Source organism: Anguilla rostrata, chromosome 4, assembly GCF_018555375.3.
Source record: "Anguilla rostrata isolate EN2019 chromosome 4, ASM1855537v3, whole genome shotgun sequence".
Lineage (NCBI taxonomy): Eukaryota > Metazoa > Chordata > Actinopteri > Anguilliformes > Anguillidae > Anguilla > Anguilla rostrata.
Window position 1 is genome coordinate 26,562,706 of NC_057936.1, and position 472,500 is coordinate 27,035,205.

The window sequence follows — 472,500 nt, forward strand, 5'->3', positions numbered from 1 at the left end:
AATGTACCACGGGGGTGGTGATGCTTAACTTGCCCCAAAATACATTATTTTCCAATAACAGGACAGCCCGGAGGGGTTTATTCCACTTATACGACGGGTTACCAACAATGTCCATATATAGTGACTTTAATAATAATTGATTTTTATTGACTTAATCACCAGAAATTGAAATAATGCTGATATACAATAATGAAATAAACACTGCTTGACCACACCATTTTCAAAAGCAAGACAGAGCTAGGTAGATCAAACGAACAAAACGAGAAGGAACTATTTTATCTCGATAGAATCATTGTTTTCATAGAATTAACGACCAGAGTTAATCCAAATAGAACTACCAACGAGAGTTTTTCTTGACAACGTTAAAACAATATGCCCAAATGGCTGCGGAAGAATATTCGCCTCGGCCGAATCACCACCCTGTCGTGGTTTATTCCTTACTTTAATATTTCAATGTTACAAAGAGTATTTGTCAGGGTTCAGGACTTACTCCTCAGTTTCCCATTTTTGGATTTCCTAGCTCTGAGAATGGCTCTTCTCCTCTGGCTCTCACTGATCTCCATCCCTGCCCAAGGAAATCAAATTAAGATCAACCTATTTAAACTGGCTTAAGATCAAAATCATTTTTAAAGACACATCTAATTAATTCACATTTAAAATTTTTTTCAATTAAATTTTTTTACACACCCAGTTCCTGGTCTTCCTGGACCCGGCGGCGCTCGTTGGCAAAGGCCTGCAGCCAACGGCGCTTGTCTGTCGCTTTTTTGGTACAGAAGACATACTCCTCGTGGGTAACTCTGTCCTGCAGCCGGAAGGCATTTTTCAGGCTGAGCCCAAGCTGCCTGTCCCGGCCGTCAGGCACGTCTAGCACCTGCATGCGGTCAGTGTCCAATCGGCCACAATAGAAGAGCAGGTCCCGCCGCAGGACGTCCTTCTTGCAGAAGACCATCTGATGGTCAAAAAGGAAGAACACTCGCTGTTGTGTCTTACCCTCAGGGAAAACTCTGCTCAGGTCCCCTGAGTGGATCAGGTCTGAGCTTCGGCACAAAACACCCTCTCCCTGGAAACACAAAGCACTTGTTTATAATACACCCAAAGACTGGATACACAGAAGCATAATGGCAGGGTGGCAGTGGGGGAATGTTCAGGAAATGTCAGCGTAATACAGGTGTGTTTGGGGTGCCAGTGGGTGAGTGTGTGTGTTTCAGCCTTATAAAACCTATAAATTGGTCAATACAGCATTAAAGTTGCGCTAAAATTCATGATACAGCTATGATGTGACACACCTGTTCATCTTATTCATCTACTTATCACTGCACACCTGCAACAACAGATTGTAATTCACTCAAACCAGTCATGCATTGTGTGAGAGTCAGGAATACACCCTGGATAGTTTGCCAGTCCATCGCAGGGCACATACACCAATCTGTATCTGTTCAACCAACAAAATTATCTGTCTGTGTATCTGTATTCGGATAGAAGACTGGAAGTGGGCAAGGTTTATACAAAACTCCCGTTAAATCGGGCAAACGTTGTATTTTCTAACCTAATATTCATTATCAATGCAATTGTTGTGCCTTCAAAGCATCAAATTGATTTAATATTGGCATATAAATAATTATGAAATATATTTCCACATCCTCATACTGTACTTTTCATCTCCCTCTCTCTCTCTCTTTTTATTTTTAACTAAACTGTCTGAACCTATGGTCATTCCAGCAGTACGCTCCAGGAAACAAGCTTTTTAACGATATGATTCAACCAGGTCAGTTTTAAAACTCCAGAGGCATTTAATCATAAAAGATGCTATCATAAGCTCATTTTATGCTTTGTGTACTTGACGATGGTGTTATATTATCATCTAAGTTAACTATTTATAGCGATTATTTACCTTTAGTTTGTTCACTTTATGAAGCTACAGAAGTTACAGAAGTAAAATATCAAAAATGATCAAAATTGGCATATGGAACCAAAATCATTGTTTTGGCGCCGTTGCCTCCCCTTAAACTGCTGGATTTTGTAGCGCATTGATTTTAGAACTGTTAAAAGGCCAAGGTGTCCCTTTACTGAGAAATAACTTGTTGCGAGGTAAAAAAATAAAAAAAAAATAAAAAAAAACCAGGACTGGAATTTAAAAAAAACTGGACTGGAAGAAAAAAAAAACCAGGACTGGAATTTAAAAAAAACTGGACTGGAAGAAAAAAAAAACCTGGACTGGAAGAAAGAAAAACTGGACTGGAATAAAAAAAAAAAACCAGGACTGGAATAAAAAAAACTGGACTGGAATAAAAAAAAACCTGGACTGGAAGAAAAAAAAAACCTGGACTGGAAAATAAAAAAAAACTGGACTGGAAGAAAAACCTGGACTGGATTGAAAAAAAAACTGGACTGGAAGAAGAAGAAAAAAACCTGGACTGGAATGAAAAAAAAACTGGACTGGAAGAAAAAAAAACTGGATTGGATGAAAAAAAAACCTGGACTGGAAGAAAAAAAATACGGAGCCCCCTAAGGGTCATGGTGGGGATAAAAAATTGTTTTTTTTTGAGCTACTTTTGCGTTCCCTCGCAATGCTTTTGCATTACCTCGCAACGTTTGACATTCACAGTTACACGTAGGCTACCTTTCCGTGCAACTCTGGTAATTCATCTTGCCCTGGCTCTACATTTTGGATGGTGCAGTGGCATGCGCCCTTTTGTGATGTCTAATGTTGGTAAAAACGGAATGTTTAGCTAGCTAGCCGGGACAGCAAGCATGCCTTGAGACCATTCTGACCTAAAACCAAAAATATTTATATAGGCTCGGTAACAAGTGAGGCCGAAGCTATTGTACCGAGACAATGCTCTATTTTTAATAAAACTGTTATTATTTAATAAAACTGCATGAAACCATAAGTCAATCAAATTCATCTCCTTAGCACTGTCTTGCTTTTTAAATGGTGTGGTCGCGCAGTGTAGTCATAACGTCTTTATAGGACCCTCTGAAATGGGTTCTGAATGCCAGCTTGCTTTATGATGGGTTCGCCGTCACAAGGCAGCTGCTATGTGCCGGAGTTCCAGATACTCTCTCTCTCTGCCTGTGTAACGTTAGATAGAGGCTATGAGAACTCGACATGGAGCTGACTTTTTTCTCCCCGAATCCGAATAATAACGAGCAACTTCGGGTAGAAGAAATATCTGTTTCCATCGCGTTATTTGTGCTTTCCCGAATACAGTATTCGGATTCGGATACATCCCTAGTATGTTGTACGGAGAAAATAATGTTAAAAGAGTTAGCCATTTAAAAAAAAAAAAAAAAAAAAACATGCTTTTGGGTGGAGGGGGTTTTCAACTGTTATAATAATTATTTTGTAGAGCAATAATTAAGAAATTTAAAACAATTTGAGCTGTGATGAACCTACAAGAAAGAAGAGGCAAGTGTATTTTGCCACTACACACTGTGAGGAGGATGTTTGAAAGCCAAAAAATTCTTTAAGTGTCACAGTTGGAGAACTGCAGAAATCAGTTGCATATTCGGGTTACCAAGTCTCCAAAACTACAATTAGATGACTCCTTCATGCCAACAAGCTATCTGGAAGGCTTGCCAAGTGTGTGAGTGTGTGATAGGAGTGTTCTTATGTTGGGGGAGAGTGTGTGTGTGTGTGTGTGTGTGTGTGCAGGTGTGTGTGTGGACACGGAAGTGGGCCTAACCTCCCAGCGTAGTATGGTCTCCTGCCAATGAGCAATGGTGTCTAAACTCTCCAGCCTCCTTTTCCTCTCATTGATAAGGCATGCCACCTTCTTCATCGCCTCATATGCATCACTGACACTGCTGTTGTCCCTGCAGCCAATAACACCACAGAAACCATAATATGGACCAGGCAATACAGACCTACGTGACAGTCTGACTGACAGGTTAAGATTGGGCGGTGTCACGGAAATACCGAATACCAAAGTATTTGAAAATAACAGCAGTGTCCAAAGAATACGTTTTCCCCACTGTCATTTTAGAATCCACCAGTGGTAAAAGTGGGTGGTCCCAGGCCCGTTAGGCCCCCCCACAGTGCCACGCCTGCTACAGCTATATTTTTCAATTAGCCGGTAATACCGTATACCATAATCAAATTTGGGGAACTTATCAGTAATTGAATACCGCAAATCCCAAACAGAAACTACAGCTTAATTTATTTAGTAAGCCAGTAACTAAAACAAACACAACAGCCTGCTAAAAAAACACTAATGTGTCAGACATAGACATCATAATCCAGGTGTGATACAGCACCTGTGCTCTGGTGGAGTGTACTTCAGTAGCTCGCCCAACTGGAGGGGATATTTGCAGATCTTCTGTACAGGCGTAAGCAGGAATCCAGCGACGGAGATGTCAATCATCTGCTGCAGCAGGCGGCACGCTTCAAAGAAGTGTCTGTATCGGCCCAACTTCAAGAGGCGTTGCAGCTCCGCACACGCATGTGGATGGTTATTACAGTACTCTGAGTATATAGAGAACTCACTCTGCTAAGAGAGAGACAAGTTGGTGGTTATTACAGTATTCTGGGTATACAAAGAACTCACTCTGCTAAAAGAAAGACATGGGTGGCTATTACAGTACTCCAAGTATATAGAAAACACATCGCTAAGAGAAAAACATGTTGGTGGTTATTACAGTATTATTACATTATTACAGAGGTCTTACAAGAGAGCCAAGAGTATATGGAGAACATATCCAGGACATCTTCATGTGTCCTCCGAAACCAAAATACCCAGGACCCATGTGGGTCCAGGCCCAAAATTCATGTTCATTGTATTTACTTACGCAGCTGTGTGTGTGTACATTTGTGCATATACGTGCTTCTTTTGATTACCTGTAAAAGGAAGCAGGAGCCAATCTGGCTCTGGTGAGGTTGCTCTTTGTTGTAGTATCTCTCCAGGTTTTTGAGGAATTTACGGTGGAATCTGTAGATGTCCTCAATGTTGCTGAAGATGGTGTTGATCTGCAGCTGGGTGAACATACCTGTGTGTTTCCTGCACTGTCGAAGGTAACCCTATATAAACAATAATATAAAAAAGCCAATATAAAATCTGTAATCAATTAATAATAATCAATGCAGGAATGTACTATGTATTTTTTTATAAAAAACAGCTACAAATGTAAAAACCTGACCAGAAATTTACAAATTCCTTTTGAAAAATAATTTTTTTTATTTAGTATACTTTATTAAGTATTTATTTCCCTCAGAGACACCACTGCCAATAGTGCTTGGCAGAACTAATCACAACACTGACTAAACGCCAAACAGTGGGCACACCAATCACAAAACTGAAAGCACAAAGCATCTTTACAAACACTAATGGAATCCTAAGTGCAGGACCATCAAAGGCAAATGAGGAAGTCAGTAAGGGTGGCGGGTAGCTCACCAGTATCCTCAAGCTGCAAATCATTATGGCCTATTATCTATTATTGCTTAGCTACTCCGCTAAAATGAAACATCAATGTATTAAAGTCTGCAATCAAAATTAGTGCTTACCCTACATATAGAGGCAAGGAAATCACATATTTTGATATTAAGCTGAAAGCTAATTCTACTACTGCCCACTTGATCTTTTGGATACAATGTCATTTATGTACAGTAAGTATCATTTAAATTTGCAGTGAATTACATTTTAAACAATCAGTGGTGCAAACACTTAGAGGGCTGCCAATCAAATGTCTTGCTGTGACAGACCTCCAACTCATGCACAGAAATGACATACCTGACATAAAGATGAAATTTATTATTTTCCATTTATTCATTCAAAAAAAGTAAGAATGCATCCATCTTGTTACTTCATGAACACTTAAAATCCAAAAAAATAGTGATTGCACAGGGTCTTAATAAGGATTTCAAATTATTAGTGATTACTCACCATGTCAAGTCACAAATAGATTTTTTAAACTGATTTAATTGATTATTTAGATTAATTGTTGCAGCCCACAGAGCAACAAACCATTCCCATATCACCAGTAGAAGGCACTGCTCACTGCAGAAACAATTACTCATCAGATACAAGTTACTACAGAAATCTCAATTTGCATTTGGATGAAAGTGCCAAACTCACATACATAACACACAGAGCTAACACACACAAACACACACACACACACACACACCTCGCAGATGTCCCTCAGGTGTTTGATGTAGACGCGCTCTGTGTTCATGATTTCATTGACCACATTGGCCCTCATTTGGTCCCTGTGCTCTGTGCTCTGAACCTGAGTGGCCCCCGGTACTGGCTCCTTGGCCTGCACATTCTCAACGCTGTCCAGCGGCATGGAAACTGCACCATCCTCCTGATTCACTCGCACCTGCCACAAACACGTTATCAGTTTAACCAGTCGTCCTGACTTTGGAGAACATTGACAAAGCTGCTGGGTAATTCTGGGATATACTCTCACTCTGATAAAGCTGGTTAATTCTGGGATATTCTCTTACTCTGATAAAGCTTGGTAATTCTGGGATATACCCTTACTCTGATAAAGCTGGGTAATTCTGGGATACACTCTTACTCTGACAAAGCTGGTTAATTCTGGGATATACCCTTACTCTGATAAAGCTGGGTAATTCTGGGATACACTCTTACTCTGACAAAGCTGGACGGGAACCAGGCTTGTAGGCCAGATGCTGCACCCCACCACCAGTCCTTGTTGGAGGCGTCAAGGACACGGATAACATCTCCGGCTTTGAAGCCCAACTCCTGCTCTTCCATCGTGACATGATCCCACAGGGCCTCAGCATACACAACCTGGCCTGAGCTTATCCACTGAAACACACAAGCACATCCTAAGCTTATGAACTTCTCACACACGCATGCACGCACGCACGCACACACACACCTATTTACCTCATTGAGGGCCGAGTGCTCAGCCCCTGGCTGCAGGTAAAGTATGATATCACTGAGCTCATCAAAGCTGCAGTCTTCTTCACTCACACTGTCATCCAGCATCTCAGTCCCCCCTGGCCCTCCGTCTGGTAAACATACACAGGATGGCAACACTGCCTAAACTTTGTCAAACCTCCCTATACACCACAGTTGGTAGTTTTATTTAAAATGTTTTACAGAAATGTTAACTTACTTACCTTGGTTATGGATATTTATCTATGTATGACTGACAAAAACTAAATGCTGTGGAGATGAGATTGTGAAGGAAATAGCTACAGTATGTTGACACAGCAACATTTTCTGTTAGCTAATATTTGGTTGTAACTGCTTGGAAATCATGGCACACTCATTTGTCATGATAAAAACATGCTGATTGAACATTCAAATGCAACAGCCTTTTTTCCCCAGTAAGTGGCAACAGACACTGAAAACTACTGCACACACCACTAAGGATTCTGTGGAGGCGGGGTTGTCCCAGACGGTCTAGGCCGACAGGAGTGCTCTGGGAGAGGGTACAGGGCCGGAGTCGAACAGACACCCCTCTGTAGGGTGGAACCTGGTGTGACGGGAGAGGGGGCCGGGAATCTGGCTGTAATTACAGAAAAGAGAGCAATAGCACTTCATCAAGACAAGGCTCAAACACTAACCCGACAGGGCTCAGCCAGGCCAAACGAGGACCAATCAGGAAAAAAAAAGGGGCTAGAGAGGGTTCAACCAGGACATGCAGACTCTGTCAGGCCAATCAGGCTAAAGAGGGTTCAGTCAGGCCACAGACAGCAGGGACGTAATTGTAAAGCATGATCACCTTTGGCAAAGCTACTACAAATCAGCATCTCTGATATCACCCAACTAGCTAGCTAAACTCTAATTAACTTCCCTTGATATACTGTATGTGGTGTTTTGTTTCATATATACAAATTCAACAACAATTAAGGGTAGATTTTTATGGGACCACAGAAGCTACAGCAATAGCTTCACTGAAACAGATATGCCCATGTTTAATTTTAGCCAAGTTTATGTAAACGGGTTAATCTTTTTGTTTTTACGAAAAATAATATAGCTAGCCCCATAGTTAACAAGCTACACCAATAGAAAGTCCAATGCATACAATGAGGAGAAGATGATTCTGACTGAGTGTGAGTAGAAAGTTAACATTAGCTGCTTGCAGCTCTAAGATGGACTTTAGTGTTGGCTATCTGACCATGAAACCATTTCAAATTAAAGCAAAGCCATTACCACACAGAGGGGTGTGTTGGTACAACATTGTGTCCTGTAAGTGTGGGAAAATTTGTTCTGTCAGTTGTGTAAAATGTTGCCAGATGCCTGAATGAATTCCCCCTAAAAACTCCTCAAAATATTCCATCTTGATCTTTACTCATTTACCCATATGCACTTAATAATTCATCCCACATCCACCAATTTTGAAATTCACAATCTGTCACTGATTCCCCATACATTTCTTCTGGTAAAACTTCCCCAATGAATTTTAAAACATTTGTGTTCTTCCATCATTCTCAAATTTGCACGTGGATGTCAGATAATGTAGGCTACAGTAACAGTATCTCTGCTCTATAGAATTCTTTTGAACTTATCGAAGCGTGACAACAGTGAAAAACAAGATATTATCGAAGCTACATCGCACAGTAACAAATGTAAAAGATAGAGGATGTCGCACAGTGTATGCCCAGTTTAACCAAATGGAAGTGTGTCCAATTCCAGCCTACCAACCACTTCCAGCAACAACCTTGTTTTTTAGGGCTCCCAGTTCTATCCAAGAACCTAACCACGCCCTGCCCCATATACTTTACAAGTATTGACATCCTGTTAAATGACCAGTGGTGTAGTATGTGTAGGAAATTGAGCTGTATAAATGGATTTGATACTTCTAAATATGATCTGTGTAAGTGTCTCTGGATAAGAGCATCTGCTAAATGCCTAAATGTATTTCATGTAATATATATAATACATAACTGTAGCCTTTAAGCTGAAATAACTACATGAATGACACCAAGGTTACCATGGAGATAATGACAGTAAAGTCAATGTAAAACATAATATAATGACCCTTCAGGAAAACCAACAACCACTTGACCGTAAACTAACCATAGGTTGGCGAACAGTGAAGAGTTTACTGGAGTGGATTGAACAAAGCAATAAAATTGACAAGACCTCTTCAAATCTTACCAAATCCTCTTTCTCTTCTGAGGAAGGTGAAGAATACAAATCCACCCCTCCAATGACAGAAATGGGACGTTGCTTCCTGTGTTGGTTCTCTTGGCTTGTACTCCAGTGAAGCTCACTATTACCATTGCAATTTTCGTGACTGGAACTGTGGCCACATTTTCCATTATGGTTCTCTTTGCTGAAACTAATGCCATTGCTATTGTATTCAGCTGGGAGGCCCCTTCTTGCTTCCTCATTTGGATATTCAGCATCCTCTTCAGGAATGGATATCTTTCTACCCACCAACTGACCATAGTCAGACAGGGGTCGTGGCCTCGTTCTCCCTACTCTCCTGCTGGGCGGATCTGCAGTGCACACTAGTGCATCTGATGTGCTCAAGTCCAATACTGGCGTGCATGTTGCTGGTGAGGGTTCATCTGCCGCAATCATGGTGGTGTTGGAGGTGGGTGTGCCATCTCCACATGTAGGCGTGTCTGATATGGGCGTCTCTATTAGTTGTGCAACTTCCAGCTCCTGCTCAGAGGATCTGTCTTCTAGCACCTCCTGTAGAGGAGTAGAGAAATTAGAGGGTAAAAGAAAGAAAAACTATTATTCAGCACAGTAGGTCTAAAATGTATCCTCCTTTTAAGAGGATTTGTACACTTTCAGTATCTGTAGGAGGGAATTGGATCAGCTTTATCCTGTAAGGTTGAACCACAGAGATACAAACCTCACCGTTATTGGCTTACTTAGTGAATTGAACAAGGTATGAAAAGTAGTTTTGTTTGCGTTGGTCAGCTCTCCCATGTAAAACAGCAATTTTTGAACCTCGATATCTCCGCTTTTTCACAGCCAAACTCAGTGCCATTTTGTAGGTGCCGGTGGACTACAATCAGCGAGCTTGGCATACATGTACACAATAGTTGACTCTGAGGCAGTATGCTAATTTTGGTGGTGCTTTGCCAATAGGTGGCACTGTAAAAGATAAAAATTAAAAATGCCTTTGCATGTGATGTCTTAGTACCAGTCTGCCACTTAATGTACAATGAAACAGTCATTTTTTTTAAATGACTGCCAATCAGATGTTAGTGAGCATGAGACAGGCTTAGCAATGGCTGATCATCATGTAAAGTGTATGTATGTTGTCCTCAAAGCTAGGGAATACAATTCAATCACAATACAATCCTGTAACAAACTTTTCCAAACAACGCCAAACTCCTTCCCCTCAGTCTTTCCACCACAAACAGGAAGTGCATGTACAAGAAATCGAGCAAGAGAGCAGCAATCAGCAATCCAAGAGATCAGTGATTGCCTCTTATTGATTTTGATTTATAATTTGATCTGGCTTTGGTACCCAAGGACATTTGGACTTCGCCAAGTCCAACGTGGCCTTAACCTAAAAATAATTAAATCTGTTTTGAAACGTTAATCATTTTTAATCTCTTATAACCCAATTAGACACTGGTGAATTCTCTTACTGTAAATTATTGCTTTTATCGGTCTGGTCTGATTCAAGGTGCACTGCTGTAACACCTAGGCTACATCGTTGGGAAGCTTAGACAAGTCAAATAACTGGTAATACTACAGTGATGTATCGATATTGCTAAAATCCCCTTCTGAGCTCTAAGCAATCAATCTCCTTTTTGTATACAGGCTTGAAAAAGTCATTATTCATTTTGCATTATTTCCATTGAGCGGAAAGCCTTTTCAGGTGCATTTAAAAAACATTTCTATGCATGTAAATAGAATTCAGAATGGGAAAAGCGCCATTTTTATAAAAAAACAACTTCTTACCTTACAAACAGTGAAAAAATGTTCTCAATTAGACATTTAGCTTTTACCTAAAAGCAAGGTACTACCTGAAAAAAATCAACCCTCTCTATGATCTACCCATCGTGACTTTTGCCCCTGCGTGGAAACCCCATATACGTTGCAGTACCCTCACAGTCTTGTGTTCTTCAACCTCATTATCATAGCTTTTGAGTATAGCTTACAGCGTTCTTCTAACTAAAATTATGGCTTCACTATTGTGCGGTGTAACCAGTTACGTACAGGGGATTTGGTCATTTCGGGTCAAATGTGCACTGATCAGTGTTCACTCACAGAGATACAGGTGTGTAACACACATGAAGACACACAGGAACAGAACTGCTAGTTCTCGTCTGTGTAATACATCAGACTTTGCCCCAGACTCCAAATAAGTGCTCCAATAAAGCACAGATTCCCTGCTTACACAACCATAGTATCACTGTGGTTAATCATTACCTCTGCACAGAATCTAGGGTCATTATAACACTGCTCTCCTAAGGAAAACCATAATGGCAACACAGGAGCAAAAGCTGTTCCTGCACAATAAAAAAGAACAACAGAATGAACTCCTCTACAACAGGAGGCTCTGGTGTACTTAAACAGACTAGTGTGCTAACAGTATTGTGTTTACTCAAGATTTCCAGAATCTACAGTAAGTTGCATTTTTGTGTGGTCACTTAAACCCAGTCCATCTGCAATAGTCTGTCAACAGCATTTCGCTTATCAGTGGTGAACTGTCACCTAAAACAGTACGCAGACAGCAAAATTGTCACTGTAAAATTATCATCTGTTATCATGTGTGTTCACCGTATGATAGTGCAGAGCAAGATCACAGGAGCGCATTAGTACTGTATAACATTTTTTTTTAGCAGACGCTCTTATCCAGAGCGACTTACACAACTTTTTACATAGCATTTATATTGCATCCATTTATACAGCAGGATATAGGCTATACTAAGCAATGCAGGTTAAGTACCTTGTTCAAGGGTACAATCGCAGGGTGCTACCCAGGAAATGAACCTGTGACCTTCAGATATTGCTGCCATTACAGTCTGCACGTGTGACAGATGTCATACTTTGACGTAACCATAGATCAGGGCCGCCCAATCCTGTTCCTGGAGATCTGCCCTCCTGCATGTTTTCACTCCAACCCTCACTCAAGAGGGTTAATAATCCCTCATAACATGAAATGTTCCTCATTTTAAAAAAAATATATTATGTCCTCTTTATTTCAAACTTTGAACCATGTCTATACTGTGTATAATTTTGAAGATAATGGGGTTTTTATTTAAGATAGGGGGATTCTTACAAAAAGCCCTCAATTTTAGGTGGGGTTTAAGGAGTTAATTGAAATAAAGAGTACCAAGTATGTACTTCTGATCCTGTACAAAACCGGATTTCTTTTTCCAATCGTAGCTAGGATGTGTACAACACCAGGAAATGGCACCAAACCTCTCCAAATTGGAATATATATATATATATATATATTTTTTTTTTTTTTTCTTTCCCCCAGCCATATTACACTTCCAGAAGCTAATTCCACTGAGGGTGGTACCCCCAGGAACCCCACAAAAATATTCTTTATTTACACATTCTCTCTTTTTGACTAATCCCTGTATTTCAGTCAAATGCTGTCCTTCTGGAGAGCTTCTATGCACAAAATGTGTTCATAATGAATAGTTATGAGACCACATTTGATCCTCATGTTGACAGACACCAATAACAAACTCCAAGGGCAATCAAAAGCCTAGAATCAAGACTAGATACTGGAAGCTCTTACCTAATCAGAAACACCTGTGAAGTCAACTGTCCCAAACATTATGTATTTATAAAGTATGTACAAAGTGCTGTAATTTATATATGGTGAAACCAAAATGTTTTCTTTTTAAATTCCCTGTAATATACAAAGCCAAATAAAAAAATATACATATTTCTTTGTCCCAAATGTAATGGAGCTCACTGTATACACATGCATACTATTAGCTGTTGCACAGACGAGTCATTTCGTCATCATGTAGTCATAAAATTGTCAAATGTCCCACCCCGAGTCTGAACTCAACTAAACTCACCTTCAAACAAGAGATCCACCTGAACTCTTAAGGGTGGTTCAGACCGGATCTGGCGAGGTCGCGTGGTGACGCGCCGGCTCCCCAAGCTGTCCGTCTTATGGGCGGAATACGAGCAACCGCAACGGAACACTGCCAGCACATGACTGGATAGAGGCGCCGTAGTTGGGTTTCGGCTCCCATTTTCAAAACCGGAACAATATAGCGGACCGTTGAAAAACTCTTTCTTATTCCACCTAAACAGTCCATTAAAATATATTTCTGCAAACATATGAGGAGAGAACCAGGCAATGCAGTTGTGGAATCTTGAATATATTTGATCTACTGTACACCTAGTTTGAACGTTCGATCCAAGTTTCCTAAGCCAGAGTGAGCTTTGTCGGACGCCTTCATTTCCATAGATCAAAGACGGAGTACATTCTATGCAAATACAGAACCAACGACAGAACCACACCAATCGCCAGACGGCTTCCATCATGCACCGTGCAGCCTGTCCATAGAAAATGAATGGGACGCATTGAGTGCCAGATCTGGTTTGAACCCACCTTATTCTTATCCAACTGAATTTACTGCATTCATAACCTGCAGGGATGGAACCAGCATTTTGCCATTTGAGCCACTCCATTCCATGTAAAAGATTCCATTCCATTCAATCCATTAAACAGATTTCAGTAAAACCCATAGCAAACTGCTGTTACCCTTGTCACTGGCTTGATACACCAGAGACACTAATGTTCCAAATAAAATGATAAGGGAGTGAGTTACCTGTGTTCCCCGAGTCAGCCCTGCAGATGTGTCCTCAGTCTGAAGGTCGAGCACTCCCTGTGGAAGACGGAGGGAGTCCCATCCCTCTATTTGTCCTGGCTCAAAAGGTGCAGAGCCCTGCAGAATGTCACTCACTGCACAGGCCTGGGAGCTGACAGAGGAGAGGCCTGAGGGGGAGGGGTCAGAGCCAGGGGCGGATTCAGATTCCAGGAAGGGCATGTTGTGCTGCTTATTAGCTTCTCTACTCCGGACTGCCAAACAGCGGCGCTGACGCTCGCTGTCATGGTAACAGGGCACTCGGCGGGAGTAGTCATCGTGTAGTCGGCTGAGAGCCGACCGGTCAGAACAGGGGCTGGGGGCAGGGGCGGGCCCAGATCGCTGGCGAACAGACAGGTCATTCATACTGCACACCAGCTTCTGCACCTGAGCCCTGATGTGGAGGGGGCTGTGGTTTCTGGGGACCACAGATGAGGTGCTGGCAGTCCTCTTGATGCCATGGGCAACACTGGCCTGCTGGTCTCCATGTTGTGGGCAGGGTGGCCTCCGTCTGAAGGGGCCTCTAAAGAAATGCAAGTTATCAGCACTCGTGCTCAGTCTGCTACGCGCTATAGCATTTGCTGTTGTCTGGATGGGGGCCGGGGGGCACAGGAGCTCCTGGCTGAGAGCTGTTGGAGCCGGAAGCTGCAGAGGGGAGCTGCTGTTCAGCTCTGCCTCGACTTGCAGCAGCGTGATGCGGCCGTCTTCATACGCCATGCGAAGGCTCCGTGAGAAGCGACTGTTCCTATTCAGGCCCTCCCCCCCACCACCCTCTTCATCCCACGTATCTTCTCCCAAGCTCAGCCCATTTACCACCCCCTGACCCTCTTCACTCTTGTGCTGAGTGGCTGCTGTGCTGTACTCAGCCTCCTGAGTGCTGTGCCCTGTCTCTGGATTGCCTTCAGTCCCATGCTCCATCTCCTGATTCGCTGCAGTGGCTGCCCGGTTCTGGATGCCCTGGAGGATTGAAGAGCGTAGCTTCTTGAAGGAGCCCATGACACGTAGGCCAGAGATGGCAGGCCAGGCAGTAGCAGGGCGGAGCCTCTCCACACCTGAGCAGCTGCCTTTGTGTGGGGTGGAGAACAGCTGCAGGATCTTGGCGTGATATGGTCTACTCTCTGGATTGCGTGGTGGGCCAGGGCCCACTGGACTGCTGAGATCAAGTCTAGTCTCACCACTGTCCTTTAACCTGGTTTCACTACTGTAGCAATCACTGTCTAAGCTCTGCCGCATCTGTTCTCCACAGTGCGGGTTCAGCACAGAGTTCTGTTCTCCTTCCAAAAACAGACCATGGCCACTGAGGGTTCTGTCACCCCCAGGCTCCTCCTCCTGCACCCCAGGAGACTGGCAGGACCGTGGGTTATTGCTGGCAGATGGAGTGTCATTGAACTGCAATGCCTGTAATAAGGACACACACAGTATTCTGCTCATAATTCTGCAATATTGGGCAGCAAAGCAGAGGGGCAATTGCCTGAGTTAATAAGTATAAACGTAAAAATAACCAGAATAGTAAAAATGGTAAAAAAGTAGCGTTGGATTATTAGTGAAAGAAAGAATAAAACATTTGAGGGTCATTATCAGCAATACCCATGTTCTGTGAATGCAAAGTTTTGCAAATTTACAGCAGCATAGAGAATACTGTTGGGTGAGTGAGGATTAAGTAAAATATGTTTAATTTCCTGAATCCAGCCGTTTTAAATGCCAACACCCTTATTTAACATCCGGCACAATGAATAACGAATACAAGTACATCAACAGTGACGGGTTTTAACTAATTAAATTTCATTAATTAAATTAGGAAATTTAATAACTGATACCTTTGATAATAATGAACAAATTAAATCGGAAAGAAAACAGTCCCAAGAAATTCAAGACCAAAGTTCAAAACCAAAAGACAGCCAAATATTCCAAAAAGCCAGGGATGAAAATGAAAAATGCCAGATGAGCTCGCTGTAAGACAAAAACGTCAGCAGATGGCAACAGCAGATATCAAATACCCCAAAATATCCACCCAAATAACCACCAGAAAACGTAACAGCGCTTTAGGGTTTCATTTGGCGCTGCCGCCCCAAGATATCTCCCCAGCATTGACACATTTGCATTTTTTTTTTGTTTTTCCACAGGAACTACTTGTTGTTCGAACAGCCACTTCCAGGTTGCAAATGTGAGCACTCAAATCTACATCTGACTGTTAACACTTCGACTCACGGACAAACTAGAGCAGCGGCTTGCGGTGAAATTACCTCCGCTCTTATCTTAATGGGAATAGAAAATACATTTTTGCAACAAGTTGTAAATATTCTTGTTAGTCAAAGCATTTTTATGTGTATTTGCATTACATTTACATGGCATTTACATTTATAAATGGTTATCTGAGCCTTAGGCGAGATTTGATTGCGCGCCACAAAGGTTCTCACAGGCAAGCGCGTTACCAGTGTGCCACCAGCAAAGAACTTACAGCGAGTGCAAATTTTTTTGGCCAAAAAAAAAAATGTTTCTTTTCATTTTTTGTGAAGTTTTGATGCTAAATGTCTAAATGTACAGCGGGGAGACATATTGTGGAACATTTGTAGTGATGTAATCAGGCTGGGAAAAGAAAAAATGCGAAATCCCCTTAGCTTGGGGCTTTATTGTGTGGACTTGTGAAGCTGTTTGTGAATTCTGTCTGTTGAAATGGGGTCAGAATGTACAAAAATGAATGTTTTTAAGGGCTGAGAGTCCGTGGTCATTGCAGTTATTTCTGTAGGAAACAGTGCCAAACTCTCTGTGCTGTATAGGTATGGGGCACGCTGCCCCACCAAGGCATAACTTGGCGGGATGGCATATCTGCCATCCCAAAGTATTTAGCTAAATAAGACAAATAGTAAATCCATTTATTTTTATTTTACGTATGCAATTCAACAGAATATAATTTGCGAAACCACTTAATATATTATATGCATGATGGCATTGTTAAAAAGCACTATTTACGTGTAATTCAAGTCTAACATATAAAATAAACTTGACAAAAGCACACATTCTGGGGGTTTCAACGTAAAATTACTTGCATATTTCCTTATAAAGTATTCAAAAAAATAAATCGAGGACATGAAACAAGGTGTAACTATGTTTAACTATACACAGGAACTTTGGGGCCTCTGGCTCCCTGACCACGTTCATCATTAACTTTTTGTGGTCAACCAAGGCATAACGATGTGTCCGTCACCTTCCTCTTGTGACCCTGCAATAAACTTTCTGCCCAATCAATTAAGCATCAGCTTGGGGCAAGGAACACCCCCTTTTTTTGGAGGAATGGGGAGGCCGATTTAACAATCTTAAACGTTAACGCAGTAATCAATGGTCTATCTATCCATGTTTCATTGACCGCTCCAATACCACAAGCCAATCAAATGTTTGTGTGGCCAAAATAATACACCAATCACACGTGGGGTTCCATCGCGTCAGTGACTTTTGAGCATAAAACTCTTCAAAATACCCAAGTGGTAAATTTGTGCACATCCCAAGTCGTCTTGACTGGAACCCATTGTGACACCGACTTCACAGAAAAGCTTTCCCAAGTCTCTGTGCACCTGCCACAGACCCTGGGACCATCTGACAAGCTGACCGAGCATCACCTAACAGAATTAAGGACTGGCCTCCCTTATTATCACCGTTAAGTATAGAAACACATTTTATTTAACACTGACATCAAACTACAGGATAGCGTGAAATAGGTTATTTTACTGCTGTTTGTTGTTGTGTTTTGTTTGTTGTGCTCATGTTGGTCAGGAATAGCAAATCCCCAGACCTTGTAGTTTTACGTTGTTAAAACTTTATTTTATGAGACTGATTAGACAAATTAACCACGTAACATAGAGTAGTGTGTAACTAACCCACAACACTGATTAACCTTCCTTAAATGGCAGTACTGCTAACCTCTATGTCTAGCCCTCACAGAATTATAATTTCCTCTTATTATAATAATATAATATTATTTCACATATTATGCAAATCATTGTTATCAATTAGCCTATTCACACACTCACTATCATAATAAATAACTATTTCCTTTATTTCCAAAGCATTGTCGTGTCTATGTTATTTCATTAAGCTGGGCTCTGCTGACGTACCGAATTCTGACTGGTTTTTGAACTCCATTGTTCTGAATAAACCTGACCAAACCTCACTACATGAAAAAGCTAGGCAACAAAACTAGCTAGGCAACAACACCATGACCTATATTGTCTTTACTTAGCTAGGATTTTCAGTGCTAGCTTGCTAGTTTCTTAAAATTATAAGTTGGCGTGCAACATGGGGCAGTGTATGTCCAATTCCTGCCCCAAACTTGAAATGCCCAAATGTCGCCCAACCACATTCACAGAGCAACCGCACTGCAGTGTATCAGTCTGACCTCAGTGCATATCATACAAATCCAAGGCTTCTGTGGTATCTAACTAACTTTACAATCCAGCATTAGCTACCAAGTGTTTGTGTGTGTGCATAATGCAGCAGAAGACCAGGTGCTTCCATTCACCAACTACTCTGGAGTCTTTGCCAGTTGCAACCCATCATATCGGTTTGTGTGCCTGTCTGCACAAGCATTTTATTATTTTGTCAAATATCACTTGCACTGCACACTCCATATTCTATAGAAAATTTTACATTAACAGATTTAGAGGTAATTTGACTTCAACAATTATTAAGAGTGATTCTGCTCACTGTAGATGAACTGTGGAGTATATTCAAGTAGTTTTTGGGTTGCATGAAGGTTACCCCCTTCACTACCATCAAAACTTGCGGCACACTAGCAGGAGCTATCCGGTATGATGTGAAGGCTGGACATCATGGATGAGTCGGAAATTGGACTAGATATCAAAAAGTTTAATCAGAAATTATTCCTTGCAATCACACCATATGATTAGTTGCAAAAATGATGGTCATGCTGAAGTGATGTATTATGGGCTGTCTCTTGACTGTTGAGTAAGCTCGATTGCTCAGAAATTTTTGTTAATCTAGTTTACATCTGGACACTTTTCTCATACTCAAACTGAACATACTATGCAATGGGAACATGCTTATACACTTACTTTACCTGCCAGTTAGTATGCCGAGTACAGGTAGTAAGACGTTTACGCAGCCATAGTATCCGATAACTTTTTGCGTACCCAAGACGAACACACTAAATTCTCATTTTACGACACAGCATGATAAGTACGGATAGTATGCAGATTCGAACACAGCCTTAGGTTTCAGTATGAGCTGCGTGCGCACCTGAGTCTCGCGTCCCAGTGAGACACATCTTCCTGGTTGTTAAGGCAACGAGTTGTGTGGCTTGATGATGAATGAAGTGATGATGAATCCTAAAAACTTGTCATATTCGATTTCATCATGCTGGCCTTATGATCGAATATGTGATCAAAATCATATGATCAGACAACATGGACACGTTTTAATTATAATAGTACATTCTGCTAATTGATTTAGTTGGTGAATTTCTAGATGCTGTGACAGCGCAAATATCTTATTTACTAATGTTATGAAGAACAAACGGGTAGCTAAACCGGTATTCCAATATTAATACATTTTTGCCAGTTAAAGTTTACAAGCTTCCAAATCAACTCACTAGCTTATGCTTGGATGTTTAATGGAACTCCCACATAACAACGCTCCCAAACAAAACATCTCATGAACTGCCGCGCGGTCCAACATCCCCATTGCAATACCCGGCCATCAGTAACGTAAAGCTCTCCCTGTTCTGGACGGGAAAATACGTTCAGTACACATTACCGTCAAATACAAATACAACAAGCCTGAGTAAATATAGTTTTATATCAAAAAGTGAAGATAAGAAAATCTATGGTATATGAAAACAGGAATGGGCAATTCAAGACTGCTGACACCACGAATACAGTTGATCATTTGACTTACCTTTTTCATGACTGTTGAGAGCTTGGGTCAGGATGGCAAAATAATCAAACGAATAGCTATGGGTCGCCAGTGGCCAGCTTCTTCAGAAAGTCCAAGGGTCTGTTTGAGTCTATTTTACCATTTCCAATGAAAAAATGTCGGAAAATGCTAGCCACCATTAGCTACGTTACACCTTGAAACAAGCTAGCAAGTTAGCTAATGTCATAGCGAAGTTCGAAAAGATTATCAAAACTAAAGAGAATAATTTGCTAGCCAGCTCCTTTCATTATTTTCTTCCAATAAAAATATACTAAAAACGGGGATTTTATGCGCCAGTAAACCAATCTGAAATGTTCAGCTTAAATGTTAGCTGAAACAAAGTCCAAAGATAGTGAAGTAGACTAACGTAATCTACTTCAAGACGAGAGTTCCCGGCTCTGGCATCAGTGCACTTGCTGAGCGATTGGGGGCGGAGTCAGTTTCTTCACAACCAGGGCTAGGCGACCACAACAATAGGTCAAGGCCTTAGTGTTCGCGAGATTTAATCAGTAGTCCGAAGGCGTGACTAAAGCTTGAAAATTTAAAACTCCTTTTCATATTACGTTCGTAGGGTAACATATGGCCTAGGGCAGGAATCTCAAACTCCAGTACTGGAAGTCCTCTGTGTCTGCGTGTTTTCTTGTTTTATTTTCTATAAGCGGTATAGGCCTTGGGAACAAGATGTGCAATGTCTTTAGCCAATCAATAGCTTAAATCATGCAACAAAATACCGAAAGCAGAAGGTACTATGAATTTAAGATCCTTCAATTTTAGATCATTGACCGAAGGTTCTGGTTTTACAGCTTTCCCAGTAACAGAAGTCAATTATTTCCCAACAAAAGTAATTTAACAAATCAATTTTCGCTAGTGAGAGAAAGCCATCTAAATGGCACAATTTATGCATATCTGTATTGACCTATTGTTGCCATAATCATGTTTATTTTAATAGTTAGTTACAATAGTATCTCCCATGATGTCATCTGCATTATTGCAATGCCTTGCTGTCTGGTTAAGTGGTCTGTGCCATCAGACCATTGTAAGGTCTCCAGAATGCTGCAGCTCACCTGCTCTTCAGCCTACTTAAAGTCACAGCTCAGTCAGTCAGTCTTATCAGAGTTTCATTTGCTTCCAGTACCTGCCCACATCCAATTCAAATCACTGATATATCAAGCTGTAAAAGGTACTAGTCCCTTGTATCTTCAGACACTGACCACACTACACTCAAACCAAATAACTCTGTGCAGCCTCCTCTGACCAACTGGCTATCCTGTCTTCTCAGGTGAGTAGTGTGGATGAATATGGTCTAGATGGAAGTGGGGTGTTGGGGTGCAGGGAGAGGTTGCAGGTAAGAGGTGCTGTGTTGAGGAGTGGTGAGGGGGAGGAGAGATAAGTCAGATCCTGAGAACTGGGATGGTATTGACAAAAAGAGTTGTCAGCAGGGGGCTACGGCATTCCTGATTCCAGTACCAGGCCCTGGTCTAGTCTGGTGGGTGGCAATGCATTTGCAGAGACAGGTAGATATTTGGGACATACCCCTTTCCCAAATTATGTAGTCATTTATTAAATATATTTTTCCTTAGTGGCATTGCAACATATAGGCAATGTTTCCCAATAATACATCTCCAACTTAGTTTTCACATTGCCACTTTATATTCCTGTTAATGAAGCGCTGAACTAATTTTCAACAGTTCTCTGTATCAAACAGTGGAAAATAAGATCTAGCTAGCTTCTGATAACGTATTGTATTTTAAGATGAATTTGGTGGACTGTCAGTGGAGTATGAGCTTGGCTGTCAGAGTTAAGCACAAGCTGGGAAGATGGGGTTGGTTGTGACTCCATTAAAAGCAACACACATTTTCACAGCCTTGTCACTAAGCTAACAAAATGATGTTCATGCACAACCGCGACAAAGCCAACAGTTTGACAGCCTATAATTATAGCATACTAATTTAATGTCTGACATTAAATTCCATGAAATGTTCTCGATTGGTGCTGGCTAACTGACCTAGTTTAAGCCCACTTAGGTATGTTTAAATAAACAATTATTTTGTAATATATTGATGTGTAGCAAATTGTTTTACTCAAAGCATATGAGAGAGACCAACAAAGACTTGTGCAGAAAGGAGATGCCAGCAATATGCGAGCATGAAGAAACTAAAATCTGACACCGTAGTATTTTGAATGAGGATTTTGTATTCAACTGTTTTTACTGGTAGATGTCAAAGTACACATATGTCTGAACGTGAACAACCATTTCAAAACGGTAATAAATGACTTATGTCTTTTTCTGAAATTTAAGGTAATGGGCACAGTTGATTTCACTGACCCTGAGGAAGGGGTCAGTTGATCCTTTGATTTCATACCGTGGAAGTCAAAATATGCCTTTCACATTTGCGATTGAATTAAATGAGCATCATCAAAAGTTAATAGACAGTATCAAGTTGATAATGTTGTTCCTGCTTGAGCAAGCGGCCAATTAGCAATTGTGTTAAAGACGAAATGGCCAAGCATCTGTATCTGGCGCCCTCCAGAGAAGTAGGCGTATCAAAAGCATTTTTATGTGCATATTGAAACCATATACGTCTCAGAACCGATGTAATTGCAAGGAACCTCTACATTTATTTCAAATAAATGCTATTTAGACATACAAACCTTCTGCTACCAATAACTTCAGTTCATTGAAGGCAGTGCCATACTCATGTGAGCGAAACGTAGAAGTCCCGGTATCATGTACAGGTGCTTTCCGGCCTTAGTTTCCTGCCCACTTCAAGCACTGGTTGTTAGATTTATACCTTGTGATGCAAATGTTGTATGATACATACTGTAATAAAATGTATGATTGTTGTATCATAACTAAATCCTCCTATTCGTGATTTAATAGAAAATAACATTCATGACCATTCCCTGAAATAATTATGTTCTATGTATAATATTTGGGCAGCAATGTAGTATAATGGATAAGGAACTGGTTTTGTAACCTAAAGGTCACAGTCGATTCCCGGGTAGGCACAGCCATTGCACCCTTGAGCAAGGTACTTAGCTTGCATTGCGTCTGTATCTATCCAGCTGAATAAATGGATGCAATGTAAATGCTATGTAAAAAGTTGTGTACATTGCTCTGGATAAGAGCGTCTGCTGAATGTATGTAATAATGTATTTTAATTGTTTAATAACTTAGTGATTCTTGGTATGTAGCACGCACTATTCAACAAACTTGATCATATTCATTTGTATTTACATACTGCAGCACCCTAGTGTTGCTGCATCATTTATTACATGTGCTGTCTGAGCCCAGTGGCCATAATATAATGACACTGTTGAGGAACCAACCGGGCATTTTGTTTTGTCTTGTGGAAAGAGGTGCACCCTACAGATCTTATTGTTTTGGCATGATCAGACCATGATTAACCTCTTATGACTCTCTATCCACCCCTTCTATCCTTACCTAGCATTCCAAAATCACAGAGTGTGGCTGTTGCCATGTTGAACAGATGGATCATGTTCAATTAAGTGTAAATGGAACTAAGCTGTGTCAGCAAAATAATATTGTAATATTTACTTTTTTCTATCAAACATCAGGACAGGTAAGCTTGCACCTGAAGAACAAATATAGATAGAAATCAAATAGAGTAAACAGCCAATCACTGCTCTTGTTTCAGTATCAATGTTAATGGAAAAAAATTATAAGATTCACTTTTGCATTTTAATAAAAATGAATATATGTGTCCTCGCCCCTGTAATTTTCAACATGCTCCTTGCTGCTGTCTCCCAACACTCCCACAGCTCCCTCAGCCACACAGATGGCATTCAACTGGATTTTAATCTCAGATGGCTCCAAGCCAAAACAAAGACCAAAATCCAGCAGATCTTTGAGCTCCAGTACACCTATGACTGTGCTTTCCTTGCCACACCCCTGAAACCACGCAGCATGCCCTCAAGTACGGTCGTCACAGCTTACCAGTCTGTTGGCCTACAAGTTAATATCCAAAAAACTAGAGTAATCACGCAACTCTACTCCTCCACCCCGCAGCCTTCTACATAAATGATTCTCCTGTTAAAGTCATCCAGCACTTCACATACTTTGGTGCTCTGCTCTCTTCAAGCTGCTCACCTGACCTTGGGATTCACGCGCGATTAGGCAAAGCCTCTTCTGCCTTTGGCTGCCTTCATACCAGTCTTTGACAATAAACATCTCCAAACCAGCACCAAGGTCTCTGTTTACACCGGCGTGTTCCTCTCCACTCTCCCCTATGGTTCTGATGGACGGACCCCATATAGGCATAGGCACCATATTCGGCTCCTTGAGTCCTTCCATATCCACTGCCTCCAGCGCATCATGGAGTTGTCATGGGAGGACCGTGTCCCCCACTGTGACATCCTCCACACTGCCAACTCCCGCTGCATCAAGCCCACCTTACCTCTGCTGGCTTGGCCATGTAGTCAGGATACTTGAGCACTGCCTCCTGCATCATATCCTCTACGGCCAGTTCAGTAGCACAAAGCGATCTTCTGGCAGACAAAAGAAGTGCTTCAGAGATTACAGCAAAGATCTACTGAAGCAGTGCAAAATGAAACCCACTGAACAAGAAACCACAGCTCTCAACAGGCCCACCTGGTAGGGGTGAAAGGAGATGCCAATAATATTGTATTTGAATCTGTATTAGTTCAACCAACAAAATTATTTGTATTTATATTAAAACCGGAAGTTGGCGTGGTGTAAAACAGAAGTGGGAAGACATTAACATAGAGTTTAAAGTAATTTCTTCTGTCATTTCTCCCTCCCTTCTCCTGGGAGTATGCTTGTACATAGCCTACGCACCATTGCTCTCCTCCAATCAATTCCACAGAAAACGCACGGCTTTGGTGGTTCACTGGGACCGCTCGCACACATATCAGCTGTATTTTAGAAAGTTATGTTGTAGCTATTATATTCAGTGTATTAAAAGTCTCAGTTTCAGTGAAAACCCGAAAATATGTTGGTGGTATGTTCGTGGAGTTCTAAGCCTCTCATTTCCATAACTGCAGCAATTACTCATCCCCAGCCTAAAGGCTTTATCAACTTCATCGCAATATTAGTGAATACATTTTGTGGGATTATATGTGCAAAATTATTTTCGAAAGCGCTTTATTGGGAAATTTGTGTCAAAGCACTGGTCATTGAATTGTTCACACCTGGGGGTGGGTTGTGAAGAAGATGGCAGATAGCCTGTATTGCTTTACTGAGTCAAAAAAAAAATTATAATTTAAAACACGCAGTTTTTTAAACATGTTGGAGTAATTTTAATTTTAAAGTCCCCAAAACCCCATGGTGTCACTCTGGCCAATCTAGTGTTAAGGCAAACTGTCACTCACTGTCTCTCTGCAGGTGTGTGTGTGTGTGCGTGTGTGTGTCTAATTAAGAAGCTTGGTTCTGAAATCTGAGCAAATGTTATCAAAGAGGTGGGAAGAAAAGATCTGAATCCAAATATTGGCCAAATTCGGGAAGAGAAAACCTTCAGAGAGAACACATTATTAGAGTATTTGTATCCGGCACCATCCTTACCACCTGGCAAGCTGTTGTCTCCAGAGCCAGCCAGCAGACCCTCAACATCGTCATGGAGGAGAGCGAAGCACCAAACAACACCAATGCACTGCTGGAACTGATCCTCCATCCTCTCAGTTCCAGTGTCCAATTTGCAGCAGAGTTTGCAGCAGTTTGCAGTGGCCTCCACAGCCACAAGAAATGGCACCAGCGCCAACAGACAGCACTGACTTGGAAAAAGTATATTTGAAAGAGAAACAGAAAAAAGTCGAACCCTCTCACCATTACGATAGAGATCCCACAATCCAGCCCTCCACTTTGTTTTGGCGCTTTGTTCTGGAACACCTTGTGCAAATCATGAGAAGAAGAAAGATTTTTTCAAGAGTGGATATTAACCAAGCGTGAAATAGTATGAAAAAAGAGGGTTGGTTGAATGAATGTCTTACATAGAGGTTCACTGTTTGTTGCCGTTTCACCTGTTTTTTTAAAGTTTGCATAATTAGCTGAATGCAGTTTTGACTGACATGCACGTTTTTCTGGTAGCCTAACACAGACATTGCAGTATTTCTCAGATGAAGTGACCAAAACTTATTTCACAAGGGAAACTTGGTTTCGCTTCTTTAAATGGCTATAAATGCTGATTTTAACGGCGTAAACCATTTAGATCACGGCAGAAAGACAGGCGCCAGATAGCCAGCAGCTCCAGCCAGATTGTGATAAAACTCAGCTGTCAGTACAGCCAAAATGAATTTACTGCAACCACGTGACCAGGAATCCCTTCTAGTTCTATACAGTCTATGGTTAGTATACAGTTGTGGACAAGAAGCCCCGAGAAACCGTGAGTCTCTGTAATTCTTGGTAGTGAAATCCAATCAAATTCGCTACCATATACATCATTTATAGCTAATCAAATAACCTAGCTCGCACTGAAAGAAAATTAAATTTAGCTACATTTTTATTTATTATGCACCAGATCAGTCACTTTCATCTGTATCACCTGTCACAGCTATATTTTTTAAGGCCACTAGATGGAGCCATTTCTTTTAATATGCCAAAAAATGAAATAAAGAAACAATGTTACCTATCATAGTTTTCATTGTTTCACAATACTGTGCAGTGCCAGCACATAATATGATGCCAACTATCATAGTGTTGATGTTACTTTATGCTACTGTACATTAAATGCTTGGTAACGTTTGCTGAAATGTAGAGGCCCTTGTGGGAATTCGGTCCTTTGTAGTTAAATTTTGTAGTTCCAAAGTTTAAGTCAATAACAGTTTATTAACAAAGCCAAAACAGTCTCATTTACAGCATGAAACAAACCAGGTAAAAGCTGGACATTTACAATTATAATAGTGTTATTCAGGCACCTGCTTTGTACCCATATTCCAGAACACAATGCACCAATAAGGTGTCAGCTAACCAAATGTCCAATTTTGCCTTTATGTACATGTCTGACCCTATTTGTGCTTCCACATCTATGGCAAGTCTATCCCAAATCAACATTCTTGATTACTTCATTACATTTGTGTCTGGCCACCCATTTTCTTCTGGTAGACCATCAACCACCCATTATTTTTAGATAAGCCATTAAATTCATCTGAGCACAAGCCATATTTTTTAATCAAACATGGAAAACTACTTGAAATTTCCTCTGATCCCAATTCATATGTAGTTATAGAAGGTCCAAGCTTAGTCATCCAGATGCACACAATGAAAGCACACTTGAATTGTTAATTTATTTCAGATGGATAGCCGAATGAATCTTAGAACTGTATGAAATACTTGAGTGTAGGTCCATCCATTGTCTAATCTGCTTATTCCAGTTCGGGGGGTGGGGGTTAGCACACATCAACTTTCAGGACAAATGCTCATAAAACAGGATCACTGTAGAGCCCTGAGTACATCAACGGCGAATCAGTTTGACTTTCAGAAACTCGCAAAAAGACACACTCCTCTGAAGAATGCAAATAATGACAAATCCTGGCCTTGAATAAACAAATTTGGAGTGTTTTGTTGCCGATTAAATCAATCATGAATTGATAAATAACACCCATAAATTAACTAAGAATATTCTCTCGCATCAATGGTCCCAGGTTAATTCGCTAACACAGACTGGAATCAAACCACATCCAATGGTATCATACTTAAATAGAATTCAGAATTATGCAGACTGGCATATAAATGTAAAATTCTATTGGTGGGAAATAAGACTGCAAAGTTCTAAATAGGAATAGTAAAAGAGACTTGAAAATCCTTCTTCCAAAACATCCAATTTAATTACATATGCACACAGATCTAAAAATGACAAATAAAAAGTTTCCAAAAAAAAGCTACTTGAACATCCTGCATATGTCCTTTAAGAGATATGCAGAGTCTGAGTAATCTGTAGAATAAAGGTAAAGTCCCTTAGATCTTGATAAAAATGTTTTACAAAAATTATTCATTTCCTCTTCGGCTCTTCTTGTGACTCTTCTTTGATCTGAAGACATAAAAAGATGATTAATGGTCAGAAGGCAACATTATATACATATATTTATAATGAGCTCCATAACGTTTGGGACAAATGACTCCATGTTCAATTGCTTCTTTAGTGCAGTTATAAGAGAACTTTCAGTATCTAGGCTTGATTTTTGGCTTTTGATTTGCCCTTGGGGTCTGTTATGGGTGTTTGTCAGCATATGAATCAGAGTTGTGCCAATGACAGTCAAGCAAGCCATTATGAGGCTGAGAAATACAAAAAATACAATCAGACATAGGCCAAACCTTAGGCTTACCATAATCAACTGTTTGGAACATCATAAATGAGAAAGAGCGCACCAGTGAGCTCAGTAATGGCAAAGGGCCTGGCAGGTTAAGGAACATCTCTACAGTTGATGACCAAAGAATTATCACTATAAAGAAGAAAAGCCCCCAAACACCTTTCCTATTCCTTCTGCTGCTGCTGCGAGCAGTTACGTCATCAATGAAGACAAGTGGGCCAGTATACGTAGCAGCCACACATGCTCAAACCAGAACACCCCCACCACCTTCACACAAGGGGGGATGCTTTTGATCTTGGGCAGTTCCTTTTGGCCTCTTACACTATGCTCTTGCCATCACACTGACACAAGTGAATTGTGGTCTCATCTTTTTTCCAGAACTCTGCAGGCTCTTTTAGGTACTTATTAGCAAACTGTAACCAGGAAATCCTGTTTTTACAGCTAACTAGTGATTTGCATCTTGCAGTGCCTCTGTAGTTCTGCAAATGGTAAAATGGTAAATGGACTGCATTTATATAGCACTTTTATCCGAAGCGCTTTACAATTGATGCCTCTCATTCAGCAGAGCAGTTAGGGGTTAGGTGTCTTGCTCAGAGACACTTCGACATGCCCAGGGTGGGGATTGAACCGGCAACCCTCCGACTGCCAGACAATCGCTCTTGCCTCCTGAGCTATGTCACCCTGCACATCCACACCTGCGTCCTGAGGAGTGTTTCTGATCTGTCAGACCAGTGTTTTCAGTATTATGGTCTTCCTTAGCCTACCAGGTCCATCGCGACTACTCAAGTCATCAGGGGTCTCTTAATGATGTTCCAAAGGTTTAGCCTGACTTTTTTTCTTTTCTTTTTTTAACAAATTTCTCAGCCTCATAATAGCTTCTTTGACTTTCTTTAGCACAACTCTGGTCCTCATATTGACAAATGCCAATATAACCAACTCCAAAGGCAATCAAACCAAATGGTGAAGCCATCTGTAAAAACATTATGGCGCCCTGAAATGTACAAGAAATAAGGCTATATATAAGAAATGATGTTATTTCAACATGGTGAATACAAAATGTATTAAAATACCCTTCAATAAAAGCGGGAAATCAGCACTTTAAACACATGTGCACTGATTGCAAATCTAAAATTGAAGAGTACAGAGCCAAATCAAGGAGAGAAAAAAAGTCTTTGTGCCAAAAAATTATGGAGTTTACTGTATTTCTCTGAGGTGTGTATGTGTGTGTGTGTGTGTGTATATATATATATATATATACACACAAACACACAGGTGAATGAATTTAATTGTCTTTTCAATATTCCAAATAAGTTTAGGACTCCCCCTCCCAGCTCCAGTGATACTAACCTTTCTGGGGACTTGGAATGACTGCGATGCCGGTGGCTTCTGTGGTGACCTGGAGTGAAATACATCTCTTAATCAGACACAGGGCTAAAGCTGTCAATACAATCGACTGAAAGTTATTCGATATAATTAGGGCAAATATAATTAATCAAACAATGTAAAAAGCCATTTTAGATATTTTTCAGAATGCCTCACTTGAAATTTTAATAATTCAGAACTGTAATCGCTTTCCCGGCGTGAAATATGTCACAAAACTTGTTGCTGTGATACCTGGGGACTTGGAGCGGTGGCGCCTATCTCTGGACCTGCTGCGGTGCCTGCGGGGGCTCTTGCTGCGGTGGCGTTCCCGTCTTGGGGAGGGACTAGATCAACAACAGAAAAGTTTCAAGTCCTTTTTCTTCACTTCTAAATTTCCACAGGAGCCTCAATGAAAGTATTACAATCATCCCGGTTCAATTTACTCAATTGCTTCTATATTTCATTTATTTTCAATGAATAATGTAGAGAGGATAGCTCTTTAATTTTCCAGTGTCATTTATTTGTATTCAGATGAACCAAGTGTTGTTCCGTTTGGAATCCAAGCTGACCTGGACATTTTAATGTTAAATTTCATTTCTCCAACAAAAAATGAAAATAAAAAGACAAGGAAATACTAACCTGCGTCTTTTTGGTGACCTGCTCCTCCTAGAATTAATCATAAAAAGTAAGTTTTGAGTACTTTTCTAAAAACTCCAACAATAATGTCATTTCATGCTTGTAAATATTTGCTTCATTTGTACCTCCTTGGTGAACGACTGCGTCTGTAGCGTGGTGAGGGGGAGCGGCGCGGCCGGTCATTGTCACGGTAACCCCGTCGGTGTGGCTCTGGAGATGGTCCTCTCTCTGGCTGCAAACACCAACAGGGAGGGTTAGGCCCAACAGTTATACTACTTTGCTCAGAAGCACTGAAAGGTCAAGATGTTCCTACCTTCTCCTCTTCTTCATCCTCGTCTTCACTGGTTTCAACCTCATCCAAGTCTTCTTCCAGAGCACTTATACGAGAGTCCAGAAGCTCTGCCTCTTCTAAGACCTGCCTTTTCTACAGTGAGAAATGAGCACAAACACATACAAGCCTTGACTTGTCAGCTCTATTGCCCAGTACAATATAATTCATTTTTTTTAAATAGTAACTTTTTAATTAAGTAAAAAAGATGTTTTTCAGGCCTACCTGTAACCTGGGCAGGATAACATCACATACTCTCTCTGCATGTAGCAACTCATCTATGAACTCATCCACATGCATGAGTTCAAATTCTGTAAACCAAGAATAAAGCCAATGATAAGGCCATTATGCATGGGATTCTTCCTCTCTTAAGAAAATAAAGCTCAAGACCTTTTCAAAACCTAATGAACACTTCAAGACCAGCCCTAATTTGTCGCAGTTATGAATGTAAATTTAAGTACGCTAAAAAGAATTACCAAAACAAACCTGTATATGTAAACACTGTCAATAAGGTATATATGCTCAAAACATATTTAAAAAATAATTCTGACACTTTATATTATTTTCTAGCAAGGCAATCATTCAGACAAAAAGTTTTTTTAACAAAGCAATGGTTAAACGGCAATTAACAGTAACATGGGAAATGACCATCAAGTGGTGATCCTGCTTTTCGCCATAACCCACCCAAGAGCACTGTCAGCAAACACTGTACAGTCAGCAATCATTCTGCATATATGGGCTATGAAAATGTGAAAATCTGCAATTTAATTAAAAAAAGCAAGACAAACAAACAAGACACTTAAGAGAAGCAGTTTAGTCATCCATGTGACCTAGATGCACAGAACTCACCTCCATTTCTGTTCTGGCTTTTGATTTTTCTGTAATCATTGTAAAGTGGCTCAAGGTATTTGTAGCAGTCCACTGAAGAGCCAGTCAGTCTCATGTACGTGGCTCCAAGCAGACGGACATACCTGAAACGACAACAGCTACTAGTGGAGCATTCGGAACACATCTTCACAATGCCAGAGGTGGGTATATCTGACTACATTTTACACAGTTCTAGGATTTCGTACAAGATCAACAACTAAATGAAGATTAACGTTACATGTTACCCCAGTCCCATGCTCCCAGCCTAGCACCTACTTGAAATCCTCGTTTTTAATGAACTCCACGATGATATCCTTTTCAGGCTGGATCTGTAGCATCTTCAGAGTCAGGCAAAGGAACGGCGTGGGTTTGATATTCCCTCCATAAACTCCACCAACATACTTCAATTCCATTGCTTTGTCCACAACCAGCTCAGCTTTACGGTACATACAGAAAAAGAGCAAGGGCATATAACCGCACTACAAAACTATGAACGTTAGCAACCAAAAAAACAATATCAATTCAGCAACCAACGGAATTTCAGTAGTTAGCCGTTAGCTAACGATTCTGTACTGTTTATAATCATTGGCTAACTAACTCATCAACGTTATAACAATCCGTGATTCTGTTGTGCTCCTACCTGGACATTTTTGAGATACTGAAAAAAGATCAACGCTATACACAACTGGCTGACTTAACGTTAGTTGGCGTGCATTCTTACTCATGCTACCAGGTCGTATTTTAGATTTACGTTCATTGAACTTACCCGTCAGTCCGAAACACTCTTCTTTCCAGTATTTTGACTCGTATATGCGTGTTCGTATAATTTTCTCAACTAAATACTGTGGGTTTGTCCCGTGTATGCTATTAGCATCCTTCACAGTTCGGTTCGCCATTTTCCCAGCCAAATGTATAGATAATTTCCGGTACAGGATTATACTTCCTGTGTTCGCGAGGCGTAAACTGGGCGTAAACTACTAGGGTCGAGGGGCGTAACCTGAGCCTAGGGTGACACCCAGCAAGCCGCCTTTGGTCGTGGTCAGGAGTTACTTGATCAGTTCAGAAATATATATATGTAGTTTTTTTGGAGCCAAATGTGTATAGATTCACCGTTGGATGTCTGGACATTTTTTTGAGAAAACAATAACCATTTTTTGGCACAGTGACACCTTCCCAGATTGTTATGTACAGTCAGCGACCCTCCCCCTACCTACGTCATCAGCGCGCGAAAACTTCAGCGTGAATCGTCACAGAACGAGTAACTAGAAAGTGTACTATTGCCTCTGTATTGCTGAAGTAAAATTAAGATAAACCTATATGTCGTACTTACACATATAAGTCGACGTATGGTTGTAGTCATCTGATACATATCTTAACAGTTTAATTTTAAAGTGCTAAAATAGTTTTAATTCATTTTACTGTCTAGTTTTATTGTTCTTGCTGCTAACACTAGGGCTCTCTGCATTTTGCTGCTACCTAACTTGAGCAAAATAACTGGCTTGCTACTAGTTACCCGTGGTTCTGTTAGATACTGTAAGTATCTCGTTTCCACTTTTGCTGTCTGATTTTGGTATATGATGATTAGGTAACTTCTGTCAGTAGGAGTGTGTTGAGAAATGGGATCTACTGAGTATGATTTAATCATTTTAACGTTGTATCGATAACAAGCCATTCTCGACATTGGAAAGACAGTGGTACGCGACAGCCTTGTTTGTCGTAGGGTTCCATCAGATTACAGCTAGCTGCTTTTCATTTTAGATAGTGTGTGTATACTAAATTCCAGTAACGTATGCAAATGTAACCTCAATATTGATTGCATTAGCAAGATCACCAATGTACGGTTGTACGTTAACAGCCTTTTTACTTTCCTAGGAGTGCAACCATCATGAGGCAATACTTCACGAGACTGAAAATGAGACGGATTTACGGCTGGGTAGGAAAACCCGAGGTGGTCGACAGAAAATTGCGCATGAATTGCTATGAGTATGTACTTTGTTATTTTTGCGCGTAGTCTAAGCTGTTCTAAATGTGAATTTATTATGGTCAGTATACCAATGATGCCAACCCTCGATCACTGGGTAGCCGTCATTATCATTTTATTCTACTTCTGCTTTTTTAAGTTTTTTTACAATTATATTTGATCACAGACATATTAATTTTTTTGTCTAGTGCTCTCAGCATAAGGATGGATGGCAAGTCTGAAGCCAGTCTGATTAAAACTGGTCAGTACATCCTGATTGAAGGGGAGGATGATGAAAACCCTTATGTGGCAAAGGTCCTCAAGTTCTTTGGTGTTGGTAAGGAGCTATGTGTAGCATTTGTGCACAGATTCATGCATATGCTAATGCATCTCAGTGAATGTTCTGATTGTAGCCTGTGTATAGGCCCAGACTTGTGCCCTTGGTAATTGGCTTGCTGTGATACGCAGAATCGGGCAAGAGGGCCACAGTGCAGTGGTTTGTACGTTTCTGTGAGGTGCCCCCCAGGAAGAGGAAGTGTCTTGGCAGGAAGCCCCACCCCCAGGAGATCTTCCTCTACCAAGATTCCTCTTGTGACAATGAGATCGATGCAGAGACCATTATAGGCGCAGTGCAGGTGATAGCATACAAATTCGTGTTGCTCTACCATGACTGCTTCTATGGTGCTATTGCAAGGCATTTGACTTAAAAGTTTTGTTTTGAACCAGGTGAAGCACTTGCCTGAGGACGCTGACTTCCCTGAGACGGAGAGCAGGGACACGCTCTATGTCAAAATGTGCTGGAACTCGAAAACTTTCACGGTCGTGGACAGCAAACAGCTTCAGCAGCACGCTGTGGCACCCAAGCCCCCCGCCCCGGCACCGCTGCCTCGTGCTCTGCCCACCCCTGACCTGGCTGTGCTGAAGCGGGCTGCGCACAGGCCGCACAGTCGCGTCTCCATGAGCACGGGCAAGGTGGGCTCCGGCGAGGCGGAGTCGGGCCACTCCACCTCAAAACTCTCAGCTGCCCAGGACCTCAGCAGCGTGCGCCAACGCCGCTGCTCCTCCACCACGGGAGTGCGCAAGAAGCTGGAACTTAATAGTGAGGGCATCTTTTGGTTTCTCGTTCATGCTGGAGTAGATTTAAACATATTTAGATTAAAAGTCAGTTGCATTAATCTTACAGCTGTAGTGTGATTACATCTCATTTTTGAAGTGTTCTTTACATAATATAACTTCAGATTTCAAAAAACTGAGGCTGAGAAAAAAAAAAAAGTCCCTTTCCCTTGAATCCTTACTGACCATACAATCTATTCCAGGCCCAGTGAAGAAACTAACCAGGGAGGAAGTGATTGAAGAATTACTGCAAGATGAGATCAAGACCCAGAAGAAGCTGGCCAGCAAGCATTCCTGTTCCCTGCCTCAAATGGTGTTAAATGTGAAACTCTCCCCATTGAAGTGTTCATCTGAATCCCTTGTGGGTGTCAGGATAACCCCGCTGAAGACCCATCAGAGTTTACCCAGCTTCTCTGAACTCCCACTGCAGTGCCAGGACTCTGCTGGGTGAGCTTTGGCACAGTACATGCTACGCAGCACATTTCATGAACGTCATATTAAAATAATGATGTAATAATAATGGATTTGCGTTTGTACAATTCCCTCTACATTCTTATAGTGCTTTACAGTGAAGGGGAGTAAATTATCCTCAGCCCTCCTAATGAAGTATGACTATATTCATTTTGGTGCATGGCCCGGGCTATGTTTCTGATTACATTACAGTACACAATTTCTCCTCCCTGGGGAAACATGAATCTGTGTTTTAGATGTACCTCGCACTTACAGATTAGACTTGTACTAGTCATTTACTTTGCATGTGCTTGGTACATCCAAACAAATGTTTTTCTCTGCTTTTAATTTTCAAGGACTTCCAATGGACATTGAAAATAATGATAGTTGAGTCAACTATCAACATCACCCCTATGTGCCCAGGTTCATTTTCAGTCATATGGGCAAAAATGTAAAATGGCCGGCTGAAAATGTTTAAGGTTCTTTGTAGGCTTGTTACATTTCGCCTGTGTTAAACACTCAGGTGCACAACGGCATGATGCAGTGAAACTGCATGGCCCAAAACATAAGAGATAAGATTCCCCCGGCTTGTTTTAGGGACTGGCTTGGTGTCTCCCCCCTGGAGGATGAGGCTGAGACAGGGGTCAAACAAAGGTCATCAAAAACCCCTTTGCAGAAACAGGAAACCCCCAGAAGGAGTAGTTTGAGGGTGCAGAAGTGAGTGCCCTACGCACCCCTCTGTGGCTCATGGGTTTTAGATGAGCATTATCACTGGTGATGGGGTGGCTGGGCTTCCATGGTGGGATTTTTTGTGGCATAGCTATTTTTCCTCTCACCATTTTTATAATGCGTTACAAACCTCTCGCAAAGCACTCTGGTTTTGTCACTTGGTGTTTTTCGAGGTGATAATTTTCCTAGTAAGTAGTGCTGCTCACTTCAGTATTGTGTCCTGCTGTTATTGGCATGCTGTGCAGATGGCACTAATGATGTCGATGATCCCCATATGAAAAAGGTATCATTGAAGTCCTTGTCAGTTTGTAGCTTTTTTGATTGTTAAGAAAAATGACCAGATACTTACAGTAATCTCAAAATGAAATTTATTTGCTGACAGTCCTCCGCATAACCTTGTGCCTTGTCTTCATACAGAGCTAGAACTCCATCCAGCAGGAAAGACTCCTCTTCCACCATTAGGGAGCCTGCTCTGGGGGTTCTGTGAGTTTCTCCTGAAACTAGTAAATCTGTGCCGTGCTATGACATGGGGCACGGCTGCGCGATATATTGGATCACAGTATTTTAAAGAGTAATAAAAATGACAGCCTCTATGGGCATGTAGGCAATCTTTCATCTTTAAAAAATATTATTGTTATTATTATTTTTCTTAATCATACCGAATGCACTAGTAAACAACCAAACATCAGAGGCCATGTGAAATGCTTCTGGGATAAAAAGATCATCACTATCTACTGGGTGTTGATGAGACGAGCAATCAGCAGCAAGGTCCTACAGCTTCTATGTGATTTGTTTTTTCATTCACGGAAGCTGCAGGGCCTTTCTGCTGAATGGCTGTCTTCCTGGATGCATGGCCTCTGACGTTTGGTTATTTACTACTGTAACAGGTGTGATTGGAGATAAAAAAGATTAAATATTGCATATATGCTCGATGGTGACGGTTATTTTTAGTATGCTTAAATAAACAAGATTTGATGTATTGCTCCAGCCTAGTATGGGGCTCAGTGGCATGTCCTCCATGATATGCTTGTGTGTTCCGCAGGCCAGAGGAGCATGTCGAGCAGACAGCCATGACACCACGTTCAAAAAGGAAGTCTGCTCAGCTGGTCTCTGGACGGATCAGAAAACAGTTGTAAGTGTAGTCTCTTATCCTCATCCTTGTTGGCTGCCATAATATATCAAGCACAGAGGTCAGCCCATACAAGCTTTTTTAGAGCCAGTGGCAGTGTTCCTGGTGGCTTTCACCAAAGCATTTGTATGCTTATGCTAGCATCGGAGGTTGCTGGCAAACAAGTTTTTGTAAAAAAATTTTGCTGGCTTTATTTCTCACCATAAATGTATTTAACAAAGTATACATATTTTTCTGAGCCCAGGGTGATATAACCTTCATGTAACTTTGCCTTGTGGTATTGGTGTTGCCTTTTGCGATCCATTTTGATTTTAGATTGTCCAAAATGACATGTATATATCATACTTAACCTTTTCAGGAAAAAAGCAGTCCTGCTTTGAAAGCGATTACTTGATAACTGAATTACACAGATATTTAGCATTAAATCCGTGATGACGTGTGAATATGTTCAGTAAAATGTGTTTAATTTTAACTGCTACACTATTTTTGTAATTATTGTATGCACAAAATATTTTGACTGAAACATTACTAATGCTTAAAATGGTCAACCTCCATTGAGGACAGAGACTGAAAAATAATACAGATTGATAAAGGATGAGAAACACTTGTTCCTTGATTGTGCACATTTTCTAAAGCTGAATTTTTGCTTTTTAGGAAGCTGCTAAGCTCAAGTCAGCCCCTGAGCTTGGACAGTGATGACAGCGATGACGCCTTTGTGCCACCTAAGATGGACGTGCAGAGTAGCAGCGAGGATGAGGCCAACGATGGGGAAGTGGGGAGCGAGGATGAGCTTCTGGTCGTGAAGAGGAAAGGGTGGTCCCGCACCCCAAGTTCCACTCAGAAAGCTCGCGCCTCAACCAGGACTCCGTCCAAGACGCCCAGTAAAAAGGTGACGCCGCCTTCGGGCTTCTTTTGCCCCTCTGCCCGCTGAGGTTGGTGTGGGCAGTGTGGCAGTGCAAGGAACTGCGGAACGAAGCGTAAGGGTGAATTATTCATTGTCGTCGCTCCCTTTCACAGGCTGCTCCTGGTACTCCTCGGACCCCCCGTCATGCAACTCCCAGCATTCCCAGCAGGGCCCTGCCAGCCCGGAAGCCAGGAAATGTGCTGGAAGAAGCAAGAGCGAGGTGAAGAAAAAATCTTGAGTTTCTATTGATGTAATATTGTGAGTATTGGAGTCATAAAAGGTTTCCAATGCACAGTTGGCAAAAATGCACAAATGAACAAATGGATATATCAGCAAGCCTGTTCTTTCCTCTGGCTCTCCAATGCAATTGTCGTTTGCCTCCTTTTTCAAATTTAAGTTTACCTTATGTAATGTGAAGATAATTACTAAAAATAAGTTGAGTTGAGTGTAATGAATTTGTCTGTGACCTTGGAAGGATAGGATTTTTAAAAAAAAATTGTTTTGAGTAACTTTGTGTTTTCTGATGTGCTCTGGTCACCCAGACTTCACGTGTCCTCAGTGCCTGAGTCTCTGCCGTGTCGCGAGCAGGAGTTCGAGGACATTTACAGCTTTGTGGAGAGTAAGATCAACGATGGCACTGGAGGGTAGGACAGCAAGTTTGTTAACTCTGATGAAGACTACAGTAATAAGTGCTGCTGGCTTTGTTAAAGTTGTGGCGCTGAGGAGTGTCTCGTGGCTTTGCCTGTTGAGCGCTGTCCCCATGTTATTTGCAAACCGCGACGTTGCCGTGCGACCTTGGTCGCATGTCTCTTGACTTTTATCTCGCTTGCCACTCTTCCTGTCTCTCTATACTGTTCTGTCCACTGAAAAAGCTAGAAGAATTTTTTAATAAAAAAAGATTACGGCGCTGTTTGTCAGACATTTTATTATTTATTTTGCTGTTACTAAAACGTCATAAGATTGACGTTGGCTATGCTAACCAGTGGGTAACTGTCTGTGGCAGGTGCATGTACATATCGGGGGTCCCAGGCACTGGGAAGACGGCCACAGTGCTTGAAGTGATTCGCTGCCTGCAGCACGCAGCTGACCAGGACGAGATCCCCTCCTTCCGCTTCATCGAGATCAATGGCATGAAGATGACTGACCCACACCAAGCCTACGTCCAGATACTGCAGGTAACATTGCTTGCGGTTTTCATTTTCTTTATACATATGAAAAAAAAAAAATTACTCCTAGTATGTCAAAGCTTTTACAGTTTACAAATTTTCTTCAAATTTGTCATTTACATCCTTGTTTTTCCAAATGTTTTCTTAACTACCATTAACAAACCAAAATTAAAGGCAATGGAACACAACTCATGATAAAAGCTGCTAATAGTTGCAGCGTAGTGACTGAAAAATTGTGAAAACAAGATTTTTGTTTGGGTTTTGGGTTTTCTTTTTCTGTGTTTGTGGCTTTATGAAATGTCTCCTGGTTAATGGTTCTTGTGAATGACCCATTTTTACCCAATTGCTGTGTCACCAGAAACTGACTGACCAGAAAGCCACTGCTGACCATGCCGCCTCCCTGCTGGAGAAACGCTTCAGTAACCCCGCCCCCAGGAAGGAGGCTACAGTGCTACTTGTAGATGAGGTAAGACCATGTGAGCAGGAACCTTCTCACAAAGGACGGATAACATTCTCAACAGAACCAGCGTGACTAATATCAGGATGATGTTTTATTTTGCTTTTTGCTATTTTAGTTTTAGCATGTGTTGTTTTGTCTCTTGTTGCAAAATTATTGTGTGATATGACAGGTGTGGTTGCTTCTTTTCTCAGCTGGACCTGTTATGGACCAGGAAGCAGAATGTCATGTACAACCTATTTGACTGGCCAACGCGACGCCATGCACGCCTGGTGGTCTTGGCAATCGCCAACACCATGGACCTGCCAGAGAGAATCATGATAAACCGTGTGGCCAGTCGGCTGGTATGGCACCTCAGACATGAAAATTTTATTTTTCAAGTGGTTAGTTAGGCTGATATAGCAATTCTGGTTGTATTGCTATATTTGCTTCACATTTGTGTTACTTTTAGCCAAAACGGTGTGGAAAAAGCACACCATATATAATACCAGTAATGCACATAACGGTTGATGACATCTCTGCTGACTGAACTGTGAGTGTGACTTGGTCTTGCCTGTAATAGGTTTCTTCTTCCTGCTGAAAAAGAATTGTGATTGATTTCCTTTCCTTTAGAATTTGGTGTACTGATGTCTAGTCCTTGCGTAATGTAATCATAACGACTTCTCCCAGACACAAATATATAAATCCCAGCTATGTTGTTCTTAAACAGAGAATCACCCTGCATCCATAGAGATGAAAACAAATGACATGAATTTGTGATCGCGGAGGCACTGTACGCCAGTCTTACTGTGAAGATGCAGAGCAGGCAGGCCCTGTGCGAGCTTGTGAACCCCTGACCTTGTTTATGTCTTTCTGTGTGTGCAGGGCCTGACTCGGATGTCCTTCCAGCCATACAGCTTCAGGCAGCTACAGCAAATCATCACGTCAAGACTGAACAAGGTCAAAGCCTTCGAGGAAGATGCCCTTCAGCTTGTCTCCAGAAAGGTAAGCGTATCATATTTATTTCCTTGCACCTTTTAACAAAATCAGTTGAGTCTGCAGTAGCGCGGACTTCATCTTTCTATGAATGAGGATCACTGATATTGGACTATGTACAGCCAAGTTTTTTCTATTCAAGATGAACATGCGTGTTTGTTTTTCTTGTCAAGGTGGCAGCACTCTCAGGTGATGCTCGGAGGTGTCTGGACATTTGCCGGCGTGCTACAGAAATCTGCGAGCACTCTAGCCAGCCCTCAGACACAGGACTGGTGGGAATGAGCCATGTAATGGAGGCCTTGGAAGAGATGTTCTCCTCCTCCTATATTACCGCTATACGGTTAGTCTAGCTTATTTCTGTACTCTGTTTATTCTCCGGCAATCGGCTTGCAGAAACTGTCTTTGGTCTCGCTGGTGTGCCAGCCGTGACCTGATGACTTCTGTGCCCGCTGCAGGTGTGCCTCGCTTCAGGAGCAGCTCTTTCTGCGCTCCATCATCGCGGAGTTTCGAAGATTAGGTTTGGAGGAGGCCACCTTTCAACAGGTACGACGCCAAGGGTCTAACCCTATGCTTTGGTTTGGATCGAAATGGCTATAAATAGGTAGTTCTGTGTACTCCTCCAGTGTTTCACCCGCTGTTTCTTTCTCTTCATGGAATCTGTTCATTTCCGTCTCCAAACTGAGATATTCCCTCACGATTCCATGTGTTGCTCTTGCTGTGTCTGATTGTTCCTGCCCAGGTGTTTGTGCAGCACCAGGCTCTGTGTCGTGTGGAGGGGATGCAGCCCATCAGCGTGTCTGAGGGCCTGGCTATCTGCCAGCGTCTGGGAGCCTGTCGCCTCCTGCTGCTGGAGCCCAGCCGCCTGGACCTGCTGCTGCGCGTGCGGCTCAACGTCAGTCAAGACGACGTGCTCTACGCCCTCAAGGAGGACTGAGAGCAGAGGGGCCTGTGGGAGGGCTGTGTGTGTGTGTGTGTGTGTGTGTGTGTGTTTAAGTCTGCCCCGGGGAGCCTGTGCCCATGCAGCACTTGAGTATGCCTGCCTGGTGGGTATGCAGGGACTAGCGATTTTCTGATCAGCACTGCATGGAAGCTGTGCAGTCTTCTGTAACAGTGAACCCTGCAGAACGGACATAACCACGGATTATAGAGTTCACAGGCCGTGTATATGTAGATCTATGAGAGGCAGGCTCATTTGTACTGTACAGTTATGTACCAGGTTTTTCCTTTACACTAGTGGGGAAAGGCTAAACATTCTCTACTGAAAGAAATGTTTGGCTTCCCTGGGAAAATTATATTGCATTGACTTTACTATCTGTAATACCACTGAAGGTTTACAGCAAGGCCACCGAAAATGACATCACTCTTGAGTGTTTGAGCTTTTAGCTGTATGTTTAATTTTCCATTCTAGTTTTGGACATCTCATATTATGAAATTAAGGCAATGCTGAGTTGGAGTGAAGTGGAAGGACTATTCTGGCCTTCCATTATGAAATATTTAAGGTGAATACTGAAACAAGAATTTTTTTTTTTTTATAGGATGAGAAAAATTTAATGTCAATCATGTATTGCTGGAAGTTAGGCTTCCAAATTGATGTAAAAGGTTGTTTTCCATTGAAGCCAGGCTACAGTTCATTAGAATTAACTTTTTAAAATTTTGTTCGACCATGGATATTTTTATACTCTCCTTTTTGTACGTTTTAATTTTGATGTTATTTTATTTGAGTACTTAATAAAAAAATAGATTCTTACCGTAAAATCTTTTTTATTATTTGGCAGGGGACGTTCTAAGGAGGAAAAATAGGTAAATTATTCTTGTTCAAGGTTTTATATGAACTTGTTAATATTTTGTATGAACTTATTGCATTATTCTGGTATTGAATAATATAATAACAAAATGAACTTTAACAGTAGATCTAAGGACATTCTTTATAGGAAAATGATTTTGAATGATGCATTAACTGTAGGTAGAACTTCAATTTCACGCAACCAATATTGTTATTTATGATATGATGATGTGCACTTTTGTATACTTTTCACACATTTTTATTGGATGCTAATAATACATTCTCCCAAGCTTAAATGCCATATGAAGGGCAAGAAGGAATAAGTTAAAGCAAAAGAAATTTACAGTTTCACAAACTACCAGCTTCACACAATTGACCCGTAAATCCTACTGAACTTCCTGAATGGGTCATCTGTCATCTCTGACTAGGTCTGCAGAACATGTAAACCGATAAGAAATAACAGCAAAATTTAAGCAACAATATCTTAAAATACAAAGAGCTTTGTGCTAAAACATTTATTCAAAAGGCAATAATGGCATGAAACCCAGAACATTCTCATAGATTTTGACTAGTGGGTTTCTGAATTAATGTATTTAAAGCACAACAGTGTTTTGTGCTTTGGACCTCAGGTTACAACATCCTCCTTGAAAAGCTCTTTCAGCAGATTCAAAGGGATAGTTCCATGTTCTTGAGCATTTGATATTATTGCAGTATAATTGTATGTTTTTCAGTGGCCCAGACCGTTTTTGTGTGCGATTAATTATTTTAGCTACTTGACCAAGTTTGTGGTTTAAAGGAAGAAAATACATTCAGCTCCAGAGCAGTCTGTACAGTAATGTTATGTTCCTGAAGGCTGTACATATGAACGGATGAATTTTATAGTGTTTATTCACAATCCTGAACATAAAGATCTGTTTCTATATTTTGCTTGTACTTGAGTGCAGTGCTTGAGTGCTTGTACTTGGAGTGTGGTGGTCTCAGGTTACATGAGCCAAAGGAAATTGGTTCCAACCAAAAATGATTAATTTTTTAGAAAAATAATCAGGACATCTACACATGCAGAACCCCTGGAGGCATAACATACATCTACAAGCTGTGTTGGAGTTGCATGAAGTGCATTATCTTTCTGTAAACCGCCAACTTGCCAATACCCCTATACTGATTATTATAAAGTCTGCAGGTCATTAGAAGCTTCTTTATCTACAATATTGTTAATTGCACAAAAAAACTACCTGGGCCAATGAAAAACATAAAAAAGTATATTAAAAAAAACTAAGTAAACTATACAGAGGGATATATTGGATATATGTTTATGTATCATGTAAAAGAACCCAAAATATAAGGGACTCGAGAAGGAAGCGTAAATCATTTGTATACATTATAAATGGCTTGTAGACCCCTCCTCCCCTCAGACAGTGAATACTCCCTGGTGATTAAATCATGGCCATTATTGCAACTTTTTTTTTGTTGTTGCAATTTTTTACACAAAAAAATTTGATTAATTGCATTTTTCAAGGCCACAATATTAGTGCAACACCAATAATTTTTAAACCAGCAACTTCCTGGTGGTGCTAAGACTAATATTGGTTTCCAAATAATGTAACCTACTGCGCCCCTATGCAGCCATGTAAAGTACCCAAACTCTTCTTGAGATCAAGTTTCTTGACATCAAGCTTCTGAACCTCATTTTAAGGGAGATGGATGAGTGTGCATGGTCACAGGTGTTTGTTGGCTCATTGAGTTTGCTCACTGCTCCACTGATTAACCTAATGTGAAGTCACGAGTTGAATTCTTTGATTGACAAATAATAATATTGAAAGTGGTCAACCTCACTTGGTGAAGTTCAGGACAAAGAGCATAACTATGTATCCCAGTGAGTATGACGTCCCTTGTGAGCCTTGCTGCTCTGATTTAAGGGAATAACTGGAGATGTTACACCTCAACAGTCTGAATTTGTTTCTTGTTTGTAAAACTGCCTTGTACCACAACCCTATACAACATTTCCCAAGACTCAGTCTACAGGTGTTGGCTGTGCCATGCTCTCCAGGTTGGTGTACTGGTTGGCGCCTCCTGCAGTCTTTCTGAGCTGAGGCACCTTGGGCTGCCTTGACAGCAGGAGATAGGACTGGTTGAAGATGTCTGTGGAGGAGGCACAGGAGCAGTGACACCTCATCTGGAGAACCTCCTCCCCCGTGCTCTGTGTCTTGCTTTGGTCGTACACATACTCGTTTCCCCACAGGCAGGGGGTGAGGCTCTCAGCGTTAAGGGTCACATAATCTTGACTGGCCTCCAGGATCTCCGTGTGCTCCTCTGCAGTCTCCTGCTCCTCAGGCTCTGGCTCTGAGAGGGAGTTTGTGATGGGCTCCCTTTGGATTTTCCCACAGAGCAAGGCCTCTTTCTCAGATACAATCTCCACCACTGAGGTGATGGTGTCCTCGTAACACTGCTTGATACTGAAGGATGGATTCTGAAGATAAATGCATGAATATAATGCACAAAGGGGCTCAGACTCAACATTTCAATGCTGCTAAAAACTGCAGAAGATTATTGCCATATATCATGTGTGCAGCTGAAAACTAACATACAGATAAACATATGGAAACCTTATAGGTTACATTTTTTAGCATCAAGTCTTGATTGTAAGTGATTTTCTTAATGAGTAGAAATTACCTGGCAGTTTTGGTTAATATCTATGAGGAAACCTTCCAGCACCTTATCCAGGTTTGGGACTGGGGGCCACAAGTGCTGTTTAATCTTCCTAGGAGGCAAAGGTCATTGAAATGAGTCACTCTATCAAGTAGGCACAAATGTGACAAGATTCAAGTATTCATGTGAACAAAGCACTCAAACTTTTTATTCTGTGAACTGATTGGGCGTTTGGAATGAGAACGTGAAAAATAGAAAAGCCCCATTCAGAGGTCATACCTGAAATGCTTGGAGAATATGGCGATCAACAAAACTGGTACTAAGAACACCGTGAATGGGATACATGCAACCAGCAGAGTTGCTACAGAGTTAACAAAAATAAATTGAATGTCAGCACCACAGAAAAAGGATGGTCAACCGACAGTAACTCAAACATATCCGTGACATTTTACAGATAACAATGGGCTTATCCCAGCTCTTTACAGTGCAGGGAAGACACAATGGTCTAGGCTTACCACACCTATGTTTGAGGGCACATCGACTGTGAGAGTGCTGGACCAGTCACTCCAGAACCCGCTATACATGGATCCATCTGGCTTGGCCCTTATCTGCATGGCGTACTGACTCCCTGCTTGGAAGTCAAGGCATGTGCCGGTTTCAGAGCTTTGCAGAGTCACAAACTGGAGATGGAAACATGGAAGCATCAGCACAGAGTGGTATGAAATATTTTATTTTCCTCTCAAACTGATGCATAAAAAGTGTGAAAGAAAACTCATTCAAGTCCAATTAAAATTTGTGAAAAGAACAAACATATATTAAAACTTCTTACAGTGTGCCACATGTCCTGAATTTTGAAACCATCAATTTTATTTCTGACCGTATAATGTATGTATATACATTAATCATTACATTAATTTATATTTAAGGTAACATGTAATTTCACTAATAAAATAAAATAATTATTTTTTGCTGATTCATTGTTAATCTTGCAGGGAATTCAAGGAAAGATCTCCATTATCATCGAGACAAAACAAGAGGAATGGTCTCTAAAATGTGACTACTGTCACTTTCCAGCTGCCCCACCTTCCACAGCCTCTCCCTCTGGGGACGGTATCGGATCTCATACATCAAGAGTCGGGACAGATTCTGGAGAGGGGGGTCCCACTGTAGACACAGCCTGCCTCCTTCAGTCTCTGCTCTCAACTTCTGTGGAGGGTCTGTTTTAACTGTTGGAGGGGAGGACTTGACCACATTATCACAACATAACGGCAGTGTAGCTCAGTGGGTAAGGAAGTGGGCTTGTAACCGATAGGTCATAGGTTCAATTCCTGGATAGGACACTGCCGTTGTACCCTTGAGCAAGGTACTTAACCTGCATTGCTTCAGTATATATCCAGCTGTATAAATGGATCCAATGTAAAATATGCTATGTAAAAAAAGTTGTGTAAGTCGCTCTGGATAAGAGCGTCTGCTAAATGCCTGTAATGTAATGTAATGTAATGTAATAACCACATAACCACAAACTGCTGCACCATATCAGTGATCTACTATGCGGTTATTTCAAAATACGTGTTATGCAAATATAAATGTCCTGCGCATTTCTCTTGCTTGTTGAATACATAGTAACAAAACTGCTGTAGCAAGACATTACTGCTAGTCTTTCAAACAGAGTGATGTAATCTGACTCACCACTGTCATTCATCCTGAAAGGCTCAGAGTAGAAGAGCCTGCTGTATGGCCCATGACCACCGATGTTGACACATATAGGACTGGACTCTTCTCCAGGGAAGGCACATTGAGAGGCATTTTCTCTGTGGGTGCACTCTCGCCACTGACCACTACCACAGCAAAAGACAGGTAATTGTGTTTGTTTATTATTGTGACTTAGATGAAGATCACATTTAATAAATAATTAATGCAGAAATCCAAGTAAGTCCAATGGATTGAAACTGTCTTTGTCTGACTCAGGTCTGTGCAAGTCAGACTTGTGAACTGTAGAGTGATAAGAAGCAGTGGCTGACAACACATGCATCAGAGGAGAGCACATGCTTGTCTGTGTTCTCCCAGATCAAGAGAGGAGGTTGCGGTAATGAGTGCTGATAAATATATTGGCTAGACTTTCCAAATTGGGGACTAAAAGGGAAAAAGCATTAAAAACATGATTGACAGTGAAAGTAATCTCTATTGTCAAAAACTGGTGTGAACCAAGTGACTAAGTAGCCTTTACCTGGACCTGGGACACAGCTTGTAGAAGAGTGTGTAGTTTTCACCAGATGCTCGTTCCTTCCATTGACATTGGATATTGCGAAGATCAGAAGTATGGCACAATAAATCAATATCACCTGGAAAACAAGAGTTGCCTGTCAAAACAACTTTGTTACTTTTTCTATCTCTAGCTAGAGTGGTGGGTTGCTTACAAAGTTAAATCTACCTTTTCTGAGTCACGTTGCCTAAAAGCATGTCAAGTACTTAAATTTTAAATTGTAGATGTAAATCTATTTTCTCTGGAGGATGATACACAGTATAAGATCACGTGTCTATATACATTCATTATTTAAATAATTCAGTTCCTTAAAAACGCATGCAAACGTAAAACATATAGTACAGTCATGGGTGTAAATACAGCAGACAAGGTTCTTTTTCAGTAATTATGTTGTGGCATCCATTGGCAGAGCTGAGGTACTGCATTGTCCTACCTGCATTTTGAGGTACCATGGCCATGGTGGGGTGTGACCAGTCACTCCAGTGTCCTCTCATACCATAGCCATTTGGAATGACTCGCATTTGGACACTGCAAACCTCACCCGGGACAAGGGAGTTCAGTCTGTAGACCAGCGACTTTGTAGTCTTTACCTATAAAACAGGTCACACATGAGCCTCAGTCTAGTTCTCTTCCACTGGTATAGTTTGCAGTGGAAGGGCCAAAGAGAATGTATAAGTTTGTTTATTACCTGTTCTGTTTTCTGCTCCAAGCTGTGCGAGGAGTACTTTAACTCATAATGCGCTTTGTCTCTCCACTCTTCAGGCATGCACCATGTCACCTGCAACTGTCCTGCTTCCTCAGTGACGTGCAGAGAAACATTTGTGGGGGAATAAAACAGAACTGAAAAACAGCCAAACAGAGGACAAAACAGCATTGGTAAAAATGTATTTCACACCTCTGTCTTCTGACACTTCACATTTCTCTCTCTCACCCACAATCTATCTTTAAAAATCTTGCTTGTGTGTGTATGTGTTTGTGTGTGCTCGCATGTGTGTGGTTTGTGAACATGGAGCAACACACTGTTTCTACTAATACCAGAATTCCCCCCCCCTCCCCCCCACACCCTGATCTTACTCGGCCACTCCTACTCTTCAGTGGCCCCAATGAATATCAGATATCAGTATGACGTTCGGCAAAGTATAGTCTAATTTCTTATCAGTACAGTGAGATCAGCTGTATCATCAAACACGCAGATTATAATAGAATAAGCGGACACTTTGATTCAATTTAAACATGCAGTTTACAATTGTCATGCATGGTCTAATTTTCCATAAATGCCTTTTGAGCTTGACAATCCATGCCCACCCCGACACTGAATAGATAAAGAAGGTCCTGATATGCAGTCCATAAAACAATGTTAAAGCCCACTGGGGAAACACAGGCAGCAAGTTCTCCTGGTTGCATTCCAGATTTACCAAGAGTATCTGCCCCTGTGCACTAATGAAACTGTAGACATATACCTGAAGCTTGCACTTATGAAAAGCAAACTGACTGAAAGCAATATTTTTTCACTCAGTTAAAGTCCCTATTTTTTAATTTCACCAATGTCATTCAGTGTAACCATTGAAAACAACACAAGAAAACACAATTTTGCTCTATATTACATGACAACACAGGATACGTGACAGCATATTACATGATAAGGACCCAAATGAAAAACAGAAATGGTTGGTAAATCTCTAATATTGGAACAAATTTACATTTCGAAATAACAGTAAATTATTTGGTGGGGAAAGCTCTGAAATTCAGTGAAAATACTGTAATATCATATTTAATATCAATGCTTGTTGCACACATTGTAGTTCAAGGTCAGTGTTAACACACGTAGCAAAAAATGACTTGTTATACTTGTTTACACAAGGAAGATCAGTCAGTATAACCAAAATTATCATTCTACGGAATCAGAAATTCCAGCCACCCCATGTCAACAATTAAACTATGAGTCCACATTAGTATTTTTTTAGGTTAACAAATCAATGTGTTATTTATGTAAATGTGTATATTGGTATGTGCCTGTTTTTTTACCATTACGGTTTTTTGGAATAAAAATGGTTATTAGGTCAATATATGTTCAAAATATGGGTAGCTCTGCATGTCTTGTTTCGGCATGGCTTGCCTGTGCCATAGAGACAGAACATGTATCAGCTGCTGACACAAAGGTCCCACTCCAGTTCAAAGGAGTACCACTCAATTAATCCCCAGGAAATCTAACTACATTTAGTTTTATAGAAAACGAATAGTCGTGTTACAGGATTTCACTGTGTGTTTGTGCTTGTGTGTGTGTGTGTGTGTGTGTGTGTGAAGTGCTTGTGTCTTTTTTATCTGACTAAAAACTAAATACCAGGCCAATGATGGAGTGATCATGAAACCAGCCATGATTATACAGTGTTACCAATATATTACATTCTAAAATACTTTAATATTGCTTTGTTGTTCTGAAATACAAGAAGAATCAGTCTACAAGAGAGAATAGCAAATGTCAACTTGATCCAATTTCTGTAACAGAAATTGTACCTGAAAATCATTAAAAATTGAATCTTGTGAAAGGCACACAATAAGTATATGCGCAATTATATGGAAGGCACAAAATACATTTTAAAAATACAATATATACACATACAAGATTTTTAAATGTATTCTAAAGTTCTAAAAACTCATATTGTAAATACTTTTTTCTTTAATTTTTTCTATTTTTTCCCCTTTTGAAAACCTTACTTGTCATTGATCCAGTATGTGTAAATATACAACAAAAACCTTTTCTGTCTTCTGTGATTCATAATGAATAGACTGTATTATCTTGTGAAATGTAGGATTCACACTTGAACAAAATAAAAGTAAATTTGATTGAGGCAACCTGGCAAAGGGCTTAGAGATATACAACAAATTAGAATGACTGTTCAGTTGACTTCTTCACGTGAATATAACACTTTGGCCACAACACACTGGTCTGACTGTAGTAAACACTGACCTTGGTCTTCGACACTGATGTTCCTGCGATATATTGTGGTGTTTGTGCTTGTTTCCACCACTCTAATGTGTATGAGGGTGAACAGGTAAACATCAAAGGGAGGGAATGAGCAAATGTGAACGATGGTGGTGTTGTCCATTTTCTGTTGTGTGAGATTGCACAGCTTCTCTTCACTGGAAAGAGGGAAGGTGACATCAGAAACCCGAAAATTGTTTTGACTAATGCATTCCAGATTCTGCTGGGTTTTTTTTTAATCAACCCTACTTAGAATGATATGCATCAAAATGTTCTAGCTTCCTTCAGTCATATCAGTTTTTTTATGTGACATTACTGTAATGCTTGACATATTCAAGTTACACCATTGGACAAAATTATGGCTAAACTATACTTTCTACAGTAATTTTTCATGGTGGATGATTCCCATGTAGTTTTTTTAATATGAGCCATATGTCCATTCCTAAGCCAGCTGGCTGATCCCTGCCATGTTTTTGTATATATGCTGCTAATCACATAATTTTATATTGTAGTATGCATAGTGGCATCCACTTTATGTCAAGGGAAGTTCAATGTCATTTTCACATCGAATGTTTGAATTTCCTGTGAAAATACATATATATTTTAAAGATGCTCATAACTAAGCTGAAGATATTTAACGTACATGTCATTTGTAAATACTAAAATTCAGCTTGAGCATGTATGGACTTACTCATCAATACTGTAGAAGAAATTGTAAGACTTGTTATTGGACTCTTCCCAAAAGCAAGTGAGGTCATATTGGGTCCGAGTGAAGCACTTTGGGTCTTCATCAGCTGCCAAGAGCACAATGTCTGTTTGATAAAAGCAGTTAGGTGCTCGTGTCAGGTTAGGAACATTTCTAAATTATAGATCTAAGAGCGATAACCAATGATAGCTTTTTAAAATGTCCTCCATCTTGCTAAGTGATAACTTTATATTGATGTTGCTGTGGTGCTATAAAAAAAAGCTTCCATTTATTGGAAATTCAGCACAGTGATGGGAGCATTATGTTGTTTGTGTTCATTGCAATCATAAAAATGAAAAACATTTAAGTACATACAGCATTGCTCATGAATAGTAATAACAGTGATATTGTGATTCTTTACTTTATTAAACATGTAGATTCTAATTAAAGACTTAAGATCTTGGATTTAATATCCATAATTTTTCACATGTGCATGCACAATATTTTTGCTGTCTTTTTAATTGCATGATTATAGTATAGCGATGTTAGAAAACTATTGTATTTGTTTTGTTCAACAATTCAAATCAAGCATCTCATTCTGCAACAAATATGGCATTTTCCTAAAAAGAGGACAATATAAATAACTTGGTTCCCAAAAAACTCTTAGTTGTAAATACACATTGAATTTGTGACCGCATGACAATAACTCTGATAAACACATGCAAGTACTGAACATGAACAAATTGTAGGGCACAGAATACTTGTACTGTACATGTGTTATATACAACAGCATAATATTTTTCTATATTCTTAGTTTCAACTTTCAACCTTCCTCAGTTTCTTTAGTGATAAATATAAAAGCAGAATTTCTGTCTCTTACCTTTCTTTGACAGCTGATTGATGGATCCGGTGACAGAACCCAGCACCAATCCAAAGCAAATCTGGGCCTGGGTCCAGATGTAGATTTTCCACCATAAGTGTCGAACATCCATGTCATGTACTGGTGGGTACTATGCCATCACAGTTCTCTGGTCTCTCTGGTGTATATGTGTAAGTGCGTGTGTGCGTGTGCCAGGCTGGAGGGGGCTTTACTGCAAAGCGGGCACTATCTGATACAAACCCTGTAGAGGAGGAAGTGTGTGGTGAGTGGATTGAAGCAGACACCCAGACAGGGGCCTCACTCCGAGCCCAGTACACAGACACAGAGTGTGCGACACACAGAGCATCACCAGACTCACGCTGCTCTTTTTCACAAACACCACACCCCAAACCAGAGTCTCAAGAGTTCCTCAACGTCAACCTCAGTATATGGTGTGGTCATTTCTTTACTGGAGAACAGCAAGTTTGTCTATCGAAATTATGTACAATGCAATACAATGCAATTTTACTTGATAAACTATGTAACAGAATTCTTGACAGCTCAAAACATATACTCTTTAATAGCTGTTGTGTTCTTCACAGGAAACATTATAACTATCCAAGAGGAAATTCAACTGTTGAACATATTAAGATTGAGACACAAGTCACAAACTTCCCACAAACTTAATATCAAAAATATATAGATTCACAGCAAACTGCTGCAGTATAAACTGCAGGAACAGAAACGGTCCATTTCTTCAGATATCAGCCATCAAGCCAAGTTCCTCTCTCACTACCCTTATCTTATTTTCTGGGTATCTTGGCCATGCATCAATGCCAGAGGTACATTTGAAATGATATTGTGAAATACGATTCAGATTAAATGTGATATGTAGCTAGTTTATATCCTCAAAGGGCAAAAACTTTTCACTCAAGCAATACATACACACTTAATTTTGTGTAGTTGTGTTTGTGTGTGCAGTAGTTGTGTGTGTGTCATTTGAAATTTAACCAAATAAATTTGTTAGAATTAATGATAGGGCTACTGTGTAATGTGAGAGATTAAACAGACTTCACTTGACATATTCCAGGACAGAACTTCGAGAAACAAAGGCAGTCATAAATTGCCAAGCAACTGCAAAACCTTGACAAGGAAACTCCCTATCCCCCCACAGAAATGGTAAAATTCTCTGTGGAGAACAAAGTCTAGCCTCTGCCTTGACCTCCTTGTGTGACTGGCTTCAGGACACAAGGGGGGGGGGGGTTGGTGCTTCTGGTGTGAACTTCAGGAAGTTGGCATGGAGCCCCCTGCGTGACATGCATGAGCTTGTGGCTTGTTGTTGAAGGAAATCCTCTGACAGATCAGTGCACTGCAGCAGGGAAGAGGCCAGAACTCTACAGACCACAAGGCACACAAAGCCCGGTGGGCAGTTTGGCTGTGACACAGTGAGAGGGACTTGGTGCTCCAAAAAACACTGTTATTTTTATCCTGGCAGTGAACTGTATCCTAGTAATGCTAATAATACTAATGATAGTTTATTAACGGTAAGAACTGTGCCTAATGCTAATAATACTTTCTTAGTGCAGAATGCTTACAGTGAGCCAGGCACAGAGAGCCCTGTGGCAGACGAGAGTGTGAATGTTTTGAGTGCATGTTGTGCAGTAATTGACAGTCTATCCCACCCATTCTTACTGGGGACAGAAGGTGACACATAGAATGTTTACCATATTTCGATAGCACTAAAAACAGAAACACAATTTTTAGGTATTCAGCGATGGGGGGCAGAACACAAAGTTTCGTTGTACGCCAACAACCTACTTTTACTTTTATATGTACGTAACCCATCATCTAGCATCCCTCATATTCTGTCAATTCTAAATTCTTTTGGCACATTTTCCGGGTATAAATGGAATATTCAAAAAAGTGAATGCTTCCCTATTAATCAATCAGCCTTAGACATATCACTGTCATAAATTCCATTCCAGCTCTCCAAATCAGGGTTTAAATACTTGGGCATCATCATTACACGAACCATTCGTTCACTACGTGAACAACAAAATTTTACGGCCCTAACAACAAAAATTGAATCTGACTTACAAAGGTGGAGCCACTTGCCTCTTTCTTTAGCAGGGAGAGTACAAACAGTTAAAATTAACATATTGCCCAGGTATTTATACATTTTCCAATGTATCCCCATCTATCACCCAGATTCTTTTTCAGAACTATTGACTCTATCATCTCCACATTTATATGGGTGGGTAAGAATCCAAGAATCTGAAAAGTCTCTCTGCAACGGAGAAGATCGTCAGGCGGACTTAGCTTACCGAACTTCCTGGGTTACTATTGGGCTGCAAACATGCACAAGCTTCTGCTTTGGTTTACTTCCGTACAGAGCAGCTGGTGCCAACTTGAGACTAACTCATGCATCTCCTCTTCACCCCAAGCTCTGGCATGTGGTACCTTGCCCCTCTCCCCTTCACAATACACAACTAACCCCATCGTTATTGACACCCTGAAGATACGGGCACAAATAAGACGACACTTCAAGTGGTCCACCCTTCCTCGATCAACTCCTATTTGCAATAACCATCTTTTCTTACCAGCTAGAACTGATCCTAGGTTTATATCCTTGGCTAGAAAAGGCCTGCTTTGCTTGGAGGACCTATATGTAGATGGGTCATTTGCCAGCTTTGACCAATTGCGTGCCACTTTCAAGCTAAACATTGTAGACTTTTTCAGATACTTCCAACTATGGGACTTTGCGAGGACTCATTCTTCTGCATTTCCTCAAATCCCACTCACCACTGGACAGGTCATATACTCACGGCTGATACTCTAACTAAAGGTCATGTTTCTTACCTCTATGACCTTTTACTGCCAACAAATGAATCAATTATAGAGAAAATTAGATCAAACTGGGAGAACGAACTGCAGATTACCCTCTCTGATCAATACTGGGCAGAAGCTTTAGAAGCTGTTAACTCATCGTCCTCTTGTGCTCGGCTTAGCCTCATTCAGTTTAAGGTGCTGCACAGAGTTCACTATAGCAAAGCTAAGCTTTCTAAAATTTACCCAGATACGGTAGAGGATAAATGTAATAGATGCTCACTTTCCCCATGTGATCTAACACACATGTTCTTGTCGTACCCCCCAAATTACTCTGGTTTTGGGAGTCATTTTTCAATGTAGTTTCTGAAATAACATAGATTCAAATTTCACCATCTCCTCTCATAGCCATCTTTGGAAGATCAATAGAAGATAACATCACAACAAACATTTAAACTAATATAATTGCCTTTTCCTCCCTAATTGCACGCAGAAGAATTCTCCTGTTGTGGAAATCCTCTCTACCTCCGTCACCTTAATCTTGGATATGCAATGTCATGTCCTTCTTAAAATTGGAAAAAATTTAATTTTCCATAAGAGGTTCCTCTGATAGATTTTATTCCCATTGGCAACCATTAATCAGCTATTTTGATTGGCTGCCTGCCAGTGAAATTTCATAGTAGAGGTTTGCTTTGGACCTGTCTACAATGTGCGAGTGTCTTGCTGCCTGTTCTCCACCCAGCCCCTCTGCAAGGAGATATGTACTATGCATAGGTATGCGTGTTATGCGCATGTTCCCGTGGGCAGGCACCCTAACTACTGGTCCCATATTCTAAGATTGGGACTCAATAGTACTGCGACAGCCTTGGTGCTATTAATGACTGTTTTCCTTTTTGTTTCGTAAATTTATTTTATTTTATAGCTGCGGGATGGGGGGTAAGCAGGGGGGTTAAGGGTGTTCTGGGTTGGCGGGAAACTGAAAATGCCTTGTGTATTATTTTTTTTATTTGTGTACAACATACTGCTGCATTTTCTTCAATAAAGTATTGTTATGAGAATATTTACCATAACAAACACAGCTTAGGCTGGCTTGAGTCTGACCTCTTACAGGAGTGTGATTTCCTTCAAAACATATGTGACCTGAGCCACAGCTGCAGGGGCCTTCTGGTCGTGAAGAAAAGGTACAGCTAACACGATGTTTCATGAATCAGACTATCTTTGAAACATACCATGCTGTAACACACAAACCTGGAAAACAAAAATAGAAAAATAATTTTTGACTATGCTATTTTGTGGTATATATGAATATTTTGTTATTTTTTTGGTGGTGAGTCCAGTCCGACAGCTCACTACAGAATTTAAAAGTGCCACTGCCCCCATCAAAAAATAAAAAACAAATAGGCTACGACGCTCATTATTACATTGCCACATGGCGTTTGCTAATTAAACCAACATTTGACATTATACTTTTCTTCTAATAAAGATAATATGGTGCATTCACACCTCAGAATAGTGTTCTCCTTATCTCATTGCTTTGAGCAACCTCAGCCAGTATCGTTGTTGCTTCGGCCAGGGTTTATGAAACCTAGTAGCACATCACATCATTTGGCCTTTGCTGGCCGTGCCTCCGTTTTCAGTGTATTTCACTAAGAATTTCCAATTTTACTCAACAATTTTACCTACATGAACTTGCAAGAGAAATTGGCCTTTCAAAAAATAGTAAATCCACTACTTAGCTTTTTTAACTAGTGAATGTATACTTTAATACAACAAAATCACAGGGAAAAGGTCACAGATGGAGAACTTAGACTACAGTATCTGCCATAAACAAAACTACACCACTGTTAAATACAAAAACATATGATCCAATATATAATGATACCAAAGATCTTCCAGAGGTAGCCATTGTCCCAAGCATTGGGAAATTGTGGCAATTGGAGCATGTGAACCTCGGAAAGCAGTTTCCGTACCACATGCACTCAGTGTAGGGCAGTGATCCTCAATCCTGGTCCTGGAAAACCACAGGGTCTCCCAGCTTTGGTTGTTACTCAGAAGTTCAGACTAGCAGACTCTGTGGCTTTCCAGGACCCAGAATGAAGATCACCCATATAGGGTATCCAAGGTGGATTGGATCACTGTTCTTGACCTCTTTAAGATGCCAGGCAAGACGATTCATGCTTTGGTTTAATGGATTGGCCATTTTCATTAGTAGGCTAATGTTACATTTTTTCTGATAGGCTTCAGTGAATAGCTGGATTGTATGAATGAATGGGTCATATGCATTATCATTCAATCTTACTCCTCATTATCAAGCTGGCAAAATAGTATTGCAGTATGATAGCTTTTTCAAAAGCCTAAAACTTCTGACCACTTTGTTTACATTATGATTATGCGGAGCTGCTCTTAAACTAAGAAAACACAATTCTAAACTGGTGTCATTTTTTTTCTCAATCTCTGAAATCTGATTGGGACACAGCTCTATAGGTTCTGAGGTTCAGATGTCCAGTCATCAAGGCTTTATTTATAAACTTATAACAATATACAACATGTATTTTCTCTTTGCTAAAACTGCTAAAAAATATGCAAGGATCATATCTGGTTCAAGAAAAAAGTGCCTATTTGAATGATATATATGACTTCAAAGTTCAAGCAAACACAAGTTTGTCTGTACAGGTCTGTAAGAAGATATTTAGGGAGGTATATCTACAAAATATGAAGAAACATATTGACATGAGCAGTAATGGCAGTATTAACCAGGTTCATGATGAATGTCTGAAATATATACATAAAAGTACATTAAATACAAGTGCCATTATTTTTCTTCTTTGTTAATTCAATCCTATGGCTTTTCTATTTTTTCACATTCTATTGTCAGAGTGTGTTTTTGTGTTAGAAAAAAAAACTCACATAATAACAGCACCCCGGTACAATAGTCCGATAGCTGGGGGGCATCCATGCAGTTGAAGTGGCATCTGATTCAGGACTGTCCCAATCGTGTAAAGGGAAACGAGAGCTGAGGCCAATTAGGCTGTGTCAATCCAGAGGCCTTTTCAGTGTCTTTTCACAGTTTTTTGGAAGTCTTTATTCCAATGAGCCTCAGGTGGACAGCCGTAACGTGGCATCCTGTTGCTGTGTGACTTGGTCAGGCTACAGAAGCTACCAGGGTCTGAGGGGGCTTGTAGTCAGGCCTCTTCAGCAGTGGCATCTATTCCAGCATAGGTGAAGTTTTCAAAGAGCGCCATGTTCACATAAGCCTGCAGAAAGGCATCAGAGATTGGAAGCAGTTAAGCAGCCAGTCAGAAAGTGGAAAAAGATTCATTTTGAATGAAATTTAAATAAAGTTAATTTTATAAAATATAAATCAAACAAAATGAGTCCACATTAATATGAGATGTGGGAGCTGTATGTGTAAGTGTATTACCTTCCTGGCCTCTTGCATCCTGTTCAGCTGAACAGAGATTTGAGAGAAAGGGGGTCTCTCATATGGCCGGTCTCTCCAGCATTGCCTCATCAGCTCATAACTGTGAACAAACAGAAATTTCAGACCAAACTTTTTCAAAATGGTTACTTTTTTGAAGGCCCACTAAACAAAATGGTTACTTTTTTGAAGGCCCACTAAACCAGCTGTGGCCCACACTTTGACCACAAGATACAACCTGCCTTGAGAATACGCCCCATGAGGTGTACTCACTCCAGAGAGGATGTATCAGGAAGCACCATCCTTGCCAAGCAAGCCTGAGGGAGATTATGGTCAGCAATAGGTACTTACACCTCATCATCGCAGTTCCTGGGCTGTTCCATCCTGTATCCTTGAGGCAGCTTTTCATAGAGCTCAGCACAGGTCATCCCACAGTATGGAGTTCCACCTGTCAGGTGGGAGAGTGCGGGACTGACTCAGAGCCTCACTGATTTTGCCAACATCATAGCACACCAAGATATAAGTGCTTTTTGTATGGAAGGTGAGGCATGTACGGTTTTTATATTCTATTCATATCTGGCTTATATCCAATATGATATGATTCAATGGTGATATGACTGTCTGCCCACCAGATTGGTCATTATGATGAGTTTCCAGTGCACTCTAATGAAAGGGGGAGGGTTTGTTTTGAGTCCCTCGTCAGCTCATTATCTGCATTTATATTATTCCCCTTCTACCATTTTTGTATAGAGTATTGAAGCTGTGGTAGAAGTGGGGATGTTTGGTTTGGCAAGAAGCTCAGTGTTTGTGTGTTTCTGTCCTGTGGTCAATGTAGGTCAATGTACTTCTCAGAGATAAAGTACTGGCAAGTTTGCCTAAAGCATACTTGTGCTTAAAACTCTTATTTTGGATGTATCAACACTGTTATACTTTTGAGTTTACTTACCTAAACTCACAATCTCCCACAGAAGCACCCCAAAAGACCATCTAAATAAAAAAAAGAAACATGTAATTGTAAGAATTACAATCGCTGACCCAAACTAGGTGACTACCAATGGGAATTTGCATTTACATTGCATGGCATACTATAATTGTACAGTATCTGTAATAAATGAAGGCAGTTAAGCAATACTGTGCAATATGTAATAATGGGCTAACAAATCTGCGTTGTCTGATTAGATATGGCTAATACTTTGAGAATACTGACATTAATCTTTTGCGAATATTGAGGCTTGGACTTTTGGCTTAAACATATTCAGAAGTAGTCCTTAAACAACCTTTCCATCATCTGTACACACTAGGACACAAAGTACTACACTGTGTGAAGTAAACAGCAACTATAACAGTCTGTCAGTGAAGGCAGAATGTTATCTCCACTGCAGTTTATTTTGTGGTAAAACAAGGCAGTGCCTCCCAAGCTCTGGGGTCAAGTTAGTGCAGGGCCAAAACAGAGATCTAGAACTAAGAGTAACACAAAGTTTGTTCAGAAGAGCACTTTCCACTTCCTTTGTTTTTAGCTTTAATGTACTTAAAGTCCTTCATGGTGTAAAAATAGAGCCTTCTGACAGGCCGGTTGTGGCAGTCACTGTGCTTTCCTTTTGCTTCCTGGTTCATGTTATCTGTCCCTCTACATTCATTTATCAACAGACAATTGAAGGGGACATATGATTAGTTTAATTACAGACTGTTGAGTGTGTTGGACTGTGACTGCAAGGCAGCATGTAACTGTTTGATTATAGAAGCATGACTGGAGGCTATTAGATTTAGTTTGCCTTCATAAATAAATCAAACATTGTTTAAACAAAAGTAAATTAAGAGCAAGTAATTCTGCTATTAATGCTCTACTTTTCAATGATCCATATATCCTGAAGTCTTCCTCATGACAAATTAATGCATGTTCAAGAGTTTTCACTTTCATAATAAAGTGACTGAAGGGACTGTCTCACTCCTCCTCATATATATTTGGAGGGTAAATTAACCTTTTTTGGAAATGCTAACACATTCTTACTTGGATTTTACCATAATAGCATTAAACCAAGACAGTCAAATGAATGAATGGGCAGAATGAATCTATGGGCAGAAATGAGTACCAAATGAAATTGAATGTGAATTGCATAGCGTGAATTTGTAATATTTAAGCTGAATTATTTTATTTAAAAACTGAATCTGAATTCAATTTTCACTTTTAATTTCAAGTTATTCTAGTTCAATATTCTTTCAAATGGAGTTCTTACAATTAAATTTCAGTTTTCTGGAAAACACATCTTGGTACTTGGTAAAACGTAAACAATAAAAGATTGAGTCAAATTGCAAATAGCGGTTAGAACTTTATTCTATCCTCTTGGTATTGCAGTGGTTCCTGGAGTACATAAAGAAGAAAGTTCACAGTTAGGTGAACTTTTTTGCAAATTTTCTGTATCATAATAAAAGTTCTTGTCAAGCTGTTTAAGAGATTGGTACTCTGACCACAGGTGTTGCCTCATGTTTCATTTACGTAATTTAGAATTCTAAGCATATCCACTTGCAGTCTGACCCAGACTATTTTAAAAAATATTCCAATTAAGTTTTTTCTTTGCTTAGTTTGGCAATGTTTCAAAGTACAAAGCACATTACACCAAATGAAAAACATTAGTTGATCTGACTGCCTAATTGTCCTGGGATTGTGAATATGGAACATTTATTCTTCAGTGTGTATAGATATTTCTGATATAATATGGCCTATAAGAGGGTAAATCATCCCTCAGTATACATTAACAGTGATTGCTTTAGAACTGTTAGCAGCTTGTTACAATTCAGAGGTACCATTAATAGTAGGAATGAGAACCAGCATACGCAATGGGTCCCCAGGATCAAGAGTAGGAACTAATTATCTATTAGACAGACAGACACACTGTGAGCTGTGTTGAATGCTTGAACACAATCATACTTACACATCACTCTTCGTGGTATAGACACTATAGTTTAATGATTCTATAGCCATCCATCGTACGGGCAACCTTCCCTGCAATGCAAAATATAAAATAGGGCCCTTATGGTAAATACTGCTGGCCATGCTCTGCAGTGGTTTACTGCATCATCATTAATCTCATGAACAGTAAATGTACCCTACATTCTTATCATGTGCATAAAAACAGACTGGACTTTACACATGTCTGGATGGGATAATGCTGCCACATTTAACAAATTGCTGTTTTATCCTGAATATTTACTTCTCCTTTTGTACTTATAAAAATAATTGGACTTAGCCACTGTGTTGGGCTACATTAATGTGGTTACCATAGTTATTCAGCCACAATTCTCTCACAAAAGTGTGAAATCCTCACATTGCACAAATGAGCCTGTACATTTATCTGAATGAAAGGTTTAGTTAAATGTTGATGTTTCTCAAGCACTTTTTACTATGCAACACAGGCAATAATTAACATGTGTAGATAATATACATATATAGAATGTAATGTTATATATAGGTGTACATTTTGGAAGACCTAGGGATAAGGTAAAGTAGGGTAAGGGAAGTTAAAAGAGAACACTTGCAAAGATTAAATCTCATTCGTAATGTAGCAGTCTTTCTCTTCTCCCATAACGTAAACCAGAAAAATCTCACATTAGCTCACAGCTGTTCAGAACAGCCTAACTCTGTTGAAAACATCCATAAAGGAAATTTGAGTTCAGGTATCTGGAAAGAGAGAAACACACACCATGGTCTTCTTCACATAGACTTCTTCCCCTCTCGACAGTCCAAAATCAGCAATCTTGGCAACCAGGTTCTCTCCCACTAGAACATTCCTGGCAGCCAAGTCCCTGTGAATGAACTAGTTCAGGGGTGAAAGGTGGGGGTGGGATAGAAGGACCATTTTTGGAAAAATTATTTCAGCAACATTAATTTACCCAGAAAACAAACATAAAATAAATCTAAAGAAACATTCCACCGCAATGAGTAAAATATTAATCAATTCATCAGAATATTCATGCCAACCAATTATAGGTGAAAACACGTAATTGTGACCATGTCTTCAAAAGATTAAGGTTAAGTATCAAAGTAAATCATAGATTTTCAGTGGAGCCCTACAATAAGCTCAGTGCTGGGAGGAAGGAATGGAGTAACAGATAGTATAGCAGTATTTATGGTGTGTCAGGGGGCTTTACCTGTTTGTCACTCAGGTAATGCATTCCTGTGGCCACATCTACCGCAAACTGCAGCAGCTGCTGTGAGGTGAGGGTGGAGGCAGTGCCGTGCTCTTTGGCAAAGGCAGGGTCAGTCTCGAGGACTCTGCTTTTCCTCAGGAAATCCAACAGGTTCCCAAAGGGGGCATACTCAATGGCAATGTAAAGGTACCCTAAGGACATGTTGGCCATTAGAATAATATCACAGTCAGTTAAAATCATTTTTTCAGTTTCAACCAAAGTGTTTATACCCATGAACATGATTATTAAAGACAAAGAAATACTAAGGTCAGTTAGAGTATTTGGGTATCATACAGCATAGAGAGTTTGAACTAAATCATGGTTGTTGCTTTAGCAAGGAAAATAAGGAACTCTGATGCTACTCTGATGATGCAAAACTATCAAGGAACATGGAATGGAAAATAGCAGTAACAAGGAAACAATTCCAGTTACACTTGAAACCGAGAAATAGAAAGAAGTTCCTTAATTATTTAAAACCAAATTTATTCAGCAACAGCCTCCATCAGGATTTCTTCAAACTAATACAAAGGACAATACTTAAGAAGTAAAGATTAAAAAGAAACTCAAACTGAAGTTTTGAAAATAAGGAAGAGCCTTGTTAAAACCAATGACATACATACACATGCATTCAGAAATAGCCACTACACCCAGACCAGAGAACAAAGCATGTGTGCACAGTGTCTCACAGGTAGGTGTGAGTATACAATAAATGAACATCAAGCAGAAGATATCATTAAAAGATATATATAAGAATATAGGGCAGGCAGTACTCTGTCTGACATATTATTAAAAATCTCATAAAAAACACGTTTTCAACGTACAAAAATGCCAAGTTACTCACACATACAAGACCAGTCCAGGCCTGCCATTAAAAGTATTGATATCAAAATGACGCCGAGTTACGGTACTACAAACAATATAGGCTATCTTGCCTCACCGAAATTATGCATGCTTATACACACAGGGTCACTTGGCCTTGTGTGTATAAGCATGCAGTACATGGACAGGCCAAACATGTGCAGATGGCTCTCTCACAGTCAAGATTGATTAAATAGGCGTGTATATGTCCAATTTGTATTGGTATGTATGTATTTCGCTGCCCAGCCTTTCTGTTGCGTGAATGATAGTATGTTTCTTGGTACAAGTGTGTGTTCGTAAATGTGAATGTAACATGCTGCGAGGGAAATGTCCCCATGGGGATAAAGAAGTTCTCTATGTATGTATGTACAATATGTATTTTACATGCAGTATTTATTGTACGTAGCAAATATACAATTCGAAATATTTGACTCTTTGATCTGACACAAAGTTTGCATGACATTGTAAAATGGTAAGATTACAAAACACAGGGCCAAGTGACTTGAAAGAATTGAGCAAATATTGGGTAGCATTGCTTTGGAATACATCTTATTTAATTTTGGTGAGGCAAGATAGCCTATATTGTTTGTAGTACCGTAACTTGGCATCATTTTGATATCAATACTTTTAATGGCAGGCCTGGACTGGTCGTGTATGTGTGAGTAACTTGGCATTTTTGTACGTTGAAAACGTGTTTTTTATGAGATATCATTTCTTTTTGCAAAGCGTTTTATTATGAGAGTGAGAAATGCGAAGTGACCCCGTAAGAAACGGTTGTGGATTATGGCTATGCTTGTGTGAATTTGTACAGTCTGATGAGCGTGTACTGTTTAGCAGTTTCTGTTAGCTATATATGTAAAACAGTGGCTGTGACAAAGGGTGATAAAGTCCTAGCTATTAAAGTGGATGGTTAAGTAATGTGTGAAATCTATCACACTGATGTGTTTTTCTCACGTTCAGTACTAGTAGTTATAATTATGAGTGAATCATGATTTTAAATGTAATTTTTATCGGGGAGTTGCAGGACGTACATAGGTAGTAAAGCCGGGCACCCACCGCACGCGTATCGACCGCGAGCGCACTACGCGCGTATTACGCGAAGCGAAGTACTGTTATTACAACGGCAGGGGGTGACGTCGTCTCCACCAGATGCGAACGCGTCGCGAACCGGCTGCGAAGCTCGTGCGACACAAGCGAACTGAAGCGTAGTTTTTCGCTTCTGTTCTATTTTTTCGGCTTGTCACGCGTCACGATGGCCTGTTTATACACAGAAATATGCTCTAAAATGCTAAGTATACATGCTCTGATTTATATTTCATCCTTATATTACTGGGGGTGTGTCCCTAGTTCCCTCTTGCAGTAGTGGAGAAAGATAAAACCAGATAAACACCAGATATTTTATAAGAAGCTAAAAAATACAAGCCTTTTCGTTTTTCTATTGTCCTGGCAGGAAATAAAAAATTAAAACTGGAACCTGGGAAAAAGGCAAACTTAGTTTCGCTATCTTATTTTGCGGAGGGGGCGGGGTAAATTTGAAAATACACCACAGAAAGACGTAGCCTATTGAATGATGTAGAAGTGAATGCACCGAGCAGCGGTTTGTTAGCTCGAGTGTTGGAAGGTAGTTTTTAACCAACCATTGCTCAGCCTATTTGACTTTTCCGATGTCTTCGTTCGCCGTGCTTTCAAAAAGGGCTTGTTAATAAAATCAGATAATCCACAGTGCAGATTTAGTGGTCTTGCCGATGAAAATGCACCTATTTTATAAATGAAGTTGTAAGCAAGCCTTTATTGCACTTGTACTTCAAAGCTTCCGGTGTTCATGACGTTGTGGTGTTCATATCTCTTCAAGTTTAAACTGTTACGCTATCTTTTTGACGATTAACTGATTTTACTAAATATGATCATATAAATGTTTTGACGTGAAAACAAGACGACACCGGAATTCCCAATGATTATGGATTATTATTATTATTATTATTATGATCATTACATATTCTTCACAAAGTTGGTACGCTTGTTAACCAAGCAAATAAATTAATGCAGTTTGAGATTGATTATTATGTAGGCTACGTTGCGATTTAAGCTTATGGTAATTCTTTAAAGCGTTTACTTTCTCACGTATTTACATGTGTTAAAAAATATTACCATATTAACAGACTGAAAAAGGTCTCTCACCAAGTATTCACTTACCCATAATCAACAGTCGTGAACAAACGTGAAATACACAATGTAATCCCACTGCAGACTGTGAGAGCTACTAGGAATATAGAGCTTTAAGCAAGCCTTTGCGCGACACAAACGGAACCAGTGGAGACACGCTACGCGCCGCGCCGTGCTGCTTCGCCGCGCTGCTTACGCGCCGCTTACGCTACGCGTGCGGTGGGTGCCCGGCGTAATTGTTTGTATGTGGCTAGATGGAGACCAGGGCGAGGTAACCTGAATGTAGAAACGTGGCGTTTGCTGATAAGAAGGTTTTGTACTGGAGAATAGGAGCAGACGCATATGTCCCAGCAGGCTTTGCATATGAGAAAACAACAACAGTGTGAGAGAAATTTGGATGAAATTATGAAATTGCGTAGTTGAAACATGTTTTTAGCAGAATGGGCATGTAGGTGAAGGTTAACATGATCACAGAGTATAGTGCGAAGTAAATGGAGTGACCATGAGCGGGCTTATTTTCCTTATCGAACGGTATATATAACAGTCGCTATAAAGTGCTACCTATTAAAGTGGATGGTTAAGTAACGTATGAAAGCTATTGCACTGATATGTTTTTCTCATGTTCAGTACTAGTAGTTATAATTATGAGTGAATCATGATTTTAAATGTAATGTTTTATTGGGGAGTTGCAGGACGTACATACGTAGTAATTGTTTGTATGTGGCTAGATGGAGAACAGGGCGAGGTAACCTGAATGTAGAAACGTGGCGTTTGCTGATAAGAAGGTTTTGTACGGTAGCCAAGTGAAGAAATATAGTTAGTAGAAATGGCACAGCAGTGAACTGGTGTAACTTTTTAATAAAATGAATACATTTGCCGTCATGAAATGCATATGGGTGGCCGTGAGTGAGTTTTGGTAAAGCAAATATAAGCGTAAGAAAACGTTAGTGTAAAAGAGGAAATTATCTGCCTGAGGGCGAGGCGGGATTCAAGCCTTCAACCGGAGGTTTACCAGTCTGTGACTTTGTTAGGGCAGCACCATGACATAGCTATGCAATGCGTGAAATATCATTAGCAAACCTGTCCGTGGTTTTGAAGAAGAACACAGGCGAGTAAGCACAGAAGAGCTCCCGTTGAATCCATATGGCTTTGCAATATTGTAGCCGGTTAAAAATTGAACGTGCAGACGGTACGTCATAATGCAATGTATACGTTCGGTGAACGGCGGGTAGCAAAAGCAATAATTGAGAAGTAGTAGACAATTATTAGTGAGGGTAAAAGCAGGTTAAAGAAACGCGCTCCTAGCTGGGCTTGAACCTACAACCCTGTGTTCCCAAGACTGTAACCTTGCCCACTAGGCCACAGGCAGACTAGGTGTTTGCACTGAAAATGTTTAAGAGTAAAAAGGTATGGGTATTTTGCGTGTGTATGCGAGTTTTTGATTGGCTCGTGTAGGTGAAGATTTGACTGGTGTTGGTAAAATGTCCAATGGGGAGACATGTTATTAGTCGGATAGGCGGCAGGAAAAATAAGAATGAGAAGAAGAAGAAGAAGAAGAAAGACAAGAAGAAGAAGAAGAAGGACAAAACGCAAAATCCCCTTAGTTTGGGGCTTTATTGTGTGGACATGTGAAGTTGTTTATGAAATCTGTCTGTTGAAATGGGGTCAGAATGTACAGAATTTAATGTTTTTAAGGGCTGAGTGTCTGTGGCTGTTGTGGTTATTTCTGTGGGGAACCGTGAAAAGTGCCAAACTCTCTGTGCTGTATAGGTATGGGGCATGCCCCCGCCAAGGCGTAACTTGGCGGGATGGCATACCTGCCATCCCAATCTTTCATTCTGAACTCTTCATTCATGCCTTAAACCCAAAAGTCTTCCCTTCTTTTTCTTAGATAATATTAACATCGCTCTCAGCATCACTGTATCAACAAAGTAAAAAGTCGAAATGTTTTAGCATCATGTCTCCTGATAGAGCTACTGTGTTCCTTAAGCAGGTATGTTTCAATGTGTAAACATGTATAGAAAGAAAGCCACATTGATGCAGTAAGTGCTTGTTATTTCCTGTAGATAGCTCTGTCCCCACAGAGGTTTAACTCACCTCGGTTTTCACAGGCTCCAATCAGATTGATGATGTTGGGGTGCTGACCCAGTTTACACAGTACCTCCAGCTCACCAGCAAAGTCCCTGTGGTCATTCTCTGATGCAAACTCTGCAGGGTAAGAGAAACGTGATATAATTCCCTTGCCAAAAACGATATAGCTCATTGACACATATTTCATATCAAGGACTCGATCTCCTGGCTCACCCTTCAGCATCTTTATGGCAGCACTCATTTTATTGCCATCCTTCTTGATCATGGCCTTTATAACCTGTCCAAAGTTCCCCTCCCCGATGACATCCTCAAATTTGATGTCTTCCCACTCCAGTATGGGGTACGTGAGGGGCTCAGGCTGCGGTTTAGGTCTGCGAGTCAATGTCAGGGTCCCAGAACTGAACTGCAGGATGGTCTCCTCTCCCTGTATTGAGACGTATTGAGAAGATTTACCTTCAGTGGAACAGCTGATAAAATTATAGAGATCTGACCATGAAAATGTTATTCTTGCACAAATTCCTTCTAGATTTAGAAATATGTTAGCAGACGGGCTTTGAGCTTTGCAGTTTCACTGTATACAACTGTGCTTAAGTTATTGAGCAAACTTTGTATGGTGTATACAAGTGCATCACCAGAACAGTATTGACCATACAGCTTGCCACAATACACACATAATGAAGGGGTACTGTAACTTTTCAGAATCCCTCCCTGTGACCCCTAGTTTTACTGAAACTAAGGATAAGGTGCATACGTACCGAACCGGACTGGTAGGTGAAGGTTCTTCGGCGGTTGAGCAAGGTTTTACGAATGCAGAAGAGCCCCAAGAGTGCAAAGAGGATGGTAAAGCAGGTCACCGTTACCGAGCCCACCACAGCCATCAGCAACTGGAACCCTTCACTCGCTGGACGCCCCGTAGCCTCCTGTGTTGTCGGCGTGAAGCTGGTCGGGTCTGTGCAGCAAGATAAGAGATCAAGCTAGATCTACAGAGCAGCTGTGATGAGATTTTGCTTCCTATTAAAGATTTGGAACAGTAAGCTCACAGTTTTCATTTGAAAAAAAGTAGGTCTGAATGCAAACTGAAGATGTTGTTGGTTAAAATGAAAACAATATAACAAATTTAGAACAATTCATTAATTCATGCATAGTCTAAATCGACAAAAGCTTTTTAATTATATGGGGCACACCCAATGTTACTTGAGTCATGGCAATAAATGAATCACAGATAATCACTGAAAAAAATATTTTAAAAATTCCATTAATCCACTCCTTGTTTTGCGCTCCACTTTAGAGCTTTTTCTGGCAAAATTACTTACCATCGCCTGAAGTCGAGGCCTGGACAAACTTGCTCCACTCGCCAGGCACTTTGGAGAAAGCACGGACGCGGAATTGGTAGAGAGTGCTGCCATTGAGAGCTGTGACGTCCTTGGTGGTTTTGTTGCCATCGTCGGTGTCGACCCAGGGGTGCAGGCTACCCTGGCCCACAGGTTGGTACTCAATGATGTACTTGACAATGCCACCATTGGGGTCCTCAGGGGGTTGCCACTTGAGACGCACAGCACTGATGGACAGAGGGTCAGCCTGCACATTACGAGGTGAGGATGGTCCTTGGGAAAGAGAGACCACCTTCAGGGTTACCACATGCAAGCAGGTTCATAGATGGCCCACACCTTATTTTATGCGCCCATAATATTGTGTGCTTTAGTCCAAATAACAAAGAAACCATGTATTCATATTTTTCTATGAACCTGAATTGAAGCTGAAATATAATTGTGAGCCGTGTATTATTTTTAGGCAGATAAAAAGACCTTGAATTTCTAGTGGAATTTCACAAATTAGACAACTCTCAAGAGCTTCCCCAGCTGAGGGTGCGGTTAAGACAGAGAAAGACTACTTAGAAATCCCTGCTCTTGACCCTGTAATTTGTACAAGCACTAGAGGGGAGGTTTCAAGTACTGAAAGATATTGGCTGGCTGAAAATGGGAAAATTACCCTGGCTGTTGATTCGGATGGGGTAGGGTTTTGAGGCTGGTCCGAGACTGCCACAGTTGACCAGCCTGACGACCACATGGTAGTCGCGGTGGTATTCCAGGTTGTAGAACTTGGTGGAGAGCACATTGAGCAAGGTGGTCTCCTCCAAAATCTTGTCCTCAGAGGGTCCGTAGAGCTGCACTAAAAAGGCACTGGCCATGTCGGGGTTCCCTGGCAATAACCACCTGACTGTGGCATTACGACCCTCCAGCGAGCTGAAATCAATCTCCGGCCTCACCGTCGGCTCTAACAACACAGAACACCGAGTCAGGAACTATTCTATATACCTCCCCTCATCCCCTGAGAAATGGCTCAACAAGAGCTTGTCACAACACTGTCTCTACCATCTAGCACTCTATCGAGCTCGATGCTGGGACTGCCTTAGTGCCCTCATTGCACACTACCAGTATCTGGCAGTTTGTCTCACTGTCTATGGCTCTTTGAAAAAATAAATAGTTTCTGTTCTTAGTAGAATGTTCCAATCCTTCCAAGAATCCTCTTGCATGTACGTGTAAGCTGAGAGGAAGTAATGCAGGGCCCTCCAGGAACTTACCAGGACAGTCAGTCTTCATGATGGCCTCAGGTCCAACTGGCCCCTCACCTCCTTCCCCAGGACGAGTGAGCTGGACCTGGACAAGGTACCTGGTAGAGGGTTTCAGGTTCATCAGAGTGATGGGCTCCAAGCTGTTGTAGACTGCAATGATGACATGGATCAATACCAAAAAAAGGCTGCTATGGTTCTCTACAAGGATTCTCAATGACTCATGAATGTCCCCCTGGAAGATCAGCTATTTTGCACATTTTTGGTACCAGCATGATGGTACTTTGCATTTACAGAACTTTTTTCACTTTTTAGCCTGGAATATTTTGATTTGTTTCTCTATTCTCCATTGTTTCTTTATATGCTCAATTTGGAATGCAAACAACAACAACAACAAAAAACAATAATAATGGGCATTCCCATTGCTTTAATTTCCTCATCTTTCAAGCTGGGAAGCTCCCACTAGCAGTCAGTCATAATTTCTCATGAAATAATCCAACAAATGTGTCGCACGGTTACACATAAACTGTCACAGGAAGATTGCAGGCATCTGATCAACCAGAAGAGTCCCCAGGGTGTGATGCATGAAGATGGATCACACTCTGGGGGCTCCCAGCCACAGCTGCCACTGGTGCATCAGGAATTGGTCTGTCCTGTGGTGTGTGTCACTTCACTGGGCATCTGCTGAATATTTCATTGAGGAGGCCTCCTGTCCTTGTTTTCAAGGGACATTATTCTTGCTCACTCACCTATGATGGAGGACCAGGAGGCCACTGTTTCCATGGGCTTGTAGAGGAGCTTGGTGGAGACAAGGGGCCCATCTCCTTTGTAGGTGACCACAGGCCTAACCACCAGCTGCTTACTTCTCTTCTCCAGAAGTTCGGGAGGAGTCGTGGGACAGGGAGGCTCTGATGAAAGGAATGAAAACAACTGATGACAAAAGAGCACACAATCCTGAACCAACTAGACCAACCTCGGAATAGTGCCCTATATAATAACTATATAATTGTGAAATCTCACCTTTGACAGTCAGGTTGAATTTACGTGTGTCCTGCCCCCCATTGGTGGAGACTCTGCATTCCCACAAACCACCATGCTCAACGGACAGATGCGTGATCTCGAACTGGGCTGTGCTCTTGTTGGAATCCATGGTTGTCCGAGATGCCTAAATCATCAACGTCCATTTAAATATTACCATGAAATGTCATGACATCATTCAACCTTGATCATTGGTTGTATAAAAGGTGTTAAACTATATCATATTAAACAGGGGCCACATTAGCTGTCCTTTCACCTTGAGAACGGTGCTGTCCAGTTTGCGCAGCTCAATACTGGTGTGGCTTGGGAGTGGGTTGCCTGTGGCAGAGCACAATATCTTGGCCGTGGAGTTCCGATTCCACTCTAGGGTGCTTGCCATGTCTAGGATCTGGGGTGCACGATCTGACAAGGAAAACTAATTTGGTTACTTAGCTCGATTTATGAAAGGTCAATCCTTTCTGATCATGTTTGAAAGCTCAGAGGTCAGTGGTTACCCGATTTCTCACAGTTCTGCCCACGCCAGCCTGTGGGGCACTGGCAGCCACTGAAACGGTTGCAGACGCCCCCATTCTTGCACCTGCAACTCAGCTTGCAACCAGCTCCAAACATGTCCTTGTCACAGGCTGGTAGAGGCCAAAACATGTATGAACAAAATGTTATTAGCTTTCATCTCATTACATCTAGGTTTCTGCTGCCAGAGACAATAATCTGTAGTAAAGTTACAGTATTTCAGGTCTTCTGGACTTTTATTTAAAAACAAGAATTTTCCCTGTCCATTGGTGAACTGCATTTATATAAACTAGTTTCCAGATATCTCTATGTACAGTATGTGCAGATATCCAGATGGGTTTTCTTAACAGAACTGATGAACATGAGCATGATGTTCTTAGACTCTTTGAATGCATTACAGCAAAGGCTTAACTCACATAGGTTGCAGCGGGGCCCATGCCACCCACTAGCACAGGAGCAGCCATAGGGGTCAGGGAGGCAGAAGTTTAGGCCGCTGCAATTCATTTTAGACTGGCATGATTCCTGGCAGTTCCGCCCGAACATTCCCTCCCGACAGGCTGCAACATCAAAGAAATACAGATTTTTTTAAAAATAAATTTTATTCTGCAGATCTTTAAAGGGGAATTCCACTCTAAATTGTTATTTTATTTGCGGAAGAGTAGCTGTCCTCCATATCACAATAAGCTCTCAGCCATTTGCCTTGTAAGTAGGCTTATAGTCTCTGTGTGAGATTCTTACGTATTTATCAAATGTAATTAATAACAGTACATGACTTCAGCTAGATCAATTTGTGCAGAAGACAGAAAAAAGCAACTGCAACAAACATTTATTACTACCATTAATACATATATCACTTGTTACTGGCAGTAATATGTTGATGGTTGCCTATATGTGGCTATATAATGCACGTATGGTAGATGGCATACAGTAGTAATATACGCTGGACCATAGCACTACTATTGTCATATGTTGATGGTAGGTCATGGCATATTGCACCAGTAGTAAAACTAGCAGTGGGCTAACTTAAGCCAACTTGAGGCAGTTTGATTAAAATGTGGAAAAAAACATGGTGATGCTTGCTAGCTACTTATAATTATACTTATAATGCAATATAATTAACAATAGTATACATTTTTGTAATTTTTTTAGTTTGCTTGTGTTGTTGCACCTAGTGTTGGGTTTGGCTGACATTGTTTGATGATCATTGATGCTGCCCTCTGATATCACTCTGGCCTACACTGAAAATGTGCTCTTATATCCGTACTATGGATACTGTCCACACTCGCCACCTCATCCAAGGACAGTGTAGCCTCATCAAAAAAGGGCCACAGAGAGCACAGGAGAACAAGCAAGTCCACGACGCTAGCTAGCTTGCAAGCCAATACTGTTTATAGTTGGAGCGGCAGCTATCTCAAATCTCACTTGAATTCAGGCAACGCCCTGTAATTCTTCAAAAAAGAGAAGGTGTAGAGGTGTATTTATCATTATGACATTTTCACCTTTCCCTGCTGATATCTCTGTTCAGATATTACTATGGCCAGTGAGTAAGAGAGACTTAATCAGTTACGCTTTGATATGTTCAACGAGGTCAATGTTTTTTTGCGAGGGAATTCCATTCCTTTAATGGGGTGTTCCACTACTAATTTTAAATATTTACTTTTAAAGTAGTTGATATGAGTTCTTTCATATCTAAGATCCAAACACAAACGGATACACTCCAAAGTGTCTGAATCACAGGAGAGAATTGTTGCTTTGGTTTCCTCCAGCACAGACAATACAGTAGAAGAGACATCTCTATGATCTGTAATCTGTAACCATTATGTTGAAAACAAAGAAAATTTCACACTATGACATTTTTATGCCCATGAAAGAAATATCCCATGATGACAAATTTGTTTCTGTGAGACTCCCCTGAATCTGCAGGCATGGCTGCCCCCTCTCACCTGTCTCACAGCGCATTCCCATGAAGCCAGGTGGGCAGATGCAGTCCCCTTCCTTGTCATGACACACACCACCATTGTGGCACTCAGGACAGTCCTGGTCACAGTCTGATCCCCATTTCTTATCTGGGCAAGCTGACATAATACACAGACAGGTCAGCCTGAAGAAACTTCAACTTCCCAATTAAGTTTCACAAAAGGACCAAGACCTCAGCTGTACCTCGAACAATGAGCCTCATCCAGGCACCATAGAGAGGACTGTCTCCCATATAACAGCCACTGTAGAACCCTGCTTGATTCTGCACTAGATTATGTACAGTCATCACCGCTGTGTTATTGGTAAACTCGCCCCAGTGAGTAGTAGAGTAGTAGTTTCCTGCAAAGATACAAAATGAGACAACCAGACAGGAAGGCGTTACACAACTTATAAATAAATATATATTTGAAGCAAACATGAACTAACATGATATTGTCTGCTCAATATAAAACTTCATTATGTTTCAGTGTTTGACGGGGCAGTGTTTTAGATGACCCAGGGGAAGTCATTCAAAATTTCATTAAAAAAAATTACAGTTAGCATTTGTAAATCAGTCATATAGAAATAGAGTACAATAATCTACCATAAAAACATGCCACAATATACTGTACAAGTGCCTATTTAACAAAGATTTAAATGAAACTGAGTTTTTTAAAAAGGTTTCCGCCATTAAATTATATATATTTGGAGAGGTTTCAGCAGTTATGGTATCCACTTTGAAACTCCCAAGAATATTGGATGGCATAGTGTATCATTGGAGTTTGTCAAAAACAAAGTGAAGATATTTCATTTCTGAACATCTCCATGCTAGTTCTAAGAGGTGGAAGGTCCAGGGATCAGACAGTAAAAGTCCTGTCATGTGTTTCTTACACCCATGAACCCAGCCAGTTGATTTCACTCATTAGTTCTGCCTCCTGGCTGAAAAATTGCGCTAATTAGCAAATCCAGGTGATTGGAACAAAATACTGGGGAGGATTTCCTGAACTTGGATTTCCACGTGCGCTAGTTCTGCAGATAGTCTCTGATAAAAGGCTGTATTGCCTAATATCAATGACCAATTATTTTGTTTTATTAGCACATAGAGAAGCACAAATGTACTATACTTGTATGTTATGGAGATGAATTTACGGGATTTATATGATATTTCCCCTATTGATGTTTCTCTACCAAAAACTTGTACAGAGCGAATGAAAACAAGACCATCTCAATTTCACCACTTATTTTACAGGTCAGATTCAAAAGACTTATAGAAAATACATATCAACAGCCTAACTACAAATGTCTTATCTTCTGCGACAGGTACAATTTTGGAACATCGACTAAAATAAAACTTTTTGAGATTTTATTTTTATTAATACTGCATGGTACAAAATGAAGGAACTTTTTTTTTCTACAAAAGAAATACACAAGGAGTGCCAATGTATCGTTGGCATACCATTATATTTCCATATGACATCTGTCTTTCGGGACTCCACAATATCCATTGCCAGCTGCACAGTTTCTCCTCTGTTGGCCGTTACTGAGAGCTGCTTTGGTATTAGATGACCTGTATTGCAGAACAATAACATAACAACCACTAAATAATTTATAAAATCATTTATAGTCAAAGTTGCTGTTGTGGAATCATTGTAGAAAGTTATGACTTCATAATCCCATGTGAACAAATTGTAGTATGCTTCAGCAGATTTGAACTATAATTAGGCCTACATATACTTAAAGTATGCTAAAATATGAAAGAGTATATTTTAGGCATATATAACATGCTGCGTTATTCCACGTCGGCGTTCAGCTTATTCGCATAAAGATCAGAAAACCGTATTAATAGAGAAGAAAAAGTTCCCTTTTAAACTTCATACACATGAATTAAGCCTACCTCTCCCATTGTTGATTAGCGTCACTGTCGTGAGTAACGCTGAGCCCTGAACTGCATGGCAGTTAAAAATGCCCAGATTGTCAAGATTGACTAAGTTTATTGCTCTAGCCTCTTGGGTTCTTAGCCTGTGCACTTTGAAGCGCGGCGGGGAGGCAAGACGGATGATACTGTTGTCTTTCTGGATGCGAAGGTCGAGTTTGCTGGAATCGCGCTCCCCCGAGATGCAGGAGAGGAAGAATTCGGAAGGGGAGGCAGCGTCCGCATTTGAGATCAGGGTTAGATCCATAACTGCACCTGTCGACACATAACAAATTAGCCATTTTGATGATAAAGTTGTACAAATCGTAGGCCCTATCGCGTTCAGTGGGGTCTCATAATCAGAATGGCGCACGTTTCTTGTATTTCTGACGGGTTTGAAGATAGAGCCGCCAAACAATGGCAGGAAACAGTGGTGGGCGCTCAAGGGCCGCATTGAAGCACGCAACTCGAAACTACTGTATCAACGAATACAAGCAGATAGTTCAAAAATAAAAATTTTAAGGTAGTTAATTGTAAAATAAATAAATAGTCTTTGTGATGTGACACTTTCCATTTAAATGAATCAATATGTCACAATGAAAAGGCCCGATTTGAACCTAAATAAAGGGTTAACCTACAGCCACAAGAGTGAAGTTTCCTGTTTTGCAGGCAAAGCAGCCTAACCTGAGTTAACATTATTGTCGGTGTCGGTATTAATTGTACGATAAATGATCGACAATTGATTTATGGCATTTTAATTCTCTCAAAAAATAGAAATACTATGATTAAAATCCAGACATGCCAATCCCAGTTGTATGCGTCCTTAAAAAAAACAGTTGTAAATTCCTGATTATGACTGCCGACTCGGATTGAATTATTGGCGACTGGGATTTCTGGTTATACACAATTTCTTCGTTACGTATCCTATTTTAATGAACAGAGATGCCCTTGGTGTCCTTCATTTGTTCAGCCATCAATAATGTTGTATCTATGTTGCTGTTATAATGTTAGGCTACGATTTACAAAGTGTAAACACCACTGGCGCCCAAAAGATCTTCAGACAAATGAGTTACTACATACCTGATACTGTGATAAGACATAAGAAAAAAAAGGTGTCAATCATAATTTAAATCCTTTAAATGTAATCCTCCAAAACGATGGTCCTTTGTAGTACGTTCGATTTGTCAGAAGTATCTGTAACCAAATATATCCGTTTTCAAATATGTCCAAGAACAGAGCGAACTATTGAGCATTTCCATTAATTCCAGTTACTCTGTTGCAAGTTCCCGTTCTTTTACTCCAGTCTGAGTTTTCCAGATCTTCCTAAACTCAGATTATCCTACTATGGGTGGGAAGGGAAGGAAAGGCGTCACGGGGGAAAATCTGAGATTGGAGGAGCCAACTCGCAAAACGCCGCTAAACAGGGTTGCCAGGTTTATATTAAAATGGGAAATATACATATCTGTCAATCGAACAGTTAACCTATTTATCCTACACGGTACAAAGAAGCCCCCCAACAACTAGTTTATTCGAGAAAACTAGCCGCTTGGAAAACGAATTTGGCCTATAAATTATAGGCCTAATTTTCATCATGTTTTTAAAATAAAACGAGTACTTCTATTTTATTTTTTACATTTAGTCTACTTTTTGGTGGATAATTAAGCAAGATAAATAAATAAACTCATTATTACTACACAAATGAACCCAACATGACATCTTACAATTGCACGGTATAGGTGATAGTAGCCAACACTATAAAAAGTCCAATCTGGCAGCCATACGCATACGATGTAATGAATTTCAAAGTTACTCCCACTTCCTGTTAAGAGCCTGCTGAAATGCTCTCGACTAGTCCTTGTCTGCTGTTCTGTTCGGCATGTTATATTTAGGCATGGTATATTGGTATCATGCCGTTATATTGCATGGATGAAACATGCAATTATATTAATTTTAACTAGTTAAACAGCCAGAATATACATCAAGCTACGGTAAATATTTGAGCGTTTGAAATCTGTCAGTAATCGCTATGCAGGCCTTTACAATATTCGGATTCATACAAATATAAAAAGATGAAACTTTTCGGTTATTAAGCAACTTAACGAGAATAACGTCGGCTAAGTTACGGCACTGTGGTGAATCTTTATTGCTTTTGGTTTTTTTGTTGGAAAATACGAATGCAAAAACTGAAAGCACTAAATGGCATAATTTAGTGCAACTCAGTTGCATCATACACACACGATTTGGCTTTGCTTTCTGAGCAGTTTATTTACTAAAGACCTTGACTGGAAAAGCCGGACCTGTATTCGAGCAACTTATTGATATATTAATCAATGCCTGATATTCTGCTAAAGGAATGATCTCCAAGTCTTTGTTCATCTAACTCTTGCAGCACAACGACTCTGCTTCAAGGAAATTGTAAAGTGTATTTGTTATGTCTTTTCTGTCATTTCCACTTTAATTACATAGCAAGAATCCAAGAGTCTTAGTCACCATAAAAACTGAGCACTCTTTATCTAATTTGTATTTGGTGCACTTTTGAAATGTTGATTTAATGTTTTCATTACATTTCCTGACATCATCCAGCAACTTAAATCAGCCCCGTTTGACTTTCCTGTTTTCAAAGTTTTTTTTTATTTTTATTTTTAAATTTTTTTTAACAATACTGACAGTACTTGACTATCAAGACTGAAATATACACACTCTTCTTCTCCTTGGGTTGCCTGTCCACAGCTGTCACCTGCCTATCTAGACATAAGGGAAGAATGGTCAGAGTGCTTGTAAAGTAGGCTAAATTTGGTAAATGGAAGAATGCTTCCAGCATTATTCGCCAAAAATCTGTACTAAACAAGACAACAGCTATTATTTGAAACCCCAATATAAACATGCTAGTATATACAGTCCCCTCCAAAAGTATTGGAACAGCAAGGTCAATTCCTTTGTTTTTGCTATACACTGAAGACAATTGAGTTTGAGGTCAAAAGATGTACATGAGATGACAGATCCGAATTTTAGCTTTTATTTACTGGTATTTTTATCTAGATTTATTAAACAACTAAGAACATATCACCTTTTGTATCAGACAACCCAATTTTTAGATGAGCAAAATTATTGGAACATGTGACTGACAGGTGTTTCTTGTTGCCCAGATGTGTCCTGTTAGATTGATTGGTTAAACAATAAATTGTTCTGAATGTCTACTCTTGGTTTTAGCCTTGGGTTTTGCCTGTGAAGACTGCATTTGTGTTATAAAAGATAAACTAACATGAAGACCAGAGAGCTCTCTTTGGGAGAAAAGCAAGCCATTTTGAAACTTAGAAAAGAGGGGAAATCGACCAGAGCCATTGCACAAGCATTGGGGATAGCTTGTACAACAACTTGGAATGTCCTGAAAAAGAAAGAAACTGCTGGCGTACTGAGCAACAGACATTGAACAGGTTGACCAAGGAAAACAACAGCAGTTGATGACAGAAACATTGTGAAGAAAAACCCCAAAACATCAGTCAGTGACATCACAAACAATCTCCACAGGGCAGGGGTGAAGGTATCTCAATCAACCGTTTGAAGAAGACTTAGAGAGCAGCAATATAGAGGCTATACCACAAGATGCAAACCACTCATCAGTAGTAAGAATCGGAAGGCTAGATTACAATTTGCAAAGAAGTACAGAGATGAGCCACAAAAGTTCTGTAACAAAGTTTTATGGATTGATGAGGCCAAGATTAACCTCTGCCAAAGTGATGGAAAGGCCAAAGTGTGGAGAAAGAAGGGATCTGCTCATGATCCAAAACGTACGAGCTCATCTGTGAAGCACGGTGGAGGAAGTGTCATGGCTTGGGCTTGCATGGCTGCTTCTGGAGTGGACTCACTAATCTTTATTGATGATGTAACTCATGATGGTAGCAGCAGGATGAATTCAGAAGTCTACAAAAACATTCTGTCTGCCAACTTACGGAGAAATACGTCCAAACTAATTGGGAGGAACTTCATCATGCAGCAAGACAATGACCCAAAACACACTGCCAACACAACAAAGGAGTTCATTAGGGAGAAAAAGTGGAAGGTTTTAGACTGGCCAAGTCAATCACCAGACCTTAACCCAATTGAGTGTGCATTTCACCTCCTGAAGAGGAGATTGAAGGGAAAACCCCCTGAAACAATCAACAACTGAAAGAGGCTGCAGTAAAAGCCTGGAAAAGCATCACAAAAGAAGAATGCAACAGTTTGGTGATGTCAATGGGTCGCAGGCTTGATGCAGTTATTGCAAGCAAGGGATATGCTACCAAATATTAAGTGTTATTTACTTTCATTTACTTAAATACTCTCTGTTCCAATACTTTTGCTCACCTAAAAATTGGGTGGTCTGATACCAAAAGGTGCTATGTTCTAAGTACTTTAACACATCTAGGTGTAAATACCAGGAAATAAAAGCTGAAATTCTGAACTCTTGTCTCATGTTCATCTTTTTATCTCAACCCCAAATGTATTGAATGTATTGCAAAAACAAAGGAATTGGCCTTGCTGTGCCAATACTTTTGGAGGGGACTGTAGCACAATTTAGAATTTAAATAGTTTTTTTTTAAATCACTCCCTCCATGCTGCATGTACTATTGCTAAATGTACTGTATTGCAAAAGTTCAGACTTGTTTTCAGTTGTATACCAAAGCCATTATTTTAGCTAAACAATAATTAACTCTTTACATTGTCTTAAACTAAGACTTGCCCTGTGAATTTAATTTTCAGCCAGATGCACATGGAGTTCCATGTGGAGTCGTGATGGCTCTGTTGTACCTAAAATGTAATGGCCCGTATTGGAACAATGATACCATTATATATTACTGCACATGCCCAGTTTTAAGGGAAATTCATTTTTACAATATAGATATATAGATATATAGATATATTTATTTTTATGAGCAAATTCTCAAAAATATAACAGTCCTAATATATCCAAATCTTGTTTTTCAATAATTTGAAACAATTCTTTTCAGTAATTTTACAGTTTATTTGTGATTGATTATTAATTTGTGTACTTTTCAGTGGTGTCAATTTCCCCAATTTGGAAGTAAGGAGAGGGTTTTTAGTTTGAGCTTTTTTTCCCTTTTAAACACAACAGAAAATATCCATCAGTATGGAAGTCGTGTGGCCAGCAGCCACTTCACCTTGATGCCTGAAATAGCTGGTCACTTCCTCTTTCCTGCCCACGCTCGTCAGTTCTTAATACTGTACAAAACCTGTACCTGATTACAACAGGCATGTGGAGTCATACACAGTCCTCGCGGTCAATTCTGCATCTGACGGTGGAGGATGGGAGGGTCTGGGTGTAGAGTGGAGTCAGAGGGGGGGGATGTCAAGGGGGAAAGTATGGGTGCTGTGTCAACAGACAGTTCACGTTTTTGAAGGTTCTGGAGGCCTGCATCTGATCCCCTCAGACAGGTTTCTCTATTGTCCTAAAAGTCGTCTGATGTTCCACACTAATTTTTTTTTTTTGCTGTTGCACACAGCGTTTATTATAAAGACAAAGTCTTCTGACGATTCTTCTGTTTCCGAGGACATTATTCAGACAAAATAAACATATTTGTCCTGTAGTATCAGAATACCAAGAAGAATCGTTCAAATGAAGTTTATTTGCTTCATATAAATCCGTAAATTTTTGTCTGTAAATTTTCTACCAAATAAAATGCGCCTTTTTCAGCTACAGACTTATGTTGTGTTTACAGATAAACATTTGTTATAGTAAGCTTGAAATAAAAATGCATCACAAATATGTCACATTTTCTACTTCTTTATGATGTGAAATAAAGGCTTAACATATTTGGTGTTCCTTAGTGTTTTTTTATGTTTTTTTGTGGGGTGGGGAACTGAGACCTTGTGAGAAAGTTTGCATTAAATTCCCATTTCCCCCCATTGTAAGTGGAGCTGGCAGAGGTCCATGTACATAGACAAGCTCCAGTAGAGTTCTTAGCCCTGTGAAATGGGGGCCAAACCCATTCCATGGGACCACAGACCTGCTGAGGAAACATTCCCTGGGCTCCTGGTCACTTTTGGTCCCTGATACCATCTCAGTCCTGAGAGAGGCCACAGGAAATCCCTACTGATAAAGAGAGAAAAAAATATCAACATGAAAAACAACACAGATTTCATGTCTACAGTCTCAAAATTCCATCATCCACTACACAGCTCTTGTGTATACAAAAGAGACTTCCAGAATAGCTTGGTGAGTGAAACCCTACACACAGCTCTCCCATGTTTCCTTATAAACATGGTGGAATAATCCAGTCGTCTGAACTACATAGTGTTGGAGTCACTTGGCAACTCTTTGAAATAATAAACACTGTCTCAACATCATTGAAAAAGGTGTCTGAATTTTGAATTTGTTGGCAGGATTGGCAAGGAAGGTATCATCATCTCTGAGAAAACAAAAAAAAAGGATTAAAATTGTCTATCAGGCATTGTTGCAATTTAAAAGGATTTATTGTGTTACAATGCAATAAGTGGATACATACATTTTGTGTTGTGCTGATGTTTTCCTGAGCACTAGTCCTAAATATGTTGTAGGAATCTGTGCTACGTATATTCCCATCTCATTCTCTTAATTTGATCTTCATTAACTCTGTCCTGGCCCCACCTCAACTAGAATCTATGATGATCATTATGGCACAAAGTGCCTTCCGTTCTAGGTTTGAGATGAAGTGAGCTTTTATTCAAGCATATATCACCAGTGTATCTCCAAAAAATAGAATTATCAGGAACCACAAAAAAAACTGCTTCTATTCCAGGTTTACGTACAACATAGCATCATGGTTTAGTTACCTTGGGATTTAAAATCAACTTTATTAGTTGTCAAGTCCATTGACAGAACATACAGCTGAATGAAAATCTTCAATGTAGCCTATATTAGATCAATAAACCAAAACAATTAAAGTAGACTAGACATGTTTTTTAATGACACTGACAGCATGCAGAAAACGATCGCTGAATACAAATGAATTATTATGCCAAAACATATTTAGGAAGAAGCTGGGTGGAGTAGGGCAGAACGGTTCTGCCGCCAGGCCACTGTGGGGGTCAGCCTTTTTGTGGGTAAGCCAATAACACCATGATTTGGCCTAGGGTCACTGTTTCCTCCATTAAACATTTATGAGATTTTGGAAAGTGGCAAATCAAAGCAAGGAAGTGGATGTCATTATAAGTGGTTAATTTGGATTCCTACTGAATTATGTGCATGTATTTGGCACAAATACAGAAGCATTAAATTACATTGCATACTAATTACATGCTAAATGAAATTGATGGAATCTGTATAAATACTGTGTGTAATAAAACTGTTAATTCTTGGACTGTGTTTATAAAACTGATGCCAGTAATATAAAACTTGATTAATCATAATTTCAGATGTCCCTCTTATTAGCATAAATCAATTAGTAGAAACATTTGTTTTCTCTGCCTTAGCCTGCATACTGCTGTGTAAAGAATGGTTTTGAGGAGCAGTTTGGATGAAAATGAAACTGTATTTCTTTGTCAACTGCAAAATGACCTGTTTTTTCCTAGTGATCCTCAATATTTTTACCTCGAAGCCACAAATAGCAGGACACCACGAGAGGTACTTCCTATTTCCTGTGTACACTCAGTCATCAGCTCCCCCTGCTATGCAGGGCTCATCATATTCAACCCCTGTTGTCTGCTCATTGTTTTGCTTGTACAAGCACTAATTTATATGAAACTCTGCATATATGTTTTATGCATTATATTTCCTCATTGTTTAATTTCTTGCGGTCATTCACAACACGTGAGTCTTTCTGTGGAGCAGAACAACTATTCCCACAACCAGTCTTAGCAAGAATCGATAATTATTACAGAATTTCTGAAGATACTTTCTGCAGCTGGGGTTTGTTGCTCACAGTGTGTGTGTGTGTGTGTGTGAGAGAGAGAGAGAGAGAGAGAGAGAGAGAGTGGTAGTGGAGTTAGAGTGTTAGTGGAGACTCCCTGGCAGGAAGTCCTGCTGCTGGAACTGATATCTGACCAGGAAATCGCCTAAGCAGGAATCAAACAGTGGGCAGGCAGCAACAGGAAAGCCTGTGGGTCTCCTGTCTGCTGTCTGTTTGCTCAGCCCGGGCCCCAGTTCCCATGTGCATGGTGGAAAACAGCTGGATATGAGCACAACTGCCCAGCTACCTGCTAGCTTGATTTGCAGATGGCCCAGGGAATAGGGCAGACTCCTCATGGCCGCTGATTTTATCTACCTTCAAGTAGTCACCTAAATGTTATATCATGACATGCCGACATTTTATGCTCTTTTAGTAAACCATTTGTGCAAAAAAATCATTCTGAAGATGCAAATATTTTAAATATCTCACACAGTCAACAAAAAGAGAATGTTCACATATTGAATAGGTGCAAATAAAAAAATGAAAATCACTAAATACAATTTTGTTGTTCATTTTACGTTTTGCTATCCAATTATATGCACGTTAATATGAAAGTATAATCATACAGGACACAAAAAACTATATGGGTTATCCCATTTTTAAATTTGATTAAAAAAATAAACAGGCCATACCATTAAATACACACAGAATATTCCTTTAACATATCCCAAACATATCTGTAATGTTCATAAACACTAAAATCACAACATATGCAGCTAGCTTTACATGAAAATGCAATTAATGTAGAATAATAAGTAACCACTAAAACAGTGGTTAAAAAAAGAGTAAAAAATGTTGGCCTGAGATTACTGACAGGATCCCTGCATTAAGCCCAGCATTGTCTTTGACATGGAAATGCACAAGGGGAAATGACCTACATCTATCCCATACATATGTTCATCAAAGCCTTACCCATTGTAATCTAATTGACCTCAAACCTTCATGTGATGCACCACAGTTAATTAGATTCAAATACATCAAGTTGCTATCGGATGAAACAATGTTCTATACTAACTTGCAGAAAATTGAAATGATTGAGATAAGGACAAGTGCCGTATTTCAAAACTGGCTTTGATGCCATCCGTGGTGATGAAGGAGTAAAGGACCCAGAGTGCTCTAGCAGCAGATATGAAAATTCTCATATAGATTTGCAGCTTATTCCAGAATATCTATTTAAACAAAGACCTGCACCTGCTCTTTTACATCTCATGCATTAAGTTTGGTTATAAAACCAGGTGTGATGCCCAGTGTTCTGAAACAGTAGTGTTATGGTTGTAGCATTTATTGCCTTTCCAGTGGAAATGTCTCATGTCTCTGTATCAGACTCATTGTTCAAATCTGTATGTTAACACACTCAGGGAGGCCAAGCCAACATTAGTGATAACAGTCACCAATTAGCACACCACAAACTATATTCTTTTTGAGGGGAGTGGTTTCTTGTGACTCCCATTAGAAACGGAAATGTTCTGAAGCACAGGAAAAAATTTGTCTGGAGAAGAATGAAAGACCAAAATACTGCAATCACAACAGGCGTCCTCTTTGAAAAGTGTGAAATGACTGAAAACAACGGTGACTTGTATGGAAACATCCATTTATTTAACTTATCTGCAAGTATTCAAATGATACAATTCTTTACATGACTAATTATAATTCAAAAAATGATTAAAAGTATAGAATTGAACCACTTATGTAGTTAAAAACATATATAAGAATATAATACAACATGTTTCACAATATTCCCCCAAACAATAATTTACAATAAAGGACCAGCCAACTCAAACCAAAACATGTATGGTTGTATAACAGTTTGTAAGTGAGAAGGTGGGTTTAATATTAGCTTTGATGAAGGTGCAGTGTGGGAGAACAGTGAAAAGGTGGATGGAAGTGTCAGATATGTGGGAATGTGCTTAATTGCATCGGAAGCGCTGAATGTAGAGCTTTTGTGTCAAAACTGTTTGTGTCCCTCAGCAGTTTATTAAAAACCTCCTGTCAGTTGTTTTGTTGTGTGTTATTTCCTCTTCAGGTGGAACAGAGCCATGGCCGCCCCTCAGAAACCTGGGACAAACAAGCACCTCTGTCATTTGCCATTGGTGAGCCTCTTGTCCTCAGGTCTGCTGACCGGTCAATTTTTCTCAGGCAGGCGACTGCAAACTCCGCGGCTCCCCAGAGAGGGCCAGCTGCATGTGGAGGTGATGAGTTCATAGCACACAGCACGATGTCTGCTGAGATGGGGGCAGGAAATGACCCTATTGTTTTCAGGGCAGTGCTTCTTTTCCTCCAGGGTCAGCGCAGACCTGTTTACACACTTGAAGTTGCTCATTTAAAAACACCAGCCACACTTTTCATTTTTCAATAGTCATGCTATGCCATGATTGACTGGTTGCCTGGACTTTGTTAAACTTCTACTGACTGATGGAGAAGGTATATAAGGCTATAAGACTGGGCTTACACTAAAGGTAGTCACAGTGAAAGAAGACTTAATGAGATGGCGGTCAAACATAAGACAGTATTATCATTGTGCAGTGATGTCAATATATGACATGGCTGTGCAAATAGAAAGATGAAAACAATGTCTAATGAAGATGAGAGAGAGGAATCAGATATGATAACAGGTGAATAAACAGTGTGAATAAATACAGTATAAACAGTGCCTATTTAGAAAGTCACAAACCATTACATTATTTTTCAGAAAATGTATTAATTTACAAGCAATATTTGCAAAGCTGTTTAACTGCATATAATAATAAAGCTGAACTGGCTTTTGAAGGATTGCATTAAAATGAGCCAACTGGACGGGCATATACACTTTAGAAGTTACTCATTAACCCGTCCTTCAGGAAAGGGTTTAGAGTTGCAATACTTTCAACCTTTGCTCAATGTGCCTCCATTTTATTTCAAAGGCAGAATAAACATACCTCACAACATTACTTTAATGTGAATGCAGAGGGACACGCATTTCATTTCCCTGAGTTTGAGTCAACGACAGGGTTCAGGTATGTAAGTAAACTGTTGTTATTAGTTTAAAGAAATAACAGATTTCACCAAAACTCTGATCACACTTGCTTTAGGTCAAATCTAAGTGTGATAACATGATTGGTCACCCTAACTGGCACGGAACTTTATTCGTTAAATTCCTTACTCATATCTTCAGTTTTACAGACTATGTGTTTTCAGTGATATTCTATGAAAACAATGTAATAAACAATGGTGGAGGGAAATAATTATATTTGTGATTTATTCTTTTCCTTACTTCAATAGTAATAGGAAAGAAAGTGACCCTATTGTATGAGATGAAATTTACTGCATGGAAATTACAGTTAATCATTAGAACTGAATTTTATAATGCAGATTTTTGATGCAAATATATGTCCAGATCTTCCTCGCTGTTCATGGTCATACCAGAGTATTGATTTTCGCAGTGAGTTTGAGTTCATATCGGGTACTCGTGTTGTATGTTTGAGGGATGCACTTTACCTAAATGCCTGCTGCGTGCTGAATTCTGAAAAAAAAGAAAGCTATATATTGTTTATTCAAGGGCAAATTGCTTCTAGTACTAGCCAATAAAGGTATAGAAAAATATATTAGTCAAATCTAGTATACAAATTATAATTGTTGCTCTAGCCAGTTTGCTACTAGTTAGTGTGATTCTTTGTTAAAAGTTGTCAGGTATGTTCTGACAATGTATTTTTCCTTCCTCATCTAAACATCATAATTCATGTAGACTTTCACAAGGCCATGTACTTTTGTTCTTTGCATGATTACTTTATCACTTTCACTAGGAGATTTCAGATTAGGTGAGAGGACCAGATTAGTATAACTGCAAAAACAAGGGCAATGTCAGTAGAGCCATTTATGGACAACAGATTGAAAATCAGAGAGTTTGTTTGTTGTGAGTACCTTGTTCAATAAGGCCTGGAAAGATTGTCAGGTAACATTAGAATTTATTGGAACTTTCATCTAAATATTTTATAAAATTAATAAAATTATTTATAAACTTTATTAAGAAATGGAAACATAAACCTATATGATTGAATAATTGGTAAGAGTCCTGTATGGATCAACTATGCCATACACGTATTTCTCTTCAATGATCAGTCAAGCCAGTGTTTTGGAAAATCATGATTTTTATTCACAATTTAATATTTAAAGGTTGATTGTGCTGGATTGGATTTCCCAAAAGCCTCTTAACATAATGTATTTCATAACTGCATCGTAACATCCTTGTTGCTGAAAACTCTCATTTCCCAATTTCCCACACAAGCCACAGGGCTCACTGCCTTCCATGTAACTCTTTGAGAGATCTGGGGCATTAGTTAGATAAACAATGTTGTTTAAATCCAACATAATTCACATACATACTGTCTTTCTGGTGTATTGGCACAATTTCTACCATTTTATGTTCGTTCGTAAACACTTAGAAGGCTACAAGCTTTGAAAAAAGGCTCGTGCTTACTGCATATTGCACATGTATGTTACGTGTATGGTGTTTTTCTGTTCTACAAGGTCATATCATATAAGAGAGGAAAGCAAAAAGGGTGGGTGTTCTCATAGGTATGTGCATTATGCACATGAATGATAAAGCACACACCTTATTCCTGGGGTAGGGCAGCTAATACTGCACCTCCATGTCTGCAACTTCAAAAGGTGAAACTTTGAAAGCAAACCTTAAATTCACCTGTCAACAGCATGAAATTATACTTTTATTAGCTGACATGATTGGTAGTGGTGCTCCTTTCTAGACTGGTTTGGTTTGATGTAATTTGTGCAGTTGGATTTGTTGCTATTACAGTCTTTAACAATTAATAGTGAAGCTACTGACTTTTGACTATCAATTGACTATCCTTCCTTGGATGTAAGCAGGTTCTAATGAGAGTGTTTGGGATTTGCATGCTCCCTAGTACAAAGTTGTAACATTTGTGAGCTTCCTCGTTAATTTTCAGTCTCTCACATTATTGGAAAATGCACCTCCATAAGAGTGCATCATTTACAGAAATCAGTGTACCTAGAGATTAATAGGGGCGGGGTTCCAAAATGTTAAATAAATGGAGAGGTCATCTCAAGGAGGCCTTGTGCGAGACTTCACACGCACACTTGGGAAAGCGTGCAGTAGGCAGCACATTATTGCAGTGCTGGGGAGGTAACCCTTGGGGAGGGGGGGAGGAGGCAGGGTGTTGAGCCACCAATCAAGGAGCCCAGGCGCTCCACACAAAAGACCCCTCACCATGCCAATGCTTTCAGCCCAGTGTGTTGTTATGCCTTTGCAGTGTTAGGACAGGAAGAGATAAAGAGGTCCCCTGAAGTATGTTTACAGCCAACAATGCAAAATTCAATAGCAGGAGAGGGCGAGGGGAAAAGGTCTAATAGCAGACTGGCCCTCTGTGAAAAACTGCCTCTGTGCCAAAAAGAACTGCAAACAAGCATTCAAATGTTAGAATGTTCACTTATCACAAGTGAACAACCCAGCTATACACAGTAAAATTAAAATAATAATTTTAAAAAAACTATTAAAAATAATGAAAATTATTTCCTAGTGGAGTAAAAAAAATCACTTGATAAGATTTCTTAAAACAAGGAACATAAAATCAAGAAAAAAAATCTTGATTGGTAAGAAAAGAAAATGTACCTTGCTTCTTGTAATTCATAGACTGCAACATAAAGCTATTTCACATACATAAAATCAATTTCAGTTTGATGTGTTTGGTTAGTTTTTCTCATCTCTGAAAAAGACTCAAATGTTCGGCCTGTTCTGCTTGGCTGAATTTCTGTGATGCCAAGGCTTTGGTGTATATTGTTTTGAGTGCTTAATTACGCTGCATTTAAATCAGAATTTTTTTATTCTGCTCATTTTATACATTCATTGTACAACGCTGTGAAAGTGTCTAAATTAAAATCACTTTATAAATCAAATGCATTATTATTGCTATTTAAAATGTAATACTTTGCACAATGGGGAAAATATGAGAGCTTGTATTTGACAATACAGTATCCACCAGATACAGAATGTCCACAGTAAAACACAACAGGAATAATGTATCTTGAACAACATAAATATTAACCATAAAGTCAATTTTATGTGGCCCTATTTATATTTGTGGGTTTGTATTTCAACTCCGCACTGTAATGCAAGACTCTTATTGTGACAATTCCCCTCACTCTGATTAGTATTTTTGATATTTTTACTGAATATCTTATTTCTGCAGGGAAAAAGGGGAAGAATGGGGTTGTTAGGGGCCTTGGGCATGATGATGTGTTTCTGGGGTACAGTTACTGGTAAGGCACCTCCAACTGTGGGCCCATGTGTCCATAGCAGCAGAGAGGTAGGTTAAACTGACTGTGGCCATCTTGTTCATTTGACTACAGAAATAAATACTACACCAGACGCATCCTGTTTGTTGGCATGTTCTTCCTGTTTTGCTGACATTATTGTTCTGTGAAATAAACAAATCATAGTGAAAATCCGTATTCTGGTTCTCTAAGCCTTCTGCTGATAATTTATTGGTTTGATTATTTTTGCTTTCACAAGTATATTTACTGTTCTGAATTTTCTGGTGTCAAGTATTTTGCAATTACATATCTTAAATTTTGCTGCATGTGATCAAAGTTCCTTACCACCTGATTTAGATGTGTGCAGTCCTGCAGTAATGCTTGAAAATAATTCTTGACAGGGATGGTACAGCCAGAAGAAGCTCACAGGAATTATTGGACATACATGGCCTAATGCAACAGAGCTGGACTTATCTCAGAATTGCCTGAACCTCACTCACTCCAAGAGCTTGCATAAGATGCAGAAGTTTGGCCGGTTAGTCATGCTGAATCTATCGGGCAACTATCTCCCCCTGCTGGAAAGAAACCACCTCAGCAGGCTTTCAGCTCTGAAAGTCCTTGACCTAAGCAGATGCCAGCTTGTAGGCATAGAGAATGGAGCATTTCAAGGATTACCAAACTTGCAAACACTGCTATTGGGAGGCAACAAACTGCAGGACCCCCTACCTACTGCCCTTAGAGACCTCAGAGCCTTATCTGTCCTGGATCTCCATGGCAATGGACATATTAAGAATGGTCCACCAGAATGGATAAAAGGGGTACAGAGAGTGTTTTGGCCAGGGAGCACTGGTTTCATGCCACCAGGAAATAAATCTGAAGGTTTGTGCAGCATTATTATTTGTCCTTTTTAAAGTCTGGGACTGTGCTTTAATTTGTTCAAAGGCAAGAAACTGAAAGACTACATTTGAATCCTGACCAACCATTTAAATCTTCTTACAGGACATGTACAAAATCTCAACATCCTGAGAACATTTCAAAGGAAGCTGTTGTCAGATATCAATGAGGATCCTACCACACCAAGCATAAACAGTAAGATCTCTGTCACTCAAAACTAGCTGTTTATTTTACGTCTTATGCAGCAGAATTATTTATTTGGCATGGAAGAGAACTTACAACCAGAACCGAATATTATATGGGCACTGACTCATTTCTGCCAGAAACAAAGCACTTAATATTAATTGTGAATATGAAACATAAAGCTGCTAAAATTAATACTATGTAATATGAATTATGTAGGACACTGCAGATAGGTATTTCTACTTTGGAAATTATTCTAATTATTGATTTGTAATGGTGATTTTGGTTAAGTATTCTTGCCAAAAGCTGATTTCAACCAACATTAGCAAGACAGTGAACTGAGTAACTTCAGCCCTGATCCTTCTCTGTCCTACAGGCACAGACACCAGTAAGGAGCGGCCGTCACACAGCTGGCAGTACCTTGTAGCTGTCTTGGTCACAGCCATCTTGATCTCCATCATTATCACGCTTGGGGCCAAATGCAAGATCGTCCATCGTTACCTGGCCAGCTACCGACACACTCTGCTTCCTGAGGGGGACGCTGTAAGCCAGTGCGACCCAATGAGCCTGGAGGTAGGCTTCTCTGGGCAGGACGTGATGGGACGAGGCCCTCCCACTGAGCTGGATGATGATGACGGCTTCATTGAGGACAACTACATCCAGGCCTGTGAGAGGGAAAGGGCTGAGAGGGCCGCAGAGGAGATGGAGGGTGAGGATGAGGATGATGGCATTCAGTTTACCATTGGATAATACCTAAGAAAAAGACACGGCAAGGACAAAGCAGTGGCTGTGCTTCTGTTGGCTACTGTGCTGAAATATTTGTGTTTTTATTTTCTTCAGCAGATGCAAGTTTCCTTTCTAAAATGTGTATGTGTGCTTAATGTATTGGTATTATGTGAAAACTACAGCATTGTTACATATAATTTAGTGTGAACAGAGGGTCTAGATAAGAGCAATATTACCCCTTAGGGTATTTTTCTTCCAGAGAGAAAACACTCCATTCATGCTCCAGGTGCATCACGATTATTCCCAATTAAATGTTACATAAAATTAATTATTCTCAACAATGGTTAGTGATTTTCTAATCTCAGTTGAAAGTCACAAACAAATATGAATACATTCAGGCTAATTGTTTAAACAAGCCTATATGTTGACTCCATTGTGCTGAATTTATGAATATTTTGTATAGATGTGTGTTTTTAAAATAGCAATTAGCCAATAAATACAAAAATACCAACAAAAAAAAGCGTTCCATGTTTGAAATTCGATTTCATCTTCTTACAAGTGAGCATGCTTGAAAATATACGGCAATTACCATTCGGAGTAGCACTGAAGCTAGTAGTGAAGACTCGTATAACGCAGTAAATAAAACAGAACAGTGCATTTACTTCATTACATATCACTTTGCATCGAAGAAGTAGGCTACTTTCATCAGTACTTACAAGCTGACAGACGTTTGCGCACTTTCGGTATTGCGGGAATAATATTTTTCATAATGATTTGTTGAGAAAACTGTAGACGTGACAAGATCTTTATCTCTGAAGGTGAGAATACTTTGCCAAACACGGAGTGTTGCATGCTAATGAATGCTGTTTGGCAGGTCTCTGACGCCGATAGACCCGGAAGAGTGTTACAGTGAGAAGATAGGGAAGAATATAGTTCTCCATTTAATTCATTTCGGACTGAAACTGTTTGATCACAAAACAAAATCAAACCTTGCTTGAACGTTGTCTTCTAATCTCAATTGCGAGAATGTCGGCGTCAGCTATATTTATTCTCGACGTGAAAGGAAAGGTAAGATGCAAAGTTTGTGTTCGATATTAACTGGACTATAGCCTACTGCGTCTGCGTTGGGTAGCTAACCGGGCACAGTTGGCGCAGGTAAGGATTAAAACATAACCGACATCAACAGGTATCTGGGTGAACTGTAATGCCAAGAGCGGGTAATTCCGGAACAAAATGTTTTAAGTCAGTAACTGTGCTGCTCACTGGAAACTACTCGATACTGAAGTGCAAGCAGCGAGCTAGCAGCCGGTTTGGACACCCTACAAAGGACATATTATTTTTCTGGGCTGTGTGATTAACCAGTTGTTCACATTTTACTGGATTTATTTTCCGATTTGAATCTCGTGATATGACCTAGCATCACTGACTCTGCCAACATGATTGTCTTAGGCTAACATTGAATGAATATGGATATCCCGTTCAGCGTACTGAAACTGAACCGCCCAAGAGCACAAATCGCAGGTGCTCGCAGCCTGCTGAAAACAAGTGCCAACAAACGCACGCTTATTGTTCACGAGCATTAGTTTAGAACAGGTGCTGCACAGGTTCTACTGGTTGGTACGGTAACCTACACAGATTAGATAAAATAATTATCGGGTGGGACAGAATAAGATCAGCGTATCTAGATGATGCATATGTGTGGATTTCCCTTCTCTGAATTGATGTCAGTGAATAATCACCCCACTAAGGTGAAGGTGAAGGGACCAAGTGCCATGCGAAATAAACGCCCTCACAAGTCAGTCATAATAACCGTAGCTATATTTTTAGAGCCCGACTGCATCACCTGGGGAGCAGTAACCACGTTTTGCCACTAGAGATCGAGGTTGAATCAAAGTGCCGAGGAAAGAGGAAGAATCAGAGGAGAAAATGATGGTATATTTTTATTGCTTTAGTGTAGTTTTCTCTCAGTCATTTGAAATAAAGAAAAGTATGTTTTCAAGTTAGACATTGACATTGCACCATGCGTGAGTAAAGTTTCATTTCCAACCATTTAAAATTGTGTAAATTATAGGTAATACCTGTGATATGTGTCGGCTACACAATATGTGTAAACATATGCAAATCACTATTGGTGACAAAAAACAGGAATCTAGACATCGACAGAGGTAGAAATCAAGGTTGAGAGACATTTCATAAACGGACTAGTGGTAACTCCAATATAGCTCAGGTTCTTTCGCAGATATGGCCTGGCTACGACCTAGCTGCTTAGAAAACATTCTCTTTTCAACCAAATGTAGCCGAGGTTTCACCTGAACGCATAGACAGCGTTTTTCGACTTTTAACCACATTTTCACAGAGGAGAAGGTCCACTTTGTAAATAAGCAGACCCATGCAATGTTGCCTATGACAGATATTTGCGCATACTGTGATCAGTAATTGTTTTGACCCTATAGTAAACATTTGTGTGCCTCGTAAACATTGGCCAACAAAATCTTTAATTGCTTGGCCTTATCCTGCTGAGCAGCTTTGCAAAGCATCATTGGGTTTTATTTAAATACCAACAATGAACCGGAGAAGAATCTATGCTATTTTAGTTATTTGGTGTATTTCTATTGTGTTTGTCATATTATTGTCATCACTGTAGGAAAACAATCACGTAGGCCTACATATAGTTGCCATTGAAGGATGCACTTCAGGAACAAATATAATATCATGCTAGCAAATCTACTAAGAAAATGGTATGTCTCCCCAAATTAGTTACAATTACCCATGGTCCATATGGTAGATTTATACACTGATTTTTCTTAATCATAAATATGAAGCAATATACAGTATACTGTGCTATGAAGAGTAAACTCTATATTAAAGCAAGACTGCATTTTTACTAATGGAACACTGGCTGCAGCTCAGTTTTCCTCCAGAGAGGCTTAAAGAAAGACCAAAAAGTCTCATCAGCTTTAGGGTGTCAGTCAGATTGATTACATACCGATATGCTCTGAGACTGTTAATAGTGCTGATTAAAGGGTTTCCTCTCTGCTGCTCAGGGCAATCCAATATCTCTACCTGGAGGCATTTACACCACATTACCATGACCTGTAGACGCTCCGCGGCGGAAAGAAAATCTGTTTGGCTCTGTAAACCTCTGAACTCACACTCTTTAACCAAAATAGATAAATACTTTATTCATGTTAAAGGCAAATAGGCAATGGATTTCCAAACTATTTTTTATTGTTTTACCACATGAATCTAAATGAATCTTTGAAACATTTAGGTAACCCATTTACATGTTAGTTTGATGTGCTACATCAAAGATTATTCACATGTCTCTGTGAACACAGCATTTTACTTTGCTGTCGTTTATGTAGTCAGAACAGGATAACAGTATAATATGTTTTAGTAGTTTATTTCAAATTTGGAGACATTGTTATATCAAGATAGTTTACCTAATATGGATCTTGTTGTTAATGGAAAAATTGAAAATATTTTAATGTACAAGTGTAATTAATGTCCTACAAAAAAAAAAAAAATTAAAAAACGAGTAGTTCATTAATACAATGAATTTCATGTGAAAATCACGTGAAGATCAAATTACAGGAAGGTGGGTACAAAAATAATACAACTAATTTAATGAACCATATCTCAGAACACCTGTTGGTAACACACATTTGGTAAATTGTGCAAGTATTTGCTGCAACTGAGAAAATGTATGCGACAATTTTTAAGCAAATACAACAGGGTTATAACCTACCAAAATGCATTGTGACTGGGAATCAACTCATTTTAAGGAATTGTCTTTTATTCTTTTCTAGAGGGGTTCTGTATCTTAATGTAAATATATGCTATGTTGACATTTCAGTCCAAAATCTTGGTGATGATTAAACTATTGCTGTGAAGTTTTATTTTCAGGTTTGTTTTACCTAGTAGGTAACCAATCCCATACACTTTATTTGGTAGCTTTACAATAGTGGCTAAACCTGTTCTCTGATGAAGAAACAGGGAGGATAATATTTCAGCCTTTCACAATATTGGTAATTGTTGTTGCATATGTCAGTTCAAAATGCTCACGTCCTGTTTTGCAGGCAGTTGATCTGGGTTTAGCTTCATGGTCAGTAAAAACGTTTGGGAAACCAAAAAGCATCTCCTTATGCTTATTTCCAGGTGTTGATATGTCGGAACTATATGGGGAACATGGACATGGGTGAGATTGACCACTTTATGCCCATCCTGATGAAGAAGGAGGAGGATGCAGACGTCTCTCCCTTGCTGACCCATGGTGCATCACATTTCCTGTGGATCAAGCACAGTAATTTATACTGTATCCTTTCTCAGAGAGTCTTGTCCTTCACACTCCCACTCTTTCCTGTTGGTCAAGTTCCAGAAAGCCCAGAAGAACTCCCAAGATGCGTCCTTTCCCCCGCCCAGAGTACAGACTTGTGTAACCCAGGTCCCATTTTGAAAAATGATATTTATGTGACACTATGTCAAGGAAGTAGAGAATGAGGAACAGAGGGCTTTTTTTACCCTTAACGTTTGCACTGTAGTGGTGGCGATGACAAAGAAGAATTCCAATGCTGCTCTGGTGTTTTCTTTCCTCTACAAAATAGTGGAGGTGAGAGACGGCCCAATTCATGGCTCTGTCATTTTCTATAAATGTTGCAATGTTGTATAGTTAAGAGTAATGTAGTTTTTTTTCAAACCTACATAATTTCATATTCCCTAATGAATGTAGTCTGTTGTCAGTGTTATACTGCATACTGCATTATTCTGTGTACTGAAATATGGTTTTGTTCTTGAGTTTTGTTTGTTCCTTTTTGCTTGACTGTGCAGGTGTTCAAGGAATATTTTAAGGAGTTGGAGGAGGAGAGCATCCGGGATAATTTTGTGACTGTGTATGAGCTGATGGATGAGGTCATGGACTTTGGTTTCCCCCAGACAACAGACAGCAAGATCCTACAGGAGTGAGTTAGCCTTTGTTGTCTAAGAGAATGCCTTTCTACATCTTATCACCTGCAGTCCTGACCAGACCGTCTTTTACTGTTGTGTCTACTGATGAGAAAGTGACATATGTAGGTACCAGTTATGATTGTACTGGGTGTTTGTCACTGATAACGATTGCAACAACTGATAACGATGAGAACCTTGGTCACAGCCCTCGCCCCACTTTGTTTCTGTCAACATTTGCAATATTGTTCAAATGCACAGACCTATACAAATCGCACTGAAGGCTATGTTAAGGTTGACAGTTGTCATCCAAAACTGCCGAGAAATCACGGAAATGGCAAAAAACAAGGGAATGTCATGGAACACCGAAAAACAAAACAAAAAAGGGCAAAAACCATGGAATCTATGACAAACTCCCAGCTTTAGTTCTGATCAAGTAATACTTCTTCCTTGCAATGACATGATTTTGTTTACTGAAAAAAAAAAAAAAAATCAGAATTTCTTGGCTTAGTGTCTGACTGGACGCAAACACGCTCTGCATGGGCACAGGAAGCTCCTGGTCTGCAGCCCAGGGCAGGCTGGTAATGACTGGCTGTCTCCGCGTCATCCGCACTAAGCTGTCAGCTTTTGGCACCAGAGATCCGAGTGAGGTTCAAATCTCCCTCCTCGAGGGGGTCTCCTCACCATGGTTTCCCCTCTTCCCTCATCCCCGGCTCAGCCCGGATGGGCCAGACTCGCAGATGGGGCTTTTTGAGAAGGTTGAGCCCTATTCTGATGCTAATCCATTTGTTTGCCTCCAGTGTTCCTCTCATGTGCCTTCTCCCTGAGGCAGATGCATGTTCATTAGCATTCATTAGGAGCGTGTGGGCTAAAACAAATGCACATGCTCACTTACGTTGCTTTTTATTTTTTCCCTGCCATTTTGTGTGGCCTGCCTGTATACAATGCATAAGCACCCGTGCTTTCGGTCATGCCTCGTAAGAAGATGCCAGTATGCATGTGTGATGGAGCAGCTGGAAAACATGTAGACTGGGGGGAGTGGGAGCTGATAATGCAGCAGCTGAGAGGGTGGGGTTCTATGAAAGGTAGGCCACGTTTTTGAACAACTAACAAAACAATGGAGGTTTATTCTGGGTTCTGGTGGAAGAGCTGACGGGAAACACGAAGAGCGACAGGGTGCACAAGCGCCAGTCCCGGCCTGTGTGTTACCTGTGGGCCTGCACATGCCCAGGGGGAGAACACTGTCTCCGTCCCCAGCACGGGAACAAAGGATCTCCCCTCTGCAACCTGGTCATGTTATTGTGTTGATAAAGACAGGATGCTTTGGCTTCACAGAAATGCACATAACATATGGCAAAGTAGACAAAGGCAAAGGCAGGACAGATGAGGACTGATGAGATGAGGTCTGTCTGCTTTACTCATGCCTAGCCTTTGATGCTCAAACTCCTTGCAGGTACATTACACAGCAAGGGCACAAGCTGGAGGTAGGCGCACCCCGGCCCCCTGCAACAGTCACCAATGCCGTGTCCTGGAGGTCAGAGGGGATCAAATATAGAAAGAATGAAGTCTTTATGGACGTTATTGAGTCTGTAAATCTGCTGGTAAGAGGGCTTCTCTTTATTAAACTCCTTGTTAGAGGTGCAGATCGATTATAGATCTTTCTGCCAAGTTCACATTTTCCTCTCTCTGTCCAGCTCTAGTCAAGTGGCATGATTGCAGTTCCTCCATTTATGTTAATTATCTGAATTTTTTTGTTTTAAAAGTAAGTAAGTATTAAATGCCAGTATACATTCCTTAAATATTCCTTTGACAGTCTTTTACATAACTGTAATGCCCCTGTTGTTTAGCCTTTGATGGAACATCAAAGTTCCTGTCAAACTTCAGTTCAAATGCAGAATATAAATCCTTACAAGAGGTGCTCTGTACCTTCATAGTTTCTTAACCATTTTACTATCCTATCAAGTAACATCTAATAACAATAAATAAATGATGTGTGCTGTGTTTTACTTTTTTATATATTCAACATTGCCTCTGTCTTTATGCTATGAAGCCTATAGATTTGATTGCAGTACCTCCGGGGTATAAATGCGATATTCGTTTGGGAGAGAGAAGCTTCCAGAGCCAAACTTCCTTGAATTGACTTCTACAGGAAATGGTTCCCAGTTTCCTTTCTTACAATAAACCTTCAGTTCTCTGTGTACCTCCCGACCCCCACACATGCATGCACGCAGCCACGAACGCACACACCACCACACTGCACCGGCTGGACCAATTCCATATTAATGCTCATAAATTTGCATGAGATGTTGGGGGTCATGTGTCCACATACTTTTAGCCATGTAGTGTATCTTTAACAGGGTCAGAATCAGGACACTCCTCAGCTTCCAACTCACTGATTACAGGAACAAGACCTGATTAAGTCTTCATTGCTCCCCTATAGGTTTATTGTCTCCAAATCCCTGTTTTAATAAACTTTTGTGCTTGTGCCTGCACAAGCTCTGTCTCCTCATTGTTTTCCAATACTCCTTGGCTCCCCCCTCTCCAACCGCCCCCCCCCCGTTTCCTTCTTTAGTCTCAGCACCTCCCCTTTGTCTCCTTGTTTTATACACACCGTCCTCCCTTTTGCCTGACTTCTGCTTTGTATTCTCACGCCTCTCTTTGCTTCTGTACACAGTCGTCTTCTCATTCCACATCCCTGTTCCCTCTCTTTGCTTCTGTACACAGTCGTCTTCTCATTCCACATCCCTGTTCCGTCTCTTTGCTTCTGTACACAGTCGTCTTCTCATTCCACGTCCCTGTTCCCTCTCTTTGTTCCTCAGGTTAGTGCGAACGGCAGTGTGCTACGCAGCGAGATAGAGGGCGTTATCAAGCTGAAGGTGGTCCTGTCCGGCATGCCAGAGCTGAGACTGGGCCTCAACGACAAAGTGCTCTTCGAGATCACAGGGAGTGAGTTGGATATCTGTCGCCTGTAACGAGGCCCTGGCTGTGGGCACTGGGATTACGTCTCCCTGTAACTGCCGCCCATGTCCGATCCCTGCCTTGGGCTATTGTACACACATGAACGTCCCCCCCTGGACAGAGGTACACATGGGGGCTCATTCAGCGAGGACATGGCAGAGAATACAGCATAGATAGGAAAATTAGGATGTTAGTGGATGAAAAAAATCAATACTTTCTGTATTTGAAAACATTCTCAGTCTTCTAAAGCAGTGGTCTCTACCCATGGGCATGTGAATCCCAGTCTGTATTGCCTAGGACATTTTCCCATGTTACCCTGGGGAAACAATACTTATTGTTTACATATACAAAACCTGAATAAATGAGTTTACAATTAAGCAGTTAACATCCTATCAAGCCATGTGGCATGTATGAAAATGCTGAGCAGGCCCAGTTGATCTTGATTTTGGATCAACATGGCAAGAGAAAGTGACTTTAAGAAGAGGGTTCATAATTGGGGTGTGGATGGCAGGAGATTCAGTCACAAAGACTGCTCAACTGGCTAGTGTTGCAATAGGGACAGTGACTAAAGTGACATCTGCATTTGGATCTATGGGAAGAACATCAGTCAATAGTGTCAGAAATTGTGGTCGCAAGCGCACATTCGATGACAGTGTGATATGTAAGGAGAAGCAGAAGAGCAACTCTTCCTCAGGTGACTGAGAATGTTAGTGCAGGATGTGATCGCACTGTCATCATAGGATAAAGGTGATCACTCAGACTAACTTTGTACTGATTTGCTCCCTTGAAGGGGACAAGTAGACCCAAACCATGCTGGGAAAATCCCCCCTACAGCATAACAGCCACTGGGTGGATCAGTGCCTGTGGTTTCTGCATCACTGAACTCTCAAATGTGCATTCGTCTTCGTAATAAGGGGTTTATGCACTGCCACCTGCCTACTATAATATCCCTTTCTCTGTAGTTGTTGACAGACTGTTCTTGCTGACACTGCCAATGCAGGATGTGATAAGACTTTCTCAATCACCCGAGAAAGAGCTGCTCTTCTGTTTTTCCTTACATAACGAACTAATGCACGAGCATCACGGTCATTGAATGTGCGCTTGCGACCACAATTTCCTGCCCTCTTTACCGATGTCTTTCTGATGTCCACTGGGCCTGCTCAGAATTTTTATGCATGCCACAGGGCATGATATGATGTTAATTCCTTAATTGTATCATGCAGTATATCTGTGTTGAAGCATCTGCATTCGTTATGCTTCTCCACTTATTTATTCTAGTTTTTCCTTTGTCACCTGTCTGTATATATTGAGTATGAAGTGTACTATAGTAATGTGGACTACTGCATTTGTCTTTTTAAAGAGGTCACTCTGATTCTCTGATCAGTACATATAGAGGTGGATGCTTATTTATTGTAGGGAACTTTTCAGATGGTAAAACACATCATTTTTTGAAAATATCCACGTACCATAATAATTTTGTTTAGAACTGGTGAGATATGAAATAATGATATGCCACCATGTATATCATTGCTTCCTCAAAATGTTTTATAACAACCTGGATAAATTTTTGTCTTCTTTGAACAATGTGAATGGCCATAACACAGCTCAACTAGAAACACTGAAATATTGCCCCACAGAGGGCAAGACCTGTAACTGCTGTTTTGTAACACTGAAATAAGCAGAGAGCTACAGCATTACATTTCACTGTCAAGTGGAATTATACTTTTTTTTACTTAGAGAGGAAAATAATGAGCCAGACAAGACAGAAGGCTGTTTTGAGGTCAATCTCACTGCCTCATGTTACTACAGCTTCAAGAAGGTAGAAGACAAAGTAGTCCAATTCCAGGTTTCAGATGTTGATCCTACATGTTGAATGTGGAGTAAGATTTGTGTTTAATATACGTCGGTATGCACATAAGGCCCCTCCTGATTAGGACAAATCAGGAGAGCTTCATTTTATTAAGATAGATGAGACCCATAAAATCCACACTGACGTTATTACTGTGTGTGACTGCCATTTTTATGTGCCTGAATTAGCCCCTCAGATGAATTGGGTGAGGCAGACAGAGGTACACCCCAAAGGCTAATGCCTGCCAGTGACTCTGGGGAGACCACATTCAGAGGGTCTGGGGCCTAGTCACAGCAGGGTCCACTCTGCACTCTGACCTATCCACTGATGTCATTATGTGGTCTTTCATTCCAGCAATGAAAAGGCAGTTGCAAGGGCGTACCTGCTGGGATTATAGCTGCTTGGTAGGGCTCTGATCTCCAAAGCCCAGGCACTATGCTCACACCCTCCCCGGCTGACTTCAAGAACACTGGGGCGCTTTTAATCTTCATTAAAATGTCACAGACACCCAGTCATGCATTGCAGCACTGCATTTTAACAGAGGCCCAGTCTGAACCTGGGTCTGATAAAATTCCCTGTGGGTGTGGGAATTAGGAAGCAGGGGAAGCTAATGGGACCGAAGTCATTAAGCAGCTCTAAGCAGCAGCAGGCTATTTACCAGTATTTTCTGACCAACTTTCGAGTACAGTAACTTTTCATGTACATGGCAGAGGCTGATCAAAATAAAAAGATGTGAGAAGACTATTTTGCTATACTACTCCCTCTGGACCTGGATTTTTAAAAAAAAATTTTGGTTTTCAACTTGCATTATTTGTTGGTTGTATTTTCAGTAAAAATCTGAATATATATCAAATACTACTTGTGCTGATAATGTGTTGGTTATTCATGTTGGCTGTAAACAGAAGCCATTCCCAGCAATATTGCAGCACACACACACACATACATTAGCTTTGAACATTCCTACTTGCACATTCTATACATTCACTTAGCTTTAGGTTGCAAGTAGGTCGTATTTTACAAATTATTTTCTAGGCTAGCAGCTGTAGCTTGACACAGTGACAGTGCGGTATTAGCTGCTGTTTTTCCCTATACCTGTAATCAAATGCTTCTTGATGGACTCGTATACAGATGATAGAAGATATTCTTGTACAGCAGTGGTACCCAACCCTGCTCCTGGAGATCTACCATCCTGTAGGTTTTCATTTTAATCATAATTTTAATTTTTTATAACTTTAGCTGTTGAAGGCGGTGTGCTTTTTTTGGGTTGGAGTGAAAACCTACAGGATGGTGGATCTCTAGGAACAGGGTTGGTCATCACTGCTGTGCTGGGCTTATGTAGTAGTTTAAGCCTGTTTTTGTGGATTTTGTGGCAGGTGTGCTTTTGGTATATATGTGGAGGAGGTTTGTAAAGCTATACCAGTGATGTCTGAGCAAGGGCAGAGCCTGGCTGAACCGCTCACCTGCCTGCTTTGGTCTGTCAGGGGAGAAGAGCAAGGCTGTGGAACTGGAGGATGTGAAGTTCCACCAGTGTGTCCGCCTGTCTCGCTTTCAGAACGACCGCACCATTTCCTTCATCCCGCCCGACGGCGATTCTGAGCTCATGTCCTACCGGCTCAACACAACGGTGAGCGAAGCGGCCTACCCTGCTGCACTCTCAGTTCATTCTCGCCACTAGCATGTAAACACATGCAGCTATGTGCAGTGTATGGAGCAGTCCATGGCTGTATGTCTCCATCCACCCGTACATTATCTATACCCGCTTTTCCTGATGACCCTGACTAGGATAAGCGGGGGGTCGCGGGGGGTACTGGAGCCTATCCCAGCGTGCATTGAGCGGGAGGCAGGAATACAACCTGAACCGGCTGCCAATCTATTGCAGGGTACACACATCATTCACTCACTCACTCATAAATTACCTATGGATAATTTAGAGTCTCCAGTTAGCCTTCTTGCATATTTGGGAGGAAACCGGTGTACCCAGAGGAGAACTTTCTTGCTGTGAGGCGACAGTGCTACCCACTGCACCACCGTGCTGCCCCTATTTTGTTCATTTGTTTGTTTATTTGCTGATTTACAAACACGCCCAGCCATCTTAACAGATGAATGTATTTAAAAATGATTACACTGAGTATAAAATTGTATACCATTAATACCATGCTTGGTATACATGTTATAGAAGAATACGTTAGACCGATTTGAAATGGCAAATATTTGTTGTATCCCACTTAAAGATACATGGGTAAATAGGTCATTTTATGTGAAGCTAACACTTTATTTCATGATTAAACATCCATAGACCTGAGATTTGTTTAATTATATTGGCAGATTTCCCCCACACAAAGGCTTGTTCATATAAAAAAGTACACCTGAGAAAGTGAAGTCCAACATTGGCTTGCTCTGGTGTTGTGACCACAGGCATCTATGCCATAGGGAAGGTATGTTCGGGTAATCATTATGGTATCCAGAGGTGATATTTCGATTCATCTTATTGAGTATAATGTGAGCCTCCCTAGCCTCAATTGGGGAGCCAATGAAGTTGTTGGAAACTGCTCTTGCCTACATGAACACACGGGCTCAGTTTGCCTGACTGAGTGCTCCGCCCCCTCTTTCTGTGTCTCAGGTGAAACCCCTCTTCTGGATTGAATCTGTGATAGAGAAGTTCTCCCACAGCCGTGTGGAAATCAAGGTCAAGGTAGGCCCATTGCTAGCTGCTCTCATCTTTCACTCACTGTTGTGTATGACATCAGCCCCTAGTGAGCCAATGAGGATTATTAATTAGGGGATTTAATCAAAATTAAGGGTCTGTATAGCTGCTCTCCTGCCACGCCCCCTTCAGACACAGTATGACATACAATGTGTGCTTGCCTATTTTATTCATTATATATGCTTTCTAAAAATATATGGACAAATATTTATTTATCTTCATTTTGCTGGTTCCCTTTAAATTCACAAATCATTCAGTATAAGTCCTCAGCCCACTTGTGTGTCAGTTTTGTTGATAGAAAGCCTGTGTCTGAATGGTAGTAAATGAGCATCAGTGTTTTCATAGCTATGTGCTGTATTGATTTACAGCGTGTTTTTTTTACACTGCCTTTTGCCCCGTCACCCAGGCTCGGAGCCAGTTTAAGAACCGGTCGACTGCGAACAATGTGTCCATCATGGTACCAGTGCCCAGTGATGCCGACTCCCCCAAATTCAAGACCAGCATGGGCAGTGCCACATGGGTACCAGAGAAGAACGCTGTGCAGTGGAACATAAAGTCATTCCCGGTTAGAAATGCTAGCACATCTCACTGTTTCATCTGCTGCTTTAGAGTTGCACTTTATTTGTACTGATTTTATCTTATCATTGAAATCAGATACCCTATATGACACGGTGCAGGGCACAGATAGCGAGGATTCAAATAGAGAATCTTGCATGACTTAATTTTATGCTCAAAAACATTGAAATTACTAAACAAATAAATACAAATAGCAATGAAGGACTGTTGAAATAGAATAACAGGAATTACATTTTATGAGCACCTCACATTCTAATTGACTACAACTGAGAATCAACAGGAACTGAGGTAGAGGAAAGATTTCCTGCATTACCAGACTTTCACAGCTTTTGTCCACTGCTTTGGTTACTCTCTGGCCTAAATCTAACACCATTCTTTTGTCTTTCGGTGTGATTTTATAAACAGCCATGTTGTTTACACAATTTCTCAGCTTCTCCCTTATTCAGCTTTCTTCTACTCTGGGCTCTGTTCCAGTATCCATATTTAGTCCCTTATACCTGTTCTATACTGATGGATCAGTGCTGAGCCAAACCATGCTGGAACCTAGCTTTGCTTGGCTGGTCAGAATAAGTGTGTTTTCCTTTTATCTTTTATGAAAACATGAAGAGCTGTTGAATCATAAGAAAGGTGAAACTTGCATATGTTTATGGTTTTCAAGATTTTGGTTAATTTTCCAGCACACAAATTACCTTTATATTTTGTAATACATTTTTATTAAACAGTGCCAATGTACAACTTCCCCCTTTATCTGTGGTAGTTGTAAATTTAGAGTATATACAGTAATGATAGCTACAGCTCATATATAGACAACCTACAGTATATTGCTTGGAAGTTAAAGAAATTAAGTTTATTTGAATTGAGTTTTTTTTTAATCTTTTATTGGCTTATCTGATAGCTAGCTAGTTGGGTGCACTTCTCTGAAAAGAACTTCCTGTAACATATCTGCCATCCTGTCAGCCATAGAGACTGCTTTTGCAACACTGCAAAAAAGTCTATAACCTCAGGTAGGCAGTTGGAGCCAAGATGATGTTTAATAGTTAATAGTTAATTAAGATAGTTAATGTTTTGCTTGACAAAAAAAAGAAGATATATATTCAATAGCCCTTAATGGTCAATGTCCCTTTCGGGCACATTTTAGGGTGTGGTTCCTTTCAATGGTCTGATAAACGCTTTTACTGTGACCTTCTTTTAAGAGCTCTTTAAATAAAAAAGGGTGTGCATATCGTATCATGCACTGTCAGGGCTTTCAGGTGGTAAATTGCTCTCCCAGAGGAAACACAATGTTGCCTTTTGTTATAATCACATTTTTACAGCCAAGCAATAAGCTCAGTGATGCACTGAAATTGTGCAAAGGAAACACTGATATGCTGACATGTTTACCTCAGTGCATTGACCCCCTGTGCCTTGTGTGTTTTCGAGATTACAGGGAGGAAAAGAGTACATGATGCGAGCTCACTTTGGGCTTCCCAGTGTGGAGAGTGATGAATTGGAGGGGAAACCACCCATAACAGTCAAATTTGAGATCCCCTACTTTACTGTGTCTGGGATCCAGGTGAGTCCTCTTCTTCCCTGTCAGCATCATCAATGCACAGGTCCTTCTGGGTCACTGGTCTCACACACCACTGATAGCGAAACCCAGCAGCAGCTGGGCCTTGTTTTGCGTTCTGAAACCGTAATATAAACATATATTGCACACATTGCAGTGTGCAGTTCTACCGGAAAATGTTATCTGTGTGGTTGAGGGACGGAGTAGTGGGAGCAATAAAGCTCAGTGGCTGAGTGAATTAGTGGGATGTGCACACATTCGTTTTTTTTTTGTGAATGATGAACAAGATTAAATGCCTACCACTTTTAAGAAAAGAAAGTTACAGTAGCATGTGAGTCACTTTTGGATCGTGGAAAATCCAGCTAAAATTACTATTGTTCATTCTGTATTTAAATGTTTACTTGTACTTTCATTTATTTATTTAATTTATGTATGGTCATTGAGCTATAACACTTTTTGTACTTGATGTGAATACACTGAGCTTCAGCTGGTGCCTTTCTACCACCCTATTGTTGTTAATATGACTGGACTTTGCCATGCCCTAAACATCACAAGGTTTCCTTGATGTTAAGAGGAAGGGTTTACACTGAGCCCAGTAGCTGAAATAGAAGTGTTGTATGGAGTGTGAAAAGCCTCTCAAAGAGTTTACTTTCTTGGAAGTGAAAATGTTGTATAAGTTTACAGTGGGTGAGAGACTTCAGAAACATTAGCATTATCATCACAATCACCTGCAGGATGAGTATTTTTTAAATTTTTTTTACAAGATTTATATTCATGTTGCTTTTTAAGAGCATGACATTGCACAATCTAAAACATTAAACAGACTCAGGAGTGAACTCTTTCAGGCTGAAAATTGTATTCATCTCATAAGTGCAAATTTGCAAACTGACAGTATTGTAATTGCCGCAGCTGTCAACTTTAGCTTGGAACCTTTTTTCCTCCAGTCATTTTTCACTCTTAAAAAAAACTCACCGTTGATGCTGGCACCCCAGATTTCCCTGTGTAAATTAATGCAGCTGGCTGGTTCCATGCCCAAGAGGAAGACCCATTCAGAACTTATCCTGTTGGGAATAGTGGGTTGCCTTGATAGAGTAGCATCAGCAGAAACAGCATTACCTGCAGTGATGAGGATCGGTGCATGAATTATAAGACTATTTAGTAAATGTGATTATTCAATAGCATGGAATTCAGAAGCAAGTGAGCAAATTAAAATGATGGAACAAAAATATTTATTTAAATTGCTGATGGTCCAGCTGGTCCAGCATCCCGATTTCATTGTGGAAACACAAGGGTGAGTAGTTCACCATTCGGGGGAGGGAGGAGTCTGTTAATGAAACAGTAACTTTGGAATATTAAAATGTGTTCAAAATTGTGCTATTTGCATTTCAGAAGATAACCCTAATCATTTACATTTGTGAAAGCATTGCTCAAAGCATTTGTCAGGAAGTTTTGACATAATTTTATTTTTCTTTCATTTCCAAATAGTTGCTTGCATATTTAATGTAGCTGCTGTAAGCTAAAATGTCTGCACTGGGTTGGCACTCTGTTTTAACAATAATTCCCCCAACACTAGTCGTTGCCCGGGAGGTGAAATGTTTGTGTGAACTGTCCCTCACTGGGAGCGAGTACTCTTGTTACCCCAGTTATCCCAAAAGAACCTTGTGTTTTGTGATGTGTGATCAGTATGCATAATTCTTCTACTGTGTGTCAACAGGTGCGCTACCTGAAAATCATTGAGAAGAGTGGTTACCAGGCACTGCCGTGGGTGCGCTACATCACACAGAGCGGAGGTGAGTTCTCCAGAGCACGCTCACATCTCAACCTGTGAAAGGGACAGGTTTTCATAACAACCATGTTAAACAATCCTTTTACAATACCAATTCATGTAGGCAATCCAGATAATTGTAATATGTATTACTTTTAATACAAATGCACTGCAGTTAGAATCATGATTCACTTTGCCAACATTTTTATATTTATCCATAATGACTGGGAATAATTTTCATGTATTTTTTGGAAACATAATTATAACCTATTGATGTGAGGTAATATTACAAGCATTTGCAGCATTTAGAATTTTCGGTTGATTTACATATGAATCTGTGTCTAATTGTGCAGTACAGCATTTTGTTTTGTTTTGTTTAGTGTTCGACCAAACAGCTGGAGGCTTAGCTGCTTTTGTGAAACTTTCCACTTGTGTATTGGTGCATTTGATTGACGTGTGCTGACTCTTACATGCACTTCTCTTTGTTTGTCCGTACCTGCAAAGCCTGGTATCACATGTGCATTTAAGCAAATCATATCAGAGCAGCGGAGTGCCCAGTATATATGATAGCCAGTTCCTTTTCCAACAGTGTTAACTTATTCATAAGGAATACTAAGCAATTATTTTAAAGACCTCAGTCCCTTCCTCAGTTCCAAATAGGTTTTTAGATAGTAACATCTCTAATTGCATTGCGTTTTTATTTGATTGTGATTAAAAATGGGTTACTGTTATAATGCATTGATGGCTTCTTTTATCATTGTCTTTGGCAGATTACCAGCTACGGACAAACTAAGGGCAAGACTGTGAGACAAATGAGTCTTTATGCACTCTGGCACATTTTTTGGTCCTGAAATGGAGACACGGTAGAGGACGAAAGGAGATGGATCTGCATCTCACATGCTGCAGTCTGCGTTCATGGGACTCCATTCTGTGCTGGTTCACAAACAACTGTTTCTACAAAAAAAATTCCTTAGACTGGCAGTATGCATTTCATATAACAATATTTTTCTCACAGATGTAAAGATATTTTTTAAAGCATTTTTCTGAATGCCGCATTTTACAAGAGGTCAGAACAAACTAAACTAGTGACATTTGCAACTTCATGGTAGGTATAAAAACCTTTGGATTATTCAGTAACATCCTTGTACAGGATGAATCAGCTGATTTTTATCTTACGTCATCACTCCAGGTTATGCCTTTATAGTCTCAATTCCAATGTAATGAACACCACATTAGCAAGATAAATCATTAACAAAAGCACAGTCTTGTTACCGTGGTTACATTACACAATATTTATTTGTGTCTCTGCGCTAGGAGGCTGGGTTTGCAATGATTATGGAATCATAAAGAGTGGGGAACTTCTGTTACTGTCATTAGACATAAGTACAAAAAGGTCATTTTTCTATCAGGTGTGAAATAAGCATGTAATGTCAAGTGCAATAAGGACTCCCAGAGCTACTGAAGTGAACTAACTGAATGTACTGTCATCTCAACATTTGTATTCAAATCAAAAGATGTGCTACGCATTTTATGCTTGTGGAAGGTAATCATCCACCGTAGAACAATCCAGAAGGATATTCAACAGTAATTTACACCTCATTTATAGTGTTGTACACTGAAGCAGAAGTTGTTGCAAGTGTCCATTAATTTGTAACTTTGCTGAGACTGCTATAAAAACACCGGCTTAAAAATGAGCGGAATGTGGGCCTAAGAAATTATGGGGCACACAGATCACTGTGGACACATCCTGAAAGGTGCACAGTGCACCCAGCAGCCAGTTTTGAAGGCAGTTTATTACTAATGGGAATGTACTTTTTACATGCTTGGTTCTTTCTTGTTCAATACTTTGTTTCCCCTTTTCTCATTTATTTATGTGGTATTTTCCCAGTATTCTAAACCCACATCTTTCTCAATGGCAAAAAATTCTGCATAGGAAATAAAGATTTTTAGTAGTCATGCATTTGACATGTAAACTTTTTTATAAGGGAACACTGGTTACTTCCTGATTCTTTTGGGTCATCTGTAATGTTGTATCTTTTTATTCAGTTCCTGTCTTATTTATAAATGACTACACTGCATGACTGTAGGATACAGTGTTGGTCCTTTTTAGCAAATAAACTACTTTAACATAGCAGTGTTCATTTTTTTCTTCCATCACAGAGAAAGGCAAGAAGAACTGAGCCTTGAACACACGGTCAGGGACTTCTGAAATATTTGGCGAGTTTTACAGAGACACGTCTTGACCCCTTTGTGGTTTTAGCTGGTACTCTTGGCCTGTGTTTGGATTGAATCTGCAGCTTGTTTGTCGCAGATGGGAGAGATTCTACGCAACAGTGCTGCCTCAGTAATCAGCTGTAATCCATGGAGCCAAACCACACATTTTAAAAGCACAGAATCAAACAATGGGGTTTGTAGGGACGCGTTTGCCTGCCTCTTTCCGGCTTATCCAGGCCTGCATGCGAGTTGCCTGAAGCTTGGTGACAATGCGCCACTGAGTTTGCCGTAGTCAGCGGGTGACGAACAGCCACCGGCGGACAATGGGCAAGCTGTGTGGCGCAGGAGCTGGCGTCACCCAGCACAGTTTGTGCCCCTGCCCTGAGTTGGGCACTGGGCACACTGAGGCACCGTCTGTGTGTGACTCAAACGGCACTGTGTCTCTCCAGCACAATCCCAAACCTTTCACAACGGGACACTCTCAGACCTGGGGCCACTACTTATCTGGCCAAAGGCATCTGAGGTTATGTCCACTTGCACCAGAAAGCTTAGCGTGTTGTCCACTGAGCGGATGCACTTAAAGTACACGCATATAGGCCACTTGATGTACTTGGTGGTACCATATGAGCACGAGAGTCTGGAGCTTGCTTATAGTGAAGAGAATGCCAGTACTTACACTTGCCCATTATTCAGAAGACTGTCATTAAATAGTCAATGTTAATACTAACAGTTGCACAGACAGCAGTAGTATGGCTGCATATGTCAGAAGGTGCTGCCGTATGGAAGACATTCACTTTAGAGATATTAAAATAAGCTCTGGTTAGATGGCCACTAGACTCCATATCAATGGTAAATTTTATTTGATCCAAGTGCTATACAGAACCAGGAAAGGGCATAAGAGCACTGACATGCAAACTCGTATGCGTGAGCTACGCCAACTTACACACAGACACACCTCTCAGTGTTTTAGACAAACAAGTGTAATTCTGGAAGAACAGCTTGGCATGCGTTTGAATGTTTGCTTCTTTACCCAATATCATTAACTGCTGGATACAAGGATAGAGGCACACTGTTTTACACAGTGTGTGTGAGATGATACATTTAGAGTAAAGCAAGGGCAGTGGTGGGTTGAAGCAACAACAGCACGCTTCCACACACAATCCAACATTCATAGCAGTTTTTAGTGTGATTGACAGGACTGTACACAGCAGCTCTTTTAGAGAAGACAGGGACTTCATTTCAGTGGTTCCTTGGCTTAATATTAAGGCAATGCCAATGAGGATTCACAGTTTAAACCTGCCTTTTGAAAATGTAATACAGTGAGCAACATGGATGTGGGTTGCAGGCCTTTGGATTCCCCAAATAGTAGCCAAGTGCAGTATCTATGTGCTTTGTTCCCTTTGAGTCGCAGTTTCAGATGAGGTTGGCCATGCTGGACGTGGTCTCTCTACGCGTCTCGTTCATCTGTCCGGAGATGGTGAAGACGCCCACGGGCCGGCCCCTCAGCCTCTGTCCAGGCCTAACCCTCTCCAGGAGGCAGACCACGGCGGAGTAAACGGCCACTGCCAGCACTGTGGCCCCACCCACGGCCAGCAGCACCACCCCGGAGATGAACATGTCGTTGAGCGCGAGCCCCGGCTGGGGCAGGCCGCTGGCCAGGGCCAGGTTGAGCAGCACCGTGCCGCAGATGAGCAGGGCCAGGCCGGTGAGAAGGATGACCATGAGGTCCGACAGCCCGCCGCTCTTCAGCACCTCGATGCGCCTGCGGCTGCGGACGCAGTTCATGTCCTGCACTGCGGAGCTCAGCAACTGCTTGAGCAGCACGGCCAGGGCCAGCAGGCAGAGCGCCGTGCCCACACCCAGCCGCCACTCGCTGGACAGGCTGGTGGTGGTGGACAGCAGGCCCACGCCGCCCAGCCCGCAGCCCAGGATCAGCCCCACGGAGGCGCAGTAGCACAGCAGGGACTTGCGTGGCTCTCGGAACCACCATAGCTCCACCTGCTCTTCTAGAACATTCCTCTGGATCTGCGCCGGGTCTGGCTGGTCGCGCGGTGGCGGAGAAAAGTCCTCCAACTCCGGCATCTTCCCCTGCTCACCCGCTCAGTCTTCTAAGTCAGACACCTAGGGAAGGAGCAATCAGTAAGTCCCCGTCCTGCATACAGGACACTCATGCAGGATGTGTCCTTTTTCAGGAACCTTCATAACAGAATTCCTGCCTTTTCCTCATTTAGCTCAGAAACTCAGCCCATCAAAGTGACTATGCTGGTATTAAAATAACAAATTACCAAAAAAGGAATTGATACAACAAAGTTGGCAATAATGCGTCTTTTTGTAAACAGATCAAAACAAATGTAAAAAGCATTGCACCAGGATAACATCAGACCACATATATTATGTAAGCACTCTGTGAGGTTTGTTTTGTTAATCTTTTTTATTAAACCTAATGATGGCTTCACTAGATATCAATGGCCACAGTTTAAACATACAGTGCATTGTGCACTCTCTCTCATCTGTGTCTTTAAAAGTGATGTTAAGATTACAGTGCGGAGATGAAAGTCTCTTGCGATTGGCTCAAGTATTAATCTTTTTATCAATGTTTCGTCCCTGAAGCCTGAATGACCCACAAGGTTGCTGCATAGACAACTTGTCTTTACGATCCTGTCAGCATCTTTGCTATCCGTCACCATGCTGCTCTCTGACAGGAATTACAACTGTTCAGTTAGACCCTTTAGACAAACAATGACCATCTGCATAGAAAAATACAGTGCATGTACATAACCAAATGCATTGTTGATTTGCTAATTAAAATGGGCTCATTGAGCATGAGGTCATTGTCAGTCATCGGTGTAATCACATTGAAATTGAAGTTGGTAAGCAAGTAGGCTTGTGAACTCAGAAAAAATAGAACAACGGGCCATAAGAGACCAAAGTTGGGGGTACAGTAGCATTGCACCTCTGACCAAACCCCAGGAAGTCAGATTGGACAGTTCAATCAAATTAAAATTACTGTATACTTACCAGTAAGAACCATCCGGTTCTCCTCCTCTAGAAGTCTTTAGCATAGGAGGCCACAGAACAAACTGTTTTATTCCTCTGATCTGTTCAGCAATGTTGGTGATTCTGAACAAGCCAATAGCAATTTCCAACAAACACAAGGTCTTCAGTCATCAAAAAATTATGGTGTTGTTCCCAATTCAGACATATAGCATTAACATAACATCATCTTGGTTTGCCTTAATTCAGAATTTTCTGCTTTAGTGCCCAAAGCATTTTCCTCAGGAGTGATAACACAGGACTTCAATTAACTTTACTTAAATCCAATCACACTGTCGGCTAATTACCAGTTCAGTTTTAGTAGGCTCTGAATTCAGCTTTTCTTAGTTTGTTCTTTTGAACACATTTCCCAGTACATTGGTATGATGAGGTATCCACTAAAATAGGAATCCTGTATGAGACCTTCATCAAATGTAAATGTTGGTGGATCCAAACAGTACATTAGACATCCATAAAAAGCCATGTCTCCCATTTTGTGCAAAAGTTTTCATGATGTTAATCAGAACTGATCCCCGCCCGAAGCTGCAGTTTGAAGTGTACATGCAGCTCATCTACCTGAGCTATAGGTTTGTTCCCCTAGATTCAGTCCATTCGGACCCTTAGCCCACTACCTCTCTCCGATCAGCAGTAATGAGACCTAGGAAGACCAGCGAGCGTGCTGTCGCTGGATAAAGAGCTGGTCCTCTCAATAATTCATAGACTGCAAGGCCAGAAAAGGGAGGAAGCGCTGGAGTGAAGTTTCTGTGGGCCTCAGCAAGTCTGCGAGCGGATCCGAGGAGCACACGCGGAGTCAGAGACGCAAAGCTGAACAAAACGGGCCGAGTGGAGGTCCTGCAGTCTGCGACTCTCCGGCTTGGAAGAAGACCCTGGAGATTGGCCTGGAGATGGGGGCCACCCGCGGCAGCGCACAATGCCCACGCTTCCTCCTCCTCCTCCTCCTCCTCCTCGCCTCCTCTTCCGTTCTCTCTGTGCCTTCGTTCCCAGGGCCGAGCAGAGGGGTCAGGGCTGGCATCCTTGCCGAGACCAGGGGTCTTTGCCAAATGCCATAGGGGACTGAAGGGTTTGCGGCTGCTGTCCGTGGATGGGACAGGGAGTGGGGGGTGGGGGGGTGGGGGTGGGAGGAGGCAGCGGCGTCCTGCGTCTGAATGGGTTTATTCAGCTGCTGTTCCTGTCACAGCTGGCACAGAGTCCCTCTGCCCCGCTGCACGCTCACCAGGGACAATGGGAGAAGTCACTGCCTGCTCCCCTCACATGGACAGACCAGCCCTCTCCAACCCTGCACGAAATAAATGAACATATTGAAGCTGGGTACGGGGGATAGGTTCTCCATTACCGAAAGAGAGCAGTACCATCTTCATGTACATCTCAGATAACAGCACACAGCCAGAAAACAGTCTGTATGCAACGAGCTGCAAGAAAGCGATCAGGCTTCTGTAGAAGAAAAAAAGAGAGAGACTGATGACAGTGGAACTGAATAATGTCTATTTGTGACCAAGAAAAATGGCGTAATGCACATGATCTAATCAGCTGGTCTGTTTTAACACAATTGGGTCTTAATCCCTGGTTATTGTTTTACTGAGTTTATTTCTCAGACCTCTGTTTCATGCACCCAAAAGCTCCCAGCATGTACCTGGCACACATTTACCTGACAAATAATGCTCTGAAATGCATATTTTCATTGAATAATACATAAATGTTAATTACAAACATTTTCACATTAGCAATGTTTCCACAGCTGTATGAGAATATGCAATGAGTAAAGCACCGACAAAACAGAAAAGCCAAGCTCAGTTCAAAGAACAGTTACATAAGATTATCTTATGAAAAACATCCATCATTTTTCAAGCACAGTGTGTAGACAAATGATAATACTCACACCACTCTTTACTCTTTCCTCTGCACTGTCCTGCCTACATGGCAGCAGCAACGGCTCTGCTCTCAAGTTACAGTCAGGCACAACCTGACTAATAAAATAGCTGTGAGCTGGCCTTCTTACCTTTCCCTTCTCTCATTCTCTCTCTCTCTCTCTCTCCCTCCCTCCCTCCCTCCTCTCTCATTCGCTCGCCCTCCCTCCACTGCTGTCCTCCTCTCCCCGTCGCAATGGCCTTTAACAGCCAAGGAAGATATCCTGCCTGGAAAACAGAGTCCTTCCTCCCTGTGTGTTAAATGCTCCTCTGAGACCCACAGCCTATAGGTAGGCGGGTACTGTTTTCAGTCTGTCCTGGGCTCAGCGTGATGTCACCACTGCTCTGGACTTACACTCGTTTTCCGTTATGACCGGACTATCCGCAGGCCCATTGCTGAAGCAGTACCAGGTACTCCTCAGAAAAGAGATGAAAACAAACGGAAAACAGTATTACAAACCAGGACCCTGTAGCTCAATTCCAGACCACCAGATCATGTCAGGAAATCCTCTTCTGTTTTATGTGGATACATTTTTATACAACACTTATTATTTATGTTATGGTTTTTCCTCCTCATCATCAAACATTTCTTTTGCTAAGTCTGCCAATTCCATTCTGCAGAGCCTTTGATCTGAACCCTGCTCTTTTCTGTTGCCGGCTTGCTGTTTTTTCGAGCACAGCTGCAATATTAAGGTGCTAATTAAATCACCAATTAGCATGCATGTCCCCCAGCGCCCCACTGCTGACAAAAGAAAACGCATTCACCTTTTTTCACGAGTTCAGCCTGGCCTCCAGCATATTTAAATCTATCTGCTGAGCGAAACAAGAGCCTGTCCACAACCTGATAGCGACAGGGCAGTCTTCCAGTTTCACTCCATGCTGAACAGGGGCCTGTTCTACTATGAGCTCACAGCAACAACATACCTGATCCATTCCCCCACACTCCATGCTTATTCCACAGAAAGTTCTAGAAACTGGTACTTCTTCAGATCTGAGTGACTTAAAAGGTGTGGCAGACTCAAGCTCATCTGACATAACATATATATATATTGTAGTCTAATCTCTCAAGCATATTTCTCAAGACACCATACCAACAGATAAAAATAAACAAGGGATTACAATTTTTAACAGCACTCATGCAACCACTAAAATGCACTGGCCAAAGGTCTGAAATGTGGTCCATTCATTTATTTGTGTACATCAGTGCCTCCATGTCTGCATCTAGAACACCAGATGAATTACATATTTTCTGACATTCCAATACATTTTTCTGGAATGACATGCAGAATACTGTACATTTGTTTCTGACCTTTACTGTACCTATGTGATGGCACAGAAACAGAAAAAAGTTATATGGCATCATGCAAATGATTGTGTTGTCAGTGATAAGGTTTACTGTGTGAGTCTGTACTGCAGTACAAAGGTCATGAGCACAGAAAAGAACGTCCTTTTCCTTGTTTTCAGAATTAAACAAAACAAACCTTAGTCATTGCATAAACCAAATAGATTTTTTGAGATCAGCTGTCTTTTGAGAAATACTCATTTTTTCAAAACAAATTATATATATATGTGTGTGTGTGTGTGTGTGTGTGTGTGTGTGTGCACGTACACACACAAACTAAACACACATGTAGCTTTAACTCACTTATATTAAGTTTTGTCATTTTGAGAGAGGACATACTCTCGATCAAATTTCCACAATGACTTCATAAATCCTCCATTCTGACAGATCGTTTCTGTCCAAGTACGTGCAAGTCATATTCTTGGTTTATTTCAGCTATAGGCTACGCTTCTCTTCAATAAGTAAGCCTAGTCTTTTTAAATACTAAACAGTACTAATTTAGTTCCTCAAAGTATTCAGTGAATATAGCCTAACCCCTTGGCGTTGAATTGGTAGTCCAGTTAATGTGAAACGTTCGCTTAACAAAGAATGGTTGTTTAGCTCGAGGAATTAAAGTGGAACAGGATGTACAATCCTTATCCAATGCTTTTGTTTTCGTTGAAGTGTTGATTAATCTCCTAGATACTTAAAAATACAAAGCTTACTTACTGCCCTACTTCTCTGTGTCCCCGAGTATAAATGGACAGAAAATAGTGACGGTTCCTCACAAAGTTTCCAACTTTAGGGGAATTCAAACACAATTTGCATTTGGTAGCCTACTAGCCAGCTTTCAACAGGTGAATAAATAAATTATAATAAAAAATACCGGAACGGATTAACCTACATTTAAATATTTCGGTTTACCTTATAATTGCCTTACCTTTTTTAACGGCAAATCGGCAGGTGCGAACAGAATTTCCTTTGCGAGGTCCTCCTCCTATAGTCTGTTCTGATACGCTTTAAATGATCATGACGTGCTGATATCGTAGTAATATAGTAGCTATACTAATTTACTGTGATGAAGAGCTTGTAGGCTAAAGCATTCATGAAAGTGACCGTCGATCCAGTTCGACTGAAAATTTGCTACGGCCTTTCAAAACACACATTTAGATTCGGCTGCAACGATTGTGTTGTAGCAGGTGTAGGCGCGACTACGAGACCTTTCTGGTTTCAGGTGTGGCCGCGGCGATGCGCAGTTTAGAAAGAGAGCGGATTTGCTCAATTTGTTGTGACCTTTCCACCGCGTCCCCTCACAAATCATAGACGTTTAGAGGACTTCCCATGCAGAGATGAAATGCTTTATCGGTCTCCTGTTTACACACAACGTAAGTTTCCATGGTATTGTTCCGGTATACAACACAGTTGTTAAATTTGCACGTACAAATACAAGGTACTGTAAATGCATTACTGTTTCAATTTGCCAGAGTTTGCGAGGCAAACGAACTCGGAGCTGCACACATAGGCTATAAAATGTGTAATTCCATATTTTGTCATTCTTTTTGAACAATAGATGCATTTTTAAAGTGTATGAATATCGTGCGTTCTGCGAAGGCTAGAAAGCGTTTTACAAGGCATAAAGTGGCGTGTTAAAGCATCAGTTTAATTTAATATATATTAAAAATTAGGCTAGCCTACCAAACTCCAAATATACCAGAATATGAGTGAGTCGATAATTATGTGCTTCAATTATATTGCGTGTGATTCGTTAGTGTATGATAGTGTAGGCATTCAGTACACACACACACACACACACACACGTGTGTGTGACTGTGTATATATTGCTCAAACATTGAGCGATATGTATGTATATGTATGTGTATATATATGTAATGTTCAATGTTTGGCACAAAATTTATGTAAATGAAATTGGTCAAGTTTAGTACTTTGTCACAGTTCATTTGCATGCAATGATGGCTTGAAGTCTGTGACCCATGTGACATCAGCAGGTTCTGAGTATCTTCTCTAGGGATGCTCTGCCAGGCCTGTAGTGCAGCCATCTTCAGCATCTGCTTGTTTTGGGGGCTAGTTGCCTTAGATTTTCTTTTCAGCATATGAAACGCATGTTCAATTGGATTCCGATTGGGTGACTGACTAGGCCAGTCTGTTTTTCCGTTTTTTTGGCTTTGAGACACTCCTTTGTTGCGTTAGCAGTATGTTTGGGATTATTATCTTGCTGTAGGATGAAGCACGGTCCAATGAGTTTGGAGGCATTTGGTTGAACTTGAGCAGATAAGATGCTTCTGTTTTTCAGTTCAGAATTCATTCAGAGTCAGAGTCAGTTTATTTGCCATTTGTGAGTACCACATTGAAATGAAAAGTGCAGAGTTCATCAACACATATAATAGATAGATATCAGCTGTTACAACATCAATGAAGACAAGTGAGCTGGAACCTGTGGCACCCACCCATGCCAAAACCATAACACCCCCACCACCAAGTTTCACAGATGAGAGGGGGTGCTTTGGGTCTTGTTTTGGCCTTCATAGTTTACTCTGGCCATCACTCTGATACAAATCAATCTTGGTTTCATCTGTACACAATACTTTTTTCCAGGACTCTTTAGGCTCCTTTAGATGTGTCTTAGCAAACTGTACCCTGGCCGTATTGTTTCTGTGGCTAACTAGTGGTTTGTCTGTGCATGAAGTCTTCTGCGGACAGTAACTGACACGTCCACACCGGCGCGAAGGGCGTTTCAGATCTGCCAGGCTGGTGTTTGTGTGTTTTTCTTCATTATGGTGAGAATTGTTCAGTCATCAACTGTATAGGTGTTCTTTGGCCTACCAGGCCCTTTGAAATTATTGAGCTCACCGGTGCTCTCTCACTGGTGATTTTGGTAAGCCTACGGTTTTCTTTCTTATTTATAAGATTCCTTGACTTTTGGCCCCCATTATTGGCATAACTCTTATTCCTCATGTTGAAAAATGCCGATAACAGACTCAAAAGACAATCAAAAGTCTAGAATCAAGACTAGATACTGAAAGCTCTCTTATACCTGCACTAAGGAAGCAGTTAAACACACCTGACTAATCAGAAACACCTGTGAAGGTGTGATTTGTCCCCACTATTATGGTGCCCTGAAATGGGAGGACTATGTATTAAAAGTGTTGAAAATTCTACATGGTGAAATCAAAACGTATATCAATACCATTTAATAAAAGCTTAAAATCTACACTTTAGCCACATGTACATTGTTTGATTACAAATGTAAAATTGTACAGAGTACAGAGCCAGATAAAGAAAAAAGGTCTTTGTCACAAACATTATGGAGCTCAGTGTACATACTTGTGCACACACACACACACACACACACACACACACATATATATATATATAATTACAGATATTGCAATTATTTTTAAAATACCTGTTAAATGCTGTTAAATATGTTTATGACTATGTTTTATGTTTTCCAAAAATTCCACATATTTACAATATACGGCAGTGGTCCAGGTTGTGTCACTCACTAAATAAGTGAGTACAAGCCACAGGATGCAAGGTGGAGTTCTAGGAATTGTAGCTTGGCATTAGATGAGCTCCAAGTGAGTATTATGATTACAAGAGAGTCCACAGGCTCACTGCCTCTTCCACACATGAACTGGTCTCCAACCATCCTCAACTCTAACCCTGTTCATTTTTATAATTAGATCTGAACCAGGGTGCAAGATATTGGCAAAGGTTACATTAATGCTGAAAGCTTTTTTTAACAGACAAACATTAAACTCTAGGACAGAACTGTATGCATTCCATCATGTATTAATTTGCAAAGACAGCAAGCACAGTTCAGTTTGCTTTGGTTAAAAGTGCCACCCAGTGGTAGGAAGTGTGCTCTATACTTTTTAAAACTCAGTGTCTAGAAGGATGCTGACGGAAAAAAAAAAAGCCCATTGAATTTGAATGAGAAAAGGCTATAAATAAATAAATGTTTTTTTAAACCTGTTTAGCAATCTTATCATATTTATGTGTCTGCAAAAAAAAAAAAAACGTAATGCTAACTTACTAAAAAAAATGTAATACTAACTGAAATTTTGATCAGCATAACATTTGTGCACTTGCATAAGCACATTAGATGTGCTTAAGCAAATGGATAGATGGACCATAGCATCAGTTTCAACAGCTTACTCACTCACCGGTGCTTTAATTGCTTATTGTGAGAGACAGTCTCCTTACTGCATGATCTTCATGTTCCTTTTGCAGTGGGCTTCAGTATCATTAGCCATGTCTCTGTGGTAGGAGTTTTCCATCCTTACTGTGCCTCTTCTGAGAACAGCTTTCCCTCTCTGTGTAAATGTCCACACTCCATCAACATATTGTCATCCATTTACACCCTCCTACATTCCTCTGGATTGCATTCATGTGTTTTCATCCATTTCCATGTCTGTGCGATTCAATGTAATCATCATACAGCTGGCAGGTGCAGTGCTTCTGCTTATTCACACATTTGTGAAGGTCAGTTTTGAAGCACTGCAACAGGCCATGCTGGGATAGAGGAGGGAAGAGAGCTCCAGGGTGATGAGGTTGCACCTCTCCAGCATCTGTCCATGTGGCTCTGTGCCTGTGGTCTGCAGTTTCAGCCTCAGCTCTGTGATGGCCATCTCTTTCTTATGCTGGCCTGCAGGCTGCAGTACACCCTGCACCCATCCACTGAAAAAACAATGTCCATTGATTTTGTTCTGCTTACAATTAGTGTTAATCAATCCCTGCTAGTGAATTGAAAGCTGCTTTGTATTCAAATGAAGGCAACAATACAGCATGGCAACCTTTCTGAAAGCTTTATTTCCATGGAATTCTCATTTCCAGTTCATCATGCAATCAGTCTTGTATTATTTGGGATATTTACGAATAAATAAATAAGTAATTGGTCTGTGAATGGCTGGTTTTTGGCTGAAAAGGTCTAATGTGGGAATATGTTGCAATGTAAGCCATATTGTCCTTTTCTGTGTGTCTGAGTCAAGGAATTTATTTTTTGTCAGTCAAAATTCAGGCCAGTTAAAAAAATTTTGCTTAAAACTCTTTGCTTGATAATGTTTTGTTTTCCCATTTTCAGGTATAGCTCTGGATTTGTATGCAGATGTCTGCATAATTGATAAGCTGTGAGCATTTGCTTCTAGGATTTAGATAGAGTTCTTTGATTATATTCTGTGTGGGCTCTTTGATTTTACAGTCCAACACAAATGGAAATTTTTCTAATTCTGAGTAGCTCTTCTTCAAAAACATATCTTCTTGAAATATATGCATTTTATCCTGGCTTCCATTTAATAACTTAGAAAAATCTCAAAATTTAGCACCAGATTTGTGTTTGTGCGTGTTGTGTTTTGAAATAGTTCCTTCTTACCAGATTTGATTCTGCTATAGCTAATACCACTATTCTGTTTGGCATGTTATTGAAATGAAATTTTCTTTTATATTGTGCTTGCTGTTAATAAGGCATTATTTATAGCATTCTATCCAGGACACATGTGCCTGTTTGTCTCTTCTTTTTATAAGCAATTCTTGTAAAAATAGCTTCATAAATGAGCAGGTGTTTTATACAATCATCTCAAATAACGTACAAAAGTTTATTTAATTTTTAGCGTTCTACATATTCCTGATGCTTAACATTTGTGACTGAATCGCCTTTCTTTACTAATGCAAAACATTTCTCATTCCAGTTTGCTCATTTTAAAATTGTGCTCATAGCCTTTGAGGGACTAATCTCCTATTTAAAAATTTGTCATGTGGGTATTGGTTTCAAAGGGAATATGTGTAATATTTAATCTGAGCCAGTTATGAACAGCTCTATCTGATCAATTACATGGCAATGAAACAAAGCTAGCAGACGCTTTGGCTCTCCAGGGCCAAGGTTGAAAACCCATATGTTATAAGATGGAACTCAAAATGTTCTCAGACCTTATCAAACTTTGCTGTGACATTGTTAATTATTACAATATGTAACTTGACTACAAACTTGACCACATTTTGTATTTGACTGAATTATTATTATTATTATTATTATTATATACAATATAATTTTACACACTATGGAAAAGGAATCCTTTAGTAAAGTAATGCAACCTTATTGAAACAGAATAAATCTTTGTTTTGGAGAGGGAAATGAAACAGGTGTCTCAGCCTGAGCCCACATGCTGATGCAGCTTGATTATTCATTATACACAGACTCCAAGCAACTGCTGGGGGAAAGCTCCTCGGTCACCTTGCTGGCTGTGATGCACAAGCTAATGAGAAGGACTGAAGTTGAGAAGAGGCAGCAGTTGTACAGTAAATGGCATGAATTTAGACTTTACACATGGAAAAAAACCCTGAGATGACAAACATATGATCACATCAAAAGAATTCAATGGAGGTAAAATCGCATAATTGAGCAGCCAAAAATGGTTTGCTAAGAAGAAAAAAGCTTTACCAGTAGACTGCACTGTGATATATTAGTCATGCTAATGTATATACAGATTAATAAGGGTGTTTTTATTTATTTTTATTTATTTGAGTTATCCCTCTCATTTGTACTGGTACCTTGTCCTATTCTGGCAGAAGGGCCTACCTACCACAGTGTCTGTATCCCTGTGCCCTCATCACCATTACAGTTCATTATATTTTTACTAAGTAGAAGCCCTGTCTGGGCATTGCAGTAGAGCACCCTGACCAAACACAGTGTGCCTGCCACTTTAGGGAAACAACCCTACAATGTTCCAGTCAAGACGCACCCGTACCACTTCACAGGTTCTGGAACTACTGTCCAATGATGCAACAATGGAGAGGGAACAAATACGGAGAAAAATTTGTGTCAAAATCAGTCGGCCGCTTGTAGTCATTGTTCATGGGCAAAGCAAGTACGAACAATGCCATAAAAATGATACACTCACTCCTTTGTAAGTAGTGACTATTGAGTTGTTCAGAAAAGGTCTGGTCACCTACTTCTCATCCTGCAGGTTGGCCTATTGACCTTCCTCATATACTTGATGCAGGTGAGTTGGATGGCTCTGCCATGCCCTGCTCCATTTCTTCTCTTAGACTCGCTAAACACCAACACGTTGCCTTACCTCAACCTGAAACTCAGTAAGGAAACATGGAAGGGCCTCCATCAGATTGAACATATGTATCGCTCTGCAGCTAACTGTAATAATTGACCTTGTGTCAAGGATCTCTGAATGCAGATGGGCATTATAGCCATTTCACTGTAATAAGATTCATTTAACATCCCATTCGCAATGAAATAATAAGGTGATTATGCAGGGCCTTCGGTGCGCTGGCTCCCTAGCCCTTCCCTGACCAGTTCACATTAATAGAACCTGACATCGCATTTCCTTAAACATTCTGGAAATGTCCTCAGTGGAGAAGCTCGTTCCTTTGATTGATTTATCTGTTCATCTTTAATCTACATCACAGCAGGGCAGCCTCATGTTCTTTGCACTTCCTGGCATGCCCATTCGGCAGCGCTCCGTCTCGCCCAGGTGCCCACACCTGCGCCGGCACAAGGAGCTTCTCCTGCAGTTGCCTGCAGTTCTATAGTTGAATGAATGAATGAAGGAATGAATTTATTTATTTGGCGATTTCAAAACGAGATTTCATAAGACTGCATAGCAGACAGTAATCCTTTAAAAATAGTTGAGGATAGAAACACAAGGAAGCCAGCAGGCCTATTTCAATTGTGGTCCCCTAACGTTCAAACATAGACATGACAAAACATCCAATGGAATACAGTTAATGCAATACAAACAGATATGCCAGAGCAATACATTCACCACAGGACAGACAGCATCCCGACAGATAATATTACAAAAACAATGAGGGTTACACAGTATTTAACAGCCATATTTTTAAGGATAACTTAAATATATTCTCTGATGCACATGATTTCAATTCAAAGGGAAGTCTGTGTACAAAAAGGTGTTCTCCTCCATTAGGCTCTTGAATGTACAGGGGACAGAATCAGTGAGACTGCCTCTAGTCGCATAATTATGGATGTCTCTGATGCGAGTAAAATGATTTACCAAATAACTTGGTAGTTATTTAAAATTTTGTATGTAAGCCTCAGTAATCTCCATGACCCTTTTGTTTACTGTAAGCCATTTCAGTTCCTTAAAATGAGACTCAACTAGATGGGTATGAGGATGGAGCTTTAAAATAACTCTGATCCATTTATTTTGTGCTGTTTGTCATTTATGTCTGAGGCACTGAAGTGGACCGTAATACCACGAACAAACAGCATAATTAAAGTGGCTTTGTATCAAAGCCCCTGCTAACATTTGCAGTGCTGCTTAATCCAAAAATAAAGCTTTTTGAGCAAGAAATTTAGTCTTCTGATTTATTTTAGTAATGGCTTTTAAAGCTGTACTTTCCCCAGAAGGGTGACTGTCTAAGACACATCCCAGATAATTGACAGATGTTTTAGCAACAATCTGGGAGTCCCCAACTTTGACATTGAATCCTAGTGATTTTTGAAGCTTAATTTCGGAAGCAAATAACATGATTTGTTTTTCCGAGATTGCAGAGGTTTTTATCAGAAAGCCACCTACCTACATTTTGTAATTCTGTGTAAATGTAAACAGCTGTTTTATCTTTATGGGACCTCCAGAACCTGTGTGCCAGGTTCTGGAGGTCACAAAGGACCTCCAGAACCTCTTCTGTTCTGTGCACCTGATGCCTGCATTCCTGCAGTCCTGTTCTGGCATCAGCATCTGCGCAAGGTGCCACTGTGGGAGGACAGGAGCATAGACTAATAGATACTTATTTTGCATAAACATTTCTGATCCTGGAAATTGCAACGGAGAAGCAAAAAAAATGTGTCAGAAATATAATCATAAAGCCAGTGAGTGTGTGAGTAAGCAGTGTGTGATCATACATATATTCCTTTCATCTCCAGGTTGAATTTGGATGATGAATATTTCCTCAGAATATCAGATATTGATTTTCTGATCATCACCCTTTTTTTTTCTCTGACTGTGAAGACAAAAAAGTTGCCACCCTCAGACGTGTTGCACAGACAGCAACCTGCTATCAAATGTGATGGCTACCACGTATCTTATTGTACCATATCCATTCTTACCTTATTTTGTGCAAAAAAATCACAATGTATCACAATGGGCTATATATATAAGAATTGAATTTAACATAGGACATATTGTACAGAAAATGTCCTTATTCTGAGAGTTAATAATCCAAATCTTCAATGAACCTACTTCCAGGGCCACCATTTTAAATATATAAAAATGACCTTTGGATATAACAAACAGCAGCTGTGACAAAGGCAAAATGTCACCCTAACAAGGTGTCGGAAAGAGATTGCGCTGTCTTCCGTTCAACTATTTCAAGACAGATTTTCAAGACACACTTTCCTGACAGGTGTGAGAGGCCTTAGTATTTGACCCAGGCTCTCAGAAGAAATGAACGGTATTCGACACCCCCGATCTCCGACTGAGGTGCCAGAGAATAGAGTTCACTCTGACTAAGGCACGATGACAGTGTTAATGGCCGCAGTCAGCTGGCACCTCTCACATCATCTGTCAGCAGAGAGGAATCGGCACTGCTTTTCATTAAGGGAGTAACACGCAGAGTGAGATCATCAATTACCATTCTTAAGCCTGGAAAAATGGAAATAGTCAAGTGAAATATTGTCCTTGTTTGGAAGCCAAAGTTCATTGCCGTTTTGAATGAAAGTGCACAGAGAGGAAACCCAGGAAGTTACTGATCTGTACAGCGTTTCGTTTAACCTTCAGTGGCCAAAAATAATTTAAATAGGAGCTGACACACTATTCGGTCTGTCTCCACAGACTGCCAGAAATAGAACTCAATCCACTACGTGAAATGATATCAATGATACTCAACTGAATATGATAGCAAAGTAAATATATTATTTACTTTCATTTCAGATCTACAAAATGGGAAGTACTGAAATGACCATTTTGCTAAAATGAATAGAATACATTCATACTCTTCAAATGCATTTCCAAAAGCTACTTTTCCAGAAAAGAAGGGTTAAAGATATAAAATGTTAAATATTTTATTTCATTTTTGTACCTTAGACATTGTCGAATAGGTCATTCATGAAAGTAGCCCCAAAGACCGCAGAATTCTTGTGTTGAAAAGTTGTGACACCATTGTTATCAGCATGGAGCATGTACTAAAAATGTCACAGAGTAGGATGGCTAATTTCTCAAACTGACAAAAGAGTCAGTTTGTGACCACTAACATCCAGAGCAGCAGTGACCTTCCCAGAATAGTAGAGTCCAGTCTGAGACTTCAGTGACAGACAGGAAAGCCATGCAGGGCTGCCTGCTCAGCACTTTCTCTTTGTGTTCCACTTGTTATAGGTGGTATGCAGTGATGGGAACCATCCTGCCCTTTTCTGACAACTTCAGATGCCATTGATCAGAGTTGATATCCTGAGCCTGCCAACTCAGATCTCTATGTCTGTAAGCACAATTAGGAATTTGTGTGCTTGCCATACTGAAGATGAAAATAGAACAGAGAACTCGTTGGTAATTAACTTATTAGGTAAGGTAAAATCGTTTAGTTTTTAAGTTTGCCAAACATTTATCTTCTAATTGTACAAATTGCCCCCTTTCTGTAATATCCTTAGAGGTATCCATATTCAGGTTGCGAGTTTATTTTATGTTTAAAGAAACTGATCCTGAACCTTTCCGATTAATGTTGTCTCGCAAACGTTCTGGACAGAATATTCAGAATACGAAAGACTGTATGCCAACTTAATCTGCAGTCCAAAGACAGAGTACGAATGAGCCACAACTTCTAATGTTTTTCTGTTTTATATTCTAGTCACTTGTCAATACATTTTAAGTATTTTGACTATTATGTGGCTCAATCCAGAACTCCAAAGAACTCTAATTAAACTCAAACATATTACGCCTGACCACCTATTCAATAATTAAACCAGATGCCTTCTAAAAAAATGCTAATCTGCATATAATTTTTATTCAGAATTAAAACTTTGATTAAAATCATTCTATATATAAAAAATGATTGGCTCCAAAGGTCTTATCCAAACAACATTTTTTCAAACCATTTATAAAACTCGTTTATTTTATTTACTAATTAAATACTCACTGTGAGGAGATCTGCAAACCCTCAGGCTTTCAGGCAGGCAAATAAATATATTCAAACTACATGACGTTCACATTAAATATTAAAACATCTCTATAGATATAGTACTTACTATGAATAAATATAAATGGTAAATACAGTATATGTGCTGTCAAGTCACTCCTGAGGGAGTTAGTGGACCGGTCTCCTATATAATATGCACATTTATTTACAATATGTTAATTTCAGACTGCAGGGAGTGGCCACCGCCCAATAGCCTTATTATAACATTGGGTTGCCGATGATACAGTATTCCAAACAACCCTGACATGATAAGAGGAAGAATACAATTATCTATGTGAAATCTAGTGCTTTACTTCATGAATAGTGAAAAATGTTATGATAAATATATGTATACATTGTACTTATCAATCTTTAAAATGGTTTTGTAACGTAATTACTGAAACTGGACTTAAATATTATTTTTGAAAATTCTGCAGAACGATATCAACACAGTAGTGGGTGATAATAACAAGATCTAAGCTGGTTGTATATGTCCATCAGTTCTGTAGTTCATACTTCCCATGTATCACTGTAGAATTTTCATGTATGACTGTGTGGAAAGATTTCACTCTTTATTACTTTTAGGCTTCCCGTGTTCTCAATGTGAAACATCACTTGACAGAAGGAATCCGAGGATTCTCCTTTCTATATAAAGATATGTAAAGAGTGGACTGGAGCAGTTAGCCTGCAGCTTACACAGGTTGCACTTGGCAGCAGTGTGCAGCAGAGTCCAAAAAGAAGACTTGCAATGGTTCTGAAAGTGGTTTTGCAAGGATTTTTCTAAAGCTAGATAACTTTCTCAGTAAAAATGCTTTTCTTGAGAAATTGCAGTCTGGTTACCTGTCAAACCACAGTACTGAAAGTGCCCTAGTCAAGGCAATCAATGATATTAGAATGAGTATAAATGCCAATTGTGTGTCTGTCTATTCTCTTAGATATCATTGCTGCATTTGACACTGTGGACCATAAGATTTTGATACATTGGCTTGAAAATGGGTAGGTCTCCCAGGAACAGTTCTTAAATGATTTGTTTCATATCTGGCTGGTAGAATGATTTTGTGTTGCCCAGGAGGATTATGTATCAGAAAAGTCTGCTATTAATTGAGGGATTCCACAGGGATCTATCATTGGCCCATTACTCTTCTCTTTATATATGCTTCCCCTTGGGAAAATCATAAGTAATCACGGGACTAATTTTCATAGCTACACTGATGATACACAGCTTTCAGCATCAGCTTGCAAGGATAAAGGCCTTATTTTGGTAATATTTCTCAAATGGAAGAAAGACCACCCTTGTTACATTTCTTATATGAGGCTGAAAACATAAGGCTACACCTAGATTCCTTGGGTTTATTTTAGAGGACCTAGGTTCTTAGATAGTCTTTCTCTCTGAGCCTGTATTGCCTCATGATGAAAGCTCAGTTAGTTCTTTAGAAAAATGTCTGAATAAATTCTGGATGTCTCAGAATTTTCTTCAATTGACTCAGGATATGGCTGATGTCTTTACTGTATATTTGGATCATGCCTTAAATTAGACTACAGTAATTATCTCTACTCTGGTCTTCCAAAAAATAACTTAAAAATAAACTTGTGCAAAATTCAGCTGAAAGAATGCTGAAAGCTGAAAGAATCTTCACACGAAAGAATCTTCACACAAGATAGCATACATCACACCGGTACTTGCATCTCTGCATTGGTTGTCCATGAAATTCATAATTGATTTAAAAATGATTTTACTAGTTTTTAAAGCACTGACTGGCAAAATAGCAGATTACATATCCGATCTGTTAAATACATAACAGCCCAAAAATGACCTCAGATCTTCAGGTGATAATCTGTTATGTATTCCTGAAGTAAATTACAAAGGAAAAGAAGCTTCCTTTTATTTCTATTCCCCCGCACGATATAATAGGTAACCTAGACACATTACAGAAGTGCCAAATGTAAACTTTACAACAGCCTTCTAAATACATACTTCTTCAGGGTGGCTTTTAAATGATTGTAGTTCATTTTAGTATTCACTTGTCCTTTGCTTTATATGTTTTAGAATATGTGAAATATATTACTTTGTATTTCATTTATAATATCTGAATAAAAATGTACTCATTTCTTAAGTATATATTTCACTAGGAGTGCCCAAGGCAATGGTTAGGAAAACAGCCCTCCTGCGATGTTTACAGATTCTGAGCCAGGGTTGCTCATAAGAAAGTTGGAAAATAAATTTTGAAATCTTGCAAATTGAATCATACTTCATACCATCCAGGTTAAACTCATAAAACAGTGTGTACATGCTGTAGGCAGTTGATGAAGGTTGTTTCAAGGTGAGCATTCTTAGGTCATGTATGTGCTCAGCATGGGCATGCATGTATATTTACATTTACATTTTAGGCATTTGGTTGATGCTCTTATCCAAAACGACTTACAATTAGTGCACAAAGAGAAGACATTCCTAATTCTCCAACATTCCAAGTACCAATTTATCAGAGTGCAATGGTAGGTCCAAAACACATTGGTATAGGTAATCCTTTGTCACCAGAATTAACATGTGGAAGGGAAAGTAGAGAGGTTTTTTGTTGTTGTTGGGGTAGGGAAATATAACATAGAAAACATGTTGTGGATTTGGAGTAAGGGTGGAGAAGGGGGGAGAGGTATTTCCAGAGCAGATGGCCCTTACAAAATTCACATGTGAAATTTGCCTTTTCACATGTGAATTAAAATATTCACGTGAATAGTGAAACGTGACATGAAATCACATGACATTCCACATTTTCACACGTGATTAACTTACACGTAACATCACCACCTCTCAAGTTCATACTAGTCAGCCTGCACAAGCCTTTGCTCAGATATACATAGTTGGAATACGGTGATAGTAGTTTTCGATGAAACTGTGCACAAATTAAGCTCTGGGGATATTTGTGAGTAACAGTGGCATTATATTTATAAAGATACGCTGCTGTAGAGCTTTTCAAATGTAAATTTTCTGCACATTGAATGGCACAAAAATATTGGTCTCTTGAGGTCCATTGTATCAGCGTGACCTGCAGCAGATATCTACATAACTCGTCAAATTTCAGCAAAACTATCTGGATGGATAGATAATACTCTGGTTAAGTGGAAACATACCTTCATTTTATTACTGGGTGAACTGCCCCAGTAATATGGCATGGAACTATCCTTGAATAAAGACAACTTTATTGTCTGTTCACAAAGGTTTACAATGTCTGTGCAGTGCATTCATCAGGAAAGGAACACACTTAGGGTACACTGCTTAATCACTCCCTAGGTTGAGCTTTGTTGGTCCCTGTGCAGCCACACTCCAGCAGATGGCGTCAATTCGCTGTCATGCACAATTGATTCTGCAACCCCCATTTGTCTTCCTGTTAGCTGAAAAGAACAGGTACCAGAACTGCTAGCTGGCCTTTTGTAATATATTTCACAGAAAATGTGTACATTATTTTCACAAAATTCTGCCTCAAACCTAGAATTCTTCCTGTTTTACTACAGTTTGTTCTGTTTTAAATCGATACAATTATACATCCACAGGGATGTTCTAATGCAATACTGCTTTGAATCTGAATAGTTTATTATTATTATTATTATTATTCATAATAATATCCCCTCATTTCCCTTTTGTTTTTTTTAGACACGCTTTTCTTTGAAAACCCTGATTTGGTTAAATTCAAATGGCAAGGTAATTATATGATTTGTCAGCAGGCCCATAATGGTAATTATATCATACAATCTTTGGTTAAATTTATTATTAAACCCCTGTGCCGCACCATTGGGATTTCAAAGTTGAAAAGCAAGCAGTACTTCAGATGTGTATCAAGTGTTTATTTAAATTTAGAGGGTCCAGAGGAGTTGGCTGTGCATGATAAATAAGGGAAACTCTACCCAAGGTTCTGCGTTTGTTCCTTCAGGCGCCACGCAGCGTCCATGTACTTGGTAATTTCAGAATTTTGGCGAGCGAAGTTGAGTCTCCGGTCACTGCGATCTGGAACGATCTGAAAAAGAAGGCAATATATCTGCACATTTCAGTATTATTAAAGTCACACGTAGCTGGTGAAAACTATTTACAAAAATCAGAATATAGCCTACATGTTGACTATGTTTCTTTGATTAAATTCCTTCGTTAACATACAGCATAGGCAGGTACTGATTGATTAATTTTGACTTCCCCATAGAAGCCACTTTTTTGGAAAACTGGAATTTGCAAGAAACGCAGTCCATGGCAAAAGTGTAGGCCTACATTCCCACGTACATTCGTCTGCATTATAATGCCACTGAAAGACGCCCGTTCTGAGCGCAGCTGCAACTCTATGAAGCGTGTTATTTTCTTACCAGGGGCGTCGATATCCAGCCAATCTCTTGGCTTTCCGTCTGTGGATGGGTGTACTTTTTCGTGGGTTCCAGTCGAGCTCCGTGAATAATTTTCAGGAAAGTGGCTGGAGGACAATTCAGTGACATGAACAATTCACTGCGAAAGTATGATACACCAGTAGGCCTACAAGTGGGCTCTCTAGATCTGTTTTATATCGTTATTATATTTTTCCCTCATTTGTTGCATTAATTCATTTTTGAAATATGGGAAAAACAAATAAATTTAGTCCAATAATAGCCTACTATACCAACAGCAAGTAAACTAGGCTTGCAGACCTTGCTAAAGTCGTGCTGGAAAAAATCACGTATGATAACTGATTGATTTCGGCTATAGAAATAATTAACAAGGAGAATAACTGAATACATATGTTGTGTCTGTTTTCCGCCTATTTCTTTTTATTTATTTATAAGACAACACCAGTTGGAATGATCCCACATTTAATTCAAAGACATGCTTGAAAACTCAAATTGCGTAGGCTACTGTACAAAGAATTATGAAGCTTACGGTCTTCCTCCTCGTGCTCATTTGTTTTCCTTGACATGGGCTTATCAGTCAAAACATGCACTGCAGGAAGAAAATGTCGAATATGTAACGACTTTTTTCATTACAAAAGAATTTTGCCTGAGTTATAGGCTACTTGATAAACATGCAAATCATTTGAAAGATGAGTTACTCACGTTTTTTGAATGGGTTGATGCTGAACTCTGTATACAACTTCTGACTCATTTGCTCTTTCTTTATGGTCTCACAACGAATTGCGTTCTGGTGAACAAGATCCACCGGACTCTTTGGTTTAGCACCTGCCATAACCTACTTATTGGTAGGCCTAGACTTGCTATCAAGGCACGATAGTTACATCGAATTACCTCAAGGCAATCGGTTTTAATATAATAGATAATAATGGCAAAAGTCTGGTTGTAGCTAACTGTTTTGCCAGCTAAGTTCCTGTTTCGTCACATAGCAACCGTAAACATAACTTTAAATGCCATTCCCACAAGATGGCGCGCAAACCACATGTGTGCCTTATTATTTGGTACCAATACATTTTATAAAGCTACAATAAGAAATATATTTTGTTGTAAATAAAATAAAAAAACTTCTGCACAGTATGTCAAATTGTAAATTCAATTTTATGTATTATAACATAAATTAAAATGGCCAAACGTTAAACATATTTTAGAGGCGCATATTCTAACCAGTTGAATAGTGCAGCCTACAGCTTTGTCAAAAGGTCGAGATTTAAAATGACCGAAAGCCAAATATGAAATGTATTTATCAGAATGTAGCATATCGCTCGTCTCTGAATATAATGTAATGCCAAGTTTTCATTTTTGAAAATATCTGCCTCTCGAGTGCAATCCGGAGATATCAAGACTGGTGGCATAAACATGAAATCACTCTTTTCGGAGCGGACCGAATTGTCTGCGAACACAAAGCTCGTCTGTAATTGTGAATTATCGCCAACATAGTCTTTTTCATTAGCAATTACGCTACACGGACCTTTTTCAAATGTGGGTTGACATAAGGTTGATATATAGACCTATATAATCTATATATGAAAATATTTTCGTTTCCCCCACGTAGTCTACAGCTGTTCTGTCTTGTTTCTGTTTCCTAAGTGGGGGAACGTCGTCAAAAAAAGTTCAGTTAAAGTAACATTTATAACGTCTGGAAAACTAAATGAAGCTTTAGGATTTAAATGTATGTATTTCAATGGCTCCGAATTTGATCATTCACACTCTATAGAGGTAGGCCTACAGGTGTTATACGTAGCCTAATCAGACATCACCGAACAGGCAAGCGCGGTAACAGCCAGGTGTACGGGAGGTTAAAATATGTTACTTACTGTTGTATAAAAAGGTTGTGAATTAGTGTGTAGTTGGCTATCCTAATTATTCAAGTTGCCTATAGGCCATAGGCTATACAACGGCTTCGCGCTGCTGGGGTTGAAGGTCGCGCTGACATTTGGAGACCGCTGCAGAACCGCACAGTTCAGTCTCGGGAATTCAACGCCACTCTCCTGCTGCCCTGTCATCAGGGAAAGTATTGAATGATTAGGCTGACGACTCAAACAACAGTTGTTAAACTGAATTGCACTTTCAGTTTAGAGTGTTATCTGATGAATTGGTGGAACGTGAACTATCAAGCATCATTTACCGTAGTACCTTGGAAGTCATTTCAGGTTCATAATGGATAACTAATTGGATCTACTAGATCAATTCAAGGAACGTCTCGTTGAAATTAATAGACTCTCACGTGTTATTATGTTTTTAAATGAGCTATTGTTAAAAATAAGTAGGCTAATGTTAGAGGATACTGGTGCATACCCAGTTTACCTGCCAGTATTTCTCGGGACTTTGTATAAGCTGCACAATATGCTTTAATAGAACTGCAACACGAACATTTTGTAGGTAGAGGATTGTTCCACATCAGTTTTAAACTTAAGTTCTCTTCCGTCTCATAGACCTATATCACACAGTACAACGTCCAGTGTTAATTCAACACTTAATGGATACCATGTGGTCCCACATTCCAGTGTGAGACCATATATTATCTGTTAAGAGTTGAATTAACACTGGACATTTTACTGTGTTGTAGGCCTATTAGTATATTTGATGGTGATAATAGCTTCATTAAATTACATCCATAGTATCTCTCTCTCTCTCTCTCTCTCTCTCTCTCTCTCTCTCTCTCTCTCACGCACGCACACACGCACACACACACACAGTACCTTGCATAAGTATTACATTTACATTTCCATTTTTGTCAACTTAACTTACACTTACACTTTGTTGTACGTCGCTCTGGATAAGAGCGTCTGCCAAATGCCTGTAATGTAATGTAATGTAATGTTAACTGTATTGAAACTCACATGCTCAAACTTATGAACACATTGTGAGGCTGAGATGAAGACTTTGATTTGGCCACTCAAGAACATTTATTCTTGAGCCACTCTGATATACCTTTGGCTTTGAATAATTTTTCTGCTGAAATATGAATGTTTTGAAACAGGTTTCCTGACAGTATTTGCAGAAATCAATTGTTATTTAAATTTCGACAGGTTTCCCAATTCCTGTGCAAGGGAAGCATCTCTATTTTGAAAAAAAAAGATATATTTTAAGCACATCTGATTACAAAACTAATGGTTTGGTTCATGCATTCCACAAGAACATTTAGGTAGGATTAGAAGACAAATTGTTTAATCTCGTTCTTGATTGAAAATGTGTATTTTTAGTTCTTTCTATTAGGGCCATTTTCTGTTGCTAAGTTTTTTTTTTTTTTTTGTAAATACAAATTGCCTGCTCATGGGAACATTAAACCTTGTTCACTCAGGTACAGCTGACAGCTTCACTGGTATATGTACTGTACTTAATAGACAATGTGCTTACTAAAATTAATGCAAAAATGGAGAGACCTGACCTACCTGCATCTTTTTACATTTGTATGTTTATACCCCTTGGATATGCCTTCAATATGCATCAGGAACATGACTGAAGACCATCCTGCATATACTGTGCATAATACAGATGAGTTGCCTTGCCATTTGGACATCACAAGATGTGTCACCCTGTTATACACAGACATTCAGAGCAAAGATGTCAATTTGGTGCCTACAGCTGTCTTTTCATATAAGATCTTTTTAATAAATTACACAAATTTCTGCTGCCTCTGAGCATAGCAATTATCTTGTCATTCTGGAGCCTGCAAGAGGACTCTGCCATCTGGGTTTGCTGACAATACCTTATAGACCATTTTATAAACAATGATAAGCTGATAAAAGTAGTCCTTATTTCACATTTTAAACTTTCAATTGCTGTTTCAACAGTTTCTGTTTCAACGGTTGTCCATGTCTGTTTCCATTAAAAACAAATCACTAATATGATTTTACAATAATAAATGTGCTTCAATTATAATGTTCATGCTCCACTCTGCAAACTTTACTCTTAGTTACTCTTACTAATTGTTATACTTAAATGCCCAGGAGAGGCTACTTTCTGTTTAAATTAATCAATATTATGAAATGCCTACCACAGTACATGTAATCTTCTTTGAGTAGTTTTAAATATCATTTTATGAGTTTTTTCTGTACTGCAGCTTTAATTATGTGATGTCAGTTACGTCTGTCTTGAACACTGGCTAGTGGCCACTAGCAGCTGGCCACTGACCACCAAAAGAAATCCACAGATGACACACATTACAATAAAGTCGGTATACTTGTCATAGCAAGAAACCAGCATACAAAATCCATAGCCAGCATACAAAATCCATAGCCATTTTTAAGTCCCAAAAATGTGTTAACTCAGAGAAGCCTCAAAAGAATGTCCATTGTTTACTTCAAAATTCTCAGGAGGAATTGTTGTTGTCCATTTCGCTGTTGCATACACATGGAAAATATAGTTCATCCTACAAAAGAATGTTGTTATCTCTGGTTTAGATTCTGTGGAACAAAACAAGAGAAGTTAGATTTTTTTTTCCTGACTCGTTTGTGAATGATTTGTGCAGTGAAAAATAAGAAGGCATAGGAACCCCTCTACCTGCTAAACAAAGACTCGCGAGTGTTTATCGTTTGCAAACAATTCATTCAGACACGTCTCGTTCGTTCAGAGGATCGAAGATAGTCGTTCTTTGGCATGATAGATTAACTTGGTCCATGAGTGCTAAACCATTGCAATACATCGTTCTGATACCAAAAACAATGAGATAATGCACCCAATTAGAGGAACTCAGAAGAGTTGTTATTCTCGAGCCCTGAAAGAGTTGTGATTATCGTTCCTTTTGTTCAGTAGCCTAGGATAATGCCCATTCGTTCACTCATAAAACACGAGTTTAGGCAGTCAGCAGGTAATGGGTTTACAATCTTCTAGACCTGCTGCCAGAGGTTGCAAGGGGAGAGCAAGGAGAGGGGGTGGAGAGATGGGGAGAAGGAGAGGGAGAGGGAGGCGGAGGTCGGCAGGCAGGGGGAAAGTAAGCCACTACTTCTTCCATGAGCATATAGTAGAAATACATTTACAATTTTAGATCTCTAATAACCCATAATATAATTTGGTTACCAAGTCAGCTTTCAGAATCTCCAAATAGGGTCTCTTCTCTTTTTTTGAGACCTGCCTAGACATTGCTCAGAAAAAACCATGCAGAATGCATATTTTTGTGATATTGTCATACAATTTGAACCAGAATGTGTCCAGTGTTGTGGCTGCATTGTGCTTTTAGGTAAGAAAAAAGAACCATCTACGTCCACTGTGTTTGAGTGTCTGTACTTTGTTTCAGTAATATTTAGAGTAATTCTGACTCTTGGGAAACAAACTCCCCAAGGTTACCTTTCAGAATAGACCAGGATTATGCCTATTGTTAAAAGGGTTCAAGAATAGTAACCATTTTGTTTTGGGTATGTCATTTTCAGGCATGTGTTAAGAAGGGGACGATGCAGAAAGGGTTAAACTTCAGTGAGCATGAAAACTGGCTGTGGCCTTTAACCTCTTCACAATGCTGTATTTTAATTAGAAATTGCTCTCCTCGCTTTCTAATTGAAGTTCATGGACTCATTTATGGCATCATTCAGTTGTTTTACTCTCTGCCATTTACAGCTCTGAAGTGCAAACAAGGCTCATTCAAGTCTTTTATGCTTTATCTATTCCACTTGATTACTTTTACAACCTAATGAAGAGTAATTAACATCAGATGGAAAATTTCTCTCTATTAAATGTGGTATGTATAGCATGTCACCAGCTGTAAGGTTAACAGAACATATGCACTATTGTATATTGAGATTACATTATTTTAGCTGCCAGTATTTATACTACATACCTGAAATTTGAAAATGTTTTGTATTAGGAAAACAATTAAAAACAATGAGATAATTAAACAATAAGAAATACACATTTTATATTTACATATTTATGCACACAGTAGGCCATTGTTCACATTATTTATCACACGCTCTGAGAAGTTGCTCTTCATGAGACTTATCTAAATCAAAACCGTGAGAAAATTCTCTCCAGTTTAGACATGAGACTCATGTTCTGTCTGTGACTACCAGTCATCCGTGCCCACTATCTGATGAGAAAGTATAAATAAATCCTGCGTCCTCACTTATTGTCTCCTCAGACATGCAGATAATGTGCATATCGAACACACATCACTTTGTACTGAGGCTGATGGAGGGGCTGAAATGCTAGTTGTGTGGGTGCAGATAAATGGTCTGGCTATCCCCCCCTTTGGCTCCAGAGGCTGTGCTTTATTATGGGTGGATGGATCGCCAGACTCTGATCTGAGAGTGACGGAGCTTCGTTCCCGTAAACACCGGTGGAGAAGAAGAGACTGAATAAAAATTATAATCTCAGAGATAACCCCCCAAAATTCCCAGCTTTGATTGTTTTTAACCAGCCTATCATTTACAGAAGGACCGAGACCGCTGCTCCTGCTAATCTTTCTGTTTTGTCTCCTCTTCTGGATTGAAACTGAACTTCTGGTTTGTACGCATGGCCTGAGTGATATTTAATATAACCCGTGGCTTTTAGTCGTCACTAACAACAGACAGAACCTGAGGTTGGCAACAGAGTATGACTGCCAGAATCCCCACTACGCCTGCTCATGTATCCATGTGCCTGTGATGGCCTAACCATGCCTCTAGGGAGCAACAGCGCACATTCACATTTCTGATGAACAAAAGAGCCTTGTTACCCAAGTTCAAGAGAATTATAATCCAATTTGTCCTGCTTTAGCTCATATTCATTAATTTTGGTCTTGAAGGTGAATATGAAGCCGATGAATTCATCAGCATGTTAACAGAAATGATTATCTCTGTTTCAGAGAAGGCAGCAAGGCTGATCACCTTCTGTGGGGAAAGGGGCCGTGAGCAATGAACACCCTGTCGATTCAGTTAACACTGACAAATACAGCCCAGTGCCATGTACTGGCACTCTAGTTATCACACCCCTAATGTCCCAGTGTCTGCAGAGGACACAGCCACCTGAATGCTGCTTATTAAAATCATCGTTGCGTGCAGTTTCATTTGTCCTGATAAGAGCATCCATCCCCATCGCCTGTCACAGCCATTTTAGCTAGCGACTGCGTTAGCAATAACTGAAGCAGTGTCCTGGATAGTGCTTTTGTGGCAGTTTTATTCTTGTTATTTGCAAATGTCATATTCAATATTCATTTCTGACCCAAGTAAAGCTCATTTGCCATGTGCCAGTAAATATATCTCTTTGAGACACCTGGAGCGAGAGGGGGTATCAGAAAAACTACTGGGGGAAAAGTTTAAAGAGATACCCTGACATGGCTTGATTTAATTGGATATTGTGATACAATTAGTTACACTATGCTTCCTGCGTCATGGGAGAACAGTTATAAAGACAATAGCGCCTTCACCTTTTCTGTGTAGATGTATTATCCAAATAATTTCACATTTCACAATATCAGCGAAGCCTAGTTTGTACAGAGCAAACCAACTCTGATGTTATATATTCTATATTCTTATTCTCTTCAGGCAGCTATCACCAATATGATATTGGAGATCTTTTTTTTGATGATGTCACATGAATTTCCTACCCATTTGTAGCTCTTTTGTGAATCATCAGGTTAGGGCTATTTGAACACTGTCTTTTTACCATCAATTACATTTCTCTCATCGTAGAAATCCCACAGCACTACACACATTCCAAAGTTTTCATAATTTAAAATGTGGCCCATAGAAAACAAAATTGTCTTGTGCTAATATATGTGAACATGGTTGGGTGAACTAAAGGGTGAACAGGTTGACAGTAGGAAAAATAGTGTCTTTTGAATGAGATTGACGGTCTCTATTTATAGTTTGGCTTTGAATGGCCTAACTTGTTCAGACAGTTCTTCAGACAGCTGCCTGCTATTTGGTCTTTTATTTATCATGCAAGATGAAAATTCATTTGATGATGCTTTGTCGTTTTTGCCAACATGTTCATATACGATCTGGTAGAATCAGTAAAAGGGTATGAGATATGTATTCAAAGCCCTCCACATCTGCTTCCTCTATAGGAACCACGTTGTTATTTTGACTGGTGCATGATTAAGCACTTCTCTGTAAAATGTTTGTTCAGGTTTTTTTTTTTCTCGCTCTGCACTCACTGTGATGTCCATGGCTTCACCTGAAACAGAGCCTGTTGTGACAGTGATGGGTTCATTGCCCATGTCGCATTCCTGCCTAAAGTGGGCTTTGTTTGGTAAAGAGATCTGTTCAGGACACACCCTGGAATGCTGTGTAGTTTGGGGGTCTCTCGAGAGGTGAATGAGGCTCAGAGGATAGGAGACACTGAAAGTGAAAAGGACCATTAATTACTCACCAGATTCTTGGTGGCTGCTGTGTAGTTCCTTTTTTCTTGTGGAAAAGCATTCATAGAAATGGAAATTTCTCTTCCTATAATTGCACAGAGAGAAGAGGAGCAAGTGAATGTCAAGTCCTTGACGGTGTACCAAACAGTAGTTTTATCCAATAGCATTTTTCCTCAAGTCTATGCGTGAATTCTTGTCACATATAAGACTGGAAGCTGTCCGGTTTGTTTCATGGGCTATTTATTATATGAGTGCCAGATTTCTAATCTTTTAAAAGCTTTTGACACTTGAGATGACTAAATCATGCTCACACTATGTAAATAATGGCATTTATTTTCAGATATTGTGGAAATTAGATTCTGGTCCCTTCCTCTTTGCGACACACCAGTTAAATGTCAAATCTATCCACAGCTGCCACTTTAGTGCCTGACAAAAGTGGTATTTGGTTTCGGCAGAGAAGCCAGCTAGTGTTTGCAGAGTATCAGTTGGGACTGGGCCCTGCCTCAGCTTCACTGGGGATACAGCACTGTCTGCAAATGAGATGGAAAAGAAATGTAAATGCCAAACCTGCTGTCAACTAAGCATTCCTTTCTCATGCTCCCTAACATGCACCCAGGCGGACAGGGCCAACTTGCTGAAATCTCCCTGATGTGTTAAAAGGTAGCGTCAGTCATTAGTTCTCAACGTGCCTTTTTCTGTTGAGATCTATATCGTCTGCTTTCAGGGGTTGATACCTCTCTTGTTGTGTGCTTCTCAGTCAGAGTAGGAGGACTGAGATCCAGTATGACCACATTAGACAGGCCAGGACCCCATTGCTGTATTCCACGGGTACATGGTCAGGTCTCAAAATGTCATTTTCATTCTTTCTCTAAACTTAATAATTATTAGAAATATGCCATTAATGATACATAATTACATTGTTCATTAATAGTTTATACGTTCATCATACGCACATCACAATTTGATAAATGCATGGCATCAAATCACGAGAAGCCAGATCTAGACACCTTATAAGGGCCATAAAAAGATGTAGTGTCCTGCACTTGTTATAGATGGCAAAATGGTTCATCTACAGCAGAAAAATATGTTTGTGTGGTACATTAGGTATAGTCCAGTATAATGGTCTGAAAGTGTTTGTATTGTGCTATGAAATAATCATTATATAGCAGAGTACATTATACCTGTTATGTTTTTTAACTTATTGTTATTTTTTTATTAGTTATATTTATAACAAGTTTCAAATAGTTATTCAGTCATAGTATGTGTGTCGATAAGGGTTCCATAGCATGGTACAGGTTGATTTGTACAACAGGTTGAGATGGGATGGGGATGCACAATATACAAGTTTTATAGGTGGTTTATTTCTTCTGTATTGCACAATGTATGCTTTAGGTCCTCGTTATTTTTCGTAGTCTCCCAGCACTATATGTATTGAGCTTGGTAAATAATAAATAACTGCAGGTCATATAAACTAAAGACATGAGACAACCACCGAGTGTGAGGTCTGTGAGTCTGTAAGGGAAAATTTGAGAAGGGGACATCTATTTATAAAGTAAGATGTCACAATACAACGCCGTGAAAAATATTTAGCCCCTTCCTGATTTCTTCTGTTATTGCATGTTTATCACACTGAATGGTTTCAGATCTATGTACAAAATATAATATGACAAAGGGGACCTCAGTAAGCACAAAACACATGTTTTAAAATATTGTTTCATTTATTTAATGAAAAAAATTAACAATTACCCATATCACTTATGTGAAAAAGTAATTGCCCCCTTAAATTTGATAACTGGTTGCTCTACGTTTAGTGATGATAACTGTAGCATTAAAACAAGGAAAGAAGATCACACAAGAAAGGTAATAGTTTTCAACTTTATTAGACATATTAAGGTGGACATGTACTCATTTTAAAATCAGAGCAAAGGTTTGACACTAGCTACAATTCAGAATAGAGTGTTTACAAATGGTATTTTGGTTTTTGAGAAGAAAAAAACAAGTTACTTCACCTGCAGTTCGGTTCTGATAAAACTGAGATTGACATATCTTTACTCATGAGTGACTCAAGCTTACACAAGCTTTATTACATATTATTTGCCTCAAGGTTGAATAGCAGCTTCACAAAGAAGCTTTTCCATTGCATCTGTTAAATATGCTCCCTGTTTCTGTTTCATGCATTTCAGGAGGAATGAGGTTAACCGTCAATTTGTCAGCCTTTTCATTCTGTCAGGTTGTGCTTTACTTAGCTGCCCTATTCTCCCCCATGACTGATTGATAGAAAACTCTGTTTACCCAGAGAATGGAACAACAAGGTCACATTTTCTAATATTTTCACACGGCCTTTGAGCTCTGAAAGAAAATTTCAGTGCTACGCTCTATCCTGTCTGTTATACCTCTGTTCTTCCATTGTCATCAAACCCTTTTCAGGCACCTCGTTCAATCTTTGTTGGAAAGCCTCAGGGCTTTTATGAACTTGGCAAGACTGGCGAAGTGCCTTCGTTTGTGCTCACAGCAAAGAAATAATATTGCTAAATGAGGTCAGGCAGGCATTTACCTTATCACACTTACATGGCAGCACTCTACGGATGAAGACCTGTGCTGTTAAATTAACATTTAAGGGCGAAATGAAGTGAAGAGAGCAGCATTGAAGAGAGCACCATTTTTCTTGTTACTCTAAAGATTTGCCTGAACTTTGAAGCAGTTGCACTCAACACTGCAAAACATTCCCTCCCAATCCTCGCCACCAAGAAATCCAGATCAATGGCCATTTTGTATATCAATATGGGTACTGTGTACAAGGGAAATGGCCTATTCAAGGTTGAATATAACTGCAAAGGGCTGCACAGTGCATCTAATAAATGCTGTGAAAGTGCCATCTATTTGTAAATGCGGGGTTAATTCAAAGAGCTCTGTCTATCTATCATACATCATAGGCCATGGTGGAGAAATGGACAGGGCTAATGACTGTCCATGTCTCAGCAGCTGCGATATCATGATAAACTGATTTATCATGGTATTGACATTGGTTAAGTCCTTGACACAATACTAATCATCTTTAGGGAATATCTTGATTGTGCAAGGTTAGTTATAGCTCCTTTTCTTCAGTTAGACTCACCTTGCAATTGTTAGAAGTTGTCCACAACTGTCAGCTCTAATAGCTCTTGACAATTAAAATATATTTGTCTTTTCAAAATCACATTTTATTTTTCATTTTGATAAATATTTACTCAAAATACTATTGTGGAATGGTCATTAAAATATTATATATATTTTTAAAATATTAAAACAGTACTAACTCATCAATTATACAAAAATACAAATGACAGCATTCACATAAAGTATTTTGCTATATAATGACTACACAATGCAAATATAAAATAATTATTATTTATCTGATAGATGAAGTGTTCAGTTGCTTATATTTGATAATTCACTCTTTGCTCATAGATTTTCATTTTGCCATGCAAATTTAAAATGAGTTACATTTGTCTGTATGTAATGCATATGGTGGAGATCACACACACATGCATACACACACACACACACTCGGACGACATTCAGGATGGCCAGAATGTGGTTTTGCTGAGCAGTGTCTGTCCGATTTTTTTAAGTAAATAAATTGGTAAATAAATTAGTGATTTCTTTTAAAATTAATCTGTTTTCACTGTAAACAGATTTTTTTAAAACACTACAACAAGAAAAAAAACATGCCGAGTAAATCTGTAAAAAGAAGGAATGGTACTTACAGCATTATGATGGGGGCTGGTTCAGGGGTTTAAGAGCCAGACAAGTGACAATTCAGCCTTTATGTTGGCATGCTGTGTATAACACGGAAAACCCTCTGTAGCCAATGTTCTCTGGTTACCTGGCAATGGCTATTCCATGCTTCTTCACCGGTGAGATGGCTCAGTAGGCCAAGAGCCAGGCAGCATGCACACTCAACTCTCCCCACATGTCATGCATACCTAACAGCCCCCTTGCTATGAAAGCTCTGCTCAGTGAAGGATCTACACTGGGGCCATTGAGAAAAAAGACACACAAACCTCCTGGATGTGAAATCCAATGTGCTTTGGGATTGATATGTCTTTAGAAGTCTGCCAGGAACTCAGAGAACGCCACCAATCTTTAGAATGCTGTCAGGTTTCCAAACAGCTGTACATCCTACACAAAGCAAAACAAAAGCTAATTTGTTTCATATTAATTGTACAGGCCTTGAACTGCCTGATGTTGTTTGACAGTTGTAGTGACAGTAATGGCTGCCTTATTAAACAGAAAGACCCATTGTGTTCGTCTCCAAATCTGTACTTTTCCATGCTGCCGACCAAGTATTTTCTCCTGGAAAGGAACAATACCGGAAACACATATAATGACTCAAAATAAAGTGTCCATTTCTGTCTCCAAGTAGGCAAGCTGGTACAAGAACCCTGTGTAAAAACTTAATTAATGCATTTGTATCATATTTGGGTGTTAAGAAAGGTATTATGACCATGCATTTGGATACCTAAGGTGATTAATTTCTGTCATAAATCTACTTTGTTCCCAAAAAATGTTATTCATTCATCTGGCTGCCAGGTTTATCCAGATTGACTGCCATTTCTGTGATTTGTTCATACAGCTGTGTTTCAAAATAATACATTTCTCTAGAACTGACATTCAGCTTAATCGGCCAAACCAGAATTGCAGCAATAACTGGCAGGAAAAAATATTCAAATTTCCTGTTGTAAAAGAAGTCGTAGATGTTTTTTCTTCATAGCATGGATACCATTACAGCATGGCCTTGCATAGCCAGTTATGTTATGTTTATGTGAACTCATTTCAGATAATACAATATTACGACAACCGTGGTTATATAAACAGTTAAACTGTATCAACCAACTAGTGGTTTTTCTTTCACCATCGGCAAATACAGAATATTTAATTTGGTACCAAGTGTATCACCAATAGTTGACTGGTACAGTCTAACTAGTGATACAGAACAGCGGATTACCTTATTTTGGAAGCCGTCCCATAAAACATTGGTTCTTGCTCTGACCTCTGTGCTACACCAAAACCATTGTGAGGATGAAAAATGTCCTTCAATTTAAGTTTTCATTTTCATGCTTTGTTTGTCAGAGTACTCCTTCCCCCAACTATTCTATTTTTTATGAACGTGATTGTCACATATCTTTTCTTTCTCTGGAGACAGTCGGTTCCATCGGGGTTTATCCTAGATGAGCGATAGCATCAGACTGAAACAGTGGGCTTAGGTTCTGGAAATGCAAACACGGCAGTGAGGCAGACTGGCGAGGTACGTGGCAGAGCATCGATGGGGCTGAGATAGAGAGCGAGGGGGAGAGGCGTCAGGGCTGACACGCAGGCTGACAATCAGGGCCCGATCAACACGAGTATCTGTACAGTCACGCACCATGGCGCCCAGTCCTGTGTGAGTAGGCTACCCAGAGACCCTGAGGAGGAAAAGAACAACCCTGAACACCCCTGAGAGGGGCCAATTTAAGGGCACCTACACTATAAAAAATGTACTACAAAAAAACTACAAAATTGATTGCAATGCACTTTTTAATTTGATTCTTTGGAGTACAAATTCTAAGGTCCACTGACAAGCCTTATGTTGGCACAGCAGCCATAAATATGTTGTGTTAACTCATGTTGTGCTGTTCAGCTAACAGGACTAACAAATACAATGAGTTCTGTGAACTATATTTTATTACTCCATTCAAATTCGAAAGCAAAATGACCAAGTTCATGTGAATAAGAATTTTACATTGGGCCAAAGTAAAAAAAAAAAAAAAGAGATGTTTTGGGGTGAAAAAGGCATGGCAAAATGATCTATTATATTAATATTATATTATATAAAATTGTATATTATTACTAGATACTGCGTATTTTAATTTTCAGTGAATGAGTGTTTATGAGTGACAGCCAAACAGTAACAGTATCTTCTTCTCCCTTTACTCGATTCAGCAACTGGGAAACCCTAACCCCTAACCCCTAACCCCTAACCCCTAACCCCTAACCCCTAACCCCTAACCCCTAACCCCTAACCCCTAACCCCTAACCCCTAACCCCGAACCCCGAACCCCGAACCCCGAACCCCTAACTCCTAACTCCTAACTCCTAACTCCTAACTCCGAACTCCGAACTCCGAACTCCGAACTCCGAACTCCGAACTCCGAACTCCGAACTCCTAACGCCTAACGCCAACGCCTAACTGCCTAACCCAACTCAACCGCTAACGCTCAACTCGCTAACGCCTAACGCCTAACGCCTAACGCCTAACGCCTAACTCCTAACTCCTAACTCCTAACTCCTAACTCCTAACTCCTAACTCCTAACTCCTAACTCCTAACTCCTAACTCCGAACTCCGAACTCCGAACTCCGAACTCCGAACTCCGAACTCCGAACTCCGAACTCCGAACTCCGAACTCCGAACTCCGAACTCCGAACTCCTAACTCCTAACTCCTAACTCCTAACTCCTAACTCCTAACTCCTAACTCCTAACTCCTAACTCCTAACTCCTAACTCCTAACTCCTAACTCCTAACTCCTATCTCCTAACTCCTAACTCCTAACTCCTAACTCCTAACAACTCCTAACTCCTAACTCCTAACTCCTAACTCCTAACTCCTAACTCCTAACTCCTAACTCCTAACTCCTAACTCCTAACTCCTAACTCCTAACTCCTAACTCCTAACTCCTAACCCTCCCTAACTCCTAACTCCTAACTCCTAACTCCAACTCCTAACTACCCTAACTCCTAACTCCCTAACTCCTAACTCCTAACTCCTAACTCCTACTAACTCCTAACTCCTAACTCCTAACACTCCAACTCCTAACTCCAACTCCAACTCCTAACTCCGAACTCCTAACTCCTAACCTAACTCCAACCACTCCAACTCCTACCAACTCCTAACTCCGAACTCCGAACTCCGAACTCCGAACTCCGAACTCGAACTCCGAACTCGAACCCACTCGAACTCCTAACTCCTAACTCCTAACTCCTAACTCCTAACCTACCTAACTCCTAACTCCAACTCCTAACTCCGAACTCCGAACTCCGAACTCCGAACTCCGAACTCCGAACTCCGAACTCCGAACTCCTGAACTCCACTAACTCCCCTAACTCCTAACTCCTAACTCCTAACTCCTAACTCCGAACTCCTAACTCTCTAACTCCGAACTCCGAACTCCGAACTCCGAACTCCGAACTCCGAACTCCGAACTCCGAACTCCTAACTCCTAACTCCTAACTCCTAACTCCTAACTCCTAACTCCTAACTCCTAACTCCTAACTCCTAACTCCTAACTCCTAACTCCTAACTCCTAACTCCTAACTCCTAACAACTCCTAACTCCTAACTCCTAACTCCTAACTCCTAACAACTCCTAACTCCTAACTCCTAACTCCTAACTCCTAACTCCTAACAACTCCTAACTCCTAACTCCTAACTCCTAACTCCTAACTCCTAACTCCTAACTCCTAACTCCTAACTCCTATCTCCTAACTCCTAACTCCTAACTAACTCCTAACTCCTAACTCCTAACTCCTAACTCCTAACTCCTAACTCCTAACTCCTAACTCCTAACTCCTAACTCCTAACTCCTAACTCCTAACTCCTAACTCCTAACTCCTAACTCCTAACTCCTAACTCCTAACTCCTAACTCCTAACTCCTAACTCCTAACTCCTAACTCCTAACTCCTAACTCCTAACTCCTAACTCCTAACTCCTAACTCCTAACCTAACTCCTAACTCCTAACTCCTAACTCCAACCCTAACTCCTAACTAACCCTAACTCCTAACTCCAACCTAACCTACTAACTCCTAACCCTAACTCCTAACTCCTAACTCCTAACTCCTAACTCCTAACTCCTAACTCCTAACTCCTAACCAACCCTAACTAACCTCAACCCAACCCTAAAACTCCAACCCTAACTCACTAACCCTAACCCTAACCCAACCCTAACCCTAACCCTAACCCTAACCCTAACCCTAACCTAACCTAACCCTAACCCTAACCCTAACCCAAACCCAACCCTAACCCTAACCCTAACTCCTAACTCCTAACCTAACCCTAACTCCTAACCCTAACCCTAACCCTAACCCTAACCCTAACCCTAACCCTAACCCTAACCCTAACCCTAACCCTAACCCTAACCCTAACCCTAACCCTAACCCTAACCCTAACCCTAACCCTAACCCTAACCCTAACCCTAACCCTAACCCTAACCCCCCGGCATGTCTTATGGCTTAGTGCTGTAATAGGAGAGAGGCATCTTTAAATACTTGTTCAAAGCAAGTACTTTTGTCTAAGATTTCAAACATTTGGCCGCTCACCAGCATGTATAACCCAGTAAAGGACATGTAGCCTAAATTATTAGGCAAGAGTTTTAACGGATCGTTCCAATGAGTTCATCTGGGAGCAGTAAGAATAAGACCCCAGGCCAGATGATACATTAAAGATCTAACCTCAGGCTTAATAGCACCCTTCTGAGTATGTAGCTGGGGCCTATTTGCTGGTTGATACATGTACTGGACTGGACTGAGCTGATTTAGACTTATAATCATTTACGGTATATTTCTCCCATTGGCCTCTTTAAACATAATACAAGATGGCTGTTTATATTTTAAACAATTTTATATTCTAATTGTGTTGTTATTATTGGTGATGCATGTTGGTAATTGTGTAACAAGCGGTTAATATTTTTCCATGGAGCATGGAATGAATGTATTGCAGTACAGAAACTACAGAATAGTTAATCTGTTATAATAACTATAGAATATAATTAGCACTTTTAATGTGAGGCTATACCAGAGCTTGCACCACACACCAGGCCTACTGAATAGTAGAGACATTCTACAGTTAGAAGATAATCGAGAAGAGGTCTACTAAAACAATTCGCCCTCGTATGTATGTCCACCTGTGTTCTAATAAAGATACAAATAAATGTTCCCAGCAAATGTAGGCTTAAATGTTCATTTAACCTTCTTCTCAAGTCTTCAATAATTCCCAGATTTCAAACAAAATTACTGAAATAGAGGTATCTGAGGAAGAAGCTTGTCTTTTCAACACATTGAAGTCTGAAAGCTGTTCTCTAAAGACTTTGACGTACTGTAAGAGGAAACCTAAAATAAACATTGGGCCGGGTTACAAGCACAATGCACAGCCCAAAGTAAACACAGAGGTGCTGGAGAGACACGCTTCTCAACCCACCATAGGAAATCAAAATAATTTCTGAGATACTTTGATACAATGATACTCTTTCCATCCGCACGCCTGCTTTTCAACTGCCCCTCGGAGGAGGCGAGCCAATGAGCCTTTAGACTGCAAATGGCTGCAAACTACCGCTGATACAACTGCTGCTCTCGAGCAGAACCTAGATGGACAGCGCTCTATGACTGCCTGAGCTGTTTCGCATGACTGTAGTTTAATTATAATTATAATAATAATAATAATAATAATAATAATAATAAACTTTTTGCAGAAAGGCTTGTTAGTTTCCTGACCTTTTTTAGTTGTAGATGTTTCTTGCTTGTGGTCATTCACACTCAGCATGGGGTAGGCCTGAATCTCGATTTTCTCTCTAATTATTGAAAGAGATTGACGTTTGGTCGCAGAAGGAAAATGAACATATGGACAATTGTAAATGCACAGCAAAGTTTGTGCGAGATTGTGCAGATGTATGAAGAATTGTCACCAACAAAACAAATGTGAGAACGATTCTTCAAAAAAAAGCAATTAAAAACTATGATAATATCTGCAATTTGTCCATGTTAAACGGTTTAATTTTAAACCCATGTTTCTTAGTTATTAACCTAATTCCACAAAGTACCAGTTAATCAGTGAGTTGTATATACAGTCTGTGAGTTTTGTGCTAATGATGCTTCAGGCAGCTGGTTGGGAGTAATGACTCATTTTTCTGGCAGCGTATAGACTTCTCATTCAGTTGTCCTTGAGAATTGATGTTAATTTGGGACTTTTGTGCTGCAGTTGTAAGGAAGCGATTTAGAATGAGAGAACGGAACGGAAATTGGCAGGGTAAATTTTTGCCTACACTAATTTATAAATAATAGTCTTGGAGGCCTGTGTACACTCTTTGATTAATGACTGGAGAGTAGCTAGGCTAAGTGACTTTTGAGTTGAATGTAAAGTAAAAACTGTGTTGGGCAATAAGGCATCTGACTGTTCAGAGTGCTTTTTAATTGTGTGTTGTGTCAACTGCATATTCACAAAAAGCACTTAGTTTCAAAGTTGTAAAATGGTGTACAAATTTACTTTACAGGTGAGGTTTTTGGATTAATTCATGACATTTTACAGTACAGCCTTACATATGCTACTATGAATTGATTCACTCAAAATGGTCAAAATTGTTTTGCAATTATCACCCTCTACTTTCTCACTAGATCAGATATTCACTGTATTTTTAACAGTGGAGTCAGATAGTTTTAGCTATTCTTAACTGCTTCTTGCAATGAGTTGGTTCCCCACTGCACTGGAGACAGACTGTAATTATGAAACCTTTTTCTAGAGAAATGCAACTTGGACTCCTCTGTAAGTAATTTTGGACCAAGGTCAAATTTCCCATTTTAAAGCAAAATTTAAAGAAAATGAAGGGTGGTTTCTAACCAAATTAAAGTACACCTTAATGAATATACCTTACAGAAAAAGTTTTAACTGGTTAATGTTATAAGAGACCTTCAGCTGAGTGCAGCTGCTGTGGGCATATCTGGTCTCAATTTATTACATCTAACTGTTGCTTTTGATATAGTAGACCATGCAATTTTATCCATTAGCTTGAAAAATGGTTTGGACCCAGTACTCAACTGGTTTAAATCCTGTACGACAGGGAGACGATACTGTATTATCCTCGGAGATACTACTTTTAAAATGGTTGACATCATGTGTGGAGTATCACAGGGATGAATTTTGTGAACTTTACTATTTCCTCTGCATATGTTCCCCTTCGGCAGTGTAATGATAAAACACAGTGTTAGTTTCCATAGCTATGCAGGTTACACACAACTATATATTTCAGTGTTATCTCATCATAGCAGTGCCACCAGCCGTTTAGTGGAATATCTAAAGCTGTGGTTTGCAATATAGCACAATAAACACAATATAAACATGGGAATGTTATTCTTTGTGGCATGCCAACAAGGTGAATAATCCCTCTAAACATGAAAAGCACCCAATTAAGAAAAATGAACAGCTTTTTAAAATTCCGGTATTGCAATTGTGGTTTGAATGAATTAATGAGATCCAGCATACACAGGGGGGTACCCGGACCAAGTCTGGGAACCAGTGATCTACCGTAATGCATGTAATAAAGGCTTGTGTTTGTGACAACACAATGCTGTGCCCATCCTCAGTTTATGATGTTTTTGATGTTTTTAAAATCATTACATGTCATTAAGGTGAATGACATGTGTCACATGCCAGTGCGACACCCCTGGGAGGGAGTTGTGGTAATTCTGGGTGTACACTGTTGGTTGCCGCATGGAGAGAGAAAGAAATGAAACAAGAAATGAAATAAATCAAACACCTTTACCCTCCCCCCTCACAAGTTCCAGGAAAAAACCATAAATTGAAACAGCCAACTAAAATATCAAAGAAAGAAAGCAAAAACAAAGAAAGCAAAACTTTCTTTTCTCCTTGTCTCTGACAAACAAAACTCAAAAATTTGCCCTTTCAGCATGTTCTCCCGGTCTCGGCCCCGAACTGTGGAGCAGAACACACCATTAAGCAGGGTTGGTTAAATAACGCAACCCAGGTGCGTGTGCTCTGTCCATCAGCCAGCATTGCCGAGACCAATCTGCTTCTCCAGCGAACTGAATGTTCACAACCTGTAAAGATTTTCATGCATTTAGAAAAAAATCTTACTTTTATATATTTATTGATACATTTTTTCAGATCTGTCCACTTTTTCTTTCATTCTGGTGCCTCCTGGCATTTAGAAGTTATACCAGAGGATAAGTTATACCAGAGAATCCCATTTTGTTGGGCACAGCAGGCAGTGCATCCATGCTGTGACATACAGTACTGCACAGGCTCTTGAGATGTCAGTTTGCTCCAGTCACAGTTCCATGCTCACACTTTGATCCCCTTAATGTGCTAAGGCTGAATGTCTGGTGGTTTTGACTTTTCAGCTGCTAAGCAGGGCTTCGTGTTCATATCAGAGGCAGTGGTGCATAAGCATGAATTTCGAGTACATCCTCAGTATGTCCTGGATCTGTGCCAAAGTCAGCAGTGGGCCTTCATGCATTCATGATGTACAGGGGAATATACCTGAAAGAGGTTTGCAAGCATACACATGTCATAAGCTGCCCTGACAAATCACCATGTTTACCAGACTGTTCTAAAGACATTCACCTTTCAACTGCAACTTCTGGCAAAGCCTTTGCTTTCACAAAGCTACATGATCAGTAATAATGTCAGAGTTCTTTCTCTGGGACTGAAGGCACAGCCAGGAAAATTGCAAATGTGAACACACCTGTCCAACCATTCCATAATAAAATAAGCTCTGGGAAGGTAGTATAAATATCTTGCTCAAACTTCAGCACAGAAAAGATTAGTCCTCATTCTATCAATGTCACGGCGAGTAGAAGGCCACAGTTTAGTTTACCATTGTGATGCATGTGAAAACAATGACACGAAGGGGGAGGGATGATTTCAGTGGCTGTCAGGATTTCACTAGCAAAATCTTCACAAAGTTTTAAACTAATATGAATTTTATAAAGAGAACAATGTATCATAATGATAACTTTACAGTATCATAGAGATAAGCGCACATTCAAATATAGTTAATGTATTTACAATGGGACTAGTCATGATACGGCCAAGTGGAAGACAATAGCTATCAAGTAGAAATCTTATAAATTAATTTTATAATGGGCCAAGTAATGAATACTTAATCTTTTCTTGACACATTTTCATTCCTTGTAGTTGGTCTGCACATAAAGCCTGTGTTTACTGTTTTTTTTTTTTTTTTTACTTTTAATTGCTACCTTCATCAGCTAAACTGGACAGTGTACTCACAGTTAGGATTTGGATTTAATTTTTACTATACAAAACAATTAATAAAAATTAATAAGCCCTACCGTATTCATCTAACTATGCAAACAAAAATGAAAACAACTGAAAAATCATTACTTACTGTTGTGTATAACATACAGGGGGTATTTTTGTGTTGTATTTTCTGCAAACTATGACTGAACATAAACTGGTATGTTAAATCATTCTTCAGCTTTTTTCCTCCATGAAGTGTGACACTCCAGATGTCTCATCAGAATCAATCAACACGCTTGGATCTGTGCGATGACGCGCGCAGTAAATCCTCCCCTCTCCCCGATGACAACATGTGGTCAGGGTCCGGCATGTCTTATGGCTTAGTGCTGTAATAGGAGAGAGGCATCTTTAAATACTTGTTCAAAGCAAGTACTTTAGTCTAAGATTTCAAACATGTGGCCGCTCACCAGCATGTATAACCCAGTAAAGTATCATCAGTAAGAGATACAAGCTGAACATAAAAAGCTGTGAGAGCCTGGTTGTTGAAGGAGTGAAACATTTACTACTGATTTCAAGCAGACTCAGCCCTTGAAAATACACCAATTTTAAAGGACATAGTCTGATTTAAAATACATTTTTAATTCAGTTAATGTTTGGTTATCCAGCACCAAATATTGTATGAGTTTTCCCCTTGTGGAAATGACCATGTGGATCATTTATAAGTCTGCCTGGAACAGTTATTAGTTTGACGCGTAGAGAGTTGCGCCTGCTCAGGTTCATTGAGGGCGATTAATGTGATTAATGGCTTTGTTAGAAGTGAAAACACAAGACAGAACAGCTTATGTTACAGGCTAAATATTTTTTGGAAAAAGCCATCAGTGGGGAGCCATAACAAATGCGATCAGGTCTGTGTACAGACTGGGGTGTATAGAAAGTATGCCAAAACAGACCGTATTACATAAGGTGTGGGTCATTGCATGGAAATCTCCCGGTCAAATGTTTTGGGGAAATGGACCCCAGAGCATGCACTCAGGGAGAAAGAGTAATATTGACATGACAGAGCCGGGCAATAAAGAGCCACTGTTTCTACTCTGGTCTCATTATTGTCCGCTCATGTGGTTTAAGCTCACGGTGACTGCTCTGGGCCTGTACGTAGACTAAATGTCAGCAGTCATTATCCCTGTTGCTCTGTCTGCACGAGTGACGGACTGATGTGGCTGAAATTCTCCCACTGTGTAATTTGAAATGCGTAAATGATATTTGCAGGCACAGTGATGTTCATACAAGCCTGTCTATGAGGCAGTCAAATTATGAATAGAAAGTCTGAAGTAATAGCAGGCAGCGGGTTGATTCCTGTTCATGAATGGAAATGATCGAACTTGGTGGCCGTACACTTACATAATTATAAATACGTGCGTGTATGGATCTTTTCTTTATTAACTTCTGTTTTGGTCAATTAAAATAAATATGTAGCTTGGATTATGCATATGCTTATTCATTATCAATAAAAAATACTGAATGCAAATAAAGAATTCTTATACTGGATATATGTGTCACAGTGCATTCACACTATTGATGGGTATTTATTTAATGTTGCATCATCATTGCCTTTTTAGAATTTGTCAAAAATATGACTATTCATGCATGTTTTGTAAAGATGTTCAAAAGCTGAAATTAGAGAAATGAAAATAGATTACAAAATTAATGAAGATAAGAGCTGTTTGTCAACAGACTGGAGGGAAGAATTATAGATCCATTTAGTCTAATGCTCAATATATGCAGAAAGAAATATTGATATTATCGTTGCACATTTCACTAAATGCGAGGCAATATAAAATATTTTGGCAATTTATTCAGTATACATTAAAAAACATGATTTCCTGTAATGAATGCATGAAAAGAAGGTTTACAAATCACAGCATCTTCCCAGATATTAGTCAGAATATCCTTCCCTGGACATGAGCTTCTTCACATTCAGGTACAGCACTACCATAAGGAAAGAATGACTTTACCAGATGTCTTACAGAAACACAGAAACTTAAGCAGCATAATAACCCATTTTAATGGCAGTTTATATTGTCTTGGCCATTAGAAGAAATGTATTCTTCATCCCTTTCATCCAGTTTTTTTCTCTTTGAAACTAGGACCTTGGGTTGTCGTGCCTATAACAGTGAACAGTAAATGGAATAAATAGCATTTAAAGGTGCTGTTGTTCTTGGCAGGTAGGAGGTTCCCATTCATCCAGCAGCTGCAATGGCAACAGTACAGCTTGTATCACACCACCTCTGTTTGCCAGCCAGGCGCATGGGTCCATTGCTCTTGGCTTAGCAGCTGTTATTCTTCTTGTGCCCTGTGCTCACTGCCACCCAGAGCTGAAGTTTTATGTGTCAATAAGGCTTTTTTCCTCCCCATTATGAGCTAGGCTCTAGTACCATCAATCACTCATAAGGAGGTGCCAATAAGTTTCCACACTACATTTATAGATGGGGACCACATAACATGAGAGGATTGTATTTCCAGTACTGAAAATATTGCTGCCATTTGTTGGTTTCGGTTACCCAAGAACAGAATCAAAACCAGCCTTTGTAAATATCAGGCTAATGGCTCATGCAGGGGGGAACAAATCTATTTTCATCCTCATGTAGCTGCCACGGTCAAGTCATAAATGTTCCTGAACAGGACTGGCATATGCTGCTGCAGCTGGGTGAAGAATAGACCAGCTTTTTTTGAGGTGGGTGCAGAGGGCACAAAGGCTGAACTGGTGATTTTAGTGCATTCCACACTGGGACTCTGTGTGTGGGTGGTGCATTCATTTTTGACACAGCATATAGGTCTATGTCCTTCTTACTTCTGGAACTACAGTTTATGCTCTTGGATTGCACAGTTGGGCCTTAGTGGCCAAACAGCCTGTGAACATGTAACAGTATCACACAGCTGCAGCTGCAGGGCCAGAGTCAATTACCCTGGAGCTCACAGAGTAGCAGAGACAGGAGCTTCAAGCAAGTTCGCAAGAAAAACCAAAACATTTGGATATGGAGTGGGAAAACTATCTTTCTCCTTCAATTGCATATATAGAATTGTGAAATTTCAGTTCCACTGTGCCTTTCTCATCTACAAACCAGTTTCTGGAAAAAGTGCTATTAATTGATGACACTTTTTTGGGATTCTGTGTTCACTGAGTAGTAAAACGCAAGCTGACTGCAAGCTGTAGCAATGTGGTTATCAAGAAAGACGCCAAATCAGTAGCTTTGAATGCAATTTCCTTTACTGTTTTGCTGGTACAGGAGGCCATTGAAAACATAGCATGCATTTTAACATGCTTCATCCTTGGATATTTCTGCCTGTCATATACTTTCTTCCTCCATGGCTTTTTAGAAAAAAGATAACTTAAAACCTACATATTGTTTGAAAACCTGCTTATTTTTCAAATAAAACTGGCCCTTAGTTGCCAATACTACATAAAAAGTACCATACAGATAGAATGTTTTAAATGATGAAACATTATGAAAATGATATTAGGAAATCCCAATTTAATATAAAATTTGTCATAGAAAATCCTATTTTACTATATCAATGTGAAAATGTACACCAGAATCCCTTGACAGACACCATGTAAATAAATATAAATATTCTTTATTTATTCAGTTATTCAGTTGGAGTTATTCATTCAGTTGTTTAACATTGAATAACTAACAATTTAAAGGTCTAAAAAATAGAGAAAGGCATCAAAATCTTAAAATAATTAAATATAAGATGAGGTTACATAGACTTAGAAGGCAAACTTATGCTTTGCTTTGTTAGAGAAGGAAAATATAAATAGGGGCCACACTTCACAAGGATATATAAATGCATGAGGGAAAAAAATCTATTTGACACCCTCAGGGGTTTTAAAATATCCTGAAATCAGAACTTCAAAAAGGGTCAAATACTGACTCAGAAAGTGCTTATAAATCTGAAAGATAATAAATTGGGGGGGGGCTACACTGTTATCCTGGCTGATTGCTACTTCAATGTGGCCCCAGGATTACAGTGCCGTACATTCTGTGGTCAATGACGTGACACAGAGACTTTTTACTGGACTCAGCAGGTGATGTGCCCATAGCTTCTGGCCAGCCCACCCACTATGTAAGAGACACTCCAGCTTAGACAGCCGGATGGGCCACAACCCTATAGCTGCGTTTTGGGGCACGCCTGCCCAGTGTAGAAAGGGAACCCTATGAATGCCTGATTCAAACATTTGGCAGTGAGATCAAAGGCTGACTTTGGGCCCTGATATTAAACATTGCTGATATTCTGTCAAATGAAAGAGATGTTCATATCTAGATTTAAAAACAATATTTGGGTGGCTTCTTGGTACAGGCTATGCAGATAAATAAACTCAGCTTTGGGGTGGCTTATTCTTTGAAATAATAAAAAACTATATTCAGATTGGACTGGGGACACGTTCAGTTCAAGGGAAATAAAGCAAAGACTTAAACATACTCTTTTGGGAAATTAATGTAACAGTAATGAAAACCATTCTTAAAATATTCAGTGACAAAAGACATGAGGTTAATGCCTTCAGTAAAGCCAGTACAAATCTCACAATGTGTTTTGTTCTGCAAACTGTTCTGTCTGCTAACTGGCCTTTATTCAATATTAGCTCTTTTTCTTTAAAAGAAAATGTTAATAAACCAGCCAAAGGAGGGCAGTGCAGACATCCTCAGACAATGGGAACAATTCTAATCGGCTAATCGGCATTTCACGCAATCCTAATGAGAAATGTAATAAGAATGGCATTTACAAAGAGGTCAAAATGTATTAAACCATTCTATGAGGTTCTAAAGATCCTGAAATTAAATGTGGAGAAACGATAAATGTGGCTTCTTTGTGCCAAAAATTAATTTATATTTATGTACTATTCTTCAAAGAAGTCATTATCTCTCCTTCTGATTGATGTTTGTGTCCTTTCTAATTGTTGTAAAAATGATCATTTAAGCGCAAGTGGTCTTAATGCTGTAAATCTGTGCTGATTGAATATAAAGGAAATGACACATTTTCTTCCCACTTTTGGTGTTACTGCATTCCCTCTGAAAACGTTCAATAAGTAGCCTAACTACATTCCATGATGCACTGAGATAGCTCCACACAAAGCCAGGAGCTGTATGATATCGTCCATATTGACGCCACATGGCCCAGAGCTGTCAAAACTATCTCCCTACCATATCATGGAGTTTACAATAGAGAAAAAAGACAGTGTTTGATACAGATCAGCAGAAGGTTCAAACAAACACACCGAGACTCCACAATATTGCCATGTGATAAAGGACAATGCTGGCAAACTCAACACAACCCCCTCGCATTGAGGAGTTAGAGTTACAACTCAAATCCAGGAAAGAAGCTAGGCAAGGAGGGTATTTCTCTTTATATCTACACTGCCTCTCAGCTGTCTCTCTGCTAATACTGTGAGATTGAGAGATCCTGATGGTTTACTGGTTCCTTTGATTGGTGAACATGGTACAAAACCCACGACTATGTTTGTGATGGTGTACGCACACATCTTCCTCTCTGTGAATTACTGATTTGATGAGGACATATGAACTGATTAGTTTTCTACAACATAATAAGTTTATTTTCATCCATATTTCTGACAGAATCTTGCACCAAGAAGCCTGAAAGTGTAATATATATATATATATATATATATATATATATATATATATATATATAATGATTAATTGGGCACAGAAAACATCTTTGTATTCAAACCACCTTGTTAATTATTTATTTATTTTTTATTTCCTAATATATATTTATCAATTGGGAAACAAGAAGACATAAAATTAAAGCAATTTATTCTTATTTATATATATTTTGATGATTATGTAACAAAATGTATATAAGAGCAAATACATAAAAACATGAATTTTGTCAAGACACACAAATAACATGATAAATCTTTTAGAAATATCTTTGTGATAGGTAGAATTTTGGCCTTAAATATTGAAAGCATTTAAGTTTATGTCTGCCAAAAAAGGGGAAATAATATGTATCATTGTATTTTGCCATTTTAATGAATAATAAAGCATTAGAAATGTAGTACTTACTTCATACATATATAGACTACATGTTATAATGTAGTCATTCCTAGTTAAATCAGAATAACCAAACAATTCAAGTGTTTTATAGTCATCAATATTGATAAAACTGAACAAAAAATGTTTGGCAAAGAATTAAATGCACTGTAACTGTATGAAAAATTTCCTCAAAGCATGTTATCATTATTACTCAACACAATATGAATATTTCCATTGTGGATATGGTAGAAATCATCAAGTATAATTTAGACCCTGATTTGACATCATTTCATGGGAAAAAAGCACTTTTATTATTAAAAATGTATCTTTACATATAGTGTTATATTCGTCTCAATTTGTAGAAGAGTTTAAAATCAACAATTCAGTCTTCCATGGATATTACCTAATAAAACCTCTGAAAGTTTGCTTAAATAGTTTTTTAGCTTTTCAGCAATGACTCCACAGAAAACGGCAAAGCATGCACAGCCGTGTTCTTGGTAACTTTTGTCTGCAAGCTGTAATGGGTGCTGCCTGCTGAATTTCCTTTGTGTGTGAGAGTATGAAGGCTTGTGGAACAAAAATTTGCGGAAGACAGCAAACACTCCTTAAAGACTTGGTCTGAATCTGATGTGGAACAAGAGATGCCTTGCTTTGGGATACTGGAAACCCTCGGGAGTGCTTTCGGTCCAGAGGCATCCATGTTCAAGCCACCCGAAATCTCAAAATAACTCCGCTGCTGTAGTCGAGGAAATTGTCCTGGTGACGTTTCATGACAAGCCCTGTCCTCCTTGTACAATTCCCATTTTTCAATTGATTTCATTCTGGTGACATCCAAGTGCTCCAAAGGCAATGAGCCAGAGAGCACTGGAGACTGCTTGCAACTGCTCCCTGTTGACCTGTCTTTAAACAGCTCGTGTGGACAGCAGTGAAAGTCACACTCAAACAGCAATGAGCTGCCTTTGTACATAGGCAGGTAGGCTGCCGGTATTGGCTCTGCCAGCGGACAGCAGAAAGGAGATGCATAGGACAATACAGGCTGAGGGATTTTAAGTCCAGACAAATCCTCCAGTTCTTGCTGCCTTAATTCTCTTTCAAGCATGATGCTCTCTAGTTCTTTATCGGCGAAGGCACGTCTTTTTCTCATCCTTTCACTGATTGTGGGGTAGGGCACCGTCTTTGACCAGGCGGTATCTTCTGAAACAGGAGGTTTATATCCTGCAATATGAGAGGGGTGTGAATGTTTGGCTTTTTACTTTGTGGGGTACACTTTTGGAGACATTTCCTGTTTGATTCAATACACTGAAAGTACTGCATTCAAGGCATTTCACTTATAATGGTACATCCCCATGGAATCTGATTTCCAGATGTTTATGTTTGTCATATGAATCCATTGTAATCCTAATCTATTTATGTTTTACACAAAAACTGATTCTAGGATCACATGCATATTGATTGACCTTTTACACTTAAAGGTTTGGCATGTAGAATTAAAACTATACCGTCCAAGATGCTCTTTGCCAGAAGACTGGGCCCCCTAGAGCACTGCTGGTATGCTGTCCTTCGCAGTGGTGCTGACGTCGTGGCATCCTTTTTCCCCTGCCAAAAATACATATATCTATACTAATTAAAGCAAAACAGAATATTCTTTAAAAAGTGGAACTGAACTATTGCACCACCTGATCTTCTCTGAATACACGAGAAATCTCTCGACCATAGGATAATACATTTTCCGTTAATTTGTCTAATTGGGTTATGCATTTTAAAATATTCTGCTATGTATCCATGCTAGTTATTTTAGTTGTAACATTTCCTATTGTTTTATAATGGCTCCCTATTATACTCCTTGTAACATGCCAGTGATTACCGGAAAAGTATCAAACGCCCACTGTACATAGTGTGGTGAATTATATGGCTCGCTGACGCTCATTAGCCTACATGAATGTATATTGATCAGTAAGCCAATATGTTTAGACCATAACCGAGAAATTGATTAATTCCTTCGCCTACTGAGAGTTCTAATCAAATGCGTGGATGCAACATTAGTTCATTTAAACAGTCATTGCTTTTTATAGACTGATACAGCGGCATTATTAAATAAGATTAAGCTACGATACTTTACATTATTTTTCGTATACATTTTTACGTATACGAAAAATAATGCAGAAAATTGATTAGCAAATGAACAAAAAGATGGTGGAATTGAGACCCTATTTTCACGCTGCATCGGGAATTTCGAAACACAAGCTCTCACCTCGGTGGCTTGCTGTCTTCTGAGGGCGACTTGCGCTGCCATCACTCGTTGTCGTTCCACCACCAACAGACAGTTAGCACACTGGCAGTCACGCCAGCGGCAGAATCGTTTGTGGCCCTTCAAGCGAGATACAACCCCGTGGTTTCGGCAGCGAGCGCACTTCGGGCTGCGGGTCAGCCTGCGATGTTGCTCCGACTTCGTTCCCATTCCGTTAAGTTGTTCTTGATGCAGACTTCCGTCAAGTCGCTCCACATCAATTTCCTCATCGCACTCGGATTTGACCAAATCAAGTTTTTCTGAGTCTAACTTTAGAACCATATCCAATGAAGAGGGCATTTATATGACAGACTTCCCCGTTTCAATAGACCGCTATATCCACACTTTAAAAAATCACAACACAACAAAAATAGTTAAATCTAGTTCTACTTTCTGGTTTGAGGCGCATGAGTCAATTGTCATTGTAAGGCGTGCATTTCATGTCCTAAAAATGAATGACAATTCACTCAAAAGGAGGCAAACACCTTTTCCGTGGGTGGAAACTGTTAGCCTTTGCAGCAGGTTTTCAGAATCATAAAAAGTAGGCTACGCAGCTGCTCAGTGACGTCCGACCGAACTGTTTCCAAGGAGGCAGTCACACTTCTGTGCCTCTGGCAAGTGATTTCAAGTCGAATGACCTAAAATGTGTAGGCTATCATATGCTACGTGCACGACAAACACACATACTTTAGGTTAACTTTCCTTCTGTGCGAGTACCAAATAATTATTGACGTCACACGGTGCGAAGTAGGCTAACCAAACATGTTCTCAGCAGCGGTGTAAACATTTTGCTGATTCTGCTGTCCGGTCAGAACTCGCGATGTGCGCGTGGGGCGGGAGCAGGCTTGTCAAGCCGCATTAAGCAGGCGGTATTTATGACGCTTTTTGCATTTCAGATGTTTCTATTATTAACGATGAAAATGTACAGATATGATACTATAATACTACTAGCAATAATAGCCATTGCCAAAACGTAGCTCAATTAATTAGCCCACACCACAACTGCTTGGCAATTTCAGACTTCTAACTTTCGATCGGTTTCTTTTTGCACTAGATAATCCCATGATGTGCGCTCCAAAATATGAGCAATAAAATTACACCGTAGGCCTATTAGGCTGTAGCCTATACACGCATAAGTTACAATATTCGCTAACACAAGCTAAACAAATAAACATTTTAATTATGTTGGGGCTAAGGGCATTAATAGGTTTCCGACAGCAGTTGAAAAGCAATTTTATCAGCTCATTAAATTTCTCATAACCTGTATATGCCCAATGGTTTAAATAGCGAAATCCTCGCCTTCATGTAAATGTTTAAAACACATTACCAGTTAATTATGTGTTCTAAACGCCACAGGGTACTTATTTCTGTTTAAAAGCGACATAAGGAAGCCGTAAAACAAATGGCATTCCATTACTTCCGAACATCATCAGATCCCCCTTAGATACCAATTCAAAAGCTGTTGAATAATTGAGGTAGTGCTATAACTGGATAGTGGATATTGTGAGTTTAAGGTAGACTACGTGTGTAGCGTTAACTAGGTACGCTACATAAAGAGCTATAATGCTGCTTCGTGCAAAATGTATTGTCTGATATATTATTATTTATTAACAGACCACGTAAGCTAAGTTACATAACCTATAACAACTTACTGACATGGTTTTGAGCACAATATACTACAGGGATGTTCTTTTCGGAGTTTAAAGCACTTGTAGTTATGAAATCAGACGTTGCACTTCGCTGATACTGTTCATTACCGCCGGTACACAGTATGTTCAGCCTTTATTGTCAGACTCCATCGTGCGTGGTTAGGAACACTAATAAGAGAAGTGCCAACAGTGCCACCCTGTGTACACTTTGTTGTAACTGTTGTACATAGTGTTTGCAGAAAAACCCATATGAATTCATATCTTCTACAAAGAAATTCTGAGTCATTAAATCAGAAATTCAAATATTAAAATATTCCCTGGCTTATGTTGCATTAATCTGATTCCAGGTTAGCACCATACAAAAATGGGTAACCATATCTACTTGTATTCACACATAGTATCCCACAGACATGTTTTCTATGTATTTTTAAGATAGAACACATCTCTTGTGTTCTTCCCCATGTGACTTTGAACATGATGCCAACAGTTTAAGAATGTATGTAGGTGAAGACTGCTTCTGGAGCATGTTTTTTTTAAAACTTGATATTGTGGACAGTGAGGTATGCACTCAACTGAATATCACTCTAGTTAAGTTGGGTGTGATCACGGTAATGTAATGTGCAATAAAAATATACTTAGACCATGATACCATAGCCAGATTAATTATTTTCAAACTTGCTTGAAAACACAAATTTAATACCGTTTTCATTTATGAGAGTAAGGTCTTCCTGAGGGAAAAAAAAATCATGACATTACTTTCCAGAATAATATAAACTATCATTTACACTACATTTTAAAATCTATATGTTACATTTAATGGGGTGTGTTTAGTGTATCATTGCTACACATCATTATGTGTGTACTATGATAAGTTAAATATGGACGTGTTGGCAACATTACACAGTAAATTTCTGGGATTCAGAAATGTGAAATTAGGAACAAAAGTGCTCAGTTGTTAGATATCTGGAGTTTATTTTCAGACCTGTACTCCAGCTTGTGTTCAGGGTTAAGCCTTTGTGGTATATTATTGTGGTGTTTGTTTATTAGGTGTATATGAGCCTGATAAAACTCCACACCAGTGCTGATTACGCACCTCGTGCCTCACTGTGCCCAGTGAACTTCAGGCAGCCTTCGTGTTGTGTGGCAAGTAAAAGTGGAAATTTGTCTTTGATCAATTAGCTATCTACTTTGTAATGTGACGGTGCACAGTTATGCCAAATTTACACTTTGAGTGTTCAACGTAGTGTTTGCTAGATAACAGTTACCGCAAGGGTCTCCGGTTCAAATCCGTTTGCACGTTCTCCCTGTATTTGTGTGGGTTTCCTCCCACAGCCCAAAGAGGGTATAGGTTAGCCTGCAGGTTAGGCTAAACGGCGACTCTAAGTTCCCTGTGTGTGAGTTCATGTTAAAATAAACTTAGAGTAATATTTTACTGTTTGAGAGTAATATTTTAACTCGCACAAGAGTTTCAACTCTTGGAGAGAGTTAAAAGATGAACTCTGAAGACAGAGAGAGTTCAGTTCTGCGCTGCACTCTATTTGATGGTCATGCATGTAAACTCCAATGGAGTTGATTCTAACTCCTAGGGAGTTTATTCCAAAGACCAAAATTTGCTGTGTCCATTCTCAGATGTATATACTGAATGCACACATGGGAACTGACATGCAAGATAAATGAACTTAGCTGCCCCCTCCTGCTGCCTTTCATCAATTACACCTGAAGCAAAACACCTCTAGCAGGATGTACGTTTGAAACAGAATAATCTTATATGGATGAAGACCCAAGAGTTTGCAAAATACTTATTTGGCAAAGCATGCTGTACTGGGGAGGCAATGGATTCAAAAATGAATTCTAAACAAAATGCTTATTTAATACAATTTTTGGCTTTATAAAAAGACAATTTTTAAAAAGTTTTTAATGAATCTGGTCTTTCTAAATGTGAAATTGTAAACGAAGTATTTACTACAAATCTTATTCTTGTGGGATGTTTTGGTTAGTCAGCTTTAAGACAACTTCAGAACGTTGTACTGGATTAGCCCATGCGCAGTCACAGGGTTGATTCTTACTTGTGTACCAGACAACCACTGTTGTGTTAAGTGAAATTTAAACTGTGTTATTCTCAGCTTCAGTTATATACTTTCACCCAGCCACTATATAATAATAAATGCAAACTCCTTGAACATAAATACTGATGCATGCATTTTTTTTTTTTTTATAAAGTAAAAAAGCTTTGACCTGCTTTCTGTTCTCTCCAATGGGCCATATCCCCATGGAAGCCCAAAGATTGATCCATGTGAAAGTAGATGACAGTGCCTCTTGCTATCCAGAGAGAATAAAAACAAAGCAGCTCACTTGTCATAGAGTATCATTCAACATAAATACATGCCTGAAAGACATGCATTCAAAAGGACCTCAAAAAACACCATTATTTGAAAATGTTCTGTGCCCCCAACTGAACTATAATCGATTCAAAAACACCCAAATATCAAAGCCATATTTAGAGGACATAGCCTCTGCACAGGATACAGAACACCTATGTGTATTCTGCATACTGAATAGCTATTAGATATTAGAAAAATGGGATAATTTAAAGCAGAGAAGCCAGTTTTTATCATCAGACATTAATTCATTATTGTGTACCTTTTTTCATGGCACTTCAAGTAAAGTGTAATCCTGTCATTACACTTGCACATAAATTGATGTTACACAATTTAACCACTGGATCCACTATGTAATCAGAGGTATATAACTCCTTGAAAACATCTTGCAGTTCCCCTATCTGTTCATGCTATAGAAAAAAACTACACAAAGTTCTCTGAAAGACACAGTACTTGGAGTCAATTTTCACAAGAACCTCCCTTAAAACTTGATATAGAACGGGAACATTTAAAAGGAAAAAATTTAATGCTCAGAACACACCAATGCTGGAAAAGTATGATCATGTCTCTCTGGTTCTATGCAGGTTCATTGGACAAACAAGTAAGTTCTGTTAAGTCAAACATTTGATGCTGCTTATTACATAGAAGTCAATAACTAAGGCCAGCTAAAAACTGAATTTGTTCATAGTCAGCTAAGTCACCTAAAATGACCCATATGCTGTTCCAGCTTAATCTTAACAAACTATGGAACTTAGGATATGACTGAGTAGTCAGAGTCGTCATCAACAGAATCTAAAGCAAATCACCTGTAGTGTGCTTCATTTGCCATACAGCAAGTCATTCAACTACGAGGGAAAATGAGAAACCAAATTTTTATATATAACCTTGCCAGGCATAAGTGCATGTACTTGTATACAAAAATACACCCACTAGGCTGAGTGTATAACCACTGCCTTTTGCTGAGCAGTGTGGGCAGTACGGTAGATGGTGTACAGTGATTACATTAATGAGCTCTCTCCATCCGTCCATCCATCCATTATCTAACCCACTTATCCTGGTCAGGGTTGCGGGGGGTGCTGGAGCCTATCCCAGCCATCATTGGACGAGAGGCAGGAATTAATGAGCCCTGTTCTGAATGAAATTATGTAGCCATACTGTCCTTTGCTCTGTCGCGTTCCAATGCTCATACATACATTTATTGCTCTAAGCAATAAAAAGTCCAGAGGAAAAGACATTGTTGGTAGAGAGCGTTTTGCGGGAGCACTGTGAGAGATGACCACCTCTCTTGACCTATGCTTGATTGTGTGTTACAGAGCAGAGAAAAGCCAGACATTGATTTATTAATCCATCTTCTTGCCAACAGAAGTGTGTCTGAATTCTGAAGCATGCTGCTTTCTTCCCCCTTCCCAATTCTCACCCTTTTATTTTATTGATAATAACCATATCACTCTCGGTCTCAGTTAAAATATACTCACAGAAGGTAGAGCATTACCAACTTCATTCCAATTTAGCCTTGTTCCCCTTATTTAACCTGAACAACCTATTGCACACTTAATGCAGTTTTCCCCAGATCTTATCCTGATAATGACTATTGGAGGTATGCTGAGTGATGATTCTTGCTGAAATTCAATTCAAATGAATGGCCAAATGGTACATTGGTTTAACAGTATTGATCCTGTAGTGTGCTGAGTGGCAATAATTGCTCTTGCATTCACCTACAAATTGGAAGTCAGCTTCTGGCATATCAGTGCTCTTTCTGGCATATCAGTGAGCCAGAATTGGGTTCAGTTAATCTCAAAAACTGCCATAATGAGCAGGTCATTGCAGAACCCAAGCATTGAACATATAATATTTGTCTGCTTTTTGTCTTAAGACTCACTGAAGTGGCTGACGCCTTAGGTAGACCCCTGAGCTGCACTCACCACGAGTGCAGGCAGGGCCCTATAGGCCCTAGACACTGAAGGTACAAACACAGACCATGTCACTGCCCATAATGTGACCAGGAGCCTGCAGTGGTGGGACACAACTTGTTTTGTCTCATCAGGGATTAATGCTGGCCTGGGTTTCTATGGTTATTGCTGCCTTTGGTCTTCCAGATGCCTGCAGGGTACCAGCTGTCTTCAGTGAGAGATGTGCCCTTCCTCCTAAGTACTGTGTGAAAAATAGTGGGTGACTCACTTGGCACAACTGGTCATTCCAAATTGGTGGGGAAAAGGATTTTTTAAAAAGGAAACCCAGAAGTGGATACTGCAGGGTTTATTAAGCTACATGGACAGACCCATTTTAAACAACATGGTTTAGTCATCCATCTGCAGAGACTGGGTTACCACTGGGAAATGGGAACCTGGCTGGACAGAGTACAAATGGCAGCCAGGTGAGTTTGTGTACCCTGAAGTCATATTCTCTACTTTTCCACCTCTGAGCAGGAACTGTGTTAGTGAATAATTGTAGAAGCCTAACTGATATATTGCATCAGGCAAACCCATTTGTGATTTTTTTGTGTGTGTTCCAGGTTCAATTGGGATGAAAGTGTCAGGGACAAAAAAAGCCTGTCAATCACATATCTGGAAATCAATTACTTGCCTTCACCACATCAATGATCATTTATTCCTCCCTTAGAATGCTGGCCAGAACACAGATTAGAAGAACCCCCACCCCCCTTTTTTGTCAGATGAAATGCATTTTTCGTGATTACTAGGTTCCATTCATTTATGTCATTTCAGTGCAACTGCGTGCTGCCTCCGGATGATTGCTGCACCTCAGTCTGTCACTATACTGAATGAATGCAAGGGAAATCGAAAGAACTCTGGAAAGTTAAACTCAAGGACTAAAGATGTATAACTCCATTACTGAAACACCTTGTCTGACATAAAAAAAGACTGATTGCATTCTCAAGGTCATCTGTAGAGAGGAAGCATGCCTGCACATTGTGTTTGTTAGGTTGGCAGCCACTCATCAGGAGCATTTGAACAGGCTCCACAGTCTCTAGATTAAAGAAGATTTGTTTGTGCCATCACAGGCCAATACTTTGCACATAAAAGCAAAACTAAAACTAAAAATAATTGCAGAATTAGACAATTGCAGATTTCATATACAGTCGACGATTAGTGCTATTTTAATCTCAATGGCTAATAAATGGAATTAAAGCAGAAAATAGCAAAATAATTTGTTGAACAACTACAACTGAACATTCAATATTTTCTACAATATTATATTGGGAAACAGTTCATATGTTCATGACAAATATATTACATGTAAAGATAAATTTGCCTAAATATTCACAAGATTGTTATGCTTTGGGCTGTAGCAGTAGCAGAGGGGTATTCTGCTATCATCTCTGCCATGTTGCAGATTTGGCAGACAATCGTTTAGAAATACATTATGAATGCCAACACAGACACATCTTCTGTCTCAGACTGAGGCCTGGATTATAAACTGCTCCTCTCCCTGTTTAACCCTTGGATGAAATGGAGTAGTACTACAGACCAGATACAGCAGACAAGGTCAAGTGTGAGAATTAAAGTTTAGATTAGAGCCTCTGATGTGGAAAAAAAAACCTTACACAACAGGAATATTGAAGGGAATATCATACAAGCTTGTGTGTTGTTTGAAGGGTGTTGTAGTGCTAGAAGGAATGCACTAACCAGGGATGTGGTTCATTGGGGAAAAAAGACAAATATAAAGATGTACCAAGAGTAGAAATAATACAACAGCTCACAAAGACATAAAAATGTGGCTTCAGCAGTGAACCTGACAACTGTAAGAAAGTCATAACATTAATGCTAAAGAACCAATTTGAAGAATAACGCTACTTATTGGTACCTGCATTGAGCTAAGAACAAGAAGAAATTGAAAGAGTTTGTGAAAAAGTCACTAAACACAAATGTACAGGTCATTCAAGGGGACTCTTAAGAATGAAACGTATCAAGACTGAGCTTGCGCAGTCTGCAAATTTGGAATAGAACATCAACAGCCAAAGAAAGCTATTGCCTGGAATGGCTGACCTTGACACAAACCTAGCAGAGGAATTTCAAACAGTAATTTCAAACAGAACTTTACCAGTTTGAACAAGACAAAAGTAATTAAGTATAAAAATGTATATGAAGGGGCACTGCACAGGAAATAAATGCATAAATTAACTTTGATTTAGAGATGGAATGCTACAAATAAAACTAAATAAGGATAGCAAAAGAAAATGCATACTGCAGGGCAGTACATAAGTGCTGAGAAAAAAACCTTTGATTTAGAGTATTCTGGCTGCAGAAAGCATAATTCTGTAGTTATGAGTTATTAAGTATATGTGTTCATCACCTGAAGCAGTGTTACTGGGACCTAGGTTCCTTAGGAATGGAATGTTCAACAATCATTACCTTACATTACATTACAGGCATTTAGCAGACGCTCTTATCCAGAGCGACTTACACAACTTTTTTACATAGCATTTTACATTGTATCCATTTATACAGCTGGATATATACTGAAGCAATTTCGGTTAAATACCTTGCTCAAGGGTACAACGTCAGTGTCCTACCTGGGAATCGAACCTACGACCTTTCGGTTACAAGTCCAGTTCCTTACCCACTGTGCTACACTCTGTCAATCACCTACCAATTGGCTTGCTAGAAAGACGCATGTGTGTTAAACATATCTAGTAAATTTTACCCTGCTAACAGTTACTGGTACATTCGTAAATTTGTAAACAGAATTGGGAACTAGGTCCCACAGTGCCCTCTGCTGATGTACAGGTTCCCATGCCAGGGAATAGTGGCAACATGTAATGCAATGCTAGCCAGCTCATCACAGTATAGTCCTCCTCAGATGAGTTATAGAATTACCCTACTTGATCTATAAAGACAAAGTATTTAGTCCTGTTACAAGGATGGTTGTTTGATTTTACAGTGAACTTGGAGATGAGACAGACTCGTGTAACCCAAGTGTGGTGTTTTATTTACAAAAGTGCACCCAACTATTATACAAACATTTATATAAATATAGGAGGGAGAAGAGGGTAAACAAAATCAGTACATCAATCAATCATACTTGCACAATTACCAATCTACTGCAGCCACACTACTGATAACAGGTGGCCTTCTTACATAGCTACTATGTGTGTGTGTGTGTGTGTGTGTGTGTGATATATATATATATATATATATATATATATATATATATATATATATATATATATATATATATATGTCAGACTATACCATTTCCATACAATATCCACTTATCTCACAAAAGAAATGACAGTGTATTTTTACTAATAGAAATCATTACACATATATTAATAGTCGCTACTTTGTATCTAATAATGACACATATTATTAGATACCAGAAAATATTACCAAATAAACTTTACGGTCTCCCCCGTCTAAAATAGCCAACTTCGTGTCCAGCGCTTCCAATAAAATTACACTGAATCGTGACGTTCCGTCTGCGTCATTTCAGTTTGAACTTCGAACGAACGGGACGAACGGTTAGTAGCTCTGGTTAGTAGCAACTCCTAACACTGCGTTGATCGAACATGGTATACTAAAAGAAATCTATTTAATGGTACAAACCAGAAATGTGCATGTGTAAGTTATTTGCTGTACATTATGGTGGTGAACAGATGTACTGTAGCGAATATGTTTGAGTTGACAAACCAGAAAACTTAAATGGTGCGCACTACATTTATGAGAGCGTAGCCTACTCTCACCAACCAAGCGCTACCATGAGCAGATACACAGCTAAAAACCCGTTTGTTAAAATAAATAAATAAATAAATAAATAATAGTACTCTAGCGGGAACGGAGGGTTCGCTCCGTTACAAGTCCTTTATACTTGTTAAGATGACAAACTAGCTACAGGCCTAAGTATGAGCCATGACTGCCAGCGCTTGATTTACGAGACATTGTAGTTTTGACGTTGTATAATTGTGTGGTACAACCTTCAAAAACCAAGGGGTTTGAAGTGGAATGGTGTTCATTTAGTTTGAGTCCTCTATTTCTAAGGAAAAGATGAGAGAAAACAATAGAGAAGAGGTAAAGCAGGCTAATGAAAAGCAATAGATGAAGGCTGGAAACGCAGCAACAGCCAAACATTTAATCTGTTTGCCCACTGAGAAAAAATTGTAACAGCACTGTTGCTGTCTTCAATACCCATCAAGGTGAATTGGATAATAGTGCACTTCAACTGATTGAATGGACAGTCCAGTAATTAGGCAGGAAATAGTCAGTTTTCTAGGAATACAGCCGTAATGGATCACTGTTAATAACATGCTTGGTTGTATCAGCAAGCATAGGAGAGTGTACTAACAAACGCACGTTTATGTTTAGATAGCCAAAGAAGGCAATTTGCTTTTATTTTTGCAAGGACATAGTACACTTGTTTGTACAGCATGAAAAATCTCAAATTCTTTAAACTTCTAAAATCAGCCAAAGTGAAATCAAGTCAGAATCAAATGGGACAAGCAATCAGCCACATACCTCAACAGCTGTAAATTGAGTCTCCTCCCCTGTCACAATGGAAATAGCCTGACAGCCACAACTCACTAGCACATTGGCTCACACACGCTTGATGAGTTATTTGATGACCTGAAAAAAATCACTGCAAGAATTTGCTACATTCTGGCACATTTGGGTGAAAATGTGTGGATTTCTTTTTGTGTCATGTTTTAAGTTTGCTTCGAAATTATGTAGCCTATTTATAAATACCAGCAATTTTCTTCTTGTAAATATTGTTGGTTCACTGGGTTGCAATCTGTCCTCTTAAATCCAATAACATTTTTAATTTCATAGAAATTTTGAACTTGCTAGTATGTCTCTTGATAACTAAAATGAGAGGGGGGCCAATTGGTGAACCCCCCAAATAGCCTAACTTGTTTCTGTTTTTTTGTAAATGACTTTTGGGTTTTACTCCTGTTGTACAGTCAAGCCTGAAAACATAGCAAAGTTCTGTGCAAACTAACCCATTAAGTAGCACCTCCTTTTTTAACACAAGCCTGAATATAGTATACCAATAGAATGGTTACTATTCTTGAGCCCTTATGTCTGTTGGCATGATCCTGGTGTCTTCTGAAAGGTACTGTAACCCTTGGGAGTTTGTTTTCCAATTACTCTAAATATTATTGAAATGGAGTAACAGAAGCTCCAACACAGTGGAAGTGGAAGTTTATTCTCACCTAAAATATTTTTGTGGGGACACTGATGCTTATGGCTGTGCCTGGTGAGCTTAGAAACACCATGGAGCTACATCCAAAAAGCTGGGCAAATCCTGGTCCAACTTTGATGACAATATCACCAAAAATTAGTAGTCTGCATAAATACTGAAGACAGGTTTCCAAAAGGACACTTGCTAACGAAATGATATTATGAGTCTTCAGCGGTGTAAAAATGAATATATTGTGTACTATATGATTGCGAAAGAAGTCGCCTCCGCAGCAAGCCAAACATCCGATAATACCAGTAGAAACGTGATTTCATTATCTTTAAGATGCTTCAGTCTCAGTCACTATAATCGCGTGCCACTGGCTGGCAGTGTACCGGGCATGTCCATGTTGAGTCGTGGGTCCCATTGCCTATATTGGGGACTGCTTGACCCGTACTGGTTAGGGAAGCTTATTGGTGGGCCTGTTTTGTTCCAGAGAATCTGTACTAACTGGAGATAACATTATTTTGTGCAAAATATTTTGGTGTGTATGCAATGGTGAAATGGACAACAATGATTTTTCCAGAGAATTTCGACGTAAACGCAGGACATTCTATTGAGATTTCTCAGAGTTGGTACATTTTTGCGACAAAATGATTATGAGTTTGTTTTGCTGGATTCTTGCCGTGACAAGCGTATTGCCTTTATCGTGATTTGTGTGGTCTATGGAGTTCCAAAGAGCAAAGAAGTAGTATTTTGAATAATAGGCTAATACTCATATCATCATGTTCATCCTCATTCTCTTTTTCATATGGATTTTAATTATTGCATTATACAAATCTTGTACAAAATAATTTACTATTAAATTTAACATCTTTGAATTATCTCCCCAATGTAGTCCTGACTGACCTAAAGGAAGTTGTGTTCACTGCATCTGATTACTCTAGTGTGCATGTATGCACATATGCACACGTGTGTATGTGCACATGCATGCACACATGCGCGCACACATACTCACACGCACACTCACACACTCGCATAAAAGTATTTGCGTATTGACACGTGACACAAAAAATCATGAAGTAATGTAGCTAATTATTTAGACAAATGTCAATGTCAAGTGGTTCCTATTTTTTGACCTGAAACTGTTTTCAGGTTTAGTTTAGCTGGAGACATTCTTTTCAAATTGGCTACTGCATAGAAATACAGCATGCTGTAGTTTGATTTTTTTATTGCATGTGCCCAATGCATGGAACCGGACAACTCTGACATCTTGAGTACTGGCAAAAAAACAAACTAGAAAACCATTTTCAAACACAAGTTGATTCATATTTTGTTCCTGGATTCATTCTGCATGTAGAAATTTAAAGTGATTCTATTATGTGATCCCATTCTGAAATAAACAGACGTTAGGCAATCCCTGGGACCTTTTTACATGTCAGTCCAAACAGAAATGAACGTGTAAGTATTTTGCATTGCAAAACACATCATTATTGTGAAATCTTATTATTCAGGGGGATATGCACGGGGGAGCAAGATTAAATTCATTTTGTTGTTTAATTCAAAGCAGACACACAAACAAAACTGAGATAAAGATAATTGCCAGTCTGCATTCTGAAAATGCTAAAATTATCATCAGTTGCATTCAGAAAAAAAGGCATTTTGATATGTGTTACGTGGCATTAGAAACCCTCCATGGGTGACACCTGGTGAGGCGTCATGTCTTTGTAGACTTTATCTTAATTTTTTTCCTTTTTTGTATAAGTAATCTATAAAAAGACACAGAAGCCTGGAGGTCTCATCGGAATGACATGCTGAGATGTGAAATTGTCATTAGGTCTCCACATGTCATTAAGTGATATCAAAATGCCACTTGTCCCAACAGTAATGTCTGCCCTGTGTGTTCACATGCATTAAATGTAGCTCCACAGCATCGAATGGGAATGACAGCTGGGTATAACTTATGGAGAACAGTTGCTGCAGGAGCATTATATATGTCATCATGCTTCAGTGTTTCTTCTATTAAATCCAGTCTTGAAACAAATTAGGTCTCCATCATTTACAGGAACACAGCCCTCACATACATGGAGGAAAGCAGTATAATGGGCTGATAAATGAATGAATACATAAATAATAAAAAATAAGGCGAAGGTGGTCAGCATCTATGAGGAGCTGGGGAATAAATTTGCATAAAATGAGTATTTCCACATGATTAGGCTTTAATTGTTGAGTCTCTGACTGCCTGACTGACTTCTCTCTACTAATTATGCCACGGTCTCAACCTCCATATGCCCCTAGAAAAAAAAGCAGCTCTGAAGTAGCATCTGATTTTGAAGCACTAGAGATCTGTTTTTAACAAGGATCACCATTGCTACCTCAGTCTCCTGTTTAATGTCATTGGAGCATTATTTGCCTACACTGCTAAGAAATCTTAAATCTTAAACCATAAGACAAACTAAACATTTGTCAGATTAATGTGCATAATGAGGGGGTGGGGAATGCAGAGCATTATCAATGTTAATGAAATGGCCTGCGGTAACATCTGCGTGAGAAGGCAAGATGCAGATTTCACAAACCTCACACATTCAGAATATTGCAGACTGGTTGAAAAATTAAATGGCTTTCTAAAGAAATACATGTGCTTCCTTTTGTGAAGGAAACACCATTATTTGTTGGATATTTCCCGGAGTGCAGTGCAGGTTCACGTGCAGAAGTAGTACGCCTATGTAACAGGATTATGTGGAATTATAATTATTGAAGAAAATATGTAAAGAATCATGTGCACAAAAATGCAGCATTTTACATTTCCAGTGTCAAACCAGCCTTTTCTCATTCAAAGCCAAAAGTTTGGGTACTTCAGAATCTGTAGATGCCTGTAATCGTGATGACTTAACAGAGGCAGGTCTGGCTGTGATCGATGCCAGGAAAAATCCATCAAATTCTTCAGGCTCTGTAGAAAAGAGAGAATCTCATAATTGAAAAGGTTTGCTTTGGTACATCAGCTGAGAGTATGGAAGACAGAAGTCAGACTTAAATAGTTCTTCAAGACTTTTGGAGATGAGCTGGATAAGAAATCATTGCTTCTCCAAACACATCCAATGTCCTGTTTGGACAGACAGGTAAATATATAAAGATAAGAAGTATACTCCAGCACAACCAATAATCCTCGCACCAGTACAAATCGGAACAGTCAACCGGCAACAGAATCTTTGGAGGTTGTTTTTTTATATTTGTTTATTTTATGTATATATGCCTGCAGATAAGCCTCTTAATAAAGGGAAAACTCTGTCATACAGACCCAATCCCCCTGCTCAGCTATACTGGGCTGTTGTTATTCCCTAGGGGCTCGGTTCAGTAAAGCCCAACGTGACATTCTACTTCCCACATTGTCTTCTCATGTTTACTTACTGTCACATCCCATCCAGGCCTGTCCCTCACTGTCGCACGTTTCCAGTTCTCTGTCCTTCGTCTTTCTCCAAAGACGTACCTCCATCTGCTGTGAGTATTCAATAGCACCACTCTCTCGGCTGCCCTTTCTTATGAACACGTCTGTCAAGTTTCTTCTGATTTCACAGGAGATGCTACCATCTGGTATAATTAATCTCAGCCGTGTCAAAGTCATGTCTCACACATGTTGTGCACATCCTGGGAGGCTTTTATTCATTAAGAAAAGAGGCTGTTCTGCAGTTGTTCGCTTCAGAAAAAGGATATTTTTTCTTGTCGATGGAGAGATGGAGTATTGTGAAATGTGATGTCATACAATTGCAATGGTAGAGATGTGAGACCTGTTCTGCTGATGGAGCAGATGTGTTGTCCTGTAATCAGGTTAGGGGTATGGGTTACTGATTGGATTTTAAAGGCAAGGTTCAAAAGTCGGATAGACAGTTGCATGTGCCTCTGTCTTTGACCATGGGTTCTCAAGAGTATTGCATATATGAGAGAGCCAGGGAGATGTGGCCACGAATGCATGCATGTGCCTCATTGTTCTGTCAAGCAGGGGAGTTCTGGCTCCACTGCTTTACAAACACATTCTCCACCTTCTTGCTTCTGGAGTGTTGCAGAGAATTGAAGTATTGTAAAATATCACTACATATGGGAAAGCAACCCTTCTGGTTGTATCTCGGGGGCCGGTTGTAAGTGTGATTTGGCCTTTATTTGAAACAACGCTACTGCTACCTCTGTACGGTAATGTTGACTGCCAGAATCTGTTCTCAAACTAAAGCATAACAAGTTTTGAATCAGCTGAGCTTTGAGCTGAACCTCTACTCTCCATTCAATTAAAGACCAATATGGTACTGAGTGAGCTGTCTTCTCACAGGGGGTATTTATCATGAACAATCAGAAGAGAGAAGTCATGTAAGCTTTTGCTCAAATAAAGGTCACCGTGTTTTTAATTCTCAACATCCAGATCTGTGGTTCTCGAAGTTGGTCTTGGGTGACCACTGTGGTATTTTGCGCCAGCCACAACTGAAATCCCAGAATTTTAACACGCTGTTTTCTTGATTATGCTTTTCATTGCTTAGAGTACGGTGGCTGAGAAATCCAAAGCAACGCAACATTATCACAGCATGAATGCAAACCAGAAAACACATTAACAAATAACAAAACAGAAATGAAAATACGAAAACACAATGACAAAAAAAAAACACGAATACAAAAGCGTGAAACAAGAAAATAACTATCGGAAGCACAATGACAAAAAAAAACAATAAGAAAATTACAATGCGACTGCAAACTGTGAAGCAACTGCAAATTGAAAACGCAACTACAGAAACCGGCTGCAATTCTGAAAAATGACAGAAGAACAGTAAATGTTCACTTATGACCAAAATACGGGTGGCATCAGCCACTGTTGAATTGAGTGTAATGCATGTATAATGTGTATATTATACATAATCTACAGACTATAATTTCATCAGAGATAATCATGGTTATATATGCAATAAAGCGCTAGCCTACCTAAAACCATGGTAAATGGTAAAAGCTCGCCCAGCTTTATGTGGGCTTGCTGCATATGATTTAAAAATACTTGGATTCTACCTGCTGGTCTGGTACATGGTCTGGTACAACCTGCATTTCATCATAAGCGAATATTTCTATTGTCATTTTTCTAAAATGCGGCAGATTTCTGCAATTTCATTGTGTTTTTGATTTGCAATTGCTTCGCAATTTGCAGTTGCATTGTCACAATTTGTCATCGTATTTTTTATTTGTGCTTCAGAGATTTATTTTCTTGTTTCATGCTGTTGTATTTGCATTTGTTGTCCATCATTGTGTTTTCATATTTGTATTTGTGTTTTGTTATTTGTTAATGTATTTTCCAATTTGTGTTGTGATGTTGGGTTGCTTCGGATGTCTCGGCCACCATAATAGAGGGATTATTTTTCCTCTCAAGTCACATTATGTCAGAAATAGTCATCTATGCCATGAGGAATAGAAATTCCATGTTCATATTGTGCTACATTGCAAACAGATACAAGAAGAGAAGTAAAAATAAAAAAATGAAGGTGTGTGCGTGTGTGTGTGTGTGCGCGCGTGTGCGTATGTGTGTGTGTGTGTGTGAGTGAATCTGCAGTGTACACACGCGCACACGCTTTCTCTATCTTTCTCACTATCTCTGTCTCTATATTCCTTTTCTATGGAAGAATGATTTGTGTATGATTACAAAAAATAGAATGAATGCTTTATTTAGAAGACAGTAGTCAACAGTAATCTCCAATCTATTGTTGAAGGCACAGAGCAAACAAATATAGTAAGAATGATTCAGTAAATTTAGTAAATATATTGCACCCATTAGAACAGTGTTTACTAAACATACAGAATAGCTTCCCTGTATCCCAGTGTCTTTGAGTTAAACTCAATCATTTTCCTTTTAATTATAATTTTCAATTATGGTTTTTTTATTTTTTATCTCTGTCTAATGAATAAAGAAATAGAACCGTCTTGGGAAGAACTATTTAACAAATGTGTCCTTTGAGAGGTTCAATCAAATCTATTGCATTATCATAGAAAATGGTGAATTGGACTGGGTTCAATATCCCTCTGGTCTCTTTTGGCTAATAAAGATGTTTTCTAGCTGCTCACTTCTTGGAACACTAAATGCTTTTTTAATCAATAATTATTAATATTTATTAAATTAGTATGAAGTTCCTGAAAAATAGATTTTTTTTTTTTTCCATCTAGAGTGCAGACTGATAATTAATCTAGGCACATGATATTTTGCATAATTTACAGCAAATCACTGTTGGTATGTTTCAGGTTCAATTAAATCTAACATCATTTTCTAAATGGACCTATCCTGAACCTGAGATACTTAATTAGTTAGTACCACGATGATTGGGGTGTACCTATTGTCAATCACCGAGGTCTGTGTCTCAGCGACAGTGTTTGAAAAACTCACTTCCTTTATGCTCTCTGTCTCCTGACAGTAATGGTGAGCTGCATCGTCTTGTTTTCACAACGATCTCTTTCCATTATGAGCGCGATACCCCCGGGCATGCGTGGTAGATCTATGCCGGCAACCAGATAGATTGTTTTTTGTCGCTACCAACTGAAAATGGAATATTCCTGGCCTTCTCTTTGCTTCCCTTACTCTACCTCTCTCTTTTTTCTTCCCTCCCCCCTTTTGTTGGAAGCTTATTTATTTGTTGCGAGTGTAGTTTTCTTTGCTTTAGAAGTGGGCTGAAACATACAATTATACAGACAATACTGTCTATATAGGCTATGTGTGTCAGGTAGACCCCCCCCCCTTCTCCCCATCTTTGAACCCTATATTCCCCTATTCTAAACCATTTTCTCTACCTTCCCTTCCACATTCTAGTGACATAGGAGTAACTGTCGCTGGGGTGTTATGGTCCAACCATTGCATCTCTCATTAATTGCTACTTGGGATATTGGTTATTTACAAATCTGGGACTTTTCTTTGTGTGCACTGACTCACTGCAAGTCTCTCTAAGAGCTTTGGTTAAATGCCTATAATGTAAATGTAAGGACATCAGAGCAGTACTGTGGCCTGGCCAGTGGTTTGTATATTCTGCTCATTGTTTTATATATTGGTGTAATTCAGAAGACCTTGATAGGAAGGCCTCATCTTTCTAGTCGGGCTGACTAATACATTACTCGGTGACCTCCTTAGACCCAGGCAAATTTACTTGGAACAATTACCATTTGCACTGTTCTTAGTTCTTATACTGATTCTGGATAATCACAGGCAACCCATAGCCTGCATATAACCATATGATAAATCAGTGGTCCGTTCCTTTATATCTCACCAGTAACCTTATCGAATATTCAGATGTCCGCTGTCATTGCTAATAACTGAGGGATGGCTTTCACGAGTCTAAGTCAGAATGACAACACACAGAGCGCTCACGTTGTCCATGCTTGTTTTGGTTAGGATTAATACAGTGCTGCTGCTCACAGGGAAGTGAGCACAGGGTTCAACCAGTCAGGGAGTGGGGTGCAAAACGCTGATGTTAATTGGGCAGAGCTTATCTGACAGCTGCAACAATGGTCTGTCTGATTTCTCTGAATCGGAGTGGCATGGTGGCATCTATTACGTCAGATGGAACATTGCGACAGTCCTCTACATGTTTTGTTCATTGCAACATGCATATGATCCCTGTAATGGATTTCAGCAGCCAAGCAGGGGTAAGCTCTTTGGGGAGATGCCTATATAGACTTTCCGCAGTCTGTTTTAAAATGGAGGTTCCTGTATTAAATCATTATCCTGTAAGTGTAAGATGCAGATCTTATCACAGATGACAAGGATATAGATCTTGCTTTCTAAACCTATAGATGTGGAAGCATTTCTTTCTTCATGAGAAGGTGACAGTAAACTGGATTAAGGCACCATTTGATGATTGGATTGGAATGGAAATGGGTCCTTTGCTTATCTGACCCCCTGATGCTGGGGTAATGACTAGTAACTGTAGCAGAGTCTGATGGAGGAAGTCAAATTGAGTCAAAATGGAGTGTGCCTGTGTGTACCTGTGTGTATATGTGTGTGCGGGGGAGGGGGATAGTGGGTTTGGAAGGGAAAGTGGTTTGTTTGTCACTGCAGATCAGAGTAGAGTGTTTGCTCATCACCATGAAAAGCCTGATTCTTTGGGCTGACCATGCCCTTGCCAGTGAGAAAAGTCATTCAGAGCCTCTGACTGTTGCCCCTGAATAGCAGTAACCTTTTCCAGTGTCCTAAAATGCCAGAGAAGTGGGGCAGAACAATGTGCCTGTTGGGTTTCTCTCTCTCTCTCTCTCTCTCTCTCTCTCTCTCTGAATTTCTGAGTGCATCTTTCTGTCACTCGTTCTCTACATGATCTCCCACAGCCATGGCTTCAAAGCCTCCGCATACAGGAGCTCTGACCAGGTGGCACTTCAGTGTATGAAGCGAAAACCTGTGTGTGGAACTGATCTGATAGTAAGCAATCAAAACCTTAGGCTAATCTCCTACTCTCATCTCTTGGGAGAGTCGTCAGCCATAACAGAACCCAGGAAAATGGCGAGCATTTTTGGGCTGAATGGCCTGTTCTCATCGTTATGTTGTGTTGTGTTGTGTGTTGTAGATTATGGATTTATGGAAGTATTGGCTAGACGTCCTGAAAGTTCTCAGCCAACAGATAGTTAGAAGTTGTTTTGATGTGAAGAGTGTTGCACCATGTTATGTGAAATCTTTCTGTTTTATCATTGTCATTTCCATTATTGGGGTGCTGATAGAATTGCCAATGTTCTTTACTCCATATAATACTATCTTTAGAGTTGTACCTTTCTTACCCTTCCCAGACACTTTTGCATTGGTATAATTCAGAAAATTTGAGTGAAAAGATTAGCTGCTTTCAGTAATTGAGATTACTGTGACGTATAACTTTACTGACAGCACTACAAACCTCAGCCATCACAGCTGAACAGTTGTACCAAAGAACTGCCCTGATGACAAATGTGCCTCAGCATATCACATCTCTGAAACAGAGTCATACACGTTCACTCGTTGATCACAGTCAAAGGCAATCTAGTGCATCATGCTGAAGTAATAGCTTATTTTACAAGAAGAATGTTTTTTTTCATTCCCAGTGTAATTTAACTGTTACTTTTGTTTTGCTTCTTGAGCTTCTCCTTGTTTTGGGTTTTGTTGTTTTGGGAGCGTTGACTCCAGTGGAGCGTAAACTGGGATTGGAAACCACCACTCTGCAGCCGCTGACAGTTTTCAGTACCATCTCCTCTCATGTACACCACAGAGAATATTTACTGCTGCCTGTCATCATATGGGCCCAAAGTGCTCATTTTCTGTAAGTACCAGGGCGGGAGCACAGTTGAGAATAACACTCCTTTGTGTGCAATGAATTTTAGGTGCTGCTTCCGCAGACATTGCTCATGCATGTGTAAAATGAGCGCAGATGATTGATGCCGTGTTCAGGGAGACGTGCTTAATTGTGTTTATGAGGTGTAAATGTCTCCCACCTTACTCGTGTCAGTGGCAATAGCTTGTAGAAACCATTATAGGACAATTAGAAAGGGATCCTTGGGTGGAAATCCCTTGCTCCACCACCAGAATCGGCTTGTTTCTGTTTCTCCATTGTCTTTGTCTTCACCTTCTCTGAACCCCAGGGGCTGCAAGCCAGGCAGGCAGATAGTGTGAATTACTGAGAGCACCTGCAAAGTAATTATTAGGACACGCAGCATAATATTTTGCTCCCGGGCAATGCATCATTCACAGTGTTTCAGCAGTGTCACAGAAATGTATGCGGAACTAGTTTTCTATGTTGCAGAGCATTCATACTAACCAATGGTAAGACTATATTTATTCATTTTGTTTACCATGTCTGTATCCACAGCTGCCTGCTTATTAATGGGTGGGTGGGTGGGTGGGGGGGGGGGGGGTTGGCAATGGGCAATGCATCCATCTGCTGGTATTTAAATTGTGAGGTGTGCCTCGGCTTGGCCTGGCACCTGTGCAAGCTGGGGCTGTGCATTAAAATCATGGTTCTGATGCCCAGTCAGCGCAGATACTGTAGTAGTCATTTCAAATGGGACTTATTGGTGCCATAAGGTAACAACGTGGACTTTAAACTCTACATTTAGAGTTTCAGTTAATCATTCAGTTTGCTCTGAAACTGAATCGAAGCTCTTTATTTAATCATCACCATTTTGAAGTGTGTGTTTCTTTTTATCATTAAAAAGAGGAACATATCTACAAATAGGCTAGTTGTTTCTGTTCAATCTCAGTTCTAGGCATTCATTTCAGTGCAATACATGTACCTTTTATTATGTAAATATGAAGAGTTTATCAAGAGGAAAATACTTAATTACTAACGTGTTTGTCACAAATTCAGGGTAAAATCTTCCATGCTGTGAATGCAGTGGCGCCTTCCTTGCTGGGGGGAGAAATGTCTGAGGCCAGGTAAATGTCACATAATGTGACATTCTGTGATGTGTCCTTTGTGGTTCAGCTGTCATTTTGATGTGACACGTAGAGATTCAATCTCATTTCCCCCCTGGTGTGTCTCTGTGTGTGAGCAAGTGCTTTGTTTTCTGCCACCAGCAAAGCTTCAGTAATTATGAGTCCATATCTCTGCTGAAAACAAATATCAGACCTGCCAACCTGCATGCATTTTGTGTACCAACCACGCAATTCTTAGTCAAAATACGCAGGTACGAAATGCCAGCTGAAACTACGCAAAAAATTTTTAAAAATAAAATAAATTATTGTAATTGATTTACGGAAAACAATACCGTACATTTATTCGGTATTTAAACTACATCCCTCGGATTGAACCAGATGCTACGACATTTTGCTTGTGGTTCTGTAACCCCTCCCCGACCCACTCAACATCCACTGATACGCAGCGGTACTTTATTATCCACCGAGGCGTAACGCTGCATTGCTGAGGTAAAATGGGAAGTGAGAAGTAATAATCAAGCACAAAAATGTGACCGTAATGTTAACATAAAACGTTAAAACATGTTAGGTAACTTTATGAGATGATGCATTTCAAGGGGTGTATCCTAATGAGATAAATTTGTGTATATAGTTAGCCGTAGTAGTAGCTCGCATGCGATTTAGCCTCGTTGCGAGACGTGTGAATAACTGATGGAGTAATTTAGCTGCAGTAACTCAAACGCTACGGAGACTCCCTGTTCAAACTTTGAATCGCGCACGCTCTGTTGGAGCAAAGTGACCATTGCAAAGGTGTTTGACTACAGACTGCTAACGTAGCAAATAATTCCTATTATTGCAGCTAGTCACCCGACCAGCCTTGCAGTTAGAACATAATCATGATGACGAGGATACTAACAAGGAGATCCTTCATAATATGACATAAGAGAGAGAGCAGCAGACCTGCTAAAAAGAAGCGAGTCCATGCCCCCCAGAAGTTCCTCGCAAAATATCAGGAGCAATGGCCGTGCCTCCGCCCCTAAAAACTTCCGCACCATGCATTTTGCACATTGTGCAATTATGATTTTGACATTAGCCACCAAGGAGCTTCAGGTAATAATTTAGCTAAACCTCTAGTTACAAAGGCCTACATTCCTTGATAATTTTTCAATCCAATACTTTTTTTTCCATCAGGCCTATATGATGTGTGCTTATTTAAGCCGATTCAATTATTTATTAAATAAAAATGGAAATCATGAACAGAAACTTGGTTTTATTCATTATTGACAGTGTTTTGCATCGCAACACAAGTTTTTTTTTTTTTTTTTTTAACATTACAACATAAGTTTCTGTAAATACTTAAAAATGAAAACATGTTACAATATACAAAATAAATTATTTCCTTTTTTATTAAATAATTGAATGCAATTCACTTATGGTTGTTTGTTTGTATAAGCACACACATCATGTAATGAAATATTAATCATGAATAAAATTGTTTTAAGCAGGTGTACTCAAATATTTGACTTGCAAGTATATCATAATATAGCCCAGTGCAGTGCAAGTGATATTTTAGAATCAGGTCAAATTATACAATTTTGCCTGATCACTTTAACAGTCAAAACTAGAATTATGAAGAAAGGCTTGTGTGTGCGTGTGTGCATGCAAAGCGAAGTGGTGCGAATGCATGTGAACTAAGCGTTACACTGACTATTGTGGTACTCAAAATATTTTCCTAAGGTTGGCAGGTCTGAAATATATTTTGGATTCATCCAAGCACTGCCTCAGTTCTGCTTCTCTCTTCTAGGAGACTTGAAGGTGTGAATTTAAGAGGGCTTCACCCCCCCCCCCCCCCCCCCCACAACTATCAAATAAATAAAAAAATCATTCATTGAACAGGTTCATATCAGTTCAAACGTGATGGCCAGTAGAATTTATTTTCATTTATTCATGGATACATGAATGTGAGTGCATATATGGGTTTATATATGACCTTTCATGCATGAATACATTCTTTCCGCAGTCTGAATTAGTCAGGGGAAAACCTTTGCTTTAAAATGCCCGTCCGTGATCAGAATGTTAAGGCCTGCCATGTTTCAGGTGTGTTTCTCATTACTGGCGGTGACGTGCTTTCTGGGAGGTTCCTGCGGCATGCAGCACAGGGAGCAGGTGTGTGCAGTGTGTGAAATCTGAAGACAGAAAGCAGACGTATACCACAGCGGGGTCGTTCCACTCAGCAGACACTTGTGTGCCCGTCTCCTGCAGCCCCTCAGTAATTGCAGGACACCCCCAGAGATGAACCGAGAGGGTTGAGTCATTAACAAGCCAGACAGTAAGTGGAGGCTGCAAGCTCCCCTCCAGCTTGCAGCTCGTTCCTACAAAGGTAGTCGGAGTGGACACTTGAATTGGCCCCAGATTGATGAATAAAATTAGACTGGGTTCAAAATGACTGAAATGGACTGAGGTTGTTTTTGGTTCCTGAACAGCCCTATACATTTTGCATGAGAAACCTGCTGAGCAGTTGCTTTAAACAGTTCTGATGTTTTTTTCTTGCACTGTGCAGCTTTTCAATCTCATGTCCTGTGCTTGTTTAAATTTTCAGATTTTATTTCTGTTTCTGTCCTCTGGAATCAACGAAAGAGTCTGCTGTTTAGCGGCTCATGATAATGCGGCTGTCAGCAACTTTGAGTCTAATTTCCTTCCAGCCACACAGTCAGTCACTGTAAATGGCATATATTTGTTTAAATTCCAGTTCTTTTCAAGTGATGGACTCTCTTCAGACCACTGTTGTACTGATTGCCATGAAGTAAAACATAGTGTACATACAGCAAATGAGCTAAAAGATTTTGATTTGCTGAATCATTTGTTCCATATTTTCAAAAGGAAAATATTTTCATAACACCCAATCCAAATAATCTGGCCTGTATGTAACAGGCATAGCAGTGGATTATGAACCTCCAGAACTAGCACTGAGTTTATTTTGAAACCGAAACAGCTGAAAAGGCACAGAAAAAAGTGTACTTCCTTATATTCCACTTATTTACATGTCTGAGATACGGCAGAGATTTTGAATCTTCATGTGAAGAAGTCTCGGAGATATGATATAAAGTCTCAGAGTAGATTAAATGTTCATGAGTCTTACCGAAAACCCATAGAATATCAGGTAGCCTGTTTCCACTGCTCCTCTTTGAAATGGAAATGCATCTATGTATAAATGTGTATGTGGGGGGATGTAGTGCAGAGGAATGGGCCATAGAATATGCCCTTTTTGAGTTCTCTTTTCTTCAGACCTCAGATTACATCCATCCACACCATGTTGACAGGTGAGTCAAGCCCTATTATTTGCAGCTAAGGGTTCACCAAGGAAACATCATAATTTTTCTGGAAATACAAATGGATCGTTCAAAAGTGAGCACCAAGTTTTTCCAATTAGACACACAAAAACACACATGTACACACACCTACAGAGACGGCAAGTGAGAGGTTTCCTCAACACTAGATAGAACAGAGGACTTCTTGGGGACATTTTGGGGACTTTATAATTCAAATTACTCCAATGCCATAATGCTATGTCCTCTTCCTTCCACGTCTTTCCTAAATATTTAGGCTTAAACTAGCTACATTTTTTAAAATGAGAAAAAATTGACACAGTCAAGAAATACAGGCAGTTCGAACCATTTTCTTCACAACCCTTCAACAATAGACAGGCACTTTTACCCAGGTCCAAAAGTGTCGATGTCTACTCCAGCACGCTGTTCAGCAACTGAATGACCAGCGCTTTGCTATGACTTTCCCAATGAAGCGCTATCAAAACTTACTTTGCACATACAGTATAATCAATTCAATTCACAAATAAATTCATTCACTGCAATAGTCTGACTGAGTTTATAAAGCCTTTAGGGTGGGGATGAATAATTGTGGATGCTGTAGTTATAGAAATCAAACATACAGGTAAAGTAGGGCTTCAACAATCAAGGGAGAAAGTATTAACAAACAAAAAACAACTAAATTTTAGCCTTACATTCTGTAATTGTTATTCCATTAGGAGTTCATAGCATACAGTAGTTCAAAAATGAGGAACAATTTTTTTGAAGTCAGTTTATTGACTTCAGTGTCCCTTAGATAGGGGTGGTGGTAGAGTTCATGTAGTTTATAAAAACATTTGCCTATGTTTGAAACTTGATTTGACTGGTTGTTTACCTCAGTGTTGTAAAAGCCTGTTATGGCTACATAACGGAGTTCATTGTTTATTAAACACCGCTTTAAAAAGCAAATTACCAGTTGTTAAACTGCATTATTATTGATGTCATTATAAAACCATGACTTTGATTCTTTAGTATCTCAACAATAGCAGTGGTTAAAATAAGGGATTTTTGGCATTTTATACAGCTTTTGGCTAAATCCCACTTCTGTTTAAAGTAAATAATACAAATAAAAATTATTTTTTGGTTGAACATATACAGTTGCCTATGTGTGTATGAAATGGACCAACATAAACTGAAACCACCTGAATATATATTTTTTTAAATTGAGAAGTGAGACTGCGAAACACCTGCGAAAATGGTCAGCTGCATAGTGAGGTCATCTTCCCTGACACATAGAGCAGAAAAATGACATCCCTATGAAAATCTGGGAATAATTGCCATGAGAATGTAAAGAAGTGCTTATAGAAAACAAGTCACCTGGAATAAACAATGTTTCTCCCCCGATATCTGCCTTTCAACAAAGAAAACAATTCCACAAAATTGAAAGTGGGCTTGTTCCAAAAGTATTATCATCTGTATTACTTAGTTGAATATTATTCTTGTAGAAATAGTGTCCCATAGTTGCCCGAGTAAATTCTAATAGCCTACAGTTTGTTGGCCCACCAACATTCAGTCCAGTTCAGTCTGCTGCAGCATGCAGTTGTGTTTTGATTTGCTGAGTTTTTAGACGGCACACTTGAATGCTTGTTGTCACGGTGTGAATGCAGCCAAGTGAAAATTCTGCCTGGGGTCTGATTCCTGGCTCCTGCCCCAGCCTGAGAATAATTTTATTTCATTCCATTTTCTTGAGGGTTAAAGGACCCAACATTTGCAGAGCTTGCACTAATGTACATACAAAAGCAAGGGCAATGTCTCTTCTTTTGCCCTGAACATAGGCTGGAAAACATTGCCTGCTGTTTCTTCTTCTTTTAGAATTAAATCAATGCTCTTTAGCTGAGAGCGTGAAACATTTGTTTTTGTGTGAATGTCTGAAGGGAACTGTCATGAGAATTCAAAGAAGGGTTTTTAGAAAACCGGTCACCTGGAACAAACACTGATTTATTTCCTCAGATGTCAGCATTACATCTCTGGAAAAAAGTGGGTTTGTTTCAAAGTGAAATCAGTCATGGTAAGCCTTAGCCTTCACCAGTGTATGGACAGTTGGAAGATTATTCTTGTAGTAATAGTGCTGCATGTTCCGTAGCTGTCTCAGTGGATTGTAACAGCCAGCAATCAGTTGGCCCACTTGCACGAGTTTGTTCTGCAGTGTGCAGTGGGTGTTTTGCCTATGCTACGTCTTTAAAGACAGAACACTTGAATCATGTTTGTCAGAGTGTGAATGCAGTTGAAGTGAAATTTCTGCCTCAGGTCTGAATCCTGGCTCCTTTTATTCTCTTTATGTTTGCAGGAAGCAACATCTGTGGTGCATGAGATACTGTTCAAAGGCTATCGGGACGCTATTCCCTTTGGTAAAAGTTTGGCTGGAACTTATTGGTTTCTCTTTCTTCTCATTTTGGAATTTAGTCGTAGCTGTGTAGCTAAGGGCATTAAGCAACTGGTTTCATGTAAGTATACTTATTTTTGGTCATATAGTGTATCTATCTGGACACCCCATGCTCTGGGGCTGTTTTTTATGGTTTGGGCTAGGCCCCTTAATTCCAGTGAAGGTAATCTTAATGCTACAGTATATAATCACATTCTAGATGATTCTGTGCTTCCCCCACAGTTTGGGGAAGGCCCTTTCCTGTTCCAGCAGGCAGTGCCCCCAGGCACACAGCAAGGTCCATATATAAATGGTTTTATTGTGATCGGTGTGAAAGAACTTGACTGGCCTGCAGAGAGCCCTGACCTCAACCCCATCCAACACCCTTGCAATCAATTGGAAAGCCAACTGCGAGCCAGGCCTAATCGCCCAATCAGTGCCCAACCTCACTAATGCTCTTTTGGCTGAACTGAAGCAAATAGTATAAAGCCTTCCGAGAAGAGTCGAGGTGGTGGACCAACTCCATAATAATGTCCATCATTTTGGATGAGATGTTGGATGAACCACATTTCATAAAATAACCTTATTAGTTCTTAGCCTTCAGTCTTCAGTCAAGGATAAAAGCACTCCAGGCTTATGTGTTGTCAGAGGGTAGTTTAGGGGAGTTATTTATAAAACTTTCACACAGATTTGGTCCTAAATTTAGTAGATTTTATCTTCATGTGAAAATCGACACATAAATTGAGATTTATGTGAAAATGTTCTTATGCATCTGCAAACTCCAGAGGATGTGTACAAACCTTTCCTTGTGGCTGTGCAGATGCACTGTATTATGAATATTTTGCTAATCCCTTCACATATGGAGATGTGTAGGCTATTAGAGGACACACGCATCGGATTTATTTTTTGAAAAGCACTGTGCACTGCAATATTGCGGGCCACTAACTAGGCAATTGCGCCCATATGTATAGGTTTGGCAGGAGACAGGAGCATGCTAGCTAGTCTCCCTAAGACTTCTAAGACTTAAGGTTTGACTAAGCAAGACTGTAGTCCACCAGTGTGTCTCCCCCAAAGTTGAAATGAAAACCTACACTTATGAATGCAACACTTGCTCTTAACATTATCAAGTGTGCAAACCTTTGTGACAAATATAACAGCCTAATAATTATAATAAATATAATAATAATAATAATAATTCCTTCCATTTATATAGTTCATTTCACATCGACTGGCAACTCAAAGCGCTTTACAGCGATGAGGGGGAAACTCACCTGAATCGCCACTAATGTGTAGCATCCACCTGGGTGATGCGTGGCCGCCATTTTGCGCCAGAATGCTAACCACACACCACCCGGGGTGGAGAGAGGGAGAACTCTTTTGTCCAGAATATGCGCATTATGCATTGCTGTATGCAGAGCATAGGGAAGTGCTGCACAGAACTACCATTAACAGGGCCTCCCTGGCCGGCAATTGAAGGGAAGGGCAGTGTGCAGCACACAGACATCAGCATCACCATGGATACGATGCACAGCTCTCGTTTGATGTCGTTCTTCATTTGTAAGAAAAGCCCAGTGGTCGATAGGACCGTGACACCAGGCACGTGGAGACCTGCTCACTTCGCTGTCCAGGTCTCTCAGGCTCTCATTCATCCAGACTCCAGACTGCACTCTCCATCCGCACTAAGGGCGGAGACTCCAATGAGTGATGGATGAAGCTTATATGACAGAGGTCTTCTTTTTGTCTCCATTAACTATCAGCATTCTACTCCACTTCTAAAAGTCACCTCTTACACGCACACACACACACACACACATACATATATATATAGAAAAACAGGATACGTTATGTGCACATTTCCCAAGATATTTTCAGATTTACCCTAGGATGTAGGATGTATACATTTCCTGTTTTTCCAGATTTACCTTCACACACACACATCATTTTCCACAAGCTTTTATTTCTACCTGCTTTCTGGTGTTGAAGATGCTGAAGAATGTGATGATTTCAGGCAGCCTAGAGGCCCAGGAAATGACACAAACCCAGAGGAAACCACTGATTGCCAGAAATTATCTTTGTGCTCCCAATACGCAAGTGAAGTAGTAATGAATGCAATTCTGATAATACAAGGCAATTTCAGGATTATACATGCATTACGATATTTTGGATATCATGGACTGGGATCAATTAATAGGCGTTTCTGGCCTCAGGTACAAGTTTCAGAGGTCACCATTTTTTTAATTCTAAAATTTCTTCTGCTCTAATAGGACATCTTATGCACTTGTGCTTTGCAATGTAAACCCATGTTTTCATGCCAATGATTAGAGCTAGATTATAGTGAGTGAACTATTGGTGGCCGTTTATTGCATGCTCCGTTTTCCCCATTGGCAACTTTAAATTGCTTCTTCTGTAGGTTTTGTGGCTTTCCTTATCACTCATTGAAAATGTATTACCAGAATACTGCAGTAATTGCAGTTTTTAGTTTACCATTTCCATCATTTTTGTCAAGTTGCCTGCTGCAGAAAGGCATGAGAAATGTATTTACCTGTCTCAGGGAATCTTGCTCTGCTCTGCACTACTGCTGTTCAACAGGTGCAATGTTTATGTATGAGAAGAATAAATCACGCTAATATATAAGATTTCAGCTAGCACAGTCTATCTTCCAATACTATCCTGCTCCAGTGAATTTAGTTATGAAACAGATCTGATTGATGACTGTCTGTTCCTATGTTGCACGCTCCTCCCCCAGCATAAAACCTGCAAGTCTAGAATTCACCCTTCACTGTTTGGAGCATTTTTTATTTATTTTCTCTTTTTTCTGGCAGTAGCCTTCAATTTAATGTGGTGAAAACTTGGTGAAATAGCTGCTCAGTCAATGAGGGAAAAAAAAGTTGTTTTCAGCCTGCTGTAGTCAGGCATGACATGAATAGGTTAAATGCTCCAATCTGAGTGAAAATAGTTTCTAAATAATAGGAGCGTATTTAAAATACATTAAAAGCCCTTTTGTTTGCCTTCACAATCCCTTTTGATTTGTTTTGAAAAGCCTGGTGTAATTATGTATAAATCTGAGCTAAAATGCACTTAAAGGTCCTCTGTACTATACATGTGCAAATATGAATTGGGGGGTGTTGGGGGTATACTCTTTGTCTTGCCTTATGTATTTTTATTTTTCATTCCCAATTGTTCAATGCCAAGGCATGCTGACAGTTATAAATGTAATGAGTCATTCCTGCATTCTTGATGTCCTGGTTGTACAGGGGTAGAGGTTCTAGAAAATGAAATGAAGTTAAAATGCCTGAAAGGTTATTGGCAGGAAGCACTAAAACCTTTGCTGCTATAGCAGCTGTTTTCTCCCCCAATTGGATTATACCCTCATCTGCACAATGAGTCGATGTGTGGTGTGGAATTCTTGATTTGTGCATGGCTAGCAATATGGTCTTTCAGGCAGTACTGCCTTGTTCTTGTGTATAGCTGCTTTCTCATTAGTTTCAGTTTGAGACAAGTCCGAGGAACATACACCAATTTTCCTAACAGTCCAAATGCACCTCACTTTCACACTTAAACAGAACTGTAACAACTCTTGTATTATTCTTTAGGATGATGCATGCACATGAAAACCCTTTATCTGGAGCACAGAACTCAAACATGGAGGAAAACAGGGGAGCCTACTTAGTTAGAAAGATCATGGATGATAATGTCAATCTAGGTTTAATCGCCATTATTTGTAAGTGTAATAAACCTGAGAAATGTTTACTATGTTGCACCAAAATGAAGAAGTAAATGAATGCTAATGCAAAATTACAACAAAGAATTTCCTGTGGTCAAGGGAAAAGAGGGCAGATGCAGGTCATAAGAGAGAACCCATTCTAGACATGCTGAAATGAGCCACAAAGGAAATGAGGATCAACCAGATGCTACTTCCATCTTCTTTTGCATATACGTATATTTTCTGTCCCAAAGTGGTCCTCTCACTGCCATATTATGAAACGTGCTAATATTAACATCATTTTACAATAGTCCTCTTGAGAATTTTTGATACTTGTTTTAAGATATTTGTATCGATGGTGCTGTTTCATTTTGTTTTTTTTTTATTGTTTAGATTATCTTTTTTTCTCCACTTTTTATTTTACGGGCCTTTTCTTTCTACATGCAATTTTTGAGAGCTGTTGAGTAAAAGAGTAAAAAACAAAACAAAAACAACAAACAGAGACAGGCTCTTCTCTCCTCTCTTCCCACAGTGTGAATGGGAGTGGACTGAAGCCAGCCATCGCTTTGAAACTCTTGGCAGACTGTGTTTACCATATGCGTGCTATCACTAAACGTGAATGTACTGTAAAAGAAAGCGATGGAGATGAAGCGGTCTCTGTCTCCGGTTTGTGCTTCTCATTGGGAGAAAGGGTCAAAAACGAAACACACAAAGAGCCACAGAGGCAACAGTAACATGGTCCAGTGCAAAGGATACCCTGCCTGCTGTGATTATGCGGCCTCTTCAGAGGTTTAGGGTTCACAGACTCCCGATTCTTCAGGTGGGCAGGCTCCCCAGCTTCAAACTTAAAGGAGACAGCGGCCACTAGTCTGTAGCGTGCCTGCACTGATAATGACTCCCCCAGCATGGTTCAAAAGGGCTCAGAGATAAAAGTGGAACAGACTGGCCATAGCACCTAATCCAATTTGCAAATGATATGGAGGAGGAGAGTCCATACGCCTCTGTGAATGCCTTCCTGCATTAAATAACCGCAGGCTGATTCTGAGCTATAGCAGAGGCTTTAGGTGTGTTTAGTATTCCTGAGACAGGGTTTAAAAAAAATTTTTTTTTTACAAGTTTCAGTTTTAATATGACTTAAGTAAAGGATCAATCCCATTGTTTACAGGCTACAGATTAAATTCCCTTTTGTATTGATTGAAAGCTTTACTCTAATGTTCCACAACCACCTTGTTTCACTTTAGCTCTTCTCTTCTTTGTAATCTCCTTTGACTGTGTTTGGTCCTCTCTCTCCCGAAAGCCAGTTGGTTGTTTTGTTGCACAAGTTCATACCATAGCAAAATTTTTGATATTCGTTGAGGACAAAAAATGTATTCCAATCTCAATCTCATTATGTTTTTAGAAAGTTATCAGATCAATGTAATAGCTAGTTCTCAGCTGCCGTGTCTTGGAAGAGGAAAAGCAGCATACTTAAGAGGTGTACCGAAGGGTGTATGGTTTCTAAAAGAAATATTCAGATTTGTTAGGCTCACTCATCAGTATTTCACAAATCCTTTATTTGGATCAACCATTATTTTTTTTGCAGGTGCTTTCTGAAGGTTTTTGGCACCATTTTAAATCTGCTGGCTCAGGAAAGAGCAGGTTTTTGTTTGCTCATGAAAACAGTATGACCGTTTGTTTGACTTGGAACTCGGGAACAAATTAGCTTGCCTTTCCCTGAGCTCCTTCTCCTCTTTAAGTTAAAATGCCTCTAATGCTGTCTTGGATGGATCGAGTATTATTAGCATTCTTCTGTGAAATTTACTAATATTATACTAGTGAGCACCACCTTCTCATCCCAGGCTTATTTTAAAGAAATTTGCCATTTTTCAATCCAAATTCCTATAACGAGCGCATTCGTTACTGACATACTTTTTTTTTTACCGAGGCAGCTAATTAACCATATAATTGTTTTTTTGAACATTTTCACTCATTGAGTAAATGTTATACTGATCTGAAGTACATTAGCTTATGTTTTTTTCACATAACATAATAAGGAGTTTTACAGTAGTGCACTGCCTGTCGCATTAGTAACTATGTGCAAATATGTAGCTATTTTCACATTCCTCTCACTCAGATGATTTTATAAAGGCTCTTGCTCCAAAGTAATTCTGTGACCGGGACAGGCAACCCTGGTGTTGGAATGCCAGACATGTTTTTGGTTGTTGTTCCATCTGAACCCTGAAAAACCATTTGGATGAATTATTAGGTGGCACTGGACAGCGTTTCTCATTCAGAATCTGTATATACTGGTTCAGACTCGGACGCTGTGCAATTATGCTTGGGTGGAACAAAAAACAGAAATATATCCGGTACTCTTGGATCAGGGGTTTCCACTCCTGTTTTATAGAATACTCTATATTTTTATTGTTTCCAGGTGCAATTGTTTTCCTAGGTGCATTTGGAGTCTGATAAGAAATAATAATAAAAAACTTTTCTAACTAGTTAAATACATACAATAAAATCTTTAATTTACTGGCTCTTGCCAAGAACAAAAGGAGGGAACCTGACCTAATGATGGTGTCTGACTGACTGACGAACGAAGTGACTCCCACAGTAACAATATTCCACCACTACAGGCACTAGAGTGAAATTTAAGGATGTGGGAAAAAATCCAACATTGTATTATATATTTGCATGGTTATTTTGCTGTGATTTGTTTATTATTCTATCCAATGTACAGTATTTTTCAGTCATGAATATGCTTTCTGAATACCCAGCACCGCTGTTTTACCCTTAAGCAGTAAAGTAAAATACATAATAATAATTGCTTCAGTAACTTGCCAGCTGGGCAATGTGGGGGATGTTATATAAAAATGCAAGCTGTGCAGATTGCCCTGGATAAAGCTTTTTTTCTGCCAGGAAAATAAGCAAAAATTCAATCACAACTTCTATTGAGACTAAATCCTATTTAGTCTCACAGAACAGACAATGATAGACCAGAGCAACCCAGTTTGTGACATCATAGTCCTCAGTATGTCACCTGTATAGGGTAGTAGACGAGGGTATAGAAGGAATCAGACTGACCTCCTGTGATATGGGCTTGGTTTTTGATAGATGCATGCCTACAACTGCTCTTGATACAGACTATGGTGACTGGTTATGAGTCAGTGTCAGTCTATATTTCTGACCCTGCTTGGACCCCACATTTCTCTGCAGGCCGCTGAACGCTTGTGACAGCATGCGTCAATAAGTCAGTAAGAATACAGAAATCTGCTTTTGAATTGTAGACCCCTGAGTGAACTCATAGGGAAATACTTTGCAATAAAGGACACCTAATTTAAAAAAATAAAAATCACACATTCACACATGCTGACTGTGTTCATCTGTGAATAGGAAGTATTAGGTTGACCATGGCTTCATGTGGATTGTTCATTAAAACCAAACAAATAACTCCTGCTCTCAAGCAATGGATCTCGTTTAAAAACAGAGGGAGGGGGGCTGCCAGTGTAGCTTGACCTCACTGTGAAATCAGCTTCATATTGTACCACACTGCGTAATGGAAATTTACATGAAAAAATGATGCTGCTCATAATCTTTCGGTGGGGTTGGCACTCTTTTACCGAAGGTTAATATGGCTTTTCATATGGTGGCTTGCATTCATTCTGTGTTATGGTAAACAAAGTAAGTTTGAAATTGAACCTGGCTCTGTACAACAGGGAGCTGTACAGGGCAGATTGCTGAAGTAAAAAGTTACATAAATACAAATATCTGACTTTTTTAGTGCACCTGAAGATAAACTAGATTAGATGCCCCTGTGTTGGCAGGACTCTTGATTGAGATTGGATGCAAGTTTTAACAGCTCTTTTCCTCCTGGTAATCCTGTGTTCATGGGTGTGGCTCGACCACCCTTACCGATGTGATGATGTCAGGGGGAAAGTAATAGCCTCTGTAGAGGTTTTGGAGAGCGACGACAAAAAAAACCAAAAACCAACAAAAAAAAAAACAATGCAACAAATACCAATTTGGTGGAAAAGTCAGATGTAATATGATGACATCGATATTAAATAAAATGTCGGCATGTGCTCGGTTTGAGTATGGTGCAGCAGTGCTGAAGGTAAATCACTCTTCTGTGATGTGGTAGTTATTATGAGATAAGGCTGACAAGTGCAGGAATTGGCAGGGGTCTAATCTGAGGAATCACAGACTCCTCTGAAGCAAAGGGGTACGGCTCTCTCCGACATCTCGCACCACAAAGCTGGGGGTGTCTCTTAATCAAATGTGAGTTTAATCGTGAGTCCCAGTCTGAATTAAAAAAAATAAAACTGCAGGCAGAAAACGGATTAAGTGGAGCTGAGAGGGAGCAACCCTGTTGGAAAAAAAATTACTTAAACCTCCAACTTCCTGCCCAGCGACCTTGGCAAGTTCTGCAAATACCTCCCTCTGCCCCCGGTGATGGGCGGTTTTGTGTAACTGCATGTTTCGGAGCCTTGCTCTCAGTGTGTGGCTCTTCCTGAATCAATAGCGCTGATTATTCCAAGGTGTCGCTGGAGCACGTTGAGCATTGAGCGCTGTAGCTACATTGTTTCAGATGTTTCTTAGCCCATCGCTGCTCTAATGTGCACAGTGTGAGAGAGGAAACCCGAAAAGAGGAACGCTACAATCAAGCCTTGCGGATACAGTCTGTGCACTGATTAGCCAGGTGTGACTTGCTAGTCTTCTCTGTCATGGCTGACCCAAATGGTGTTTGAGGAAGCAATGAGCCCACAGTCCACTGCATCCAAAAATAGGTTGTGTGTGCGTGTGCGTGCTGCCATGAGAGATTTGTTCTATGTAATGGTGATATATGTGGAAATATTGTGAGGTGGTCAGAACTCAAAGTTCAAACCACACTCAAGGACATTGTGATTGAGGCCTTGGGAAAGATTTAACCCAGCTGAATTCATGGATTTGAGTCATCATGAAAAACTGCCAAAAAGGTTAACTACAAAGCATTACGAATTGCTCCAAAGGAGGTTGTGTACTTAATAAGTAGACATACTGCTAATATATGTACTTCTTAAATAGATAAATACTCAGTAAAACATATAGATAGATATACTGCACTGTGCTGTAAGGCAAAATGTAGGATTTGAAGCAGGGATGTCCTTTCATCATGCTCACTAATTGTAATTATACACAGTGGCAAGTTTTAAATATCAATAAATGTACAGACACCAAAGGAATTAAAATATCCTTCATGGTGGATGGAAGTGTTTCAAGACTGCCATCTGCTTTCATGTTACAATTTTAGATTGCCGGCCTTACTGCGCACTGCTAATATATTCACACACTACTTATACAAATCTTTAACCTTTAATTTCCTTTCATTTAAATTTTTACCTGTACCATATGGCATAGTCACCATGCATCACAGCTCAGAATCAGGGTCTGTCATAATAACGGCATCTGTACTTCTCAGCCAGGATGCACGACTCCTCTATTTGTTTTTGAGTAGTATTACTGAGCCCTGTTGAGTGTTGACCCCCTTCAACGGATCTAGATTACATATCTAAATTACATCACCTTTATGTGTCGCTGAGTCATCAAGTCCGCTTTCTGTGAAGCCAGATTGTTTTCCGTTATCAATCCTTCTGTAAACGAAACATTGCAGTTGAGTGAACCCAGGTCAGATCTGGTATGTTCTGTAAGGCTAGGAACTCCAGTAGAATCACAAGACTGAAAGTACATTTCATCAAATGTCAAGCTTGCTAATAGTTGGGAAACGGATTGTCCATATAAGGAGGTTGACAATGACTGAACCTACTAAGAATATATATATATGTATCTCCCTTTATTGTGAGAGACACCGATACTAACTATTTACTTCAGCCATGTCTATAATGGGTTGCCGTGCATGTACATTATAAGTAATACAATGCTGAAACATTTCTGATTTTTTAAATGCTTCTATTGTTTTTTTAAATTTATTTTGAAATTGACTTTATGGACTTAAGATGTTTGTTTAACAGCCAAAAGAAAAATAAGTGTACAATTGACAAATGGCAGTAACATTTACCCAGACAAGCTACTGAAAACATTTGTGATGCAGTGCAGAATTAGCATTTAGACAAGTTGATTATCATTTTGATAATTAAGATTGAGGTGCTGTGAATGGAATTAATATGAACCAAAGGTAAGAGGATCAGCAGATTAATGTCTCAGTAAACTTCCAGCAACACGACTCAAAGCACACATAATATTTAGCAGCAGGAAGATATGCGGGGTGTGGCTCTCCAGCACTTTATTCTTCGCACCGCCATTTTAAGTTCCTGTTTGTTTTAGGGGATTTTTGCCTTCAGTCTTGTCTTCAGCAAGTGAAACACGTGTTCAATTGCATTCTGGTCCAGTGATTGACTTGGCCAATCAAGAGCATTCCACTTTTTGGCCCTGAAAAACTCTTTGGTTGCTTTAACAGTGTGTTTGGGGTCATAATCCTGCCACAAGTTTAAGTACTGTCCATTGAGTTTTGAGCAGTGGTGGACAAAGTACTCCATTACTTGAGTCAAAGTATAGATACCCCTGGTCAAATATTACTCCACTACAAATGAAAGTTGTTCAGTCAAACTTTTTACTTGAGTTAAAGTACTGGAGTACTTGCTTTTAAAAATACTTAAGTATTTAAAAGTACATTTTATTTTTAATGTCAACGCACTGTTGTATTGTTTCTACGATGCATTTACAGAAGCTCATTTACAGATGCATTTTTACTGTTAGATAGCAACACATGATAGACGGGTTAAATTGGGATTTGGGAGGTGGATGGACCCGTGGGAGGTGGGTGAAAAAAGGTACAAACCAATGAATGTCTCAGCTCAAAATAGTTGTATCTTTAATGTATTGTGCACATAAATGTAATTAAGGAAAACAATTTTTTTAAAAGAATATACTATTGATGCAAGCTGTTACATAATATATTTCAAGTCTATTGAGTGTCATTAATGCTGAACATTTTTTTTACCCAAGAAAATAATTGGTCATCCTCCTCTTGTCCGCACTTTTTCCTCCTTTATCCATCTTTCTTAAACTGGTGAGGCGCAAAACTTCAAATCATTGATCTCAAACTGCTTTAATTAATTTTCAGTGATTAACAAGCATGAAAACATCTAACTAATCAAATGGAAAGGGACACAGCTTCTTCGCATTGTGTTAGGGAGATTAAATGATAAGAGCGATTTAGAAAAATCAGTTTTTGCTAAGCAGTGGCAGAATCTTCCCCTGAATTTCCCATACAATTAATCAACCAAATAGGCTACTCAATACCATCATATATAGCCGGCTCTCCCCAAATAGGCAGTTTTAGCGAGTAGCCTCAGCCGTAGGCCTATAGCCTACATTTATTTTCAGTTGCAGTACGAAATTGTGCACATTTTTAATCAACATTATTTGCGGATACACTTCTTTCTCCGCACTCGTATTCATGGAAAATATCTGCAATGCGTAGGCTAGATTGTAAACACAATTGAAGTGCAGGTTTTGTTTTTGCTGGTTATTCTGAGAGCTAACATAGTAGATAACAGACTGGTGTATCTTATTTGTTAAGTGTAGACTACTTGGTGATTAAAACGGATTTTTAACGGATACATTGAATTTATGACTTAATTCCCCTAACACGGTATGAAGACGCTGTGTGTTTGGCTACTTGTCATTTGATTAATCTGATCATTGGCACGCTTGATTATAAAGGAAAATTACTAATGAAAACAGGTTGAGATCAATGATTAGTTTAAAGTAAAGTTTTGCGCCCCATGGTATGTGGGAAATATTCAATCCTAGCTTAGCTGCTGACCAGCAACCTGCTGATTTTGCTTAAGCAATCAAAGTTGCCGTTAATAATAATAATCAATCAATCAATCAAGACAATCAACGATATTTTTCTTTCTGTGCTGTCTATATAAACGACTGTTCCTCCTGAGTTTTTTTTTTTCTTTGGATTTTTGATTGGTTGAGCGAGTAACTTGCTAGAGGGAACACATGGACTGGCGCCTAAATGGACTGGATTGTCATAGTTATTTGTAAAACTGCCTGTCAACATTCTTTATTTATTTACCAAAGGTGTCCACCCCCAATTTAACCCCTGATGATAGATAGCATTGCCTGAAATGTGAAACAGTTGGATGACCCTTCGCTCAAATTCCATAAAATTTCATCTGACCAATCCTAGCATAAAAACTGCAACCACTGCAAGCTCAGACAACTTCATAATTAGCAAACGGGCTAACGTTTACATACCTTGACATGCTTTTTCAGGTTGGACGGCGAGTTTTTGAATTCAACGATGTAGTTGGTGCGCGGTAAGCAGAGCAAACATTTAAAACAATATGAATCTTTTTGAATTTCACAAATGTCAAACATGGACTTGAGGTATGGCCAAGGAGGCGAAGAAGCGTCCATCTTCTGCCGTCGCCATCATTACTGCCGCCAAGTTCAAATTGAACTGTTCAATCACTGGTGCAACAAGCAAGCACTTTGATCTTGACCGACAGCGTAGTAGGAGTAGGCTACTGTGATTTTTCTCCTGTGCTGAACACAACGTGTGGCCAATCGCATTTTAGAAAAGAAAAAAAAAAAAGATTCAACTGCTAATTTCAAAGCTATGCTTCAAAGTAACGAGTAACCTTCATAGAAATGTAGTGGAGTCAAAAGTACAATATTTATCTTACAAATGTAGTGGAGTAAAAGTCATAAGTTCCCAAAAAAATAAATACTCAAGTAAAGTACAGATACTCTAAAAATGTACTTAAGTACTGTACTCAAGTAAATGTACTTCGTTACTGTCCACCCCTGGTTTTGAGGCATTTGGTTGAGCAGATGAGATGCTTCTGTACACTGCAGAATTCATCCTGCTTCTGCCGTCAGTAGTCACATCATCAATAAAGACAAGTGAGCCAGTTCCTGTGGCAGCAATACATGCCCAAGCCATGACACTACCTACCTCCACCATGTTTCAAAGAAGGGGGAGAGGGGGGGTTTGGATCATGTGGAGTTCCTTTCTTTCTTTGGTACATGTTAATACTCATCTCTTCTGCCTGTAAGAGTTTGTTCCAGAACTGTAGATTTTGTTAGAGCTCTCATCCATAAACTAATGATGCAACAACACACAGGTGGCCAAGAAACTGCTGAGCAGCTAAATATCCAATTACATTTGGTCCCCCATAGCGGGAGGGCTATGTATAAAAAGGCCTGCAATTCCTAATAGGTTCACCTGACGTGGATGGAAAATCCGCAAATTAAAGCTGATAGCCTGCACTTTAACCTCATATTCATTGTTTCATTTCAAATCAAATGTTTTTCGATGTATGCATTCTTAACAGGCAATATAGAATTTCTCTCAATAACTTACTCAACAGTCAATGCGCTGTAGCTGAAATATGACAATCATTTTGATGGATGAGTGACAGGCAGAAATCACTTGAATGTGCCACAGAGCCAGTCTGCAACATAGGCAAATGGAAACGCTTACACATTCCAGTTCTGACCTAGATTGATAAAAAACCCATTACATCCATGGTATTAAATATCCCTCTATCATGCGCTTTATCAGTAGAAAATCATTTAATTTAATTTCTATAAATCTAGTAAGTGTACAACCATTGTTATTTCAGATAATCTTTAAAATAGAACAAGTTTGTGTTTGTAACCTTGGTCAGATTATGTCCATTTTATTTTGTAATTTGCACTGGTCATTTTTTCAGTTTCTGGCTTTGTATCTGCACTTTGTGTTTATTTAAGTCCCCATTTGTTACACAGTGGATGGTGACACCCTTCTTTTTTTAAAAGATATTTTAATCTCACACAAATCTGTTAAATGGGCTGTTAGCTGTGCATTAACCGGACATCATCTTGGTGGCAGGACCTTTTTTGACAGCACTTTCAAATAAATCTCTCTAAAAAGCATGCCAATGTATACTGTAGATAAATAAATAAAGTGTGGCATGGTGCTGCAGTGGGTAGCACTGTTGCCTCACAGCAAGAAGGGCCTGGTTTCAAATCCAGGGACCCTTCTGTGTTGAGTATACATCCACGTCCACGTGGATTTCCTCCAGGTAGTCCAAAGACATGCAGGTATGCTAATTGGAGACTCTAAATTACCCATAGATATGAGTGTGTGAGTGAATGGTGGGTGAATGGTGTGTGTGCCTGCGATAAATTGGCGGCCTGTCCAGGGTGTATTCCTGCCTCTCGCCCAATGCACGCCGGGGTAGGCTCCAGCACCCCCTGCGACCCTGACCAGGATAAGCGGCTATAGATAATGGATGGATGGATTTGACTTCTCTGTAAATGCAACAACATATTTGGTTTGACTTTGGAATTTTCCAGTTACTATGCATCAACAGAGATTTTCCATTGGGGGTGGTGTACTTCAAGAACACCCGTTCTGCTCCAATCCATTTGAGACCACAAGCTGATTCAATCTTATGCAGGCCTTTCAGACTGATTAGCCTTCACATACATTTGTGAAGTGTAAAAACCAAGTGTGATTACACGCTTTTAAAATCTATATCCTCCATCCAAATAAGCAACAGAACTTTTCATAGAATGTTTTACCCCTCTGTGTTTCATATACACAGTGTGGATAAAATGTGTGTTCATGTAGCCTATAGATATTTTACAATTTTGATTTATGAACAATGTATTCCTGTGGTTTTAAATCTTGGTCCTGGGGTACCACTGTGTACACTGGTTTTCATTGAAACCACAATTGCAGTCCCAGAATTATAATAAGCTCTTATTTTTTCTTAATTAGGCTTTTTGTTTTTAGAAGGATTATTTACCCTCTTAAGCCACATTATGTCAGAAGTAGCGTGCATGCCATGAAGAATAAAAGTCCCACAATGTGTAATATTAATTATTCAATTGCATAAAAATATTATTACATAAAGATAGGGTGAATCAGTAGTCTCCTAATTGGTGAAAGTATGAATACATGGCCACTTAAACCAATTAGTAAATATTAAAGAACAGACAAAGCAAATGATAAATAGCCAAACCTGCGTTGTGTTAATAGGTATAAGGAAATCAATGTGAAATAACACATATATTCCTTAACATAAATAGAAGTCATACTAAGAGAAATAGTTTGGGGGAAAAAAAGCATGAAAACGCTTTCCACTAGGGTGGTACCCTATTGATACATAAAATTATACTCCTAGCCATGGGTTTAATAATTAATAAATAATTTGTGCCTTTTTTGTTTGTAAAAGGTACTTAATATTACTCTAAGATCAATATTGTACCTTTCATGGCATATTTGGGAAATTTGTTCCTGAATTAACTAAAATGTACCTCCACTATACCTTTATTTCTGAGAGGGTATTGACTCGCCTCAGTCTTCAATTTTGTCAGTTAAAATTTTTACTTACTCATATTAATGGAATTGCAGTGCTATTGCAATATAGCACAATAGGCACAATTATGAACAAGGGATTTATTATTATTCATGGAAAAGACGGCTATTTCTGACATGATGTGGCTTAAGGGGGAAGGAATCCCTTTAAACATGAAAAGCACCGAATTAAGAAGAATTAACAATTTGTTAAAATTCTGGGATTGTAATTGTGACCGGAACGAAAACCAGAATACATTGTGGTACCCCAGGACCGAGTTTGAAAACAACTGTTTCCACTTGCAGCTGCGAATTTTTATGCCCATATAATGTGTTTTGGTTATTATAAAAATAAGAACATCCCCAGTCTAATATTGGAGGAGTGCAGGTCACTACGCCGGTCGCATGTGGCGATGTATGATTTTTTCTTATTTTACTGCAGGCATAATCCCGCCCATAAACGTCATCGTCACCGATTCAAATTGCTCGTGAAGCAGGAGAGGGTACAGTGAGAGAGGTACAACAGTAGCACTGCTCGTGGAAGGGGAGTGAAGGGTGGCTTTGTTTGTTTTTTTTACATGAACACAATTCACTTCTATAAGAGATGTGGGCAGAAATAGGGAAGATAATGCTGTTACATTTGTTACTAATGGAGCTACATTCTTCAAAAGGTGGGTTGCGATTTATTTTGAACTTGACAATTTTGTCATGCATCTGTATGAATGGGTCACTACAAGACGGAGCGCAGATGCATGCTTTCAGTTTAGCAGCGCCTGCCGCGGATGCAAGCTACCCGTTTAAAAACTACAAATTGAATTTTTTGCTTGCGTATTGTGTTCTTTTGTTGTCCATCTGTATAATTTTCTTTTACTTGTGTAATTTAATTAGAACTGACGGATAGAAATGTTACTGTGTCTGAGTACATGTGGATGTAGACTATGACAGGTATATGAAGAATTAAGTAGGCTATTTCCCTAATGTGTGTATAGACCGCCGACGTATTTCATTTTGTTACGATATACTGTTTATAACCAGGCTATATACCAGAGCGACGAGGAAATGAATTTGGAAATATGTTCACTGTTCCACAGATACGGTATTTCATTGTGCAATGAATGGCAACACGGGAATGATCCAATATTATATATCTAAAGCAAGTTCAACCCAAATTTGAAATGAAATTACATCGCTTTGTCTGTATACGACCTACAGTTTATGAACTGAGTCAGTTGTAGCCTACTAATAACGAGATAGCCATGAGGTAATGCCCTAAAGACCCACCAATTGGGATGCCTACGAGTTCAGTTTGATTAACATTAGTAGGCTATATGGTCGTACAAGTAGTATCTCGAGGAAATATTTGCCTCTGTGTGACTTTGTTGGGCAATTTGATGCCACTCGAATGTAAATTTGGCGTCTTCTCTACCAATGCAGGGACACAAACGGATTGTGAGAATGGTCAGTTTCAATGCAAAAACGGACGATGTATACCGTCCATCTGGAGGTGTGACGATGATGATGACTGCTCTGACAACAGTGACGAAGAAAACTGTCGTAAGTCAAATAACTCAAAACATACCTGTATTCATCTGAAAATCCGACAAGCATGTTAAAAGGTGGAAAACCGTCATTTACACATGTCGAATAACATTAAGCAAACAGCGACTCGTAGCTAACCTTAAAGAAAGTTTTCAAAGCGACAGGGACGGAGTTTATTAACGCAGCGTGGTTGTAAGGACTGTTAAATTCACGTGTGAGGAATGTGGCGAAAATGATACTCTTCCTTGAAGTACGGTCGATGCTGATGTTTAATGCATTTTTATGTATGACAATTTAAAATAAGTACATTTGCCGAATTGTCAGACCAGCAGGATGCGGAGTTAGTTCTAGCCTAAACATCATAGCATTGTAGACAGTTAACTTGCCAGACAGGTCTGGCCGCCCGAAACTCCGAAAATGAAAAGTGACGTACACACAGCAGGCTACTAGCCACTAACCTTTTGGCAAATACAAATCGGACACGTAAACGCAAGATATGCACGCGCGCACACGCACACACACTGTATCCTCTGATGTCCCTGCGATTCATTTTTGTCCCGTTTAATCTCAAGAATCATACATTCTGTATACTGAAACATACTCTACAAGGGTCATTCAATAAAAATTAAATAAAATATTTTTTTCCCAAAATTAAAATATTTAAACTTTTTTTCTGCCGATATCAGGATATAGAACACTGCTGCAACTGTCAGGTTTATTTTTAGTGTAATGTTTTAATGCTTAAATCAATTTAAATTAAACTGAACAGGCAGGAGTGAGTGTTGTGCATTGGTTATGCCGCAGCGGTTTATGTAAAATGATCAGCAATTTCAGGAGTCACTCCACAGAACTGTGTTCAGATTGAGATTGTGGGACATGAGATTGTGATTGAGATGGAGGAGTGTCAACCAAGAGCCATTTGAGTATTTATCACATAATAAAATGGCAGAAGTTTTTATGGTTTTCAGTTGACTAACTTCTGAGGCAGAAACACTCCCAGGATGTAGATTTTGTTGACTTGATGTGGCACAGACTGGATAATACCTTGGGTTTTCAAAATCTTGGAAAGAAAATAATACTATGATTCACATTACAGGAACTGTCTGAGAGAAAAAGTTTCTTATGAGTCTTATCGGGGAAATTAATCTCAGGGCATGAAAGGATAATATCAAACATAATCAAATGATAATACAGTGATTCATATGTAGACCTATAGGAACAATGTCCATATTCAGTTGACAGAATTTGCCCACTCTGTTAATGTACACAGTATACAGACACAGCCATAACTGAACTGTTTGAGTTTCCTCATGATAAAATCTTAGAAACATTATGGTATTTTGATGTTGTTGTCATTGGTGGTGAAAAGTCTTGAAGTCAGAAGAATGACATCTTGTGGCAACAAATCCATGATATGTAATGTTTGTCCTCCTGAAAATGAGGTTACTGTAGGCTATTCTAGGCTACCTTTTGCATGCTCTGAAGTATGCCTAATGCCTGTTGGCCATCCGAACCGCTCACAACAACTGCACATATAATGTGGACTATGCAATGATAAAGAGGAGCTATGTCCTCTTTAGGAGGAGTACACAATGTTACACAGGTGCCAGTACTGGTCTCCCTCTAGTGGTTTCAGTTTAGTGATTTGGTTTGTATATTTTGAACTGACGCCTTTCAGCACATTCTGCCTCTGTGCAGTGTAAGTACCACGCTTTCTCATAACGGGCATCATCTGGCATGCAGCAAACAAGATACTGTGATTGGAGGCCAAGGTATTGTGTACTGGCATTGTGCCACCCTGTGCATGTTAATTTAAGTTTAATGAGTATGTTTGTGCTTTAGTCTCGAGTTTTTCTCCTCATGAAAAAGGGAGGCATGTGGAAAAATTAGCCAGGCATGTCTCTAGTTTGTAGGAAGCCCATGTTGCTGTCCCACAGTTGGGAGTCTTGTCACACACTGCCGCTGTGCTGGGGCCTCTCCGAGGAGATTACCCAAACCTCATCCACAAAATGAATTAGAATAATTCCTAGAAGATTGTCTTTTGTCCTCCCCTCCCAGCGACATTCACCAGAGCAGCAGGGGATTCTTCGCTGGTTGCCCATAGAGACCACTATGCTAACATCACCCCCACGTCCCTCTACTCTCGCGCGCGCACACTCAGACGCACACACACGGAAAGATATTGCACAGAGATTGTGTTTGGAGATGAAGTAGGGGCTTTTGTTGAGAGCTGGACAGAAAAGCCTTTTAGCAGCAGCTATTCAGAGGACAGTTGCAGAAAGTCAGCTATCTTATTCTTACTGAAACCTGCAGAACACGCTTCAAAGCTTCTGAACGAAAACGGGTCATTCAGAATGCTTCTAAATATTTCAGGTGTCGTGGCATCGTACCCTTGTTCACTCATTTATATTGTGTTGGCGTACTAGATTTCAATGCTGGAACCTGAAACAACCGTGTAATCAGATCTTTTTGTAAACCCCGGGGAGGCAGAAAACATGCTCGTGTAATGGTAGAAACTAGGTTGCCTATTCATGAAAAGCCTATCAGTATTTTGTTTCTTTGTTGTCGGTAATGTTTGTGAATGTTCAGACATTTTGTGTTTTGTTCTTTATTTTGCTGGTAGTTTAAAATGTGTTCTTCCTAATTGTTTTGTAGTTCCTGCTGCAGTCTTTATTGAGAGTTTGAATGGCACAATAAGCTGTGAAGCCGTCTGTGTCTGAGTGCCAGAGTCTGTTGTAGTCGCAGATGAGGCCCTTTAGAGAGGAGGCATCACAACAGATTTCACGCGTCTGTATGTCTCAGAATCCATTGACTGGGATGTCCGCACAACAAAGCACTGTGGGGCAACTTGAGGAATCTAAGGGCTCAGACCTCTCCACAAGCACGCACACACGCACACACACACACACACACACACACACACACGTTCTGTACATACACGTACATCAAAGGGGGTAGTAATATTCAAGCTTCCAGCAATAGTAGATTTCTTGCCCCTGATGGCTGGGGTCAGGGCAGTTCAGGGTGAGCAGCCCACTGTAGTTCTGTAGCCTGCAGGGCATTCTGGGACATGCTCTGTAATTCAGAAGTACTGCATTTACACTGCAGTTGGAATCTGTTTTTTAATATACTTTTAAATTTGCTGTTCACACTCGTTTTCATATGTAACCCTTATCAGTTTTGTGTGTTTACTAAAGGTATTTGATTCTGACCTGACACACATGCGCAAATGGCCTGATATCACACAGATCCGTTCTATTGACAAATAAGCAGATAGTCCTGAAGTGAAGACCTCTGGTAGCTGCGCTACTTCATGCCAATGGAAATATCCTCAATTACTTTGTTTTGGTAACTTACTTTCAATTTGGTATGGAAGTATCCCCTGATGATGAAATTATTAATGTTTTGTGGCATTACTCCTTTGCGTATCATATTTACTTGTGGTCACTTGAAATGAGCAGTGTAAACATAGCAAAGGAGACACTTAAGATTTATCAAATTCTACCAATGACTCCATTCTGTTTTGCCGGTCAGAACGTTTGCATCATAGTTATTTTTTCTTTATACATATTATCCACAGTCATGACATTATCAGTTTCTGGCTCTGCTTGGTGCTGCCCCCCCCCCCCCCCCCCAATACAGGCCTCTGGTTCTGGGCTGGCGCCCATGAAAGAGAAGCACAACAAGAGGCCAAGAGAACAGCTGATGCTGCTGTTCCATTACGCATGTTCCTCTACTGTTCCCCTCTTGGTCCTGCACAAGAAATGCAGTATTGCCCTCTGCATCTTTTACAGCAACATAGTAATGCACAGCAAATCTGCTTTTGGTGTTCTAATGAAGGTAATTGGGAGCCAAAGTTTTGAAGAAAGGTATTTGTCCCAAGGCTGTGTGTGTGATGTAGGCAAGCCCCCCTAAACCAAAGCACGTGCTGTAAAGTACATGCGGCAACACACTGTGAACCATGCCTCTCACTGGGAGTAGCTGCTGCTCGATAAGTTGTCACTCACAGTGTGAGACAGGGAACAGGGCAACTCCCACTGTTTTTCCAAATATGGATGCAAGCCCAGTGTTAGCTTTAACTTTAAAAGTTTGGTGTTTTTCACTTTTCTTGAGACTATTTTGATGTGCACACTATAGCTGTGGCTATTGAGCAGTTCAAATTTTCAGTTTTGATAAGGAAGTGTGGAAACGCAAACTGAAACTGAAAGACCTCACTTTACAGAACCCAGCTCTCCACAGTATCAGTCAGAGGCAACTGACACAATTAGTCAGAGATAGTAGAAAATAATAGGGTGGAGCAAAGGATGACCCACTGTTTACAAGCTTCTTTTTTATTTACTCTGTAAGTGTGGGGAAATGGTAGACTGGCAGACATTTGAGGCTGTCAGAGGTCCTAGCCGGTTAGCATCTCTCACACGGTGCCTCTGTGCACCGGTGCGTCTGTTTGCTTGTGACAGTAGTCCTGCTCGTCCTGCCGTGGGACGTTTGTGTCCTTATGCCGGCCCGAGGGTGAAGGTGAGCTTAGAGGAACAGTTCACTGTCTGGAGTTTTATTAAAATATTTTGTTTCAGCTTTGTTTCAGTGTATGATTTTGATGTGATAATTCTTGTGTGCTATGAAGGGTATTTTAGATACAGAAGTTTCTTGTAACCTGCTGGCTTCATAATGGCAGGCATTGGGGCGAGGTTAGTGGTTTACAGCAAGAAACTAGCTACACTTCAAGTAACTCCAAAGCAGCTTGTACTGCAACATTATGCTTCCAGAAGTTGTATATGTGTATATTACCTGATTATTACCATTTTAAAGTTGCATTTAATTTCCTCTTCTGTTGGAACCATTTCCAGTCATGCATGCAGCCTGATACTGCTGCACTCACGGATGCACTCATGGCTTCCTGTATCAACAGTACTACCTACCAGGCATGGCGAGAAGTGCCTCAAAGCAGCAACAAATCGAAGGGACTGAAATGGTTCCTGCTTGTCCAATTACAACTTGTGGGGAAGGAATGAACAAAACCTCTCATCATGTCACGTTCGCCAACTACCTTTAGACAGCTGGGATCTAAATAAGGCTAGTTGTCCTCTAACGGGATATCAGCAGGCCAGTTCTCCCTCCCTCTTCCCCCACTCAGCCTTTATCTGTTGCAACTCCTCATCCATAAATTCAGCTTCCAATAAATAACCTTTAGCAATGTAGCTTAAACACTTTTCCGTTTCGTAGTCAGACATAATAGTCTTCAATTTCAGTTACGTAGTAGACCCTTTGGCCAGGACAGCTGCATGTAAACCACATTTCTTTGGTTAAGGTTCCCTGAACCTTGGGGGCGAAGGGCTTGCACCAAAATTAAAAAAATAAATACATATTTTTATGCTTATAATTGTGAATAAATTCTATTAAGTTGATATGGTCATATGTACAGCCTCTGGAGACATAATGTCATTGTACCAGCTGTTTGGAGTTAGTTGAAGTGTATGTTCTTGCTGTAAATCACAAACCCATTGATGCTGTTACACTATTCATTGTAAAGCCAGTAGGTAGTCGGAAACTTCTGTATTTAAAATATTCCTTGTCACGCACGAAAGTCTCTCAGTCAATGAAAAAACATGCACTAAAACCAAAATTTTATGGTAAAAACTCCAAGTGAACTATCCCTTTAGTCTGTGTACAAGAAAGAGACAGCTGATAGGGTTTATAATCACAGTAAATGTATCCTGTGCATCAGAAGGCATGAAAAATAGATTCCTGTTCAGTGAGTTTAAGAAGCAATTTACAGAAGTAGCATGTTGTATACGGAAACATTATTGGATTTTTGACTTGACTACCTTGTGAAGCTGGAAGGGATTGGCATTGGGGGAGGGGTGTGCTGGTATTGCCTATTACAGCTCGGTATTTAAGCTGTAGCTGGGAGGATATTTTGTTATTTTTTTGTAATGTTTTACTGTACATAAAAAAGGGTTTTGCTGACTTCTGTCTCTGTTTACATAATAATCGTGTTATGCACAGTTGAAGAATTGGCTGTTTTGTTGTGTGTAATAGGGAGGTAAATATTATTATATTAAAAGATAGTGTTTTCCATTTCTTGACTGTCACTCGTGTCACTCTGGCCCAAACTGTGACCCACCTGTTGCAAAAATAACTAGTTTCACTTCTAGCTTTGAGAACGCTTATTTTTTTTAGCACTGAAAAAACTGACTTTCCTCTTCACACACTGCATATTCCCTATACCCGCAAGTAGCACTGCTCTTGGCTCCTAAAATGATTCATCCAAATCACGGCTGTCTGGACCAGTTTTCCAAATCAGAGCAGAGATGGTAATTTGATGTAAATGCTCTAAATACTGTCTCTCTGGGGAAATGGGTAGCAGACCTACTGATTGGCACATGTGCATAATTTCACACTGTGTTGCATAGACTTGGCCTAGAACATCGCATGCTAGCTAGCAAGAAATAGCAGCGAGAACGGAGAATTTATGAAACGTTGGCAATCTGTTGGTGATAACGAGTTCCACTTAACATCATCTGAAACCTATTGCGTTACTCCCCCTCCTGTCGATTTTGTACCGGGAAAGAAAACACTCCCTCCCTCATGCAGACCCTTAGGAAGTCCCTGCTGGTAATTTGGGGTTTAGTGTATAGAACCTGGAAAATGAAAATGGAAAAAATAGGCTTTTCATTTAAAAAAATGCGTATCAATTGTTAAAACATTAGAACCAGTTAGCAAAATGCCCCATGGATACATATTGACATCCTGACAGTTTGTACAAAACCAATAGGCTTTCCCAGCAAAACTCCAGAAGTTATAAATTTCCCAGGATTCCAACTATTAATCTGTGAACGTGCTGTATATTTCTCTCTGAAAGCTGCAGCTGTTCTTAGGGCAGCATACACCAATCGCAGGCACATTCATCAACTGGATGGTTTCTGCTTCTCTTGCTCTGGTGCCTGATACTAACCCTGCCGCCTGAAGATCACATGACTGAGTAGCCCTCCAACCAGCTATTGATTTGCATTTCAGCTATTATAGTGATGTATTGCATTGTGGATTTATGGGCTGGGATTTTTCTGTGCTTTTTATGGTGTGTCTGTGTGATAGTAAGAATGTTTCCTGCAATGAAAACCTTGGTCTTTCAGAGACTGGCACAGGAAAGATGAACAAAGACCGAAACGGCCTCAGGCGTTACTGATGTCAGTGGCTGTTGAGCTGTTGTGGGTCATACTGATGTCAGTGGCTGTTGAGCTGTTGTGGGTCTTTTTTCTGATTTCCTCAGTTAACGGCTGCAAATATGTATCGGAATCAGCCACAGGCTATTGATTCATTTGCAGGCAACCTGGAGACGAGCAGTTCTCCCAGTGCTTTTAGCTGTCAGTAATGAGGTACTGTAAGCCTCTCTGTAAATATCCATGTCAGAAAACTCCAAGCTTTTGAAATAGCATGGCTTACAGTAGTGGAACCAATGGTGGATTTTTATTTCAGTTTTACCATTTGGTCTATACTATGCCTCACCGAGTTCCAGCTGTTAATCCATTCACCGATTAGAACAGATATTAATATAACTCAAGTTTATTTAGGCTACATTCTTGTAATCCTTTTTTTCTTGCTGTCACTCTAAATTCATAAGTGGGACACATACAATGTTTTAGCAAGAATATTTATGAGTAAAATACATATTTAATACCTATCGGATCTGCAAGAGTGGTTCCCTTTCTATAATATGAAGTTTTAAGAATAGTGTTATTCCTATTGTTAGCAGCTGTAATTAGGACGGGTTATCATTATTTCTTGGTAGTCTATATAGGCATTTTAATGATGGGATCATTTGGACACATCATTTCAGGGCTGTTCTTCTGTAAAACCAAAGAAAACCTCCTAAACCAAGGATAACTGGAAATTATTTTGGCAAGTGTCTGATTGGTATTAGAGGTGATACCAATCCAAGTCTCCCGCTCTCCCACTGTTATTTAAGGTGAGAATAGATTTTCCAAGTGTTTCACTTGCCGAAGGAAATGAGACTGTGTTAAAGGATGTAATATCAGTGGAGTTGAAAAATTCCACATGACCTTTTGTAAACTGAAGTTACAAAAGCTTCCCACAGCATTACCGTTAAGCATGTGGAGCCCTTCTCCGCCAGAGAAAACAGAAAAAACAGAATTACACAAGTCTTGCTTTGTGTGATTTCTGTCTTGGCTGTTGGAGGAAGTCTTCATTTGTGAGTGCTGATGATAGAAAGTCTTTAATGTTCACATATGCTTGCCTTAAGTGGGGCTATTTGTAAAGGGATTTCCATTTCATCATACGTTCTGAGAGTGTTGAGCAGCCCTTTCTCTTTGATGTGCTGCATGCAGTTGCGGGTATCAGAAATGTATGGAGACTGACTGGATACGAGGAGATAAACATGCAACTCTCATTTTACCTTCAATTTCATCCTCTTTATCTGTTATTCACTGCACTTTGATCTGAATGTATGGATACCTAAGTGTGATCATTTCATGGCATAATACAGTTTTTTTGGGGGGAAATTTGAGCACTTATGCAGCCTAGGCGCAAGGACACATTTGTTTTAATATGCAAGGATGTCCTTGTGGATGACAGGAGGATGATTGTCTTAGACACCCTCCTCCACAAGTCTGTTTTTGTGCCCTGTTCCAGGATCACCAAATCTGTAGGGTTTCTCTCTCTCTCTCCTAACACGCTGTTCTTTAGGGCTGTTTTTCGTATGCACCATGAAGGCACGTTGTTTGCTTCCTTCCACTGGCATGGGGGGCTGCTCCACATATAAGAGCTCCTTTATTTTCATGTCTGTGTGAGCACCTCTCTTGTCTACAAACACTGACACTTTCTCAATGGTCCTCTCTACCGCCTGATTAGTTAAAGGCCCACATTCCTGAAAGCTGGCTTCAAAGAGATTTAAAGGGATTCAGGTTGTGTGTGTGTGTGTGTGTGTGTGTGTGTGTGTGTGTGTTTGTGAGAGAGACCTGAGTCAAACAATTATTTTTTAATATTTCATATCCATTCAAATACATTTATTTCCATTATTTATGTTAAAATACATGTGCAAATATTGTTTATTGCTAAATACTTTATTGCAGATTATTTGAGTTATTTAAAAACATTCACGTATCAAATGTGAAACAGGATATCTTAAATATTTGTTATTTCGTTTTATGAGGTCATTTAAAATATTTTAAGCAGTTGAATTCCAGTAGTTTAACGCATTGTGGTCCATGTTTAATCTCAGATGTGCTCAATTACCAGGCATGTTATTCCCTCCACTGTCAGAGAGTGCAACCCACAAAGTTGCAGATTCTCAAGAGTGGGGTTGGAGTCAGATGATCAATACATGCAGGATGGGGGGGGAGTTAATGGCTTGTTTGGAGATGCTCTCTTATTTCATGAAATATGTTAAAAATTTCATTTGAAATATTATTTCTCAAGTATCTGTAGTAATTACACAACAAATTGATATTTCAATTTTGTATTTATTTCTTTAAATTAGTATTTGAATAAGTGTGTGTGCTCATCAGTGTACGGCACAAGCGTTTGTGTGTCTGACAGCCGTCATGTTTTATCCCTGATGTTTCTGCGTCTCAGTCTGCTAATGCACTCCTGGTGCTAAGCATTTATTTTATTACCCTTTTTATAACCCTCTCACCCTTTTTGGAGTGATTCTGAAGTCTGGTTAGGCAGATGAAGCACATAAAGGCATCAGAATGCGTGCAGTGGTTAACAAAGGTATAAAATCAGATCTGCTGCTATGATAGAGTGTCTGGAAGTGATGAACTGCAATAACACCTTCCTCTTTTTCTGATGTTTCACATTGGTTTTGCTTTACTTGGGAGCCTCCCACGCCAAGTTTTCGCCGATGACAAAGACGCTACAGCAGATGAACTGGTCCAGTGGAAAAATTGTGGACCTAGAAACCCACACAGTAGAAATATTGCACTGAGCCCCACCAAGCTTCCATTTTACTATTGATGTGAGCCTGAGGTGCTTGACCCCCCCCTCCCTTTCTCATGGAATGAAGCAGATTTTGTGACTTCTGCCAGAGAGATGGGAATATCTCCTAGCCCTGCATGATTCAGCGCCCTCTCTCACACACCCTCTCCCTCTCCCCCCTCTCTTTTTCTCTTGTGCTCTCTCTTTTTCTCCCTCCTCCCTCTCCCTGCCTCTCCAAGCTCTTCTGCTTTGGTAGTGGGTGTATGTATGAAATCAGCGCTGGGCTCTAATTGTCAAGTCTCTTTGGGGGAAGATTTATCCAGATTGCATGAAATATTATTGAGGCTGTGTTGGATGTAGTTATAGCGGAAGATTGTTTTAAACAATGTCATCTACTCGATATCACCCGTTGCTTAATATTAGGGATCTGTCTGAATAGTGCACATGCACAGTTGCACACTGGCTCTGTGGAAATCAAGAGTTTCTGTACAGTGTAAAGCAATGCCTATCTGGCGCCATTGATGTTGTGATTTAGTGGAGACATTTTCCATCATGTGCATTGTCCTCCCCCCAGCCCTGGCTGTATTCACTTGGCTAATGTTGTCATTAGCGACTGTTTAAATCCTCTAATTGCCTTAAATGAATCTGTGGCACCAGGAGTAGATGAGGCTTTCAGATGCTGTCTTCTTTGCAGGAGGGCAGGTCTCAACATAAAGGCATAATTTATAATCAGCTTGTACAGTCATAGTTCAAATGCACATTTCCTTCTTTAATGTTTTTTTTCCCCTTGAGTGAAATGGAAATATGTATGTGAGTGACCCGCAGTTTAAAGGAAAATGTTTTTCTCTCCCTCACATTCCTCAGTGTGTTTATTCTGACTCTTATGATGTGGTAATTAAAGGAATTCTCATCAGGAAGGTTACTAGAAGTGTCCATGTTCACTTACAGCTAGCAGGAGAAACCAATGCTCAAAGGTTGTCTTAGCAGGTAGCAGCAGATAAAAATGCTTTGATGGCATGTGTGTATATAAGCTCAATCATGTTACCTTGTATACCTTGTATCGAACTACTAAGACATCACCACCACTCCTCTCTGCCAGAAATGACTGCAGCGTTTCCCCAAGATCTTTTTGTCTGGGGCAGCAGGTGGTCTGGGGGCCCTTTCTCTCATCTCTCAAATTACTGTGAAAAGAATTTGATTGACATTTGGAAAAAATGAATGCTATCACTATCAAGAAGTCTTAACAGTGAATTATATTTGTCTGGGAATATTGTTAGTTATGTGTTGTTTTCAATGAATAACTTATTTATTTCAAGCTAATTACAACCGATATCAAATTCACATTTAAATAAGCTAATTTTCCTAGCTAGTTAGCTAATGTTAGTTTGCTTAAGTTAGCAAGCTGGCCAATGTTACATTGCTTGCTAACGATAAATTTAGGAATTTTATGGATGATAGCCCTTAACCAGCTAACGTCATAATTGTAATGTTAGCTAATTAGCTAATGATTATACTGAAGTTATGGCTATTCCATACATAAGGCAAAACATGACTCAAAACAAGGAAAATATTCTCGCAGAGAATGTTGCACCAGGTGTCCCTTCTCATCAGTTGTCAATAATGCACTGTCTGCCAGTGTCTTGACGGAGCGTTCGCTCAAGATTCAATTCACGCTGAAAAGCTTGGTCTTGAGAATGCAACGGCGAGTGCTTGGCTATGAAGCTTAAAGTGTGCTGTGCCAATTATATCAAATGAGAGATCCGGAATTAAACAGGCATAATGGCAGGGTCAAGGGCATGGTGTAGCAGTGCTCCTGGTTCCTGGAACAGCAGTACACTGCTGTTGTTTAATGGTATGGGAAACACTGGGCAGGCTGCTGCATGCTACACAGCAGAGGTTGACTAAAACCAGCCTGGAGCCAAGCCAGGGATCTTTCTCTTATCTAAGGAACTTCCGCAGTACGCATCATGACTCTGACCAGCAGAGGCTAAATATACCACATCACAAACTTTGGACTGACTTCCCAGTAAATAACTGTCATTTCCTTGGGGAAAAACCTGCTGGTCGGTGTATCGATTCATTGCTGGTTGGTGAATTTTTTGCTGCTTTTTCAGACCTGAATTCACTGTTCTTCTGAAACCAGCATGCCAGTGCCTATTGGCATCATATTTGGTTCACCTTTGGAAGTATTATCTATTAAATAGTGTACATATTATCATTTTAAGAGCAAGAGGTAAAATCACTACTTTAAACAAATTTTTGAGTAGCATGCTTTTGCTTAAAAACATTTGCTTCAAATGTAATTACACAGACTTTTCTAACGTAGTCTGGTAGCAAAGACAGCGATGAGTGACTTGGTGTCAATGAGCAACTTGAATTTGCAAATATGCAAAGAGTTTACTTTAACAGCATGCACTGCAGGTTCAATTTACAGAGACCCAGGGCTTATATCCAGTTTACTGAGGTACAGACTAGCTGATTTTGTTCATAATAAAGAAAAATACTGTTTTTACTAAAATTTACTTTCATTTCGAATAGAACTAGCACATGTGGTGATCTAATCAAGGTACTGCATGATATTTTCTAGAACTGCATTCTCTGTATACCTGTATTGTGCATGCTCCCTCTCCTTGTTTGAAAATAAACCCCTGACCACCCAATGGTGAAGTATGGTATGTGACAACAGGGACAAATTACACTGAAATATATTTGTGTTTTCAGAAAATGTAGGTGGTTCATTAACCATCAGCTTTGGTCCTATACAGCTGCTGATGCATCCGTGAATATTTGTTATCATCCCTACTTTCTCCCCATTATTCAATGAATGCATCAAACATGAAACATGTTCCAAGAATAGGTTTTGAAGTGGGTTCTGACACATTCCAGACAAATGCTTGCTTTGATCAATATATGGAAATCATTTCATTGGCCATTGTCAGTTTTTTTTCCCATTTCTGGATGTGGGTTTTAGTAATGGGAGAAAGATCCCCTGTAATTAAAAGCTCTAGCAATTACTGTGATTAATTATTTTAGTTTCATTATCTTCTGGAGCTTATAAATATTAAATGTTTCAAGTTATCATTCTGTCAAAGGTGCTGAAGTCTAATTTCCGATTAGCTGCTTTGTCAGGCATCATGGCTGCTTTCCGGTTATGAATTTTAACAAGAGTCAGACTACTTAGAATGTTATTTTTCAGTCAGTAGATGTGCTACCATTTGTTTTCCTCTCCAGATTTTTAATATTTTATGTAAATTTATGTATAATGAAACAATTGTCAGTTCAGTTTGTTTTGTGCTTGTGTTTTTTTTTAACAAAATGACTTTCATACCTGCTGAAATACAAAAATGAAGCTAATGTTTCATATCCTGTAACAGTGAATATATAAGAAAGCCCCTCAAAGAATACAGCAGTGAAATTGATATGCTCACAAAGTCTCAAGTCCCTCATCCTGTTGAGAATATGGATCTGAGGTTTAGCTGTTGAAGACATCATTAATTTAAGAAAACGAGCTAATGACCCATTTTGAAATGGGGTTCTTGTTCAGTACAGAGGACGATAAATGTGGGATTATTGAGCAGATTGATTTTCTTATAGTTTTCAGGGTGTTCTTATTCCTCCTGAAGGAACAGAGAAGTGACTGACAGCACTGAGCGGGTGAAAACAAGGATAAAAAGCACTCCAGGCTTGTGTGTTGTCAGAGGGTAGTTCAGGGCCCCATTTATAAAACTTTCACACAGATTTGATCCTAAATTCAATAGATTTAATCTTCACGTGAAAATCTACACCGAAATTTGAGATTTATGTGAAAATGTTTTTATGCATCTGCAAGCTCCAGAGGATGCGTACAAACTTTTCCTTGTGGCTGTGCAGATGTACTGTATTATGAATATTTTGCTAATGCCTTTACATATGGAGATATATAGGCTATTAGGCCACACACACGCATCAAATTTATTTTTGTGAAAAGCACCGTGCGCTGCAATATTTCTGTTAACATTATCAAGTGTGCAAACCTCTATGAAAAATATAACCGGCCTAATGAATAATAATAATAATAAGAATAACAACAACAACAACAGTAATAATAGTAATTATCTATAACTTTATGTTTTTAAAACTTAAATGCAAATTTAAAATATACCTCACGTCATAATTATCGATTTAAAAAAAAAAACTTGAGCACTTGTTGGCTTGTATTGACAGCGATCAATGACAACTCCATTGAAATAGAACATTGGTAACAAAATTAAAGATGTGTAATGCGGAAATGCATAACATTAAAATTGCTGTAAGCTGTCAATACTTAAAGAAAAGGGTGTAAAATGGCTGTATATCGATTTTATATCATGTGTCAATGGTTTCAGAGGAAAAATACAGCAAAATAATTGATTGCATAACGATATTTGTGGGTGTTCCCTGGGTGGAGTTTAGGATGAGTTCCGATTTATAAACGTTTAATTGGTAGGAACAGGAAATTTGTGTTATTTATATTGTGTTTATTGACATTGTATAAATTATTTCTTGGAACATTTTAGGATGTGATTTTATAGTCTTTACAAGCTTAAATATTTCTTAAATTCAGTTTTAGGAATCAAAAATCAGGCATGATACCAAGACAAGTCAAAAGGAGAATACTTGAATACAGCTGAATTTATTTCTGTCAAATGTTACATAATATCATAGAAAGTCTGCATATGCTTGCCTCTCATTTTCAAAGGCTGTTTTATTTGGGTGAGAATGAAAATTCATATCGTTTTGTCTCATTTTATGGGCACCTGTCCATGGAAACTGCTGGATATCAGGAGGTAACACAGCTAATTGAATTGAATTAATGCTTTGGCTTGTAAAGCACTTATTAAATTACGCGGAGTAGTTATTGCGGGGGAAGCTGATGCATGTTGTCTCTGCAGTCTGTACATACAGAGCTTCGCTAATGAGATGGCTGCTTCATTTTCATGTCTCTCAGATGGTGAACAATGGGGGGTGTGCATGGGATCTGTTTAGAGGGTTTGAAAGGGCTTTTTTTCAATCTGTCATCTGTGCTTGTGTTTTCCTTGCATCAATGCATATAAATCCCTGAAACTGTGATGTCAATCTAAGATCAATAAAATATATCTGGAATGCTTTGGAAATGCTTTTGTGGATATCTATCAGTGTTGGTACAAATAATGCTGTATACAGAGAGTGTGAGTGTTAGTTGGCCCTCAAGCAGGTCTTGGAGTCTCTCATAACGCTGACATGTTTGCCGCTGCCTATGTCAGCTGGTTGATATGTTGTGTGATGGCACTCCATGGCTCTCCAGATGGTCATTTTTTAGATTGCCTAGCTTGTTTTGTTTTCAGCTGTTTCAAACCTCAAGGGGATGTGGCCAAGACCATTTGCAGCCTTGCCCCTGATTGGCTGCGCAGCAGAATGATTGACAATATTGATCAGCTTTTTGACAGGTTGATGTGAGAGCTTGTCCCTGGCCAGATGTTGAGTAGAAGGGAGCTCTGGAGAGTTCTCAGACAGTGGCAGCGGGGACAGTGTTACTGGTGTCTGGTCGGGAGATCAGCTGTCAGTCTGCATACTCCTCCCCTCCTCAAAGTGTATATGGGGCCTGTCTGAAATCCAAAGCAAGCTGATGTGTTCTTAAAATGGCAGAGACTCGAAAAGAGCCTTCGCCTGGGCCAATGAATAGTTTGTCACAGAATATTAGACAGTCAGGGTCTGAGTCTGAATGCGGCTTTATTCAACGGGAAACATGCTTTAATTGCATCCTTTGGAATGAAGATGAAGAGATGACCTCATGGTCTGAACCTGAGTGTGGTTCACGCACATGTCGTTTCTGTTTTTATTTAATTATTTATTATTATTATTATTATTATTATTATTATTATTATTATTGCCAACATGACTGCTCAGCCTGTTAACAATGGCACCACAGGCATACTGCATGGGTGCATTGTACTTTAACCTCAGACATCAGTTATGGCATCAAGCAGACCTTCTGTCTGTTGTCTAACCTCCACATGAGTCTTTGTTCCAAATATGCAATCCTTGAAGTGTGCGCGTGTGTGTGCGCGTGTGTGCGCGTGTGCGTGTGCGCGTGCGCGTGCGCGTGTGCTTCTTTGTATGGAAGCGGGAAAGTGCGGGCTGTCAGTGCAGACAATAGGGAGATAGCTGCCTATCTGGAGCAGAGATTACTGTATTGTATTGATTTCTGGGGTGCAGCAAGGGGCTGACGACTGTCACACGTCAGGAGGTTCACAGAGCGGTAGCTTATTTTAATGGTCAGTAACTTATGGGCCTGTAAAAGTGACAGATCCTCCTGGTCTACTCTGGCCTCGCAGAGTGGGAACAATGGCCACAGTCACAAAGAAATGCTTGAGTCTCAGTTCTGCACTGTTTGGTGCTGAAACAGGGAAATTGCAACATAATGGGATAAAAAAACAAATAACCCAGTAATTGGCTGGATTGTAATGTTTTCTTGAGAGCAGTATTTCCCATGGAAACACAATACCTTACACTGTCCTGTAAGCACTGCAGGGAAACTCACTGGGTTTAATTGACAGAGTTAGCAGTTTCAGCAAAGACTGTGAGCTGGAATCAAATATTGAGTTCTGACCATGTGATGATATAACATAATACAGTAAGATATTTTCAAATTTTGTTCATGTGATTTATTGGCATTCAGTACATCTCTCTCTCTTTCTCGCCCTCTCTCTTGCTCGCCATGTCTCTCTTCCTGGGACCAAACTGCGTCTCTAATGTTCTGTTTTCAGTGCTTCCATCTGGAGGACCCGTCCCTGCTGTAGAGAACAAGGCTAACAGAATGCACTGCAGGCTCTGGCAGCCTTCTTCAGTGAAGGGAGCCCAATTCTGTCTTTCATGTGACATTCCAGCCACAGGGTGGTCTGCTTGCATCAGTCGCCTTAATCCTTCTGGCGATTTGCCACAACCCCTCCCCCGGATCTTCTGAGCTGGACGGCCACCTCCGGGCCAGAGGTTGGCCCTGACTGTGTCCCGTGATGAGCATGAAAGGGCAAGACAGAATGCCTCTTGGTTCCACCAGGCTCATGTATTGATGGTGAAAGAGTGCTTGAGGATCAATTTCCCTCCTTTTTGTTCACCGGGGACTTGGAATGCATGGCCTTTAGTGACCCAGTTTCATGGCCTTTTTCATCCTTCTCTTCATTAGCAACCTTCTCTGGAGTCTCAACCGTTTGAGAGTGTGGAGTGTTTTTAAATACGGCCCGTTATGCAACGATGGCAGTTTGAATGAGGCATTTGAATACTTTTGGTTAGAATGGTGCCATTATTTGACAGGAAGTTAGCCTGTGGGGCGATGTCTGCTTAGCCTGCTCCTTACCGTCCATGTGTTTCTGTGTCCCGCGTGGCCGCGCTGTCTGTGTTGTGTCTTAGCGGCTCTGTGCGGCAGAGGCCCGGCCAGGGCGCGCTGGCTCTGCTATTTACATCCTGCCCATTGTCTCATCCCCGGCCCTCTCCTCTCCCAGTCTGCTCGAAAAGGCGCGGCCAAAAACGACTTGGCCGTCTTGTGACCCGCTGCGTCAGGAATCCCATCTGTCGTGCGGAGGAGGCCAGAGCGGTAGCGGTAGCGGCAGCGCCGCGGCGGGTTTAATCGGCGGCTCCCCCTCCCCGCGCCGCACGCGGAGCCTCACGCCTCCGCTCCTCTCACCTCGGGGCGGGGAGGAGGGTGCGAGGGAGCGCGCGGCGGGGCTGCAGTCAGGTGCGAGGTCCCCGCGCGTCCGTTCGTCAGCGGCGGGGGAGAGGAGCGCGGGCCGGGAGCGAACGCGCGCTGGCGGGAGCCGACAGCTGTGCCCGAACACCTCTGCGGCAGCGAGCGTGTGGGAGAAACTCTCCATCTCGTTTGCATACATTTGAAGTGGCTTCCATTTGCATCAATTAAGGATTGCACTCCATCAGAAAACCCAGACTGCCCCCAGAATGCAATTCATATCCACTGAAAAAGCGCCGCAGTTTTGAACCAGTTCTGATCAAATCGTGGTGACTGGTGTGAAATTGAATTAGATTGCACTGATTGTATCAAGTATGTCCTTGACTTTAATCACGTCATAACCATAGTTACAGTTCTGTATGTTTTTTGCAGTAATCACCAGATCTTGGATCAAAGAGCATATGGAGCGTTCTGGCTTCACAAGCTGTAATGGTCCAAGCGCACGCACAGGCAAACTCACACATAGAAATCAAAAACATTCAATGCCGGCTCCCAGTGCATAATGACGGATTTTTGTGGCAATTAAAATTCGATGAACTCAATTATTTTTTCTTGCTCTGTCTTTTCTGGACTGAAGCGAATGCTAGAATGTGGTTTTGGCTGCTGCTGTGGTGAGCAGAGACGTGATTCAGCATCAGCGTCGGGGGTTTTATTATTAATAATTGAGCAGAATGTTAATGAGCGGGCTCCCCTCCAGCGCGCCAGCCGCTTTGCCCCGCCCCCTCTGGGGCTCCTGGCCTATGCGTGCCTGAGTGATGGCTGTGCCGCCCCCCGTCGCCCCTCTCCCTTATTCTCTCTACATGAGAGCTTGGAGATATATGCGCAAATGACCTCAGAGTTCGGCTAAAGCAAGAAAATGAGAATTTGGGCCAAACATGAAAGGGGTGTTGTTTATTCTTCCTACTAATGTGGCTCTGGCGGTTTCGCAGAAAAATGATCAAATTTGGTCACCCAATCAGCTGTGATGTTCTATCATGTGTAATAATGTTTTTCAACATCAATATTCATAAGCTAATTCTGACCCTCTGCTTGTCCTCTGTTCCTGGCCTCTTTGAAATGCTGTTAGTTGCCTGATATTGCTTTGGAAACTCACATATCAAAGCGTTGATTATCAGAGCTCTTTTATAGCTCATACACACTGATACCACGTGAGTGAGCACTTTTCATGTTTCACTTCTGTTATTTTGTTTTTGTTGTGTCGCGTTTGTATTGTGAACAGTGGAGCAGGTGCTGCACCTCTGTGGAGCGGGCGCGAGCTTAGTCATCAGAGTGGCTCATTAGAGGAGGAATGTCATATATTGACCCTGCCCGAATCAGGCTCCCTGCCTATCTCCAGTCCTTTCAGCCAGTATGCCAATGACCTTGCACTGGTTTCATTATTTTCCCTTATTTATTTTTTTTTTGATCCGATCTTTTATTTGTTAAGTCTTAATCTTTCCAAAGTGTTTTTGAATCGACTCCGCCTCATTGTGCCCGATCGATGAAATGTGCACAACCCTTTTATGGAATCACAGATCCATCTTATCTGCTCAATGAATCCCTGCTTAATGAAGGTGTTCCCTCTGTGCATGCTAATTTATTTCACTTATTGAATCCACTGAACTGAAATTATTGAACTGCTAGCTGTGTGTGTCTGTGTTCACAAATAACTATCAACCTGTGGACCTCTGACTTTCTCTTTATGCCTGATATTCTTGTGATGACTAATGTCTAGGTTCTCACAATTAGAGATTTCTGTTGACAGAGTGCAAGTCCCCCATCATGATGTTTTCTCTGCGCTCTTCTAAACTGCCAGAGTGAACTGTTTAATGACTGTGGCTTGCTGGGGACATTCTCTAAATGCAGTTTTCTCTGCCAGTGATGGCAGTGTAGGTGTCTATTTTTTTGTCTCAGAAATTGTGCTAGACAATTCTCCCTTTGTTATATTGGGGGTCTCAGAGCAGTGTAGGGCTCTGTGACAGCCAGCCCCTTGGGATGTTTCAGACTGGTGCGGAGACAGTCTCCTTGTGATCATGTCTCAGAGTCTCACCCTTGGTATCTAGCCAGAGATGTGACATGCTGTAGGGGTCTTGTGTCAGCGTGATCCAGTTTTTTGGGAGCTGCACTTTAAATCAGACTTAAAACTTCCAGTCCTGGGGGGAGCACTGCTGTTGTGTCCTTGAGCAAGTTTCTCTACCTTATTTACCTGAGTAAATATTCAAATGTAGAATTGCATAATAGTGCACTGTATCTACAGAAGGCATGCAAATTAAGGCTTTCTGCTAGAGAGATCAGGATTTTGCATTTGAGAGTAATTTGCCACCACTGGGGTTAAAAGATTGACCTCCCCATTGTCTCTCTACATCAGTTTGCATTTATGTGGAAAACAGGCTTTTCTCTGAACATTGCCTTCCATGGGGAACGGCTGCTTTTAACACTGTTCCCTCTTGCCATGTATTTTTCACTCTGTCGCTCTCCTTGCGGTGTTTAATTATGACCCAGAAAATGCTTAGGTTGTAAAACTTTTATTTTTATGTGTTTTTTATTACTCAGTTTGAAACATGTACTCTAGCAGGTAGTCTTGAAGAGCAGCAATTTGTTTACCTTGATGGAGTGAATCAAGGCAGTCTGGGTGGCAGTGGGGGTGTACAGGTTGGGCTCTAAGAGCTCCCGTCCCTTGGTTTTAGCTTCCTCCTGTGCTTTCAGCTTCCTGTTTGAGAGGAGGGGTGGGGCGCAGGGGAAGGCGGGGAAGGAGCTGCAGTCACGATGACTAAGCAGCCCTCCTCGCTTATGTCACCTCTGAACTCACTGGAATGTCAGCTGAGGGTAAGCTATTACAAAACAGGGATCTTTTCATTAAAGGGATATGTAATCCATAATGAGATGAAGTGTTGCAGCAGCTCCGGAGGATTAGGGCTGGTGTTTAAAGTTCCACTGCCCCCTGTATGGGAGTGCGATTATACGCAGAAATCCTGCCCACAGAAAGCTGGCAGGCCGCGGGAAAGCAGACCTGCTCCCGGTGTGTCCTTAGATAGTGTGCTCTAGTGGGAGAGCCGCTCGCTCTCTTTTCTGCCCAGATCCATTCCAGTTACCGCTACAGTGAAGCTCATGATTAATGCGCGTGATTCTCGTTACAGACATTTGATTTGCTTCTGGTGCTTGTGAAAAGGTCACACAGTGTTGGTCCAGTTCCCCTGTAAGCACTTGACTGTTGCTGTTTAGTAATTAGATGCCAGTACATGTGTTTCTGAATGTATGTGTGAGTGAGTATATGATTTCTTTTAAGTAGCATAATCAAAAACCAAGCAGCAGAATAGAAACCATAGAACTGGGCGTAAGAGGATGGAAGTCTGAATGTGAATCTGAGAATCGGAGAGATCATCATCCCCTGCACAGAAAGGAGGTTGTTCCTTTTATGTGCAGTCAGGTCTGAAACTAATGAGTTCATCTGAGTTATCCGTTGACTTGTAACATTATACAGCATTTTTCAACATTCTTCATTTCCTTTAAAAACAAATTCTTCTGTAAATGCTCAACTTCTGTGGGTCCGAGCTGCCTTCTGACTCTTCTCAGGGGCCAAGCAGCAGACTTTTGTAGAAGTCATTTTTCCACAGGAGGTGAGTGTACAAAGTCATTGTGAGCTCACCCCCTCCTACGTAGTTGTTAAAGTCTAAGGCTCTAATTCGATCTTATTAGATGCGGCTACCGGGTAACCAATTATTTTAATCTGTGATGAATGGGCTCAAAACGCAGGGAAAGGATTATTAAGCACAAGCCCTGGTGCTTGGGAGTGAGTGCGGATCGGTGTAAATGTCAGCGTGACAACCAGGGTCATGCTGGGTACCATAGATAGCAGGGAGATGCTTTTAATGAACTGCGATCCACTCATTGATGGAGCTTTCCAGTCACTCTTGATTCATGTGTGGGAGCCTTGTTCTTATTTCATGTCTGGGAACATGCGACTTGTAGATGCTTTATAGCAGAATGAGACGAGGGGTTTTTGAGTTGCTTATTGTCTTGTTTTTATTTGGCTTCAGCTATGTTCAGTGAATGACATTCTACGGAGAAATGCCAAAATGCTGGACAGTCTAGACTGCCATTTCATTATAATTTTTGCATCAAGGATAATGAAGGTTTGAGATGAATCAGAATGTTGCCATCAATTTACTCAAGTCAATCTCTAAGAACAACAAAAGCTTCAGCAATATTACATATGATAAAATAGAAAAAAGAGCTGGTCCTGATAACAGAAGTTGTAATATGTATTCTGTTTGTTGGTTAAGTATGTTAAAAGGTGGTTGAGATGACCTCTCCTTAGGTGGGCCAACTGGTACGTGGTGTGTCTGGTGTGGCTATGTGACTCCTCTCCTGTTGAGGTTCACAGAAGCCTGTAAGGGCCAGCAGCTTTGGTGAGGGTGCAGCCCAGCTGGCAGGGCCTATTCCACCGCCCATCCACCGCCCTTGCCTGTGTCTGTGTGACATCACCCTGGGGAAGCCGGGGATGTTCACTTTAAAAATAAACAGCAGAACACTCAAACACTCTGCCTCAGAGGAGCCTGGGTAAAGTCCATTTACACTGACCTATTCATTATCCTCTGAATGCCTTTACTCTGCACTCTCATCCGTAATTCTATATCATTTAATTATGGTACTAGAATCACATCTCTCTCTCTCACACACACACACACAGACACACACGCACACATGACTGCATTCACAGAGATGCCCTAAATTTTACTATCCTGTTCTTCAGCCAGCCATACGGAAGCACATATCAGCCTGACACTGGTTTATTTGCATAACTGGTTGTAGGAACAGGAAGTCCTGCCATAAATTATTTGGCCCGAAGTTCACTCATTCATTGGCTAGTATTACAGGAAGTGACATGGCATTTTTTCCTTTTTACATGCAAGCACATGGGCCTCTACCAACTGACGTAAGGCCCTGGTTGTATTACAGGAAGTGACATGGCATTTTTTCATTTTGACTTGCAAACACATGGGCTTCAACCAACTGTCATAAGGCCCTGCTTGTATTACAGGAAGTGACATGGCATTTTTTTCGTTCTGATGTGCAAACACGTGGGCTTCAACCGACTGTCATAAGACCCTGCTGTTATTACAGGAAGTGACATGCCATTTTTTCGTTTTGACGTATGAACATGTTGGCTTCCACCAACTGTCACCAGGCCCCCGCTGCCAAGCACCTGTCTGTAATTTGGAGCCTCTTCAAAGATCCATTGTGAGAAGAATGTGCTTTGGATGTTTGTGTGCTCTTTTTATTGTTCTTTCCTGGAGGGACAGCTTTATTCACAGGAGACAACTCTGTTTATTTTTTCGCTTCGCTGTTTAATATGCCTAATGGATTGGATTATATAGAGGGAGATGCCCTGAATGAGTGTAGCCATCTGGTTTCTAATGCAGTAATGCCCCGTATTAATGGCAAGAACAACATGCCTCCCCAGCCCACAGGCTCAGCAGACTTCGGCCCAGAGCCCCCGGCCCAACTGTGCAGGCAGGGGATTGCTGGGTGTGCCCGTGTTCTGTGCTGGTGCCGTGTTGGCTGGATAGAGCAGTCTGACAGTGTTCTGTGCAGGTGATCCCAGAGGGAAGAAATTCATTTATCGCCCAGAAACTCTGTTAACTGTTGGGGACCCTCATGGCTTAGGCTTTGTCACCTCCAGGACACAGCAGCGGACACAAAAAAACAGATTCTGGCAAAGGCTTGAGATTAAGATGCTGGTCAAATGGAGAAGCAAAGCCTTCCCTGACCTGGCTCCGGTGCATGCTGACGTAATGAATTATGGCTGGACTGAGAAAGGAGTAACACAAGGATATGATGCATGTATTATCAAGGAGGAGGAAGTGCTCTCTCATCTTTGTTGCTGGTAAATAAAGGTGAGGTACAGCACAGGGCCACAGATGTTGAGTAAGATTCTCCAATCCAGACCCAGTACGGCTACTTTCACAGATTAGATCTCATTGCTTACAGCCTTTCCTCTCAGCCTCCCAATCCCTGTTGATCCTGGTGATCTCTTTAGCTGCTGTTCCGCTGCGCAACTGAGAGAGATCCCTGCACATGCTAAACCACTGGCCTGGCCTCCCGTACTTCAGCAGCCGGGGTATGCGAATGCTTAGTTCACCACGTGGATTGGAATATTATAGGGCTGTTGGGTGGAAATGTGGGCTGTGAGGGACTGAAGAGTGCCTGGAGACTTTGGGCTTTTTATTTAACTAAGCAGTAGAGGAGGGGTAGTTCTTAATTGCTTAAATGAGAACAGGCCCTGGGGGTATGAGGGGCGGGGAGTGGGGGGGTCTACTCTGTGATGAGAATGAATGTTCTGCTTAAACTCTTCTCTTAGATCAATCCTCGCCGACCCAGGCTCATGCTTGTTTCTTCACAAGCCTAGGGCATTGCATTCTCAAGAGTTTTATCGACACATATACCGTTTCCTGTTCCCCTGGTTTACTCATGCTTCTAGTTTAAAGGGAAGTGGGTAAGCTCAGGAGGTTGTCGTTGAGTTCCGTGCAGTTCCTTTAGCTGGAGGATGGTGGCATTAATACCAGTAGCACCAGGTCATCATGGAGCATACTTCGTTACTGCTCCCCGCACTGCCCTCCACCAGTCATTAAACACAAACTCACAAAGAATCAGATTCAGCATTTGGCACGGGTGGACAACAGACCATTTCTACAACTTATAAAATTGTAACGAAAGGATCTATGTCTGCCCAAGCCATCATATCAGCCACCTTCTGCCCTAGTAGAGACAGACATAAGGTTAGATTGTTTTTCTAAATTTATTTATATTAAATATCATTTTATATAAAAAGAACAGGATAGAACCATCTGCTCCTAAACACATAAGATATGGATGTGCACAGGCTAAGCTATGACAGGGCATGAATTACTCTGTCAGTGGTGCCTAACCAAATTATAAGGCTCTGTGATCCCTTTGATCTGCAGTCTCTGATGATATCCATCCTGAGCCAGCTTCTGAACAACATGTCATGGTGCCCCCTGTTCTTTGGTCTGATTTTCATGGGAGAAGTCACAAAAAGGTCTGTTCTGACTGCAGCTAAGTGACAGCTAAATAACAATCTCAGTATTGGGTGGAAAACCTCTTACGAGCCAGTTTAATGATAAATGATTACCTTATATTGTGCAACACTTTTGTTTTATTGCATTGCATTGCTGGGGAGACAGTAAGTGGGGGGTCTGGGGGCCGTCCCCCAGGATATTTTGAGCGTCAATCACTTCATTTCCTGCATTCTGGTGAATTTTTATGCACCAATTTGTGCCTTTTCTGCATCAATTTATGGTGGAAATGTAAAGGAAAACACAAATTTCAGGGGGTCAAATGCACATGTTCTAAATATTGAGGGGGAGTTAACGTTAAAAAGAGATATCGATAGCTAAAACAAACTTGTATCGTGTCCATAAGGTTACACAAAACATTGGCTAAAATACTAACACTGCAACATGGGGAGTCACGTTAATTCTCTGCTTAGCAACCAAGTGCAGGAATCCCCAAGGTGGTTTTCTAAGTTCTGTGAACATCACATTCAGACAGTGTACCAACAGCTATTAACTAGCTAGCTACGTATCATACTATCAGATATCATAGTCTATTCATTGACAACTAGCCAACTAACATTGACGTTAGCTGGCATATTGATAGGTAACGTTACAAATATAAGATTACCGTTACCGTTCTTTCCAACCGCTGTGAGTAACTGACTTTAGCTGACGTTGTCATAAAAGTTTTCCCGACCGTGAAAACCATAGACATGTATATATGTCTATGGTGAAAACTGCCTGGCTTGTTTACATTTTAGATAGATTCTAGTGGGTAAATATATCACTGTTTCCGTCGCAGAACTTTCGACACAAGCAAAATCGGAAGCGCTATCCTAAAATTTCTTCTTAGCATTTTTATTTCTATAAGGGTTATGGGAAGTGAAGTCCATAGTATGATCGGCTTGAGCTATCACCTCTAACTGTTGACTACATATCCCATTTGTGCTTTCGTAAGCTCAAACTTTTCGTGACCATGGGGGTAAACCATTGCTACTGTGTGAAGAGGGGAGTCAGTAATTCACGTTGTGTTTACAGACGTTACAGACCTTTCCACATAATTTTGTAGTCATCGTTTATTGCTGTTGAAGCCTTTATTGTATGAAAGCTTTACATGGGAGAGGGATCAGTCATGGTTAGGGGGGACAGTTCGATTCTTTACAAACATTGGGGGGGACACGTCCCACCCGTTCCCCCCGGTTCCTACGCCAATGGCTGTGACTGCATTTGTGGGGTCTTGGTTGATTTTTTTGCTTGGCTTCAGCTTTTTAAATACGTAACTGTTGGCAACTTAGTTCAGCGCTTCAGAAAAACTGAATTCATAGAAAGCCTCTCTCAGTCTGGCACGATGAATGGAGGGTTATATTGGTGACCTCTATGGGTGGACTGTTGCCTGACCATCTGCATGGTTATGCTTATGCATCCTTTTATCAGTTAAGGCTGCTTAACCTTGACCTCCAAACTGGGCTGAATCAGTGCTTTGGCAGGAGGGGTGAGCTTTAAAGGCTTGTGTAACCCTGCGGAAGGCCATTCTTTCTCTCTGAGCCTCTCTGCTTCTGAGAGCCGATTCTCCTCTGCAAGGCCATTTCTGGGTTGGATGAACAAAGCCGAGAGCGCGAGCTGTTTCCACAGCTGCCCTGAGCTACGGCTTACCTATTGACCCGCTGGAGCCAGGAGACAGGCCTTCATTATCCCTCCATCCTGTACAGCACTTCTCAGATCTCAGGAGGTAATATTTTCATTAGGCTGTTTATGAGAGCCGACTGGTAGCCTCAGGCAAATGTTTCCTTTCTCACCTCTGTGGCTCGAATGATAGCCGTTTATCATGGCAGGTGAGACATCCTGTATTGGCTCAGCCTGTGCCATGCTTTTTTTAATCTAGCTGATTTCTTAGGTAGTAGGGATGAGTGATGTATCATTTACTTATATACCCTTTACACCATTGTGAATTCATGGTTTGAAAATTATATACAGTATTGCATATTGCAATGGATACTGGTGTTGTGCATATTGTGATATACTAATTTCAGATATTTGGTCGCTTTAGCCATTAACATGTGCAATTCATATTTTCCTTCACTCTTAAACACCAAAACCATTTATTTGCTCAATTCACTTTATCAGTTTTAGCTCCTATGAATAGGTCCCTTGAAATTAATTACGATGGCAGTGACTGGGGTTGTTTCGGACATTTTGAGTGTAGTTTTATTGAAAGGAGCATTACATTTTCTTGAGCTTGTGCTTAAGAGCTATGTCAAGCCAGGGATTTGCTGTGATATTTACTGTAAAACATTGTAATCAGCACTTGCTGCTTACATTTTTGGAATCTTTTACTGGAGTCAGTCTTTTATTTGATCTGTTATTCAGTCATGACGGGTAAATGCAATCCTCAAACCACTGAGTAACTCTGCACGCATTACAGCTAGCTGCTAGCATATAGCAGAGCGACTTACACAACTTTTTAATCTTTTTTAGATAGCGTTTACATTGCATCCTTTTATACAGCTGGATATATACTGAAGCAATACAACGGCAGTGCCCTACCCGGAAATTGAACCTGTAACCTTCAGGTTGCAAGACCAGTTCCTTACCCATTAGGCCTATACCACACTGCTGCCCACACTCTGTGGATAGGGGCGTTGTCATAATGAAAAACGCCCATCTCTGCAGGGAAGGAATGCTTTGACATGAGGTGCAGATAAGTACTCTGATTGGCATGGACCTTGCCTTCTAAGGGTATGAGTGCTCCAAAGCCATGCCAGGAAACTATTCCCCAAACACTTCACTGCTGGAATGCTGTTGTGTTTACATTTTCTGTTATCTTTCTGTAGGCCTACATCATATTATCCTAAGTATATAGAACGAATGTGATATGATTCAACAAGATTCACATGTAAAGTAGGTCTTTATAGCAGTGACAAATCTATTATAGTTTGTTACAGAAGAATCTGATGGTGTTGCCTCTCCATTTCTGTGAATTCATTGATTAATATTTCCACAGGACTTGCCATTGTAGATGTATTGTTCTCTCAAGAGAGCATAGCTTTTCTACAGGTCTCACTGTAGGGGTAGACACTTGGTAGATGAGTGGGTCTCCTGTATTCAACATTACTTTAATTGTATACAGATACGCACCTTTCTGAACACCTATTTGTCCTCTTGCTTGCTTTTGTGCTTTTGTGCTTTTTGAGTTTCGTTTTAGGTTATGGTTTCCAGTCCACAGCTGTCATTCTCACCTGCTTGTCAGTAAATAGTGGCAGTCAGGAACAGTTTTTTTTTTCAGTCTTCCTGAACACCCGAGGACGTCCAAATAGTCTTTTCCCCCTAACGTTTCTGGTTGTGTATTTTCAGTTTTTGTCTCTTTATTGTGAGAGTCGTTTCAAGTAGAGCTGTGAAAACCGAGAGATATTTCCATTCGCTGTGTTTACCTGCAGATTTAAAGCCCACAGTCCCGCGAGTGCCGCTTTTATCTTCGTGATGTAGTACAGGCCTGTGCGTGGCCTATAAATAAAGCCGTCCTAGACTGAGGGAAATGGCACACCGCATGTAAAAGTATTTGTTACATTTTGTACGACGCTCAGAGGCCGGAAAACGCCAGCGTTCGGCTTGACTTTTTAAAAGCGGTTGCAAAATGGAGGGATTGCGAGCATTACCCCGACATGACAGCCGTTCCCCGGTGGCGCTGGATTGGCAGGTAGCCTCCGAGGGCTGTGGGACGGCTCTGAGGAGCGCTGAGCGCGGTGCGCGCGCCATTTGGCGCTGAAGGTGTCTGATTGCCACATGCAGCGTCCCGGGGCCTCGCCGTCGACAGCCCCGCGCGCGCATTTCTGGGGAATTAGCGCGTGCGCCCGCGCGATGCCGCGTAATGAAATTTTCTCCCGTTGGTCCGGCTTAGATGCGTTTAAAGTGGTTTCTTTTTTATATTTCCTTTTAATAAAAGAGGGATTAGGAGTCCGTCGCTAATGCGGCTGAATTATTTAGAGCATCAGACAAGCTGTGCGCGGGGACTGCTGAGCGGGGGGAACGGGTCTGTTCTAGCGTTCGGCTGTCACAGCGCAGCCGTTTCCCGACCATCCCCTGTAATGCGTCGCTGCCGCTAAAATCTGCGCTATTTCTTCAAGTGCGCAGATGAAACAGGAAGTTGCTGCTTCTGGATCATCGTGGAAGCGAGAGACCTAGATGGAAAGAGTCGTCCCAATGGTTGGTTTTAACCAGAAATATAATGCACAAAACACTGTGAGCATTTTGGTATTTTCTTTAATTTGTCATGGAAGCTATTTTAGCCTGAATCCCATTAGATATTATGCAATATGATTTGCATCTCATCCATTGGAAATGAGTCTTTTATATGAACAAGGAAAAACAACAAAAATAAATAAATAAATGTCTCCACATTTACTCTGCATGAACAACAATTGTTTTTTTTTTAATTGTTTGGTTACCTGGTTACCAGATAACCAAACATAAATATTTAGTCCAGGATTTCTTTCATACTGCATGCCTTTTCTAGCTGAAATTCTGTTCTCTTGATTTAGATTGGCATCTCCAGTCTGATGGAAATTCAGTCTCCGTCTGCTATACCACAATTCTCTGCCTTGGCTTTTTGGGGCTTCAGGTGTTTGTGCTGGATTATTGAATTTTTTTTGTATGCTTTTCATTGAGCAGACGGTGGCATACTCTGCATGACATCACTGAAGCCATCGCTTCCGTCAGATTATCACGTTTAAGCCCCACGGACCTGCATTTAAAATTACTCTTGTCAGATGCTCTGAGAACCAGTGTGCGTTCTTGTCCATACAAATAAGAATGACAATGGATTTAGAGATCCACTGGAGCAAAAGATTAGTCAAAGAGCATCAGCGTGATGCAGGCGGATTCAGGGGGAGCTCCCCTCGTCTGAGGCTCATAGCAATGGAAAATAAACTCGTCCCTTCAGCAGCGACGCTTCCGTCCGCCCCGATGGGACCACAATGAACGGCGAGCACATATTGCCGCCGTTGCTCATCTCTGCGAACTGTAATAAAAATCTTTGACAGCTCTTATGGATTCTTGGCAGATAATGTTGTCTTTTTCATTTCCACCTGTGAAAAGAATAGCTTGGTTTATCACTTCTTTTTTTCTCACCATTTATCAGACTGCAGATAGCTGAACCTCAAGTGTTATCGGCTTGTTTTTATTACTAAGGCAACCAAAGCATCATGAGCTACGCATTTCCTTCTGTGGTTTCTGGAATGAATTGGTGAGAACCGAACAGCAGGCAAGTGTGCGCACATACACACAAGCGCGTGTCTGTGTGTGTGTGTGCATGTGTATTTGTGCGCATACTTGGCTGCTGTTCTGGAATAATTTGGTGAGAACAGAATAGCAGACAAGTGTGCACGCACGCGCGCGCACACACACACACACACACACACACAAACACAAGCATCCAGCCTCTTCTCCCAGCATTCACCTGCTGTCTAACCTGCCTCTCCTCACATGCGTCCTGATGAGAGGGCTCCTACCCAGCAGCCCCCGTGCCATCTAGGGCTGTCAAATCCTGAACAGTCTGGATCCGGCCTGCTTCTCTGTTCTGCTCCTGTGGGGGTCTGGCAGGGTTTGGCTTGGCTGCAATGTGCGGCAGAATGGATGGAGGTGGGGTGGTTGGGGGCGGTGGGATTACTGAAGATGGCTGCTGCAGCTCTTACTCAAGAATCACACGATGTTCAAATGGAATGGAAACCCCTGAGTTCTTTCTGTATGCTTTAGCTGTCGCTGCAGTGAGTTTCTGCTCGACGGGACAGGGACGCTGGGGCCTGCAGAGAGGGTGAGAGTGTCCACAGCCCTTGGAGTCGATTCAAGCCATTTCTGTTGGAGTCAGGACCTGTGCTGTCTGTCCTTGCTCTCAGAGGCTTTGGCCTGATTAATGAAGTGTATGTTTTAAGATTTACATCCTCCACAGGAATGTGGGCATAGCAGAAATGGCCATTGGATTATACTCAGAAAAGCGCAGTTGCATCAAATTGTATGCGTCTTGAGGTAGAAACTTTCTAAAGATTATATAAATGAAATTTCTGCTCCTTCTGTGGGAAATGTAAAAATGTGTCTATTAAATTTGTTGTGGAGCATTCAATATCTGTCCCATTGTGCCCTATTTCCATATGCATGCGGCATAGCTTGAATGCATTGTTTAGCTGTATTGTTGTGCTTTTCAGTGGAACGAACGTGTAAAGGTGGCACTGGCTGAGCGCACACATATCATACAGATGGGAATACACCACCAGCGTTGACAAAGGCGCAGTAAAGGAGGTTGATGCATGGCCGTAAATAGGAAACGAGCAGTGATAAAAAGAAAAGATGATGCCAAAGTACTTTCTAAATCTCAGCTCCACGGTGAGTGGTCTCTTGACAATATAATCTTTACATTCATTCCATCACCTATTCTTGTGGTATTTTTCTGCAGTCATACATTGGTTAGTAATGTCGGGCCAGTGTGGTTGGAGCACGCTCCAGCCATTTTTCGGCAGGGTGTTTGAGTTCCTGGTCTCTCCAGGGCATATACACAGTAAAAGGTTTGGTGTTAAATCAATTTTACAGAGTACACATGATCCCTATTGGATTCATATGCACTCCGTTAGACTTGAATTAACACGGGACATTTTGCTGTGTAGTAGAAAGACTGTAAATTTGTTTTTGTGGAACGTCTGATCAAGTGTTGAAACACTATAAATTCTGAGCAAGGGGCCTCTCAGGTGCACACCAAAGCAGGAGTTTTGTGAGAACTGCATTTAGTGACGAGGTCTCCCCTGGGTTTCCCTGCCTGTCGCCTCTCAGCTTTGACTCCTGTATGAAACCTTTACATAAAATATCACATAACATCTTTAGACAGGAATTCAGTGTGTCATATTTAATAAAAATCTTTTGCGATGAATAAATATCGATATGAGTAAAATTTGAGGGGCAAAAAACAATGACCTTTCTTAGAGGTTGAGGGGGATTATGTAGAAGAGAAATGCTTATGTAACCTATAAATCTGAGACAAATCTCAGTGTCAGAGAAAAAAGCAGTGCACATTTATGTTAGGCATGACCCTCATAAACATGAGATACCTCTACTGTGTGAAGTTGTGGAAAGAAAGTCATTGACTGACCTCCAGTAAAATGGAGAGGAAGGAATAGCTCTGCCTATTCTTGCTGGTGAAGCTGATCTCACTGCAGGCCTCTCTTTGGATACGTTTGGACGGTGTTCGGATCAATAAGCCATTAGCAACCAAATGAGCAGGACTGGCAGGAAGGACTCCTCGCCTGTAACCTTTGCCTTTCCAGCTCTCGTTTGTTATCTCTTATCTTTGATGTCCACCTGGACAGTCTGTTATTGCCTCAATGATCTCAGAGAAACACATCAGTGAGTTGGATTTGCAAACATGGCAGTGAATCGTGAAATGAACTTTCGAAACTGTCACTGTCTCATTGAGGATCCTCTCCTTTTTAAAGAACCTTGTCTAACTCCCAAGTCTAACTCTCAAGTGCTGGGTAATGCTGCATCTGAAGACCATGCCAGGTTCCACTCCTGCCAGCTAAGAACAGGAAGGTGAGGCTACAGTGGGCATGTGATCTCCAAAACTAGACGAGTGAAGATTGAAAAAATGTCGCCTGGCCTGATGATGCTTGAAGGTGCTCTATTGGATTGAGATCCAAGGACTATACAGGCCATTTGAGAAAAACAGAGTCACTGTTACAGTATATTTGTAGAAGCAGCTTGAGATGATGGGTGCTTTGTGATATGGTGCATTGCAACATTCTCTGTTGACTCCTGAGACTCTAGTGCATGAAAATCCCAGGAGGGCAGCTGTTTCTTAGATGCTGGAACCATCACATCTGGCACCAACAGTCTTACCGTGGTCAAAGCCACTTTGATCACATCATGCCCATTCTAATGTCTGACCGAACAACAAACAAACCTCTTCACCCTGACTGCATCCTTTATATATTGAGTTGCGACCACATGATTTGTTGTTTGGAGGTGCAGGCTATTTGCATTAATGAGCAGCTGTACCTAATAAAGTGGCCAGTGTGTGTATGCTATATCAACATGGTCATGCGTCAGTTTTGATAACCTGGCAGCCATACTAACCTGAAGCTTTTAACTAAAAATACATTTCGCAGAATAGCTTTCTAGCCCTCTTTAGTTTTCTAATAAATTTGCTTAGTCCTTATATCGGGTTCTGAACTATAATTGAACTGAAATCTTAAGCTAATAAAAGTCTGCTTTAAAGCATGATACAGACACATTTCGGCTCAGACAATGCTTATATTGGTGAAACCCATATATCTGTCAGGAAACCAATGCATATGCAGTACCTGAAGCCAATGCATACAGTATATTTGCAAACAATGGAGGTGTAAATCCTCTATTAGTTAATTACGTTCATGATGTTGTATTACCTCTTAGTTCATTACCTTCCCTATGTCACACCAAATCTGCCAGAATTGGCAGCTCCTAAACCACTTCATACTGTATGTCTCTAATAAACCAACATATGAAAACATTACGGATGTTAAATGTATAAAAAAATGGATTTAGTCTGATTTGTCAAGATCAAAGAATGAGTTCATCAGGTTTAACGACAGGTGAAGTCTGCTTTAAATGTTTTTTTAATGGGAGGAGTGTACTAGGAATACCAAAACATTGTTATTCAGTAAGTTTCAGGATAAAAATCCTTGAAGTAAAAAAATAAATAAAAATACAATCAATTATTTGACAATCAGATCAGAGAATTATGAAAGAGCTCTTTGAAAAGCTCTTTTACAGACCACTTTTTGGAAGATAAAAGGAAGCAATACTAAAAAATAGATTCTGTATTATTTAATACTCTGTCCTCTGCTGCCCTGATTTGCCAGAGGGTATGGTTGGACATCAAAGCCCGAACTGTTGGCCTTGAAGTGCACTGATGAAGGCTGTGATTTGAATGCCATCCAAACTCTGTTCAAAGGTGCTTCGAGAAGAATAATAGAAATGGAGGCATTTTGGCAGATTTCAAATTGCCTAAAAATTGAAATTGTTCGATATTTTCTTACCTATTTCATGCTATTTGCCCTGTTTTTATTGGCTAATTTGCATTCGCACCCAGGCACACATTACTAAGGTTTTACTGTCCTGAGAGCCAGACATTATATTTTTTATGGACAGGATGTCATGATGTCGGTGTTCATAAAATCTAACAGATGTGATGGATCACTGCAACTCATGATGCAAGTCCTGGAAAATTGTACAGTTAGAAAAGTTTATGGTATTCTAGCTAAAATTCTGGGAGAACCCTGATGTATTCTGTTGGATTTAGTTATGCATTTTCTCATACTTGGATATGTGTATATGCTGTGCTGAACCATTACTGTGTCTGTATGTGTGTGTGTGTGCATGTGTATATGCGTGTGTGCATGTTTCTGTGTCTTCTGTGTGCGTGTCTGTTGTGTACTGACCACATGCTGTGAACTGTATGTTATGTCCTGACTATGTGTGTGTACCCATGATGGTGTTTACCCCTGACTGTGCGTATGCTGTATATTGACTCTGTGATGTGACTGCACTCCCCAGGTACTGCCGCGGGCATCTGTGTGCGCCGGATGCCAGTAAGGCTCCTGCTTTAGGCGAGGTCCTCAGCGCAGCGTGTCCTCGTCCCGCTGCTTTAGAGGTCGATGCTGCTCTGCTGCAGAGAGCCAGTGAGCCCGTGGATTTGTGACGCTTTTTTAGTTCGGGAACACTGCTGCCAGCTCTGTCAGATCAACTTTGTGACCCGCAGTGTTCTGGGATGACAGCCTGAGGATGATAACTTTCACGCACCCATGAATCGATATGACGATTCATAGAAATGGAATAGATATGGTCTATTCATATTTAAAGGGTTAAGCCTAATTTGTACTTCATTGCAAGACACTGTTGTGCAGCAAAGTATAAATTAGCCTTATTTCTGAATCTGAAATAAAAATTCAGATTTGCTGTCGCATCTGACATAAATCTATAGGTTTTCCTGAGATGCAACTGTGAGGTAATGGGGACCCACCTGCTACGTAATATGGCCAAATTATGCCATCATTGACTGAAGTGTAGCTAAGAAAGAAGTATAAGTAGGGCAAATATTAACGGATGAAAATGATCTATGCAAGATTGACAGTGGCTGTGGATGCTTTGTTAGATGTAGGAGCCATGATGAAGAGAGGTGCAGCAGCTTAGTATCACCAAAACTATTTCTGTGTATCATTTCTATCAACTTAAATTCCATTATTCATCAAATCGTAGTTAAAAAAATAAATAATTTCTTACTTTGAAAACAGTTCATATTGAGATTTTGTTGTGATGCTTGATTTTCCAGTAAAGATATCATATGTATTTTGCTTCTTCTGTTTTGATGCTGAACTCATGATTGCATGTGACTTGATGCCTATGAAGTTTTGATTTTGTTGTATCCTTTCTGGTCACATTGAATCCTAATCTCTATATTAGCCTCTGAGCAAATGTGGAGTATTAAGGATTCAGCTTTTCAAAAAGCATATTTGGGAGCTTTTGCTTGGAACTGGCAGGATCCACATAGACTTGGAGCTTCAGTTGTTGTTTTGGCTGCAAAACTGAAAGCGAAAAATAAAGACTGCATGTCTTCACTGAAAAAACAGGCATCTTTTCAGGAAGTAATAGGTTTTTCATAGTGCTCCAAATTCTACTTAAATCAGAGAAAATGAACTTGTCATGAAGCATCCTATGACTGCGCTATGGTGGTCATGGCTATCCCTTTTGCAGATCCTAATAACAACATGAAAAAAATGCATCTTAGTTGTATTGTCCTCCACTTCTGGTACCATGTACAGTGAAAAGTATTGCAAGTTATCAAATTTTTTGGGATTACTAATGATGCGTATATTTTTCCCATTAGTGTTTTTCTTATAAACTTGTATGCTCTTACAGTACATTTTCCGAGCCAAAATTAATTGTCAGCAGATATTTTACAGAAAATGAGAAACTGAAATATGCTGCTTGCCAAGTTATCAAACCCCACATGTTAATATTTGGTTGAACAACTTCATCTGCAATAACAACATTAAATATTTTGCAGTAAATATCTACCATCTTTGTTTGGGAGACTTTTGCCTGTTCTTCTTGGCATATTTTCCCCCGGTTGTTCAGGTTGGTTGGATGATGCTTGTGGAACACACAGATCTCCAATGGGACTGAGCTCAGGACATGGATTGGGCCAGTGTATGACCTTCACCCTTTTTTCTTGAGCAGTGTTGCTTTGGCCTTGTGCTTGGGACCATTGTCCTGCTGAAGGGTAAACTTTCTGCCAAGCTTTACATTTTTAGCAGCCTGAAGCTGGTTCTCTTGCAGTATTTCCCTGTATTTTGCTCCATCCATTCTTTTTAAAGTTTTAACATGATGCCCTGTCTCTGCTGATGACACAATGTTGCTGGGCAACACACTTTCACTGTTGGGATGGTGTTTCTTGAGGCCTGGGGCAGTGTTAGGTTTTCACCTTGCATAGCACTTAAAGTTTGATGAAAAAACTATCGTGGTCTCATCTGGCAACAAAACCTTTTCCCATGAGAGTGGCTGGGCCACTCTCATGCTTTCTGGCAAACTCCACACATACTTTCAGATTGGCTCATTTAGAGTCTTGGCTTCTTTCTTGCCACCCTTCAACAGGCTAGTTTTTTTCAGGGCCCTTGATATTGTTGACTAGGGCACCTCTTCCACTTTCAGCCCCTGAACTAAGTGATAGCTGTTCTCTCCATGTCTTCTGCCACAGGTCTCCTTGCTTGGATGCTGAGTTTTGAAGGATGACCTGTTCTAGGCAGTACCTGTGCTTCTTCCACTTCCTACTGTTGATCCAGCAGTACTCACTGGGATAACCAAACACTTGTATATTATTTTGTAGTCTTTTCCTAATTTATGCTTTTGTATTACTTTTCACAGCTTTCTCATAGATTCACAGCTTGAACAATCCTTAAACAGACCAGGGTTTTTATCCAGAAAACTTGAGTTACTTTAATGCCTCATGGTTCACAGGAAGAAGCCAATGGTAATGCAATTGTGTCTTAGGGCAATTATTTTGATCTTTGTAAACATGGACCCTCCAGAGAACAGAAGTTGAATACTTACGCAAACAGCATAGTTCAGTTCTTTATTTTTCAGAAAAATATTTTCTGACTTAAAACCAGTGTCACCTTAAAATATTTAATTTTAGTTTCAGGGTTTTTAAATAAAATATTACACAGAATGAAATCTGAATTTGGATGCCCTTTCAAGGCACCGCATTTCAAATAATTATATCATCCACCATATTTTATGTTGAAAAAAGCTGTAAACTAACTGAAGAACGTTATTGAAAAAACCTGGCTTGACAAATGAATAAAACAGATGAAATGCCATTGATTTTATTTTCAAAATAAAATGTTCAAAGAACATCCCTCTTGGGTTTTTGTTTTGATAAAATATTTACTTTGAAACAGAGAAGTATAATGGGTTGGACTGTGTGCTTGAAACTGTTTGAAACCGTGCTTTCATTTGACCTGCAGGAATTGTCATAGTATTTGTTTTGGGTTAACAAGTCATTGTACACATTATTTAAATGCAAGGTACATAATTATCAGTTAATTAATGGGAAGTTACTTGTCGAAATTTGAAACACCCCTGGCAGTAAAAGAGAACATTAAATAAAGCTACTTTTAAGATAATGCCTAAACAGCAAGTGGCTCTACAGCACTCTTAGTTCAGAGACCAGTACCTACAATTTCTAACATATTAGTGCAGGATATACTATATCATTACAGCTATACAAATAGTTTGTATTGTTTTCCTTCATTGAGTCCAGGGATATAATTATGTTCTTAAATTTGTTTTCTGTTTTCCTTATATAGGATTCTGAAATTGTATTTGATTGTTGGTATGGCCAATTCAGTTAAGCTGGCCCAGTAATCTTTTACTTGAACCAGCATCAGTAGTTTTTGTCTCGTAAATGGAAAACAGAAGTCATTTGGTTTACTGGGTATCATTTGGAGCAGGACTGAAGGGAGTGAAGAACACAGAGCAGTGACTTTAGGATATTCAGAGGCAGAAGGACCACTTTGCTGCTGCGCAACGGGGAAAGGTTGGGGTTTGATTGTGGACAAAGATGTTCATGTTGGCACTGCTTGCCCTTCTTTGTAAACGCTTATGCTCTCATGGGAATAAAATGTCCCAGAATTCAATGCAGCAGCCTCACTGTGTGCTCATCCCTACTGCTGCCCTCTGGGGCAAAAAGAAAAGACCAGGGGGCAGACAAGCAAGCACAGGCGCAAGGAAAGTGAAAACAATGTTTCTGTCATTATAATAAAGATTATAATAGAGGCCTAATTTATAAAAACCTTGGAATTGTCTTGGAATTAATCGTGAATGTGAGCCTGCAAATCATTTCCTACAGTGAATGATTATGAGCTATTATGAAAATGAATGATTTATAAAATGTCCTTACACACAAAAAAATATTCCTGAATCCTTCCTACACATGATCTGTTTATAAATCAGAAATCTCCTAAAATTGTTTGCATGTGAATGAGATTATGAACTCCACCCACTGGACACCCTCAATATCTTTGAATGGCTGTGGTTTCTGCCATATACTCCCTGTGAATCCATTGTCATGTGATACAAAATTGACATATAGCCATTTTGCATCTTTATTTTTTGATAGTTTGCAGCAGTGTTAATGTTATTCATTTAAGTTTTGCATAGATTAATGCTAGAACTGATGAGTGATGCACGTGGAATGCGCAAAGCAAGTTTGGGCTGAAACTCTTGCTGCAGCTGAAAAACAGTCGGCCTTAGCAATCAAATTCTCGCACATTTCCATAATCAACCAATCACATACACACAACACATTTTCTTATACCCTTCCAATCACATGCTCACGTCACCAATGGAGTACCTTTTTAAAACAGCAGTCAAACCTCTCCAGTGCTTCTGATTGCCTGCGCTGCTTTTGGATGCTTCACTTGCTACTGTGCAGAATTGCGCTCACCATCTATCACCCCTGCACCACCTGTTGTTTGGATCTGCTTCTAGGTACTGGGTGGGGGTGGGGGTGGGTTCCTGGTATTCTTCCTGCTTAGCAGGGGAGATGTATCGTGCTCCCTATTTGACAGGGTAGTGCTCACTCATGTGTGCACTGTAGTACCTGAAGCAGATCCATTCAGCACCAAACCAATAAATGGACTTACATATTAATTAAAATATTTAATCTAAATACGTGAGTTGTCCTGACGGTCATCAATACAAGCCTTCTGTTGCTCACTCTCTATATTGCTCTCAACTATATAGTGTTTCTGTATATCAAACAATTATCATTATCATCAGGCTGTTCTATATTTCATAAATGCATGCACACTTGATCATGTTAACTGTCTTATAGCTTAGTTAATGGCCCACAACATTGCATCCCACAGTGCTTATCACAAAAATGAATCTAAATCTGATCGTGTGCATGGTCTAAGATGCATCTAAATATGCGAAGGGCTCGGAAAAATATTATTTTTGTCTGAAAATAAATGTGTTGAGCGTGCTGTACAGCCGCATAGCCGCAAGGAAAGGTTTGTACACATACTCTGGAGTTTGCGTACTGTACGCATAAGAACATTTTCACATCACGTTTATAAGTATCAATTTGTGCATTGATGTTCACGTTCGTTTAGGATCAAATCCGTGCGTATGAATCTTTTGTAAATGAGACCCCTGGTTTTATCGGAGTTGTTGTCAAAGCCGGCCTCATCTTTTCTCACAGTTCTGTGTCTCTGAGGTCTGTGAGCGATCCAGGGCCAAGATAAGACACTGGGTCCCTTCAAGCTTTCAGGATTCCTAATTGCATTTTGCCAGCTGAACAGCCTGCCAAAGTCACCATTGTTTTTCAGCTCCATGTGAAAACGTGGAGGGGTTTCTGTCTTTTGCATCGCACACTGAAATTAGCCAAGGGGCCCTGGAAATATGAGTCTGAGAGCTGGCTGCCCGTGTCATCACCTCACTTTGAAAATCACTCCTGCTCCATTTGCTTTGAGATTTGCTCCAAAGGATTTGTGCTTTTCTGTTTGCTCTGGCAAGGATAATCTGAAAACTAAACTAGCATTGCTCTGTAAAGGCCACTGGAAACAAATATCTGCATCTGGCTTTGAGAGATCTGTATACTACAATGATGGTCCCCCCCCCTCCAAATACTGACTCCAGGTTGGCTAAACCCGTCTGTGTCATAAGCTGTTTGGTTCAATAAGCACAAGCTGTGTCATTGGTGGGTGCTGTCAGAGTGGAGATGTAATGTGTATTTAATTCCCTAGCTTTAACAAACCATCAACAGGTTTTCACTAGTCATAACAGTTGTGAGATAACATGCTTTAATTGGTATGGGATTGTGTCTATACTTAAAACTTAAAACTTTTGCTGTTTATATATGTACATATATTAATCGATGATGAAGTTTCACTGTAAACTGTGTGTTCTTGTTTATTTGCATTGTCTCAATGGTAAACATTCTGCATTCATTATCACTTATATAAATATTTAAAAGCATGTTCCTTTGGATTTTTACATTTTATTTTCAGGCCATGTGTTCCTAATCTCATTTCTCTGTGGGTTGTCCCTATTTTGCCACTTTTGACAGTCAGTGTACATCTCTCCACCATTTTGGGTGAACCCACAAATATGTATGCCTAGTGCACAAAGCTAGCCTTGAATTCACTGACATATTCATCATTTTGAAATGAAAGTCCATTACCATCTTATTTGCAAAACAAGATGCACAATGTCCTGTATAAACTACACTTCCTCATTTCAGACAAGAATAATGACACCATTTGTCTTGTAGTGCTGAAGAGAATGTGCTTATCACACGGTTACCCCATTAAGCTGCTTATCGCCAGCAATAGAATTCATTGTCATTAATACCTTTCAGAACCAAAAAGTTCCCTTACTGCATTCATAACAGCTGTACTTGAATTTTTTTTTTGTTTTTGGGGAGTAAGAGGCACATTTACAAACTGAGAAATCTTAAAAACTCCCAGATCAAGTGGAGATATGGATAAGTCATGGCGTCTTGGACACACAATGCATATAAATAAGACATCAGTTATTTCATTTCCGCAGATACACTTTAGGCAACAAAGCAGAACTATGCTATTATTAAAAAGCAGTTGATTAATTTATTATTTCCTCGTCTTGCAGGCAGAATTTTTTAGAAGCGAGATTCTCCATATCAGTAATTTCCCAACGCATCTTTGCATTCACATTTTTTCAGAACATACTATGGTAATTGCGTCAGTGATGAGCAGGTTATTTTCTCTGACTCGGGTCTGTGTTATGTACACAGAAGTAGACTGCATGTGTTACAGTTAATTAATTTGTACTTCCTGTTTTGTGTAACTGAATATCAATCAATATGCACAGATTAATTAACCACGTCACATGAAACTACGTGGTTCTATTTTGAAGTTTCTCATTGCATTTTGAAATGCCCAGTTCTTTCGGTTGTAGACATGACCAGCGCAGGTACCCATATAGGGTTAGCGGTGTTACCTTCGGTACTGCCTAATCATACACGGTACTAGAGCAGAGGCGTACTGTGGAAGGGGGCGTGAGGCCCTGGCTGAAGGGGGAGGGCTTTCTGGAGTCCTGGGCTCCTTTTTTGGGGGCTGCATTAATCTTGGGGTTGAAGGTTCTAACTGTGTCACGCTGCTTGGCATGGGGCTCAGTGATTATACACAATGGCCACGAAACAGTGTCAGCATGTTCACAGCAGGGTGACGGAGTTCACATGCTGCACAGATCTGTGTTTTGTTTCCTTTTCTTGCATTTTTGTGAATGATTGCAATTTTATTTGTAATTAAAATTTTTATAATTCTAGAGTGAGCACTGTTTTGGAAGAAACTTTTATTGCTTTCAGATAAATTATTTTATTTATCACGTTTATTGTTGAAATTTGGTTAAAATAATTTGTTTTTGGGAATTTGGGGGATTGTGGGGAGGAGGTGGTTGAGCAACGTTCTATCAATAAATCTTTTTGGGTCACAACAATATCCGATTGAACGTTTTACAATCTACCACATAAAAGTACACTCCCTGAATAGCAATGGGACAGATGCTGTACAGTACACAGTAAAGTGTCTAGTGCTCATTCATCTCTAACTGAGTACACATGGTCCTGCTCTCTGGACCATCAGGGCCATATGTACTGTACTGTGTAAGCGTCGATTTAACTGTGTGTGTACTACACTGTAGTGTACTGTGAGGGTCATTGTTTAAATGTGCAACATTTGCAAAGAGGGTCAGGTGGATTAAAGACACAGTCCAAATTAGACAAACTACTGCTAAAGCAGTGTTCTCCTTGATGGAACAGCGCTTGAGGAAGCACTGCATATCACAAACTAAAAAGCACATCTCTCTTAAGGTGGACTTTTCATTTCACATTTTATAAAGAATGGAAATGGGCCACATGTGCGAATGATTTATGCAAAGAGGAAGCACACAGCAGTAAATGCAGTATATCCTCAGCAATGCGTAATTGAAGGAAGTATATTGGATTTCAGCTTGCCAACAGGATTACGACTCATTTATAGCAAACTGCTTGCAAGTGTTTTCTCTTCTTGAATGTTGAATTAATGAACATTTGGAAGAGGGATGAGAAAATTATGTTTGAATCATTTTCGCTTGACTGCTTCGTAGTTTGAGACTTAGGCATACAGTAACTCTTATAGGGAATGTTTTTATTGAATTTATTCAATAACTCCTTATGATTCACCACAACAATGTATTAAATCTCTAATTTACAGTGAGACAGTGTCTCTTGCCTACTTAAAGCTCCGTGGCCATTTTATGAAATTACTCTGAATGGTGTGGTATTAATCAGGGCCCATTGTGCACGTATGCGTTTCTCTGAATCAGAGCGATACACAGTTATTTCAGTTTTATCTGCCCTCTTCATTGTTCTTCCCCTCTTCTTTGCTCCATTTTCACATCTTCTCCTCTCCTTTTCCTGCAGGACTGCCCCTTTCCCCCTCTCTGTATACACACATTATCCTCCAACTACATGAGTGCATAATGTGCTTTCGTAAAACAAATTAACTCAGAAGTTCTAGGATTACATTCACCTTTAATTAATATAATGCCATTCCATTTCAATTTCACATTTCCCCAATTTTGAGCGCTTTCTGTACGGCTTGCGGTAATGTAATTAAGATCTATAAGCTGCCTTTGACATAAAGGAGTTAAATGGAACGCGTGTGCCGTGCCTGGGCGAGGTTGGAGAAGGTTTCTTGCTTGAGTGAGGCTTGGGGAAAGAGGGGAATGGCAGCGTGCAGTGTATAGAGGGGAATGGCAGCGTGCAGTGTACAGGGGGGAATGGCAGTGTGCAGTGTACAGAGGGGAATGGCTGCGTGCAGTGTACAGAGGGGAATGGCAGCGTGCAGTGTACAGAGGGGAATGGCAGTGTGCAGAGGGGAATGGCAGCGTGCAGTGTACAGAGGGGAATGGCAGCGTGCAGTGTAGAGAAGGGAATGGCAGCGTGCAGTGTACAGAGGGGAATGGCAGCGTGCAGTGTACAGAGGGGAATGGCAGCGTGCAGTGTACAGAGGGGAATGGCAGCGTGCAGTGTACAGAGGGGAATGGCAGTGTGCAGTGTACAGAGGGGAATGGCGGTTTGCAGTGTACAGAGGGGAATGGCGGTGTGCAGTGTACAGAGGGGAATGGCAGTGTGCAGTGTACAGGGGGGAATGGCGGCGTGCAGTGTACAGAGGGGAATGGCAGCGTGCAGTGTACAGAGGGGAATGGCAGCGTGCAGTGTACAGAGGGGAATGGCAGTGTGCAGTGTACAGAGGGGAATGGCAGCGTGCAGTGTACAGAGGGGAATGGCAGCGTGCAGTGTACAGAGGGGAATGGCAGCGTGCAGTGTACAGAGGGGAATGGCAGCGTGCAGTGTACAGAGGGGAATGGCAGCGTGCAGTGTACAGAGGGGAATGGCGGTGTGCAGTGTACAGAGGGGAATGGCAGAGTGCAGTGTACAGAGGGGAATGGCAGTGTGCAGTGTACAGGGGGGAATGGCGGCGTGCAGTGTACAGAGGGGAATGGCAGCGTGCAGTGTACAGAGGGGAATGGCAGCGTGCAGTGTACAGAGGGGAATGGCAGCGTGCAGTGTACAGAGGGGAATGGCAGCGTGCAGTGTACAGAGGGGAATGGCAGCGTGCAGTGTACAGAGGGGAATGGCAGCGTGCAGTGTACAGAGGGGAATGGCAGCGTGCAGTGTACAGAGGGGAATGGCAGAGTGCAGTGTACAGAGGGGAATGGCAGTGTACAGAGGGGAATGGCGGTGTGCAGTGTACAGAGGGGAATGGCAGCGTGCAGTGTACAGAGGGGAATGGCAGCGTGCAGTGTACAGAGGGGAATGGCAGCGTGCAGTGTACAGAGGGGAATGGCAGCGTGCAGTGTACAGAGGGGAATGGCAGCGTGCAGTGTACAGAGGGGAATGGCGGCGTGCAGTGTACGGAGGGGAATGGCAGCGTGCAGTGTACAGAGGGGAATGGCAGCGTGCAGTGTACAGAGGGGAATGGCAGCGTGCAGTGTACAGAGGGGAATGGCAGCATGCAGCGTCGCCTCGCATCTCAGTCCAAACGAGTCCCAGGTGCTTAATGTCCCAGCACTGTCAGAGCACTTGGGGGAAAAATGAACTCACCCTTAAAAGCTAAAAATGGAGAAGATATTTGATTTTGCTGTATATTAAACACCACAGCTGATGAAGAGAGTTCGCAGGTGTTCTTCTCAAGGTCTGCTTCAGAAAAAGATCGGTTTAAGCCAGGGTTGCACAGCGCGGTTGTTCACTAATTGAAGGTGGATTAAAGCGGATGTAGGTGTGAATTGGTTACGGAGAGTTCTCAGTTGTGTGGGAAGGGTACAGTATGTGACAGTACTTTCTTCACATTATACCTCATTTTGAGGTCATCAGAAACACTCTCTGGCTGCAGCTCCTTCGGTTGGATAATTTCCACTGAGAAAAAGTCCATGAATTTTAATGAGCTGAAACTTTTCATATTGTAACTGAAGTGAAAAATAAAGGCAGAACTTTTTCTTTCCATTTCAAGTCTCACTCTGGTGAAAAATTGAATATGGCAGTACAGTACATAGGGAGTGCATACAATTGTGTAGTAGTATTTTTGAAGATAGAATTCATGTTTGTTTTCATTGGTTTAGTGGTTTGTTATTGACTTTACTCATGACCACTTTGAAGGAGCACACTTTCCATTTATTGTTCAGACATACTTTGAATGGTAAAAACCTCTTATAGTATGGAAGACTGTAAATACAGACTGCAAAAAACACTCCACAGCTTAGCATACGAAGGTAAGGCCAATTACAGCAACAATGCAGCCGAGTAGAGTACAGTGTAAACACTTGCAGCCTGTTGTATCTTGTTGAGAAAAATATGTTTCTCCAAATGGCATGATATGGTTGCAAAGCTGTGCAAAGTGGCTTAAACCTTAAAGCGTACTTTAGATACAATGTATGTGCATTACAACCAAATGCTGTCTGTTTACGCAGTCTAATAACACTCAAGATTCTGAATGCAGTTTATTTATAGCAACTTCTGGCAGAAAATCTTTGCTTTTATAGTCTGTGTGCTTCCAAGCAATCCATTGCTATCAAGAACGATTGGCTTCACAGAACCAATTTCAGCTGATACAGTTAAGCTTCTGTAGCACTGAGGTTAGAGTTATTATGCAAGATACAAATCTGCCGTTGAAACCAAGCATTGACAGCAATGCCATATTCCTCCTTTCATGGGGCAGAGTGGCCCAGGGAGAGGCTGGGTGTTAAAGCAGGGACGTTAAAGCCACAGATTGGGGTTTACTCTTTACCTTCAGTGCGGGAAAACAAACACCGAAAAGACAATGAGCTGCACTCACTCACTCACTCACTCAGGCAAGATCAACACCAATCCCAGTGCTGATAGATTTCCTTTGTCCTGCACAATTTTCTCCCCACTTCCCCAGTAATACCTCATTTTTTTTCTTTCCAAAAATGCTCAATAATTTATTTGAGTACGCGGCGCTGCGGCTGTCCCTGCAGCGTGGGAGAGTGCTCGCGGAGCGCCTTCCGATGCGGTGAATGGCGTCGGCTCTGACAGCGCCGTAAATTATTCCCACGGCGCAGGGCTCCCCTCGCTCCCGACGCTTCGGGATGCCGTGGCGGCCCTCTCGTACGGATGTCCGTATTCATCAGGGGCGAGGGGGGGCCTTCGCCAAAAGCGCCGCCGCGAACAATGGAGCGCCGCACCGTTACCAATGCGCCGCGCGGGGCTGCGTCCGGGCGGCCCTCTTTCTCATTCCCGGCATGTCGCAGTGCAGGACAGAGGCGCAGTGTTTCCTGCTCCGAGCGCCGGCCCCGCCGTCCCTCTCCCGCTCCTGCCGCTCTGCTCCAGAGTAAACCCAGAGACTGGGCCAGTGTGCCCACCCCCCCCCCCCCCTCTCCCCAGGGTCAGGCATCAGGGATCTGGGGTGTGCTGGACGTCCCAGAGTCACACCGATGGGCCTTTTCCCTGATGCGGTACAGCCCTGAGAACACAGAGCACCTTCTCCTAAGAAATATGTGATACTCCAAGGGCATTTCTAGTCTTGAATCAAACATCTAATGCCAAATCAAAGAAGGTTTAAGAAGGGATTTGAAGACAGAAATCAATGGAGATTCCCTGATGTAGCTTGAAAAGGAACTGTCTGAATTCTAAGCAAGATAACTATGATGAGCGAATGAGAAAACGGGACAGGCTGCTTACTGACAATACAGGTTACATTTCCTCTGTGGACAGAGGATTTGTGTATAGATCCCAGCAAATTGTATGCAAGATTGTAATATGCCTCTAATCTGTGATCTGTCAAGTACAACAGAAGATATCAAGGATTGCTTTAGAGCAGTGGTCAGGGCTTGACATACACTATGGCACATTATTTGATCCTTGTATCTAATTAAAGTTTTATATGTGTTCTTAGGTCTTCCTAAAACAGTCTAATATTTGGAAATTAAGCCTGGGTTAAATGCTTGCCTGTATGTGTGTACTAATCTCCTAAACCAGAGATGGTTCTGAGAAGGGTGATTGAAGCATTCTTAGTGCCTCTGATAAACCTTTGTCCTGCGTTTTCTTTTTTCTTTTTTTGAAAACGTATTTTCTTCAGAGAATAAGGCTAGTTGCCCTTTAAAGAGTTATTTTCCTTTCATTTTATTTTGTATTTAAAGCGGTTATCTCCGAAAGCCAGAGTTCAACCCCCTCTAAGCCCCCTTAGCTGGGGAAGCCAGTCAGTGGAAATATTAAAACGGCTCACCTGCTAGGGACAGAGGCATTGATCTTAGCAGCCCCCACCCGCTACGGGCGCTTTTGATGGCCGCCGAGCCCAATTTGGCGGGGACTCCTGCCAGGCCCCCTGCCGAACACAGAATGAAAACGCAGGCCGGGAAAGAAAGGGAGCGGGGATAAAGGGAGTTTTCTCTGAATTTTGTTAACTGGAGTCGGACTGTGATGAACTTTGATGAACGATTTGCATCTCGGACGTCAATGAGGTGGCCTTTGTTCACGGTCCCAATTCAGGGGGACACAAGGCAAACTCGTCCTACTGGCAGTCTACCGGACAAAGAGGGTGAACCCTGCGCCTCTTGTCCAATCCTGTCATGTCAGAAGAGGCACCCATTGGGTTGGCTTTCATATACACTGCAGAGAGGAGGCGAATGGGTCTTTTGTGACCTCATATTGCGGCAGACATTTTGAATCTGGAACAGGACCTGAGCTGTTGTAGTCTGGGAGCATACTCACATCAGCTGTGGGGGAATGAGAAGTCAGAGAGCGCGGGCGGCGTGTGACATTGTGACATGGGGGGGATTCATTTGTATTCAGATGGCTAGAGTTGTCTTGGATACGCCTAGGTGACTGGAAAACATTCGAGGAGAGGAAGTTAGTGAACTGTTATTCTGCCGGCGTGCTCTGATACCCACGCTGATTAAAATCAGCCAACAATGCTACATAACTATACATCATCCCTTTAAATCTCCACCTGAAAGAAAACATGGCGTTTCTGCTTTTTTTTTTCCTCAGGGCTTCATTTACTTTCCTCTACCTTTTCAGACTGAATCCTGACAATCTCTCAGTCAACAGCAGTCAGATCCCTGAGGAAAAACCTTTTCACCATTCATGGCTGCTCCTTTATGTTCTAACTGGCTCTGTTGGTGTGTTTAACTTTTCTCAGGATTTATCCTCTTCCATCATAGATTACTTGTAAATATCAACAAAGACACAAAGACCTCACAGTGGTCTATGTCTCACAGGAAACAATATGAAAATCTCAAAATTGTAAATGTACCGCATTTGCATTGGTCACCTGCAAGCGTATTGCCGAAATTCAAAGTGTAGATCTCGCTCATCGACTGGGATATGTTCATTTTTCTTCTTTGAAAAGCAAATAAATTTAGTCTGCATGGCCATAAGCTATACGCAGGAAATGCCTCTCCAAATATCTCCCCCGAAACCCAAAATCATTAGGCTTTGTAGCACTATTAAAAAGCTTAACTATTGTGTAAATTCATCCTCAGTCAATAATGAGCAACATGAAACCGTGTGAGGGATTAGCAGAGAGACATGTCTGCTCTGACTTAAGCTCTTAGGACAGAGAACAGCTGAATTGCGTTTGTGACTTTTTTCAGCCGCACAGCTCAGCCAGCTGTAAATGGCGGCTTATTAACAATAAGGCACAAGCCTTGCTTTGTCCGCGCTTACTGCCGATGATGAGCGTTCCGGTTTAAGATCGGGGTCTTCGGTTGGTGAAAAAGCAGGGCTCCGTAAAGTCTGGGCGATAATTTTTTTTTTTTTTGCCCCCGCTTGTATTGATGGCAACAGCAAACACAGCGGCAGAGACCAAACCGCCGGTGAAAAGTGCCAGGTCTCATGCGCGGCTAATAGATCAGGGCTGAGAGCGCGGCGCTCCCCGGCGCGTCAGCGGCTCCCGCGCGGCCGGGAGCAGGGGCGGGCGCGGCCCTGGCAGTGAGCGATGACTCGCGGCCAGGTGGAGCGCCGCCGCTGCAGAATCGGGTGTAAAGATACACCTGCGCAGACAAAGGAGAGAGAGAGAGAGGAGAGCAGGCACAGAACAGGGTAAAGCCGGGCGTGGCAAAGGGACAGGCAAAAAAATTAAAAGAGTGAGATTTAGATCGCCAGCATCACGGAGCAGCCCTTTCTCGATTGGAGAGACGCCGTTCTCCCTCACAGAAAATAATTACATCTTGCTGTCGCTGAAATCCTGGCAAGTCGAGGCAGCAGGTTGTGTTTTTTTTTTCCCCGTTAGATTTACTGGCCTCCCTTTGAGACTGATAATGCTTTGTGTGCTGTACCGCTTTCCTGTGGCAGGTAATTGTAAGTTGAAATTAATTCCTTTTTGTCTGTAGGGAAAATCTGAGCGCGCCTTTGTCTCCAGGCTTTGGCTTTGTTGCCAGCGTCGCCGTCTGTGTGCTGATTTTATTATTATGCCTTTCAATAAATAAAGCTGCCAGCAATTTGTCTTGTTTTACAGCGCACACTGTGATGATTAGAAACGATGATTGCAGTGCATTGTTTTTTACATTTTTTTTTTTTTTACTAAAAGCAAAATTGTTTTGCATGTACTGGTATTGCAGAATCAATACCTGCCTATTCCATTAGAAAAAGTCATTTTTCATTACTCGGGATCAGCTTTATGTGAAATGGAGTTTCGTGTAATTTAGGATTCTTTGGTACTTGTTATTCCTTTCATATCTTGATGCCTTTTGTCTTCATGAAGGTAAAATAGCATAATGTACGTTCTATTGTCTTTTGGTTAACACTTTAAATCAAAGCTCCCTCATAAATGCCAATGAAGAACATTTTTGTCATCTTAGTCTGATTCATTTTTCATGTCATAAAAAAGCACTGTTATTTTATTTATTTGTTTATTTATTTATTTATTTATTGGTTTAACAAGGACAGTGCCACAGCCACTTTGCAGCCATAGAATTATCTGTCAAGCTGAATTTCATCTGTATTCCCTGGGCAGGTAACACTAAAAAAATACATGCAGATAGCGGCACATTGATTAATGAGCACACACAATCATTATCCATCAAGGTTAAAACACGTACAATCATATCCCCCTTATTAAGCCAAGGAAAGGAAAGGAGAAAATACACTGTGCTCTTGCCATTTAATAGTTACTTAGGGGTCACATGATTTCAGTTGTTATTTGAACCGTGTAAAACTGGCGGATTGTTCAGTTTTAATATGGTCACGTGAACACCACGTGGCTCATTACCACTTAACATAACTCTCTGCTTTTTTTTTTGAATGGATAAGGGTGATGTGTAGAGGTGCACTTTGAAAACCCAGCAAATGGCTCCACAGCATGAGAAGGTTGCACACTCAGCCACTGGGGAGCTCTGGCCCTCTGGTGCTCTGCAGCCACTGAGATCGATCCTTTGTAAGCTCCGTTCTTGGGCATAGGGCACACAGGGGTTGGCGGGGAGTGTTTTAAATGGCATTCTCACATTTGGGGCAAGGCCTTGTAGCGCTGCCTTTGCCTGCGGCGGTGATGAAGTTGACCCAGGGAAGCTAAATGGGCCGGCAGTAACAGCAGGCATATCGCTTACATCCCGGTCTGACGCCAAGCAGGAGGTGGAGGGAGAAGAGGGATTGTGAGGTGTGATTAAAATGCTGACCCATCAAGGAGATTCTGTGGGGCAGATGGGCTGTAAGGGAGGGGTTGGCGGTGATGGGTGTAGGGGGGGGGGGGCTGTGAAGGGGTAATATCGTGGGGTAGGTCCGGATGTGCGGGGTGTGGTCGGGGGGGGCGCAGGTGGCTGAAGGTTGTACAATCGATGGAGGCAGCGCTCACGAGATGCCACCAGGCTCTGTCAATGGAGGACACTTCCAGACTGCAGGCATCCCTCCAGCACAGGACGGCAGGCCAACTGGACCCCGACGCCCCCAGAGAAACCATGGCCAGACATATCTCCACTCTTCTCACACCTGTCAGAATACTCCCACTCTCTCACACCTGTCAGAATACTCCCACTCTCTCACACCTGTCAGAATACTCCCACTCTCTCACACCTGTCAGAATACTCCCACTCTCTCACACCTGTCAGAATACTCCCACTCTCTCACACCTGTCAGAATACTCCCACTGTCAGAATACTCCCACTCTCTCACACCTGTCAGAATACTCCCACTCTCTCACACCTGTCAGAATACTCCCACTCTCTCACACCTGTCAGAATACTCCCACTCTCTCACACCTGTCAGAATACTCCCACTCTCTCAAACCTGGCAGAATACTCCTGCTCTCTCACACCTGTCAGAATACTCCCACTGTCTCACACCTGTCAGAATACTCACACTCTCTCACACCTGTCAGAATACTCCCACTCTCTCACACCTGTCAGAATACTCCCACTCTCTCACACCTGTCAGAATACTCCCACTCTCTCACACCTGTCAGAATACTCCCACTCTCTCACACCTGTCAGAATACTCCCACTCTCTCACACCTGTCAGAATACTCCCACTCGCTCACACCTGACAGAATACTCCCACTCTCTCACACCTGTCAGAATACTCCCACTGTCGGAATACTCCCACCCTCTCACACCTGGCAGAATACTCCCGCTCTCTCACACCTGACAGAATACTCCCACTCTCTCACACCTGTCAGAATCTCACTCCACTGGATCTCCCACTGTCAGAATACTCCCACTGTCTCACACCTGTCAGAATACTCCCACTCTCTCACACCTGTCAGAATACTCCCACTCTCTCACACCTGTCAGAATACTCCCACTCTCTCATAACATGTTAGTATTCTCCCACTCCCCTATCTCTAAATTTCTCAGGTAACCCGTGTGCACCTGAGAGTAATTATGAGAGCTGATGTCCCTTCAGGACCAAGAGAGGGGGAAGGGGACTTGGCCTTAACTGAAGCTGATCTTATATATATGATTGATTTTGATCTTAACTTCATCTCCATGCATGGTAATCAGCCATCTGCCTTCCCTCTCACTCCCGCTATATTCCGTCAACATTGAACAAAAGCTCTTTTGTTTTTATTGTAATTAGAAAGCTTTCCAGTGAGTATACAGCTATGCTTTGAAAAATCCGCATGCAAACTATTTGATTATGTATTCTGCTGAATGGCAACAATCAAATTATTTGCGGGGTATGCAAAACCTTCAGGCAAACACTGTCAGGAAGAGAAAAAAAATATGGCTCAGATGTTTTACTGAATCGATTTATATTGATTTAAATGAGAGGGAATGCAATATTCTTTTGAAGTATATTTAAAATTGCTGTCAAGGATATGGAAAAGTTGCTGATCTGTCATACGGACCATGACATGATCAGAGATGATTACAGTCTGAATATTAGACACGTGCTAACGGCCACAGTGTGATTACTTTGATAACGCTGCTCGCACATCCAATGCATTCAGATGGAACAAGTAATTGGTTCACTTCTTTATCCTGATCCCATGTTGGATCTCAGAATTAAACCACATCCTAATAGCTATGTAATGGTCTATGGTGAATGCACATGGCCACAGTGTAATGGTCACAGTTATAGCACGTTGTGGGACAGATAGCTAAAACAAGTCGGCAGTGGAGAAAAGCTACAGTCTATTTTTCAAATGGAAAAACAGTGGCTCAGCTACCGCTTCCCTCTCCCACGACTGGCAGGGCCAAACAGAGCATTGCTGTGAACCTGAAGAGTCCCTTGTGCTACAGCTCTCCCCATCTCCTCACATGGGCACTGCTGAGTCATTGAAGTCACGAACAAAACAGCGTGCAGAAAGGGAAAGCATTTGGAGGCAGGGGAGTTGATGGGAGATTAACCTTTGTGATTCTCTGCCTTTGCCTGTGTGTTTGAAAACGGCTTACCTTTATATTCACTTGTGCTTTAGAATCCTTTGAAATCCACCTCGGTTCTGAGAAAAATCTAGCTGTCACCACTTATTTGTTTGGTTTTGAAGCACAGGGATTAAACCTGCGCAAGATGTTGTAGCGCTCTTAGTAAATTTGTGCTTCATTTTTTTTTTGCAAAGTGCTTTTCGGTTCCTTCCTGTACAGTTTGTGCTGAGTGTGTGTAGAACTCTGTTTGGCACTGTAGCCCAGGTTTGGTCTTTCAGGAATGAGTGGTAGGGAAGGGTCGCTGCCCTGTGTATCTGGCTGTTTGGCCCAGTGGACTCCTAGCAGATTGGGATGTTTTCTTTTTGAAAGGCAGACCGTGTGACTGTGGAAGGAGCTCAGAGATGCCTCTGGTAGTGGCTCGCCTGTTGATCCAGCCCTCTCCTCTGGGACGTCTGTCTCCACAGGGGGCCTCATATCTCTCGCCTCTGTTGTGCTCATGACCACTGCTCCTGACTGCAGTTTCCCAAGATATTTCTTATTCTCCTCCGCCTCTCCTCCCAGAGGCTGAAGTCTCCAGTTTACAGTTTACTCCTGGAAGCCCTTTAATCTTCTGAAGAACCTTTCAACTTTCCCCCCTGTCGCCCCCTCCTGGCTCCCCCCTCCTTCCCGTCCGCCGTGAGAATCAGAAAAAAGGCGTTTCCTCCCTGGAGTCCCCCTGCCGTGGCCTCTATTGAATCCTGCTGCTCGATCCTTGTGATGACACGGTCCTTGTGATGACACGCTCTGTTCCCTGGCTCTGATCAGGCCAGTCAGCGAGTGGAGATCCTCTCCCACCCTCACCTGCAACCGCCTCCCTGCCCCACCACTGCCCCCCCAAACAGGGTCACATAGAAATGAATGCAGGGCGAGTTTGCGTTGGTGCATTGGGTGCATTCCCTCATCTACAGAAGGCTTTGAAATCAACCTTAATTATTTCAATATAAGCAAGCAATAAATGTAGCAGTGTGCAGTCTGCCCATATTTACAGCATTTTTCACGGTCCAAGTGTTTGACAAGGTGACCGTGACTTATGATAGATCAGTGCAATAAATAGGGGTTAGTCCCTGGGCTTAGCCACACACCTGCCATAGACACTGTCTACTGATCTTCTGTTGCAGTATGTTTGATCCTTTGGTACCACTGTCAGGCTTTGTGGAGGAAATGAAGTGAGGAAATTGAATGGCTTTGACCTTCACCTCTTCATTCGTCCTTCGTCATGTTCCCAGTGCAGTTCAGTTGTTGCCACACTTTGAGCATCTTAAATGAACACCCTGCATTCTGTAAACATGACGGGTCAGAAAGAGCCTATCAGTAATCACTGTGACCCTTAGACCATGTAATCTGGAAAATGTCAGTGCCTCTTAGCTCTGAATGTTATTTTCACTCAGGTAAACCATGGATGGACCTTTGCCAATTAATTTGTCTTGCTGCTAGAATGAGAAAAAAACCTGTTTTTTTGCACCAGTCAAGCCAATACCGAATGACTTCATGGTTCCAATGGGAGTGGACGTGATTCTCTGAGCTTTCTTGGCCTGTCTGGAAATGTGGCGGTTCTTTTGGCCTATGGGAGAATCTCAGACAGCCTGTGTGTGCATTGTGTTGGGTAAAGGATGCTAATGCATAAGTCATTATCTCCATAACCTTCAGGGAGCTGAAGAGGATGGTCCAGATTCATCTGGCATCGAGAAAGGAGCTGGCAAATCATTGCATTGAGTTTTAAGAAGCCCCGCAAAATGAGAATGCCAGCGAAGCCACTGGAGACTTTAAACATACACAAACCAACAGCATCTGGCAAACCTTCCAGCAGAGTTTTTCTCCAGATAATTATAAACATATTATCATACGTTGCAATACTAAAACTTGCTCTTGGTAAACCGTTTTGCCGGTTGCAAGGCAGTATGCTGTGTTTGCTGTTTGTCCTTGAGATGGAGAGCAAACACAGGCGCCGTGGGTTATCAGGAGGAGATCAGAGCAAACAGGCCAGGTCTTCAGTGGGTAAGCGCTCCTCTTTGGAGAAAAGGCCCAGCCCTGTGAGCATCCCCTCTGTGGAGGTCTGCCCCCTGTGATGGCTGTCCTCCAGGGTTTATGCAGCAAGACCGGGGCCTTATTATGTGGCTGTTTGGCCCAGACGATGTAGGAGAGCTAGACGAAATCCCACTGCCGTGATCAGGGCACAGGCTTGGATTTGCCCAGTCTCATGGGAGAAGCAATTCCACTATGGGGAATTTCTGTGTACACTTATCCTTTAATCTCTCGCACTGTTTTTTTTTTTTTTTGGCCATTTACCATTTGTATCCTTATCTAATACCCCAATTAATAAATCATACCTGCTTTTCTCACTTTCTTACCAATATAATATCTGTGAGTGGGTGATTGAGGATCACACAAATATTAACTGAAATATTTTGTGTTAACAATGGGATGAGCCGAGCAGTGAGCAGTAAACAACTGTAATGTTTAGTCCCATTGGGATTATTTGCGGTGTTTTATGCGCTTTAATATCGCAGCTCTTTAACCATTAACTTACAAAATACAAGGCCGGAGACTACATCTTCCCTGTGAATTGCCTATTGTAAATATTGGGAGCATATTATAGGAGTAAATCCAACTTGCGTTTTATTCTTTCAACCTCTGTGAGGTGATGTTTTATTAAAGCAATAACCACTGTGGCATTTAGCTGATGTCTGGGGCACGTTATTGCCTTTTCTGCCTTTTTCTTACATGCAGACAGTTACCTCAGAGACACTACCAGATACAGGCCAGACTGTTAAAGTGAGGTGGTGATGTTGGGTTGGGGGGGGTCAGATAAGAAGGTAAGAAGTTAATTGCCGTCTGACGGTTTGGCTCCACCGGCTTGGAAGTACCTGACTCACACTGGCACATTCTGTCGGTGATTTGAGAGCCTGTCAGTGTTTATAACTCCCACTTTTTCACGGACAGGGCACTAATGCCTCCTTGAACAGCCATTATTTTATCCTTCTTCCTTAAGCCTTGAAAGCATCCCACGGTAAAACGCATAAAAAACATGTTAACTTGTTTTTTTTGGTGTGGGGGGGGGGGGGGATGCTGGTGGAGAGAGGGTTTGTGATAAAGCTTATTTTCGGCAACCGTGATTCTAAATAGCTTTCTGATAACATTGTTTCCTACTGCAGGACGGTGCACAAATTAGGCTATACATGAAATGAAAAAAAGCCATTTTTCAGCTCCTATTATGTAATTGGATCAAGAATTTAATATGCAACTGTTTCCAAGATTTTCTTAATTCGGTTACATCCAGTACATGTAAAGGAAAGATAAAAACTTTTTTCGTGATAGTGACCTTGGGCCTGGACTGTAGAAACAGTGAGAATTATAGTGCACACTCATAACAGAATATCGTACAAAACCTTTTACACATATTTATAAATGCATTTGAAAAGCAAGTTGTTGAGTGCAAATGCTATGAAAAGTTGAGTTTCATGTTATAGGGTGGTTTGTACCTATTCTCTGACCCTGCATCCTTACCAGGTCATATCCTCCCAAGACCCAACAATTCACTTTTGTCCCCAGGAGGGACATGAGTCTCTGGGCTTAATCTCATTAACCATATAGTCTGCTATACCAAAACATTCACTATAATGGACATTAAAGAATTAAATAAAAATGTTTTGACAACACATGCATCTTTTTCAAAAATATGATTTATTTAATGGATGAAGGCACACTACATTCAAATCCTCCTGAGACCTGGCAGAATACCAATACTAGTATTAGTACGAATACTAGAATACTTGATACTAAATCATGTAGTGTGCCTTCATTAAGCTCAAAATGCAGGATGAATTAGACCTTGATAATTCCATACACCATACTGTATGTTCACTGCCACATGATGACAGGCTGGAAACAGCCATCTGGCTAATGCAGAGCCCCTCATTGTGTGAACCACAGCAGTTTCAGCTGCAGCTGATCACTACGAGGGCTACTGATGATACACAGACTGGGACCAAGTTCTGTAACACACCCTCAACTCATCCCCCCTCTCTTTTTCTTTCTCTTCTCTTTGTCTTCTCTCTGTCCTCTGTCATTTCTGTCTCTGAGCAGCAAAGAAGACGTGTGCCACGACGGACTTTGCCTGTAAGAACGGGCAGTGTGTGCCGGCTCGGTGGCGGTGTGACGGGGAGCCGGAGTGTCCTGATGGCTCAGATGAAGCAGACTCCACCTGCAGTAAGTGACCGCACTGCGTCCCATCTGTGCAGCGGCCTGGGCAATATTTAAGCACAGTTCTGTTTGCTCGTTCATATCTGTCTACAGTTTTTTCCTTGTTTTTATGTACTTGTTTGGGTCATGTATAATTATTTTTGCGTGTGCATTTTTATGCATTTGTGTTTGCATGTTTGTGGGGTGTGGAATTGTGCATTTGCGTTTGTGGTATTTGCATTGTCACTGCTGAAAGTGGAATTTCCTCACTGGTTATGTTACGAAAGCTCAAATAAATCGAAGGCGAATATGGCTCTGACCTTGAAGTGCCTTTTTCTGTGTGGTCACCACTTCTATTGAACCATGGCATGCTATGGGATAGACAAGCAGAGCAGGGAGCTTTTTTCTCCTTTTTTAAAACTAAAGCAACTCAGCAGCTTTTTGCACAGTGGCTAGGAAAGTGCATCAGAAAAATAAATCATTCAAATTCATATTTGATTTGATTGTTTACTCCAGAGTGGTGAGCAAGACCTCATTGGGATTGACTGATTCAGCACCATGTCTAAGAATTTATGTGTTTCTATAACTGAATCTGTTTCCTGGTGGGGATAATCAGATTGACACAATCATTTCAGTATATGCTCACGCAGGGAAGAGCTGGATCTGAGAGTTGTTAAACCGCGCCAGTTCTAGAGATACTACAGACAGGCCGTCAGGGAGCGCCTTGCGTTTCTGCGGCTCTGTCATCAAGGCAGACAGCTATTCAGGGGTCCACCCCGGTTTCTGGTGACTGGTTACCTGTGAACATGAAGTTTCATACCATTCTGGCCACAGTCATGGCTAATGGCCTGTGTCTGCACTCAACGCCAGCTTCTGACCAAACGTGTGCCGGCGAACTTAATGGGCTCCCAGGCGCAAACACGAATTTCTCCAGAGGACCCGGAGGTCAGAATTATTGAACTTGTCGCAGTCAGACAGATTTCTCCATTTCAAGCTCTGTTTTTTTTGTAGATTGCTTTAAAAATTGCATTCTGTCGTTGCCGGCTCCCTCAGAAATGCTTCGTACGGTATGTGAACAAGGCCGTGGGGAACACGGTGGTCCACCGAAGCAAGGTTTCACCTTGTTGTGGTCCTTTTATGGAGGACAAGTGAAGTGATTTATGGGAATAATATTCAGCCATTTGCTCATGACGTGTCGCTAAAACTGTGAATTAAGAGTTAAGTTCTCGGTGTACTGAAGTATGGTAGCTGAACAAAACTGCTGTTCGGTAAAGAAAGCTGCCTAATGGAGAGGAATGGCTCTTTGAGTAGACTCGTAATACCATCCATGTCTTCTGTTGCTTTGCTTCAGAGGTCATTATGAGTGCATTAAAAAGTAATAAACACAGCCTTATGAACATGAATTTTGTGCTTGTCCTTTGTCTTGTCATGTAATTATAAAAAATAGCGTGTGGCATCATTGCTGTTGCACTACAATTAATTCATGCAGTAAAACTTTTGTCTGTTTCCCCTTACCTGGAGCTGCTGACCCCAGCTCTGTTTAATAGAAGAAAGTGTGTATTCAGTTTGGGTAGCGGCAGTTTTTTTGGGTAACAGATGCAAGCTGACGTGTTTCCCATATTGACAACAAATGCTTTGGGTTTATTGGATCAGTGTCGGCCTGGACTGCGATTAAACCGGATTCTCTCGTTAAGAGGAGAGCTGTACCGTAGGACCCGGCCTGAGCGGCTCGAGAGACGAGTCATCTCCGCTGGAGCGCCGAGCGTGAAGGCTGGTGCGTGCGGCGCTCGCCGGACCGCAGGTGCGGGGGAACGACGCGCAGCAATCGAAGCGGAGCATCGACCGCGCCGCACTTATCAAATTAGCGTCGACGCCGGAGCCATCCTGCAGGGCTCTGCCTGGCAGAGAGCGGCGCGTCATTACATCAACTCGAAGAGTCACGCTCAAATTTAAATTATGCGTCGGCTTAAAGGAAAGCTGTCAAAGGACTGTCATTGTGCCGTCCGTCCCCTCGTCAGGGCAGTATTTAGTGCTGCTTCTCCCAGGTTCTAGTTAACCCTGGTGTGTCTCAGCTGTGTTGTTTAAAGTGGGTGGTCTGCTCTAGGGTAGTAGCTGGCATTTAATGTGTTTGCCTTAAATGCAAATGCTCCCATTGCACCACTTGCTTGGGTCATTTGCTGTTCAGAGGGCTTTATGATTATCTTTATATCTTTATACCAGATATCAAAACTTACTGTTTCATATCTCCTGTTTGAAAGTTGCCTCCTAAGAAAGTCCTGCTGGACATTGATCCTATGTACTCTGACCTTAGTGTCAGACTTATGTATGGGCTGGTTTTTCTACTCAGTCTTTGTCCAGACAGATGCCATGGCTTTCTCTATCTTGATTAGTCTGCAATTAACTCTCCATGTTTCCCCTCCAATACCTTTAAACGGGACATTTTACCCCCTCTTCCCACAGTAGCACAGTCAGCTAAACGATGCCTCTGAAGAGATCAATTACCCTCCAAAGGAATCAATGTTTGACCCTGAAAGACTCTAAAAATCAGATTAAGTCTAGACTTCAGAGTTTCCAGTGGGTCAGGAGTTTTGATAATTAGGGCTATACATTTCAGTGTGAAATGAGAAATGTTTTCACATGCTTACGTGTGGATTTCAGGCCGTGTTTATATGTGTGCCTCAGCTGAAATGGCTTTAGCAGGGGCTGTCCTGGTTGAACTCGCCCTGGCGCCAGACTTGCTGGGCGGGTGTGACAGAGACGCGAGAGGCTACGTGTGACTGGGGGCGGGGAGCTGGGCTGGGCTGGGCTGGGCTGGAGGCAGTGGCAGTCAGGACACTGATTCAGATTGACAGTTGAGAACTCCTCTGGGGCAGGGGCCCAACAGTTCCGTTGAGACATTCACCGACCCTGGAACAGTACCCACTACCCGGTACCCTGAGCAATGAGGGCTTCTCTACTGGACAATCAGAGCCTCAGGGCACCTCGACAAAAAAGAATAAAGAATTCTGCTCACCCCGCTCATTAGTCAGCGCCATTCATTGATTGAAGGATCTCCTTCTCCAGGACGTGTCCTCAACACACAAGGACAGTATGTTCCAAACACTCGTTGCCATGGAATTTTATTTTTACCGCCCATCCTCCACTTTATCTCCTTTGTACTCTGAGCCATGTTATGCTGTCAAGCTTGTTTTGATGGCTTGTGCTTGTGCATGATGTGCAATCTTCTGCAGCGTGAACTCGTTTAAACTATGTAATGTTACATTTCCCAGGAATTCCCATTCTCTCAGTCAGATGTATATCTCATATTTACTGAACACTTGTCCTAACTCAAGAACATCACCTCGGTTTTCAGTGAGTCTGATTCAGTTCATCTTTCAATTCTTCAGGTCCAGTGTTTGTTTTTTTGCAGTTGTGCAAACTTAAAACGCGAAATGAAAATCAGCTATTATTACAGACCGCAGTAGTTTTGCGAGTTAATTATTTAGATTATGACGGAAGGTTTCAGTCAGATGTGCAGAACGGGTTCAATTTCATGCTTGAAGCTGAGGTTACTGGAGTAATTTCCCATGTGGGCAAACTGCTGAACTGCACATCGAGGTTCCACCCCCAGACCTGCCCCCAGACACCTGCTCGAGACTCCTGAATACACCTCGAGTGTCAGTGTTGCCCGATTACAGCTCAGCCAAGCCATTAGCAGCAGAATTTTAATTTATTTTCTATCAAGGCTGGTTTCCTTCACACCATTCAGGAGCTGATTCTGCAAGAGGAGTTCAGCAGCTCACACAGCCCCCGTGTGAGTTATAGCAAATTCCGAAAGTTTTTCTTTCTTTTTTTTCCTCTTCCGAACATGCCTGGAGAGACTCAATCTAATTCAGGCTTGTCTGAATTACAGAATATATCCAGGTTTAATTAAAAGAAATATGACAGTCAGACTGTGAGGAAACCTTTTGGGACTGAATGAAATATTGAAGTTTTCGATGTTGAGTAAACAACTTTGTGTGTGGTTTTTTATTTTTATAGTGTGAGTACTGCCTCAGATAGTGTCCATCAGTGTTCACTGATTGCATTTTTAATGCCAAGGTACCTGCTCAATTATGGAGCAAATGCAATAAAATGAACAAACCTTCACACAGAATTATTCGGACAGATTGACAGAATTGGCTAAATCGTGGCAAGGGCAAGTGGATGCACTTCAAACAGCAATAGTGACTGCTAGACATGGGTTGGATTATTACTGATGCCTATTGCAAGTAATTACCAGCTTTTAACAAATGACTATTTTTACAGCTCTAGAAAACTGTGAGCACACATTTGAGCTGCTTAATCTCCCGGTAAATCAAAAGAAAATTCCCTGCTGATATGGGCCTAAAAGCATTGGCCTCTCCAAGAATAACTATTTACACTTCTGCTGTTAAGGGTCACGCGTGTACAGTCTTGCTTGGTTGCTATGGAAATAACTTCTCAATTTTGTGTAATTGGCTGTACCTGAAAGTTTAAATATTTTATTTTGTGCCCTGTGCTGCCACTACCTCTCCACAGACAATACTAACATTTATTCTGCTTGTCAGCTTCTCTATATATCTCTGGTGTTCAGTTCTATAGTTCTCATAAATAGTTGATGATACAGTACTCATATTTGTTAAAGAACAGCATGGAGCACCCACGCATTTGGTTTTGTGCTCTTTCTATCTTTCTTTAGCAGCGTGGAGGTGAACCTAACAACTGACATTTAATTTGGGTAAAAAATGTGTATCTTGAAATGTAGCCGACTGTAGGCCACAGGTTGTATAGATTATGATGCTGATAATATCTAAACGCTTCATATATGTATCTGTGGACTCCATATCAATACATTGATACATCTTTTGGTTTACAAAGACAAAAGGCCTGTGAACATGTACACAATTAATTGCGGTAGAAGTACTGGATGAATAATTAGGATGATTTATTCAACGGGAAAAATGAAATGTGAAAAGAAATCACAGAAACACAATATTGGACTTGGATATTGGACTTGGTACTGTTTGGATATTCTGTGTAACTGACTGGGCCCTACTAACGCTGACATTTTTGTGTTACAATTGCTGCTCCATATTTGGTATCACGTGTCATTTTGCTGACAGTATTGATCTCTGAAAAATTGAACAGTCCCTGAAACTGTGTTCCTGGAAAATAATGTCTTAAGATTGCTGCAATGTTTTTTTTTTTTTTTTTCTTTTTTCTAAAGAAATCATGGACAATCATGCATAATTACCCAATATAGCATCATTTTCACAGGCTTCTGCATATGCAGCACTTGACATGGAATCCCCGTCATTAATCACTATTTTGCCTCTTTTAAGATTTAATTACTCTAATTATTACTGACATTGACAGCACAATAGATGGCTTTTACTGGCCGCGGTGGGGTGGTGTCACACAGCTCCCTTCCCCGGAGCGAGAGATAATGGATGCTGGCCGAGAATCCGCTGCGCCCGTTCTGCCTGTCCTGGCAGCGCTGGGCCTGGTCAGAAGCCCACTGAGAAGGCAGGCTTGTTCTGGGGCCCCACATCGATTCTGCATGCACGCAACTTATAAATTATTTAACACGCAACCCGGCTAGTGATTAATGTCACCTCCAGAAGTTTTGTGAGGAAGCCAACAGAACGAAGCCAAACTTTAAGAAGTATTTGGATTGGAAAGCCCTCGGAAGTCGGATGGATGTTGCAGAGCCCCGTGTTGCGAGGGATAGTGGGGCGATCAGGGGAGTCTGAACGCTGAGGTGAAGCAGTTACGGCCTGTGCCTCTCCTTCTCTAAGCTCCTCCTCTAACCATTCGGGTTCACATTGATAGCCCCCGACTCTATAAGTAAGACATTCTTCATCATCCGGTCCTAAAATCAACTCTTCCATGTCCATTTGTTATTGTAGCTTTTAGCCAGCAAACCGTCAAAAGGTCAAACTGTTTGTTTACTAGTTACGCACACGCATGTGATTTTGACCAATAGAATTTGTTATTGTGTCCATGGATACATCACTTAGTTAAAATAATAGATAAAAGAGCATACTAAGGTCAAAAGGTATCTGTTTATTTTGATATATGCTGTGTTTTCAATACTTTAATGCCTTGCAAATGAAAAAGAAGATCCAGCTAAATGTTTTGTTATTTTAGCTAAGGTAAATTTTGATGAGGTTCCAAAAATGCATGGACATGAATTGGGAGCCTCACAACTGGGATGAATGGCAATTCTGTCAACGGTCAGCAGGGGCAGCTGATGTTACTAGTATTCACACAATGGAAATACAATGGAGTAGGCCTTACAAAATGTTGTTCTAAAGTGTAATATCCTTTTAATAACAGGCAATCTGCCTTTTAAGTGCTTGGTATCAGTTTATAAACTAAAGCATAATTTTTCATATTGTGTTGCGCAGAGTACCGTTTTAATATATTTCATGAGTTATTTTAAAACATGAACACACCCAGTGCCCCCCGGTGTGAGTCGTGCCCTAAGCATGTGCCATCAGTGCGCTATACTCCAATGGGCACAGTGTGAGGGTATTTTCCCAATCTTCATCCATAGTGAGAGGGAGTTGGCCTTCCCTACCCTGTCAAGTCTGAGCCTGCTCACTCCCACAGGGCTCGACACTTAAGTCTGGATAACTATGGCAGACAAGCGATATTTCTGCTTTATGTTTCATTAGTCATGGTGTTATGTCTGTTAGATGTGTTAAATGGCATGCGCTATAAGATGTGACATCTGTGATGTGAGTCATGGTGTCAGTATGCAAATGAGGAATTATGTGACATGTATGAGCATGTAGGTGTATCATGTATACCAAAAATTGCTGTTCATCAAAACTGCCTTCTCAGTGTTCTCTAAGCTTTCCTTATTGGTTCAGTGTGCTGTGTATTACTCATATGAGACCTCTGACACCAGCAATGTTTGATGATGACACGGAAATGTTAACCAGGTACAAGTCTCTTTTTTATGCTCAGCACATCCATCGTCACTCTAAAAACAATCCTAAAAAGGAGGATTCTGACAAAGTGGCAATTTCCTGAAATCAGTGACTGGTGGTGGGACACGGTGCCTCTCGCCTGGCTATATGACAGATTCTCTGAATCCCTGCTAAATTAATGGTCCACTGTGCCAGCGATTTAGCACTTTTCCACCCTCCCTCAGTGACACGAGAGAGGCAGAACTCTCCCTGCCCATACAAAGCATCCTCTGCCCTAACATTCCTTATGGCTACAGACTGAGCCATTTATTTTCCCCTCGGAAACGGGAAGGAAGACCTTGCAGTGTTGCTATTTCTCTGTCATTGGTCACTACGCACCCTCTATACAGTGACAGCTACATATTAATAAACACCAGGCAAGTCATTGGAATGTGATTATCATAAGGAACCTTGATTAAAAATATAATTAAATTGGTATTAAGGAAACACCGCCCTGTCACATCTCCTGTACCAAATTAAGGCACAAATTGAGGCTTGCCCCCTATTTGATGTCTTAATTTGTCATGTGGTGAGCTTTCATCAATTGATTTAAAAGAAGAGATGGCGGCAGAATTTTCTCTATAAAGTGCTGTTATTTCAGTTACCACAAAGACTGCATAATGCAACAAATTAGTAAATAACAAAGCAACATCTGAATACGTTTGTCTACGCGGTGATTTAATCTGTGAGGAGATGCATAATTACAGTAAATGGGATACTAGGCCAGGATGACTCATGCAGCCTTCAAAGAGTGTGCATCCCATAGCACGGTGGCACTAGGAAATGCTTCTTAAACCCGGGAGAGTAGTGCTCTTTCCTCATAATTAAAAGTTGTTCATGTAATGCACTAAACTCAGTTAATCCAAAGCATTCTGTAGGGCAGAATAGCATTTGCTGCGTTTTACATATTGTCGTTCCTTAAGGTCACGCTCCACTTTCCATTGGAGGTTAATGCAGAGATTCGCACAATGAATATGTGTAATAAATATATTAATGATGTTCCACTACAAATTGCATGGCGCGTAGAATATTTCTCATTTTGTTGGATTTCAAATAAAGCTGACCCATGGCATCAGAGAGGAAGATGAATAGCTGGTTAGATGGCCATTGGCATGAAAAACTCGATTTAACCCTTATTCATAATACTGTGTCACAGGAAGCAGGAAATGGGGACAGTTACAGTACACTGAAATGATTTCATGTATTTGATCCATATACTGCACGTAAAGCTCACCACAAGATACAGCATAGCACATAAAAGGAATTATAGAAAACGTACTGTAGATACCATTAAATTAAAAGGCAGTGGGCCATTGATCTTAACAGTTATAATATTTTTTTGCTCTATGTTTCGACGAGCTGTCTGTTTTTCTTATCTTTCAAGCTAGTAGTGTTGGCTGAAAAAATTGAAATCTCAAAACTACCGGTACATAGTGTGCAATGTTGCCCTTTCTCCTACTGCTGCTGAGTGCACTGGCAGATATATAAATCCTTTAACCACTAATCCTTTCATTAAAAAAGGATTTATTATATGATCAAAATGTTTTACGTGGAAAATATCCTCAAAGAGTTGCAGCAATGAGATTCTGAAGGAGTTTTGAAAAGCATTCTGCAGGCACATTTGTCTGTTTCTCTTTACAATGAGGATTTTATGTCTACCTCGGCATGTTTTTGAATTGAACATTCTACGAAAGACTGACTTCGAATCTTGGGAGATTTGCTGTAAGCTCAGAGGAACAGGTAATTAAAGCTTGTGTGAGTTTATCGACTTTTGGCACGGGGAATCCAGCCATGTGTGCGGCTGTGATGTTTATGTGTTTGATTGCTGTCTGCGTGCGGGAGTGTGAGATAGACAGACCATGTCGGGATTTGGGGATCATTTGTAGGTTCGAGTGTGACGGCCCTCAGGTGACCAGCTGCCCCCGGTACTCCGTCTTAAGCCCTGGGTCGTCTCATTGATATTCCAGCGTCTGTGACCTGGATTTGACCCCTGTTTCTCCTCCCAGGCAGGGGATCAAGGGGGGGAATCCTCCATCCCGTCTTTGGGCTGATTTATTATTCAGCGTGGTGGGTGTGTTTATGTTAGCGTAGCCTAATGAAGCAGTAAATCTTATTCTGCCTTGCATTATTTGAGAGTTTGTGCAATTTCGGCTGGGTGGGGAAGGCACACTTATTACCGGCCCCTGACACCCTCTCTCGCGCCTCTTGTGCCTGGCCAGCTCGGATCCCAGCCCCCTTTGTCAAGGAAATTGCTCTGAGAGACAACTTAGTGCGCTGAAAGACTCAGCGGTGGGGAAAGCTTCTGGAGAGGAGCAAAAGTCTTGTGTTTCCTTGGTGTGTCTTACTGTGCTGCCCCTCATTTTGCTGCATGTCATTCGGAGTGTGATAAAGGTTAGTAATTCTTGTAGACAGGTCTCCACTGTTATATTCATCATATTCCCCAGGTTACAGCCTAAATTCAATTATGTTAATGCAGAGCCATCATCTATGTATTATTAGCACATTACTCTGCATTTTAATTGATTGGTGTCGTTGCTTTGAAAACAGCAGCACAGTTTATTTCTTCATTTGGGGATTAACTGACTTATGGTGAGCCAAAATGTAAATTCCACCACTTCTGGACCCTGAATTATGTTTATTGTCTACATCTCTTGGCTAATATTTCAGGTACAGTGGGTTGACATATGATTAATTTAATATATCTGGGCTTGATGGGGATTTATGTGACCTACATGGCATCAATGGATGTTTTGGCTTGTTTAAGCATACTGCTTTTGAAGCCAGCTGCCATGTTGTCTTAGTCGCTTCTTTTATGATTGATCTATTTCTGATGAGAATATCTATTATTAATTCATTCATTTTATACAGTGTACCCAGTGTATTTTCTAAGAAATACAGAAATGGTTAAAAAGGCAGTGTAGTGTATATAAATGAAAACATGACATATTAAACATGAATTTATAATATACTTATATATGTAAAATATACAGTGCTATAGAGATTCTAGCTCAGGTAAGGCATTGCTTAGGTAAGGAGCCTATGCATTGATATACCTGGAAGCCAGTGTGGGAAGGGAAGAAGTGGAGTCATATGGGATGTCTTTTTAGTTTTGTTTAAAAGCCCAACTACTGAGCTTCGTGCTGTAAGACCAGTTGATTTAGATCTAAATTCAGAGCCTTGCAAGATACAAGAACAGGCAAATATGGTGTTCTGTCTATCAACAACATAGCTTTCTCTCTATCACCGAAAGATCAAAACTGCTTGATTTGGACAGTTTCTAAGCTGAAAGCAGTATGCCTTGGTAAAAAAAAAAAAAAAATTTCTCAAATCCAAAATCTGGGTCAAAAGTAACACCAAAGTTCTAAGTAACACCAAAGTTCTTACATTTTTTTTATATTTGGGACTAGATTACTTGGTTACAGAACAGCTTACTGTGAGAACAAGGACTTAGTCTTTCAAAAGTTAAGTCGTGGAAAGTTTTGGAACACCTAACTACAGTATTAGTAGTATTAGTTAGACACTCAAGCAGTGCAGCTATTTTAATTGAGTCATCAGGTAAATCCTGGTGTATGAAAATTTGTGTATTATCTATATAGAGCTGAAAAGGGAAATGGTGTTTTTAAATAACATGGTCCAGCATTAGGACATTAAGATGGGTTCTAATATGGACCCGTGGGAACTGCTGTTGAGGACATCCACTGAGTAGGAGACGCACAGAATGTGAGACCAGATAGACTGGAGTCAAACTCAATGTAGTATCGAAAACTCCTGCACTAAGGCAATTTAAAACAATATCATGGTCTACCATGTTGAATGTGGTGAATCTAAAAGAACCGAAATTGAACAATCCCCTCTCCCCCATCCATTCTTTAGTAGATCATTTGCCACTCTTGCGAAAGGATACATTCAATGATGAGAGGGTCTTTTGTGGTGAATGACATCTTTGGATATCCTTTAATAAGAGTTTATTTTTTACGGTGCTCATTAATTTTTTATGATTATGTGCATTGATGTGTTTGTATATATTTTGTATGAAGGTTAGTTGAAGATTGCATAGTTTAGCAAGTAGATGTTTTTTTTTTCCTCGCTGTCCCTTCATAGGAAATGGGCTAGCCCCAACAGTATCCTAACATATTCTGCCTTGTGCAATCTTAAGGAAACATTAGGGCTTTTACTCCAATGGTACATGGTGCAAGAATTACAATCAGATGGAGGCCCCTCATACATGAGCTGTGCAGCAAATTGACCAGCTTTACTTTCCAGATCAGAGTTATGGGATTAGAGAATCAATCATTCCTCGGTTCTTTTATGAAGAACCACAGAGGCCTGCCTGTGAAGTGTGACTCTTGCTCTGTCTGTGAGATGTAATTAGGAGGGCAGTTAATCTAAAACGTGTTAGCATAAGGATGGCCTTTCCTGGCTCATCAAGGCCACCCTCTCTGTGGACGAGGAGAGAATAGCAAAGCGTGCTTGCCCAGCTGATGACATCACGTTCCTGAACCCTCCACCAGCTCTCAACCAAGCCGCAGCCTAACCTGTACTGTCATTAATCTGGCTCCGAACATTGAAATAAGCTCCCCTCACAGAAATGCAAATGCCCCTGACTCCATCCCCTGAGGTAAAGGCATCACATAATTTGAATCTACTATTGGAGGATCAAGCCCAGGGAGCTACCTATGTAGTGCACTCAGAATTCTGCTCAAACCATTCTAAATAAAAGCTACTCATTGAATTGCAGTATCATGTCCTGTATAATGTCACGATGGAAAAGGAATACACTTCAGGTTCCAGCTCAATAAATGTGTGTGTGCGTGTGTGTGCGTGTGTCTATGTGTCTGTGGCTGTGTGTGTCTGTGTGTGTGTGAGAGAGATATTTTTAGTGTGTGTGTGTCTCTGTGTGCCTGTGTGTGCCAGTCTGTGTGTTTGTGTGTGTGTTTATCAGTGTGTCTGCAGTCTGCATGAGACAGACTGTGAGAGGTACATGGGCACAGCTGGCCTGGATCCTGCAACTGCAACTCTCATGTAGGTCATGTGCAGTAAGGTGGAAGCTCCACGGGAACCGAGCCAGAGCTAGGCAGGATGCCATCCGTTCTCACTGACCCAGCCACTTGTACACCGGCTACGACACTCACACTGTCTGCCTGTCAATCAGAAAGATACTGGTTCGGAGTCCGGTTGTGGGGACAAAATAGTGTTAATCACGGAATCGTGTAGAATTTCTTTAATATCCTTTATCTTAACTGGCCAGCTACCCAGTGACATGCTGCTGCTAGCGACATGTGCTCTATCAGGAGAACTGCATATCTCTACTGCTCTAGTCAAAATACTGAACCAGAAGATGTTGGGTCCTCCAAACCCGTGTGGGACGGATTCTGAGGTTGACATTTCACACATTGCCTAATTTTGTCAGGCGCTGACACTCTCTCTCAGTGCTCCCTCTTGGTTTAGTGAGCACACTTTCTTTCACTGTCCAGCTACAGTACCTATCAGGTGCTTTTTAACTGTCTGTGTACATATGCACTGTATATACGTCTAACATTGCAGACCCACTCTTGAGTTCTGTTCACTTATTAGTCCCTGGCAAGGTCAACCGCGTGTGGGGCATGGATGATGCAATCGGATTCCGAGCGAGAATAGATAAGTGAAAGTCGTCAGACACTGGAAGGACATCAAAGCTAGACATATTGACAGGTTTATTGGCAGCTTTTTGGCGGTACTCTGGTAGGGAAAATTGCAACAAGAAACTGAGACAGAATTCATGCTCAGGCGGGGAGGCTTCAATGGACTTCTATGAGGCAACCTTTTCAGCACCTTTCATTATCCTTTTTTCTCGCTGGGAAATGTCATCCCTTCAGCACCAGCGCGTGCTGATCTGTCTCCAGTATCTATTCTGCAAAGAATCCGTGACAGACTGGTAGCTTTTGTTCGGTCAGCACGGCTTTTTAAAAAGTTCACCTTACAAACAGTGCAGCAGATGGGTGCTTAATGAGATATGGCACAGAGAACCGCAGAGACCAGGGGGGCATCCCGTCACACTCAATAAAAGCAGGGCAGATGGGCCGGTCACAAAGCCCACCCATTCCCTGATAGTATTCATTGATTATTGGTTGATTGCTTAATAACCAATGCAAAAATACACCTGAACTTTGGTACGGTCTCTGTTTTGCACTGCTCTGCTTCATCTCTGTTGTTTTGAACGATGAATGGCAGTTTATGATGGAGTGTGTACTCTCTCACACTCTATATAGCAGCCCTCCCTTCTCGTTCTGGGTCATTCCTACAGTAGCTCTAGAGCAGCTCACCACAAGCCTTCATCATGTTCCAGTACAGAAAGGAACAAATTATATCCATATTAAATTTATTTACAAATTACATTCATTTAGTGTTTCTGCGAGTCTCCAGATACTGGTCTCCTGAGTCTCTAGGGGTGATGAGGGATGCGGGTCATTCTGTGTGGGCAGGAGGATGCTAAATAAAGAAAAGACTGCAGTCTTTCTCAAGGGAGAGAGGCGGGACACAGACTGTAGCCATTGTTGTGGGGGCACCTTCCTCAGAGTGGGATATGAAATGCAGAGGACGAGCTGGAGGAGATGAAGCTTCACCAGTACATGTGGCAGCAGTCAGGACAGCTCACACCCCGCCCGACACACAGCACTCCCTCCACCCCATTGTCAGCTTGCAGATTGAACACAGAGCTGAGAAATAGTAGACGGCTATTCAATGGTACAGATGAGGAAGCCATAGCAGAAATAGGACTGAGGATTTCTTTTATTTTTATGTCCGACCAGAAATATTTCATGTTCCGCTTCAGGTAAGAGGTCACGTCTGCGCTGAAATGATTCTCTGAAATATTTGTGCTGAAAGAGCCCGGCGGAGAAGGCCATGCTTCAGCTGCCGTGACTCAAGGGGCAGCCCCTTCATGGTGATTTGGGCAGCTCAGGATTGGTGAAATGAGCAGGTTTTCATTGGGTTATGATGCTGTAAATATCAAAAGATCATACCAGCAGTATTGATTTTTAGACTCATTGGCAGGCTGTGGAAAGCAGAGATGTATAATTGATGGGGCTGCATTTCACATCAAATGCATTGTAAATGCATTGTAATCTAGGATCTATTCCTACATCTCAAACTTGAATGAATTGTGAGGGGGGATGTGTGTGTGAGCCTGCATTTGATGTATTATGCACCTGTTCCATTGAAGAAACCTGTAGGCATGGAAATAAGAACAGTAGCTTGAGCTGATAAAAGTTTCTCCGCATCGAAAATGCCCAGCGTCCATGTGTCAGGTTGGAGTCGCCTGGAAAAGGTTTTGTTTGTGCGATATGGTATCCACAGGATGCTGGTTAAGTGTGCCCTCCCCTCTGCTCCAGGTCGGCAGACGTGCCCGCCCGAGAAGTTTGACTGCGGGGGCCACGCCAGTAAGTGTGTCTCGTTGTCATGGCGATGCGACGGCGAGAGGGACTGCGAGAACGGCGCGGACGAGGAGCAGTGTGCGGCAGGTAGGTGTGACCGTTGAGGCCCCGGCTGTGCCGCAGAGAGAGGGGAGCCCTGTCTGCCTCCATCTGCTTTGTGGATGGGCTGCTCACGTATGCACCGAGACATGGTGCAAAGCAGAAGGTGGGGAATTTTTTTGTGGCGTAGCACCTGGCAGATGGACCTGTCTTTGTCTTTGTGGGCGTATCTTGTGTCGAATCTTCAAAGGCACTGTCTCCTGTGGTGACATCGCCTTGATCAATTTTCCAGGCACTGAGACAGGGGGGAAAAGGCTTTCCAGTCTCATAAAGTTAGGGCAGCACTGACACTTTGAAAGCCCGGGAAACATGTGTCTGTTTGTAGTAATAATTTCATCTCCGACGTCTGTGAGACGACGTGTTCTTTCATCAGAGTGATAGGCCAGGAGAACACTCAGGATGGCAGTCTACAGCGTATTCCCACATTCAGTATCAAAATCATAAAAACATTATTGATTTCCTCTTTCTGAGACCCAAACTGCTATTGATTTTTGCCCGTTCCCCTGATAAGCAGATATTATGCATCATACATTTGCCCTTTCACCAGATCACTGTGACTGCATATTAATAATAAACATCACTGTGATCCACAGTGCCTTGGAGAAAGATACAAATTCCTTTTACTTTATTTACTATTGTATTATATTACTTTTACTCTGTTTTATTACAATTAATTAATTGTATTATTGCATTTAGCCAATTTCAGCTAGCAGTGTAGGTTTCAGTGTCTTTGACCTCAAATACATTGAGCAGTACATGGCCGTTCTGTTTATTTCAGAACTGTGTGACTGTTCTGGAGCCAGTATCTGTGATAAAAGGGAAAGGTTCGTCTCTGTGTGATAGGCGCTGTAGAGGCCTCACTGCACATGCTAAAATTATATGAAATCTTAAATTTCTCCTCTTTAATTTTAATTTATCTCGCCTTTGTGGAAGTACATCTTTGCTGCATCCCCAGCCCCTCTCAACACCCACAACCCCCCTCCCAAAGCCCACACTGCTGTGCAGTAGCCGATATTCATTTGTAATGTCACTTCAATTATGAATGTCTCAAACGGTTTTGCTGAAGGTTGTATTTTTTACTCTCCCCCTCACAGGGATATTATTTCCTGTTCCCTTTTGTGATTTCTTTTTTAATTTCTTTGACTGAAAATTCATCAGCTCAGTATATGTGGAACATGCCGGAAGGCATGTTGCTGTGCCCTCACACTCTCCGTTAGCCTGCGTTACCTCCCTTTAACCCTTCAGCAGCTCCGAAAAAATATAACGCATTACAGTCAATGCGGTCCGGTGACCACAAGATCAACTGTTTCTTCAATCAGTGAGTTTCTGTAGGGTCCAGAAATGCACAGGCGCTCAGATAAGCTTTATGGTCCAGATGCTTGTAGGAGTGTGTCTGATATTTGTGGACAGAAGCATAATACAGGCAAATTAACTATGTTAATTTGTAAAAATAATATTAATAAGCACACTTTTTGTATTCACTTATATCTATAGATTTGCTTAGTCTCATTTGCTCAATCAAATTAAGTCTATGTGATGAGAAACCTTTTTCTGCCTTTTAAAAAAAATACTAAAACCACATTTGGCTGTTTTTATTTTATTAAAACAGTTAACATTTAAAACATTGCATTTCTAGAACTGGTTTAGGTCAGTGGGGAGGTGCCTTGCACTTGCAAACCATCATGTCGCTGAGCTGAACTAGGAAACAAGAACTGTATATATTACAGCAATATTACACTGAGCTCTGACGATTATTCATTTCCTTCTTGTATTTAGAGCGGTATTCAATTATCTGCTACACAGTTCTGACTATTCACATGAACAGAACACAGCCTCAAATTTTTCATCTGAGAAATTAGATTTAGAATTGCATATTAGGTTTCTCCTTCTCCATATTTCTATTGAATACATATTTAAAATACTCCAGGCTCACTCCATCTTTCATTTGAATGAGAATGCCTTAAGACTATGTTAATATTAATGTTAGTATACATTAGCGAATACGTAAGCAATTACAGTTAATATGTATTTTTAAAATAAAGTGCACAGTAAAATTAGATGAAAAATCTACATCAACATAATAGTACAAATATTATCCCTCTCTAAATGTGCTCTGTGAGCCAGTAACCAAAGGGAAACCAGTGGATTCTAAAAGAAAACAAAACTCATGTATATTATGCATGTGTTTCACAGTCACATAAAAACACCAGTTCCTCCCCTTGCATTCATGCAGGAGTGAGTGCATGTGCTCTTAGAGAGAGGAGGCGTGACTCCGCACACACACAGCCTCATGCTGGGATGAGGAGTGGGCTCAAGCAGGTGCTCTTGGTCTGTCCTCACACACATGCACAGACACTCGACGTGGCAGAGAGTGGTCCCCGCTCTGGCCCGTGCCTTTGCTACAAGGCACAAATTACCATCGGGTGGGGGTAATTTAAATATATTCAGGGGAACACAGATAATTTCCTTCCTAAGGACCTCCCCCCCCGCCCCCCCCTCCCCAACTGCCACCCTGCATATTAAACATCAAATGGCCTCCACTAAGCCCGGCTAGGGAGGGGGAGGAATGTGAATAATACATTTCTTTGCTGGAGTCTGTACTCCTCCAAGGAATGTTCCCTCAGCTCTCTTCCTGTTCAGGCAGCCACCAAAAAACTCCCCGTGCACCTCTTGTCTGTCTTCCAGATCACCCCCCCCTCCCCCCCCCCCCAGGCTGCTCAGAATTGAATGCTGGCTGAATTTAACTTTAATCACATTTGCTAATAGATATATCCATATGCGGAATTAAACATGCAAAATCCACCTGCAGAGATTCAGATTTACATTAAAAAGCCCTCTGAAAGTTTACAACCTTAATCTATAATAATGTGCTATCACTTACATTTGGGCACCAGGGAGCTACCACGTGGGATTATGAGGAGGAATGTAGCTGTACATTCTGAGAGAAAGAGAGAGAGCAAGAGTGCAAGAGAGCGAGAGAGAGAGACAGAGAGAGAGAGAGATGCAGAGGCAGATGATAAAGTATGATGTGGAATATGGTTTGGCTGAAATAACTCAAGTATCATTTGCACAAAGTGCTACTGTTTTACTGGTGGACCATTTATCCTCACAAAGAGGCTATTTCTGGATGAGTTATTTCCAAAGGTGGATACGTTGGCTTTAGCATCAGTTATGTTTCTTTTCTCACAGCTGAGCTAAAGAAACACCATGAAATGTGATGTTCTCCCTGTGATGTAGTTCATACAGCCAACTACCAGAAAGTCACTTGTCAACTTAAAGAAAAGGTTCATTTATTGGTTTGAAGGACAATTGCAACCAATTTTGGGAGCAATTTGTCATGTGCTGATTGTCTGGATTTTTCTAAAGTGGATTTATGTGCATATCCTTTTTGTAGAATGAAGTGGCAATGGACTGGCAGGAGTTTATTAAAGACCATGCTGCCATCTATTTCTAAATGACCTAAGATGCATTGGGAGACAGAGTGATGTTACAGTTCTGACCAAGAGACATAGTATTAAGGCCCATAACTAATTGCAAGGAGCTAATCTTAGTGTCCTTTCTCAGGCCCCTAATCTAATGCAATACCTTTGCTAAGAATGATGACCTTTGTCTTTTTTTATTTGAATAGTTACTCTCTGCTGTATTAAAAGAAAGCTGGTACCTATTAACTCTACTAGGAATTTTTGGGGATTGATTTCTTCTCTATTGCAGTACATGTCTTGCCATTGTTGAAAGGACCTTTGCCACTGTTGCTGAATTCATCCACTAGCTTTTGTCTGAAATTCACACTGTATCTGTGAACTATGTCCATATGTACATTGAGCTCTATAATGTTTGGGACAAAAAATTATTTTCTTGAGTTGGCTCTGATTTTATATTTCTAATGGAAAATTACATATACTTAAAGTGTATATTCTCAGCTTTTATTTAATTGCATTTTTTATACACTTTGGTTTCACTATGTCAAAATTACAGCAGTTTTTATACATAGCCCCCTTTTCAGGGCACCATAGTGTTTGGGACAAATGGTTTCACAATTGCTTCTGATTAGTCAGGTGTGTTCAATTGCTTCCTTCGTGCAGGAGAGCTTTAAGAGGGCTTTCAGTGTCTAGTCTTGAATCTAGGCTTTTGATAGCCTTTGAAGTCTGTTATTGATGTTTGTCAGCATGAGGACCAGAGTTGTGCCAATGAAAATCAAAGAAGCCTTTATGAGGCTGAGAAATAAAAAAGAGTGCTGCTGAACTCAGTAATTGCAAAGGATGTGGTAGGCCAAGAAAGACCTCTACAGTCTGACTGATCATGACAAAAACACTCTTCAGGAGGCTGGCGTGGATATGTCAGTGACTACTGTATGTAGAAGACTTCATTAACAGAACTACAAAGGCTATACTGTAAGATACAAACCACTAGTTTGTCGCAAAAATAGGATGACCAGGTTACAGAAAGAAGGTCTTGTGGACAGATGAGACCAAGAATCAGAGTAATGGCAAGAGCAACATGTGGAGGCCGAAAGGAACTGCCCCAGATCCAAAACACCCCCCTTATCATGAACTGTACAAGTCAACACTTTGCTGTAAAAATCTGAGTTAAGAAGCATTGTCTGGCCAGATAACGTCATTGGAGGCACATCTGCGAAGATCCAACAAGAACACACTTTTAACTGGAAAACTGAAATCCTGTCTGGCAAGTCATTCACACTTTCCGAATCCAACAGAACATGCATGCTGCAGAGAACATAGCGTAGCTAGTCCTAAAACAAGCAGGAGCAGAGAAGGTACTCAGCACCTGGTGATGTCTATGGGTCAGAGATGTCTATGACTTCAAGAAGTCATTGTAAAGGATATGTGACAAAGTACTAAACTTGACAACATTCATTTACATAACATTAACATGTCCCAAATATTACGATGCCCTGAAACAGGGAGCTATGTATAAAAAGTGCATTGTTACATGGAGAAACCAAAGTGTATAAATATACCCTTAAATAAAAGCTGAGAATCTGCACAATGTGAATTGTTTGATTAAAAAATTGTGTACAGAGCCAAATCAAGAAAAATATCTCTTTGGTTAAAGCATTATGGAGCTCACTTTTTGGTTACTAACAGTTTTGTTGCTAGCAGTTGCTGATTGCCAGAAAAAAAATGTGGGGAGATTGTCTTCTCATGCCTGACAGAAATGGGAACAGATTTTTGGGATCAACCAAGTTTTTGGTCCCTGAAAATAGATAACCCTTTCTATACTATAATGCCCATGTTTTAAAGTATTTGTTAATTCAATCTAAAACCAGTAGTCTTAAAAGCAGACAATGAAATCTAATCAAATTTGGTGTAATTCTTAATTTAGAAAGTAATAAACAAGGACCAAGCTTTGCCACTGAAATGTTAAGCTTATTATTATTGAAGTTCTTGCCTTTTTCTTTGAAGGAAAGGCTAGAATTAACTGTTACTGCCCTATCTGGCTCACTTGGCCAGGGACACTGTGTTCCTGCCAAAGGTTTGGTAAGAGGGTGCCAACTAACGCTACCACACACTACCCTTCTTGCCAGGGGTTAAGCTCTTCACATTCATCAAGAGAACAAATTCCAAAAACAGACACCGCTGGTGGAATTCTGGGAGGATCTTTGCGATTTATCTGTTTTTTAATCCATCCATTTATTTTCCTATAAATCTGAAATGCCCAATATTATTTGCGGGCTGTCTCATTGCTAAAGCATCCTCAGCTTGTAAGCCTAAGAGAGGGTAGACTAGCATGAGCATGCTGAAGCTAGCCTCTGCCTCTTTTCACTCTGCGGTCCAAAAGCTGAGCTGCACAGCCATTATGGCCGAGGGCCGCCTTATTGACAGAGACAGGGCAGGCAGGTTCCAGGCAGAGCTGCTGTTGCACAGTGAAGTGGAGAGTACTCTGCTGACTGAAATACCACGCAGTAAAATTGTATTTTAAAAGACTCTGATACATTTTACTCTGTTACATTTTCATTCATGATGAGTTGAATTAATGCTCTATGTATCTCCCTGAGTAAGGGACCACCCAATGGCTAACTATGGACCACCCTCTGGGACTTCAAGTGCCCCCTTCTGTAGTGCCCCTTTTTTTAACACAAGCCTGAAATTGACATACCAAAAATAATGTGGTTACTCTTGAACCCTTTTGACTACAAGCATAATCCTGCTTCCTTCCGAAAGGTAACTGTTGGGAGTTGGTTTTCCAAGAGTCAGAAAAAATGTTACCTTACTGCAACAAAATAAAAGAATCTCAAACAAAGTGGAAGTTTTTTTATCGCCTAAAAGATAATTGTTTGTTGAGTGGATACAGATGCTTGTGGCTGTACCTCGAAACACAATGGAGCCACAGCCACAGTGTTGGACAAATCCTGGTTCATATCCAAACTGTACTGTCTGTGTTTAGTCAACAGCAAAACAGACAACAATGATAATTCCTCCAGAAAATTTACTCTGGAAGTAAACACCGGACATTCTGTCGGGGTTTCTCCTGGTTAACTTGTTTTTGGGGCTATGTATTTTGTCCACTCGACCCTTGCTGTGTTAAGAATACCAACTTTTCTGTGATTTGTGTCATCTGTGGATTTCCAAAACATGTAGAAGTTGAGGACCCCCCAAGCCTGTTTTTCCCCCTTGCAAAATAAGGAACCATTGTTCCTAAAACATTGTCATTGTAAAAGGTTTATAGAGGTATAACTGTGAGTTTTAATACTTTCAAATGGTATATTGTGTGACCAGATTTATTGAAAGTTTCACTGTAAAAAATACATTGAATGCAAATAGACCCATGAGGGACTTGTGGGTGTAATACCTTGAGTCCCCGTCTCCATTACTTGTTTCCTCAGTAAAACTATGTGGCGTTTTCCCTTTATTTCTTATGAGCTTTGTAAATCAGCATTCTTTATTTTCGGGTAATTGGAGTCTGCACAGTTCTCTCGTCCTCTATGTGTAGACGAAGGCGAGTTTACAGATAGCATTTTTTGCTTTTCCCAATGGTGCATTTAATTCACTGCCTGAAAGGAAAGACGTAGCTCCTGTCAAGAACATGCCTTTCATGCGTACAGGGACAATTTAACTTGTTGTATTTTTAAAGCATATCACCAAAAAAAATACTTAAACAAGCCTTTAATTGTGATATATCTCATATAAGACACATACTGTAGATCAGGTGAGATGGACCAGCGTTTAATCCGTTCTGATTGCCTTCTGTGTCTGTTTATTCAGTGGGTATCCTCAAAGGGAAAGATGAGCATCGCGCAACTGTTCTTACCAGAAGGCGACTAACTGAAATGGTTGGGATGAGCAGCTGTGATGAGCTTAAAAACTGCCTCAGTGGTGCAGTCAGACACAATTAGCTTGCAATGCAGTCTCTGTGTGGTGCAGGTTTTGAATGAGGTGGATGTGTTCTGGTTAGAGGGAGGTCAGAGCAAGGCCTTGTCTCGGGTTAGTCAGATGACACACTACACTGGTGACCTGTCTTTGCTGTCTGCTTTAGATTATAATGAAGCCCAACACAGAGTTTTGCCTTTCATATCATTGAGCCTCACTCTCAAGTTCTGCTGACTCTGGAATATCTTCTGGGCTCATCCCTTGTTTGATACTGCCTACACTCACCTGTGTTTTGTAAATACTGTAAATGAGTGATCTAAGCATGTGTTGTATAAGTATAATGCAGGAAAAAACACGGTTGCTTGTTATTTTTCTTGTTCCTCTAGTGACCATAGTAATATATCATGCCAATCCAGCATAAAGCATTGCAGTTAAATATGTATTTTAAGCATGATCATGTTCCCTTAGTTATTATTTATATTGCATACATAGCTGCATGTTTTCCAACAGTTGCTTGACTGAATACTCATTACAATAATTGCATCAATTATCAGGCTTGGAAATGAAACTGAAACTGAACTGTTGTTGTTTTATGCTGTTCATTCAAATTTCACTGTGATTCATATCCAGACGTGATATGAACTATGGCATATATGATTGGTTATGATTGTAATTGCTACTTCTGCTTTTGTTGAATTGGGATCATGAATTGCAATATGTGCTAGGAAAGAGAAGATTGACTTCTGATTGAAGCAATTATGTTTATTGATGTCAGAATATAAGTCATGCATATTCTTTTAGATTTTATTTAAACTAAACAGCTTAACCACTTGCTGAGGGTGGCACATCCCAACACACTTGCTTTTCACATTGCAGAACTAAATAGAGGACAATAAAAAATAAAAAATATAATTTTGTCACTCATTGTGAAAGCAAACCTTCCTGTTATTTTTCATGCTCTCATATTGCGGGGGTTTCACTTGACATTCCAAGTGGTGCTTTAGGTAAGATTGTATGCAAGTTGAGTGTGTCTATGAAAATGTATGGTACACCGGATGAGCATAAAAGCTTATTTGCTTGGCCTTAGGGTAAAACTGCTGTCATACATAGGCGATTTGATGTCAAAATTCCTCCAGTTTACCTCGGGTATACAGCGATGGCTGGCCAGTGGAACTGTGTCTCTGAGTATAGACATCCACTGTACCTTCAACTGGAAGTAACCGCTCCAGATTATCTTCTTGGTATAACCTAATTCAGTCAATTAGATAGAAGGGCTTAGCCAAATAGGAGCTGACAAACCAGTCCACTAATATACCTCTAACACAGACTTTACGTGACCCTAAAGAAAGTGTCTCTTGAAGTTAGATTACCGCTTATGTGTTGTAGATCTATATATGTCAGGTACCTGGAGTCTCAGGCACTGTAAGGGAGGATTCAGAAAAAGGTTGTGGGGAAGAATGTGTAGAACTAGCAGTCAGGTCCTTTTGTGATGCGTGTTAGTCTTCAGCCGTTAAGACCCGTCTGTCTAGCTCTGGAGCACAGACGTGAGGCCGTATGCAGATCCTGTAACCCTGTGAACCCACTGCATTCAAGCTTGCAACTCAAGGCCTCACGTCTTATTATTCGACAGTAGGTCAAGGGGCGCGGGAAGCATCCACCCTGAAATAAACAGGAAATGCAGTGCGGTTATGCACAACTTCCAATGGAGGGCAGGGGCTTTACTGTGCTTAGGAAGAGAGGCTGCCTCAGAATGGCTCATTTGTAAACCTGTCACATTGGGGCTGTGGAAGTGTAATTGGTTTAGGGACGGGGCCCTCTTTCTCCAGGCTGCTGTTGTTAAAAACTTTTTGGCTTTTTCAGTAGTTTTCCGGCGCTTGTCTCCTTTGTCATTTGTTGCTTCTGCAGAAACAGTGTCAGACAGTTGTGGAAAGAGCTATATTGGTCAATGGATCCCTGGGCCTTGTAAAGACTAACCAGTGCTACGTATGTGGTGTATAGCCCTAATGTACATTAGGTGATGTAAAAAGTTTAAGGTTTTATGAATAAATGTAGTCATAGACAATAAATGTAGTCATAGACAATGTATTAATCGATTAATGGGGCACCATTTAAATGCCACGTGATTAGTTTCCTGCATTGCCTGCTGGAATATTGAAGAGGCATCCTGCAGCTTAGAACATGAAATGCATTTTATTTCTATTTCAGAAGAATCTTGCATCCTAGTTGTTTGTGCACCAATGAAATTATTTCAATTGGACTTTCATGCAAACAGCCCAAAGCTTTTAGATCATTATGCTCATAAAAAGCAGTTCCATGTCCAAGCTGGCAGATTGGGACAGTTTCAGTCTGCGTCTCTAAATAAAATCATTTCCAGATCATTTTGGGGGGTTTGGGGTATTTCCCACACCACTAAACAAACAGCCTTTCTCTTATCTCCCATCACACAGCAGATGTCTGTACATTTATTCTGAAAGCTGTGAAGACTGTGGTCAGTGTAGCTCCATTAGTGACTTCTAAGAGAGGCGATATATCAAAAAGCAACATCTCAAGATTGTTAAGAAATCAACATTTCACCTCATTTCACGCGACGGCAGAGCAGCAAGGAATTTCTGGGTGCTAAAAGCAGCATTTTTTTATTTAGCTGGTTTTGTAAATGGGAGCGCATCAGCGCTTTATGTGGGGAGGGGGGGCACTGGATACACACCCCCAGTTCACAGTCCTGTTTGTGCTGCTCCTGTCTGCAGCCCTGCAGTGAATATTAATACAGAGCAGTGTTAGAGTGAAAGAGTAGGAGAGAGAAGAGAGGGAGGGAGAGAGAAAAGTGCAGCACGCTATTTAGCGGGGCTGTCAGGAGCGGAGAAGCACAGTGACAGCGCCGGCGGATTCATGAATTAGCCGTTCCAGCTCCGGCAAGATCCGCAGGTCAGCCAACCATCGGCTTGGCTCATTCTTGGCAGGTGGTGGGGGGTGGTGACAAAGGCCTGCGAGCTTTTCTGTGATGTCGCACATCGCGGTGGGCGGAGGACCCGTCAACAGGGCTCTTGTTGCCTCTAATAAACAGGCTGACGAGGATAGCGGGGCAAACTGGTACCTAAGAAAGTCTTTTACCTCACTGGACTTGCAGAACCATTTGCACCCATCCCACTCCTCTCCGCCCCTGTCCCATGAATGTCATTGCTGCTCTACTGGCCATTTCCTGGAGGCTTGGCCCTGAAATTCCTGGGCATTTAATTTTTCGCTCAGGGCGATGGAGCTCATTTGGCGGTTGGTGTTGGTCACTGCACTTTAGCGGCGACTCTGCCTTAAATGCCCTAATTCAGTCTCCATCAGTAACCGCAGCCACACCTCTGAGAGCCGTGCGTGGCACTCTGTCTGCACGCCTCTTCATCTTCCTCCCTGAGTCTTTACGACCCCGGCGGCTCTTGTGTCATATGCAAACGTGTTGTGGTAGAAAAGCTCCCCAGATATCCCTAGTCCTATACTGACTTAGTGACTCACTGTCATCTTCAATTCTTGAAGCCATTCATCATAGATTTCTTTGTCACCAGTACATGCCCCCCCCCCCCCTGGGGTGAATCTCTGATGCTCATTGCTTTAATGGTATTAAGTGTAATGATGCTATGTATTGAATGCTACATTAACTCTGTTTCCAGATAACAGTGCAGAGGGGGGAAAATCTAGAAATAGCTTTTTGATGCCGGAATAGACAACACTTTCACCATTTGTTGAAATATGTACAGAAATTCAGCACCTGCCAGATTTATCTTAAGTTTTAATATTTCATTAGTATGCAGTAGGGATGGTCCCGAGTGCAAATACCATATTAGAAATATATTCAAATATTTAAATAAAATTTTCTCCCCAAATTTTCTCCTCCCGAATTTGCCCAGTATTATTTGGATTCAGATCTTATTTCCTATCTCTTTGAAGCAATTTCCTCAGAAGTCAGCACCACGTTTTTCAATTAGGCACACGCATACAGACCTGCAGAGAGATAGCGAGCGAGAGTTTCTCTCAACACTAGACTGGCCAGAGCGACGCCAAATGCTATATCCACGACTTTACTAAATATTTGCGCTTAAACTAACTACGTTTTTCAAATTCGAAAAAAAATTGACTCGGTCAAGAAATACAGGCAGAATGGACAGTTACACTATAAAATAGTTTTTTTCAGTTTCTAATTGACTTCAGTGTCTCTTAAATAAGGGTGGTGGTTGAGTTAATGCATTTTGTACTCTGCAGTTCTGACTAAGAATGAGTAACTATGTTTTGATTTATAAAAACATTTGCCTGTGTTTGAAACTTGATTTGACTGTTTACGTCAGTGTTATAAAAGCCTGTTATGGCTATATAACATATAGAGCATTTGTTAAACACAGCTTTAAAAAGCAGATTGCCTGTTGTTAAACTGCACTGACTGAAACCGCTTAGCTCTGTTTACTGTTTTGGTTTTTGTGTGCTCAGTGGCACACAAGCTAGATACTGAGAAAGTGAGAAAGTTAACTTTTTCACTGTCAGTGTCTTTCACTGCTTGTGGCAGAATGAGAGGAGCATGCTGAGTCATTGTAGCTTGGGGTGTCTGATTCAATCAGAACTCAGATAGACTTTGTAATACGTTGCTAACAGACTTATTTTGCTCTGCCCTTGCCAGACATAGCCTCAGTCATCTACCAAATCCACACCTGATGCAAACTGTGTCTGGAACATTGTGTGCCAGTGGACCAAGAGCTGATCTGCTAAACGAGGTTACCTTATTGAATAACACGCTCTGAAAAGTGGACCCTCTCAGAAATGTGAAGTGCATTGGTTGTGCTTCAGAAATTGTGCATACCTTTTATATTCCAAAGATTGATCTGTTTTTTTTTCCTGTGGCCCATGTCTCCCAGGGCCATTGCCATGTATCTTCAGCAGTGTCTATTGTCTGGACAGGCCATGTGTGGGCAGGAGGAGACCCTTTCCTCAAATAATGTATGAGGATATAATGATATATTCCACCATCCTTGTGCCCTCCCTACTACACTCTGCTTGTTTCAGTGCGTCTCTGCAGGACACCTTCCTGTAATTTGTCCCTGATCTGCAGCGAATGGATGTGCTCAGAATGTGGAGTGGAAGAGTGGAACTAAATTGTGTTGGGGAGTCCCCGGATGGTGAGCGAGCCGGGTGGAGAGCAGCGCTCCTGTCTTGCTCGCCCATCTGTGGCGTTTGCTTTGTTTTGCGTTTTCCCCGCTCCTCTTCGGCGCTGTGAGATTTGAGGGCCGACTGGGTCTCCATCACGCTCTATTTGAGGCTGCGTCGCGTGTCAGGCTTCACGGCTCATCGCGCTCAGCGAGCTCCTGACACCGCAGTTCGCAGAGCCGCGTATCTGAAGAACCGGCTTCTGTTGGCCTGGCTCTCAGGGCCTTCTCCACCCACACCAAACAGGTTACAGAGCCTTGATGTTTAGATGTTAACTGCAGTTTTCTTACAGCTGTTAGGTTTCTGTACGGTACAAACCACAGTGCTTATATAAAAAGACAGAGCTTCACTAAAGTTACACACCTATCCAAGGCTATGAATCCCTCATTTACTTATTGTAAACCTTCCTCAGACCAGGGTGGAAGGAAAAGGATGTCACATTGAATTGTAGAACTGAGCAGGTAGTCTTCCATCTTCATGAAAACTTACTGAAGGGGAACATTGTGTGCTTTCCAAGCCATCCATGCCAGCAAGATATCTGAGAAGGATATCTGAATTCCAGTATTCAATTCTGCAGGCATAACTCAGGCTAGCCTCACATGAGCTCAGCGGTGTCTGTGTTTCTCCGTGAAGCACAGCCCAAAGCTCTCCCTTGGAAAGTGGGCTCACCCCCACCAGCGTGTTCTTTTTTGGTGCGAACATGACCTTGAAGCTTTGGCGCTTCCCTCATTTGGTTGCAAGGCAGCAGAGAAGATAGCTGCATCTGTATCTGTGCGTGTTTTGCATCAAAATGAACATTAAGACTATATTGTTTGCCTTATGAACAACAAGGATGATGTTTGCCCTCCTGATTAAATGACTGCTCCTTTATATAAAGATTAGGTATTTTATCTTTCCTGTGCTGTTTGTTGACTATTTATTTACTATTAAATGGACTATGCAAATCGTCATGCTTATTTATTTATTTATTTATTTTTACAAAGTTTGTGCAGTCAAGTTGTTATGCTGTAGTTTGTGGTGAATATCAATATTATGCATAGCAATATTTTTACAATTTTTTTATTTATCTTCCCCAAACCACCATTTTCTTGGTACTTTATGCTGTAAAACCATGGTTTATACTGTATGTATAAGGTCACACTTTTTTTTTTACGGTAAAATATTTGTTGCATGATCATAATCAGAAGATTTTCAAAACTTTAAGTTATTTCCTACAGTTTTTTAAATGTTATTTGGTTATCTGGGTATCTGTTCTCATTTTGATTCTCATTTCATTACTGTTAGCGTAGATAAAGAGTGTAGGAAGAGCAATTATATTACAGAATATAACAAAGTGCTGTGACAAACCAGCTTGACCTTTAGGATTAAATTGAATTGTACTGATAAATGTCTTGAACAAGTTCAGTATGCTAATGTACAAGTATAGTGTATTTGTGTATTTCTCAATTAACAACAGTATTTCATGTAGCATAGCATAGTGAGCTACATTATTACTCCCTTTTTTATAGTGATGAACATATAGATTGATGTGCAGTGAAGAGACCAGAGCTTGACAGAGGAAGAGCTCAGAATGTGAAATTTAGTGCATTCATATCTCAGTAATCCCGTTCATTTGTTTTGATGCTATTATAGCAGGGCCAGGAGGCTATGTCTGCGCACTAAAACTTTTATTGCTTGTCGCCATTAAAAAGCCGGGCCGGCCTGGAGGATAATATACAAACGCAATAACGTCGCCGAGACGGAGCCCCTGGAGTCACCCGGGCGTGTCTGTCTTCTCAGCCCGATTGTGTCTCCCGCTCCAGACGGCAAGGCCTGCTCGGGCGGCGAGTTCCAGTGCCGCAACCGCAAGTGCATCGCTCCCGTCTTCCTGTGCGACGGCGACGACGACTGCGGCGACGGCAGCGACGAGGAGAAGTGCCCGGCGCCCGCCTGCGGGCAGCACGAGTTCCGCTGCAACAACTCGGAGTGCATCCCCCGCCCGTGGAGCTGCGACGGCGACGCCGACTGCGCCGACCGGTCGGACGAGACCGTGGAGCGCTGCGGCCGGCGCACCGAGCCGCAGAAGCCCGCCTGCCCCGGCGCCGAGTTCCAGTGCGGCAGCGGGGAGTGCGTCCACCTCAACTGGAGGTGCGACGGGGACGCCGACTGCAAGGACAAGTCCGACGAGGCCGGCTGCCGTAAGTCCCCGCTGCTACCCGCGCCGCGCCGCGCCTGGTCAGTCGCGCTGAGCTGTCTGCGTTGGGTCTCGTGATTATGGGTTGATTTGCTGCCATTTCTTCATTTCATACGTTACGAATGCATCGGTTCTTTGGCTTCAGAAACAAGGAAGTAGGAGAAATATTTCTCAGGTTCATTGAAATGTACACTAGAATTTAAAATTAAATGAGTCTCTTATTAAATGATTCTGACTGACTGACTGATGTAGCATGTGGTATAGTGTGGGTAAAGGCAGAAAATTGAAAAAAAGTAAGTTTTGATCTGAAATTGATACATTTCAGAGTGAATTTATTAACATTTTGGGCACCATAGACCTACAAATATAGTCCCAACCCATCAGCCTACAGAAGTGGTGATTAACTAGCACAGTTTTGGAGGTCAAAGGTTTTAGAGGATGCAAGCATATTGATGAGATTATTTTTGTGGTAATGCTCATGAAGTAGTACCCACTGACTACAAATACCAAATGAACCTGCAGTACGTGTGTATGTGTGTGTGAGAGAGAAAGAGTGAGTGAGAGTGCGTGTGTGTGTGTGTGTGTGTGTATGAGAGAGGGAGAGACAAAGAGAGAGACAGAGAGACTGTGTGCTGTAGAAGAGGCTTGCTTGTGATGTCATTAACAGATCAGGATGATGTTAGAGGAGCGTTGGATGAGTGAGGCTCATGAGTGTCCGTGGGGTTGCTTAGCAACCACTTTAATGTCCCGGAAAGATGAAGAGCCCTTGAATAAAAGGGTTGCCAAGGTTCAGCAGGGTTCTCTGAGCTGGCGCTCTGAATTATCAGTGGTTTTCAATGTTATTAATGCTAAGGAGAAGAATTGTATCAGTAAGGTAGGAAGTGTCAGATTTTCTGTTCTGTCTCTGCAGAGGTGTCTTTGTTCTGGTACAGGAAATAATAGGTGTACATATAATCTTATCACAGAGATTTGATCACAGATCCATGGAGCACATTTTATTAAAATGTGCTGCCTGTTTCTACACAGTAAAATGTTCAGTGTTAAATCAGCTCTTATTGAGTAGGCCGTATTGGTCTCATGTGTACTCTGTTAGAGTTCAATTTACACTGAAGATTTTACTGTGTATCAACGTGAAATTACTACTGCATCTATTCTCCCTACATGCTTGCCCACTGTTGTGTGAGATCACTATTTGCAATTTAGGCCAATCTTCGGTTTCAACATTAACCGACATCCTAAACTTCCGCAAGGGGTTAGATCAGCTCTCAAATTCAGACATCAGGGCCCACCAACTGGCTAACTGGGAAACATGTTTTGCCCTGGCGCACAGACGTTTGGGCCGAACGCAGATTGGTGTAATATCATGCTTAATGACGAGTCACCGTTCAGTCTGTTTCAGCATGATGGCAGGCAATGAGGGTACAGCAGAGGTGAGCCAATGTTGGATTGCACTGCTCAGTCAGTTGGAGGTGTGAAGTCATGAGCTGCGATATGAATTTTTGACTGGGCGTCTCTGCAGAGCTGATGGTGATGAAGAGACGATGGTCTAATCCCCCACTTTCAACCTTACTTAGTGTGTGCAACACAAAGTAACGCCTCACATTTACCTGAGATTGAACAATGTGCACGTGGTGGACTGGCCACTGCATTCACCTACAGTAATATGAGCCCAAAAGAAGACCTAACAGATGCTCTGGATTAGTTTGTGTACCACCGTGACCATGTGATGACCATTTTGTGACCATTACCATCTGTTCTTAGCGAGCTGCATGCACCATTTCTTGCTGAGTTGAATGTGATTTTCCAGAAAGTGAGTCTTCTAATGTCGGTAATCACGTTGGCAGTGGGCATTGTTGACCATGAATACAGTACACCTGAGATTTGAAACTTGGTCATTGAAAAAAGTGCCACCTATAGAATTTGAATACTTAATTATTTGTTAATTGCATGTTAGTTTTTAGTGGCACATGTTGTATTAAACCTGGAATTGAGAAGATGAAACAAGCTCAGAGATAATTATTAAAAGCCGTTTTAATGAGTATAATGAATATAGTCTGGAGGTAGATAGATCTACAGATAGATGGCTCATTTGGACTCGCTAATAAATGAGATGTTGAACATAATTAATCGTTACTGTATGTTCTCTCACCTCACTGTCAGTCATGCACACCGGTGCTGCTTTGATTCCAGAGATTTATCATTATGACTATTATTATTTTTACCATCCTTCATTTTAAATAGTAATAAGCACTTAGTCAATTTTTTCATTAAGGTTATTCTTGTTTGTGTTTGTTTGTGTGTGTGTGTGTGTGTGTGTGTGTGACTGAGTGATTGTGCGTATGGCCTGGAAAACATTCCGCAGATTAATGGTTTAGTGGTAGTTTCAGAGGTGTTGAAATGGATAATTTCTACTCCATTCCTGGGTTCAGCCATTTAAAAGTACAGAACATCAATAATTAAAAGGCACTGTAAAAAGATAAATGAGAGAGATAAACCCTCCCCCCTGGGTATAAGTATGAATGACAAGCTAAGCCGTTTAGACGTGTTACCTCAGGGCTGTCTCACAGAATGAGTAAATACCTCATTATATTTTACCTCTCTTTTTAGTGTTTTTTTTACAGTTGTGGGAAACATTGGATCTTTTTATTGTGTAATTAAAATGTGATGCCTGTTGAGCCGCGTAAAAAAAAAAATAAACACACATGCATTTCACTCTGGTCTGAGCTGTCCTGTGGTAGAAAGCTGGGTTTTGCCATGTGCGTTGCAGCCCAGGTCACCTGCCGTCCGGATGAGTTCCAGTGCGGCGATGGCTCCTGTATCCATGGCACCAAGCAGTGCAACAAGGTGCACGACTGCCCGGACTACAGCGACGAGGCTGGGTGTGTTAATGGTGGGTGTCTGCCGTACGGATGTGGCTCCTGTGTTTATACCGTCAGGATCATATCTCCCTTCCATTACGCTCTCCGCGCCCTTCTAACCCTGTATCTTTCTATAATCAACAGGGGTAAATGTTAAAACATGTTTAATGAGACATTTTTTGTCATTTAAATACTCAGTTTTTGATTCTCAGAGTCTTTTTAAAGGTTCTTAAATGAAGTCTTGAAGTCATCAAAACACTGAAGCAGAATTTCTGTCCTGAGGGTTAACATGTTGACATTTTTCAATATTTTATGGCTTGAAACTCATTGTCTTTCCTTGCTCTAGTGAATCCACATACCAGCCAATGTAGAACGTCTCTCAGGAAGGATGCAGTACATCCATGGCTGGGAGATCATAATGCATTAATATTCTCATCTTGTTTATTTCACAAACTTAGCATTTCTCTTGAAGTGTGCTCGAAGTGGTGCTGAGCCCCACAGTTTTCATGTCGTAATAAAATTGTAATAAAATGCATTTTACGGCCCCACCAACCGCCTTCCTTTTTAATCCTTACGACAGCCACCAAGTGCGAAGGCCCGCTGAAGTTCATGTGTAAAAACGGCGAGTGCATCGACAGCAGCAGGGTCTGTGACTCCCACAAAGACTGCAAGGACTGGTCCGACGAGCCCATGAAGGAGTGCAGTAAGATCAACCCTGTCACTGATCACCTATCACCCAGTCACTGATCCACCCTGTCACCCAACAAATGGCTCACTGGCCATTGAACAACTCTCACACAGAGGAAGTCTCTTCTGAACAATTCTGTCACTGGTGAACTTTCTCACTGAACAACTCTGACCTTCTGTTACTGTCGCTGTTCACCTGAGTAAAGTTTTATGATCTGCACTGTTATTGTGTAGCTTTTCCACTGAACAGCATGACAATTTAAGCATGTAACTGCTTAGATAGTAATGCAGTCACTGATCAGAACTCTACCTGAGTAATACTGTTATAGATATAATTGAGTAATGCCGTTATTGACTGGCACTGTTACTGAGTAATGCTGTTACAGATCAGCATTGTAACTGAGTAATGCTGTTACAGATCAGCATTGTAACTGAGTAATGTTGCCACTGATGAGCTCTGGCTCTGCTATTTTGCGTTGAATTCAAATATTGGTGGACATTGTCAGGCTAGTAGGATCCAAATTGTGTGAAAAGAGGAAATAAATGAAATGATCAAATTTCAGCTTTCTCACTATGCCCAAAGACAGGCCCCCAGGTAACCCCTATTATGTCTATGCAGTAAAACGTGACTATGGCCCACCATTTTACAATAATTATTGTAACCTTCAAGGTAGTTATTTTGGTGTACTTCTTGAAATATTGACAAATCCCTTTTTAAAATTGCACTGTGTGTGTATGTGTCATGAGGTATATAATTTGTAGATGTCATTGCAATGCACTGAGTCGTGTCAGGTCATTTCTATCATCAATCTCCCCCTTCGCTCTCTCTCTCTCCATCTCTGGCTGAATGGAGCCCTCACTTAATGTAAAATACATAATGACTTGCCAGTTCTCCAATTGTTAATTTCCCAGAGGTGCTCATGGGAAGCGGACCCTTCATTGAAGGAATAAGTGCAGACAGAGTTGGGCCTGCAGGGCTTTGTGTTATCCGGGGCATGGCCAGGTGTGTGATAGCATGAAGTTCCATAAACAGAATGCCCGGACCCTGGGCAATAGGCTACAGAGCAGCCACAGTGTGCTGTGGAAGAGAGAGAAGAAGGGAGAGATAAGGAAAAGAGAGAGAAAAGAAAGAGGGAGTGTGTGTGTGTGTGTGTGTGTGAGAGAGAGAGATAGAGAGAAATATAGAGAAAAGAAATATATATATATACATACATATATATATATATATATATATATGGAGAGAGAGCGTGTTATGTATGTTATGTACATTGTAATACTGAATACTGAGGTATGTCATGCCAATAAAGCATTTCGAATTGAATTGAGAGAGAGAGTGAGAGAGAGTGGGAGGGAGGGAGAGAGAGAGAGAGAAAGGGGGAGATAGAGAGAGAAGGAGAGAGAGAGATCCGCCTGTCTCCTGTGTGCAGGAGCCTCTCGGGGCTTGTTACTACAGCTTTGGCAGGCACTCTTCCCATCAGCCTTGCTTGCATCTCATTAAACCACAGACTGAGACTCCCTGTTTTTGTCTGCTGCTCCCTGCAACCTGTTCAATCCTAAACGAACCCGATTTAATCACAACTTTATGCAGCCAAGCAAAAGTGAAATGCACGGAGGATAAACAACAGAAATGAGATTTCACTCTGAACTTATCAACTCTGAACAAAAAAGTACGCACGACGTGCCTATCTGTCCCATTTGAATATTATCCAGAGAACACTGCATGTTTGTTTTTCCTCCAGCCAGCTGCAGGGGGATGCTTTCTGTAAATTACTGTTCAGTATTTGAATGGATATTATGCACTGTAGATAAATCAGGAAAACACACATTTTGAGTTAGCTTCCATGTTGCACTTTACTGCTCAGGCAAAATCCTGAAATTCAGAAATAAATAAAGAAATGCGTTTAAAAATGCGTACTTCTCCCAGAGTCCCGTAGGTGCTGCTCACAGCACGGCGTGCCTGTCCCTGTGGGACGCAGTGGCAGGTGTGTGCGGGTTTCCCTCCGGGGGAACAGCGGATTGTACAGACCTCATCACTTTCACATAATCTGTTGGCACAGCACTGCAGCGAATTGAAAAGTCCCCCCCCCCATTCCCCCCCCCCGCCATCAGTCGCCGTGAGGTGGCTGAGGCATTTATCACTTCGCCCAGTCCTCGGGCATGAGCTCTGACCTTTGACCTTTACCCCCCCCTCTTGTCCAGGCCTGAACGAATGCGCAGACAACAATGGCGGCTGCTCCCACGTATGCGTTGACAAGCGGATTGGCTATGAATGCGAATGCCCCTCCGGGTACAGGCTGCTGGACAGGAAGACGTGCGGAGGTAATTGCCATTCCGCCCGCGCTCGCCCTTTCCCCCGCTCTCCGAGCCGCTCAGACAAAAAAGCGGCGGCCCGGGTCGCGCGGCGTCTCCGCTTCGCGCCCCCCCCACCCCGCCGCCCCTCCCTGTTGGGATCGCCGCGCCGTTATTGATGCGTTTCCAATGTCCCTCCGCAGACATAGACGAATGTGAGAACCCGGATGCCTGCAGTCAAATCTGCATCAACTACAAAGGCGACTACAAGTGCGAGTGTTTCGAGGGCTACGAGATGGACCCAGTTACCAAGACCTGCAAAGCAGTGGGTGAGGCATCCTCTGACGCCCCGGCTCCTCGGCCCCTCGCCGGCTGCGGTGAAAGGAGCGGCTTTGTGTGCTGCGTTTACACAGTGTTCAGTGTCCCGCCAAATATTTACCGTCTTCGTGAGGGGGAAGCTTTCCTTGTCAGGTCCTTGTGAGTCACAAGGTATTGTGTCTTATTCCCACAAGGTCAGACAGACAGTGGGCAGACAGTTAAGGCTGGTTGGGGGGGGTGGTAAGCGTGATGGTAGTGTTTCTGTTTTAATTTAACCCTTAGACTACACGCAGCCTAGGTCAGAGACAACCATGCAATTTGGAACGTTATTTCTCAGGTGCAGACATCATCAAAAGGGCCTAAGCGAGATTTGGTTACGATTTGAATTAATTGGCATGAAAGCCCCATTGATTGCCTCCCCCTGAGTTCTTATTACTTATGGGGAAATCGAAACCGTGTATTTGAACAGCATGTAATAAGCTCCCTCTCCTCGTGGTTTGATGAGGAGTGACATTCAGAGCACCCATAATGTGATTGCGCACTACATGCAGCTAGATGGAAGTTATTATTTATGCAGCCACTTATTTGCTTTGAAGAGACGGTGCCTCCATAAATATCCTGCGGTTTGCTTTGTGACGTCGATGTAATACGGGTTTAATGAAGCTCTCTTTGGCTTACCCCATTGCTCCGAGACCGCCGATACCGAGGCATTTCCTCCTCGCAGTAAGAAGTGACAGCTGAATTGATGATGTTATCAAGCCACGCTGGACCGGAAGCGTGTTCGAGTCCTCTGCTTAAGAGAAAGGTCGTCTGCAGTAAACGTGATTCACTGTGCACTGTTTAATCCCGCATGCAGTTAGTGCAGCTTGTGTAGTGCTGTTTTTGTGTAATTTCGGAGGAAATTTCTGTTGATGAATGTAAATGCAATATCTCCATGTTTGCTCTGTGTTTAGTTTCATGCCGGAAAGTGTGACTGCACAAAGGGTGCACTGTTGGTTGCCATAGGAATTCAGTGCAAAAACATCACAGAGTCCATGCTTAGACCAACAAACCCGAAAACGCCCATGTTTTTAACTATAAAACAGACATGCTTGTGCTTTAGTGAAGAATTCTGAATGGGGAAACAGCAGCACTATGATGCGCAGAAACTCAGAGGGCCCAATTCACATGCTAATATGTTAATTTAAAGAAACAATCCTCAAAGCTGCTGCTATGAATAATGAAATGGGCTTTGAGATTCCCATAGGCTGAAGGTTCTAGAACTCTCATCCATTTTCTAGATATTCCATTAAAATCCCATTACCTGGCTTTTGATTCTGATACTGGCATTGCTTACATGTATTATCAGTCTGCTGTTTGAACAGAGAGAATAAACCGACCGGAACTGGAATAGCTCTCATGGCTCCCTCTTTGAGAGTGCTGCGTTTGCCATTTATAGGGGAGACATTTGTTGTCCGCCATTACTAATTACCCTTGGGCTGTTTTGTATCCTGTGGATATATGTGGTAAATAGGATGTCTTCCCGTACCTTTAGAATTGATCTGAGAGCCCCGGTGATTAGCAGCACATTCCAGGTAGCTGCATTGCATTAGGCCGTGAGTTGCAAATGAGCCTTTTCATTCTGCACAGTGGTGTGTTTCAGCACTCCTCCCACACGCTTCCCATGCTGCTGAAAGCTCGTTAAACTCATTTCTGTTTATTTTCCTCCCCTCGCTGGGCATGGTGCCTTTCAACATGTGAAGCAGATTGTCTGGCCGGGCGTCTCTCTCTCTCTCTCTCTCTCTCTCTCCCTCTCCACATCGCAAGCACGCGCACTGCGTTAGCGTCCGTACAGATAATGGGTGAGACTTTGTGCGCCGCAAAGTATCCCATGTTTTCAGAATTTGATTCCCCTCCCATTTCATCACGAGCCTGTAGTAAGCAGGGAGGCAGGGCTGTTTTAGTCAGATAATTCTTTTTTAGATGCTGGGGTGTTAGAGGTGGACCGTTAGTGGAGCTGAAGCTGAAAATGCAGAGCGACCTCTGGCTGCAAACTTTCCCTGAGATAATCATTTGTGAATTCAATAGAAAGTTCCAGTTTTTTGCACTATGTCATTAGGGGAGCTGAGACTCTACTGCCTCGTAGAGCCTGGCACGGTGTGTGGAAGCATGCTGCTCGTGTTCAGAAGCAAAAAAAATAAAAAAGAGAAATAGATATTTTTAGCCGTGGATGTGAATGCATTCACAGGATGCTTCTCCAAATCTTTCAGTTTCTCTTTGCGCGTGTGTGTATATGTGTGTGAGTTTGTGTGTGTGTGTGTATACATGTGCGAGTGAGAGAGAGAGAGAGAGAGAGAGAGAGAGAGAGATACCTGGATATCTCCTTAAGTAATTTGTAGAACTGCTTCTTTAGCCAGCAAATTCAAATTCACACCAAAACCTGTAACCACAGTAAATGGCTTCATGTGAATATGTACTACTCCTAAGCTTACTGAACGCTCAGGATCAGCAGTTTTCTGTTACTCTGGCCGAAGGGCCAGGGGAACAGCTGGTCAAGTTGTAGGTAGTCAGAGACACAGTGAGTGACTTTACATCTGACCCCTCCATATGCCTGTCCCTCGCTCCCCCTCATCCTCCCACCCTCTGTGTCTCACTATAAATATATATTATAATTATATGCCATTCTGCTCCTTCATAGCATCTGCTCTAGCAGCCAGCTCTGTCATGGTTTATGATTAATCTCTATACCCTGCTGCTCTATATCCTGTTGAGTCAATATTGAGGGAAAGACTCGAATAAATATTAGAGCAGGTGCACATCCATGCAAAGAATGTCATTTCTCTGTTCCGTGTGTACCTCAGGCATTTGTAAGAGCAGACACACATTGATCTGATATGAGTGAGATGGAGAATGTTGGGGGTTTCCTGTCAGATATGGAGCCATTTAATCATTACATTACATTACAGGCACTTAGCAGACGCTTTCATCCAGAGCGATTTACCCAACATTTTTACATAGCATTTGCATAGCACTGCAGGTTAGGTGCCTTGCTCAAGGGTACAACAGCAGTGTCCTACCCTGAAACCTTTAGGTTACAAGACCGGTTCCTTACCCATTATATTACATTTCCGCCCATATTTTACTATGAGTAGAGTTTTGTAAACAGTTGTGCTCTGGAAAGCAAGGATTAGACTAATTTATATAATTATGGGTATAGAGCCATCTAATGCTGGAGAGCCACTCCTTGTGACTCTTGTTTTTAATGGTTGTGTCTGTGTCTTCCCTGGGAAAGTGCTGAGCTGGTCCTCTGTGGGAGTAATTATTAACACAATGTGGTTTGACCTGAAAGCAGAGGAGAGGAGAGTGTCCCCCCAACCCCCCCCTACATAAATCACAGCTAGCCTAGAATTGATAGATAATGGATACTGGTCGGCCACCCAAGGAAAATGATTGAATCCTAACCTGTGCCAAAAATGAAAATTTCAGCTTCTCCCTCAGCTGTCTCAGAGTTACGGAGTGGAGAATATCCAGCCTAGGCCGGTGGCTGCCAGTGAGTATCATGATTGAAGTGGAGCGCTGAAGTCTTGCCAATACGCGCTGGTTGTGATTGCATCCAGGGTCCGTATGTGGGAGTGATATGAGGCTGCCCTCGCTGTCAATACTGCTCATCCTGCCTGTCTCTGTTACCCTCGGGAGATTTAGCAAAGCACGCAGACACGGCTGCACCTTAGAGAGCTGGAAATGACTTTCCCAATACTCTTTGCTGCATTGCCATTATTGCCCTAAAGCTGTTTGCCATTTTGTCATTTTGAAGAGTTAAAAAAATCTGTAAACTCTTTTCAGCTGAAGACTTTTTTGCTGTGGCCTTAGTCACAAAGCACAATTCCAGGTGTCAAATTGTGGCCTGTCTATTAGCAATATACATCTAAATTGAATATTAATCAAGGTCACTGGGAAGAGAAATGGAGGGAATTTTGAGAATAGGTTTTCTTTCAAGCTTTTATTATGGAAACTTCTGAAGGAAGAGGGCTGCTACTGTAATTGCCCAGAGGGTTCAGTGGATAGTAAAAGTAGAGGGCATGCAAATACAAATGACTCACTGACATCAATGAGGAAACCACCACAGGTAAATTGATTTTCAATGTTTTGTATGTACATATAGCCTTCGGCAAATTTTTTCAGGAGCAAGTACAAGGTAAACCAAGTGGCTGGGGGGAAGAAAGCTGTGTCATAGTAGCTCATCAGAGGTGAATACACTACTATTGACATTTGGTAATGGATAATTTCCAGGAAGGAGGAAGTTTTTTTTTTTATTCTGTAGCATCTTCCATCAAAGCATTTTTTTATAGATCTTATAGTTAAGCATGTATAATTGATAAAGAAACCAGATTACTAGCTGGAAGTTGCACAAAGCAATTAAATGTTGTTACTCATTTCCCATGTCAATGTTTCAGTGATTATGACCATAACATGTATAATAAATGCATTCATGTTTAGCATTTGGCTGCTGCCTTCCTTCTTACCATAGCTGTTCTTGAATTTGTTCAGCTGTGGAATTAGCCAGTGGTAACCCTTTCTGTGCTGACCCGTCACCTTCCACTGTGCCCTCGAACAGGGAAGAGCCCCTACCTTATGTTCACCAACCGCCACGAGATCCGGCGCATCGACCTGCTCAAGAGGGACTACACCCAGGTGGTGCCCACCCTAAAGAACGCTGTGGCTCTGGATGTGGACGTCACCACCAACAAGATGTACTGGTGTGACCTCTACCACCGTAAAATCTACAGGTACCTACTGATCCTTCTCTCTCTCTTTCTCTCTCTCTCTCGCTCTCTCTGTTCTCTCCTTCTCGAGCTTCCCCCTCTGAAAGCTGTGCCTCTCTGATGCCATTATGGAAAAGAGACAACCCGCAATTAAGACAACTCCTGACCTGTGCAATATTTGTAAACAACACCACTACAGAGCAGTCCTCAGTCTCTCTCTCGGTTCAGTTTGGGTCTCAGGATCAGAGACTTTACCACTGACTCATATTAATGTAAATATGATAATTAGAAGATTAGTGCTAATCCTAAACAGCCTTAATATTACCAATTCCACATCCTGAAGATGTTTCTGCACTTTTAAGTGCGAAGTATGCCTTTAAACGCATGCTGTGGAGGTGGCTCATTCACAGGTTTGAATATTACTGCTTTTAGAGAAGCTTTGCCACGATGCTGCATTTTTTAACCATGTCACTCACGTATAAGCCTTGGCCTTGCCAGGGTGTCCTGCCTGGTAATTGGCTGGCTGTACCTTTAGAGAAGGAGGGCTCGATCACTTTCACCTCCACTCCTCTAGCCTGCTGCGCTAATTAGCGGTGATCTCCTAAATGACATGCACCTCAGCTTGCTGTTTAGCCCCAGTGATCTCTTCTCATCTCTTCCTCGAGTGCGGCGCAATGACATTGCCTAACACAGGAGACAGACGTGCTAGCGGCTTCTCCAGCTTTGACACAGAAGACACGCTTTGGGTGCGAACACGTGGGTGCACGCGTGCCTACGTGTGTGCGCACGTCTCCCTCTTTCACGGAGGAGGGGCTCGGGCGTAGCGAAGCGGTCTTTTGCCCCATGCGTCCTTCACAGTTTCTCGCCCTGCTCAGTTTTCATTAGCCCCGCGCTCCGTCTCTCACGGAGTCGCCCTCAGTCCTGACTCCAGGAGCGCCGCTAAATCATTTTTTGCCGAGCCATATGTTGCCGGTAATTTACCTCCTGTACCTCCTGGAATAATTGTCTTCATTATTCATTCTTATATCCAGAGGTCTTTCTGAGGGAAAGTGGAAGGCAGGGTTGGTGAGCTCTCGCGGGGCCCTGGGAGCGCTTGCAGAAAGCCCTGCGTTACTCAGCGGCGAATGCGGCGGTGTCACGGGCGCGCTTCTGCGGCCCAGGGGAGCGGGGAAAGGCCACCGTCTCATTTCAGATTCCATCAGCGGTGCTATTTTAATCCGCCGCTCCGCCGCGGTCCCTCTTCGTCAGCGGCGGCCGCTAACGCGAGCGCGGCCCATCCCGACACGCCTCGCAGTCCGCTCGTGAGCCAGGCCTTGGCACGATGACTTCTGACGCGCGGTGTTTTAATATTGACTCGGTAGGGCTCCTCTGATTTTCCTGGAGAAGGCCGTCTCTAGTGCACCCCGTGATTTATATGCTACCATTGCTGTTTTTGTTGTTGTTTGGTGTTTTTGGACTAATTAATTCTGATTAGCATTGTTTAGGTCGATGTGATCTTAAGTTCCAGCAGTAATTAAGATGTTGAGACAAACAATAACACAGGCAATTAGGGCTGCAATCTGTTTCCCATGTTTATCCAATTCATCTGCGTCTAATCCTGGTCAGCTTCCCTTCTCTTCCTGAGACACCCAGAGAGCCCTGATTTATACAGCTCAAGTTCCCCGCTCCAGTTTCTCACCTCTTATATCTTACTGTTATGTTTCGTTTCTTATGCGCTAGATTAAATTTGGGGCAGCATCTTCCTAATAATAGAGATCTCAGTGGATCCTCAAAATGTAAGACTTGTCATGTTGTAGGTACAGGGCTGGCTCTTTCTGGGAATTAAAAGACATTCTTCTGAAAGAAAAGAGGGGGCTTTCTAAAACTGGCTTTTTGAAAGCAACTGTGAAAAGATGTTTCCTAATCATATAGTTATGCTGACAAGTCCCATGGAAGTGGTGGTTTTTGTTTGCCAATCATTGGATAGCGCTCTGGCATGCTTTGTGTTCACAGTTCGCTTTTCAAGTGTCATTTCAAAAATAATCAGGTCCGCACTGTGGATTATGTATAAATTATATGCTATATTAATGCAGTTTGTCAGATTATGTGTAATTTAATCTGTATATATTTTCAATGTATGTCAGACAAATGTGAAATATCAGTGATGTACAAAGAATAATGATAATTCTGTAATAGACACTGCTCTGTGCGCGGGTGTGTGTGTGTGCGTGTGTGTGTGTGTGCATGTATACTCTTTTTTTTCCCAGCGCGTACATCAACAAAGCCAGTGACTCCTCACAGCAGGTCACCCTGATAGACTCCGCCCTGCAGTCCCCTGAGGGCCTGGCCATGGACTGGGTCCATAAGAACCTGTACTGGACCGACTCCGGAGATAAGACCATTTCTGTTGCCACCGGAGACGGAAAGAAGAGGAGGGTCCTGATCGACACCGATCTGAACGAGCCTCGAGCCATCGCCGTTGACCCCAAGCAAGGGTGAGAGGGCGGCGGCTAAGTGAGAGGGCGAGTGAAGGGCGAGCGGTAGATAGTAGAGCGTCACGCTCTGTGTCAGGTAAGGCTGACAGGAAGTCAGGATGAGGAGCTGGAAAAGACAGAATTAACCTCTCGCTATTGCTAAGCAAGGCAGAAACTGAGGGAGGCAGTAAGTCTTATAGCTGTAAATGTAAGTGACTGTGACCTGGTAGACTGTTTGTAATGTTCACCGTAACCTGGATAGTATTCTGCTGGTTTCATGTTTCATCTATTTGGTTCACCCTGATGGTTCTGTTCCCTCAGGTTACTTTCCACTCAGGTAGCCGCAGGTAGAGTACAGGTAATACATGTACATATTAAAATGTGAACATTTTACAAATGTCCACCTGTACAGAAGCTCTTGCTGTACAAAGTAAACCTGTGTATCCTATGGTCTGCACATTGTCTCGAATACCAGTAGGCTCTTCAGAAATATTTCTCATTTCAGAGGCTCATGTCGGCATTCAGACATCATATGAAATATATTTAAGACATTAGACAGTTACAAACAATTTCATGTTTAAAAAGAATTACAGCAATATGCGGTTGATATAATGTGCTTAATCAAGAGCATTATTAAATGGCAATTGCTAATAAATCTTGACATAAATTATAGTTATTTTCAAGATTCAGCAAATGTACCAATGATACACAACATAAGTCCCATAGTCTTGGTAAATAGGTCTAAACTACAGAGTACTGCACATTCTGAATTGTCTACCCATGAGTGCACGTAGACTGAACAGGTGCTTTGACACTGTTTTTTGAGGAAATGTGAGTAGGGAGTGGGGGGACAGTAGCTTCTCTCCCTAGTCCGCTGTTAAATTGTCTGACCGCTGTGCGGCTTGTTCTCGTGTCCTCAGGTTTATGTACTGGTCCGACTGGGGAACCCGCGCCAAGATCGAGAAGGCGGGCATGAACGGCGTGGACCGGCAGGTTCTGGTGTCGGAGAGCATCGAGTGGCCCAACGGGATTAGCCTGGGTGAGGGCCTCCGTGGGAGGAGAGGGGGTTAATAAAGGGGCGGCCCGCTTCTTGACAGCGCTGTAAATCATTCACAGGGCCCCGCGCATAAATCAGCCAGCCGTTAGGAAAACTGAATGGAATCACACGAGCCGCTGTGTCAATATTCTCATAATTTCCCTCCCCCGGAGCATAAGTCAATTTGAACAGCGGTCATGGCTGGTGGGGAAAACACAAACGTAGAGCTGAAACGTTGCTCCAAAAACAGAATGCCTGCTCCGCTGGTGCGCCGATAGAATGTTTATTTCATACTGCCTTTCATTTCTTGCCCGGTAGTACGGCGCTGGCCTTCAGTGATGGGGGAATTTCAGGGTCAGAGTGGCGAATTAGCCCCGCGTCATACTAAAACACCTCTGCCTGTGCGTCACAGACTTATCCAACAGACGGCTCTACTGGGTGGACTCCAAGCTGCACCTTATATCCAGCGTGGACCTCAACGGGGCCAACAGGAAGGTGCTCCTCTCCTCGTCCGACCAGCTGGGGCACCCCTTCGCCCTGACGGTGTTCGAGGTAAGGGGTGGAACCTTCCGGCAGTCGGAGGGCGGGTCGGAAGGGATGCATTAAGCACGGGGAGTCAGGTCACACCGCATGGCCCGTAATACCGGCCACTTGATTAATGGCCCCTTGGAGACCGCGGCAGCCAAGACAGAAACCAAATCAAAAAGCCTTTAGAGTCGGGCAACAGGAGCAGCACCCCCCTGCACAGCCAGGCCACAGCCCCGCGCCTGTATATCACAGCCGCGGCTCTCTGACAGGGTTTATGATCCGCTCGTTCGCCCCTCCGGGCCTGTGGCAGCTGCCGGGAAGAAGGAATAATATTTCCTGTCTTCGTTTCGGCTCCGTCTGCAGCCCAGGAAATGGAGCGCGCGCGTTTTTGCTACCGAGGTGCAGAGAGCGATCCCTGACCTTCTTTGAGTCTCCCCGGTCGCACTCTCGCTGCCGTGAAACCACTTCAAGCGCCGTGGCAGCGCGGTGCCGGGCCCTCCGAGCCTTGTGGGTTTCATGTGTTCTAATCACCCTGTCATATCGCGCACGGAGAGACGGAAGCCAGGGCGCATGTAATCCTTGTTTTTTTCTGTGTCGCTGCCGCGAACGATTCGGGGCGGGTAGTAATGGTGTCGCTTCGCTTTGCTTGACTTGCGCCGGGGGTTTCACTCCTCGTCTGACATAGGCAGAAATTCGCCGTAGCCGATACGTGCGGAAAGCAATTCGGCCTCGCACAATTAAGCCCCATTGCTGAGTGGAGGCCTGTTACAGGGGGCTTACCCCCGCGGGCGGGAATAATGTGTCTTTCCTGCGACTGTCAGCGTAATCACTGGCTCGGCGTGTGCGCCGCTCGTGAGCAATGGCTCACGTTCGGCCAGAGACAGCCCGAGCGCCCGCTGCTTTTCCAGCCGTTGAGCAAATTAGCATACAGTGTATTTTTCACTCACGCCTCAGCTCGCTGCCTTAGGAGTGATAAGGCTCTGTTCTGTCACATGGTTCCGTTAGGCTTGGGAAATGTGTCGCGTGTGAAGCTGATTAACATTTTGTCGGGAAAGATGTCACAAATGCGTGAGTCATAGCCGGATGCTGGGATTTGCTGGAATACGCTGCCTCAAAGGTTAACCTCCTCGTGGTATTGGATTTGCTTGAGCCGTGTGTTTACTCAGTACAGCAGTGACACACAGGATCTGTAGATGCTGAGGCACCACAGAAAATAACAGGGATTGTGGAGATACTGCAATGCTGATAAGTTGCTGAAGTTGCATGCTGTCTGCCTTTTGTTCTTCTTATGTCCTAGTGGCTGTAGTTAATGGTTCAGTTCAATTCAAATAGCCTTACATGGTCAGTTTTTCTGCTATAAGCTGCCTGTGAAACGAATGTCATGTAATATTAAATTGATTTTTTTATGTTTGATAATCTATAACAATGTTAATCTTATAAATTTCAATGCATAGATTAATATTTGTTGCAATACAAGCCTTATGTTTCCTCCTTTTTTATATATATACGGTAACTCTATAGTGTATATTAATCACTATGATGTGATGTATATTTAAATTGGTTTTAAAAGCATAAAAGTATCAACTATTATTATTATTTTTATTATTATTATTATTATTATAGGGAACAGCAAGTACTGCAATCATAGGTATAGGTTTTCAGCTTTAAGGGAGAGACTCTGCTTAACTACCTAGTCTCGCTGAAGTCTTATACTAGCTAGTCTAGGGACAAAATCATATTGGGGATGACACGACTCCCTGTCTTATGGCTTGCCCCCAGACCTATGGCATGCCTGCAGTATCCTAGTTAATGGCTCAAAACATTGTGTCTCACAGTGCTACAGAAATGAGTCTGACACATGCATGGTCTAATGGCCTGTATGTCCTCGTATGTGAGGGGACTGGCACAGTATTCTCATTACAGTACAGCCGCATAGACACAAGGTGAAGCTTGTACACATCCTCTGAAGTTCGTACACGCATAAGAATTTTTTCACTCCACTTTCGAGTTTCATAAATACATTCTTCTAAATCAAGTTTTATAAATCGGTTTGTGCGTCGATGTTCACCTAAGATCAAATTTATTGAATTTAGGATCAAATTCATGCATACAAATGTTTTATAAATGAGGCCACAGGACTGAACCTCCAAAAAGCAAGCAAGGTAAAAAAACACCCAGTGGGAGGAAAAACATTGAAACATTGGCAAGAAAAAACTCCCCAAATACAATTTGTATTTCAAATAGTAAAATAGACAGCCTTCAGAAAAGTAACAACTTTGTAAACATGAACCTGTCTGCCTTCTTTTGAAGAGATGGGGTCTGAGGAGGTGCCATGATGAGTTAGCTTTTCTTTCTGTATTTCGTCTCTTTCTGCTGCCAATAAATCTCAAGTTGCCAAGGCAACAGGAGAACCATCCTCTTCCATCCCTCGTGCTGTTATGCTATCGCTTGAGAGTCTGATAAAGAGGCACGGAAAACTTGTCCTGACAATCGAGGTGTTGCTTTTCACACGGAAAAACTAGGCTTGCCTCCAGAGTCCGTGGGCCACTCTGATACTGGAAGAAGGCTTGGATTTGTGACTTGGGTGTGATTAGACTCGGTTGTGAAGAAGGGCCTGTGATCCAGAAGGGCTGATCTCACTACAGCTCTGTCACTTGACATCCGGGAGGTAAACTGCAGATGGCCTGACTTGCCTCCCTGTCTGCCCGCAGGACCGGGTCTACTGGACCGACCTGGAGAACGAGGCCATCTACAGCGCCAACCGTCTGACGGGGCACGACGTCGCCACCCTGGCCGAGGACCTCAACAACCCGCTGGACGTGGTGGTGTTCCACGAGCTCCGGCAGCCCAAAGGTCAGAGAGGGCGCAGGGGCGCAGAGAGCGCGGCGGTCTCTCTGATCTCTCCCCACGCCTCTCCCCCCCCCCCCCCCCAGCTGGAGCTGATTTACATGTCTGCAGGCCACGTGCGTCTTTTTAAAATGATCTCGCTTTTCACTGAGGCTTTCATGAAAGGGTAAAAAAAAAACACATCAGTGTGGCAGACATCAAATGGGTTTTTGTTTGAGGGAGACGGTGAAAGTGTATGTGGGTGTGTGTGCGCCGTGTGAGTGTGTGTGGATTATGTGTTTTGATCCTTTGTTTTCTCTCTTCTTGTGTCTCTGGCGGTGGTATTGCTAATTGCCCTACCATGCATTAATAATGAAAGGGTAGTGTTACGAGATAAAGCGAAGATTTAAGGCAATCATGCTGGAGAACGCTGAAAGCAATGAAAAATGCGATATTATTTGCATGACCTTTAGCGTGGGCTGTGAGTGTTTTGCCAAAAATATTTCAATGTGAACTCCATCACCTGAGTAGCTCAGCCTCTGATTTATGTGCTGCTGAAATGAATCATTCCGTATTATACAACAGTGTCCTTTAAAGAACCGAGCACGGATGATTAAACCAGCACCTGAACTATATCGAGCGCTGGGGAGACTTCATTTCAAAGTGTTCCCGTCTTTTGTTGGAAGCTGAAATTTCTTATCATTTTTTACCTTTTTATTTCTGTTTTGCTTCTCTCCCCAAGGCATTTTCAGGAAGGATTTTTATTGTTGTTTTCTTGTGCGTGTGCTAAACTTTAAGACGCAAACTGGCCGTGCCAGAGCTGGGAAGAAAGCCCGCAGCTCCTCGGGAATCTGAGGCATCTTCAGCAGTGACTGTGTAGACAGTTTGATTAATCTGGCCCCGCTGCCCCGGCTCTGCGGAACATGCTGTAAAGTAATCGTGCTCCTCGGCAGCCCCGTTAAGAGAACAAAGGGCTTCCAGGGCATTTTCTGGAAGTGGCGTAGACCCGGGGTAGCGTGTGATCGTGGCGGTGTAAGCGGGCGGCTTTCGTTCTGTTGACTCGCGCGTTCTTTTCTGCTCTGCTGTGTTTCTCGGGCAGCTCCGAACAGCTGTAACGTGGGGAACGTGCCGAACGGGGGCTGCGAGTACCTGTGCCTGAAAGCGCCGCAGATCACCGAGCACTCGCCCAAGTACACCTGCGCCTGCCCCGACGGCATGGAGCTGGGCCCGGACATGCGCCGCTGCGTGACGGGTGAGTACGGCCTGCCCTCAAAGGACCGCCCCCTCGCCCCCTGCCTCCCGTCCCCGTCCCCCACCCTTGCCCTCCGGTCCCCCCGCCCCCCGTCCCCCACCCCCCCCCCCTCGTCCTGTCCCCCACCCCCTCACCCCCCGCCCTTGCCCCATCCCCCCCCACCCCATCCCTCGCGGCTCCGAGAATAGCAGCGGGCTGTCAGACGAGACTGTGGCGCATTGCGCTGGAAAGCGCCGTGGCGAAGAGCCCGGGAGATTACATCCCTCTCCCGTGTCCCGGAGTCAGAGGCGCCTGCACATGAAGAAATGGGATGAGGAACCCAGCCGTGCGCACCTGCGAGCAGCAGCCGCCAATCCCACGCTAACAGGAGCGCCGCCGCACCGCCGCGCCAAACTTTAATCTCCTGAGCCGACACGCCGATCAGCCACGCTCCGGCACGGGGCCGGCGGGGCGGCGGGGGCTTCTGCGGGGGTGGGGGCCCCTCCCCCAGTAAAAAGCCTCTGCGCTCAGCAAGCGGGGTCACGCAGGAGAGGGCGGGGTGACCTTTAAAGCTGCTTGTTGGCGCTGGGGAAGCAGAAAGGAGAAGTGCGCTCCATGCAGTAATGTCTGGTGTAATGCTTTTAAAACAGATGAGTGACAGGTCTGGCTGCAGTTCAGCCCTGTGTCAGGCAGTGTACCAGCACACACACTTACATACAGACACTGTACACATACGCATATGGACAAATACACACGTACTTACATACAGATACTGTACACATACGCATATGGACAAATACACACATACTTACATACAGATACTGTACACATACGCATATGGACAAATACACACGCACTTACATACAGATACTGTACACATACACACATAGACAAATACACACACACACTTACATACAGATACTGTACACATACGAACATGAACAAATACACATGAACGCACACATGCACGGCATACACATAGATAGAGCCACGTCTGAAGGGAAAACGTGCTGTACAGAGACAGCAGCCAGGCTCTGTCAAGCACTCTTAAGCCTCTGCTGCTTGTCTCCATATTTTCATATGTGCACATTTTCCATATTCAAGAACTGTGTGCAATATTTCCTACACTGAGCTGTACTTAGCAGGAGACTCTTGGGTCCATGCATTACATGCCGAGATGCTGCCAAAATCTGTACCTGTGATCGTCATTCCCTGTACACCATTGTGCATTGTGCGGAAGTGGTTTTGCTGTGGGTGGCTCCCATCCCTCAGTTTTAGTAACTGAAACCATGTGCATATTTTCACCTGTAACTGTAAAATAATGAAGGTTTGCCCTGCGCTAACAGTCAGTTAAAGAAATTGAGAGATGCTATCACTCCTCTATAAGATTCTGGGCTGTACATCATGATATCCTCATTCAGCCTGTTTCTTCCTCTTCCAGCTCCACCACCTGTTAAACCTAAAATGACGACAGCACAGCCCACAACTACCACCACCACTCCTTCAACAACAACGACTACAACAACCACAACGACAACAACAACTACTACTACCTCCACTAGTCCTACCACTACAACTACTATCACAACCACCCCACCAGCCACTATCACTGCCACCACCACCACACAATCTACAACTATGTCAACAAGGTCCACCCCCCCTGCTCCCCCCAGCACTGCATCCAGACAGACGCCACCTTCGACGCCCCCGCCCCCCGTGCACGGGCCTCTCCCCACCATCCAGACTAACAGCATTGTGAGGGAGAACAGCAACCTGTCCCATCGCTGTAAGTACCCCTATGAGTGTGTCTGTGTCTAGAGTGTGTGTGTGCGTGTGCGTGCGTGTCTGTGTGTGCGCCTGTGTTTCTGTGTGTGCGCACGTGTACGTGTGTGTGTGCGCACGCGCATGTCTGTGTGTGTGTGTGTGTGTGTGTCTGTGTTTAGAGTGTGTGTGTGCGTGTCTGTGTGTGCGCCTGTGTTTCTGTGTGTGCACATGTGTACGTGTGTGTGTGCGCACGCGCATGTCTGTGTGTGTGTGTGTGTGTCTGTGTTTAGAGTGTGAGTGTGTGTGCGTGCGTGTCTGTGTGTGCGCCTGTGTTTCTGTGTGTGTGCACATGTGTACGTGTGTGTGCGCGCGCACGCGCATGTCTGTGTGTGTGTGTGTGTGTGTGTGTCTGTGTTTAGAGTGTGAGTGTGTGTGTGTGTTGGTCGTCTGTGTTTGTGTGTGTTTGTGTGTGTGTGTGTGTGTGTCTGTGTTTAGAGTGTGAGTGTGTGTGTGTGTAGGTCGTCTGTGTTTGTGTGTGTGTGTGTGTGTGTGTCTGTTTTTGAGTAATGTCTGCTGTCTTATACTTATGCCCTGAGGATACAGTCAGATGTAAAATGTGCCAAAGTCAGAATGCAGCAACATAACAGACTCCCACTGCAGTCCTGCAGTGAAAGTGCTTTCCTAGAACAGCGGGATAGGTTCTCAAAAAGCTTGTGCTTTACATTTTATGAAGTTGTACTTTATGCTTTAACCCTGTAAGGTGTAAGATAATCAATATGTTATTAGAATATTCTTAACTGAACATTCTCACACTGATGTAACAGTCGCTACTGGTAATAGAAAGCAATGTTCTAGAACACTGACGGAAAAAAACATTCTAGAAGACCTACTTTTCAAGGGGTTAAAAGATGATGCATCTCCCAAATCTGTCACCTGGGTGTAAAAGGTGAGTGGGAAAAGACGTATGATCGCACAGCTGTAAGAATTCGCTGAGTCGCTGAGCAGACAGACGTGTAAATCAGTTGGGATGATAAATGGCACCTCTCAGTGGTGTAATCAGAGGCCCAGACTGGTGAATTAGTGGTAATAGGTGGCACGGAAAGGCAGCCGGGCTTATCCGGTGAACACTTCCCTATGCCACTTCCTCTCCTCGCCTTTGTTTTTCTTGCATCTCCTCTCCTGTAATTAGAGTGGGCGGGCCCGTGTACATGCACCTGTCACTGTCAGCGGGCGAGGCTTCAGCACCCCATAAATCACCTGAGGGTTCCGCACGTAGCCTAGCCTTAGCCTAGCCTTAGCCTAAAAGCTGCACCGTGAAGAGTCGCGCAGCCCCCGTGGCTCTGTTCCAAAGCGTTCGCCTCCTTCTGCAAACCCTCTTTTCTGCTGCGGCCTTCTTCATTGGGGTGACTCTTCCACACCTGCGAAGGTTCAGGCGCTGACCGAAGAGCTGTCGGGACAGTTTTACTGGCCCGGCTCCTGCGAGGCAGCCGTTTGTGACTGACAGCCTGTGACGGACAGCTGGTGCAGGGTGTGGCTGTAGTATAGAGGGCCATATAGAGGGAGGACAGACCTCTGTCTCTGGGGGTCTCTGTAAGGGCCCTGCATGCTGCACTGTGACCCCCATATGCACACCGCAGTGTTCGCTGGCATAGCGCTGACTGAGGAGCCGTTACTCACAGCGCGGGATGGAATTACCGCCGCTGCCAGCCTCGGAACGACGCCCGCTGGAGAGCGGCAGCAGCCAGGCCCTGGCAGCGTTTGGACCGCACTGTCTGGGCCCTGCTGGAGAACGAGCTGAGCTGGGAAAACCGCATGCCAAGCATGCAGGGCAGGAATCATACAAAGGGGTGGATTTTAAAACGTTCATGGTGTCAGCGTCATTAAACAATAGGACCGCAGAAGGCAGGCAGTGCCCATTAGAAAGCGTGCTCAGTGATGAATGATGTGTTATGTGGCTGGAAAGTCGCAGGAGTCAGGATGCTCTACAATTACTCTACAGGCCTTTAAAAGGTCCACAGGGTGTGAGAGAGGGGCAATCTTGGCTTTGCGATAACAGATGAGAATCAATGTTAACAGTTCTGGACTTGATGTGTTTAGAAGGAAAATGGAGTTGCGTAAAGAAAGCCGCTTTCATTGGAAAGGGAAAATTAGCATTCAAATGTGTAAACAAACAGCAGTATGTTCTAATTTGCTCACTTCGAAACTTTTTCACCTGCTGAACACGTCCCTCGCCCTGTTTATATTGCAGCTCTGTTTACAAATGGACCAAACGCTTAAGCTGCAGTGTAATGGGCGAAACCTCTGAAACACCGTCAATGAGGAGTTTAATCTCTCCTGAGCGTCTAGGAAGTAATGTTTGGAAAGTGTTTGGGTTCTGTGTGGTTTATGAGATTCAACAGAAGGTTGTTTGTGGAATTTAAATGGAGCCTGCTAAATGGAGCTTAGATATAACACCACCACTGGCAATCTGAGGACACAACACCACAACTGGCAACCTAAGGGTACAACACCACAACTAGCAGCCTGAGGGTCCAGTTTCAGACTGTATCGAGCAGAGTTCACTGAGATAATGGAGTTCACGGCTCCTGCGTCTGAACGGCTACGCTTGGCCTCCAGCTGAGCACCAAGAGACCACCACGCATGGCAATGGTAAACATGCGCATGCTGTTTGATGACCTTGGAGTTTCATTAATGTCAGCACAATAGATTTTTTTCAATATATTCAAATTGCTACATTTGTATATAAAGGATATTTCAAAGACATTTTCTCGGACAACAGACAGCCCTAATTACCATGAGGATCAGAGCAGAAAACAAATCATGCCCCATACGGAAGTCTAATGTATGGGGAATTTCCATGTATGACATATATGAACATGAGGGAATGCCATATATGTCCTTATTAAATCCACATATATGAAAACTAGTAAATATTGGTACATTTTCATATATGGCCATATGTCTGACAAATATTGCACATATATATGCAAGCCATCTAAGAATCTTGCATAGTATATCTATATTTGTCATATGTTACTCATTTATACCACATACATGTTGTTTGCATAGATGTGACATACAGTACATGGATTGCTACAATATGTGAACTATATGACACACATCACCATATGTAAAAAGGACAATATGTTGTGTCCATATATGTACATGTGAAATACATATATGTTGAACATATATGGGGTTCATGTAAATCTCCATATATCCAGAGGGGGCACATATGTTTGGTCTATATATGACTATTTATGTAATATATAGGACAACCTTCCCTGGTATAGAGGCATATATGTGCATATATTCCTTTTTTGTATGGGACTAGTGGAAGATTCACACAATCCCTCCTGTAAGAAGTTGAGCCATTAATGTTTCCAGTATTATGCAAATCTTCAAAACTGTAGGCATCAAATACAGGTTCCTTTTCACAATAGCACTTTCCCAAAAATTAAAATCAACAGAAGATTGCATTAATGGCCATTGCTGAATGTTCTCACTACAAAACTATAATGGAGAAATGCACTGATACTATCTTTGCATTTTAATAGGATTTCTTTATTTCATTGGCTGCAATCTTCTGCAAACTAAAGTCATAATTTAAAAATGACCTTTCAATTCCGAGGTTGTTGAGTGTTGGCTGAGGTAAACTGGTTAGCAGTAATATTTACCTCAGATTCTGTTTTACCTGTGTCACTGTAGTCCAATCCACTCATGTCGATCTTCCACCAAGGCTCAGTTCTCCAGTTCTAATTGCAGTATTACTACTGGCCAGGCCCCCTGTGATTGTAAGTGTAAGCTATGATTTATGCCAGCGGAATGCTTTGCTCTGTAGACCCCAGGGTGATGCTATGGTTGTAGACGGATGAAAAGCACTACACCCTTCGCCTGGGACAGAATGGTCTCCTCAGAGTCAATGATGTGTAAAAATAAAAGATGGAGGAGGTGAGACTGCTGCCACGTGCTGCAGATTTAAATACAGATTGCTGTGGCTCGGGGGAGTGCCAAGGGGCTGGCCAACATCGGGGGGGTGTGGGGGAATTCAGCTCTTGGCTGGTGATGGTGACAAATGGCACACTCCTCCTCATCCTTCAGCATCTCTCTTTCTTTCTCTTTTTGTCTGTCTGTCTGTCTGTCTTACAGCTGGAAGCGAACGCTACCTTCTGGGGAACCACATAACGGTAGCAGTACTGGGAATCGTCATCCCCATAGGTACATACAGTTATGCTCCCCCGTTTCTCTGTCTCTGTTCCTCGTTTTCAGTGCTCTTTCCTCCCAGTGCACCTGGAATAATTGGGTCAGAAAGCTTGTCTGTTGCTGCTTTGGTTGCTTTGCCCCTCCTGCCTCCCCACCCACCCCCAGCCAAATCGTAATGGAAATATTTCCTTGGCATGAAAAAAATCAAATAATCTGAGGTGACTAACTTGATTCACGCTAACGTGTGGGATCAGTGGAGATGTATTAGGTGTCCGGAAATATTTTCATGAATAGACTTCCTTTATGTTAGCAGTTGCGCATAATCAAGGTCTCCCAATTAGAATGTGCAGTCAGAAAGGCATTTTAGACCATTTCACCTTGCAATTTAATTAGTCCCATTCCCACACTTTGCTTTCAATATCTAAGGCATCTTCATTGCTTAAATTTTTTATCCATTTACAGGGAGAAGAAATTGTAGTGTAGGTCAGTGTAAAATGGTACTGTTTGCAGTGGGAGAATGAAAGCATGTGACCAACACAAAATGTGGCTTTGTCCCTCCACCGCTCCAACAAAAGAGTAACAGAGGGCCGTTTTGGAGTATTTCCAGCGCCGGGTGGGCATTTAAAATGGAGACTGGGTTTATCGGCCCGCTCTGTGAAGCTGAGCGCAGTTATCTGCTCCCTTGATTATGAGCGCGCCCGCGGCTGTCCTTCCTCCTCCCCCCTGGCCTGATTTGCATGGAGGCGCTGGGTTTGGGCGAGCGAGCCCCAGCCGCGTGCATGCACGCCCCGCTCTGACTCCTCTGTGGCTGTTCCATGGTTAACGCGGCGCCGTGTCTGTGGCTGTATGTTAAACGCATGCAGTTCCTATCATTGCTACAGTGCTCATCGGCCTGCTCTGCACCGGCGGCTACCTGGTCTGGCGCAACTGGCGGCGGAAGAACACCAAGAGCATGAACTTCGACAACCCCGTGTACCGCAAGACCACCGAGGAGGAGGACGACGAGATCCACATCGGGCGGACGGAGCACATCGGCCACGTGTACCCTGCAGTGAGTGGCCAGCCCTTCATCGCCCTGCCCCTCGGGGGCGGGATCTCCGATCCGGGGTCTCACTGGTACTCCACCCAGCCCATGCTCCCCAGCACTAAGTGAGGCGGGGCCATCGGGGGGAGGGAGGGAGGGGGGTGCAGCTGGTGTGTGGGTCCTATTGGCTCCTGGGGCCTGCGGGGTACAGGGTCAGCCACTCAGGCGCATTCACACGCCGAACTCGCCGTCAGGCTCCGCCCCTCCACAAGGTGAACACATCACAGTCTGTCCAGTTATATTTCTAACAGCTCACCTGGATTGATTTTTTTTTAAATCTACCTTTTTGAAGGACACAGTACTGGTTGTGCAATGTGAAGGAAGTCACAGTGGTATTCACCTGTGCTGTGTTATTTTGGCTTTGAAATCATAAGGGACTTCTATGGCCTTGAGATATTTTTACTTACACGTTTTAATTAGGGCCACTTCTCAAATGATGAACATAACATGATCAGCACCTTAGATAGTGGGACAATCTGTACGGATTTTGGATATTCATTCATTATATGTTTGTATATTTATTTCAGCATGGTGAAATCTGTGTGTTTACATGTTTTTGTAAAGCGTTGTTTCCGAGGCGATATAAAGGGAATTGAGTGGGGAAGGGAACCTGCTAGCATGGTGTCGCCCACTGCGCGTGGGATGGAGCAGTGCAGGGCGCTGTGATGTCACAGCCTCTTTAGGGACCCCGGCGCGAAAGTGAAGGTCAGAGAGGCAGGTGCGTGCGGGCCGGGAGCCTGCGGTCGACGACTGGCGCTCAGCGGGCGGTGAGAGCGCGGGAGAGTACGCCGAGCCGAGCCGCGCTCGCGTCCCTGTTCCTCGCGTTATCCGCACGTCCGTCCCGGACGCGCTGACGCCCCGCGGCGGCGTGCATTCACTCCGGTAACACGATTCAGCGCCGCGCTATCAGTGCTTAAAATGACAAGCGGGATCAGCCCCATCTAGATAATTGGGCTCCGCCCCCTTCTCTCCCCTGCCCTTTCTCTCGCTCTTTCTCTCGCTCTGTCTGTCTTTCTCCTCCCCTTCCTCCCCCCCTCTCGCTCTCTCTCTCTCCCCCTCCCTCTCTTTCTCTTTGTTTCCCCGGCGCTCCTTGTTAACGTGGTTTTATCTGCTCTCCGCAGCGCGTGGCGCTCAGTATGGAGGACGACGGATTCCCCTGAGGAGCGCGTTGTGGTCCCGACCCCTCCTTCCTGCTGTCAGGGGAGACCGGCTGAGAGAGCTGGGGGATGCATGCTCGCTCGTAGAGACCCCATGAGGAGGGGGGGGGGGGTGTCCTCCACCCTCCTTAGGTTAAACAGCGGCCCACCACCTCCTTTATAAACAAGCTGTTTTTACTTACCGTACTACCACCGCCTCTACTACTGTACTACCAACACGACTACTACTCCCGCTCCTACTCCCCGCTAGCAGTAGCCGAGAAAGCTGCTTAATGGTGACTAACCTCATTGCTCATCAGTGCACATGTACATAGAGCCTGAATTCCTCAAGTACCACTGCAGTACCTTGCGAGGGATATCGGCTGTGTTTGTTATTTGTTTTTGCTTATTTATTGTGTTGTCGGTAGTGTAAATACGATCCGGGCCGTGCCACCGATGTGCACGTGGCACCTTTATGGGCACTGGAAGGTGGGGTGAGGGTGGGTAGTGCCGGAGGGCAGCGCTACAGGGGAGCAGCAGGGCCAAACTCTAGGGACAGGATTATGGGAACTCTGCTCTACTGGCATCAGAGGAATACAATAGTTAATGATGAGGGTATGTTTTTTTATCCAGGAAGACCTGAAGCCTCTTTTGTAGTGTACTGAATCCCACAGCCTGGTCTGCCTGATTACTTAAATTGCAGCACAATGTCCACCCCACACACAAGACTGAGGATAGCAGATAGCAAAGAGACTTGGTGTCATATATTGCTTGGTAAGGGACCGTAAGAGAAATTGAATGCTGTCAAGACAGCAAACTGGCTTTTTTGTCCACATCTCGCTCTTGAAGTTCTAACGTGAGTAAACCTAACTGTGCAAGATGGAGATCTAATGTAATTTGAGAATAAACTGAACGGAGAGCAGTCAAAATCATCAACTATTGGGTGTGCGAGTGCAACATGCTTCCAGCTATTTTGGTTCTTATTCAATAAGCAATTCTTGATCCACGTTTTCCAGCTAACCCTGTTGTCTAGATGTCTTCCATCTTGACAGGAATCGGGTGAAGCTTAGAATAGAAAACATTTTATTATGGTTGTGTTGTTTTGACTGAGGGAAGGTGCCGTACAGTAGTAGACATTCATTTTTACACAGAGAGCTGCTTTTCAACCAGCATGGTTCTTGAATACTTCTTAAGAGAACAAAGAGTCTTCCATGCATTTCGAGTCTCTGTTCCTGTGCTCTCCACAAATCAGTCACAGGCCGGATGAGAATCCACAATACAACGCTTTCTCGTTTAAGCAGTTTTGTTACATGAGGAAAGAAGAATATTTATTTTTATGGTTGTACAATTTCATCTTTGTATTTGTAAGTACAGTGCATATATATTTCTACATGTTGTAGCAAATGTACTTTTTCTTGTCTACTGAAGGTGGCAGAGATAGAAAACGATAGTTTCCTGGTTTTTGTACTTGAACCCTAGCAGTCACAGTCCTTCAGCCCCCGGAGCCCGCAGCTCAGAAAGGCTCATGGGTAAATTCTGATGTGAGCGGCAGAGGAAGCACAGCTCTGTTTTATCATCCTTCTGTTACTGTGGCCTGCAGCTAAATGTTGAGTAGATTGATCTTTCAGTTTTTGTTGTTGTTTTTTGCTTATACTTAATGAATCTACTTATTCTTAACCTACTTATTCTCAGAGGAATGTGTGTATATAAATATATATATTTACAGAAAACGCACACATACATACACACACACAGAAATACTGTTGTTATGGTACAGTATATGGTACGTGGTGCTGAATTGCCCAGCAGCTGATTAGTTGATGCATTGCTACCATTGATTAAGGCTTTCCTCTCTCGGTTGGAAGTGTCTGCTTGCTGGTGATGCCAGGGCTTGTCATATGGGGGGGGGTGTCTGCTTTGGTAAGTCTGGATTTGTATGGGCAGATCCAATCACAGCACACAGCCCTCACATGGAAAGTGGTTAATTTTCTCAGAGCTTACAGACTTTCCCCCTTAATTTGATCTGCTTAATGTGTGTGCAGTTGAGCTGTCTTTCCATTCACTCCTGCGCCTGCCGTCTGTCCAGACCCTCCTCGGGACCCCCCTTTGGCTGCAGTGCTGGCGCACCACCGCGTGTGGTGGCCTGGAGGTCCTGCTGGCTTTCAGCTGTAAGCAGTAGTGATTAAGCCTGCTAGCGAGAGGGTAACATCTGGACATGTGATTGCCTGCCCTGCTTAACCTGTCAGAGTGCTCTGTTTGTGGGGGGATCTTCTGTCTGGCACACCTTCCCCAGCCTTAGGCTCTGTGACGCACTGTGTACAGTGACGTACACAGGTGGCTCCTCTTCTGAGACTCCAAACATAACCCCAGTGTCAGATGTTCCATTTGTTTTTCACTGCAGTGGCTGATTGGGGTTAGGGGAATGGGGCACTTAATTTTTCTGTTGTTGATGCATGACTGTGGGCCGCACTTAATTAGGCCTTAATTTCTGGCCTGATACAAATTCTCTGAGGCAGCTGATGACCTGCAGTGGAGGTCCTTTCTTTTCCTGGTCTTGGTTCAACAGGGAGACAGCACTCCACAAGCCACAGGGTCAGACTTCTTCAGTCCAGAAAAAAAAAAAATCTGAATTTGTCTTTTTGGCCAGTATTCCTCACACAGGGTATCGTGAGTCCCACAAGTCACCATACAATAGTGCTTTAGTAACACAACTGTTCAAATCTGTGCTTGGTTTTTACGCGTCCGTTCTTCGACTTGTTGTGCGCATGAAACGATCAGCTCATTACCGGCTAGTTCTCCTGGACAGGAGTCTGTAGACCTGCGTATGCTCCTTTATTTGTGTGGTAGGGGGCGGATAAATGTAGTGGCTTGGTAACAGTGGCATGCCATGAGAACGCCCAAGGCCATAGTGGATGCGCTTGACTGATTTGAAGAGCAGTTTATAATGAAACACTTAATGTGTGTTTTTTTTTTTTTTTACTGCGTACATCATTATAGTGACATCATAAACAGAAGGAGCCTTGAATGGTTCTTCAGTCACAGAAGGCTTTGGGCATGTTTCTCAGTCCATGGCCACTGCTACGCCAACCTACCATAGACATCTAGCCACTAACCATCCTTTCGATCTCTTATTCTATGCATTATAAATGGTGATTCTTGCTCAAATTGAATAGGAATTCATCAGTGCTGCTCCATCATCCTCCATTGCGACTAACCGTAGATCTTCGTGCTTCACCATGCTTTAATTCCCATCGCTGTGCACACTTTTGTTTTGAAAGGGCTATCTTTTCAAACGGCTAACACTCAAACAACAGGAGGACAAAAAGAAACCTGCGTGACCTTTTTTCCCCCTGCAGAGTTGTGGTTGTCTCTTCTCCTGCTGTGAAAGACCCAGTGTTTTACTGTGAAAGGACCCTTGTGATTATACATGACCGTATCTGTTTTTGTCCAGTGATTTTCTAGCTGGTTGTCCTGGTTTTGTGACTGTCACCCTCCTCCATATCTAGTTCATATTAATTGATGTGTATTACTTGAAAACAAGGATCAGGCTCCTCTTTTGTACCTGTCAATGTAAATGGGATTTAGGGAGGGTTACTAGGGTGGGTCAACTACTAAAGGGGTTGGGGTTTGATCATTTTCACAAGGAAGGATCAAGTATTTTGGATTACGTTCATTCCACAGCCATACTGAAAACATTTTGTATGCCGTTTGTTGCACAAACTTTTCAAAATGCCTTCTGCACTGTGTAAATGAGAACTTGGAAGGGGAAGAGGGTGATTGTTGCAGTCAAATAGTTTGGTTTTGAATCATGATTTGTAAATATGTTTTCATACTGGAAAACTTTTGATAATGTTTTAAACATTTCTGTAAAAACGATGTGTATATAAGTCTCCAGAAAAGAGTGTAGACCATATATGAATTTATTTGTACACAAAAGCACTGGATTTCTTTACTACTTGATTGTAACTAAAATTAATAATCTGCCAAAGTGTTTTTATTCTTTTTTCTGTAAGGTATAATTTTGTTTTGCTTTTTAACAGTCAAATGTTGCAGAAGGTAGGGTTGTCATAATGTATTTTATTGTTTAATAGATTTGGTTGTTTTTAAAGAGGGGTTATCATTTAATTTATTGGTGCCTTGTTTGTGTTAATGTACATTTTCCTGTATTTGTTTTTTGGTGTATGTGTCTGTAGGTGGGTTGGGAAAAGGGAGGGGAATTATACTTAGCAACTTCTGTACTTACATTGAATATCTGTACTGTATGCCAAAATGGTCACACTCACGTTTCTATCAAATCAAGCTGTTCATAAATATCTCTATATATTGATATATTAAATTTGTAAAAATCACATAATTTCCTCGTTTTTCTTCAAGGAAAGAAATATTTCCGCGAATATCCTGAATTTTCCTATCTCTGTACCTGTTGTTTAATGTGCTTTCTAGTGGATTTGCCCAATGCTGGCAATGCTGAATGCGTGGATCGGATGAAGACAGGGAGAGGTACAGCCCCGTACAGGTGCCGTTCCCGCCAAAAAGCTGTGATGCCTCCCCAACAGCATGTGCCGCCATTGTTCCGCTGCCTGTGTTTAACATGCGGACCCACGCCCTCACTGTTTGTGTAATTGCCTAGATAAGAGAGAGTGCTCTGGACCACTTTGTCCTCCATTTTAATCATAGTCTTTGAAGCTTTGAAAAGCATGTCTGTCTGGAAGGAGTAATGAATAAGAGATAGTTCTTGATCCTGTTACTGTGATAATTATTTCAACGCAACTGTTTCAAGTGTTTTCTAGTGTTTTGAGGGAGGCAGCCACTGTGTTGAGGAGAAGCCGAACAAGTCCAAAATTTCACAGGGTCTGCAGGAGACGTCCTCCACCTGTCAGACACGTCCAACACCACGGCACTGCGCACTGCGGGTGGGGCACAGTTCCCTAAACCCATTACAGCCGCGGGAACTAAATAGAGCGGTCCTCAAACTGCATATTAATCTTGTTGGCACCCTTGTCCATGAAGGATTAATTTCTCATTTGTTTTCGTTTTTTTAAGTTGCCATCCACGCGAGCGCTGGGGTGAGAAAGGCGGTTTTGGCGTAACAGCTGGGTCTGTGTTATGAGGGATGACATAATCTTCTCTCTCTACGTGGAAGTGCGTGTTCCCAGTCATTAAAGCGGACTTCCCGCCGCCGCCGCGAACACTTTAATCGGGAAGAGAGGGAGCGAGGAGACGATCAGCTAAAAGCCATTATGAGTTCATTAGTCTTAAAATTCCCCATATAATGAGAAGAGCGTTTTTTTTCCGTCGGCGGACGAGGCGCAGACAGGGCAGAGAAGGTATCTGCAATTCAAATGAGGCAGGGGATTAGTCGCCCGACGACTGCACGCTCGTCTGCAGGCTTTCGTCTGCGGAGACTGAGCGCGTATGGGACCCCCTGCACATTCGCGCTAGCGCTTCCGATGGGTGCCATTTCTTCTCTAATTGGGGTACAACACATTAGGGCTGCCGGTGATTCTCTCCAGGCCCACGGCTTGCTTTTAAATCCCTTCTTTAAGTTGCAGTCGCGAAGCGCGGTTGGCTGTGGCTGTTCTCCTGTAGCAGGGGGCTTTAAGAGAGACGAGGGTCTTTGAGCAGGCTCTGTCCCTCGGCATGGATGTGCATCTGCTGTAAGGTTTGTAAGCATGAGACATCCCCAGGGAGCCTTTAGCAGGCACTCGTTCTGAGGTTTAATTTGAAAGGCTGTGCTGTTTGTAGAGCTGGGCATTGTACCGGAATGAAAGCAGGCCGGTATTAGTATTCAGAAAACACACATCACCGGCAGCAGCATCATCCGCTGAGCTTAAGAGCAGGCAACGCAGAACTGGGTGCACTCTTTGGATTATGAAATTAATGAAGATCTCTTAATTTAGTCTAGAAACAGCGGTTTTAGAATTTGAAACAGGAAAACAAAATGCATTTTAATGAATTTCGTTAATATTCATGTGTTCTTATTCACATAACTGCTGGGACTAGCTTTATTACCTATAATGGAATTAATAAAACCAGCAGTACCCAGGGGGAAAGGCACACGGTAAATCCTTGCATATAGCACACTGATTTAGGTGCCATGCAGACTATGCCATGAAGACTTGTCCGGAGTAACAGTGCCATCTGCAGGGTATATTTTTAAGTGCATAAAATACTGTAGAATAGCAGTTAAATTAATACGGGTAGTCGAGGACACACAGAGGTTTTTAGATCATTAGTTAAATGCGTACTAAAAAGCAACAATAAAAGAAATGCTTGTTATGCATTTCAGTTTCCAATCCTAATGCAATGGCTAATTTGCAATCCTACAAACTCATCTCCATGTTGAATTTAAAGTATCAATACATACTGTAAATGGCCTTAGCAGAAAAAGCAATGCTAGATGGCTTTATTTCAAATGGAACATTATATAACGGTGGAGCAGAAAATATGCCACTAAAAATGAGCAACCTCACCCAGAGACATGGCCCTTCAGTACGATCTTCAGGGTGCAGAACATGCAGGGTGCACATAGCAACATTCTGCAGTTTACATACCTTTGATCATGGCTTTGTATTGGAGGAAAAAAATAATTTCCTCATATTTAACATCTTAAATCATTTATTTTCAAGTACAGCAAATTATCAGATTATTACAATTATGAATGATAATAATACCATTTTTAAAATGATTTATCATGTTTTATATTGTTAAGAAGTTATATACAGTGTATTATATGACATTCTTTAATATTATATAATTAAACATATTATATTGCTTTAGTATTTTAATTGTTGAATGTAACAAACATCAGCATCATAACAGGAAGCCAGTTTTTCCTACACTATACTTCAGACCGATTACAGGTAAACATGTTTGTTTTTTTGTTTTTGATTTTCTTGCGAAGGCAATGAGCATTGGACACTGTATGTGTAGCTGGAAGCTCAACCCTGAATATTCAATATGTACTGCTTCATATGCCTGTACCATCAATAATACACATTACTTCCCATAAACTTTATACAAATGCAGCCAGCGGCAGCCCACATATGTGTATAATGATGACCGTTTTCTGGGTATTAGGGTCAGTAATTTTATATGGTCTATGGGTCAGTATCACTTCTGGTGTGTACATGTTAAAAGATCAATGATTTCCAAGTGCCTGAACCCAAATAATCCCAGTAATCCAAAATTGATTGTTATCCTGAATTTAAATAGATGTTGAAAATGAATTTGCTGAGGAAGGTAGATGAGTTTGGTTCTTGGATGTTGGAGTTGCACCAGTAAGTTCTGGGAAGAGGCGATTCCAAAGAATTGGAGGGGGTTGACATGACCGCAAGGGGGCAGAACACTCCACAGGATGCGTTTGACTGCTACATAATAGAGCAATGATGATATGAAGAACGTAGAAAGGATCCCAGGATGTGACTAATGTCCCATAAGACGACCCTTGTCAAAATTTGCTGAGAATCACACGTAATGAATTACACGACTATGGACAATGCAATGTGTTGCAAAGCTTTTTCAATTGCTAATGCTTATACAGCAATTCTCATATTCATGTAATATTCCCTACTGTATGCCCTGAGCATGCCTGTAAACGTGTGCACTGCACTGTATGTGGTAAGGGGAAAATTAGATTTTTTAAACTTACTTAGTGCAGCCCTGCAGAATATTACAATTTTCCTCCAAAACATAAGGAATGGGGCATTCATTTCATAAGTAAGACTGCAGAGATGGTGTTCATTGTTTTACTGTTAGTGTTATGTCCTGTGAAATATAAGGCATTTCAGAATATAGCACAAGTTTTGAGATAACAGCACATAATAACAATACAAATACTTAGGACACTATTTTTAATAATAATAAAAAATAAAAACAAATCACTGCATGCCTTTAAAGCATTGAAATGAAATTCCTCACTACCAAGTCTCAAACAGATGCAAAGTTAACTGTTTATTTTTTCAAACAATTAAAATTTCATAACTCCATTTGATAATATAAATGTAATATTTAGCAGACAAGTACATCATTTAGGGCAGAGTTCATGTTTGAACTGCTCAGTTCAGGTAGAAAGTGATGATATTGTACTCTTACATATCCTTTGCAATTCAGTCCTCTCAGGGCCTCAGAAGAGGAGAGTATCATCTACAAGGAAGACAAAACATCTAAAAATTTACCAGGATTCATTCGTTTTGTGTAATCTTGAGAGTGGTTTGCAATGTTTTTGCACAAACATCCATTCCAGGCTAGATATGGTTATCTGTATAAAAAAAAGCTACTTAAACAAATGCAATACCTCTCTTCCAAGCACGCTGGTTAAACTCAAACTTGCTGCAAAGAACCATTCTCTAAACATGTATAATTCCAACAAATAGTTGATATATTGACCTACAGCATAAGTCTTTAAATATATTTATGTTATATTGAAAAAATATATAATATTAAATAAATATATTTTTAAAATGAGTCAAAAGCTAATTATATATGATTGTAAAACATTTTTCAATATGCACAATTGGTGCATGGTTCTTCCCCCCAGGTCCAGTTGCATACAGGCAGAAATGGCAACAAACCTGATCTCATCTCAAACTGACACAGACCTGACTAATGGGCTTTGTATGGAGTTGCCATGGTTGCATGTTCCAGCACAACGCTGATTGTTTCTTGGAATAAAGTCCCATGTCAGGGTAAACGTGCTGTATTATTGTCTGCCACCTGGTGGATTTTCTCTGGAAGCGCTATGTTAGTGGGGGGAAATGAGTGTCCCTTTCCTCTGCTCCTCAAACGTTATTTTGCTCATTACAGATCTGTCCACAGCTGGACAGGCCGAGTGTCAGGTTGGCAAAGTCCTGTCACAGCTGCACTGTTCGCTTAGTGTGGGCTCAGATAGCCATAACAACGGTGACCCTTTTCATTCCCTCCCCTGTTTACCTGCTCTTCACTTCCTCTCACACCACTCATCCAAGACCAATGACTCCTCCACAGTGCTCAATGCGGGAGGCTCATGTCCACAAACACATTCCTATTCTTCCAATCGCCCGCATCACTGAAGAGAAGGAATAAGGACGCCTGTAATGGAATGTCAATTAGCATCTAGCTAACATTCTTTGTGCATTCCTAACAATGTGTTGCATAATATGGCGAGGAACCACAAGCACACAGACACAGATAATATATCAGAGAGGAGAGAGGCAGTAAGCTATGTGCATATACTGTATCACTTGAAATGCAGTCAAGGCAACAGTTAACAGGCAGCAGAGTAGAGTAACTGTAAACATCTCCGTTCCTCCTCCTCAATGGTCAGGAATCCATTCTATCCAACATGGACAGATTTTCTAGCAAAAATACTGTTGAGTTAATTCTGCTGGACCAGAAGAGTCAGTTTTGGAACAGCAAGACTGAATGTGTCTGAAGAGATATACACTCTGTCAGTAGAATACTGGTATATTAACTTATTTATGCCTTACATGCCTTCAAGCCTCCTCAGCTATCTGCTGTACAACCTTCATATTGGAGAACCACGGGGTCATGAGTGTCCACTCTCAGGTCACAGACATGGAGGATACGCAAGGGAAGGATACAGGCAAAGAGAAACTGAATAAAACAAAGTGCAGTACTAAAAGAAACCAAACAAATACAGTGTCTAATGTGCAACTCAGAAAAATCCAGATGGTACGCATAAAATAACTGTGAACCTATAAACTTGATGAAGAGAGTGGTAAAAAAAGAAAAGCAAACTGATTATGATTATGTGTGATAGAGTGTAGGAGGTACTGAAGATGTGCGTGGGAATATTTCACACTGAACATGGAAAGCAGGGACCATGTCAGCGTGCCTAGATTCGCTTAATGTGGGACGATCACCCACCATGTTCCTCCTCCTGTATTTTGATTGGTAGACGAGAGTACTCTTCTTATTGAGCATCGTCCGCATGCAAAATATGCATACAGAATGTCCGCTGATATTTGAAATATTTCCCCCCCCCCTTTTTTTTTTTCATCAAGATTGCAACGGCTGCGTCGGATCCCAGCCGAAAGTTGTGATCTGGTCAATGGAGCCTTTGTTGTCCGGGGGAACAGAGAGGGGCTGTTGGCTCAGAGGGGCCTGGGGGTGTCGGAGGCCCCCTCGCTAGCACGGGCCTTCAGAAGGTCTGCTAGCTCCAAGTGGGAGGCCTGCACAGCCACCTCCAGAGCACTGTGGCCTTCCTGTGAGAGACAGAGAACGCAGCGCAGAGTCAGCGCACTGTCACAGGGGAGGGGGGGGGGGGGGCGAGCAGGCGAGCAGGCTAATATTTGTCTGCGGATTACATGTGACTCCGAGAGAGAGAGACAGAGAGCAAGGCAAAGACCTGATCCAAGCACTCCACCCCCATAACAGATATAATACCTTCTAAGAGGAATTAGTAAATCTGACCCACAGAATGGAAGTTATTAACGAATAATAATTCCTACACGACCTCACTGTCATACTGATTTGACTTTGTGAAAGCATTTTGATCCGTAAATGTTGGGGAATTGGCTTCTTGTGAATATGCACATTTCAAATCCCCTTTTGCTGTAATTACTTAGGACATACAGCAGATGGCAGTGCCATGTAATTAATTAAAATTGGTCGATGGCCTCGCATTACATGGTATTTGAGTATGTTATTAGCATCCACAACTTATCCACGACATAATTTAACCATGAATAAACAAGCGCAATGTGAGAAAGTGCAATCCTGTTTATCAAGCTAATCTGACCGCTGGTTCTGAGTGGGTATCAGTGGAATATGGGCCACTCCTAACATAGGGATTGATCTCATATGTTTGTGTGAGCGAGTATTGCAGTGTGCCCATGAGCGTGTACACATGTCTGTGAGAACGCGTGTTGTGCACATGTGTGAGAACGTGTGTTGTGCACATATGTGTGAGAGCGTGTGTTGTGCACATGTCTGTGAGAACGCGTGTTGTGCTCATATGTGTGAGAGCGTGTGTTGTGTACATATGTGTGAGAGCGTGTGTTGTGCACATTTGTGTGAGAGCGCGTGTTGTGCTCATATGTGTGAGAGCGCGTGTTGTGCACAAACGTGTGAGAGCGTGTGTTGTGCGCGTGCGCTGCTCACCCTGTCCGTCAGGCTGAGGTGGCAGTCGGGCCGCTCCAGGAGCAGGCGGGCGATCTCGGCGTGGCCGTGCTCGCAGGCGCACATCAGCGCGGTGGAGCCGTCGTGGTCCTGCGTGTTCACCTCGGCTCCACACGCCAGCAGGAGACGCACCATCGCCACGCGCCCGTGACTCACCGCCAGCATGAGAGCCGTCTGTCCAGCCTGCCGCGCAGAGAGAGTGAGGGCAGGGAGGAGGTGAGAAAGCAGGAGAGCACGGGAGGAGATCATTCACATCAAACTGTAACTGAAGTAGAAAATGACAGGAGTACAGGGGGGAGGAAGAAGGAAGGCTAGAAATGTATAGAAGAGAATAAGAGAGGAGTGCTGGGCAGAGAAGAATAGAGAAGGATGTGACAGCAAAGAAAAGATTATGAAAGAGGTGGAGAGAAGAATGAGAGTGCAGGGGAGGGGGGAGTGGTCATGGGGAAATTCATAACTTAATCTTTCATGGACACCACCACAGCGGGGGGTTCTCCTCCATGCATGGGCACACCCGTCAGCACAGGCGTGATGAAATCCTCTCTCTCTGACAGCATTCGCTTCGCATTCCGTATATAAGGTCAGTCTTGCCACTACATACACCGCTGTAGCCTCATTTCACTGCATTTATGTCAGCTTTTTCAAATCAAGCACAAATGTCTCTATTCAAGTGTATATACTGTATACTATCTACAAATGTAAGTACACCGCACACAATATTAGCCAATACTACAGCTTGAAATATCTGCTGTTAAAAAAGAAGGTAGACTCTGCAGTTGTCAGTACCTGACTGGCAATGAGAGAGTGGTCTGTACCTGACTAGCAGTGTGAGAGAGTGGTCTGTACCTGACTAGCAGTGTGAGAGAGTGGTCTGTACCTGACTGGCAGGGTGAGAGTGGTTTGTACCTGACTAGCCCGGGCATTCACATTCCCCTGCCTCAGCAGCTGCAGTGCCACCTCCAGGTCCTCTGGGCCTTCAGCTGTGGTCAGAGAGGCCAGCATGATGGCTGTGTAGCCAGCCTTGTTCTGGATGTCCACTTCACACAGGCCTAGGATAGCAAACACAGCCCATCATCAAGCTTTCATTATTGAAACCATCCATCAGCACTCGGCATAGACTGTTATGAGAGCGCATGCCCTAAGGTATGACATTAATGAGTAAACGCCAGCATATGTTTCCCAGTGTCATTAATGGAGCCTTGGGGAAAAAAAAACATTTAATGTAAATTTCTATTATTATAATAAACATGACCTCACAGGAAGTGAGGTAAGGACGAGCTGTGCCGTACCAGTGTCCAGGAGCAGTTTGACGATGGAGAAGTTGGAGTGGGACACGCTGTAGTGCAGCGCGGTGTTGCCGTTGCCGTCGGCCAGGTTGACCAGGAAGCGGAGGAGCGTGGGCGTGGCGGCCCCCACCTCCTTCAGGTACAGCGTCACCGTGTCCACCAGCGAGTCCTTCTGGCTGGAAATGCGGAACCACTCCTGGTAGAGCGTCGTCAGAGCCTCCCTCTGCGGGGAGAGGCAGGCGAGCGGTCACTAAACATGCCCACAAAGATATCAACGGACAATGATTGGTTCCCTACTGCACTGAGAGTACATCTTTACTAGTCCATGACCAACTTAGATGCATACACTCCACCAACATACACTCCACCTCTCAAAGCCAGTCACTGTGCCAAAAAAGCATAAAGTGAATCTGTACTTACAGATTGATGCTTAGTAATATATAGTTCCATTTGATTTTCAAGTACAGTATTTGTTTGTATATGTTCTCTACCCAGAGTATCATCATACAGTTTTCCATTTATTTTACTAATCTTGTTGTTGTTCATTTTTGAGGCGGAAAACTTACCATCTCTTTGTCAGGAGCTGCAATCTCAGCCTGGCGATCTTTAATGAAATGGCATGCCGACATGAAGCCTTGGTCTACTGTTTCCCTGAGAACACAATACACCATATAAATATAGAATATAAAAACACAATAATCTTACGCTTTTAAGCATTATAAACACGCATTTGTCTGTTATATTGCAAAAATTCTGCACCATGCAAACCATTTTAAAAATACAAAGAAAATTGCAGCTTAGAGTTTCCTGAACTGACAATAATGTGAGCAGTCTGTAATCATGGTGCATCTATTTAAACATTGCCATACAATATCCAAGCTAAGGCACACTGTTTTTGTAGTGCTTCTGAAATGTTGTGGCAGGGTTGCATTTTCACTGTCTACAGCGATGGGATAACATTACACATCCCCAGAGATTCTACAGATCAGACATCCCTTTGGCTCACACATTCAGGGTCTCGTCTCCTCATATACTAAAACGTTAGCAGACGCCTGTTGATACCGGCTTTCAGGCTGAGAAACGCTTTGAACAAAGAGCAGAACCGCGTCCATCTCGTATCACTGGCTCCTGGCAGGGGAGAGCCTCTGAGGCATTCTCAGTCTGCTCTTGGAGTGTGCCAAGATCAAACACGCTCTTCACACTTGGCTGTGCCGGACTAACGGCAGATAAACAATGCGCTCCTAAATTCCCCTGCCTCCTCCTCGCCTCACCCGCTCGGCTGCTCCTCCTGCAGGTCGCCGCTGATCTCCGGGGCCGCGGCGTCACAGTCAGGCTCCGCTGCGCAGGCCCCCTCGCACGCGGGCTCCTCTGAGGTCACCACCTCGGCCACGCCCATGTCCTCCTCCTTCTCCTCGGGCTCCGAGCTGTCCTCAGCATTGTCCTCCTCGCTGGAATCCTCGCTGGACGTCGTCTCATAGCTGGATGCACAAGAAAATAATAAATAAATGATGAAAGGAAAGCCTTATGGGCTTTTTCTGCCGATGTGCTGTGGATGAGAAGTGGAAGGCGCAGTGTGAGATTCCTCTCACGCTGAGCTAGGCCGCAGAATGCCGCTCTTCCTGGATGTTTATAAATGTTTGCACCACAGAACCAGCTCAACCCCACGATTCCCACAGGGACACAGGTGAACAGAAGCAGCATGGAAAACGGCCATCTAACGGAAGCTTCCGGGAGGGAGACACACACTTGAGAGTGTGTTGCACCACTTGTGGTAAAGGACAAGAAAGGCAGCTGAAGAGATTTTCGGAAAGGAGCAAGAAAAAACTGTTTTGGCTCCGAAATAGAGGACGACTCTGCACATAATCCGGTTTTGTGATTAAAATATAAGGGCACCTTGGTGAAGTCTTAGCAATCAGGTAGCCCAACATGAATAAAACCACTGTTTCACCATATATTAATGACTATACTGAAAGGCCTACTTTTCATGAGCTCTGAGGCACAGCTCAAATGAATACAGTGCACCAGTCATGACTCGGAGTATCACTGTTTTTCTTTGGGAGTTTAAAGTTAAAAACCCTGAAAGTCAATGCAAGGAATGTGCTTTCCCTTTATAAATAGTAATAAACCTGCTCTAAAAGCCAAAGCATGATTGGCCAGTTATGTTCTTGTGTGCATGTGTGGTGTGTGTGATTTCCTGGAGGTGTACAATGTGTAGGTCTCTGAGCCACACATTAAGCACACTTCCAAAGCCAGAACATTGCACACTATCCAACCCACCATCTTCCAACAACAGAAGCCCAGCCGCAGGCCCTATGTCTAGCACACCCCCCGGCCTTTAGTAGGTATTTTCATTAGTTCTTCAGAGAAAGGAGTCGTCTGACAACAGTAACTCTGACAACTGTACTCAGGTTCCTCTGATGTTATCAACACACTAATGATGTTTTTCTTTGATAAGGGAGCAGGTACTGCTGGCAAGCTCCTTCTGTTGGGTCATTATTGTGCGGAGTATGCAGATGCAGCTGACAGGTTGAGCTAATAATAATCTAACAAGATGCAGCCCTTTGTCCCGAACCGTTTCTGTGTTCAGCACATAAACGTCTGGCTGCACACGCGTTGGGAAGGCACCACGGCAGAGCTTTTGTTTACTTCAGACCCCTGGTGAAAGATGGAGGATATTAAAACACACAGACTTAATGACCTTCACCCTCTGACAAACAAGCCGGGTATTCCGTCCGGTATCTCTGTCTGAGGACAGACACTAACTCCAGGTGGATAAACAAAATCTAATAAAATTTTACCCTCCATTCACGCCAACGAACTTGAGATTCTTCTTGGCTCCCCCGTTTCCTGGCTTGTCGGCAGGGTCATTCTTCTTCATTATGGATTTGAGTGCTGAAAGGTCAGAGGTGATAGAAAATGTATGCATGTGTTCCACCCGTTAATGTACAAACTGTACCCTGTTTGCTCTCAACAGAAAGCATAAAGAGACAATTATAATTTTACTGAATTATAATTAAAAATGAATGTGACTGTTGAAACAATCAACTGAATAAATCCATTGTGAAAAGCTCTGGATTTAGCAGAGATACTTGCAATGGACCGCCATATATTTTATTGAATCTTTTAATAACCTTTTTAAGAAGCACCAGCCATGACAATGTTCACCACTATTTTGTTTTTGTTTGGTTTGTCTAGTATAATTTATCCCAGTAATAACAGCCTCGTCTTGTTCAGACAAACAAGTCTGATGATTATTGCAGGGCAGGCTGCTGGAGATTTTGGAGTCTATGGTTGTAGTTAAGGAAGAACTACATTAATCAAATTGTCGCAAATAAATCTCTCTACTGGCTCTCTTGGGGTTGACTACACATTCCAGAATGAATAGTGAATTCTGTTTACATGGGATATAGAAAGCTGTTGTTCATATTATAATTAGATTATTCCTTCAACTGTGTTTTACAAAACTAAACAGACTAAACAATAGCTGAGGCAACTATTAATATTGATGTTGCAGAGAGCCATGGGTTCCACCCATGGAAATGGAATCTGTCTCCACTTAAACATTTCTCTGAGTATTTCTGTAATTTCTGCATTGTAATTTAAACCAAATGTTCTTTAACTCTACTCTTCTTTAACTTACAAAACAATGCAAAAATGCAACAGAGCTGAATTTTGATATCACATACTTCAACTTCTGCATTATATCACACTGAAACTAAAACATTTTGCAGACATAAGGTTCTAGTGAGACAAAAAAATAGGGCTGGGAATATTTTGATCTATAAATGGGAGGGATCCTGTAATTCCATTATTCCTCTCTCTAACAGATGTTACAAATCCTCTGATGGTCATAATCCATGGATCTTTTAGTGAATACAGGGACACCAGACTTTTAAAACTCATTGGAGGTCAGCACAGTGCATGTGTGGTCTGTTACAGCACAGTATGCGTCAATGAGTAAAAAGGCTGTATTAAACTCTGCACTATAACGAAATAACTTCTATATGGGCCATACAAAGGCCTTTCCTTTGCTGTCTCTAGGAGATGAAACGGGTCATTATGTGGTCTGCAGTACCTGCTTGTCGAGTAGCCCCTCCTTTCTGCCCTGGTGATGAGTAGAAGGCAGACAGAGCGTTGAGTGAGCTGACCAGTTGAGTCTGAATGGAGCTGAACTTGGAGGCTGGCTGCTTAATGGTGGTGGTAACCTCTGGCTGCCCACTGCCCAAGCACGCCCACTGCTCATTCAGGAGCCCCTGGATCCTGTTCACGTACTGGCCGATGACTGCATTTGAGGCTGTGGGCTCGCTTGGCCCCTGTGGACTGGGCTCTTGCTCTTGGCTGCTTTGGCAAGGTGGGTTAATTTTAAGTGAGGTGCTTGCTTCTTCAGCACTGTCTGAGGCAGCATGCTCTGAGCTCTCAGGCCCAACAGGTTCCTCAAAGCTTTCTGCCTCCGCTGCTTTTTCAGGCTCTATTTGAATGGCGCTGCAAGGTTCTTCCTGAGAAGCACTCTCCAGAACTTTGACATGCACAGTGAGTTCCACTTCATCAAGTTTCTCAACTGTGAAAGGTCCAGCTGAGACCTGAGCTTCTGTGAAATCAGTCTGAGTGCTTGTACTTATCAGATTTTTCTGGTGTTCTCCTGTGATGGGTATAGTGTCAGAAAACAGTGGTTCAGTGGAAACTTCTTTGGAGACCAGCTTTGGTGCTGAATCAGTGCACACAGAGGCATCACAGGTTAGTGCAGGATCAGAAGATAGCATTGTGTCTCCTAAATCACCAATTTCCTGCTCAACTTGTGCTTTCTCAGCCTTTGTTTCTTCTGTTAGCAGTTTTATCCTCTCCTCTTTCAACTTGTTCTCCTCTACTTGCTCCCTCAGTAAAGCATTGGTCTTTTCCAGCTCCTTGTTGGCATCACTGAATTTCTCTTCAAGGGCCATCAGCTTCTCCTGTAGCTCTTTGATTGTAAGATTCTCTGACACGCTGCTCAACTGATCTCCCTCTGTCACAACTTTCTCCTGCCCTGAATGTCCCTCCATTATGACTAATCCTTTGGTTGCTTCCTCTACTATAGGGGTCTGTTCTGTCTGTTCTTGTAACACTGTCTCTGGTGCTGAAGAACTCTCCAATACTTCATCTTGTACCATTGGTTTCTGTGCTACAGGGTCCACTGTTGTTTCTTGGTCTGCTGCTTCAGGTGTTGGTGAGTCATCCTCTACTTCACCTTGCTTCACTGCTTCCTGTACCACAGGACTTTCTGTTCCTTCTTCTTGACCTGAATCCTGAGCAGTAGGTGGCTCTGCTGTTTCTTGTTCTACAAATTCTTGTGCAGTAGAACTCACTGATACTTCATCTTGTTTCAGTGTTTCCTGTGCTGTGGGGCTCTCGAGTGTCTCTTGTTCTACTGGTTCCTGTGCTGAAGAATTCTCTGATAGTTCATTCTGATCCACTGAATTCTGTACTGTAGGAGGTTCTGCTGCTTCTTTCCTTTCAGATTCCTGTATAGTAGATGGCTCTGTAGTTTCTTGTTCTTCAAATTCCATTGTTGAAGAACTCTCTGCTTCTTCATCTAGCTTGACTGATTCTAGCATTGAAGGACTGTCTGCCAGTTCTTGTTCTGCTGGTTCTGGTGTTATTACATCTTGCATCACCAGTTCCTCCACTGAAGAACTCTGTGCTGGTTCTTCTTCTGTAGATTCCTGTAAAGAACTCTCTGATATTTTGTCTTGCATTACCAATTCCGGTGTTTTTGATCTTTCTGCCAATTCTTGTTCTGCTGGTTCCTGAACTGATGAATGCTCAGCTATTCCGATTTTCACCAATTCCTGTGTTATCAAACTTTCTGCCAGGTCTTGTTCTTTTGATTCCTGTACTGAAGAACTCTCAGCTATTCCATCCTTTACCAATTCCTGTGTTGAAGGACTCTGTGCTGGTTCTTCTTCTGCTGGTTCCTGTACAGTACCTGGTACTTCTTCTTGCATCACTAATTCCTGTGTTGTAGAACTATCTGCTGGTTCTTGTTCTGCTGGTTCCTGTGTTGAGGGACTCTCTGACACTTCTTCCTGATTCACTGATTGGGTTTCTAAGGGTCTTTCAGCATCTTCTTGCACCTCTGATTCCTGCTGCTCTGTGACACTCTCTTGGTCAGGCTCCTGAACAGGTGAAGGCACCACTTGCTGATCCAAACTTGGAGCTGTTTCTGTAACTACGGACTCCTCTGGATTCACTTGAATTTGCACTTGATCATCTGTACCATCATTGCCTGCATTCTGCATGCTGTCCACTGTAAGGAGCAGAGGTTGGGAGTTAAGCTTCAAAAGGAGGTGCTCTTTCTCCTCCCGCAGTGTGCAGATCTCGGCCTGCAGCTCCGGGATAGTCCTGACCTGCTCCTCCAGCTCCCTGATCCTCTGTAGAGCTGTGGCAAACTGCTGGTGGAGGGCTGTCTGGTCTTGAGGTGTACCACACCTCCTGTCCACCACATCTGAGGAAATAAAAACATTTCCAGAAGAACCATTCTCTTTGCAAGAGCCCCCAGCAGCTTGAGCTCCTTTGTCCTCCACAGACTCTGAGTTCTTTCCCTGCAGGACTGTGACTGGCATGCTCGATGCTCTAAGTAGATGTGGCCTGACATGAATGCCCAGGGGCTGTTCATCAAATTCCCTGATGCTACCATCCTCCCTGGTAGATCTGTGGATGACTCCAGGTGACTTAGGCTGGCCTGGAGACCCACCCTCACAGGCACGAAACTCAAAGATTTGCTGGACTTCCATCACCCGTGACTTAGGCTTGGGGCCTAGGGTGGATGTGGATGCCCAGCTATCCTTGGGGGCTGCCCTGGAGGCATGGCCAGGAAGGCTGAAGTTACGAGGCAATGTGCTGAATTTGGGGCCCTTGTTTCTACGCTGGATGTGAACTTTCTTGATGGTATTGCCCTTCTCAATGTCATCTACGTATTTGAGGAAGTCCAGGTCCAGGTGGAATCCATATGGGGTTTCCACAGAGTATGGCAGCTGCTTCCGCTGACTTCCTCTTTCAGGGGCTTTTGAGGAAAAGCCATTTGCTGAAACGTCAAAGTCAAAAGATGTGTTAATATGTAATGATATCATAAACATAAATATAAACTCACACATCTATGTAAAAAGTACAGTATAAAGTATTGCTTATGTAGTTAGCCATGGACCTTCATTCAATGTATCATTTAAAAGCCTAAATAAAATATAAGCACAGGAACATGCAGTTGTGCTCTATTAGAGGTTAGCTGTATTAGATCAATCATATTGACCAGTTAAACCGGCTGCAGATCAATTCAAAATGAATAGAAAATTCTTACCATTTTTCTTGTCCATCATTTGAGTTGTCCAGTGTCATGGATTTAATCTCATGTGGTCAGTATATGCAACCTGAAAAAAATAAACATTTAGATATGAATTACAAATAATGTTTATTATGGATTTAACTTGTGCTTTTTAAAGTTGTTAGTTCTGCATTTTAATGTATACGTGTATTGCATACAAATGGGAAAATCTTATAAATATGCAGTACCCTAGTGAATACCTCTTTCCATGAATGTGTGGTAGTTATAATTATAGTTATTATAGGGGATGGGTAAGCAGCTGAAATACCTCCCTGAAGTCTCTGGCTTTGATGTTTAATCCCAGTTTCACCATGTTTGCACTCCATTACACTGCTTCATATTTAAGCACTACAAACCTACCCTATCTCTGAAAAATAAAAATGAAAATACTTTTCCCAGAAAGCAGTGGCAGTCACAAATGGTCTTAAACTGTCACAATCACAAATGCACTAGAGTAACATCACAGTAGAAAAAATGTTCCACAGGAGCAATTTTATTTCATTTTGCCCAGGTGGAGATGTTAAGTAACTGAGGCCTTCAGTTCACATTGGTCCACACTGGGCAAGATGAGTGGGAAAAAGTCATTTTAGACTGTAGAAAAGTGTAGTAACAGCCTAACAGCCACTGCAGGGGACTCTGTAATTTAAGGCCTGGAGCAATAGTCTGCATTTTAATTGCAGTTTGATTAATTGCAAGAACTGTCAAAGAGGCTCATTTCCCTGTAAACCTACCATCACCACACTTAAATACACATATCCACTCTTTTTCCACTTAAATCTTTTAGGACTGTTTCAAACAGTTCTGTACATTGCTGACATGATATACACTGAACTCCATAATGTTTGGGACAAAGGCAAATTTTTGGTTCATTTGGCTCTGCACTCAAAAATTTTAGTTTTGTAATCATTCACATTTGGTTAAAATAGAGATTCTCAGCCTCTATTTTAGGTTATTTTTATACACGTTGGTTTCACGATGTAGAAATTACAGCACTTTTCATACATACACCCCTCCATTTCAGGGCAACATAATCTTTGGGACATAATAACATTTAGTAAAGGAAAGTAGCCAAGTTTAGTACTTTGTCGCATATCCTTTGCATGTAAAGACTGCCTGAAGTCTGTGAGGCATAGAGATTAGCAGGTGCTGAATATCTTTTATGGTGATCCTCTGTCAAACCTGTACTGCAGCCATCTTTAGCTTTTGCCTGTTTTGGTAGTGAGTTGCCTTATGTTTTCTCCTAAGCATATGAAACGTACGTTTGATTGGATTCAGATAATGGCAAGTTTTTGGCCAGTCAAGCTTTCCAGTTTTTAGCTTTGAAAAACTCCTTTGATGCTTTGGCAGTATTTTTTGGATACGTTTCTTGCTGTAGGAGGAAGTGCCGTCCAATAAGTTCAGAGGGATTTCTGTTGGACAGGTATTAGGGGGTTTTTCTTCATTAAGGTAAGAATTCTTCAGTCATTAATTGTAGAGGTAATACAGTAAGACCTGTATCAAGCTCATGATCCGACAGTAAAGATATTTGATCAGGAAAGGTCCTGTCTTTAAGTGTAAGTATTCAGAACACAGACCCGACGTGCAACACCATGTGGACTAGTAAACAAGGTAAGGTGCTTGACCTTTTACACTATGATAATGCAAAGCCAAAGCGAAAGTTAAAAGTAATTGTGATGAGGTCTTGCACAGTTTTGTTGAGGAACATGGAGATTTTCCTGAAAACTTTCTAAAGCAACATACAGGCTTTCATAAAATATTGTCCTGTAACTCAGTCTGTAGTACCAGGCAGATTTGTAATCTGATTGCAGCAGAATGCAGAGAAGAGAGTAGAATGCCAGACTGCCTCACAGCTTGCAGCAGGTGTCATTAGTTATGGGGAGGACTTGGCCAGAGAGACATTCAGTGCCATAGCGCTAATGCATCACTTTGAAGTCTTGATCTAACATTAGCATTCTGAGACCTAAGGGCTTAGCAACCAAAGACATGTCAAGTCCATCAGAGAAGTGTATGGGCTTTCTATACATTAAAGTAAATGGACGGAGGTGGGGGCACTTATGGTCCCAGTACTGGTACATTCACCCAGCTAGCTGTCTGTCCCTGAGCACAATAAATAAGTGCTGGCTCCAGGTGATAAATGCTGTAGAGTGGCCACAGACAGAGGGCATGTTAAAACCCAGCATGTGTCAATTCTTAAAAGCTCACAGGAACCTCAGTGGCAGGTACAGTATGTCTAGGATACCATCAGGGGGAAGAAAATGGAACACTGTGACCTGCCCTGGGTTTATGTCCCCCTAAGCTCACATTGTTGAGTGGACAACTCCACATGTGTCGAGAATGTTCTGAGGATTTCATGCACAAGTTGGTACGTGTGAGTTGTGGTTCTGGAAGAATCAGACAAATAAGAACTACACAGATAACCATAGCAGAGTGTAGTGATAAGTGGCTAACGTTTCCTAACATTTTTACCCCTCCAGAGCAACTCAGAATCCACAGAATAACAGGTTATAAATCTCCTTCAGTGCAACTTACACACAGCAGTTGAACCGCAAAAGAGGGTCAGGCATCAGCATCAGGTGAAAAACACTGATCTCAATCCATATCTAAATGGACTCCATTCATCTCTTCTGTCCAAACTGTGAATGAGTGTCCCCGCCAAGAGTTCCATCTCACATCTGACATGCTAGAGCAACCCCCTAAATGAAGCTGTGGTCTTTTATTGGTTCAGCCAGCAGGACAACAGCAGGAGGCTGGGAACTTTCCAGCCTAGAAATGATTTTTTGAGAAAATCTCCACTGCTCTTGAGCCGTCCCCGACCTACTCATCAGCACTAAAATGTAGCTGATGTAGTATAGATGGACATACAGTCAATTATCAAACTGGAACAGAAGGCAGCTGATTTAATTGGGTTTTTTTCTTTAATGGGAAGGAGGAATAGCACAGTGGAGCGAGGGAGAGCTTGAACATCTGGAATTTGTCTGAGAAAAAACCATTGTGCTGTTCCTTTTTTCATATTCATTTCTACTGTGAAAATAGTTTTTGTTTACCTGTGTGATGAGAGTGAAGTACTGTATCTTTCTGTTCAGTATTTTCCTACCATGTCTGTGTACATTTTACTGTATCATAAATCACTTATTTTGGCTAATTTCTAGGTAAAATGTCACTAAGTGACAGTTATAGCAGTTATACTGGATTCTGGGCAGAGATACTGGGGATGATAAGGTTGTATATAGTTTGCTGCATATAGCGCACATGCCTTTATCAAGATTAAAAAAAACATTTTAAAAATATATTATCCATTTATAGAACCTGATATGTTTACTGGACAAATCTGGGTTAAGTGCCTTCCTCAAAGCAATGCCTGACCCAGTCTTCAAACCTGCAATCTTCTGGCCATTAACCTACAATACTATTTGCTTCATTTAACCAGGTAGGTAAACGGAGAACTCAGTTCTGATTTGCAGTGATGAACAATACAAAGTAAGGAAGTTGTAAGTAATAAAGCAGCAAGTATGGAATGTGAGCAACTGTAGCCAATACTGGGGATAATAAGATAGCAATATATAGAGGGGTTTGGGGGAAAGTTAACAGGACACCAGGGTTAGCACTGATACTCTTTGAAAAATGCCAATGGATTTTATATGACCCCAGGACCTTAACATCTTGACCAACAGAAGGCACCTCCTCCACCCCTTCACAGTGCTGGGTTGTTATATTTTATTTGGTCCAGAGGGAGGAGTACCCCATACTGGTCTACCAACATAACATGTATTAGCAATTTACTTTTCCCAGGAGGTTTCCAATCCAAATATTATATAAGCCCAACCCTGCTTAGCGCAAAACTCTGTTTAAAGTTTGGTATACATTCACCTGGGTACAAGAATGAAAACAAATCTGCTACATACCAGGAAACAGATTTATCAAGAGTGAAGTCAACGAAAGTAAGAAGACCATTTGACATGGGTCTTTCCAGTGCAAGCAGAGGATCTAGGTCCACTCTGTAAATACCTCTGAGCCAGAGCATAAGGGGCAACACAGGAAGGGACAAGGCAGGCAGATACATACACCCTGGCAATGCCTCCTTATTAAATAAAGGTTTTTGTAGTATGTCAGCCCAAGACTCTGCAAGCACACCCTTCAATTTTGCCAAAAATACTAAATAACCCTGTATCGGATTCACCCTGTGTCGGTATCACTGGCTTCAGGACCACGGCTATTCTTTACTCTTGCTTACTTAATTCTTACTCTTACAAAGAAGCCTCTCTAACTCTGATGTGCATCCAGGTTTCTGTAAACAGTTATCTACGCTGTATTTCACTGACTTCAGAAGAATTCCATCTCAGAAGGTGGTTCTTCCAAGTTTCATCCAAAATTCTTAAAAGTCAAAATGTGAAAATGCCATGAAGTAGGAATTTTTTTTATGTGATTAAACAATTCTCACTTCAGAAGCACAAACATCCTTGTGACACACTTTGAAACTAATATATGTATTTTCAAAAGACTGGCATTGGTCTCCCACTTTCAGCAAGCACATGTAGCTGACAACAAATGTGCTGGTCAGTCGAAAACCAGGTTCTTTCACTTTCTTTAAGCCCGGAAATTGATGATGTTATTGGTGTTTGAAATAGCATTCACCTAGCTAGCAAAATCTGCAGCTGCTGGATTTCAGCAAATCGATGGTGGAATCCATTAGGTTTAGAGCTTCAAATCCACGCACAAGAGATGAAAGGTGGATTAATGAAGGTAGGAGACCGTGGAGGGATAGACAGAGCAGGATAAGGGGATTAAACACTCCACGGTGTTATCTTTTAATAGTTTTATTGCTGTCTTTGTCAGCTCAAAGTCAAAAACCACAGAGAAGCTAGCAGAAATTATCACTGTGCCAAAGTCAAAGCTATAAAACAGAACGTACAAAATTATATGTGCACATTCTGCAGTCCCATGGGACCATGTGATCTACAGCCACAACACTTTAATCTAATTAACACTTCTGAGAGGTGGCGATGGACAGGCATTCTAAATCCAAACCGGCCATTAATTTCCCCCCACCGAGTGCTATAAATTAGTCCATTCAACACATTCATTTCAAAACATTTTTTTTACATTGTACACTTGACCGAATGTGCCGCAAGAGTTCGGGGGGGGGAGGGGGGGGGCTTAATTGAAAGTCAGGGCTTATCATGTTTCTCTCCCACACAAAATCAAATTACATTCATTCAATAACTGAATCAACCGCGGACGTGAAGCAGAAATAATGTGATCTGCTCATGTTGTCTTTGTGCCTAAGAGGGAAGATGAGCTGGGTGAAAAACAGCTACCACAGGTCCAACTTAGAGGCTAAAACCAGTGAGCTGCATAGTTTTTCAACAGCCATGCTACTGCTATACAGGCAAAACATTATTCACCTCAAAATCTCCACTGGAAAAAAAAACATTTATAAACTGTTATAAGCACAACAGAGATTTGCATTATGGGATTGCTGGTTCTCTGGCTCCAAATTCTCCCATTTTGAACATGCATTGACAGTTATTGTTAGGCAGTGGCATGGTTTTATGGTCTTTGATTTGCATTCATATATTTGTTTTTAATGGAATGCCTTGGTTTCAAATCAAACAACACCTCTTGAAACAGAACAGTGAATCAAGAAGTGAGACTTTAGAGCCAGAGAGCTAGCAATAGTGCCTCGCTCCATTGTGTTTATACATGATGGCTGCAGGATGCAAATATCAAATCGTAAGCAACCATGAAACAGAAATCAAATTAGAGATATTCTTAATGTAGCATTCTCTACATTTTTCCAGTGGAGATTTAATTCAAGGTTGGCTATGCAATTTAAAAGTTGCAACAACATGGGCACTGAAAAAAAGGCAGCTGTAGAAAGGCATTTTCACATGACTAAAATCTCTCCCCTGAATGCCTATTATTTTCACTTGCCTTGAACTGATATGCATTCTTAGTTATCTCTCACCAACTTCACATAAATTAACAGATAAAACGACTGTCTTCCAATTGGATAAATAAAAAACACAGAAAGTAAAACTCTGGAACAGTACGCATGGCATACATTCATTCCCCTGTCTGAACTGACACCTACTGAAACAACCAATAGGATGCCTTCATGCCTCAAAGCCGAAACCTTGAGTCGTGTGACTTGTCATTGATGCTACTCCTATTTCAGAGGATTTCATCCATTCTATCGATCCGCTGTCAGTCTTGCCTGTTACCACAAAAGATGCAGCGTCTTCCTGATGCACTGTCAGACACTAAGGTAGACCTGAGCCTCTCATGACCTTCTTGAAATTATTACTGGCCAACCATCCAACCATCATTCCTCATGCCCTTCTTACCAGATAATGAGCAATGAATGTGTGTTCCGTACGGATGACTGGCAGTGGGCTTGGAGTCTTTGCACAGTCGGTTCTTCCTGAGAAATCGCTCTGCCCTGAACATCTGCACAGTTCACGGTCTGAGGGGCACACAGAAGGGCCAGTTGAAGACCACTGTGGTGTTATCAAGGAGACGCAGCCTGTATCACCCTCTACATGCTCCTGTCTGTTCCCCAGCAGGAATGTCCCCATCTCTCTGCAGTACGATAGATTTGTTTTAAGCCTTCTTATCATTTCAATGCATTCTCATAGGGGACACATCGCACAGCAAGCAAGCAGCACACTAGGCAAGTGGTCCAGTGGCTTTCATTAGTGAAATGGAACATCTCATATATAAATTATTCAGCTGAGCCCCCTGGCAAGCGCTATTCCTCCGTGATGGTGTGGTTGAGCCTTCCTCCCTGTTCGTGGAAATCGCATTAATGGAGAAGCACAGCCGCGCTGCAGCTAATGAACACGCACCGCTTACACACGAAATCCATAACGCACTCAAATCGATTTTCTTTAAGGGAAAAACAACACACCTGGTGTCACAGGCGATGACATGAGCCATATCCTCTGCACCGAAGATGTCGGGAGACAGGAGGAGCGCTGGAATACGGGACTTTATGATCCCAGAGATACAGACCGATGCACATACATGTATCAATTACAGCACTGTCACTTCACGCCAGCGCTGCTACCCATCCCGCCTGAAGCCAACGCGCGCTGTCCTACCGGCAGTCACAGCCCCGCTCTCGTCACGCACCGATTTCCATTCGCGCGCCGAAACCCCCACATCCTGCTGCAGCGAAAGCCTGCATGGCAACAACTCCCCGCACTCGCAGCGCTCGATAGCAAAACAGCAGCACGCAGCAGAAAAACATCACAGCGCGGATGGAGCGCTCAGGGAAAGGACTCTCACCCAGCGAACGCGCGCGCCGCGGCGCTGGAGGCGGCGCCGTCACTCCGCCGCACAGGCAAACGCAGCGGGAAATGAGCCGGGCTCCAGCCCCCGAAGGCACAGGCACTGCATAATCCTCCCTCAGTGTGCGAAGCGCCTGTCACTTTCTCCTGCATTGCAGCAGCTGTGCTAGCAGGCTGTTATCACCATCCAATTGAACCAACATGCACGTAGTAACACAAGCTGCCGTGTGCACACACGGGACAGACGCGCGCACACACACACACACACGCATGCGAGAGAGAAGACCCAGAGCTTGACACAAACCTCTAGCATGCGCTGCGTCTCCAGTGTTCCACAGAGACAGGATTCTTCTCACCTGCTGTTTGCAGCTACTGTGCAGCTCCTCTGTTCTGCTGCCTGCCTGCGCTGCCCCCTTTCTTCCCCTCAACTTGAGCAGAACACCAAAAAAAAAAAATACCAAGGGAAATGTGGATAGGGCTGCGGAGAGACTAAATTCTAGCCGCTCAGTGTGTTGGTCAGGTGACTGGTGCTGCTGTCTGTCTACAGCAGAGAAGTGGCGCGGAAAATAAAATGGGGATTAACAATAACAGTTATGCCGTTTCAGCTCAGGAATTCCACGCAAAATCCCTTTTTTTCCCCTCCTTTCAACTATCAGAGAATCAGACTAATTGTCTTCTCGTGAGCTGGATCGGTTCAAGTCCCCTATGCACTTGTTTTTCTTTTTTTTTCCTTTTTTGCAGCCCCTGGAACAGGGGCTGAACTGCTCGTGAACTCCCACCACTCAGCAGTGTAATCATTACTGTTAAAAGGGAGTCAATTATTAACAGAACCTAAATGGGTCCTTTTAACAGTCTCACTCTTATCTCCCCCAAACACAAATTCTTCAGGCGCAGTTTTGGTCAGTTCATTAGCTCATTCTCACCATTGACAGTAATACAGTATTGTTTGAGGACTTCTACAGCTCACATCCAATGTGAAGTATATGTATATCCACAAAACAAACAATAATGATCATTAAGCAAATGATTACAACTGCAAATAATTACACAATGTACTATATATACATAGGCACACCTACATGAAGTTTTTTTATATATATATCAAAGTTTGTTATGATATATTTATTATATTATGGTAAGCCAGACAGGAAATACATAACAAACATACATATTACAAATGTTGATATATATAACAAACTTCATGTAGGTATGCCTATGGATATAAAAGCATACCTAATTTTCATAGTGGGATGTGAGGAGGGAAGATGTAATCAGGGTGGTAATGTGGCGTGACACACTTCATACCACACGCACCTCTGAGGTCAAGGCCAGCAGAGCCTGGAATGGGGAAAACAGCCGTAAATAAAACATGTGTAATGGTGGCAGAGGTGAGGGTTGCACTGCTGGTAGTCGTCTACAGTTATTTCCCCCCTCTAATAAATACCTCATCACTTCCCACAAATCCACCAACTGTTCTAACCCCAGCGCGATAGCACCCCCCCCCCCCAAAAAAAAACCTCCAGCTCTACTCGTCATCACCCCAGCCCTTTACCAACCCACCCCGTCTCCAAATCTGTAAATGATTGGCTGATTTGACCTTTTCCTTGCTGTGGCCCCCTGTAGAGGTTCACTCCCAGGCATGCACTTTGCATTTTGGGTCAGTCGTCACCCTCGCTTCTCATTAGCTTTCTCAAAGTTTCTCTTCTTCTGTTTTAATTTTTTCCACTGGACTGGCAGAGGGTGAGTCTGTAGTTCTCTCCCACACCCAGCCCCCAGCCCCGAGGCCCCCAGAGCCCTCAGAGCCCCCAACTCCTAGCCCCGAGGCCCCAGCCCGGAGGTCTCAGGCCCTCAGAGCCCCCAGCCCCCAACCCCAAGGCACCAGCCCAGAGGCCTCTAGCTAACACTCATGCTAATCCCATCCAGAATACACACTCACACAGACCATAAGAACAGCAGGTCTGTGCTGCAAGGGACTGGCTTTTCCACAAGAGGGGCAACACAGGCAATTCATCACAGCTCTGCTGTCTCAAAATAGGCTACATATATACACTGAACATGGTGAGCAGAGATAATCATGAAAGGCCGTCATATATCTTAATTGAATTCTTTGGACCCTATCACAAATTCAAAAGACACAAGCTGTACAATTGTATCAAACGTCAACACGGGCAAGATTAAACAAGTGCTGTCTTCACACCAGCATTCCCCGGATCAGAGCACATTAGAGAATAATTACATTACTTAATTATCTTGCTACCATTTCAAAATATTTAATTAAAATTATGTTTATTGCTATTCTTCTGGAAGAGTTTGCACTCATTGAAAATAATACTGGGTAGATGATTGATGGGCAGGCAAAAACTGCTGGTAAAACCAATAATCATTTCGGCATGAGACGTAGTGCAGTACAGTAGCCCACTTCTGTAAGGCTTCAAAATACTTTTAGAGTGGAAAAGCAATGCCCATAATCCTACAGAGCACATTTTTCACCAGAGGAGCAAAACAGACTTCACCCTTTCCCATCCAGGGCCACAGCTCCATCAGGGTAAACCAGATGAGCCTACAGCACAGAGAGGAGGGCAGACTATAGCATGTATAGAAAATGCAGAGCCCAGGCTTCTTTATCTTATCAAGTCTGACAGAGTACAGGAAGTGATAAGAAATTTCCATTTTTCTGTCTTTTTCTATTTCAATTTGTTCAGCTGATGCTTGCATATGTTCTGTGTCTACAGACAGTTTTGGATTAAATACGGCAGTTCCCGATTTAAAGAAGTTAAATCGCAGTGCAGTGTGGGAGTTTAAGTGCACAGTCCTTCTCAGCCCAGCATTAAATACAGTCACCGACTGAAAACTGACAAAATTAAGGAAACATTTTGAAAAATGGGGAATACAATGTATATTGACTAGAGATCACTTAAGGATGGTTGTTGGGGCATGAAGAGTAGCAGCTTCAGAGATGAACTTGCCAATGTTTCACAAAAATATTTCACAAGGGGGTATTGGAATATGGTGGTATTATTGTATCAAAAATAAAAAAATAAATGTTAGTGATCCGGAAATAAATGTAGATGATCCACAAATAAATGCAGCGGATCCACAAATAAATGTAAATAACTTATTTGTGGATCAGCTACATTTATTTGTGGATCAGTTACATTTATTTATTGATTTATTTATTTGTTTAATTTGAGACAATAATACCCCAATATTGGAAGCCTGGGGAAAAGGCAACACCATATAGGGGAAACTGTGGTTGAAAGTACATACTCCTTGACCATGACGTCTGTTCACTCTCAATTAGAAGCGCAATTGTACAATTCGTCACTTGACTGTGCTGTTGGAGTGCCTATGGAGACCCCTGCAGGATAACCATTGAAATACAAGTAAACCCCTGCAGGTCACAAAGTGCAGACAAACGGGTGGCCCTAATTATGTGACAATATGTTATATACCACATTTTTTGGCCCTGTACATTCAAATATGAAAGCTATAACTATCACAGATAGTTACCAGGGAGAACCTACAGGACCTGGGGTGGCCTTGCATGCATACTACATTTCACAAATTCATTTTAATGGAGCAGCTGCCAGGCATCTGTGAGGTGGTTCATCAGTTGACACGACCACATGCCAGCTTCTTTGGGCCGGCCATTTAAAGCACTGGTGGCAATAAACTGGAAACTATATGAACGTGACCAGAATACTCCAACATATTTTTAAATCAACATGACCAATGAACCATTGCTGAAGTGCAGTCACAAGGACTTTTTTCTTTTCATGGTAAAGAGTGTCCATAACCAATTACATCAAGGCATTTCCACACGTTGTCTCAGTGACCAGTGTTCTGCAGCCAAGAAGACCTTGTGACCACAACTAAAGATGGTTAACTCTCAATTCAACAGGCAGATGCCATGTTTCAGAAATCCATCATCTGTTGTTGAATTGACTGCTTCAAAAATACATTCTGCTGTTCTAATAATATAAATTGTGAAACACAAATGATGGATTGCAGCCGGTCTTGAAGACCACATGTTCTGGTTAGAGCATGCAAACACAGTCTCGGCATCTAATCTCCCAGGGATAAAGAGAATAAACAGAACATGCTGTTTCTGCAATGTTTGCAAAAAATATACGTTTTCACAGAGGAGCAAGAGATATAGAACTTAGCATTTGGGTCTAGCTACCCTCCTACAAGCAGAAATAAAGGAAGTGCGACTTAATAAATCAATTTCACCAGCTTTCTTTCAAGTGGGAGAGACACATTTAGTTTGAAAAAATAAAGTGGCCCTAATTATGAGTCATAAACTATACGTTTTAATTCATATTGGAACTGAGATATCAGTGAAGTGAGAACTCAACTTGATATACGCATTGGTAGCACTATGAATGGATAACTTTTTGAGAGTGTACAATCCTGTTCAAGGCTAACATTTTTTGCCATTTTGATTAAACAAAAGTATTTTATTGCTCAGATTAATAGGTATATGTAACTATTGCTGTGAGACTTTAGATTGAATTGATGGTTGTCAGGGCAATGAATGGTGAAGAGAAACATAGTGAGGAAAGGCTTTGAAGCTATAATCCACAGCAACATAGCAATGTTATTTTAAAATAAAAACTGAATTCATTGTTCAAAAGGGTGTGTGCATAATCACAGATTTGGATAGCCATTTAGATGTAGGCTTATGGAAATATGGTCAGCCAATTCTGTGGCAGGTTTTTAATGAAGAACTCACATCAATGTGAAAGAAATGCTTCCTTTCCCTGCCTCTCATTAGTAAACACCACATTATGAAGAATAGTCTTGCTTTCACTGGCATGGACTACTTCTCACAGGGGTGAGCATACACTGCACATAGATTTACTCTCCCTGGCTCAGTTTAGGACCATGTTCATTCATTTGAAAGGAAGGGTAATAAGTAGAAGAACATCATGCCACTCTATCAACCATAGACACACCGCAACTAGAGTCCACAGTTGAAACAGAATGGTTTTTTTAATGGTTTAACTTTAAACTGTTTTTTCTTTCTTGTTGTGTTTCACTCATCAAAGTAAAAAAACAGATAAAGTGGAGAGAGCTAACGGAGCTAAGGAACGAGGGAGGGCGGAGGGCACAGTGTGATTAAGAGCGGCAGAGAAAGACATCCTGGAGAGAAGCACAGTGTGGGGCGCTGATAAGGCTGGGGGAGGGAAAATAGTTTACCTTGAAGTGCTGCAGCTGCTTTGCATAACAGTATCATGGAAACGCAAGGGTTAAAAGGAAATGTCTTATGTTGGCCAGGAAAGTGAGACTGAATGAGATACTGGAGCATTTAAGAGAGCTTAGAAACATCTGGAAAGAACATACAGATAGTGAATGAAATTTGGTCTGGTGTAGACAACATCAGATCAGTCACACAGCAGAACCTTCAGAAGACTTTGGATTTAAAGGAATGCATTGGTGCTGGGAAATGATTTCATCAAGCTTTGATTCGATCAGCCCAATTGTGTCTTGTGTTAAAGTCGATTGTGGCATTTTTAAAATGACTTCATGTCATTTACAGAATTCATGCAGAAACACAGTCCACATCGAATTTACACGGTTACAAAATCCAGATTATCCACACTATTCACAAAGGAACACTGTCCAGGTGATCCACACATCAAGCGAGCTGTGGGAAAACTCTCCCTTTCTCTGGGGTACGTCGGCAGCCCATTGTGTACAAAACTGCAGTTATCAATAATTGCCCAGTACTCAGCCAGTCGCTTGTAGCGATAAGTAATGGGTGACAGACAGAGCAGCGGTGTTTGTACACACAGGTTGGTTAGCAAGGCAGCTTCTCTGTACACACACGCTGAGAGGGCGTGCACCATTCCCCTCATGGCTCATTAACCGTGTGTGACAGTTTGCAACATGGCCGACGATCATATGAAACTTCAAGCCATCAGTATGCAAACAGCAGACAAGCCAGAAACAACATGGCTAGGCTAATATGTGCAAGTTAGCGCACACTCTATTGACTGTTCTCATACCACTGCCAGTAGTGAGCAATCTATATAAAGCACTTTGATTACATAATGGAGCCATATGGTTTTAGGAAGCACACATTCTTGTGTCATGGTTTCTGAAGTATTTTGGATGTAGGGCTTTCTTATACAAAACAACATGACATTGTTGTACCACCAAATCAATGTTAATAAGATCTTGTTATTTTAATCTGCATGATCCTATGTATGTTTTTTTTTGTACTTAAATATAATTTTACTTTACACACATAAATGAACATTAAACTGAGATTATATTGTTTTATATTAAACTAAAGCGAATGCATACAAATCTGAGATGGTATGAAGAATGATGCAGTGGCGTTTGAGTTCTACCTCTTTGAGTGAAAAAAGAACAAAATGGTTTTCTCGCTGGAAGAATGCTTTGAGCAGTTCTGTGGATAAGATCTTTCCTGTAGTCAATCATGAGGAATTCTGGATGCCATATACTTTCTGCCTCTTTCTACACTATTGATTTCCACTCAGGGGCCTGTAAAGGGACTGTTGCTTTAAAACAGCATACTAAATATGGGCAAAATACAGCAAGGGAGCACAGACAAAGACCAGCACTGGATATCGAACATGTGTGAAGAATGGTTTTGTCACATTTGGAGGATAAAAATGGCCATGGATGTTTATGTGAGCCATTCCCCACAGGGACCAAGAGAGACATGTGTTGTTGGAGGGCCCTGAACTATGTGGGAGGAGAAAATAAGTCATTTGTCTGTTTGGTTCTTCAACATGGGAAGAACCGCGTGTTTTGTCTCTCCCTGACCACAATGTAATGAAGCCCTCCCCAACATTTTATCCCTCTTCATCTTTTTCTCCCTACTATTTTTCTATCTGTCCATCTATCTATCACCCAGAATGTCACTGGGCAACTGTAAATCACCAGTACAGCTCACAAATCTCACAGGGTAATGAAGATATTTGAGATAGATATGCTACCGACAGGTACTGAATTTTAGGCTGTACAACTTGCAACCATTTTGAAATTACAATATTACTCATATTTTAATCATATTAAAGTAAAAAAAAAAAAAAAACATGACAGTTTTTATATGTTAAAACAGGGGAAGGCAACCCTGGTGTTGGAGTGACAGAGATGTTCCTGGTTTTTGCTCCCACCAAACCTTTAATTAGACACGGGACTAATAGTTGGGCTTAATGAACACGGGTGGCCCTGTGCTGGAGGGACTCAGCGTTTCACCATTCAGACTCCGATGAAGCTCCTGCTTCAATAAATGCATCTCATAATTTTGAACAATTAGGATTTGCTGTATTGTGTTTTGAATTTCCGAATACAATTCAAAACCCTCCTGCTAACCTACAGTGCACTTCACGATTTAGCTCCGGCTTATCTCACTGATCTTCTCCTGAATCACACACCCACTCGCTCGCTCTGCTCCTCCTCTGCCAGACTTCTAACTGTCCCCACGTCTCGCCACTCCACCCTTGGTGTTCGGGCTTTCTCCTGTGCAGCACCCACACTCTGGAACACACTCCCTCCCCACATCCGTAATGCTGAGACTCTCTCCACTTTTAATGAACTTTTAAAAACTCACCTTTTCACACTAGCTTTCGCCTGAACAGAACATAGCTATCCACTCCCCTATGGCACTTTTATGTATTTTATTTATTTATTAAAATGATTTTATTTTATTTTGTTTTTTAAATACCATGTCCTATAAGTGCAGTGTCTTTTCTAACTGTTCTTGAATTACACAAAAAAAAATACATCTACCAGAATCAGTCTGGTGTCTTTCCTCAGCTAGTAACTATGGTCACTTGGAAGATTCATTGCACTGCTGTCTCAACAAACCGATGAATCTGCTGACCCCCCCCCCCCACACACACACACACACACCACAAACACACCCCTCCCGGTGCAAGCAGGCTTAGCAGTCACTCCAGAGCTGCTTGTGGAGCTCCCCATAATCAAACAATACCCCCTGCCACATTGCACAATTCCTCACCACACTCAAAGTTCAAATTTTAAATAAAAGCAAATTCATCTCAATTAATATTCTTCATAATGTGTATTGGAATCACAGAGGTGACTCAATGGAAATGCCAGTGTAGATACTTCACTGTGACCTTGAAATAAACCAGGAGACGGTGGCAGGTAATTAATTCAGCAATGGTCCCTTTCTCAGTCTAGCTTACCCAGCAAACCCTGTGACAGCTCATGGAGACAGTTATACAGCTGCAGGTATACGGCAACAGCGGCCTTCAGCAATTAAGCACCGCCCCCTTCTCTAAACAAACACACACACAACCTTTATTACAAAACCCTCCCCAGGCCATGAGCTGTGAAGCAAAGTACAGTCTGATGTAATATTCAGGGTTCAAGCGCAGCACATGTCCCGGTGGACTTCTTGTCATGTTTAAACCACACTTGAGCAGCTGAAAACAAAAAAGAATGCTGGGAGGGGAATACATGGACAGAGAAGCGGAGCCTGGAGCAACTGCTGGAAACGGCTGCAAGGAGCAGCAACCGAACCACGCCACTTTGATCTTCACTGAAGCACAAAATGGCCCGTAACTTTTAAGAGTATGGACTTAAATCTGCTGAGTGACCCATGATGCAATTAGTAACAAGCAGCACCAAAAGGCATCTCATTCAATATCAGATATCATGGTATAGGTTTAAGTGTGATCCTGTATTAAGTAAATGCTCTCAGTGAAACAGAACTGCCAACAGGTGGCAGCACTGTGTCACTTGTAAACCGCCCCCCCCCTTGCTCGAGCTTAGTGTGTGGTATGTGCACACTACCTCTGACATGTCAAAGCTTTGGTTGTTTTTGTCTCCCATTAGCTTTATCAGATATTATAAAAACATTTGACACAATATCCCAAAATAACACTTTCCTCCACTAAATTACTTTTCCTCTTCCCAGCAGTGTGAGCAATCCATCATTCCTCATACCTATTGGACATTCTCTTGGTCTCAATACATACAGGGGTGTCATGCAATCGTGCAGCTCATACTGTCACAATAGCAATTCGGTGAATGCTACAAATTCGCCTCGTTCTTGTATGTATACTGGATTTAAAATGCCAATGTGAATTATTACACGATATTGAATGCATAATAACAATAACTTTAATAACTTAAGTGATTACGTCACTTTTACGTCACCTGTATGCTCTCCATGTTGAGAAAACCGTTCCTGGTATGTAATGTTATCTGAAGACCGCCTGTGAATTCCCACATTTCTCCCTTTTCTGTGTGGGGAAAGACAACATTCTCCCTTGTGAATTCCTTGCATGCATCAGCAGTGGGGCCCTTCAATTGGCCCTTCAATCTAATCAGCCATGCTTCTCACCATTCAGTTCATCTGACCTGCAAACCATCTCATCTGTACCTTTTGTACTAAGGGGGCTCACTGAGGGAGGTTTCATGTACCTGTAGAATAGCACTAGGGTAATGTGTATATGATCAACATATCTGCAAATAATCACTGTACAATATTATATCACATCACAAATACATAACCGTTAACATAATCCTATTAATTAGCCACAGATTGTTGTAATTTACTATTTGAACACATACTTTTTTGGGTGGAATCCATTGTTTGCCATAATATCCAATGCTCATTATTAAAGCAAATGTTACCTGTTTAGAAACTCTGACACTGTGAGGAAACATTTTGGGTCCTGTCTTCCTTCTGATCCAATCTTTTTCTTTTTTTTGGCAAACAACCTCTCTAAAACATTTTAGATCTGTAGGCCTATCTTACCTACATTGTTATTATTCTGTTTCAAAAGCAGTGTGTTCTGACCACTGACCACCAGACAGTAAGTACAACATCAGTAGAGTGTATGTGAACTGTAGATTAATGCAGTCCAGAAGTACCGCAGTAGAGATAAAAGGAAAACACCTCTGCATTCCTCTGTGCTTTCGTACCATAAAAAGCCTGCCATAACCTTGCAGTTCTGATAAATGTAGCACTGCCTAGCCTCTCACTGTGTTTGGCCAGGACCTGATACACACTCAGGTAAGTGTAGCTGATACAAATGCGCCTGTTGTTTCCACGCTCACTCTCTGTACTCTCTTGTCACCACTAGGAATGGCAGCAAAGTTCCAGCCACAGGAATCACCACAGAAACAGCCACTGACCCAAACAATGTCAGCTATGCATTAAGTGAACAAACACAACAGCCGAGGATGTTCGAAGACACACAGCAGCCTTCTCACAGATGCCCACAAATTCAAAGTCATGGCAACATCACCAGAAATTCTATGCAGAGTTGATACATCAGACTCATGATACAATGCAGATTCTGTCCCTACTTATGTAATTCTCATAAAATGTTATTCCTAAACAGGAATCAACTTTAAAACTCTGTGGCCACACTTGTTTGAACATCCAGAAGTTTCCCAAGGACAAATAAACTTTTGACACAAAACCGTCGAGTTTGTGAGATCTTGAATTTGACAGATAATGGATTTTTTTTTCTTCTAAAATTAGCTGCTATGAACACATTTCAAGACAACATCTCCCAAAAAAAATTATAGCCACCAAGACTGCAGCTGCAGAAGGCGTATTTTCCCAGACTGTTTATTTTGGCTGTTTCCAGTATGAGGCCAGACACACTGAAAACACCACCTGTGACTTTCTCTGATGAGAAAGATATCAAATCCGTTTGCAGCGCCAATGCCTGCACTGCAACAGTGCACCGAAATTCACAAGGGCATGATGGGACCTGCGATGAGAGCAGCATTCACCACCTGATCCAGTCTAAAATCCACATTCAATAACCGAGGCTCGTGCCTCACACAGGAAACGGAACAGGAGAACACAATGTAAATGCATTTATTTCTGGGTGAAATCTCTCCTTGCTTATATTGATTCTCAGGATGAAACACAAACACAGGCATTGAAATGGGCATGCTCTGCACTGGGAAATAGATATCAAATCAGCCCACGCGCGGGCTCCTTCCTGAAGAGAAATAACACAGAGCCCAGGGGTTGCCAAGGTCACACACTCTCAGTCTCAGAGGATCCTGGGTAAACTCGTGTTCCATTTCCACTGATGGTAAATCTATTCATTATCCACTGAAGGACATTCCTCTCTACTCCCATCCACAATTCATTTCTTTTTATTTCCAAAACCACATGTGAACACACATAGCAACCCAAACAAAGACACACACACACACACGGGCATGCATGCACGCACACACACACACACAGACACACAGACACACACGCATGCACGCACACACACACACACACACACAAACAGAGTCATAACAGTCATAACAATTCTATGGAGTTAGAGGATTTAGCTACCCTTTTTAGGGTCAAATGAGTGAACTTCTGCATGTCCATGAAGGATCTGGGATTCACTTTTTTGCCATAAACTGTGGCCTTCTTACTATCTGTAATCATACTTTTTAAAAAGGTTTTCATTGAGGCAGTAACATTTTGACATTCAACTGTCCATACAAAATGATGAAAAACATGTTTGTTGTACCTTAAATAGGAGCATTTCTACATCCTCAAGAAAATACATAATTTAAAGTCACAGTCCTGTATCTGCACACATAACGAAGATTCCATCTCCCAAAATAATGTTTTGCGACATTTTTATAATGGAAATTTGTAAAAATGTGTTTAGAGAAGATCTGAACATATTTACGGTACAATGTAGCAGGAAAATGTGCTGGCAGTAAAAATGAATAAAAACAAAGAAGTCACGTACAAAGTTACTGCTGTTAATGCTGTAAAAATCTGCAATAATGTTCTTATTTTTGCAATCTGAGATGATATTGGGGTTCCAGTGTTTCTTTTAACAAGAAATAAATCTTGTGTATTCAAGACACTTAGTGCTGAAGAACTACAGGGAGGAACATGCTATTTATGCCTTCAAGCAAACCAATTAATTTGCAAGAAGCCTCTACAGATGCATGATATGTATGCCAGGGGTGTCTTGATGAAGGCTGGCATTTGCTTCACTCACGGATCTTAATTGGGAGCTTTATGTACATCACAGCCCTCTTCAAAGTCTTAACAAAATGCTAATTAACAAGTCTCTGATCATGTGATCTTTGGCACACAAGCACAGGTTCACAGATAATCAGGCCAGACCTCCTAAACAGAGAGAGCTTCAAATATGGATTTTAATTTCTTGCCTATGGCATTCTCTGATGTATCATCTGGGTGTGTTTGGCTTCACAGTGGTTAGAAGTTCTCTGTTTGCTAACCATATAAATATGGGATATGGACATACTGAACTACCATTCACAACAAGGAAATACAGTATTCAGAATCATATAATTGCAATGTGAAGTACAACAAATTTAATTTCTGACAGGTAAGCAAATCTCTGAAAGCAAATTTCCTTGAAAATTGTGAAAGCCAAAACCCAAAAATGCTGTGCTTCAGGTGTCCTGGCAAGCACATTGCACCTTGCAGCAGCACTGATAACACCAAAAGTAGTGACCTGTAATGATCTATACAAACAACTTGTCCATGTTTTTTTAAAATAACCAAAACACCCAAAGCATTAAAAAAGTATTAGCCATTACCTATTCTCCTGAAAATTATTTAATCATAACTTAGACACAGTGATATTGGGGATATTACGCACTTCAATCAGGTGAATTTGTCAGGCTGCTATCACAAATCTTCTTGGGTATATTTACCAGAGGCTAGGAATCTTGATATTGCAACATAATAAATATTCAGTGTTAATTAAACTCGAACAGAGTACATACAGTATGAATCCAATAGGGACCATATGTATTCGGTAAGAGCTGATGGACCACTGAACATTTTACAGTGTATCGTCTGCATAGAATGTAGACCTCCTCCTCCTTCTGAGCACAAATGGAGGTAAGGGCTATGTGTAAAAACACACTACATGAATGGGTAAATATCAGGGTATCTCTGAATGCACACAACATCAATGGGTAAATATCAGGGTATATGTGAATGCACACTATATGAATGGGTAAATATCAGGATATTTGTGAATGCACACTACATGAATGGGTAAATATCAAGGTATGTGTGAATGCACACTACATTAATGGATAAATATCAGGGTATATGTAAATGCACACTACAATGAGTAAATATCAGGGTATATGTGAATACACACTACATTAATTGGTAAATATCAGGGTATGTGTGAATGCACACAGCATTAATGTGTAAACATCAGGGTATGTGTGAATGCACACTACATTAATGTGTAAACATCAGGGTATCTGTGAATGCACACAGCATTAATGTGTAAACATCAGGGTATCTGTGAATGCACACAGCATTAATGGGTAAACATCAGGGTATATGTCAATGCACACTACATTAATGTGTAAATATCAGGGTATCTGTGAATGCACACTACATTAATGTGCAAACATCAGGGTATCTGTGAATGCACACTACATTAATGTGTAAACATCAGGGTATCTGTGAATGCGGACAAAACATTTGGGAAAATATGAATCTATTTAACAGAATCTCTCTAGGAGCCTTGATGCGTACCTAAAATGGACTGTTGCGTGCGCTGGTTTAAATTCAGGGTTCCTAGAGGGTCCAGGCTTAAAGCGGTCTCTGTATTTTGGTGGTCAGCAGTTCAGTGGAAGGTCAGCCAAAAGGAAATGGATGAGTCTGGGAGTTTTCATCCCGCTGTGGTCTCTCTTCTTCAAAGGCCTGGAAAAAGAGTGTCTGCTTTATAAAACACACTTTTCTCTCTTTAACATAATAAGATTAAGGCCATTTCCTATGTCATTCTTATCACAGTGCTTCCCTGAGGAAAAAAAAAAACTTGGCTCTGTCAACAAGCATGTATCTGTGGGCATTATTAAAAACACATTCTCCTTGCATTCTTTCGAGAACCACAAATTAAGTTTCACATCCAGACAGTTTCAAGCTGTTACTTCCTCTCAAAAACAGTTGGCCTGAAAAAAAACAGCGTATTCTCTGATAAAGAATGCTAAATGTCAGGTTTAAGTTTCCTACTTGTAGGATACTTGAAGGTAATTATATTGTAGCTGGTAAAACAGCAACGGCGAGGCACTCTGTGGGGAATAATCTAGTTTCCGTTCCCACATGAATACTTGAGTTGGCCTATGAGACTGAACCACGGACTACAATATACTAAGGAGGTATATAACTTCAGGAATACTGGAATTTTGTGATGTCTCTGTAGGACACAAACATTTTACTGACATTATAATTCTTATTGGGGCTCTTTAAAACAACTCAGAATCTTAAAAACCATTATCTTTTCTTCCCACACAGGACTGTTATGTTTGACCAGTGTAATTTTGGGCCTTTCTGAGAACATCTCTCTCTATCTCTCCCTCCGCTCCGTTCCCAGACTTTAAGGCAAACCCACAGTCACCACAAAGGGCTCAGCTTGCCGGCTGACAATCAGAGGGTTATTAGCAGAGGACATACGGGACATGGGCTGATTTAAGCCCTGCAGATGAAAGGATGGACAAAATTCCCATGCCTCTTTGCTATCAAAGATTACAGCAGCAACGGCTAAAATGAGCCTCCCTCTCAGACAGTGCTGGCAGCGAACATCTCGGCCTGCAGTGACATCTGGGAGATGAAGTAACAGTCAAAGACGAGGTACAGCCACACTTATTTAATCATACGGATTAAAGCCTGTGGGATTAGTCTCCAAGCAATTCCAGCAGTGTAGCACAAACAATAAAACCACCAAATACATGGCTATTTCATCACATACTTCAGAAATTAAATGATTTGCCATCATCCATTAAGTTTGTATAACGTGGAATCTCAATAGCATAAAACAGTACAGAAAAAATAATGGACACAACAATAAGTTGTACCCAGTTTTCATGGACTACTCGTGGCATTAATGAAGCACGTTTGTCTGTACTCACTCCCGCACACACACAGTCTCACACACACACCAACAATGACATACACATAATGAAATACTCCCATACACACCACAACTGCATACATACACACACACACACACACACACACCAACAATGACACACACATAATGAAATACTCCCATACACACCACAACTGCATACATACACACACACACACACACACACACACACACCAACAATGACACACACATAATGAAATACTCCCATACACACCACAAATGCATACATACACACACACACACACACACCAACAATGACATACACATAATGAAATACTCCCATACACACCACAATTGCATACATACACACACACAGACACACACACCAACAATGACATACACATAATGAAATACTCCCATACACACCACAACTGCATACATACACACACACACACACACACCAACAATGACACACACATAATGAAATACTCCCATACACACCAAAAATGCATACATACACACACACACACACACACAGTCTCACACACACACCAACAATGACATACACATAATGAAATACTCCCATACACACCACAAATGCATACATACACACAGACACACACACACTCTCACACACACACCAACAATGACATACACATAATGAAATACTTCCATACACACCACAAATGCATACATACACACACACACACACACACCAACAATGACATACACATAATGAAATACTCCCATACACACCACAAATGCATACATACACACACACACACACACACCAACAATGACATACACATAATGAAATACTCCCATACACACCACAAATGCATACATACACACACACACACACACACACACACAGGCACATACACACACACTTACATGCACACATAGAAATACATTACATAACATTTTACATTACATTACATTTATTTGGCAGACGCTTTTATCCAAAGCGACATACGAAACGAAATACTCCCACACACACTACAAATGCACACACACACACAGACAGACACACACACACCAACAATGACATACACATAACAAAATACTCCCATACACACCACAAATGCATACACACACACACACACACACACACACACACACCAACAACGACATACACATAATGAAATACTCCCATACACACCACAAATGCATACACACACACAGGCACATAAACACACACTTACATGCACACATAGAAATACATTACATAACATTTTACATTACATTAAATTTATTTGGCAGACGCTTTTATCCAAAGCGATATACAATAAGAAGTACTCCCACACACACACACACACACACTTACAAGTACAGGCAGCATGCAGAAACATAGACATGTACAATGTGTTCACAGAGCCAAATAAAACACACAGCACCATCCCTCACATTATGACCAAAAGTCAAGCAACACAATCTCCCCCAGCTACATTCCTCCACAGCCAAATCTCACCGGACCTCCTATTTACATTACTTGCAGGTCACTTGTAGGTTGCTTTGGGATCCATGGATGGTCTATTTAATTAAACAAAAAAACAACCCTGTTCTGGATCACTTACATCTGTGCTGCCTTTGAGCATTTCAGTAAGAACAGGCCATTTCCGGATAGTGAGAGAGAGCAGGCAGCGCTCTTTCTTAATCAAGGATTTGAACTTGTTGATAAAGAGGGATAAAGGGAAACTGCTACACTGAAAATAAACTGTGCTTCACAGCCTACACCCAGCACATCTGTCATGGAAAAACACATTGCAGAGGATTCCGGGTGGAGGATTAAGGGAGACGCAACGATTGCTCCACAAAGCAGGCGTCTGACCACCAATTATACATTTATCCAGGCTTTTCACTTTGGAGACGGGTTACAGTTACAACTGTTCCAACAGGTATCAAACTAGTTATATGATAACTATGATAACGCTGATATATAATGTGCATAATTCAGGGATGAACGTAACAAGCGATGACCAAAATTCCTAGCCCACAATTTGGATAAACAAGCGTATCAGGGGCAGATTATGATGGGAATCAGTAATGAGTTTGGGGCTAAGCCTTCGTGGGGTCGCTCGGTTGCGCTTACGGTATGAAAACGCTTCTGTTAGAGGGCTACGGTCAGCATAATACGCTCTGTCAGCGCAGAGAGAGTGGGAATGTCTCTCTCTGCATCACAAAGGAAAGGGGCGTAAAGGAACCCAGCCATTACACCCACCCCCACTCCCAAGTCCACTGACTTCTGATGAAAATGCGTGATTGGGAGAGGATAACAGCCCTGGAATGAACCCAAGTTCTTTTAAACAATCTGCGCTGTTCTCTCCGCGGCGTTCTACACGGCCTAACTGTTTCACATTCACAGAACAGAGTCTTTCCCCAGGTGCTCAGGCAGGACGAGCACAACTGAATCCAAACCACAATCAAAATGCTCTCACTTTTACGTAGGATCTGCCTGCATGTTTACAAATGATGAAACAACCAAACTGACCCAAAAACATTCATGAGCAATAGGCTTGGACATTTGCACGTTTGCTTCGAACCAACAGTCCACGCATGTGTTTCTGCGGCTTCTGAATGAAGCCACAATATTGCACTAAAACATTGCGTAACCATTGTGGAAAACAGATGAAAACTGTAAATTCATAGACGATATTAATTCATGGTCCTTTGACCAGTTCCAGGGCCCATAGCTGTGAGCTTCAGTCAGAATTTGGGGCTCATTAAAACCCCTGTCAGTACGTCTCCAGTGACCCCTGGAATGTTTGAGTAATGGGCGAGTATCTGAGGCATGCATACAGACACTGACATACTCACACAAAGATATACCACACACACACATGCAAATGCACACACACAAACACACACGCACACCCGTGTGCGCACACACGTGCACGCACACGCACACACCCCCACACACACAGTGGTCCTGTCATTTCCCCCCTCTACCCTGTACCTGGCTTGGTATAGCTGCTGGTGTTCTCTGGAATATGAAGAGAAAAGCTACACTTAAGCAATAAAACTCTCTACAAACTCTCTACAAAATGCTCTGGATCAACCCAACATTTAGACAATCTGTTCCATCTTTGACTACTCCGTATTGACAGACTTCTGCCTGTGATTATGCTGGTTTCCAGTGAACATGTCTGGCACACATTCAAATGGGGAAAGGCTGATATACTGATACACTGAAGTACTGGCTTGCTGATATACTGCAAAGCTTATCTGCATTCTTATGCACGATATGATCCATTTTTAACGTGGAACCATGAACAAGGGGACGGCTCCAAACAGTTAAGCACAGCTCCTCATACTTCTGCTCTATCTATCATCAAACTACATTCTGCTTGGCTCCAGGAGGAACCAGTCATCACTTTTATCCAGCATGGAGGCAAAATAAAACTACAATAAAAGGCTGGCTTTGCCAATGCAGGGGCCGCTAAAACTGCCATTAGACAGTAAACCGTCCGCTTTGAAAATGCATGTATTCAGTAGCTAAAGAGCATAGAAGCTGATCACAGTGTAACACCCTTAGATGCGTAACTATGAGAATAGGTATTTTAGATGGCCATACCCCTAAACCTGAGGAGGGTTGGAGGACAGGCACAGTGGAATGCCACGCCCACAGTGTGATTCTGTCAGCCTGCAACATACAGTAGTCACAGGCAGTCTGTGCCAGTCTAACAGTCTCTAACAGCAGTATAACAGTCTCCGTTAACAATCAGTCAGGCGCAATCATTTCTAGTCAGAATCACTGACTAACCGCCTTTTTCTAACTGTCAGTTTAACAGGTTCTCCACCAGCAGTCTGTCAGTCTGTATTCGCCAACTGCTAAACAGTGCTTCCCAGTCAGTCTTACACAGGCGACCAGAAGTGTTTTTTTTATGGTGGAATAACACAGATTCTAATAGTTGCCTAACACCAACACTAGTCTAATACATTTACAGTAATCAACCAGGGATGTTCTTTTAGAGTAGGAAACTAGTACAAGATGTACTAGCAGCAGGGGTTTCCAGGGAATACACATGCATGCTCCACTTCGCATTCTCTACCCAGGGGGACAAGTCCACACCCTGAGGCCCCCTCAGAGAGCTCCGTTACCAAAATACAACAGCCCCCTTACTGGCTGCATAACTGTGGATCCAATCACATTAAAGAGATTTGAGAAAGAAGCCATTCCTTGCAACTATTAGCAATGGTATTTCTCAGTTAGGAGCGGCAGGGGATCTTTCTTTGAGGAAACTCCAAGTTCTCTCCCTCTCCCTCTCACTTTCTCTCTCCCTGCATGTGAGATGGACGTCCTTGTTTTTTCCTGCATGCTAATACAAGGAGCTAATTAAAGGGCGTTATGAAGTGCACCGATGATCTCATCTATTGTTTCCCGCTTCGCTCTCCCCGAAGAACATCCTCCCGCAGGAAACCGAGAAGGGGAACACTCCGCCGGGCCCCCTCCGGGCCCTGGCACCCCCGCCACGTCCCCCCTCGCCTGGCTAATGACTTCCCTGCCCCGGCACATCAGCGCTCAGAGCTCCGCACAGACTGCGGCTGCTGCTGTTAGCGCTGCTTCGGCTCTGCAGCTCGCTGGGGGCGGCGTGCTGGCCCAGAAACACCGTGTTACTGCGGCCCTCTAAACACCATCAGACGCGCACACACATACACACACACACTCACGCACACAAACACACACATACACACACACACACACACACATACACACACACACGCACCATACACACACACACATCACACACACACGCACGCACACACACACACACATACACACACACACGCATGCACGCACACACACACGCACGCACACACACACACACACACACACCACGCACGCACCACACACACACGCACACGACACTCACACACACACACACACAACATACACACATACACACACACACCACGCACACACCACGCATGCACACACACGCACACCTCACACGCACACACCACACACATACCACACACACGCACGCAAACACACACACACACTACTCACACACACACACACACAATACACATACACACACATGCACACGCACATGCACGCATGCACACACACACGCACACGCACACTCTCACACTCACACACACACACACACACACATACATACACACACACACACACATACACATACACATATACACACACGCACGCATGCACGCATGCACGCATGCACGCACGCGCACTCACGCACGCACGCACGCACACACGCACACACACAAATACATACACCTCCAGCAGATCTGCCGTGGCTCATTTCGTTGTACGGTATTCAGACGGAGAACGGAGATAACATGCGAGCGGTGGAAGCGTGCCCTTCACACACGTACATGTGTCACCCTCAAACGCGAAGAAGCGAACCCACAGTGCCACGAGAGGGAGAAAAAAGCCTGGATGAGATTATCAACAATCCCCCGAGTTTGCTCAGACTCGGGGAGACCGCGGAGGAATGTCTCTCATCTTTACCATGGGGTTCCTACAGAGCCGAGCTCCCGCTCTGTTTTCCCAGAGCTGCAGTCTGACGCCTGGGGTCTCGGGGGTTTGATCGCTCCACATCTCCAAAATAGCGGGTAAAAACCCTAAAATCCGCGTTGCACCTATTAAGTGAAATGAGAGAAGATGAGTTCATGCCATGCCCTGGAGATGAAACAACGAGAAATCCCAGTTCAGTCCAGCGGCCTAAGAGCTCTTGGCTCTCTCTCAGCGCCAGGTTTACTACAGCCCGGTGTGCAGCGAGAGCCAAGGCCTGGAAACTCAAGCCATCTGGCTCACTCAGGCACCTCGCCAGTTGTGATAGGGCACTCAGAGGCACACCATATCTCAACTCCTTGTTTTTATAAGTTATTACTTTGCGCTGCTCATGGCACTAAGTGCAGCGGAGCGGGGTTTTGGATTGTTTCACTCAGGGAAAAATGCCTGGTATGTTCAGATGCCCGGGCTGAAGCAACTGTTAGAGACCCCTGTGTTTGCGAAACAGCGCTGTAAATTACCCATCAGGCTCAGTGGAGTGTTTAGTTCTTCTGGGTGGGCCGGGAGTCAAACCGTCTTGCCCCCCCCCCCCCTAAAATGTTCCACGGGGAGGATGACTTATGACATCACCAGACGACACACACAGGCTGACACTGAAAGTGAGAGGACACCTGGCAAGTCTCCACAGTAGCATTACGTGCTATTCATAGTTACATCTTCCAGACAGTTTCAGCAAATAGCCTCCACGGTTTTACAGCTCCATATTACAGTCCCTGACCACCGCAATTTTACATTGTTCAATGGAATGAAAAACATCAGTCCCATTCAAACACCGTGCTCTGTTGCCATCCAGTGTAATTGATGTTGTTTGTGCAGGGGGCGTGTATGAATTCCACGTGCCCCTCCCACAGACAGACTTATCTGAGCTCGACAGCAACAGCTCTCCCAGCGCACAGCGGCATGACAGGCCCTGGAGATCAATCAATATGCCAGCCGCTGAACACCGACAGCGTATACGACCAGTAAGGGGATAAAGCACACTCACGCTCTGTAGCTTTGAAGTAAAGCACAAAACATGCACTGTGACCACAGAAATGCTCATGTGAAGAACAGCCACGCATTTTGTAGATGTTCGGCTAATCTAATATGAAATAATGCCACAAATAACTGCTTCCTTCACTAACCTCACGGTAAAGCCCTAGTTGTTGGACCTTAAATGAACGGGAAGGTAAATCAGATCCTGCCACAGCGAAATGCACAGATGAGATTAAATACCTGCAGTTTCTGGCTGCAGAAGATGGCTGTGTCTGAAGAGAGCGTGCTCAGTCCCAGGAACACGTGTGAGTGTGGACCAGGGCATGTGGGATCCCCACACTGGACCTCAAAATCCCCCCCAGCAGGACCGAAGAGAGGTCCTGCGTGCCCCATCTCTCACCTCTAACACCCCCGGTCTCCTGTGCCCCCGTCCGCCGCGCAGTCCTTCAGGCACCCCCAGCCCTCTCCACTCGCACGTCCCGTCCCCCCCTCAGAGATGGCATCTGGAAGTGAGATACAGTTGTTTCTCAGAAATGTGGAGGGTATGGCAAAGTACTTTAAAACACAAGCAGTGTTGTGTCGCTAGTGGGATGGACACGCCTCCTTCCTCAGCACTCGTCCAATGAGATCCTGGAGGTCAGATCGCACACGGGAGGCAGCTCGGCTCACCAGTAATACTGTACTGCTGTTTGGAGATCCTCATAAATAAGACCCATTTAACTAAAGGGAAAAACAAAAGGAGGGATTTAATAGCCCAGAGTCCTGTATACTGCCTTGCGCTTGTGTAGGAGATTTGCTATAGATCCACAGTAAATGGAGAGACTGTGCAGAGTCACACAGCCCAGCACAAGGAGAAGAATGGTGCTGGGAGGAAAAGAAGTCTCACTCAGGACATGCCTCTCATTCTTGATGTGCACCGTTGCCATTCTTCACGTTTCCTCTGCAAAACGTTCCTTTCCATAGGGATTTTACAGTCTCAGGCTCACGGCATGTTTAACCCCCTCCGGTAACAGACTCTCCTAAACTGTGGGACTGGGGGGGAGGGAAGGGGTTGTGCTCCCTCACATAATTATTCATTTTAAAGGACAAACCTGGGACTGCTGCCTGGAGCAAAGTGTAGGGCCCTTTTCATGAACACAGCGGAGGGGGGAAAATACCTGCGCACAAGGTCAAATGCACACATAGCTGAGCGGACAGAATGGGAATTGGGATATCTCAGACACCGAAAGATGAAACGAACACCACTTAAAACAAAAGGCCACTGCCACACTGAGAATTCCTCAAGCAACAATACAGGCCAACTGAATCTTATTGATAAATAAAACCTACAGCTATGACTGGGGCAAACTGACATTTTCTGTGTGTGTCTAGAAAAACAGTGATAATTAATATAAACTCATACAATCTGGTTTCACATTACACCCTAACTGACTGGTGTCTCCAATGAGGAATCAAGTTGTAATTGTATCTTGCTTGCACAGCATTCTTTCTTTTTTTTCTAATATAGACTTTCTCCTGCAAGACCCCAGCACTGCTGACCAAGCAGCAACTTGGAGAAGTTTGCTGTACCGGGCTAAAAAATGTGTTCCACCATCACAAACTCCCTCGTTTGCAGTCCCGTGCTGGAAAGCAAGCCAGCCACATTACAGTATGTATACAGGGCCCAGCATCTGGCACCACACGTACAAAAAACTAATCACTGAAGCTCTCATTTCACACAGTGAAATATATAAATATATAACAGCAAGCATTGTCATTTACCTTTTAAATACTGCAAATCTGGGACTGAGTCACAAAAATGGATTTCCAGAAGCAGAGCAAAGCAGGACTCCATCTCCTGTGTGTGTGTGTGTGTGTGTGTGTAAGTCTGCGTGCTTATTTATGTGTGTAAATAATCTGAGGTAGGAAGCATGTACTTCCACTAATGTCATTAGGTCATATTGCCCTTTCAGCATCATTAATCTTGACCATCATGAGCCAAAGCCCAACAGATAAATCTAATAAACTATAGCCTAAATCCACATTCTTTATTTCAAGGACACCAAATTCATCTGTTCAGCCACCAGTAACTGAAGTCCTTAAAACTCACGCGGAACTAAAATGCATCAAGCAATGGAATGCAATCAAGAATATGAAATCACAACAAAGAAATCAGAACAAAGAATGCCAGTTGCAATTTTTAAAAAAACGTAAACAATTAAATTATGAGCGTCTGTTGAAAACCTCATATATAATTTAAAATGTAATTTAAATTCAAAATGAAGTTTACCAAAGCGTCCGTCCGTCAATTCCGCGGGATCCTTTATCAAGGCTGCCATCTACTGGCCAAATCATGTCATTGGAGTTGGGCATTTTGTACCGCTTTTGTACATTGTTTGAAAGATATGACCGAAACTGGTAACCTAAAAATGGGACTAGAATAACCTATACCTACAATTATCATGATTAATACACAACGTTATATTTTTCTCCAATTACTGTCCAGTACATTATTCCGAAAATATATTAATAACCCCGTCTAATTGGTACTGTAGCCTATATCTTGTCCGCGTAATTTTTGTTCAGTTTTTTAGGTATTTTGGTCAATTAATTGGGCAAATAACGGGGTTGGCGTATATATGGGATTCCCGGTAACGTGTACTGTTTGTCAACGTTATAACGAAAGTGGTTAGATAATGAACATCATTCTCCAACGTATTTAATGAGTATCTTAGTAAAGGCAACTTTGTTTATTACCCACTACAAATATGGCGACTCTAGTCGTCTCAATTAGTCACGTGACACAAATGCGTTTCAAGTACGTCTAACAGTAGCCCGATTTTAAGTTTAGCTTTTGTTAAATTTTTTTTACATTTTATAATATTTTTTTATTTATTTTTACATTTAATCCACCATGAATGATGTTTTGTATCTTTACTTTTATTCAGCAGGCAGAATCGATGGCCAACCGCAGGAGGAGACTGCGGGCGCGAGGTCTTGCTGTCAGAAAAAGCGCCAAGTTATATGAATCCTGGGTTGTAAAATTGTTTTCAAATGAATTAAACGCCTCATCAACATGTAATTTAAAATGTGCTATGCATTGGAGTGGGTGAGTCATTGTATATTTCTCTCTTGTGCATCCCTCATTATTTACTATGGTGTTATCTAGTCAGTGAGTTATATGTAACGTTATGAGTTGCAAGTTGGTGTGGTCGCATTTCTCATTTGGTTTTATAGGCAGTATATTTCAATCTAACTAGCGAATATTAGCTATCGTAATATATAATACATATTAAAATACCTTTCATTTTAATAGGTAACGTGTTCGAGGTCACAAGATAGTTTGGGTAGCCTAAGTGAGGTACTTTTAGCTACCCAACATGTTTTGCAAGCTGTAATAACACTCGGTCTTGCTGTCCAAGCGTTAGCTAGGTAGAAATTAGCTAACGTTAGCTAGTTAGTTATAGCTATAGTGACTTGGTAGGCGAATATTTATTCCTAGATTAAACAAGTTGAAGTCTGTTCTTTTCGAGGAAATTGGTGTGAGATATAATGGCTCAAGCAAGATATGATGTTTAAAAAATGCTGCGAAGCGACGGCCGTAGTGCGAATACAGCGCATGCGCAAGCTTCAATCACGCTTCGGAAAGAAGTTTAAATTACGTGCTGTATGATTGCATTGAGCAGACATTGATGAACGTTAACCAGTCAGTACAAGTTAACCGATTGCATCAGTTTTTTATGCTGAGTTTTTAATTTATTTTTAAGCGTCATGCAATAATTGTAGTTTTACCTAAATATTTATTGTACTGAATTCATATGCTTTCAATGATTGCTGCACCCCATTTGTTGGCTTTAATGTAATAACACAGGCCTCCAGGTCTCATTACGTTTATATAAGTCCAGGACCTTGTTATTATATCAGATATAAAAAGTTACACATTTTCATTTAATTTTGACTTGTTTGTCATGAGTGATCTAATCAGAATGTATCGTTTTTCTAATAGCCGATTAAGTGTGTAGGGCTTGCTTGTTTTGTAGGTTGAGTAAAAGGCCGAGAGCAATTGACCGCTTTACCCGCTGACTGAAATGCCTGGGCTCCAGAGTGATTGTAGCATGGCAGCTACTGTCAGCCCTGTAAAGAAGAGCCGGCTGTCTCTTAAGTTCTTCCAGAACAAAGAGACGAAACGCGCTTTGAATTTCTCTGATACGCTAGAGGAAGACGAGAAGGTCGCAGAACCCGAAGGACCTGCAATTGTGAAAATTGAGTTAGTATGCTCCTGATCATCTTGTAATTTTCACAATCACACAGATAAAATTGCATGTTTGATTCAAATAATGTGGAACGTTTTTCTCTTCTTTTAGCTGTGACCAGGTAGTACCAGTCCCACATCACTCCTCCACTCTTGCTTGTGAGAGGAGAGAGAACCTCGTGCCTTTTGTTGGGTTGAACAATTTAGGGAACACCTGCTATCTGAACAGCATTCTGCAGGTATAGTTTGATTGTTGCAGTCCTTTCACTGTAAGTAAGCAGTGTGTTTCTTTGTGAAATGGATTGTTTCAGATTATGTTATCATTTGCAGACTTGAACAATGTGCTATCATGTCAGGCTAACTTAAAAGAAAAAATTCTGTCCAATTAGGTGCTGTACTACTGCCCTGGGTTCAAAGATGGCATTAAAAAGTTGTACAATGTGCTGTCAAAAATGAAAGAGAAGCTGAAGAACGAAGCTGTAAAAAATGAAGAGGTTTGATATGTTTTTTTTCTCCAAAATATTTCGTTTGATCTTGTTTATCTCTTCTCGCAGTTCTTACTTTGATGGAATGTGTTTGCCGTTGAAACAGCAGGAGGGTGCTGAGCCAGACCTGCCTGTGAACCTGGAGCTGCTGGGGAGTTTCCACAGCCTGATGGTTTCCCTGGAGCAGCTTCAGTCCAGCTTCCTGCTCAGTCCCGAGAAGCACGACGACGGGGAGCTGGCCACTCCACCGCGCAGGCTGCTCAGCGTACTCCGGTAATGTCCTAATCTGGCACCGCGGGCAAGCGCTTACGAGCGCGGTGGGGTGGCGCGGCGCACCCATAACCGCTTGTTCTCGGGGCTGTGACGCGCCCCTGATGAGGATGCAGCCGGGGGTGTGTGGGGTGAGGTGCGGTTGCGTCTCAGGCAGCGGCGCTTCCGTTTCGCTGCACGGCAGTCCCTGCGTAGTTCAGCTGATGGACTGCACACGGGAACTGAGCAGCGGTTGGGGCGGACGCTTCGGACAGCCTACAAACAGCTGCACATTGTGAAACTGAATTGCTTCCTGGTGTGATTAAGGTATTTCTGTTGTTACACAGGCAGCTGAACCCCATGTATGAGGGATACTTACAGCATGATGCCCAAGAGGTGCTGCAGTGCATTCTGGGATACATTCAGGAAGCTTGTGAGACCATAAAAGAGGGGCACAATGGTCCCGATTCTGCAGAGCCTCAGGATCAGCCTCAGGTTTCTGCGGATCAGCCTCCGGATGTGCGAGCAGAGGGAGCTGCGGGGCCAGAGACGACCGCCTCCGAGGCCACCGGCGGCACCGCGGAGAGTCCGCCGAAAGACCCAGAGCAAGAGGAGAACCCGGAGGGGCCGGCGAACGGGAAGAGGAAAAGCGACACGGAGGCAGGCAACGCCAAAAAGAAGACCAAAACCCTCAAGAGCAAAAAAGGCGCACGGGACGGCGGATATTTAACCCGGTCCAAGCGCAAGTCCTCCAGCGACATCATCAGCGCGGAGCCCCCCGGAGAGGACGCCCAGGAGGAAGAGGAGAAGGGCGACCCGGAGGGCAAGGGTGACGGCGCCCCCGAAGGGCCCAACAAGAAGAGGCGCTCCAGGCTGAGCTGGCTGAAGCCCTCCGGGAAGCAGCCCAGCATCTTCTCCAAGTTCCGCAGCATGGGCCGGATCAGCGCCCACGCGGGGGGCAGAGGCGGGGCCAGCCCCGAAGGCCAGAGGGGAGCGCCCCCCTCCTGCAAGGCCGAGGAGCCCGCGGCCCAGCCGCTCCAGATCACAACGGAGGAGAAGGGAAAGGCCGAGGAGGAAGGTGAGTGTCGCTTCGTTTCTGTTTCCTCCGCGCGTGCCCCGCCTCTCACCGCGCTTCACCGCGCCTCTCCTCCGCAGACGCGGCCGGCTTCGACCTGATGGAGCGCATGTTCCAGGGCCAGCTGGTCCTGCGCACGCGCTGCCTGGAGTGCGAGCGCTACACCGAGCGGAGGGAGGACTTCCAGAACATCAGCGTGCCCGTGCAGGAGGACGAGCCCCGCTCCCCCGACTGCGGCTCCGAGGGTGAGCGCCCGGGGCTGCCCAACCCCGCTCCTGGAGATCTACTGTCCTGTAGGATAAATCATCCCTAATCTGGCACACCTGATTCTGCTAATTATCAGCTCAACAAGATCTCTAGCTGTTGAGTGAGGTTTACTTTGATATGGTTGGGGTGAACCAACAGGACTGTAGATCTCCAGGATCCAGTGCTCTAGCATTTTAATGAAACACACTTGGTACTTCTGATCTAAAACGGAGCGTTCTCAGGTACCAAACATTACTTGCGTCATTTTCAGTTTCTCCAGACCCCAAGTTGGAGCCGAAGACCCTGAAGTGGGCCATTTCCCAGTTTGCATCAGTGGAGAGGATAGTGGGGCAGGACAAGTACTTCTGTGAGACCTGCCACCACTACACTGAGGCAGAGAGAAGCCTCTTGTTCGACAAAACCCCTGAAGTTGTGACCATTCATCTCAAGTGCTTTGCAGCAAGCAGCTCAGAGTAAGTCTTCCGGTGCCTAGCTTGAGTGAAGTGAGCTCTACATTTAAAGCTTCTCACGAATAAAACTAATTCAATGTGCAGTATGTGAGAGTCTAACGTCTGGCTTTGGTTTTTGTGCTGGGCAGGATCGACCCGTACGCCGGCCTGTCCAAGGTGAACACCCCCCTGCAGACCCCCCTCACGCTGTCCCTGGAGGAGTGGGGCATCAGGCCCTCCAAGGAGCGCTACGAGCTGTTCGCCGTGGTCATGCACAGCGGGGTCACCATCAGCAGCGGCCACTACACCGCCTTCATCAAGATGCTGGACCTGAAGGAGGCACAGCCGCTGGGGGAGGACGCCAAGGAGGAGGCGCGGCCCCACGGCCCCCAGCAGCAGGAGTACGACGACGGAGAGGTCTCCTTCAGCCTGGGCCCCAAACCGCAAGCCGCCGCCACCGGAGGCAAAGCGGGCAGCAAGAAGGGCCTGTTGGGAGGCCAGAGGAGCGTCTCCTCCAGCTTCGAGCTGGGGACCAGCAAGCAGGCCAACCCGGACAAGGCCGCCGGCCCGGCAGCCAGCGCCGCTGGAGACCAGGGCGCGGCCCAAAAGAGCGGGAACCCCGGCGGAGATGCCGGCGAGGAGGGGCGCGCGGCGTCTGGAGAGACCGCCCCGAACCTGGCTCCGGGCAGCCTGCTGGACTACGAGGGGAAGTGGATGCTGTTCGACGACTCCGAAGTCAGGCTCTTCCACGAGCGGGACTTTCTGAACGCCTGCTCCCCAGAGACTTGCACAACGTCCACCCCCTACCTGCTCTTCTACAAGAAGGTCTGCCAGGAGTAAAGCACGTCGTTCTGTCAGTGCTTTTTGATCTTCTCTAGCGTGAGAGATGGTGATGTTTATAGCCCCTGCAGCGCATGAAAAACCTGTTGGCAGATTTGTCCACTTGCACATTTTGAGTAGTGTTGCATTTATGATCTATTTGGGCCCTTGTTTGTATGGCACTTGCAGTTTATAAGATACTGTAAGGTGGCAAATGAACTTGAAATTCTATATCGAATATATTTTCTCATGTGTCTTTTTCCCGTTTAGATTTCTACAAATGCAATATATTCTTGTAAGTCTGGTATTTTAAGCTCCTTTTAATTACTATTTCAGGATCGCATTTTCAACATTGACACAATAAATTACTGCTGTGAATAAATTTGTTTTAGATTTTAACTGCTCATTTTCAACTGCAATTACAGTGTGCAGCTCAATACTCAGTATAGGGATAACTGAACCAGAACAGATGGTAGATGGTGTTGTGTAGTGAAGGTAATGTGGGGAATGAAGCAAGTTTGTGTACTTGTACTTTTAATTATCTGAGTAAGAGTAGCCATTTTACACAGGGAAAGCTTGATTACATTAATCCTCTTAGCTCAGGTGAACGCAATTTTTGTCTGCTTGAACAATCATCTGCTTCAGATAAGGATAAATTCATTTCATTTGGACGCATTACTGGTTTGATGCAGTGTCATGAAAACCTACGCGATTTTGTGATCCAACAGTGTGTGAAATGTATTACATTTTTTAATTCTTTAAATTCCAGTATGCTAGTTCTTACTGCTGCAGCATATGCTTCCCTTGCATCTAAATATGACTGTCACTGCTGTGCCATGCACTGCAAGTCGTTCAAACTGCAGCATACACAAATAATCCCTCCTGAGGTACTGTTTATAACACAGCATCAACTTAACCGTTGAGGGTAGTCCAGAAGACTCGCTGGACCAGCCCTGAATTGTGGACACGGTGACTGGACATGTGCCTTCCAGATGTGATTAAAATGGCTACTGTACGTCTGGTCTTATATAGCTCTGCCCTGCTTGTGTAGGTGATTCTCTTCTCTCGTTAAACACCAGCATACACAGGCAATATGTTGCTATTTGGGGACCTCCAATCAAAATGCATTGATACGGACAATAAAATATTTATTTAGTAAAATATTTAAAGTAAACAAAAACTACGTACACTGTTTTTGAGGACATGTTTAAAACATTTTCCTAATTTAACAAAATCAGTAACTAAAAATGATAAACCATTACATGATAAATAGTGTTACATTTTTTGCTTGTTTTTCTTATCGATTAAATAGTAAACTTTCAAGTTGTACCTTGTCTAGTAAAATGCATTCGGACACAGTTTAAAAAAAAAAAGTGCACACAAGTAATCGAACCCATATTTGACACATCGCAATAAGACACGCTTTATAATCGACTGATTGTGTAACAGTTTGTCTGTAAACGAATAAGAATGGAATGACGTACCAAACTTTTAACACTAGCTTTTCATTTACTGACGGAACACTGGCTTATGAAGAGACCAATATTTACACATGAATAAATTAGCATAAGTTGTTTCTTCTTCATCTTCAAATATCCAACTTGCGAAGACTCATTCTACTGAAGGAATCCCTGTGAACAAAGGTTGAAAATTATCAAAGTACTGCAATAGGATATAATTTTTAAGACCACATTTTTAAAGTCTTATATAATATATTTATATTGTCAAACTACCTTGTCAAGCTGTCCGTTTGCTGCATGTTGAATAAACAAGAGTTTACACACAAAACATAACTGAAAATGTATACATTCAGATAAGGGGGTAGAACTGAGGGGTATAGGTGTAATCACGAGCCATTTTGGGCATAAGTGAGCATACAGTGCCCTCCAAACGTATGGGAACGGTAGAGTAAAATTAGTTATTTTTTGCAGTGCCCTTTTGTTGGAGGGCACTGCATATGTAGAAAGATCTTCACCACAGATTGTAGTAATGAGTGGGTCTATTAAAATCCTACAATAATCCAGAAAGGTCTAAAAAATTGCTCTAATTGAATTTTACTCATCCATCCTCCTCCAGGCATCTCAACATGCGTTCATCAACACATGGAATTAAGTGTACAGTTTACATGATGCACTGTAATGTAGGAATGTATAAACTGTGGTGGATCATGTGTATACCTGAACCGCAGTACAGTGTGCTGTAATATATTAGTATATCCCCCATTCTGACCAGTAGCACAGTGCTATAATGGAGCATATGCCCTACCCTTGAACCTGTAGGACAATGTTATCCTTTTACCTTAGACCTGTGGGACAGTGATTTGATGGCAGTATACCCTCAACCCTTTGACCTACAGGACAGTGTTATCCTTTAACCTGTAGGACAGTGGTATAATATAGCCCACTCCCTCTGACCTGTGAGAGGTGACCTGTAGGACAGGCTTGTAGAGCTGGGGGATTTTCCTGTTGATGAGGGGCTGCAGGGCCTCCTTCAGACGGTGGTAATTCCTCTCCAGCTCCCGCTGGTACTCCTTTTGGTCAGGACCGATCAGGCTCTTGTTTTTGCGGAGGGCGTCCTCACACCTGGGAAAATGAATCAAGATTTAAGCGCCATTTTCATCATGAATATTTTCAATTCTTGTGCTGCTCATTCTCCCCAAACCAGACTGCAATGCTTGTAGTAAAACATAAAATCAATGTGCCATATTGTTTGTGTTAATCGCTCCATGACCGATCTCATTTGTACCTCTTTGTGAAGTCTTTGAAGCACAGGCGTAGTTTATTGTGGTGTCGGTAGAGCTTGGGGTCACTTGGAATTTCAGAGAGGAAGACCTGAGCAACTTCCAGAGGTCCCTATGTGGGAAAAAAACACTCCATATCTACTCAAACTTTCCTTAGTTGACACATTTTGGCTTGCATTTGAGGCTACCTAATAACTGTATTAACGCAACACACAGTGAGGTACGTCACAGGTCTCACTATTTTGAACAGTTTGGACACAATCAAAGACGGTGGGACGGTGTGAGAGCATGGCTGGCCCAGCAGTTCGGCTCACCTGGTTGACAGTGGTGCCCACGGAGCCCTGCAGCACCATCTGCAGCATCTTGGCGTCCGATGGGTCCTGGTGGGTGGCGAAAGCCAGCTCCTGGGTCTTCTTCTGCATGTCCTCGATGGCCACCTCAATGGGCATGGAGATGATCTGCACACAGGACCAATTGGATGCAGTTGAGAGCACTGGCTGGACTGTGTGCTATATCACTCTGACGTATGGTCTGGAACAGTTTGCAGTGCAGTCCTGTACTGGACTGGGATGCCCCTTTTTAAATTTTCTTTGGTAAGGAAGCATGATGCACTACACTAGCCATTTAAGAATTAACTTAAGTGGGGCCCATAGTCAGGTTTTGAATCCACAACTGACTGTGCCAGCGGTGCCCACAGGGCATGTTTGTTTTTTTTTTTACACCTGTCAGACACTGGAGGACCAACTAGTCCCAATATTTCACAAAATGTCACATATTTACACGATTAGAATGTTGCAATTTAGGTGAATGGTTGAATTGTGTGTGCGCATGGATGAGAGAGACAGAATGAGAGGAGGAGACAGAGAGAGGGGGAGACAAGCCGACAGCCTCACCTCCTCTTTGTGAATGATGTTGATGCGGGTCTTGATATAGGGGAAGGCGTGGGAGGTGGTCAGGATGGTCTTGCGCTTGAACTGCTCGTGGAGGTCCCCGTGTGCCCTGCCGTCCAGGGTGAAGGGTGTGCAGTACACAAAGCGCCGCAGGTTGTAGTTTTTGTCAAAGTATGTGATGCGGTCCTTCATCTCATAGGTGTCAAAGTAGGGCTCCACGTAGGTTATCTGAACAAATGCCTACACATTGTGGACAAATAGCGGTAAAAAGATTGGTAACAAAACCTGTGGACCATTGTCATACTGCAGTTAGTAATAAAAAAAGTAATAAAAGTGTAATACTGACATGAAGTAAGGTAGACTATTGAGTCTAATAACATCTTTTAATTTAGCTTAAATGACAATGCTTACCCTTAATGCAACCAGATCTACAATTTTCTCAGAATTAAAGCCAGACTTGTACCAGATTCAAACCAACTAGTTTCTTAAGAGATGATGTATAGAAAAGACCATGTATCAGGCATTCCAGTTTGCTCCAGAATGTCATACATGATTTTACCTTGTTTGGGTCCAACTTGCACTTGTCCACAGGATTGGAGTCCTTAATCACTTCAACTTGATCTTCTCCAAACCTTTCCCCATAAAATCCCTGATAAAAGTAAACAAAAAGGCCACACATAAGTAAATCTTCAAGTGACACAAAAATGACTTTTTTTTTTGCAAGTCATTTTTAACAGCTGTGGAAGGAGTTTACCTCAAGCCTGTGAGATATTTCCGCTAATTTGGTGATAGCTGGCTCTTTGTACACAAATTCTTGCTCGTCCAAGTCTCCAAATTTTGATCCATAAAATCCAACTCGGAAATAGGTACCAAACATTCTCTTACCATCCTATAAATGGACAAGGCACATTGATCAGAACATAGTATATAACCGTTAAAACATTTTTTTTCCAAATAAAATAAGTGAACTAAGCACAAACTGTAATGTAACTCATTTTCACTACTGAAACCAGAAGCTGAGAGTAAACACATTAGCTGAAACATCATAGAAAAAAGCTGAAAACAGAGGGAAAAGGTCATGTTTAATACACAGCACTAAACTGTTAAGTTATAACACCAAATGTAAATGATTACATTGATAAATTGACTACTGACTCAAAACGTTTTTTGGTCAGAGGATGGACAACATGTGTACACTCAGTTATAAATGGGTAATGTCACTTGGCCCAAGAGACCACCTCAAAAAACACGAGCACGTACGGACCATTGAAAGTGAAAATTAAGCACGCTGTACTGACATCATGCAATCTGTATGTACTGATCTGAAGTCAGTCTATTTCTGCCTTGTGAAATACTACTAACAAGGCCCCCTGTCTTTCTGGAACTAATGCATCTAGGTTTTGATAAAATTTTATTTACGGCATAGGTCTGAGGCTACTGACACACTTCACACTGATGCCCATATCAGACATGGGATGAGAATTTTGTACATAAACATCCCTGTCTTCCTGTCTTTCAGTAAGGAATATCTATGTTACTCAGGCATATGTTACAGGAAGCTACAAGAGATCACCAGAGTTGCTGGTTAGCTAGCAACCATAGTCCTGCTTGCACAGAACTTATCAAAAGCAGGTGTCAAAGTTCCTGAAATTCTGAAAATATAAAGCAATGCTCTTATACAAGGACAGAGGACAGCCCTTCTGGTTACACTACGATATGCCAGTATGGGCATCGCTTAACGTGGAACATCACATTTGGATATATATGCGATGTCAAGGATTCTGAATTATGCTTTTATGATGTATCTACACCATATCTACACGTGGACCTAGTATAATTAGTCCCCATGGGTCCACAGGCCCTGCTTCGCTCCGGAGTTATTATTATTAAGGTAATCCTGGTGTTGAGTAATGGATAAAGAAAATGGAGTAAGCAACTTAATAAGACAGGACACGAGACTGACAGGAAAGAGAAAGAAACACAGTCGGCTGCGAAATGCGAGAGTGAAGCACAGGACGTAAGCGCAAAAGGGGGAGGAAACACGGGTCTTCCTGATTGAGCCATCTGAAGCAGGTAACGTGATTAGGCACTGGCAGGACAGCTGCGAGAGGCAACAAGACCACAGCCCGGCTGAGAGCATCATGGGTCGAGCAGAGTGCACCAGTCACATGGAAACAGGTGTGTGCAGTGAGGAGACATGAGCGTGGGCAAACAACACCGGGCTGAGCCAGAGCAGCCTACTCAAGGCCAACGGGAAGTGGCCTGGTTTTTTTGTTTTGTTTGTTTTTTGGTCCGGGCAGATCACAAATTTTGATTCAACCATCCGATTTTAAGCAAGGGGGGGAAACAGCCTCCATCTCTTGCTCAGAGCGGAATCTGGTCTGGCTCAGTCCTTGTTTGGTTCATTGCATTCGGTTCCCCATTAAGAAACAGAAAAAAACCCTCATACTAGGAACTTACCACAACACACATTAATTAAAGTGGGAAGGAGGGGTCGGCAACCAGGGAAATCAAAAGGAGAAAACAGAAAATATTTTAATCAGGGCCAGGAACTTCCAAAAAAGAACAAAAAACAAACGGACAAACGGACAAACACAAACAAAGAGCAGCACCTATGGTGAGAAAAAAAACATTTTATGGAGGAAAAAAAAGCTGATAACCAGGAATATGGAAGATCCAACCCATGCAGTGAGAAAGAGATATAAAGACAGGGGGCAGGCAAAGGAAAGTAGGGTACAGGGGACAGTAGCACCCATCTCTCCCAACAGACAGTCCAGAGAGAACACACACACGTACACACACATGCACCGGGGCTGGGCGATGAACCATATGGACATTATCAAATGTTTTTTAGGCGGAAAAACAATCACCATATCATCCATGTATAAGCGTTCATCTTTTTTTCTTTAATCATACCTGATACTAAACAGTACTAAACGGTACTAAACATCCAAACTTCATAGGCCAAATGAAATGCTTCTGGGGGAAAGAAAAAAAAAACCATGACCACTGACCACTACTGAGTGTTGATAAGCTAATCAGAAGCAAGGCCTTGCAGTTTCCATGTGACTGACAAAAACACATCACATGATTACTTTTACAACCTTGTTGCCGATTGGCTGTCATCAAAACAACAGATATCAGTGATGTTTTTTTTCTTCCCGGAAGCACTTCACACGGCCTCTGAAGCCTGGATGTTTACTACTGCATCAGGCATAATTATAAAAAGATGAAAAGAAAACTATAGTAGCAATTAGCATTATATTACATTATTGTTATGGTATATCAACCAGCCCTAAACGCACACACACGCACACACGGATGCACGCGCGCGCACACATACACACACAGCACACACAGGTGTGAGGGGTGTGGGTGTTTGCTCTGTCCTTTTCATGCAATAAACCATGAGTAACAATTAGAGGTTAATACCAGTAAACACACTAAATCAATACAAATGAAAATTCAGGGGTCGATTTAGTTAAAAAAAACAGAGAGGTCCTTAACTACAAAGAAAAAAAAACAATATTAAAATAAAGCATAAATTAACTAATTATTCAAGTACACTGAAATGTACTTTCAAGTTTCCTTGAGGACCTGTATTAACCGTTCTGTGAAACTTTTTTGGTTTTTTAATATATATCACAGAAAATACATTATTTTATATGTTGTTTTGCCGTTTGTAAGTTTTTTCTTCTTTGCTCGTGTGTATTAGATGCACAGGAGATGGGAGGACTGGAAAGTAAACCTAAACGGCACTTAAATCGAACCCTGGGGGGTGAGATGAGATGCACGGAAACAAGAAATGTCGGATGCCAGTGCTGGTGAGAGAGATGATGGGTGATGCATTCACCAAGACTCTTCATTAGTGCGACACTTTGGATCCCATGCACTGCCTGCCAAACTGTCACGTTAACAGTGTTTTATTTTAAAAAGAGGGGGGAGGGGGGAGGAGGGCGGGGACGCAACCCCCGTACATCACAACAGTCCCACGGACAGTAAAACTCAAAGAGGTTAATGGATCGTTCTCACAGAAGAGAGCAACAGAACGCCCACAGCTAGCACATGTGGGCAAGCGGGAACTAGAACACGACCTACCTCCCAGCCAGTGCTCTGTGTGACAAAGAAAATACGGGACAAATAAACACAAAATCACATTACAGCAAGGAAAAGAGCAAAATCAGGCGGATGAGTGGCCCTCCCTACAGCTGACTCTAACACCTGTCCCCCTGGGCCCTTCCACTGGAATGGGCAGGAAGGACGGGCCTCAGCCGGAGCATTAGCTATAAGCAACGCTCTCTACAGTTTAATAGCCTACATCTCAACATAAGGATTTTCTAAGTTGTTATGACCAATACGTTAAACTGTTCTTTAGTATTTTCACCACAGTGACATTGAAAGAAACGACAGAAGTGTAACTATTGAGAAACAGGCCATACTGTATAACCCCCATATAAAAAAATCCAAAGGTAGCCTGGCACAGGATCAGCTCAGGTCCCGTAGCGTGTGCGCGCTAAAGAGATGTAGGCAGATAACGCACAGGAGCCCCCGCAGGCCCGGGAGAGCACAGCAGCACGTGGCGCACACGGGCCGCTCGCAGCTAAAGTCCTGTTTCCGCATGCACAGAAGCGCTGCCAGGGACGCCGCGCAAACGGCTAGCGCGCAAACCTGGCGCAAGGGTACTGCCGCGCGCATGCTATTAGCGCCGGAGAGCTCTCGAAGAGCCAAGAGAGCAGCATTTACCTGGTGGACGATTTTGCCAAAGGCTTCCTGCAGTTTACCATGTATGGTGGCCAGCTTCTTGGCGTCGCGGTTGGCCTCGTGGACGGGGATGAGGACCTTGTACACCTCGTTCACCGCCTCGTACATCCCGGCCTAAACAGAGCGAGGAGCGGGTCAAACGCCGCCGCCGCCGTGACGCGCCGCACCGCACCGCGACCCCGCGCGGCCCGGAAAGGCCCGAAGCGCCGCTCGCTCACCATGGAGAAGGACGCGGCCGCCTGCTCCAGCAGCCCCACCAGCCCCGCCTCGGTGAAGTACTTCCCAGAGCAGATGCCCTCCTCGTCGGGGGAGACCACATCGTCGGACACCGCCGACTCCTCCAGCACGTTCGACGAGATGTTCTGCGGGAAAAGGCGAGACTCAACCGGGCTACTTCTGGTCTGCAGGTCACGGCCCCTCAGCACAAGCCCTCAGAAATGCTCTTCAACAGTTTCTTTATCATAATTTAAGGCCATAAATAAATGGGTATTGGTCACAATGCACAAACAGTGCTTCAATTTAAAGAAATACAAGAGTGAGTATCTAATATTCTAATATCAAAGACTTACTGCTTCTAACATCAGTATGATGTCATTTTGGTAGCCTACAGTACAAAATACTAGTTATGCCACTTAAGTAGCAGAAAATAGAATTAAAGGCATAATTTCAAAAAGACTGCACACGATTTCTTTTGATGCATTTATTCCTTCTGCAAGAGAGCCTTTCTCTCCCACTGATTTTATGCAGCTCCTGAGGCATGCAGATAATCACCATGTTTATATAGGCTGTGCCTGTGATGTCCAGGGTATTAACAGTCATATCTTCTGTGAATAAACATGTGCATTCCAAAAGGCTTTAGGTAAGCTGTAGAGTCCAAGTGCCATACTTAATTAAAGAAATTAAAGAGTAATAACTTACACCGTATGGTGGTTAACCATTTGATCCAGCAGGTCTTCAAAACCAACAGGTACACTCGCATGGTGAAATATGATCATCACGTGATCTCTGAAGCATTACTACGTGCGCAGGTTTTATTCTTAATTTCCTTTCAATAGCTAATGAATCACAGAACAGCAATGAAACAGCTCATTTTCTGAGTCACAGGCATCCAATCATTGCCCACCTGGAAGGTGACGCAGCCGACCGGGAGGTACTTGCGGTCCTCCAGCATGCTGAGGTATTCGGCCACCAGGGCGGCGCTGTGCACCAGGCACTGCGCCGCTTCGGCGTGGTTGTTCCTCTCCGAGTGCTTCCCCGCCATGTTCTGCAGCCACGTCAGGCGCAGGTCCGGGGACGTCTGGTACCCTTTGGCGATTCTACACAGGTTCCACAGACGACACAATACGTTCAGCCCAGCTATGTTCACCCACGTACGTACAGCACAGTCTGGACCTGATCTATCACTGAACAACCGTCATAAATCCGGACTGATTTACAGCTGCAATCAGCATAATTAATTTCATCATTTCAAAGGCATGTTTTGAATGGTGCCGGTCACTGGGCAAAGCCATGTTCTCATCACTGTAAATTTCAGGCTGCCTGCCAGCCTGCCTACTTCTCTCCTCAATTTATAGTCTCAAAGTGAACAAACTACTGCTGAGGGGAATCAATGTCTGCGAATGAAAGTATAAATACCTCCAGCGGCCGTAAATTGAAGTGTCAATACCTGTACATGAGATCGATAAGCATCTCGGGGTCCTCCTGATGCTCCTTCATTTTCACCGTGTCAGACAGGATCATGTGAAGATTGAACACGAGATCCTGGACCTGAAAAAGTCAGACCAGCAGGAGCCTTCACCATGCGCTCGTTTGTCACAAGACTCAACCCACACCTATTTACGGCTTTAGTGTCAGACATGCTCAGACATCTATCTGGTCAGCCTATACGTGTGAAGATTAAACTGATGAAATTTGCCCTCCGCCCTGTGTGTTGTCAAGTCACCTGATCTCAGACAGTGTGTAATCCAAAACTTTTCAAATTAATATCTGTATATCTTCGAACTGAATATCTTCAATGATTAGCCTGTTGCTCCAATATTAATAATTCATTTAGAAGCTTTTTTGGGAAGCCCATCTCACTGTAAACACAAACCCATGGCTCCCTGTGCAGTTCTCACTATAAGGACAGTCCCTTCGCTCTATGCATGTCACTGATGAAATGAACACCTAGGAGTTTCACCTGATCTGGGAACGTAGTTTCCCTCAGCTCCAGGTCCTCTTCTGCGTAGGTGAGGATGGTTTTGAGCGACCGGCGGAGGAACTCCTCGTTGAAGTTCTGCGACGTCCCCACCAGCGACGACAGGGACATGGTCACCTGCATCTTCACCCGCGCAAAGTTCTGCAGGAAGGCATTCAACAGCATGAACAGGATGCACGCGCAACAAACCTCTGCAGCCATGCAGTTTTAAACCAATCTTTTTGATCTTCAGCAGTTTATATAATTTATATACTTTAATAATTTATAACCATGACCAGTGATGAAAATAACGCATTGTGGAAAGATTTAACCGTTTCCTGGGCGACTGACTCACGTTGCCGATTTCGAAGTTCTGCCTCATGAGCAGGTAGAGGGAGGCGCTGGCGTGGGAGCGGATGGTGCCGATGCTGCTGCTGCAGTTCCTCAGGAGGCGCAGGCACAGGTCAGCACACTGCTCCGTCTCCTCCTCAAACAGCAGCTCGGGGAACTGGCACACGCACACACACACACACACACACACACACACACACAGCATGCGACACACACACACACACACACACACACACACACACACACACACACAAGAATGCGTACACACACACACACACACAAGAATGCGTACACACACACACACACAAGCATGTAAACACACACACACACACACACACACACACACACACACACACACACACACACAAGCATGTAAACACACACACACACACACACACACACACACACACACACACACACAAGAATGCGTACACACACACACACACACACACACACACACAAGCATGTGTAAACACACACACACACACACACACACACACACAAGAATGCGTACACACACACACACACACACACACACACACACACACAAGAATGCGTACACACACACACACACACACAAGCATGTGTAAACACAGACACACATACAGTCCTTAAAATCAATCTGCAACCACACAGCTCCAACGACAGCTGCATGTCACTGATCCACAGGTTTGAGCCTAAACATTACAATGGCAACATGCCCCCCATGGGGCTGAGGACTGGATCCAATTAAACCCACTTTATATAATCTGTCCCGTTTATGAAGAGACAGGGTTCCAGTGAAGGTCTGTCTTAGTGAACAGTGCTCATCACATGAGATCCTGGGACAGACAGCCAGCTCTACCGCTTCCAGTGTTGCTCACCTTGGAGACCAGCGCCCTCTGCGTGGCGAAGCAGTGCTGCAGGTAGAGGGCGCTCTGGTTGCAGGCCATGCTGTGCAGAAGCACTTTCAGCACCCCGCCCAGTATGCTCTCCTTCGACTCTGTCACCGACACCGTCTGCGCAGACACACACACGTCACCACACTGCAGTGGAGACAGCACAGCCACAGAGCACATTACAATACTAGGGCACAGACATTACAGCACTGCTATACAGGCATAATAAATACTGGTGTATAAACATTACAGTACTGGTGCATAGACATTGCAGTACTAGTGTATAGACATTACAGTACTGGTGCATAGACATTGCAGTACTAGTGTATAGACATTACAGTACTGGGGTATAGACATTACAGTACTGATGCATAGATATTACAGTACTAGTGTATAGGCATTACAGGACTGGGGTATAGACATTAGTAGATACGTTCATGTATTTGCGTGCACAAAACAACAGGACAATCTCATAATGATGTTCATACACTGCCTTGTGCGAGTACAAACATCATTATGGGATTGTAATCTACAGATTAATGGATATTAAAAACATTGCACTTTATCAAAACAGGCCTTTTTCAATAAATACCTGCACAATAATTTCCAGGGTGTCCAAAATGATTAAATTCGCCTCCGTCGCAAGATTGCCATCAATAAGTGCTTCGTGCTCCAACTCTGCTCTGGTCCTACCACGACGAACAGGAAAACACAGTCAGCTCACCCATCTGTGCGGAATCTCCAGAGAGACTGTATTCCCAGTGGCAGCACATAAAAGCAGATCTTTCATGTTCAAAGAACGTGAGATTTGGGGACAGAGGGAGATAATGGCAGGGCATTATCGCGGTCGCCAACGCGCTACACACCTAACTAATAAAGGGTCCTGGGCTCTCCCACTGCGCAGTAGCGTCTCTTTAAACCTGCACAGCACAGTACTCACACGTTCAGTACTCACACCAGATGCATGTGGTTACACATGTAGAGCGGAGTTGCCCGTATCCAAGAGGGCTCGTTAGGAAGCACAGACTGGGGGCGGGGGGAGGGGGAGGCTGGGGGAGGGGCTTAGGCTGGGATGGGAGGAGGGAGGGGTGCGGATTGGACACGTACACAGTGACTGGCACGTGCCCGCTCCAGACACTCCTGCCATGCACACACCCAGCAGAAGGGCTTCTCGGATTAAAGGGGGGCGAGAGAGAGAAAGAGAGCAAGCCTGTTACTCCACAAAACCTTCACAGGAAGGAAGATGTGATTCCTGTAGAACTGGACCACGGCCACCTCAACAAAGGGCCCCTGCTTTAATCACACTAAATGGCTTTGTTTTCAGTTTGATTTTCTTTTCTTTATATTCTTCTTTGGAATAAATCAATACTGTCTTTGTTGACAGATCAGTGGGTTTACACCAGCACTTGATTTTTCAGACAGATAGATTTAGAAAGATACTCATATGCATCTCATTTTTTTTAATGGGCAATATCAATACCCATAAATCCATTGATTTAAATGGTGTTTGTTTTCATTGCTTAGGAGAAACTTTCATATACAGGTCAGGACAGAATCACATGACAGCGCTCAACCCAAGAGACTCGAAACCACGAAACGAAAAGCAGGCACCATCCTTAAAACTGGTTAAAAGCACAGCACTGTAAAAGAAAAATCAAAGAGAAAAACCAACCCAAGCACCATTAAAGGGGGAAGTGGATCTGTAATTCAGGTAGAAGCAGGAGGAGACCAAAGCAACACACTCCAGATTTACAATACCTGACTGCTTTCTGGCTCCTAAACACACAGCACATGAGAAAACACAATTGGAGGAATGAGTTAACACCGCTCTGCAAAGGACAACAACGCACCTGAGGACACGCCTCTTTCACTGGTCATCACCTTAACAACCAGTACTGTAGCATTCTGACTAGCCACTGTACATGACCAGACGTACAGCAGCTTGCACAGATCTGCTCATTGCAATGCAGCACAGCCAATTACAGAACCTGCCCGTTTCTAGGAGGCTTGTGGGACTGAAAACAGACCCTTCGGTTAAGAGTTCACTTGATTACACCAGAGCCTACATAAGAATGGCAGCTTCAAATGTCTGCAGTTCTTGTCCGTTTCTGTATCCTTGAGCAATGTACTAGACCTGAACTGAACCTGAACACATCCATCTGTAAAAATGAACATGTAGAAGGAAAGCTGTGTGTGTTACCCTGGATCAGGGTGTCTGCAGGGCACATTAATGCTCTATTAATGGAGTAGATACTTTTGATTCTCATTATATCACACTCTGTGTGTGTTACTGCAGCCCCTCACCTGCAAGCCAGAGAAGACCCGGCACAATAATCACCATGAAAGAGATGAGGAGGCCAATTAATTAGGCTCATATCTCCACTAAAGACAGATCAATTGGCCAACCTTATAAAGACATTCTGAAAAAAACAGCCTCCTTCAGACTAATTCTAACTATTTGCACTTTTAGTACAATGCACAAGGACACAATGCTGGACAACAGATGGAGATGTAGGCAACTTCACCTGATAGTATCAGCTTTCCAGGTCTCCTGAATCAAAACAAATTAGATATTCTACCAGTCTTCCAAATCAGTTAGAAGACCACATTTATCAAGCTAACAGTTTTTGCCCAAAAGCCTCTCTGATGAAATGTATTGCGGCAGTAAGCAACAGTAGCAGATAGCATGGCCACAAACCGTGACGCTCAGCTACCATACCAGGCCTCGTGAGCTAAGCACAGGAGTTCGATAAAGAAGATGCCCAACGTGCTTCAAGCCAGCTAAATAAGAGAGGACTGGATAGGTGCTCAACAGCCAGGATGGTCAAACTAGAGTAAAAACTCCTTGCAACGACTGAGCAACGTGAGCTCCAGTGTTCATTATTTTGGGCCAGTCCCTGTGAAGTGTCCAGGTAAGGAGTTTTTAATCTAATTTTTTAATTTAAGCACATGAGTCATTTGCTACCTGTCAAACTGCCTATAGCTAAAAGGAGCGTGTGTGTGTGTGTGTGTGTGTGTGCACACGTGTGCATACGTGTGTGTGCATGTGTGTGGGTGCGCGTGTGTGAGAATGCACATGTGCGTGCGTGCGTGGGTGTGAAAAGGAGCATACTTGTCCATCTTTTCGCTGTTCTGGCGCCAGTGCGTCATGTCCTTCCTCCAGCGCAGGTTCTCCTGGCTCCCGAAGGCGCTGCCTGACGGGCTCCTCTCTGGGAGAGGGAGAGGGAGGGAGAGAGAGAGACCAGTGAGCGCAGATGGATGAGGCAGCTCACCGCGTCAGGTAGCAGAAGGACCCAAATCCAGGCTCCATACGGTGTAGCAGATTCGCTAGCTTGTAGGTAAATGCAGAATCCAGACAGACTGAACGGCGTGCTGTTTTCATCGAGCATTCCCATGTTTACACGCGCGAGACCAATGACTGAGATAAAGGGGTTACACGGGTGAGTGAGAGGGACGAGCGTGACTGATGAGCGTAATGAAGCGAAGCAGAAGCTCCAGGCGGCCTGGCGGCCCGCGCGCGGAGAGAGAGGACCCACCCAGCTGCCCGCGGCTCCGCCGCACCATCTCCTGCCGCGCCCCGATGCTGCCCAGGATGGCCTCCTCCAGCTTGGCCTTCATGTCTTTGGACTTCTTGAAGGTCAGGCTGTTCATCCTCTCAAAGGCCTTCTTCCCCTGCGACGTGAACAGAACAGTTCGCTTCACGGGCAAAGAACCAATTATCTCGGTCCTTTCAAGCAGAAGAAATCCCACACAAAAGAACGGCTGAAATCCTCCTTCAGCAGGTTTTAAAGACCACGTGAGGAGGTCCCCGTGGTGGGCCGCGCCCGGGCTGAAGAGCCGCGGTGGGCGGGCCTTACCTTGTACTCGAAGCAGGAAACGCAGAGGTAGAGCATGTCCAGCAGGCGGTTGAGCTGCGAGACGGACAGGTCGGTGAACCACTTCTGCAGCACCATCTCGTCGGCGTTCTTCAGCACCCACAGCAGGCAGATGAGCAGGCTGCGGCTGGACTCGGCCGAGAAGGAGCCGTGCTGCCGGGTGGACTGAGGGGAGGAGCGGAGCAGAGAGCACACACCCTGAGACACAGCAGGGAGAAAGCTAGCTGGGCTTGGAACTCCACAGCTGAAGGTCTGACTCTGCTGTTGCACCCTAGTGAGAGGTGTTTGGCTCAAACTGCTTCAGTGAATATTGAGCTGTACAAAGAGATTGTATGTAAAAGCATGTAAGCTGTGTAAGTTACTCTGGATAAGACCACCTGCTAAATGCTAAAATATGGGATGAATTCAAAGAAAAAGGGAGCAAAACACTTAGAGAATAGTGCACAAATTAGTGCCTTTTAATCATAAAAACCTCTGGATAGGACATGGCTTAGTGCCTTCTAGTCATTACAGCACTGTAACAGGACAGTGTGAGGGTGGCAGTGTGTGGGCTCGTAGCTCAGGACGGTACCTGTGGGTTGAGCAGGAAGCTGCTGGGCCGGGACATCTGGGGAACAGGGGTCCCAGCGATGGCCATGGCTACAGTCTGGCTGATGATGCTGTTCCCTTCTCCCTCGTGCTCTTCACCCCCCGCCCCGCCCGGACGACCCCACTGATTGTGCGATTCTAGGGAGAGGACGACAGCAGTTAGGACTGACTGCAGTAATCAAGCTACAGAGGACACACAGGGGTTTATTTACTGATCTGTTTGTCACTGAAACTATGGCACACTCAGAAATGAGCTTCACCTGTGAAGTCGTGCAGCTGCGGTAAGGTCTCCATGACGATGCCGATGAGGGGCAGGTAGAGCATGGCGACTCGGGCCTTCACCTCCGTGTCGGCGTAGCGGGGGTCCGAGTCATGGCTGGACAGCAGGTTGTGCACCACGCTGATCACCTTCTTGTGTAAACCGAACATCCTACACAGGGAAGACAACCAACCAGGCACAGGGTTACGGACACGTGTCAAAATCTGCCTAGAACGTGCTCAGGCCATTCTGTAACATTAACACTATGCTGTCGAGTCAATGTGGAAATGTAATTAAGGGCAGTGGAGAGATGAGGTGATGAATTATAGAAATAAGGTGTTTTGGGTGGTTCTAAGACATGGGTGAACTCATTGTTACTGGATAAAGTCCAATATGAATATAAGGAAGCCTGAGGAGATGGTCTAAAAGCGTTTGGAGAAACAGACCATTCAGCCGATCTAGGCCCAGCGCCCAGGTGCACTGACCCCTCAGCCTCAGGGTCCAGGATGACGGCCAGCTCGGTCAGCACCAGCCCAGCCAGGTAGTGCTGCTCGCGGAAGGGCACGGACAGCTCAAACATGTTGGCGATCTTCTGGTCCTGCACGTGCGTGGAGAAGCCAGAGCTCTGCAAGCGTTGGAGAAGAACACGCAGGTCAGCTCGAGCAAGGAGCGGGAATTATCAGCGTCGTTATCCAGAACACGTTTAATAATCATAATGTACTGTGCAGAAACTGTATTATAATGATGGGTCGTGTCATAAGGGGAACCATTTTCCTATATGGTCTTTTAAGCCTGTAAGACGCTGGCATCTGCAATAGCGCATGAACGAACAGCTCAGTCAAAGCCATTACGCTGTCCGAAGGCTGGCGTTAAGCGAAGGGCACGCTGCTGTTGGTTTATCCGGCCGGACGCCGCGCCAGCTCACCTGCGATGTGGCGGAGGACACGGAGGGCGAGGGCGAGGCGGGCGGCGTGAGCAGGCTGCAGGGCAGGTTGAGGGTGACGTAGTGCTCGTGGCTGCACACGATGCGCAGGAAGTCCAGCCGCAGCGACTCCAGGGTGGGGTTCTGCAGCGCGTACAGCTTGGTGGACACCTGCGGGTGAGGGGAAGACTGGCACATAAAGCTGCAGTCGTCCGCTACGGTCGCCATCAGCACGCCACACACGCACCGGAGCCCGGCGACGTCCTCCTACCTGCTTCCAGTAGGTCTTGATCAGGCTGAAGACGAAGCCCCTGTCCATGACGGACAGCAGGTCGTTCAGGAAGAAGGCCAGGCTGGTGTTGAGCCTCTCCACCAGCTCCAGGTCCTGAGGAGAGGTGGAGGGAGGAAGGGCCAAAGGTCAGAGTCAAAGCGCAGACACAGAGCGCTTTGCTCAGATCGGTCTGGGTCAGCACAGTCTCCCTCTTACCTTCTGGAACCTGGAGACGATGTCCCCGGCGATGGTGCTGACCAGGGCGGTGATGTCATCCATGAAGCGCTCGGGGAAGCGGTTCTTCCTGGGAGACTCCAGGCGCTCAGTGAAGTAGAGGTGGTGGATGATGCTCTTGACCTGGGGAGGGAGGGAGGCGTGGTCTGAGGTCAGAGAGGGGCGGGAGCAGGCCCTCTTAAAGGAACAGGGCTGAAGGTGCTTTTGCGATGATCTCACCATGAGCTCGAAGAAGAACCAAGCCTGCTGCAAGGCTCCCTCCCGGACACTGCCACTGCTCACAACCCACTGCAGGGCCAGCTCCTCATGGAACAGCTGAGACACACACACGAGGACACACGCAGGCAGGCAGACACACAAACACACATGGACACACACACACACGGACAAACAAACATAGCATGAGATCCCATCCTGAATCTCCTGCAACAAAAAACTCAGAAGCAACAGACAACTTAGCGCATTAAAATATCAGTCAGCTTTGCAAATAGAAAGTATATCTCATAATCCACTGGCTGGAGTCTTGAAAAACTGATGTACGTACTGTAAAAGGAAGTGTCATTAACAAATCAATTCAAGATTACCACTGAAAAAAGCCACTATTTCACCAAACTCAAATTTGAATCTGAATATCCGGTGGCAAAGCAGAGGTGCAAAGTGAGTTGAAAAACCATATTCATTCCATTTCATTCATTCGCAACATCAAATTCCAAAAAAAGTAAGAGTACAGCATTTACTCTGTAACTGAAACTCAAACAGACAGACAGACAGACAGACAGACACAGACAAGCGTGGTGTGCGGAGGCTGGCCCCTCCCCTGTGCAGTGCTCTACCTTTTTGGTTGGTAATCGTCCTGTTAAAGTTTGCAAGAAACTGGCGGTCTCAGTGTGCGATGACATGCGATTGCCACTGCGCTCCATGGCCTATGAGTGGAGATGAATGAAGGGTGACAACAGATTAGTGAGAAAACTGGAGCGTGTGCTGCACCTTCTGCCAGACACACACACACACACTCACACACACTGCATGTTCTCACTAACACACACTCTCACTCACACATAGGCACACAAACCAGCTTCAACATACACACTCAACACCTACCTGCTGACACCTACATACCCAGATGTAATTAGATTAGCAAACGGACATCCATTTCCAACCACATATTATGCGTGCACACACACACACAGGAACACATTAGGCTCTAAGGTCTATCTAATTAGCCTGATTAAATCAAACCAACAAACCCACCCACTAATTACAAATGACAAACCTTGTGCTGCTGGTGGTTTCTCTCATGAGCTGAAAACTGGTAAAAACAAGACCAGGTTTGTTCTTTCCAAATGTCAGTAAGATGGGTCAAAATAAAGATTTTTATCTTTGCATAAACTGAAGCAAATTATAGCATTACTTCATTCATTAAATCTGCAAAGAATATTATTGATTTTTCAATTTACCTCCTGTCTTTGCCACTTAAAACAAACGTGAAGACTGACCACTAAAGCCCCTAAATATTATCCTACACTGCTAAACAAATCAAGCATCTCTCGAAGCACATCCATCCCCCTTATTGCATCTAAATGAGAGCCTTCAGGAACTAAATTCATAATGTAGTAATTCCGGGCCAGCCAAATACAAAAGAAAACAACACAGTAGACATTACTGCTCTTTCAGGTTCATCCCCGATGACCACAAGGACAACATCTAGACACAGCCCCACCAAACAAAGGCAAAAGACCGAACTGCAGCAAAACCACGAACTCAAAATGATTAAAGGACAGCCCACAAGCGCAACCACACCACAACTGCACAGCTACGAGCACGCACAAGAGCAAGGACTCCACAACCCCACGACACGGACACAGACAGGCCACACTCGCTCCCAGGCAGTGCCGGGGACAGCCCAGAGGAGGGCGCCGTTTCACCAGCATGCCCAGACAGGGGAACGCACGCACACGCACACACACACATACACATGCAGCATCCCATCGTGCACACAAGCATACCTGTGAATGGTGTTAGTGAGGGAAGCCGTGCATGGGTTTAAATGGCGATGACGACGGGCTTTTAGCAAGGGGGGGAGAGAGGGGGGGGTCGTGACGGGGACGAAACCAAAGGACAAAGGGAAACGATGGGGACAGAGGAGAACAGATGACAATGGATTAACCTCTGAACCGCCTACGTGGGGGCGAAAGGCCACGCCCCGGCTGCAGGCCGGCTGCGACGCGTGCAGGCGGGGCGGGGCGGGGGGGTGGGGGGGGCGACTTAAACTCCCGCCCAAACTGAGCGGGATGAGTGGGGGGGGAGGGAATGTAGCTGACTCTTCGGGGGCCGTGTGACAGCCATGCAAGGCCACACCCGCTCATCAAACCGCCGCCCTTCCCCTCCCACTCCAAACGCCTCGTCACCACTGCCCTCCGCAGCCGTTTCCACGGAGACACGGAACTGACGAGCGGCGCGCTGCCGAGAGGGCCGCGGGAGGGGTGGCCGTCTCTGCCCCCCCCCCCCCGAGAGGCTGAGGGAACGCTCTGAGGAGGAAGACTAAATTCTACAGTGGAAGGCGGTTAAGGGGTCAAGGAGACTTCAGCTCCTGTGTGGGGGAGAGAGGTGCGGGGAAGGTTCGAGTGATCGGGGTGGGGGGGTGGGGGGTAGGGGAGGGGAGGAGATTGGAAGGTGAGGGGTTTTATAGGGGGCACCACCTGCAGGGGGTCAGAGGCGGAGCCGGGGCTGGATCCCCAGGGGGCGCTCTTGCACCCCATCGTGTTTACCCAGGAGTTGGAGCGGTCTAAGCCCTGTCGGGAGGGGGGGGCGGACCGGCGGGTTGCGCACAGCACAAGGAAGGGAACAGCGAAAGGTTAAAGGTCAAGACCAGTCAGCAGGGGACAAATGTTAGTTGGTTATATAATCATTTTTTAAATGCCACAAAGGAAGAACCTCATTCCAAAACAGCAACTTCCAGGAATGCCAGTCTGGCAGGGGGTAAGGGGGAGAAGGCCCCCCTCTGTCAGATGAGAGTTAAGCTTTAGCTCTATAGTACTTAAGCAGGAATTAAACAGTCTCAGGGTTAAAGGAAGGAGGAGAAAGTACACTGCGGCAAGAGGGACTCCACCACAGCCATGGCCGCCGCTCACTTGAGCTGCTTGGTGCATTAGAGAGAGGTAGAATGTTCTGAGCGTCAGATCAGGGCTGCCGGGCCTGGGCCCTGTACAGTCTGTGCTCCAGCAACGCTAGCATGCTAGTACGCTAGCACTCATTTACAGTCACATAAACAGAAACGAGAGCACGCTTTCAGCCATTAGCTACGTTAGGTGGTTAGGTGCTTGGGTGGAACTAAAAACCACTGAACACTCAGGCCCCCTGAGGGCTAGGGCTGGGAAGGCCTGGATCCAATCCACCAGACAGGGAAAAAAGAAGAAAAAAAAAACACCCTTTTCAGTTTTCTGATCGTGCAAGCGATTATGCACCACATTTATGTGAGCTTGCATATTTCACAGAAAAGGATGAGTATTTTTTGTATTTTGTTTCCATACCAACATATTTTAGCAAAGCGTATTTTCGTATAGACTGATGCAGGAGTTCTATAGATAAGATGTTCCAGCTGATGTTTGCCAGCCATAGATGGACAGAACAACATGGTGAAGAGTTCACTGTGTGTCATTTTACATTCAGTCCAGGGCATGAAGCCACGCAGTTTAGCAGTGATTCTCAGCAAATACTAGTTTTTACTCTCATTATGAAACAATTCAGGAAATCTGACTTGCTGAAGGCCGGTTTTTTTTTTTAGAGCAAAAAATTCTCCACTTTCGCCAATTCTTGGGAAGAAATTCAGCTTTAACGAACGTAAACAAAAAATGCAACATTTTTTAATGTAAAGGGAATTGTCGGATCTGTTCATTTCAGCTTGAAATGCTGTTTAAAATGTTCAGATAAAAAACCCGGTTTGCTAACGTTGACTACCGAGCGGTAAGGCCTCCGGCGCTTCACTGAGCGCGCTCCTGAGGACAGGCTGCGGCCGTTCAGACCGGGGCGGCTCACCTTGCTTCCGATGATGGACCTGACCTCGTCGTCGGGGGACGTGGGCGTCCCGGAGATGTCCGGGTTGCTGTTGCTGAGGCTCCGGGAGCGGTTGAGGTTGAGGCTGGCAGGCCTGACAGCGGACCGCGCCATCGTGGCGTAGTGGACCGACCCGCCCAGCCCTCCCGGGCCTGGCACACACAACCAGAACAGCGGGGGGGTCATTTCACAGCACGACTGCGTCACTCCTGGGTGGCTCAATGCACAGTGTTACACACACAGCCAACAGGGCAGTGAGGAGTCAACACCCGCAATATCTACTCTACTCTTCACAGGCAAGCTGCACACACTTTCATCACATATATGGAAGACAACATTATATCAGATTATGTCTATTTTTCCATTTTTCTGCACAAATTTTTACTTTCTGAGTTATAAGTTCTATAATTTATTCCACACAAATTTCAAATGTATTATTATGAAATATGGCAATGGTATTCTCCATGCTATACATACAATAGTAAAGCACATTTATGCGGTACCATACAGTATGCTCCTTTTTATTCCTGTTTTGAACATCATATTTGCATTTTAAAACTGCATAAATCAAGTAAAATTCTCACACAATGAAAATAATCAACAAACCCGCCTGCAAGTTGGTGAATTACGCACAGGTATCATGCAAACTGAGTGAATGGCCAACATCAAAAAACACTTAAGAGCATTTTTCAATCTTTAAATGACTTATTTAAAAGTGGCATAGCCAGTGCTCACCCGGTGATGGGGAGTTGGGGTCCATATTTGGCAAGCGGAAGACATAATAGATGTAGGAAGACAGTAGGCAGTTGCGCCCGTGTTGATCTTGACTGCTATCAAGATACTTGTGGAGGCGGTTCACAATGGAAGCCATCACTTCAAAGGAGGCCTGGCCGAGATTCACTGGAATCAGACACAAAACACACACACATTAGAAAATACAAAAAAATTAAACCAGAGAATGGAGAAAGACATGTAAACCACAAGCTGAGTGTCACACATTATTTACAGAAAGACTGAAAATGGTAACTAGACTAGATCCTCAACCACTTCAATTGAAACAATAAAAAAAGGCTTAAAGAAAGGGAGATGGGGCATCACACACACACTGCCAAAGAGGGGACATCACACACACACACACACACACACACACACACACACACACTGCCAGAGAGGGGGCATCACACACACACTGCCAAAGAGGGGACATCACACACACACTGCCAGAGAGGGGACATCACACACACACTGCCAGAGAGGGCAAATCACACACACACACACACACACACACACACACACATACACACTGCCAGAGAGGGGGCATCACACACACACTGCCAAAGAGGGGACATCACACACACACTGTCAGAGAGGGGACATCACACACACTGCCAAAGAGGGGACATCACACACACTGCCAAAGAGGGGACATCACACACACACTGCCAAAGAGGGGACATCACACACACACTGTCAGAGAGGGGACATCACACACACTGCCAAAGAGGGGACATCACACACACACTGCCAAAGAGGGGACATCACACACACACTGCCAAAGAGGGGACATCACACACACACACACACACTGCCAAAGAGGGGACATCACACACACACTGCCAAAGAGGGGACATCACACACACACTGTCAGAGAGGGGACATCACATACACACTGCCAGAGAGGGGACATCACACACACTGCCAAAGAGGGGACATCACACACACTGCCAAAGAGGGGACATCACACACACACTGCCAAAGAGGGGACATCACACACACGCCGCCAGAGAGGGCAAATCACACACACACACACACACCATCAGAGAAGGGACATCACACACATACACCGCCAGAGAGGAGACATCACACACACACCGCCAGAGAGGGCAAATCACACACACACACACACACACACACACACACACACACACACACACACCATCAGAGAGGGGGCATCACACACACACCGCTGGAGAGGAGACATCACACACACACAGCACACCATCAGAGAGGGGCATCACACACACACCGCTGAGAGGGACATCACACACACACACGCACACCATCAGAGAGGGGGCATCACACACACACCGCTGGAGAGGAGACATCACACACACACACGCACACCATCAGAGAGGGGGCATCACACACACACCGCTGGAGAGGAGACATCACACACACACACGCACACCATCAGAGAGGGGACATCACACACACACACCACCAGAGAGGAGACATCACACACACACACACACGCACACCATCAGAGAGGGGGCATCCACACACACCTGAGAGGAGACATCACACACACACACACGCACACCATCAGAGAGGGGACATCACACACACACCGCCAGAGAGGGCAAATCACACACACACACATACACACACACACACACACACTGCCAGAGAGGAGACATCACACACGCACTGCCAGAGAGGGGACATCACACACACACCGCTGGAGAGGAGACATCACACACACACACACGCACACCATCAGAGAGGGCAAATCACACACACACACACACACACTGCCAGAGAGGAGACATCACACACGCACTGCCAGAGAGGGTAAATCACACACACACACACACTGCCAGAGAAGGGACATCACACACACACCGCTGGAGAGGAGACATCACACACACACACACACACGCACACGCACACCATCAGAGAGGGGGCATCACACACACACCGCTGGAGACATGCCCTTAAGTGAGGCAGTACCTATCTGTCCTGCGATGACAGGCGGCCGCACCACCAGCAGCACCAGCTTGTCCAGCAGCAGGTGCAGGAAGCGCACGATGGGCTCCAGCTGGGAGGAGCTGAGGGCGGCGATGCTGGCCTTGAGCTCCGTCTCCAGGTTGTTCTCCATGATGCGCATGTCCCCGATGCGCACGGGGAACATGTGCTCGTCCAGCGCGTGGACCAGGGCAAAGAACTTATCCAGGTACTGGTCCTGACACAGCCCATGAGAGAGAAGAAAGGACAGACACATGTGAATCAAAAGGAAACTACGAAAGGAAGACTCAACTCAGTTGGGGTAAATGACAGCAAGTTAAAAATGCATCACTTCTGATCAACTCATGAGAAGACAGACTCAACATGGACAAAAAGCACCAAATAGAGAAAACCTAACTCAGGGCAGCCATTTAAAACCTGGTTCTAATTTCAGTCACAGATCAACTGATCAACAACCAGCGGGGAGATTCGATCAGCCTCCCCTCTGTTGCCATTTCCACTGAGCCCAGACATGCAGGTTCACTGCGGCGGGGCCGGGAGCTGCCCCACGGCGTGGTTCACAGGGTACAGTCAGCCTCCCGCTCCTTGATTCAGTCAGCCACCTCATCCTGCAAACAAAAGCACGCTCCCTGCCACACGCCAAAACGGCAACCCTTCCCCCCAGGTCCTAAACTCCGCCATCCCTGTGTGCAATGCACGTGCTTCACACTATAGGCATTTAGCAGACGCTCTTATCCAGAGCGACTTTCACAACTGTTTACACAGCATTTACATTCTATCCAATTATACAGCTGGATATATACTGAAGCAATGCAGGTTAAGTACAGGGTACAACGGCAGTGTCCTACACCGGGGAATCAAACTTGCGACCTAGGACCAACTCCTTACCCATTACACTACACTGCCGCCCATTGACCAGCATAGACCATGTGTCTTAATGTTCAAAGAAAGAGAGACAAAGAGCATCATCATTCCTGCACACACAAAAGTTATTGTTTCATGTCTATGTATATTATATTTGCTCCATGTGGTTCAAAACAGTGCTGGTGATTAGCTACCTGTGTGTGAAGTGTTGAAACTGACACTACTTCCACATTGAATACCCCTCTATGGTTATCCACCCACTTCATTCCAGGAAGAGGAACCTACAACACAAAGGAAAAAATATGAACATAAGCACTTGTGCAACTAATGCAGTACTTATGAGTTTGACCAATCGAGCATGCTTTGGATACATGGGTACAAAAATGAGAAGTTGAGATACAGTGAGAAGTTCAGCTAGGCATTTTTTCCCCTCCAAACTCAGCTACATAGTAGCATGCAGTGTTAACAGTGTTTGTGTGTACCCCACAGGGATCAAATGTACTCTCATGTACTCATGTACCATGTACTCAGATTTAAATGTACCCTGCGGAAGTCGATTTAGCACTGAACCCATGTGTGTGAACGCCAGGCCTTACGTCAGGGGAGAGGACTGAGTAGGACTGGGGAGGTTTCTCCAGAGACACGGGCAGGCAGAAGTGTCCCGTCCTCAGGCGGCCGTTCTGCAGCATGGGGATCCACTGCGAGGAGGAGTCAGAAACACACACTCAGGGCACAGACTCCCCAGCAGGGCACAGCACCCTAAAGGCAAGGAGATCTCCCCCCGTCCAGACATTTAAGTACAATCAGAGACACTGAGGTGCATTTTTGTGAACCCCGGGTCACCCTCTTTGGGCCAGCTGGATTGAGAGGCGGCATCGAAGGACGTTACCGTGTATCCGACGGGCGTCTCCAAGGGCGTGTTCTGCTTCTGTTGGCAGCTGACGTGGTAAAACGTGAAGAGGATGTGGTGGTGATCCGTCAGCGATGCTGGAAGCTTGATTTTTACCTCATCATGGAAGTCAGGTGACCTGAAATTAATGGGTTACTGTTAATGGGCTATTTATATATTTCTAAACTGCAGTGAGTGATATTTATAAAATGACATCATTGGAGTTGAAGGACTTGTCTAAACAGCATTCAAAGTCAATATGCTGGCAATACTGCCAAAAAAATTTTATAAAAAATTATATATATATTTCCCAGAAAAAAAAATAATACAGTCACCCTCCTGACTACAGCTCAAATTACAATGCTAGCCATTTGTGTCTCTCCATATAATCCGTATGGCACGATGCCCTCAGGATGAGGTAAAAAAATAAATAAATAAATATATAAATAATTTTTTAAAAAGCTTCTGTCTCTAGCATAAAGTTATTGAATGTTTCACTTCATGTTATACTTTTGCTGTTCAACAGCAGCCTTTACAGAAGTCCATAGAGGCTGTGCCATATTTTTTTGATCAAGTTACCTCGAGATCACAGCTTATCTTGTGATCCCAACATAACAACGTTGTTTTCCCGTGATCAGGAGATAAGCTCTTCTCTCTGAACATGCAGTGACTGCCTGAGACAGACTGGGGACAGCTGCCCTACGATGGACGAGCGCATCTGATTCTACTCTAACCAGGAACCGGCTCAGGCAGAAATAACCTCATGTTCATCAATAATAATCTAGAAAACTTGTGCCTTACTTAGACCACGGGCTGACTCAGGTAAAAACCAGGGGGCGAATTTCATGAAAGGTGGCCATTATTGACAAACAAAACATTATTTCTACCCGTGTGAATGAAAATAAATACATTTTAAAGATGTACTTCCATGCAACATTTGAAATTATACTTGTGGGGCTGCAGACCATAATTAAACTGTTTCACTTTGAACTTATAGTTTAACTGCCATATTTTAATTTTAGTTTAAATAAATGTTAAACAAATGTCAGCAACAATATCATAGCAGGGACACCAATACAGAAATATAAATAGGAATATAAATAGATAAATTCATAGTATAAATAGTATATTATAGCATAAATAAAATATACAGTATATGTGTATAATATGACATTAGTAAGAATTTGTATATCCAGATACACCCATCCACATACAACCTGATAACTTAAAAAACTGCCATATTTTTGTCTTATGGTATAAACAGATTTGTATTAAACAGATTTACATTTGTACGCTCCTTTCTCTTGTGACTGATTGATTGTAAGAATGGGACAAGGACTTTTACAATGTGCTATTTGACCTTCATATGATGATTTTGGTTGTACTGCCTTCTCATTTGGCCTTGGTGCCTGATGAAATTTGGGCTTTGCCAAGGTTAAAGTCAGTGGGTAGCAATTATATAAAATGGCAGTGTATATAAAGGTTGTGGACTGTATTCAGAAATGACAGAACAGAACAGACCATACTGATATTTTCAACACTTGAATGAACCAAAGAGTGCAACCAATACCATAAGATACGTGAGAAAATGCTCTTTAATTGTAACAGCCAACCACAGCTGACCTTGAAGAACTGACCTTATGGATGTGACCTGAGCCCTTTTGGAATTACAAATAATGGCAGCCACAAATCAAAAATAATGCACTATGATAAAAATAAATGTATTATCCACTGACTGGGAGAGCAGGACTATGACCCAGGGGCAGTGATGGAGTAATATCAAAGCGTGTGTATCTGGTGAGTAGCGTGCCTCAAGCTGCACCTGCCCAAAGGGAATTAGCCTTTGGTTTGCTTAGCTAAAGACTGCACGCAATCATGTAGAAGTCCCGCAATGAGGAGGGCGGTACAACGAGTGTCATCAACCCTGCAAATAGATCCACAGACACAAATCTAGACCAAGGCCAACTTCTGTATGGATAAAGGTACTTAAAAAGCAGAATATTTCAGGAGTAGAAAAAGATAGTTTCACGATTTGTTTTTTGCTCCTGTTTAGTTTTTGTTTTTTTACATGAACTTCAAATTTAATAGGACTGCAAAGGCCACCCAGATTGTTCACAACTTTATATTTAGATTTGCTACATAGGATTGAAAATATGTTAAAATGACCTTCCTTAATATTTCACACTAAAAAATACCATATTTGACACCTTTTCAGGACTGCGTTTTAGTAGCAATATCGATTCAATGCGTTTGCATTCTGTAAACACTCCTCTATATGCTATTTTTCACTAGTAGAGTTGGGTGCGACAATCCTGCCATGTTTCCAAATGTGATGACACACGCCCAGGAAATTGTTGAATGCTAAACCACAAGCGCCTAAAATACAAATTTGGTTTGATATGTTGCTCAATGTTACAGTGTCAGATGACATTGTTGATTTTCTTTGTTGCCAATCTTCTTTCCTCAAAATATGCTACCGCTGGATTATCTTCCAAAAAAAAAAAAAGCACTGGATGTGCTTCTAATAATAGCTTTGTTTCAAATGGAACTCTTGATAACTGGGTGTGAAAATGAACTTTAGTGACCACCAGAGTCACAGAGGTTGCTAAATTCAAAATGATAAAATTACTCTAGCCCAGTGAAAAGAACCTGCTGACAAAAGCAAAAAAAGTACACCAAAAAAATAAACAAAATAATATAAAAACACATATCTTCAAAGAGGTTCAAAATGCACCAGTAAACAGTTCGGGAAACAATGTGCAAGTGATGGTGTTTGACCCTGTGACTTTTCCATAGAATGGCAGGATCTCACCTGTTATGATACACCAATGCAGTGTACGCTTCCTTGGCATACTCAGCACAGCTGGATTTGCCAAAGATCACCTGAACAAGACAAAATTAGAAAAAAGTATGGCACATCGTTCATTGCCAATAAATGAATCTGCCTCATTACAGGTCCTCCCCCCTCAATGTGCGTTAAACAGTGACAGTTTGCATTTTCTTTGAGTATGATCTAAAGAAGCAGAAGCAGAAACAGCAAAGATAGTGAATATACTGTAGGTATATATGGTTCCATTTCAAGATTGTCAATCACTGTATTTGAATACATAATGCTGCTACAGTATATGCATGGATAGTGTTTATGTGCGCGTAAGCATGCATGTGCCTCTGTGTACTGTTGTGGCTTACCGGCATGGCATTGCTGGGATCTTCCCCGTTCATGAACTGTACTTTTACGGTGATGTTGCGGGCTGAACCTTGGCGGTTGGCAAAGTTTAGGCTTTGAGGGTTCACATACAGCAGGTTTCTGAAAGCACAATCAAGACAAATTGATGTTAACAACCAAGCCAAAATAAAGGGTTAAATCTATGCAATTCCTTTTCAAAAGTTTGGCCAGTCTGTCATTCAGAAAGCAAAACTTTGCGCCTCAATTTTTATACACGGATCACTAATCACGGATGTGCAATACATTTTACACCAAAGTTCTATGGCACTATGGGGCACCACTGGGGTTAGTACAGTGAATGAACTGAGCAAAAAAGATAGCAGCAGGGGGCTGGTCATGTCAATAAAATGCCCCACTGCCCCAGACGGAACAAAATGGACTGTTGGCCTGAAATCTTAAACAAGCACGTAGTACGTCATCCCAGTGCTCTCTGGGTTACACACGACCAGTGTCCTGGGACGAGTTTCACTATCATAACCATACGCCTGAGTGACTACAATGCAGCCAGGACCACGTTAACAAATCAGAACATTTAGTCGCAGAATTCTGATTGTGAATGGAGAAGGACTACCTGATAATGTGATAACGCACAATGTATTCTTTTGACAAGTTCTGCATTTGATCTTATATGGGTATGACAGATTTGGATGAAGTCTGTCAGGACAAAACTTTCAGTAAAATTAGCCGACCGCATCAGTGCAAGAGGCAATGGCAGCATGTAATATTTACCTGTGTGGTGCAATGGCTAGGTCTCTGAACTTTGCATATGAAGGTTGCACACTTCAGTCCTGGACAGAATGTAAACTTGTATGTTAGTTTAACTCCCTTTATTTAGAGTAAACCTAGCTTTTCTCATTGAACATAATACGAGAGGTAAAATCTCACCTGTAAAAATGTGACAGCGTCAGCAAAGTAAATAAGGTGTACTTTAGCATAGAGACCACACTTTGTTTTACTCAATTTCCAGTATATTCCAGTATATAGCCTACTCAATTTGCAAATTATTTTCAGACAATAATGAAGGAAACGTATATTTAACCGAAAATTACTGAAAAGCCTAGACCACTACATACTACAAATCTATCTGTATTTGTCCAGATTGATTTGTTACACCCTATTACCAGTTTAAGTCTTCCATCCTCCCAATCACCAAACAAGCTACAGCTGTCATCCTAACAAACGTTGCTACCAAAAGCATCAATCAAATTGTGTAAGAACCCTCTGCTTTCCCACGTTTAGACAAACCTTCGCGTGTTGTTTTGCATAATTTTACACAAATAACATCTGACATAATACATTTCCTGTATTTTGATTGGCCGACGATAAATATTAACAATGTGATTGCTTAACGTGAAGTCTTTGAAAAGCGGACGCATGAAAAAAGTCAGTCATCTTGTAAACTATGAAGGCGTCATCCTGTAGCACAAAGCATGAAGAAGCAAGTGGCCTGAATCAAGGCATTATTCCAGCGAGGTACACCCATTGAGTGCGTGTGGCTGTAGAGAAGGCTCTCGGCCATGCGTGGGCACGCGGGGAGTGAAAGGTTTCTGGGATACAGTGCGGTACAAACTGCTGCCAGCCGGAGATGCCAGAGACGGCACACGGAAGCAAACCACTCCCATGAGGAACCACCACAGCACCAGCAACTGCAGGAAAGAGTTGGGATTGCACTCAAACTCGTAAAGCCAGGAACCACGCAGAGCTGCATCACTCCCTGGCTTGCTTGCTTGTTTGTAACATTAATGATGTTATACAAATATAACATAATATTCCTGTGCTGTAGGAATGTAGAACCTACTCCCTGGCTGCATAGGGTACTGCTGTCTCAATGAAACAACTCTCCGTTCTTACATCAGCACTTTGTAAATTGCAGTTGTATTCCAATTGGTCTGTTAATCTCATCAGACTTCTACAGGCAATGCCCATTGGCTGCAGTGGCCCTGGTGTAGAGTTAATGAATAGGTGTGAGGTACTAAGGGCTGCATTTCAAAATTTCAGGTCGGCCTCTGCCAACAAGAGATAGTGGAAGCTACTGTTTAAACTGAGACAGGACTCTATTTACTGTGTCCACAGACAGGGATTGAAGCAAACACATTCTTCTCCATATTGACATTTAACAGTAGACCACATGGCAGGGTTTTGGGTCTCAACTGCGCTCATGGAAGTTATTGAATTTGGGTATACAGCAAGTCATTTGTGGAACATTTACAATTACTTATTGCTCAGAATTGGAACAAGAACAGACACTTTCCTAGCAGTATTTAGGGCCTTTTTTCTAACATGGTGATGTCAATCACATACCAGCCTTGCCTGACATGGGGCGAAACTTCAACAAGCTACATTGATTTTACAACCAAATTTGTCAATTGAAAAAAATGTATTAAAAACACCAAAAAAAAATGTAGACAGTTGATGATTCTGACAGTCCAGAGACACTAGTCTAAGGTGGAGACGTCATGCTCATAGTGTTATTTTTATGCAGTATTTCCTTGGCTGGTGTGCTGGTGAGTTTGACATAGAGCTGTGCCCCTGTGCTCCAAACGCCCATGGGTTTGTGCAAGGCCAGGAAATGCCTACGCCTGTCCTGCGCCGACCCTTCTGAGTCACAGTTTTACCAACTTATCTATACCTTTCTAAACAAAATTTATAGTTCCTTCCACATGGACTAGCATGAATTTACAGGAAGCCCAGTTTTCACAAAACTTAAAGCACTGTGGATTGGAGTTTCTAAGGGACTGTCCACACGAATAACAGAAAAACAATGTCTAAGTTCTGGTTTCTTCATTTAAAATGAATGTGAAAAAATTGACGAAACACATACATTGCACATGGCAAATATGTGAAGTAAAGGATTATATCGGACAGAAATTAAACCGTGAAACCAAGAAGGAAGTCAAAAATATAAGTAGCTGAGGGAGGAGGGATGGTGTGATGGACTCCAGAGAGATGAAGCGGTCAACCCAGGGGCAGTTGATGAAGAATTTGACGAAATCTGTGGCCAGCAGCGTTACAGCTGCGCATTGCTATCTGTATAGTGTCGGTCACAGTCAGTCTCTGAGTCCAACATCAAAGCAAACATAAGACACAGAGTTTAAGAGTTTTCTTTACCAGCATGTTTCATAGTCGTGGTGTGAGTGTTTTTATTTATTTATTAGTCATGCAAATACTTAACAGTAAACATCTGCACCTGAACTAACATAACTCAGCGAATCGCATGCTTATTTTCCCTGCATACGTGTGACCTTTTTCTTGCACTCTAATTCCAAATAAATAAATTAAAAGCAGAACAGAATTTACAGATCAAGTGATCTGGTTTCACAGCAACACTGTGCAGAAGGACAACAACCCCAACAGCAAATTGACTCTTTGACCACAGAATTAATGTCTTGTATTATTTTATTCTCAGTGACCTCTCTATGGCACAGACAAACAGTCGGAGATACAGATTAAAGGGTGCACAAAAAAAAAAAGTCAGCTGAACTCACATTCAAAACAAACCTCTGTTTATGCCAAGAGGTCTTTAGAAATACCCTGACAACTAACCAGGAAAGCATGAGCTGAAATGACTATTCCAGGTTTACATCAGCTCATTTATATAATGCAGGAAACATCAGCAATGCTTTATGCACTGCAAACTACCCATGATGTGGTCTACTTAAGCCATTCAAATAAATGACCCTGCATACAACGTAGATGGTTTGGCAGGTGCGCCAGCTGAGCTGCTGCATAAAGGTTAGCTTCACTTCAGGCTACCACATAAACATTATCATCAATCACCTAGACAATCAGCAATAAACTCCTAACATATCCCAAACTAGTCAGCAAAATTGAAATCCATCTTGTTGAAAGCAGGGGGGTGAGGGGTAGGATTCCGTTTGCACAGTTTTGAGACCCGTTTGCTCTAGTGGAAGCTCCCGAGAGATTTCAGAAGGCACTTCAGTTCGAGAAAAACTAGCTTAATGATAAACTTCTTCCCCACCCTCCACCCCCCCCCACAGCAGTATATAGAGGAGATTCTCTGGCTGCTCCGATGCCTTTGTCAACAGAAAGACACCGAGACTCCAGCGTGCCACAGATCTGGCGGTGAGGATAGTTCCAAAGATGAGGCTGGTCTGTCTGCTGACGCTGCTGCTAACTGCCTTGACTTGCGCTTTCCCCGGAAAGAATGTCGAGGAGGAAGAGCTGACCGTTGCCGAGGAACCAACGAGCACCAAGTCTCGCTTTGCCATGCTGGACGACGTGCGTCTCCTGGCCAACGGGCTGCTGCAGCTGGGGCAAAGCTTGAGAGAGTTCGTCCACAAGACCAAGGGCCAGATCAACGACATATTCCAGAAGCTCAACATTTTCGACCGGTCCTTCTACCAGCTGTCCGTGGTCACCAGCGAGATCAAGGAGAGCGAGGAGGAGCTGAAGAAGACCACCAGCTACCTCAAGAACAACAACGAGGAGATCAAGAACCTGTCGCTGGAGATCAACACCAAGATCAACAGCATCATGCAGGAGCGCAGTCAGCTGCAGAGCAAGGTGTGGGGGCTGGAGGAGAGGCTGAGCGGACTATCCGAGAGCCTGCTCTCTAAAGAGCAGCTGTCCGAGATCTCCACTCTCAAGGTGAGGCGCGCCGATCACACACTTACAAATGAAACTGCCGAACCACTCATCGAGGCTCACCGCTGCTCCTCACAGCAGCCCGTTTCCTGAAAGCTGCGAAATGAATGTGAGGCAGCCACACATTCATTCCGCGCCATCATTGCTCGTCAGCACTTTACACTTTCTCATCAAATGCCTTTGCAGTTTTAAACCTGTCAGTAACCACAGCGCATTAGACAGCATTCAGATGTATTCAACATCGTAGAACAAGCACGGCTGACTGAGCAATGGCGATTAATTATTTCCCTCTATAAAAGCGCTGTTAGTCATGAGCCTCAGGTTTGGAGATGATCTAATGCACCTGTGGCCCCCAGGAAGTGATCATCACCCAGGAGAGGAGCATCACAGATCTGCTGAAGGCGGTTAGGGAGCAGCATGAACAGCTCAACTACCATAAGAACAAGATCAAGAGCTTGGAAGACAAGGTACAGCACCTCCTATTCACACTTCTCAATGGAAAGTTGAACAGCAGCCATGGTCCAGAAAACTACTGTGAATCTCACTCAGCTATACAGGGAATATGACTGTGCTCGCTTCGTTGAGTGCTAAAGCGAGATATTTTAAATTGTTTTCCAACCGACAGACTGACACTGATTTTTTCCCCCTTAATTTTCAGCTGAACTTTGCTTCATTCCAAGACACTACTGAACAAAAAGAAGATTCAAACCTAGAGGCACCTAACATTTTTCAATACCTAACAAATAATTCAACAAGTGCCAGCATTGTTACAAATGGTAATGACATAAACAGCACTACAGATATCTCAGATACTGTTTTAACTGCATTCCAACATTAAATTTATGGTGATGATATGACTGAATTTACAGGTCTTCCTATTGACTGCAATGAAATTTTCAACAAAGGAGAGAGAAACAGTGGAATATACCCCATCAAGCCAAATCAGTCCAAGCCTTTCAACGTGTACTGTGAATTTACTGCAGGTGGGACATTTAGAAACACTCAACTCAATATTTCTCAAGCTATCGTGTAAGATTTCACAGTATGAAAACAGAAAATACTGCCAGCCACTGTAAATCAGGCTGTTAACCAGGAATTTGATCTGCTTTATAAATCAGTCAGACCAGTTACTCTGTATAAGTAATGCATTATGTAGGCTACGTTTTACAGCTAGAAAATCAATTAACAAGCTAGGCTACATTTTCATAATTCATTCATAATCTTTTGCACTTTACCGACACAGAGATGAGTAGAGCAAAGAGGGATAGGGACAGCCTTCCTCCACAGTATTTGGACATTATCTGAGAGTCTAATCTAGTGGGGGTCCCTAAATCAATGTGAACACCTCATCCTTACTGCCTGCAGAAGGAGCATCTACAGTCATCCAGCGCAGACAGGACGGCTCTGTGGATTTTGACCAGACTTGGGAAAAGTATGAAGAAGGATTTGGGGACCTTGAGAGTAAGTATTAATTATCAATTCATATTAATTCATAACAATTCATAATATTACCGTTATTATTAAGAACCAGGCACAGAAAATGTATAGGTGCCTTACTGTATTTTATTATTAGTAGCTCACCAGGATTTCAAAAAAACGCCTGGTCGGTTTTATGAAGCTTTGTGCACTGACAGAGGGTCACTCCAAATGACTACCGATCAAACCTGACAATCACTGTGATTAAAACAATCTAAACTTTTGATGTATTTGATCAAAAAACGCAAACCAAATATCACAAGATCCATTTCCTCACGGAAAAATGATTTTTGCTTCAACAATCCAAAAGTCAACCACACTGGATTATTCACTATTTCCCATCCTCTCCAAATCCATTTAATGAAATGACATAAAACTTTCTTATTTGTTGCTTGGTATCTCCATTTTAAACTTTTATACAGAAATGTGAGATAAAACATGGCTGTAGTAAGCCATGAACTTTCAGCATGCATGGCTTTGCATAAAACTGCTTATATCAAAAACAGTTTTACATATATGATGGAACTTGTGTCCACAGTCACAGCCACGTTAAGCTCTCATTAGCAATACGTTATTATTAATATTACTAGTCTAACTAGTCACAAGTTGTAGACATTCAAAGTTTGAAGTGAGAAGAATTCCCTGCCTCCTCTACTACACGTAATACGGCCGGATCTAAGTTCCTACTCATATTCCCTGCGGAAGAAAAGTGAGTGTATTGGCAGAATAGCTTTTCCTCCTTTCATCTTGCTCTCCGTTCGCAGGGGCCTGCTCGTAGCTAAAAGCAGCCTTAAGTACTTCCTTTTGGAAGTGCTGGCAGGAGCCTCCACCGCCTATCAGGAGACAGCTGACAGATTTGTTGGCTCCATTGTCTGGCTCGACTGAACCCCAGCAGCTATTACACAAGCCCAGCTGGAACCCAGCCAAGACAGGATCAGACTACCTCCAAAACAGCACCTCAGCCTTATTCTAAAAGCATGTGTCACACACGGTTTTCACTCTGCTCTCAAAAGCACACCATGTCACAAATGCACTGCCAGAGGCAATATGAATTAATGTGGTGCGTCAATACTAGTCCGACTAGTTTCAGCCTTTACTCACAGCCGTGTCAATGGCACAAAAATAAAATGATGTTACCGTTGAAGTCCTAGGGCCAGTCGACACTTGTCTCTCCATCTCTTGACAAATCCGATATCCTAAACACAAGAACTCAAACTGGATTTTACCGAAACCTCACCTGCAGGTGACCTGGGTCGAATTCCAGCGGTATTGGATCTTAATGTAAATGCTCAATATTGAAATGCTCAATATAAAAAACATTCCATGAAATGGCATCTTGGGCTAAATGCACAGAATTGGATATGCAGCACGTTAAAATGGTACAAATGGGATGCCGGTTGGCTCATCCTATCACTGCACTGTTCTAGTGCAGATAAGCCCCACAGGCAGACCGTGCTAGTGGCAGCTATGGCCGGAAGCCTTGCAGAAGACATGCAGAACTGCATCGCCCCGGGCACTGGAGGGTTAATTTAATTAGGGGTTCGCGTCTCACTGCTCTCTAGCGCCCCCCGCAGGTCGATCGGGCACCCGGGGTCTTCTTGCCAAAGCTGCACATGAAGTGTCTTCCTCCTACTCAGTTCTGTGCAAGCTTAACCTGTGGGCTGCGGAATGAAATGAAGCTGTGACGTCACGCTTTTCAGAGAGAACCACGGCTCTCCCGAATCTGAACGCGGCTGTAAAAAATAGCTAACTGGACATTTTAAATTAGAGAGGTAATCAGGCATGACAAATAAGGGAGATTTGGTCAGATTTTTTTTTCTTTAATGTACAAATGACCACATATAGCAGATGTACAGAAATCTGATACGAGGGTAAACAGTGCCATAGAGCGGACCCTGACTCACAGTAACAGAAGGTGTCTGTGGTGCTGTGGGCGGTGTTTTGCAGAAGAGTTCTGGCTGGGCTTAAAGAAGATCTACTCCATCGCTAGACAAAATGACTCGGATATCCTCCAGATCAAGCTGGAAGACTGGAACGAGCAGAAGCGCTCTGTAGAGTACCAGTTCAGCCTGCAGGGCCCAGACTCCAACTACACACTTCACCTGACGCATCTGTCTGGCAACCTGCCCAACGCCATGACCAACCACACTGGCATGAAGTTCTCCACCAAGGACCGCGACAATGACAACCACACGGACATCAACTGCGCCCAAAGCTACACAGGTACAACCCCTCTGTCTTTGGTTGCTGTTGTTAATTATTCTATTAAGTGGCCATGCATTACTGTATCATTCCTTCGTATTCAAAGTTGCCCATTATCTATTTTTATGGTATTGTCATATTGCATTTTCACAGCTAATCAAACAAACCAGGTCTTTGGTTTTCTAGTGAGGATGAATAAAATGTTAATCAATTTATATTGCCATATCCAGAAAGTCTAGTCCCTGCATTTGTCCCCTAGGTCTAGCTACGATGACCAGAAACGGCCTGGCTATCGTTGATTTAGATTAATCCAATGAGAAAAAGACAACAAAGGTTGAGTGAAGGTTAAAGTAAAGATACATGATCTGAGTCAATCACCATGGCTCTTAATGGCTCAATGATATAGATATGGGCTCTGGTTTGCAGGTGGATGGTGGTTCAATGCCTGCGGAGAAACCAATTTGAATGGGAACTACATCTGGGTGAGGCCGATGGGCCGAATGGTTCGGAGGAGGGGGATCTGCTGGAAACCCGAGAGGGGGCATTCCTACCACCTTAAATCCACCAAGATCTCAATCCGCCACACGCCTGAAGCCATCAGCTTCCGCTAGGCACAACACCTCATTTCTGTTCTTCTGGAGAAATGAGCACCACTCTCCACAGCCATGAGAAGCTTTGGAAAAGCCCACAGTCCGTCAGGAGCCCAGCAGCTTTAGGGATCCAGACATGCCACCACAGCACGACGTGGTCTGGTGGCCCAAGTGATGCAATCACCTCTGGGCCCAGTCCACCAGCAGCCATTCCAGATGAATTGCAACACATCAAAAATGAGGCTACTTGGTAGAAAAGTAATGTATATTGGAGTAATATATAAGTTGGAGAATTTTCTATCCAGTATAAGAAATTCACACAAATGGTGCTGGTAGGGCAATTGCGTTAATAAGAAATTGCTTTTATTGCTGTTTTTTTACCTTGACATAACTAGTTGGGGTCTACAGAGAAAATATTACACTTTTTAAGAGGCATAGCCAAACTGCTGCAAATCCAGGACGCCATAGTCCATTGCATGTACTGTTGGTATTTGTGCATGTGTGTACACATCGCTGACCTGCACGAGATACCCCTGTACTTTATTTCCCCAGATAGACTGGAAGAAGATCACAATACAAAGAAAATTTTTGTATGGCTGTTATTTTAACTTAATTCTATGCTACATTTAATCCATTTTCATTATATTTTACAATCAAGAAATGTGCAATTTTTAAGTCAACTCAATACTGTACGAAACTTTGATGATTTGCAAGTATTGCCAAGTTACTGAGTCATATTGACTCCTAGGGAAGATTTTCTGAGCACAGTAAGACTGTATGTACATTCTGTTACAAAAGGTGCCAATGTTGTGTTAAAAAGCCTTTCCTCCTTACCAGGGAGGCCCTGAGGAAAATGCAATACAAACCATTACATGGATAAGCTTCCTCTCAGACTATTTGCATTCCACGTAACAATAAACGTGGTGCTATCATTAGTCATTATCATTAGACTGTCAAAAATGAACAACCAGACGTCATTTTTCTTGCTCACTCCATATTTTCAACACAATTCAGCAAATGTCACTGGGAACCAAGCTACTGCTCACCATGTCCATGAAATAAACGATTCAACCATTATTTCCTGCCTGACTGCAATTTTCAAGCTCTGAATGTAGGAGTCTGCTAAAAGTTAAGAATTCACAGACAAAAATCAATAACTGCGTATCAGTAAAAAAAACAAGTACACCAGCACATTTAAGAGGCTCAAAAGCCCCAAATGACCCAAAATTTGAGCCTTTTCTGTTTGAATTGGGCGGAGACCACCAAAGCACACAATATGCTAGGCATTGGTCTCTTCTGTCTAGAATGTTGTAAAACTCTGTTTAATATTAAATGAACCCAGTATATTTCGCCCCAATCATTGCTTATACTATGTTACAAGATGCAATATGACAAATCAAAATCTTAACACTTTTCTTTTATAAAAAGACAATCTATGACCAATCAGTTACATCTGTCAATTTCATTTGTGAAATATGTTGGCAGATGAAAAGGCAGCGTTATTATTTGCACTACAAGCTAGCAGTACTCACAGCTTTACGACTAGTTTCAACTGAGCATTTCTTCTTTATATGAAGATGTATCATTTGTCTGCTGATACATAACATGGAATCAAGTGAATATGGCAATCAGGTCCCTTTATAAGCCATTCGGCACAAAATGGACCTTTGAGAACAAGGGACCCCTTTCATGAGCGTGGTCAAACATGCCTTGCGCAAAGGGGGTTATGTCAACACATTCGTCAGATAAGAGGCTCTGTTCTCCTGTGTTGTGACTGTTTATACGTGACCAAAATTAGCAGCATAGACTGAAACGTGAGGTCACTGTCCCAGGGGATATTAACACAGTATGGCAAATGGTGCTACCTGAGCACAGCAACCTTATTGGTCCTTCATTCCTGAATACAAAAGCCTTAATAGAAAGCATCGCACTAGAAGCTTCATTACACTTGATGATTTAAGCTGTAATTATGTCATACAAAGGTAAGGCAGTACTTGCAGGTGGAGTTAGAAAAGAAGTACCTGTAGGTGGTGTTGGGTACGTAGACGTCCCTGGCTGGGAACTCCAGTATCTCTCTGGTGGGTCGGACCCTACTGTCTGGGTACGGTTTAACTTGTAGCAGCTCGGGGGTCAGGCAGTAGTGGGGGTTTTCCGGGGCCGGAGAGATGTCAATCTTCAGTTGGGCTACGAAAATCAGAGACAAGAATCAACATGTACAACAGTACAGCACCCACCACAGAAAATCATTTACTTACAGTTCATTCCAAGTCATTTTGAGTTACCAGTTCTGCACAACAATTAACAGACATTTTTTATTTTTTATTTTGTTAATTGTGCCCAACAAATTCATCCTTTTCGATGTACAGCGAATTACTAATTCTAAAAATACATATATGTGCCTTTCTGGTGCATTTGAGAAGCATTTTTGGGTCTAGACCAAACCTCCCCTACACAGCATCAAAGAACATTCTAGATCATTACAGAAACATTTAGCAGACGACTGTATCCAGGTTGTTTACATTTGTAAATGGCTGCTTTCCAATTTTAAATACTACATTTTAGTATATATACTCACAATTACTGTATATACTACATGAATATGCTTATTTGTACCTCTGGAACTTGCAACTCAGACTAAATATATTTCTCAAGGGTCCAACAGATGTTCCTTACCTGGGGATCAAACCTGCAACCCTCACATGCCCAGTTCTTTACCCAGTGCAGACCGTCACACAGCTGCATGCTAACAGTCTCACCTGTGATGGGCCTCAGTCTGCGCAGGACGGAGGAGGGCCTCCTCATGTCAGCCAGGAACTTGTAGAGATCTTCGTCACTCAAACGGTCTCCCTCCTGCCCCACACACAATCAGAAACATCTCCAGTCAGTTTAAGTATCAGGGCCACAGAGACATTGGCACATAATACACAAAACTACCACCAAGAGTGGTAACAAACTTTCCAATGAAAGCAGGAAACACAGAGCACTATACAAGCACGGACTGTGCGCCATCTTGTTTTTAGCAAGATACTCCACTCATTTATAGGCCAGTTTCGTCAAGCAAGTTCAAAATTTACGTCATATTAGTCAACATATAAGCGTCAGTATCTTGTACTTCTGCAGAGGTGACAGGGCTACAATTTACACAGCATGATCCCCACCCAGCGGACCCTCAGCCCAGGCAAGACCGCTGCTGACCTGTTTGAAGAAGTTGGTGACTGTGAGGGTGGCAGGGCGGAAGCTGGTCAGGCTGCAGGACTCGTCTCCGCTGGTGGTCCTCTCCAGCGACCGGCGGCCCACGATGCTCGAGTTCCTCCGCTCTGACCACGAGCCCTTCCGCTCTGAGGGACAGCAAAGTCCAAGAGTCGGAACACATCCAAAGACAAACGTCTGCCCATTCTCTCCAAAGACAAACACCTGTCCATTCTCTCCAAAGACAAACGTCTGCCCATTCTCTCCAAAGACAAACGTCTGCCCATTCTCTCCAAAGACAAACATCTGTCCATTCTCTCCAAAGACAAACGTCTGCCCATTCTCTCCAAAGACAAAGGTCTGCCCATTCTCTCCAAGGACAAACATCTGTCCATTCTCTCCAAAGACAAAGGTCTGCCCATTCTCTCCAAATACAAACGTCTGCCCATTCTCTCCAAGGACGAACATCTGTCCATTCTCTCCAAAGATAAAGGTCTGCCCATTCTCTCCAAATACAAAGGTCTGCCCATTCTCTCCAGAGACAAACAACTGCCCATTCTCTCCAAATACAAACGTCTGCCCATTCTCTCCAGAGACAAATGTCTGCCCATTCTCTCCAAAAACGCAGAGAAACTGTGAAAATAATAAAGTGACCACACCTGACTGTGCTACTGGTGCCCTGTGTGAAAGTGTAAAATAGTGACCACACCTGACCATGCTACTAGTTTCCAGTGTGAGAGTGTAAAATAGTGACCACACCTGACAGTGCTACTGGTGTCCTCTGTGAGAGTGTAAAACAGTGACCACACCTGACCGTGCTACTAGTGCCCAGTGTGAGAGTGTAAAATAGTGACCACACCTGACCGTGCTACTAGTGCCCAGTGTGAGAGTGTAAAATAGTGACCACACCTGGCAGTGCGACTGGTGTCCAGCGTAAGAGTATAAAATAGTGACCGCACCTGGCCGTGTGAGTGTGTAAAATATGGACCACACCTGGCAGTGCCATCTCTGGCTCGGTGTCCCTCTCCAGGCTGCCGGCGCTGTTGACGATGTTCATCAGGTGGATGGCGGTCCAGGCGAAGGGCATGCGATAGCGGCCCAGCCGCTGGCAGAACTGCTCCGCCTGGCCCCGCAGCTTCTCCAGCTTCTCCTTGTTCTTCAGCGCGGAGCAGACGGACAGGAGACAAACGGCATTGGAAAACATGCTGAATCCAAAAACCACACGCACCCACCCACCCAGTGGAGAACTCAGTCAGACCCTTTCACAAATACTCTTCAAAATAAGGACTTATGAAACATTGCCTTTAAAAAGAAGTTACCCAGTCTAGGTTTCACTGCGGTGTCACACACAAGCACATTAATAGGTGAAAAATAAGAATCTCACTTTGGCTGCATCGGACTCTTTGAAGACCATGTATGGCTCAGCACACTCCCCAATGTCTCCCTGCTGCAGCACCTTCTCCAGCTGGAAACACACAGGCCATGTTAACAATACACCTCTTAACATAGAAATAGAAACTGAAACAAAATGGAGACCGTACTGCATGACCGCTTCTAGAATAGATTCGCAATCAAAGCCAACAAGGGCAAGGACTGTGACAAATGAGTTAATAAAATGAAAAAATAATTACCCTCTGTACCCAAGATAGGAAACGTAAGAGATAAATAAATAAAATCATCTCCACAGTCCTTGCCTTGGTGAATCAGCCTCTGGAGCCCTTACACTCCCATACACTGTTAATAATTTTATCTGAAGAGGGACCATCTCTAGACAACAGACAGCCAGGGGTATCAGAATGTGAAATCCCTCACCTTTATGACCAGGAAGACATCTTGCGAGGGGTAGGTGATGGAGAAGATGGCGGAGCGGGCCAGGGTGGAGATAGCTGCGGACTGGATGTGAGGGCGAAGCATGGACTTCGTTTGCTCCGAGTTCAAGTCGAAGAAAAAGTTCTCAGAAATCTGCAGGCATAGAAAGATCATAGCACGTTAAATAAAACACAATACGAAGTCCAAAACACTTAACTTTACTTATAATTCATTTTATAGTGACGGGTTACTCTTACTCTAGAGTTTTTTTATTGTTTTCTAAACAGGGCAATTCAGCGGAAGCGCTGTAGCACAGGCCACAGGTTTTTAATTTATCTGGAGAAAACAACCCGTTTTATATATGGCCTTTATGGCACACATATATTTTATGTGCGCCATAAAACACGTTCTCCGTGCCGAAGGCTCACGACCCGGCATCTTCAATGACATTCAGGAAATGATAACAGCTTACCTTTTTCTTTTCCTTGGCATCGTATAAGGCCAAACTCGCGAATATTGGCTCGATTTCGATTTCAAACCTTCAGGAGAAAAGGCGGGGGTCAGCAGAAAGCCCTAGTTGACGCGGTGCTTTTCAGAAGGCTTTTTACGCCGTTTGCCACTTACTTCAAGGACAAGCACTTGACGAGTAGCCTCTGGCCAAAGTGTTCTTTCGGGACATCAGGCACGCAGTGACGTTCAATGGGCTCCTCCTTCCATTTCCAAAACAAACAACGTGATCACCTTCCACCGATTCTATTACCATCACTCTGCATGATTTATTTTTCCTACCAGTATAGCCCCACTGCTTTTCTCCTTCAGTTATATCCACTATGATGTCAGTAGCTCATAAGAATTGTGCTGGGAAGGGCTCTGAGGCTTATAGTAGCTGAGGCACAATATCAAACACAGATACACTTTTTTCTTTTCTTTCCCAATTTAGAACACGTAATCAGAAATCACGTAATCCTTGGCTGTACTGTCCTCAGTGCACTAGCCTGCTCAGCCTCCAGAAGGCACACAGCCAGGTGTCCCTTCTCTTCACACTCCGCAGTCACATGACGCACTGCGGAGCTGCGCAGCTACTGCAGGACGACCACAGTTAGACGACACGCGCACGGGTGGCCAGGGGAGGCGCTGTTGCGCAATGTGGTGGGAATACACTCCCCCACCCCGAGCAATGCTACAACCAAACATGCCCTGCCCACTCTGACTTCTAACTGCAGTCTGGATTCGCCCAGCCAGGACTCCATCCAGGCTGTCTAATCAAACGCTACTTTACTGATTTGACTGACTGCACGAAAAGCCAATCATGCTGTACAAAGCAGTGCCTTCTGATTGCATGTGACGGGCTCAAGAGTTCAAGTTTGCATGGATGAAACAAAATAAAAATTCAGTTTTCATACATCTATGGCAAACAAACCTGTCATAGAACAGCAACACAAAGAGATACAATACAAAGATGTTTGCATTTTTGATGCACAACAACACAAAAAATTAATATTCTATTGGTTTTCTGTTTTTTTTTTCTTGTAAGGGTATAAACTGCTTTGCCAGACAAAGATGTTAACAGGCATTTTAAATGTAAACAAACAAAAAAGCGCAGGGAGCACACAGTGCTCGTCCCTAGCTCATTCAAAGCCGGCTAAAAGGTGAAGCCACTGTATGGCACGCGACCGCACCTCGTCCAACGCAGGGTGCAGGGCGAAGAGCTCGCGGTGGCGGTGGGACTTCCTGTGCTCCTCGTTGTGGCGGTCGATCTCCTCGTTGGGCGCGCGGTCGAGCAGGTGGGGCAGCAGGGCGTCGGGCAGCGAGTTCTTCAGGTCAAAGATGCTGCAGGCCCAGCTGCCCCGAGGGGTGTCGTCAATGGACATGGACCTCCGCTTCAGGTCGTCCTGGAACAGAGGGCCCAATCACAGAACCAGGAAACAGAGAGCAGAACTTTCAGTCTCTCTGGGATGTTCACTGCAAGCCTCTCCATGTGGGTGAGATTTTAACTCAGCAAAGCGATTAGCATGGGCAAAACCATTAGCTTGGGGAAAGCAATTAGCCTGGGCAGAGCCATTAGCTCTGAGCATCTCTTACCTGATCGTCCTGGTAGCTGCTGTTATCTGGCATTTCGTCTGACTCAAACACCTGCTTGGGCAGGCCCTTCTGTCTCTCCTTCTGCTTGTCCAGAGTGTTGGGGTTAAACCCTGTACCCAGCTTATGGTACCTATTGAAAGCAAGCAGACGTACGTGTGATTTTCCATGTCAACTTAATCCAAATCCTACAATGCACAAAAGCCTTTTAGCATACAGCACCGCAGCGCACATATCTGACTAGGGATCAGTCAGTCAGCTGTAGAAGAAATCAAGATTGCCACAGTAGTAAAAACATTGTTTTGCATAACATTTTGCATGAAAGCTTTGTGTCCGTCTAACTCAAGTACTCTATTAGTGACAGAGGGTGCCTTTCAGATTCGGGACATTCCTCCTGCTGGCTACAGTGTTGCCGAAGGCTGATGACAGTGATAAGCGGACTGGCATGATGAGGCGTTTCCTCTACAGACAACGGGCAGCTCTGAAAGGAAACCTCATGACAAACTCCCAAATGACTTTATGCGCATGATACAAGTTGAGAACACAGGCCCTGTGTTAACTGGGAGCGAAAGTGGCTGGGGCGTCTCGCGCAAAGCCAGGAGGACCCAGAGTTTCACCCCGTCTTTTCACTGCCTCGCGCTCTCCAAGCAGCCAGTTCCATCAGACGAGGAAGGACAGGGGTCTCATGAGCTAAAGTGCTACAGTCTAAGACCTGCATCACTTCACTTCACACTGTAAGTCTATTCTACCGGCAGACTAGGTACCAGACCTGGGTCAAATACGTATTTGTTTTGGATTCTAATACTTTTCTGTGCTCTGTTGATCTTGTCTGGTGTTGTTTGAGGCTGCCAATATGACCAGAAGGCGGGGTTTGCACTTTTTGAGAGTATTTCATTGGTTCCAATACAGCAGACCAGATCAGTAAAGCGTAGACAAGTATTTGAATCCAAAAAGAATACGTATTTGCCCCAGGTCTGCTAGATACTGTAGCATCACAACCAGCCCAAAGGCAGTGAGTTAATAATAATGTCCTCCTGCTGCGTATGTCAGGCCTATACCTAGCATTAAGAGCACACAGTGTCCTCCTGATTGAGATGCACTGTCATGCTAGCTCAGGTGACACAACGAATGGCAGAAAAGTCTAAACGCAATCAAATAAAATGGCATGTAAAGCCTCATAAAACAGCTGGGAAGTATAACCTCTAATTGCACCAACTCCAATAATCAATGAACTGCAAACAGTAAAAGGGTCTGTGATTAATTAAAGCGGCTTACTTTCTATTAACAATGGCCCAGTCTTCAGTGTAGGACCTGACGCAGTCACGGACGTGAGTGTCATTATCACTAGAGGAGAAAAAGAGTTCAAATTTAGGTTTATGGCAATACATTTCATCACGGCAAGCAGAATTAACACTGATAAACCCCACAGTACTACCATTCATCTTGTACAACGGTTTCCCTTTCCCAGTTTACAGCTAATGGCTGGATTATCTTGTTAGTTTAAAATGAAAAGGCCTCCCAGCCAGAAGTTTAAGTACCTTATCCATTTTATTCATTTGGAGATCAATCAGAACACTCATCGGCAGAGGGGAAACTTCCGCACCGGTATAATTGTGTCAAGGCCAACATAATATGACCATGGTCTGTAATGTGGGCTTCAAGGTCCTGTGAGCCATTGCTGCTTTCAGTAAACACTTGAAATACAACCCCCTCAGAGCCTCAACAGGAAAATATAGCAGAGCAGGGCAGGTCAAGTGCATGACTGTGCCCAGCGCTGAGAGCTACAGACGCCCCTCCCTCCCCTCGCGCCTGCTCTCGCTGGTGCTCACCCCTCCTCCGGCACAGCCTGACCCAGCGTGCGGCACTCCCGCGGAGTGTACAGCACCTCGATGTCATCGGGAGGGAACTCGATCAGGTCCCTGAGTGGACCCGATTCGATGATGGGCGGGTGCGTGATGAGATACTCTTCAAAGTCCACCGGTTCCACGGCTTCTGTGAGCGGGACCTGCAATTGGAATGACCGCCACTGAGATTAAACTGAAGACTGACCAACAGTGTTTGGAAGTAATAGCCAGGGTAGCATGTAGGAATAGCTTCCCTATTCACTTCATCATTGAAAGAGCTTTAAGAGCACAGTCATACAGTATGATAGTCAACAGTTACATTGTCTTCCATTTTAGTTGTTTCTTTCGGTATGTCTGTACAGCCTTTAATGGGGCTGTTCCAGTCCATTAAAATGTGCTTGCCCACTTTGTATTGTAAGGACTCTGGAAGAATGCCTGTTAGATGAATGTAATGTAATACATGCTTTAATTATATGAAATAGCTGCCGTCCACTGCATAGTATGCTTTGGGTTGCACTGCACATGCTTACTTACCATTTGTATTCTGTACTTATTTTCCAATTAACCAGTAAGAAAACTGAGCGTCAGCCAAAGACCAAAACTAAGATATTAAATGGGATACCTAAAATAATGAAGCATGTGGGCATCTGGAGAACTGTGAGATTTCCCACAGCAGACCTGGGGCACCCGACAGACTCCACTAAACACAGTAACAGATGTTTCCACCCACTCCACAGCCTCCCGCACACACCACAAACTCAAACAAGTTCTGACCTGAGACCAGTTTGTTGTGTTCAAAAACTAAAAAACAGATTCCAATCAGCTTAATCTTTGATACCAGCAAGCATGCAAGTTGTGCATAAGCCCTGAGACACTCGTACTCACGTAACAGGAATAGCAAGTTGTAGCGACCTGAAATTTCCTCTTAAATACTGCATCAGGAAGCCTACTTCCTGAACACAGGCTGCTTAGGGATCTTTTAAAAACTTTAACGTGATTTTTATAAATCTGTATAAATCTCAAACAAGTCAAGTTGCTAGAACTCCACAGCACAGAAAGAATATGGCCTGTTCTAAGTTTCCCAGGGCACTGACCTATTCTGACACCTGGAGCAGAATTTGGAATCAGACCATTGTAAAGTCAGCTGGCTCTTTCTTAAGGTGACCCCTAGTCAAAAGGCCAAGGGTGATGGCCCTGGACCGAAGCATAGATTTCACAGATAAACAAATTGTTTGGTAACCAGTGCCAGGCTACCGCTAGTGTGCTGGATACTCACTGTGTTACTGGTAGCATTGGCACCCACATTGAGGTTTTTGAGGAGCTGTGGGGATCCCCCATACTGGCCAGCAATCTGCTTTCGGACTTCTGCAGCAACAGTCCTAGAAGACATTAAATTAAATTAGTGTCACACGTGACCAAAAGGAGGACTCGACTGCCCAACTGTCAACATTAAGAGTAATTTCAGTCGTCGCCTCACATTACACAGAGTAAGAGACCAAGAGCGTGGAGAAAATGTGATTGTTCTCTCTGATACACTCTCATGAATGCAATGGTATCCTCAGTGCTACGTTAGCTTCACCATGGCAAGAACAAAAACAGGATGTATGACAGAGCTTGGAAAAAAGTGGTTTCCAATTAGGTCTAACACATGGAAATACCTAAGGGGTTATATCATACATAGAAAGGATAATATCCACTTCAAATATTACTCAAATATTATTATTTGAAATAAATAAATTATTACTAATAAATAACCACAGTCAAAATGTAGCCTAAATCAAATTATAAAACATTAAATAATTAGGTTACCTCTACTACACATCACTAAAAAAAGAAAAATATGTTTTCAGCTAATAACAAAGCAATTACTTCTAAAAATGTAAAATATGCAATAAAGTATAATGGTACACTCATAATAAAAATTATCCAGTCAGCACAAATGTTTTGCCAGAATGTCACAGTTCAATTAGGCTATTTCCTAAGAATCAAGGATTAAGATCCTGGCACTGCTTTGTATAAGAGTCAATCTTCTGGTAATTCTGTCTGTAAACACATCAAGCTATTTATGTCGGACATTTCTTTCCCCCAGTTCAGGCAATTGCCACAAACAGATTCGCTGGGTGACTTTGGGAGGTCGGCGCTCTCTGCTGCCCTTTCAGCAGCTTCAATGTGCTGTAACCACTACACTCCTGCCTTTTACAAACCACTATATTCCTTTATCATGGGAGGGGATGATTGCCCAGTCAATCAATCAATAAATAAACCTTTATTGTCCTTGATGAGAAATTCATTGAGCAGCCAAGTTAAACATCGTAACACAATACAATAAAAAACACACATGCAAAACATATATCCTTTTCATCCCACTGCTGATCAAATGGACAATGACAGAGAAGATCGTCAGATTTTGTGACTGGCCATTCAATAAAGGGTTCTTAGAACCAAAAGCCCTGATCACATCCACAATGGCCATAAACATGCTAATTAGCACAAAGAAGTAGTTTGTTCTGTCTCATCAACAGTTTTTTAACCACACCGTATCCATATATCTTGCTACATGTTCATTTCTGTTCTTGAGAGAATGAATCATTATCTGTCAAGCTTTTCTCATATGGTGTCCCTGTAAACACCCTATTACTTCAGGAGGTATAATGGCAGTGGTGTGTTCTGACGAAAGATACCTCCAGTTATAGCCTTCAAATTATAAGCTATTATGCAATTCCCTTTTTTTCAAGTGACAGACAAACTGTAGGAGAGTATTTCAATGCATTACAGAGGTCAACAGTTCTGAGGAGAGTCAGGATTTATCAAATATAAGACGATTTGTTTAGTTGTGAGAGAAAGTATTATCAACTTGACAGTTAAAGGATTGACTATGTAAAGCTGAACTGAATATTCATCTTCACACTCAGAGAAGGCATTACACTGTTAGTTCTCCCATACAAGCATGAAATGGCATAGGATTAGCCTGGATGCAAAATTGGAATTTTTCACATAAAAAGCACAAAAGGCATAAATATCAACTCTTAATAATTGGCTAACTAACTGGAGTGATTCCTCCAAAGCAGTGTTATGGAAAACCACCAATAGTCCAAAGAATCAGGCCAGAAAGGACTGCTGAACAAAACACAATTTACCAACAGCTACTTGTAATAAGTATAAAGTTTTCTTTTTTTCAGGTTGTAAGACATCTCATGAAATATAACCTCGATCACACACTTTGTTCTTCCTGTGACATTCACTATGTTTTATACAGGCTGTCCTTTCTTTGCACATACGTGTGCAAGTGCACGAGTTAAAGGTCCCATTCTAAAAGGTAAGCAATCTTTCAGGTCAATCAAATTCTATTCATACTGGCACAGGGAACATAACTCTACAGGGTAGTTACAGTCGATGCTCTCACACAGACACTTGCCTTTGAAAAAGGAAAAAGAACTGTGGTAGAGTTCCCAGAATTTATGAGACACAACGAAGGTCACAGCATTTATGGCAGTGGTCTTCCTGCAGGTGAAGTATGGCGAAACATTTTGTTGTGCGAAAACATTTGCGTTATGGGCTATGTTACCTTGGGAGGTTTTTTTATGCCTGAGCAGAAGGGACAGGCCTTAGTGTGTCCGCCTGGAATCGCTGTATATTAAACTTGAGAGGAGAGAACAAATAAAAGCCACTGAACCTCAAAGCAAAGCGCTTGGGTCGGCAATTACAGAGCCTTCTTAAATTACTGTGGCCATCAAACGACTCTATGCTGTTGCCTTGAACAAAACAACAACGCAGCAACTGAGGAGACACAAACAAACAACAAATTAGAATTGAACGGCGATTCAGGTGAAGAGGACCGGCGCCATTTTCACGGTGATTTGGATTTTCCTCTGGTGACAACTCCACACCGACCAGGGAAAAATCTGGTTACAGACTATACTGTTCCAGTCACATGTATATGCACTAAAACGGCTTGTCTGTGTCACCCCAATGGGCTTTCTTTCCATGTGCAATTATTTCAACAGCTTAATTTACAGCAATGCCAGTGATTCTGAATCCCACAGGCTAATGATTCCACAGCGTATTTTACACTTGGGCTTACATAAATCCTATTTGTCTTACATGATAAGTGTACAAAGCCAGGCTTAGAATACCTGAACAAGGCTATTGCAGGACATGACAAGGGGTTTATAAGCTGCTCAAAGTTCATACCCCCTACATCTCAAAGTGTGAAGTTTTTTTGTGAGTGGAATTTTAGGGAAACAGCTCCGCCCTCTGCTCAACACTCATTATGCATATCACCTGTAATTTTTCCCTGAATATCCTGGAATTGCATCAGTGAACAAAACCAAATGAAACATAACCACACATCTGTCTCCCATTTAAAAAAGAAAGGTTTATATGGCAGATTCTCAGCACAGAGCACTTACTGGTTGGATATTATGCTATTCGGGACAGGCACCAATAAAAGAACGCAGCCACTGGCTTCCATCAAAGCAGATTGATTTTGAGAGGAAGCCAGACATACTCATAATTGTGTGGGGGTTGTGTCTTTTTGGTCAATGGAGATCTAGTCTATGCCCAGACGAAAACTACAGATCCTGATGAACGCACATCACAAAAAATGGTCTCTGTGAATGTCATAGTCCCTTGCACAATTATAAGCAAATGGTGAAAATTAACTTGTGAAATTGCTAACCGTTCATTTATGCATAGCCTACAGACCAAGGATTTAAGAGCTAATTTCCAGCTGGTGGTTTTCTTCTATACCTCAACAAAGGCCAACTGAAAAGGCTAAATAAATACATAAACAATAAACATGGGTTTTTTTCCTTGTTCCCTTAAGAAAGCCAAATATTTAATATAGGCTATTTGTCTGTTTTAAGATTTTAAAATCCTTATGATCAGATTCTGTATGTAGTGATCCTATAATGTTGTATAGACTAGAACTGGGTTCTGAGCTATCTGACTGCCTGATGCATTGACTGTTAGGAATGGAAAACCTACAAGAAAGTGAATTACAACGAATAGGTGAGTAATAATCTTGGCTTTTTAACAAGAAACAAGTTGTCAACAGGAAAACAAAATAATGAAACAAAAACAGTTTAGCAGTAAATACTTAGAAAAGACTTTTGGATATTCCTATTATAATTCGGTGAGGGGTAAAAATACCAAATGGCGAAACTAAAGTGGTATGAAGAGTAAAGCTGCCTGCATTATTTTAATTTTTAATGAATGGGTATATTCTGAACTCCTTGCTCAAGTTAAAAGCTATGTGATATACAAAACATTTGGTAATAATAATATAGTGTCATTGTAAATTATACTTCCGTTAATACAACACCATCTTACTTCAAGGTAGGGTCGACTATAGCGTAACTATCATATAATCTTCACTTTGGCAAACACTTAAAAAACAATCCAATTATACTAACACAGCATCACCTTACCAACACATAGGGTTCATTTTAAAATGACCTTGCAGTCTTTGGTAATTGAGTAATGGTTTCACCTTCCTTCACTAGTTGTGATAATACAGTGCATCTCAATAGGATGAATTTTGATTTAATTCGCACGCTTTAGCTAGCAAAATTAAAGTTACTGACTGTAATACTTTATGTGATAGCTAACATAAATTATATGTAGACTAGATAAATTAGCGGTTAAGTTAGCACATTAACTATTACCGAATTAGTAGGCGATGTTACCTAAGTCAGGTAGCTAGCAGTATCTAACACTGTGTTATGGTTATTTTCAAAACATAGGCTATTACATTTCTTTTATTGTGGCATCACAGTGATGCGGTTGCGTTAACTTGGGGCTCTAGCTAGCAATGTTAGCTAGCTAATGTTAGCTATGGGGGATGTGTCAGTGTGTCACCCTGCTAGCTAGCTGGCTGGCTAGATGGCTACACGCAATTTCTCATATTGTTTTCTTAACCAGACTTAACTCATCAGCAGGGTTATCCAATAACCATTTCGCGATAGAATAGAATTGCTTCCGCTCGCAAACAATAGTATGCATATTCAGTCACTGCTAACAAAAACAACATAGACGAAAAATAACACAGGGAAAATCATAGGATTGGGGACTCTGGGCGGGTCATTGGGGTATCTTTGATGTAACTAGGCCTTATTTGGAAATGAACTGCACGCAATCTGAAGGCTGTAAGCAAGTATTGTCGACCGATAAACGACATTATCCCGTACAATACAAATTCAGCTATTTAAATGGGTGTTAAAACGTGATTAAACGCCCTTACCTGCTTATTTTCTGGGCGAAGGCGCGGCGCTCAGCCATGGCTGTGGCCGCAGACTGCTTGAATTCCCAAGCTCTCCGAGTCTGTGCTGCTAACCCAGGGAAGAGGTTGGAATTATTACCGTAAACGACATATAACTTGCGCATATGGGAGACCTTGGAATTGCTAAATAAATATGAATAATGAATATTTGTTTCTTTTTATCTTTAAATATTCTATCATCACAGACAATGTCAAAATATCCATAATGTACACTTATTATATTTCTATTTTAGTGAACATTTTTATAAATCAAAAGAGCAGCAAACTACATTTTTCACTAGGTCCCACTAGCCTGTCCAGTTATAGGACCTACCTGAAATATAGTTTCTGAATTCTAGAGATTAAAACATCATCCCACGGTGGGGGGTTTTTTTTTTTTTTTTTGAGTCCCCACACAAAAAATGTGGCCCTGATAAGTATTTCTAAAATGTTTTAGACTATATAGTGTCTATTGGAGATGTGTCTCGGCATAGGCAATGTGATTCATATTCTGTGCAGTAGGAAATAATCAGGTAGAATAGGAAATCAACCAGCTAATGAATTCTGAAATGAGTGATCAAAGCACACTTCACCCTGGCAATCTCCAGGCAATTTCCTGAGGCCCTCGCTCTTTGTACATGGTTATCCAGGCAACAAATTAAAGGAAAAACCTTAATAAATGACGGGAGAAAAATAATAATTGCAGATGCCTTCATTCAGGTGTACTGCATGACACAACTAAGCAATTAACATCCTATCATGTTCTGTGGCATGTTTAAAAATTTTGCATCAAGATGGCAAGAGGAGAAGATCATAGTGACTTTGAAAGAGAGTTCATTATTGGGGTATGAATGACAGGAGCTTCAGTCACAAATACTGCTCAACTGGCTACTGTTGCAATAGGAACAGTGACTAAAGTGACATCTGCATTTACATCTATGGGAAAGACATCAGTAAATAGGGTTGGAAATTGTGCTTGAAAGCGCACATCCAATGACAGTGATGCTTGTGCTTAGTGTAGTGTGATATGTAAGGAAAAACAGAAGAGCAACTCTTCCTCAGGTGACTGAGAATGTCAATGCAGGACATGAGCAGACTGTGTCAGCAAGAGCAGTCCATTGACAAGTACATAGAGATGGATATTATAGTAGGTTTGCAGAGCATCAACCCCTCATTACAAAGGTGAATGCAAATTTGAGAGTTCAGTGGTGGTGCATAAACCATAAATACTGGTCAACAGAGATGTAGAAAAAAGGATCCTTGAAAGTTCCAGAGACTTGTAGAATCGATGCCAAGGCATATTGTAGCTGTTCTGGTGGCTCGTGGTGACCCAACACCTTACTAAGACACACTATGTTGGTTTTTCCTGTTTCTCTGAAGTTTATCCCAAGAATGTGCCAAGACAAAAATAAAAAAACCAGAAGATAGCAGAATACTCCAAAAAGACCAGGGATGAAATGTAGAATTCTAGACTTAGATGCAGGGCTCAGATGCCAACTTCCAAGTTACTAAAAGAAAGGTCTACATTTTATTGAGTTCAAAGGGGACACACGCACCCTCTCTCCTAGCCCATGCTTAATTATGGATCAAGGGAGGATCCAGGCAGTACTGATTTCTTCCCTTTTCTATATTATTATTGCTTCAGGTCAATCTACAATACAACACATCTTTTTAAGGTAATAGGGAAATTAACCCTCTCCTAGTGAGCATTATGGTGACATAAAGGATTTTGAGATCTTTGTGTGAGTAACAGCTTTGCTAATATTGAAATGTCTATCTATGTGGAGAGACTAGATCAGGTAATTAAACCAAGTTACAAAGCCAGTAGTCACACTCTGACTCCTGTTTTATTCTGGTATAGGCTGACACAGAATCTCCAAAATAGTGCAGTATAGGTATATTAACCAATTTTAAGGTATGAAATCTTAATAAGAGGTATATCAGCATGAGGTTTTCTAGGCCACCCCATTCACACATATACACCCATACCCATGCACACACGTTTACACCTCAAATGGCAACCCAACTCTCTCTCTCTCTTTGTGTCTTATTTCTAGGCCAGGCTGATCAAGGCTATTGAAGTTTCCTAGGGCCCGTAACTGGTGAATTAGACAAGGAGGTCTGCAGTGATGCTATCGAGTCAGCATGGACCAAAATTCCAATGGAATATTTCCTACATATACATATACATATACATATACATATATATGTGTGTGTGTGTGTGTGTGATACACAGAGCTATTCTTTTGTTATGCAACTGAAATTTATGCATGTATATTGTGAATGATGCTTTGGCTATTCATAACATTTACGAATATTTGACTTATTTATTACAGTTAAGGGTCGTTGTACATTAACTGGCCACATCCAGGATGAAATGGCTTGGTAAAATTTCCATTTTCCTTATATTTTATTGAGGTTAAGGTCAATGGTGGTAATCTTTTAAAGTTAACAAAGCTGTAAAAGTTGACAACACTACAGCAATATTACAAAGGATGAATGCATTAACTAAAATGCAAGTGTGATGCTTCAAGATTTATGTTAAGCCCAGTACATTTTGACAAGATGAGACTTCAGTTGTTATCAAAAGGTAATGAGCGACTTAATATACTAAGGTTGGCTGACAAATCAAAATGCATAGTTGTTGTAGGCAGTGGTGGGGCATTCACCATGGAAAGCAAGGGAAATAATGACTTAAAAATAAATAAAACTAAAATAAAAACTAAATGTGTTCTCAAAGTTAAACAGGAACATGACTAAATAAAACTAAATTGGAAAGTGGAATTGAAACTAAAGCAGAAATAAAACTTAATTTGAAAAAACCACGAAAGTATAAAAACTTTGCTCGCTACTCTCCTGATAAGGGTTGCCTACGAGAGGTGAATAACTGCACCACTGAGCACCATGCCCAAGCATTAAGCACCAATATCCAAAAACCCTCTAATAATTACGAACAGTAATTTTCATTAAAATAATTTGTAATGGATAACAAGAAGGTTTTTTATTCATTTATTGTGGACGGCCCTGTTTTTGGAGTGCATTTAGAAGTCCCCAATTAGATGCTGGTATTGCCATTTTCCAGCGACAGCATTTGTGACCGCGTCTGGACGCAATTACCGCGAGACTGGTGTTCTTCCTCAAAACCAAAACAGTAAGGTAGTACAGACAGTACGTAACGATAGCAAGCTAACTAGAGAGCAAGCTATACCTATACTAGTCACGGTTTAAATATTAAATCGCGACGCTGTTTTAAAATATCATGTATTAAAACGTAGCCAAATGCGTAATAATACGCACAAATAATCTTATTTTGTATGTTTTGGTGAGAAAACGTTAACTAGCTAACGTTAGCCAGCTAGCTAACTTCGCTAGATTGGCTACCTAGCTGAGCTGTTTTCAAATATCAGTGTCTGCTGACTTCGCTGATGACTTTGAATAACTTGCATATGTAGCTGTGCAGATAGCAACCTAAATATTTAGCTAGCGAGCTTGTTGGAAATGTTACTTAGCTGCCTGGCTAACATTACAAATCAGTTTTGGTAGAACTTAGCTAACCCAATACAGAAATTAAACAGAAAAACCAACACACTAACTTAGCTACTGCGTTGTTGTTTAGCAAGAGTTGACTGTTTTTCAGTCACAGAAAGCTGGGATGGGTTCTGTTTCTTTGTGGTCAAAATGGAGAATAAGGAGACAGACGAGGTTGAGAAATTAAAAACAAAATTCATGTCAGCTTGGCACAATGTGAAATACAGTAAGTAGCTATCGATAGCTTGATACATTTGATAACACTTGAGATATGGCCACAGAATGTGTTTTTAATGATAGTTAACGTGATTTCCTCTTTCCGATAGGCGATAGTAGTTTATCGTCTTAAGCGCTAGAGTGGCATTGTGCAACAGTGATGTCAATGATATAAAAGAGGCTCTCAATCGTAAGGTTGTGTGGCGTAGAGGAATGTCCCGAAAACTGATAAAAATCAAAGTGCATAGTTTTACACTGACAGTAAGATGTACGTCTCCCGGCAGTTCACCTTGGCAGGGGTGAACGTTTTTTGTTCTTATCTTAGGCTGATTTATGGAACCACTGCGATCTTACCTCGGTGACATTACCTTGGTGTTATGTACCGTGATGTTGTGGACAACCAGTGTACTAATGTGCAACTTATGTTATATTTTTTAGGTTGGGTTCTTAAATCAAAGACATGCTTTAGCAGAAATTCTCCAGTTTTCATACTGGGAAAATGTTACCACTTCAAGGCTGAAGGTAAACATATAAGCTTGGTATTTTCCACGGATACTTGTGTTTTTCAATGAGTCGGCTTCTCACATAGCAAAAGATGGACTAGTTTCATATTTTTTTTGCATGGAGGGATGGTTATGGTGATTTTTCCTCCATTTAGATGCAGAGAGCCCCTTGGCGAGCAGCGGCAGTTACATTGATGGGGATCTTGTCACCGCTGACGTGGAGGCGTTCCGCAGGGACTTTGCGTCCCGCATCTGGCTGACCTACAGGGAGGAGTTTCCCGCCCTGCGCGGCTCTGCCCTCACCTCGGACTGCGGCTGGGGCTGCGCTCTCCGAGCGGGGCAGATGATGTTAGCGCAAGCCCTGCTCCTCCACTTCCTGGGCAGAGGTTAGTTTCAGCTTCTGTCAGATTTGATCACTCTGTCTGGTTGTCTCATTTTCATAACTGTTATTTTTCATAACCCAGGTGTTTGGCCTTTGGTTCTTCTCTCTGGTCGTTAGTTTTCATCATGGCTGTGTTCCCTCCGTATTTTTCATTGCCACCCCTTGTCGGTTTATTTAACCAGTTGTTACACCACGCGCCTGGAAATACTGGGATGTGCAACACTGGATAGGCTACATGTATGGGAACATGCTATTGCCCCATAATATAATTCTATGAAATCGAAAGTAGTATTTGAAACTTAAAATGTATGATTATTAGAAACCTAAAATGAAAAAAAAGAAAGATTGAAGTTCCTCAACTGTAAAGGGCGATTAAATGTAGAAAAAAATTTTTTTTACTGAATTTAAGTGCTCTTGAACTCATCTCACACTTGGCTAAGTACTACTTGTTTCACAGAGGACAGTTTGGTGGTTTAGTTTGGTAGTTTGGTTTTTAAATCATGTTAGCTCGTTTTCAGTTTTCTGGGGCAAACTGAGGTCATTGGACATCTTGCTGACCATAAGATGAGAAGGAGAGAAATCAGATTTACATCAGGGTTTATGCAGTCATTTGGAAAACAATATTCAAGCATTAACTTGTTCTTCATTTGAATCTGAAATATGCCATTAATGAAATCTTTGTCTATAAAATAACTAATGGCCTCTTAAAGATATTTATTGATCAATTAGTTTCTGACACTTTGCAAGGTCATAATATTTAAACCTTACAACCACGTCCTACAACTTTTACTACTCTGGGCACGCCCACCTCAACCCTTCTGAGTGCCCACTCTGTTTGTAAGGCTAAAGTGCTGTAAAATTGAAATACTGGAAATTCTGGGCTTTGTAATTGGACTTTTAATAGCATATGTGCTTATGGGAAATTTGCAGTCTCATGTCGAAGTCCTCTTTCCATGAAATATCAGTTTGAAGCAACTTATTTCAGGACTTCTGAAAGACACATTTTTGGTGGTCCTCCTGGTGGACTATAGAAGATTCTGCTTTAACGAGGCATTCTGAGTGGTTTAAAAAAACATGGTGTTGAAATTGAATCTGCATTCATTTATTTCATTATTTCATTTCATTGTTATCAAAATGTGTCTCTACTTTCAGTCGTTTGTTTTATCAGTGCTGTAGCAATCGCACCTTGGCAATTTTTATGAGGCGGTCTTTGTCTTTTTTTCCACATCATTCCCCATGGCTGTAATCTTTGGATTTTTATGCCTCTGTAAATATTAAATTACTATCGATTGCACAGTGAAGCTTCACAAAGCACAGTTGCATTTGAATCACGTTTCATCAGTGATCGACTGATTTAAAAATAAAGGCATTCCTATCACGGTGAAACATTTAATTGCTTTAAGCAAATCATTAGTGTAGCGGTTGCAAACTCCACCCATCGATATTAATATCTGCTCAGAAATGGAATGTTTGTCTTTGGGGTTTTTTAGACTGGACGTGGTCGGAGTCCCTGAACCTGCCGACGCTGGACACGGAGTCGTGGACCAGCAGCGTGGCGCGGAAGCTGGTGGCTTCCCTGGAGGCGTCGCTGCCGGGAGAGAGGCCCCCCGGCCCGGACCCCCGCCCCCTGGCGCAGGCCCGAGCACAGGAGGCCCACGTCCACCAGGGGGAGGCGTACCACCGCACGGTGCTCTCCTGGTTCGGGGACAGCCCCGCCGCGCAGCTGGGCATGCACAGGCTGGTGGAGCACGGCCGGTCGTCCGGGAAACAGGCCGGGGACTGGTACGGGCCCTCTGTGGTGGCGCACATTCTGAGGTCAGAGTCTGAGAGGAGCGTTTCTGAACGCGCCCTCTAATATTAATCATTGTATTAACTGATGCAATGAATATTAATCTGGTATTGCTATTATAGTGTATTGTTCAGCGTAGTTCAGCTGAGTAGACTGGGATAGGATGCTTCTGTCAAAGCTGTGAGAAGTAATTATAGGGCAGTCTGAGATATTTAAAGCTTTCATTCATTTACCCTGTCCTGCCCAGCTGTCCTCAAACTGCACGGTTCAGTTATAAAAGCTTGTGCGCTTCTAAGATGTAAACACAACCCCAAAAGCGCACAGTCCAATTCCTTCTTTCTTTCCTAATAAGCCGGAGAGCGATGTGGGCAGGTCTGATTGCGGGTCTCTCTGTTCCCCCTTAGAAAAGCCGTGGAGGAGGCAGCAGACCCTGAATTGCGAGGCATAACCGTTTACGTTGCTCAGGATTGCACAGGTATGAAAAATGAGTCTCTTCCCAGCAGCGAGTCTGGGCACCGCGCCCAGCGTGACCTCTCGCTGGAAATCGCGGAGGAAAACGGAGCGCCCGGCGCGGTTAGACGTGGCCGGGGCGCGGCGGGGTGCCGGCCACTCGCGCCCGCGTTTTGATTAAAGTCGTTCTCCTCGATAACGGGCGAAAGGTAGATGTCTTTTTTCCGTTCCCGCCGCCGCTCTTGTTTTTCGCGCGGGGGGCCCGGAACTCCTGACGCTGTCAGAGCAGCTCTTGCGACGGCGAAGACGAGGGACCCGGAGTCCTGCGGCGGAGTGTAGTTGTAATGAAGAGCTGAACTGGCTGCTGGAGCTCTGCCGGTCTCTGTCCTCTCGTCTCGCCGTGAACACGGCCTTCTTACGTCAGAGACACAAAGCATGCAGATACTGCCTGTCATTGCCAGAGAGCGTGTCTCACCGAAGGTGTCTTTGGTACAGAATAGATTGTGGCCTGGAAAAGCACCTCTGAATCATGAGAAATTATGTAAAAAAAAAAAGTAACTATACTGGAATTTTAAATACATCTTCCTTCTTTCTGAACGGAGACATTAACATCCTGTCCAGAGATAATATTTGCTAAAATGTTCATGAAATGTAAAAGGTTCATGTTCGTGTCTTTTGGCCGCTGGGGGCATCGGTAGGGCGTGGGGTGAGGCGAGCGGGTAATCCCCGTTCCTCCGAGCGAGCCCTCGCCGCGCCCCCCGCGCCCGGCCGCGCCCCCGGGGACAGACGGGTAACCCGGGCGCGACCTCTCTCCTATTGATCATTTCCAGTCTACTGTGCCGATGTTATCGATAGCCACGGGCAGCGGGATCAACAGAGGCCGGACGCCGGCGCGGGGGCGGGGGGCCGAGCCGTCATCATCCTCGTCCCCGTCAGACTCGGGGGCGAGAAGACCAACCCGGAGTACTTTGACTTTGTCAAGGTAAACGCCCCCTGGATCTCTCCCTGCACACACAAAGTCTGCAGAAATGCTCCGTTTCGCAATGCCGTGACTGTAACCCAGCCCTGCGGGAGAATACTTGGAAAAATAGATTTTTAAAAAAAATCTGCGTTTGCTATGTACCGTATTTAAATGCCGCCACTTATTTGTGAAGCTTTGACCGTAAGTGAATAAATCCAAACCGGACTCATTGGTCCACAAGGCAGCTCATGTTGATTTATGGAGTAGGTCAGAGCCAAGGTACAGTGTAACACAACCGGCTGTAGCCGGTATGAAAGGTCCTGCGATGTGATGGTGTGATGTGATGCTCATGTGATTGACTTTCTCCTCTTTCATAAGGGCATTCTAAGTCTGGAGTACTGTGTAGGCATTATTGGGGGGAAGCCCAAGCAAGCCTACTACTTTGTGGGATTTCAAGGTTAGTGTTGCGGGGAATGATATCGCTTTGCATAATGTCCCTTTTTTGCGTAAAGAGACAAAGTAAGTTAATGCATTCGCATTTGTGGAGCGGCGCGTTTGTGGTTGAAACAGCGCTTATTTTATTTTCTCTGACCCATCAAAGCCGTGCCCATTCATCACGGCTAAGCCGCCCTAGTTGTAGACGTCGCTGATTTTCATAAGGCGCATGCATAAATTTCATCTCGGCCAAAGTGAGCCACTCTCCATCACCTTCAGGAGCTGGGAAGAACCTTCAGTTGTACATCTTGGCAGTCAATATTTACACATTTACATTTTACCAATTTGAAATACAGCGTTAGATGATGTCTAAATGACAAGCAATACATTCTCACTGCCAGGCCAGTCTACCAGCAGGCATTTGTCATATGCAAATCTGGGAATATAATTGCGTGTTTGTAAAAGTAATTTTCCCACACAAAAATTAAATGACAGCCCCTTTGCGGTATAAAAAATGTGCTTGTACAGCCGTATTTGATTATGCACACTTTAATCCGTCCCAGAAGGAGAAAAAAGATCCTTAAGAAGTGCATTTGAGTGGAGAGCAGCGCACAGTAGCCGGGGAGTCCGAGCTGCTCTGCATAGAAATTGGAGGATACGCATTCTAATAATCAGATGTTTTTGAATAACTTGTCTTTTGTTTTGTCCTTGCAGATGACAGCTTGATTTACATGGATCCTCATTACTGTCAGTCTTTTGTGGATGTCAGCACAAGCGATTTCCCTCTAGAGGTAATGCGAAATTACAAAGAGCTGACCGTGTTTTTAGTAATGTGAATTTAATAGTTTCTGTTAGTACTTACGGGTGTGAATCTAAATCAGGCTGTACTCAATTACTGAATAGAGACTGCGGCAGTATTTTCCGTGTTGACTGGTAAGGTTGATGCAACATTAGGGTAGTGATTTTAACAGTCACCGCGTTTAATAATATTTATCTTTAGTATGTTACAGTTTTGGACAAAAGCTTATTTTTACATGCACTATACATGTTCAAACGTACTGTACACAGTTACTTGGCAGACATAATTTTGCGCATTCTTCACAGTGATTTTAATTTAGCAGATAAAATGTGAACCTGCCAAACATGTTTTAAAGAAATGTTTTGAGTCTAACTCATCAACCAAAATTAAACGGCCTGAAATGGTTTCTTACGACCATTGGTCTTTGTTATTATATTTGCATAAAATTAAGGAGCACACTTAAAATATTATTTCCTGTTTAGTCCTTCCATTGCCCATCGCCAAAGAAGATGCCCTTCAGTAAAATGGACCCAAGCTGCACAATAGGGTTTTACTCCAGAAGCGTTCAGGACTTTGAGAAAATCAGTGAAGAACTGGCAAAGGTTGGTTAAAGGCGGTACGATGGAAAGTAATGTAGTGTCTGCTGCAAAATAGTTTCAAACAATGAATGGAATAGGCAGAAACAATTGAAGATGGAACATTAACCATTGTATGCCTATAAATGTTTTAACCAGCAGGTGGCACTATTTAGCTGTAAATCTGAAAATTTTCTGCCATCCTCCTCCTGCATTTGATGATTTGGTGCAAGTTGCTTTGCAAATTTTATTTCAGGAATCTTTCCATTAACGTTTCATAAAATGTTTTGTTCTTAATATCAGTGGAATAATTTTATTGACTGCAGTTGACCAGTCTTTAACCGTAAGTGAAAATTAGCGATAAAAACAGTGCTGAGTAAGGTTGTCCACGGACGGACTGCGCGCTGTTTTTTATGCTGTCTGATCACTTTCTGAGGAACGGTGCCGCTGCAGTAAATTACTTCTGGGAGAAACACGCGGCTCAGTGTTTTTCCCCCGTTTTATTTGTGTGTGTCAGGTCCTGAGGCCATCGGCGAAAGAGAAATACCCGGCGTTCACCTTTATGAAAGGTCACGGACAGGATTATGACCTCTCGGGTCCGCCGGCCCTCCAGCGCAAAGAGCGGCCCTTCCCAGGAGCCTCGAGGAGGCCGGGAGCCATGGCGGGAGACTTCGTGTTGCTGTGAGAACGCCAAGGTCAGACGGCAATTTCAGGATGCGGGCGGAAGGGAAAAGTGCTGGCCACACTCAATTCCTCCGACACGTGTCCAAACCTGCGCTCGCTTCCACCGGCGCCCGGGTCGCACACACATTTCAAAACTAGCAGTATTTTTTCGGATGGAACGTTACTGAGAAATAGGTGTAATTCATTCACTGTGTTTTTGTTTGTTTTCGGTCTGAGGAGAGATGCACCGTAATTAGACCGCGATGGCGGTCGGCAGCAGACAGGAAGTGCGGTCGTACGGTGTTAACGCCCCGTTGCGTTGGTACAAGGAAAGGACGAGGTGTCTTCGCACAGTGGAACTGCAGCACTCAACCAAAAGCCTCTGCCCTCATGACTGTGACGAGGGTGCCCTATTGCAGACGGAAGCCACTAGAACACCAGAGGAATTCACTGTGATTGTAGTGCATGGCCTTGAACAGGAAAACACATTCGCACTGAACGTGGTTTGAGTATCATTTTAAGACTTGCGAAAGTCTTATTGTGTTTCCTTTTTATGCAGTGTCATTTGTTAAAATCATACTGTGTTTTTATGCAAACTGAGATGCGTCTCAAGGTAGAATCTCCCAAGTGATTCTTGAAAAATGCATTTCGTTCTACTCAAAAAGAGATTAAGTACACTATGTGGTCTAGTTATCCGGTCAACTTAATGTTCTTCGGAGCATTTTGACTGAAAAATGGTCTTTATGTAAAAAAGAAAGAAAAACATTTCAATATATGTTAAAACTGTTTGTCATTTTAGGTAAAAAAAAAAAAAAAGGTTAATCCCCTAACATGTTGATGTCTAATAACCCCCGCCTGTTCTACAGTACACTATATCAGAATCACTCCAACAAATGTTACACCAGTAAACTGGTTTAAGCATAGCATTTTTCATATATAGCTAACTAACACCATTTTGATTGTTGAATAATGCCAGATGAATTCACTAACATTAAGCGTTTCTTCTGAAGCTTCTGCATTGAGGGAATGTGATATAAGAATGCTTATGGTTTCAAACCCAGCACTGTGGAAGTGTGTCTTAGGTCCAACAGTAACGCACATTTTCTGTTTGCCTCCACAAATGCTCATCTGGCACAGCGCAGCTGTGCATAAAAATCATTTCTGTTCAGTTGTAACGTGAATATCGACTGCCGCGCTGCCGTGCACTTGGGTACAATAAAGTGAGACACTTACGGTGTTGGATGTGATATCTGTGTTTTACGTTATTTGCCTCGCCTGATTCTGAGTTTGAGGTGATTCTTAAAAATTTATTTATTTGGCTCGTCCTCAGCAGGAGACGCAGGGTTCAATCGCATGTTAAAGCCTGTATGGCTCGGCTCAAACGCGCTAAATGAAAACTAATCGCATGTGCTAACCGTTCCTGCACTCCATTAAGCAGACACGGAGAAATGCGACTCTGTTTAACACAACTGGCAATTGTGTCCGGAACGGAGGAGAGGAAAATGCCCGTGTGAAGAATGCGGCGTTGCCATGGTTAATTTCTCCGTTTGAGCAATGCTCGGCCTGTTTTCATGTCAAATACAAATTCTTGTATTAATAGGAGCGCGGCCTCGAATTAGGCGCCCGTTTGGGAAAAAGTTACCCCTCGGACGGGACGGGCGGGGGGGAAGAATCGCCCGTCTGTTCGCACCCCCCCGCCCCCCTTTCCCCTGGTATCGCGAGCGAGAGAGCGGCGGGGGGGACATAATGGGATCATTTAGGGTTTTTCGGCGCTTCGCCTGTGATCAGTAAATTCATACGGGTCTGTTTTTAGGACGCGGGCTAGCGCGGGGTGCAGGGGACATTAGGAATGCGCAACGCGCCGGCGTGTTTGGGGGTGGGGGGGGGGGTTCTGTCAGCTCCACATGAAAGGCTGCTTGTGCTGGGGGGCGCGGGGGGCTGTGAGGGCCGCAGTGTTGGGCCCGTATTTACAGGCATGTATGAATATTTGATTAATGAGTCACGGTCTCCGGGGAAATGCAATAACCCGCGCGCGGTACAAAGCCGGCCCCCGTCCCCGTTAACGCAGCTGCCAATAGTGTCATTGACATCGCGGATTCCTAAAAATCTCATCTGCGCCGCCGAGCCAATTCCTGGGATAAAAGGGGAATCTGTGAGAGGCATCGTTCTGTCCGCGGCTCGCGCCTGTTAGCCGCTCAATAAAGTTTTTTTTTTTCCCGTCCCGCAGGAAATAGGTTGTGACGTAAAGCGCGGCGCGGGCTCGCTTTTACAGGTTCCACACCGACGGGACGGCGTTGGGACCGCAGCCGGAGCAGCCGGAGCAGCCGGAGCAGCCGGAGCCTCCGCGCTCTGTGCGTGAACTGCACCTGCTCACACCACGAGCCTTTGTGTGTCATCTTTACTGTACACGACTGCAGAGGATACTGTTACCCGTTTCCATTCAAAAAAAGGAATGGAGTCATGCCAGAGACATGTCACTTTCACATAACCACCTCTCCAACTGCTGCACTGCCTTACCCAAAGCGCAGATCTGTGATTAAAGCCTGCACTGAGCGTTATGAGAGACACTCATCTATTCAAAAATGCTGTGGTGCTAGAGCCATCTTTACATATTGCATATTGCACTTTAACCTTTGCATCGGATAAGCAAAGCCAGCTGTATCATTCATGTGGACCAGGTTTAATGAGTGCACGCTAAATATCTTGGATCTATCTTCAACCACAGTATTTTCGGCTGCCGGTTTTGCGGATGCATGACACCAGTTCTTCGCACGAGACACGCATTCAGCATGCGCCGTGCACACCGCTTAGGTTAGGTTTCTGTGTGTGTATGTAGACGCACACGTACATTAGATACGCATGCTGAAACCAAGGCCTTGCTCACTGCCACTTTTGAGGTGTTACAGTATGGCTGCCGCGCATTTTTCTGGTGTCTGGGATTGTCTTTTGGATGCGTGACAAGTGCTCGGATGTGAAGACGTGATTCGGGAGCAGCAGCCCCCCAGAAGTGAGGCGTGTGGCGTGAAAGCCGCGCTCTGCTCAGAGAGCGGAGATTGGTTTCACACCAGGTGCTGCAGCAATTGATTTACATTCATTCCCCTCTCAAGTATTCGGTGCATCCTCAAACAGGTACCACTCCTTGAAATCTCATCTTGGCGTGATCGTCGACGGCTAAATATATCCGCTGGGAGACGGCGGAGCGTAAATACTGCCCGCGTGTCTGCATTCCCGTCCTTTCGTCTTGCCCTTCATCGCTCCCGCTCGAGACGCGTCGCGCTGGAACATCGCCGTTTCCCCCCCCCCCCCCAGACGTGATTGTAACCGGGGTCACAGTGCAGTCACATTTCCCTGGATAATCTGGGGTCTGGGGTGCACGGACGCTTCACCTGCAAACCGTGGCGACCGAATGAACGTTACTGGATTTAGTCTTTAGACTTTTTGCAGGGAGGTTTTGGGCGCTGACCGGTGTGGACGGGCTCGGCGGCATGTCGTCACGGTGCCTCGTCACTGACGGGGTGGAAGGCGTCCATGTTGGCATTTGCATGACTTTTAGGGTGTGGCCCCTTTAATTTCCCTCTCCGGTGACGGGAAACGCCGCCGCACTGCCAGCCCTTCGCCGCCGGGTGTCTCCTGGGCCGCGCGGCGGGAGCCCGGCTCCCTGGTTCTCCTGTCCTCTCAGGCGCGGCCGGCCCTGTCACCTTCTACTAACCGCACGTATCCGGGGAGACGAGGAAAGCGGGGGGCAGTCGCCTGCGCCAGCGCCGTCAGGTCGGTCCCCTGCTCGGACAGGGAGGCTTCGCCGCCGCGCCCGCCCGCCGCCCGAGCACGGGGACACGCTCCGCCCCCTCGGAACCCCGCGCGGCTCCTGGGGTTTTTACGGTCCCGCGGGAGGCACATCTCTGCCCGCTTAGTATTCCGCCACACCTTTCCCCCCGCCGCGCCGCCGCCGCGTGTAAAACTCCCCGCTGCCCGCTCCTCCTCAGGGCCCCAATCCATTACTGCCGGCTTTATAACGAAGCCGCAGTAAAACCCCCAGTAATTAAAGGGGATTCGACAGTAATTGCTACAGTGAATCAACTTAATCAGCACCTGCATTAAAGAGTCAACCTGATGTTACAATCTAACCTTTTTAATACCCAGGAAATTAGAATTATAAAAAATTATATTCCTGATAATCATTTAGTTTTTTAAATACTTTTGCGATGAGCGGACCGTCGTCCAGTGCAAATGTGAGAGGGGGGTCAGCAGGGGAGCGTAAGCGCCGGTCGCTGCGGGGTCAGCGGGAAATGCCACGGGTGCGAGGGCGGCGAAATGTCACTGGCGGAAGTTGGCGCCCGTCCGCCAGCGCCGCTTATTTACGCACACGAGTGCAGAGAGCGTCGAATCGAAGGAGAGCGAGGACGCAGGAGCGCGCGTCGGGCGGCTTGTGTACGGTGCGGTCTCGTAAAATAGCAACATGCTGAAATGGAAACGCTCATGTGCTCGAGACTTACAGCTGCAGCAAAAAGCACCCGCCCCTCTGAAATATATATACCTAATATACATATATACCTAATGTACGATAAATGAACGTTTAAGGTGATTCAGTACCTTGTGTGAGTCCATTAATATGCAGCACTAAAAATATATATTTTGAAACATGTTTTGGATTCCTCTTCTTGTTAGAAAGGCTAATTGGATTCATATCTAATCCAGTATATCTGGAGTCTTCATCTAGCTGTGGGTTTTGGTGTGTGCAAGGACAATTCCTATAGTCTCTTTATTTAAATACAAATATGCGGGTTTAGCTAAGCATACTATGGCAGTCAGGGCCTGGTAATCCATACGTAAATGTCTTGAAAGGCACACGAAGGTTAGATCTATCTAACACTCTCTGGTATGTTTACAATTGTTGACTATTTTTCCATTTGATTGGCATCTAAGGTCACTGCTGTCAGCGATAAGCAGAAAATACAGTTCCTTCTCAGTGAAATCCATTTTTCACTGTTGTAAAACATAGTTTAGTCTATCTATTAAATGGGTCAAAATGTTTTTGAGAAAAATGTGCACAAAAACTTGTAGTGAAGAACATTATACTTTATATTTGCATAATAATTGTATTAGCATGTGGAATTTAGTACATGGTCCACAGCCCCTATTGAATGAATTGTGATTTAGTAATAAATTATTTTCACATTTACTCATTTAAATGCAGTAATACAGGAAGCATTGGTAATAAGCCACAAAATAAACCACAGCCCTTTGCGATTGTTAAATTAAATGCCAAGATTTGTCAAATTTATTGATCGGTTGACGTGACGAGCTCTGACGGATGGCTAATGCCGTCTCCATGGATTTCGGGGAGCTCTCTAAATGTGCAATGAGGGAGTGTGAGGAGGCCACGCGGTATGAATAGACCCCATTGTTGGGGGGGGGGGGTGATGTCCTGGAGCAATGGACTCCCTGTCCACGCTGTCTCTCCCTCTCCCTCTTTCTCACTCTCTCTCTCTCCTTCTCTCTCTCTGAGCTATGTACAGATGGGCCTCTGACAGGCCTACAGCTGTTCTCCTAATTGTTCATTAAGTGTTCTATTGATTCCCTGAATCCGAGTACATGTGTCTTTCAGACCCCTGCTCTTGTGTGAAGCGGCAGGCGCGCGCATCCTGGCCGACGTGACAGAGGCCGCTCGAGCCCTCAGCGCGGGCTGCCAGTTTCAATAGCGCGCCCCGCTCTCTGAGGGGAGGCCCGGCACCGCACGCAGCTCTGCGATAGCTGGTTAGCTTTTATTTTATAAACTTCTTGCATCAATCAATTAAAGTGCCAGCAGCAGCGGCGGCGGCGGCGGGGAAAAAAATGTTTAATTCCTTGTTAAGCGAGCCCGGATTGCACCTGGCTGATCGTGTGTGAGTCTATCAGCGCTTGATACCTGATTACCAGTTCAGCCTTATGTAGAGCTCCTCTGTGGTGGAAGATAACAGAGAGAGAGAGAGAGAGAGAGAGAGGTGTTCTCATTCGACTCTGGCGTCGCCTTGTAGCAATTTTTTAAAAGACAAGATCATCTCCAATTGTGGATTATGGCAGTCAGGCAGACTCTTCCCCTGGCTGATCCAGTTTTAATCTAAAGACAGAACAGATAAAAACATGCAGATCTGGAGCAGGGGTATAAATCTTCTGGGAAACAAACAGACACAGATGAAACTGTAAAAGTTATTTAAATTCCCAGCCGGACAGATTTATTCATCTGGCATTTTAAGTGCATTGCGCGCAGTGAAGTCTTAACACAGATCCCTTTGACAAAGTCATTCTTTGCTATTTCACTCTTCTGATAAACATAAATCTAAAAGTAACATAGTCATTTGTCTTTGTTGTTCAGCAAATATGCAATACACACAAAGCACATTTTTAAAACCAAATTATTGTGATTACAAAGAAAGTAATTGAAATATGTTTCGCGATAACACAAGCTAAAGTAAAAGTGAAATGGATGTCGGCAAATAATCAGCTTGTTTATTGTGAGCCCTTGTTGTGGGTTTTGATTAAGCAGCTCACAGTGTAGTTTTATAATTGGACTCAGTGCTTCAGTAGCTGAAGTTGTACTCTGTTGCCGTGGCGATCTCTTGTTTCTTTTGTGAGGAAAGTGTGTAGCAGTAGAGTGGAGTGATAATGTCCCGTGTAAAACACAGTCGTTCGTTTTTGCCTCAGCTCTGTGTGAGCCTCCAGGACCCCAGTCGATACCACACGGCGTAGTGACTCATCATCTCAGAACAGCCTGTGTGTGCTGTGTGTGGCACGCACTTCTTTCTGACAGGTGAGGGAGCGCATTTAAATTGCAGTGCGGTGTGTACATTGTGAGTGTTCACATGGCTTAGCTTGACTGCAGCACTAAAGGAAACACAAAGGTTGCAATTTAAAGAAGACAAGGAAAAACCTTGGCGTCTTAATAAATATATTGCAGTTAAATTTTTTTTTTAGATACTGTTGTCAGATACCCACATCAATTTGAATTTACAGTCCTCACAAAAGTTCCACTTTTCCCCTTATATACCCTAGGATCAAAGAAAAACCCCAAAGCATCAGAGAAAGACACAACCACAATGAAACAATAGTAACATCAATATCCCTGCTTGTGTTATCAAACCAGGTTAACCTTTGTAGCACAGCTGGCCGCTGTCTCCTAGGTAACTTGCATTGCCTACTGTTTACTTTTGAATGGTGTTCCAACATCTTTATTCAGCGCCCACTGTACCACACCAGCATTGACACCAATGATGTCATGGGGAACACCAAATATCATTACACTGTATACGGAAAACCTAAGGTTTACATAATGCTCTTTCAGCTCTGTAAATGATTGCAACTGTTCAGTATTGGGGCAATAGCACTGTCTCTTTATCAACTCCCTGTCAGCACTGTAAACACAGTCTGTTTAGGGGGTCTCCTAATTAGGTTTGTGACATGATGAAGTACCATTTGGTTCTGCTCTTGGTCTTCATAAAATGACACATTCATATTGCCCAATGTCAATCCAGTGCTAGTGCCTACCTGTATTGTATTATGGCACAAATGCAAATTGAAACTGAGTTTCCACATATTAATGAGGAATGGATGAGCACAGAGGTCAATTTATGAAGGTTGATCATCTTACTGGCGGTAATTCCATTTTATATGACCACAATATTATCATTCTTCCTTACAATTTTGATTTTATTCACATATGTACATTTAAGAAACAAACATTGAACTCAGACAAGCTTATGAATGAAGTGTGTGTGTGTGTGTGTGTGTTTGCATTCATACCCTTGATAAATTGTAGCAAAATATGGTTTAACAAGAAATTCAACTTAGCAATACATTTTTGATTAAATAAATTGATATCATGCATACAGTATTCTAGTGCTACTAAAACTGCAGAACATGTATTAAAATTAAAATAAAAAACTAGTAAAATGTGTTTGCAACCTCAAAATCAGTATGTAGTGAGTCCCCTTTTGAGGCATGCAAAGATATGGCCTGTCATGGCATTCCCAGGAGATTCCCAGAGATTCTCTACCTTCATTTTTCTGGTTCTCACTTGTGAATTGAATTCCTGATTCTGAACCACAAATGTTCTATTCGATGTTGAATGCTGGTCAGGCCAGAATATTAATACAGTCTAGCCGTTTCCTTGTAGGCTTTTAGGGGACATTACCCAGGATTACCCTTTTGAAGCGAGCTTGAGCTTCTAGAGGTAAACTTCAACATTTGGCAAGATGGAAGAAACCTTTGAATCAGTTGGCCTAATTTTAGATTAGGACAACAGGGCCAGAATATGTAACCAAACCTCTGAGCAAAACTGATCTGCATATATATTTTATAGATGGGATGACATTTGTCTCAACATGAATTTCACCTTTTGCATTACCAATATACTCTTCTTATGAAAATGTCCATAAAGATTTCTTTTCAGCTTGGACCACAAAATAAGGTCACAAGTGCCGTTTGACCAGTTAGTGTTGCTTCTTTACCTGTTTTGGCTTGCTTTTATAACCAAATTCATGCAGTTTATTTTTCTTAAAAATCTAGATTTTTTGCTGGTCAGTTTTGATTTTGCCTGTCCAATATTACTTCTTACATCTGTGTAACAAATTGCAATTACAAGATTAAGTTATGAGTAAATGTTACATTTTAAAAACATTTTGGAATTACTTGCAAAACATGGTGTTGTGCAGTCATGCATGTCATGATTTCCTCCATTGTGGATCTGGAGAGTGCAGACAAGCACGTGCTCTCCTCCGCAGCATGCAGTTTTGCTGCCGCTGCTTCATTTCAGACCACGGCCGGCGAGTTGGGCTTGCACAGACATGAGTCGGAGGAAGATTCTTCATATGCAGCTGAACAGACCAATCGCATGCCCCCAGCTGACCAGTGGAAGGCGCTGCTGTGGGATGAGACAAGGCCATCCAAGCCAACTGGAAGCCTTGTATCGCTGTGTGGCCGCTGGCCACAGTCAACACTGGCACCAGACTGTGGGGCTCCTCCATGGAACAGTGCCTTAACTGGATGAGCCTCTTCACATTTTTTGGAATGTATAATATATGTAAGCACTATAATATTCTGCATGTGCTCTGTTTATATAACTGTGAGTGCTCTTCATCCCAATTTTTACATTTCTAAAAGGTATTTATATGCAGGCACAATCATATTCTAAATATTATGGTTGCTTGGATGTATTATGCGTATCCACTCCACAGGTAATGTCATATACCCTCTATTATCTCTGTAACAGTGCACTCACAGATGTATATTTATATATGAGATAATCCTTGGTGATAATTAATGGTCTTTTATAAGCACTACATAAATATGAATAAATGCTTTTGTCTATGAATCGGTGTCTGTTGTGTCACCACTAATGCAGCAATTGACATATCCATGGCTTACCAAGTGACACACACTATTTGCCTTTTTCAGCTTAGACATAAGCATTTATGAATGCTTATGTAGTGCTCATGTAGAGTAATATAGCTCTTTTGAAGAATCATAGAAAGTGCTACCTTGTATGATACAGATGACTGCCATTGGTGACGGTGATAAATGCTATTAATTTCTTTGCATTTCCTTCAATGGAGAACATCATTCTCTTATTCTCTTTATGCAGTTTATCCCCCAATAATAATTCCTACTTATGAAATTGCCTCTATTTTCAGGTGCGGACCAGAAATGTGTATTTTTAAGGCATGTTGAGTAGTTCTCCACCCGGCCCACGTGCTTAACGCGGTGATGTGCCCTAACGCACAGTTTGTATAAACTCGGTAGAACGAGTCGGTGGCGACCGAGTCCCAGTAGGCAAAGCGTTACTGATCGTAGGGTCCCCCAGAGAGGCTTTCATTACGCTCTTCCCCATCTGAGCGTTCAGCAGGGCGCTTATGGCCTGCCTGCGTCAGCCGCGTCGTTCGCACCATCCCCCGGCTTAGCACCCGCGCGGCTCCGTTAGCGCAGTGCTGCTAGTAAGCGCCAGCTGAATGCACACATTTCGATGGACGCACTCGCAGGTGCGCACAATCCCAGACTGAGGATGCTGCAGAAAATATATACGGGCCTGCAGTTATGCCTGCTTGTCCTATGTTGGAGTGGCAAAAAAAATGCATTTGATTTGCTATTGCAGTCATGAATGTAACCTAATTTTGACGCTTATGTAAATTGTATTAGAAGTAATCTCAATTGAAGCGCTGAACTGCCAATTATTTTTATTTTTATTTTTTTGTAAGCACGTGAAATAATTCATTCAAAACATTTGCCCATGATTCAGATATCATAAAGTGAATTGTAAGGCAATAACACAAAAGGTAAACTGACTGTCTGCGGTGTAAATTGTGATTGAGCGTACTGTTTGCTTTGAATTGTTTGGCTAATAGTATTGTACAGATATAATGAGGTCATGAGCCTGAGTAAATATCCCTGGTTCTCTGTGCATGTTGTGGCTGACGGGGGCGAAGCTTTCGGTTTCCTCCGTGCTGTAGCCTTTGTTAAAGGCGAGGCGCGGGTCCTCCCGTTGGCTGTAGTTGGAGCTCCGTTCTGCTTTTTAAACACCCCCCGGTTAAGCAAGGTGGAAAAAACAATGTATCTGCAATGCTGAGTAAGTGGGCTGATTAGACGTGATCTTGGAACCTGCGAGTGCTACTGTTTACTAACATTTCAATTTCTATGGCTCATCTATTAGGCTGCGAATAAAAAGGTTAGAGGGGTGTTGGGATTGTCTTTAACCTTGATGATATTTCCAGTGAGGCAGCGTAATGGCTTCTAATTGCTTTAGTGAAGAGAACATGTTGACATTTCCTGTGTGCTTCAAGCTCGGTGCTTTAACCATTATGCTAATTCAACCATTATATATCTGGAGGTATTTATGGGACTGACACAAGTGATGTTGCAGGTAAAGGGCTGTGAAATGGTCTGTAAACAGAGGGAATTGATTCCAGGACCGAGGCGATAGTCGCGGGCGTTGAGCAGCGGAGTCCTGCCGTTTCTATCCGGCCTGTCAAATTGCCTACGACAGCGTCAGCGGGGCTGTCAGGCGCCATCAAAAAGGTGCCCAAACAACGCGCCAACGCCGCGCGCGTGTAAAAATGAGCTGGGGGTCAGAATCGATAGCGCTCCCTTCCCCGTTTGTGATGCACGTGCACACGCACGCGCGCACGCACCATGCATGAAAAAATGTGCACCCCCACCATAATGGGCCTAATGCTTACATATAAATATGTATATGTGGCCCCAATACTTTTTATTGGATATGAGTCAAAATTCCGTCATTAGAAATAATATGAAATAAATATCCTATTTTATGGTGGTACATATTTGTTTGTTTGTTTGTTTGTCTGTTGACTCATTTATACACAAATAAAACCGTTTTTAAAGGATAAAAGCACAGCCTTGGGCCCGACTCAGTGTGAATTAGTGAAGTGAAATGTGAGCTAGAATAAATAAAGAAGTGAAAGGGAGAAGGAAAGGGAAAGATCTTAACATAAATCCTTTTTTTAAATCTTTAAATAAAGGACAAGGCGGTTAAGAAAATAGAAAATCTAACAAAAATATAGTTTTGAGGGAAATATTAATGACTGTATGATTGTTGGGGAAGAAGATGTGAGTATTTCAGCTGGTGTTACACTGGATGGTAAGTTTCTCAGAGATACTGGGGTGGAATTTCAGGCAGGAAATATACTGATTAAAAAATGATTTCCTTCCATAGTTGTTCTTAAAGCTTGGGACATGATTGTCTTGACGTGTTATGGATCTGGTGAGTCGTTGTTTTCTCTCCGAGGTGTGTTGGTAATAAAGCACAGATTGTTTTTGGGAGAAGATTATTTTGAATTTCATAATGTAATTTCATTGCCAGTAAGGTGCAATCATTTTAAAATTGAGGGCATTCGAGTTCGGCAGTGCTATACAATGATGTGTCCAAGATGATATGGATGAAAGTGTTTTGTAAGCGTATGATCTTATAATGGGATCCAATACTTCTTTTGCTGTTGGAGATCATTTTGGTGGAGAGTAGGTAGGCTAGGGGAGAAAGAATAAGTCAGTATAAATAGCTGTAGGATATTGATTGAGTGAGGAAAAAATACAAGTAACAATTTTGTTTAATTGCTTTGTTAATTTTTTCATATATAACGCTAAATGTCTTTGGTAAAACCAAAGTATTTTTTATTTTAATTTTACAAAAATTGGTTCATTTACATTTAAGGATAAGGTGTTCGGGTGTAATGGAAATGGTTATGAGTTGAGTGAAAAAATCTACATTGAGTTATTACGTTTTTAGGAGTTTCATGAGGTGTTATTGTGCGATGTGTGCATAACTGCATCATCAGCATGCAGACAGTGAGGATTCAGGCAAGCTTTCATTTAAATATGAATGAAAGATAAGTTATCCCAGTATAGAACCTAGTTGGATTCCAGTGGCACAAGAAGACGGGTTTGATTGAATTGCACCTGTTTTTACAGACTTTTATTTCTTAGGCATGAAGGCGTTCAGGGAATACACCAAGAAGAATCAAAATCTTGTTATTGTTACAAAACAAGTGTATGATTGACCATGCCAAATGTTTTTCTGTCTTTGAAAATGGCTGCAGTAATTTGACTGTTATTGAGAGCAGTGTGTGCATGTTCAGTTAATAGTAAAACAGCACAAACAGTTGGGAGTTTGATATTTTTTCAATTGACAATTCAGAGAAATAAAACTGCATGTTAGTATTTGGATGGCAAAATTTAGGGGTAGGAGTTCATTCAAATCCTTTAGCTATTTCTTGAATGACGAGGTAAATAATCACTTAGGAAATTAGCGACAAGTTGATGTTTATTTGTTTATTTTTGAGTTTGCAGATTAATTGAGCTTAATCCAGATTAATTAAGTATTCACCAAAGATCTGTGACTGAATTTATTATTAGTAACCTTACCAATAGTAAGACTTTTTAACTTTAGGATCTCAGTAGAGCATTTATTTTTATTCATTTTGCGTGATAATCTGAGGAATAATATCTAACAATTTTTCTTTGGGCAAGTTTCCTTTGTTGATACAGCCGTTTGCATTTGTGAACTTCGTTTTTTTTTAAATACTCAATTGATGGCATCAATTGTTTAATAAAAGGCTGTAAGAATCATATCTTGGTTTTGAGATGTTTTTAGCTGAGCATTTACAATATCTGGTTTGCATGGATTACAGTATGGACAATACTGTCTATCTTTGCATGTGTTTTTTATATTTGCAGCATGAAGTATATTGTATTTTCTAACTGCATTCTTAGCAATTTATTAATTTCTATTGACATGAAAATGTGCCTAGCTACCAGGCACCTAAAATAATGTTTCTTATGAAAGCCAACATTAAAATGAAAATAATGTAATATTCTCTACACAAGCAATGTATCCCAAAGTTACTTCAGTCACCACAGAACAAATAGTTTAAGATTGTGAGTTTACTTCACGTCTATGGGTCATTGACGACCTTCGTCCCACCCAGATGAGAAAAAAGAGCCTTATTCAACAGGGCTGTCAAAAACACCGTGGTCCCCTTAATTACGGAGATCTATGTGTGCTAAAATAATAAATCTGTGGTATTAATCTAGTGAAATCCACGCTTTTCTGTGAGATAGAATTTTAATAAGAACCACAGGCTAATAAAAGATAGCGCTGTCATAATCAATCAGCGCAGCCGCTGTCAGCTTTAAAGTGTGAGTCTTTCCACAGAGATCCGTCTCAGGTGAGGGTCCTTATGAGAGAGCTGCCCCTGCGCTGCGTTTGCTCCAGACTTGGGGGATTAACTTTCGACCCGTCGACGGCAAAGCTGCGAGTCTTCATTTCGCTCCTGCTTTGCCGGGCCCAGGGGGACGCGAGATGGATTTGCATGTCTCTTCCCGCTTCCCTGCGACCCGCCGTAAATGTATTATTGTGGCTATTGAGCTCCCGACGGTAACTTCAGGGACTGTTGAACCTGCATGGTAACTATAGGCAGTCTGTCCATGCAAAAATAAATAAATAAAGAAATAATCTGAAATGTAAGGAGACGGGCGCTTCCGTAGTCGTCAGTTCCCCTTACGTAGCGACGCGGTTTCGGCTGGGACGTGGGCGATCTCTGCCGCGTTTGGGTGGGCCTGGTTTTCACAAACATGCGGCCCCCCATGAACGGTACATCCCGCCTGGTTTGGTAGCACATCTACGGTGACCATAGACGGTCTCTCATAGGTCACCGCTGTCCGTTTGATTTATGCCTGCTTCACAATACTCAGGCTTTTCTCCCGGATCGTAGGTAGCGAATTTTAACGGGTTGAAATTAGTTTTCTCCATTGTTGTTATTTTTGCACGTAGGGGATTAATTTGGATTGGTAGGAATGTATATATTTATTTGACACCGTTCGTCACATTATTGAAAGGCTAAAACTTGTGTTCTGTGTGCTGTGTGGAGCATTGGGAAGAAAAGGATTCTGATACATTCTGCCTCATCTGCAGTGTGCCCTCTTTAAAGATGGACGGGCGCACCTTTCATTTTGCACATGCCAAAGGCGCATGATGAAACATCTCTGTGTCTCACTGCCATACAGTACAGCGTGTGTGTGTGTGTGTGTGTGTGTGTGTGAGATATACATGCATGTCGTGACGCACACACACAGGGTGTGTGGAGAGACTCTCCACCTGGCACGGGGTGTTGGGGAAGGACAAGGTCACGAACCTGTTGAAGTGTGGGGGTGGGGTTCGCGGCAGGTGTAGCCCGTTACCTTCCTTTGTCCCCTGCTTGACGGGAATAATTCCCCTGATTATCTATTATCTTGTTATTGGACATAAATTTTACAAGCTGTTGAGAGTGCGGAAAAATCAATACCTTTTAAATGCTGTTTATGTGTGATTAACGGTTAATATCCTCACAAATTATTTAATATAATAAGGTCATTTGTCTTTCACATGGGCTTGGTACCCTGCAAAGAATAATAGAATAATAAATGAGGACACTAGTAAAGAGGAGATTTCAGATGCTTTCCCGGGCCTATTTTATTACCCATATCCTCTTTACAGCCACAAAGCTGCACTATGGTTATTTTATGCAAGTAATAAAATTAGCCTGAGATGGAATTAGCAGACTCGAGGCTCTTTATAGGTCAAGCCGGTAGTTTATGAGCCCACGAGTCCCTTGCACTATTGTCAGGAGGCTAGTTAGAGGGGTCTTTAAGCATGATTTAATATGTCCATGCCTCGGAAAATAGTTAAATAGCTAATTAAATGGAGGAGTTAATTTACATATTAATTGACCTTCCAGTAATATTTATATTGATACCTACATGAGGAGCCCTTGTCTTCATTGCCTTTCATCATAGTTAGTCTGAGCAAATATGGTGTAACTTTTTTTGTTTAAACTCAAGTTTCTTTTTATTGTCGCTGGAGAGTTGGTGTATTCCCAGCGACGGCGGGTGCACAGCTGGCCTGGGCCTGTGTGGCGGGGCTGCCTATTGTTGTGGGATAATAGGGAAGAGGCGCAAACAGCAGCGTGAAGTGGCCTTGAGGGGCGGGCGTTTCGGGGGGGGTGGAGGGAGGGGGGGCACGCTGCAGAGGGGTTTCTGGGGGCAGGGGCCCCTTTTTGGAACGCGGCCCGAGTCAAGGCTGCTCTTAATTATAATACTAATCGCTAATCAGCTCCTCTGCGAATCAGTCCCCGGGGGGCTCAACATTAGCCCAACTTGTGCAGAATTAGCATAACATTTTACCTGCGCTTATGAGACAAGGTTATAAAGCTCCCCCCCCCCCCCCCCCCGGCCGGCTCTTTTCCTCGGGACGTGTGCCCGCAGCGGCGGGGCAAGAAACTCTGTATCTTGTGTTCTCACTTGCGAAACAAGGTAATGATGGTATGATGGATTACGCGCTCATTAGTTGTTTTTTGACAGGGGCCGAGCGCGTCCCGCGTGTCGCGTTGTTATCTTGGCAAATGAATCTTACACCCTTTTGTCGGCGGGTCGTTTGTCACTCCCTGTCTTGTCTTTTGTGCGCAGGCCATTCTTTTCTGATAATGGCCCTTCAAAACGATATGCATTCAGGCCATTTTCAACAATGGCGAGAGTAAATAGGTCTTTTAAAGCCCTGTAAACCCAGAAGATGGCTGAACGCAGAGCAGAAGGACGGGGGTCTGGGGCCGGGCTGTTCCGTGGCCGGGTTCGAGCGGGACAGGAAGCAGGAGCGGTGCGCTGAAGGACGCTGGTCCCAGCGTGGCTAGCGATGTTCTGTGCTGGATTGGGCCACTGCGGTGCTGTTGAGCGCGCTCCCGGTAATGCCCCTATTATCAGTTGAAATGAGCGGTGTGCTGCGCGAGGCTATCCCGGCGGTGTGGAGGTGAGTGTGAAAACGTGTGCGGTGTGCTAACGCGCTCACAATGGCCCGCGCTCCCGCCGGGCCCCACAATGGTGAGCCCAGCTCCAGCACCGATCACAGAGCAGCTGCCTGCCATCAGCGCACCTCAGGGGATATACTGCCCCCTAGCAGGCATGACTCAGCCTGCAGCATACTAGCATACACACACAGACTGGCATGCACGTACAAATACACACATATACACACAGACAGGCACGCACATACAAACACACACATACACACACAGACAGGCACGCACATACAAACACACACATATACACACAGACAGGCACGGACATACACACACACATGTACACATCCGCAGGCACGCACATACAAACACACACATATACACGAAGACAGGCACGGACATACAAACACACACATATACACATCCGCAGGCACGGGCATACAAACACACACATATACACATAAACAGGCACGCACATACAAATATACACATACACAGACAGGCACGCATGCACATACAAACACACATATACACACAGACACACACACATGTACACACACACATACAAACACACATATACACACAGACACACACACACACACATAAAAACACACATATACACACATGCACAAACACGCACATATGCACACACACAGACACACTGTCATGCATAAACACATGCATACACAAACACCTACAGTCACACATACACACACATACAGATACAAACATAAACACACACACACATACAGACACAAACAAAAACAACAAACACATATATACACACACACACATACAGGCACACACACGCATGTGCTCATATACGTGCACACGCACACACACACACCCTTAAGCCCCTGGCAGGAAAATAACTTCCCCATTTTGTGCACGAAATGCAAAAACGGGACAGCGAATATTAGCTAGCAGCGAAGTCTCTCCAGATCAGCATTTATTTTCACATTACAGTAGGCGGAGGAGAGAATTAATGGCTCCCTCCATTGGCCGTCCACATGCGCAATTTCATTCCGTCTGTCGTCAAGCAAAAGAACAATGTTAACACATCATGTCTCAACTTCATCCAATCCCGAAGATAAAAGCGCCCCAGGCTGTCGTTCGGTCCGAGGTCTAACAGGTACGCTGCAGATGGAGGCCCAGGCAAGCCGACAGCTGGCACTTGTTTTCGGTGCCGTCTTTAATAAACGATTAGCGGCAAATGTGCCGCGGACGCCGGGACGCGGTCCAGCCGGCGCGGCGGCAGGTTTGTTATTGCCGCCGGAGCGCTCGGCGGCGGCGGCGGCGGCGGCTCGGTGGAGTCAGGGGCTCGGGCGGGAGGAGAGGGCCTGGGAGATGTCAGCTGCGCAGTAACAATAATGTAGGCCTCTCCACACAGCGGAACATCCAGCGCTTTCCGACTGAATAACTCTATAAAATGGACACCTGCCACGCGGCTAGCGTGTATCACGGCTCGCCGCCGCGCGCACAATCGCCCGGCAGTCACGGCTAGTTGGCCGCTGATATATCAGATACGATCCCCGCACAGGGTTCAGCGCCCCAGCCAAATGTTAAAGTTATTTGTTCTTGTCATTAAACTAAACTTTATTGTGACCCTTTCTCTGGCTGTTATTGCACCGGTAGCGGTTCTCCTGGACCGGACTTTATCATTTATACTGTCTATGAATCTCTGGGGTTTTGCCACCGCACTTCAGTGAGCTATAATTTCTGTGTGCCCTCACATGGGAAAGGCCAGGAGAATGCGGGAGGGGGGAGGGGGGGAGAAAAATAAAACCAATATGACAAGTGTAAGGGTTTTTCAATTTGCCCACCTGATTTGCAATTTAATAAACACTTCCGCAGGATGCGCACTCTCACCGTGTCAGCCATTTTTACGCGGCGCCTTCGTGTGTGCGCGTGGCGCCTGGGCGTGCTCCCGCAGGAAGTGCACGGCCGAGGTCAGCGTCAGAGGAGCGGGTTCCCCGGGCCCTCCGTCCAATCGGCTGGTCCGGGAGAGCTCTGCCTGTCCCTCTCGGGCTCGCGGACGGCCCGACGCTCCCGTCTCAGATCCAAGCCGTTAATCGCAATAAGTGATCAGGGCTCGGCCGAGAGCCATTATTATTCTATTATTATGGAACTTGAGAGCAAAGTTTTTGTTTTACCATTTAGAGGTGGGTGAGAAATGGAAGGCAGAGCGCTTCTCAAATTGTAATGAAGGAGGTTGTGATCCGTAGGCATCCTGTGCTCGGGCGTTCTTTATTGCTGCTGGAGAGGGCATCCTTGCGTGGGCTTTGTCATTTGTCCTCAGTATTCCATTACAGCCCCTTTTTTTCCAAGGGTGTGATTTTTATTGGAGGAGACCTGACGGACTTTATTCAGAAGAAGGGGCTGTTTAAAATGAAATAAAAGCAGCTGTTTGGAAATGCGCGCGTGCATCATTATAATGGCATCGCAGTCACAAAAAACATTAGCGTTCGGAAGCTACATTTTGGACCGGGGGGTAGCTGTTTTATAGCGTGTGTATTTTCTAAAGGTTCTTGAAAAAGACAATGCGGTCATAGAAAATATAAACCGCAGATAAACGATGTGACATAAAACCGGAGCCCATGTCCTGACAAGCTTGGGCGGTTTCCAAGCTCAAACAGCCTTAATTTTCCCCCCTATGAATACCGATAACATTCGCCTCTCCTCTGGGTGAGAAAAGGTATTTTGATCTGCTTTAATAAGATGGTTGGACGGGTGGGTTATGCCATTTTACATCTTCATACGAGTGTGCGCAGTCTATGGCGCACAGCGACAGACAGCGACGCGATCGCATTCATTACGCTGTGAATGGCAAGCCTGTGCGTGCTTTTATATTTGAGTCATGAGGCCAATGCGCCTCTGGAACGATATTTAAATTGTATGCAATCTCACTATCAATGTGAATCCTTGTTCTCCTTAAACATACAAAATTATCGCGGGCTGAATACGTGGTACGGTTTTGTAAATGCTGCGTTAAATGAGTATACTAAATAAAACATTTGGGTTTGAAGGGCGGGGGTTTTTGCACCGAATTCTTGTAGCAGAAGGTCAACCGTTGACCTTGAGGTGTGAAGGTGGCCTGAGCAGATACCCGCTCTCTACGGGAGCCTCTTTCCAACGAGGTAAAAAAAAAAGGGTAAGTTTTTGCTCTTTAAAGATGGCAGGACATAACCCGTCCATGAAACATAAATGTGTCTGCTTGTTGGGAAAAGATAGATGGAGCCTTAAATGCCCGCCTTAATAAAAAGGTCTTTAAGCCCTCTTCCAGATATCCTTTCCGAGGAAGCATGAGATTAGAGCCCGGAGCCAGGCTTGGTAAACATAATGGATCTGCGGGAAAGTTTTAAAGCACCGGCAGCAAAACCATTATGTAAAAAAGGGCCGCGCGAGTAATCTGAGCCTTGTCTCTCGCCCGGGCGAGACACAGCGCGCGCGTCGCGGTCCTGATTGCTTCGTAAGGAGGCGCTCCCCGCCGTGATGAATCCCCGTATTTTGACTGTTAATATGTTTGAATGAAAATTATTTATACATTTCGGCGAGGTCGAATGCTTTCTCCCCGCGTGATTACTGCCTCTGAAAATGAAAGTGGAGGAGCAGGAAATTTACATGTCAGGGCGTGATGTATACCCAGATTATGAGCTGATTGCGGCCCAGATGAGCAGCAAGCGAAATCATTTGCCTGCGAGTGTGACAACTCTGATCCCTGACAAGGCCTCTTAGTTTTTTCGGTTATTGATGCATCCCGCGTAAATGCAATCCATTGACGGCGGGGGCATTTAATACTCTCCGAGGCAGACGGCGGAAGAGAATCCTGAGTGTTTTCATCCGCCGCTGCACAGGGGCGCTGATCAAAAGTGAATGGCATTCTGGGAATCTGCATGCGTGATGATGCGCCGGGAGACATTCATCAGCGCGGCGGCGGGCTTCGCGGGGAACGGGGGAGCAGGGGGCCCGCTGGGCGCGCGCGCGCCGCTCCTCGAGGTCAGGCGGGCGCGTGCGGCCGGAATCACATTACGGATCCGGCGAATCCGGGGACGAGCCCCGGCGATGCCCTTCCATCTGCCGTCGGCGCCATTCGCTCGCTGAAACGAATGCCGCTCTCACCCCATTCCCAGCGCCGCGTAAACCAATATTCAAATGAAACGCTAATATGTTTCTGTGCTGTTTACTTTTAGACCCCTGCTGACGGTGCCGCATTGCATTGTGGGAAGTATATTTCAAGAACAACGCTCGGGTTGGGAGCGGAATCATTGGACAAATGAAAGAAAATGGAAATGCGGCTTACATACTTTAGCGTGTATTATTTTTCTGGGTGTGCTGTATGGTGGTCCTATCAGACACAGAGAACCAGGGGAAGAAACCTGTGTGTTGTTTACGCTGACAGCTGAAGGCTGTGTCCGCACACTTTGGTCTTCGGCCAACACAAAGGAAACTTGATAGCATCAACCTGGTCATGGATTTTTTAATAAATAATTTCCCTGCTATGTGTCGCGGTTGTTGTGTTATTTCAAAGGCCTGGTGGTGCGTGAAAAGCACACGGTCATGTAGCGCGCTGGACCTACAGATAACGTGAGGCGTGTACTGGATCTGCAAACCGGGCCCGTGTCCCTTTAAAATGGAAAGACAAAGCGATAAGCAAGAAACAAATCTTACCCCCACCCCCCAGGTCCCGCCCGCCCCCCACCACCCCCCCTTCCTCCTCTGCATGCACTCCCCTCTTCACCCCTTGAGTAACAGTCCTGGGTGCTGTCTCTGTTCTAGATCTGATTTGAATACAAGGCTTGTTTTATGGGGGGATGTAATTGGAAGGCAGTGATTTACTGCAGTGTATACAGGGACTGCATCCAACAAAATATCTGGGAGCAGGGAATAATCACTCCCATGCCTACCGTGGCATTTATCTGGACACAGGTATATTTTAAACACCCAAGTTGACAGTGTTGACTATTAGCCGGGGAATAAATTATTCAGCACTTACAAGGGGAAAAATGAGAAAAATCTCTTTTCCCCAGCTATAACAGGACAAAGCAGCGTACCCAGGAAAAAAAGAGGCAGTCATTTTTTGTTCAATTACAAAAGGCAAATATTTATTATTTATAAGTACTTGCCTTGTATGGGCTTAAATGTTATTTATGAACCTGTTGCATAGTGATTTCCAATGTAACTCATTATTTTTAGCCTGAGGGTGTTGTAAAGGAGCAAGGATATATTTAATGACACTCTGCTAGTCGGTGCAATTACACTGTAATCATTATGTAAAATGTGCTATTAATTAAACCAATTTCTGCCGGAACATTCTTTTTTTCTGCAGAGCTTCATCTTCATCCCTCACAATCTGGCTTTCTGTTTTTCACCACTCCTATTATGTTGTGACTCCAGACCATACATATTTATAAAAGAAATTTTCATTATCTGAGCTTTAACCACTCTGAGATTAATACGGGATGTTCCAGAAGGTTTAAAATTCAATTACATTTTTACCCCGATCATTTTTTGTCTTTCCAAGATGCCTAGAAATCTCGTGCTTTTTTAAAAATGACGCTGAATTTTGAAAGTAGGAATCCTATATTGATGTTATGTTATCTCAAAGAGGCTTACCTTTTCATTATTTGTACTTTTGCTTATCACATGACTATTGAATAGTCAGGCATCTTCACTATTGAGACACTACATTCTTAGAGCTCATTACTTGGGAAAATAAGTATATAGTTACTGTTATGTTGCCATTTAGTAGTAATTTAATTTAAGATATGTTAGGATGTTTATGGTAAGGCATGGCTGTTTGAATGCTTATTGTATCTGTTTTTCAAATAGTAGAGACCTGTGTGTAATTACAGTTATAACAGTCAGAACACAATATGCCATCCATGATACTGAACTATTGTATTCGCCACAAAATCACAATTACTCAGAATTAGTGTACATATGATAAATAGGTGATGTAAAAACAACAAAACCCCATACAGAGTGTGTGTCTTGAAGCTAAGTGTAGCTAGGCATTGTCAATGGAAGACAACATAAGACCGTATCAGTATTTTTTATATTGTCGGGTAGGTTCACCTCTAGAGTACCTACAATACGAAGCCATGTTGCATTTTAAATGCTATTGCTATAGTTGTTAGTATTCTGCAAAAATGTTAAATCTTGTGCGTATCCACTGTTGCGCCGCTTCTGTCCAGTTGTGCAGGTGCCAATATTTTCTGTTATAATTATGTACCTTTATAAAGTAGTGGCCAAAATGAACTTTTCACACAAAATAACTGACTAAATGTGAACCTGCACTTTGAGAATAGCAAACATGGCTTTAGACATTGTTGTCATTTGTATCTTATTTTTCATTTTGTGGATTGCAGCTTGATATTCCTTGTCCTGAGCAGTTTTAATTTAACAAAATTCTGTGTATTCTGAAATGTGTCCACATATAGAAAACTAAAACAGGTTCTGCTTTACCTTCTGACTGGCCAACATTCCTGACCTGGAATCATGAACAGAGTTGCAGGATTATTGTGTTGCAATATCACCGACTAGACAATATCCATATTTGGAGAATATTTACAATACATGTTAAACAATTACTGAAAATGCATGTATTGACAATGTAGCAACTTAACACTTCTCAACCAAGAGCAACAGGCCTGGCAAAATATTTCAAGCAAAGAGCAGTTTTTTTAAATGTATTCATTTATTGTTATTTGGCCTAGTCATTGAGCTCTCTGCCGCATCCCTGCTGTTTACACACAATCTGCACAGACCATTGTGCTGCCAATAGCAGTATGAATCCTTTATGTTTGAGTATATCACACAGAGACACACTCACACACACAAACATGCACACACACACACACACTCTTACACACAAACACACACACACATACACACACGTATGCACACGTACACTCACACACACAAACGCACACACACACATGCATGCACACACACACTCTCACATGCACAAGCACACTCACACACACTCACAGACAAACACACATACACACACACACATACTCTTACACACAAACACACACACACATACACACACGTATGCACACGTAAACTCACACACACAAACACACACACACACACACATACACACACTTCATTCTGAATTTATTTACAGATTCAGAATTTCATCACAGTGATATTGGTGGTCCAAATAATTTGATAGCACTCAGAGTACCAATAAGGCCCTCAGCTGCCTGCTCATGATGTTAGAGTTCAGTGCATTGTGTGACCATATCTAATGTCTTACCCATCAGAGGGAGTGAAAAGTTCCTCAATTAGCCGCACCCGTCCAGCTGAACCTGAAAGATGGGCCCCTTTCACTCGTCTCCTCTCCAAGACCCGTCGGATAACAAATGACATTGACTTTTCCCACCGCCACACGCCCTGGAACCTGACCAGCAGCCTAGAGGTGACAATCTTCCTCTCTTGTTACGAGCCTCCCTCTGTGCCACCGTCGCCCAGGCCTGGTGCTGATCTCCACAGCCCCCCCCCCCCCCGCCCCCACCCCTGTGACCTTCACCTCTCTCCTGCGAGCGCGATGTCCGACAGCCACGCGTCCGATTGCCCCCCCCCGCCCATGCCCCCCCACCTTCCCTCTAACATTTGCCTTTGAAAGAAACACAGCTGGGAAATTTCCCAAGGACGGCGGTGTCCCAGTGAGCGGGTTCGAGTGACACCCCGATCGCACACATGCCAAACCCGCGAGAGCGTAAATGCCCCCTAAATCTTTCGCCCCGCGAGCCAGCCGGCGGCTTGCGGCCGCTATCGGGCAGGCGCGAGGCGGCGGCGGCGGCGGCGGCGTGGTTTTTATCACAGGTATGAATTACAATATTTATACTGCGCTGCTTATTTGTGGCTCGCAGACGGATGGCTCTGCTGCATTTTAATCCATTACACAAGAGCCGGGTGTCAAATTAGGCTGCTTCATTAATAAACTATCACCAAGCCTGTAATGACTGTCTCTCCAAAGCAGGAAGGGGGGGGGGGGGAGGGGAGGAGGGCACTGTACATCAAGAGGAGATTATTATTCCTTCTACCAGAGATGAGCAAATTATAAGAATATACACCTTCTTTATCTGTTTGGATAAGGGGGCTCTGTTGATGGATGACTGTGTTTACAAATGAGGGTGATAATGTTAAGCAGAGGAGCACATACATTTCCTCCGTGCGACTGGCTGGTCAGGTGCACAATGAGGTCCAGACAGATTGCGTCTCCCGGGTCTGCAGATTAGGCAATCTTCACAACACATCCAGATTGATAGAGTCAGCGCTCCCAGCTTGGATTGCTGCGCGGCGACAGGAGTTTATTCGGCCCCACCGCCGGGGCTGAGGTGGGTCCAGCGGCGAGGTATTGGGTTTGGGAAAAATGATCCCCAGTTTCTGTGGGAAGAGTTCGTGCCATTTTTTCCCCCTTGCTTTCATGGGCTTTTGCTTCCGGCAGATGAAGTTATTTTATAATTGTTTTGTGTTTTATGTAGTTTTATTATTTGATCATAATATAAACTGTTTTTCTTAAATATATTCTACATTGTCTTCTGATAATCAATTTGTGCACAAATTAAATGTTTGTAGTACATTTTAAAGCTTAAATTCAATGTATTATGCATCTTACAAAGAAGTTATTTAAATATATTATACATATTCTGTTCATTATTTTATTTAATTCCCAGTGAATCAGGGAAGAATTGTAGGAAATATCATAATTGTAAATTATTTTTATTTTAAATTAAAGAAGTGGCCATGCTATATTTGTGTACTCCCTCACATTCAGTTTTTCAACTGTGTGATGCCATAGGAATATGTTACACTTGGCTAACAACCCAAGCTAAATAATTATTAAAGTTTTACACATGACATTGAGCATGAGTTATACAGTAATATAATATAATATAATATAATATAATATAATATAATATAATATAATATAATATAAGAAGCTACTGTTGAACCGAAAGACATGAAAAGGAAAGAGCAATAAAGACCTATGGATAGTGACGGTCGTCTCTTCTGCTCACTTATATGCATCTGCGTTCTTTGCAAAGTTATAAGAAGTATAAATGACACCTGTAGAAAGTGTCAACACATAGACTATTTTGGTTCTGGAAAGTTATTCCTTTCAGAACTTTTCCAATGTGGAGAGATGTACATCTCCCAGACAAGGTTTGGAGAAAAAGACTATTTTTTGTGCTTATATGGCTGTCACAGCTGTAATTACACACAAGTCTCTGCTATTTGAAAAACAGACACAATAAGCATTCAAACAGCCATGCCTTACCTAGCATACCTAAAATTAAATTACAATATGATTTTCTAAAAAAAAATGGTACTGCCTAAAATTTTTATTCAACAAAATGGGCAACTGAACAAGTGCACGCATTAAACATTCCCTGCACTTAGTTTCTCGGATCAATAACAAAAGCTTCTTTTTTGCCAGTCAAAATAAATAAATCAATAGGCGTGCGAAGAAAAATGCTCGAACAGGAAAGGTTAAGTGTCTCTGGATTAAAATGTGTTTCCCCAAGCATGTAAAGGAGCAGGGGGAGCAGGGCCGCCAGTCCGGCGCTGCCGCCATTCCTCTCCGCCGTGTCACAGGAAATAGACTGATGGATCACTTCCTCGTGTCACTGCTTGGGACTGGTGACAATCAGCGAAATGATTGTGTCTGCCTCCACACATATCTGTAATTGATAGCCCAAACCCAAAGACTCTCTCTCCCAGTTGGCATGATGGAACATTGGATTGAAATCGCTCCGGATGAGGAGGAGTCATGACCATTTGTTATTTACTCCGCGCTCTCACCTCGCCTCCTCCTCTGCCCGGCGCGAATTTCGCCACAAGAACACATTATGGTAATCAGACAGTATGTGTGTATAGGAATCAATCAACGAGAAAGCCATCACAAGAGTTATGACACCGCAAAGTCTGTTTGTAACTTTTGATTTATGGAAGATTTTCGGTTTTCTAAATTGAGAATGAGGCACACTGGGATGGTTTAACCCCCGATTTCCATTTAAATACGGGAGCGGGACACGGCGCCTGCTCACGGGCGCACGGAGGCTAAGCCCATTTCCTCACAGCTTATGGTGTATGCACGCAATGAGCGCTCGCTCCCCTCATCATCGCTGCTACCTTTGCTTTGCAGCCGCGCAGCTGATTTATAAAGTTGTTTTGGCAATTCCCTTTTATGTTATTTCCTGCCACATAAATATATATATATCTCAGGAACATATTACTAGCTCTTTAATGGAAAGGGATTCCGCGCATAATGCATGGACCTTGGGGTTATTTGCAAGGTTGCGGTGGTTATTTGGAAATATTTTTATGAAAAAAATAATAATACAAAGAAATACGTCGGCCCATTTTCATGGAAATATTGAATATCGCATTGATGTTTTTTTTTTTTTAACTTTGCTGACATTTTATTAATGACTTTTCAGTTTTATTCTAGCTATAATGTATGTTTGTTATTTTTATTTAATTAATTTGATAGCATATCAACATCAAACTATCCTGCAAAACAAATGCAAACAACTGTTGGTGAAAAACATTGTTGAATAATGTAATTACTGTTTTGCAAAACCCCATAGAGGGACAGTAACGATCTGTTAAACGTGTTGGTTTTATTGTGTAAGTGCCTCAGCAACGCTCCACCGGTCTTAAAAACAAGAATCTCAGAAGTGTCAGCAGCATTGGAACTTCTGTAGATATTAGGTTTGCAAATCCGAGGCACAAATTGTTTGTGGAATCTTCATTACACCCTTTCTACTGTTGTCATTAGCAATCAGCTCACTAGGAAAACAGGGCTGGGAGAGGGGAGGAAAATCATTTGAACCCGTGATCCACCATAGATCGGCCGGTGCCGAGGGGGTCAGCAGTTGGCCCAGGTGACAGCTCGGGTCAATACCACGGGCCGGGAGGGGAGCGTGGCAGGGCCCGTGGGGGGCGAGGGGGCAGGCTGGGGGGGGGGGTGGGGGGTGGGGGCGGACGATGAAGATTAAGCTGCTTTGCCGTGTAGTCGGCGGAATTTCAAGGGGTGAAGTCAGGCCCCAGCGGAGCGGCGGGATGGCGGGAGCTTCCTGCTGACGGTGCCAACCGATGGCCCTCGGGTCACGCGGCGGCGTACCTGTCCCCCCTCGCCGTCCCCCAGGCGCTGACAGGGAGCTGAGCTATCGAAGGGCGAGGCATCCCGCCGGGCGCCCCGTGTCCTTTCCTGCCAGCCCGCCCCCCCACCACCGCGCCACTTTGGGGCACGACGGCTTGATGCTGAGGATATAGAGGTATCGATGAAACGCACCTCTCAGAGAGCCCATTGATTAGGCCTGCCGCGCGGAGAACGGTGCCATAGGAATACTGACACAAAGACTCATAAGCACAGCAACAAACAAAGCTATTCTAATGAGCATCATTTGTGGCATGCACGTGACGTGTGGCATGAGCTGCTCTTATTAGCTAATCGAGAGGCCACTGTTTATGAATGTGCACAAATATCGCATTCTGAATGGCCCTGTAAAATGGATGCGTTTAGACACAAATACATTTAGTATTGCTTAAGTTAAATAAATGGTGAATGCTTCTGAGAAAACTCAGGTGTTTTCTGAGTTAAGGAACATTGAAACTTTTGGTTCTTTTGGAGAGAAAGCGAGCTGCTGTGAGTGATGGAGTAGTGTTGGACGCGAGAGATCTGGAGACGTTTCAGTCCTCCATATTCAACACAGATATGTGCCCTTTGAAAGGCAAGCCTTAACCCCTTCACCTTTTTTCAATTTTTTCTGAATCGCTTCGCAGCCTCCTCAGCCTTAACTGATTTCAGAAGGATTTGAAAGTTTTGCAACTGTTAAAGTGCTCCTTCTGCAGACCCCGGAAAATATGAAGTTCAGGTCATCTCTTTAAAAGTTCAACATGTGCCTTGTAATATTCAGCACTGCCGATCGAGGGCTTCGGCTATTAAAGTTCTGCAAAGCGCAATGAATTCCCGTGGCTTCCCTGACATGCATTAGGCGCGTATATGTTATTCCACATTCCGTCCGCTGATCCAGAGGCTAAAGGAGGCTGCCGCTGTGGCTCCTCCAAGGCTCAGCCCCTGACTCCATCACTATCAATTGTCTTTCAACAGCTCCGATCATCACCTCAATTATCTGCTGTCCAGCCTACCTGATAGGTTTTTTGCCAACTATAACTTCTCTGTCGATGAACATGGAATAATGACAGCAGGGGCCGAATGGACAGAATACAAAGAGGAGGCAGCCGTGGATGTGCCTGTAACCCCCCCCACCCCACCCCACCCCACCCTTCCCACCCCCCCAGAAAAGCCATTTACTGACCGCAGAGATGTCAAGCTCCAAACTGCAACTGAAAACAGGACTGATGTGTGTTCTCACTCCGAAGCTTGGAGCCTCGCTCTGTAGATACTCATTTACACTGCAAATACAAATAGCCATACAAAGAAAGAAAATATTTATAAGACTGCTGATCTTTTAGTAGCACATACGGCAAGCATACATATCAGGCTCTCTTACCCGATAAATTACAATATAATAATTCTGCGGATTAATATTAGAAGATTAGCTGTATCCCCTCCTTTCCTAAAAAAAAATCAATATCAATGTCTAAACCTAATTATAAAAATGGCTTGCATGAACAGGATTCTGAAAAAAGATCATTATTATCTTAATTTGGACTGGTATACACATAAGCACGTGTGAATGGGTGCATTTTTTAGGTATGGACAATGTTGAGAGGGACGTGCAGTGGTAAAATGGACACCATTGTGCATTTCAGGGCTGTTGTGGAGTCGGACTGCAGCACAGAGAAATTTAAATTCCCTCTGTTGTGTGCACAGAACTGGACTAGGCTCTTATTAGACTGACTGTTTTGTCTGCTGCCCACCCAAATAAACCCCATTAGCATTACCCTCTTAGTTCCCATTTATAAATATTTTCATTTCATGAAGGGTCATCTTTGTATCGCGCTACCTTTTGGGAAATAATAAATGGCTGTAATTACAGAGCCTGATTGGTTGGAAGGTCATTGGTAATCCTGTAATTTTTCATTTGTGTTAAGATTTGTTTGTGATGAATGTACCCAACCTTTCGCATCCTTCGTTAGATTACTCTGTGCATAAAAATGCATCGGCAAATTAAGTCGTTCATTGCCTGGCTTTTTTGGAGCCAAATCGTGCAAATTAACAAGCGTTGAATGCTGCATTTCAATGCTTGCCTTCATTAACATGATGCTAAGGAATATTCCTTTTCCACAACCAAAGTTTTCTTCTTAATGGATTTTGACATCCTAACTTTTTATATTATATACAAAAATTGCAATAAAACAAAATATATTTAAGTGGTAATTTAAGATTTTTGGTTGTATGGTCGACCTGTTCCAACAGGTTTGTAAATATGCAGTGAAAACATCACATTTATCTCAGGTTTTTCCCATAGGATGCACTTTCATTTATTTCCAATGTACTACTACTGTTACATTACTATACTGTACAAAAACATTTATGCAGTATTATTTTTTGATTGTTTGCTGAACTTGACCAATTTCTAAACCTGCTCTGGTGTACTTAAGATTCCAATTATTACCATATGCAAAAGAACCTTTGTGCCAAAAAAAAAATCCTTTTTCCATGACAGAATCCATGCTTTCAGCAGCACTTGTCTGTTCCCCTTTGATTTAGCAACGCGTCGGGATCGTTTCCTCAGCGAAGGTGTAGCACCTTCTCCCAACCAATTGTGCATTGTGTTCCTCTGATGTTCAAATGGATAGTAGCTTATTGCAGCTCATTAAAGGCCTCCTCTCCTTCTCTCTGTGGACACACTGTCTTGTGCTTATTTCGTGGGATTTCCGCGGGCTGAATTAATGGGCTGTCAGCGCTGTTTCGCCGCTGGCGCTAGCAGGTGCTGGCTCCTCGGCCTATCGGCAGCGTCCCCGGGCCGGAGGGGTCCGACCGGGGCTCCCGCCGTGGCCAGCGGCCTCTGCCCTCTCCCGGCGGCCGGCCCGTGTGATCATCCTCGGACAGCCGCGCCGGCGTGATGGACGAGGCCCGCTCAGAGTCAGACAACATTTTCTCACCGTCCCAGCGCTGCGGCCACGGTCATCTGCATGTCCGGCTCTGCGGCCCGGCGCGTTAGCCTGCGGCTGCGGCCTCTGATCTCACACAAACACGCCCATGCGGCCGCTGGACCTCTCCTTTAAGCCGCCCACCTGGATATTGGGCTTTACAAAATGACTGAGATATTAGAAATGCAACCATTTAAATATATTTTGACTCTACAAGGATATATGGTTTTCTTTTTTACATTTTCCCACATTTTCATCCCAATTTGAAATGCTCAGGTGCAACTGCATACCTGTCAAAAATACTAAAATGCCCCCTGTTATTTTGGGAGGCCTGCATGCTAGCATGTGCATCCCCTGATATGCATGCAGCTAGCCAAATGCATCTGCATTCTGCAGCAAGCTGTGCTCATATTAGAAGACTGTGTAACTGAATTTAAGTGGTCCAGGCACATTTTCCCGATCAGTGCGGTCACTGTTGAGCAGAGAGGCAGGGGATACTGCACCAACCGAAACCCTCCCTCCATTCACTATTATGGTGAGTTATGTGTCTCCTCACAGAACTGCTGGCCACAGTTAGCACTGTCTTCAAGTGTGCCACTCTGGAACCTGTGTATAAGATATAGTCCATGCAACAGCTTTCACCACTTGTGTGCTTTAACACTTCTATGACTGTTGTAATAAAGCTACTTTTTAATTTGGATTATTCATTGATCAGATTTGTTCTAAAAACCTGTTTCTATTTGGAAACAGCTTAAATGCATCAATGTTCCCTGGCTTTTAGCATTTATGTACACATGCATGTGTTCAAAAGGTATGCATGTTACTCTAGCACAGCGAAAAAAGGCAGACAAAAGCGTCATTCTAATCTCATTAGGTTAATAAAGCTTAATCAACTGACCCACTGCATCAAAAGGTCTAGTTAAGGCATCTCTCCATTCTTTCCCAACAATAAGCTTTATGGGGGCAACTTAGCATTAATAGGCTTTCGCTGGCCTAATCTGGACTTCCTTTGGCGAGTGTGGTTTTGGAGCAGGGGCAATCTGAAAGCTGTCTTATTACTGATGTGCAGAAGGCCTCCTGTCGCCTTGTGGGATCAGGCCCACCGCACTCATCCAGACTCCAGCCTTAATCCAATTTGTTCAGTCCCCCTGTCTTCGCCCGCCGCAAAATTAAAACCCTGCTCCACAAAAACACCTCGCATTTCCAAGGTATTGGCTGCTCTGCTAGACTAGAAACTTCATTTATTCTGGCTAACTTCTCAATTATCTACCCAGTAGTGGAGACGTGTAAAAAGTGCAAAAATCAATAGGATTCTATTCCCCTCGTATTGGAAAGGGAAAAATTAATGAGATAGGACACTCTCTTAATCAGAAATAAATGTTTTAATTCAGATAATGACATAGTTTTCCCTTGCAGAAGGATGACAAATGCTGGGTTGCACCCCCTGCAGAAGCCGTTTCAATTTTATTGTAAATATAAAAGGTATTGATCGGCGAGATGTACAAACCCTATTGCTTACAAAAGCCATTCAGGGGGACTGGGAAAACTATTAAGCGTTGGGTCAGAAATCAATAAACAACACTGAAATGTAGCCGCGCTTGCCCTTTCTGGCACCTTGGAAAGCAAAATGGCAGAAGTAGTGACAGAAACGTCTCTGGTGGAGCAATGTTAGGGATGAAGGGGTCAGGTGTTTAATCTCTGCGGTGGCTTGACAGGTCCGACGCCAGTACAGATGTAGCCCTGCCAATCTGCCATTTAAACAGACACTGATTCATCAGATTGTCACTACAGTTATTGTTGCTCTGCGGAGGTCCTGCGTTGACAGCTCCGATCCCACTTTCTCCCAGATAACTCCTTTCATAATTTTTTTTCCCCTCCTTCTTTTGTTTTGTAAAAGACGAGCAAAGGGCTCTTTGTCACCATACACTGTCTGAGGCCTCTGCCGAGTCTCTTCTCCTCCGCATTCGGACAGGCACCAGGTTGGCTGGGTGTATTTTACTCTGCAAACTCAATTACTATATGATATTTCATTTTTTGCATTATGAGTTATTTGAATATTTATTTGCACTTCAAGAGTTCCTTAGTTTAGCTGAAGATGTTTCTGCTTCGAAAACATTTTGTTTTTCTATTTAAATTTAGTTTTGAATTTTTTACAAATTGCAAATGAAAAAAAAAACATCCACAACAAGAAATGAGGCAAATCATAGCTAAATTCCATAATTAATTATATCCTGGCACAAAATATACTGCTGACCACACCCTTCATCAAATGCTGATTTCCATTGTTTACAAATCAATTGTAAAAAAAAATTTCTTGTGAATTCCTAGCTTGTTCTATGTGGTGTGGATCCTTGCTTTAAGCCGCATTTAAACAAGCTGAAGAGGCTGTGCGTATGGAGTGCAATGGAAGGGCCCATTGACGATGGGAGTTGCCAGGTCTCTCAAACGAGGAAGCGAAAGTTGCGGGCCTCTTGTTCAGTAATTACGGTGCGGAAGGAAGTGGGCGGGGCAGATGACTTAACCCCGGATCCATGAACTCCATCGGACACCCCGCAGGTCAGAACCCTCGCCGCGCTTCTCCCCGCGCCGCATTGACCAGGCCCCGCGGAACCCGCCGGACCTCCCCGCCACACCCCGCCTGAGCCGCCGCCCCGCCTGAATTAAAGAGCAAAGCCATCTTAGCAAACATTGCAAATTGATAAATCATTGCGGGCCGGTGGGGACTTTATCTGCGGGGGATTCGGAGGCTTAAGGCGAGATCAGGGGGAGAGTATTGCCATCTTCAGCGACATCCTCCAAATAAATAAATAAACGAAGGCGGAGCGCCTGTATACAAATGAGCGCGGACGAGGCGAGGCGGGGACGGACGGGACAGGAAATCCCCCTCGCCGTGTTCCTGTGCTGATGGGATTAGGAGGGGTCACCGGCGCCCATCGGCAGGTGAAGTGTTGGGGTGGTTGGGGGGTGGGGGGGGACGGTCCTGAGGATTTTACCTCCATCTCATCCCCTCCTCGCGGTGTCAGGCGTGTGTCAGTCTCATCTCCCGGCTCGATGATTTGGAGGCCCGGCGTAGCCCCCCTGCTATGGCGGTCACTTGACCCCTCGTCTAATTCCTGCTTAATGCTATCGTACCGACAAAGCCCGCATTCGTGGCACACACAGACCTCACTTGACCCCTGCTGCCCAGCACAATGGAATTGGCCGTGTCATTATATCTGCCTGTCCTTCCCATTTCCCTCTCAATACATACATAGGACTGTATAAATTGATTTCCAGCCATTTGAATGCCACACAGGATGCTCTTGCCCATGTGCAAAAATGAGAAAAAAACAAAATGGCTATGAAAGGTCATCTGATATTTTATAAGATATTGGACATAAAGCCCCGAACAGGAGAGGAAAAATATTTATCTGCATCTATTTTATGTGCTGTATTATCATATGTCCCACTGAAATGTTGAAACTTTCTTTATCTGAAGTGCGTACCATTTTCTCTTAATGAATAAATATATTTCTGCGTATGTAAGTAGAAGATTTAAAGGGAGTGTAAGGCACCATGTGTATGCCAATAGATTAAATAAATACATTTTCAATAATTATTTTCTATTATTTTCAAAAGCCTTACAATCAGTCTTCAGTTAAGAGTGATCATATAAAGCCTTTAAAACCTATTGAGTGATTTAAATGTGATTCATTAAAGTATATTTTCACAATTTATTTTTAGAGAAGTTTTCTTAAATATTAATCATTTATGTTTACACCACAGTATAGGATACACTAAACAACTACGTTTATAGGGTTAGCATGTTATTCCATCAATTATTAAATACATTTAACGGCGATGCTCGAGAATATGTTAATTAAACAGTAGTATTAAAGATTGAATGTATGTTGCACATGCCTTTGTTAGTTTCATGGAGACGACACTCTCTCTCACATACACAGAGAGACACACACGCACACACACGCGCGCATATAGTCCAAAAATATAACTCGTCTTCCTTCTACTGCAAACTTTTTACATAGGGTGCTTGCTTTTCTTTTGTTTTATAGCAGAACAAACTCTCCATTTTTCACGGGCCTGATGTATATGGTGCCCGTGACTGGTCCATAACTCAGCTTAAAGAATACAGGCACTTTTCGCCACTTTGTTGTCTCATGAAAGAGAAGACCTTGCGCGCTTCCGCGCCGCAGCGAGCACGGGGGAGAGACAATTTATGATTCAGTGACACTAGCAGAAGGTGTGATTTATAGTTT

General features: G+C 42.2%; 16 protein-coding genes and 2 long non-coding RNA genes across 88 annotated transcripts in view; 8 read left to right on the forward strand and 10 right to left on the reverse strand.

The window, feature by feature from the left end:
- spata13 (spermatogenesis associated 13) overlaps nucleotides 1-20,126 on the reverse strand; it is a 21,561-nt gene extending 1,435 nt beyond the window's left edge. Inside the window, exons 1-12 of one of the 4 annotated variants that reach the window (XM_064331839.1) lie at nucleotides 19,640-20,126; nucleotides 13,697-15,130; nucleotides 9,078-9,620; nucleotides 7,338-7,482; nucleotides 6,855-6,973; nucleotides 6,594-6,773; nucleotides 6,124-6,318; nucleotides 4,838-5,017; nucleotides 4,258-4,490; nucleotides 3,687-3,816; nucleotides 688-1,060; nucleotides 491-565 (exon numbers count right to left, since the gene is read on the reverse strand). In XM_064331839.1, coding sequence (XP_064187909.1) covers nucleotides 491-565; nucleotides 688-1,060; nucleotides 3,687-3,816; nucleotides 4,258-4,490; nucleotides 4,838-5,017; nucleotides 6,124-6,318; nucleotides 6,594-6,773; nucleotides 6,855-6,973; nucleotides 7,338-7,482; nucleotides 9,078-9,620; nucleotides 13,697-15,130; nucleotides 19,640-19,648 — 3,616 coding nt within the window. In that variant the 5' untranslated portion in view covers nucleotides 19,649-20,126. Of the gene's footprint in view, nucleotides 1-490; nucleotides 566-687; nucleotides 1,061-3,686; nucleotides 3,817-4,257; nucleotides 4,491-4,837; nucleotides 5,018-6,123; nucleotides 6,319-6,519; nucleotides 6,529-6,593; nucleotides 6,774-6,854; nucleotides 6,980-7,337; nucleotides 7,483-9,077; nucleotides 9,621-13,696; nucleotides 15,131-19,639 lie in introns of those variants that run through there. The other 3 variants (XM_064331838.1, XM_064331837.1, XM_064331840.1) reach the window with 3 other exon arrangements.
- A 7,309-nt stretch (nucleotides 20,127-27,435) lies between these two features.
- On the reverse strand, nucleotides 27,436-32,059 carry prpf38a (pre-mRNA processing factor 38A). Its single transcript, XM_064331849.1, has 10 exons — nucleotides 31,900-32,059; nucleotides 31,410-31,569; nucleotides 31,116-31,237; nucleotides 30,492-30,577; nucleotides 30,252-30,362; nucleotides 30,064-30,170; nucleotides 29,942-29,968; nucleotides 29,555-29,646; nucleotides 29,288-29,336; nucleotides 27,436-27,660 (listed from the first exon to the last, which is right to left on the reverse strand). The coding sequence occupies exons 1-10, from the start codon at nucleotides 32,027-32,029 to the stop codon at nucleotides 27,618-27,620; spliced, it is 927 nt and encodes a 308-aa protein (XP_064187919.1). The 5' UTR covers nucleotides 32,030-32,059; the 3' UTR covers nucleotides 27,436-27,617.
- Nucleotides 32,060-32,136: 77 nt separating this feature from the next.
- orc1 (origin recognition complex, subunit 1) lies at nucleotides 32,137-41,771 on the forward strand. Of its 4 annotated transcripts, none has more exons than XM_064331846.1 (19): nucleotides 32,137-32,407; nucleotides 33,015-33,116; nucleotides 33,303-33,430; nucleotides 33,562-33,728; nucleotides 33,820-34,192; nucleotides 34,410-34,653; nucleotides 35,254-35,373; nucleotides 35,803-35,868; nucleotides 36,428-36,517; nucleotides 37,169-37,403; nucleotides 37,532-37,638; nucleotides 37,961-38,062; nucleotides 38,422-38,593; nucleotides 38,943-39,050; nucleotides 39,236-39,385; nucleotides 39,906-40,025; nucleotides 40,190-40,356; nucleotides 40,472-40,559; nucleotides 40,756-41,771. In XM_064331846.1, exons 2-19 carry the CDS (start codon nucleotides 33,019-33,021, stop codon nucleotides 40,948-40,950), a joined length of 2,730 nt encoding a protein of 909 aa, XP_064187916.1. In that variant the 5' UTR covers nucleotides 32,137-32,407; nucleotides 33,015-33,018; the 3' UTR covers nucleotides 40,951-41,771. The 4 variants fall into 4 exon arrangements, with proteins under 4 accessions (XP_064187916.1, XP_064187914.1, XP_064187917.1 ...); XM_064331844.1 differs by having other exon boundaries at nucleotides 32,137-32,391; nucleotides 33,006-33,116; XM_064331843.1 differs by having other exon boundaries at nucleotides 32,138-32,666; nucleotides 33,006-33,116.
- Nucleotides 41,772-42,035: 264 nt separating this feature from the next.
- On the reverse strand, nucleotides 42,036-51,581 carry mpl (MPL proto-oncogene, thrombopoietin receptor). Its single transcript, XM_064331848.1, has 12 exons — nucleotides 51,257-51,581; nucleotides 50,383-50,503; nucleotides 49,677-49,849; nucleotides 47,397-47,548; nucleotides 47,142-47,298; nucleotides 46,673-46,787; nucleotides 46,135-46,283; nucleotides 45,529-45,671; nucleotides 44,966-45,125; nucleotides 44,725-44,806; nucleotides 44,470-44,557; nucleotides 42,036-44,266 (listed from the first exon to the last, which is right to left on the reverse strand). Exons 1-12 carry the CDS (start codon nucleotides 51,366-51,368, stop codon nucleotides 43,811-43,813), a joined length of 1,908 nt encoding a protein of 635 aa, XP_064187918.1. The 5' UTR covers nucleotides 51,369-51,581; the 3' UTR covers nucleotides 42,036-43,810.
- A 4,965-nt stretch (nucleotides 51,582-56,546) lies between these two features.
- tie1 (tyrosine kinase with immunoglobulin-like and EGF-like domains 1) lies at nucleotides 56,547-76,096 on the reverse strand. 2 transcript variants are annotated; one of them, XM_064331841.1, is made up of 23 exons: nucleotides 75,842-76,096; nucleotides 74,744-75,037; nucleotides 74,306-74,416; nucleotides 73,054-73,209; nucleotides 72,837-72,968; nucleotides 71,310-71,450; nucleotides 70,878-71,006; nucleotides 70,640-70,785; nucleotides 70,366-70,510; nucleotides 70,095-70,253; nucleotides 69,358-69,498; nucleotides 68,766-69,050; nucleotides 68,090-68,380; nucleotides 67,532-67,725; nucleotides 66,990-67,200; nucleotides 66,783-66,893; nucleotides 61,626-61,816; nucleotides 61,178-61,291; nucleotides 60,410-60,480; nucleotides 58,426-58,466; nucleotides 57,831-57,927; nucleotides 57,483-57,582; nucleotides 56,547-57,315 (listed from the first exon to the last, which is right to left on the reverse strand). In XM_064331841.1, exons 1-23 carry the CDS (start codon nucleotides 75,882-75,884, stop codon nucleotides 57,244-57,246), a joined length of 3,375 nt encoding a protein of 1,124 aa, XP_064187911.1. In that variant the 5' UTR covers nucleotides 75,885-76,096; the 3' UTR covers nucleotides 56,547-57,243. The 2 variants fall into 2 exon arrangements, with proteins under 2 accessions (XP_064187911.1, XP_064187912.1); XM_064331842.1 differs by lacking the exon at nucleotides 68,766-69,050 and having other exon boundaries at nucleotides 75,842-76,095.
- Nucleotides 76,097-85,539: 9,443 nt separating this feature from the next.
- c4h1orf210 (chromosome 4 C1orf210 homolog) lies at nucleotides 85,540-90,961 on the forward strand. The gene is made up of 5 exons (XM_064331855.1): nucleotides 85,540-85,679; nucleotides 88,887-89,003; nucleotides 89,352-89,829; nucleotides 89,950-90,039; nucleotides 90,404-90,961. The coding sequence occupies exons 2-5, from the start codon at nucleotides 88,902-88,904 to the stop codon at nucleotides 90,775-90,777; spliced, it is 1,044 nt and encodes a 347-aa protein (XP_064187925.1). The 5' UTR covers nucleotides 85,540-85,679; nucleotides 88,887-88,901; the 3' UTR covers nucleotides 90,778-90,961.
- LOC135253066 (uncharacterized) lies at nucleotides 89,920-91,605 on the reverse strand. Its single transcript, XR_010329523.1, has 2 exons — nucleotides 91,470-91,605; nucleotides 89,920-90,780 (listed from the first exon to the last, which is right to left on the reverse strand). It is a non-coding gene; the product is annotated as an uncharacterized LOC135253066 (long non-coding RNA).
- ap1m3 (adaptor related protein complex 1 subunit mu 3) lies at nucleotides 91,419-109,223 on the forward strand. Of its 4 annotated transcripts, none has more exons than XM_064331852.1 (12): nucleotides 91,419-91,571; nucleotides 94,912-95,068; nucleotides 95,295-95,362; nucleotides 95,581-95,711; nucleotides 97,148-97,295; nucleotides 98,514-98,640; nucleotides 101,983-102,125; nucleotides 103,122-103,193; nucleotides 103,612-103,770; nucleotides 105,208-105,333; nucleotides 107,042-107,117; nucleotides 107,863-109,223. In XM_064331852.1, the coding sequence occupies exons 2-12, from the start codon at nucleotides 94,933-94,935 to the stop codon at nucleotides 107,883-107,885; spliced, it is 1,209 nt and encodes a 402-aa protein (XP_064187922.1). In that variant the 5' UTR covers nucleotides 91,419-91,571; nucleotides 94,912-94,932; the 3' UTR covers nucleotides 107,886-109,223. The 4 variants fall into 4 exon arrangements, with proteins under 4 accessions (XP_064187922.1, XP_064187920.1, XP_064187923.1 ...); XM_064331850.1 differs by lacking the exon at nucleotides 91,419-91,571 and adding an exon at nucleotides 91,632-91,821; XM_064331853.1 differs by lacking the exon at nucleotides 91,419-91,571 and adding an exon at nucleotides 91,839-91,908.
- Nucleotides 109,224-110,143: 920 nt separating this feature from the next.
- On the reverse strand, nucleotides 110,144-116,893 carry LOC135253064 (transmembrane protein 125). Of its 13 annotated transcripts, none has more exons than XM_064331858.1 (5): nucleotides 116,526-116,891; nucleotides 114,620-114,681; nucleotides 113,710-113,791; nucleotides 112,325-113,636; nucleotides 110,144-111,427 (listed from the first exon to the last, which is right to left on the reverse strand). In XM_064331858.1, the coding sequence occupies exon 5, from the start codon at nucleotides 111,386-111,388 to the stop codon at nucleotides 110,720-110,722; it is 669 nt and encodes a 222-aa protein (XP_064187928.1). In that variant the 5' UTR covers nucleotides 111,389-111,427; nucleotides 112,325-113,636; nucleotides 113,710-113,791; nucleotides 114,620-114,681; nucleotides 116,526-116,891; the 3' UTR covers nucleotides 110,144-110,719. The 13 variants fall into 13 exon arrangements, with proteins under 13 accessions (XP_064187928.1, XP_064187929.1, XP_064187937.1 ...); XM_064331859.1 differs by lacking the exon at nucleotides 116,526-116,891 and adding an exon at nucleotides 116,315-116,477; XM_064331867.1 differs by lacking the exon at nucleotides 112,325-113,636 and having other exon boundaries at nucleotides 113,694-113,791; nucleotides 116,526-116,893.
- Nucleotides 116,894-130,558: 13,665 nt separating this feature from the next.
- cfap144 (cilia and flagella associated protein 144) lies at nucleotides 130,559-132,100 on the reverse strand. The gene is made up of 4 exons (XM_064334420.1): nucleotides 131,804-132,100; nucleotides 131,631-131,690; nucleotides 131,087-131,190; nucleotides 130,559-130,749 (listed from the first exon to the last, which is right to left on the reverse strand). The coding sequence occupies exons 1-4, from the start codon at nucleotides 131,931-131,933 to the stop codon at nucleotides 130,636-130,638; spliced, it is 408 nt and encodes a 135-aa protein (XP_064190490.1). The 5' UTR covers nucleotides 131,934-132,100; the 3' UTR covers nucleotides 130,559-130,635.
- Nucleotides 132,101-158,209: 26,109 nt separating this feature from the next.
- On the reverse strand, nucleotides 158,210-161,571 carry dmrt2b (doublesex and mab-3 related transcription factor 2b). Its single transcript, XM_064331870.1, has 3 exons — nucleotides 160,744-161,571; nucleotides 159,992-160,088; nucleotides 158,210-159,707 (listed from the first exon to the last, which is right to left on the reverse strand). The coding sequence occupies exons 1-3, from the start codon at nucleotides 161,077-161,079 to the stop codon at nucleotides 158,932-158,934; spliced, it is 1,209 nt and encodes a 402-aa protein (XP_064187940.1). The 5' UTR covers nucleotides 161,080-161,571; the 3' UTR covers nucleotides 158,210-158,931.
- An 8,680-nt stretch (nucleotides 161,572-170,251) lies between these two features.
- LOC135253069 (uncharacterized) lies at nucleotides 170,252-184,755 on the forward strand. Its single transcript, XR_010329524.1, has 3 exons — nucleotides 170,252-170,298; nucleotides 175,363-175,435; nucleotides 184,407-184,755. It is a non-coding gene; the product is annotated as an uncharacterized LOC135253069 (long non-coding RNA).
- An 18,810-nt stretch (nucleotides 184,756-203,565) lies between these two features.
- lrp8 (low density lipoprotein receptor-related protein 8, apolipoprotein e receptor) lies at nucleotides 203,566-322,151 on the forward strand. Of its 4 annotated transcripts, none has more exons than XM_064331873.1 (19): nucleotides 203,566-203,748; nucleotides 204,512-204,631; nucleotides 261,383-261,505; nucleotides 275,826-275,954; nucleotides 290,272-290,646; nucleotides 293,410-293,532; nucleotides 294,081-294,203; nucleotides 296,387-296,506; nucleotides 296,680-296,805; nucleotides 301,389-301,560; nucleotides 303,783-304,010; nucleotides 304,910-305,028; nucleotides 305,438-305,577; nucleotides 308,265-308,406; nucleotides 309,479-309,631; nucleotides 311,052-311,396; nucleotides 315,524-315,592; nucleotides 316,441-316,628; nucleotides 317,783-322,151. In XM_064331873.1, the coding sequence occupies exons 1-19, from the start codon at nucleotides 203,682-203,684 to the stop codon at nucleotides 317,819-317,821; spliced, it is 2,901 nt and encodes a 966-aa protein (XP_064187943.1). In that variant the 5' UTR covers nucleotides 203,566-203,681; the 3' UTR covers nucleotides 317,822-322,151. The 4 variants fall into 4 exon arrangements, with proteins under 4 accessions (XP_064187943.1, XP_064187944.1, XP_064187941.1 ...); XM_064331874.1 differs by having other exon boundaries at nucleotides 316,459-316,628; XM_064331871.1 differs by having other exon boundaries at nucleotides 316,441-320,905.
- A 3,586-nt stretch (nucleotides 322,152-325,737) lies between these two features.
- On the reverse strand, nucleotides 325,738-366,762 carry kank4 (KN motif and ankyrin repeat domains 4). 16 transcript variants are annotated; one of them, XR_010329532.1, is made up of 13 exons: nucleotides 366,626-366,762; nucleotides 358,373-358,540; nucleotides 337,532-337,601; nucleotides 334,280-337,261; nucleotides 333,003-333,096; nucleotides 331,476-331,682; nucleotides 330,771-330,855; nucleotides 330,208-330,427; nucleotides 329,825-329,967; nucleotides 328,901-329,101; nucleotides 327,665-328,002; nucleotides 326,729-326,843; nucleotides 325,738-325,942 (listed from the first exon to the last, which is right to left on the reverse strand). XR_010329532.1 is itself a non-coding variant. In XM_064331875.1 (11 exons), exons 3-11 carry the CDS (start codon nucleotides 337,548-337,550, stop codon nucleotides 327,892-327,894), a joined length of 4,062 nt encoding a protein of 1,353 aa, XP_064187945.1. In that variant the 5' UTR covers nucleotides 337,551-337,601; nucleotides 358,373-358,540; nucleotides 366,626-366,762; the 3' UTR covers nucleotides 325,738-327,891. The 16 variants fall into 16 exon arrangements, 8 of the variants coding, with proteins under 8 accessions (XP_064187945.1, XP_064187947.1, XP_064187951.1 ...); XR_010329531.1 differs by having other exon boundaries at nucleotides 327,265-328,002; XR_010329530.1 differs by having other exon boundaries at nucleotides 325,738-326,843.
- Nucleotides 366,763-369,159: 2,397 nt separating this feature from the next.
- usp1 (ubiquitin specific peptidase 1) lies at nucleotides 369,160-374,178 on the forward strand. 3 transcript variants are annotated; one of them, XM_064331915.1, is made up of 9 exons: nucleotides 369,160-369,313; nucleotides 370,245-370,471; nucleotides 370,569-370,695; nucleotides 370,846-370,950; nucleotides 371,048-371,214; nucleotides 371,538-372,268; nucleotides 372,346-372,510; nucleotides 372,783-372,984; nucleotides 373,110-374,178. In XM_064331915.1, the coding sequence occupies exons 2-9, from the start codon at nucleotides 370,293-370,295 to the stop codon at nucleotides 373,798-373,800; spliced, it is 2,367 nt and encodes a 788-aa protein (XP_064187985.1). In that variant the 5' UTR covers nucleotides 369,160-369,313; nucleotides 370,245-370,292; the 3' UTR covers nucleotides 373,801-374,178. The 3 variants fall into 3 exon arrangements, with proteins under 3 accessions (XP_064187985.1, XP_064187987.1, XP_064187986.1); XM_064331917.1 differs by having other exon boundaries at nucleotides 371,051-371,214; XM_064331916.1 differs by lacking the exon at nucleotides 369,160-369,313 and adding an exon at nucleotides 369,761-369,910.
- A 732-nt stretch (nucleotides 374,179-374,910) lies between these two features.
- On the reverse strand, nucleotides 374,911-427,662 carry dock7 (dedicator of cytokinesis 7). Of its 29 annotated transcripts, XM_064331891.1 has the most exons (53): nucleotides 427,537-427,662; nucleotides 422,572-422,674; nucleotides 421,281-421,456; nucleotides 420,727-420,795; nucleotides 419,455-419,584; nucleotides 419,052-419,264; nucleotides 417,997-418,082; nucleotides 417,845-417,911; nucleotides 417,376-417,525; nucleotides 416,948-417,028; nucleotides 416,557-416,719; nucleotides 415,570-415,712; nucleotides 415,131-415,224; nucleotides 414,396-414,558; nucleotides 403,465-403,582; nucleotides 403,088-403,158; nucleotides 400,276-400,414; nucleotides 399,983-400,084; nucleotides 399,581-399,667; nucleotides 398,508-398,739; nucleotides 396,513-396,677; nucleotides 395,760-395,929; nucleotides 394,424-394,516; nucleotides 392,558-392,647; nucleotides 391,944-392,039; nucleotides 391,707-391,847; nucleotides 391,491-391,604; nucleotides 391,223-391,408; nucleotides 390,744-390,922; nucleotides 390,299-390,468; nucleotides 390,022-390,176; nucleotides 389,433-389,615; nucleotides 389,112-389,247; nucleotides 388,688-388,784; nucleotides 387,334-387,351; nucleotides 386,442-386,495; nucleotides 386,168-386,264; nucleotides 385,561-385,722; nucleotides 384,702-384,854; nucleotides 384,350-384,508; nucleotides 383,837-383,937; nucleotides 383,294-383,486; nucleotides 382,389-382,532; nucleotides 382,153-382,284; nucleotides 381,508-381,522; nucleotides 378,164-378,289; nucleotides 377,969-378,058; nucleotides 377,413-377,649; nucleotides 376,834-376,977; nucleotides 376,525-376,631; nucleotides 376,194-376,361; nucleotides 375,513-375,532; nucleotides 374,911-375,410 (listed from the first exon to the last, which is right to left on the reverse strand). In XM_064331891.1, the coding sequence occupies exons 1-52, from the start codon at nucleotides 427,572-427,574 to the stop codon at nucleotides 375,517-375,519; spliced, it is 6,516 nt and encodes a 2,171-aa protein (XP_064187961.1). In that variant the 5' UTR covers nucleotides 427,575-427,662; the 3' UTR covers nucleotides 374,911-375,410; nucleotides 375,513-375,516. The 29 variants fall into 29 exon arrangements, with proteins under 29 accessions (XP_064187961.1, XP_064187964.1, XP_064187980.1 ...); XM_064331894.1 differs by lacking the exon at nucleotides 375,513-375,532 and having other exon boundaries at nucleotides 390,783-390,922; nucleotides 391,223-391,390; XM_064331910.1 differs by lacking the exon at nucleotides 375,513-375,532 and having other exon boundaries at nucleotides 385,561-385,695; nucleotides 391,223-391,390.
- On the forward strand, nucleotides 407,532-413,451 carry angptl3 (angiopoietin-like 3). The gene is made up of 7 exons (XM_064331918.1): nucleotides 407,532-408,109; nucleotides 408,463-408,573; nucleotides 408,765-408,882; nucleotides 408,976-409,089; nucleotides 409,472-409,567; nucleotides 411,530-411,805; nucleotides 412,211-413,451. Exons 1-7 carry the CDS (start codon nucleotides 407,603-407,605, stop codon nucleotides 412,393-412,395), a joined length of 1,407 nt encoding a protein of 468 aa, XP_064187988.1. The 5' UTR covers nucleotides 407,532-407,602; the 3' UTR covers nucleotides 412,396-413,451.
- A 3,016-nt stretch (nucleotides 427,663-430,678) lies between the features above and the next one.
- Nucleotides 430,679-439,102, forward strand: atg4c (autophagy related 4C, cysteine peptidase). Its single transcript, XM_064331920.1, has 10 exons — nucleotides 430,679-431,308; nucleotides 431,737-431,820; nucleotides 431,957-432,187; nucleotides 433,674-433,998; nucleotides 434,377-434,447; nucleotides 435,253-435,404; nucleotides 435,762-435,840; nucleotides 436,533-436,609; nucleotides 437,100-437,219; nucleotides 437,710-439,102. Exons 1-10 carry the CDS (start codon nucleotides 431,233-431,235, stop codon nucleotides 437,875-437,877), a joined length of 1,383 nt encoding a protein of 460 aa, XP_064187990.1. The 5' UTR covers nucleotides 430,679-431,232; the 3' UTR covers nucleotides 437,878-439,102.
- The last annotated feature ends 33,398 nt before the right edge of the window (nucleotides 439,103-472,500 follow it).

What these genes read in the sequence shown, in the direction of transcription:
- prpf38a (XM_064331849.1), bottom strand. Translation starts at nt 32,029, where the DNA reads ATGGCGAACCGAACTGTGAAGGATGCTAATAGCATACACGGGACAAAC. An exon ending in ATTAAAAACGAGGATTTCAA is followed by an intron (nt 31,238 to 31,409) that starts GTAGGTGCTAGG and finishes TTGTCGTTTCAG; the next exon opens with GTATGTCCGTCTGCTTGGAG. An exon ending in CATTCCAAGTCCCCAGAAAG is followed by an intron (nt 27,661 to 29,287) that starts GTTAGTATCACT and finishes TTATGTCTTCAG; the next exon opens with ATCAAAGAAGAGTCACAAGA.
- orc1 (XM_064331846.1), top strand. Translation starts at nt 33,019, where the DNA reads ATGAGGCAATACTTCACGAGACTGAAAATGAGACGGATTTACGGCTGG. An exon ending in CAGTGCCAGGACTCTGCTGG is followed by an intron (nt 34,654 to 35,253) that starts GTGAGCTTTGGC and finishes GGCTTGTTTTAG; the next exon opens with GGACTGGCTTGGTGTCTCCC. An exon ending in TTCAGCTTGTCTCCAGAAAG is followed by an intron (nt 40,026 to 40,189) that starts GTAAGCGTATCA and finishes TTTCTTGTCAAG; the next exon opens with GTGGCAGCACTCTCAGGTGA.
- mpl (XM_064331848.1), bottom strand. Translation starts at nt 51,368, where the DNA reads ATGGATGTTCGACACTTATGGTGGAAAATCTACATCTGGACCCAGGCC. An exon ending in ATATTCTCCAAGCATTTCAG is followed by an intron (nt 44,558 to 44,724) that starts GTATGACCTCTG and finishes TTTGCCTCCTAG; the next exon opens with GAAGATTAAACAGCACTTGT. An exon ending in ATATTAACCAAAACTGCCAG is followed by an intron (nt 44,267 to 44,469) that starts GTAATTTCTACT and finishes ATTTATCTTCAG; the next exon opens with AATCCATCCTTCAGTATCAA.
- tie1 (XM_064331841.1), bottom strand. Translation starts at nt 75,884, where the DNA reads ATGATTGACACCTTTTTTTTCTTATGTCTTATCACAGTATCAG. An exon ending in ATTACCTGAGTGACAAACAG is followed by an intron (nt 61,292 to 61,625) that starts GTAAAGCCCCCT and finishes CCCCTGAACTAG; the next exon opens with TTCATTCACAGGGACTTGGC. An exon ending in AGGAACTGCGATGATGAGGT is followed by an intron (nt 57,583 to 57,830) that starts GTAAGTACCTAT and finishes GTTTGTTCACAG; the next exon opens with TTATGAGCTGATGAGGCAAT.
- c4h1orf210 (XM_064331855.1), top strand. Translation starts at nt 88,902, where the DNA reads ATGGGGTTGTTAGGGGCCTTGGGCATGATGATGTGTTTCTGGGGTACA. An exon ending in ACCAGGAAATAAATCTGAAG is followed by an intron (nt 89,830 to 89,949) that starts GTTTGTGCAGCA and finishes ATCTTCTTACAG; the next exon opens with GACATGTACAAAATCTCAAC. An exon ending in TACCACACCAAGCATAAACA is followed by an intron (nt 90,040 to 90,403) that starts GTAAGATCTCTG and finishes TCTGTCCTACAG; the next exon opens with GCACAGACACCAGTAAGGAG.
- ap1m3 (XM_064331850.1), top strand. Translation starts at nt 91,780, where the DNA reads ATGTCGGCGTCAGCTATATTTATTCTCGACGTGAAAGGAAAG. An exon ending in GCTCTTCGAGATCACAGGGA is followed by an intron (nt 98,641 to 101,982) that starts GTGAGTTGGATA and finishes TTGGTCTGTCAG; the next exon opens with GGGAGAAGAGCAAGGCTGTG. An exon ending in TTACTGTGTCTGGGATCCAG is followed by an intron (nt 105,334 to 107,041) that starts GTGAGTCCTCTT and finishes GTGTGTCAACAG; the next exon opens with GTGCGCTACCTGAAAATCAT.
- LOC135253064 (XM_064331865.1), bottom strand. Translation starts at nt 111,388, where the DNA reads ATGCCGGAGTTGGAGGACTTTTCTCCGCCACCGCGCGACCAGCCAGAC.
- cfap144 (XM_064334420.1), bottom strand. Translation starts at nt 131,933, where the DNA reads ATGGCAGGTGCTAAACCAAAGAGTCCGGTGGATCTTGTTCACCAGAAC. An exon ending in CATCAACCCATTCAAAAAAC is followed by an intron (nt 131,691 to 131,803) that starts GTGAGTAACTCA and finishes TTCTTCCTGCAG; the next exon opens with TGCATGTTTTGACTGATAAG. An exon ending in GCTGGATATCGACGCCCCTG is followed by an intron (nt 130,750 to 131,086) that starts GTAAGAAAATAA and finishes CTTCTTTTTCAG; the next exon opens with ATCGTTCCAGATCGCAGTGA.
- dmrt2b (XM_064331870.1), bottom strand. Translation starts at nt 161,079, where the DNA reads ATGCCCTCTTCATTGGATATGGTTCTAAAGTTAGACTCAGAAAAACTT. An exon ending in GAAGACAGCAAGCCACCGAG is followed by an intron (nt 160,089 to 160,743) that starts GTGAGAGCTTGT and finishes TATTTTTGGCAG; the next exon opens with GGGAAAAAGGATGCCACGAC. An exon ending in GGCAAAGAGCATCTTGGACG is followed by an intron (nt 159,708 to 159,991) that starts GTATAGTTTTAA and finishes CTCATATTGCAG; the next exon opens with GATATAAACCTCCTGTTTCA.
- lrp8 (XM_064331871.1), top strand. Translation starts at nt 203,682, where the DNA reads ATGTGGGCAGAAATAGGGAAGATAATGCTGTTACATTTGTTACTAATG. An exon ending in GGACAGGAAGACGTGCGGAG is followed by an intron (nt 296,507 to 296,679) that starts GTAATTGCCATT and finishes GTCCCTCCGCAG; the next exon opens with ACATAGACGAATGTGAGAAC. An exon ending in GCCCAACGGGATTAGCCTGG is followed by an intron (nt 305,029 to 305,437) that starts GTGAGGGCCTCC and finishes TGTGCGTCACAG; the next exon opens with ACTTATCCAACAGACGGCTC.
- kank4 (XM_064331875.1), bottom strand. An exon ending in AGGGGCTACTCGACAAGCAG is followed by an intron (nt 333,097 to 334,279) that starts GTACTGCAGACC and finishes CTGACCTTTCAG; the next exon opens with CACTCAAATCCATAATGAAG. An exon ending in CAGCTCCTGACAAAGAGATG is followed by an intron (nt 330,428 to 330,770) that starts GTAAGTTTTCCG and finishes CTCTCCCCGCAG; the next exon opens with AGGGAGGCTCTGACGACGCT.
- usp1 (XM_064331915.1), top strand. Translation starts at nt 370,293, where the DNA reads ATGCCTGGGCTCCAGAGTGATTGTAGCATGGCAGCTACTGTCAGCCCT. An exon ending in GGGAAAGGCCGAGGAGGAAG is followed by an intron (nt 372,269 to 372,345) that starts GTGAGTGTCGCT and finishes TCTCCTCCGCAG; the next exon opens with ACGCGGCCGGCTTCGACCTG. An exon ending in CCCCGACTGCGGCTCCGAGG is followed by an intron (nt 372,511 to 372,782) that starts GTGAGCGCCCGG and finishes CGTCATTTTCAG; the next exon opens with TTTCTCCAGACCCCAAGTTG.
- angptl3 (XM_064331918.1), top strand. Translation starts at nt 407,603, where the DNA reads ATGAGGCTGGTCTGTCTGCTGACGCTGCTGCTAACTGCCTTGACTTGC. An exon ending in GTACTGTGAATTTACTGCAG is followed by an intron (nt 409,090 to 409,471) that starts GTGGGACATTTA and finishes TACTGCCTGCAG; the next exon opens with AAGGAGCATCTACAGTCATC. An exon ending in CTGCGCCCAAAGCTACACAG is followed by an intron (nt 411,806 to 412,210) that starts GTACAACCCCTC and finishes TCTGGTTTGCAG; the next exon opens with GTGGATGGTGGTTCAATGCC.
- dock7 (XM_064331884.1), bottom strand. Translation starts at nt 427,574, where the DNA reads ATGGCTGAGCGCCGCGCCTTCGCCCAGAAAATAAGCAG. An exon ending in CCGCCTCTGACCCCCTGCAG is followed by an intron (nt 392,648 to 394,423) that starts GTGGTGCCCCCT and finishes CTCCACTCATAG; the next exon opens with GCCATGGAGCGCAGTGGCAA. An exon ending in GCAAGTTGGACCCAAACAAG is followed by an intron (nt 377,650 to 377,968) that starts GTAAAATCATGT and finishes CACAATGTGTAG; the next exon opens with GCATTTGTTCAGATAACCTA.
- atg4c (XM_064331920.1), top strand. Translation starts at nt 431,233, where the DNA reads ATGGAGAATAAGGAGACAGACGAGGTTGAGAAATTAAAAACAAAATTC. An exon ending in TTGGCACAATGTGAAATACA is followed by an intron (nt 431,309 to 431,736) that starts GTAAGTAGCTAT and finishes TATATTTTTTAG; the next exon opens with GTTGGGTTCTTAAATCAAAG. An exon ending in CAAGCGATTTCCCTCTAGAG is followed by an intron (nt 436,610 to 437,099) that starts GTAATGCGAAAT and finishes TTTCCTGTTTAG; the next exon opens with TCCTTCCATTGCCCATCGCC.